The 576716-nt window shown below is 41.5% G+C and overlaps 14 protein-coding genes, 3 long non-coding RNA genes, 1 other non-coding gene and 3 pseudogenes across 43 annotated transcripts in view; 13 read left to right on the top strand and 8 right to left on the bottom strand.

Moving 5' to 3' along the window:
• IYD (iodotyrosine deiodinase) overlaps positions 1-14519 on the bottom strand; it is a 15594-nt gene extending 1075 nt beyond the window's left edge. For 2 of the 3 annotated variants that reach the window (XM_006197725.4, XM_072966333.1), the window contains exons 1-4: positions 14342-14519; positions 7853-8044; positions 5844-6003; positions 1317-1473 (exon numbers count right to left, since the gene is read on the bottom strand). In XM_006197725.4, the coding sequence (XP_006197787.2) occupies positions 1317-1473; positions 5844-6003; positions 7853-8044; positions 14342-14519 (687 nt within the window). Of the gene's footprint in view, positions 1-1316; positions 1474-5843; positions 6004-7852; positions 8045-14341 lie in introns of those variants that run through there. The other variant, XM_031679965.2, reaches the window with a different exon arrangement.
• Positions 14520-91359: 76840 nt separating this feature from the next.
• Positions 91360-170799, bottom strand: PPP1R14C (protein phosphatase 1 regulatory inhibitor subunit 14C). The gene is made up of 4 exons (XM_015246224.2): positions 169799-170799; positions 113243-113326; positions 111822-111854; positions 91360-92961 (listed from the first exon to the last, which is right to left on the bottom strand). The coding sequence occupies exons 1-4, from the start codon at positions 170117-170119 to the stop codon at positions 92887-92889; spliced, it is 513 nt and encodes a 170-aa protein (XP_015101710.2). The 5' UTR covers positions 170120-170799; the 3' UTR covers positions 91360-92886.
• Positions 143115-146472, top strand: LOC102544713 (small ribosomal subunit protein uS12-like; annotated as a pseudogene).
• An 8826-nt stretch (positions 170800-179625) lies between the features above and the next one.
• Positions 179626-179698, bottom strand: TRNAA-UGC (transfer RNA alanine (anticodon UGC)). The gene has a single exon. It is a non-coding gene; the product is annotated as a tRNA-Ala (tRNA).
• Positions 179699-192526: 12828 nt separating this feature from the next.
• On the bottom strand, positions 192527-229149 carry LOC140697758 (uncharacterized). 7 transcript variants are annotated; one of them, XR_012075074.1, is made up of 9 exons: positions 228729-229020; positions 227527-227695; positions 227316-227427; positions 220045-220142; positions 200817-200915; positions 200043-200142; positions 199195-199372; positions 197396-197480; positions 192527-192861 (listed from the first exon to the last, which is right to left on the bottom strand). It is a non-coding gene; the product is annotated as an uncharacterized lncRNA (long non-coding RNA). The 7 variants fall into 7 exon arrangements; XR_012075075.1 differs by lacking the exon at positions 227316-227427 and adding an exon at positions 213289-213373; XR_012075071.1 differs by lacking the exon at positions 227316-227427 and having other exon boundaries at positions 228729-229149.
• LOC102530400 (UL16-binding protein 1-like) lies at positions 228991-244402 on the top strand. Of its 4 annotated transcripts, none has more exons than XM_072966033.1 (5): positions 228991-229129; positions 233614-233877; positions 234118-234393; positions 235022-235145; positions 243050-244402. In XM_072966033.1, the coding sequence occupies exons 1-4, from the start codon at positions 229054-229056 to the stop codon at positions 235126-235128; spliced, it is 723 nt and encodes a 240-aa protein (XP_072822134.1). In that variant the 5' UTR covers positions 228991-229053; the 3' UTR covers positions 235129-235145; positions 243050-244402. The 4 variants fall into 4 exon arrangements, with proteins under 4 accessions (XP_072822134.1, XP_072822133.1, XP_031535826.2 ...); XM_072966032.1 differs by lacking the exon at positions 243050-244402 and adding an exon at positions 236708-238968; XM_031679966.2 differs by lacking the exon at positions 243050-244402 and adding an exon at positions 236476-238968.
• A 21950-nt stretch (positions 244403-266352) lies between these two features.
• On the top strand, positions 266353-278266 carry LOC140697756 (retinoic acid early transcript 1E-like). 2 transcript variants are annotated; one of them, XM_072966029.1, is made up of 9 exons: positions 266353-267013; positions 267414-267464; positions 268159-268261; positions 268872-269135; positions 269389-269667; positions 270326-270527; positions 273841-274505; positions 275212-275354; positions 275876-278266. In XM_072966029.1, the coding sequence occupies exons 3-7, from the start codon at positions 268177-268179 to the stop codon at positions 274100-274102; spliced, it is 1092 nt and encodes a 363-aa protein (XP_072822130.1). In that variant the 5' UTR covers positions 266353-267013; positions 267414-267464; positions 268159-268176; the 3' UTR covers positions 274103-274505; positions 275212-275354; positions 275876-278266. The 2 variants fall into 2 exon arrangements, with proteins under 2 accessions (XP_072822130.1, XP_072822131.1); XM_072966030.1 differs by lacking the exons at positions 266353-267013; positions 267414-267464 and adding an exon at positions 267789-267864.
• LOC102531325 (heterogeneous nuclear ribonucleoprotein A1-like) lies at positions 271488-273476 on the top strand (annotated as a pseudogene).
• Positions 278267-284930: 6664 nt separating the features above from the next.
• Positions 284931-291274, top strand: LOC102530927 (retinoic acid early transcript 1E-like). Of its 2 annotated transcripts, none has more exons than XM_072966028.1 (6): positions 284931-285069; positions 286085-286251; positions 286709-286972; positions 287226-287504; positions 288163-288301; positions 291144-291274. In XM_072966028.1, the coding sequence occupies exons 2-5, from the start codon at positions 286158-286160 to the stop codon at positions 288258-288260; spliced, it is 735 nt and encodes a 244-aa protein (XP_072822129.1). In that variant the 5' UTR covers positions 284931-285069; positions 286085-286157; the 3' UTR covers positions 288261-288301; positions 291144-291274. The 2 variants fall into 2 exon arrangements, with proteins under 2 accessions (XP_072822129.1, XP_072822128.1); XM_072966027.1 differs by lacking the exon at positions 291144-291274 and adding an exon at positions 289442-289579.
• Positions 289357-290703, bottom strand: LOC140697755 (uncharacterized). The gene is made up of 2 exons (XR_012075070.1): positions 290640-290703; positions 289357-289695 (listed from the first exon to the last, which is right to left on the bottom strand). It is a non-coding gene; the product is annotated as an uncharacterized lncRNA (long non-coding RNA).
• Positions 291275-291484: 210 nt separating the features above from the next.
• On the top strand, positions 291485-330897 carry LRP11 (LDL receptor related protein 11). Of its 2 annotated transcripts, XM_006197805.4 has the most exons (7): positions 291490-292522; positions 299459-299616; positions 313020-313161; positions 316802-316927; positions 317639-317845; positions 324959-325048; positions 329153-330897. In XM_006197805.4, the coding sequence occupies exons 1-7, from the start codon at positions 291889-291891 to the stop codon at positions 329305-329307; spliced, it is 1512 nt and encodes a 503-aa protein (XP_006197867.3). In that variant the 5' UTR covers positions 291490-291888; the 3' UTR covers positions 329308-330897. The 2 variants fall into 2 exon arrangements, with proteins under 2 accessions (XP_072822125.1, XP_006197867.3); XM_072966024.1 differs by lacking the exons at positions 316802-316927; positions 317639-317845; positions 324959-325048; positions 329153-330897 and adding an exon at positions 313734-315742 and having other exon boundaries at positions 291485-292522.
• A 3097-nt stretch (positions 330898-333994) lies between these two features.
• On the bottom strand, positions 333995-377165 carry PCMT1 (protein-L-isoaspartate (D-aspartate) O-methyltransferase). Of its 5 annotated transcripts, XR_012075068.1 has the most exons (10): positions 376766-377016; positions 361663-361767; positions 360376-360407; positions 351196-351300; positions 349266-349386; positions 347435-347520; positions 342592-342761; positions 336330-336473; positions 335313-335393; positions 333995-334803 (listed from the first exon to the last, which is right to left on the bottom strand). XR_012075068.1 is itself a non-coding variant. In XM_072966025.1 (9 exons), the coding sequence occupies exons 1-9, from the start codon at positions 376992-376994 to the stop codon at positions 334791-334793; spliced, it is 1005 nt and encodes a 334-aa protein (XP_072822126.1). In that variant the 5' UTR covers positions 376995-377016; the 3' UTR covers positions 333995-334790. The 5 variants fall into 5 exon arrangements, 3 of the variants coding, with proteins under 3 accessions (XP_072822126.1, XP_006197789.1, XP_006197788.1); XR_001459990.3 differs by lacking the exon at positions 336330-336473 and having other exon boundaries at positions 376766-377015; XM_072966025.1 differs by lacking the exon at positions 335313-335393.
• LOC140697754 (uncharacterized) lies at positions 377052-379214 on the top strand. Its single transcript, XR_012075069.1, has 2 exons — positions 377052-377446; positions 379047-379214. It is a non-coding gene; the product is annotated as an uncharacterized lncRNA (long non-coding RNA).
• Positions 379215-379239: 25 nt separating this feature from the next.
• NUP43 (nucleoporin 43) lies at positions 379240-391233 on the top strand. Its single transcript, XM_006197731.4, has 8 exons — positions 379240-379422; positions 379743-379865; positions 380692-380769; positions 381748-381928; positions 383273-383408; positions 384385-384536; positions 386647-386769; positions 389469-391233. Exons 1-8 carry the CDS (start codon positions 379303-379305, stop codon positions 389696-389698), a joined length of 1143 nt encoding a protein of 380 aa, XP_006197793.1. The 5' UTR covers positions 379240-379302; the 3' UTR covers positions 389699-391233.
• Positions 391234-395629: 4396 nt separating this feature from the next.
• Positions 395630-396615, bottom strand: LOC140697753 (uncharacterized). Its single transcript, XM_072966023.1, has one exon. The coding sequence runs from the start codon at positions 396483-396485 to the stop codon at positions 395862-395864; it is 624 nt and encodes a 207-aa protein (XP_072822124.1). The 5' UTR covers positions 396486-396615; the 3' UTR covers positions 395630-395861.
• LATS1 (large tumor suppressor kinase 1) lies at positions 396056-432991 on the top strand. Of its 3 annotated transcripts, XM_072966021.1 has the most exons (9): positions 396056-396309; positions 403705-403862; positions 406917-407384; positions 411824-411971; positions 416218-417731; positions 419733-420315; positions 422728-422910; positions 423101-423207; positions 429134-429734. In XM_072966021.1, the coding sequence occupies exons 3-9, from the start codon at positions 407043-407045 to the stop codon at positions 429641-429643; spliced, it is 3387 nt and encodes a 1128-aa protein (XP_072822122.1). In that variant the 5' UTR covers positions 396056-396309; positions 403705-403862; positions 406917-407042; the 3' UTR covers positions 429644-429734. The 3 variants fall into 3 exon arrangements, with proteins under 3 accessions (XP_072822122.1, XP_072822123.1, XP_072822121.1); XM_072966022.1 differs by lacking the exons at positions 403705-403862; positions 429134-429734 and adding an exon at positions 431576-432991; XM_072966020.1 differs by lacking the exon at positions 403705-403862.
• Positions 432992-439566: 6575 nt separating this feature from the next.
• Positions 439567-468227, top strand: KATNA1 (katanin catalytic subunit A1). 4 transcript variants are annotated; one of them, XM_072966018.1, is made up of 12 exons: positions 439567-439858; positions 445470-445560; positions 445890-446063; positions 446843-447000; positions 452276-452456; positions 459799-459920; positions 460690-460795; positions 461675-461833; positions 465445-465571; positions 466071-466205; positions 466698-466824; positions 467957-468227. In XM_072966018.1, exons 3-12 carry the CDS (start codon positions 445896-445898, stop codon positions 468153-468155), a joined length of 1482 nt encoding a protein of 493 aa, XP_072822119.1. In that variant the 5' UTR covers positions 439567-439858; positions 445470-445560; positions 445890-445895; the 3' UTR covers positions 468156-468227. The 4 variants fall into 4 exon arrangements, with proteins under 4 accessions (XP_072822119.1, XP_006197795.1, XP_072822120.1 ...); XM_006197733.4 differs by lacking the exon at positions 445470-445560; XM_072966019.1 differs by lacking the exons at positions 439567-439858; positions 445470-445560 and adding an exon at positions 439868-440061.
• Positions 467878-487453, bottom strand: GINM1 (glycosylated integral membrane protein 1). Of its 2 annotated transcripts, XR_012075066.1 has the most exons (9): positions 487312-487453; positions 482762-482821; positions 482495-482591; positions 477595-477746; positions 476759-476915; positions 476068-476201; positions 474522-474685; positions 470246-470435; positions 467878-468645 (listed from the first exon to the last, which is right to left on the bottom strand). XR_012075066.1 is itself a non-coding variant. In XM_006197735.4 (8 exons), exons 1-8 carry the CDS (start codon positions 487429-487431, stop codon positions 470324-470326), a joined length of 996 nt encoding a protein of 331 aa, XP_006197797.1. In that variant the 5' UTR covers positions 487432-487453; the 3' UTR covers positions 469732-470323. The 2 variants fall into 2 exon arrangements, 1 of the variants encoding a protein (XP_006197797.1); XM_006197735.4 differs by lacking the exon at positions 467878-468645 and having other exon boundaries at positions 469732-470435.
• Positions 473242-474498, top strand: LOC140697751 (protein S100-A11 pseudogene; annotated as a pseudogene).
• A 10857-nt stretch (positions 487454-498310) lies between the features above and the next one.
• On the top strand, positions 498311-528670 carry PPIL4 (peptidylprolyl isomerase like 4). Of its 2 annotated transcripts, none has more exons than XM_006197737.4 (13): positions 498311-498466; positions 502984-503051; positions 503139-503203; positions 503486-503603; positions 504238-504380; positions 504901-504997; positions 505775-505891; positions 508142-508266; positions 509877-509943; positions 514391-514502; positions 517891-517987; positions 522548-522695; positions 527769-528670. In XM_006197737.4, exons 1-13 carry the CDS (start codon positions 498397-498399, stop codon positions 528018-528020), a joined length of 1479 nt encoding a protein of 492 aa, XP_006197799.1. In that variant the 5' UTR covers positions 498311-498396; the 3' UTR covers positions 528021-528670. The 2 variants fall into 2 exon arrangements, with proteins under 2 accessions (XP_006197799.1, XP_031535828.1); XM_031679968.2 differs by lacking the exon at positions 498311-498466 and adding an exon at positions 498751-499508.
• A 16516-nt stretch (positions 528671-545186) lies between these two features.
• ZC3H12D (zinc finger CCCH-type containing 12D) lies at positions 545187-575471 on the top strand. The gene is made up of 6 exons (XM_072965939.1): positions 545187-545317; positions 553391-553762; positions 564249-564388; positions 568624-568858; positions 572129-572235; positions 572738-575471. Exons 2-6 carry the CDS (start codon positions 553458-553460, stop codon positions 573508-573510), a joined length of 1560 nt encoding a protein of 519 aa, XP_072822040.1. The 5' UTR covers positions 545187-545317; positions 553391-553457; the 3' UTR covers positions 573511-575471.
• Positions 575472-576716: the final 1245 nt, after the last annotated feature.

Genomic DNA, 576716 nt, shown 5'->3' with positions numbered 1-576716 from the left:
ATCTAATAAAAATCATGTGAAGCTTCAAGACGCTTCCCCGGTTGGCCCTCTCTGCCCCTTGCTCTTCCAGTCAGATGGTCAATGTGAAGCCTGGGCCAGAAGGAGGTTCTGGAACTGCCTTTGAGAGGCCTGCACGCCTCCAGTCCCTGTGCGATCTGTCTTCAGGAAGATTCTTTCCTCCCTCACAAAGCCAGAGCCACGCTCAGAATTATGCCTTACAGAAAGCCAGAGGGCAGCAAACTCAACAGCAAAGCGGGGAAAGTTGATTTGAAGGCACAGAAGCCTCTAGTGAAGGGAGCTCGCTCCAGGCCTAAACAGCTTCTCTGGGGACCCCAACTAAGACGAGTGGCTGTGCCCTGTGGTCTGACGTTGCACAGCGACCCCTTTATTTATCTGTTACAATATCAGGAGGGAAATAGGATGCCAGCTCCTCTGGAATCATTTTTCTAAATCTAAAAACACATTCCTCTTTTATGTCGCAAGGACTATCATTTGCAAGGGGTTTCCAGCATACACACTTTCCTTTGAGATACTGAAGAAGCATATAGTTTTTTTTTTTAATCAATTGTCCCTTGGAAATAGGCTCATTCGCTCTTATAATCCTGTTGGCTTTCTTTATTTCATGTGCTTATAGTCTCGCTCCAACCCTTCCCAGGACCCCAGTCCCTGTTAGAACGTACAGTTCTCAAGGCGACGATCCTGGTGACTCCTAGGATCTGCCACACAGAAAGAACTCAGAAAATATTTGTTCGGTGAATGAGCTGAATCTTGCAAAAGGCAGACCTCAATCCTGCTCCATTTCATGCTTGGCATTGCTTTAGCTACTATACAGATGGAATTTTTTTAAGCACATGAACATCTTTCTAATGCAGTACAATGTAAGCTCAACTTCTCAGGAAAGGAGCTCTATGATAGGGTCCCCCTTATAGCTTTGTAATCATCCCACTGGCTCAGACAACGGTAAACAAAACTAAGAAGCTAATCCCCGAAACCTTCAGAATCTGAAGCTCTTGTGTGTTTACCAAAGCCCTTAACGTTTCATGTCATTACAGGTGAAGGTCAACACAACGACCATTCTTTTGACCTTTAAATGATGTTCTAAGAAAATTTCAATGAAGGATTCCAGCTTGTTCGAACCACATACTCACCAATCCAGGTTTCCAGAGTCAGTTTTTACATCTGTTACTTAGAAATTCAGTGTTAGATAAGTTCCCAACGTCCCTGAATCAGAAACTCAGCTGAAATTTGCAAACAAAACTGCATTTGGCTGCTAAGTATCACCTGTCTCTCTTGGGCTGAGCGGAAGGGTAACATACCTGCAGGGCAGCTAAGAGGATGCCGCAGGCGATGGAAACACTGATCTCGTTGTAGTAGTGGATCTTTTTCTTGCCATTTGCAGCAAAACCATGTACTTGTTTGAAAATGAGAATCAAAACAGGAGCTGTGTCCAAGTATTCTTTAATCCAGTTGGTCCTAAATAGGGGAAACATAGGATTCAGACAAATATTTTCTCTTAATGGTTTTTCATTCTCTTTTTACTACCTTAACTTATTGACGTTGAAAATAAAAATATTTACCTGTTTGGGGGGTTAAGTTGAAAAAGAGCGAGTTTTTTTTTTTGTCTGTGTCACGTTCATCTTTTTCTATCCAAAGTCAATAAACAGACATTAATAAGGGCCTACCGTGGCAAGGGACATGAAATGCTAAAAGGTACAAAGATGGATCCTATAACCTACAGGAAGCCAAATTTATCAAAATAAAACCTGGTAAGTGTTATTAAAGAAATATAAGCCAAGTGCATTAGGAGCCCAAAAAGGAAATGTTAGTCATGAATAAGAAGATTGTCAGAATGTTTCCAAAGTTTCTCTTGAGGCTGGGCGCTGAAGACCAAGCAGAGAAGGGGCATTGGGGAGGGCATCCCAGCGAAGAGATGAGTAAAGGGCAGTCAGGAAGGAGAATGCTTGGCCGGCCAGGGAATTTCAGAAGCCCGGTAGGCTGGAGGATGGTGTGCATGGTGGGGCATGGGTGGGCTGGCAGTCTTCACACAGAGTTTGCAGGGTCATGAACTCTGTTCAGTAGGTAATAGAAAGTTATCACAAACTTCCGAGCAGAAGCATCACATGATCCGATCTATTTCAGAAAGAGGCGTAGTGGTGTGGGCAAGGGACCAGCTCATAGGGGAGCAGACAAGAGACAGAGGCAATAGCCCAGGAGAACTTGGGGCACTGTAGACGCTGACGCTGACAGACTGGCACAGGAGTGAGCAGGGAGAAGAAAAAGGTGGCGGTGAGGTTGAACAAAATTCCAGGTGGGTGGATGGTGATGCTCTCAGCCTAGTTATGGAGAAAAGGAAGGAAAATTTTGTGGGAGTGAGATTACTCAAGTGAGGTATAAATGCTGAGTTTCAATTTTCATTTTCCAGCCACGAGCACCTCTTTTTTTTTCCTGTGCTTTCTATCTTTTTCTTTTAACATTTTTTATTGATTTATAATCATTTTACAATGTTGTGTCAAATTCCAGTGTTCAGCATAATTTTTCAGTCATTCATGGACATATACACACTCATTGTCACATTTTTTTCTCTGTGATTTATCATAACATTTTGTGTATATTTCCCTGGAGCACCTCTTTATTTCATTACCCTACCTATGCACTTCAGAGAAAGCTTTATTCTAGCACAGACATTCAAAGGAAAGATATTCATACAATGCTATACACTGGAATTTTTCTTAGGACATATTATGTTATCAATAAGCAAAAGCTAGTCATCATTTATTTCATTTTTAGCTTAATTATGCTGCCTTGTTTAAAACACACTCAGCTCACGTGTGCATTTTTCTGTGGTTCCTCTGACACTCCTAACTTCTATACGTTACATTTTAAAATGACTTTACCGTTCTTCAACCAGCTTGCTCGCATTTAACTAGCATCACTTTTTTCTCTCTTTACAAAAAGGGAGACAGTTAATAGTTTAGGAAAGAAAAACTCTGGCGTCAACTAGCTTTGCCATGTTGGACAAGCTGCTTACCATCTCACAGCTCAGTTTCCTCGTGTGTAAAATGTACGACTGTACACTCACCTCGAACGGTTACTGTGACGGTGAAATCAATCAAAACAGACCAAGTGCTTAGAAGACTGACTAGTACATCGTGCTGTGGATGTGTTAGTTAGTATTATTATTACTACTAAGGATTATTTTACAGTGAATAATTCAAAACAGTTTTTAAATGCAAGATGAAGAACAAGCAGTTTACCCAGGTTCGGAGACAGGGGAGTCACTTTTACCAATTTTTGTACTTATTTATTTTGCCTGGGCATACATTAGTATCTAATCTTTTGGATTTGTTCAATTTTACAAGAGTTTATTATGACATCATATAAAAGACAGTAACGTGCCAAGGCCTGTTAAGAAAAGGACAAGGGGCACTTCTGTCTGGGGTGGAGGGCTCACACCAGCAGCAGGAGGGGAAGGCTTGACAGATAGGTCGGGTCCAGATTGCACATGAAGCCTTTGATGACAGCTTTGAGTTTCAGAGTTTACTCAAACTGGGTATCAGGACATATGTTTGTTTGTAATTCAATTTGACAAACATTTATTCAGTTACCTACTAGGCATCAGTGCTGTGCTAGGAGGTGTAAGACTTTTTTAAACTGGATGTCCCTGGACCCTTGAGTTTTTCATGTGTAACTGTGTGTGTGTGTATGTGTATTGTCTGCAGCGAAAGTCTGTAATGCTAATTGGAATTTCAAGAGTATCTTGGTGTACAACAAAGGTTTCTAAAATAGGGCCTATAAAATGAGAAGAAGAGTAAGCTAATAATGAAAATAACTACGTGGTGATGACTATTTTAAGTGCATGGAAGGTATAATTAGGTGCTTTGAGCATACAGATGAGAGAGCAACTCTTGCTGCCTTAGTTGGGGAGGGGATGGGGACCGGCTGCATTTTGTATGTGCTGCACACACAGAGCACAGCATCTCTCTAAGGGCAGAAATTCAACTTGTCTTTACCCACCCTGTTTTTTCTCATGACTACTGAATGAGATTTATATATTCATTATTCACTTCCTGCACATCTAGAACACGGCAGGAAGTTACAACACCAGTAAACATCCATTTCAATAGGGTTTAAATATCTCTGGAAAAAAATTATCCTCTGCAGCCAAATAAACAAAACAGGAGCAGAACTAAGAGGCCATTCCTTCTCTCCACCTGGCCCTAACCACTGGGGGGCCAGTCCCGCTTTACCCCCAGACTGCAGCCCCATCGCCCTTTCCTACACTGGGAGCACAGTGGGTGCTGGGCGGCTGGTGTCGAAACTGGCCACAAAAGGCCCACCGTGGACAGCCAGAGGCATGCGTCCCCCTTCATCCTACGTGCCAAAGACACGAGCTAGCTTCCCTTCGGGGCCTTCTGAGGTCAGGGCCCACATCTGTGTCCCATCCCCGCCATGCTCACCCTGAGAAGAGATTAGAGCGGAAAGGAAATGCCACTGTGGGGTGGGCAGCCTTTGTAAGGAGCCCTCTGTGACAGATGTTTTTAAGTGACAAGGCTGAGTCTGAAAAATGGACTGTTTTAATTACAGATGACTCAGAAATTATGGAATCGATCCTAGATATCGTGTAGGGTGACTGGTCCTTGATGGGAAAAAAGGGCTAAATACGGCATGGTTAGTTGTAGCTACTAGGAAAAAACAGAAACCTTGTGTGTCCCTGCTCTGAGACACTGAGTCTCTGCAGTAAAACCAGTTACACTGAGTCACAAACCCACTTCTTTCCTGGAGAGAAGGAAGCCCACAAAGTCACTAATGCCTAACAGGTATTATACTTGTACCAAATTTGTGCTGTTACTAAACATGGACTAAAATTAAAGCCTGCTTAAGCAGATCCTGTGGAAGAAGTGATCATTATAATAAAATGTAATTTATTTCACTCAAGAACCTGAGAAGTATTTTATGATCTTACCTTCCAGGTGGGAGAAAAGTTAAGTCCTCAAAGCTTTATTTACTAATAAGTATTTGCGTCAGAACCTACTTATTTACCCACGTCATGGCCCTTACTATGTGACCTTATCACTGTTCTGGGTGCTGACAAGCTCACCTAACTTCCATAATGAAGAGGATGCTAGACTTATCCCCATTTTACAGATGAGGAAACTGAGGCACAGAGAGGTTAATACCTGGTAGACCTCATATATAAACCCAAGCACTCTTGTGAGCCTCATTTAATCTGCAGAAGCCCCGAACAGAACAACAAAAAGTGGAATAAGGGAGAATTTTCTCTCTCTGCCTAACTGTTTTTGAGCTGACATCTCAGTCTTCTCCTGCCTTTGGGCTCAGATGTGGATTGGAATGTACATCGTTGGTTCTCCTGGCTCCCAGCTCTTTGGACTCAGGCTGGAACTATACCATCATCTCTGCTGTGTCTCCAGCCTGCTGACTGGGTTGGGGCTTCTCAGCCTCCATAACTATGTGAGCCAATTCCTTATAATAAATCTCTTTCTGTGTTTCCCTCTGTCTCTCTTTCTGTGTCTCTCTTTCTCTGCATTGATTCTATTTCTCTGGAGAATCCAGACTAATGCACAGATAAAGTTGCCAAGGTCTTGCAGTTGGAAAATCAGAGCTAAGACATGAACCCAGATTTGATTCTAGCCAGCATTCCTATCACCTGCCCAATATGTTTGCTCAACTCAGTTACAGTGGGGAGGCCCGACTTAACGTCCATAATTTCTCCCACAGTCGAATGAAACTTTAAAGCACATAAAACAAAACCTGGAAACTGCAGTCATAGTTATTTCACTTTAAGAAGCCAAACCAAACACCCCTATTTCTATCCACTTTTGTACCTGAACTTCTTCAGGTCTGTAACCCATCGAGGACCCATCCTCTTCAAGTAGTTTATTTCCTCTTCCTCCTCAATGATCTCCCGAATCTGATGCTTCGTGTCCGGGTCCTTCACAACCACAAAGGTCCAGGGCTCTGTGTGGGCCCCACTTGGGGCTGTTCCTGTCACCAATTAAGTTAAAACCAATAGTTAAAACTGTGGAAAATGTGAGGCTGTTAATTAAGGATAAATATAACTCATATTTGCTCAGGATGAAGTTAGATCACCCGGCACACAGAGCGCCTGGCAGAAGCCTCAGGGATGTCACTGCTCACCCGATGTTGTTCAGCATCACTGTGGGGGTCTCCAGACCAGCTCACTGGGATCAAGGCCAGTAGCCCCAGGGCTGTGGGGATTCATCACTGTTCCTCTTATTATATGGGAGAAAACATCCTTAAGTAACTATACTGTGACCAGTTAGGGGACTCAGAGTGGAAGTTCTGACAGCTAAAGTTCCCCAATTTCGTTTGTTTTGTTTCTTGATAAAGTTGTGAGGGTTATTGGAAATGATAAAACTGAAATGGTAAAACGGTTTCGAAAGCACCCTCCGGAAGGCAACTAAACTGTAAACTGCTCTGAGGGCGGCGCTGTGGGTTGGTGGTCTTGCTGGGGACGCATGAGAACTCTCGGCCCCGGGCGCGCATACACACAACAGCCGGTCTCCCAGCTCCCACAGGCCGCGGGAAGCTCCGCCCGCAATCGAGCCAGTCTCAGTGTCCCAGACAAAACTTCAGAGTGTGTCATGGGATCCAAGGAGCTCGAATTTCCTTTAAGATTCCAGCCAGGGCCTGGGCCAGCTTCTGATCTGGGTGTCACCCCTCTGTCCTAGAAATGCCCTATTTTTCCTAGAAGTAGCACACAGGGATCTGCTGGGGCGATATTTCAGAAGCAAGTTTTCCTTTCTTCCTAGTGAGTAACTTAATGGCATAAACTCTACAGGAGGGGCCTCAGGCCTGCCAGCCTTAATGGGGTTCTGGTTCGCAACTACCAGTCCCCACAGTACAGAGGGCATGATTAAAAAGTCAGATCTCAACACAAACCCCATTTCTGAACATAGTGACTCCAGTTCACTTTGTTCATGTTGTCTGTTCACTAAAGATTTGTTTCACTAAACATAAGAAATAAATTGTCTCCTAAAATTTTTAATTATGTCAAATTTATCTGAATGTCATATGCACACACACACACATTTAGGTACAGATATATACACAGAAGAAATCCAGTAACTGCTGTTAGTGAGATGAAGGACTCATCAGTCTAGTGCATTTGTGTTCTTAACTGAAATGAAATGTTTTATTCTTACTTCTCTTTCATTTGGGCAATGAATTTACAATGGTCATGCGATCATTTCTGCAAATGAATTTAAGTGTAAATTATGCAGGAATAAGAATCCAATCAGAGGAGACTCTCAAATAGGGATCTTTCTCTTTTATCTCCTCCTCCTTTTTTTTATAATTCTCATTTATTCTTCTGGAGGGATATTAATTTGCATTGAAAATAGGTTTGCCTTGCTTTGATTTACTTTGCAAGTTCACATGAATAAATTTTGCCAGTTCATTAGCATACAGTATTAGAACATCATGATATGTAATATAAGAAATTTGTTTCCAAAAAAGGGAATGTGTAAATGTGAGTGAGCGTGTGTGTGCGCGTGCGTTTTAAGGAGAGGTGAAAATATGAGGATATTTCTCTTCCAGTGTGTAATAGTGTGTTCAGACGTTTTCATTTTTAATAAAAGTTTATAATATTGAATAACTTCAGAAGTTTTAAACCATTGTCACATCTGCTGTCAAGAAGTTTGTAATAGTTGAATGTTTGTGGAAAGTGGAAATCATTATGTTCCTGGCAGTAGTCAACACCTGGGTTAGACTTTATAGGTAAACATATCTCTCCAGGCTTTATTCACTGTGTTTGAATAGCTATTGTCATTTGCATCTGATGTTCTGAAAGACCCAATGTGCAATTACAGACCTGCTGCTTTGATGACATTATCAATGACTTCCATTGGGACTTGCTCATTACTTATGAATCTAACAGACCGTCTCTTATTGAGAAGTTCGTAAAATTCCTGGGATCTCCGAACCATTTCCCTCTCAGGATAACGGGTATGGGAGAATGGGATGTGTTCAACGTCCTCCTCTGACTCTTGCCATTCATCGGCATCTGCAGGTAAGAACAAGAAAGACTGTGAATTAAATGACCTCTCTTGGATACGAAGGGGAGCATGACATGCCCCGCTAAATATGCCTTTCTAGTGTAAGAATTATTTTGAGTTGGTTATTTTTAGGAAACAGCAGACACAGGAGAAGCCCCAAAAAGCAGAGTAGAAGTCACTCTTTTGCAAGAGACATTAATGTTTACAAAGGAAGCCTCCATTTGGAAGTGTCTCCCTCTCTGTACCCGGAAGAGAAGGATGACTCAAAATTACAAGAAACTCTTTTAAATAGAAAAGATGTAGACTTAAATCTCTGAAACAAACTTACCCTCGTTTACTGTCTTTTCCTGATGACCTCCCATGACTGGCTCTCCCCAGCCCCCAACATGATTCTTTTGTCTTTATTTGAAGATGGTATTTAGGGCCGTTTGGGGGAGTTACTCAGTTTTCCTGGGTCTCTCCCATGTGCACAAGAGGTACACATGCTATTAAACTTCTGTTTGTTTTTCTCTTGTTAATCTGCTTTCATTACAGCGGCAGGGGTCTCAGCCTAGAGACCTAGAAGGGTAGATCTTGGGCAAGGCAGCTAGGCAGTACGGGTAAACCCTGGAAGATGCTGATAGTTGAAGGCTGTTTGCTGATAGCACTCCCAGCAGAAGGGACAGCAAGCCCTTGAAGGGGAATCTAGGTGGTACATTTCCATGCCCATCACACTATAACCCTGCAATTCCACATATGGCTCAGAGAAGCTCATGTACATGGGTACCCAAAACAAGTATTAAAATGTTCATAGAGGCATGGGTTATAATAATCCTAAACTAGAAATAGCCCATATATTCATCAACAGTAGAGTGAATAAATTGTGATATACTCATGAAATGGAATATTATACAGCAGTGAAAGTGAATGAACTCCAGTAACACGTCTAACCTGGATGAATTTTACAAATACAATATTAAGCAAAAGAAGCAAGTGGAAAGAATATAAACAATATAATTCTACTGTTTAGGGATGCATACATAGGTGATACATCTGTAAAGAAAAAAGCAAAGAAGTAATTTTCACAAAATTCAAAATAATAGCTACTTCTGTCAGATATGGAAGAGGTTATGACTGGGAAGGAACATGTAGGGGTCTACGGAGTACTAGAAATGTATATTTCTTGACCTAAGTGATAATTACATGGATTTTTGCTTTAAAATTATTTGTTAAGCCATTCATCTATGTTCTGTGCAGATTTTCTATGTTCTGTGCATTTCATGGTTAAGAGGTTTTGTTTGTTTGTTTGTTTTAATGATAAGGCCATAGAAATGAATTACCAAAAAAAACCAAAGGTATATCAACTAACCACAACTCTTAGATAAGGACATCTGAGAAAAAGAGCAAAGACACGATATTTTCTTAGGTGAGATGAGAGCACAAGAGATGAGCCATTTGGGGAAGGTGGAGCAGAAGTAGGAATAGGAATCAAGGGCACAATTAACTTGTCCTGGCCATGCAGTAATCCTTATGCAGCCAGAACTATAATCTAGGTTACCTAACTGCTAAGTCAGTGTTTTTTCTCCCAATATAGTAGTCCTCCCTTAGCACAAGTTTTGCTTTCTGAAGTTTCAGTTACTTATGGTCAACTGTGTTCTGAATATATTACATGGAAAATTCAAGAAATAAACAATTCACAAATTTTCAGTTGTGTGCCACTCTGAGTAACACGGTGAAATCTCACACCTGTCCTGCTCCATCCCACCCAGGATGTCAGTCATCTCTTTGTCCACTGTATCCCCCCAGTTAGTCCCTCATAGCCTCTGAGTTATCAGATCGACAGTCAGGGTACCACAGTGCTTGTGTGCTTATTTTACTTAGTAATGGCCCCAAAGCACATGAGTAGTGATGCTGACAATTCAGATATTCTCTTCCTGTGTCTAATTTAAGTTAAACTTTATCATAGTTGTGTATGTATAGGAAAAAACAAAGGATGTGTTGGGTTCAATACCATCTGCGGTTTCAGGCATCCACTGGGGGGTCTTGGAACATATGCCCTGAGGATAAGGGGGACTGCATTAAATGTCCAGAAGGCGAGAGGTCACTTTGGGAGCCCTCACATAAAGATGAGGATGACAATAGGAACAGAGAAAACAGACCAAGAAGAGAGAGGGCCTGGCCCTGTGGGTCTGGGACGTTCTGGGTGGAAGAGAACCCATTTCCCACAGGCACATCCACGCACTTCAATCCAAGGTACATGCGGATGGGGAGAAGAAGGCAAGAGGGAACACGGTGAAAAAGAACTTCAAAGAGACTGAGAGCCCAAGCACCGTGCTAACAGCTACCAAGGTTAGCTCAGTGCTAGTGTGAGAAACTTCTTTCCCACTTTGCGAGCTGGTGCAGCTGGGGCCCACACTGTACGCATTTAATGAGGAGGCCCAGTTACTAAGTTAAAAGGAAGCAGGTGTGATGGAGGAGTGGCAACAGACGCCCATCAGCTTTCTAACAATCCACTCTGTATCCAGCCCAGATGTCATTAGTATCAACCCCAAACTTTATCAAATGGGTCAATAAAGACTTTCAATCCCAGTGAAACTTCCCCTCCCTTTATAATGAAGTCTGCCAACCTCTCCAAGTCAGTAAGTAGTAAATGAACCAATGCACAAAAGACCTCCTTGACTTCCGGTCCATTGAGCATTGTATAACCTAAAGGCAGCCAGGGGACATGACTCCGCAGTGTTGCAGCCTCTCAAGTCCAGGGCAGCCTCCCGCTCTAGCAGAAGGAAGGGCCGCTGCCTGAACTTCATCAGCGCAGCCGTTATCTCCGAGCAGGGCAGACAAACGGTCCCAACCACCGCTGGGCTGGAGTGTCCTGAAGAGCCCTCCAAGGCACAGGGGGACTGCCTTCCCTGCGCCTCTCCCGGGGAGGAAAGTCCATGTTCGGTCTGAGGAAAAGGGGCATGCCTGGAAAGAAAGCTCCAAGGATCAAGGGCCGTGAAGCAGTACAAGAGGTACCACTCTGTCCTTCCTCTTGAACTCCTGACTGCGCCCGAGGAACGCCGCCCTCACCAGAGGGGACAGAAGAGCTTCCTTCCACAGCTGTCCTGCCTCCACCCCAGACCAGCCAAGCCACTCTGGGAGGTTCATTCAAGCAGCAAAGCCCACCTATTCCAAAATTAATGTGTGCTATGATGCTCTGCTTTTTAACATAGGTTCTGTGCTGCCACACGCCGGGTTTGCTATCGACACCAAGACCAACTGGTCTTTCATCATTGCTTTAATGCCAAGGAACCTTGAATTGCTCTGTAATTAGGTTTAATGGCCAAGTAATTCTAGGCCACGTCTATCCTTTAATGTTTGACTTGGAGGCATTTTTCTGGCTGCATCTCTCCATAAATTGGTTTTGTGTTTCTGCAGTTCTACTTCAAAATCTTTGCAAGTGGGCCAAATATTTTCTAGCTGGGAAACGACAAGGCCAATTTGTGTCAAGTCTTCCTTGTTCCCTCCTTGCAATTTTGGGGGAAACTTAAGCAGCAATATTAATAAGCCTCAGGGTGACACAGCTCTTGTAGGAGACAGATTCTGAAGGTGGGGATGGGAGCAACACCTGCCCTGAGGACTCCTCCTACCCAAAGGCCTCGGCCATCACTCTGCTTTCTACATGGGCCTCTCAGCCATCCAACTCCCTCACTGCAGTATAGGCTGATGATTTCACTAGCAGCAGTCGGGGTGGGTGGGGGCCAGGGAGCCTGGGAGTGTCCAGATAGAAAGGCCTTGAATACAGCAGGGCTATTCTGGGTGAAGCTGACAAGACTTCTGAGTCCCTTCACATCTTCGTGGTGTCCCCAGTGTCCTGTACTGATCTTCACTCTCCCCCTAGAAGAACTCATTCAGATTCAATCCCAAGGACAGTGTCTTCATTCAATTTCTTTCCCTTCTCTAATCTTCTCTCATCTGAATTCTAACCTCCCTCCCCTTGGTCCTGGATACATAATGTCTTAGAGGAGTCCTGGTAAACCAACCTTTTAAAATTAATCATTCAGAAGTATTCATATGTGAGTGTGTCAAATGATGATGAAATGCAAAGATGAAGCTGAATTTATTACTCCTATAGCAAAGGAAAGCTATGCTGGTCATGTTCTGTGAACACAGGAGAATGCTGACTTTACACAGTGTTTTTGTCAGTGGTGTGCTGGTAAACCAGTTCTCTGAGAGGTGAGGAACGAGAGCCCTGATTTACAGCATTTACCAGTTTCAGTGGAATAAATATTCCCATCATGGCCTGACTTCAAGCTACTGATAATTGAACAAACGGCCCAGGATTTCCTGCGTATTTAAGAACTGGATCTTGCCGGCTCCACAGCCTAGCTCCAGCACACCACTTGGTGGGGAAGCACGGAGTTCAGGGATTGGTGGACCTCCAGGACTTACACAAGAGCACTGATGTCATCTCTAGGGACAGTGTTACTACGCTGAAATTGTTTTTGATTGGTTGGCACTCAGAGGGGCTGGTACTGGAGTGAATCCACCCCTGATTGGTTGACTCCCTAAGCTTTTACTGAGATGAGTTGTCATTGATCCATTGAACAGGTTTGAAACCAATTCTGACAGCTGCTTATGGGTGCCTAAAAATCTGTCTGTTCCCAAGTTTGTGGGAACATTTTTATTCTCAGGTGTTACCCACACTAGATAAAAATTTTAACAATGCTCTTTTTAGCAGTGACTGTGACAATCAAAATTTCAGTTAGAATAATAGCTTGTGGATGGCTAATGACGCTAAGGGAAGAAAAATCCCCACTAACATTAAAACGGACATATCTTAGTAAGTCGTGTTTCCCATATCTTCTTCTCCTATTTCCAGTTCCATGAACTGTCAGGAATCTGGGCCTGACTAGAGAATTTTTGTGCTGGATTTTTGGTTCGTTTTAGGGAAACAATCTGAGGTTTCCACTTTGAGGTTAAATACCAGCCATTTCTCCTCCTTAAACCTTAGATGCTACAGATAAACAGGGAACTGACAGCATTAACAGGACACCATATTTGGTCCCCAGAGGAAGTATGTGTCTGCCATCTACTCAGCATGTCCTCTCTGTGCCCCAACCGCCATTCCCCCACCGGCGCACACACATGCTGATTTCCTGATCTGTGAAGATGGAACAGACATTCTTTGTGAATCAGAGCAGGCAGAGGCACCTGTATGTTCCTTGACTCACACTACAATGACCTACCATGCTTATTTTACTGTTTTGTCTCATTGTTAATTTTCCAATTGGTTTGAGTCTGGTATTTATTTACTGTTACCAAATCCACCTCATGTTCCTTCAGTAGCAGAATCCCTTCTCTTCTCCACACACACACACACACACGTGCACACACACACACATGTGCACACACACACACACCTTCAGGTGGCCTCTGTCGGAGGGAGGGTGGAGGCATTACTAGTCTGGCTGAGAGTCAATGAGCCTCTTCCAAAGCAAATCCATCCTACAAACCCACCTCAGACAGACCAAACACGGATTACTCAAGGCTCTTTAAGAACTTCTCCCTTCCTTCCTGCCTCCTTTATCATCTCTTCTTTCTCAGGTCACGCATCCCCAGCCTGTCCTCAATACCCCATTTCATTTTCGCCCCTTCCCTGTCAGTACAGTCCTCCCATCCTATCAGCATCCTTGCCAGTACCAGTCCCTGGACTCAGGCTCTTTTTGTGCCTGTCGCCTGAGCTGCCTCCTACCCTTTGCTATTCATCTCATTCATCTACCAGTCCCGGTTCATTCTTTCTCTAACTGTTCCACCACACTCCCCCTAGCCTTCTCGAAACACCTTATCATCAGTTCCACCCTGTTCATCTCTGTTTTACTCTTATCAGTTGCCTGTTTATTGCCTTGTCTACTGAATTGGATGCTCAGCTTTGAGGACAGCAGCCTCTAACCCACAGAGAGGTAGCGAGCCCGTAGGCCAGTGTTCCTTTTGACTTCAAAGTTCTTGGTCTAAACCTGACCACTAAACCCACGGCCACCCCAGCCTGTGACAGGCCCCTTCAGAAAGATTTTAGCATCCAGAACAGGACTGGAGCCAGGGAAAATGTCAGCCCCCCTATAGCTTTTTACTGAGAATCCAGGAATAAAAGGGGGTTGGTGCCAGCAGGTGACAAGCTGACCACTCGAGAGAAATGACCAGTCTCCGTCACACACTAATCTGTTTGCACAAGAGAGGTTGACAATGACCTGCCTATGTTTCTTCCTCTCCACAAGCCCTGCCATCGACTTGCCCTCATCATAACAATGCAGAAGGTGGCAGCTGAGCGGTACAGCCAGTGTCCTTACCTTCCTCCACTTGGTGGACGTCTGTGCAGTCTTTCAAGTCTTCATCCACCCAGGGACGAGCCTCGGCCTGGGCTCTAGCCTCCCCCTTCCTTCGCTCTGTGCCTCCATCAGCATTTTTAAAGATCCACACCATCAAAATGCAGACAAGTGCTACCAGGACTGGAGTCAGAAGAAACATGGTGGTGAGGCTGACCCTGAACGGTGCCCATACTTCCCAGGCCGGGATTTAAACAAACAGGGGCAGGAATGGGGAATGCCGGGAGAGGCAGGGAACAAAGTGAACTCTGATTCTATGAGGACTTTGCAAAGGAGCAAAGATCACAGGCATGTGCATCAGGGTGTGTTGTGGGTTTGGTAGTGCATGGATGCATGCACTTTTTCAAACTGTGTGCTCAATCAATATATTCTTAGACAATAATTGCCAAGATTTGAGGAAACACTTTAGTGCATAAGATCTTGTCAGGAATGGTGAAAGGCATTTAATCTTCCTCCTTGTAGATTTTCTGAGAGCAAAGTGTCTTCAAATTGCCTGGGGCTAGGAATCACCTGGAGAACTTTTTTTTTTAAAAGAACAGATTTCCAGACACCAACTCAAATCTGCTGAAAGAAATTTTCCAGGAAAGAGGTCTGATAGTCTGCATTTTAAAATAGCATGTTTGGGAAACACTGCCCTGAGGTTTTATTTACTTATTTTTTTAATGAAGCCTGAGCCAACATATAGAGCAAATAAGTGATCCTGTTTTACATTAGAGAACAAAAGTTTGATCCAGGAAAAGTGATACCAAAAAAAATTAAAGTGACAATTTAATTAATTAATTATAAAGTAACTTAAGTCAGCCTTTAAAAAAAAAGTCTTGTTAGGCTGCTGTAACAGAAATACCGTACACTAGGTGGCTGGAATAACAAGACGTTGTCTCTTACTGTTCTGGAGGCTGGCGAGTCCAAGATCAAGATGCAGGCTGATTTTGTAACTGGTGAGGATCGTCCTCCTGATTTGCAGATGGGAGCCTTCTTACTGTGTCGTCACGTTTACTGTGTTGTCACGTGACAGAGAGAGGGATCCTCCCTCACGTGTCTCTTCTTCCGGGGGCACTCATCTAACTCGTGGGGGCTCCACCCTCATGACCTAAATACCTCCCAAAGGCTCCGCTTTTTACCACCTTCACTGTGGAGATTGGGGCTTTGGCATATTAATTGGGGTGGACTCAAACATCCAGTCCATAGCAGCAAGGCACAGAATTACGTATGATATGCTACCATTTGAGTAAAATGAGTGGAAAATACTATGTATTTATATGTGCTTGTATATTCGTGACATTTCCTGAAATGTCCCTGTTCGTCACATTTGGCAACTTGCAATGGGAAAGGGAAAAGGCTTCTCTGCATTGCTCGGCTCAAGGCAGAGACGAAAAGTAGGGTGATCATTTGTTTCCTCATTTGTTCATTCAATCATTCATTCAACATATATTTTTGAGGATCAATGTGAAAGGTATTTCTTTAGGTGCCAGAAATTTCTTTAGGTGAACAGAGCAGACAGTACCTGCCTTCCTGAAGCTGTGGGCTAAAGGGGAAGCAGGCGATCAAGTCTTGCCAATTAACGTCACATTTCAGTTATCCCGGAGCAGAAGAGAGTGAGATTTGGCCAAGCTGGTGAGATCAGAGATTTCCCAGAGAAAGGAATGGTTGAGCTGAGGTTGGGATTACGAGAGGGACTGATTAAGTAGGGAGAGGAGGAATCTTCCAGGCAGAAGAGAAAATGGGCAAAGCCTGCACTTTGGAGGGAGGGCAGAAGCAGGGGATGCGGGGAGCCTGCTGATGCCAAGAAATAAGTAAGTGCTAGACGACGATAAATTGTTCTCTTTGCCCTAAATGGAATGTGGGGAGGGGAACGTTAAGAGCTGACACTTACCACGTGCTTGCAGTATGGTGCCTGATTCTCCTCTTGGCACTTCATGCACAGTAACTCACACGTGTGTCACAACCCGCCCAGTAGATCCCAGTGTTATCCCCATTTAACAAATGAAGAAGATGAAGTTCGTGGAGGCTAAGTAATGTGCCTAAGGTCAGTGTTATACAAATGGGCCAGAAATAACCTCTGTGTGTTAGCCTAAAATGGCCCCATGACACTCACTGCCTCACAGCAAACTGGGATCAGTAGCCCAGAACCCTCTGGAGCCAAACTGGCTTGACTAGGCAATGGTGGGTGGGATGCTATGGACTAACTGTGGGTGTTCCTCCCCAGATTTGTATGTTGAAACCTGGACTCCAACACGGTGGTCTTTGGAGGTAGGGCCTTTGGGAGGTGACAAGGACACGAGCTCAGAGCCCACACGGGTGGGATTAGAGCCTCTGTGAGAAGCAACCCGAGAGCTCACTCGCCCACTTGCCACCACATGAGGACACAGCATGAAGGCAGCTGCCTCTCACCGGACACCGAATCTACCAGCAAGTCGCTGTTGAACTCCCAGCCTCCAGCACTGTCAGAAATAAATGCTGGTCTTTTTACACTGCTCAGTCTGTGGTATCCTTGTTGTAGCAGCCTGAGCTCACTACGACAGAACTTCCCACGGCCCGTGCTCAGCTTAGGAAGAATACAGAAAAGAGGTTTGAAAACAGGTCCAGTTCAGAGAGAAAGAATTTAGCAGTTGTTATCAGGTGAAGGGCAAGAGGAGGAAAGAGAGGAGCCAGGTAGTTCATGGTGATGCCTGGAGAAAGATGCAGGGTTCCCAAGCTTTGGTATCCAAGCCGCCTTTTTTCCAAAGCACCTGCAGTGCTGGTCTCAGCCAAGGTGACTTCTCAGGTCTCCTGGTCAGTCTTAGATGTCCAGGAGATCATCCCCCTCTCATTCCACATGAACTCCTGCAATACTCATCTGAGCTCGTCCAAGAGGGTCTCTCTTCACAGGTCCTTACCACCCACACAGCCTCCACAGCCGGCTTCCCACTCGTGATGAAGTCAAGATAGTCACATTTTTCATTGTCATCAGCAAGCACTGTAGTAAAGCCTTCTGATAATATCACAGTTTCAAATCAGTTACACTTTGGACACAGAGCTTGTGGTGTGGGGACAGAGAGGCCCTGCACTGCTGACGTTTGGATGGCCCAGACACACCTCTCCACTGTGAGCAGGTCTGATGCATCTCAGGGTAATTGTTGTCCCAACACTTCCTCCTCATCAAGGCAGGAGAAGGGGATGAGCGCAGAGGGTAGATGCCATGGAGGACGCCCTGAGACACTCTGACATCATTTATTATTATAATGTTTTGTTACTCACTTCAGATTCGTTGTCCATCTTAATCATTCCATTTCCAAATATGGCAGAAAACTTAATTTTGATTTAAGAGAATTCTACCCCTTCCATTTGACACTGCAGACAATGAGGATTCTCTCTTGCCCTTTCTCACCCTGGGCACCCTCAGTGTGCCCCAAATGGAGGAGAAGTGTCTGGTCCTTGGTGTGAGCCCCTTCCTGCTGGATTCCACCCAAGGATACAGTGTTAGGTGACAGGCACCATACGGGCTGTCACCACATGAAACCTCCTCAGTCCCCCAACGTCCTCTGTCTCCTCCAAGTCCAGATCACAGGGCCCTCTGGTTGGCCCACTCTCCCCCAGCCTCCATGTCCCTTTCGAGTGGTTACCAGATCTCCTGGGATGGTGCGGTTTGGGAGACTGGGGGAAGACTTGCTTAGCTCAGGCCTCTCCCTCACATTTTGCCATATATGTGTATCTAATTGAATTTTTGCAACCAGTATGTAATTTTTTTCCTACTTTTTTATTGTGATAAAATATAGTAACATTTACCATCTTAACTCTTTCAAAGTGTACAGTTCAGTGGCATCAGGAACATTCACAATGTTGTACACCCATCACCATTCTTTCCAACGTGGGCTTCGTCATCCCAAACAGAAGCTCCCTAACTATTAGCCACAACCACCCACTTCCTCTCCCCAGGGCCCCTGGTAACCTCTGGCCCTCTTCCTGCCTCTCAGACTCTGACTCCTCCAAGTACCTCATGTAAGCGGATCACACATGTCTATTTGTAACTGGATTATTTCACTGAGCAGAAGGTCTTCAAGGCTCATCCATGTTTCAACATGTATCATAACACATTCTTTTTCCTGGCTTTAGCATGTGCTACTTATTTTTATAACTTCAAAATAGATACTAAATAAATATTCTGTGATATTTTAAAAAGACCATTACAATACAGTGCAATGAATGCTGTGATAGATGTGCACACTGTCCCTCATTCAGTCTAAGGCAAGACAAGACCTCACGGAGGACATGAAGATTTTTACCAAGTCTGGACAAATCCAGTATGACCTGGGACAGTGCTTCTCAAGGAGCGTGTGCCAGAATCTAATCAATGCACTGTTTCCTTCCTTCTGAAAATCTTGTTACCGAAAAAAAAGTCAGCTGACCTGACCTAAACGCTGTGTAGTGCGGTGACGTGGTCAATTTGCCTGAATCCACCTTCCAGTGTGTGCTCCATGTCTCATTTTATGCGTCAAGATTGGACGGACTGGCCAGTCTGCAGACCACACTGTGAATAGCATTATCCTGGAAAACACATTTTCCCAAGACACACATATGACTTTTAACTTCCAATGCTGATGCTGAATCTGATTTCCCCTGTCCCCGTTTCTTTCCTGCTTTTGTAGCATCTGACAAGTGTACTTGCAAGGGAATTCAAAGGACCTGAAAGAGAATTTTCCAGGAAAGAGACTTCCTGGGGCACTGAGTGTGGGAACACAGTGTTAATGATGCCCACAAGCAACCTGCCATCAGACATTTCTATCAAGTGCCAATTTAACAAGTGTTATAACAAATATTCAAGCTAAAGGCTTGAAAGAGGATGTGCTTGTGTCTGCACCAAAATCTTATCTCAGTTCAGGTGTAAAGTTGGGGGAGAAAATTCTACATGTTTTTAACCCTAATGGGCTCCACTGTGCACAGTCCGTACTCACTAAAAACATCAACACCATCAAAAGGTATTTATTATATATTTACACCTAACTACTCACACATTTTGTTACTATGTGCAAGTGCTGTGGTGACACTTTATCTACATTATCCCATTTAATTCACAGGGTGAGATGCTTTATAAGAAATTCCACTACTCCAGCAATTCCACTACTGGTCATATACACAAAAGAATTGAAATCAAGGTCTCAAAGAGATATTTGTACACTCATTGTCATAGCACCATTATTCACCATAGCCAAGACATGGGCTGGGCAACCCAAGTATCTACGATCAGATGAATAAATAAATGAAATGTGGTAGATACAGGCGTTGGAATATTATTTAGCCTTTAAAAAGACAGAAATTCTGACACATGGTGCAATATAGATGAATTTTGTAGACATTTGCTAAGTAAAAAAAAAAAAAGACACAAAAAGATAAACATTGTATGTTCGTAGCAGCATCATTTAAAATAGCTAAGACATGGAAACAACCTAAATGTCCATCGACAAATGACTAGATAAAGAAGATGTGGTATGTACACAATGGAATACCACTCAGCCATAAAAAATAATGAAATAATGCCATTTGCAGCAACACAGATAAATCTGGAGATCATACTAAGTGAAGTAAGTCAGACAGAAAAAGACAAAAATCATATAATATCACTTATATGTGGAATCTAAAAAAAATGATATGTATCTTATTCACAGACTAAAAGTAGACTCATGGACATAGAAAGCAAACTATGGTTATCAATGGGGAAAGTGGAGGGAGGAGGGATAAATTAAGAGTTTAGAATTAACAGATACACATTACTATATATAAAATAGATAACAAAGACCTACTGTAAAGCATAGGGAACTATATTCAATTTCTTGTAATAAAATATAATGAAAAAGAATCCAGAAAAAAGATAAACATTGTATGATATACATATATGAGGTATCTAATGTAGTCAAATTCATGAAGACAGAAAGTAAAATGGTGTTGACTACAGCTGGGGAGGGGGGAAAAGGAGAGTTACTGTGTAGTGGGTACAGAGTTTCAGTTTTGCAAGATGAAAAATGTTCCGGAGATGGATGGTGGTGATAGTTGCACAACAGTGGGAATGTACGTAATGCTGCTGAACTGTACACTTAAAAATAGTGAAGATGGTAAATTTTATGTTGGATATATTTTACTAAAATTTTTTAATTAAAAAAAAAAACTCCACTGTTCTGAAGAGAAAAGAAAATGAAGGCTTATATACTATGACAAAGGCACTGTGAATGAGTTAGAAAAAGGTCCTCAAAGTGTGGTCTAGAGTCACTACCATCAGCATCCCCTGGGGGATTTGTTAGAAATGCAAATTCTCCTGCCCTACCCCAGACCCACTGAATCAGAAACTCTGGGGGGAGGGAGGATGAGCCTGGCATTCTGTGTTTCCAGAAGCCTTTCAGGTGATTCTGACTCTTGCTAAGCCTGAGAACCACTGGGCTCAAGAAAAGGCTGTCTCCTCACATTCTCTACTTTACCCCAAATTTAGATTCTCCAAGCCTAAGTCCTCTACCCATCCAGGAGAGCAAAGTATTGTAAATATCCAATGCTAATTGAAACTTTTTCCCACAGTGACTCAATAAAGCACAGTATATTGAACACAATAAATGCCTAATAAATATAAATTCAAAGTTTTAAGAATGAAAATGATGTCTTAAAAACTGTATTATGGAAGATTCATCTGGTTACAAAATCAGATGCCATTAAAGGCTGTGGCGAGGGATCATTGCAGCAGTTCAGATGAGAGCTAACAAAGATCTCATCTGGGGAGAACCATGGGACTGGGAAGAGGTAAAGGTGGCATGAAGTCTGGAGGTCGTGGCAATGACAAGGTCCAGCCATGGGGGGTTACACAGTGGGAATCAAAAAATACACCCCTCCTCCTCCAAGCAAATCACAACTTCCAATCTGTACTTTTTCTCACTCCTCACGCTCTCTGGGAAAAGAGTTTGGGATTTCACAGCCTTCGTGTTATCAACCCAGTGAGCATTTAAGTGGAGAGACTGGAGGGAGAGACTCTTCACAAGAAGGAGCTCTCAGGAAAAAAAGCTCAAAAGAAAATGTGAGTCTCACAAAGCTGGGGATTGTTCCCGAGCCTGATTTATCAAGTGAAACTTTCCCTGCCCCTATCAAAACATGACTTCTGAGACTGGAGGGTTTTCCAAGAGTTTCTTGTGCTCACTCAAACAATATAACAACATAGAAACAGCAGAGACAGGTCATGGACTGGGGCTCACAGAAGAAAAATGATAGGATTTCTCCAACCACTGTATTATTATTTGTATTATTATTTTTTTATTACTATTATTTTTACCTTTTTTTAATTGAAGTATAGTCAGTTTCAATGTGTCCATCTTTGGTGTACAGACTAATGTTTCAGTCATACATATACATACACTTGTTTTAATATTCTTTTTCATTATAGGTTACTACAAGATATTGAATATAGTCCAACCACTGTATAATATTATCTTTTGAAAAAAAATGCCTTTATATGAAAGAGCTTAGCCACAAATAAGATGGCATCCATTCTAAATAAGAAGACAAAAAACACTAGTGGTATTAACCAGAAATATTTTTAACGGAAAAATGGCATGTCCCAGAGCAATATTACTTAGCATTTATCAATACCGTATATATTTCCTTCCTATAAATTCATTATTGTTTTTCTGTAAATTAAAAAAAATCACCTGAACTAATGATTATTTCTCAATCTTATTTCTCCTCTATGAATAAATTATGAGGCAGAATTTTGACAAAATAAGGCGACCTTTAAGAAAGGAATTGATTGCTTGGCATTTAAAGTGATGGCCTGGTTAGTTTCTGAGGGCAGCTGTAACAAAGTACCACTAACTGGATGGCTTAATACCACAGAAATACATTGTCTTATAGTCTGGAGGATATTGGTCTGAACTCAAGCTGTTAGCAGGGCCATGCCCCCTCTGAAGTCGTTACGGGAAAATCTGTTCCAGGCCTTTCTGTTAACTCCTGGTGGTTGCCAGCAATCCTTGGTTCTCCTTGGCTTGTAGAAACATCACTACAGTCTCTGCCTCTGGAGTCACATGGCATGATTTTATTTTCTGGTCATCTTCCCTCTGTGGGTCTCAGTCTGTGTGTTTCTTCTCTTCTTACAAAGACTCTAGTCATTTTAGATTCAGACCCACCTACCGACCTCATCTTAACCTGGTTACACCTGCAAAGACCCTAGTTCCACTTAAGGTCACATTCACAGATTCCAAGTGGACATGAACATGTCTATGAGGACACAGTTCAACCCTAACATCTGGTAAAAGGGAAGTGAGGATACTTATTGCCTACTTCATATGAGAATAAGTTAATAGGCAAACATTATTCAAATCATAGAGAGTCTCCAGGTTTTTAGTCTTTCTGATAGTAAAATGGGCAGAGCAGGAGAAAGTGCATTCATTTTTCTCCTTCCTTGAAGACAAAGGTATTCACTCAACCACCCTGTCTGTAATCAGTTCCCTAGTAGAGGCGAAGGCTCATCAGTGAGTAACCTGTCCAATTAGGACTTTGAAATTGTTTAATACAAATGGTGGAAGACCAGAATTCTTCTTCTTCTTCTTTTTTTCTTTTGGTATATCTAGATTCAACCTTGGACTCTGGAAAGGCCAGAGGTCCAAAGGTTACATAATTTAGTATTCCTTATATTTAAAATTTTTGACTAAATAGTAATGTTAACTACTGTAACAAGCAACAGCTGGTCAAGTCCTTCTCCCATGTCATCACTCTGACCTCCACCTCTACCCACTTTCCGCTGGGAGAATGACCAGGGCAAGGGGTGGGGAAGGAAGGATCTCTCCTTCCGATTACACTGGGCCCATCCAATAATCCAGGATAGTCTCCCTATTTTAATATTTCCTTGGAAATTTTGACATAAAAGAATATTTCTGCAGACAAAGGGGGGCATTTATTACCTTTCTTCCAAATAATGACTCAAAATTTCTTTAATACTGCATGCTAAGTATCCATGTCAGCTGTTTTCCTACTCATTAATAGAATTATGGTACTCTTGTTTTACGAACAATTAATCTAAACTAAGTCTAAAGCCAACTGCATAATATTCTTTTTTTAAAATTGTGGTAAAGTGGACAGAGCATAAAATGTACCATTTTACCATTTTTAAGCTTACAAAAACAGTGCCATTAAGGGCATTCACACTGTTGTGCAACCATCACCACCATCCATCTGCAGAACTTTTTTTCATCATCCCAGACTTGCGGGGAGCCACTCATGACCTGAGGACTGCCGAGCACAGAACGGGACAATAAACCCCAAAGTGCTGGCGTCAGGCTCTGAGATTGATCTAACAAAGACAATCTCTGTCCCGCCACCCCTTTTCAGGAAAGGATGCACCAGGTGATCTAAAAGCCCTAGGAACATCCTGAGCCATTAAGCTACTGATGATCTTTGAACAGAGAGATACAATCAGCATACAAGTTAGTGATCTTAGTTTATAGAAACATTAACCTTAGTTAGTGATCTTGGTATGTGGGAACATATACCCTAGTTTATGAGTATTATAAACAACATTGATCTATAGAACAATGCACAAGTTAATGAGTTTAGTACACACTGTGTTTAAACCATAAAACAATACCTGTGCCTACGTGCAAGAATGCACGAGGTAGTCACTTGAATTTGTATAAATTAACTACCTGAAATAAACTCGAAGTCCACTCTTGGCTTAGCGTCTTGCGGGCTAGAGTGAGACCCTCTCAACCCCACCTTCGAGTCTTGTCTTTTCTTTTCTCAGTCCTGCAGCACAGGTTTCTGGACCTGCTCATTGTTGGCTGGCTCCGACACAGACTGAAACTCTGTACCCATCAAACACTAACTCCCTATTCCCTCCTCCCCCAGCCCCTGGCAGCCACCATTCTATTTTCTGTCTCTATGAATTTGACTACTCTGGGTACCTCATGTAAGTAGAATTATATAATATTTATCCTTTTATGTCTGGTTTATTTCACCTAGCATAATGTCTTCAAGTTTCATCTATACTGTAGCATGTGTATAGCAGAATTTCTTTCCTTTTTAAGGCCAAATAATATTCCATTGTATGTATACACTGCATTTTGTTTATTCATTTACTCATGGATGGATTCTTGGTTTGCTTCTTCTACCTTTTAGCTATTGTGAATAATGCTGCTGTGAACATTCTTGAGCTGTGCTATTCTTTAACACTGCTAACAATATAGTTCAGTTTGAGAAACTGAAAACTGACTCTAAAATTGGTTGCCCCAAATGCATGAAGGCTGATTTTTAAAGAAACATTATACAACAAAAGTAGCTAATTTTTCTGAGACTTAGTTTTTTTCCCTAGTTAACATTACAATTACCCTTAATTTCTTGTATTCTAATTTTTAAAAGTTTCTCTAAAAAACAAATAAATGTATTTATTAAATAAATAATAGCCCTGATTCTTTAGAGAAAAAAGAATACAACATACACTGATAAATGTAAATAAGAAAAACACAACTGAACATAATTAGAACTCAGATCATAACTAAAACAATTACACAGTAACATTTTAAATTACATCAACTTTTATGTAATTCAACATGGATACATTTTTAAACTTGATAAAATGGGCAATTTCTGGGGAAAAACAAGCAAGATTCTAAAACTGACCAAAGATATCAGTGACTATGATAAAAAAAAATCTTTAAATTATCAAAGAATATTATATTTTTTAAAAAAAATGTATCCTAGTTCAGATGACAAACTTTTCAAACACTCAAGGAATATTATCCAAGCTAAATAAAAAAATCTCAGAGTATATGTAAGCATGAAAAGCTGCCCAATTTATTGAGCAAAAATGGTATAATCCTACTAACAAAGATAGCAAAACAAAAAAATCAATTTCACTTATAAATGTTACAGAAAGAATTAGCAATTTAAATTGATCAATGTATTTTAAATGTATCTTCACTAAATACAGTCAAGTAACATTTATCCAAAGAATGCAGAATAATTAAATATAAGGAAGTCTACATATATGTTTACAAAAATTGGTCAAATGTTAAAATTATATAACAATCTTCAAAGATGTCCAGAAGCTATCTGATATTATTTAATACCCAACCTGATTCTTAGGAATTTCTTTAGAAGCCAGTAATTTAAAAATATTTCTTTAAACTGGTTTAAAAATCCATCTTAAATGGAATCAACAATATTCTTAATGATAAACACTAGAGGCAATATCATTAAAATTAGGAATCAACACAAACAAAAAGGAAGGAAAGACAGAGGGAGAGAAGAGGGGGGAGAACTTACTGTCTGGCATTCTTGTTCTGGAAACGCTGGTCAGAATATTAAAAATGAAACATGTTAACAGATCCATTAAACCATCAGAACATGGATGCTGCATTATCCAGTTGAATTTTACCAATAATAAAACTAATGTTTTGGTTCTCATTTATCTAATTCCTGAGTCTACCTCTGAACTCCAAGCAGCAGAGAGATGATTTATTATTACAGTGATTAATTATTACATTCAAACCCCAACAGTAGGCATTTTTTTCTTCCAGTTTTATTGAATATAATTGACATACATACAGCACCATACAAGTTTAAGGTGTACAGCATGCTGACTTGATTTACATACATCATGAAATTGTTATCACAGTAAGTTTAATGAACATCCATCATCTCATATAGATAAAAATTTAAAGAAATAGAAAAAAAAATTGTGTGTGCATGATGAGAAACCATAGGCATTTTTATTATTCTTATTTTATGGAAGAAACAGGTTTGCAGAGATTAAGCAACACATGTGAACATGCTTGGATGTGTTTCCAAGACAGGCCATATGTTCATACCCACTGAGCAACTCGATGTAAATAGAACCTTTCTGAAGTTGCACAGTGCATAACTTCCTGCCCCCCACTCTGGCTGCTGTGATTCTGGTGCCTTCTAGAAAGAGTGCTTCCTTAGAAGAAAGAAATTGCTGGGCCATAGGGTAAACAAACATTCAGCTTTACACAATAATGCCGAACAGACTTCCAAAGTGCTTATCAAACTGCAATCCTATTAGCAAAGCACAATGTCCAAGAAAAAATTATTCTGACACTTGTTAAAGATGACAAGGAAAACTTTGCTCAAAGGCCCACTGCAATGGGAGTTTTGCTCTAAGGGAGAGACTGGGCTCAACTCTGCATAAAACAAGGACAGGAGCAGATTCCTAGCCGAGAGGCAGGGCGGAGTCTTTGGGTGGAAAATTACAAAGAGGAAACATCAAGGCTGGGGGATTGTTGCTAAACCAGACAGTATTTTTGTTGAAGGCAGGCAGACTTGAGATGATATGGAGGGTGGGGGGTGAGGAATTTGATCAGCTAGGAAGGATGGGGGATTTTCACTAAACTGACCCAGCAAGATTCTTGCTAAAGCTGGACTTAGAGGGCCAAGGACAGAGCCCAAGGTCTAGGCCTGGTTGAGAAGAACCTGATTCAAGTCTGATCGAGGAGAGCACCTTTGTCAATAAGAGTTTCCTTTGATCCACATCTTCATCAACATGTGACATTGCCCTCATTGAGGACACCCCTGGAGCAGCCTACACTTGCCTGGATGGGTGAGGGAGTTTCCTATGGGTCAAGTAGAAACCTCAGAAGGTAGCTGGGTGGGCACATCCTGCTCCTGAAGGTGCCATCAGAGGGCAGGGCCTAAAGGCAGCCGGAGCTGGAGCGCCGGAGCTGGTCTTCCACTTCATGACCACGCTGTGGGCGCACCTCTCACCAGGGCACCCGCACCAAGAAGCACTTTTTACATCTAAGAGTAATAAAAGAAAATTAGATAAAATGGATTATATGGAAATTTAAAATATCTATATATCTAAATCGTGTGTAAAAAATTAGAAGAATCAAATCAGAACACAGAATAAACCTGATTAGGAGGCCCTCTTCAGCACTTCCTGCGGGGTGGGTGGAGGTGTCTGCTGTACCAGTTCCCCTTCTCTCCTCCCCTCCTACAGGGCTGACCCCAAGAGCTTCCCCTCCTGGGAGCCGACACCCTAGTGGGAGAGCCAGAAAGCCAACAAGCAGGAAAAACCACTCAGTAACGTCTGAAGACAGTCAGTACTGGGGGGTGGGGGGAGAACTGGGAAGCCCCGACAGGACAGGGGCAAGGTGGTCAGAGGAGGCCCCTGAGGAGACAGCCTTGGAACTGAGACGAAAAGCATCAAAGAAGTCAAAGGTCAGGATCAGCAGGTGTTTGCAAAACAGAGACCAGTGAGCTGGAAGGAGTGATGCTGGTTGGGTGTGGGAGGAGACAGTAAGAAAGGGCCCTTTCCGCAGGGGAGATAAAAGGCTTTGAGGAGTTCAGATTTTATCCTAAGAGGATGAGAATATCTGAAGAGTTTTAAGTGTTCGAGAGAGCTGATTCAATGTAGGTTTTAAAAAGATGATTTTTGATGGTGGGTGGAAACTCGACTGGAGAGAAAGAAGAGCTGAAACAGGAAGACTGCTCAAGAGACTTCTGCCTTAATCTACGTCACTGTTTCTCAGAATGCAAGCTGCAGTCCACTTACAAGGAGTGAACTCAATTCGGTGGTTGTAAGCAACATTTTTAAATGAAATAGCCTAGGCTAGACTTGAATAGAATGCAATAAAATAGAAAACTGAGTGCGTGGCATTCCGTAAGAGTAAATGTTATTTCACGATACTAAAGAGTTAAAAATATTTTTACATGTGTGTATTGGCTCAAGATTCAAAGCAAACTTCTTACTGTAGATCTTGGTTAAAGAAGTTTTAAAGCCACTGATCTTGTTGATTTATATTTACAGATTGGGGTCATGAGCCGGGACTGGAAGATGGAGTAAGAAGGAACTAAGAGAAGCACACAGGACCAAGGAAGTGTGATGTCCAGCGTGGTCACTGGGGATGGGGACACCTGCGAGAAGCAGCAGGGACGGGACAGGCGGAACAGCGCATGGTCTAGAGTTAGGAAGACCAGCGTAAAGACCAGAGCTTGACTGGTCTTGGCTGGTCCGAAGATGAGAGAACAGCTGGGTGAGTGGCTGCCTCAGATGGTTTGGGCTTTGAGGCAAAATGCTCTTGTTTTACTTAGTAAAAAGCCTGCCGGGGGAAGGCGGACCAGCCACAAGGTGGCAGGCGTACACTGGGAGAGGGGCTCAGCTTCCGTTAAGAGCACTCCCCTGGCTGGCGGGCTCCTCAAGGCACAGGCGCACTTCCTCCCCTGGGCAGCACGGTCCATGGTCCTGGGAAATTGAAACGAAAGAAGAGTGGTGTCTGGGCCTGAAAGGCATGGAAGCAGCACTGAGGGTATATTCCAGTACACTGGAGAACTCCACGAGCGAGACGTCTACGGGGCTAAGGGCATCACTTCACAGAAATGTTTCTCAGGTTGTAAATTCTGGAGGAGTCTCTTCAATCAAAAAGTTCTCTGGACAGTTCAGTCAGGGAAACCCTGGATCCTGTATCTCCTCTTCTTATGTGTTAAATTGTGTGCCCCCCGACCCTCAAAAGGTATGCTGAAGTCCCAACCCCGGTGCCTCTGGATGTGACCTTATTTTGAAATAGGGTCATTGCAGATGTAATTAAGTAAATGAAGATGAATTCATATTGGAGTAGGGTTGGCCCCAAATCCAGCATGGCCAGTGTCCTTATAAAAGGAAGAGAGACATACATTCTAAGTGAAGTAAACCAGGAAGAGAAAGAAAAATACCGTATGCTATAACTTACATATGGAATCTTAAAAAAAAAGTCACAAAAGAACTTATTCACAAAACAGAAACAGAGTCACAGACATAGATAACGAACTTATGGTTACCAGAGGGGAAAGGGAGTAGGAAGGGATAAATTGGGAGTTTGAGATTGCAGATACTAACTACTATATATAAAATAGATAAACAACATGTTCATACTGTAGAGCACAGGGAACTATATCCAGTAGCTTGTAATAGCCTATAATGAAAAAGAATGTGAAAACAAATATATATATATATATATATATATATATATATATATATATATATATGTATGACTGAACTATTATGCTGTAAACCAAAAATTGACACTACATTGTAAACTGACTATACTTCAACTAAAGAAATGTAAATAAATTTTTAAAAGATTTTAAAGAGAGACAGATACACCAAGAGACAGCCACGTGATGGAGGTGGCAGAGATTAGAATAATTTGTCTACAAGACAAGGAATGCCTGGTTGCTGGCAGACACTATGAGCCAGGAGAGACAGGAAAGACTCTCCCCTACAAGTGTGAGAGGAAGCACAGCTCTGCCCGTAGCTTGATTTCAGACTTACAGCCTCTGGAATTGTGAGACCAGAGATTTCTGTTGTTTTAAACCACCTAGTGTGTGGTACTTTGTTAAGGAAACCAGTACACCAGGTATCTCCTTAAATGCCAAGCCACCAGGACCTTCCAGAAAGGATCCCAAATTACACAAGGCATCCTGAAAGCCTGAGACATCCACAGTTTGAGACACGCTGACCTAGAATATTACTTAAAAGACTCTGCTTTAAGAAAAAAATGCTCGAATCCCAATCTTTACCTTCTTTTTACTCTAGACACTCTATCTGGGGTACCATTTTATGTCATTCCACATTCTGGTGCCCCACCAGAAAGGAAGAGGTTAGACATTCAGACCATATCTCAGAGAAAACCCTGGAAAGCTCAGAGGTTTGGATTCACAGCATCAGACCAAGCTTCTGTGCCATTTCAAGGTTCACTTGGCAGGAACGATTTCTTCCCTTCTCCCTTGTCTCCTGCCAGCGAGGCTGCCCACCCATCTGCCTGTTGGCAGGAAGGAACTCACAAGAGAAGGTCCCTCGATGGATGCTGTTTGTGTTTTCAGCTCACACCCTTAATCTGGGTGGGAAGAAGGGCGAAAGAGAGGGCTTGTCTCTTTTCTAGAGAGTGCACCCACATGAATGATAAGAGAATGAGAACCAGAGTCTGTCACCCCTGAATCCCAGCGGAATGAAATTAAATCAGAGGGTACAGTGTTTCAACAAGACTGATAGAATCGAACTGTCTTTTAACTAAGATGCTTCCGGCTCATCCCTCCATCTGTTTAATAGAGCATCAACATCAATTACCACTGCTCTGCGGTAAAACAAGGAATAACAAGAGTGATGCTAAAAGCAGGATGGCCCCAGGAGAGGAGGAGAGCATTGCTGAGCAGAAGTGCAGAACCAGGGACTCCCAGGAGGAATGGTGGTGGCTGCCCTGCCTGAACAAATCCATTTCCTCTCGTGGACTAGAGATGGAGCTTGTGTGATGTAAACTTATTTCTTTGTTTATTTCTCCTTTAGGAGGGGTGGCAGGTGGAGGCGTTACCATAGTTACCATAGAAATCAAGACACTATTCAGAAAGCTGAACCTCATTACTGATAGGGGAAAAGGTACATTCTTAGGGTTAAAAACACTATAGGGTAGGTTACTGAAGGAAACATGGAGGTGACTTCAGGGAGTAACGTAAAATCTGAAGTAACCACAGCATTAGAAATTCAGACTCTGTAACGCCCTCCCATTGCTCACACTCTAAAATGACAGTTTTCCTGAGACAGAATTACAGGTAAAGTTAATAATCATGGTTCTGCAAGACATAACAGACCTTCCTACCGTATTGTAATGAGACTGGCAGCTTGCCAGCAGCTCAGGCAAAGCCAGAGCTTAATTTTGGATTTAGGCAGCACAAATTGCTTAAGGAGGTTTGGAGCTACTGAGGGATTTTGCTGATTTCCCAGTGCTTTTTCAGCATATCTGTACTTACAGGAAAGAAGTGAAATCTCACTGGGAAGTATTAGCCTGTATCCCTCATTTCCATATCTGAAGATGACTTACTGTGGGTCACTGAGAGGGAAAAGTGGGTAGTCCCACTTCCCACCAGCCAAAATCACAGAACCTCAGGGATCCCCCAGAGTAACCCCAGCTGTTCACTTTCCAGTTGACAAGTGGCTTCCAAGGGCTGCACCCCTAGTCACCTGCAGGTGTTAACCAGATGTCCTGAATGCCCTCCCCACCCAGCCTGGAGTTCTGCTCCTGCTCAATCACTTGCAGAGTGTCTGACCTTGGACAAGTCACCTAACCTCTCCAATCCTTTTTTTCTTATCTGTAAAATGAGGACAACAAACCCTTTCCTTTCTTCTTGCCTCAGGGGTGGTTGTGACGCTCTAGTGAGATATGCAAAGAAAGTGCCCCTAATTGGCAGACATATTTAGGAAGGGAAGCTATTATTAGAACCTCCCCTCTGTGAGCAGGACTTCCCTCTGCCACATGAATGACAGATGGAAGGCCCCCGGGCTCCTAAGTCCCTGTCAGGAAGATGTTAACAAAAATACACCAAAACCTTGGGCCTTTAAAAAAAATTTTTTAATACCTAATGTGTGTGCAGAGTTTGACATGGGCTAGGAATATCAGACGCCCAGGACTGCAGACACACCAGAATAAGTTACAACAGATTTGTTGTTAACCCCCTGAAAAAAAAGCCTGGGGCCACCACCCCCACCCTGTTCCCACTTCCTCACTTCCTTCAAGCTCCCCAGTCTCTTCCAGTAAGTCCCAACCCCTCACCAGCACCTGCCAAAAGATAAAAGAGAATGTTTGGGGTGCACATAAGGGCATCTCCTGTACATTGTTCCCAGTGCTATCCTTTTAGCCAGACTTGCATCTTAACTTAAAATGGAAGAGCAAGGACAATGACTGTAAGATATTAACTACCTTCCTTCTGATTCAATTTCCTCTCTGTAATTTTAATAGTAGTTTCCATTTTCCCACACATTGTGAAATAAGGAGGCATTATTATTTGTGTCATCTTTCATTCCAATGTCTGAATCTAAGATTATATATACTTGGCGGGGGTGGGGGGCACAGTGGTCATCTAGCACAATGCCAACCATAATAGGCATTCAATAAATGTTTAATGAAGGAATAAATGAATGAAGAGTATTCATGACTTTAAAAATATTTAGTATTACATATACAAAAATAAACTCAAACTGGATTAAAGACCTGTCTGTAAGACTGAATACTCTAAAACTCCTGGAGGAAAACATAGACAGAACACCCTTTGACATAAATTATAGCAATATTTCTTTGGAGTTGTACCTTAAAGCAAAAGAAATAAAAGCAAAAGTAAACAAATGGGACCTAATTAAACTTAAGAGCTTTTGCACAACAAAGGAAACCACTGACGGAATGAAAAGACAACCTACTGGATGGGAGAAAATATTTGCAAATGATATGATCAATAAGGGGTTAATATCATTCATATATATATATAGACACACACATATATATAAACAGCTCATACAACTCGACATCAAAAAAACAAACAACCTGATTAAAAAATGAACAGAAGAATTGAATAGACATTTTCCCAAAAAGGACATGCAGATGGCCAATAGGTACATGAAAAGATGCTCAAAATCACTAATCATTAAGGAAATGCAATCAAACCCATTATGAGATATCAGCTCACACCTGTCAGAATGGCTATCATCAAAAAGAACACAAATAACAAATGTTGGTAAGGATGTGGAGAAAAGGGAACTTTGGACACTGTTGGTGGGAATGTAAATTGGTTCAGCCCCTGTGGAAAACAATATGGAGGTTTCTCAAACAACTGAAAATAGAACTATCGTATCACCCAACAATTCCACTCTGGTATATCTGAAAATAAATAAATAAATAAAACTAACTTGAACAGATACATATACCCCACTGTTCATAGCAGCATTATTTGCAATCGCCAAGATATGGAAGCAACCTAAGTGTCCATCAACAGATGAATGGATTAAAAAGATGTGGTATAGTTATACAATGGAATATTACTCGGCCATAAAAAAGAATGAAATACTACCATTTGCAACAAAATGGACAGATCTAGAGAAGTAACTCAGACAGAGAAAAACAAATACTGTATAATATCACTTATACGTGGAAGCTAAAAAAATACAGCCAACTAGTGAGTATAACAAAAAAAAAGAAGCAAACTCACAGATACAGAGAACAAACTAGTGGTTACCAGTAGGGAGAGGGAAGGAAGGAGGGACAATATAAGGGTAGGGGATTAACAGGTACAAACTATTAGGTATAAAATAAGCTATATGATATACTGTACAACATGGGGAATATAGTCAATATTTTATAATAACTATAAATGGAGTATAACATTTAAAAACTGTGAACCACTACATTGTATACCTATAACATAATTTTGTATACCAACTATACTTCAACTTTTAAAAAATGAGAAAAAATATTTAGCAGTAAAACCATTTATTTTTTTAAAGTTCACTTTAAACCCCAATATTTTGTGCAGCTGATTCAGCCTTTTTCATTTCCCTGCAGGATTCCAAGGCCACACTCAGGAGCCCAAGAGCAGCTACAGAATTTTATAGAATCACTAGCATTTTTATTCTTATATTTTGACCTTTCCTCCATAAGGAGACATCTAATTTTAGGCAAAAAAAAAAAATTGTCAATTGGATTTGTTCAAAGGGTAATATTGTTTTGTTTACACTTTACACGTTTTTATCAAATTAGAATCTCAATTCCCTCATAATAATTACCATGTAATGACACACACATTGTGGGTTCTGTTGAACCTTCCTTGAAGTCATTTCATTTAGCTGAGCTTGTTAGTGGACGTGATTGTCAGAAAAAACAAAAAGCAAAGGACCCCATCAAGTGTCCAGTTTTACAGAGATCACACTACCGTATTGATCGAAACAAGAAGTGACCCTATTTTTCCCATGGATTCCTAATGCAGCCTGGACACTGGAGTACAGTTTCTTAAAATGGATGAAAAGATTTATATATTTTGTGTGTCTGGGTAGGAAGCTGAAATATAGTCTTATGCTATTTACTGCAAGAAAGAGTTAGGTCATTTTTTTTTATTCTTATTTTGTTTGCTGAAAGGGAACTTACAGGGCTCCTTATCCATGTCCCACTCAAAGGCACTACCGTCAACCCTCGACATTTAAAGGAACTTCAAATTCCACATTCCACTCCAGACTATGATTTTCTTCACAGAGTATATTAATTTAATGAAAAGAGCAAAATCACTTCTTTGGACCTTTCCTGAAGACTGTTGCAAACGAGGTAATAAACAGAGAACAGTTCCGTTCAGTGGAAATGGAGATACTGGCAGTTGGCTAGGCTCACTCACTACCTAAGAGACTTGTTCCTACCCACCAGCTTTAAAGCACACGCAGTCCCTAGCCTCAGCCAATCCAAAAGCTGCAACATACCATGGGCTTTCCCTATCACTCGCACATAATTTAAACTCTGGAGGTTACAACTGAGATAAAGGTCCACTGTATTCTTTTTTTTGAACCATCTGAGACTCTGCCATTTAAGACTCTGCCATTCCTACTAATCTCATCACAAGACGTCGTCCATTTGTCAGTCGGTAGCTACTGAGCCATTCCAGCATCGCGTTTGCTAAGTCCAGAGCAAGTAAAACAACCCTCTCACAAAGTGTTTCCAAAGCTCCCGCACCTTCTTTAAGGGGCAACGTCACAAAATTCTGCTCTTGATGCCACAGGTGTTTGCTGGCATTCCATCAGTGTTTGCTTTCTTGTATTTTACTTTTACTGGAAAATTTGGCAACTTTATAATTAAGTGGCAATAAAAATAAAACATAGAGCATATACCATTGATAGAAGGGTTTTGATTTAGAAATGAAAAAGAATGAATATAAGTAATAATCCTCTACCACTTTCTAAGGATTTGAGGCAAACTCTGACATAGGATGAGAAAAATACCACCTTAACTGGAGTAGAAATTGTATGCACTGAGATAGGCCTTTGGGGGACAATGTTCAGCCTCTCCTAGAAAATGCTGGCCTCTTGGGTAGTCCCCTTCCCTGCCTTTCTCCCTTTGCCCTGGGGGCATCTGGCCACGGGGTCTTCAGAGCTGAGGTCTGTCACAGCTGTCCCTGGCCTACAGTCTCACCCCACATCAAAGCACAGTAGACCCTCAAGACCTGATCCCCTGGCAGGACCTACAGGTGACTCCCAGCTACTTGTGGATTGTGCCTAGGCCACTTCAGAACCTCAGGCCACCTTGATAAAACCATTTCTGAGTTGCCATCTGCCTGACTACACCTCGTTATCTTTCTATGGTTTCCCCTACCTGGTGTAGAGACTGTCTCCCCAGGCTCCCAAATTACTCAGAGGCAGGATCACAGGACTTTCAGAGACCCCTCAGCTCATCCAAAATATTTTCACTATGGCCCAAAGCTCAGAAAGAGGAAATCAAGAGACACACTTGGAAATCCCCTGACTTGCTTACATGCCTAATCCTCCCAGTTCATTAGATGCGGGGCAGGTGGACGCCTCTGGAATATGAGGTCACGCTCAGGTGTTTAGGAAGACGCTACCAGCTAATGAGCAAGTGTGATGACCTCTCACTGGTGCTTGTAGCTGAGAAAGTAGCTTCCCATTTTGTGTCTCATTTGATCTGTACAACAATCTTTTAAGTTGGGCAGAACTAGTTGAGTCTCATTTTTTGTAGGAGCTGTGTTGAAAAAGTCTCCACACGCATGGAATTGGTGGATACTAAACCACTTTCCTTTGAGGAGATACTGGCTTGGGTTCCTATGAGCCTCTGCTCACATCATTTTCACCAGTAGAAACATAAATGTGTTTCACCAGAAACATAAATGTGTTTCATTCAAAGAAAATAAACTGTACCAGGTCCTAAGCGGCCCTAGGGGAGGGCAGCAATGCTCAGTGACCCGAGATGGAAAGGAGGAAGCTCCAGCCCCTGAGTGGATTTGTTTCAAAGAATGAGATTTTTATCTTCAACAGAATCACTGACTGGGTGAGGACATAGCAGTAGAGACGACAAGAAGGAACTTAAACTCTTTTACCAGCAGTTTCCTCTCAGGGGAAAGGGAGGAACACAAATAGGTTCTGATTTATTAATTCTTGAAATACAATTAAGAAAATTTTTTTTTATTTTTATTAAAGTCTAGTTGATTTACAATGTTAGTTTCTGGTGTACAGCATAGTGATTCAGTTATACATATATATATATATATATATACATATATATATTCTTTTTCCTATTCTTTTTAATTATAGGCTATTACAGAGTATTGAACATAGTTCCCTGTGCTGTACAGTAGGACCTTGTTGTTCATCTACTTTATATATAGTAGTTAGTATCTACTGATCCCAGACTCCTATGCCATTTGCAGCAACATGGATGGACCTAGAGATGATCATACTAAGTGTAGTAAGTCAGAAAGACATGTATTATATGATATCATTTCAATGTGGAATCTAAAAAATGATACAGATGAACTTATTTACAAGCCAGAAAGACACTTGCAGATATAGAAAATGAGCTAATGGTTACCAAAGGGGAAGGGGGGTGATATATTAGGAAAACATTTTTAAGAACAGTCAAATCAGCAGTGCGAAATGCATCCTGGTAAATCTGGAGATGACCCAGACATCCCAAAGAACAGCCGCCTCATCAGGTGGAACTCAGTGAGACGAAGGAGGCGGTGACCTCTGGGGCTTCCACTCCAGGCCTCTGCCAGACCTCCTCCTTGGACGTGGTGGGCAGTGCAGGGGCTGCACTGGGCTTCCCGCCCTCACTGCCATGTCTCCTGCACGTTGATCAGGGAGATGGCAAGTGCATTAGAAAAACCCAGGAGGTTTGGAAGAGGAATCGCCATCACCTCTGGTCCCCACCCGCTGCTGCAGGGTCAGGAAAGAGAAGACAATTTAAGGAGCTCCTGTTTGTCCCAGAGCTTGTCAGCAAGAGGACTCAATCACCAGCTTTGATTCTTGTTCAAAGGACAACTTGGAGGAGCTGCTCCCTCAGGGCTCACAGCTCTTTTTCCCTTTGTTCTTCTCAGCTGCTGGACTGGGACCAAAACCTGTGAGGCTTGTCCCAAAATACCTACAACCAGCCCCAGTCTTCATGTTTCCTGTGATTGCCTGTCCATTTCTCTGTGCCCCTACTGGCCCTGGAAGTTTCTAGTTGGTCAGAACGTGCACATTTTTTACCTGTGTGTCTCTGGCGTGATGCCTGACCCGCAGTAGTGCCAATTAATGGGTGTTTGCTGAAATAATGTATGAGCACTGAAGTCTAGATTGCCTAAGGGAAGGAGAAGCCAGTTAACAGAGCCGGTCCCTGGCTGCAAGCTTTGATGGAGCCAAGGCCGGAGAAAGTGGAGTGAACATCCTCAGGGGACAGGAGGTGGAGAAATGGAAAGGGAAATTTCTTCTACTTCTCAGTCCTCTCCAGGGCAGTTCCTGCACAGGAGGGTGTCCCCATGGGAGACGTGACCGATAAGCCTTGCAGAAGAGCCTGTGTGTCCAAAGCCCTGTGTCACTTCAGCTGATTCCTTCAGTTCAAAGTGAAAAAAAAAAAATGAAGATCCACTGCCTTCTTTCACTGCTTCATTTTTTTTTAAATTTACCTCTGTATTTAAAATGAAATGAATGCATCTCAAGGGCTTGTGTTGAAAAGGAAAGTTTTTGTAAAGGAGCCAATAAATACGAAGCACTGGATGTCGTGTTGCTGGTCAGGTGACATGCAGCCTTCGGTGTGTTTGCTAATTCAGGAGCCCTCTGCAGCCAGAGGTTAGGGACTGATCCTAAACCTCGTCACCAGTCACTGGCCCTGGCTCAGGACACTGAGGCGAAAAATCCCAGGCAGCGTAAGCGGTAACACAAGCACACGCTTTGTATTCACTGCAACACGGTGCTGTTTGGAATGTTTCCTCCCAGTATATAAAGAGAAATGGGCTTGATACACTTCTTAAGGATATAAAATATAATGCATAAAAAGAAACAGAGTCTTCCCTAGTTCCTAAATTGCCACCTACTTTCTGTTGTTTGAATAGTAAAGTTAATATGGAAAACTAGATTGTGGTGTAAACAAATGTGATAATGTTTAATTTACTTTTGGTTTTGCTCATACTCTTTGGTACATTAAAGAAAGCAGACTTCTATTAAAAAGAAAGAAAGAAACAGACTATCTTAAACATTTACCAAAAAAACCCTACATGATAAAAAATAGGAAGTACAACTTTCCTTGCCATATCTCAAAAAGAATTGGATACAGACTTATAAAAATTTTACCAAAGTTTGTACCTTTGTGTTCTTAAAGTATTATTTGTACTTGATATAAAGCAATTATTCTTTTTAAATTGTGGGATTTTTTTCCTACATACATAACTATACATTCCTTTCCCGTCCAATAAATTCAATCACTGCATCACCCTGGCTCATTCTGGGCATTAAGACGGAGATCTGGCGCGACCTTCATCATTCAACATGTTTCCTGGGCGCCAGGCTTGATGGTCACTTCTCAGCGGATCACTAGTGACAAGGTGCTGCCTTTGTGGCATTTACATCCCTGAGGAATAAAGGATCAAGTGAGCAAGTGTATGGAGCTGGGTCTATGGTGACAAGCAGTGCAGGGCCAAGCCCAGGGCACTGTGACTGAGAGGATGCGGTCAGAGAGCGCGGCCTGGGAACCGAGATGAGAAGGAGGAGAGGTCAAAGGAACGGCCAAGAACAACCAAACCAGATGAAAGCAGCCCGCAGGTGCCAAAGCTCCGAGGGCCTGTGGGCCCAGCCCGGCCGCAGGGCGAGAGTGCTCCGCTGTGCAAGGAAGCTGAGAAGTTGTCGGAGCTTGAGTGTATTCTAGAAGGATGGGAAGCCCTGAAAGATTTCAGCAGAGATAGCATGACTGAAGTACAGTTTTTGAAGATTATTCTCTTGATTGTGATAGTGGTTACATGAATCTACACACACAAGAGAAAGTAAAACTGGTGAAGTTAACTTTGGGTTGCCTCAGTGTCAATTTCCTGCTTTTGATGCTGTTTGCTGGTTGTGCAAGATGTTACCATTGCGGGAAGTTGTGGGAAGGGTACATGGGATTTCCCTGTGTATTGTTTTTTGCAGCTGCCTGTGAATCTAAAATTCTTTTAAAAAAATAAAAAGATCATTTTCTGACTCCAGTGTGGAGAATAGCAATAGGCTTTGCAGCAGATGCGGAAAGAGCTGGTGGGGCTTGGAACAGAGATGGAGGTAGAAAGAAATAGAAGGACTTGAAATGTGTTTTGAAAGTAGGAAAAATACAGGAGCTCTCAACAGATTAGATGTTGCTCTGGCCAGGGGTGGGGGGCAGGGGTTGGACTGAGGATGACTCAGTTTTTGGCTTCAGCAGCTGGGTAGGTGCTAGTGATACTCTATACCTTCACTTCCCCACCCCACCCACAAAAATAAATAAATCCCAACCAGCCGTCACTTCAAAATAACAAACCTAAATAAGAATCTTGGAAAAAATGTGTCCTTAGTGATGTTGAGGACAAAAATGTTTAGAGGGGTTAGATTTTAGACAGTCCAGGAGTTTAACTAAAGTTAGAAACTCTGGTCTCTCATCAAGGTTTTGGTATGAAATGCATGACCCTGGACAAGTCACTTCTTCCCTCAGAATCTCGATTTTCTCACCTGTCCCCTCCTAAAAATAATTACAAATAGAAGCTCCCTGAAATGCCAGCTTTCAAATTCTGTAAAACATGATCTATTAATACTGAAGCCAGATGACTATGTCTTTACTGAACTCAGCCATGGTAAGTAGCACAGCAGTGTGGTTTTCTCTGGACACCAATTCACAGAACATCAGTCGCTTTTAATTCTGTACTTATGCCAACTTTGCATTCCAGGAAGAGCCCCCATGGGGCTCCTAGTCCTAGAAAAGCAGCATCTTTGCAAGATATCGCAATGTGTGGGTGGTAATAAAATACACCAAAACGCTGCTCTGTCTTGCACAAACTGTCTAAGCTCTACGTGGTTTACACCAGGATTAGCAGGAGCACAGAGAAGCCACTGCTGACAGGGCTGAAACCGAAGCTGGGCCTGATGGATGTGTTGAGTGCACGGCCTGGCTCACCGCCGGGACACTCGGCTGCGTGCTGCCTTCTTGGCTGCTCTGTTAGACCTTGTCCTAGACTATAGGCGGGGTCATTTCCCTGGAGGCCCTATGTTGAGTCTGATTTAATTGACACGCCACACTTAGCACACTGTAGCTGCTGCTCATCCACGTAAATCCCTCTCATGAAGCACAGAGAGCAGCCTTCGCGGAGGTGTGGCCGCCAGAAGGAAACTAGTTTGAGCCCGAAGCCTGCACAGGAGCTTCAGAGAAATCAAAACTCCACCCAAGTAGGAAATGGACGCACCTCTTCTCTCCCTTCGATGGACACTTATTGAGGGCCTACTGTGTGACAAGCACGTGCGAGGGGAGCAGGGAGCAGCTGCAGACTTCAGGGGGTCTTGCTGAGGCCACTTGTCCACACAGAAACACCCAGAAAAACTCGGGCCTAGAAGCCTTTTCCCCTGTGGGCAAATCGCTTTTCAGATTACATATAATTAGACTTTCCAGATTCTCGGTGGCCCTCTGTGTAAGAGGCATCACTCTCATGTCTGGTGGATAGAAAATCAGAGTACTGGAAAGAACTAAACCAGGATTCTTATCACCCAAACAGCTCTGCATCAAAGTTCCCACTCGTTTGTCTCCAGTGGTCTTCAGATATTTTCCATATTGAACACTTGCTTTGTGTCACGCAAAAAATCCCTATGTCATTGGTCCTGAGACAATCCTATAAGAGGTAACATTATTATCCCCAGGGGGAAACTGAGGCCGGGAAAGCCGAACATAACCACAGCTGGGAGGTCGCCAAGTGCACATCCAGACAGAGTGCTCCAGCCCGGGGCTGTGTGAGCTGGTGCCTGGGGATCGCCTTGCCTCTGACTCCAGTCCTGGGGTCTCCCCAGCCTGAAGGTGGATGGGATGAAAAGCTGACGGTCTCTGGAGTTTCAATGCTGCCCAGAGAGGTGAAGACCCCAGGCAGCTCAGGCTGCTCTGCTGAGCTCAGCTGCAGAAACAGTACTCCGCCATGGGGGGCACCAAGTACGACTCACAAGACATCAAGGGCTGTGCGCTCGACTTGATTAGGGCTTTGCATCCAGAAAGCTACCAAGGGTACCAGGCTGGCCTCTAACTTTTCATGTCCAGCCTCAAGCCGGTCTACAGCGCCACCACTCGAGTTTGGGGTGAATCCAGAGTGGCCCCCACCACAAGATCTCAAAGGTAGGGGGTGCTTACAGAGTCGTTTGCATCCCCTGCTGTCTGCACTGTCTCCTACCAGACAGAACAGGGAAGACATTTAGGGTCAAGACTGGCAAACTTGATTGTTTTGCAGCACAAAGATGTGAGCAGTTCGGTTCTGGGCACTTCTGGAGTGCTTCCCAAAAGGAGAAATTCATCCAGCTCTAGGTGTCAGCACCAGCCCATGAGGAGGGACAGATGACAGACTGGCCACTTTGCCCAGCTGGCCTAATGTGCTTTTTTAAGGTGGGATTTCTAGGAATTGAGTTCCTGGCTGCAAGAGTGTGAAGGACATGAGGTCTCTGGGAAGGGGCCTGTCTTGATGCTAAAGACCACCTCCTTCACCCGCCTACCCCCACCCCACCCCGGCAGCTCTTCTGCTGTCCCGGCCCTGCCAGGCAGTTACAGGCCGCTCAGCGATGAATTATTACCAATATCCTCTGACATAATCCAACTCTGATCAACACCCTCATCAAAGGAGAGAGCCCACGTGGGGAAAGATTCAGCGGGGTATGTAGTTTTCTTTAAACAAAGGTATGATGTTCAAATATTTAACTTGCCTGAGCTTTGGGGTCATTTATTTCTCAGAGCTCTTATGCTCAAAGCAGCTTGGACGTAGCAATGGTTTGGTTTCCCAGAATTGGTCATGGGCAACCTGAGACTGTTTCACCTGCATGAGCCGGAGCTCAGGGGCTCCAAGGACCCCACGTGCACGTTTGGCAGTCTTCTCTCTGGGTGCAGGAGTCTCCACCAGCTGCCATGTGTCCTCTGAGTAAAGCTCGGGAACCTGAGGGACGGCTGGCCAACAGTAGGTCCCAGCAACAAGGAACAGATTTGGTTAATCAGCTGCGAGGGCAGAGCAGTGAGGCACCTCTGAAGGTTGATCGACCCCCAGATCATTATCTTGAAGATGGTGAGCTCCCCCTTCCTTCTGGATTTCATGCCCTGATTAGGTCCCTGAAAGGCTAGTGATCCCCGAGCCGGTGCCCTGATCTTAAAAGCAAGAAAGGAGAAAAAGAGACAACATCTCAGGAGCAGCATCTGGCGGTTATCTTACAAAATCATCTGAGTTTCTATTTATAACCAGACCATGGCTCAAAACGCCAGCTCTGTAAAATTATAAACATACACGCACATTCTCCCTAGCCTCCATCAATGCTTCCCGTGTCTTATAGACCTTAACATTATCTCACATATCTTATTATTCATATCGTTAGCAATATTACATAGATAATGTCAATTAGGAATACTGCTTGGTGCTCACATCATGCTGCCTAGATGCTCATACCAGAGGTGCTCAGCAATCCTTGCTGAAGGAATGAATGATGAAATAATGGACACCACCAAGTGAGCCGTAAGTCTACTCAGAGTCTACCTGCCTGGGCATCAAGTAGCTCCTTTGTGTGGTCCCTGATATGGGCTGTATGGTGGCCTTTCCAAATTCCTATGGCAAAACCCTAATCCCCACTGTGGCTGTATTTGGACAAGGGCCTCTAAGGATAATTACAGTTAGATGAGGACATAAAAGGTGGGGCCCTGATCCCAAAGCATTAGTGACCTTATGAGAAGAGATACTGAGTGTGTCCCGCCCCACCCCTCCCCCGGCCTCTCTGTCTCTCTGTCTCTCTGTCTCTCTCTCCGCCATGTGAGGATACACAGAGCTGGCAGCAGCCTTCAAACCAGGAAGCCAGGAAAGGCACCCTCACCAAAACCTGGCCTTGCTGGCACCCTGGTCTCAGATTTGCAGCCTCCAGAACTGTGAGAAGTGAATGTCGGTGTGTAAGTCCTGGTCTTTGGTTTTTGTTCTGGTGGCCTGAGCTGGCAAAGACAGTCCCCTCCCCTTTTGCAGCCTCCCTGGCCCCTTCAGTCTTTCTGACTTTTTAGCACTGGGCCCTGCCCCCTGGTCCCTTGGTGTCAACCTGGACAGGTCTGGGAGGCACTGTCTGTCCTAAGCAAGGCTTAGGAGGAGACCTTAGATTTTTAGGTGAAACATCTGCCCAGTCTCGGCATGACTTTAATGCGTTACTGTTCCTACGGCATCCCAGTACTTTCTTTTCCTAAAACCAAAAATTCACAGCGAAGGGGGAAGTTATCAGTGAAAAGACTCTAGGCTATCACATAAGAAATCAAACTCACGCTGGGTTCTGGGAATCAAGATATCATCTTGAGGATACACAAGAGTGGGAGGAAGGAAAACGGGCATCTCGTCCAGGCCTTGTGGGAATCCCAGAAACGCTGAACCACCAACCAGCTGGCCCTGGGGACACACAGGAGCTGCTGGGCAGCCAGCCCCACAGACAGCAACCCCAGTGCAAGAGCTGGAAGTGGCCTGGTTCAAGGCCATCCTGGTGACCCAGAGGCCTGTCCTTAGTGGTGGGAAGTGGCTCCCCCACCGTCAAGGTGAGCCAGGCTCTCTGTCCTCTCGGCTCCTGCTCCTGCACCACCGAGGATGACCTCGCCCTGTGTCTTTCTCCACCCTGCTGCCCTATGCTCTCTCATCACTACCACTCACTCACAACCCCTCCTTTTTTGTGCCCCTGTGTTTGTCTGCAAGTCTTTTCAGCAGAATCCTCTGCTAACTCAGTGACTTCTACCGGTTTCTCCAATGCAGATTCCAGACAGAGAGACTCTGATTAGTCATTTGCCCCTCTTGGATAATCACAAGTTGACAAAAGAGATTGTATGCCCTTCAGACAGGCATCCCCCTTGAACCCAGTTGTCCTAAGGGGTGGGATTGGTGGGGGAAGTGGAGGACCCTTGGGTTCTTGGGTGCCCAGTGCACAACTAAGGAGCACGTGGTGAGGGAGCCATTTCCTAAAAGAAGGCTGAGTACAGTCCGCGTGCGGAGGCCCAGGCCAGGCTGGTGCCAAGGGAGTGTCTGGTGGGTCACTTGGAAAGGCACTGCTAATGGAGGGGGTGGCAGGCCCTGAAGGCAGACCATCTATTTCAGAGCTCCACTTTGGGCTTGTGCTACATGATGTGGAAATTTACCCAAACTGCTCCACCTTCCCTTTATCACTATTCATACATTCCCTCTAGGGATGTGAAGTAGTCAGAAGTATTAAATCAACTGAGTTATTTGTTCTGATTCTGGAGATGCCTATCTTTTTAAAAAGCCAAAGTTTGAAGGTCAGTGTGCAGAAGAGATATGGCCCAGAGATTCCATGGCCATGTCACCATCCCTCTACCAGCAAATGCGACAACAGGCCAAGCCGCAGTGGGTGCCATCAAGGGGACACCTAAACTCTCTCCAAGGGCACAAATACTTTCCAGCTTCTGCCACTCTGCCAGCGTCAGAGGTCATAGGGCTGCTCTGACCTGAAACTACTTCAAGCTCTAAAAATGGCTGCTTCAAAAAATAATATCATGGAAATCATCTCGGCTGGACTCATACATGCGACTCCAAAGAAGGAAACCAAGTCACTCTCCTTTCCTTTCTTTCTCCTCTCCTTCTTCCTTCTGCCGGTGCTCTGAAATGTGCAGCCAATTCCCCGACTAGAACAGAGAGGACTAACAGCATTACCCACTACTTTAGTGGTTCAGGTCAGGGACAGCCAGAGGTTTCAAACTCTCTCTGAGCGTTCTCTTCCTGAACCAGTAATCCCCCATTTATCTGCAGTCTGCCATCAGCACTCATGTCCATTTGAACAGTTTTGAGATATTATATGTAACAAAAGCAATTTGTCCTTCAGCAATAAAAGAAAAAAGAATTGGCTTTTCTCCAGCCATTTCTTTGAAAAATAATTAAACAAATTTTTTTAAAAAATGTTTACTGAAGTATAATTGATTTACAATATTATATGAGTTTTAGGTGTACAATGTAGTGGTTTGATATTTTTATACATCACGAAATAATCACCATCAGGCAGACCTCCCAGAAATGAGCTCTTACAGTCCCTGCTGTTGAACTATTCCAGCTGCTGAAGATGCAGAAGCACCCACTGGAAAGTGGAAGAATCAATTGTCATATCTGCTCCCATTCATTCACCGTGTGCCTGACCTTAGCTGGGGTGGGGAGGGCACCAGACATGGCCACTGATCTCAAGGGATGTCATACTCCCACCAAGGGTGACACCCAGCTCTTACCAGGCACCTACTCTGTGCTAGTGCTTTACATGCATTGCCCCTGATCCTCACAACAACCTTCTAAGGCAGGTGACAGACAATTTAATTGGGGAAAAGGCCAAGCATATAAACGATGAATAAAAATATAAAGAATTATATATCCAGTTTCAAATACATGGTAAAGAAAACTCAGTCATTAAAGTTTTGAGAAAGGAGGTCAGCTAGAGTTGTCTTGGGAGGCTTCCAGAAAGCACAATAGCAGGAGAGAAAGAGGAAGTCTTTTCAGATGGAACGGGCGGCCCGGGCCGTGTTTCAGAGGCCAGTTCAAACCCGTGTTGTTCAAGTGTCAGTCATACTGGAAAGAACTAGCCCGGGACAATTGCTCCACGGCAAGTCTCAGAAAACATCCTTAAAAGGCCAGATCATAGATGCTTCAGGCTTTGTGGCCACTCAGTCTCTGTTGCACCTGCTCAGCTTTTCCATCGTAGCCTGAAAGCAACCCCAGATAATTTATGAACTAGTGGGTGCCACAGTGTCTCAATAAAACTTTATTTACAAAAACAGGCTGCCAGCCTGTGGACCTTTTGCTGACCCATTCTGTAGTGTGTCTTGTTCTGGAAATCTTTGACATTTATTTTATCCATCTGGTTTGTCTAATTTTAAAAAGAAAAATCTATTTTTAACTGTGTAAGCTGAAATTCACAGTGCTAGGAATCTTCCAGAAATAGCCTGGCTCCCTATGTGCCATGTTGTTGACATAAACCACACAGGTGGGAAAGTGGGTCCCCACTGGGCTCCAACTGACCCGCCACCAGCAGTCCCAGCTCAGAGACTTGCTGATGAACAGCCCATGGGGCTGCCTGTTCCCCTGGCCCAGGGAGCCTCCCGGCTCCTGTTGTTTTTCCCGCCTTGACACAAGGCTGTGCTGCTGGAAACTGTGTTTAGCATCTTGCATCCTTGGAATAATACTGGCCAACATCAGTAAAGCCACGTGCTAAATTTAGCACAGCCTTGCCTATCGAATCAGACAGAACTGTCACCCTGTAATTGTTGTCGGCAGCACTTCCTAACTGCTTGTTCCTGCTGATTTTCCCTGTGTCAGAGTGAAATTCAGCCTCTCACTTGCAATAACCTGTGTGGCTGGCTTTGATCTTTGTTTGCAGAGCTGGGGAAGCCAGTGGTTTATACCAGGAGTGGAGCCCAAAGCTTCAACCGTCACAGTTGTACCAGGGAAGAGTGTGATGAATTGTTGGGCTGAAGGGGCAATAAATGGTCATAGACATCCTCCTGTAGAGAGCTGGGCAGAAGACTAAATCAGGACCCCACATTTAAAGATGATCCGACAAGCATCTCATAAAGGATGTCAGGTTGAGGGTGAGAAGTAAGTCGTGACCAGGATCTAGGGTCAAATGCCAACATGTAAAGCCACCACCCCCTGCAGATACACCTGAAGAGCCCATCAGCTGGGGCTGGAGGTACTGACTTCTTTCCCTCCTTGTCCAACTACCCAGGACCCTGACGCATGAACAGCACAGAAAAGCAGGAGCCACTTGTGAATGACTTATCATAGTAAGTGCACGATTCTGTGCAGCCCCTGTTCTCCCGGCTCAGCCCTCTGAAAGCAAGTCACTCATTTGTATGATTCACTGTCAAGACTGATTTGATGTGAACACATCTTAATGTGATTCTGAAAAGCTGACACTAATATGTTGGTGACATCCGTCAACTCAGCCTCATCAGAGAAGAGCCTGGAGTCCCTGCTTCGCCCATGTGAAGACTTCAAAGGTGAGGGAGGTAAAGATATGGATTATCCTAGCAGCAACAGAGTCCGGCTGGGTGCTCTGCGGTGGCCCGCAGGGAACAGAAGAACGTACATGGGCCCTTTGACCCCCAGATGTCACAGTCTGGTTTCCAGGAATCTAGGACAGCTGCACAAAGCTGCTAGATGCCCTGAGCCAGAGGCTTTTTGCACAAATCATTTTTTCTTTCCTAAGTGTTTGCCAGTATTAGCAGGCTTCTACTGTGTCCCGTGTCACAATGTGGGATAAGGTTTGGGACGTCACAGGGCACGTGTGGGGAGGTCCATTAGCAGCCTAAACAATCCCCCTCCATCTCCTTGCCCTCAGGTCGGCGGATAAAAGGATGCTTCTAGCTGTGCAGCCGCTGGAAGTGGTGAGCCCTGCACTTTCACTGCATCTGTTGGGATGAGGCAGCTCATTGTCTTACAAAACCTTGCCTGAATCCACCCAGCAATATAACAGAGAGTGCTGGCCTGCGCGTCAGAAGAGGACGTCCGGTAGCAGATTTGCCACTCATAACTCAGTGGCCCTGAGGATATCAGTTAACCTCCTAGAACCTTGCTTTCTAATAAGATGGTATTGTTGGAGGAGACTTGCCCTAAATTGCATACTAGGAATAACTGGGCTAACATCTTATGTACGGTATGTCTATGTTAACGTCACTCCGAAGCACACAGGTATGTGTCTGCTGCATCAGAGCTGGACTACCCTGGAGTTCGTAGAAAATGAAAACTAACTGTGTAATCCTGCTCTTGTCTCATGAGTAGTTTTCACTAAACTCTCTCTCATGCATGATTCGGCCTCACTCTGTCCCGTCGTTAGCTGGGAGGGGTAGAGATGTAGGTCATTCTCAAGCTCTGATCACCGGTGCTGAAAGCCTTTCATCACACTCGACATCCTCTCCATCAAACTGCCAAGCCTCTTGCCCAGGTGTGTGCTCATGCTTCTAAATGAGACCTCTTTGTGCCCAAGAAGATGGCAGCTCAGTAAGGATGCTTTTTGGGATGGTCTACCCAAAATTCATCTCATCTTCCCTCCTGAGGCTGCCCACACTGTCCCTGCTCACCTCCTGGGCCAACTCACCAGCCTATTTTCTTCTTTGCTTAGCTCCTCTCTGCTGAGCCCTACACTGGCCCTTGGATCAGGAGGCTTTCTTTCAGTATCAAAGCCCCATCGTTGCCCACTCTTGCCAACAGTCATTGGAGGGAGGCATCTAGCAATCAGATCCTCAACCCCAAGCACGCCCAGGCCAACCCTGGACAGCAGCCTCCCAACAGATCCTTAGCCAAAACCACGAGTGAGCTAAATCACCTTTGGACTCCTGACCCCCAGAAACTGTGAGATAATAAACGTTTGTTACCCTGAACCACTTGGTTTTAGGATAATTTGTTATGCAGCCATAGATAACAGATACACTATTTACACTTTTAAAAGTCTTCAAGAGCATATCCTAGATCTTGGCTGGGGATACTATTGATGATACTGATCTGCTTAACAGGGAATGAAGTACTTTCATCACGAGGGCCAGACACTCAGGGTGATGCCGTGGGAGAGATGGGGGTGGAGGTAGAATAGTATAGCTGGGGCTCCCCGCCCATTTTTCACTTTCTTTTTAGTAAAATGAAATTCTATACCACTTGTCAAGTAACCTAGCAGAGCAAATACACTCTCGAGGTGCTGGAGCTCTACCACCTACTGGAAATTTCTGGCCCAACCATTTGCAACTGAAATGAAACCTCAGTCTAAGACAGCAGCCCCAGCCCTTCCCCATCCCTCCAAGGGTCACAGTCATTCCTTCCCAGCCTCCACATCTGCTGTCCAGTAAGTAGATCCAAATGTGCATTTAACAGACAGAAGAAAAACACAGTCACATCAAAACGTGCCATCTTGTAACAGGTCAGAGGGGGACGCTCAGAGATGACTCTCTTCTGGATCTTCAGGAGAAAAAGAAAAGAATTTATTTTTCTTTCACACAACACTAAAGTGTGAATTGTGTTGAATTAGGGCAGAAGGGGCCAAGAAAGACAACAGTAAAAGCCACCCTGAGTGAGACTGAAGACTCTTTTCCAGGCCTGGGGTGTGACATTCTGGCCATGACAGCTGAAGTTCCCGTGCTAGCTCTGCTGTCCTGTCCGCATTGGGCACCCGGCCCAGGGCTCTGCTCCAAGACACAGATCGTGCTGTGTGGCTTCTTTGTTGTCACTGGCATCAAGAGAGGCCAGAAAGACACGCACTACAAAATGTGCTTCCCAGTGCCTCCGAGGGGCTGCAAACCCTGAGAGAGAAGGGGAGCGGCAGGGGAGAGAGAGAGCAGCTAGTCATTGGCAACCGGAAGTTAACTCATTCCAAATCACTTTAGATCTCCTGTAGACCCAAGGAGGGTGGAGGGCTGCCAGTCCAAACGACCTAACTCAGGGGTCTGGAGGGGGCCGGGATGGTCTATGTCATCCAAACACGTGCTTGCTGACCCCAAGAGCCCCAGATTGCTCACAAAGGTGACAGCTGTCAGCAGATCAGCCCTCACACCAAGATGTGAGCACAAGAAAAAGGTGAGAAACAGTGAAATCATAAAAACCTGGAAAGTAAAAGCAATTATTCCAGAAAGCAACAAGCTGCAGATCTTCCCACAGTCTGTGTGTGTGTGCGCGTTCCTGTCTGCACTTGCTGGGCTGCAGGAAGCACAGGGAGTCTGGCTTCCGGGAACATCTAGCCGCCCGTGTACCTCCAGCCACCGAAGATCCCCGTGGCGCCCTCAGCCCTGGCTCAGCCCATCTCTGCCCTGCGCCCAGGTTCCTGGACTGCCCTCATCCTGCTGGTCCACTTCACCAGTGGCCACTCGTCCAGGTCCCAGCTCCTCTGTCTCCCCGGCAGGCCACCTCCACCAGCCCCGCCCTACACACATGCACCCAGAGCCTGCCTCTCCTGGAGCAGTCGCTGTGCTCTGTGTCATTGATGGCTGACATCCTCGTCCTCCCCAGATCCCGAAACCAGTCCTGACGTTCCATGAGGGTGGTTTTTCTGGTCTGGGTCGGCTTGGCGAGTGCTGTGTAGTCTCTGAGAGGCTCTCTTGCGCTTGGGGGCCTTTGGCTGGGATAACTGGGGGAACGTGGACTCTCACCCTCCTTGCTCACAAGGTGGTGGAAGTCTCCAGCAGCAAAACAGGCAGAACCCATAGTACAGGCACTTTTTAACCCTCTTCCTGTTTCACATTTGCTTTGTTGCTTTGGCCGAATGAGTCACATGATGAAATCCAGACTCACTTGAAAAGGAGGTACCCAGGGGTGTGAATCCAGAGGCATGAAGAAGTAAGTGTCACTTACTTGGCTGTCCCAACAGAGATGTGTCTCATTTCCAGACCTCAGATGGTGCTCAAGTATCCCTTTAATAAATGAATAAATCTAGCTAGATTCATAACATGAATAAACATGACTACTTATTATGATAAAATAACAGTTCTTAATTTGTAATTAACGAAATCTTTGAGATCAGATCATGCACTTAGAGGGAGATGAGTAAGCTTGATGGGAAAAGTAGTTGGACCCTGAAGGAGGCAGAGGCAGGTGAACACTGAGCTGTCATGCGGGCTCCACTGAAAGGCAGATGATTTTATTATTATTTTATTTTTTATTTATTTTATTTATTTATTATTTTTATTTATTATTTTTATTTATTTTATTTATTTATTTTTTATTTTATTTATTATTTATTATTTATTCTTTACATAGAGAGCGTGCAGTCTCCGTTTGCCCATCCAGATCCACTAATGGCCTTTCCATCCCCAGATCTGAGATAGGAGGCTGACTCCAGAGAATCCACAGCCTCTGGTGCGGCTCAGCCAGTGGGAGGTGCAGGCAGGAGCTTAGAGGATGGGGAGGATGTATCCCCTCTTCCTCTGTAGAAGCCACACCTTTGAGGGTAGGGGAAGCGGCATCCTACACCACATACTTCCCCATGGCTAGGCCTCCCACCAGCTTCCGATGACACCACTTCCTCTTCTCGTCCTTCGGATCCGTAGGAGATACAAGCAGATCAGCTAAATTATTTACAGGGCCCAGTCAAAATAAACACGCATAGCCCATTGTTCAAAAACGAATCCACCGATAGATGAGTGGATAAACAAAATGTGGCATATACATACAATGGAATATGATTCAGCCTCAAAAAGGAATACAATTCTGACTTATAATGTAACATGGGTGAGCCTTGAAGACATTAGGCTATGTGAAATAAACCAGACACAAAAGGACAAATACTGCATGATTCCATTTATATGACGCCCCTAAAATAGTCAGATTTAGACCCAGAAAGTAGAATGGAGGTCGCCAGGGGGACGAGAGGGCAGAGTGTTAGCACTTAAGAGGTGCGGAGTTTCAGTGTGGGAAGACGGAGATGGATGGTGGGGATGGGGAAACAATATTGTGAATGTCCAAAAAAGTGTAATATTGGGTTTTTGAACAAACATGATTTTTGACTTTACAAGGAAATTTTTTAAAATTTCAAGACTGTGAGAGCAAAGCATTAAACCAGGTGTGGGGACTTTCTGAGCACAGGCCCCTGACTGATGGCACAGGTGATCCACCCATATAGGTGACCCAGGATAAGAGCTTCCTGTGACCGCTTCTCCCTGGGCCGCCTCCTCCCTGTGGGTTCCCAGACCCTGCACAGACCTGTGTTCGTGATCCCTCTTTGAACTTGGCCCACTTAACCTGTGGACGGTGCCATCTTTTCCTGCAGGGATTCTGTATGATATAGACATATATATAACTTCTGTATCATATAGATATTATAACCTATGACCAAGAAGAGAAATTCTTCAAGAGAAAATATTTACAGGGCAAAGAAGAGTGAATGGAAACACTGTGACACTTGGAAGCTAGTAATATTATGCATCCTAATAACAAAAATAATTCACGATAAAATTTTACACATATTTGATTTCCCAGACAATTCTATGAGATAAACAGCGCTTATTAACACACGCGGCAACAGACCTTAAAAAGAGGAGTGATTTTCACAAGCTCACCCGGCTAGAAAGTAACAGAACAATAATTAAACCTGAGCCTTCTGACTTTAAACCCAGAGATCTTTCTGCTTTAGCTGGATCAGAAGAAATTAAGGTCAGAAAAATCACAGGAAGTGTCCATTGCTGTTTCAAGGCAAGTTTATTAGCTTCGCTGCACCGTTAGGGGCACCTGCTCCAAAGGGTTCCAGCTTTTCGTGGTTTGTGGAAATCTTAGTGTCTCAGTAACTTTTTCACAGCATCCCTCAGCTAAAACTTCTATTTATTAAGTTGTTAGATATAAACACCTTAATAAATACCAAAGTCCTAATAATTTAGTAGTGTTTTAGAAAATAACAAAACACTGAAAGAAAAAATCATGTTTATTTCATCATTAAATAGCCCCTCAAGCTTACCACTGGACGTGTGTTCCTGTCGGGCACTGCACCACTTCTCAAACCCTGGAATCAGGGCAGACTCCACCCCTTTGTCTTCTGCCCTATAGTAATTTTTGTGCAGTACTTGCCCTTTGTCTTAACAACTACCGAAAACCAGTTTTGCAAAAACACAATGTCTTCAATAGAAATAAAGCATGATCTAATGTTGAAACTACCTCAAGCTAGTCATTCACCCGATATCTGACAGATGTCACTGGTTCCCCTCAAAAATTTAAATATCCTGTGGTTCCCTGACTTTGCTGGGGCATTCTGAGGGGGCCTCAGTCACAGTTTGGGAAACACAGTCCTAGATCTCAAATTTGTATTTTGGAAACAGGATTTCATGTGTCCCAAGGGGAGCTCAGACTTTGGAAACCTGACTGGTACTAACCAGTCTCATAAAGGTCTGATCTATAAACCAGCCTGTTAACTTCATGACATAAATTCAGTTGGCCAAAGACTACATTTTAAGTTATCAGAGTTTAATGATTAGAAAGTTTTGAGGGAACTTTTATCAAGACCATGGGCAGAGCTGATGGACTCCACTCACCCTGCACTCTGAAGAGCACTTCTCCGCACTCATTACACACTAAGCCTGATACAGAACGTTCTCGCTTCACAAATACAAAGTCCCACCACCACTCTCACACCTAGCCCTCCAACTCTGCCTCTTGGTAGCTCCCATTGTCACCAGAGGCATCTGCCTTCACCTTCCCAGCTCTGTGACTTTGAACTTTCACTGTCTATATTTTGAGGTGCCTCTTCTTGGTGTCGTATAGAGGGACGTTCTAGCTTCATCCAAATTAGAATTTAAGAAGTTGGTAATTATTTGTGGATTAATAGGTTTGATCTTAGAGCCTGCCCCATCTGATATTACTTGAAGATTCATCCTCTTTTGTAGGAAGGTGTCATTTTTTTCTCTACTTGCTACTGTCAGTTCAGCTTAACAAGAAGATTTGAAAGGCAAAGTGTCACAGGTTTTAGGGCATGGGCCTCGGAGTGTGGTCACCTAGAGGACAAGTCCTGAGTCCAACACTTACCAGCTCTGTGGACACAAGAGTTTACTTAGACATTTTGGGCTCCAGCTCTCCTCCTGTACCTGCCAACCATGTGATGAAGGAGAGGATGCTTCATCCCTTTCAGGACTGTTGCAAGGACTAACCAAGGCAGTGTGTGTGTGAGCCTGATTCATCAGGAACCCGCTGTGCTGTAGATTTTCTGCATAACACTTGTAAAGGTGACTATATAGTTAAATTCAGAATACTCTAATATTGTAATGGTGGTGGTAAATCACTCATAATCTAATATAAAGATTGAAAGACAAAAATATTAAAATAACTATAACTACAATAATTTTTAATAGACACACAATAGCAAAGATGTAAATTGTGACATCAAATCATAAAATGTGGAGGGGAGTGTAAAAACTGTAGAACTTTTATATACTTCTGAACGTAACTGGTAACAACTTAAAATAGACTGTTATAACCATAAGATGTTTTATGTAAGCCTCATGGTAACCACAAAGCAAAACCCTACAGCAGATACACAAAAGATATCTGCACAGAGGAAGTAATCAAAAAGAAACTCTACCACTGCAGAATCATCAGAGCACAAAGGAAGTGAGCAAGAGAGGAAGAAAGGAACTACAAAAGAGTCAGAAAGCAATGAACAAGACGGCAATAATACTTCCACACCTATCAATAATTTGTTTAAATGTAAATGGACTAAATTCTCCAATCAAAAGACGTAGAGTGGCCAAATGGATTAAAAAAAAAAAGACCCAGCTATATGCTGTCTAAAAGAGACTCACTTCAGTTTTAAGGACAAATACAGGCTCAAAGTGAAGGGATAGAAAAGATATTGCATGCAAATGGAAACTGAAAGAATGTAGTGGTAGCTATACTTTGATTTTTTTAAACAGACTTTAAGACAAAAACTGTAACCAGAGACAAAAAGGTTATCATATAATAACAAAAGGGTCAATTCACCAAGAGGATGTAACTGTTGTAAATATTTATGTACCAACATTACAGCACCTAAATATATACAGCAAATATTGAAATATTTGAGGGGGAAATAGACAGCAATACAACAATAGGAGGAGACTTTGATACTGCACTTGCAACTATGGATAGTTCATTCAGACAGAAAATCAACATGGAGACATTGAACTTCAACTACATGTTTGACCAGATAAAACTAACAAACATACAAAGAATATTTCATCCAACGGCAGCATAATACACATTCTTCTCAAGAGCACATGGAACATTGTCCAGGATAGATAATATGTTAGGCCACAAAGTAAGTCTTAATGAATTTAAGAAGATGGAAATCATATCAAGAATATTTTCCAACCACTATGGTATGAAACTAGGAATCAAATGCAGGAAGGAAACTGGAAAATTCACAAATACGTGGCAATTGAACAACGTACTCTTAAATAACCAATGGGTCAAAGAAGAAATCAAATGGGAAATCAAAAAATATCTTAAGACAAATGAAATGGAAAAACAAAATATCAAAACTTCTGGCATACTGCAAAAACAGTTCTAAAAGGGAAGTTTATAGTGACAAACAAATGCCTATGTTAAGAACAAAGAAGTATCTCAAATAAACAATCTAACTTTGCATCTCAAGGAACTAGGAAGAAAAGAAGAACAAATGGAGCCCAAAGTTAGTAGAAGGAAGGAAAAAATAAATATCAGAGCAGAAACCGATGAAATAGAGACCAGAAAGACAATAGAAAAGATCAGTGAACAAAGAGTTGAGTTTTTTTTTTAAGATAAACAATATTGACAAATCTTTAGCTAGACTAAGAAAATAAAAGGAAAGACTCAAATAAATAAATCAGAAACAAAAAAGGAGACATTCCAACTGATACCACAAAAACGCTAAGGATTGTAAGAAACTATTATGTACAAAATAAATCACCTAAAAAACATGGATGATTTCCTAGAAATATACAATCTACCAAGACCAAATCATGAAGAAATAGAAAATCTGAGCAGACCAATCAAAGGCAAGGACATTGATTCAATAATCAAAAACCTTCCAACAAAGAAAAGTCCAGCATCACACACTGGTGAATTCTATCAAACATTTAAAGAAGAATTAATACCAATCCTTCTCAAACTGTTCCCCGAAAAAGGAGAAGAAGAAACATTTCCAAACTCATTCTATGAGGCAAGAATTACCCTGATACTAAAGCCAGTCAAGGACATGACAAGAAAAGTACAGGTCAATATCCCTGATGAACACAAATGCAAAAATTGTGCACAACATATTAGCAAACAGAATTCAACGTAGGTTAAAAGGCTTATACACCAAGATCCTTCTGGGATGCAAGAATAGTTCAACTTCCCCAAATCAGTAAGTGTGATACACCATATTAACAAAATGAAAAATAAAAATCATATTTTTCAATAGATGCAGAAAGAGCATTTGACAAAATTCAACATCCTGTCATTATAAAAACTCTCAACAAATTGAGTACAGAGGGAACATAGCTCAACATGAGAAGACCATGTATGACAAGCCTATAGCTAATATCATACTCAGTGGTGAAAAGCTGAAATCTTTTCCTTCAAGATCAGGAATAAGATAAATTTGCCTACTCTTACCACGTTTATCAACGTAGTACCGGATGTCCTAGCCAGAGGAATCAGGCAAGAAGGAGAAATATAAGGCATCAAAATTGGTGCTGTGCACCAGAAATTGACACAACATTGTAAACTGACCATGCTTCAACGAAAAAAAAAAAAGTTAAAAAAAATCAGAAAGGAAGACGTAAAATTGTCTCTCTTTGCAGATGATATGATATTATGTAGAAAACCTTAAAGACTCCAACAAAAAAATACCAAAAGACCAACCTGTTAGAGCTAATAAATGAATTCAGTGAAGTCGTAGGATACAAAATGAATATGCAATAAGCAGTAGCATTTCTATACACTAACAACAAACTATTAGGAAGAGAAATTGAGAAAATAATCCCATTTAAATAGCATCAAAAAATACTTAGGAATAAATTTAAACAAGAAGGTGTTTATTTTGTTACCTAAAAGTGAAATTTCTGGATCAAATGGCAGTTCTAATTTTAATTTCTTGAGGAAATTCTATACTGTTTTTCCATAGTGGCCATACCAGCTTACATTCCTACCAATAGGGTACAACATCTGCCACATCTCCACGTCCTCGCCAGCATTTACTATTTCTTAACCTTTTGGTGATAGACGTGCTAACAGGTGTGAGGTGATATTGTGATTTTTATTTGCATTTCTTGACGATCAGTGATTCTGGGCACATTTTCATGTACCTGCTAGCCATTTGTATGTCTTCATTGGAAAAAATTTATTAAGATCCTTTGCCCATTTTTACATTGGACTACTAGGTTTTTTGCTATTGAGATGTGTGAATTCCTTGTCTGTTTTGGATATTATCCCCTAATGGGATACATGGTTTGCAAATATTTTCTCCCCATTTTATAGGTTGATTTTTCATTTTGTTGATGGGTTTTTTTTTTTTTTTGCTGTGTAGAAGTTTTTCAGTTTGATGTAGTAGTTTATTTTTGTTTTGTTGTCTTTGTTTTTTGTGTCAAATCCAAAAAATCTTAGCGAAGACCAATGACAGGGAACTTACCCTTTATGGTTTACTCTAGAAGTTTTATGGTTTCAGGCCCTAAATTCAAGTCTTTAATCTATTTTGAGTTGCCTTTTGTATTTGGTATTAGATAGGGGTCCAGTTTCATTCTTTCTCATGTGGATATCAGTTGTACCAACATCATTTATTGAAGAGACTACGTCTTCCCATTGTATATTCTTGGCTCCTTTGTTGAAAATTAATTGACCATATGTGCATGGGCTTATTTCTGGACTCTCTACTCTGTTCCATCGATTTTTGTGTCTGTTTTTGTACCAGTATCATACTGTTTTGACTATAGGTTTGTAATATAGTTTGAAATCAGGAAATGTGATGCCTTCAGCTTTGCCTTTCTTTCTCAATATTGCTTTGGCTATTTGGGATCTTTTGAGGTTACATATGAATTTTAGAATTTTTTTCTATTTCTGTAGAAATACAATTTTTATAAGGACTACACTAAATCTATAGACTGCTTTGGGTAATATGGACATTTTTAACAGCATTAAATCTTCTAATTCATGACCATGGCATATCTTTCCATTTATTTGTGTCTTCTTCAATTTTTTTCAACAATGTTTTATAATTTTCAGTGTACAAATCTTTCACGTTCTTGGTTAAATTTATTCCTAGGTATTTTTGATTCTATTGTAAATGGGATTATTTTCTCAATTTCTCTTTCTAATAGTTTGTCGTTAGTGTAACAGAAATGCTACTGCTTATTGCATATTGATTTTGTTTCCTACGGCTTTACTGAACTCATTCATTAGTTCTAACAGGTTAGGTTTTTTGTTTTTGTTTTTGTTTTTGTTTTGTTTTGTTTTTTTTAGTGGAATCTTTAGGGTTTTCTATATAATATGTCTTGCAAACAGACAATTTTACTTCTTTCTTTCCTGTCAAAATGAACAAAGATGAGGCTTTGGGTCAGTTGCCTGAGGCTAAGCTCTGACCCTGCCTGGGCTTCCTGGGATGATGGGTCCTGGGACGAAGCTGAGTCCTCTCTGGGGAAGGCGTGGATGGTGTCTTTGCTTTTACTCCAGGTTTGTTTAAAAAGATTCTTCACAACACTCAGAAAACAAAGGTGTGTGTAAAGGATAAATGCTCGCTCTTTTTTGCCCCCAGTGTTTCAGATCTAGCAAGAGAAAAAAATTATAATGTAAAACAAGGAAAAAAAGAGAGGATTTTAAAAGTTGCTGGGTCACACTACTAGGAATAAAAACTAGAAGGCCTAATGCAAGAAGACCTCATCAACATCTTAGAGTCTCCTGTCCAGTCCTACAGACTCACTCACTCATTTCCAAGTCAGATACCTTCTCCAGGGCCTCCTGCTGTTTATTTGCCTCCATCTTGGCAGGAAAGGCCCACCAGTTAGCAGCCTTGCTTCTCTCCCCAGGAGAATTCTACTCTTCTCCCTAGTCCAAAAACTCGAAGCTTCAAGGAAGTGAAGACCTTCTCTTCCCCATAAAATCATCCTGGGAGGATCCGACCTGACACTCAAAAGTACAATAAACTCCCTTTTCCATAAAATCTGAAGCAACCAGGGGTATTGACTCCCATTTGACCCCTTCAGTATTCCACCGGCAGGAATACCCTGGGGGAGAGAGTATCTGGACCCCTCATCTACTCAAGTGCATGTGTGCTGTGGTCTCAGCTCTTCCATTTCATAGAAGATGTTTTAGAATATAATCCAAGTGCTTGCTATTGAGCTATTACATTCCACGCCTTTCTCCTGGCAGTCACCCTAACCTTTAATATCCAAGCAAAATGGCACAATGTAATTGCTAGATGCCACTAGCCCCACAGAAATACAGGTGCTTCTTACTACTCAACAAAATGAATGCTTTTTGAGCACCTGTTATGTTAAAAACCCAATGCTAGGTGACTGTAAGTACATAGAGATAAAAAGTGCTGGCCCCAGCCTCAAGTGCCTACATAATCCAATGAGTTTTCTTTTGCCCTCACCCCAAATCTCAGAACAGCATTGCACGAGGTGGTGGACAGTCAGAGGTGAATCTTAGCCTGGAAGCTAATGCCTGATTTCCAGGATGGCCTGCAGTAGGAATAATTGTACAAAGTAGATCAATCATTTGCTGTTTCTGCAGTCACTTGGGATCAGTCACTCTCTTCTCCTAGACGTGAGCTTTTGTTATCACATTTTGCCCACAGTAGGAATTGTCAAACCCTTAAGTGCAACCAAATGCTTCAGTGAAATAGGATTTAGCTCCTTAGGGCTCAGTTTCCCCGTAGGAATGATCTCCCCAGCATCCCTATGAGGTCTCTGCTGTTGCCAGGCAACCCCAATCCCACCCTGAGTGGCAGGTCAGGGCTCTGACTGTGGGAATGACTTCCTTTGTCCTGATATGTGCCTTCTGGCCTTTTAAATGTCTTTTGGTGGCTGAGATCACCCCACCTGTATGACCAGACTTGTGCTATGCTAGAAATGTCTATTTCAGAGCTTTGTTCCCCCCAGGAACACAAAGTCCTTCTCTGTATGTCATGGATGTTATACAATCTATATGCAGACAGCATATATGAATGCATTACACATGTAAATTGAGCTAGTTCCTTGGAAGTTCTCTGTTCCTTCCTTGCCAGCTGCCAGAGTTGGCAGGCCAGCTGACACCCAGCCAGGCCATTTTATTCATCACGGCACAAAACCACGGTTTGGTCCGTCTCTTCTTAAGACTCACAGAATACAAAGGCTGGAAAGAGCTGGGGAGGAGGAGTCCCTCAGTTCTCCCTTGACAACTCTGGCCCTTTCCCGGGAGCTAAATTAAGCTTTTCGCCCCAGCTATTGTAAACTTGTCTTCCCTATGATGGAACACTTGTGGCTTTATTCTTTGGTGAGTACTGAAACAGTGTCTAAAGAACAGCTGGATATATATAAGAGGGCATTCTCAGCCTCTGGGGGCAATGTCCATCAGGACCCACAGTTTCTGTGTGGCAGGAATGTGTGTGGCATGATAGAAACTCTTCCATTTCATAAAAAACTTATGACACGATCCCAGTGTCTGCTTGGGATGTCAGTTCCCAAGACTTGCTTCTGAGAGGTCACTTTTTCCTTTAACACCCCCCCCACTGCCACCACAACCACCCAAAAAAATAGCCTGAGTCCATGCCACACGCATTATGAAGCCCAGTGCCGCTGGCCTCCTGGGACTCTCAGAGGGATTATATTCTTCTGGTGTTGTCTCTTTCTCTCTCTCTCTCTCTCTCTCTCCGCCCTCCTCCCCCTTCCCCTCCCACCTCTCTTTCTCTCCCTCTCCCTCTCTCATCTTCCTTTTCCAATGAACACTTCAGTCTCATGCAACATCGCTCCCTATGTTGCCCCTCTTCCTTTGTTCCACAAAGCACCACCGAAACAAGATTAGCATGTAGAACACAGTTTAGTGAAGGTTGGGATCATAGATGGAGAATTACAGCACAGTTCCAATGACATAAAACTGAGCATTAGACGCTACGGTCCTGATCTCCCCAGCCACTCTTGCTATAGAGACGCCCTCATGGGCATTCCTTCCTTTCAGGGTTCCTGCCTGCCAGCATTCCCAGGGATCCTGCGGACTTCTACTGGTCTTCAAGTTCCTACCAATTACCTCTTCTCTCCTAGAATATGAAACCCTAATCCAGAAACTCTGCTACTTGTAACACAGAAAACATTAGTTCTTCTTTTTGAGTTTCTTACACCGAGGCAAGTAATATATTTCCTTCTGGGTTAAAAATATTCTAACCAATTCTTTACCCAATCTAAAAATGAGATACATTTTTATTCCTACCGATATTCATCATTAGAACAGTCTCCTCAATAAAACAACCGTGAAATCACTTGCAAGCTTTGTTGTCCAAAAGATAAATGGCAGCCCTGCCCTAGAATGGAGAGTTGTAGTAACCAATGCTGTTTTATTTGTTGTTACTAACTTTTTATTTCCAACTACATTGTCAAAATGCTAATAGAATAACTAAAACTCCCAAGAAAGTAGGTCACTTCACTTCTCTAATGAAGAAGCAGTTTCCTAATCTGAAAAATGAGACAGTGTGGACCAGAAGATCTCTAAGATTTCTTCTGGCCAGTACTGTGCGGTGTCTTCTCTTGCCCACAGACTTGGAGGCCAGCATTGAAGATGGAGATGGATGGGCAGGGAGCAAGCCCAGTGGGTTCTAACACACCTGTTAGTGGTATGTTGGAATGATGCTAAAAGAATCAACTTTCCTTTAACATCCCCACCATCACCGAGAGTGAGTTTGTTAACTAAAAAAAAAATCCAAGTTTTCAAAGCCCATTTATGAAGATTCTAATTTAGAATATCAGGCATGAGATCCAGTACCTATATTTAAAATAATAAACACCTCCAGAGGTGATTTTGATGAGAAACAAAGTTTAGAAACCACTGGATTTCTGTGACAATCCACAATAACAACCAAAATGCAGATTAGAACAATCAATTTGAATATCAAAAAGAAAAAATAATATTAAGTTATTTCAATAGATTTAGTAGATGTCTAGGGCATAAGACCACACAAACTGGCTTTTTCCAAAGATGACATCAAAAACCAAGAGGCTCTCCAAAGGATGTGTTAATTAAATAATCATTAAAATCTCAGCAAGTTTCAGCAAGTCCAAAGGGCAGAGCCACAATATCCCCAAATACATAACTGAGACTATTAACCAGGTATTAGCAAGGTCTCTTTAATATATATGACCTAGTGCCCTAAACTAAGCCATTTTAGGGTAATTAAGGACACTTTTGCAAGTAAAGTATTCTTTTTGGATTAAAAATAATCCAGCTGATATTTTCCTATTCAAAAAAAGCAATACATATTTTATCCCTCTTTATAGTATTATAAGAAAAATCTCTTCAATGAAACTATGAAGTTTGAAGCATAAAGCATGCAGCATTATATATGAGGTCACTTACAGGTCTTTACTTTTATGTTAGACACAGCAAATATTCGTAGTTTCATAGTTAGATCTCAGTTATCCTGAAAATAATAGAAATTCTCTCTTTTAATGTGGAAAAGGATCATTAGAAAACAAAGGACTGAAAACTGCTTTTGAAAAGACAGGTAAAACCTTTGGTTTCCAAATATATTTTTCTAGTTTTTTAGTAGCTGTCATTGCTGTATTGTCCATTACATTAAAATTTGTTGACTTAAAATAATACATCATCTCACAGTTTCTGTGAATTACAAATCTGGAAATAGCTTAACTGGGTCATTCTGGCTTGGAGTCTCTTGTTGCAGTCAAGCCCAGAGCTGCAGTCATCTGAAGGCTTGACCGGGGCAGAAAGATCTTTCAAGTTGGCTCACTCCCACGCCTGGCAAATTAGTGCTGGCTGTTGACAAAAAGTCATCAACCTCTCCATGGGACTGCTTAAGTGTCCTTACAACATGGCAGCTGGCTTCTTCCAAAGTGAGTGGTCCAAAAGAGAAAAGGCAGAAGCAGCAAGGTCTTTTATGGCCCACCATTGGATGTCACACTCTGTCATTTCTGTTATAGTCTATGCTGGTTGCATAGGTCAGTCTTACTCAGTGTGAGAGGGGGCACACAAAGGCATGGGTATCAGGAGCGAGAACCACGGTGGGCAGGGAGGGCATCGTGCAGACTGGATACCACCCTGCTTGACACAAACATCAGATCTCAATAAATGCACATTTCATTGGATCCAAAATACCATTAACTGTAAGATACATCTTTATTTTATCTAACAATAAGAAAGGGAAAAAATGACCAATATTGGGAGACTCTTCAAACAAAGCTGGGCTACCAAAGCTATGCCTTCAGTTTTGGAGTAAATGAGAATAAATCCACTCCACAAAAGGGAATAGCAGAAAGCTTGCAAGTCTCAGCTCACACTAAGTGGAAGTGGGGGGAAATGTTCTCTGGGGGATTTGAACCCAAGCAGGTAGGACATCCCCACCCCCCACACCCCCAGACTGAGACAACTTTAAATAGAACCTAAGATCCCCTTTTAAGAAACTTGATTTCAATCCAGGTCGAATGCAACTGAAGAGACGCTCAAATTTTAGAGGATGTTAAAATATGAGGAAATATGCATCTTGAAATCACACAGTGAGAAAACACAGTACATCATCTCAATGAAGATTTCAGGCAAAATGTACCAAAATAGTTAAGAGTCAGCATTCTTTAAGGCAAAATTATAAAAATAGTCTTATCTTGGAAAGAAAGAACAGAAACTTGGTCTATCTGCTATGTTCTGTTGGCCAATGTCCTTTCTCACATCAGTTTCTTGAACTCAGCTAATGACAGAAGTAGAAAATGAAGAAAAGCAGGAAGTTTATGATGGGAATCAATATAGAATCAGTAGAAATAAAATGAACTTTGAATTAGACCCACTTATGTGCAGGTCTTTATAGCTGTGTGATCTTGAACAAGTTGCTTTACCTCTCTGAGTCTCCAGTCATACGACCTTCAGGTAAGGCACAGGCAATAATTTACCTTGCAGAGTTGTAACAATGAAATATGACATGTATGAAATACCTAGCATGGTACTTATCATACTTGTTCAACAATGATAGCTATTATCACGATTACCATTTACCAATTTCTAAGAATACACTCGTTTTTTGAGATTTTTTTGTAAGCCTCAACCAAGAAAAAGCCTATAACCCAGGGAAGACTACCTTCCTCCTGCTGTTCATTCAGTAATAACTGTCAACAACTGACCGGTGTTATTCCAGCTGCACCAGCAAGGCAGCTCTGTCTCCTTCCCAAGGTGCTACGAAGAGAATGGAACTGGTCCTCAGCAATGCCTTCCTCAAACCATCACCAAGAGGAGTGCCACTAAGTCTCCATCCTAGGGGAGTCAGACAATCCTCGCTGATAGGAGATTTGGAGTGAATGGTTCTTCATTCTGCAAACATTTACTAAGTACCATCTAAATTCCAGATTCAACCAGATTGCAGGGACATAGAGATTCATAGAACATGGCCAGTGCCCTTGAGAAGCTGGTAGTCCAGCAGAAGAAGGAAAAGGGAGAAGAAATCATCACAGCCAAGTGAACGTCCCACAAGAGTTGTAGGTGGAAGTTGTGTGAATATCTAAATGGACCCACGCCTCTGCCTGGGGAGATCTGGGAAAGCTTCAAAGAGGAAGAGATGCTTGGGTGAACCTTAAACAATGAGCAGTGTTTTGCCAGATTGATAGCATTGAGGTTTTAGGGATTCAATATATAGCATCCATTTTTTTTTCCTTCTCCCTTCTTCATTTAAGAGGTAAGATACAAGAGGCAGGCTAATGGAGGTCAAAATGTTAGCTTTATTGCTGAGAAAGCCAATTGGAGAACATCGCTTTAGACCCGTGATCAAAAGAACCTGCCTGGAAAAGAGTAACTTCACAGTGGGGAAACCTGACAACACTGCCTCAGCCAGACGACCAAGGTCAGCACGAGCAGTTGTACATCATGTTGATACTAAGTGCCCTTGATACGATACGAGGAGAATGATACTTCACCGTTATGGTTTTCCTCCCCAAACCCTAACTCCAGTCTAATCATGAGAAAAACTTCAAATCCCAAATGAAGAACTTTCTACAAAATACCTGACCCGTACTCTTCAACACTGTCAAGGTCATCAAAACAAGGAAAATCTGAGAGACTGCCTAAGGAGACATGACCAAAAAAATGCAATGTGGTGTCCTGGTGGGATCCTGGAACAGAAAAAGGACATTAGGTAAAAGCTAAGGAAATCTAAATAAACTATGGACTTTAGTTAATAAAAATATATCAGTTTGGGGTCACAAGCTGTAATAAATGTATCATACTACTGTAAGATGTTAATAACAGGGGAAACAATACAGACCTCGCTCTACTATCTTCTCAAGTTTTCTGTTCTAAAAAGTAAAGTATTGAAAATAAAAGTAAAGGGGCCACTCCAGCATACTCCAGCATAGATGGAGGGGCAGTTGTTCACGTAACAGCAGGGCAGATCCCCTGACCCAACACTGCTGCCCAGGACCGCAGAGAGAAGGACACTGAATCCCCAGGACTCGGAGGCATTTAACTGATTGGTCCCACCCAATCGTGGGCCACTGGCTGTGACCCCAGATCAGATCACTAAGGCGGCCTCCATGAAGAATCAGGGAAAGGTTGCAAGAGGCCAGATATGTTTCCAGAGAGGCTCCAAAGGGAAGGAGTCAGCACGTGGATGCTGGAGCTTGGTTGTTTGAATGCAAAGCCTGGGCTTGCCACTTTCATCTATATGACCTTGGCAGGTTGCTTAACATCTCTGAGTCTCAGTTTTGTGACCTGTAAGATGGAGATGGGCTGGAGAAGATTAAATTAGACACTACAGCAAAGCGGCTGGAGCTGTCCCCGGTTAAGTGCTCAGTGAGTGTAAGCTGCTATTATTACTCTCATAGAAACATAAAGCCAGGGAAAGAGATGCCCTCTTCGACCTCGCAGTCAGCATGGGAGCGGACACTGAGGTCCAGGAAGCAGCCCCAGCATGGACAGGGAGGTGAAAGGGAGTGAGGAGGTCACATCCACGCTGTGGCTGCAGCCCAGAGTACGCGTGGGAAGTCAGGCAAGTTCAGACCAGGGCAGAGATCAATGACCACGAAGCCAAAGAATGCCAGGCCTCTGATCTCCTCTAGGGAAGGACAGAATTATTAAAGCTGTGGTACGCAGACTTTTTCTGTAAAGGGCCAGGTAGCAAATATTTTAGGTTTTGCGGGCCAAGAGGCAAGATCAAAAATCTGCATCTCTGTTATATAACTGTAAAAAAAGGCACCCCCTCAATTTATTGTGCTTCACTTTGTTGCATTTTTTACAAGCTGAGGGTTTGTGGCAACCTTACAGGTGCCATTTTTCCAACAGCATTTGCTCGCTTTGTGTCTGTGTCACATTTTGGTAATTCTCATAATATTTCAAACTTTGCCATTATTATTATATTTATTATGGTGATTTGCTGTCAGTGGGCTTTGATGTTACTATTGGCATTGTTTTGGCATTTTGGGGCAATAAAGTGTTTTTACAGTAAGGCAGGTATGTTGTTTTTTCAGACATAATGCTATTGCACACTCAATAGATTCCAGTACAGGGTAAACATGCAGAGACAAAAGCTTGTGTGACTCACTTGATAGCAATACTCACTTCACTGTGGTGGTCTGGACCTTAACCCACAAAGTGTCTGAGTTCTGCTGGTAAATAACATACTTGATGAGTCTAGTGCAGTTGGATAGTTTAATTCCACCCCAATTCAAATGTCACCACCACCACCACCTTTTACTTTAGTGTAAGCATAAATTTAAAAATTAAAACAGCCGACGTATATTGTGGGATTCTCTGATTTACCACTGTTAGCAAAACCATCCTTAGCAACACTGGCTTGGAACCCAGTCCTTCAGAGTCAATCACTCCTACTCTCTTGTCTTCTGTAGTTTGATGTCTTTAGAACAGCTGGTAATAAATACAATGAAATGTCCTAGTACAGCAGTAGGGGCAGCACCCCAAATGCCGTTGAGTTATAACCTCACGCCTGAGATTTGCAGCGCGCAGAGCCACAGAGCAAAGTGTTGCGGGCATCCTGCAGGCTCTTGGCCACCTCTCAGCAGCTATGGCAGGAAGCAGCCACGGACAACATGGAGACAAATGGGTGTGGCTGTGTTCCAATACAACTCTATTTACAGACTCTAAAATGTGAATTTCATGTAATTTTTACGCGGTACGAAATGTCAGGCTTCACTTGATTCTTTTTTTCAGTCATTTAAAAGTGGAAAAGCTATTCTTCGCTCTAAGACCCTACAAAGGCAGCAGGCTGGATTCAGCTCATGGGCCATATCCTGCCCACTCTTGTTTTAAAGGATGGTTCTAAATACACACTTAATCCTATCAAGTCACGAGCAAACTACAGACCTAAAGCCTCTTCTCTTGTTTCTGCGGCTGGTGATAACACCCTCTCTGCACGGAGGGCTCTCTGCATCAGAGGCTTAGTGAAGCAGCTCATTTACTCTGTTCATCTATTTCCCCTGTGCAGTTTGCAGCATCTCACCCCTCCCTCCCCTCCATGGCAGTTCCTGTCTCAGATGGCAAGAGGATGAAACTCAGAAAAACCCTCATCAACCTAAACTGAAGTGATTCTGAGCTCTTGCCAACACTGCGAAAATCTTCTTTTAGCCTCAAGACGGTTGCCAGAACATAATGAGCTCAATTCAGTTGCTATAATTCACTACTGTAGCACCTCCCGGCTGTGCAAGGTGTTACACTAGATGGAAACTCCGAGCTCCCAGCCTCACAGAAAGGGGCTTAGGATGCACTTGAGGAAAGTGACATCTAAACAACTGTGGATGTGCTACAGTCCAGCAGGGACACGGCCACAATTAAAATAGTCTTTGGTTTGTGATCAGGTAGCTTGCATACTGAAGCAGGAGTTCTGAGCTGAGTAACAATAACCACAGGTGACCACCAGCCACACGTTGGTGCAGAATGAGGAACAGACACTGGAAGAACAGGGGTGAACAAGGAAAAGGAGCAAGGAAAGCAGAGCGCCCACTCCTTAGTCAGCACAGAGACCGTACAACTGGTATTTTTCATTTTTCAGATCATTTCACAGAGGTGAGGCCACAAAGACCCGTAGTTCATCCAAGGTCGCCCAGCTAGGAAGCAATACAGCAAAGGCTGGACTGCAGCCTCCCAGCCTGGGAAGTACACATCAGACACATTCTATTAGCCAAGTGGCTGAAACCATGTACATCAGTTTTCCCTGATGGTTTCACGTTCCTCCACTTAAGCAAGTGGGCATTAGATTGGGTGCGCAGGACAGTCTTGTGTATATTTTTGTCCTGGGTAAATAACAGTACTTTCTTCGTGCTCAGCAGTGTCTGGCTGAACAACAAATGATGTGGTCACCCTAGTATTTGGCCTGTGAAATGGGGTGGAGAAAGTCAAGGTGCTGGACAGACGGCCAGTGTCTGCCGGGCCTCAGAGAGAAGTCAGAGGCAAGTGTTCCCCGACTCAGCTTTGGGACGGCAGGCCCACTCGGGATGGCCGGAAGCCTGTGTTCATAATGCGCTGGTTTTCCTCACCCAGCTCTGAGCCTAGGCATCAATTCAAGTGCAGAGAGTCTTTCGTCCTTTACGCTCTGCAGTCATTTCCTTCAGGCACACAGCCCAACCAGCTCAAGAGCAGGAGCAGGCAGACACCACCTTTCAGCACAACTGCACCCTCCGCTCAGAACAGCCCTGGCCCCTCCCGATCATCCTGGGAGAGCAGCCCCACCAAAGCTCGAGAACACTCTTTCACCCTGGAAGGTGTGGCTTTGAAGTTGGGTGCCTTTTTTGAAACAGAAAGGCTAGAAATGTTTCCCTGGTGTTGAGAATCAGGGACCTAAGTCTGGACAGAAGGGAGTTAAACATTAAATGGGCGGAAGAAACACAGCGTGACTCCAACCATCCTGAAGTTCAGTTAATAAAGGAAGGAGGGGGAGGGACACTGTTTTGAGCAGGTTTTCCAAAATGTGACCTGAGGACCCCCTGATGGGCAGGCTGGAATGCAAATTCCTGACCTCCAGGAATCGGAGGACGAGGTGGGAGGCTCCATCGACGGAGAAGATTCCAGATGATTCCAACACTCACCGCGTGCTAGGGAGAAACTAGTTTAGAAACATGTTTCAATAAGTGTACTCTGACCATTCTTTCCTCTTCACATCTGTTATCCTGCCTTGTGGTTGCCTTATAAGCCTTTTTTCCTAGAACTGAATGTGAGATCCCCAAAGACAGTTTTGATAGGAGAAAGAATCAGTTAGTCAAACAAAGAGGAGGAAAGGGAGCAAGAAGAGAGGAATTGATCACGTAGACATTGGTCTCCAGAAGAATTTCCAGCTGCTCTGTACTGACCCTCCCCACCCCCTCCTGAAATAAGGCAGCGTGACTAGATTCATTAATTCAGAATATTCCCCTCCTGTTGTGCAGGTGGGTTACGGTCTGACCCTTCAGAGGCTCCAGTATGGCCTCAAATATCAGTTTCTATGCATCTTATGATGTGAAAAGGATTGGGAAACACTGAAATTATTGAGCCACAAAGATGTTTATTAGCGTTCTAATAAGTCTGCACTCAAGCTCAACGTACATGGTGGGGTGTGGCATGGATTCCCCAACAACACCAAATTCTCTCACCCGAGAAGGGTGTTACACAATTCAGTTCAATTCTGACACTGTCTACCTGGAGGTAGCACCAGATCTCACAGGCTAAGAGCCCAGTCCTACATGAATACCCACCCCCACACTTCAGATGCCAATCCCGAGCCCAGGTTGTCACCTGTGCTTCTGACTGACCGGCTATAGACCGGAGGTTCCAGTGACCCCACCCTCCTTGGATCTGATTCATTTGCTAAAGTGGCTCACACAACCAGAGGAACATTTCACTTGCTAGATCATGAGTTCATTATAAAAGGGTAGAACTCACGCACAGTCAGGGGAAGAGATGCAGAGGGCAAAGCATGGGGAAGGGGTGGGGAGCTTCCGTGCCCCTCCAGGTTTGTCACTTTCCCCAAATCTCCATGTGTTCACCCACCTGGAAACTCTCTGAACTGGTCTTTTTGATTTTTTTTTTTTGGAGGCTTCATTATATAGCCATGATCAATTAAATCATTGGCCATTGTCGATTGATTCAACCTCTAAACCCCTCTCTCCCAAAATCAGAGGGTGAGACTGAAAGTTCCAACCATCTAACCACCCAGTTGGTTTCCCTGGCAACCAGCCTGCATCCTTAAGGGACTTAGGGGCTGTCCAAAAGTCACATCATTGACATAACAAAAAACACCTTCTTGCTCATCACTTAAGGAAATTCTTAAGAGTTTTAGGAGCTCTGGTGCCAGGAACTGGGACAAAAACCAAATACTTTTTTTAAATTATAAATCTCAATATCACATCTCTTCACAGATTAGTTTGGAGAGGGGGGGTGTTCTTTCAGTTTGCTTGCAGCTGAGTGGGACGAGGATGCAAGGCTGTCTATCCACTTGTTTCTGTCCAAGTCCGACAATCAATACAGGACTGGTTTATCTCCAGGAACAAATGGAAGATTCTGCATCTGCTCTGCCTCTTCCCTCAGAAAAGGCTGAAGCTGGTGGGGCTCCTCTGATCCAAAAACCTCCCATCCAAGCCCCTCTCCCCTCCCCATACTTGCTTTCTTTCTTTCCCAGTTAACTTCTCCCAGCCCTGGCCAAGTTTTCTGGAAGCTTCTGATGTGTCAGCGATAAAAAGGAAAAGCTGGGGGCAGAGTCCGAGTGGAGGGAAGGAGAAAGAAGGAAAGCTGAGGTGACTGTTTCACCGTCAGCTGGGCCGTTTCACTTCAGGTCATCGAAAGATTGAGAAGGCCATTCATTTCAGACCCTTCACGTCCCGACAAGCTGTACAGCCCTAGGAGAGAGAATGGATGTGGTGTTTCCCCTGATAGCATCATTTTAAGACTGATTTGCTCCATTAAGCCACCCGAGTGCAGCTCTGGAAGGTTTGTGAGGCTGTATTTAACCTCAGACCCAAACCCCAGCCTCAGTGGCTGTAAGGGTTGGCTGCTCCAGCAGGGAGTGGCCAGCCTGGCCTTCCGCTCTCACCCACCACTCACTCAGCCAGGCCTGCCCGGGGCCCTCTGAGGAACACTTGTTGGCAGCCAGGCCTCAGACACTCCTTTTTCCAGAGGGAGGGCTACAGCAGTCTAGACGGACACGCCCTGGCCTGTCGTTTTCCACAGGGGGCAGAGAGGGAAAGCCATCTGTTAACTTTTTATGTTCTTAAGCAGCAGAGTCAAAACATATGTCAAGTGAGTTGTGAAAATGCTGTCCATGTAGGGCAGCCTTTGTCCACACGCTTTTTCTTGAACAAAAAGCCCTTGTTAATTCAATGCACCCCCTCCCATCTCCCGCCCCCCACCCCCTGCCAGACATCTGTCAGCCCTTTGACGATTCTACTGATCAGGGGTTATTCTGGCTGAAGAAGACTGTGAGCCTCCCTTCATATCCTCCAGAGAGTGAGGGCAGATGTTGTCAACCACCGTCGGCCTGAGAAAATGGACTATGACCACACCAATTTCTTAAGTTAACTTTAAAAAAAAGAATTTCCTGGCAGAGTGGTGAATATTGCAATGCACAGTGGTCATGCCTTCCTGGTTCTGTCCGTGTCTATGTGAGGAAGACCTTGCTCAGATATACACAGATGTATATGGACTTACTTCTTCTCTTAGGTTGCTTTTAAAATTCTATGACTGAAAAAAAGGATGAGAAGAACAAAAAGGGCAAAATGTGTGGCAAACAGTGTGTGGTACAGTTACAGACTAATTTCCCCTTTCTTCCTACTGGGTATATTTTCTAGTGCTCTAGGACACGCATTTATTGCCTTTACAATCATCAGGAAGGGGAGACACTGTCCTGGCACTAGGGACAGCTCTAGGCTGTACTATGCAAATGAGCTAATTCAGTGGCAGTTGCCTTGTTGGGGTGGGGGAGGGCAGGCATGGTAGCATCGTGTCCATGAATCATGCGGCTGGAATCCAGTGTTAAGAAGTCTTCCATGCAGGCAGAGCTGCCTCCCTGGGGAACACGTCTACACTCACTTGGCCCCGAGGTTAAATTTGGAAGCAGACACTGGTGAGGTATCTCCCAGTCACACTTACAAAACCAGTTAAATGTAAATTTCCAGAAACCTCCTTACAAATCTGGGAATCTCACTATAATAGACAGCTAGCATCAGTCGTCCAGTCTTGGCTAAGGGGTCCAGGAGCAAGATTTGAAGAGAACGAAAGGGAAACGAATGGACTGCCTCTGGCCCATTGATTCCGTAAAAAGTGGTCATAAAAGGGACCATTGTCAGCCACTCTCCTGGGGCTTGCCCCAGCCTGGGTTAGCAAATCATTTCTCTAAACTGTGGTTGGCTTAAGCACAAGTGGAGGGAAGGGGAGAGGGTAAGTGTTTGGACCTTTCTAAATAAATATATTATATCATATGTTACATGCTTAGAATAGGCAGCAAATGAGAATTTTCCCAGCATTGATCTTTAACAGAATCCACTGAACAAAGGAGTATTCAGATACTCAGTGCGGTGGAGATGGTAGCTTGGTAGCTCTTTATCTGTTCTAACTTTCTTCTAAGGACTTTCATATATTGCAGTCACTTTGAAAGATTCAAAACAGAATTTCCCAGACCCTTTACAACTGGGGTTTCCTATGTGATTGAGATTCGCCATTCAAATGCTCTCATGCAACCATGGATTAGGAACTGAGTTAAGTGGGGAGGGGGCAGTTTGGTTTGCAGTCCGCAGGTCTGAGGGTAGCTTCTGAGGCCAGAATCACAGCTGGGACAGTGCGTCCCTGGAACCAGTATTTGCAACAGCCACCTCCTAATCCTTGGAGTATAGCTAAGGGGTAGGTGCCTGGAGCCTGGCAGTCGGTATCATGGTTTGCCGGTTCCCTGGATTCCTGAAGTTCTGCAGTCATGTTCTCCTGAGGGTCATTCCTGCGCGGCCAGCCTAAAACCCTTTTCAACAGTTTTGTAAGCAGCTAATGCTCTGTATTAAGTCCCTTTCTGCTTAACATAACGACAGTGGAGTCTGTAATCTGCAACTGATCCCTGACTTTCAGCAAAGATGTGCTGAGTGCCCTGATACGCCAGGCCTTCTGATGAGAGTGCAGACATTAAGTCATCTGTATTGAGCCCCTCCTGTGTGCCACAGATCTTGCTGAAATTCTTTTCCTTAGAAATCTTATTGATGATAATTGCATTTGAATAAACATAAAATAATTACAAGTGGTGTGTTGTGATTCAACCCGTTAGTGCTACAACAGGAGATCTAAATAGGGTTATGGAGGAGCAGAGAAGACAGAGACCAAGAGTTAGATAAGCCTTCAAAAGTGAGGTTCCATGCCTCCTAAATATAACACTGCTATTAACTGCTTCTAGGCTTCTCCTAAAGCCCACTTCCTTTTCTGGTTGTCCAAAGCCCGCTTCCTTTTGTGGTTGTCCGCTTGCTGGGGCTCAACACCTTTCACTCCAACCAGGTTGGTCTTATGGTTTCTCATGTCACCACCTTTGCTCATTTTAATCCTCACACACTGAGTGTTCCTCTTTGTCCATCAAAACTTGACTCCTCTATCATCTCTATTTTCTTTGAATTCCTACAGCTCTTGGGGGCCACACTCCCTGTTTTGTGTTCAGTCTTCCTCCTGTCAGATGACGTGCATCATGTTGGATTCTTCTGATGCTCATGTTAGTATGACAACAGAGGCCAAGTTTCCAAAAATGACCCCAGCCTGCCATTCACAGCCCCCAACAGCTGAGGTGGTACAAACCACTGGGATTTTCTAAGCATTTGTTTTATTTCTATCATCCCATTACCAGACACAAAATCCTATCCATCCTTTTCTGTCCCCTGTACTGCTGGGAAAACCAATCTGCCTCTCTTCTTCCAGTGAGCTCAGAAAAATGAAATACTTCTCCTGGGAGCAAGCTAGGACTGGGAAGACTTTGCACTATTTATTTTCACATATTTATCTTCCACATGAGAGCATAAACATTAATTCCTCTGTATTGAGTAACTCCTATGTGCCACACATCACTCTGAGATCCTTTTCCTTTAAGAGCTTATTGATGATAATTACATTTGGGTAAACATAAAAATAATTACCACCAGTCACTGCTATAGTAAGAATTTACCTGGGAGCAAACCAAGGTCCGGAGGCTTTGCCGTATTTATTTAATCTACTCACCCTCACCATCTCCCACATAGAGTAGTACATTTGGCCAAGGAAAAGGTCTTGTCGGCAGCTGACCTGAATATACTATGAGCAGGGATAAATACCAAACCAGCACATGGAGATGACATGGCCCTAAAATGGATCTGAGTTTTTTTAAACTTGGAGCTCAATGGCCCTCGCTTCTAACACAGAGACTCGCTGGTATTGCTGTGATTCTTCCCCGGGAACCCTTCTAGACATCATTTATTCATCTAGATGCTCCCAGCGTAGAAACCACTCCCTTTGTGTCTGGCACTCAGGGCAGGCATTGCCACTCTCTGATGCCACTGGAGACTCATTCATCACGTGCTGTAATCATCGGCCTTCAGAGCAGAAGGATTTGGTGCAGTTGCAACCGTGCGCCAGGGGAGGAGGACCCATCCCCACAGGCATGCTGGGTGCTGCCCACCAGCCCCCTCCGACCTCCAACACGCCTTCCCTTACACAGAGCTGACACTTCCCACAGGATTGTCACAACCCCTCTAGGCAGAAATTTCCCTCATTTGTCTAATGATGAAAAGAAACAAAACAAACAAACAACAACAAAACCCAGGCTCAGATGGAGTTCACACCTTAGCCAAGGTCACACTGCAAGACAGATTCCAAATCCTCAAACTCTTCAATGGCTCCCCATGTGGATAAAGTCCAAACTGCTTAAGATGCATGTGAAGCCCCTTGTGACCCAGCTATCAGCGTCACCCCCTAGCCTCGCACTGTAGCCTCCAGCCCTGCAGAATCACTGATGTCTGAGACTCACGGTGCCCGTTCTCAGCCAGACGCTGGAGTCATGCCATTACCTCTGCTAGAACATCCTTCAGCCGCCAACCCCACCACCTCCGACACCTACTCCCGGCTCATCCCCACTCATTCTTCAGATCCCAGCACCTCATTCACACTGCACAGTCAGTCAGTGCACAGGCATTCTGCCAGAACTTTCCTTAAGTGACAGCACCAGGTGCTGAGGATACAGCCAGGAAGAGAAGTCCAAGGCCAGAGTCCACGGCCCAGTGAAGGGACACAAGCAAAGGGTCAGTAATAAGATGCTGAGGTATGTGGTGTGGCAGGATAAGAACAGGGTGTGCATTCAGGGTTCTCCAGAGAAACAGAGTCAATAGGCAATACTGTCTGTGTGTGTTTAGAAAGAGACAAAGAGATTTATTTAAAATAATTGGTGCATGTGATCACGGAGGACAGTAAGTCTTAAGCTCTGTAGAGTGAGTCAGCAAGCTGAGACCCAGGAGAGACAACGGTTTAGTCCCAGTTCAAGTCTAAAAGCTCAAGAACCAGGACAGCCAGAGATGGAGTTCCAGCCCGAAGGCCAGCAGGCTGGAGATCCAGGAAAAACCAAGTTTCAGTTCAAGTCCAAAAGTAGAAATAGATCTGACATCCCAGTTCAAAGGCAGTCAGGCAGGAGGAATTCGCCCTTACTCAGGGGACGATCAGCACTTTTTGTTCTATTCAGGCCTTCAACTGATGGGATGAGTTTCACCTGCAGCGAGGAGGGCCATCCCGTTTACCCATTTAAATGTTCATCTCATCCAAAACACCTTCACAGAAACACCCAGAATATCTGGCCTTGCGTCTGGGCATCCAGTGGCCCAGCCAAATTGACACATGAACTTAACCATCACAGGGTGCCCTGGGGACACACAGCTAGACCTCCAACCGTGGAGGTGCTCCCATGATCTCCCCCAAAGACTCCATCCCGTGTCCTTTCTCTCTTCCCATAGCCCTCCTTGTTGGCTTGCTGGTCTCTCACCCTAGACCATAAACTCCTTGACGTTTCTGCAGTGCTACTAAGACCTTGCTCTGAAGTCAGACCAGCCTGGCTGACTTCCTGACTCTCCTACTTTGAGTCATAGACCTGGGCAAGTCTTCTAACCATCGTGAGCCTCAGTTTTCTTATCTGTAAAATGAAATAGTATTAGTGCCTACCAGCCTCACAGGAACACTGAGAAGATTAAATACAGTAAAACGTGGGACATGCTCAGTGCCTGCTGGCACACAGTAGGTCCTCAAAAAACAGCAGCTCTTTATTGTTTGCTTTTGAACTCCCGCACCCAGCACGCTTCCAGCACTTTACAGGCTCTTGTTTAGACCTGCACGGCGCCGCCGACTCCCTTTCCTGTCCTGCCAGCCTGAATCTCAGAGCCTTGTTCTTGCAGAATGCTGCCAGCACCGCACAGCTCCCCCCGCACAGCCGCAGCGGGAAGGGAAGAGCCTGGCCTTGTTGGAAGGAAGGTGTTGACAAGACGGGCATTTGCGAAAAGCTGTACGTGCTGGAGCAGCTGCGCTGAGAACTCTTCCCAGCGGGCGACGAGCGCATGTCCCTAGTGACCAGCACTGCTGGGCTTGACCGTCAGTTAACAGCAGGACTGACTTCAATCAGGCAGTTGATTTTTGGCCAATCACTTTCCAGAGTAGAGACCTCAGGACAACACATTATCCAGCACTGGATTTCCACCTCAAGGAGGAGAAGTACCCGACTGTACAGTTCCACCTTTTCCCGTCTTAAGATTCCCCTGGCTTCCCGGGAGCGTTGGAACCAGTCCTTTGTATCGCGTGAACTCGGTGCTGCCCAGACATGAAAGGCTTTTACTGTCCTCCTACCAAGGCCTTCCACCTGTGGCTGCGGAATGAGCCAGAATGGGGCCCCCTCAGGCCCTGCCTCTCACACCCTCGTGTATCACAGTGACCGCACCTGTGAAGTAGGGACCATCACCTTCCCTCCAGACCTCAGGGTACATCATGTGACAGGACAGCTATAGCATCCGGGTGATGTCTGTGAAAAGGCGTGGGAGGGCTGCAGCCTCACACACATACGGGGCAGGAGCGCTGCACAGGGGAATCTGGTATACCCACAGCTAATTTTCACACGGAAATGAATGTAAAGTGGGAGAAATAACTTCTCACAGTGTGTAAATCAGAAAATTGTCTAGTTATGCTTTTTAAAAATTGTCTAGCTTTATCTCTAATGTTTCAGCGAGCTCTCTCCTCTGAAGCGGATAACGTGGTGTCTGTCCTTCGCCACAGCTTATTTCTAAGTCATCCCAACTCTTCCTGCAGCACGAGCATCACCAACTAAATGAGTGCTCGTTGTGAGATACAAGAAAGATGTTAAAATATAACAACAGTAAATGTCAAAATAGTAGCACAGTGGCCCCCAGCACCCCTCTGGCTGGGACTCTCTGCACACACGACAGTGCGGCTGGGAATCGGGGATTTACTCGTCAGCTAAAGGGCACTGCCTCGGGCCAGAGCATAAGCAGTTTACAATTCACTGAGCCCAGTATGAAAGCTGGGTGTTGTACGTTTCATTGTATCCCCCGCCCCGATCCTGCAAAAGATAGTGAAATTCTAGCCCCCGGTAACTTTCAATATGATCTTACTTGGTTCTTCGAAGATTATCAAGTTAAGATGAAGTCATTAGGGTTGACCCTAATCCAACGACGGTGTCCTTATAAGAAGGGGAAATTTGGACACAGAGACAGACATGCATAGAAAGAAGACAATGACCATGTGAAAACACGGGGACAAGTCAGCCACCTACAAGCCAAGGAACACTGGAGGCCAAGCTACCAGAACCTAGGAGGGAGGCACGGAACAGATTCTCCCCTGCAGCCCTCAGGAGAAACCAACCCTGTCAGCACCTTGATCTTGAACTTCTGACCTAATGAACCACAGGAGAATAAACTTCTGTTTAAGCCACCCAGTCTGTGGTACTTTGTCGTAGCAGTGTATTGCTAGTATGTTAGCAAACCAATATTCTAAGCTACTTTTGACTATTTTAATTTGGAGGGATTCTCTTCCATAAGGTAATATCTTCTCAATTATTTAAATAGCATACTGCTTCCAATGTGGACGGTTAGCAGTGGGAGCCTGGGAATCCAGGAAATGTTAGGGAAAGAAGAGCTTGTAGAAATCCGTTCTTCCTGCAAGTGAAGAATGTGGGGCTCAAAGCAGAAGAGCCCAGGACAGATGTGTAAATAGTAGTAGAAATAATAGCTCATATTTGCTGGGTATTTCTAGCTGCCAGCCATTCACCTGCATTAACACACTTAATTTGCACAACAACCTTATGTTGTAGATACAATTATCACTCCCATTTTTCAGATTGAGGAAAATGGCCAGAGAGAGGTTTTGTTACTTGCCTAAGGCGGCAAAGCTCGTAGGTGGGAACGCTGTAATCCAATCCTCACCAGTCAGGCTCCAGAGGACACCTCTTAGGGACAGAAGGACCTGGAAGCTACCAGTTTTTTAAGATATAAGTAATTCCATGATCACCCCTGAGGTAATAAGGAATATATCCCTTCAGCCCATGTTCACCAACAGCCTCTCAAGCTGAACCTCACGCAGACCTGCCTGCGGGGGCCACCTCGTCCACGGAACACAGGCCAGTGCATACATCCGCGGTCTCACTTTCAATCTTCTGTGCTAACTCAGTTCAGCCCACCACAAAGTTGAGACTTACACTAGGAAGATTTCTATAACAGAATTGGGATGGCTAGTTTTATGTGTCAACTCGGCGAGGCTATCGTACCCAGTTATTTAATCAGTCATCCAGGTGTTGCTGAGAAGGTATTTTGTAGATGTGCTTAGTTTCTGTGATCAGTGGACGGTTGGTCAGGAGATTAAGCTTGATAATGTCGGTGGGCCCCATTCAATCAGTTCAAGACTTTATGAACAAAAACTGAAGTTTCCCAGAGAAGAGAAATTCTGCCTCAAAACTACAGCATTAACTCTTTCCTGAGTTCCAGCCTGCCAGTTCCCCCCATAGATTTTATATTTGCCAGGCCCTACAATCACATAAGACAATCCTTAAGATAATAACGATATAATAATATTATTATAATATATATAATTCTGCAATTAAAAAATAGATTGTATGCATGCATATACATGCACACATATACACATATGCATTCGGAGGGGTACATGCACATGTGTATATGTATGTGTGTATTCTGTTGGGTCTGTTTCTCTGGAGAACCCCGAGGAGACAACAGTATAGTTGGAAATCACAAGATTAAGAGTTGAAGATTTGGATCTGAATCCCAGATCCATCCCATCCCAGCTCTGAAAACTTCAGAAATTTCTAAAAGACCAAAAAATTTTCTTCAGAAACTCTCTTCAAACTTTAAATTCCTCATCTATAAACTGACAATTTAAAATATTTTTGATTAATAGTATTTGCCTCACCTACTTCATAGAGTTGATGTGAGTATCAAATAACACAGATGAAAGCATGTTTTAAACAACCAAATGCCACTCCAGGATTGGTTACTAAATTCCAAGGGCATATTTCTTACAGACGATAGATGACTCTTTTTCTTTCTGATTTTGCACAAAGTGGGACATTAACAAGGCGGTGCTGAGCATCAGAAGGGATGAGTGAGGATTGGGGCTGGAGGTCACACGGAGTCAATTCAAGGCGGTGATCAGTACGGCATGCCGGGGCTGTCCTTGCAGGGGCGCCGGGAGGACAGAGGCAGGCAGGCTGGACCGGGAAGCTCACTGTTGGCATGGAGACAGAGGAAAGAAGGTATTTTCCATCAGCCCTGCAATTTTCTTAGGAGACGCGTGACCAGGAAAACCAACAGGCACTGTGGCCGCAACGAGCTGTGCAGGGACTGCTGCCCGCAGATTTGAGAGCTTAGGCCTGGATGTCCCTGAGCTCCAGCTGAGCAGCCCTCTGTGATCTGAGAGGTGGGGAAGACCCCCTCACCATACCACAGGCTTTCAGAGGTGTACAGCCATTGCCTGCATTAAGAGCGATGTCCCCTGGGAGGGGTGCCACCTGGCTGGTGCCTCCTTGTAGGTTAGCAGACTTGAGAAAGGCAACAGAGACGGAGCACAGAATGCCGGGACCCATGGGAGTGTGTGTTTGTGAGCAAGACATCCTGTGCTCTGCCCAAAGGAAGGTGTGAAGCCAGCTGCCAAACTGCCCCGCAGCACCCCCGTCACTGTGTCTGGGACGCCCTGCAGTTAGCTCCCTGTCTACCCAACACAGAGGCCAAGCTACTGCTTTGGTTGAGTTCCTCCGGGAGCCTCCTGGTGACTTGCCTTACAGAGCGCTCAGCAGTCACCATCTCAGGCGTTTGGAAAACAGCCTTCACCCACCCCCTTTTCTTCACTCGTCTTTAAGCCAATGACATCAAAAGCCAAAGGACACCACACCTGGAGGGCCATAGGGCCACTTAGTGTTTCCTCAGTCTTCCCCGTTTTATCCAGGCCAACAAAGTAATTCTGAGAACAAAATGCTTTCTTCTCAAATCCAACAGAGAAACTTAAAAAGTGTCAAGTGTGACGGGGATGAGCTTGTTCAAAGCCCTGCGGCCTGTGGTCTGGAATTTCCCCATTTTCTCAACGCTCCTTACCACACATTTTTCATTACAAATATTGATTTCACATTCACCCCCTCAACACTTGTCATATTTTTCTTTTGTATTTTCAAGACTGTTCTGTGTTAATGTTTTCTTTGTTTTCCAGGATTACCTCCATTCCCCATGTTTTCCCCCTAGATAATCATAAAAATTAAAAGCCTTCATTAGCATGCACCATTAAATGTGCCAAGTAATTCAAGCACATTTATGGCTCTGCGTCCAGTGAACACTGCCTGTCCCCTTGGTCCCCAAGCGACGTCTGTTCTGGAGCCCCATCTCCTAGAGGCAGCATATATTCCCACCCTGTACTGCCTGCCCGGGCCACACGCCGGTTTCTAGAAGTCAGATAAGCCTCATTCTGTAAGGATTTCATAGAGGAAGAGTGACTCTGGCACTCTGCTCTTCAAATGTAATTGATGAACATTTGAATTCAAGCAAGAAGTTCTTGTAGGAGCAATAAAACATGCAAGCAGCATATCGGAAGGAAGAAAGGAAGGAAGGAAGGAAGGAAAGAAGGAAGTCATAGATTATAGGGATTAAGGGGAAATGACAGATTTTTGTGGCTTTCCAAAATCATCTCAGAGCATTTGACAGTATCTAGTAGGTTCAGAGACACAGGTCGCTTCACAAGGGGCATAAAGAAGGCTTCGCTTTTATCTATGTTTCACTGCTTAAGTTTAATGACAAGAGCTACGTAGATGATAAGTAGATACAGAAATGTATACAGATGTAGATACATGGAGATATTTCAATATGGTTCCTCAGATTTTTTGTACTCTAGAAATATTTTATTACAATGATTTCTTTTTAAATCACTGCTCAGTAATTTAAAGCTCTTAATCAATATTCCAGGAAGCTGAAATTTTTAAGGGTCAGCACATGGATCACATGAAAGAAACGCCACATTTTCTGGCCCTTTTTTAGATTAATTTATCAAGTGATGAGGATTTGAAGTGACTTTTTCTAATCATTTTAGGGCGCAGTGTCAGCTGGGTCAGTGCTTGATTAAGGAGGCCCCTCACCCCTTCCCCTAGAAGTCCTTTCACACCTTGGTTTTTCTGGCCAAAGGAGGGAACATTACTTCCATAAGCTTCTTTCTGAAAGTAGCAAGAAATTCTGGTTAACATTTTTATTAAATACATAGACAGGTGGAGAATGATTCGGGGAAGAGCCAGGAATGAAAGTCAGCAGGGAAGCGATAGGCGGGGGTGGGGTGCGGGGTTGAGAGACAAAGCAGACTGTGGCCTTAGCTGGGGCGACAACAAAGACACCCTGGGAAAGGAAAAGAATGCAGCCTAAGGCAGCCGGGAAAGAAATTGTACAGATGATGCTTTCAGAGAGAACGAAACAGATTGGAGCTGCCAGAGCACCCTGAGACCTGCAGATAAAACCTCGAGGCCAGGAGGAAGGATTCTGCTAATTGGAGTGTATAATTTAAGAGGTGAACACAGCACAAAGCCCTAGAGGGGCTGACTGCAGGTTTAATTAAAGATGATTTTCCATAACCTTGTCCTTGATAAAAAAGCATCAGCCCTGAGAAATGCTGGGGGAAAAATATGTGCGCCTTGTTAGATGGATTTCTCCTCCTTTGAACCTTAGGCGTGGAGGGCCATTTTTCCACCTAAACTTCAGCCCGCAGGGATGGCTTTAGATTTAGGATACTTGCTGAACTGCCACCTTCACCCCCAGCCAACTCTAACCCCAAGAGGAAGAAATGATACAAACACATTTCCATACTGAAAAAGAGAAAGGATATTACACAGACAACAAAGATCGAAAGTTTTTTCAGGTCCTCCAAGCTTCTCACTATGGAATCGGAGAGCTTGAGAACTGTGGGGTGCAGACATCTGTCCGCCACGGGCAGGGGCTCTGGTCTTGCTTCTGGAGACACCTGACTGAGGCCTTGCAGACTTAAGGTGTGCAGTCAACTCCACAGGACTTGCCTGGCTTCACACTTGCAGTTGAGCAGGGGTAGATCAACAATGGGAACAGATTAAGAAGGACGAGGGGGGAGAAAAAGCAAGGGCCTTAAGGGTGGTGATTATCATCCTTTAAACTGAAAATGAGCAAGAGTGTTCTAGGTAACTACATGCAGGATCTCCCTAATTCCACAAGAGTAAGAAGGCGCTGCATGGTTATGTAGGCTTATATACATATAAAATCTAATCCTGTTCTCTTCCCACGTTACAGGTAAAGAAAGCAAGGGGCAGACACAGATCAGGAAAAGACAGGAAGCAGCAGAGCTGGGGCTAGTGTGCAGGACTGATTCCAAGCCCAATGCGATTGATTGTTTGATTCACTGATTGGCAGCCATGTCTGCAGCTCCTCAAGCTTCCAGTCTAACGAGCAGGCTGCCCTGCTTCTGGTAGATGTTGATGCTGGGCCTGATCTTTCACATTAATTGTTTATTTGCTCCTTTCTATTCTATGAGATAATTAAGGCAAATATTCTTAATTTTACAGATAAGGAGACTAAAGTCCAGACAGGACCACTTGCCCAAAGACAGCAGGCTGGGCTGTGACAGATCCAAGGGCTCTCTTCACTCCTGCGACTTCCTAGAGGCCACCCAAGGCCCACAGTGCACCTGATCCTGGTGAAGACCATACGCGCCCCATCCATCCCCTTGCAAGCCTCAGCCCCACAGTCCCTCAGGTGTTGTTCTGAGCCAGCTCTTTCTCTACAATATTCGTATTGTATGAAGTGTTCTGTGGAGGAAATATTCAGACCAATGTACCAGAATCCCAGACTCCTTCCCCTGGCACCGAGGGAGGGCCTGCCTCAATGTATATTTAGATGGGAGCCAAAAGACGTGATGGCCCCACACTGTCGCCAGCCCCTCACAGCCTTCACACACCCAGACCCTCCCTGCCCCCATAAGGAATCTGACAAAAGCAAAGATGATTAAAGCTTAAGACCCCTAGCAGGAGTATGTGCTGGTTAACTGGAAGGAGGACGGATGTCTGATTTTGGGGCCCCCAACTAATGTGCCGAGGGGACGGCGGGGGCCCAGGGGCCTCCCTCCGTTGCTGAGAACTCTTCATAGTGGGTGCCTGCTGACCCACCTCTCACGATAACCTAAGCTTGCATCCTATAGGATTCTTTCTTCTAAAGTCAGCTGCACTACAGCTTGGCCTCAGGGCCCCCATTTAAAATGAAAGAGAGAGAGCAGAGGCCACAGGTTTTATTTTTAAAACCTGAAATGCAGTACGTGGAAAAGCACCATCCACCCCCGGGGGAGACCAGCCCCTCCCCCCCCGACCACCCTCCCCCCCCCAGGAGACCAGCCCCTCCGCTCCCCGGGGAGACCAGCCCCCCCGCCTCGAGGAGACCAGCCCCCCACCAGGGAGACCAGCTCCCCGCCTCCAGGGAGACCAGCCCCTCCCCCCCCCCGACCGCCCTCTCCCCCCAGGAGACCAGCCCCTCCGCTCCCCGGGGAGACCAGCCCCCCGCCTCGAGGAGACCAGCCCCCCACCAGGGAGACCAGCCCCTCTGACTGCTGCAGGTGGTTTAAACGCTCTCGTGGAGCCTTGGGTGGAAAACCAGGGCAGCTTCCAAACTCAGCCCATCCCATATGAGCATCTGACCAGCTAGTCATGAAACACTCTTTCCTGATCCATGGCAGACGTTAACGTTTACTTTCCCAACCTCCAATAACTAACCCCCAAGGACTTCTCACTACAACTCTGACGACACGAAACTAATGGTGCCCTTAGTAATGAAGTTAGTATCTGAGGGAGTTGACTGGATTGATGATTGGCTCTGCTACTAAAAACTGGCCCTGGCCATCTGCCTCTACAAAGACTGGATCCCATTGGCACTTGCCATCTACCCCTGCTTGGATTACATCACGGGCCGCCCCAGCCACTGACCTCCAACACTCCCTGAAAGGGGTCAGGGTGGAGAGCGGGAATGAGGCGCTCTGCGCTCTGGGAAAGCTGGCAGAACAGGCCTTCAGAGAGCTAGATATTTTCAGGAGAAGAGTTTATGAGCCCCAGTTCTTGCGTCTCCTCATACCTAGAAAAGCACTAAAATCGTTAATGGTGACATCGGCCCCTCGTGACCAGCAGCAGCCTCTGCCTAAACGTGTGCCGGACTGCACGTCCCCCCTCCACTGAAGTCATATATAACACTGAGTTCTCCCCCTGCGTCTGGGGAACAGTTTCTCAGAGCTTTCTGGGATGCTGTCTCCCCGGCTACAGTCCTCATTTTGCCCCAAATAAAACTTAACCCACAGCTCTCACACTGTGTGATTTTATTTCAGTTGACAATTATGATGTGAAAACGCCTTCATTTCTGCTTGTTCTTCCCTGGACAATCATCAGTGAATGAATGTTAAGTTTGATATGTGTTGTTGGCAATAAAACGGGAATTTCAGCTCTTACAGGGTTTCTGCCTTGAGGCTCTGGAGCTCATAAGAAGTACTGCTTTGTCTGGTGCATCCTATGGGTGGATGAGTCATTCTTGATTTCAGGTGCTGGAAGGGTGAGAGACTATTTAAGCCAGGGCAACTTCTATTCCAAACATTAAAAGTGCAGCCTGCTCGTATAACGGCATTAAGGAGTGTCTTTCCTGTTTCCCCCACATAAAGATCATAAATTACGAAGCAACACTTTGGATTAAATGAGACTCAAGATAAAGCATAAGCAAAAAGAGCAATTAAGGGCTTACTTCTCCCTAGAAGTTACAAAATATTTTATGGAATTTAAATTCCCAGCCCAAATATAACACAACAGCTTGCTTTCTTTGCACACGTATGAAACAACAGGAGAACGTACAAAAAATGCGTTTGTCGAGAGACAAGGTGTCATTCTTATCTTTCCTTCCCTCACTTTTTTCCCAGGCACAGGATGTCAAAGTGTGAACCGTTCTTGCACTCCTTGCTCTGTTGTATTCACAGACAGTATTCACATGCGTGTCTTCGTGTGCTCGCTTGTTGGATAGTCTGAACAAGATGCTGGAAGGGGATGGAGGGGGAAGGTATTTCTCCAGGTGTTCTGTCCACACCTGCTGTGCACAGATGAGGCAAGGGGTGTTGGCAACTGAAGCAGACTTGTGAAACAGAGCCTGTTGGAGGTAAATCTACACCAAAGGCCTGTGGTCACCAGAACCTCTAGGCAGAACTCGTCACAAGAAGCAGAAGAGGAAAGGGACATGGAACCCACCTCCTGAACCAGCCAGTTTGTCTGGAAAGTGTGGGGTGGGGCACGGGACTAGCCCCATTCCGGGCTTCCCTGCCGGGCAGGCTGCTACTTGCTCCAGAAGCAGCATCTCAGGGAGAAGCTATTATTCATGGAAGGAATTCAGCAGAATGGAACATATGAGTATGAGGTGAGAACAGAAGAGATCAGGAAATTGGATCAGGGAGGTCTGAGGCCGAGGAGGGGAGGCTGGGCTTGCCCCCAGCTATTCTGGGGCACCTGGCAACCTGTGGGGCTGCCACCTCCAAAGTTCGGGGCCCTGGTTCTTCAGCTGTTCGAGGTATGGACATTTTGGGAACCTGATGATAACACAGACCCTCTCCTCCCCAAAATATTCTTCTCTCTCTCTTACAAAGTTTTAGAGATTTTGAGGACCTCCTTAAGTCTACATGAGCTGTAGCTTTAAGGTCTCCTAGGTTAAAAATACAGGCGGGAAATTCCCAGCTCTACAAGGAGAACATATTTTGAAACAGAAAATAAGATTCAGGGCGGTGGGGGGACTATGCTTTTTTTTTCTTTTTTAACAGTTTGGGAGGTTTTGTTCAACTCCTCACCCATCACCAGTTTCAGAAACAGGTGATTCGCTAAGACTTTGGAGCATTCTGTTAAAGAGATACAAGCCTACACTGTAGATTGTACATTGTGGCTCCCCATGTTGGGATGACAGCCAAAAAGAGCGAAGCGCTGTGCTGAGTGCTATAAAAATGTGTTTTTTTAAAAAAAAGGTAAATTGTCTTATTCGTCCCATAATCCATAACTATTGGAAAAGGGTTTGAGTCAGTACTGGCCCCTTTTAAGAAACCAATCCACTCCAGGAGTAACTTTCTACTACTAACCATAGGAAAACCAAACAGTACATCACTTACCGTCAAGCAACTAGTGACCCTGAGGGGCGTCGTCGGGTTACACTTTCAATGGACTGCTTTGTGATCTGGGAGCGCCAGATATTCATTCCATGAGTTCATTTTCTTATTTTGGGGTTCAGTTACCACTGGGTGGATTGTGACCCTGCAAATAAATTATGATCGTAAAACTACTTTTGGAGTTTAATTTGGGAACTTGAAAATTTCAGGTGATAATATGCTGTGCATAACATTTAGGCACATATTTTAAAGAGGAAGATGCAAGGCAAGAACTGCCATTTGCTTGTCTTCTCTGCCTCACTCTAAAGTGTCACTTTTTGTAAATTAGGTACATTTCGCTAATTGACCCATTTTCCCTGATCTCCCCCGGGCAGCATCCCCCTTTTGTGAACAAGGAGGAAGACAGGAAGTGACTTTTGGGAAAGTAAATTCTGTCCACAAAATGATCATTTCCGGGCATGAAGTCTCTTCAAAGAAAACTTCTGACCCTGCCTAGTTGAAAGCGATGGGTTAAATTAGGGTTGAAAACAAAACAAAACAAGAAAGCTCTGCTGTTTATAAGAATGGCGCAAGTCATGCTCAAAGAGATCCACAAAACTACCAATGTCAACACTTGGGCAGGGAAGAGACTTGACCCTACTTCCAAGCTGACAAGTTAGCCTGCCACAGCGTCATGGACTCACCAGAGACCTGACAATCCCTGGTCAGAGAGAAAGGACAGCTTATCACCCACAGCAGTAGTGACGGCCAGCGTAGCAGCATTTTTGAGGGGGTGATTTTTCAAGTCCCAGTTCTCACAGGGGATTGCAAAGAAGGCTGGGTGACAATGGCACTTGCAGAGGGCTGCACTACGGGAGAGAGAACCTGAACAGAGGGAATCCACATCTTTTATAATGTGCTGTAAGCTCGCCTGCTTTTTGCTCTAGGCGGAGAAATTATCTCTATCCTCCAAGACTGCTGTACATACAAACATACTTGGAAACAGTTGTCCAAAGCCAAGTCAGTGTCTGCTCAGAAACTTGAGAGACCTATGTAGAACTGCCCCCCTATAACACTGACTGTATATATACATGATCAAGTCTACATAGCACTGACATTAAAAGTGCACTTTTTTTAACCCCTTATGCTTGATAGGACTTCCTGCCTCTAGAATCCACCAGAACAAGATGAACCCAAGCCAGCAAGGTTATTTAATACCCTACTTGGTATACCATTTAATACCCTAGTCCCTGAAACTGAAGAAAATATGAACCAGAGATAAATCTGGTCTTATTTATCTAATGGCCCCAATAAAAGCACCAGAAAACCAGATTTCCAGGACCTAATTCGCGGTTGGTCTAATATCAGTGCTCCACTGAGATGCCCGTCTGGTGTGCTGCGGTGGGAACACCCACACAGCCAAGACAGATGGAGAACAGTCCAGTCTTGTACAAACAACTCACCCCCAGGCAAGAGACACCACGGTGGCTCAGAACACTTCAGTGAAGCATTTCCAGCCCTTGTGCATGAGTGGGGGTGGATGGGAACTCCAGAAAGTCCAGATCATTCTCTCTCACTCAGAGAAGACCGAGAAGCCATCTGAGTTTCCACAGGCAAATTACAAGCACACAGTAAGTTACACCCCAGATCCCAAAGGGAATGGCGTGAGCTCTTAGGCATGAGCTCTCCAGGATCATTTGGGTTGAAATAAATTCAAGGAAGAAGACACAGCAGTGGGGAAAATCACTGGTATCTCTGTCTGTGTCCAATTTGAAAATGGCTTTCCCCAAGTTCCAATTACTAAATAAACTGAGTTCTTTTATGTTTTTAGACAGACCACAGACAAAAGGTCCCCTCCCACAGGATTTCCCCACCATGTCATCTTAGATCATTTGTACCATCAAAGGGTCCTGCGGCTAGTGCCCGAAGCAGGGGTGGAAGGAGGAGGATGACAGGGCCAGCAGAAAGCTCCCCCAAAGTGCCTGCTCTCAGGGAAGGGCCCAGAGAAGCTGAGGGAATCCCCAGCATGCGCAAAGGAAAAATTGAGGTGGGTGTGCGAGGTGTCCATCAGCAGTGGGGCCTGCCTTTCCCCGAGCAATCAGTCACATGCAGCGCTGGCTCTGGGCCCGGCGTCTTGCTGAGCGACACTGGAGGGACGGCAAAAGGAATGAAAAGCTCAGTCCTAGTAGGCTGGGCGTGGAGCAGTGCCCAGCGCAGCACTAAGCCACAGGGCCAACACCTGCCTCCTACTTTGACCCTGGAAAGGGAAGAAGTCCCAGATGCTCCCCAACCTGCATCTCCAGGTGTGGGCTTACTGCCTGGCTGGCTATCTCCTGGCAGGGGCCGCTGCAGTCTGCAACCCTCTGTCAAATGATAAACACGACTCAGAAAGAGCCCATGTTCCCAACCATCTCGTCTTCTTGGGAAGAGTCAGGGAGAATCACATCCTCGTCTGTTGCTGATAAACTGATTCTGCACAGCACACAATCTGTTATGGGGACTCTAGGTTGGAAACAAAAATCAAGTAACTGTGTGTTGCAAGAGTTGAAAACCCACATTACCCTGAGCTGCTCCTTCTCCCAATTTTGCCCTCTCAGAAAACTGATGAAAGGGTACTTCGTGGTCAGCTGCCAAGGCCAAGTCCAGGAGCTTCTCCTCAGAGGAGAGGCAAGAGCCTGAAACAGAGAAGCGGCAGCACAGAGACTGGCTGCCGCGCGGCTCAGGATCGGAGAGCCCCTTGGTCCTCAAGACTGAGGAAGAACTGGCAGGTGGCCGAGGACCACGCCAACCACAGAGCCTCACGCCCCCACCAGCAGCTCAGGGCCCCGACTCACCAGTACAGCTGCCGGCTTTCACGCCTGTGGGTGGGACTGAGAGTAACACCGTGTAAGAGGCAGATAAGCCGAACGGTCAGAGAATTTGGAGTGAAACAGAACTGGGTTTGAATCTCAGCTCTGTAACTGTGTGACCTCAGGGAAGCTGCTTAACCTCTCTGAGTTGATTCCCTCATCTGTAAAATGAGGATTATGCCATCCACCTCACAAGATTAACATCGAGATTTAATGAGACACAGCAAGTTAGCACTTAGCACAGTGATAAACAGGAACTACTATTATGATTGTTGTAAAGGGATGCCATTCCATAAAGTTTAAACTTCAACTTCCCAGTGTTCAAGCCATCAGTGAGCTAGACATTGGGTCCTATGGAGTCATTCCCTTAGTGCTGTGCTTTAATTTGTCTCCAGTAGAAAATAAGGTGAGAAATAGTGAATGGGCTGACGTCATCACTGACACCTACTGCAATAGCACAAACCTGGTGAGCAGCAGTCAGATCAGACTACACAAGAATGACTCAGCAGCCCAGGGGCCCTCGACCCGGGGGCCTTAAAAAATGCCTAAGCTCTGCTTCTACAGATTCTGATTAAGTTGATCTGGACTAGGGTCTAGGCGTCACTTGTTTTTAAAGCTTCCCAAGTGATTCAAACATACACTCAGGTCTAAAAACCACTCTCCAAGCTAGGAAGGAAACAGCTCAGTTTTTTTGAAGAATCTTTTATCACATATATTCAACTGGCAAACACAGGGGGATCTCCTGGAAGCGCCAAGCACAGGAGCAGGTGCTTGATTTATAAGACCCAGTCCCAATCTCAAGGATCCTAGGGTCTAAGAGAAGAGACCATAGGTGAATAGATGGTAATAATACTGCGGGGACGTGCTATATCAGGGAAAACACTAGAAGCTCCGTATACGTTTAGAAGGGACCTAATCCAGCTCTCCAGACAGAGCCTGTTGCTGGAGAGGGTGTTCCAGACTGAGGCAATAGTTTTTTGCAAAGCTCTGGAGGACAAAAATATATGAAACATTCCAGGCCCCATGGAATTCTGTAGGACTGGACATCAGTCCAAGGCCAAAAGGTGAAGCTGGAGAAGCAGGGACGAGTTCTTTGTAAGAAATACAAGGGGTTTGGGTTTTAAGTAGGGGAGGGTGGAGCGATCAGAGCCGTCTTGTGGAGAGATTATTCTGGCTGGTGGGTGGAGAATCGACGAGAGGGAGGTGAGACTGGACATGGGGAAGCCAGCTCCAAGACGGCAGCAGCAACTGAGGCCAGACCCCACAATGAACAGGGCTGACAGGTATTAGCGGAGGAAGAGCTTGGTGACGGAGGGCATGTTGGGACAGGGACGAGGAGTCAAGGAGGAGGTCCCAGCTTGTGGCCTGAGAACTTGGGGAGTCGCCGACGCCAGGCCCTGAGCAAGGGAAGGGCGGAAAGGCAGGGAGCATGTTACGTGGTAGGATCAGAAGCCTTTGGAGGAAAAAGTTCATTCTTGTTTCATCTGAAGACCATCACTTGGGCTGGTCAAGACTTAAGAAGCCCTGCAAATTCTGTATTTTTCTGTACTTATAGGGTGCCTGGCATTCTCACAATAACTGGAATATCTGACTAATCTAAAATCTTCTTGAGGGTTTACATCAGATGGGCAAAAGGGAGTTTTAATGAAATGCAAGGTGCGTGGCCTGGGAGAGTGTGGGAACAGAAGGCCGGCAGAGCTGAGCGTGCAGAATTATTTTCTGTCTCCTTCTCAAGCTGGGAACGTGTCCCAGCTCCTTTGCTTTCACCCTCTGATCTGAAGATACCTCAGGCCAAGGACACGATCGAATACCTGAAAAGACCTGAAAATAAAAAGCCAGCTAGGCGCCCTGTGCCCTTGTCTGCAGAGCATTGAACAAAGTAAAATCATCACGTCAGCGTCTTTTTGCAAGGCAAACATGTAAACAGAATTGTAAGCAGCTCCATTTATTTGAGTAAATAGCATGTAAATAAATCATTGGTAAACATTACAAAATTAAATACATTTTCAAAAGCTTGCCAGTATACATAAAATTCACAAACATAGTTCTTTGAAAAAATAAAATATGTTCAAAGCACCCTTGATATAAAATGCCTGACCCTTGTGCTCCGACAGGGCCACCTGGAGACACCTTGCAGTATGTGGGGTTTCCGCAGGGAGGCAGTGGGGGCCTCCCAGAGGGAAGGATGAGTTTCTACCCTGCCCTTTGACCCCGCCCACATCCATCTGAACTCTGATCCTTCTCCAAGGAGCCGGTAGACAGCTGAGAGGGGCAGGGCAGGTGCCCCAGGCTCAGCTCCAAACAAGGGGATGGGGTGCAAAATTAGGTCCAGAAGCCAGAGTCCTGACCACACGCCACAGAGGGAAGCTGGCAATGAAATCGCCATCATGCTTCCGCTTCCAAACAGCAAATGCTCCTGTATCAGCTTTCTTGGGAGGAGGTGAAGCTTTCTCCCATTTACACCCACCCATCACTCAGCTCATCTGTTCTGATCTGATGCTGCCCAGACACAGAAGTGACCAGATCTACTTCTACGGAGGAAGAATACATCCTCCACTAACTTCCTTCTGACCTGCTTTCATGGAGAGAGAATAATACACAGTATTTGGCTGAAAGCAGAGAATGAATTGCTACACGGTGCTTCCTTGTTCCACCGCAAAACAGCACTCAGATAGCGTGGGCGTTTCTCTAGAAATCCAAATAGTTCTTCAAATAAAAGGTTCATAAAACTTTAAAATACCACAAACAAGGCAATAAGTACATGACCTGGCAAAGCATCCTGATTAATGAAATAATACAAAGTCCATACATTAAGCCCTTGACCAAGTCCACATTTTTGTAGTGTAGCTCATTAAAATAACGGATACACTGAATTCTTTCACTTTGGTGCATTAAGTGAACGTTGAAGGTCAACAGTATTTGCATGAAGAATACCTAGTGGCCTCTTGAAAACACACGTGCTGTGACCTCCAATGAAAGGATGACCACAAGTTTATTCCACTCGTGTGAAATAAAACTCACATCTACATTTTAACTTAGTTGCGTGTAGATATATACAAGTACGAGAAATTCAACATCTGAGTCAAATGTACAACTTAAGAAAAAAGTATTACCAAGCTAGTTGTAAGAAAACCGTCATCCCTGTATAGTTAAGTTCTAAACATCTGATTTCTCCAAAAAGATGCTGCCTGGACCAGCCCATCCTTGCGTGTCTGCCTGGTTTGGTAATTTTCGGTTGGGCTGAAACCAGAGTAATGATATCTTTGCAATTCAAATATTACACTAACAAAATCTTTTAAAACAAACAAACAAAAAATGCTCTTGAATAAATGTCTAATAGATACCACCCCCCTCCCCCAAAATAGTTGCTCACAAGGACAACTATTCTTTAATAAACGTCTTCATGAAGACCAAATCCCCTCCTCGGTCTCCAGGGAAGTTCCACCTGTGCCAGAATTACACAGTCTTCTTCTGCGGGGGGCTCAGTTTCCTCATGCCTCTTATCCGAGAGAGCAGCTCCTTAATAAATTCCTAAAAGAAATCAGAAGAGATTATTATGAGCTCTATTAAAATTTAGGTTCAAAATCTGCTTGAAGTCATTGATGTCAGTTGCAGTTAACCTTAAGTTGATGAGCTTGGCTGGACGTGTTAACCCCCACTGGTACAATACATGACGTTTTTAAACAAGTGAAAATGCTTGAACTTCACATCACCTTGCTTTCTCATTGCTGTACTCTAGAAAGAAAACCAGTGACTCACTGACATTATCTACTTGAGCCCTGAAGGCCTATGTGGTTTAGATCAGTGCTTCTCGACCTTTAATAAACCATTCACATGTGCCTACAAATCACCTGGGGAGCTTGCAGATGCTGAATGCATAGGTCCAGTTGGGGCTGGGACGGCATTTCCAGCTGGCTGCTAAGTCATGCCAATGTTAAAGTCTCTGGACCACACCAGGAAGAACAAGGCTAGACCAGTGGGTTGTTGTTTTTTTTTTGGCTCAGTGGTTTGCTTTTTCCTTTTTAATTGACATATAATCAGTTTACAATGTTGTGTCAATTTCTGGTGTATAGTATGTTTCAGTCATGCATATACGTGCGTATATACCTTTTCATATTCTTTTTCACTAGAGGTTACTATATGATGTTGAATAAAGTTCCTTGTGCTCTACGGTATATACTTGTTGTGTATCTATTTTATATATAGTAGTTAGTATCTGCAAATCTCGAACTACTTATTTATCCCTTCCCACTCCTTATCCTCCTCCCCGACCATAACCACAAGATTATTTTCTATGTCTGTTCTTAAATCTGAGTGTGCATCAGAAGCACAGGGTAAGGTTGGGGCGCAGGGGGCTTATTAAATAAACCACAGAGTGCTGGGCCCACCCCTAGAGTTTCTGATTCAGTAGGTCTGGGGTGTGGCCTAAGAATCTGCGTATCTAACAAGCTCCCAAGTGGCACCTATGCTACTGGTCCCAGGATCTTACTGAGAACCACTAGCCTAGATCCCAATGGGAGTCTCTTGACTTTTTTGACTGCAAATCATAGTTTGCAAAGGAAAACAAAACACATTTCTCATTTACAACCGAGTACACACAAAAGCACACCTGAAATAAAACCTTAAAGAATGAATACTTACTATATGCCATGCTCCCAGTCTCTTCTATCCTGTTCTAATTTCATTTAAAAGGTGACGCTGGGGAGACCCACTAAAATGATTTCATGACTCTCCATGGATGAGAACCCCAAGACTGAAGGACCATCTAGAATGCTTCCCACGTTATTCCATCAGGAATCTTTCATTGTTGTCTCCTGTATTAGAGTTTTTGGCTACCAAATAAGTCACACTTAGATAAAAATTACTTTGTCCTCCTTTGTTATATTTGTTAAAGCAAAGTTGACAGCCAGTTAGACGTTCTGATCAGCAAGTGACAGCCAGTGAATGTCAGCTCTGGGCACATCAGGGACATCCCAGGACAAAAACACTAAGAAGCCTTACCTCTCTGCTACGGTCTCCCGAAAAGCAGATCTCAGACAGTCTGCCCTACCAACTACAACCCCTAGTCACAGCTCCCAGCCCACATGATCCTGGTGCTACCCTCCAGCTCTGAAACACAGTAAGCTTAAATAGTTAATTAATATTTTATTAGCCACCACAATTTCCTTTTTCAATAATCCTTTTGCTACTATAAAAGTAATGTGCTTTTTCCAGAAAATACAAACCAGCAACAATTACTCCTCAGAATGAACCACTGTTCATGTATTTTCTTCTATGGAAATTATCTTTACCTAATTGAGATCATACTGTATAAGTGTACTCTTTTTTTTTTTTCACTTAGCATTATGTCAAAACTTTTCCCCACAACATTAAACAGTCTTTCAAAAAATTAATTTTATGATTATATGATCCTTTATTGTATGGATGTTCTACAAGCTGCTTAATATCCACATCACTGGATATGTGGTTGGTACTTGGCTTTTCAAAATTATAAACAATGCCGCAATTAACATCTCTGTGCATAAATCTTAGTCTGCAATTTGGATTATTCCCTTTGAAGAGCTATCCAGAGGTGGGTCAAAGGACACAAACATTTTAATCACCACCATTTTTGAACTTGGACAGAACGGAATACATGTGAAGTAAGATCATGTCATGTTTTAGTTTTCTGAACGCCGTTTTATCTAATTTAAGAATCTTCTAGGATGAATAATGACAAATTTCCCCACTTATTTTCTCCACTAATATTCAGTTTTCTTTTTATAAAGTTAAATGCATTTCCTGTTACCCACTTTCCTGTGTGGTTTAAACAACATACAGGATGCTGCACACACAATTTCAATTTCATTGTTTTTGGAATCTGTTACTCACTCAAATGACTGCTGTGAAAGGTTTCACCATTTGGGTGTAGATTCCTTTTCTTTTTTTTTTTTTTCTGAAGCAAAGATCAAAAATCAGAAACCCTATCATTTATCTTAACTCTGGTAATTTTTCTGCACTATTTTAGTAACATTTTTCATAAAGACCATTGTAAAAGTAAAGATTAAAATCACACCAGGAATGATGTACCCTAAACTATATACACTTTCCTCTTCAAGATAATAGCAATTTGGTAATTTAAATCAAATTCAAATTCTCTCAGAAAGTTAGTCATGCTGTACATAAAGCTCAGTGATTAAAAATTTAGTTAAATAATTCCTCTTGTATTGATGATACACTGACATTAGTGAAAAACTCTAATTTTAAATTCTATTTTAATGCAATTTATATGCCTGTAACTTAATATACTATATTGTACATATTTTAAACCATTCATAAAATTTGCATAATGAGATGCTCAGTTGAGTAAGTCAAAAAACAGCAAGACTAATATTTATTCTCCAGACAGAAACTTGATAATACCACTTGCACAGAAGGATTTTGTTGATTATAGATGATTCTAAAATAAGATTCAAGGATGTCTAATCAAAAATACTGACTGATGGCTCTTGGCTTATATTTCTCAAAAATGCTTTATGAAAAGAACAACATATCTCATTTACTTCCAAAACAGGTCACTCACACTTGGGCTGGGGACACTTATTTAGTCAGGGAAGGGCTGTCCCTTTGGAGGAAATGACATCTGAGTCAAGACCTGAACTAACAAAGAGAGGCTACGTTGGAGAAGCTCTGGGGGTCTGGGTCACGGCACATGCGCAGAGTCATTGCAGAGAAACAAGCAAGGAAGTGGGTGTTCCTGGCACAGAAAGGCCAAGATGAGCATGATGGGCACCATGCTGGAGGTGCGAGGGCCAGCTCACCAGGGCCCTGTAGGCCACAGTGAGGCCATGAGGGTGCATCTTCGGTGTAATGGAAAACCACTGGAGGCTTTTAAGTAGGGAAGCAGCATCCTCTGATTTGGGTTATTGAACGATCCCTCTGGCTACTGTGTGGAGAATGAGTTTTCTGAAGACAAGAGTGAGAGAGAGATCAGCTTGGAGCTGTTGCAGTGGTCCAGGCAAGGGATGCTGGTGGCTTAGAGAAACCAAGGTGGAAATAAATGGGTAGATTTGGGATCCACTTCAGAGACAGAGCCAACAAGCTTTGCTACTAGACTGAAAGAGGGAGTAGGGTGCAGCGGCGGGGCGGGGACAGGAAAAAAGGAAATTAAGGTCACTGCTTCTTAGCAGAAGAACACTGGAAGAAAGGTACTGCTATCTCCTCAGATGGGGGATAACTTGAAGGAACAAAGCAAGTTTACAGCCTTGAGTTACCTACTGGGTATCTAAGGGTAAATGTCAAGAAGTCAGATAAACATAACTTCAGGTCTCAGCTCATGGCAGAAAACATAAATATGGGCATCAGGGGCTTTCAACTAAAAGCAAAACAAAACATCTTAAAAATCTCCACGTGATCTATACATGGTCATAGCAACCTAGCACACAGAGATGCAAGAAGGAAACAAAAGTTCCATGTAAAAACGTAACTTTTACTATATGTAAAGTATTTTCTATTCTATTTTATTTTGAGGAGATACAGGTCAAGACCACCTAATGGTTACCACCCACACTTTGTAAACACCATGATCTAGACTCTGACTATCCAATATAGTAGCTCCTAACCACACACAGCTACTTAAATTTAAATTAATGGGCACATCTTCTGTCAGATTTATTCCTAAGTATTTAATATTGTTGATGTTATAGTAAATGGTATGCTTTTATTTCAATTTCTGATTGTTTATTGCTAGTAGAAATACAGTAGATTTTTTAAACATTTCTCTTATATCCTGCAAGCTTGCTGAACTAACTTTTTTGTATACTCTATTGGATTTTATACAGAGACAATCATGTTAACCGTGAATAAAGACAGTTTCACTTCTTCCTTTCCAATCTGGATGCCTTTTACGTATTTTCCTTGCTTAATGATACTGGTTAAAAACTCCAATACAATGTTGAATAAAAGTGGTGAGAGTGGACATCCTGACCATGTTCCTGATGTCAGGGAGAGTTTTAGCCTTTCACCACTAAGTATGTTACCTGTATTTTTCAAAGATATGCTTATTGACAACAACTTCACAACATTCCCTTCTATTCCTAATGGGCTGAGAGTTTTTATCAAAAGCAGACACTGGATTTTGTTAAATGATTTTTCTGCATCTATTGACATATTGATACCATATATGATCATAGGGTTTTTCTTTTCCTGAAAAGAAAAGACTCTTAATATGGTGCATTACATTGATTTTCAAATGTTAAATCTACGTTGCATTCCTGGGATAAACCTCGCCTGACCGTGATGTTTTGTTCTCTTTTATATATTGTTGAAATCAATTTGTTAAAAATTCACTTCAGATTTTTTTGCATCTATATTCATGTCAGATACTTGTCTAAACCGTTCTTTTCTTGTAATGTCTTTGGTTTTAGCATCAAAGTGATTCTGGCCTCACAGAATCAGTTGGGAAGTATTCCTTCCTTTTCAAGTTTCTGGAAGAGTTTGTGTAGAGTTGATACGATTTTTTCCCTAAATGTCTGGTAAAATTCTCCCATGAGGTCATCTGAGCCTGGATTTGTTTTGTTTTTGTTTTGTCTTGGAGGGAGGTTTTGGCAGATTGTATCTTTCAAGAAACTAGTCTATTTCATGTAAATTGTTGAATTTATGGGCATGAGGTTGTCATATCTGAAGAATCTGTATGATGTTATCTCTCTTATTCCTGATATGATAATTAGTCTTCCCTCTTTATTAACACTTACTAATATGGCTAGAGATTTATCAATTGCATTGATCTTTTCAAAGAATCAGCTTTTATTTTACTGATTTTCTTTATTGTTTTTCTGTTTTCTATTTCATTGATTTCTACTTTCATCTTTAATATTTCCTTTCTTCACCTTACTTTGAATTTAATTTGTTCTCCTTTTCCTATTCCTGAGGTGGATGCTGAGGTCACTTATTTGAGACCTTATCTAATGCTGACATTTACTGCTAGATTGTCACCTGCAAGCACTGCTTTAGCTTCATCTCACAAATTTTGATATGCTGGATTTTCATTTTCTTTCACTTAAAAATAGTTTCTGATTTCCCCTTTGATTTCTTCTTTGGCCCACGAGTTATTGGCCCATGAGAAATGTATGCTTTACTTTTCAAATATTTGGGGATTTTCCAGTTATCTTTTTGTTACTGATTTCTAATTTAATTCCACTGCATTCAAAGAACATATCTTGTATGACTTGAATCCTTTTAAATTTGAGACTTGCTTTATGGCCTAGAATATGTGTGTCTTGGTAAATGTTCTGTGTGCATTTACAAAGAACCAAGCTGACTTCAAGCTGGGCATTTCACCACTATCTTTATACAGTCTCCTCCCATGTAACCTGTACATGCACTGAACATGTAAAAAGAAAAGAGGAACATGAGTGGTTCCCAGATGCAGGATTTCCAAGTGAAAATGTAAGTTATTTAGGGCAATCCTTTAACCACAAAGGGTATGCTCTTTTGCGATACTCAAATAAAGGCACTCTTGACTCTCTTTTGACGTTTCAACACCCAGCTAAAAGGATGGGTGAGGATCAACAAAAATCCCTAGTGGGTTCTGTATTGGCATCTGGCGCTGGTTATTCCTGATCTATAGAAAGTGAAGGAAATTAACACTATTGAAGACCTGCGGTAGCCTCTCCACATATTACATGTTTAATCCATTGTAGTAGGTTTTATTATCTCCATTTCACAGATCAGAAAAACTGATATTTTAGTTCATTCGTCATTTGCCCAAGTCACAAAGAAAATATTTGAATCTAGGTCTCTTGAAGTCAATTGAGTTCAGTAAATATGTACCAAGACCCCATCACGTGCCAGACTCTACCCCGGGTGCTGACGTGCAGAAGAAGGTAGAGGCCCTGAGTAGCAGGAGCTCCCAGGCCAGCAGGGAAGGAAGACACAGAAACAGGCCCTGTCAGCGTAAAGCACAAGCCACAGTGCTAAGTGAGTACAGGTGCCCCGCGGGCAGGACAGTGCACCCTGCCCAGCCGAGCCAGACACAGCTCCTGCCTCTCCCACTCTGCCTCTCACAGTGGATGGCAAGTTAAAAGAAGTTCCAGGAGACTCTGAAAGATCAGAAGCTTTGCATTAACATAAGGATTCCAGGATCCAGAATTGCTGCATTGGAGTGATGGTCTAGCTTCCTCTCCCTCCCTCTTACCTCTTCCTCCTCTCCCTCTTCTAGCACTTCTTCAAGGTACACATTTTATTAGTTGAACATCTTCCACCAGTTTCTAAGACCTGGCCATTCTGGTCCATCATGTTTGAAATACTATTCCAGTAAAATGCCATAATTTTTGCCTGACCCATCATTTCAAGACATGTAGTTTTTCAGACGGACTCAGCAGCTTTTGTCCTCAAAACACTACCTAAAAGATCCCAGGTCTGCTCCTTCAGATCTGCCTCCCAGCTCGCATTCCTGTGGGCTGCTGTGGGCTGGGCCCGGGTAGGGGACTGAACTGCAGCTGGACGATCACTGCATGCACTGGCTTGTAATGAGGGGGTGAAGCTCTGTGTCTCAAAGTCTGTGAATCATAATGGTGATGCAAGAAGCAGAGAAAAGGAAGATAAATAAAGATCTTGGGTTACAGACATAGAAGAACCCTTTGAAACAAATGCCTAAAAAGATCTCAGATGGGTTTGTTCCTATATGGAAGGAGTAACCCTCTGTGCACACAGTAAGAAGCAGTGTAGCCACATGGTTAAGAGAGGGACTTGGGAGCCAGGCTGGGTTCAAATCCTTGCACATCCCTAAGGACTAATCATTTTCTCTGTGCTTCAGTTTTCCTCACCTGTAAAGTGGGAGCAATGATAATAAAACCTACCCTCCAGGTTGCTACAAGAACTAAATGAGAAAATGAATTAATATATATATTGTGCATGGGAAAGTGCTCAGACCATAAGAAGTGCTGTGTTAAGTGCTTGCTACTATCATCATCATCATCATCTCCACCATCAACATCTTCACTGTCATCATCATCATGACCATGGAGACAATACTGATAAGAATATTTCCAGTCTGTACAAGTTCAAATCAAAATCACTAAGAAAAGTGTAGCCCACCTTCCCCACCCCAGTCCCCTAGAAAAGGTGTGAAAATTAAGGCAGATGAGAAGTATGTTGTGTGACATCCAGCATTCATGGGCATTCAGGTCAGGGAGTTAATGTCAGGCTATGAGCAGCACAAACGAGTTTCTTCCAAAGAAGCTGTCAGTATCACTGGCCAAGCAAATGTTTCTCCCTTCGTGGTTGTCGGGTCCCCCAGCTTCAGGCAACAGACACTACAACTGCTGAGAAAATAAATGCATTCACGCCTCTCTTATCCTGCCCAGTCCAGGACTGCAATTACCCCTGCACCTTCCCACCAGATTCCCTCCCTTTGACCTCACTTCCCCGAGGTCTCGGCCACAGCCCAGGACCGCAGTCAGCCACTCCGGTGCCACCTCACCTGCCTGACTTTCCCTCTTGGAAGGCTACGAATGAGTACATTCAATCCTCATGTCACAAAGTGTTTGAAATGGACATGAAAACGTCCCTTCGGCGACAGTTCCCGTCCACCCCCTCCCCTGGCACACACACACATGCACAGACACACTCTCTCACACACATGCACACACACACAGAGGCAGCAGCAACCACCCACCTCTCACCTCCTTTAGCTCATCCTTTTCCTCCTTCTGACTCTCTGGGTCTATGAACGTGGCTTCCATCACACTGCAGGTGAAATCTTTGCCCTTCCTCCTACTAACCCTCTTCCCTTAAAACAGCGGAAAAATTCACCTCTTCAACAAATACCTTTCTAAATGACCCTGGGGACCTCAGCCCCAACCTCAGTCTGGGCACTATTTTTGTATCTGAGATGCTCTGCATTCACCTTTTACCCATGAACTCCTGTGGGGACTCTTCTTTCCCAGAGGATGAACATGTCTGTTTCATTTAGCATAGGACCGTTCTCTCACAGACTCTAAATGCCTGTCTGCAGTTCAGGTAGAGCTCATACTCATTGGGCACCTTTTATGTGACAAGCACGCTGGGCATCTTCATATAATGTGTCATTTAATCATTACAACTATCTTGTAAAATAGGCTCAGAGAGGTTTAGAGGTTTGCCCGAGGTCACCCAGCTACTGAGTGGTCAGACCAATATTCAAACCCTACTCTGATATAAAGGCATAAGACATATGGAATCACTGTCCTGGGATGGAGGGTACAATTCCTTCTCTCTGCAAGCTCTACCCAGTGTGATACATCAAAAGAAAAGTGGAGAAAGGGTTTGAAATGGAAATTCCCAGAGAAGACAACACGAACAGCCAATAAGCACATGGGGGAAAGTGTTCAACCTTCCTAGCTGGCAGTCAGGAGATGGTATGTTTTCAAAAATGAGATATTACCAGATTGGTGAAAATTTTCAAGTCTGGCTATACCAGGTCTGGGGCTGACACAAGCTGGTGCAAACATTTGAGAGCAACCCCATTTTTGGTATATTCCTTGGAGAAACTCTTGTGCACAAGGCAATAGGTTAAGAAATTATTTTATTATTGTTCACAATAATGGAAAAGTGGACACAGCCTAAGTGAGTATCAACAGAAGAGTGGATAAATGTATTACAATATATTAATACATAAAAATGTTATTGCACAGGAATGCAATAAAAATGAATAAACTAGAGTCTCCTGTAGCAACATGGACAAATCTCAGAAATCTCATGTTGGGCACAATAAGTAAGTTGAAGAAGAAAACTTGCAGCATACCATTTATATAGTTATAAAGCACCCAAGATAATCCACGTGCATACTTCATACTCCTACTTGGTTGCAAGAATCCAACCTGTCTTCACTTTCCTAGCTTGGTGCTTAACATACAGGAGGTGCTCAGCAAAGGTTTGCAAAGTAAAGAAATGTGTGTGAAGCAATTAATTCATACAACTGTGGCATTAAAGTGAAGGAGCAGAGAAAGGGGACGTTAGAATCTTCATATATCAATAAAGGGGACTGGAATCATACAAAGTATCAACTGGCCCCAGCTACTGTGAAGGAAGGTTCTAGAAATGTACCTTTCAGCACTGGAACACTAGCCATCCGGGGGAGTTAGGGAAGACAAGAAGCATTTGGGGGAAGGTGGGGGCCTAGGATGCTTGTGTGTGTGTGCGTGTGCATGTGTGCACACATTCTCAGACACACACAGAAGACAGAGAGATCAAAGAAGCAATAAAAAAAGAGAAGAAACATTTCCAGTGACCCTGGAAATCTGACTTTATATGACATGCAGCCACCTGATTTATGAGATACTTCTAAGAAAGAAAGAAGCCAAAGCATGTTCCTGAGGGGTTCTGGCAGCAGCAGAGTGAAAACAGAAGGTCCCTCCTCGCTCTGGAGTTTCAGTTGTGTGACACCATCACAGGGCACGGCCCCGCGGTGGCCACGCTCTACTCAGAGCTCCGGTCCCCCAATCCCTCCTGGGCCCTGTGGCTTTCAGCTGCCACCCCCTCCCGCCTGCTCCGGCCTGTGCCAGAGGCGGCAGATGGACACACATTTTGTAATTATCACCACAGCCAGGCGTCTGGGCCCCTTCCCTAGTCGCTCAAAGTGATTCATCTGTTACACTCATTGATGACACAGCGCTGCTTTAGCGAAGACGGCTCCGTGGGAAAGTGGGAAAAGGAGAAACCACAGTATCACGGCAAATCGCCGCCTTGAGCATGAGTAAACTGCATTTGTGTCATTCTTTCACATATTTTGAGTCATTGAAAAAGATAAACAAGATACATGGATTTTATGCGGTAGCCGTTTGATGAGAAGCGTTTCCTGATATAAGGACTTTCCAAAGAAATGCTTAAAACTGCTGCTCCGTGAATGGTGTCACCGACCACAGCGATTGTGTGGATCCTGCAAGTTCCTATGAAAGGGCTCCCAGCAGAATTCTTGGTGCTCTACCTGTTTGTCCAAAACACAGCCACTGACCCCTTATACAGAGTACAGGCCGGGGCAAAGAACAGTAGGAATTCTGAAGGGTGGGGTGCATGGGGGTCAGTGACTGCCCCGTGTGCTCCTTCCTCTTTGTCACCTCAATCAATTTCCTAAAATCTCACATCCACAGGAGCCATCTGCTCCCAGTCCTGAGCCTCAGTGCCAAAACACGGCAGATCACGTCAACTCATACACCTTTTCTGTAGCTACCTGACACTTCTTCCAACAAGCCTAACATTCAACAGACAACATGGGAATCAGGCAAGTTGTGATCAGACAAGGAAAGAAGAATTTTTTAAAATTGAGGAATAACTGACATATGCCAATATATTAGTTTCAGGTGTACAACATAATGATTCAATACTCGTATATACCGCAAAAAAACATGATGGTTAAGTCAAGTTAACATCCATCACCACATACAGTTACAATTTTTTTTCTTGTGTTGAAAACTTTTAAGATCTACTCTCTTAGCAACTTTCAAACATACATTACAGTATTGCTAACTATAGTCACCAGGCTCTATGAGAAGAATTTCTAGATCCAACAAGGTTTAGACACATGAGAACAAGGGAAGGGTAGGTAGCACGTATCTGTTTTCAAATGTGATGGCAACACTTGAAAACTGTTCCAAGTGGCAACATGTCCTCATCTGAAGAACCAGCTAAGCATTTAAAAATCACGCTGTGAACTTCCATCAGCTTGAATATCCAGGTCACACGGGAGGCCAAAGGGGCAGGCAGTGAATCCTCCCTGATGAACACAGCTCTGGGGGGGTGTCCTCAGCCCTGGGTGACTCTGGGATTTGCTCCCTGCAGTCATTGGCATTATTCAGCACCACAAGTGCCATCATCACTCATCACTGAAATACTTCACTTCCCTCTCTCTTTTTTGCGGGGTGCGGGGGGCGGGAGGGAGGAGTGTTTATCTTCAGAGAGGTTCGTTGGCTGACAGGGCACACCAGAACTGATCCTATTTTTCATTATCTGCAAAGAGGCTTATGAATCTGTTTTGGATAAGGGTTTGTGCCTGCTGGGCTTATAATCACTTCTGCCAACATAAATTCCTGAAGGTTTTAACTGCATCCTGGTTTCCCTCCTTTAACTTAAAACCACTGACACCATTGTGTCCGTTTATTTTCTTGACTATCTGCCATTAAAGATTAATTTGTTCTGTTGGTGAGAGCGGGCCCATTCATCTATTTTAGAGATCCAGACCACTGCTCTTAGACTAATTTATTTTGTACCCAAATTCTAACCTTTATTTATACGCAGCAGAACAATCCATTTGCTCTTACCAGATTCAACCTCACCAGCATTTAATTCTTCCTTCACTTACTAACGGGTTTCTCACAATTCACACACTTGCAATTCAGACAACATATAATAAAGTCCATATCAGTACTCCAACCACAGTAAATAATCAGTGGAGTAAATTCATCAACATTATAATCTACCACTTTATAATCACTAAGGAAACTAAAGTAATTTCATCAAGGGTTCCATTATCAATGAAGAACAATCTTATTTGCTATAAACGCCGAAATCCTGAGTAAATGAAAGAAACCCATTTCCAAATTCGTTTTTTTCATTGTGATTCCCTTTGCTATATATAGAAATCCAAAAGCCATGTGTCAGATTACCTTTGATTCATATTTTTTCTTCTGTCCAGATAAGTCTAAACACAAGAAGAAAATATGAAGCTGTTTTTAATATAGAGTTGATCGGCTTTTTAAATATGATCATTACTTCTGAGTTTAATGAAAAAAAGAAAAGGCCATAAAATCACAATCAATCATTGGGAAATGCCAACTATTTAAAGGTCCACTGCCCTTTAAAGCCTGTACCTCCCCCACCGACTCTTTTATAAAAACCATTAATTACTGAAGCATCCGAAGGCAAGATGCATGTGGCTCTCCCTATAATGTCATCTCTTTCTTCTTTCCTAATGTTTTGTCTCAATTATTGTCGTCAGCATCATTATCATTATTCTCATGGTCATCCTGCTTCTAAGACTGTAGTGAAGTCTTAAACCTGGCCCAGAAGGAGTTCTGGTCTTTGTCCTCAGATCCTGAGAGGCAAGCACTAAGCCGCTGGAATGACTACTCCCTGATAAAAGTGTCTGCGCTTACCTGGGGGCCTTGGGCCTTGCAAGAGAGTCTAACTGTGACTTAGGGTGGGGGCTTTGGGTCACATGGTATCGGCTCCTTATCCTGAGGGGCCGGAGACTCGAGTTAGCCATGTGCACAGTCCACCGTGGCTATGTGACCAAGTCACAATAAAGACTCAGAGCACCCAGGCCCAGGTGAGCTTTCCTGAGTGGCTACTCTGTACATACTGCCACACACCAACACTGCCCATGACCCCCAGGGAGAGGACAGCTGGAGACTCTGCATGCGGACCTTTCCTGGGCCCTGTCTCACAAAGCTCTCCTCCTGGCTGATTTTCCTCTGTAGCTTTTCATTTTAATAAACTTTAACTGTGAGCGTGAGTAACTTTCAGTGAGTCCTGTGGGTTCTTCTAGCAAATCATCAAACATGAGTCTGGTCTTGGGGCCCCTGAACTTGCAAATGGTGTCAGAAGTGAGAGTGGTCTTGTGGACCATTTGTTGCCTAACTTTGCAAAGAGTACTGAATGAAGACCAGGAAGTAAATGCAGAGTTTTGCTCAGTGATCGCATGTCTATGGCAAGCTTACCTAACATTTCTGGGTTGCGTTTAATGAAGACAACCTTCAGATTTAGAAATAACCCAAAGTAGAACTTGTGCTCACCTAGTAAGAGTTCAGAGACAGACAGTGGGAAGGAGACAGAGCACAGGATGTCTACCCAAACATGAGTCCAAATGCCTGCTCCCGCACATCCGGGCTCTTCCCCTGGGCAGAGGTGGCCTGGAGCAGAAAGAACTTTAATAGCATGTGTGAGCAACAGACACAATGGGAGCAAAATCCTTTGGGCCGCTAGATAAAGCTTCCCATGTTTCCTGTTAATAAATCCCAATCCTTTGTTACTCACCTGCCTAACTGCACTAAAACATCCTAAGGCCCTCATAGCCAGGGGGGTTCCAACCACCAGCATGCCGTTCTCATCTGATTCTGATCTTTTTTTGTAAGTTCCCCAATTCTCTCCCTTTTCAGAAACATCATTCTGAAGGTGCCAGCTTTCAAAGGGTGATTTCAATGCATTAATCTAGCATCAAGCTCTATGCCTCATCTCTGCCCAAAATTGCAGTCTTTTTTGAGGAAACCCCATGGGACGCCAGCTGAAAAGATTCCCCGGCCTGCAGGCGCTCAGACGCATTACACAAGCCAAACGGCCGCCTCCTCGGCTTTCTCTAGTGAGGACACAGTCCCTAAAATCATTTTCCATTAAGTAATTTGGCTCCTAACTTGGAGAACCATCGGATAAGCTGACACCCCTGGCATTTCTGTTCTTTTATTCCCATTTTAATATTCTTTGGGCACTTAAATTCTGACCAGAGTTGGCTGTGGCCATCTAAGAGATTGTTTTTAAAAGGGACACGCATCTTCACTACCCTCCTTAAGTCCCTATATTAGTTACAGGCACATGGATGTTCAGTAAACATTTGTTGAGCAAATAAATAAAGAGAACGTAGCAAAATGCCATGCTGTGCCTCCTCCAGTCACACACGCAGCCTCTCTGTGTTGTCAATGCCCAGTTTATATTTTCTCCCCACAGCAATTGGCTCACTGGTCAGGGGCTGGGAGCACTTCCATGTACACAGAAACCGAACAATATTTTAAACGGATTAAGATGCTAAATTGGTAGAGAGCTGCTGTGAGTAGGATGAGCTGACAATGGTCATCACCAAAGGGTGTCAGAGAAGTAAGATGCAGTCACTCATCGTGATACCAAAGCAATGAAGGAGAATCCGCCCTTCTACCGCCAACCCAGGACGAGCAAAAAAGCAGGCCTGCCTTTCTGAAAACACAGCTCAATTCCCATCTGCAAACAACGATTAGACATCCCTTTTCTGCACCACCACGCGGCATGGTATTTCCATGACCCGGCTGACTACTGGGACACAGAAAAGCCTCTCACCACCCACTCCCAGACTTCGTCATTCGTCATGAACCTCTGGTGCAGATCAGTTTACAAGCTTTGATTGCTAGGATGATAGGTAATACCACAACCTTTACTTTACAAAAATGAAATAAATGCACAGAAAGAAAAATCAAATGTTTATCAGAGAACAATGGCTCAGCCACCTCCAACTCTAAAAAGAGATTTCTTGATAGAAATAAATAGATCAGACTGGCAACTCCCTTACAATGGGGGTGCTCCTCTGTGATCCTCAGATTTGAAAACCATGCAAAAAGGAGTAAAAGAAGCTCCTCCATAGCCTGGCTAGCTGGCCTCAACACCCCTACCCCTGATTTCTATAATGTCCACTAGGCGATCACTATGGATCCTTCAAATCCAAGTCATAACCAAAACAAAATGATTGCCCTTCTTGCATTATAGAGAAATATCCTTTTCTACCTTTAAATCAGCTCTATTATAATATCAACAACATCAGAAATGGCATTCACTCAAGGGGGAAAAATTAAAACATCATTCTTATAAGTCAATCACTAACACGTCAGTGTGGTGACCGCCAATTACTGCTGTGTTTCTGAAGAGTCCAAGTCAGGAAAGATTTAAATGCCAGGAATCCCCAGTTTGGAATATGAATCAAAATGGGGAAACACAAGTCCTTTTCTTATCAGCCAAGGACCCAAATGGGATAAAACTACATAAAACCACGGACCCAAAGTCTATAACCGAAAGTGACACACCAAAACAATATCACTTGTGTGAAATCAGCAGATTCTTTAACGTCTGCTTTTCAAATTGAATAACACAAGAACAGCATTACTGGTGAATTTGGGCATTTTGCGTATTTAATACGTAATGGAGGAGCACTGACCTTTATAGAACCAGACTCAGCTAGCATGCGCCCAGCTTTGTGTTATGTGCTTTCCTAAGTACCCTAACTTCCCCCACTGACTCACTATGTCATCTTAGGCATATTTGGCAGCCTTTATACGTCTCAAATTCTCTAAGTGATCATGGTGTCAAGCTCACAGCCCTGTTGTGAAGATGAAATGAGTTAATACGTGCGATTAGATCAGTGCCTGGCGTGCTTAGTGAGGATTTAGGAACCACTGTTGTTGTCACTATCACCAAGGTTATTGTCATTGCAAAGAACCCTCACCAAAACCCAGGGCGGTGGTTATTATTACCTCTATTTTTAAAAAGGAGCAAATGGAGGCTCAGAGAGGTTGAGAAAATTGCTCAAAGTTACGCGCATTGAGTGCTGGCGCTGGTATATGAGTCTTGATTCAAAGTCTAGTCTTTCCACTCCCTACCAGCCCCTCCCCAGCCACTGCAATGAAGCTATAAATAAATGCGTCTGAATCAGCAAAAAGGGCTTCCTTACATTTACAACTTCAAAGTGGCGTAATAATTGTCTCAAAATTCTTTTGATCAAAAAATAGCACCTCCAGAGAAGACTACTTGAAAAGGAACATTATTAATTGTCAGGCATTTAGCTGAGATAAGACAGAGTCCTTTAATGTCCTAGATGTCTTGCAAGTAGCTTAGGAAGATGGGCAGGATGGGGAAAAAAGCACAAGATAAGGCACTAGAAATTCTGGGCTGAGTCCCTGCCTCTCCGCTCCTCTGCTCACCGCTGTGAGGTCTTAGACAAGTTGCCCAGACTCTCTACACCAAGCGATGGTTGTGAGGACTAAATAAGACAATGCTTGTTACCACAGTGTGAACTTGAGGGCTCTGTGGAAGCATAAGCGCTTATTTTCATCATCACAGTCCAGGTGCCAGTAAAATCTGTTTCTTACGAACATAAGCTCAAAGGCAAAACTACCCAACCTTTTCTGAAATGACCCTTTAATAGATCAATGAGCTTGACTGAAACTCCGCAGTGTTTGACACCATTTCCATTCCTAGAAACCACAAGCTAAACATGGAACACGAGATGCTCTCCTGTAAACTCCAGCGCCTCTTCCTTTGGAACTCTGAGGAGCATTCTAGTGTCGCATCCTTTCAGCTCATAAGCCTCCTTACAGAGAACAGGTGAGGGACACTTTTGTTCCCGGGGGACAAGACCCTCCATTTCATCTAACTGTGTTAATGAATGTAAATACTTTGCTCCCTGGACACTGCAAAAACTGGGACGAGGAAGGAGGCTCATGTATATCCAACCTTTACCACCGAAATCCAACACATGAACTTCTCCACCCAGGAGAGCTGAAGCAAATGGGAATGATAAAGTGAGTTAATGGCATGTCTACACCCACCAGTCCGGATATACTCTCAGTAACGATCCCCACGCCGACACCACATGCTAATTCACCAGCATCATCCATCACTTTTCTTTTGGTTTTTTTTCCAACTTATCCAAACTTTATTCAATTTCCATCTGAGAGCTAGTAGTCACAGTACTAAGTTGTTATATCATTAAAATGTCCATTCTACTATATTTAATGTGCACACATACAGTTTGAGATGTATAGACTGTGATTAAGAGGGATTTCTTATGCTTTGAAGTAGTATAAAATTGTCCAACACTCTTTCTCTGCTGTTGAATAATTGATACGATTACATTCTCAAGGTCAACAAATATGAAAAGAAGGAAAAGGATCTTCAGTAACAAGGTAAATGGAATTTGTGGCATCATTTCCGTTGGTATTTGTAATGTCAATTTACATTTTCACCATCAGAGGTCATGAAAGAACAATGGTGAACAGAAAATTTGAGCTTTGTTCATCCATCACTTTTCTTGACTACAAAAACCCTACTAGTCTTGTCTAACCTTTCACAACAATCTGATGCTGCCCTCCAAATATCTGTTTTAATTCTTAGATCAGTTTCCCAACTAACTATAAATAAAGGAGTTCTAGTTCCCAAAAAACTAAACAGTGAGGTCTCCTGCCTCCTTCTCATCCTCACTTCCAAAGAGCCTGAAGTCAAATTATCAACACTCAAACAGCAGTTTACAGGGTCAAACTCTTAAAAAAAAAAACTCAACAGCCCAAATATCTCCAGAAAAGAAATGTCCAAATAGTGACAGTTTGAGGAGGCCCCCTGCTCCAGACACACACACAACAACAACAACAACAAATCTGATTTGCAAGCTTGTCACTCCACAGTGAGACCCACCAATGGACAAGGTGTGCTCACACACACAGATTCTAATCAACTCACTGGGTCCCAACATCCAAACATGGGTATACTTCCCCAAGCCAGTAAAGACAGACAAAAACAAACAGAAAAAAAAAAAAAGAAAAAATAAGTGGGATTCAGAGAAAATGCAGACAGCAAAATAATCTTGAAAACAAAAACAAAGAAAATAAAACACTTGATCGATAATCCTCAAAGAGAAAAAAGAAATTAGTGCATCCATAATCTAAGAAGAAATACAGAAACAAAACAGTCAACAGTGATTAAGAAAGGGCTGTTGGATATTAAAAATAAAATAGCTGAAACTTTAAAATATCAGTAAAAAGGCTAGAAGATAAAGTCAGGGAAATCTTTCAGAAAGTAGAACAAAAGATCAAGTAGATGAAAAACAAAAGAGAAAAGATAAGAAATTAAAGCCTCCATCCAGAAGGTGTAACATCTAAATAACAGGAGAGCCAAAAGTATAGAATACTGGGGAAAATGTAATAAAAATAGTAAATAATAAAACTTGAAGTTTTGAAGAACTGAAAGGCATGAATCTTCAAAGACAGCTTACAAAGTCCTCCCACCATTGCTTTAATATTGCAAATAAACTCCAGGACATCTGCTGGATCTTCTAATTTCTCTGATTTATCACAGGAGCTGAATGTACCTCTTTTACCAATATTTTCATAACTGATCAAATCCTTAATTTCTACACTATTTGTGCTTTTGGTTATTACAGTATACACTAAGTTCCTTGGTCTAATCAAACTAATAGCCACTGTTTTTACATTAATATTTATACACTTGCAACTATCCAAAGCATAAAATGTACTCTTCCAATAAAGGTAATTGTTCAATTCAGACTAACAAAATTGGTCTTAAGCTTTTTAAAAATACGTAACTCAACACTAATAGAATGTATTCTCCAGTTATAAATCTAAAACTTTTACTAACGTAATTCCAAACCCTCTCACAATTTCCTTTGAAGTTTAGCTTTTATATACAAGCAGACAACACACCCAATTCCATTAGTTTTAAGTCTTCCTTAACCAGACACATTTAGGTTTATAAGTAAGGAAGTTACTACTCAAACATATGCATTTCATAATAATGGCTCTCAAGTGTTTACATATTCAAATCCACTTATTGTGGTTTAGCTTTAAAAACAGGCAAATTGATTTAATAAAAACCAATTCAAACTTGGCATTTAGGAAAAGCAATTTGTTTACCTCTGTTGGTTTGTAGCAGTCTACGAGAGCTTCCTAGAATAAAATACACAGAAATTTTATTTTAAAATTCAGCATCGTTTTAAAAGTGAAATCAAAAATCACTTCATCTTTATAGTATTATTCTGAACATGGTAAATCAAGATTCCATACTGACTGTCTAGAATCACACTTCATTTTAGCATCCATTGGCCTTCTGAAGATACAAAAAGTTGTACCCTGTATTTGCAGGAATGTCTTGCACTCTTCAGAACGCACGCACGGGGGAGCGAGTGCACACGTACACACACACGACACACACTTGTCCTTTGGGCTGCCAACTTGCTTAATAATAAGCTGGATACACTTAAGTTGAGACAGCCTGTGAGAGATGGTGACAATCACACTGGACGTGGAGACCGAGGTCCTGGCTGTGATTCAGCCACAAAGCAGCTTGTCACACCTCTGCACACTTCAGTGTCCTCACCCGGGAACCAAAGGGGATGACCTGACAGCAGCTAAAGCGCCTTTCAAGATCAACCTTTTAAGAAAAATTTTTTATGTGGTTACGTTTTCTATAGAGCTGGTGCCTGCTTTATTTTTTTTGATAACTTTCATAACTAGGATGCTACCACCTCTCAACTAAATTTACCAACAGGAAATAATCATTAAACTGAGCTTGTTCACCACTCAAGGACACTAGTAATTATTAATACATTAAAATGTGCCCTTTAATTGCCTGTAGCGATCATTTGCCATCAGTGATGGCCGTTAACAGTCATTATCATGAACATTAAGAACAGTGGTAGGTCAAAGGTTAATTAGTTTTAGAAACTCCCAAATGCAGATTTTAAATTGATAGATTTGACCTCCTGTGGGAATGTAAATAAATATTTTATTCCTCTGGACAAAGGAAACACAGAACATCACAACATCTATCATACTGGAATGTTGTCACGTGAACATACTCCAATAAAAGATATTTTATTAAAATCTTCAAAAACAAAAATATTATATTTTATTAAAAAGAATTATGTTGTAAACAATCTTAACTAGAAATTAATTTCATGAATGATTCAATCCACAATTGCAAGACCAGAATCCTGGGCTTAGATACGCCGGTTCTGGCTCAGCCCCTCTCTTTCTCATACAACGGACCTTTGGAGGCAGAACCATCTCTCTGTCCCAAGAAGACGATGCTGGAGAAACTCATGTTCGTAAGGCACTTTGAGAACTGACCATAGTCAAGACCTCCTTTATCATTAGACATGCAGTTTGGGAGGTGGAAAACTCAGCAGCCCATTGCCTTCTCTCTGCAAACTGTCGTTGCCTGAGTGCTGGGGCCAATACTGCCCTAGGGCAGAACCAGTGCAAGCCACGCTCTGGGGACACAGGTGGGTTCAAGTATCCGTGACCAAAGGGTTTAGATTCTGAACGCTGCTTACCTGTAACTTTAAAGCTCTCTCTTCTTCGCTGTCTGCATCAAGAAGATCATCAATGTCAATTTCCACATCTGGCATTTCTTCTTCCTGGGGAGCAAATGTGAAGACATTCTGTTTAGTGAGATAGTGCATTGTATTGAACCTATTTGGTTGAGTTAAATAAATGACCAGACCATCAGTTAAGGGGCATCGACAATTAAGGCGGGGAAAGAAGAGATGAGGAGGAAGAGGAGGGAAAGGAGGAGAAGGACCGGGGAGCAGAAGACAGAAAGGGGGAAGCAGGAGAAAAAGGAAGAAGAGGCAGGAAGGGGAAGGAGGAAAGGAGGAGGGAACAGGAAGGGAAGGAGGAGACAGAACAAAGGAGACTTCAGAGGCACAGAGCAGTAGAAAGTCATGCTATTTCCAAAGTGACAATTTCCTACTTTCTGCAGAAAACTGCACTTAAGAGTATATAATGGGGCTTGGCTGATTGTAGGACGAGCAGTGAGAGTGGCAATCTCCTACTCACTCTCCCCACTTCCCTTGGTGACTATCTGATCTTTATTTGGGGGTTTGCATCTCCCTTCCTAGCTCTGGGTCTGGGAAAACCTGATTCCACCACGGGTTTCTGAGGCTGCGCTCTTGAGTCACTGTCACCCCAGTCCTGGTTTCGGACTCAAATGAGACCAGTGGGGGTTCTGGGAAAAGATGCTCTTTCAGCAGAAGCATCCCTGCTGGAGAGCAGGCTGAGAAAGCTTGTAACCTAGAAATTGCTGGCAGCCATCACGCAACCACAGTGGGAGAGTCTGACTCATGGTGGGCAGAGTAGGGAGAAAGAAAAAAAGAGGGCTCTGGATAACGTTGCTGAGTCACCAAGTCGAATCACTTCTGAAGCCCAGCTACACCCAAGTAAAGCCCGATTATTGTGAGTCAGGTTTAATACTCCTGCAGCCAAAGACATCCAGTCCATAACGGAGGGCAAGAGAGTCCAGCTGCAGTGTGGAAACAGACCTCACTAATTTGGAATCTGCACCTCCAACCCACAGGAGGTCTTTGCAACCTCTCATTTCGTCTGTTACCTGATCTTCCCCACACTCGAGAACACTGAGATGAAATCGCATTTAGGACAGTGCTGTCATCTTGCATTCCCCTTCCCATAGGGAGCCACCTGCACACCAACGCATCCCAGCCCCAGGGCTGGCCGAGGGGTGTCTGCAGAAGTTCGGCAGAAGCCTGTGTGGGGGACACCTGTGCGTTCACCTGGGCTTAGCCGCCCTGCGCCAGCGGCATCACCTGGTCTGCAGGGGCGAGGACGACTTCCTGAGTATTTCTTTTCTAGTAAATGCATTTCCTAAGGAATCACACTCCATCATTTTTTTTCCCTACTCCAACACAAAAGTGAGGACCCAAGCGTTCTGAGGAAATTGAGGAATCTGGTATGTTACTGTGAAGTTATAAGAAATATATATACATATTGTTCTCTACCCCCGGTTCCTGACACAGAGCTCTTAAAACTGTTGTAAATAGGGGTTCTGATTCTTGTTTCTTTACCATTGTAAGATATGCAATCCATTGAAAAGCTCAGATAAAGTAAAGGAGAAACTGAACCTAAAGCAAAGGGGCAAGTCTAACATCTTAGTCTTATTAAGATTAAAGTCTCTTTTAGAAATGTTAATAATATTACTAACAAAGAACGAAAAAAAAGCATAACTCCTTAGAAAATTTGAATGACCTCAGAACTGGGAAAGAATGCTTCCTGCTGGAGAACAGTGACAAGAATAAAATTAAAACACAATCACAATCCTGGCTTCCCAGGACATCAGAAAAGCAGTATGCGGTGGAAGTACGTATCTGCCTATGGGAATACCTGACGGTGCCTGCCGGGTCCTGGAGAGTCAGTCTACATGAGGGAATGAACACGCACCACCGCCCTCCGCTTAGAGGTGGCTGGGCTGCTGTGGTTCCCTCCTTCACTTTCAGAGCTGCTGTTTCAAAAGAGATGCCATTTTTAAGTGCTCCCAGGGGCAGAGCAGGGAGGTGGGTAGAGATGTGGCCTCCATCGGGGAGGAGGATGCTGGAGGATTCAGAGGATGCTGGGAGAGACCACAATGGGTGTGCATGCTGCTTGCCTGCGTGGGTACCAGCCTCCCTGGCCATGGCATCCCTTCTTCACTGGCATTCTCTGCCCCCAGCACTGCCTGTGCCTGACTTCCTATTTTTGCTTATATTTGAAATCATGGCTGAAAGGAAGACCACAGGGGCGGTGGGGGAGGCTGGCAGGAGAGGAAGGGAGTCATTTAAGAATCCACAGATAGTGGTACAGCTCTCGAAGGTCTGCCAGACTTTCCATAGTGAAAGGACTGATGGGAACTGAAACACCAATAAGAAACACTAGGTTGCAGAACCACTGGCAGCCTATAAATGCAGACTGCTGCTGGGAAGCCGCAGTGTGGATAAATCACACATGCACGACCGGCTCTCCCCAGGCCAAAAAGTGCTGAAGCCACGGCCATTCGGCCTCTGGAGCAGAGCCAGGCACACGCTGTGTGTGCGTTCTAGCAAATGTGGCTCAAGATTAATTCAGCTTTGTCCACAGCCTGGTGTGGCTGTAATAAACACCGTGTGAAACCAGAATTCTCGGGGCCAGTTTCAGCTGACTTTACTCAAGAAAAGCCAAGCAAAAGCGAGAAACCCACAAGTTACAGTCTGTGTAAAGGTTTATACACCCTCCCCCTAAAATTTCCCCACAACTTCCCCCAGTCATTCGGGTTCAGCATTTACACACTGGTTGGACACAAAGTATGTATTTATGTCACCGTTTAATGAAATCAAGCAGAGGAGGGCAGGCTACAGAAATGGCTCGAGGAATCACAGGCCAGGTGGGCTCCGGGTCTGATTTCTTGAAGGAAGTGAAAGAATAAGTAAATAATGCCCTCGTCAGAACAGCGCAGCAACGGGCCTCCCTGCAAACAGCGCTCAGCTTTGAAGCCCTGCCAGACTCGGTCAAACGGGCTTTTACTTGCACCGCCGTGTACAGGCGCACCCACACGGGAGCGTCTGCAATTAGGTGTCCTGCCATCACGACTGCCCTGGCACGCTGACCGCATCTGACCCCCAGCTGTTGAGATCCGGGCTGCCCCATGCGGCAACCACAAGTGGGATGTAAGTTTAAGCTCGCTAAGATGACATACAATTAAGAATTCAGTTCCTCGGTTGCCCTAGCCACATTCCAGGGCTCAGCGCCACATGTGGCAAGCAGCTGCTGTCCCGGACAGACAGACGCAGGGCCTTTCATTCCCATTGGACAGGATGGCCCGAGAGTCCACTCTCCCTCTGGGCCCAGACATGGGGAAGCAAGTCCCCTCCCCTCTCAGAGGAGCTTGACAGGAGTCAAGAAAACCCCCGGCATCGCAAGGTCACAGCCATGTCCCAAGGGCATGTGGCTGGGGCACCCTGGCCTTGGCTTTCTAAGTGGGACAGCTGATGCAAGCTAAGTATTCACCAGCTGAGTAATTATAGCAATAGTTAGGCATCAGCATTTCCTATCAACCTACGAGCTCCTCGTCACCCTCACCTACTTTTATCAGAGCCCAGGAGGGGTTCAGGCTCAGCGTGGGCGCTCGGAGCGTGAAACACGGGTGAGTTCTGAAGGCTGGTGATGCCGAAACCATAGCCCGGGTGAGGACACAGAGATGGGCCCTGGTGGTGCTCATGGGAGAGTCCTGGGAAGAAAAGGCTGCTCTAGTGCCCGGCATAGAATCCTGCCTGCATTCGGTATTTCACACTTAATGAGCGTGGGAATATTCCATATTTGATGGAGGCTCTCTTTAGTTCTATCTTCTGTATAAAGCGGTATCACTGAATAACCCTGGAGAGAGATCAATCCCCTGACAAGGGAGTGACTCCACGCACACCTCGCTCTGGTTAACAGAATTTAGTTGTGTTTGGGGATTTCCTCACATTAAAAATAGATCTGTCAACAGGGGCTCTGGCGACAAGATGAGAAACAATCTCTTCAGGGCGCCCGGGGTAAACCACAAGCTAACCCACGTTGAGTCAGAGGCCCTTGATCATGTCTGTGTATCTTTCTGGTCGTACATCTGCTGAGGATCCACCATCTGTGAAGCCCCATGTGTCAACGCTGTGAGGCCCTGTCCTGGAGGGGCAGTCAAAGCATGGAAACAAAATAAAACACAATGGCATCAAAAGACAGAGACAAACCCAAAGTGCTTTATAATTAAAGAGAGGGAGAACTTCCACCTGGGTCAGGCAGGGAGGGTCTCACAGAGGAGAAGGATATAAGCCGGCCTTGTTGAACAGCAGGATTTGGACAAGTTTATAGGGGGAGAGAGCACCCAAAAGAGGCAGACTGGTACACAGGAGGCAAAAACAGAAGGTGTGTTCTAAATACAGGGTGTAGAAAGGCCCTTGGTCTGGGAGTCAGAGAGCTCTGGGCTGCAAATATTAACATCTATGAAAGCCAGACAGATAACAGCGATGAGAGCCAAGGCAGGCTGGAGGGCTATAAGGAGGAGGGGGGAGCGTGGCAAACAAGACAAAGGCAGCAAAGAAAACTCCACTCCCGACTATTCAGGAACAGTTTAGGAAGATGTGCCCAGTGCTGTTAGATCTGCCAAGTTTGCAGGAAAGTTGAAAATACAGATTTTTAACATTAAAATATCCTGTTTTTTTAAAGTTGGTTTACAATTCATTAAAATATTGTGAAAGACAAATGAAATCCATCAGCCCTCATACTGCCAACTTCTCCTCTGCCTGCAGAGTCTGTAGCCACCGAGGGCTCCAGAGCAAGGGTGTGAAATGCTGGGAGCGAGGGCTCAGCAGAAGGGCCCTGGGCAAAAGGGAGGAGGCCATGCAGAGGCCGCTGTGCTCGTCCCAGTGGGAGGTAACAGGGCTTGGATGCAAGTTGATGCAAGTTGGCAAGAATGGAAAGATTTTAAACAGTAATAAATAGGAAGGGAAAGAGATGGAATTTGGAGATGAACCGGATGCTGGAGGAGGGAGAAGGGAAAGGTGAGATCCAGGTTTTGTGCCCTGGAGGTTTGGGAGATACACGCAGCAACAGAGAGCACACCTGGGACCTTGAAGACACTTCACAAACCAACAGGCAGTCCAGCTCCAGCACCCCCAGCCCTAAGCAGAAGGGGGACCCACAGGCTGCCCCCACAAGGGGACCCACAGCAGTGCTGAGGGCCAGGGGCCCAGCTCCACGCAGGCAGAACCTCAGACGTGAGCCTGAGACGGCCTCGGCTCACCACAGGCTCAGGAAGCAGTGATGCCACCGTGTATGGTGTTTCTACAACACAGACGGCCTGCGGTAACCCCCCACACACACCACACACATCACACAGACATGCACACACACTCACACACACTCCTAACTAGCCGGAAAATGTACACCACCAACCCTGTCAAGTGTGGTGTTAGCTGTTAAAAAAAACACAAACGCTCGCCTCTCAGGGAAGGGGGCAGGAACGCTGAAGCTAACACAGCTTGAAAGTGGATTATGGTTTTTCAAGCTCCACAACACACAGCTCTAGGGCTCCCTGAATGTGACAGTGGCTCCCAATTCTCTGGAACGTGGGATGTGAAGGACCCTGGGATTAGAGCACTGCGACCACCGTGGCACCCAGGGGAGAAACGTGGGGCCGCAGGAGCCGGGTTGGGCACTGGCCATCCTGATGGCCCACACCCCCTAGGGCTCCCCTCTCTGTCCACCTCCAGGGAACACTGCACTGCAGACCCCTACAAAGAACGCAGGCCACGCTCACTCCCAGGCATTAGGGGACTATTATCATTTTCTCTATGAAAATATTTGCATTTCATGTTTTCATCTTAATGACGATCCAAAAACTTTTCTGTAAGCAAGTATATTTAGTCTCAGAATTGTCCAGGTGGCCATCCTATAACCGAGTCAGCCCTGCGTTTATCATCAAGCAGAATGATGTTCTTTGTCATGGGCTAATGAGAAAAAGGCCAAAGGGCAGACTTAGGACGTAAATGATTTATTACCCCAAGTGAAACCAGGTGCCATCGCTCAGAGGACTCTTGTGTTGCCCCACACTGTACCTAATTCCTCTCATGGAAAGAATGACACCAGCCATCACAGTCATTGTGAGACAGGAAGGGCGCAGGGCACAGCCATTCAAAGAATGATACAGCAATTAACATCAAAGTGGTGGAAGATTCAACCCCCAGTAGGCCTTGGGGCTCAAGATAGTGGGAGATTTCGCTTCTAGCAGAACTTGAGCTTCATTATATGCCTACTGTAATTTATCAGCATAGTGAATAACATGCCCACAGGCACCATGACAGCCCCAAGGCTAGCCACAAAAGGCCAAAGAGTGGGAAACGGCCAACTTCCTGGGAATCCCTGCCCCTTCCCCAGGGTAATTAGACCTGTCCTTCCACTTATTAGCATAGGAAGCCGCTGAGCCCATAAAAACTAGCCACACCAGGCCGCAGCCCTCTCCTCTGTCCCCCTTTGGAGATGGCCTGCACTCTGGCCATGGAGGGTGTACCTACTTTTACTCTAATCTGCGCACCCAACCTGCACACCTCGTGGCCCTTCTCTTGCCTTTCCATGTATCTTTCTAAATATATCTACCTTTACTCAACTGTGGCTCGCTCTTGAATTCTTTCACGTGCGAAGCCAAGGACCCAAATTGGATGGGGCACGTCCCAGGGGCTCAACCGAAGCCTGGGACACGGCACTCCTCATGCTCTGCATCCATTTGTCCTGCATCAATTTCACAATGTGCATCTGAGTTCCATCACTTGGGTACTTTATGTTTAATTGCAATTTTTATTTTCTAATCAGAAGAACCATCAGCATAGGGAGCTTACAAGTGGTTTTAAGTGGTACATATTTAAATATTATATTAAGCCTTTAAATCAGCCCTGGAATCTGCAAGAAAAATTTTCTACTTAACAAGGAGCCCACCCAACCCTACGCACATCACCATGGAATGTCAGAACAATGGGGAGGAAGGGGAGATCCAGGAAGCTTTCAGAAGGATAGAGAATCTGTGCCGACAGGCATCCCAGCAGCAGCGCCGTGAGCTGGGAGCCGAGGGAGCAATGATGCCAGAATCCTGCAGGGAAATGACTTCCATCCTGGACACCTACATTCCCCCAGACCATCAACTAAGGGTTAGGAAAAAAACATAGACATTTTAAGACACATCAGGTCTTATGTCTTAATAGGTTTACCTCCCATTTTGGAAGGAAGTGCTCCAGAGAAACAAAGAAAGAAACTAGGAAAGTCAACTGTAGCTGGGGACTATGAAGGCCAGGGAGGAGGATATAGCTCAGTGGTACAGTCCATGCATAACATGTGTGATGTCCTGGGTTCAATCCCCAGTCCCTCCATTAATAAATAAACAAATAAATAAATAAAATGACCTCCCCCCCCACCAAAAATAACAACAACAACAATAATAATAATGTTTGAAAAGGACTATAAAAGGCCAAAGGACAGATACTAAAATCAAGACTAAGGCAGGAGGGGTAACTGGGAGGCCAGGAAGCGAAGGACAAAGCAGATGGAGGCTTAAGTGGCTGGGAAGCTAAGTGAAAGGGGAGGAGATGAGCCCATTTTTAACAGGCCTGAGGTCCAGTGCCTGACCGGCACACCTGCAGGGCCATTGAGAGGGGCTGGGGAAGGATAGGCCTTACGTGGAGCTGAAATAGGGTAAACAAATGTAGGTCATTCCAGCTTCAACACAGGCACACGGTACAATCCACGTTACCAGCATGTCCCTAACGCACACTTGTTTTAAAAGTTAAATAACCTTCAAAGGCTGATGCTTGCTCAGAGCCAAACAGCAAAATCTCCTAAACTCCTACTTTAAAAAAATGAAGATAGCCTGACCATTCCCGATCCTCTGATAAAGTGAAGGAATATTTTCAATAATATCCAGAGAGGTTACTGTCCTTGCCACCTGGGAGAGCAGGTCTGGACCCCTCTTTACTCCGCATCCCCTACCACTAAGGTTCACGTCTGGAGCGCTCAGCACGGACAAACGATGGCCGCAGCAGAGCCCAGAAAAGCCACAGGGCACACCCTGTCCCCAGCACTCCACCCAGACACCCCTCTTTCCTCTCGCTCAAGAAAACACACTGTCATACAAGTGAGCAAAATTGACAGTATTTTATAAATATCCAGGATATGTTTTAGTATTCTTTTAATTTTTACTGAAATATAGTTGATTTCAATGTTGTGTTAGTTTCAGGTGTACAGCAAAGTGATTCAGTTATGCATTTACATATGCATCATGTTTTAGTTTTTTGGTGGTTCACTAGCTTTCTTTGGTACGTTCACTATCATCATTGAACAAATGACTGTGACACACCCTCGCGTCACAGCTGCCCAGTTGAGAACTGCTGCCCTAACAATCAACAGCACAAAGCAAATGCCAGCTCAGAGATACAAAGATCCACACTACTGGTCTCATGAGAGTCTTCTGGAACTAGGCACATCTTCCCTGGGGTCTAAGCACCCCAGGCAAATCCATGTGACAGCTCTTTACTGAGGACCTGCTATCTTCCAGAGACTTTTGAGATGCCAGGCATAAAGAATGAACAACAACAACAACAAAATAGAATGGATAACTGACAAAAATACTTGCTCTCATTAAGATTAAACCCTGATGGGGAAGACAGACAATAAACACCTAAGTACGATACATTGTGTAGCAAATGGTGATGAATACTTTCAAGAGACAACAGGCAGAGGAGAGGGACAGGGGAAAACAGGATGGCTGGAATTTCAAACAGAGTGGTCAGGGTAGTGAGAGAAGTATCTGAAAACAGCCCTGAGGAAGGTGGGGGAGGAAGCCACGTTGACATCTGAGGGAAGAGCGCCGAGGGGGAGGGCAGCAGGTGTCCAGGCGAGCCTGAGAAGCCAGGTTCCCAGCTCACTACAGTGGGCTTGGGGCCGAGCCCCTGCGAAGGCTCAAGCTTGGACTCTGAGTGAGAGGGAAGCCCCTGGGGGTTCAAGCAGAGGCGTGGTGTGATCTGACTTTCCTTCTACAAAGCCTCACCCTGGCTGCTTTGTGAATGTCTTCACAAAGCCCGTGGGAGGCGAGGCCCTAAGCAGGACCACTTAGGAGGCCGCAGAATAACCCGGTAAGAAATAACAATGGCTTAGACTGGGGCAGCAGCAGCACAAAATATACTCTGTTCTCACTTGGGTCACCACTAATTCAAAGCTCAGACAGCAAACTGGTATCTGTGCAGCTGCACCGGAGCATTTTGCCAGGTGCCGGTACCAAGGGCACCGTATCGCGCAGGAGCCCATGGTGCGATGGCGGCGGTCAGCCGCCAGCGACAGGGACGTGGTGGTGAGAGATGGTACTTGGGTACCCAGGCCAAGAGCTGGGTAGGCAACCGAGATGCTGAGATGCCTGGGAAAGCGGCAGGACAGCACGGAACCAGGTGAAGAGAGGCTTTCCCGAGGCTGAACTCCATCTCTCATCCTCGCCCTCCACGCAGGCTGCTCCCCGTTTCTGGGGCAGCATGGGGCAGGCCTCTCCACTCCCAAATCTCTGCCCGTCCTGTGAACCTGACATTTAGCAATCCATCTTAATAAATGAATATCTCTGGAGAGATCATCATAGCTCTCCAAGCAGTTTTTATAAAAGGACTCAGCGTCAGGGCAGAAATGGTGTTAGATGTCCCATCCTTGGTCTAGATGGCTTATCTTCCTTCTGTGATAAAAAGACCCCAGGACCTGCATCGTCTCACTCAGGCCCCAGGTAGCTCTCCTTCTCAGCACAAATGAGACCCCTCAGTCAGGGGACAGGGAGTGGCAGCCCCGTGCACAGAGTTTGGAGAGAGACAGGCCCTAGGTTTAAACCATCTCTGCCGCTTACCACTTGCACGGACTGGGGCACAGTAACTCACCCTCCTAATCCTTTCTTCCTACGCCTATCAATGAGGACAACTACCTCGTTCTCAGGGCTGGATAAAAACTGGCCTGAAGGTGCCTGGCAGGGTAGGGCCAACTAGCAAGTGGTAACATGACCTCAGAAGGTGCTCAGTGGACTGGGCAGTTTTGATCACTTGACTCCTCTTAAACAAAATAAAGTTCAATGTAAATGTTTCTTCCAAGGATTCTTTCATTCCTGATGCCTGAAAATGGCAAGTAATGACCTAACACATTTCAAATTTGTTCAAAAGCACAAGGATTAAATAGAGAGAGGGAAAAAAAGTGTAAGCAAAACCCCCCAGAGGCACAGCTTTCTGGAAACAGTAACACTCGGTCTGCACTTCCGCACAGGAACATTAGAGACACATGGCTGGTCGTTAACAATCCCAAAGTGACAGGAAAACCGGAAGGTTGTTCCTTATAAGGTGTTTGAAAGTAAGCGATGGCTGAGACAGATCACAAGGATGGCAGGGACAACCTGCATCACAAGGAACACCACATGTTAAGCTCCCAGGTGGGTACTGAGGGAGCTGGTGGACACAAACATTAGGATATAAAACAGAAAAACAGGAGGGACCAGGCAACTCAGCAGTGATCTCAAGTTGGTCCTGGACTGCAGGCAATGAGTAAGGACATTGGGGAAGAATAAAGGAGTGTTCCGAAGGAAAGGACTGGTGTCGCCCAAGAAGAGCAAGAGGCAACAGCCATGCAGCCTGTCTCTAGGAAGTCACACTTGGCTACGCCCCGTTTCCCATCCACTTAGTCATCTGGCCAGGGCTGCCTTCTGATAGAAGACGGTGCACACCCACTTTTGCAGTAAAACTGCGTAGGGACCAAGCAGAATTCTTCAGGCTGGAGACCCTCAGTTTACTCCCAGGGTGTTGCAAAAGCACAACAATGCAAAGCCTGGTACAGCCCAACTCTTCAAGAGAAGGGGGCCCCCTCATGCTACCAACACTTTCACTGAATCATTCTGATGGGTCTATGAAGTCACTGTGGTGTAAGATTTCCTGAACACAGACCACAAGATCCAGACATTATCCACCTCCTATCTTGGGAAGGCTTCTAAATCAGCTATGGCCAAATGTGTTCAGGATTCACAGGGGCACAGAAGAGCAAGACTGAGAAGCTGATGTGGAAATGCCACTTGGAACAGACACCAGGCACCAAAAAGAAACTGTGGCTCCCGTGTGGAGACCTCCAGGTGCAGCCCAGCAGGCACAGTGCAGATGGAATTTGAAAGACTATTGGTGAAATGAGCTATCAAGTTGCAAAAAGACATGGGAGGATTTTACACACATATGGTTAAATGAAAGAAGCCTGTCTGAAAAGACTAATACTGTATGATTCCAACTATGTGACCTTCTGGAAAAGGCAAAACTATGGAGACAGTGAAAAGATCAGTAGATGTCAAAGGCTAGCGGGAAATGAGGGACAACTGGGTGAAGCACAGGGCTTTTTTTTTAATTGAAGTTTAGCTGGTTTACAATGCTATGTTAATTTCTCGTGTATGCATAAAGATTCGGTTATACATATATACTCCACTTTGTATTCTTTTTCATTATAGTCTTTTACAAAGTATTGAATATAGTTCCCTATGCTTTATAGTAGGACCTTGTTGTTCATCTATTTTACATACAGTAGTTAGTATCTCCCCAATTTATCCTTCTCCCCTCCCCAATTCCCTCCTGGTAACTATAAGTTTGTTTTCTATGTCTGTGAGTCTGTTTCTGTTTCACAAATAATTCTATAGCTTAACTGTGCTGTGCACTTGTACGTTTGACCACCTCCCAAGTCTAAGCTAGATCATCTCTTGCCTAAGTTACTTCAGGACTCTCTTAATGGCTCCCACACATTCACTCTTATCCACCCTCCAATCAGTTTCCACTGTAGCCAGAGTAGCAACTTAAAGAAAACAAATCTAGAAGGGGAGGGTATAGCTCAGTGGTAAAGTGCGTGCTTAGCATGCACAAGGTCCCGGGTTCAATCCCCCGTACCTCCGTTAAAAAAGGAAATTAATAAACCTAATTACCTACCCCCCCCCAAAAAAAACAAGACATAAAATAAAACCAATCCCTTAAAAAAAAGAACACGGCCCCACTGGGTGGTTTCCCATCGTTCTCAGAACAAAAATTCTTAACACAGTCTACCAGAGCCTGGCCTCTCCAGCCTCACTCCGTGCATCTCTCCTCTGTGCACTTAGCACACGGGTAAAATTTACATTTGTTGGTGTCTCTCCCTAAACTGTAAGTCCATAGAACAGAGTTCCTTGCACAGGGCCAGGTAAGCCCTTGCTAATCACTTTTTGAGTTAGAGTGAACAGTTCCCCAAGTGGGTATTATTCTCACCTCTATTTTATAGATGGAATGTCTGAGGGCCTTGACCCACGGGGCTGATAGCTTAGCTTCCAACCCGGACAACCTGGCCCTACGTGTGTGCTCTCCGCCTTTCAGAATGAGGCCCTGATGGGGAGAAGTGCTCTCCCAGTGGTGTCAGTGACTTTTGGAGCATGAGGGAGAATGGCAGGGCCCTGTCAGTGAGTGGTGTGGGGATGGCAGCCAGGGAGTCCCCCAGGCACCTGACACATCAGAAGCAGCCAGGGCACCCGCGGCAATCTGGAACCCAGGAGGCAACTCTAAATTTCCATGGACCACACCCTTTGTGAGATGGACATGAATGGACTTGGCGTTTTCAGGCAAGTTGGGGAATGACTAACCATTTCCAGAGAACATGCTAACCCCCCAGCCGGAGGCCTGGGCCCCACCTGTTACAAACACAGTGGAGACAGAAGATTTAGATCCTGCCCTTCTCTGAGCCTGGTTCAGAGACGGCCACATCTGCCCCTGAGGGAACTGTCCAAGGGACGGAGCCGGGGGCTGGGCCCCACCACCCTCCACTCCACGGTGAGGAAGGAGTGCTCCTTAGGCTGGAAGCTGGAACTGGACGGATTGCCTCAGGCTGCAGAGGATAACGTCTGGAGGCCTGGGTGGAGAAGTTCAAGGCTACAGAGAAAAAAAGGCAACTGTGCCACAGAAGCAAGTAATTAGGACCCCGACACCTTGAGGGGTGACTGTGATAGATCACCAGTCTCCTGGGGCGAAAATCAATTTAAGACCTAATGTTTGGAAACTTAACTGGTTTTCAATGGGTGCCCAGTAATTTGTTGCTGTTGTTCGCCTATAAAAGTATTCAATTTTTCAAATGTCAACTGGTTTCAACCATGGCACTGAAAATATGAAGTGTACTTGGAGAGAACTGAAAAGCGAGCCTAGGAGACTCAGTAGGGGGCGGGGGGGGGACCAAAGAAACCAAAGGCTAGGAAACGCCAGGTGAGAAGGAAGAAGGAGGAATGGGCCAGAGATCCCTTCTCCAACTGTCGATTCCCTACTTGGAGAGACTTTCCAGAGCGCTGCTCCGCTGGCAGCTGGAAGTGATGTTCTGCAAGTCAGGACTCATAGACTGCCTGCCCCTGAAGCTCGCTGTGCAGATGCAGGTGCCTGGACACCCGTCAGAGTCACTGGGCCCTAACGTGCAGGGAGGAACTTGGGAGTTCCCACAGGTCACTGGAGCCCAGTGCATCCTGCATCCTGATGCAGTGACTTGCAAGCCAATCACAGCTTGCAAGTCACTGCATCAGGATGTTCTGAGTTTCTTTTAAGATAGTGACAACAAAAAAGGGAAAGGGACTCCTTGCACATGGTCGCTGACTTCCACACCCCTCTTACAACCTTCTTTCTCTATGGGCTGCCTACCGAGGGCCGGGCACTGGGCTGGTGCTGAGGACTCAACAGTCAGCGAGACGGTAGGCCCACACCAGCAGTTAGGGGTAAGACAAAGCATGCAGGGACACTGTAGAGGGAGGCAGGTGGCTGCCACACAAGGCACGCTGCTGCTTGGCCAGGGGGAGCAAAGCTCAGCTGAGTGAGAGAGAGCCAGCCGCTGCCCTGCCCTGTCCCCAGAGCAGGGGCCTGGGAGGTTCTCCCCAGGCCCAAGGCCACCACCGCACGCCTTCGCTTCTCCTGGGACCCTTCGCAAACAGATGGCACTGCGGAGGTCACTTGAGTGTTTCACACCTCCTGTCAGGGCCTTTATTTTGAAAAATGAGTCCAAACAAATGGAAAAAAACCCATCTTCCACAGCTTTTGTAATTGTGCGGGTCTTAAACATGGGATGAGGCAAGACCAGTGAAAGTGCCCAGGAAAACAGAAGTTCCGGCAGGGAGCCGGAGCCCTGCCACGGCCGCTCACCCGGAGCAGCCCTCCTCCCCCCGGGGGCGGAGCTCATCTGACAACAGTGCAGCCAGAACAGGGGCCTAACCCAGACCCTCCTCTGCCTTGACCGGGGCCATCAGGGGACAGACGTCACAGGCAGATTGCCTCCGCGTTGGAAGGCGAGACCCATAGCAGCCTGGAAATCAGCACTTTCCCAACCTACAAAGCAGCCCTTTAACTCTTGGGCCACCTGCCCCCACCCCTTCCCTAATTTCACAAAGCCCAGGGCAGGGATGAACATCAAATTCAACTCAAGCACTGGGTGCCTTTTCCATGGAGCCAGAGGTCTGCTGGAGTGCCTTCTGCAAGTGACCACTGGTGGCAAGAGGCCCACGGTGTAAACTCCTGGGCCAACAACAGGAAGGAGAAACGGTCTTCACCTGAACTGAACCTGCAGCGGGTCCAGTGTGAATTCTCAGGCGGAGCTGAGGTCTGACCCTGGGCTCCTCTCCTGGCTTTCTCCCTCCCACAAAAATACTCTCCCAGCCTCCACTTGTCCGTGGCCAGAGGAAGGCAAGTGGGGCTGATAATCCTTGTAACCCACTGCAGTCCTTCAAGAACTGAAACGTGAGTCATTCTCCAGGTTACACGTCTGGAAACTAAAGGGGTGAAGCAGGCAGCAGCAGTTCAGGCCGTAGTCGGTGGCGAGTGGAGGGTTAGTTGGGTTTAGGTAGAGCCTCGGGGAGGGCAAGGGAGGGCAGGGGCGCCCAGGCCTTCCTGAGACCTGGAAATTCTCATCTGACTTCCATAAATGCTGTCAGCCCTGATGACGGTAGCACTTCACCTCCACAGTAACGGCTTTGTAGCTCAGGCGCCAGGCAAGCAGCATCTAATTCCAGAAACTCCGATTCTGTTATTCTGATTCAGTCCCAAAGAAAACGTCAACTAGGGAGGCAGGAGCTGTTACCCCTCCCACGCATGTCACTTCTGCTCCTGGGGCAGACGTGCATTTGAGATCACGATGGCGGCAGATGGACAGGGAGCAGGGGTGCACATTTTAATTTTAGCAAAGGGATTGATTGAACTCAGATTTATTTTTCAAGGGGGAAAAAAGGTGACAAATAACAAAAGGGCAATTTTTTTTACCCTTATTATGGTTTTATTCCCAGAAAGATATTGAAAGATCAAATCTTTTCCCAAAGCTTAATTTTGTCGTAAGCTGAGAACAACTTGAAGATGACATACTCAAAACCACCCCACAAATTTTTTTTAAAAAGTCCTTAGAACAGAAATCAGACATGAGAATCTGATGCCTTGTTCCTACTCTGCAATATTGACACAAACAAAAGAGGAAGAGAAGGCCCCACACCAAGTGGGCACTCCATAATTATCTGTTGAGTGACTGACTGGATGGTTTATTCTGAGTCCCAGTGGGTCTCTGCACTGGTTGCTATAAAGGCAGGCAGGATTGAAGATTTATGACGGTGCAGCTGCCCCCAATGACCATAAATCTTTGCCAGGCTCCAGGGAAAGGCTGTTTGAAGCAGCCCGGCTCGTGCTCGGCGGGCATGACAACAGCATACAGTGGTGATTCCCTTCTGGAAACCCTGTGGTTACTCCTGCTTAGAAAGGGGGTGGGGGTCCTACTCAGACTACAGCTCTCAGTGTCTATGACACTGGGCAGGGGAGTCCCACTCCTCCACTCACTGACACAGGTTCTCCTGCCCAGACAGTGACCAGGCCGAAGAGTCTCAGGCTTCTGCCCTCTGTATCCCGGGCACACCAGGAGACTGGGTGAGAGCCATTCAGGCCAGCCACTCCCAGGACCCGACGTTGCGCTAGCACCTGGAGTCTCCCATCCTCTGGCCGCCCACGTTCTGGGGTCATCAGCACATTAAATCTCATCATGGTCACTAGCACGTTAAAACTCATCAAGATGTGTATCTGCTGTCTCCACCAGCAAACTAGAAGTTCTGGGAGGGCGGAGGCTGTGCTTCCTTTGTTCTTTTAGCTCCCATACATAGCGTGGCAGCCAACCCACATACATGCACAGGAAAATGTTTTATTGAGTGAATAAATAGAAGCTCTCTCCCAAATAAAATGCTTAGGCCTAAACTTACTATTGAACACATCTTCCAGGATACTCAAGAATAAAAAAACCCCTATAATTGCACGGGGACTTCATTTCCTCTTGCAACTGACCCAGAATTGGCAATACAATAACCCTTATATAAAAGAGGCTATAAATAATAACTGCTCTCGGTATGTAAGTAAAGATAGTCCAAAGGGAAAGTGGGCACAAATTCCTTTCATAACTCTTGCGTTCATTGATCTGTTCAACCCAGACGGAGAGTCTCTTGGATCAATTGTTATATTTATGAACTGGCTCAATCTCACCTTTAAATTCCATGTCAATAATTATATTCAACGAGCATCAGTACTTAAACACGAGGATTTCCCCTTGACTCACTGAAATGTTAAAAAATAGAAAACATCAACCACCAAGCAGTTTAAAGAACAAAACAGGGTCTTAAATTACGGAACAAATTATAAGAGCATCTTTTACACGTTGCAGTCGCCCAAGCCAGGCATTTTATCAGGTTAACAAATGCCAGAACTGTTTGCACTAAAGGTGAGATGAAGCAAGAGGAGCCAGCCTCCTACTAAGTAAAGGGGTGAGTAATTTCAGAGTGAGAAGAGGCCAATGTAGCTTAATAAAAAGTAAACTATTTTAAAGCAACATACAAAAAAGAAATCCTAGAACAATAAACTATTGCTTGGTAGACAACTGGAGAGTTCTTCATTTAACTAAGGGGAAAAGGACGGTTTGCAATTGACATACAAATTGTGGTGGGACACTATTTGGTTTTCGTCACTAAGTTACACACACCACTTAAAAATCCTATTGACTGTGTCCTTTTGTACACATGCGTTAAAAAGAAAACAAATACGGCTGTGCAGTACAAAGATAAACCTTGGCTCACGCTCAGAAGGGTCATGAATGGGCTGAGTAACCATTTCTTGGGATAAGAGAAAGGTAATCAAAATAGAAGAGGGATTCGAGGAAAAAAGAAACAGGAAAACCACGCAGACACCAGGCATTCAATAAATGTCTGCTGGAGAATTGGATGAGAGGTGGGGTAAGGAGGCTTAGGGCAGTGGGGTCAGCAGCCACATTATAGGAGGGACAGTTGAAGGGAACGGGGAACGAGCTATTGTCAAGAACAGCTGTTCAAAATCAGAACAGCCTGCATTGGAAGGCCATTCCAGATGTGAATGACCCAGTAAAGGCTGATGGAGGTACTAACCCTCCTTCAGATTATAGTCTCCTTTTAAAAATATTGATTTTTGGGCCTTTTCTCTGAAGATGCTGATTAAGTAGGACTGGAGTGTCTTTAAACAGCACTCCTGGGGGGAGGGTATATCTCAGTGGAAGAGCACATGCTTAGCATGCATGAGGTCCTAGGTTCAATCCCCAGTACCTCCATTTTTTAAAAAATTAAATAAAATAAAATTACTTAAAAAAAAAAAGCTCACTTAACCGCTCTGATAAACAGCAAGTTTGGGAAACACAAGCCTTGATAACCTCTAAGCTTTCGCATCTACGTGAATCAAAGCCTGGCCCACACCTGTGGTCCAGTGAGAGCCTGTATAAATGATTTTTACTTTGTAGTTAAATAAGAGCTTAAGAAAGGAGACAAGCAGAAAAGGGAACCAAGCACTCAGAATATTCCAGGCTCTTTGTCCTTCCAGCTAAAAGGCTGACCAGGTGTGGAACTGCGCCCAGGGCATCCTGCAGCACCTCAAGTGCAACACAAACCATCCAGGCCAGGGCTGAAAGACAAGTAAACAACTATACAGAATGGCTGGCATCCAAATCAAGTCCACAAAATGGATGAGAGAAGTCAAAAATTGACCAGCCCAAACCTACAGCCAATCAGATCTCAAACACTGAATTTCCATGCTTTTGGAGGACCCAAGGGAAGGCACTCAGTACCCCTCTAAGGAGACACTATTCTTTACAAACTGGAAACTCAGAAACAGACAAAATGCAATTGCATGCCAAGTGACTCACTATGCACACCGAGTTTGAAAGTTCCCACCTCCATGCTCGTGGGCCTCCACCCCTGCAATGCTCTTCCGTCCTCAGCTACATCTCACTTCGCGCTTAAGACCACTTTGGTGCCTGAAACCATTTCCTTCTGGAACAGCTGGCAGGGTAAGGTCTCTCTCTCTTTTAAAGCCTCGCATCACTATGGCACTTAAATAATGATTCTAGAAGTAGGTGTTATGCACATGTCTTTTCTGTAATGCTATACGGGGAGCACTCTGAGAGTATTGTATGTGTCTGATTTATTTTTATGCCTTTCCCAATTCTAAGCACTGTTCTTCGTGCATAGTTACAATAAATAAACCTTTGGCAGATACGTTCATTCCACAGATATTTATTGAGTGCCTACTATATGCAAGGCATTGTTCTCAGTACTGGGAATAGAGTAGGAAATGAAATAGACAAAATCCTTGCCCACCTGGAATTTAGATACACAGAAGAATGTTAAATGGAGATAAGTGCTAGGAGGAAAATTAGAGCAGAAAGGGAGACAAGAATGGGTTGAGGTATTGCAAGCCCCAAAGATTTTGATCGTGGAGGGTTCATCGTGAGTAAAGCTGTGAAGGAGGTGAGGGAGTGAATCATGCAGTTGTCCAGGGGAAGAATGTTCCGAGCAGAAGAACAAAGCCCTGAAGAGGAAAATAACACATGGGAACCGAGGAGGCCAGTGTCGGGGAGCTGAGTCAGGGAAGGGAAAAGAAGGGGACGATCAGAGCAGTCGTGGGGTGGGCAGATCAGATCACGAAGGCCTCATAGGTCAGTCTAAAGACACACACATAATTGGACTTACAGTAACAGGCTCACTCAAGCTTCTGTGTTGAGAATAAAAGGGCAGGAGGCAAAGGAGGAAGAAAGGGGAGCAGGAAGAGCTCAAAGAATCTAGGCAAGAGAAGCAGGTGATACACATCACAGTGGGGAGGTCACACTCTGGGTAAACTCTTGAAGGTAGAGCCAGCGGGACTTGCTGACCCACTGAATATGGGATGCAAGGATAGGATGGCTCCAAGGTTTCCCATTTGAGTGGCTGTGAAGATTGGGCTGCCATGACTGAGATGAGCATGTTGGGCCAGAAGAGCAGTTGAGGGAGGAAAGGGCTGAAGATCAGAGCTTGGTTTTGGACACACTAAGGTCGAGCCACCTTCTAGGCATCCAAGTGGAGCTGTCGGATATTTAAGAATGAAGTCTGGTGGAGGGTCCAGGCTAGAGATATAAATTGGGGATTCACAAGTACATAGATGACATTTTAAGCCTTAAGACTAAATAAGAACTCCAAGAGGTGGAATGTAGAAGAAGAGGTCTGAGGACTAATTCCTCAGGCCTCCGATGTATAGAAATTAGAAAGAACCAGCAAAGGGACTAGGAAGAGTGTGGTTCCTGGGAAGCCAGATGAAGAACATGCTTTAAGAAGGCGAGGCTGAGCAGCTGAGCCAGACCCTGCAAGTGAAATACGGACTGAGAATGGGCCATTGGACTGAGCACCATGGACATCACAGCTCCCCAGTGATACCGACGCTTGGGTCGTGCTGAGGTGGAAACCCGGGATTAAACACAAGTAAAGCAGGCTCCTTTTTAGTGGACCTCACACTGCACACTGTTGACACTACATTAAATATCTGCTCCCAAAGGAATATTTCTCAACCCCAACATTAGCTGCACCTTCAAGCCACACTAGTATTTCAGAACAGACATTAGAGCCAAGTAGACTAGGGTTTGGGTCCCAGCTCTGCCCTTTACAGGCTGTGCAGCCTAGCCTCTCTGCACCTCAGTTTCCTCACCCATAAAGTGGGAATAAGGAATAAAAGAGCCTACCTCACTGGGCTGTTTCAAGGATTAAATAACACGCCCTTTGCCTAACATGTGCCTGCCTCACGGTAAGCCCTTCACCAGTGAGCGCTTCTGAGGAAGTCAGCGGTGGACCCAGGCCAGAGAAAAGATTCAAACTCTTTGTCATATTTGGGTGATGCCTTTGTTTACAGAGCTCACTATTTTATCAGGCAGGTTTTTAGGATGACTGGCGTCTGTCCAGAAGATGGCTTAGCAACCTCTTGATTTACAGCCTCTGAGAATCAGGAAAGCCTCAGAAGAGAGACCATGATCTCCACCGATTAATAATAAACCGACAAAGTCCTAAAACATAAATCAGCCACAAATAGTGAATTAGAGCCAACATTTTTATTTTCTTTGAGGAATCTGTGTGTGACACAAACTATCACAAAGCATAGTCCTAGGTCTGGTCTAGTCAAGTAGTGCAAAATTGAATAAGACAGTCCTCTTTTTTTCAAAATAATAATAACTAGTATTTATCAGCACCTCTGTGCCAGGCCCTGTGCCTGTAACTTTTACAATCAAGAGTTTAATTACTTCTCTGGGGCAGCCACTATGGAGAACAGTATGGAGGGTCCTTAAAAAACTAAAAATAGAGTTACCATATGATCCAGCAATCCCACCCCTGGGCATATATACAGAGAGAACTCTCATTTGAAAAGATATAGGCACCCCAATGTTCATAGCAGCACTATTTACAATAGCCAAGACACAGAAGCAATCTAAATGCCCATTGACAGATGACTGGACAAAGAAGATGTGGTATATATATATGGAATGTATATGTGATGGAATACTACTCAGCCATTAAAAAGAATGAAATAATGCTATTTGCAACAATATGGATGGACCTAGAGATTATTGTACTAAGTGAAGTAAGTCAGACAGAGAAAGACAAATATCATATGATATGCAGAATCTTAAAAAATGATACAAATGAACTTACTTACAAACCAGAAATAGACTCACAGACATAGAAAACAAACTATGGTTACCAAAGGGGAAAGGGGTGGGGGAAGGGATAAATTAGGAGTTTGAGATTAACATATACACAGTACTATATATAAAATAGGTAAACAACAAGGACCTACTGTATAGCATAAGGAATTGTATTCAATGTCTTGTAATAACCTATAATGGAAGAGAATATATATATATACACATATGACTGAATCACTTTGCGGAACACCTGAAACTAACCCAACATTGTAAATAAACTATACTTCAATTTAAAAAAGAGTTGAATTACTTCTCCTCTCAACCCTAATTGTGGTGTTAATATTACAAGTGAGGAAATGAAGGCTTCTAAAGGTTTCATGATTTGTCCTGGGTCAGGCAGCTTGATGCAAAGGGGGTTTGACCAGAAACATCTTTTCCCTTCTTGAACCTGCAAGGGAGATGGGGGCTTAAAGCCAGGCTAAGAGCCTTCCAGGCTTGCTGTGAGCTACTTGGCCTCACCTTCCTGTAGTCCCTGGAGGAGCTCTGTGTTGGGAGCAGTGGGTGGTTACAACCCAGAACAGGTCTGTGGGATGTGATGGATTCAGAAGACAAGGAGGAAGGAGGTGGCAGCTGTTGGATTCAGTAGAGAACCAGCCAGGATTAAGATTCCAAACTGTGGTTGTTGGTGTTAAGATGTCTACGGCTTTCAAACTCTACCCAGAGGTGTGCTTGATAATAAAACATTCCTTATCACTCTGAAGAAAGGCTTTAAAGCTTCCAAACGCGAGCAGCCCCAGAATGTGAAGTCGGACAATGTTTCCCCTGAAAGAAACCTAAAACAATCAACACCCACAGGATGAGCTTAGCCATCACCAGAAACCCCTCCAAGGTAAAAGACGGCTTGATAAGACACTGCTGATGAGACTCGGGTGTTTCCTCAGTCCTCCGCCAGGAGACCAGAACGTCCGTCAGATTCAATCAGGGTCGCGCAGGTGTCTTCCTGATCCAATCAAGAGACCCAGGTCTCCCTCAAACCCAATAACAGTGACCATGAAAAATGGGACGAGGACGTCAATTAAGTCATCAAAGAACACTGCAATCTGTGCTATTGCATTCTGACCTCCGTCTGAGCTGGCACTATGTCAACAGAAAGAAACGTATTAAGAGGCACATGGAGCAGGGGTGGGGAGTGGAGGTGCACATCTTAAATATATCACTCTCCATCTGGTACTCGGGGGGCAAAGGGATTGACCCAATTCTCAAGGATTGATTTCAGCGATATCCAGAAGAAATAACTCAAAGGAGGGGGAACTCAGTGAGTGAACAAAGGGTAATTAAAATGTCTCCTCTGAAGGCCATTCCCTCTGTTCTGTTCACCCTTCTCAGTTCCAGGTGCCCTGCTCTCCAGGACAGCTGCCCTGAGCAAATGACTACTATTGCTGGACGTCACACCCATCCATTGGCAGGTCCCACAAATCTTACCTCCCAGCAGCCCCTGCCACTGCCCTCCTCTCCTCGCCCCACCCCCTCGGTCCAGGTCACAGGCCCCCTCCAGCCTCCCGACTCCCTCCGGCTTCGGTGCTGTCTTCTGGGCCTGTTCTAGACACAGAAACCACAGGGGCTTTGTCCAAATTCTAATCTGCCTTCAAACATTTCGAAACAAAATTTATGGTTTTAGAACGTGTTGGATAAACCCTTGTCTGATCATCTAATCAAGCTTTTACCAAAAAAAGATTAAAGTAAATAGATTATCTCACCATAAAACCAGCAAAACTAGAAGTAGCTTAATCTGTTCTAAATTAGAAACACTTCATGCTTTAAGTGCAAAGTTACATTTTGACAACAAATTGTAGCAATCACCTAATGAAATAAATAAGCCCTGATAATAAACAGATCTCTCTCCACAGTGACTGAATCCACCTTGGAGAATAATATCTTCCTTCAGTTTTTTTCACATTGTTGAATTTTCTGTGTGAGTGAAAAATACTGGAGAAGAACAGACTTCAATATGGTTTTTCAGTGTGAAATATAGCTTTAGGTTTAAGACAGAAATATTGCAGAGAGTCAGTAGTTGGGGAACTATAAATCATATCAAGAGGTAAAGCATGTGAAACATAAAAAATAATGAGTAAATCAAGAATAACTTTTTAGAATGTGCCACAGCCTTGGATGTTTCTTACCAACGCTCTTTGCTTTGTTTTCAGCTTTTCCACAAAAAAAAAAGGTCTGCTTTCTTTGCAACTGTGAGGTATGGAACAGACAAAATCCTTGAATAAAACTAATATTTAGAACTGTCAAAAAAAAAAAGGATAACTTTTTAAAAGTCAAATTTGACCACCTCCCTTCCCTGCTTCAGAGGCTTCCAACTAAACTAGAAATTCTGACTCCTTGACTTGGCCTACAAGGTTCTCATGGTCTGACCCCACCAGCTTCAGTTTGTGCCTGGGGCCAGGCACGCTGGCCTGGAAGCATTTCCTGAAGTGCCCGCTCCTTCACCTCGGGCGAGCTGGCGTTTCAGCTCCCAGTCATCACCTGGGCGAGGCCCCAGCTGCCTGCTACCTCAGGGGACCTAACCCTCCCCTTATCCTCCAGCCCCAGTGCTTGGCTTTGCTTCTTGCCTCAAGCTGCCATTGTTGTGTTTATAGAACCCCAGCCCCCTGCTCAGTGCTGGGCACAGCGGGGTTACTCTCCGAAGGCTGATTCACGAGATTATCGAAGCAGCCTTAGTAGACGTGGAGTTTCTCCACACAGTGGCAAGCCCCGCTGGCAGTCTGGATGAAAGGCCATCTACACCCCCCGGACACACGGAAGCCCTGGCAAATGCCGGGTCACATAGTTGAGTTAACTGAGGGGCTTTTCTTGTAAAACGCTCCTGTTTGGGGCCGGACACTAGATTGCAAAGGACGTGTGCTCTTCAGTCAGACAGCGGAGTTATTTCCTTCCTAGTGGATGGGAAGATTGTTCCGGAAGGTTTGGAAGACCATCACAAAGGAATATCTCATTTGCTAAGCTTCCTGGGATTAATGTCTTTTCTCCTTGACTAAATAAAATAATTAGTTAATGTGAGGGTGGAGCTGTGACAGGGAACAATCCATTTAAGGAGAGAAGGTAACATTCCGTTTATCAGCAAAATCTCTCTCTCTGGTTGCAAATACTCTGGGGCTCCTCCCTGGTGCAGGATGGTCTGTGCTCTGCTGCTCCCTCTGAAGTTAGGTGCTGCATATGACTCACTTTGGCCAATAAACTGGGAAGCAGAAGTGCTGCGTGCGTGCCCTTCCTAGTGGAGCTCTAAGAGCCAAAGGGTGCCTCACGTGATGCTCGCTCCGCCTTGCTAGTTGTGAAACACGGGTCAAGAGGGAGCCTTGATTGGCCAGAGCCCTTGATTGACAGTGAGGAGCAGAACCCCCACATCAGCCAACGTCGGATACACAGCGTGAGTGAGAATCACAATTTTGTGGTTTCAAGCCACTGAAATTCGGAGTCTCTCCTAATCACAACATAAACTACCCTCCTTGACTGATAACGCTGAGCTGATTTGTCACTGATGGCTGGAATTACAAGTCATCACCAGTTTTCTACTACAGTCCAGGAGTCAGCAGAACTCTTATGCAACAGATGCCTTCAGACTGTGGAGCCCTGAGCCCCACTCCCAGCAAGGGGGGCAAGCAGGGAAGCCCAGCATCCTCCAATCAACACTTACTGAAACGCATTACATGCAGACGTTGGGCTAAGTCCTAGAGGTACAGTAGACTGTTGCTGGAAAACTCCTCTGGTGGCTGTGAGGAGGGTTCCTGTAGCAAGTTGAACAAAGTCAGGAAACCAAGTGAGGTAGCTGGCAGGGCCGAGAGTCACGGAGAGATGGCCACGGGCCTCAGAAGGAGCAGCTCTGCCCACAGACATGGAATTGTGAGTGACTGTTAGTGATCAGAGCCGACCATTGCCAGGCACTTTCTAAGTACTTGACACACGTTAACTCTGCTCATCCTCACAGCCAGCTTATCAGATAGGCAGTACCACTGTTGTCATTTTATAGATAAGGAAAGCAGTAAGGAAAGAAGTTCAATAACTCACCCCAAGCAACCCAGCAAAGCTGAGAGGTAGGAAAGTGAAAATGCACAATGTTAATAATAATCTGAAGTTAAAAGAGGGAAAGATCTGTAACAGAATGCGATAGCCAAGATCCAACAACAGATGGTATGGCTCGCCAAGAGAAGGTCCTGGCTGCCCAGCCACAGAATCGAGGGTACGAAGGGGGAATTAGTCTTTCCCTCACCCAGCAGATGAGCCATGGCCACAACCTCCTGATTGCCTGTATCTCAGTCAGACCACATGTGCCAGCCTTGGTTGGCTCAAAGGCATAATTTCATTCATTCGCTGACTCATTCACAAATCCCTGGGGGCACCTGCATGTACAAGGAACTGCTGCACGTTCAGGGATACAATCGTTCATGAAGCTGGGCAGAGGCCGCTCTCTGGGAGCCTTTCATTCCAGTGGAGAAAACAGACAAACTGGGAGTGCAGATCCCCTGGGAAAATTGGAGTCACTTATCCACAACTTTGGCAGAGAGAAGCTCTAAACATGGCTTAAAAATGAGATCCCTCAAACTGCAAATAATGGCAAATCACAGCATACAGCCATAAAGGGAGTGCGGTGGGGAAGGGGACAAAGAGCCGGGCATCCGTATCTGTCAGGAGATGGTTGGATGTGCCCATCCAGGAGAAGTCAGCTCGTCTGTGAGCAAGAGGAGGTATCAGTGAGGGAGGCGGCCCCTCCATACTTCACACAGGAGCCACCTCAGCTCAGAGATGCAACAGGACCCATGCTGAGCCCCTCCTGCGAGACCATCACACACTACCTGGGATACCCGTTCACCAGGTGCAGCTTTTACTGTACGCAGATGCATGACTACAGCTGCAGATTAATGGGGAGCCCAGACATTAACTTGAGTCTGTCTATGTCAAAGAAGAAAATGATATTTAACCTGCCCAATTTAGCTGTTCGTCAAGTTTTGACAACCAATCCTTCTTCAAAAGCCAGATGAATCACTGACCTGACACTCAAAGTGACTCAAAACTTGAGAAATATATGAACTGTCAAAAGGAGAGCATTACACCGTAGCACGTCTCCTGCACTTTTCTCAGATGTTTAAAATAAACAGGCTTATTAATGTTTGTGTCAGTGTGAGGTTTTCCATAAATCACTCAGACTTTTCAGTTTTACTTACTCATCTCAAGAAATAGTGATCCAGGTGGAAACCAACACTCAGATCTTAGACAGTAGGTCTGTAATAACTCTCCACATACTATGACATTTGGAAGGGTTTTTCTGAACACTGAACTTCTCTGAAGTCCTAAGACAAAATATATTTTATCTTTCTATTTCCATTCTGTAGAGATAGAGAGAGAAGATGAATTTATAAATCCATTTTCACCAACCTGTTTTCTGTTTTATAGTTTTATGGCTAACTGCACTATAGAAAGTTCAAGTGAAATTTATGACCAACATTAGCTAAATTTGCTTAGCTAGTTAGCCCAAGATAATTCATTTTAAAAATCACTCCCTCTCAAATGTGAAAAGTCTGTTACCACAGCAGTTATGAAAGATAACCCACAAACTAGCAGAACGTTGTACTTTCTATGGGTATTTATGGATTTTTATGGTTATAGCACGCTTATCTGGTGACAGATGCTATACTGTACACCTTAGGTGTTTCTCATTTAATCCTCACACTGGCCCTATAGAGTCACACCTTTATTATCCTCATTTTACAGCTGAACAGAGAGGTTGAATAACTTGCCCCAAGGTGCACAGCTTGGAGGTCACGGGCCAGACTCAGACCCAACAGGTCTGGATGTTGAATATGTGTCCTTGGCCATGTGCTCTGCGCCCCTAACCAATTTGGTAAAAACGGCTCAATTTAGTCAAGTGACATAATTAAGTTCTCTTTTTCTTTAATATTGCTTACACCCAAACCAGTTAGCTGTATAGTCCAGGTCAGGCTCAGCATTTCCAGAAACCAGATTTTTATTCTACTCTTGCATCCAATTTCCCTGGTATCTAGCAACAGCTACGGAAGAAAAAGAAGAAAGGGATAAACATTCTGCAGACCGTTTACGCACAAAGCCATTTTATTTCAAGTCTCAAATTAGAGAAGTGATGAAAAAAAATTGTCAAGAGCCCCAAATCAAAAATAAAGCATCACATTCAAGAAAGATCTTAACAAAGATACCGACAAAGTGTGCCACGTTTGTCAGAAAGACGGCTCGCACAGACTCTGAGCAACCTGCATCTCCAGCAAAGGACGAAGCATCTTATTATGTTCAGAAACAAGGAAGCTAGGCTCCTACGTGACATTTTTCCTAATTAAGGTATAAGCAAGAAAAGCATTATGCACAAGAAACCATGTTTTAGTTTGAGAAGTGGGACACCCGGGGAAACAGGAAACAGTGAAAGTGAAAAGCTGTGGGGTAACAGAAAAGAACAGGAACAGCGAACAGTTAAATATTCAAGACAAGATTGTTTAAAGGTTCTACCACACTATTAACATTTCTCCTCTAAGGACAACCTGAATCCTAAAGCAGAAAGGAAGGGAAAATGCCCACCAGTGACTCCCTCCCTGAAAGGTACCCTCGCATAATAACTCTGGGAGATGAGTGAGCTCGACCCCCAGCAGGCTGGGCAATCCTTATTAAGACTATCTCCTCAACCGCCAGCCTCACCAGAAGCACTCAACCACTTACAGATACATACACAAACGGAGAGGGAAGAAAAACTGCACTTCTGAAGACAGATCCAGTAGATTTCACTTAAAAATATATGTGTATAACGTCCTCCTAAATTTAAGTCTAACTATTAGATCCTAAGGGAGAAGCTATAGTCTATCTTCCTCTCACCCACATAAACCTAAACCTTGACGTTCTGTCCTGATTTCAGATGCACTGTGAGAAGAATGTGACGCTAATTTTTCTAGTGACAATGCAGATTGGCACTGAGTCATCTCTTACTCTAAGCTGAGCCCCTCTGAGCCCTGCTGAGATGTTCAGCATCAGCATTCAGCAGCACGAAGGCATCTCTCCCAACAAACTGCCCCACACCCAGGCTTCCTTCAAGTTCAAACTGGCAGTTCTCACACTCACCCACCTCTTCCCCTGGCCACGCTGTTTGGTGATAGTCCTGAATCTCTGCAGAATCACCCTGCTGTGTCGCTCTCATCTCCGTGTCACCTGTTCTCAAGCAGCTTACACAGACGGCTCCTCCTGTGTCACCACTGAAGTGACCACAGGGAGGTCCTCCAGATACACGCTTAAAACCACGCTTCCAAAGAGGGCTTGTACGGCTGTGACAACGTTTACATCAGAGAAGACAACCAGAGGCAAACCGAGGAGCTCTTAAGGTTTACGACATGGGTAGAGTCCTTTACGCTGGATGAAATATAAAACGACCATGTCTGACAGTCCAAAGTGCTTATACTCTGTGAAAGCGTTTTCCCCAAACACTACCTACCATGTGTAGGTCTTGTGACAGCCCTACCATGTAGGTGAAACTAGTCACTCCATTTTACAGACAAAGAAGCCCAGGCTCAGAGAAAGAGGTTCAGTTATTTGCCGACAGTCATACAGCCAGAGAGGAAGCCAAGACTCGCATCCGTCTACGCTATGCTGCTTCAAATAGAATGATAGCTAACATTTTTTAGAGCTTCGTATCTACCAGACACCGTGCTAAACGCTTTACCACGCGGATCACCTCGGTTAATTCTCACAATGTCCCTTTCGTTACTCCCAATTTTACGGATGATGAAAACGAAGAACAGAGAGGCTAAGTAATTTCCCCAAGGTCACGCAGTCAGTTTGATGCGCCATTGGGACTCAAACTTTCATCTTCCCCACTCGTTCTATGCACGATATTATTTTTCAGTTTCATCAAAACCACACTAAAAAATAATAATACGAATGTTGCATTTCACAGATATACTCATCATCATGAATGATGGCGACGATTTTCAAAAGTTCTTGAAGCAACACCTGAGGTTTAACATGAGATGCAGATTCAGATTCTAATAAAGGGAAAATCAGCCAGGTTAGTGCTCATGTAAAAAGACAGGCCTGCGTGGCCAGGCCCTCGAGTCCAGACACTTACTGGGACTCTCAGCCCCCGGGAGTCCCTTCCCCTCACTGTGAGGACGAAGTCCTCGGAGGCCATAAGTCTCTCCCTGGGCCTCCCTGCGCCTGCCCACACTGGCTCCACTCTCAGGACAGCAGATACCGAAGGCCTCGTCTCCTCCTGGGAGGAAGTAGGTTGGGAGGGTAATGTAGGAAGTAGAACAGAGCTTTAAAAAGGACTTCAGTACTCGGAGCGACAGAGAGTCTAGAAAGCTAACAAGTACTGATATTCCCTGGAAGGCCGGCTGGGCCTGCGGTGTCCGAGAGGTCCACGGATCTCGTGTTCTCTCCTCTGTGGATGAAGGAACGAGTCAGCTGTGAGATCTGAAAACCCACATATCAGGGAGCGCATCTCCCCACCCGGGTCAGGATATTTGAAACAAACCCAAGTGAGCCAGCTCTTCATCTCAGATGACCACGTCCATCCATGGTAACACAATAACCAACAGCACAAAAATCCTCTCTTCAGCATCCCTGATACAGGATTTTGTATCATCATGACAACTTTGAAAGCCAGGTGGAACTTTATCTTCAAAGATTCCAAAAAACGAAAGTGGAAACCCAGCCATCAAGGTAACGCCTCTATGACCATGCTTTGCTTAGACACACGGTTATCTCCTTGGTTGAGATACTTCCAGCAGGTCTATAAGTCATTCATGCTTTACTAAAACTGAAGAACTGAACTTCCAGGACTGGTCACACATGGAAGGTGAGTAACGGATCTCCACCTGCTGTAACCCACTTCCCCTGCGATTAGAGCCCAAGGTCTCCTGAGATGGTCTTGACCCAGTCTTGCAGCCTACATAGGGCTTCCATTGTTCCTGTGGCTCCCAACACGCTCCTCTGCCCACACTTAGGGTCTCCTCCAGCCTCCCACAAAGGCCGTTATCAGACAGACCGGGCCCTTAGTCCAGATCTCCAGCCACTGCTCCCAGGTGGGCCCGAGACAGTCACCAGGAACCTTTCCGTTACGGTGCCAGCCCCTGATCACAGCATGCAGACAGACTTAATGGGCACAAAAACCTCATGGTACCTGCGGGACACACGCACAAACGATGTCACAGCACTCAGCCATGTGGGGCAGGCGTGTTCATGAACCATGAAACTGATGAACAGCTGGACAATGTTCATTCCACAACCAGGACTAAGTGCACAGCAAAGAGGAAAGACACAGACAGCAAAGAGAAGCCCATCTTCCTCGCCCAAGACAGGGCCTTGGCGATGAGGTCTGTCCCCTCATCGCTGGGAGAGTCACTGGGCAGATCCGGCCCCTGGGGTTCCGATGTAGGTGCCATTGGCCCAATTGAAGTAACTCTCCCCCACCTGCTCGCTGCTTCCATCCCCGGGAGAGAAAGACAGGACAGCAGCATGGAAAGGAGAAGGGGACAGCAGGGATGGCTCTGGGGGAAATGACAGCAACCCCACAGCCCCTCGGACACGCCTCACATGATCCTGTTTCCTTTCATTGCTGTCAACAGGCAGGGTCCAGTCCTCGGTCACACTGGTAAGAATTTTCACTTCTTATCTCCCAAGATAGCCTCCTTCCCAATATAAACTTGGCCTGAAGTGAGACCCATATATGGGCCCAAACTGCCACTCCACTTTCCATCTCTTGTCCCCGGTGCCTTCACAGAAACAACAGGTACAGGAGCGCCGTGTCTTAGTTCCTCTGGAACCGTCCGATGTGCCTCGTGAAGCCGGCGCTCCTGCCCTGTCTGCGGACACACGGTGCAGGGGAAAGGCCTGCGTTCCCTCTGCTGGCAGTTAAGACTGGCCTTAACTGTGTTCAGAGGGCAACACAGGGCCCAAAACATCTACAGCCAAACCACCCAGCAAGACGTCTGTCGGGAACTCGGGTCAAGTGTGCGGCCTGGGAACACGGATGTCAGAATTTCTGGTAAAAGGGAGGCAACGAACAGGACATGGAGTCAGGACCTCAGGAAGCCAGAAGGTAGACAGACAGACAGACAGACAGGCCAGCTGACACTAGGGGTGAGGCCAGGGCACTTGCCTGGGGGTGCTGCCAATGAAAATAATCAATAAGCAATCAATAACAAGAAAAGAGTTTGATTTGAGCCAAACCGAGGACTAGTGCAGAAGCCCGCTTCCTAAGTTATTCTGAGAAACTGCTCCGGAGAAGCAGGGTTTTCAGCACAGTTTTGTATTTTGTCAGAAGAAAGAACATGAAACAAGTAAGGGATACATTTCTTTAAGGTTTAAAAAAAAAAGAAAAGGAAAAACAGACCAGCACATACACGTCCAGTATGTACAGTGTGCCCTTGGCACCTGGGAGGAGAGTCTTAGCATCAAAAGAGGACCAGCAGGAAGAAGGACGTTTAACCTTTGTTTTTAACGTGGACATTCTTTACTTCTGGTCAATGTTCCCTTTGCTTTAACAATTAAAGCAGATGTACAATGTATGTTCGATAGGCCACAAACATGCTATTTTAGTTAGCAAAAAATTCAAGTTAACTCACATATAAGCCAGAATGACTTCCCTATATCTCAATATGTGAAAAAAAATTTATCAGTACCTGCCTTAAATAATTGACTGTTCCTGCCAATCTTTCTTCCCAGCTCCTGAGGGGCCTCGTCAGTCAGGGTCCCCGACACAGCGAACAGGACTCTCCTGATTCGGAGGCTCCTCCCAGTCCTCGGCTGAACCCAGACACCTGCATGGTGACAGGGACCCACCTGACGTGGGCCTCCCTGCCAACAACAGCTTCAAAGAAAAATCTCACTTCTATGATCTGAAAGGGATCTGTCTGAACGTGGACTAGCTGAAGATGATCGTAAGAGCTCTCCTGGCTCCCAAGACGCCCCAAGACGCCAACCCCCTAACCCACCAAAATATTGGTAGAAAGAAGCAGAGCGAGAATTAGACAAAGAGTAATTCCTTCAAACACCTTAAGGAAGTTCTCACATTTATTGAGCCTGAACTTACTCAGTATTTTCAGTGTCAGCACAGACAGAAAGAGAAGAAACAGGATGTTGCTTTTCTGTCCTCCCTTCGGCTCTAAGACTTACGATCAAGGGGAAAGTTCAGTATAAACCAAAAGATGTTGCCTAGAAACAGGAAGCAAGACGAGAGGTAGATGTCCCAAGAGAATCAGAGACAAATTGTACCATAAGCATCCTGCTTCAAGCTTGATTTTAGGAGCAATTCCTGGCTTTGTAATTCAAGGAGCCCATGGGCACCCCTTTGAACTGGAGACAGCCCCCAGGGCTGGCCTGTCCAGACTAACCAGCAGGGCGACTGTAAGCATCACATGGGCTCTACCCCCAACCCACACTCCTTCACCTCGTGGTGCCCCACAGGGCCCCTCCTGTTCACCTCAAACATAAGAACCCCCTTCCCCCTCCACCAAAAAAAAAAAACCAGGTAGTGGGTCAAAGGATAATCCCACAAGAAAGGGAAAAAAACCCACAGGCTGTGTCAGGCCAGTGCTCCAAATACCCCCAGTGGAGTTTTCAATCCTTTATTGGAGTAACCTGTGACCTAAGTGTGGCAGATTTAGAGATCTTGTTACAGAAGACAGAACTTCAGAAAGTTCAGGACCCGCTGAAGCAATAAAGACCAGCGAACCCTTCTTTTGCTCCAGCCCGTGGCACCGGCAGGGAAGGCAAGCGTCGCAGCCTTTGTCCTACCAGGAAGCTCCGCAGCCGCTGGTGAGACCAGAATGGCATGATCAGCAGTACCAGAAAGCCCGTCTGGGCACAGCCCTGAAGGCCAACCCTTTCGGCAGAGCTTCTCATGCAAAGGGAACTGTGCTCGAAAAAGTAGGGGTTGAAGCCAAACAGCCAAATTCTGCTGTCAGGAAGTGTGTCAGGGTTCAGCTAATCAAGAATGGAAAAAAAAAAAAAAAAAATCACAGCCTTTGTACCCAGTGATGGTTGTTTGAATTTTATTGAGGAAAATGATGAAGTTCTGGTTGTTGGATTTGGTCACAAAGGTCATGCTGTTGGTGACATACCTGGAGTCCACTTTAAGGTGGTCAGAGTAGCCAGTGTCTCTCTTCTGGCCTTACACAGAGGCAAGGAGGAAAGACCAAGATCGTAAGTTTTGATGGTGAAAGCACGACAGTCATAAACTTTCACATGTTGAAAAGAAGAAAAAGACAGTAAACCAAATGGTGGTTAAAAATACCACAGGTATTTTCAAAATTGTGGTTCAAACCGCACTACTCAAAGCACACCTGTAGTCAGACATCCAGGTTTTACTTTAACCAATTTAACCAAGAAAAACACCAGCCTGAAACCAAAAACAGTTAAAGGCCATGTGTTATGGTTACCCAATAACACAGGGTCAGATGTTGTAAAATGATTCAGCTTTGGAACTGACAAACCACACAAAGTAAGAATTGTAGTAATTACCTACCTCCATCCGGGGGGGAACCAAACCCCAAAAACCCCCACCCTGGAAACGTCACAGCCACTCCCTTGCAGCGAGAAATGCCCTCGCAGGCTCCAAACCAGGGAGCTCACCTTCATTTGTGCTTTTTATGTGATACTTTGCAAAGGAAATTACTGAGCACTCATAAAGAGCAAGGAGTTAAACATTTATCAAGACTCACAATATTAACAAACTCACTTTCTCGAAAATATGCTCCATATTCCAAAGTTCTGTATCCTTAATAAATGACCACTCTGACTTCACAAAAAGAGGAGGTTCGCTCCGTATCCATCCGTGACCTCTGCTGGCAAAGACCCCACTGTCACAAATCCAGGAGACTCGGCCCACGAGGAACATTCCTTCCTGCTCCACCAGCTTCTCTGTGGCCCTCGGTGAGTTCCTGAACCTCTCCATGCCTGGTTTCCACCCTTTTAAGGTGGGATTAAAGATAACACCCACCTCATAGGTTTGTTATGAGGATAAAGAGTTAATATGGGGAAGGCTTATTGTTTTTTGGTTTTATTATTTGCTCGATGGGGATTAAATGCCATAGCAGCACTGTAAGCAGTGTTCAAGCCATTCACTGTATGTTTCAAGTAGAATGAGACCCAGAAAGAAGCACACTTCACTATTCATGATCAAATGATATTCCAGGAAATCACACTTCTTAAAACACATTTATTGAACAGGGAAAATCTGCTGGACTTTCTGGAGGACACAATATGTTATAAACCAAAGTTCCTACCCTCGAGGCTTACAGACGAATTAGGAAAATAAGACACGTGCTCATAGGAAAGCACAGCACCGGCAGCACACAGCAGGTGCCAGGGCAGTGAGGCCATAGCGTTTATTTTTAATTGATTTATAAATACTAAGAAGTGCTGGGTAAGGAGACTGAGTTCAGCCTACAATGCAAAACACCAGGGAGATGAGGCCTGACTGGGGCTTTGGGTGATGGGTAGGAGCCTAACTGAGAAAGGGGGGGGTCTGGGGGAGGGGAACGTTGGGCCACCTTGAATCTGAGACGAGACTGGTGTGCTGATGAACTTTAAGGTCCTCAGTCCAAATCCGTGTTCAACCATATACCAGTATTGTGACTATGGGCCATTACTTTACCTTCTGTGTGCCTCGGTTTCCTAATCAGTCCCCCTCATAGGTACTGTCCTGAAGATTGAGATAAAGCATGTCAGGAGCTTAACACGGTTTCTGGCACACAAGTAGGACTCAGGTTAGCTATTATGAGATATTCAGCAGTGTGAAGGAGGCTGCCCAGAGAGCCGGCGTCTGCAGAAGAGGTGGAAGTTGACTGGAGAGTGGAAAGATGACGTTGGAAGGTGAGGAAGGAGGCCGTGGGGAGCCTAGCTCTCACGCAGGGAGAGATCTGAGCCACCTGCAAAGAGTCAATGCCCAGGGCATTTCAGAAGAAGGTGGGGGAACTGGGGACAGGGGTCCTATAATAATGTGCCAGGGTCCACATGTGAGTGGTAAGGGGCTGGGGCTGGGTCCAGGCACCTGTTCCAGAAAAAGAAGGACAGGTGTAAGGGCCTGGATTAGGCAGCTCCAAGAGTGAGTGGGACATGGGAGAAGGGGTCAAAAAGCAACTCCACTAAATGCCATGAAATATCCTGGATTATTATGTCCTGGAAGAGAAGAAGAATATTGTGGATTCCTTAGTTTGGAAAAATGTACTCAGTTATAAGATGTTAACATTAGAGGAAGCTGGGTGAAGGGGATGTGGGAAAACTTAGTACTATCTTTGCAACTGTTCTGTAAACTCAAAATTATTTCAAAAACAAAATCAAAACCCTCCAACTCTTTTTGAGTGGTTCCTCTCATGATCAATAAAAAGGGAAGCCATGACAAGTACTGGTTTGGAGTTCAGGCGGTAAGTTGATCGACCAACTTAGACAGCAATGTGGCTGATGCAAGACCAAGAAGGCAGGTGCCCAAGCCCAACATGGAGGGCACGACCTCATGCCCACACCCAGCCCCATGGCAGGCCTGGCCTCCTAGGGACATAGAACTGCCGTGCCATCCTCTCAATTTACTGCGCTCACATTTCCTGTCACGAGCCCATCCCCCAACCCATTACACCCACAGCACCCTCACCCACACTGCTTCCTGTTACAGCAGCTCCGCCCACCAGGAGAGGTGTCAGGTAGCATTTCCAAAGAATTTTATCTTGAGACCCAGAACAAGCCAAGGCTTCTTAAGGAAAAAAAAAAAAAAATCTGTAACCTCAGCTTCAATAATTCAGGTCTTCCTGACTCTGAGGCCATGTTCTTCCCACCCCTTCCATGGGGCCTCACACAGAAGGCCATGCGTGGTCTGCTGCATTTCCAAAAACATACTCACAAAAGAGCTTCACCAGGTCGTAAAAGCACCAGCGCCCCAAGGTTGGAGAGATCTTCTAGAAAGCTGTCTAGTCTCACTGGCCTGAGAGAATCAAGTATTTCCTACCTATGATAACTTGAAGTTCTGAATGTTGAAAGAATAATATAATAAATACATAAATACATATGTGTGTATGTGTGTATATGTATATATGTATATATATGTATATATACATATATACATATACACACATACCTGTGAATGAATATACCATATAATGAACACATACAGGTTAAATAAAACCTATATAATGAATATCCTTTAAAATATGAGTGATGAATCAGTAAAATAAATTCTTCAGCAAAAAACAGGAGAGATCCTGAATGCCTACCACATAATAAATGCTAAAAAATATTGTTGATTTTACTTAATGACATAGTTTGGTGGTCTTTAAAAGAACCCCTACAAACACATGTCTTATGCTAAATTAATGAAATCACAAATCAGGTTGTTTTCCTAAGAATGAAACTAGAAAGCAACAGGAGAAAGAGATTAAATTCCAGTCCCAATTTGGAGGCTGAAGAAAGTGCCTGAACTTTCAAATGTGTCCGTCAATCACGGATGCCGTACTGGGGCAGGAGAAATCTGAGCAGCAGGAGTCCTGGAATATCCTTTTACCAGGCTGCAGATGGAACTAAGGTGTCAGGCAGAGAAGTCAGAACAGATGATCTCTGAGCTTCTGGGATGCTCTCACAGAGTTTAGACTGTTGTTAGGAAGATTACATAGCGTCCCTCAGCTCTGATGGGGTGCTGGAGCTGGCTGATACAGCTCAGGAGAGATAACTGTCAGATTTTCAGGAATTTTACAAGCCAGCTATTAATCAGTCAGCATTAAAAATTAAATTTTAGAAACACACAAGTAAATTAATTATATTTTTTAAAGTTAATAAATACTCAAAACTCATCGCTTTCTGATGATTGCATTACATTTCACTATTGTCTACACTCTTGAGGTTAATTCCCTGCTCCAAGTTCAGTGACTTTACAATGGCAGCCTGAAATCAAACATGGAAGGAGTGTTAACACCAAGGACATGGGCAAGTGCTATACATCAGGGGAGTTTTCCCCTGAGAGCTGGTTGTTCTATCTTTACCAGCAACCCCCTAGACACTAGTGTCCTTCAAAGACAATACAAACGGGAAATGGTCTTGTTCTGGGGAGGAGAAGGTGATGGGGAGAGAGGAGAGAAAGTGGAAGGGAAAGCAGTTAAGGGGAGACAGCGGGGTGGGAGGAGGAAGGCAGGAAGGAGGGTGGGGAGGGGAAGGGGATACAGAAAAGGGGGGAAGAAAGCAAGAAGAGGGCAGCAGAACTGGGGAGAGAGAAGGAGGAGCGATGGGATGACAAGGGGAGAAAGGGAGAACTGTTTTATCTACTTAGTATCTTGAGGAAAACAGTGTCTCTAACCATGTAAGCAAATTATTCCAGATAACCAATGTTTACACTCTTTTTCTGAAAATTGCTGTAAGTGAACCTGCCTTCTGATGCGCAGGCTACCAATATAACTGGGTATTTTCTTAAGGACTCGGGTCAGACGTGCTGCTGCACTGCATCCCTCCAGGCCACGGATGCACAGAGAGCTCTTTGTCTCCTGTGAAGATGGCTCCAATCTTCTGAGCTTTTTATAGATTCTCTGTCAACCCCCTTACTGTCAGGCTGTCAGCTGTCACTTCGAGATGTTCTCCCAGTACTTACTAGCAGCCTGCTTTGCTGCTTCTAAGTCTCAGTGAACTAAGAAGGCAGAAAACCAAGCTTGTTAAAACCATGGCTAAAGTAAGAGTAAACAGCCTCTCTCAAAAGCCTAAGGCTCTCTCCAAGAAAGAACGAACAAACACGCCAGGGCGGCTGCTCAGGTTCTCAGAGTTACCCACTCGGCTTTCTTTCAGGTTTTCCACTGTGTTCCAAATAAGTAACTTCTGGATAGGTGAGGTTTCACTCAATACATCAAAGTATTCAACTGAGACAAACTAAAAGAAAAAAAGAAAAGAAAAGGAAAGGAAAGGAAAGGAAAGGAAAGGAAAGGAAAGAAAAGAAAAGAAAAGAAAAGAAAAGAAAAGAAAAGAAAAGAAAAGAAAAGAAAAGAAAAGAAAAGAAAAGAAAAGAAAAAGAAAGGCTAACATTCACTAAATAAGAAAACAAATCAAAGTGCTGCCCATAAGCAATACTCCACAGCACAGACACCCTGTTCTCTCGCCAGTCTACGCCCCGCTCTTGAGGCGGAGGCCCAGCTCCTGGGCTGCTTCTCCCAGCGTGCACAAAGGGCTCTGAGCAGCTGCAACTGGAAACCACCAGAAACAGGCAGCAGTGGGCAAGGAAGTGCTAGCGGAGACAGCCCCACCGTCCAGCTCCAGCTTCAGGCCTCCGCCCAGTCCATCCCTTCTCATTCACAGCCCTGGACCAGGGCAGGGAGCACAGAGGTCCTGGGACATGAACTGGGTCCCCAGCATAACAGAGCAAGATGGTGGCCATGGACATGCCATCCACTGACAGGTCCCCGGTGGACAGGCACCAGGAGCAGCGCCCAGCGGAAGGTCCACTTGCAGGGCAATCTGATGTAAGACCCTGACTCCCCTCCTAGGCACGATGCCAACCTCCTGACAATGCGTGTCTCTGTTTCCTTGAATGTGGGCTTTGGGCTGATGCTAAACTACAAAAATAAGAAGAGTAGCTCACTGCTCACTAAATTCACTGGATGAAATAATGTGCTTCAAATTTTTTTTTTGTTTAATCCCTTCTCTTTTGTAGGGTTTTGTTTTAAAATAGCTGATAGCAACATAAAGCCTCTAATTCTTAGGCTTGTTGCATGTTTACCCCAGACTGTCACACACCAAAAATTTTACATAACTATAATAGAACAACAAAGCTATCTCAGAAACAGAAGAAAATTCCAAAAATTACCCTCCTTGCACTGAGCGTCTAACTTGTAAAGAAAGATTTTAGAACCAATGTTCTAAAATCAAAAATAGAAACTCTGGAATGAATCCCATTATTTCATAGCTCTACTTTACGCCTGGCCTATGGTAAGCCCGTGACAAGTATTTACTGGGTGGCGGGCTGGGTGGTCACACAGATGCGGCCTTACTCACTGGACTGGTCTTCCCCAGGACTTAGGCCAGCAGGACCTGTCAAAACCCACATCTGGCCCTGCTGAAGAAATATTATTAACTAGTCAAGTAAAGTCTTCTCTAAAATGAGATCTTAGTATCTTTCCTTTGAACCTGAACCTAGGGTTTTCACACACTCTTACTGAAAGGCAGGTTCAGACCTGACCATCAACTACCTGGCACTTACTGACCATTTACAGCACAGGGGCCACGGTGCCAGGAACTGGAGATGGAGTCTGGTGACGAAATTGGGAAGGTCCCACCCAGCATGAAAACACACTCTGCAGAATCTATAATAAACCCACACACACAAGGTCCCGTGTTTTGTGACCACAGCACAGTGGGGAAGAGGGTGATCTTTTCAATGAGTGGTGCTGGGGCAACTGGATGCCCCCATGGGAAAAACTGAATCTGGATCCCTACAGTATACCATCCACGAACATCAATTTCAGATAGATTACAGATATAACTACCAAAGGTAAAACACAAAGGATCCAAAAGATAATAGAGGAGAACATCTTCGTGACCCTGGAGCAGACGAAGATTTCTTAAACAGAATGCAAAATGCACTAACTATGGAAAAACTGGTAAACAGGACTACCAACGTTACAAACTTCTGTTCACCAAAAAACACTTAAACATTAAAAGAGTGAAAAAAGCAATTCACAAGTGGGAGAAAATACATAAAACACATATTTCTTTTTTTCTGGAATAAATATTTTATTTTATTATAAGAGAAAAGAATACCAGAAAAACTTTTAAGTGTAAGTTACTTGCTAGCACCAAAGGCCACCAAACAGGAATAGAAAAGAATGAATGTTTAGAACTGGAAGAAAGGTCCCAGTTCTGTTCAGTTTTGCAGGCTGTGGTCAAGGGAATGTGGGATGGATCCTAGGAGGGACAAGAGTCTGGAAGCCACTCATGCCTGTTCCTGCTTTGTCCCCACAGATTGAGGAGGCCTCAGCCCTGCCCACAGGGCAGGACGGAGCACACCAGCAATTAGCTGCCAAACAGGGATGGAAGCAGAGCCCCTGGGGGCTGTGTTCACCAGGTACATTCTTTTTTAAAAAACACGTATTTCTGATAAAGGACTGATATCTAGGATGTGCAAAGACTAGTATCCAGGATACATTAAAAAACAGTAAGACAGACAACCCAATCCAAAGGTTTATTTTTTAATGGGCAAAAGAGTTGAACAGGCACTTCACAAAAGGGCTACCCAAAGGGCCAATGAGCATGAAAAAGGACTGAACTTCATTAAAACCACACTGCAATAACATTATATACCTAACAGATGGTTAAAATGAAAAAGTGAAAATACCAAGTGTTGGCAAGGATGTGAAACAACTGGAACTTCCAGATACTGTGGGGTGGGAATGTAGGTCTATAATTACTTGGGAAAATTGTCTAGGAGTATCTAGCAAAACTGAACATATGCCTACCCTACGAGCCAGCAATTTCACCACTATGGCTATAACCCAACAAAAATGCAGACATATGTTCACTAAAAGACGTGTGCGATCATGTTCACAGCAGCTCAATTCAGAATAATCCCAAATTGGAAATCTCCCCAGGGCCCATAAAAAGCAGAACACATTAAAACCCAACTGTGATGTATTTGCACATAGAATACTATATGGCAACTCCAGTGAACAAATCTCAATGGCGTACAACGATTTGGGTGCATCTCACACAATGTTGAACAAAAGACACAGACATAAAAATTATTTTAAAAGGCAATCAGAGTACCTTGCAGGCAGTGGGTGGGGATGCTAACGGTGGAAAGAGAGCACAACAGAGACTTCTGTGGTGCTAGCAATGTTCTGTTTCTTGACCTGGATGGTGATTACACTGTGGGTTCAACTCGAGACAACTGGTCAACCTGCACACTTAGGATTTGTGTATTTTGTATGTTATACTACAAGAAAAAGTTTTTCAAAAAATACTTCCACTTATGATCTCATCTCATATTTTCTTCTGTCCCTAGTCTTTTGACCATGTCAGGTTCCATCAGCGTTGACTGAGCCCACTGGGAGAAAGCTCGGCTTCCTGGGTCTTTGCACAGCCGGTGACATCTCTTGTAATTTAGGTCCTGGTTCAAATGCAACAAACTTCCTCAGAGAAGCCGTTCCTGGTCCCATCAACCTGGCTACAGTCATTTATTCTTTATCCCATTAGTCTGTTTTATTTCTTTCACAGCACTTCTCACAAGCTGAAATCATTTTGTCTTGTTTATGGTATTTGGTTTTAGAGCACAGGGACTTTGCCTCTCTGGTTCCCTGCCATATCCCTAACATCTGCGTCCCTAGCATTTAAAAGTATATTTGGCATATTTACCCAAATGACTTGAAAATTTATATCCACACAAGAGCCTGTCTGCAAATGTTTATGACAGGTTGTTTCATAATTGCCAAAAACTGGAGGCAACCAAGATGTCCTTCCATAGCTGCAAGGACAAATTGTCGTGTCTTTGAGTACACAATGGAATATTATTCAGCTATAAAAAGAAATGAGCTATCAAGTCATGAAAAGAGGTAGATGAATCTTAAAGGCAGATTGCTAAATGGAAGAAGACAGTCTGAAAAGGCTACATACTACATGGTTCCAATTATATGACATTCTAGAAAAGGCAAAACTATGGCAATGGCAAAAAGATTCATGGTCGCCAGGAGCTCAGGGAGAAGTGGGGGCAGCTGAATGGTTAAAGCACAGGGGATTTTTTAGGGTGATGAAACTATTCTATATGGCACTGTAAGAGTGGATACATGACACCATGCATTTGTCAAAACACATAGAACTTTACGACACAAAGAACAAATCTTAAGTACGCAAATTTTTTAAAATAATTTAAGAGACTGGGGAATCCCAAAATGGAATGCAGAATGTGACAAAACAATGTAACTATATTAAAAATGTATGAAACAAGCCCACTGAAGGCGCTATGGGGAAAAGGTGCTGACCTAAGTAACTGGAAGCCAGTAGAGTCTAAGTCTAAATGCAAGGTGAACTGCACATAAGCACTGCACTCTAGCTGATTACGCTGTGTTCCGAGGGGTGTGTGTTAATGATTCTGACACTGCTATACTTGTATGCCACAATCAAACAACTAAGTGAATGGGTGGCAGGTGGTGGGAACCCCACGTGTCTCACTGATGGAGTGAGAATTTACAGATGGGCAAGAGAAAGAGGCTAGAATAATCCATGTGGTGGTAGATTAGAGTTGGAGACATCATCTTGAACTCATGTTTGCTTAATCTAGATACTGATGGTCACTTATAGAAATATTTACAGACACATGTACATTCACAGGTTAGTATACATGCATACATTTCCTTACTCTGACAGCTGAGAGACCCTGGAAATAATGACACCCCAGTAGCCACAAGCACACTGAGTATCCATGTCTTGGTTTCTAATACCACTTTCCAATAAAAGGAACTAGATCTCCTTGGAGAAATGGCTGATGCTACACCTGGGACAAGAAATATACAAGATGAACTTGGAACACCTTGTAGTGCCAGAAAGTGAAGAAGTATTAACCACATACACACACACACAATGATGGGAGTTTGTCAAACATAATAAAGGAGCCAACTGAAACAGCTCTTAAAGTGGGAACAATTTAAGCAACAAAATAAATACAGAAGCACTGACTTTTAACCCAAAGTACATAATAAATACCCACAAGTTCATAATGATTTAAATAAACTATTGACTAGATAAACAAATGGAGGAGAGGAGACGAATGTCCCAAGCAGAAGAATTCCATACGAATTATGTAGAAACAGAAGGGGTTAGAGCATAACTCCCCTCTCCTCAAGAACGGAGAGCTCATAGTGATTTCTTTCCAAAGAACACAGTACGGAAAGTGGGAGAGGGAGTAACTTTACAGTGAAGAAGCCTGACAGACACTACGCCAGCCAGGTGGTCAAGGTTAGCACCATCAGTGATAAGTCATGTTGATAGGAAGCCCCTTGACAGGATGTGATGAGAACGGTCCTTTACCTCTATGGCCCTCCTCCCCCAAATCCATAATCCACGTCTAATGATAAGAAAAACATCAGTGAAATCCCATTTGATCAGCGTTCTGCAAAAGACCTAAACAGTACTTCACACAACTGTCAAGGTTATTAAAAAACAAGGAAAATCTGAGAAACTGTCATAGCCTAGAAGAGTCTAAGGAGACATGACAACTAAAATGTAATGTGGTATCTTGGATGGAATCCTGGAACAGAAGAAGTACACTAGGTAAAAACTAAGGAATTTGAATAAAGTGTGGATTTTAGTTAAGATAATGTATGGACGCTGGTTCATTAATTGTAACAAACATATCACACTAAATTAAGATGTTCCTAATAAGTAAAATTGGTTGCAAAGTACATGAAGTACTATCTTTGTAATTTTTCTGCAAATCTAAAACCATCTAAAAAAATCAGGTTTTTTTCAAGTGGGCCAAGTCGAAGGTGGTTGCAAGGAATGATGGATGGATATTGGAGAAAGGAACAGATGGACCACACAATGGCTGATGGGATGATGGACGGAGGGCGGGGGGCGCTGATGGATGGATGACGGATGGCGCGGCTCTACAAGGCAGGGCAGTCAAACGCTGCTGACAGCACAAAAGACGAGAACTGGGATGGAAACCAGGGACTCAGAAACCCGAGGGCATGAGCCCTCTTGGCAGAAAGGGTAGGCAGTGACACAGCAGTGGGTTGGGGGGAGCAGAAAGTGACAAAATGTGGACAAAAAGTATCAACAAGCTCCCAGTTAGATCTGGGCAAAGGGAAGAAGAGACAGGGAAGGAGCGTCTTGTGTGTATGGTGTCCAGTACTTTATAACATTTACATACTTGAAATGCACAGACCTTAAGAGTACAGACAGCTCCATGACTCTGGACATGAAGGAAAGGCTGAAGATGAAGAAAGCCCCTCCTCGAGCAGGAGGATGGGGATGGGCTCCTGAAAGAAGATAAAAGGTGATCCTCTCTTCCATCTAACCTTCCTTCTACCCCGTGGTTGGTGGCACCATGAGATGGGTCTTTCCACCCAAAATACAGACACCCTAATTTCCAAAAGCATGACCACTACTTATTTTGAAAAATATAAAGAATCAAACAAACTTGTCGGTTCATTTTTTTCCCTTAATTATTTGCAATTAAAAAACAAAAACATTTGGCTATCTCAAAAAGAAGAGAAGGCAAAACATCCCAAAAGCTGCTCTGAACATTGTCAAGCTGTGTGACAAAAAGAGCTCACGTCACAGAAGAGCAAGGAGCCCTTTTGCTATGGTGACAACAAACAGCAAGATCCCACACCCACCTCTTTTCAAAAATAACTTAAAGTTTCTCTAATAAAAGGAAAACACGTTCATTGTTCAAAACATAAAATAAAAACTACCTGTAACAACACTAAAAAAGCCCTATTTGTAGTTATTATGTCTTTGCAGTCTTTTTTCTAGGCATATAAAAAAGATATCCTATGAAAAAGATCTGTATCCAGAATGCATGTTATCTATTGTCACTTAACTCAAACATGATAATTCTCTTGAATTAAAAAGGTAATTCTCTTGAAGCAATCCAATAAGAAGATTTTTTTCATGCTGAGACATTAATTAGATTATTCTACAGTCACAAAAGCTGGTGTGTGATTCAAATTTTCAATCAAGGTGTAAAGCCCACCAAAAATTATTCAAAACAAAACAAAACAAACCTTCAAAAGCCTCTTCTCTCTATTTGGCCAAAGGACCTAAATTTCATTTGAATATATGTATTAATAAGGCAGAATTAATCATGGCAAAAAGATCACAGCTGTTGCTAATGGCGCTTTCATAAATATCCTGGGCTTTTCTTAGGATGATTTTTTGACATTAATACTCAAAACATCCCTGAGAGAGCTATATTATTTAAAGGCGGAAATTAAAGGAAGCCAAGGATGACGGCTCATGACCAGTCTGCGAATAAAGGCGGGTGGGGACAGTCTCCCCCGTCCTTCTGGGCAGACCACGCCCAGTCCTTCCCCAGGGAGATGGGAGAGGCTATCTTAAAAGGTGATGTCCTGCAAAAAGGACGGAAAAAGAACCATGATCCAAACCAACGGGGGTCTCTTAGATGAGACAGCCTATTTCCTACCACAAGGAAGAAGCCATATCTAAAACCTTTTCAGTTTGTTTTGATTTTGTGACTTGAAAAAGATCACCTAAGTTCCTTGGGAGGAAGGCGAAGTCCACATCCATGCCCATCCGGGCTGCTCAGAGCTCAGCCTCGCGCCCACGGAGGCAGCCGAGTGGTCAGTGCCTTAGTTATAAGGGCTGGCTTGAGAATTTGAATTTGACCTTGCTGTTTCACATGTTCTCTGTATCTCATTCTTTGCCCTCCCTCACTGTTTTAAATTGCTCTATGCAAGACAATTTATAGTAGGGTGTCAAGGATAAAGAAACGAGTTCTTCTTTTTCTTCTTCTTTAATGGAGTTAACTCAACCTAAGGATCTCTCACTTATTAAATGCAGCCCACAATCCCTCTCCAAAGTTTAACATGGGGATATCCCGGAAGTTTGAGGTGTGGCTGACAACTAAATGCTTTTAAAGTCTCGGGCTTGTTTGGATGATGGTCTGTCTGTTTACCTAGATACAGACACACACACACACTCACACACACTTCCATTATCTCAACATCCATCCATATAAAATGCTTCTGGCATAAGATTACTGAGTGCTGAACCATCTGGGATTTGATGAAGAAATGGAATATTTTAGCTTAACAAAAGGCATTTGTCTACCAGATAGTACATGCTACTTTTTTCAGTTGTAATATTTGTAGTGAGTTTTCATTATAGCAAGCATAATCATGTTTTAGCACCAAATCAGTGACTCATTTTCTTTTGACTTGTCAGAAAGCTGCCACACCCCATCGCAAACAGGAGAAAAACCAGTTGACTAATTAGAATTGTTATGTGGAGTATTAGCTCACGAGAACTCAGCAGAAGAGCCATCTTTACTAATCTGAAAATTGAGCACCTTACCTGCTTGGCTTGAAACAGATTTGATTCAATTAATATTTGCAGAAACCAGTGAAGTAGCTATGTTAGTTGTCCTACTGACATAAAATACAAAAGACATTAACAGATGGTTGACCACAGCAGCTCAGGGCAAAAACATCCTTTCGCAGAAACAAAGTAAGTTAAGGGTTGTTCACATTTTAATTTGATGAAGCATAATTTCTTTACTTTAATCATGTCAATAGTAATATTTGGTATTTTCAAACATGTAGGATAAAATACCCACTCTGTATCCTATGGCTTATTTAAAGTGAGTCTCCAACTTTTTACCTGAAAATTCCATCTAAGTGGATAGATGGAGAGCAGAAAGACTCCAAAACTAACTGCTCATGCAAACCTGGCCATCAGAAGTAAGTAGCACACTCACCAGTGATGTATAGTCGAGAACGGATGGATTTGAATTTTTCTAAAGAACCAGCTGAATCTTATAAATGGTTCATCTAAAAAAAAAAAACCCAGAACACTACAAATTGTTCAACTAAGATACAACATATTTAGAAGTACATCAAATAAATTAAGCAGAAAAGGCTTGCCCAGTGTATTGATCAAACATGCTAGAATACATGGAAATGATCAGAGAGTGATGTTCTTGGTTTCCAAGGTTTCCAAGTCAGTTTTCCTCTTCTTACTGGCAATCTAAACATGGGAGTGTTACTAAGCCCGTCTGAGCCTCAATTTTCTCATTTCAAAAATAGGATAACTGCTTATATCACAGAGCTTTTGTATGGACTGAATGGAATTATCTGATGGTGCTTTATGGATTCTAGCATGAAACAAAATAAACAAATATTATAAAGAGCAATCAGTTCTCCTTTCTACTTCCTACCAGAACTGTCTATGAAAAATCTTAATTTCTTTTTTCTATCCTGTCATGTTAGTTCTAAAACCAACTATAGTGACATTCTAGGAATAAATTCCCCAATGCAAATTAATTTGTTTAGTAAAGATTTAATCAGTCACTTATTTAGGCTAATTTGTAGTCTTTGCCTTTTTAAAAATTTATTTCCTAAAGCTGCTGCACTTTTCTCTCTCAGATGCTCATTTTATATCTCAACACAAATCCTTCTCAAGTTAAAATAAACACCACCATTAGTTAATTATGAGCTGCCAAGATAAAGGACAAATAATAAGAACAGGAAAGGCCCCTAACAGCCAAAATTATAAATTATATGCCTAAAAGCCTTAAGTCAAATATGCCAGCTCTTCTTAAAGGTTAACCCAATTAAATGCAAAAAAAAAAAAAAAGGCAGATAGGGAAGCTATGAGTATCTGTACTGTTAGATTTCAAATTTAACTTTGAAATTTCAAAGTTAATTTCAAAGTCAACAGTGGGTAGGAAAGCTGGAGGGGAAGGAAGATTTAAAAAAAAAAATTCTCCAGCTGACCTTTTCCATCCAAGCGGCGTCACACAAGAGATCACGCAAGGGAAGGATGGATACACTCACTTCAGCTCCTGAAATCAGCTATGTAAATCAGATGATCCTTTGGTGAACTAGTCCGATGGTCTCAGGTTGGCTTTGACATGGAAAGACTCTCTATTACTGCTTCAAATATCACCCTCTCTTTATTAATCTCATTTTTCCCAATGCATGGCCAGCTTTGTTATAGAATCTTTAAAGGTTAGAGCTTGAAAGCTCTAGACCTCCCTCCCCTTCTTTTTTTTTTCTGATGAGGAAAACAAAAGCCTGTTGTGAATATGACTTGCCAAGGTCACCTAGAACCTAGAACAGGGTTCCACAGGCCCGTGCCCTTCCCACAACATCATGCTGGGAACAACGGACATGTTTTGATTCATAGATTTCATAGATGCCAACAAAGTTCCACAACCCGTAAATGATACAGCCTACCCTGGTTTATGAATTCCCAAAATTCAGCTATTAAAGTGATGACTTTTTCTTCCTCAAGACCTTACCTCCTATTAAAATGAAAGATAATTCAAGTGTTTTTAACCATTTGCATTATACTTTCAATGAATTTATGATACCCTTTCCTGAAAACAGGCTTCAAGTAAAGGAAGAAGTGCACAACCACTATACAGTAAATAAATGTATTGAAAACACTAACACAACTGTATGCTGATCTCAAATGGCTTCCCATCATATGGACACCTCCATGCTCTTCCTATAACAGAAAGGATTCCCCCACTTCTTCTTTTTCTCTTACACGGCTTAAAAGGATGAAGTTTTCCTATTTCCCTTCCCCATCTATGTAAATATCTGTTGGAATGAATGAGTGAATGAACGAACGGATATTCCTGCCCTCCATGGTTCTTTCCCCAGTTTGCTTTAAGGATTCTTTCAAAAAGGAAAAGACTTTCTCTGATTATTTTTTCTCAACCATAAAGTGATGTTTTAGAGACTAATCCCCACTCTGGCCTCTTCTTTTTTCTGAATTTTTATGCAGTGGCACAGATTTCCAAACTGCCAGTGCTGACGAAGAAAAACCCTGTGAGAATTTATTGGCCCAAACTTTTAAGCAGAGGCAAGAATCCTGGCTTTCACTCCTCCTTCCATCAAGCTTGCGTGAGCCTGTCGCTCTGAATCTTATCTACTAATGGGAAAGCACTCATCCCTTCCTCGCACAGCAAGCATTTCCATTCCCAAAGAAATGAACAATTACTGTGCAGACAAAATAGTATTCATGTACATAGTGAAAAATTAAAATTACAGAGAAGAATGGCAATAACGTGTGATTACTTCCTTTGAAGACTTCAATCGTCCGGGCATCTGTGCTTTATTCCATCACAACTTCCTTTTAGTTCACAGTTTCAAAAAACCACATGGATATAATCCATAACCATGAAATAGAACCTTCCAAGTTAATGACAGAAGAGCAGGTTTTTAATATGGGCAGAGCCAAATCACATTAATGCAGTTAATCTGGGGTATGTATTTCTGAAATGCAATGGCACTGGAAGATGCTGCCAACTGGTCTACGGGGCCAGGTTCTGTGTCACTCCCTTGACAGCCAGGTCCTGGACAACTAAGTGCAGCCAGGTGTGTGAGAGGCATCAAGGCTGCAGGGACCAGAAGAGTCTCCTCTCAAGAAGCTATCACGAGGCCAGGAGACAGGATTACAGAAAGGTGCCAAGACAGAGGTATGCACTTGTCAGCAAAGGCCTGTCAGCCAGCCTGCCAGTGATGACATGTATCAGAGAGGCTTCCTGGAGGAGAACAGGTAGGAGGTGAGCGGGTAAGGAGGAGGAGGAGGGAGAGAGTGATTCTGGCAGAGTGAGAAGCAAGTGGGGAGGGGTTCCTGCCATAGGATCTCGGTTGATAACTGAGGAGGCCTGGAGGGGTCAGTGGCAAGAGATGAGACCAGAGAGGTGGGCAGCAGCAAGCCCTTGAGCCCTGTTGCAGGCTGTATCCTGAAGGCTGTGGGGAATGACTAGATCTAGCCTGGATTTTAGAAACATTCCAGCCATGGGGAGGGGGCTTGGAAGCTCCTCGGGTGAGGGAGAGCTGGCAGTGAGGGCTCAGAGGAGGAGGCTCCCTCTCAGGAACCAGAGACAGTGGTTCACTCCTGCCTGTGCCATTTGAGAGTGATGTGGCCTCTGACCAGGACCTGTCACTCAGGCTCTCTGGACCTCAGTTTCTCTACATAGCTTGCAGAGTTACCTCAAGGATTAGATGAGAGCTCATGAGGGACAGGGGTGCAGCAACAACTTAACGAACAGAGCTGCTGGGAGCAATAGCAGAACGAAGGCTCGGCGACTTTGGAGTCGGCGTGACCTTGGACAAGGACAAGAAACAACTTCTCTGACCTCAGTTGCTTCCTCTGTAACTCGAAGAAGTGAAGATAATAGTCCCATGAAGTTACTGTCAGGATCAACTGCAGGAGATACAATGTATACATCACCTGGTCCTCGACTGAGCTCTACTGAGCAGCAAAGTTGTAATAATAGCAGCGATGGTCGAGGGGTGGTGGCAGTCTGGTGCCAGCACTAGTCGCAGCAGTAATTTGAAGGACACAAGACCAGAGTGTCTATTACTATAACACAAGCAAGAAATTACAAGGTGCTGGACTAAAGCAGTGGCGGTGAGAAGTCAAGGAGTCAGATTCCCGAGCTCTGAGGAGCAAGCAGCAACAAGACCTCATGACTGCTGGGCGTAACCCGCAGGGAAAGGCCAGAGAAACACACCAGCATCATCTGTGGCCGGGACATCTATGGACAGCGTGCCCACCGTTCACCCAAGGAACTGAGGAAGGAGAGTAGGTTTGCAGAGGAAGATGAGAAGCCCATTTGCAGACCAGTTGAATATGAGGTTCCCATGGGGCAGCTGAATAAGTCTCAGAAAACAGATCTGGGCTAAAAATATAGATTGAAGAGCTGTCAGCATATGGACAGCAATTGAAACCACAGGAATAGTCATATCACCCAGAAGGAGGATGCAAGAGCGAAAAAAAAAAAAAAAAAAGAGAGCACAGAGCAGGGGCCCAAAGACCTGGTGAGACATCACTGAAGAGGCGGGAAGAGGAAGAAAACTCAGAATGGAGTCTGGAAGAGTAGCTAGAGATGAAGTTGAGACCCAGGAGAGGTCTGCCTCAGAGGCCAGAGGCTCCCTAAGGAAATGGTGAAGGACACCTAAGGCCGCAGAAAGTCAAGTGAAATAAAGACCCATAAACCCACTGGATTGAGAAACGGGAAGGTCCTCAGGGAAGCTGGGGCGGGAGCTGACATCAGATTGCGGTGGATAAAGAGTAGGTGTCATGGGGGGAGAAAGATCTTCGAACGATTATGGCAGTGAGCAGAGTAGAAGCAAAAGAAAAGGGAGGATGGGAGTCTTTTGAAAAGCATTCTCTCAATCTAAGCTTAAAAATCAATTAGCTGCAACTACTGTCTTTAAATTTCTGTTGCGAACAAATTAGTCGATGAAGACAGGTGTACTTTTTAATAATGCTGAAATAAAAACAGTAATGATGCAGGAGCCTGGTACGGATTATTAACAAAACCATAGATCGACTTTTTTTCCTTAGCCATGACTATGATGAAGAAACACCATCAACTAATCTGATACTAAAACACTGGTGACTTTTAAAAAGGTTCTCTGAAGGCTGGTCCTTTATCATTTAGTCAAACAAATGCTTGATGGTTGAAGAACTGTGCTCTATTAGAGACGTATACAAAGAAAATTAAGGCTGATCCTGCCGTCAAATTGTTGATGCCTCACTTCTCTCCACATACATGAAAATCCACAGGAACTTCCAGAATGAGGAAGGCTCTAGGAGAAAAGGGAATGACCTAGCCAATATTTACCTATGTTCAAGTTCAAAGACACACTAACACCTCTGACCCTGAAATATCAACACACCTGTCACCAAATTCTACCACCAAATCAGTATGAATACTTTGTTTTCCTAACCCCCTCCTGCCCTCTCCCACATCACAGAGAATGACCTACAATTGGTGGCTGGTTCTGGTTCAAACTACAACACCAGCTACGTTCCAGCCCCGTGTCTTGCCCGTTTGGTCCTCAAAACAACCCTGCAAAGCAGCCAGAATGATTTCCTCCAACACTGGGGGAAAGTGAGGCTCAGAGAAGTTATGGAAATTGCCTAACCTCTAAGCACTACTAAATGCTGGGGCCACAATTCACCTCTCGGTTCACTTTGCTTCCAAGCTTTTACTCTTGTCCCCACTGCCTCCACCCCAGAGTTCCCTAACAGCTGTTCTACAGAGAAATATGTTAGTACAGTTTTCTTTTCATCCTTTGGCAGTTGGGAATTCTTTTATTCATAGACTTTTAACATGTTTAATTTATTCCTTAATACTTCACAGATTCAGTTTACGGAGTTTTTTTTTTTAAGTAGTTTTGTTTAAAAGCCTATTCATTCTCAAATACCTACCCAAATGGGGATTCGCCAAATAATCCACAAATTATGTTCTAAACAGCAGTTTCTGCCTTCCAGCTGAGGTGCTAACAAAGCATCAAAGCAGGCTAATTTGAGGTTGCAGAGGGGGAATCGAGATACAAAGCAAGGACCTGAACTGAAAACAAGAGGCCTGATCCAGGTACAAGAACAAACCCACTGGCACCAGGGCTCCCCTAAATGTGATACTGGTCAGCTCAGAAGCTACAACAGCTGCATCTGGGGAGGAGGCAACCTGAAGAGGGTTCACAGAAGGTGCCAGCTCTGTCCTGCCTCGGGAAGCAGTGATAAACGTACACCTGACTTCCTGGACACGGCCCTGCTCAGTCACGTCCCAGCTGAGGGCCCTGGAGCAACTCCTTAACTTTTCCACATCTCCATCCATAAAATGGGAATATCAGGGATTGTTACTAGGAGTACCTGAACCATAGCTGATACACAGAAAGCACTCAGTAAATGTCAGCTAATTCTCTTACATACGTTCAGGCTTTTCCCTTTCGGCAGCAGGATTTTTTAAATGGCAGATCCCAATCCCCAAAAATGTGTTACAAAGTCAATTTAGAAGGTCATAACCAGCAATTTTGGAAAATCAAAAAACCTTTAAAACCCACTGACTTACAGAATGGGGATGGGAGGGAGTAAGGGAAGACGAAAGGTGTAATGTGCTGGAAACCACTTTTTAAAATGTAGACAAGCTGTAGCAAAAGGAGAGACCTCCTAAACAGACAGTCAGGATAACCCAGTAAGACACCCTCCGTGCACAAGCCTGTTTATGGCTAGGCTTCTGCAGGCGTTTCAGTAATCCGAGGTTAATAACAGGCTTTAGTTCCAAAGCAAATCAAATTGCAAAACTGGAGGTACAGATGTTATCTTGATGCTGGACAAGATAGGAGAAATTGATATGACTTATCCAGTAAGTCATCTTGCAGTACTTGTCAAAGTAGACACTATGCCAGATTTCAAATGCTCTTAAAAACCATCAGGGTTTGGAAGAGATATAAAAATGTCTTAAAACAGAAATATTTAAAATGTAGATATAGATTTAACCTTTCAGTTCCATTATAGTCAAATTCCTAGGTGGAAATGGAACCACTTGTACAAAAAGATGAAGTGGAAAATGACTATAAACACACATAATCATTTCAGAATCTACAAAAAACATTTACTTATGTAACCAAAAGGCTGTATGATGTGGTGTTTAACGATACCACCCTCAGACTGAGTAAGAGGGACCATAACCCTGGGCCCCCTCCGGCCATGCTCCCTTCTTACAGAGTTCCTGAGACCAAATGGGCTTACCCATCCAGAACCAGTGTCCCTCCATCTGGTTTTAGGCTACAGTCCAAGTTCCCAGGTCTCCCTGATCAAATACCAAGACACTTCCAAGGCATGAACAGGCTCCTCCCAGGTCTAGCCTCTCAAGTTGGGGACTGTGCCACTGCTAGGAGCCAGAGGCATAGTTAAGGGGTGGCAGAGGGTGTGGCCAGACTGGTCATGCAAGTAGACCCGACGCTCTTCACCAGGTAAGACTGTATCAGAGGTGAAAAGCCAAGAGAAGCAGGCTCTGGACCAGGGGAAGATCCTCCCAATCAGCTCCGAGCTCTGGGAAGTCTTGAGAATTCAAAGTTCAGACCTAGCCCTCCAGGCCGAAATGAAGATACTGTTGTCAAGGGTGGAGGATAGAATCCATCTTACATAAATGCTCATTAGCTTGATTCATAGTTTTTAAATATGTAGACATATGCTCTGAGGGCTTCCATCTGTTCTCTTGCATAGGACCCTGCAGAGTTACCGGCAGGCCTGGAGGTTAGAATAAGGACTCAGAGCCACAGTGCTGGGTTCTGACCCCCACCCGCAACCCTCTCCCATTCAGCAGCTATGTGAGCTTGGGAAAGCCTCTTAGCCGCTCTATGTCTCAGTTTCCTCGTCTGTAAAACTGAGATAGTAACAGCACCCTCTTCATATAGGTTGTCGTAAAGACTAAATGAATCAGTGCGTACAAAGGGCCTTGAACAGCATCAGGTACATAGTAAGTACTTCACAAATGTTGTCTTTGTATTGTTCTCCATACAAAATCTATCGGCCGCGGCAAACATCTAGATAAAACCACAGCCAGGAAGTTATCCTGTGTCTTTCTTCTTTCCCACTCCGTTCTAATTTTAAAATATCATGCTTTACACCACTCTAAAAGACCACTGTCTTCCATTCTGAAAAGGACAAGTACTCTAACTGCTGACCTGCCTGATGCAAGTTCTTCTGAAATTAAATACGTGTTCATCTTCTCCCTCAACCTGGCAGACAGCGTAGGCCTCTGGCCAGTTTGAATTCTGGCAAGTTGGCTTTTGGTGTCAAGTTCGTGGCATAAACATTTGGAAACATTACCAATTTTAACTGTAAAGAGAACATTTCCTAACCATCATATTCATGAGATTCAGAGCTATAAGCCAGGTGGGTCCTTCCTGATTCACAAACCAGAGGCTGAAATACTTGAAACTCTCAGCAAGGAAAGGCTACCAGACCAGAGAACAGAGGCTAAAAATAGAGTTCTGCCAGTGAAGAAATTGATGGAAGAAAACAAACCTTTATATGGCTACTTATTATTCCACATGCTTTTTATTATTCGATGGTGTACCATCAGCATAGAATTTACAAATTGCCAACAACCTGCTCAATGACTTAATATTTTTTCAATCAACAATGACAGAACAAACAACTTGAAGAGAAATACCTGCCACATTTTAATGACAAGCGGGCAGCACATAGCATCCTGTATCATTTTACCACAAAACCTCTCAAATCTCTAGCTGTTTGCTACAGGCTGAGCTCTGAAATGGAAGAAGTACAAGGAAAAGATCTGTCACATTTACCCTTTAAAATAGGTACCTAACCTACATGTTTAATACCATGAGCTTTCAAGTCTTCATTTTTTCCCAATTATTCTGAAGAATTTTCAAAATGTATAATTTGCCAACCTGCTGAGGGGCTGGAGCTCTTTCCCGAGCTCCATCTAATTAGTCTCCCATAAAAGGAGCATTGCTAAAAGCGTTGTTAATCTCAACAATAGTTTCTCTATTAACCCAAATCTTCTCCAAACCCAAAATGGAGTATAAAGACCAGTATGAAATAAATGAAAATTAATTGGATTCTATAGAGGCAAGACTGAGCACAGCCATCCCCCTCAAGTAATCCCAGCTAAATCAAATATATTGTTTCTTTAAAGAGTTTTGCCAACTTCCTATTTAAAAAATCCCATAAACACTTTCTATTTTGGCCACTTTTTATTTATGCAATTAAAATGGCTTTTTATAAGAGCTGGTCTGGAGAAATAATATATTTTTACAAGCCCATTAGTCAAATAGTCAAGCTTCATTATATCATAATCATTCATCAGGAGCCTGTAATGAGAATGTTGCTTCCTTGCAGGATGAGAATGTTAAGGAAAATATGTATTCACAACAGGCCATAAAATGTGTGAAATCCAAACCAGTGGAAAAGCCGGTGGGTTTATCTGGCTTTCATTTTTGCTGAAGAAGGTAACAGTCCTATGGATGCAACCAATCTTTAACTCAGAAGCCACATCCTTAATTATTAACCCTATTCATTCTTTCACCCTCTCCAAACTTCACTCCCTTAAGAGTAGTAGAATGCTTCATTTACAATTACTGTCATGAAAGACTCATGGGAGATCATTTTGGCTTCAGTCATTTTTTTCTACTATACGTTTGATATAGCTTATTCTAAATATTTCTCCTTACATCGAATGTATACACGGCAGTCAGACTTGCGTATAAGCTTAGCCCCTGAACTCTGGGAAGTAAATGTCTTGGCGGAGGGGGAGCTGGGGGATTCCTGGCATCCCGCACATCACCCGCAGGCTCCCTTCCTTCCACCCAGGCACACTTCCAGGTTGCCCAAGGCTCTCATTCTGCGTCCATCAACGGGAGCAACTGAAATTGGGCAGGAAAAGAGAAAGCTGCTTCAACAAAGCCCAACGTGTGCAGCTTAGGTAATGCAAGGACTAATTATGGGGACAAGCATCGGGGTAAAGGGAAAGAGTTCCGTTCATGATTCCGATGTATTATTTCAGGAACCTATAGGGCCCCCAAGATCCCCAGAACCTCTCCTCTTCGTCAAGCAGCTTGCAGTCTTTTCCCTGCTCCCTCTCCACCATAATCGGGGCTGCCGGGACCCCAGCAGTGAGTGTTGTACTCGTGGGCTTGTGCGCAGCTGGGGTGAGTCCCTCCGAACCCCACTTCGGGTAGCTGCAGCTGGAGCCGAGAAGCGCCCAGAGCTCAGAGAAAGGCAAAGCACTGAGCAAGACCCAGCCCTCCCCACGGCCACCAAGGGGGCCCGGAGCTCTCCGGCCACCCGGCAGCTGAACCCAGGCGTCCCAGTCGCTGCGCCCTGGTACCAGAGGGCACCATGAGGAGAGAACGCGCTGCGCCGCGCTCCCAGCCCTGCGTCCCGCAGAGCCAGGTCAGTGCGCGGCCAGGAGCCGGAGCCCTGGAGAATTCTTGTGTTAACCCGGCGGGGCGAGGGAGGCCCCAGACCCTCCCGGCCCCGCGCCCAGGTACCTCGCAGCCGTACAGCTGTCCCAGCTGCTCCACGATCCACTCCTCCAGCACTAGCCGCTTCCGAAGCTCCTTACGATCGTATTTCACTGTCACTTTTCCCTGCTGGTGGCGCCGCTGCTGCTGCTGCTGCTGCTGCTGCTGAACCTGCCCCGCAGCGGCCGCGGTGGCCACGGGCGCCGAGTCCTCCCGGGAGGAGCCCGAGCCGTTGCTCGAGCCTGGGCTGCCACCGGCGCCGCCCCGGGTACTCTGGAAAAAAACCCGCGCGCCGCCGCCGCCGCCGGCCCCGCCGGTCGCCTCGCTACTGCCCGTCGCCACCGACATGTCCCTGCGCGCGCCGGAGCCCTAGTGCAGCCGGGAGGAGGGACAGGCGGAGCGCGCCCGGCGCCGCTACCACCTCGGGCCGGGCAGAGGCATGCGAGGGGCTCGCCGGCACCTGCTCCGCGCCACCGCCAGGCTCGTGGGGATGTCGGGAGGAGCCGAGGCGACACCGAGGAGCTCAGGCGGGGGAGGGCGGGGAGGAGGGTAGGGCGGGGACCGAAGCCTTAAAGACGCCGCCGAGGACCCTCTCGGTCCAGCCGGGAGGCGGATCCGGCGCCTGGCAGACAGCGGGCCCGGGATGTGGGAGTTGCGCGCGGCGGCAGGAATGTGTGCGCGCAGACACGCGCGGGCGCACGGGTGTAGACGCCCAGAGGAGTAGCGGGTGGGGTCTGATGCCAGGGATGGTCCTCTGCTCCTCCTGTCCTCCTGGACACCGTGTCCTGTCCTCCTGGACGCCGGGATTGCGCTTCTCCCGCCGTCCCGAAGCGCGCGAAACCTGCCACCTCCCGCGCCCTCGGCCGGCCCAGCCGGGGACAGGCGACCGCCTGGGCAGGGCACGCGGGAAGGGATCGCGCCTGCAGGTTCCTTGCAAAGGTTTTCCTCTCCCTACCGCCTCCTCGGATGGCAGGAAAGTGTCTCCTCCCCTCTCGGCCCCACCAGGCCACTCCAAACACCATTCCTATTCACGCCACTTCCCCTCAGGGATTGTGAAAAAAATTGACGAGGCGATGTTTGTGCAATCAGGCAATCACCGCGCCCAAGGAATTCCCTTCAGACCAGTTTTTCTCCCCTTACACAGTGTCTTGTGTCATCCTAGGCAGAGTAGTAAGTTATCTTTATATCTAAAGGGCAGGAGGCTGATCATCTCTTGGGCTAAGGAACTGGGGACATTCTGACAGCAAACATTTCTCTAAGAGTCAGTGCGGTTACTGACCTTACATTTCTAGTATTCCCTGCATAGCCAGCTTTCCTCTCTCCTAATACTATTTCCAAACAACCTCTTTTTAGCTAGGAAAGCAACAACACTAACTACTTTTAAAACATCACGCAGCCAAGTAGAGTTACAAATGAATGAGCTTATTATAAAGCTTAGGGCATGGAGATGAGGAGGGAAGTTGTAAACAGAAAATTGCATGTGTATGTTTGTGTGTAAAATTAGAGGGGGACACTAATGTATTTCTGTTCTATATAACAATACATTTCTGTTCAGGCAACTGAAAGAAACTGCAAAGATGTTCAAACACAAGCAAGTAGCTTTTATGAACTTTTTTTTAAGCTGGTAAAGGTTACTGGCAGCTACTCAAATAAGTTTCTCAGAGATAAAATAAAGAATCAAGTCAGTTTCCTCTAAATACTTTCTACCATGGAGAGAGGATTCTGTGTGGGCTCCTAGACTCCCAGCTACAGACAATGAAAATAAAAGTAGTCAGTAGCTTTGTCCTGACTCCTCTGGCTCTGCAGCTGGTACCCCAATCTGCTCTATCCAGATTTGTGTCTGCTTTGTTCCTTTGGTTGGGGTTTTCCAGCCAGAACCTGAGAAGGGATTTTCCCAGTGTTCCATGCCTGAAGCTCAACATCAGGACAGGTCTGGTCTTGGACAGTGAAAGGAAAGATCTAGCGGGGATTGCGTAAATAAGGTGGGTCTTGGGCCCCTCCCATAATTAGAGGGGTCAAGGCTTAATGTCGCTGCCCCCCTGGAAGAGTCAGCTGTCCTTCAAGTGGTAAGTTTCCCACCGACCTTACACAGAGAAGGGAGATGAAGCTACCCAGATTGGCTCCTAGAGATTGATGGTTGTTCTCCACATCACTTCCACCCTCACTTGCCTCGGAGGGTAGATCATTTTAAACCCTGTTCACAGAGCCAAGAAGGCAAGCACCTCAACAAAATGGAACTCTGTCAGCCAGGAGGAGGAGGAGGAGGCGGGAGGGCAGCAAATCAAATCTCCCCACACAGAATAAGTTTGTCTCCCTCCAGACATCTGGCACTTAGCCAAGTTAGCCAGCACCAGCTTTAACCAACTGGACTAACAGGAGAATTTCAACTGAAACAAAAACAGATAAACTTTTACTTAATGAAGGAGAAACTATATAAACCCTCAGCCTCATTCTGGTGCTGGAGTCTGGCTATACCAATTGTTTTGAAAATTGTGCCTGTGATCCAGGAGTGTGGCAGAGTGGGAAATTCCAACTCCTTACTTTGAGTCTTTGGACAATGAATTCAGTCATTCAAGAATAACTTCAAAGGATTTATAAAAATTCGCTAAGTTCTTTCTGAGAATTTCTTGTGTCAATTTTTTTCTCACTGCATAAGATACTTTTCCTCTGTGCTTAAAATTTAGCTTTCATGGATGACTTCAAAAATGACAAGTACTAAGAGACATTTAAGAAGAAATTTAGGGTTTTAGGTATCCTAACTTGTAGAAAAGTAGCCAGGGAAGAGTTAGTCTCTTTCCACAGGCACAGGTACACCGACCTTGAGATGCCCAAATGAGTCACTTTGACTTGGAATTATGAGTTGACCTAAACAAGAGTTCCTCGTCCTATAAATCCAATAGCTCCACCAAGGACATAATTTGCATTTGAAATGAATTCCATAACCCCCACTCCCACACAAACACACACACACACGACTCCATGTTTGAAAAATCAAAACTCATAATTCAAATCTTGACAGACAGTAGAATTACTGTTTTTGCAGATTTCAAATACTGAAGACAAAATATTTGGGAACAAGGGAATTATTCCCAGACCAGAAACCCTTTACATAGATGACTAAATTCAGCAAAACCAGTGATATTTCTCAACAGTAAGACTAATGTATATATTTGTTCAGAGCACTTTCATTTCTAACTTAAACAAGTTTTTAAAAATGGTAGTTAATCAAAAACATTGGATGACATAAAGATGGCCAACGGCCACATGAAAAGATGCTCAGTATCTAAGAGAAATACAAATCGAAACTACCATGAGGTATCACCTCATACCAGTCAGAATGGCCATCATTAAAAAGTCTACACATAATAAATGCTGGAGAGGGTGTGGAGAAAAAGGAACCCTCCTACACTGTTGGTGGAAATGTAAATTGATACAGCCACTATGGAGGAAAGTATGGAGGTTCTTTAAAAAACTAAAAATAGACTTACCATATGATCCAGCAATCCCCCTCCTGGGCATATATCTGGATAAAGTTATGATTTGAAAAGATACATGCACCCCAATGTTCACAGCAGCACTATTTACAATAGCCAAGATATGGAAACAATCTAAATGTCCATTAACAGAGGACTGGGTAAGAAGATGTGGTATATTTATACAATTCAGCCATAAAAAAGAATGAAATAATGCCATTTGCAGCTACATGGATGGATCTAGAGATTATCATATTAAGTGAAGTAAGTCAGACAAAGATAAATATCATATGATATCACTTACATGTGGAATCTAAAAAAAAAATGATACAAATTCTATTTACAAACCAAAAGCAGACTCAGGGACATAGAAAATCAAGTATGGTTACCAAAGGGGAAAGGGCAGGGAGTGATAAATTAGGGGTTGGGGATTAACAAACACATGTTACTGTACATAAAATAGATAAACAAGGACCTACTGTATAGCACAGGGAACTATATTCAGTTTCTTGTAATAACGTATAAAGGAAAAGAATCTGAAAAGAAAAAAATATGTGTATAACTGAATCACTTGCTGTACACCTGAAACTAACACTGTAAATCAACTACACTTCAATTAAAAAATATACTTTTTTAAAACATTGAAGAATTTTTAGTGAGTTGAAAGGTCTGAGAATTTTCTAGAGCACAAGAGATTACCTTCTGCCTTAAGGCAATTACTCCCTGCTGTGAGAGTAACATCTCTTCTTCATAGCTTTGTGTTTTCTTAACTTGGCCATGTTTTACTTGCTTTCTGAGTTGGGGAAAGTTTCTTTTAGGAATTATATAGGTCCTTTATCCCTGAAAAGGATGTTTATACCCAAGGGTTGTTAGAAATGGTGACAAGCAGGGGTCCCAGGGCTTTCTTAACTCCCCAGGAAAACGAGGACTAACTACAAATGTTTATACTCAGTTGCAAATTTCCTTACCCATGAAAGACTAGTTGTTGAAATAGTTATGCAATACTTGGTAATCTACCTTGAGACTGTGATAATTTCAGCCTCCAAGGCCTACAAACCTCAACAGAGAACTCTTATCTTGAATAAGACAAGTCAGTGATAAGATGTTGGCACCTGATTTCCCTCAAAGATTTGATAAAGTGAAAAGACAAAGAAAAAGTAATTTTAAGTCTGGTTTTCATTATGAAAGCAGAAAAAAAAAGTCATCTGTTCTTTAGGATTCTATCAGTTACTCACAGCATTTTCAGTTTTCAGAATATCTGTATTCTGAAAATTGTTTCACACCATTATTTCATTGTTCTTTACGGAGTGAGAGTGGCAGTATTGTCAACAGCATTATCCGTGCTGTTTTCTTTGGGCTACTGTTTCATCCCCCTTTTTTCCCTTCCTAATTCTGGGCCTTTGATTTTATCATGCACTACAATTTGGAATCATAATTCCAAAATAAACTTAGCCATTGCTTGCATAAATAATTAGAGCCAATAGCAGCCTTTGTTGCAATTCTAGAATTTTGTCTCAAATATTCTTACCTGACTAGAGATGATGAAAAGCAGGAGGAGAAATCTACAGCTTCATCTCATCTCTTTTAACAAAGACTTAGTATCCCTACACCTTCCTCCAGCCTGCGGAATAGTTTGTCTCTGTAAAACCAGTTATCCCTTTGAAGGGGCAAAGCAAGACCTCCCAGGCAGGGCCACTGCCTTCCCACTTCTGCGCTTCTGTGAAACAGCCTGCTTCTAGGAAAAAGAAACTTACCCCTAAAATTCCACTAGTTCCCAAAAACTCACTCTTGATTGGTCCATTTCTAACACCTCATTTGCATATGGCACGAACTTAATCGAAACCTAAAACCCTATAAAAGCCTGTGAAAGCCTACAGACGGGGTCCAGAGCTTGGAGTGTTACCTCCTCTGGGCTGGCCGGTGTAATAAAACCTGAGTTCTCTAACCCTCCAAGTGTCGTTTGGTCTCTCAACGGGATTCACGTTTCTGTAACACCCTGTCTAGCCAATGGCCTCTTGCCCTCCCCCTTTCACTGTCCAGTGTTTTGTAAGAGCTGTCCATTCCCCGTGCCCCTGTCTTCCCTGCTCCCTCTGAACCCTCTGCAGTGCAGCCAACCAAGGTCATCAGCGAACTCCGTGTTGCTCAACTCGATGTGTGCTTTTCAGCTCTTACCTGACTTGACCTCCTGCCACATTTGACAATCTTGAACCTCTCCTTGCCAACACACCCCCGGTTTTGCTCCCACCTCTGTCTATTCCATCACAGTGATTCTGGTGAACTCCTTTTCCTACATTCCCGCCTTAGAGCTGAATGGTTCTCCAGGGTTCTACCCTCAGCTCTTCTTTGCTCATCCATATGCTTGCTCCAGGTGACTCTGTCTCCTGCTGAAGCTTTTTCTTTGACACCCTACCTTCTACCTGCCACAGACTCCCCAAATCACAACCTCAAGCAGATTTCTGGCCCAAGCTTCAGATGCACAGGTACACCACATTCAGTGCCCATGCACTATGCAAATACATTGATAGTTAAAGTACACAACAGACACCTATAGACGTTCATCAGAGAGCAAAACGATACAGTGAATATTGTTTCAGCCGTAGATGGTCAGCGCAGTAAAGGCTGCTCTAGTCCAGTTTTTTCAAACATTTTTTACCACAAGCCACAATAAGAAATACATTTTTGGCATGACCTAAATATATATCCACACACATAACTTACCCATATTACATGTAATACACTCTGACATGTCCTGTTCAGTTCTGTTCTGTTTCATTATTTTTAAAGAATGCCACTCACAATATCTCAAACCACTAAAGGGTTTCAACCCAGAATTTGAGAGGCGCTGCTGTCGGCCTGAACTATGCCTACAAGTGCCAGTCCTGGCTCTCCTCAGTCTTAATGGCATACTCCAGGCTGGTGACTTATTTCCCTGACACTCTCTTCTATCACAATTAAGTGAAGTGTTTGGTCAACAATTTTGACCCAAAATAACTGACACAGAGCATGCATGTGATCCTCCTAGAAGTGCCACAAGACAGCAAAGAAGAAGAATATTCTGAACATTAAGATGGGCCTTTGCTGGACCTCCACGCTCTCTGAATGGTGGAGTGCCTAGAGGGTAAAAATAGAAGGCTATTAGGGCAATATTGGTAGAGCCTCCAGCCTCTAGAGAAGTGTATGGCAGTGGTTACCAGCACAAACCCCAGATCCCAAGTGCCTGGATTCAATCTGGCCTCTGCCACTTAGGTACTGTGTGACCTTGGGAAGTTACTTAACTTCTCTGTGCCTTCATTCCTCCATCTATAAAATGATCAGTAGCACAGGTATGTCTCACAGGTTTTTCTGAGGGAAAAGGAGTTACTGGGGAAAAAGAACCTAAAACAGTGCCTGCGGTTATGTGTGCAAGGATCGTAAACAGCACAGAGAGGACTGACTCACCACAGCTTCAACAACGTCCCAGAGAAATTATGGCCACAGGCACACCCTGACTTCAGGGATGTGAAGAGAACAGTGGGAAAACATCTCCATAGGGAACCTGCTCCAATCACTATAAAACACAATCTAGTTAGCGTTCCCATTGTCAAGTCCCAATAAATGGAGGTAAACACCTATACCCACTGCTTACTCAGTTGGCACCTCCACCCAGATGCCTCGAAGTCACCTCAAATTAACCGATTCAAAGGGAAATCATCATCTTCCCAAGCTGCACCTGCTTCACGTCCTAGCTTCCTTTTGCCAGGGCTGCTTAGCATTATTCACTTCTTTGTTCAGTCTAAACACTTGAGAACCATCTATCTCTTTCTCTTATCCACCGTGTCCAATCAATAAGCAAATCCTAAAGTTCCCATGTTTGTCTGGATCTCAGACCTGCCTCCTCCTCTGGTCCCCATGCTCCCTGCATTTCTCCCGTGCTGTCCTAGTTTATCATCACACCCGCCTTACCTCATTCTCTGTATTGCTCCCACAGAGAGATTTCCAAAAGCAATGTAATCTATATCATATGCTTAAAATTCCCCCCACGCTCCCCATTCCCTCCAGGCTAAAGTCCAGACAACATTGCATTGTACACAAGGCCTTTCTTGCTCTGGCCCTTGCTTTCTGCTCCAGCATCTGTTCCAACACTCCCCATTCCACCCCCATGCGCATACACGCCTCCCTCTGCCCAATACCTTACTGAATGTGTTGTTCCCAAATATATGAACGTTCCCCGTCTACCTTTGCCTTTGCCTCCGACCTCCCTTCCCAGCTCCCATGGTCCCAGGATGACCACCGGCCCAACACCACCACCACCATGCCCCTCCAGGATCAGCTCCTGGTCTCGCCTCCCTGACTAAGCTCTCCGTGATTTCCTCGGTCTCAGCTAGGAGACTATTCTCCTGTTTGCCCGTTGGCCACCATCTGTCACATCCCCCATCAAGCCTTTCTGGAATCAGGTCTCTGCTCCAACATCACCTCCTTGGGTAGGTCTTCTCTCTGCACCCTCTATCCCCTCGATCTCTTTCTTTCTCCTCCTCATTCTTATGACTTGAAAAGTGATTTGTTAACCGCCTTGCTCTCCCACTGGAAAGTAAATTTCATGAGGGCAGGGATTCCATTGTTCACTTTCTCCACTTCCTAAAACCGCATGAGAGCACCAGTAGCACCCAGTGTCTCACTGTTGACAGAAGGAGTCTGTTGAGTCATCTGTCCCTCCCACTAGATTGTAAACTCCAAACTCCTGAAGACAAGGGCGAGGCTAATTGGGGTTTGTTTCTCAGGACCAGGAACAGAGCTTACCACGTGGCAGGTGCCCCAAAGTAGGACATGAGTAAAACTATCTCCACTTCTGGCTTTACATTTTTTTTCTTGACTCTCTAATACAAATATACAGGCTTGCAGGTCTCTCTCGTCTCTCCTCAGGATAGGCTCAGTCTGATGGTGGCTGTTCTTTTAAATCATAGGAAGTCACACTTCTCCCCGCTACAGAGCCACTCCTGGGTTTCCATAGTAAACAAAGGAATAACTGTCACTCCATTCTCCCAAGGTCCTACACACCAGCTGGAGCTCTAACCACCTTTTCTTCTAGTATTTAGTTTCAGCTTTTCAGCACCTTAGTGGTTTGAGGCTGTTAGGAGACAGTGGCTGAGGAATCAGGTGTAAAATCAAATCGTATTTCCAGTTCTACTCTTACCTGCCTCTGCCATCGGCGAGCAGCTGTTTTCCTATCTACAAAAGGAGGAATGATTCCCAAGGCCGCCGCCCCAGGCCATCTGTGGTGAAGGGTCAGGTCAACGTGGACTGACCGAGGCGTGGTCCTACAGGCACCAGTCATCTACCGCTGTGACACCTTCGACTCACCAAACAAGTCTGACAACAGTTAACCCGCTCCAGGTGCTGTTCTGTACCAGTCTGTACCCCTGGTCCAATGTCTCTAAGACTTTCTAAACATCTGCTCTCATGCTCCAAACCTGTCTTGCCTTTGCCCAAAAACAAAACAGTTCACCAACTGGCACCAGTTCAGGAACCACCCTCTGAAAAGCTCTGTGATAAAGGTCCCATTCTGTAATTAGGATTGGCTTATCAACCCTAATCGCTGTGGTAATAGCAATAATAGCTGGGCATTGCTCTCCAGCTTGAGAGATAGAGGAGCTGGCTTTAATTTCCACTTCTGGAAATTGCTGATAAAAACAGAGCCCATCCTAGTGACCCAGAAAGAGGCTCACCTTCTGACGAGGCTGCGTGGCCTCCACACTTTGCACACCATGTGCCAAGGGGGATGGCGTTAGAATCCTTCCTTTAGAAATCGGCATCCCGGAGGTGGGTGTAGCTCAGTGGTAGGGTGCATGCTTAGCATGCACAAGGTCCTAGGTTCAATCCCCGGTGCCTCCATCTAAAAGAAAAGATGAAATCAGCATCCCTGGTCCTGCCTGTCTCTCAGGACTGTTGGGATCACTGCATTGTGTTGTGTTGTGTTGTACTGCATGTTGCACTGTGTTACAATGGGCTCCATCCCAATGGAAAGAGGGCTGGGTGTCCATGAAGGGCCTGGTGTTCCCACTGTCAATTATCTGGACAACCGGAAGGTCTTTCTAGAAGGCAAGCTCTTTAGGTGCTGCACAAGGAGGTGGGAGAAGCGATTTTTCCTTAGCCTTATAATAAGACTGTGAGGAGATGTTCAGACTTAACCGTGCCCACGGGGAGGTGGGCCCACAGCCAGGTCAGCAGATCATGTGTTAGTCTTACGCAGAGCAGATGGCCCAAGTTTATAACAGTTTGGGTCTTAAAATACCAAAAACTCTCCATCACTTGTATCTATTATGTGTTAGACACTTTTCTAAAAAGAAATTTTTTTACGGTTGTTTTTTGGGAGGGGAGGGTAATTTGGCTTATTTACTTTTTTATTGGAGGTCCTGGGGATTGAGCCCAGGACCTTGTGCATGCAAAGCACACGCTCTACCACTAAGCTAAGCCCTCCTCCCTGAATTAGGCACTTTATTGTAAATGCTGTCTCATTAAGTTTCCCCACAACTCTGCATGACAATCTATCTGCAAGGTTGGTGATTATGCTCACTTCAAAGATAAAGAAACCAAGTGCAAGCAGCAAAGTGACTCCTGCTTCCACTCTGAGGTTTCGTGGCGAATGGAGCCGTGATCTTATTTTTTATCTGCTCACTTGGTCAGTAATGCGGTCTTGCTTGAAAGCTCCAGCCTCCTCTCAGTTCTGTGCAGGGGCCTGCAGGCAGGGCTGTGAGCTTAGGGCAGAGCCACGGGGCATAGACACAGAGCATCCCCTTTGCTTTGGCTCCAGCTTGCCATGGTTGAGCCTGGGGTCATTGTGAGGGAGCCTCAGGGGACAGGCAGCCTCAGAGGACCAAGAGGTCACTCCTCACAGAGATTTCTGGCCCAGTTCCAAGTTTGGAGTAGCCAAGTGTGGTTTTTAAGTGAGGAAGCCAGTTTTTCCTTTCCGCTTCTCTGCGCTGAGAACTGAGACATTCTGAAATCGACTGGCAATTATATGTGGCACCTGCGAGATGTGCAGTTCCCTGTTGCCTGACACGTGGGATGCAAATAGTCCCACCTCCATCAATGAAGTCAATATCTCTGGGGGTCAGGCCTGGGCACTGGTGCTGTTTGAAGTTCCGGGGAGAGTCCACTGTACAGTTAGGGTGGAGGACCACCCCACCAAGACCATCTGGGGAGAATCTTACGTATGACAACTAGACTTCCCAGACACTGCCCTGTTTTCTCAGCTTCCTGTTCTTTCCTGCCCTTAACTACTCTCTCTGGCTTTGCTTCACGAAAACCTCAGAACCATCGTCATCAACTCCCCCATAAGCACTTAATCAAATACGTCGATTTCTATAGAAAAGACTATTTAGTCACAGCCAGAAACTGGTGAAGTAATTTGGCAACTGTTTTGAAATATAAAAAGAGTGGATCTTTAGGGACAGATAAAAACATTTCAATTATGGACTCATAAAAGGATCAGAAATAGTTACATAATTGTATAAATAAGTAAATCTATCATATCACCAAGAAATCTAATTACCTAACTAGGAAGAAAATAAAAGAACCTTGGGTAGAGAATTGTGTTGATCCTAGACAACATAATATGTTGGAAAAGTAGAGAATGGCATTTCTTCCCAGCTTTCATATTTAAGATAACAGAAAAATCGACTGCACTATGTTGCATACATTATGTTTGAAAAACAGGCCAAATTGTAACACTGTATGTCAGGGTACAGCAATGATGCTACAGCCCAGAAAAAGAAGCGATCAGTAAGTGCGCATAACGTCCCCAGTGTAAACAGCAAAGCTGTAAGCTGCAGAATAAGTAGTAAGTGGCATTAACCTCCTCTGCCCCAAATGCCCAACCCACAGAGAGGAAATTATTAAAAATTCCACAGATGCCCTTTGGCTAGCTGAACCCTTAGAAAGAAGTTCCATACCGAAAAGCCCAGAAATGCCGTTGAGCATAATGAATGAAGATAAGCCTCAAGGTCCTTTCCAAACTGTCACTGGAGATATTGCAGGACTGTGATTGTGACTGCAGCCATATTTTTAGAAAATAAAACTTCTAGTAAATTCATGATTCTAGTGAACCAAGAAATGTGAAGACTTTCTGGGAAACAGGGTAAGAATCGAATTTACCAACTGTGCTGTATCCCCTATTTTGTCCCGTAAAATCAGTCAGGCTGGACAAGGAACAAGCCAGACCCCACACACGCGGGGTTTGCTGCACCATCTGCACTTGCTAATCCTAGAATGCAGTTGCGGGCTGGTTCCAGGCTGTGAGCCAAGCTGTGAGTGGGTGATAAGTGTCCCTCTTCCTGATTTCCAGGTCCCCCCACCCCCCGACCCCAGTGCATATGCCAAGTGCCCTGTCTGCCATCACTACCTTTTGCCGGCAGACAGAGCCTCTCGCACCCTTCCCCCATCACATGCCCCACCCCTCTCTCCCTACTGCCAGCCTCCAAGACCAAGGCAGTAACTCCTGACGGGGATAAGCTGGCTGCGTGATCATGACAGAAGGCACAGAACCTGTCCTAGCTTGAGTAGCGTCCCCACCCCCCAAATTCACTTCCTTCTTGGAACCTTGAACGTGACTGTACTGGAAATAAGGTCATTACAGATGCAAGTAGCTAGGATAAAAATCATCCTGAAGTAGGGCGGGCCCCTAATCCAACATGACTGGTGCCCTACTGAGGGGAAGAGACACAGGGACGCAGACAACACAGAGGAAGACAGTGTGAAGAGACCAAGAGACGCCCGCCATGTGAGGACACGGGCAAAGACCACAGGATTGCATCTACAAGCCAGAGAACACCAAGGATCGCCAGGAACCACCAGAAGCCAGAGGAACCCAGAACCTTCAGAGAGAGCATGATGGCCTGACTACACTTTGACTGTCGGACTCTGAGCTTCCAGAACTGGGAGAGAATCCATTTCTGGTGTTTTAAGCCACCAGTTGGTAGCACTTTGTCACCCCAGCCCGAGGAACTACTGCAGAGCCTTTCAAGGTAAGCGCATACTGGGCTGCTAACCACAGTCTCCTGCAGACTTGGGGTGGAAAGTAAGTTTCATCTCATGTTGTGGCTCATGTTGCTTCCCGGGGGACACTTAGTGCTCTGCTTGGAGCTGGGCTGTGAGGCGGTGTCCAGGCTCTACAAAGAAGAATGCCTTTGGACACTAGTGTTCTCTGCCGTGAACCCAGAAGAGGGAGTGACAGCCCTAATGCCAGCCCAGGGCTCAGAGCCTCGGCACCCACATTATAGTCAGTGGCTCCCACGATCACCCGCTGTCCTACTCTGTTGAAACATTTTCTGGCTTTCCACTTTATGGGGGGAAAAAAGGAAATAACTACAAATAACACACTTAGAACCTTTTTCAAATAAATCTAATCTCTTAAAAAGGTGGAATTGTGAATTCTTAAAGAAACACACTGAATATCAGTTGATTTCATTAGCGGAAACTTGGTTAGGAAGCCAAAGAATGTTGCAGAAGGGTCTTGCAAGACAGGACCAGCTTATAAAAGTTTGAATATTTAAGATATAAGGTCGATGTGTGAATATATGTATGTGTATGTATGACTGAAACATTACGCTGGATACCAGAAATTGACACAACACTGTAAACTGACTATACTTCAAATAAGTAAGTAAGTAAGTAAGTAAGTAGGTAAGTAAGTACATAAATAAACAAATAAATGCGGTTTCAGAAAATGTGTGAGGCTGGAAAAAATGGTTTTTAACCAACAGGATTTAGATTATAAGATTTCAGAAGAAGAACAAAGGAGGATTTGGCTCACTGTATAAGCTTGGTTTCCCTAGTACCTAGCTCGGGATTTGGCAAGCAGCAAATTCAGTGAATAAGTACACGACTACATATGTTAATTTAAAAAAAAAAACATAAAGGTATTTAAATACCAAATGCTATTTGGACATAAAAAATATCATCTTGATAAGCTGTAACTCCTCTATACTCTTTTCCTCAGCTTATTAAGAGAGAGACGCAGAACCATTTCAACATTCTGAAAGTCAACATTCAAGAATATTAATATTGCCACCGTAATAACAACAGCAACACATGTAACCCTACTAAATGCCAGCTACTGTCACCGTTGCTTCTGTCACATCTACTAACTGTTTAACCCTCACAAAAACCCATCATTTTGCAAATGAGGCAATGCGAACACAGAGAGGTTAAGTAACCTGCCCAAGTCACACAGCTAGTAAGGGGCAGAGCCAGCCAGTGTAGCCCCCTACATCGTGCAGCCTCTCGTGAGGAGTCATTCCTTCAGCAAAGGTTTATGAAGTATCCACTACATGCAAGTACCCAGTTTAGCCATCACACGGAGTCTCTTCGCGATCACCGCCCACTCGCATTCCTCCAAATCCAAGCTTCTGACACTGCACAGCCTCCTCTGTAAAGCTGATGTTCAGACTTGGCAAGCTGTCACTTACTCAGCTCGCTCTCCCTCAAGGCAAGTAGGTATGGAGAATCCTTTCAGATATAACACCCTACATCCAAGGTGTGAATCACGGGGCATTAACTAGGAAGGACCTAGTGCCAGTGGCTTGTCTTCCTAAGGGGGAAAGTCAGTGTTTGCAAACAAATTCCTTTAGCCTATTTTAAAAGCCAAATTGTCTGTTTGCTTAAGTAGCTATCTTCCCAGATGTCACATTTCCCCTGGACATGATTGGAATGGCCACAACCGAAATTACATTTTAAACAGACAAGCAGGAGGCCAGCAGCGATGATTCTGTTTGCAGGATCAAGACTGATGCCTTCCTTTTGCCAAACCTCCTGGTGATTTCAGTAAATTTTCTGAATGCACGTGAGAAATCAGAATGAGAATGAGGGAGTTTTGCTAATGGGGATCATTTGCTTGATGTGGCCAAGATAAATGTGGGTCATGTTTCTTTATGGACTTCCTACACCACCCCCAGGACACCTCCCAGGCTGTAGCTAGTTAGCAGAGCTTTTACTGGCATTAAACGTTATCTTGAAACTATTCAGAAAAACTTTAATCAATACATTATGTTTCTGGGAAATAAATATCACGCATGGATTCATGCAACACTCATTTCCTTCTGGCCCGTGAGCTACACGCTCTGCTTATGCACCTGCTTATGTATCAGTAACACAGCGTGTGTTCATTGGAACAGCTAACTGCTATGGCCAAGCCCCAAAATGTGTACCAGCCCCACCACTACAGATGTTCAATCTGTGCTGACATATTAATCCTGGATGGATGAACAGCCCTCCTCCCTGGCAGCCTCCTCCGTGCAGTCACTTAAAAATAGACCCAGACCCATGAGAGCTCTTCCATGCTCAACTCATGACTTTCAATGTAGCCCTAGGTTTGGAATCAAGCCAGGCCAGGAAACGGTACACATCACATTCCAATAGGTAAGACTCGGTCATGTGGGCCACTCCTAATTGCAAGCTGTGATGTTGTGATTTATAAGAAATAAATCATTCAGGTGACCAGAGTAATATTTCTCATTTGTATTTGGCTTCGTCCACAGTTCCTGGTTTATAGCTCCCAAAACCCTTGGAACTTTGTTTCAAGTGTTGAGAGTGATTAAGGTGTCTTTTGTTAGGTTAATAAGTTGACTTCTGGAAAGCACCTAAGGATGGGGGCTGTTTGCCAGTACAGTCAACCCTTATTAAAAGGTTAGAATTTTCAGTCCCACCCTCAACCTCCAGGAAGGGGAAAGGGGCTGGAGGTTGAATCAATCACTTGCGCCCAATGATTTAACCAATCGTGCTCGTGTAATGAAGCCTCCATAAAAACCCCAAAGAACTAAGTTCCGATAGCTTCCAGGCTGGTGAGGACGGGGCGGTGCTGAGAGGGTGGTGGGCGTGGAGAGGGCATGGGAGCTCTGCCCCTCCGCCATGCTCTGTGCATCTCTTCCTTCTGGCTGGTCCGGAGGTCTATCCTTTTATAATAAACAGTGCTCTAGTAAGTAAAATGTTTCTCTGAGCTCTGTAAGCCGCTCTAGCAAATTAATTAAACCCAAAGAGGGGTTGTGGGAACCTTTGATTTATAGCCAGTCGGTCAGAAGCACAGGTAACACTATGGACTTGTGATTGGCATCAGATTCAGGATTGAGGTGGGGCAATCTTGTAGGACCGAATGCTTAACTTGTGAAATCTGATGCTGCCTCCAGGTAGACACTGTCAGAATCGAGTTGAATTGCTTGCTGTTGTGTGGGAAGCTCCTCAACACATGCTGGAATTGGGTCCAGGAACTCAAAAGATGTGAGGACCTGGGAAAAGGTGTTGAGCTGAGAACTTTCTAGGGAGGAAATGAGAACACAGGTTTTGATGAGCCCTTAGCATCTTTGCTATACAAGAAGTTGTCTGACTCTGGACAAACCCTGATCCTTATTTTCCACTTTCAGTAACAATGTACCATTCTGATGCTGTAGGCTGCATGAAGACTTTCAGTTAATATTTTCAAGTTCTGTTTTTAGGGCTTTTCTGGACAAATAAAAACTGACAAAAATCTGAACCATTGCAGTAATCCATATTAAGCCCTGGAGTCTGAAAGACCTGGATTTGAATCTGAGCTTTGTCCCTTAGGAAGTAGCTGGTTGATCTGGGCGAGACATTCAATTTCCGTAGCCTCAGTAAGACAGGTGCAAGGACAGCCCCTCTCTGGTGGAGATGCTGGGAGCAGGGCTTGAGATCACACCCTCAGTCTCCTTATGACAGTGATGAACCGGGGCCTGGCACAGAGTGAGCCCTTGTCACAGGATTCAATCATGTTTCACGGAGACCCCAAATGACAATAGATACCAACTGCCAAAGAAAGGGGTGCAACCACCGTGTAACAAGTAGGATTGTGGAGGAGGGGTCATGTAACTCTCCAACCCCTCTCTCCCATTTAGAGTATTAATAGCAAGGGGTTGGAGGGGAGCATTGCTGCTAAGAGACCCCCTCACCCACCCCCAAGAGGTCAGGTGAAGGCGCTTGGCCCCTGACTTCAGAGCTGAGAGGGGGTGTTGGGAAAACGGTGGGCTAGTGCCTGAGTCAGGCCTAGGAACTTAACTGAGCCTGGCTGGCCAGCCGCTGGGTCAGCAGAGCAGGAGGAGAGGGCTGCGTGGGGATCAGTCACTCGCCCAGAGTTTGTCCAGAAAGCATGAGTGTTTCTGTGAACCGAAAGTCAGCATGAGTGAGAACCAGGGGCAGCTGAGAGAGAGCTGAGGCAAAGGCGGGCCCCTCCCTGACTGGAGGGACCTTGGGGAGGGTTTGGGAATCTCAGTATAAAGCAGCTGAAGAAGTACTTCCAGGGGTCAGGGGCCATGGAGCAAAACTGACCAGAGGCCACAGAGGTGTTTCGCCCTCTTTAAAGAGCCGCAAGTCAGAGACCCCAGTGATATGAGATTGGGACTGGGCTGGGGGAGGGGGAGCTCCCACCAAGTCACAAAAAAGCATAAAAATAAAACGTTAGCTTTTCAAGCTGATCAAGTTCAGAAAGATGGTGCATTCCTTTTTAATTCATACATTCCTTCAACAAATGTTAACTGAGCACCTATTATCGCCAAGAGCTCTTCTAGGTGCTTGGGCCACATCAGTGAACAAAACAACAATCTTGCCTTTGTGGAGCTTATCTACTAGTGGGAGGAGACAGAAAAAAAATAGACATAGCAAATAAGTAAAATAAAAAGCATGTTAGAAGATGATGAGTTCCAAGGAGATAAGATAGCTATTAACTTGAACAAGAGTGGGGCTGCCATTTTAATCATGAAAAGTCAACAACAGATAAACAAGTTTCTTCTGTAGAGCACAGGGAGCTATGTTCACTATCTTGTAGTAACTTGTAATGAAAGAGAACATGAAAAGGAATATATGTATGTATATGTATGACTGAAACATTATACTGAACATCAGAAATTGACACAACACTGTAAACTGACTATACTTCAATTAAAACAAAAACAAACTGAAGTTTACTCATGATGCCAAAATTTGGGGAGCTTAAAATGAGATACAGATATTAAAAAATATAGACTGCCTCTTTTTTTATTCTAAATCTAGACATCTAGAAAGGACTAGATTTACCCAAAAAGAAAAAATATATACATCTGAGGAAAACCTATACATTCTAGGTTGGATTCCTCAGGCTGCTGTAACAAAATACCACAAACTGGGAGGCTTGAGACAACAGAAGTGTATTCTCTCACAGTTCCAGAGGAAAGTCCAAAATCAAGAGCCGCAGAGCTACAGCCCTCTGAGATTTGCAGGGAAGAAACCTTCCTGCCTCCCCCACTGCTGAGGGCCGAGGGGGCACCAAACCTTGACACTCACCATCCAGTAAGTAGCTGGAGTGCTTTACATCACATGGTGTCGTGAGTCTGTGGTCTCTCCTCTTCTTATAAGGACACCAATCACATTGGATTAAGGGTCCTTCCAACTCCAGTGGGGTCTCACGTTAACTAATTACACCCATCACGCCCCTATTTCTAAACAAGATCACATTCTGAGGCACTGGGGGTTAGGAGTTCAACATACCTTTTGGAGAGGACACAGTTCAACCCATAACAACCTCCCAATTCACTTCGTAATTACTATAAACACTATGTATAAATTCTGATATTTAGCACGAGACTCTTAGATAACACACTTGCAGAAATATTCCATTTGGGGGGTTTAAATATTGAAAACATTTGGTTGAGTTAGCGCTGAGGAAGCCTGACATTTATGCTGCACTCCTTTGGAAGGAAAGTAGCAACCCTGAGTAGAATACTCCCCAGAGGGTTCCAAAGCATTTACTTACACAGGAAGGCTCCGAGGCATTGCTGCTTCCCACCACCGTTGCTCCACATGTGGTCCTAGCTGGCTCTGGTCCATCCTTCCAACAGAGGAAAACCTGTATGTTCTAGTTTGGTTTCTGCAAAATTTCTTAAAGCAGAAAAGATGTTACCTTCACCCTCCTTGAGATAGCAGTAGACTTCTGATCACTTAACAGTGTGTTCAGTTATTCCCACACTCTCCTGGAAGCACTATCTTCAATCGACTGGATGTTCTAATTTCACTGATCAGCACAGTATTACACAAAATTACTCTCTGATCAGAACACCAGAGCTACAGGGCATCCATCAACATTTCAAGTCTCTTTAAAGCAACTTATCTCAAAAATATCTTCTTGGTCGGGTGGGGGTCCTGCTTTGGTTAAACTCTGTCAGGTCTGGCTACATAATTCGGGGAGGGGGCTTACTGCAAATGAAACTGGGATCCTTGTTCAAAACTTATCATTCACTTCAAGACAACAATAGCAGAGTATTAATCCACGTCTGAGGCCTAGTCTAGCACGGACCCTGCATGACTACACATGTCACGAGCCCCCGAGGCCAGCCTTGAGCTCCACCCAGCCCCCACCTCTCCAGAATTGATTTTTGTTGACCTCCAAGGAACTTCCTAGGCAATACAGCCTCTGAGTTGGTTAGAACTGTTGACATCAGTTTCATTGTGAAATCATGTTTATTCAGGTGCAAAGCCATTTGTCACCTCTTAATTCTAGGCATGCAGGTTCTGAACAGAGAATCCTGACTCCAACTTCCTCCCAATGTAACAGAAAAGAACAAATCTGACTCCGTATTAGATCTGTTTCTTTGGCTTTAATCCTGTGCCCTGTTTTCTAGGCTTAGTCTTGCTGGCTCTGCACCTTCTGTAGAGGAATGTTGCCTTTAGCCTGAAATACACAGGAAAGCCTATCCTCAAGGCGCTGAGCTTTAAGGATATTAACACTTTTGTCCTTATATAAAGATAACAAGTTGCAGAATAGAAAATAACATTTGTTTTGTTAGAGATTTTACAGGGGCACCATGACCTGACACACGTGGACAGCTACAAGAACAAAGACTTCCTACACCAAGGAGTTTACAACAACCAACCACACTCCCTCCACTTTTTAGTATACAAAGAGCCTGAATTCTGACTTGAGTAAGATGGTTCTCCAAGACATTAGTCGGCCATCTTCTTGGTCTGCTGGCTTTCCAAATAAAGTCGCTATTCCTTGCCCCAACACCTCGTATCCCGATTTATTGGCCTGTCGTGCGGCGAGCAGAACGAGTTTGGACTCGTAACACAAATTCTCACCAGGCACCAGTTACCTGCCAGCAAAGCCAACCCTGGCAGCACCTCGTCCCTGCCAGCGAGAACTTCCCCTGCCAGCGAGAACTTCCCCTGCCAGCGAGAACTTCCCCAGCCGGCAGCCCTCAGGGCCCCAGGAAGGGAGGACAGCAGACCGTGTGTATATTAAATTCAGCTAGAAACCAAAAATAGATTTTTTCATGTGAAATTTCCTATTTTTAAAATATTGTCCACTAAATAAAAATTTAAGAAAACTGTGCAAGCAAAAGATAAGCCCTATTCAGTCGTGAGCTGCAATTTACGACCTTTGTCTCATCGGAGGGTTACTTCCACAGGACCTACACAGCCCCTCCCCGAAGCCTGCCTGTGACAGTGTAGTGTCCCCTCCTTAAGGCTGCACTTTCTTCTCCAACAGTCACTCCTGGGTCACAGAAAGGTGTGAATGTTACACATGTGCACATAGAGCATCATAGGATGTGTGTCTGCTCCCTCAAATGCAGAAAAGGTTTGGAAGGTGCTGTGGTCTCTGATGGGGGCATGAGTGGGGAAGACCTTACCAGGTTACAAGCCTGGAGCAGAAGGTGAGGAGTTGAAGCCTGGGGTGTCTGAACAAGCCAGGGAGACTGGCCTTGAGTGAAGCCAGCTGGCCCCGGGTGGTTGGGGACCAGTGGTGAGAAGGGTGTGGCCGGTGGCACAGGGCTGGTGAGAGGAGCGGATGGGGAAACTTGGAGAGGATGCGCCAGAGGAGAGAGGCCCAGAGGAGGGAGACAGTGAGATAAGCCCACCCACAGCACAGCTCACCGGGCTGGCCCCTGGTGTCCAGGGCTCATCAGAGCACTGGTCACAATGAGGCTGTGGTCCTAGTTGATGGATAGCTCTCCTGGAGAACAGTGTGCCCTTGCAGACATTTCTAAACATGTCTCGTGATTGTGACTTAGAGTCAGCCAGCTGGGCAGCCCAGTGTCTCTCCAAGAGCAAGAAGCACAAAGTGCTTTCCTTCCCTGGCAGCCCTCAGGGGAGCAAACACTTGTGGAATTTGTTCATACTTCTCATTGCGGGTTTCTGTTTGATGAATTCCAGGTTCCCAGGAAGTTTAAGTAACACAATAGCTCTTGTTGGGTATGGGTGGAGCGGGGTGGGGGACAACTTTGTAAAGCACCTGATTGACACCATGAATAGAAAAAGGCAGTCAGACACCAGCCCATCCCAGAATGTGCTGTGTTACCTGGAGCCGTCTGAGTGGGCCAGCTCTGAGCAAGGGAGGAAGAGGAGGCAGGAGCTGGAGGGGTGGACAGCTGACCCTGCCCCGACAGGCAGACCTGGAGTTGACCGTAATCCTCAGGGAAGACCTGAGCTTCCAAGAACGCCTGAAAGGACCAGAATCATCCTCCGTTAGGCCCTGGGGCTCAGGTAAGTTACCAGAGTTGCCTCAGACCACCAAAGGCCACTGTCAAAGGGCACTTAGCCAAGTCCAACCTGTTCACAGCATGAGCATCAGTGCATTAAAAGCCTCAGTGATCTGAGGTGGGTAGTGACAGGTGCTGTGTGTATCCTTCTCCGGGAATTTTGAGAACATCTTTCCAAAAGTCTATCCACGTGATATGGAGCCAATTGGAAATTTAGCAGCTATGGTGTCTTGCAGGTTTAATCAAAGTAGATGAAGTATATTTTCTTGCCTAAATTACCCAGTATGGTTTCAAACACTGAATACATTAACCATGTAGATTTTAACATTCATTTCTCCCTAAATTGTTTGGATCCAGGGCAAATATTTAAGTTGGAAATGGTTTGTGTTCTTAAACATTTTACAGGAAACGTGTATACACTTAATATATATTCGCTTCGCTTTGATCTTTATCAAGTAATAGAATTAATTCTTAAAGAATTTTCCACAGTTTTCCATACTCATGGCCCATAAAGCAAGACAGAATTTCCACTGAATAACTAAGTGCCTTAAACACACTATTTAGAATGCTAAAGATGGGCTGTATAATCGTGCCACTGTATAAGAGTGCAGAGAAGGAGGAAGGCAGAGGGAGGAAGGACAGGGAGGAGGCGCGAAAGGTTCAGTGTCTCAGGCAGGTGATGTAGACTGCCCTGCATGGCCAGGGGCCCCTCCTGAAACAGAGAGGAACGGCAAGGCCACCTTTTTCAAAGCCAGAGGGAAGCAGCCCACGACTGGACTCCAGCTGTGGTTGTCTTAATGACACAGCTGAACTTATTTACAAAACAGGAACAGACTCACATAGAAAACAAACTTGTGGTTACCAAAGAGGAAACGGGGTAGGAAGGGATAAATTAGGAGCTTGGGATTAGCGGATACACACTACCAAATATATACCAAATAGATAAACAGCAAGGACCTACTGTATAGCACAGGGAACTATATTCAATATCTTGCAATAACCTATAACAGAAAAGAATCTGAAAAAGAAAATATAAACATATGTATAACTGAATCACTTTGCTGTACACCTGAAACATTGTAAATCAACAATCTTTCAATTAAAAGAGAGAGCGAGAGAGACTGTCATGTCGGAATCGGAGGCCCCATCTTGTGCAGGTTCCTGGCTTTACTGGCTCATTCAGGCATGGGGTTGCCTGTGTCTGGGGCTAGTTCGTTCTGATGAAGTAATGAATGACTCACGTTCACTCCCCCAGTGAAACGCAGACTTCACTGCTTTCAGTGCTTTCTTTCAGTTGCCGAAAGAAGATTTGGCCTCTTCTGTGATTTCGCACTTGCATCCGTGTCTCAGCATGCCAGCTCTCCTTCTGGGGTTGATGAAGAAAATATTTCACTAAGTTCAAAGTCACGGCATCCCCATCAGAGCCGTCGGGATGCTGGCAGAGGTAAGGAGCGTGGAGGTCCACGTCGACCTGGGGGGTGGTGGCTGCCTCTGAGTCCTGATGGCAGTGGTAGTCACTGGTGAGAGGGTGAAGGGGGTTGAGAGCAGGCAGCAGAGGAGCGTGGGGTGGAACAGGACAGGGGAGTATGTCTTGGGGCAGTTCCAGGAGTGCAGACACCACTGAAGCAAGAAATGGATGCAATCTCTCTACACAGAGCATTTGACCAAACCATGGTGATTCTCCCTTTATACCATAGACTTTTACTTCTACTCTATATGATGCCGAAAATACTGTTAGAATTGAAAACACAATACTATGGATTCTCAAAGAACCAGTAAAATGAAACTTCCTGTGCCATGTATATTATTTATTGCTGCACAGCAAATGATGCTGACAAACTTAGCGGCTTAAAATAAATATGAACATTTATTGTCTCCCAGATTCCGGAGGTCAGGATTTGCAGAGCAGCTTGGCAGAGGCTGACCCAGATCCAGTCTCTCATGAATTAAAGTTGGGGCTGCAGTCATCTGAAGATTTGACTGGGGACAGAGCATCTGCTTCAAGATAGGTCACTCATGTGGCTGTCAGGTTGGGCTGGTGCTGGCCGTCCAGGTGGTCTGAATTCACTGCCACATGGATCTCTCCACAGCATGGCTCAGGTCCTCACAACCCAGAAACTGGTTTCCCCTAGGGCAAGGAATCCAGTTGATTGGTGGAAGGTAGAAGCCACAATGTCTTTTATAATTTAGCATTGGAAATCACACCCTGTCTCCTGCTATATCCTACTGTTTAAACAGGATTGCTCCCCTATTTACTGTGGGAGGGGACCAGATAAAAGCATGAATGGCATGAGGGGAAGATCCCTGGGGGCCATATCAGGGAAAATGCATGTCTATGTAAGAACATGGCAAACACAAATACATTCTTAGGGAAAATGATAACTGAAATCCTCAGAAAATCCAATTGTGTTCACGTTTCAAATCCATCCTGCATCTGAACCAGGAATGCTTGTGGCAGAAGTGACTGATACCCACTTTCCTTTCAACTTTCTGTCCATCCCTGAGAGATGAGGACTAAAGGCTGCAGAAAAGGCTCAAAGGGAAGACCTGCAGGAAAGAAGAGAGGAAGGAACACTATTCTCTTCTCTTGCAACTGATTGGAACGTATATTACCACCTGCTTGAAAAGTGCCACCAGGATAAAAGACTGCTCTTAATCAATAAATCAAAGGTAAGAAATAATTGAAATCCAGTGAAATTCAGTTCTACTATAAAGACCAAAGGGGCAGTTTACTAGCATGGCACAGATGAGAAGGGATAGCATCAAACTCAGAGAAATGAGTGCAGATAGAAGAATGAAGGAAAAACGATCTGATGTTAACAAAGTCACTTTCACACAATATGACTGGGAATCCTAAGTCATGGTGGCCAGTGTGAGAACGGGTAACATTGGTATCGTTTGTTAAGTAGCAAAGCATTCAGGGAAACTTTCCTTTCACTTAATTGCAATTAAGATTTATAACCCAAGGGTTGTGTGTGTGCACTGTGCTCATTGCTTGCAGAGGAGATCTGGGGACAAAGAAAAACATGCCCCCAGTGCTCAGGGAGCTATACTTTACAGAGAGAAATAGACACATACCAATAAGTGACCCATGAGTTCCTACAGGGAAGTACAGGCAAGGGATTATGGGAGTGCTGAATATAGATGACTTAAGGAGGGCTTCCCGGAAGAGGTGGCAAATGAATGGGGCATTGTAGGATGCACAGGATGTTGATAGGCAGAGCCGAGGAGGAAAGAGAGTGGGCAATAGAGCAACTCTAATGAAAGATCTGGAGCAATGAAACAGAGGTTGGCAAATGCGGGATTTATCTGGAGAACAGAAACAATCTACACTGTAACTAGAGTGAAGGGTTGAAGTGGTCAGGAGTGGACAAGTTGTCCTTGATGGGAGAAGAGATGGAGAGAGTACACTGGGACTAGGACTGGAAGGATCGTTGCCATGAATTTACTTGAAAGCAATGGAAACCATATTACTAAGTTTCAAATCCTAGCTCTGCCACTTAACAGCTATGTGAACTTGAACAAGTTCCTTAAAATCTCTGTTCCTCAATTTCTTCATAGGAAACTGGGCATGATAATAGTATGTAATTCGTAGGTTATAAGAGTAAATGACTTCATATACATAAAGCAGAAGAACGGTGCCTGGAACAGTGTTTTATCTTCATCATCATCGTCATTGTCATCATTTGTTTAGGGAGAGAACTATGGCAGTTCTGTGAATGGAAAGTGGGTGCTGGTCTGTGCAATGTTGTGAAAGTAGACTGGAAACAACAAATGACCAGTCAGATGTGAAATTATGAAGTTATGAGTCCAAATATGTGCTAAGTTTACACTCCCAGGTGAACTAAGAGGCTGGAGAGTGTGTGGTCATGATAAGCAAAGCTAAACTGAAGAAACAAATTAAACCCTCCAAATCCCAGACCCAATAAAGTAATGAAATATTTCTCACATGGGACATACCCTACATTGGCTGGGGGGAGGTTCTGCTCTGCTCAGTCTCCCAGGGACCTGATGGAAACCCCACCATACTGGAGCTCCCCTCTGGAACAGTAGCCTCCTTGGTCACTGGGACAGGGCTAAGGCTGTGGATGCCCACAGACCAGAGCTAGCGCACAGCCCCACCTGACGGCAGGTGGACAGCTCTTCCAGGGGGAATTACATGGATATTAAATGTGCAGGAAATGCCTCTGCTGCAGAATGGATGACTTTGAACAGAAAAATAACAAATTTGGCTTTGGATGTGGTGTTAGGTTGCAAGGGCTGCCATAAGAGATTACCAAAGATTGGATGGCTTAAACAATAGGAATTTATTTTCTCACAGTTACAGAGGCTAGAAGTCCAAGATCAAGGTGTCGGTAGGTTTGGTTTTTCCTGAGGCCTTTCTCCTTGGCTTCTAGACCACTGCCTTCTCACTGGTTCTCACATGGCCTTTCTTCTGTACCCAGCCCTGGTGTCTCTTTGTGCATCCAAACTTCCTCTTACAAGGACACCAGTCAGGTTGGACAAAAGCTGAGGCTAATGGCCTCATTTTAACTTCTTTACCTCTTTAAAGTTTCTATCTCCAGAGAGTCATATTTGGAGGTACTGAGGATTAGGGCTTCAACATATGAATTTTAGGGGACACAATTCAGCTCATAGTAGATATGTTGAGTTTGACCTATCTGAAGGAATCACCTAAAGGTTGTCTTAAGAATAAATTATTTTTGTTAGATTTTGGAAAGTTTTACCCTAAGTCAAATGAGTCCATTCACTCTAAGAAACAGTGAGCATGCTTGTTATTTCTGTTTAGTTTCTGACAGAACCAACAAGTTAAATATCCTAAACATGAAACAAAAGGAAAAATTCCTCTTTCCTAAAGAAAGAAAAAAACCTGACCTCTGGAATATACAAATGTTAGCAAAGAATGGAACCCATTCATAGCGGCGAAATGAATAATGGATTTAGCCTGGCATTCATTTAAAAAATGGAGGCCTCAGTAGTGATCCTAATTAAAATAAAATTAATCTCAACGTCATGCAGTAAACACTGACAGAAGGCAACATGTCCACGATTATCTCCTTACAGCTTTCATTAGTGTGTGATTAGAAGCTATCATTTGCCATGTCTCAGTCTACATGCTGCCAACATCCAAAAGAACAGTTTAAAATTCAATCCTGCAAAGTAAGCTAAAGACAGACAGATGACTGAATTTTTCTCTTTGTACCCATATCTCATCACCACATTAAAAATAGCCAGTGACTAGAATTACAAGAAAAAGTGTTTTATGAACTTTCAGTGAAACTCCAATCAGGTCAAATATGTTCTCCCATACTACTTTATGAAAACCAAACAAGCAAATACACTGGATATATTGTGAGCTACAGTTCTAAAATACAGAGTGGTTCCTTCGTAGATTATTTCCCCATAATTGGCTCCTCCGGGTGTTATAAAATCTTCTCTAACAGCTCCATCTCTGCCCCATACAATTCAGCACTTGCTTCCTTGACCTTGTGCTAATGGTCCATGCATATACGTTGCCTCCTGCATGTTGAGAGGGGTATATGTCACATGTTTTAAGTCACAGTGCCCTTTGAGACTGAACACAGCTGGCCCTTGGGAAATCCTCATTACTACAACATTAGGGGATAGGTTATATGTTATAAAGTACAGGGCTATTCTAGGTCAGTAGTTTTTAAATTTTCAAACAATGAGTTCCAAAAGCCACTCTAAATTTTCCCTCCTCTCTGGAGTTTGACAAAAACCATCTTTTTTTTCCTCCCTATCCAGCAAATGAGACAGGAACTCAAGGCTGGGTTATGAGTTAGGAAGGTCCCTGATGGACAGGGACCATCTTGGCATCCACCTTCCTGTGGTATTTGTGAAGAATGTTCTGTGTTGTAGGTCTAACATCATCCCCAGACCTCAAACCACCAAATACATAAATGTAGTCACAGCGGCAGCATGTCATAAATGCTTGTGGGAGATTAAGAACAATACTGAGTGTCCAAGAGCCCACCCCCCAAGAAGATACAGGTGGATAAACCATGGCAGCAAAGAGGAGCAGGAATCCTATCACACTTACTGTTGGACTTGAAGCACAAGCAAGAGCAATTATCTTAATTGACGGAAAAACCTCAGGTCCCACCTAGACAATTTCATTATTTTGTTGGTTGAGAATCACCAGACCACATGACTTCTCGCCATCCCCTAGTCTCGGGGCAGTCAGTAAATTCTCCCCAGTGGATTGGCAAAAGAGAAGACCAAAGGCAGGGAGATGAGGTAAGAGGCCGTCTGTGGCTACAATCCAAGCAGGAGGACATGAAGCCCTGAATGAATCCACCCCAGTGAACAGAAAAGAGGACAGACTTGAAGATTAGAAGGCGGTAGAGTTGATAGGATTTCACAGCTGGCTGACGTGGGGAGGAAAGTGGGGAGTGAAATGGCTCCCTCCCAGTTTTCTGACTCTGTAGGTTCCGCTTATAAGTCCGAGAAGGGAAGAGGGGAAGATTCTGGTGTTGATTTCTGTCTTGAATAGGTTATACTGGAAATTTGTAGTGGAATCTTCTAAAAGGTAATAAAGTAAATGGACTCTCAGTTCAGAAGAGAGGCCGAGATGGAACTTTAGAGTTGGGAACTGTACAGATACCCAGGTATGGATAGGATCTCTGGGGAAGAATACATACCTTGCAAAGCACCATCACTGGATGGCATTCAAAAGTGAGACCTGCTGGTAGATCTTCACACAACTGGACCTTTGTATCCTTTTTCCTAGTTTGAGCAGATAGATTGAGAAGAACATACTCTACTAGGATCACTACTGAGAAAAATCCAAAACCAAGGCTGAAGCCAGTGTCTAGGTATTGTCATTCTCTATCTTGCTGACCAAAATACTGTCCCCCAAAATAACGCTGTGTGGTGTCACTGCTTCCCCACCTGAATCGGACATCTCTCGTTTACCACTTTGGATTCCCTCAGCCTCACCTACATTTTATTTCAGCCTCCACTGAGGAACCAGCTCTGGGACAGCTCAGTCAGTTTCACCTACACCTCAAGGCTCTCATCACTCAAACCAAAACCTCTTTGTTGACATTACAGAGTGGGACGCCTCAGGAACCGACTTGGTGCCTGCACATTTCCAACCTGCAAGATAAGCAAGTTAACACCTTACAGGACAAACCTATGATCTGCAGAGAAAAGCAGTGGGTGCATAGTCCTTTCTCCTTTCTTCCCCTGATGGACAGTCCTGAGATGCATTACATATGGCTCCTCAGGTGGTCCCAGTGAACCAGTGACCACTGCTGCTGGCAACTCAGTAACGCAACCTTCCTTCCTTCCCTGGGATCACACTCCCCAGTAAGATCCTCATACACAAGCCTTTTGTTTAGCCTCTGCTTTCTGCAGAACCCAAGGTAAAACACAACGGAAATGAGCAAGTGAAGAAATAAAACTCTCCATCTGCTTTTAAATACTCAACTATGTGGAAAAAGGAAAGAAGATGACATACTTTTGGGACTAAGTACTACCAGCCCAGTCTGAAAACTGGTTTTTATAATCTAGGTCAAATTACTTCCAGCAGAGTCAACAGCATGGTTTATTTTAGATTTTATATCCTGACATTCATGATTTCAAAATGTATTTATCAGGAAGTCAGTTCAACACATATTGCCTAATGACCCTGTTTGCAGAATGTTCAGATACTTCCAGGCATTTTCAGGAATTTGCTTATCCGGCATTTCAACCGATGTTCATTGGTACAGTCAGTACACACTCCTTTTCCTTCACCTTCTGTCTTGTGCACAATAACCATCTATTCTTTATTTTTCTTTCTCTGTCAATTTCTTCTCTCCTCTGACTGGTCATACTAAGAGCTAGCAGCTGCCACAAAGTCCCTGAAAATAGGATCCAGGAAATCACAGATTTGGGGGGCCCACCTATGAGGCTCCAGCCACTACCCTTTTGGGAAAGAAGCAGGTAAGGTAGGAACCCAGGAACAGAGAGGTCAGCAACCAACCCACTGTGGGCTGGGCCCTGACCTGCCTGAGGAAGCACAGAGAGGACTTCCGGGCAGAGGGAGACATGTCAAGACCCTTTGGTGACAGAAAGGCCACATTCACTTATTTGACAGGTGGTTACTGTGTACCTACTCCATGCTAGAGGACACATCACTGAACAAGACAGGAAACTTTCTGCCTGCGTAGATCCTACCATCGAGTGAGGCCACAAGATGCTGCTTGCCACGATCAAGACCCCCAAGAGGAAACAAGACCCACGGATAATGACCCCCATGGCTGTTGCAGAATGCAGCTTCTTGCCCTCTGCCCTCAGGCCTCGCCCTCCACCCATTGGCCACACTAGTCAGCTCTGTCTGAGGCCACTCAGCCCACCCATGCAGAGATGCAACTTGGCTCAAAGGTAACATCCTGGCGGAGAGCTGTTGCCTCATCCTTGTGCGTGGCTACAGCTCCCCCATCGAGCCCCTCACCTGGTCTCCTCTCTTGCAGGTGTTGTCCCGGGATGAGAGAAGCCCCTGCAGCCCTGCTTCTGACCCCTGCAGAGATCGGTGTCCGAATCCAGGAAACTGCTGAGTCCCACGAGTCCTGCCCCATCCGCTGGCCATGGTCCTGCCCCTTTAAATCAATGACCTTCAGAATTCTTTGATCCTGATTCACAGAAAGATGTATAACATACTGTTAAAGAAACTTTTCATCAATCTAATTCTGAACACATTTCAAAGTTGTTTTTACAATCCTGCTGCAAAGGAAAGGCCTCCAAGGAGCCCACTCAGAGGTTTGTGTTGGGAACATTTTATAGGAAAAGAAGATGGTTACTGTTAGACTAACTACTAACAGAAAATAAATCTTTGGGGAAAGGTCACTAGACTCTTGACTGATACTGACAGTCAACTGGGTAAGTAGGTAACCAGTTTCCTTGAGCAAATGTTAATCCCATTAAGTTCATCAGAAAACCATAGCAGTGTTCTATCAGGAACGCTAATTTCTTCCCAGAAGGAGGGTGTGAATTCCAGCATATTCAAGGTTTTATCCTGAAGTTTGGGACAATTATCCCTTTATAGTTGCAACCCAGAAAGCACAGGCATGTATCACTGAAACAGAAGTCCTAAGGTGTATTCTTACTCTTCCCAAGTCTGAAGAATTTGAGTTTTCCTTTTATTTTCTATTTCCTAAAAAAACTCCAGCATTTTTGCCTTTACTATATACTGATAGTTCCCAGTCTGCAATATGAAAAACACTGCTGTGGACTATTCTGTTTGTGTGCCAAGGGGAAGAACAATGCCAGAGACTCTGCCGTACAATGTTGTGATTTACTTACAAGAAAGATGCCATTCGAAATTATCATCATTCTTTACATTTGAAATGTTTGATGTTCCGTTATTACTCATAAAGGTCCAAATGCTTTCCAGGAAATACATCTGAAAGTTTATAATAGGAACCAACATTAAAAGGTAAGAAAGTTCATAGCAGCTTTACTTATAAAAGCTAGAAGCCAGAAACAGCCCAAATACATTGAGACTCAAAAAGATCAAGAGGTTTTTCAAAGGTATACAAATAATTCATGACTAAGCCAGACTAGAACTCAGATCACCTGAATCCAAATCAAATAATCCTTCTGCAACCATCAGCCATGTCTCCTTCATGCAAGGATGAAAGGAAAACCCTAGGAAGACTCTCACTGCCATCTCCCTCTGACTCCCCCTGAACTTACACAGAGGAATGACTGGTGAGTGATAGTTATCTGGCAACTATAAATAAAGCTACCACATATTACATGTATATTGCATGCAAACAGTGTATTCCCCATTGTCACAACTGGTTGACTCCTCTCAACAAACTCATGGTAAGTGTATTTGTCCCCACTTTACGGGTAAAGTAACCGAGACTTAGAGAGATTCGGTAACTTGCCCAAGGTCATAAGGCAGGTAAATGGAAGGCCTGACTAATTCAAAACCAAAGTCTGTCTGGCTCCAAAGTCTGTGAATTTAAACAATAACACTCCTGCCTCTGTTAGGACACTCCTGCCTCTTCTACCAGGTTTTAACAGAAAGCATTCTTCCTTAAATGTATGCAACCACATCCCATCTCAGACCTGCTTGTTGCTTCAGCCAGTGGACAGAAGGGTCACCCGGTAGTTCTGTAGTGTTTGGATCCCAAGAAAAGAAATCCTTCACGATACACCACGAAGATGCTGAAGGGCGTGGGAGGAACAGAGAACTTAGAAAGGCAAGGCTCTTGTCATCATTTAAATAAACCCAGACCCATTTATTTGGGCAAAGTTAGAGAAAAAACATATTTCCACGTTCCCATACAAGCAGTACCGACTAAAATGTTAAATGCAAATTTTACCTTCATAAAAGAACATTTATGTGTTGAGAAAATAACCTACATTTCAGGACGAAGTTTCAAGGTAGGTTTTTTCAGTTTGCGGCTCAAATGTCATTTATCTGCCTCCTGCGGTTACACCCAAATCAAGGTTGAGGCCGCCCTACAGCTCTCTGTGACATGTTGGTGAGAAAGAGACAAGCCCTGGACCACCAGGAGCTGGCCTGACACCCACAGCAAGGCCCTTCCTGATGTTTTTCTGTTGAATGTAAATAATTTTGCAGAACATCAATGCTAGGTGTGACCAGGATGGATCAAGAGAAAACAAGGCTCTCTCATAATCATATCTGAACACAAACAAACGTGAGAACATCGCTTAAACAAAAGGGCCAACATCTCCCTGTCCTGGTTAATATGAAGGGAAGCTGTTTCTTTACCAATCACAGCTCTAGGCTCCTGCGTTCTTCCTGCCTTCTAGGTAAGAATTATTAAGATACCCAACCATAGAATTTCCCCCACTTCCTGACAGCATCTAATGCAAAGCAAAACCATCCTTCCTCTAGCCCTCCCCAGTAGCACCGAACACAAGCCCAAATCCTATCAGTTCTTTCTCACACCCCATTGTGGGTGTCCTCCCCCATTGCAATGAGTAAAACTCCCCATCTCTTCAACTATAGGTGAGTTCCTGATGGATTTTGGCCAAAGAGTGATGGCACTGGCTACTTGCCTTCCCATGTCATTGAGAAGTATCATAAATTTAGAAAACAAGAGGAAACACATTTCATAATTCATAAATCAATTAATCCTTCTTGAAAGATCAGGATTTCTGTGTAACTACATTATAAACCAATGTCAAAGGGTGTGAGTGGAAAGGTAAGTGCTTTTATCTGTGAACACAGATTTTAACGTGCACTTAAATAGGTACATTATTTAATGCTTAACATAAGATGAAGGGCAAGGGGGCTGATGAAAAGTGTTCACACCTAGGGGTCAGACCCACAGAGGGGCACGCAGAGGCCCTGCCCCCAGCAAACGGAAAGAAGGAAAATGTTAAGTTCCCCACTGTTCCAGGCATGAACTCAGCAGGAGCGGATGAAACAATGGAGGTTACATTCTCAGCAGGTGAGACAGAAAACCAAGAAACAAACAAATAAACAGAATAATTTCAAACAAGAAAGGTGAATGAGACTAGGGAGTAATGAAAGAGAGGCTCCCTTCTATGGAGTAAGCTTGTAAGAGGTCAATTCTCAGTAGCTGAAGGGTTATCAAAAGATGATGATCTGTATCTTTTCCCTATGATGCACAGATAACTGGCCAGATGCCACCAAATGTCTGGGAATTTCTATGAAGGATCAGCCACATGTTTTAAAGCCGTGGCGTATCACGTGGCTACTTTGAGCTGGTTGTCGACTGGGAACTCTACTGGCGCCATCAGCCAGGGACCCAGAGTGGTTGGCCACAGCTTTAAATACACGTGTGGACGACCCTTCCTCAAAAGGAGCGTGGGTGCTGATGTGCTGAACTGCCATAAGATGCACAAATCCTCAACTGCTAGATAACACTACTTTATTGTAGCTACAGGATTGCTCACCTGGAGTGGGGGCGGGGGAACAACACTTAGGAACATGCATGATTTGGTCATGACGATCTGGGATTGTATTTTTCCATACATTTGCTCCAAATCACTTAGTTCTTCAGAATTCCTCAGCCTGGAAGGTTAGTATGACGGGGAGGCAAAGCCACCATCCCAAGGACAGTGACCATCTGTGTCTGTTTAAAGGATACGTGCCGCCAGGCCATTCTCTGAAGCTTAATGTGCAAACTCTCCACAAGCGAGGTTGTTCAGCTTCCAAATGGTAATAGAGGGAAGCATGAGCTGAGCTAGCAGGATTCAGAGCAAATCACAACTGAGAAGCTATTGATGGGGCTGGAAGTGTTCATCATTCACCATCACACAGAGTTGCCTGGCAATGTCCTTGACTTTTATAACTTCTTTTTCACTCATAGTTCTTTTCCCATCAGCCACAGCCACTTGCAGCCTGAATCAGGTTAATGCTGCCTGGCTCCACTGATAATCACCCCCACAATGCCATCATTTCCAGTAAGCAGGAGAGGGGCTTTGCAGTCACCCTAGACCAGATCGTTACCCACAGTCTGCACGCTACTCCTTCCAGCCACCTTTTGACAAGCCCAGGGCTTCCAATGACTCCCCGGTGACCATAAAGGAATTCAGGCCCCTCCACATCTTGGCTCTGAACTTCCTTCCAACACGGGTTTCTTCCGGCCAACATCAGGCCTCCTTTATCCGGGGCTTTCTCCTCTTCCTGAGCCCTGCACGGCCTCACTCTGTGCCTTGGTCCTTGCTAGTCTCCCCCCACCCCCAAGGATGTCCCTTAACCTGGACAACAAGACCAAATCCCGCCCACCATTCATCAAGTCCTAGTTCTCAGGCTTCCTTCTCCCCAAGGCTTTCCTGTACTGTCCCAGCTGAGACAGATCCCACCACCTCTGAGCCCCACGGCACTGGCTCTGGGTTTCCATTTTCCACTTATCACCATCTACCTATATTACCCAATTCAGCTTGCCTGGCAGACCCTGGGTTCCCCAAGTCTAGTTCACATATGCTTCATCCAGAGCAAACAATGCAGTTCCTCGTCATGGTAGAGTATTTAACAAATATTTATTGCATAAATGAAAGACTTTAAAGTCACTGCATATAAGACACGTGATATTGGAGAAATGTATCTGTGGTCTCTCTATTTCTTCCTTCTTTATTAGTTTGTTTTGCTTATTTATTTGTTGTTGCCTGCATTTTAAATTGAGTACCTCTGTCCCCAAAGCTCCACTTTTAAAGTCCACTTGTTCCAAGAAATCTGTTTCCTCTTCTTCAGTTTTTTTCTCTAAATGTAAAATAACAATCTTTGACCAGAACAGACAAAAATACAAAGAACGAAAGAGCCACAGCTCAGGAAGAGGTGTGATTTTACCAGGGGCATGTCAGGATGCCATGAACTCTACTAACAGTTTACAAATGTGTTTAAGAACCTGCTAAGATTTATATCATCCCTAATGGGGTCTTTCTGCTGCTCAATGTCAGGAGTCTTTCTAAGACCCCAAATCACTCCCCACGTTTTAACCTCTTTATCAGTTGAGGTGGCCAAGACCCAGGCTGCACCCTCTCCCGACAGAGCAGCCCCCTCCCACCCTGCTAGGGCTGTTCTCTCCCCCAATTTCCTAAGTCAACTCAACCATCCCCCTGCTACCTCCCTCCTCATTCTGTTGCGTTTTTGCAAGGAAGCAAGGACATAGAGCCTTTCTTTGAAAGTGCTCTCACGACAGGAAGGCAGCGAAAGCAGATCCCAGCTCAACAAACACAGCACGTTTATAAGGATTCCGGAAGTTCTACAGTCATGGTTCCTGATCTTCAGGACTCAAGCTCCACACCTTTTTTTTAAATATTTATTTTATTTTTCTAAATTTCTTTTGTTTAATTTGGGGGGATGTAATTAGGTTTGTTTACTTATTTTAATGGAGGTACTGGGGATTGAACCGTGCATGCTAAGCACTTGCTCTACCACTGAGCTATTTCCTCCGCAGCTCAAGCTCCACTTCTGAGCTTGCACGTAAGGCTTCCTCCTCCCATTACCCTCCTCCTTTCCGTGAAAACCAGTGAGTCCTTCCTCCACAGCAGCCCCTGCTCCTAAGGTAATAAAGCAGCACAGGTGTGACCCTCTTGATCAAGTGGGCGATCCTTTGTCCACTTCCACTCAAGGAAACATAATTAGAAATGCAGTCAAGATTTCCAGGTGGGGAAATTTGATTAGCTGTTAGAAATAATAACCCAACTGTTACACAGCAGTTACGGAGAACAGTGGAATCTCCTTCTCCAGGCAGCTTTTAAAATGGGTAGAATTCCATCTGTCAGGAGCAATTAGATATCTCTCTCCAAAGCCAGGGAAATAAAAGAACCAGTTGTTCAAAGTCCTCCCACCCTACAGCAGCCACTATCTACGCTGACAGTTTTATTTACTTGAATATTCATTCCTTCTAACCCAAGGAAGTGTCTTCTTCATCACTAATTTGTCAGAACATGTGTCAAAGCCGTTGGGACTATCCCAACAGAAACACCTTTAAGAAACCAACGGTCACAAAGCAAACAATTCACTCTGGCAGAGGGGCCAGTGGGTGGGCTGTCAGTTACTGGGGAAACTGTTTTTTCACCTGGAAGGCTTCCCAGGGAAATCGGGAAACCAGGCAGAACAGCACAAAAGTGGGGCAGCCGCCACGCCTGAGAATAGCAGGATCTACCTCATTACTTAAGCCACTGAGGAGTGGATTAAAGGCTCCACTTCCTGCCAGGTTGAAAAGAGAGAGGGGTTCTGTATGTAAGAGTCTGTCTTCTCCCCTGTGAGCAAAGACTTGGACGATGCTTTAGAGGAATTAGCTATAGGAACAATGCATTTTAAGGGGAGAGAGAGCTTCAATACATAATAGTTAAGAGAAAAAGGGCTTTGGGCTCAGAAAGCCTTGGCTTGGATTCAAGGTCCAGCTCTACTTCACAACCTTGTCCCAGCTGGTTAACATCAGTAAGTTTCATTATCCCAATTTCTAAACAAAAATAAAACAGTTCCCAGCTCACAGCATGGTTATGGACCTTTATGAGAGGAATCCATCTAACATGCTTAGCCCAGCTGCCTGCACATGGTTGCGGTAAATAAATTTGGCTATCATTATTACAGTGATTGGTGTGATTGTGACCTTGTCATGTGTATGATGCACAAGTGGATGAGGACTATTGGTATTAGTATGACTGTTATAATTATTATTGTGTCACATATATGATGCTCCCAGGAAGTTCCACCTTGTGGAGGGTGGCAGGGAAAGGATTTGTCCTTGGACTAATTGGGAAGTGGTAGTGAACTAAGAAAAATCAAGGTGGCCACATGTGCTCATGCACAGGTCACCAGTGTCTTGGTCCAGATATTCCACAGACTTCTCAGGACTCATGCTGGTGCCATGGGGCCAGAGGAAGACCTGGACAATAGCCCCAGACCTTAAAGGGGTTTCTAAGCCTTTTCCTCTCAAGGCACTGATTGCCAAGTTTTAAAACAATAACATAGACCTATTGAGCACAGCATTGAAAGACTTGCATTAAACTAGACTTTGAACTCTCAGTAAATAACCCAGCTTTACCCTGCCCCTCTTTGGTGCTAGCGAGCCTTGGTTGAAGTAGCTGTCTCCCTCTCCCTGGTAAACACCAAATCCAGCTTTGTTTTAATAAAAAAAAATAAATGAAACAAACTCAAAGAAACAACACAACAGTTGGCCATGCATGGACTTTGGGGCATCTTCCTCCCTGTATCCAGACTGAAGAGAGTCAGGGTGTCACGGGTTCCTGAAATGCCCCGCTGGGGCCTTGTGAGAAACATTTCCACATTCCACATCATTTTTGACATTTTAATGATGGAGTTTGTGGGCAGATTGAAATGGAGACCCCAAACTGGTTGGTTTCCAAAGAAAATCACCATAAGTTGGAAACCTGAATATAGCCATTCATCCTCTAGCCTTGGGATATGAATGGATCATTAATGAGAGCCAGGAAAAAAAATGGCGCTGTCTCAGACAGGCTGGCCAAAAGGAAAAGTCTTCCTGACCAGCGTGTGCTCCTTGCAGGCAGGGGCCATGGCCAAGACACGGATCCCTGGCGGCCAGCCCAGCTCCAGGCACATGGTAGATGGTCCACAAATGCAGGATGAATGAGTACGAAGTTGCTGTCAAAAGATGTGGGTTTGAGCTCCTGCTTTGTTTCCAGACAGCACAATCTTAGGAAAATTCTCCCCAGATTTCAGATTTTCATCTAGGTACAGCATAGATTAAAAACAACACAAAAGAAGAAAAAAGAAAAAAAAAGTTTTTTAAAGGGGGGAAGGTATAGCTCAGTGTAGAGCACATTCTCTGTAAGCCTGAGGTCCTGGGTTCAATTCCCAGTACCTCCATTAAAAAAAAAAAATTTTTTAAGACTGTTATAAGAAATAATACTTAAAAAAAGAAACCAGCAACACACTTCTCTTAAATTCTTTGTAAGAATTATATAAGCTAATACAGATGAAATTTTTTTACAAGCCACCAAAAGAGTTTGTCTAAGAAAGGGAGAGGGGACCTTAACTTTCCCTTAGGACCCGTTATTTACTAAGCAGACTGACAAAGACTGGTCACACTTGTGACGTCATGTAAAAGAATGTCATATAGATTACTATTAGGTATTCATTAATGAATATGTCTTGATTGGCTTTTTTTATTGAGTTATAGTCAGTTTACAATGTTGTGTCAATTTCTGGTGTACAGGACAATTCTTCAGTCATACACACATGAATATACATATATTCATTTTTACATTCTTTTTCACTGTGAGCTACAACATGATATTGAATATATTTCCCTGTGCTATACAGTATAAACTTCTTTATCTATTTTATACATACCTGTCAGTATCTGCAAATCTCGAACTCCCAGTTTATCCCTTCCTACCACCCTCCCTTCTGGCAACCAGAAGTCTGTATTCTATGTCTGTGAGTCTGTTTCTGTTTTATATGTAAGTTCATTTGTCTTCTTTTTTTTTAGATTCTACATATGAGTGATATCCTAAGGTACTGCTTATGGCTTACTTCACTTAGAATGACATTCTCCAGGGACATCTACGTTACTGCAAATAGCATTATGTTGTCATTTTTCTGGCTGGGTAGTATTTCACTATATAAATATACCACAACTTTATCCACTGACTGGCTTATTTTCTGATTGGATTTGGTTACTTCCTCCAAAGCCACCATCACTTTGCTGGTGATGGGGGCTATTGGGGACTAGTGTCACTCAGAACTGGCCTGTGGTTCCCACTGCACAAGGTGAGCAACGTCCCCAGGATGAGAGGCTCCGCAGGGATGCTCAGAGCTGTGGGCCTTGCCTGGGTGTTTCATGCACCTGAATGTCAGGAGACCAGGGACGACACAGCTAACCCAATCCAGGGGACCTGTATCAGGGTTTATCATAAAATGTTGAGGGGCCTTGGTTTATAAATCTAAATTTGTCTGAGGTATTATGCAAATTACATGAATAGGTCACACTAACTATTGACTAAGAGTTCAATCATGAACCTGAAAACAGACACCTCAGATGACATCTTAGGCTCAAACCAAACTTTTATAAAGAGCTGTGTGGCTTCCTCCTCATCTCATCTGCTCCTCGCCGACTCCCACGTCCCTTTTCTAGAAGAAGATAAGAGGATCTGCAGACAAGGAAGATTCCTAAACTCATTCAAGAAAGGACAAATACCCACCTACCAGTATTGCTGTGAGAACTAAACGAAGGCAATGTATTTAAATAAAAATAATTACTCCCATTTACTAAGCACTGTGCTAGGTGCCTTATGTGTGCTGTTCTGAATAGGTATTACTGTCCCCATTTTACAGATAAGGAAACTGAAGTCCGAAGAAAATAAATAATTTATCTTAGGTCACAAAGGTATATTAAATAGTAGACCTAGGATTGAAATCAAATCTGTCTGACTCTTAAATCTGTTCTTAACCAATATATGACTTTTGTAGCCTACACATCACCACTTGTGCTTACAACCACCCAGTGAATGTTACGTCCACTCTCCTCCTTTGGAAAGGCCAGCAACATACAGCTGCAACAATTTCTTTCCAATCAATTTAAAGGGGGTGTGTGTGAATATGTGTGTGTGAATATATCTGTGTATGCGATCGCTATTGATCTATTTGCTCACTGATCTACTGGTAAATCTATTTCCCATGAAGCCTTAAACGACAAGATTTGGCAGTCACGCACATTCCAATCACTTTTTTGGGTACAGAAGAATAAATGATGGGCTTACAGTATCTGACAGATTCAGTTTGAATCCTGATTCTACCCCACACTGGCTGCATCGGTTGGGTTTTCAACTGCAAACAACAGAAGCCATGTTTAGCAGAAAGAGTCTGTTGAAGTCTCGGGATAGGCAGGAGGGCTGGAGATTCAGGCTTGCAAAACCACAGGGGCCAGGCCAAGCACAGCCCAGCCAGGATGACCCCAGGAGCATTCTACTTAGAACGCCACACTTGCCCCACTGGGCCTCGCTCCACGCAGCTGCCGTGAGTAATCCCTGACTCTCCTTGCGTGTGTCCACTCTGTTCGAGTCAGAATCCCAGGCAGAAGCATCCAGGCATCAGACTCAGGCCACAAACCTGCTGCCTGGTTGCCGGGGAGCTGAAGAGAGATTCTGCCCTCCTTGGTCCACTCCTTATCCTGTGGAGCTTAAGGGAGAGCTGTGTTTGTGTTCCATAATATTAACTCCCTTCTCACCGCTCCCCGTCCGGCCCACGGCCACTGATGACCGAAGCTCACTCTGTCTACCAGACTCTTGCAGACAGCCCACTCGCTGGCCCGCCTCTCAGAAGCACAAGCTGGTTGACAGATCTTGACACTCCACCCTCTCTTGTTACAGTGGTGACTTGCTTTCCTGGGGCTTTGCTTCCTTGCTTTTCATGCAAAATGTAAGATTTTCACAGTCTCTAAACTGTTTTAACCACCAAGTCACAGAAGATGTTAACTCTCTGCTGGAAGTTTAATCATGGAAAGGCAACAGATCAGTCCAGGCCATATTCTGAGAATTTTCGGCCCTCCTAACTTGACAGTTTGCCCCCTCTTTGCTAGAGAGGCTGTCTGCTTTCCTGTGGCCACAGATTGTAAGATTTTCATGGTGTCTTCTAACTTCCTTCAGAAGTAACAAAGAATTCAGAGAGATCAATGCACTTGACATCGAGTGATTTGGTTTCAAATTCAAGATCCCTTACTTGAGCCTGCCAGTTCACCTTTCCACGTCTGTGCCCTCACCTAGGAAATGGAGGAAACAGTTTTTCTTGACCAACCTGCAACACAAGAACCAGGTAGGGGCCATGGAAAGAGTTGCCTAAACAGGAGTCTGGCTTTGCGAGTGAGAGATACGGTTGTGGAAAGGAAGGACAGAAAGGCAGAAGGCATCAAATTTCCCACCTCACCCTTCTCGGCTCAGTCAAAAGGCAGCCTGGTATAGGGTTCCCAGGCCACGTGCTCAGCCTGCCTGCAAGGACACGCCTCTCCCTCCCTACAAACAGTGGTGCCGGTGCAGAACCCTCCTCCTGAAAACTAGAGTCACTCTCTCCACAGACCTTCCAATGGCTTGTTCTGATGCACAAGCTTTTTAAAAAAAAAGTGTCCTTTTGGTATCTCTTTTCTTTTGCTCTGGATGTATCATACTGGTCTCACCTTGGAATAGTTAACACAGCTAACACATTAGAAGAGAAATTGCTCCTACTCCCAGAAGACCACAGATACATTCTCATCCATTCTCACATAAACAGAGGGGTCACCCTGTAAAAAGAGTGAATTTATGCCACCACCTCCCCAGCCTGAAATGAAGTAACCATGGTCACAGGAAAAAAAAAAAAAGGCACAAAAGTAACTTAAAAAAAAAAAACTCACAACATCAAGGTTTGTTTCTTTCTGAAGATAAAATGTAGTTTAATAAAATAAATAGCAGCTCAAATTTGAAATGTTAGTCCAAAACACACACTGCAGTGGAGCAAAATATTTCTTCCCTTCTTAAGATACTTTGGGTCACCTTTTTTCAGAAGTCTAAAGTTTTAAATTAAAAGATAAGAATTTATATGCCCATCAACATTCCTTAATTCCAAGAAGCAATTTTCATGCTTATACTTTCTCCTGAATTTTCTACTGTAAATCAAATAACTTGCCAGCTGCATATCAGAAAGGAACTACTGAGGTGGGAAGCCCCACGAAAAAGGCTGGCAGGACCCCCAGGCAGGACCACTACTCTCCTGCCAGCACCATCCGGTTCCCCGTCCCCTCCCTGGGGCATGCTCGCTTCTTGCCTCTGAAACTGCTTGCGTCTAGGAAAGCGGAACTTACCCCTAAGATTCTATTGGTTCCCTGAGCTAACTACTGATTGGACCATTTGTAGCACCTCATTTGCATGGAGCTCACTCCTGATTGGACCATTTCTATCACTCCCGATTGGTCCATTTCTATAAAGCTCATTCCTAATTAGTCAACTTTGTTACACCTTATTTGCATATGATGTTGCAAAAATCTAGACTGGCAGCCCATAAAAACCTGTGCAAACCTACAGTTGGGGTCCAGAGCTTGGAGTGTTAACTCCTCTGGGCCCATCCGCATAATAAACCTGAGTGCTCCAACCCTCCAAGTGCTGCTTGGTCTCTCGTCAGGATCCAGGTTGCTGTCACAACTGAGCTGTAATCCTGAGCTGTAACACGCTTTGTTGCAACAATACAAAGAAAAGAAAAAATCCACAATTGTTACTGAATCTCCACTGCCACTCCAATGACTTTTTAAAAACAGTTTTTAACAATGTGAATCTTTTCAAAATCCAGACATTAAAGGTCAACAATGATGATAATATAGAGATGGGGAAAAAGTCACTTGCTGAACAATAATTTTATAAACCATCTTCAGAGAAGCTCAACTATAAAACTTAGCTGTATACATAGGATTAGACTTTCAGAGCTTCAAGAAGCCTTGCTCCACCCCCCTTATTTCATATCCAGATGAGCAAACTTGACTTGTAGAGGTCAAGTGACTTGTCCAAGGTCCCCCAGCAATAGTGACCAAGAGAGAAAAGGAATCCACCCACCTCTTCTGACACTGGTGTTCTTCCACTGCCCCAACTGTATGCAGCAGGAATTAATTTACTACCACCCTACTTGCTACATGGAAGGTAAAATATATAAGAGGCACTATACCAGGACACATGAAGCTTACTTAATAAAAAGAGTGTCTGAAAACATTTGGCAGGAAGAGAGTCATTTCAGGTGATGACAGGATGTTGTCTAATTTATTTTGCAGGGAGAAAGATGCATCAATTTATTCTTTCTCTCAACCCAGTCAGGCCACTGGCCTTTCATCATCAGACATATCCATTTGCTAAATGTTCCTGCCAACCATAATTTTTGTTTGTAAATATTTCATCAAAGTTTAAAAATCTGCTTTGATCATTATCATTATTATAACTTCAACTTACAAATAGGTTGCATTCAAAAGTCCTTTTGCACGTCATTTTAGAGCCTAGAACTTGCTTTCTATCAGAAACAATCCTACACATGAATTAGGTTCCCAGCTAGTCCTTCCCAGGGCTCTAACCCATAACGCCCACGAAGTAGCTTACAGCACATAGCACGTGGGACCCTGGAATAGGAAGTCCTGTCTTTCTGACTCCTCCATCACTCCTCTGAAGAGCAAAACTATTCCATTCCTTTCCCTCTCCCAACCCCTGCTAAAACAACAAATAAACAAACACCAAATCTGAAATTTAAACTCTACCATCAAACTAAGAGTCAACTCTGCAATGATCATGCATATTTTTTTTTTCAGTTTGGATTCCTTGTGCTGCTGGGTGAGAAAATCCCCAACCCTACTGCTCAGACCAACGGGCTGTGGGCCTTTTGCATTAGAAATTTAGGCAATGTTTGTTTTATAAATCTGACACTGAAAGTCCTAAACATGTTACCACTTTCCTTCTAATTTCAAGGTATCTCGTTAAGCAGTTTATGCATGCCTCAGTGTATACAGGCACCTAGAGGCTTTAGAGTCAGACCAAACACGAGTTTACATCCCTGCCCTCCCACTTTCTAGTGTGCCGCCTACGTAAGATATTGAACCTTTGGAAACTTTCAGATCAAGTGTCCGGTGCTTCCCGCGGGACTGCACTGATCCCCTTTCCCGCTTCACCTTCCATCACTTTCCTGCAGTGGCTGTTTCTACCTCTTCCCCAAACCCTCCATGCCTCTGGTCATTTCTTCATTTGGGCTGACACCCCTGCCCCATCACGTCTCATCTTCCAATTCCCACTTCACGTCTCCCTCCCGCATTCAGCATTTCTGCCCCTCAGATGTGATTTCAACACGGTTCTGATTGCACTCTAGTTGCTGGTGTTATTTGTGTTATTTATTTACTAAAAATAAGCTTCTGGAAGACAGCCTGTGGCTTGAACATCTTGTACTTTCTGCTGTGGCTCCCACACTGCATCTTTGATGCCAAGGGTGTTCACTAAATATTTGTTGAACTGAATGAATCGTGATTCCTAACTTAGACTGCAGCTGGTAAATGCCTTGTCTCCCATAAATTCAGCCAGTTAGAAAGTAGAGGAAGGTAAAATAATAAATACTAACCAAAGGAAGAGCAGTCTTTCAAAGATTTCTTCTAAGTCTCAGCTGTTCAGTCTGGTGGGGAGGAGACTTGAAGAGGGCGGTGGCTCTGTTTCATAGAAGGATGGAGGAGGAACGAAGGAAAGAAGGGTTCTTCTGTCTCACCCTTATCCAGGACTCCCTGTTCACCAAGCCTCATTCTCATTATGAGACTGGTACCCCAAGTGTGTTGAAAAGAAGGATCACAAATACTCTGTGCATCCCTGGCTCACTGCAAACCACTGTCTGCCTGGGCTTCATCCCACCATCAAAGGGACTTTAAACATCAGGGATTTTCCCTGTGCTAACGTGGAGGGGTGTACATTTAATCACATGCATTTGTTTTACACAATTATGCATTCACTCCTTTCCTGGTAAACTTATCCCCTGATTTGTCAAGACCCACCTCAAATGTCACCACCTCTGTAAGGCCTTCCATGATTCCTCATTCATTTAACAAACATACAGTAAGCCCCTACCATGTGCTAAACCCTGTGCTGAGGGCTAGAAATACAGTGCTGAGCAGAACAGACATGGTCCCTACTCTGTGGAGTTCATGTCTCATACAAGGTGACATAGAGGCTTGTAACTGAGAGATCCAACTGCGGGCTGGGAATTAAAGCAGGCTTCTCTCAGGAAGCGGTGTTTTACACTGTCTCCTCCCCCCCTGTATTGCCCTTGTCTGTTATATCTGTAATTGCAGAGATTTGGGACTATCTGTATGCGTTAAAAATAGGGATACATGTCAGTAACATCCTGACCACAGAGCCTGGCACGGGGCCGGGGCCAGGGCCAGGAAGTGAAATGAGAGAACCAGCTCTGAGGCCCAGCCCTGCTTCCGGGAGTAGACGATGGTTACTTGGGAAGGACAAACATCAGCACATTCACATCCTAACAGAATCAGAGAGGCCAAGGATCAGCTCTTTGGGAGATATTTAGAAACGGCCTTGTGTGACCTCTCAGCAGACTGAGGTAAGAGTGACCCCAGTTACTTAGCTGTCAGATCATCAGCCTCTTGTCCTGACAGAGGCAGAGCCATGACACTGGTGATAAAATAACACCTTCAAGTAGAATGCTCTGAGTTTGAGATGAGAGGGAGCCCAGAACTCAAAAGCATTAAAGTGACTCTTCCCCAGCACGTCCTCTCCTGGTCACTGCTAGCAGGTGAGGTGTCAGAGGCAGAGCTGTGCCTTCTCTCCCTGGCATGACTGCAGGGGGTGAGGGGTCACACTGCTGCCCTAACAGACCTTGCAGACCAAGCCGTGTGTGTCAGGGTGTTTGTCAGCCTTTCTAGAGGAGGTCGAGTCCGGGTCACAGTTATTTTAGCCCGCAGAAGGAGAGAGCTCTTGGGGACCGTCACAATCTTCTCTGAGACCGGCACGATCTGCAGAGTATTAGCTGTCTTTCCAAAGGGAACAGAGAATTAATTAGTATGAAATTAATTATAGGAAGGCTGAAAACAATTGCCCACCGACGAGCTGCTTTAAACTGGCCTATTCCTACACAGATCGTGCATTTTCTTCACAAGACCCTGCTCCACCAAGGAGCTTTCCCGCATGAGGCTCGGTGACAACTTCCTCTTTCCTCCTAGTGGCCCGGAAGAGCCTTTCTACCTTCCATGGGCCAAAAGGAGGAAGTGCAAGTCTGTAGCCAAGGAAACAAAACAAAACTTAGCAGTGGAGGGAAATCGATGAGTCACCAATCACAGACCGTGCAGATAAAACAAGTACACTCGCCCGAGAGTAGAGCTGCTCATAGTAAGCCCACTCTCATCCCTTATCAAAGTGCCGTCAAGCGCTGGATTCTAGCGTCTGGATTCTATCCTTCTCTCTTTCTCTTCAATTGTGGTAAAACACACAGAATTTATCATCTTACTTTTTAAGTGTACAGTTCAGTGCTATTAAACACATTCACACTGTAGTACAACCATCACCACTATCCATCCCCGTAACTCTTTTATCTTGTAAAATTGAAATTTTATACCTATTAAATAATAACTCCCCATTCTCCCCTCCTTCAGCTCCTGGCAACCACCATTATACTCTGTCTTTATGATTTTGACTGCTCTGCAGTTCCTCATGTAAGTGGAATCATACATTTGTATGTGTGTGTGTGTGTGTGTGACTGGCTTATTTCACTAAGCATAATGTCCTCAAGGTTCATGCATGTTGTAGCATGTTGCAGAATTTACTTCCTTTTTAAGACTGAATAATATTCCATTGTATGATGTAAAATATTTTGCTTATTCATTCATCCATTGACGGATACAGGTTGCTTCCATGGCTTAGCTATTGTGAATAATACTGCTATGAACGTGGTACCAAAATCTCAAGACTCTGCTTTCATTTCTTTTCAGTATATACCCAGAAATGGAGTTGCTAGATCATACAGTAATTTTATTTTTAACTTTTCAAAGAACTGCCATACTGTTTTTGACAGTGGATATACTGTATATATATTTATATATGTAATATATATATTTTATATTCCCACCAATAGTGCATGAGGGTTCCAATTTCTCCACACCCTCACTAACACTTGTTGTGTTCTGTTATTTTGATAGTCATTTTAATGAATGTAAGATGATTAACTCACTATAGTTCTGATTCACATTTCCTTCAATGATTAGTGATGTTGAGCATCTTTTCATGTGCTTTTTGGCTATTTGTATGCCTTCTTTGGAGAAATGTCTGTTAAAGTCCTTTGACCATTTTTGAATCAGGTTGTTTGTCCTGTTGTTGTTGAGTTTTAGGAGTTCTCTATATAATCTGTATTTTAATCTCTTATCATATACATGATTTGCAAATATTTTCTCCTACTTTGTGGGTTGCCTTTTTACACTGTGTATAGTGCCTTTCAATACACAATTTTAAAAATTTTCATGAAGTCTAATTTGTCTATTTTTACTTTTGTTACCTGAGACTTCAGATATCCAAAAAATTATTGCAAATCCAATGTCATGAAGCATTTATTCTTTTTTCTGCTACGAGTTTTATCGTTTCAGGACTACAATTAGGTCCTTGAGCCACTCTGAGTTAATTTTTGTATATGGTGTTAGTTAAAAGTCCACCTTCATTCTTTTGCATGTGGATATCTAGTTTTCTCAACACCGTTTGTTGAAAAGTGGACTCTCTCTCTTTTCATAGCACTTCAAACTTCACCTCGCATCTGTTATCTGGTTTGATCTTTCTAACAGCCATACGAGGCAAGTACAATGGGTATTTGTATTTCTTTATTTTTAAATGCATTTCTTTTTCATTGACGTATACCTGATTTACAATACCGTGTTAGTTTCAGGTGTACAGCAAAGTGATTTGGCTATATATATACATATATATGTATGTAACTATATTCTTTTTTTAGATTCTTTTCCATTATAGGTTATTACAAGATACTGAATATAGTTCCCTGTGCTGTACAGTAGGGCTTTGTTGTTTCTCCGTTTTATATATGGTAGTGTGCATCTGTTAATCCCATACTCTCAGTTTATCCCTCCTCCTTCCCCTTTGGTAACCATAAGTTCGTTTTCTATGTCTGTGAGTCTATTTCTGCTTTGTAAATAAGTTCATTTATCTCACTTTTTAAATTACATATAAGTGATATCATATAGTATTTGTCTTTCTCTGTCTGACTTACTTCACTCAGTATGATAATCTCTAGGTCCATCCACATTGCTGCAAGTGGCATTATTTCATTCTTGTTTATGGCTGAGTAGTATCTCATTGTGTGTGTATATATATACACCACATCTTTATACTACTCATCTGTCAATGGACACTTAGGTTGATCCATGTCTTGGCTATTGTAAATGGTGCTGCTATGAACATTGTAGTGCATGTATCTTTTTGAATTAGAGTCTTCATTTTTTCAGATATATGCTGAGGAATGGGATTGCTGGATCATATGGTAACTCTATTTTTAGTGTTTTAAGGAATGTCCGTACTGCTTTCCATAGTGGCTACACCTAATTACATTCTCACCAACAGTGTAGGAGGGTTCTCTTTTCTCCACACCCTCTCCAGCATTAAGTGAATTTCTTTATTGCTGAAGGACTGAGATATTAAATCCTTTGTTCAAGTTACACAGTTGGTTAGTGGCAGAGCAAGGTCTAAAATTATGGACAGCCCTGCGTTCTTCATTCCCACTAGATTGCACTTGCTCTGAATTTCCTAGTTGGCTATGGCTGGGTTTGGGAGTAGGAAGAAATAGCCAAGGTTAAAGAAGGAAGGTATAGAAGCCCAAATCACAACATAAATTAAGTTTCCTCTTTGTGTTTTGGTTTCCTTTTATGTCAACTGAGATTGTTAAACAGGAATTTCACATGTTTCCCCTTTAAATTCCACTAATGGCAGAAGAACATGAGTAAGCATTATGCTTCACATCTAAGGACACAGAAACCCAGCCCAAAATAGCCCTCTGCAAAAGATAAAGTTCTTCGAAGTTCTTTATTTTCACTAAAAAAAACTCATGTGCAGTTCTGCATTTTACTTCATAATATCCTCAGATTTGTTTTAACATAAACATAAATTAGTTCAGCTTATCCCATACAAATTTTTTACAAAAATGGGTTCTCTAAGGCAAAGCACAAGCTTATCCTGTGGTTTCTTGTACTCCCTGTCACTCAGCACTGGACCAACAGGTGCACACACCCCAGAGTGAGATACAGAGAGTTACCTCTTAAGTTTCCATCCTCTACGTCTTATAGTCCTACATCTGGGCTTCCAATAAAAGGTGTGAAGTCACACTAAGATTTGTTAATGAGTACTGAAAAGTGAACAATTAAAAATAATGATTTTTACATTTATCCAATCCCCAAAATGGGACAGACCCTCGACTTGTACCCACTCCAGGCTAGCCCAGACCCCAAGTATCCACTGAAGGAGGATCAGTGAGGTAGCAGGCAAAGAGTCACCCACCTGATTATAACAGCTGTTCCATGCTGAACAAAAGAGTACACCACAGATCAGCAGGGTAACATGCAAGAGCTAAAAATTCAAATCCAACGCGACACATCACTCCATCATTTACTTGTCACTAAGCAAGACTATTGTCAACTTCTAATGAAAAGCATCCATGCTTCTTTTGATAGCTCCTGGTAACCAAAAGGATTTTTTAAATTGTATTTAAGCCCTTCCTTTCATGAAAGTAGCTAGTGCACTGTATAGGTATCTGCTCAGTTTTTGGAATGTTCATATGTCAGAGCTACAGTTACAGTGAGAGAGACCTCCCAATTTTCTCAATATGCAAGGCTGAGATTAAGATGGAGGGTGGTACTTAATGGAAACCTTTTGTTACATACGAGACATTTCATTTGTCTAGATTTCCATTATTTCTGAACTACAGAGCAGTTTACTGTATTATAAAAGGCCATTTGCAAAAAGATCTTTATTTGTTCCCTTGGACTTATGTTAACTGGCAAAAAAGAGTAAAGGACAGAATATAAACCCTTATCACATAAACAGATATTGAGAGATAATCTACAAGTCCCATGTAGAATTTAACATCCATGAGGCCCTAGTCTGTATGGAGCTGCTTGTGTTTCTAATTTTGTGAAATTATCATCTCTGTGAGAATTTGAAATGGTTCAATTAACAAATACAATTTCAATGAATTATATATATTTCAGTTATTACCCATCCATCCTTATTCATCTCCAATGTTTATTATAGTCTAGTGTGCATTTCTTTAAACCTACATTTTCCTTGGGGACTAAAGTCACTGTATGTATACTGCCACAAGGCTGATGTATTCCTAGGAGTCCTCTCCCTAAGCCATGTGAAAGTCTACTGTCTTGACACACTGGAAGCAAATACCACACACCTGGAAGCGCTTCCTATTGCATAAGAATCCACAACAAAAGATGGTTTTTGCTTCTATTATTTGTTTTTGTTTTATCAACATGACACTTTAAACTTCATACCAACAATCCAGGTGAAATTAACAAAACTGAACACAACCTCTCTTCCCCATCATGCACGTCCTGGTAACTGAAGACTAAATTAAGTGGCCTTTTTCCACGTGGTTTTCATGACGGACAAATATCCTGCTACTTTCACCTCTTCTGCTCCCACTTTTTTCTCACCCCTTAAAAGGACTGTCAAAGCTTAGCCTTACTTTCTCCCACCTCACTCTTTAACTCAAGTGCCCTCTGTTGTTATCCTTGATTTTAGCAACTACAGTCTTGTTTCAATGGTGATAGTTCTATCAGGCTTCTTTTAAGTAGCAGCTAAGGCTAAATTACACTGTAAGACTTTGTTTTTAAAAAAAGAAATTAAAAATTAGAATGTCTATTGTCATTCTAGGTGAAGTAAGCCAGAAAGAGAAAGAAAAATACCATGATATCACTTATATGTGTAATCTAAGAGGGGGAAAAAAAGACAGACGAACTTATTTACAAAACAGAAACAGACTCACAGACATAGAAAACAAACTTCTGGTTACCATAGGGGAAAGGGGGTGGGAAGGGATAAATTGGGAGTTCAAGATTTGCAGAGACTAATTAATATATATAAAATAGATAAACAGCAAGTTTATACTGTATAGCACAGGGAACTATATTCAATATCTTACAGTAACTTATGGTGAAAGAGAATATGAAAACGAATATAGGTATGTTCATGTATGACTGAAGCATCGTGCTGTACATCAGAAATTGACACAACATTGTAGACTGACTATACTTCGATAAAAATATACCAAAAAATTAGAACGTCTAGATGCCAGACACTCCAACCTGCTTACTTAGTACAATTCTTCCAGGGCCTCACTTTCTCTGGTCGTGGACTTAGAGAGTGTTAGCGCAGAAATTCACCTTACAGCGCATGTAAGATGACGCTCATCTGAAAAACAAAGAAATCAAGACTCAGAGAAATTAAGAGACTTGCCAAGGTGAGACAATGAGGGTTTAACACCTAGATCTTTTGCCACCATATAATGAAAAGAGCTAAAATTTCTTCAGTACTTAATACGAGCTGGGCACCATGCTAAATCCATTACGTGCATTATCTTACTTGAACCCCACAATGATGTTTTAAAGTAGGTAATGTTCAATTATACCTATTTTACAGATAGAGAAATAGAAATTTGATACAGACAATGGGGAAACGTGTGCTCCAGATCACACAAATACAGGTTTTAAACCAGGCAGCCTGATCCCAGAAACCATGTGAAGTCACAACCAATCTTACTGCCTTTACAGAAGCTGGAGACGTAGATGCAGATAGACAGGTATATAGGTATAGATGGATATGCATGTACTAATGTATATAGAAGAATAAGCAAAATATAGAATTATTTTGCATATCTTAAAATTTTGAATAGCATCATATTTTAGAATGAAAAATGAAAAACATTTGGAAGACACAGTTTCCCAAAAAATGGGTGATTCTAAACTATAGTGGCTAAGAATTTTGCACTTGGTTGCAAACATAAGGTAGTGGTTACTTTTAGGGGAAGGGAGGAGGTTCCGTTGGGATGGGGTACTTGAGGGAGCTGCTACGGTGGCTGACAAAATTCTGTTTCTTAACCTGGATGGCGGATACATGGGTGTTTGCCTTATAGCAATTTGTTAAACTCATTAAGCAATACCAATTTTTCTCTGTATGTTTCCATCTTCCCTTCTCCTCATCTGAGCAAATAGCTTTCTGGATTCTTTCCCTCTGGGGAGATTCATGGAAAAGCGGAAAATAGAAAAGACTCCTTTCTTTTTTCCAAAATTCTAAGCTCTGAGAGAAAGTCCTAGACAGTGTCTTCAAGAAATACAAAGCGAAGATTTCCCCCACACTAAAGAAAGCCCAAGGATATGAAAATAAAGCAGTCAAAGACCTCTTGGACAGGTGTTCATCGTATGAGTAACAGTGGTGCACCACCGAAAACCTGTTTATGACTCATAGGATTGATTCTGTCTCGTGTTTCTTTCCCTTCTTCCGTTTTTCTTCTCCTTCTCCTCTCCTGTTCCAGGGCAGATCTCGACCGCTCATACAGTGTGACCCATCCATTCTCCTTCCCACCAATGGCTACCGGTCAAATGAGTAACCTGGCTTTGTGAGAAAATGAACGCTACTTGTAGTAAACTTTGACTCAGCCGTGAAGAGCCAGTGACTGGCTTAATGTTTTCCAGGAGGGAAACTGAGAGGCTAAATATTATAATCACAAAGATGAATCTTATGGCTCAGACTGAAAACAAGGAAGAGTCCTTACCAAAAAAAAAGAAAGAGGTCAGGAAGAATTCAAGCTACCTTGGGTAAGAATGTTCTGCAAGCAGAAATCAGACTCCTTTGTCAGGAGTCTTTCAAAGGAGTCTATGGGAAGTCAACACTCCTTTGCCATAAAGTTTACCTTTAAGAGAGATAAGAAATATTTTGATAGTAATTTAAATGGACGGCATTCTCTTGACAGGAGCGATTTTTTTAAACATTCGATATTATGGGAAGAAAGAAGAGAAAATACACACCAAAAAAATTCAAAAAATGGTAAACAGAATTATCATTTGATCAGTTAAATGTAGGTACAATTAAATGTTTAACACATGCCTGCTAATAAGCAAAACATTTTCATGGTAAGTGCTTATTACTACCTTTCCCTTTTATGCCCATACACTTTTTTTCAAGACAAATATTACTTCCTTCTATTGACAGTTTTCATCCACGATTGCGGAAATCAGAGGCTTAACTGTTGTTCACGTTTGTTGCTATTAGCCCTTGTTTGTTAGTTCATCGGGAGGAGGAGGGACTTGAGTCAAAACGTTTCACAAAAGGAGGTATGAAATCACTTGATTTCTATCAGAAAAGCTTTGTAGTTTTTCTCACTCTGCTGTTGCTATGTCACGTGGAGTCTGCCAGCTAGAGCTGACAATTTTTTTAGGCAGAAAGATGCCTGTGTGGGAGAAATTGCATCCCATGCGGTAACTCTGGTAATATGCATTTTCATTGCTCATTTTTGTTCTTAAAAGTACAATTCTCCTGACGTCATATTTTCCTGTAGTGCAACTCTGTTAAATCTGAAATTAATGATTTTTCCTTAAAGGCAAAATGTTACTGTAATTCACGCTGTTCAAATATATTCTAAAAATGTATTTTAAACTATTTTAAATTATTCATTAAGATTCTGTAACAGTGTTAAAACTATCTAGTAATATCTGACTAATTCAGTTGAGTTCAGTGTTTAAAGAGTGCTGTTTTCTACAATGTGGCTGTTTTTTTAATTTTTATTTCATTATTTTTTAGCAAGTTAACCTCTTTATTTTTCCTCCCAGTTTTACTAAGATACAATTGACATACAGCAGTGTATGACTTTAAAAGGTATACAGCATAATGCTTTGACTTACGTACACTGTAAAATAATTACCACAGGAAGTTTAGTGAAGATTCATCATCTCAAACAGATACAAAAGAAAAAAATATATTTTTCCCTTGTGATGAGAACTTCTTGAATTTTTCTCTCTTAACAACTTTAATATAGAACATACAGCAGTGCTAATTATACTTATCATGTTGTTTATTACACCCCTAGTACTTATTTATCTTATAACTGAAAGTTTGTACCTTTTGGCTACCTTCATCCAATCCCCCCTCCCCCTCACCCCCAACTCACCCCCAATTCCTACCCCTCCCACCCCGCCGCTGGTAACCACACATCTGATCTGTGGGTTCTGGCCGGCAGAAGTCCCACTGAGACGGAATGAATTACTCGAGACTCTGTGGAAAAAGTCAAGAGAGCGAGAGGAAGTCGGGAGACAACTCCACGAGCCTCTCAAATGCTCCCACGTTTATTGTGTACAATCAAAGGAGAAATCACTAAAAGTTGTGTGATGGAATGCCGGAATTTAGGGAAAGACAGAGTGGGATGGAGACTGTAGAAGTCACAATGAGTACAAAGTCTTTATCTTTAGGGAAGTTGTGGGGAGAGGGGAACAAGGTACATTCTTATAGATATGTCAAAGCAGACCACCAGACCAGCCAGTTTCTTGTTTTGAGGATAGAAGACTATCCACCAGCAGGCACGCCCAGCCCAGCGTTTATAGCCAAGGGCTTGGGTCGTTGCTTTGCAATTAGCAGAGTGCTACCTAAAACCTCAACTATGCAAGCAAGGCATTGTCTCTGCTTTTATGGCAAGGAGACCGGAATGCAAATGCACAGGCGCCTGCTTGGAAGGCAGTTACTAAGCAAGTTTGTTCTTCTCTAAGGAGACAAGCAGCTGGGGTCTGTTACAATTTGTTAACCCAATCATGGGCTCCCACACTGATCTCTTTTTTCTTTTTTCTTTTTTTCTAATCTCTTTTTCAGAGTTTGTTATTTGTCTGTTTGTTTTTAAAAGCATAACTGACCTACAATACTATGTTAGTTTCTGGTGCACAACATAGTGATTTAACATTTCTGTATGTTTCAGAATGATCACAACCATGTCAGTCAGTTTGTCACCATACAAAGATGTTACATTACTACTGACAACATCCCCCATACTGTACTTTTCACACCCTTGATTCGCTTATTTTGTAACTGGGACTGTGTACCTCTTAATCTCCTTCGCCTATTTCTATCATTCCTCCATCCCCTCTGGCAACCACCTGTTTGTTCTTTGTGTCTGTGGGTGTTTCTGTGATGTTCGTTCGTTTGTTTTGTTTTTTAGATTCCACATGTAAGTGAAATCATACAGTATTTGCTTTTCTCTGTCTGACTTATTTCACTTGGCATAATACCCTCTAGGTCCATCCATGTTGTCACCAATGGCTGTGGCTATTTATTTTTTTAAGTCTAGAATCAGTGTGTTTCCAACAACTAAAGGGATTGGATATTTCATTAAACTATCTATCATACTTGTAGTAAATCTAATATATGGGCTGACCTTATGAAATTTATAAACTATAAAAATGATAGTGAGAGTTGTCTTCTAGGTCTGCCATTCACTTTGTCTGAAATCAAGTGTTCACTAAGGAAAAAATGATTAGTTTTTTTCATTTCTGCAAACTTGAAAATAGTACTGCTTGGTACTGCAAGGTTGGTTAAGATGTTTCATGACTGAAGGAATTTCATTCGCCTTGTTTTTACTTCCATAGTTTAGAAACATGCCTTGTAATGTTGCCAAATGCCTACATGTTTCTAATACACGCTAAAAGATAAAGGACTTTAAGCTACTTCTATTCAAAAAGAAGAGGAGTATTGTCTGTAATTATATCCGGATAAATTTGATTTACATAAACTATGGAAAGAGAATAACAGCTGACTAGCACTAGCTGAACAAAAGAAGAACAATGAACTTGTCCCACGTATGAGCACAGTTGCTGCTCTATTAGTTGCAAAAGTTTTTAAAACCCTCCTCTCACCTCCATGAGGCTAGCTGGCAGCCCAGCATAGTACAAAATGTACTTGAGAGAGATGGCAAAGAGCACAATCTTCCAGCTTCCTCCTTCAAATGAACCCTGAGACACGCAGAAATAAGAAGGAAACAGATACGCTGCAATATTAACAGCAGCCCTGGAGAACCAAGGAGTATTACCGTCGAAGACTGAAGGAAAAGAGCTTTGGGGCTAGAGCTTTATACGTGAAGGAAAAGCCCAGCTAGGCTAACAGCTAAGTCACAAATCTAAGTGCAACAAGTGTCGGATTACTGATCTGAGTTCTGCTGGGCTAACTCATAAATCTGAAGTTTAGTGTCAGTCTATTGGGCTAACGAGCTCAGTCGCAAATCTAAGTGTGATAAGTGTCGGTTTACTGATATAAGTTCTGCCGGGCTAACTTGTAAATCTAAAGTTTAGTGTCAGTTTACTGGGCTAACAAGCTAACTCGTAAATCCAAGCTCAACAAGTGTCAGTAACGTGATCTGTTCCAAATTGATAAGCTCCAGTGTACTGATTCCTTGCTTTTTGTTGTTTGAACCTTATTGGCTAATAGCCCCATACTTGTAATTAACCCTATAAAACCTCATGTGCTCGTCTTGGAGGTGCTCAGAGCTTCGGAGCAGAAGCCCCTCTGAGCCCGCCGGCGTAATAAATCTGAGTACTCCAACCCTCCGAGTGGTGCTTGTTTCTTGGCTGGCCTGTCATTTCCGTAACAACAAGGCTGAAAGCGAAGTGCAGTGTCACCATTTCGCTTTCTGGCCAGCTTGGCTCTCGGCCAGAGGGCCTGAAGGAAATCCACTTCCCAGCTCAATGGAATCCAGTTCCCTGCAGTTTCAGGACTGGGGACGCATTCAGACCCAGGATGGGGATGTGGGTGCACCCCGCCCGCGGGGGTTGGAGATCCTTCCTGCTGGGTGTTTTCCCCAACGCTTCCTCATTCCCCTCCGCGGGCTCTTCCTCCTCGTTAAATTCTCTGGGGCTGGTGGCCGCCCTCCCCGCTAGGTCAAGGCCAGAAAAAAGAACACTGGCAAGAAAGTAATGCCTGGAGGGTAGCAGGTGAAGCGGGAAGAAGAGGGGAGAGGGCGGGGCAGGAAATGCTGCTTCAGCCCCTCAGCCCCCACCAGCACATTGCGAAGTCCGAGCCCCTGGAGCCGGGCTGGGCAATACCCAGACATACCCCGGAAAACACCTCTCTCCACACCCGCTACCACGTCCCCACAACACCGCTCTTTGCCAGCGACTTTCAAGAACCGAAATAGCGGTAAACCGCAGGTACAGGCAAAGGCTCTTCCGTTCTCCACCTCACCTCGCACCGTTTATAACACATCTCTTCCGGGCCCAAGAAGCCCAGGGTCTCCTGTGATCACACCCTCCACCAACCGGCATCCTATCCTCTTGCCTGAGGACACATCCCAGCCAAAGCCTAGGAACCCGGCCCGCAGTTGCTGACGGAGAAGGGATGGGAAGCACAACTTCCCAGAGTCTGACACAGGCAGTGAGGGTGAGGACCCGCGCTCCCTCTTCTACCTTTCGGTCCCAGACCTGCTAGGGACACAAGCATCACAAAGATCACTGATTTAGGCAGGAGTCTGCAAGCTATTCCTGTAAACAGAGTATAATGAATAGCTTCGCCTTTGCAGGCTGTTTGGTGTCTGTCTCTGTATCAAGTAGTGCAGAAGCAGTCAAAGACAACATGCAAACAAATGGCAAGGCTGGGGTGGGGAGGAGGGCGGCAGATGTGCCAGTGTCCTAGTTTGCTGACCCCCCCCCCCCCAGATTTAGGGTATATACGTGCCTCAGATATGGGTGCCACACTCTTAGTGAATCTGCCCAGGAGTTCCTCAGCCTGGCTTTGAAGAGCTCTGTCCTGGCTGTGGCTTCTGGGTGGAGTGAATGTGATAGGCACTCGCGTGTGCCGTAGAGGGGCTCCTGGTCCAAGGTGCCACAGGGACAGCTCATAAAGCCGGAAGTAAGAGCAGGTCCAGGTGCAGCTTGCTTGTTCCCTGTGGCCCTGCTCATGACAACTGGGAGGAATCATTTCTGTCTTATAACCACTGGGCCTGTCTGGCCTAATGAGCAGTGGGCCAAGGAGCCCACTCTGGGCAGCTCTAGGTTGTATGGTCACTTGATACCCTATGGCCAGAGGCCTCATCTCTACCAGGTCCCAGGACTATACCAGGAGATACTTTAAAAGTGTGGCTTTCCCTCCTGCAAGTGGCATGGCCTTGCTTCTGACCCTACAGGTTCTGTGTTGTGATTCTCCAGTGAGGATGCCATAAACTTCACAGAGCATCACTTCCCCCCTCATATACCTCTGTGTCATAGGATCTGTTGAGTTGTAGGGTCCTAGTGGCAGGTCCCCCCACACTCATTCATTCATGTCCTGTCCATGACCCCTTTCCTGATGCAACAGCTGAAATGAGTAGTTGCAGAGAGGCCTAGGTTCTGCATAACCTGAAATATTTAGCCTCTAGACATTACAGAGGTTCTTTGGACCAGGGTGTTATAAAATGGAGCTATGAGAGGGATCACACCCCTGCATCATTCTGATTCCAGATGTTTACTTCTTACTGTTCCTTCTTCCAGAATTTTTTTTTTTTTTTGCATATCACTTGTTCTGTTTACAGAAAGCCTTCAATACCATCTCCAATGTCAAGTCCTGAGAGACACTTCTTACCATTGTCTTCATGAGTCACTTCCTCTTCTGCCATGGCATCAAATCACAAAGAATAAATAAATCTTTTTCCTTTATCTGTCCCTTGGGCACAGCAGGTCCTGAACACCTTGCTCTAGAATGTTGCATCAAGAGTTCTAAACATCAAAATAAAAAATAAGAGGAAATCCCCATCCTATGACTCTAGTCCCTTTGCTCCACGGGGGCTGGTTACCTCTTTCGCTGATACGAAGAGTAAATGACTACAGAATGGGGAGAAGACCGCCGTGTGAGACAACCACGAACACAAGACTGAAGACAGTACAGTCTCCTGTGCAGAGAAGTCGCTCCCACCTGAACTGCACACGGAGCGGGCAAGTTGGCTGTGAGTTCAGCTATACTCTCTGATGATGCAAAAAAAAAAAAAGTATTAAGATTCACAAGCTGGTTGTACTCAAATATATTTTCTCAGTTTCAGATCCTTGTCTATTTTATTGAGTGGAACGTCTTGAACTGAAAGGATTCAAGAATAATGTTGCATTTCCTTGTCTCAGGAAACACTTTTTATGGTAACTTGTCAGATTGTCTATGAACAAACTCACTTTTTTAGACATTATTGATAAAGTCTTTTCTTCACGTGATATTTTATGCAAGAACACTTCAGATGTGTTATTAGATGTGACTGATTTTAACAAATCCTATTAGATTTGTATCAACTAGTTACATGTTATATTCATAGTCTTTTGTGAATCATCGCCTTTTTGTTTAAGAGATGGCCTATTTTGAGCCTTTGTATAGGTACATTCCTATTTTTGTGACAAAAGAACCTTTAAAATTGTCCCGAACAGAAAAATAATGGCTATCAGAAATATGTTTTGTTTTAGTGTGAGTTACTGTTACTGTATGTTTATTGTAAAGGTGGAAATTTAGCATTCAGTGCAGTTTTCAATAAAAAGTAATAAAAAAAATCAAACAAGCAGAAGGCTGGATGAAAAAATATTTAGTCTTTCAAATGTGTGAATGAGGACTTCGGAATGACATACAATAAAAGTGGCCACCCAAATCCAAACCTCTCCACATTATCAGGAAATAGAGAGCAACAAAAGAGACAAAGGAAATGTCTGTCTTCAGCAGGAGGAAGAGACTGAAAACACCTGAATCCATCTGACTCTTTAGCTATGAAGGACAATACCGGTAAAAATTGAATTGTGTCTGAGGTTTAAATGGTAGTACTGTCTGAGTGTGAAAACTGTTTTGGTGATTGCATTGTAATTATGTAGGAAAATACCCTGCTTGCATTTTTGTCTTCACTTGGAACTAGAAATTCTGGTCTCAGTCCACCTAGTTTTTTCTAGCGAGCAGTTACTTGGTTCACAAAAGGTCTTGGGCTCCACTAGCATAGAAGATGCTTGAAAACATATCGTTGGTGACACCTACCAGTAACGGCTGTCTTCAGTCCCTTTCATTAAGCCGGGAGAGTTCTCCGGAAAGAAAATACTGAGTCTTTAAAGAAAATAAGGAATGACTGTGAAATCGGGAGTGGAGACGGGGAACGAAAAGGGGCCAGAAGATCGGGGTGCAGAAAGGCTGAGCGGCACTAGGACCAAATTTTCCGAACAGGAAACTGAAGGCGGCAAGCGGGCGGGGCCGCGCGGTGATGCGCGACGTGACGGGCGGGGGTGGACGCGCCGGGCGATCTTCAGCTTAAATCAGACGGAGATTCACGACTCCCGGCACATTTGCGTCTCTCCAGGGGCTAGCGATGGTGCGGACCAGTGGCTCCAAGACCAGATTTCCCTTCCGGTATCTACTACTCGCACTTTGCATAATCTGCTGCGGTAAGTTTGTGAGGTCGGGCGAGACGGGGGGGGGGGCATCTGCAGAAAGTGAAGGGATTCGGGGGGAGCGGGGAGGAGATGTCTTGTGAGGTCGGGCGTGGTGGGGGGGCATCTGCAGAAGGTGAAGGGATTCGGGGGGGCGGGGAGATGTGAGGTCGGGCGAGGTTGGGGGGCACCTGCAGGTGAAGGGATTCGGGGGGGCCGGGGGGGAGGAGATGTCTCGCTACGGGGGAGGAAGTTTGCCAGGGTGGGTTTCTGCAGGAGTTCCCGGAACTTCTTGCTGGTTGGGTGCCGTCCTATCTTCTTCCCCGAGGAGCAAAGAGGCTCCTCCGTGGCTTCCCGGGACCAGTTGTCGCCCTCCGAGCCAGAAAAGGGGCGGTTTGGGAGAAGACTTAAAGCCGGGAGTGTGAGGTGGAGCGAGGAGAAGAGGAGGAGAGCGCGCGGCAGCAAAGTCTGCGCAGCCGCGCAGCCGCGCAGCCGCGCAGCCGCGCAGCCCTCAGTCCCCAGCCCCCAGCCCGCCCCTCGCGAAACCCCAGCCCGAGAGCTGGGCGGGGCAAACAGGCGGCGTTCCCCCAGGGACGCGACCCAGGACACCGGCAAAAGCAGCCATCCCTGATCCGCTCGCACAGACCCTTCTGGTCCCTGCTGCTCTCTGCCCTTGAGTCATCCCAGGGGTAAATTTCAGATGCATCCCCAAAGAGACGCTATTTTTTTTTTTAACAGAGACGCAGTTCTTAACCACTTGTGAGTCAGACAATTATGACTGAGCCAGGAGGCTCATACTGTAACCATTTGAAGCTACTACATGGTTTAAGTTCTGCTCACGGCTGGAAAGGTCCACGAGTGGTGGCAGAAAAGGAGAAGTTGGTTTATTAAAGAGGCCTGTACCTTGGGAAGATAGTGAACTAATGTCCTAAGACTGTCTCCAAGTTGCCAGATGAGGAGATGATTTTAAAGGCAGTGCCAGGGACGGGGCTAAAGTGTGCGCCCTCAGCTTGTGCACAGTTCTCCGGTTGGTTGGCATCAAGGTGAAGTTTCAAGCATCACGCCATCTTATATTTTCAGCCAGTCCAGGGGTCTATGAGCTTGCATTCAGCAGTTTTATCCGGTGGGGGTTGGCTTCCGGGACATGTAATTTGGGAATGTGGATCAGATCTTTATATCTTTCAGAAACTCGGAATTCAGTGACACTGCTATGTGGCTAGTCGATAATCTAAATTGTTACCACTTTCCCAGCCCAACAAGTATTCTTAGTTTCTCCATCTTTACATATATTAATCTTTAATTGGGGGGGTGTAGTTAGGGGTTTTAAATTATTTATTGATTGAAAATGGAGAGACTGAGAATTGAACACAAGACCTTGTACATGCCAAGCACCTGCTCAACCACTGAGCTATACCCTCCTCCCCATCATTAACTCTTGAACCAGACTTTTGAGACTCATAGGAGGCCTGGTAGAGGCCTTTAAAGCTTTTATACAAACACTGGACAGGCAGGGGATATGGTGGGCTGGGTGTCTGTCCTGAGAAGGCCCCATAGGGTCCTGCTTGGTTATAACACTATTCATTAACCATCTCTCCACCGTCCCAAGGAGCCCAGTGCCTCCAACACCTTCCAATCTGTGAAGGGATTCTAATTACACCTTCTACCAGCTGGCACCTTACCCCTTACCTGAGGACACATCCAAGCAAAAGCCTGGGAACCCGGCCCATGGTTCCTGAAGGAGGAGGGATGGGAAGCACAGGTTCCCAGCGTCTGACCCAGGCAGTGAGGGTGAAGACGGGTGCTCCCTCTTCTACCCTTTGGTCCCAGATTCATATTGTCTAAAGACTGGGGAGTCAGCATCCTGTAATGGTTATTGATTAAGACAGGAGTTGGCAAACTTTTTCTAAAGAAGGCAGAGAATAAACATGTTTGTCTTTACAGGCCATGTGGTATCTGTCTCTGTGCACCAGGGGCCTCCACCTTTGTAGGAAAAAAGCAGCCAAAAACAATATGCAAACCAACGGGGAATCAGATTTGCCCACAGCCCTGGTTTTGCAACCCCAGTATTGGGTGCCCCAGCCCCGAGGGAATCATCCAAGGGGTGCCTTACCTGTGTCTTTTATAACCAGGACCTTGCCCTGTCCCGACTGTGGCTTCTGGGTGCTGTGAATGTGATAGGACCGTGGGTCCTGCAGATATGGGCTAATTCTACCCCTCTTTTGCTATAGAGTGGCTCCTTGGTCCAAGGTACCATAGGAACGCTCGTGAAGCCATAAGTGTGAGGATAGCGTGAGTGGTCCTGTGACATTCCTGGTGTTGGGTCTTGACCACCCAGTGGAGCAGCGTGTTTGATCCCTGTGTCCCTGCTCATGCCAAAGCAGATAATCACTTCTATCTTATGACAACTGGCCTCTGATTAGTGGGTTGATGAGCCCAGTTCATGATGGGCAACTCTGACATTCCATGGCCAGAGGTTTCATCTCCACCAGGCCCAGGGACCATACCAAGGGATACTTTTAAATGGTGTGGGTTTCCCCATGCAAATGGCATGGCCTTGCTTCAGAACACTAGGGATCTGTGTTGTGAGCCTCCAAGTAGAAATGCCATGTACTGCACATAGCACCTTTCCGACCACAGGTACCTCTAATAGCATGCGTTCTACTGGGTCCTCTGCCCAGGAAGCAGGACCAGTCGCACACTATTCACGTAGTGTCTGTGACTGCTTGTGTGCTACAACGGTAGCTGCAACAGAGACCCATGGTCTGCAACGCCTGATATATTTACTATGTTCCATTACAGAAAACCTACGGGCCACACTGGCAATTAAATGGAGATGGGGTAGGGACCACAGCCCTGCATCCTTACAGAGGTTATAGGCTGGTACTCACTTCTGTCATTTCCTCCAGACAATGATATTGTTTTCCATGTGCAACTTGAGGGGTGGCGAGGCAGTGTGAGAAGCCTGAATTTGGAAATCACTAGTATAGTAGTCCTCACCCACGGTAATATACTAACTACAAAGATTTTCCGTTCATGTTACAACTCCAGGGCTTGTGAAATGACCACTGTGTAGATCTGTGGACCCTGTGGCAACACTGTAAGCGGGACTGGAGACAGATGTCTAGTCAGTACCTGGCCCTTCATACATCATCTCAATAACAGGAGGACCATAATGATGCTTCAGGTCCCTGGACAGGGCGTCACTCACACACTGGGTCCAAAATGAATCTGTGGGTAGCTTCTGCTTCCGAGTGTATGCCTACCCAAGTCATTGGCATGTGGCTCCCAAACATGGGGAAGGCCAGAAGGACTTATGCACTCTCTGTGGTGATCAAAGGGCCCTCCTCCTTGGAACCTGGTCTATCTGTCTCTAGTAATGGATTCTGGGTGTGAGAACCAGCTCAGTTCTGGAAACTGGGCTTGGTTGGGATGGCTGCATTCAGCCTCCTGATCACACATCCTTATGTTTTGTCTCTCTTTTACTTGTTTCAATCAAGCAGTTTTCATCCAGACTGGCTGCCCATCTGTTGCCTCTGGGACAAGCCTGCTCTATCAGCCATCACCGTAGCTGTCTGCAGTCAGGCCCCGGCTGGCCTTCCGGCCTTTCTAATCACGGGGAGCACTGCACCTGCTTGGCTCCTGACCTGGAGCACCTCCACCTGGCTTCTGCTATGTCAGCATTTTCCATCTCTGCTACCGCTGGAAGCCCACTGGGAACACCATCTCCTACCGCCATTCCTGACCTTCAGCAAAAGTCACCCTTGAGCTGTTTGAGAGGCTTCTCATCCGTGCTTTCCTCGCAGACTTGATGGAGTCCTTCAGCCTTTCCCATGGAGGGTGGTGGCTTGGACACTTTTCTGCACTTTCCTATGATGTCCGCCCTGGCGGATTCACTTCTCTGGGCCTTTAAATTTCCTCCTCTCATACCTACCTCGGAAGTTCTGGGTGTTCTGTGTCATGCAATGTGGGCCATGCCTTCTTCTAAGCTTCCAAGGCCCATCCTACTCGAGATGAGCAGCATCTCCCCGGACCTTGCCTAGTCCCATGACCTGTAACTGTACACTCTCCCTTCTCCAACTCTGGGTTCTCTGCTCATCCATGCTCAGTCTGATCAGATTCCTCAGAAGCAGCCCCTTCAGGCTCTCCATGTCCCCACAGGACGCTGAGCTGGATTCCGACGATCCTCTGGCTTCTAAGCTTTTCCTCCCACAGCCACCCGGCACGTCTCTGGAAAGGTTATGTGTCGGCTGATGCTGGGTACCGACCTGGTGGACAAGGGGATATATCCAGCATGTGTGATTTCTTGCCAGGCGGGGGCCGCCTCCTCCTCCCCAAAGAAGAGGGGACACTGGCCTGTAACTGGTGGGAGGAGGGCCAGGCAGGGGCAGTCTTTGCTCTGCCAGCCCAGCCCCAGTTTTTTTTGCTGTCACCAAGAAGGGGGAGGGTGCATGGGTGCTTTCCTGCCAACCTCAGCCCTCACTGGCATTTTTCCTTCACAGCTTCTCACTTACTTTCCTATAACTTCACCATCAGTCCTAATCCCAGACCGGGACAGCCATGGTGTGTGGTTCAATGCCAGGTGGACAAAGAGCATTTTCTCTCCTATGACTGTGGCGCTGCTAAGATCCAATCCATGAGTCTCCTGGGAGAGAAAGTAAAAGACACAAAGTATTGGAAAGGACAGATGGAAACACTCAGAGATGCTGGGCACTTGCTCAAAGAGCAATTGCCTGACATTGTGCCGGAGGAACACACTCTCAGGGGTAAGTCAGAAAGTCTGGGTGCACAAGGGAGCAGATTGTGGGGTTAGATTCCTTCATTGTATTCGGGTAAAAAACAAAATAGAATTGGATGTTGGTCCTTCCCCAGTGGGCAGCAGAAAGAACAGGCCTTGAAGGAGAGAACAGCACCAGATTAGATGGGCCCAAGGGAGGCAGGCACCAGGTGGGGGCAAAGAATATGTCAAAACTGGAAGCTGACCTCTTTCCCATGGTGGGGGGCAGATCTTCTGACCCTGCAGGGTATGATGACATGTCACATTGAAGCTAATGGACACACCAGTGCATTCTGGTGCTTTGGCTTCCGTGGCCAGATGTCTCTCACCTTTGATTCGGTGAATGGAAACTTGACAATGAGTCATGTTGAAGGCAGAAGGATGAAAGAGAGATGGGAGCACGACAGGGATGTGACCAAGTTCTTCGAGAATACCTCCATGGGCGATTGCAGGACCTGGCTTATTCATTTCTTGAACCACTGGGAAGAGATGCTGAAAACAACAGGTAAGGGTCGGGGAGGACATGATTGTCCTATCCACATGACATTGACCTGCCCCTCTGTGTGTGTGTGAGTGTCTTTGAGAAAGTGATTCATCTGCCTTGAGTTGTTCATGGGAGAACACGGGGATGGTCCAGCATCCTTCCTTTCTCTTCTCACCTCCTGACTCTCTTCCTCACAGCACAGGCTCTGGACCATTCACCGTGGATTCTTGCTGACCCCACACATGACGGCATGATTCTGATTACAGAGATTTACTTCTTATTTTTCCCTGTCTCCAGAATTTTTTTAAAATCTCACCTGCTCTATTTCTGCAAATCCACCAATATGACCTCAGATGTCAGCTCCTGAGGGGACTTCTCTGATCACACTGTCACGTGTCACCTCCTCTTCTTTCATAGCAGGAGTGGGTGGTAATACTATACCCCTTGTTGGCCCGATTAGCTGTCTGATCCTGGTGGAGACACAGCTCTTCCCTCTCCCTCTTTCTACGTCAGGACCCAGCACCAGGGCTGCCATGTGGTGGGTTAGAACTGTCTGCATAGGAGGGGTACCTGGGCCAGGAGCGCTGAGGAGGCATCTCCTCCGTTTTGGGGTCTGAACAAGGGCTTTCACTCTTCCTCTCCTCTGCAGCATCACCAACCATGGCCACCCACACAACCACGTCCAGGGCCATAGCTGTCACGCCCGCGGCCTGCCTCCTCTTCGTGGTCTTCACCTGCTTGCTCATAATTGGCTGAGTCCTTTTCACTAACAGGTACTGAGGGCAGAATTCAGGGGGAAGGAAGGGGCAGAGGGCCTAGTGTGGGGATAGGAAGAGGTGAATCCCAGCCCAACCCCTGCCCCCTCACTGACCTTTTTCATCCTGGAAATGAAACCAGGTGGAAAAGACCTCATACCTCTCAATAGCCATAACTTGGACAAATTCAGCCCTGAGTGCTGATAACTCCTAAGTATCGGATGACAGTGGAAAGGGGAAGGGCCCTCACCAAGGCTTAGAGTCTGTTGATGCTAAAGTGGTTTAGCAAAGTCAGCCTGAGTCAGCACAGGCACCTGTCTGGCAGGGCCCCGTGGGAGGTGGTGTGGGGTCAGCAGGCACACAGGGCACAGGCAGGACTCACACTTGGGTCAGAGCAGTGTGGCTGTTCCATGTGACGTGTCAGGGGGAAGGGGACACATCCAGGAGGCTAAGAGGAGAGGGGCCTGGGTCTTATCCCAAGAGGAAGGGGCGGGAAGGCTTTGCAGATCCAACGCCAAAGGCCGGAGTTTGGTTCTGGTTCCCATGGAAAGTGGCTTAGGTCACAGCAGACAAGGCAGAAGGCCGTCCATACAGACCGTGCAGTATGGAATTAGGAGGAGGCCAGTTCTCCGTGGAGCAACAGGAATTCTGACTCCGCATATTGCGTGCAGCTGGCACCAGCCTCCTGCAGACTCCAGGCTGAGCCCTGGAGCAGCCCCTGCTGTGGGCAGACGTGACTCAGGAGACGGGTGGGACTGAGCTGCAGTGGATGCTCCCTGCTGGGCTGGACCAGAAATAGATGGGACCAGGGCAGGGACCATCATACTGACAGGGATTCAGGCTGCTAGCTAAGAGGCTGGGAGAGAAGGGAAGAGACTCAGGCTTGCCTGCAGCCCTCCCTGAAGCTCTCAGGGTGGAAGGCCCCTCTCCATCACAACTGCCACCAGGTCCTTTAGGCCCTCCATCAGGGGAGGATCAGGACCCAAGGAAAGAGGGCAGACTGACTCATTACTGGCTTCAGTCCTGAGCCCAAGCCCAGATATCAGGGTGTGAAGCTGATTCTGTGATGCAGTAAAGGAGAGAAGAGGTTAGGACAAGCTGCTGGACCCAGCATGGGGTGGGAGGGTGGAGAAATCACATGCCCCTCAGTGAGGGTGGGGCTGGAGGTGGGGAGAGACTCGGGAAGGGTAGCCCCAGGAAACTGACAGGATTTCCTCAGCCACGTGGACCAATACCTGTTTCCCTTCTGAAGGCTCATGGTGCTACCACGAAACCCCTGACGGGGTGATCTGTCTCAGAGACTCTGCCTTTTGCTTGGCCACCTTTGATCTTCTGCCGTTCATTTTAGACCACCACAGATTCACACCCTGCAAATCCCAGGGCTACCAGCCGATCCCGATGACACAGTAGATGTACCATCTCATGTCCTTTTTCAATTTGGTGACTGCTCTACTCAGAACATTTTTTCTAAAACATTTTGCCACATTCTCTTGGTGCTACTAATGGAATTCCTGCACTGAAACATTCAAATGTTTGAACAAGGAATCACAACAAACAGGACCTTTTCCATCTTCTTCTAGTTTGTGGAAAACCAGACTCTTCTCTGCATCTCGTGACCTTGTTCTTGCAAATGATGATGCTACGAGAAAAATAACATGTGCTGCTTATTACAGAACCTCAGGAATTCTTTCTGTGTCTGGGGAAACAATGTGAAGGTATTTAAGAAGAATAAAATTTTATTTTTGATTATATCTATTAATTTATTACACTAGATGTAATTCCTTCAGATTTCTGTTGTATCTTTTGGTCAACTAATCTTCGCCAAAGGAGGCAAGAATATACAATGGAATAAAGACAGTTTCTTCAGCAAATCGTGTTGGGAAAACTGGGCAGCAGCATTTAAAACAATGAAGCTAGAACACTCCCTTACACCATACACAAAAATAAACTCAAAATGGATCAAAGACTTAAACATAAGACAAGATACAATAAACCTCCTAGAGGAAAACATAGGCAAAACATTATCTGACATACATTTCAAAAATTTTCTCCTAGTAGAAATAAAAGCAAGAATAAACAAATGGGACCTAATGAAACTTATAAGCTTCTGCACAGCAAAGGAAACCAGAAGTAAAACAAGAAGACAACCTACGGAGTGGGAGAAAATTTTTGCAAATGAAACCGACAAAGGCTTGATCTCCAGAATATATAAGCAGCTCATACGACTCAATAAGAAAAAAAATAAACAACCTAATCCAAAAATGGGCAGAAGACCTAAACAAGCAATTCTCCAAGGAAGACATACAAATGATCGAAAGGCACATGAAGAAATGCCCAGTATCACTAATTATCAGGGAAATGCAAATCAAAACTACAATGAGGTATCACCTCTTACCAGTCAGAATGGCCATCATTCAAAAATCCAAAAATGACAAATGCTGGAGAGGCTGTGGAGAAAGGGGAACCCTCCTACACTGCTGGTGGGAATGCAGTTTGGTGCAGCCACTATGGAAAACAGTGTGGAGGTTCCTCAAAAGACTAGGAATAGACTTACCATATGACCCAGGAATCCCACTCCTGGGCTTGTATCCAGAAGGAAATCTACTTCAGGATGACACCTGCACCCCAGTGTTCATAGCAGCACTATTTACAATAGCCAAAACATGGTAACAGCCTAAATGTCCATCAACAGGTGATTGGATAAAGAAGAAGTGGCATATTTATACAATGGAATACTACCCAGCCATAAAAACCGACAACATAACACCATTTGCAGCAACATGGATGCTCCTGGAGAATGTCATTCTAAGCGAAGTAAGCCAGAAAGAGAAAGAAAAATACCATATGAGATCGCTCATATGTGGAATCTAAAAAACAAACAAACAAACAAAAACAAAGCGTAAATACAGGACAGAAATATACTCATTGGCAGAGAATACAGACTTGTGGTTGCCAGAGGGGCGGAGTGTGGGAAGGGATAGACTGGGAATTCAAAATTGTAGAATAGATAAACAAGATTATACTGTATAGCACAGGGAAATTTACACAAAACATTATGGTAACTAACAGGGAAAAAAATGTGACAATGAGTGTGTACATGTCCATGTATGACTGAAAAATTGTGCTGAACACTGGAATTTGACACAACATTGTAAAATGATTATAAATCAATAAAAAATGTTTAAAAAAGAAAAAAAAAGAAATAGTGCAGGCTGGGTTGCAGACCATGACAATAAAATCCCAACAAAGGGAATCACATGAATGTTTTGGTTTCCCTGTGCTTGTAAATTTATGTTGACACTACTCTGTATTCTGTTCAGTGTACAATAGTGTTATCTGTAAATAAACTGTATATCCCTTAATTTAAAATAATTTATTGCTAAAAAATGCTGTCTATCATCTGTGCCTTCAAGTCATAATCTTTTTGCTGGTAGAGGGTCTCGCCTCGAAGTTCATGGCTGCTGACTAATCAGGTGGAAGTTGTGTAGGTTGGTGTGGTTGTAGCAATTGCTTAAAATAAACCAACAATGAATTTTGCTGCATCAGTTGATGCTTCTTTCACAAACGATTTCTTGGTAGCAGGCAATGCTCTTTGGTAGCTTTTTACCCGTAGTAACTTCTTTCAAAGTTGGAGTCAGTCCTCTCAAACCCTGCTGCTGCTTTTTCAACTAAGTTTATGTCATACTCTAAATCATTTGTTGTTATTTCAACAATCTTCCCAGCACCTTCACCAGGTTGGAATTCCATCTCAAGAAACCACTCTCTTTAAATGAATATATGTATATTTATATAAGTGTTGGGACATTGTACTGTATGCCAGAAATTGACACATTGTAACTGATGGTACTTAAGTTAAAAACAATTTTTTTAACTAAAAAAAAAGTTCTATGTAAGATCCATGACCATGACAGTTACAAGATAATAAACTTTCCATAAAAAAAAAAAAAAAGAAAGAAAAAGAAACCACTCTCCTTGCCTGTCCATAAGAAACAACTCCTCATGAGTAAAGTTTGATCACGGGATTGCAACAATTCAGTCACATCTTCAGGCTCCATTCGGTCTGTGGTCTTTTTTGTGGCAGCCCCTGCTGACTAATATGGGTTCCTGGCTTCCTATAGAGACTGGGAGATGGGGGCACATGACGCTTGCATTTCAAAGAGATGGCTCCCAGGACTTTGAGAAAGACAGTCCAGAGTTGTAAGACTGTTGAGAAAAAAATTATTTACAAGGTTTTGAAATAAAGTGTTCCAAGAAAAGGGAGGTCAGGAAAGAGACCATCTCAAGGTTCATCCAGCTAAGGAAAGATGAAGGATGTCTTGGTCACATTTGCCAAAATGCTGACGGTGGGAAACCTCACAGCAGCTTGTGTTTAGAGGAAAAAGCTGTCGACAGCCAGGATAGAAGGAGGTCGAGTGAGTTATTCCTAAGCCAAAGTCTCCAGAATGTCAGCAAGATACAAAGACTCGCAAATGATGGTCACGATCGTGATGATGACCATGAAAGGTGAGTTATTTCTATGGCATCGCACAGATAAAAATGTTGGTTGAAATTCAGTTTCTATGAAAATATCCTGTTCCCCCAAAACATTCAGCCCATAATTTTAGCATCTATTGATGACCCTGGACTGATAACCATTTTATTAATACCAGAAAAGGGACAGCTAGTGAACATGCATTCATTCAATAAATATTTACTGGGAGCTCTGGCCTGGCTGGGAACTGGGCAGGCAAGAAGACCACGACTGCCCTCGCTGACTGTCTTAATGTGGCCCAGGATCTCTGTGTCAGTTGGGGCTCCTCATCTGAACCATGGAGCACAGAAGCTGATTTCAGCGACTGTTTCCTCAGTTCTCCCAAGATTACACACAAGGCGATAAACTCATGCAGTGGTTCTTCCAATTAATTAGATGGATGAAATCAGATGTGAAGGAGATCAGTTGCCTTGGGAGATCGTTTTCTTAAGCGTTGAGTACAGACTGTGAGAAATTGTATGACTGGGAGGAGTCCCAAGCCCAGAATTCCCTCTTCTCTTGCTTCTGCTGCTGCTGGGGTCCCACCCTCCCACCCAAAATAAGCACAGGACCTGAAACATCAGGAGAGGGCAGTGGCTTCAGCCCTGGCCTCCCATCTGCTTCCTCCCCCCGCCCCCCCCATCATGGTGATGCTCCTGCAATTGCTTTGGCTTGCAATCACTGCTGTGGGGGCTTTTTTCTTTCTTTTTCTTCTTCTTGTTTGGGGTAGGGATCATAGTTAGCTTTAATTTTTTTTATTTGGAGGTACTGGGAATTGAACCCAGGACCTCACGCATGCTAAGTGCACACTCTGCCACTGAGCTATAACCCTTCCCTGGGATGCTGTTTTGAAGTTGCAGTTTCCTCTCCTTGAATTTGTCATAGCTTGGCAGTGCTGTGTCCCATCTGTCCTGGAGCTGGGGGTTCTGTCTTGGTGAAGGAAGGACATGTGTCCTTTTCATCCTTTGCTAAATCTTCTGAACCAGGTGCTTAGAGCTTTGCCTGTTTTTTTGTTGTTATTGTTGTTCAGATGTGTATGGATGTCTCTGTCTTTCTTCCATGTGTGTTTAGTGAGGCTTGTGGATTAAGAGGGAGGCGCCCAGGGTAGCTGTCCCCACCCAGTGTTTGGAGAACCAGGTCTACTCTCTAATCTTGCTTCTCATCACCCCCAGGGTGGAGCTCCCTCCTCACAGAATATTCTGGAAAGCAGGGCCTCAGTTTAGAACCCCTCCCTCCAATCTTCCTCCTCTTCACTCTTGTTGCTAAGTCCCACCTTCTTCCCCAGGAGGCCTCTGACTGCCCTGAGCCTGGTACTCCTTTACCACACTTCCCAGGTTGTTTTGCCTGTTCACCTTCTGCTGAACGTCCTGTGTGTCCAGACAGACTGTGAGCCTTGAAGGACACACCTGATCTGGTACTGTTTTAACTTGCCCTGTACCTGGCCACATGCTCTGCTCACAGTAGCTGTTCCCCCAGAAGATTGGCCAAACGAATGCATTTGGCAACAGGGCACACACTCAGTGGTCTGTAGAATTTGCCATTCTTCCTGAACATCAGAGAGTCGGGGGTGGGGGGACATAGGGCAGAGGACTCAGTGACTGAGAATGCTGGGATCCAGAATGGAGGCTGCTCCCTCTCCAGCCCAGCCCTTCAGAGGTTTCCTTGTGGTGTCAGGGAGACTGAGGACCTAAAACATCCTTTTCTCCCCACCCAGCCCTCACCAGTTTCTATCTCAGGTGCTCACTCCCTTTGCTTCCACTTCACTGTCATGACTCGGTCCAAACCTGGACAGCCCTGCTTAATGTATATATTTTGATTTTCAACTTGTAATTAATGTATTCAAGAAATAAGATTGTCCTATAGAACTGTCATATTTTGGACTTGGCTGATTGCATCCTGGTACCTGTCTATATTATTTTGCTGACAATATTTCTCGTAAACCAATTAAATCCAGAGGATTGATTAGATTTAGGCTCATTTTTTAGCAGGGGAGGGGGCAAAACTCTTTCTTGTAAATATCCTATTATATTACATCAAAAGGCACATAATGTCCAGTTGTTGGGCTGGACCTTAAAGTGGGACCTGGTACACATGAGAGCCCGTGGGCCTATGGGGCAAAGGACTATGCAGAGCTCTCCAACCACCTCCAGACAGAAAGCATCCACTTCAGGGACTTCATGGCTCCCGGGAGATGCATGAAGTTCAGGACCATCTTCTGTGTGGAATAAGAAATTCACTCAAGAACACGCCTAGGAAAGTAGCTTTCACTTTGGCTTATTGATACTTTTATCTCCCTAAACCTTTCAGATCAGATGTGGTAATTTATACCTTTCTCTGGATTACTTGCCAACTGAAACAAACCATTAAAAATTACCCTAAAGATTTGAAATTTTTTCAAGACTTGACAGATGAATAACATTTTGGTGCAACTTCTATTTTTAGAGAGCTATGGCTGGACAAATTTTATTCTACAGCATTGCCCCAAACTTTCTCAACAAAAAAATTTAATGTGCTGCATGAAAAAATGCTCAATATCACTAATTATCAGAGAAATGCAAATCAAAACTACAATGAGGTATCACCTCACACCAGTCAGAATGGCCATCATTTAAAAATCCAAAAATGACAAATGCTGGAGAGGCTGTGGAGAAAGGGGAACCCTCCTACACTGCTGGTGGGAATGCAGTTTGGTGCAGCCACTATGGAAAACAGTGTGGAGGTTCCTCAAAAGACTAGGAATAGACTTACCATATGACCCAGGAATCCCACTCCTGGGCTTGTACCCAGAAGGAAATCTACTTCAGGATGACACCTGCACTCCAGTGTTCATAGCAGCACTATTTACAATAGCCAAAACATGGAAACAGCCTAAATGTCCATCAACAGGTGACTGGATAAAGAAGAAGTGGTATATTTATACAATGGAATACTACTCAGCCATAAAAACCGACAACATAACGCCATTTGCAGCAACATGGATGCTCCTAGAGAATGTCATTCTAAGTGAAGTAAGCCAGAAAGAGAAAGAAAAATACCATATGAGGTCGCTCATATGTGGAATCTAAAGACTCATGGACAGAGAATACAGACTTGTGGTTACCAGGGGGGTAGAGGGTGGGAAGGGATAGACTGGGATTTCAAAATTGTAGAATAGATAAACAAGATTACACTGTATAGCACAGGGAAATATACACAAAATGTTATGATAAATCACAGAGAAAAAAATGTGACAATGAGTGTGTATATGTCCATGAATGACTGAAAAATTGTGCTGAACACTGGAATTTGACACAACATTGTAAAATGATTATAAATCAATAAAAATGTTAAAAAAAATTTAATGTGCTGAATTTACAGAGAACTTAAGGTCTCAAATGCCCAAGTAATGAAACTTATTTTTGACGTATTACAGGAACAGCTGAATGTTAGTTGTTATCAGAACATGAAGTACAAAGAAATAGAATTCAGCCGATAAATCCATGTGGCCGTCTACATCATCTGAGAAACAGATGTCAGTGATTTAAAGTGCAAGGATTTCATCAAGGGAAACCCCTGTGAGAAAAGGAGAAGAAGCCTGGGGAGACTGGAGAAGCAATCAGACGGCTACAGTTCTGATGCCAAGTGAAGGAGAGAGGGACGGACAGCTGGATGGTGGCACTCTGCACGGCCCTGTAGTCTAGGGAAAGTTTCACAAGGCCCTGGAGGAGTTCTTGAATAAAAGTCACCCATCAGACGAGTCCATGTCCCCCAGGAAGGGGCCTGCCTTAGTCACCCTGTCTGGCTCAGTCATTGGCTGGGAACAGATGTAGGGAGAGGGGGCTTGGCACAAACACAGCCATGGACTTCAGAGCTCAGCCTGGGACCTGCTGTCAAGTAAGCACCCTGCCATTGAAGACCTCAGGGGCCATTCTCAAGGCCAACAAGCAAAAGCCAGACAAATTCCTCAGCTTGAGAGAGAACAGTTTTTAAAAATATATTAGCATTGTAGGAGACAAAAAATAATTTTCCCTCTACCCTTCTGAGTTCTTGGCTGTAATAAAAGACAAGTTAACGAGAGAAAAAGAATCAGAAGTTTATTAATATGTATACCTTGTGTACACATGGGAAAGAGCCAGGAAAAGTGAGTAACTCCCGAGGTAGCTTAGAATTCAGACTTAAATACAACGTTAATTGTACAGCACAGGGGATACAGCCACTCATTTATGGTAACTATAAGTGGAGTAGAGCACTTTAAAATTGTGAAGCACTGCTATACACCTGAAATATTATATAATATCATACATATAATTTTGTGTATATTGTACAGCGACTATAGCTCAATTTTTTAAAAAGTTTAATAAATGAAAAGCAGTTTACACCATGCACACACACACACACACACAAAAATACTGCCTTAAGAGGGAAAGGGGAACGGGGAGGAATGTAAGCGTAGGGGAGTAAATTTTTAGGAAAGATGAATGGGCCCATAGAAGAACAGATGGGAGGTAAAGGAGTAGGTGACAATGTTTTCCAAGTGTGGTGTCAACTTCTAGTCTCCTCTCCCCTGATGAGTCAGTCTTTCCCATGGTCCCACTTCACAGATGAAGAAATCAAGCTGCAAAGACTTCCCAAGTGAACATCAGCTCAGCAGCTGGATCTGGTTTCCCTAAGCACATGGACCTTGTGCTCTGCTCTTTCTGGAACACATGAGAAAGCTGGCAATTGGACTGCCAGTGAGTCACCAAAACCCACGTTGGGCTCCTGCGGTGCCTTGCCTCTCCGTTTTTAGCTGCAGCCTGACTGGTCTCAACATGGACGGAAAAGGGCCTGTGAGTCATTTGCTTGTTCCTGTTGGATTAGCTGGGCATTTTCCCGGTGGTGGTTGATCTGATCGGGAGCTTGTCTAACTCGGCTTGTCCACAGAAGGCAGTCACAAGGATCTATGACGAAAACCAGAAATTTGACTTCTTGGAGCACCTGAACTGGGAAGTCTGTCCTAATCAACTGCTTTTTTATAAAGCCACTTGGTGCCTGGACTGCGGCCTTGTGAGACCCTGAGGAGACACCCCAGCCACGTAGGCAAGACTTTGTGAGCTAATGACTGGGCCTTGGTAAGCTGATGAGTCGGTGGTGCTTTGTGACACAGCAGTAGAAAACAAATGCGCATACCTTCAGGCTGGGGGCAGTGGTGCAAACAGAATCATTTGATGATTAAAATAATTTCCCATGGACTGGCTTCAGCGCCACACTTTCCAAACCATGCTCCTCTTTCATTACCCACATATTTCCAGGCAGGAGCATAGGATATGCTAGCATGGCAACGCATGCTGCGGCTGTGTACCTCTGTGCGTGACATCCAGAGGGTCACCCCAGCGGTCTGGTCCTGCTTTGAAAGTCTAGTGGTTAGTTAACTCTACGTGCACTTGGAAGATAAAACCACCCCAGTTTTCTCAGTACTCCTACAGAAATTTCAGCCTCCTGAGACACGTACACCAATATAAAACTAGAAAATGCTTGGTTTAATTTCCCCTAAAAGCAATTTACTCATCAGATACTATGAGAATTTAGAAATGTAGCCATTGGTCTAGTTAATTTCTCCATTCCCAGAAGGCCAAAGGATACAGCCTGAATTCTGACCCTCGTTTGGCAAAGCCCCAAAGAATTCAGGACAGCTGGAGGGCCTGCTCTTCAAGTATTTCCACTTCAACAGGTATGAAGCCCAGTTCTTTGACCATCTCTAAATCTGAAAAGGCTGGTTGGGGATTGTGGGGGTGCCTGGCCCCTGGAGAGATTGTGTTTACCCACCAGTGGAGTGAAGTCTCTGGCCCTCTAGGCCTCCAAAGAGACCCTTCTGAGTGCATAGGGGGTCAGCTGTCTCCTTCCTTTTTATAAACATGTTTCCTTGTTCTTCACCTAGGATACAACTTCCACATTTGCATGCATGGGACATTTGACCTGTCTTGTCACTTTGCTCCCCTAGAGGTAAGACTTGGAATATGGGAGGCACATAGTCATTATTTGCTTTTGAATAAAGACAATTTGTCTCTGATCCAGAGCACATTCAAGATAAGCTTAATGAGCATGAATTTTCAAAGCCCACCAGAAAGGGACTGTGAACCAGAGAAATATATTTCATTAAACTAAATTAAATGTATTCCCAACTGATTCATCTTAACTAGATTCCTATGTTCATTCTTCTTTCCTGGATCCAAAAAATGTCAGTAGCCACTCCAATTCCACCTGACATGAGGGCCCAGAGAGGAAGAGAATTGAGGGTCTGATGGGGTTGAGAACAGGCCACCCTGAAATACGACACCTTGACATACTGAATATTTTAAGCAGAAGGATTTTGAGAAAACAGCAAAAACAGGAAGCTTGCTCTCAGATTTCTCCACCTTCTCCCCTGAAACAGATCTGAAAACCCTCCTGGGAGAAGCGCCCTCCCTTAGACCCAGAGGAAGGGAGCACCCTTGTCTCAAAGGGACTCCGAGAAGAATCCAAATAAACAGGCCTTGCTAAATTTCCCAAAATTCACTACACTTACCTATATTCTTTAACCATCATATTTCTAGACAACTGTCCACTCTTCATTAAACATGGCACAAAAATACTCAGGTTTAATTGTTTCTTTGAGCTTTTATTTCCTCATGAAATTTTCCATGTCACATAAAACTTACATTAAATAAATTTGCATACTTTCTTGCATTAAATGTTGAGCAGGTTAATTTCCAGACCCAGGCAGGAACCCCAGGAGGGCTGAGGAACATGTTTCCTCCCCTGCACATCTATGAGCAACTCCAAACATCTATTGTCAGTTGATTTTCAAGAAGGTTCTAAGACAATTCCTGGGCAAAGAATAGTGTTTTAAACTGTTGAGTGAAAATCACACAATGTGAGCGTTGTGGGCTAAATTTTATTTGGGGCAAAATGAGGAGTATAGCTGGGGACACAGCATCCCAGAAAGCTCTGAGAAACTGTTCCCCAGATGCAGGGGGAGAGCTCAGTATTATATATGACTTCAGTGGAGGGGGGCCGTGCAGTCAGGCACACGTTTAGGCAGAGGCTGCTGCTGGTCACGAGGGGCAGATGTCACCGTTAACGATTGTAGTGCTTTTCTAGATACGAGGAGATGCAAGAATTGGGGCTTATAAAACCTTCTCTGGAAGATGTCTAACTATCTGAAGGCCTGTTTAGCCAAGCTTTCCCAGAGCACAGAGAGCCTCATTCCCAATCTCCATCCTGAACTCCTTTCAGGGAGTGTTGGAGGTTAGCAGCTGCGGAGGCCCGTGATGTAATCCAAGCAGGGGTAGGTGGCAAGTGCCAATGGGATCCAGTCTTTGTAGAGGCAGATGGCCAGTTTTCAGTTGGCAGTTGCCCCACTCATGGTTATAAATTCGACCATAGTTTGGGAAGCATTTCATGACCATTTCGTCCTATGGAGCTAGAGGAATGCTTATTCTCAGGTTAGGTGAGGATTTCATTGATAGGCCGCTCAGTGTGCTATTACGGGACTAGGCCTTACTAACAGTAGCAACAAGTCTCTGGACCACTGTCTTACTAGTCTGTTATGGTCCGGGAAAGAAAATTCCCTCTTGTTGCTTCTTCCCATATCTGGAGTTAAGCTATCACCATCATTGGGCTGATACAGAAGTATGTAACTGGGCTCCTATTTCAAGTCACCGTTATTTTTACTGGAGGCTCAGTCACACATTTGGTAATAAAAGAAACAATAATCCTGTAAAACAGACAAAATACAAATAATATAGTTAGCAATATTAGTAAGATCATAAGCAAGAATGTAAGCCAAGAAGTTCCATTAGGTGCGGCCCAGTGTGTCCCCAGGTCATCTGACTTAGTCTGTTCTGTACCGATCCGTATGTGTAAGGAAGATGTTACACAGGATTGTTCATAAGGCACCCAGACAAATTTCCTAGTGTTGTTAGGTGGTTATCCTTAGTATAGTTTAGTTTTTCCCAACATAAGGGAGACTTTAAACTTAAATGACCATAGCCTGGTGTTAACCATGTGAGTCTATCCCCTAATTGTGGGAGGTGATACTCTTTGGCTGAAACTTTTCTTGCTGCTCTGATAGAGCTTTAGTAGCTTTAGAAGAAGATTCATATTGATGGCCTGGGTCAGAGCAGGTGCTGATTGGCCAGGTGAGGGAATCCCACCAAGTAATATCAACAGTGGCCTGAACAGGACTATCATTTCTTTCTCCTAAAATACATTTCCTAAGGGATGTCCAGTCAGGGCCTTGGAGTGGAGAAGCCCACCAAGGTAACCCAGAAGTACTAAATATAGATAATTGATCATAAAAATAACAATTGAATTAGCTTTAACTCTGCGTAAGATTGTGAAATATATTTAGTTCATAAGTGAAGTTGTGAGCAATAATCAAAGTAATTGATTTACAGGCCTGGTCGGGTGTCTTGGGCCAGCTGCCTGCCTCAGATGTTGTCTTCTTCTCCTCCTGGTCTGGTAGCTTCTCCTGACAAAGATCCTTCCATTTAGGTTGGAGATAGTCCTTAAATTGTGTCTTTTCCAGTGTGAACGAAAAATACTGCAAACTATATCAGGAAACAAAGAATGCTGAAATCATCAAGTCATCAGCCAATGCCAGCACCCCACAGTAAGGACAAGCCTGCAGCGGGGCCTCTGCAGCCTGGCCTGTGCAGCCACTCACAATGGTGCACTCTGAGGGCACTCAGAATAATAAAGGACAAGATACTCGCCCTAGGTAGCTAGGTGCTTGTCAAAGGAATGAATTCAATGAGCCCAAATGTTTGCTTCCTCCCATACATAGAAAAGCACTAAATTCTTTAACTTGAGATGCCTGTCTTTCTTCAGATAACAAATAATCTCTTAATGTTCCAACCACTTGGTCTTTGTTGTAAAGCTCCTATATATCTAGCTCCTCCCCTACCTCTTCGGAGCAGTTGCTCAGAGCAACATGAGAGGCTGTCACGCCAGCTCGAGTCCTTCCACCAAATAAAACATAACTCTCAACTTTTAGGCTATGCATTTATTTCAGTTGACAGTTACGGCGACCATGACAAGGGACCCAGAGCAGACTCCTCTCCTTCGCCTAAACTCTACGAGGAACCGGAGCCTTGGTACCAGCAGTGGCCCTTTGTGCCCACCTGCCTCCTCATGGAGTCCAGACGAATTTGGGTGAGTCTCTCCTGCTTCTTGGATCTCCCATATTGGTTGATGATCCGAAGTTTTATTTGGCAGTGTGTCCAGGTACCTGACCCTCCAGCTGAAAGATACTGGGGGAAATACCCACCCAGTGGAGACATGCTGGGTGGAGCCTGGTTCAAAGATACCGGGAAATACCCACCTAGCTGAGATGTAATAGGTGGGGGGGGGGTGCTGACTGAAAGACACCAAGGAAATCCCCACCCTGAGGAGATGCCCTAGGTGGGGCTGGTTGAAAGATACCAGGAACATACCCACTCAGTGGAGACAGCCCGGGTGGGGTGCGGTTGAAAGGTACTGGGGTCTGGATTGAGTGATTAGGTAAGAGGCTGGTCTAATGCTTTCCTCAATTTGGCTACCTCCATTGAATTTGTTGGGATAAAAGTAAAAATCTTAAGAGGAACCTTTCAACTCCAAAAAAGGGACCCTCCTCTTGGCCGGCAACAGCTTTCTCAGGTGACTGAGAAACTTGCAGGAGTGGCAGAGGCAAAGACCTCATGCCGTGCAGTTGTCCCTGCGGGAAAACCTACTAGGGATTTTATTCTGACAACCCGACCTTAGAATGGGGAATAGAACTTTCAAAACAAAAGAAAAAGAAATGACAGATTGCCAGCCTCCAACTAACACCCCGGCCAGGCTGATGTACGTACAAAACTTACACCTTTAATTGGGAATTTAAAAAACTCACCCTGAAAATAACTAGCCAGGACTGATGAAAACACTTTTTTGGAATTCTGACCATATAAAAACAAAAGCCCCTTTAGGGGGAACTTGGATTTCTCTTCCTGTGTCCTTGAAATGTAAATATTTTATCTTTCTCTGGGCGTTGTGTTTGTGTGTGTGTGTATTTCCTTTTTTTAAAAAAAGAAAACTCGGACTCTGCCATCCAAAAGGTACAAGTTACTGTGTACATATGGCGGCCAAGCAGGCAAATTGGGATTCTCAACAATCCTTTGATTGTACCAATTCTCAGGCATTTTGCCATCTTAACCTTTGTTGCATCAGCCTGGACCAAAAAGGCCTTTACCTTTTGGGGAGTAAACTTTTGAATTTTATTTTTATTAGGCGACACCCCCCACTGTCATGTGGAAAAGCCTCTTCATCTTATTGGTTTGAAGTATATATATATATATAGTGTAAATTATGTGTGTGTGTGTATATATAATATATATATATATAATATACACATAAATATAATTGATGGCCATATGATGGACCCTTTAATTTGGAGAAACTTCTGAATTGGTGAAAGTTGAGACAGCTCTCTTTATAAACAGCTGTCTTATTGGTACCTATTAAAATAAATCAAGTTTAAAGGTGGAAAAAATATATCTAATGGTTAACCTGAGAACTTAGTTAAAAAAAAAAAAAGGTTTGGAAAGCTACGTTTGTGTTTTTCCTTTCCCCTCAATGGGTTTTAGAGATGCTAATAAAAGCATTAGGATAATTAATGTTAATTAGGTTGAGTAACTTGGAAAAGGAATGTAAAAGAATGTCAAAAGAATTTTTTCTTAACAAGAAAAAAATAAGGGACTTATCCCGAATGGATAAATATTTTTAGATGGTTATTTTGAATGGGATAAATAAAATGGACATTTTGGATTAAGATATAAGGTTTTGATACTACACTTTGTAAAGTTACAAAAAGGACAAAGGGATCACCTACTTGTCCCCAACATTAAAGTTCAAACAAGTCTGCTTTATTTATCCCAGTTTAAAATGTATATATTTATAGGGCTGGAAAAAATATATAGAGACTGAGATACTTGATCAATGATTGGTGCAACAGACTAATGAATCAAATTAAAAATCGACAAGGGCCTAAGTCCTTTGGCTCAAACTTGGGGATCCCAGAGACTTTTATGTAAAATTAGAGAAAGTGGACAAGAAATAAAAGAAAAAGACTTCTGGCACTCCTTCTAGAAATAAGACTTATTGATTAAACCTAATAAATATTAAAATTAAAGATGTATGAGTTGATAAAATTGAGATAAAAGTTTGTAAAATTGGTGTATTTAAATGGGCTTTATATAAGCCTCTTGTGCTTCATTATGTTGTGGGATAGATATGTTTCGATGGAAAAAATGCTTCCCCTTCTTGGTGTTATAAGGCTGGGCACATATCTGTCCCCCAGAAAATATTAATTAAACAAACTAAAGGAAACCAGTAGAGTTACCTGAGCCGTCCAATATACAGTAAAAACTAAAAGCTAATATTCAGGGCCAATAAAAAAATAATAAGTGATTTATCCTGGGTTTAACTATAACTCAAGGAAACGAGACCTTACTAAATGCCTTCTGCAAGCTTTTGAAGACATGATGAAGTAAATCTTAAAGTTTTAAAACATGGAATTCTTTGTTTAGAGCTCTTCTCACTGTTACAGAAAAGCAAATTGAGGCGATACAACTGGGCCTAGGTGACAGACCAGTTCTTTGGGGAACTGGAAGCAACTGTCTTTGTCTTGCAGGTCAGAAATGTAAATACAGCAAACAATGACCTGAGACTGAGCCTAATCAGCTCAATGAGATAAAACTTAAGGCCAAAGAAATTTTTGGCATTTTGGAACTCAGAACTCTGACGGGTCCTTCAGACTTTGTCAAGGACAAATAGAAATCTTCAATGTCTTTTTCATAAATAGTAAGCCTGTTACGGAAATGACAGGCCAGCCAAGAAACAAGCACCACTTGGAGGGTTGGAGTACTCAGATTTATTACGCCGGCGGGCTCAGAGGGGCTTCTGCTCCGAAGCTCTGAGCACCTCCAAGACGAGCACATGAGGTTTTATAGGGTTAATTACAAGTATGGGGCTATTAGCCAATAAGGTTCAAACAACAAAAAGCAAGGAATCAGTACACTGGAGCTTATCAATTTGGAACAGATCACGTTACTGACACTTGTTGAGCTTGGATTTACGAGTTAGCTTGTTAGCCCAGTAAACTGACACTAAACTTTAGATTTACAAGTTAGCCCGGCAGAACTTATATCAGTAAACCGACACTTATCACACTTAGATTTGCGACTGAGCTCGTTAGCCCAATAGACTGACACTAAATTTCAGATTTATGAGTTAGCCCAGCAGAACTCAGATCAGTAATCCGACACTTGTTGCACTTAGATTTGTGAGTTATCTTGTTAGCCCAGCTGGGCTTTTCCTTCACAAGCCTTAGTGATTTGAGCAAGCAAATTCAGCTTACTCCAACTGTTACTTGTAAGCCGTAAATTTATATTGTAATACCTAACTCATAAGTAAGTTTTAAAGTGAAACTGTGAGATCTCTAGCTTTTATCTGTTTCTAAGTCTGTGTACACATTATAGATAAATTCCTACTGCTAAGAAAATTAAAATCAAAGAGCTCTGCTTAATTGACTTAAAAATAAGAGCTTACAAATTAAATATTTCTAAAATAAGAACTGACCAAATTGACTTTCAGGTTCATGTGAACTGGAAAACATTCAATATTAAGTTAATACTTGGTATTAAGTTTAGTTTAAGTTTGTTCTAATTAATATAGACATCTTTAGAGTCATCAATATTAAGTATAATACCTTTACTGTACCTAGGTTTAATGAAAGTCAAAAAAGATCTTGTTATATCTGTTGCAGATTTGTCAAAAAAAATATTAATAGTAATGTGGTGTGATAAAATTCTAAGTAAATTAAAAGCAAATGAGATGAGAGCTTTTGGGTAAATTCTTTAAAAATATATTTTAGAAATGTATGCTTAAGATAATCTCTGTAAGTATTTGGTATCTTTAAATTTTAGAGTTGTGCTGAATTAAGTTAAATGATGGGAGTTTATTAAATAGCTATGCCATTTTCAGATAAAATAAGATTGAAATATTAATTACTCAACATTTGACTTCCTCTTACAGAGAAACTAAAGGTGTTTAGAAATATTAATAAATGGTTGGTACCACCCTGAAGTATTCTCTACTATTAAGGGAAACATCTCAGTATCCTAAGAAAGGAAGATGAACATGTAAGGGGAGATAGAAGGAATGGAATTATATTTTCTTAATGGAAAATAATGACTTTGTTCTGAAGCTGGTTACTTCTGAATGGAAGAGAAAATAAAGGACAAAATAATCTGAGTATAGAAACTTGTGGAAGGTTTGTGGAAGAGGAACCCTGAGGAAAGAGTTTTGTACATAGTCAGGGTTGGCTAAGTTTAGGATAAATTTGTTCGAAGTAAATGAATCTCAGAAGTAAGCCGGTACAAGACTAGATTTGCTTTCTCTCTGTTAAGAGGACAAAGTTTTTTTCAAATGTTAATCCGCCTTCAGTCACAGATTGTAAAGCTTCTTTACCCCTTAAGTGATCTGTTCTGCATTTACCTTTGAAATATTTTCTTGTTAATGAATAAGTACTGTTTCACAGTGATCTATACTTTTATCTGACCAAGTGTTTTGAAACCTTTTAACAAGCTTTCCAAATGTCAACTTCTGATTAAAGTTCTTTTGACCTCCAGTTAACGTTGGGATGCTACAGAGGGCCCTGAAACATCCCAAAGAGAGATTTTAAACTAGTCAGTTTCATTTGGTATGTTAAATAACATGGGAAGTATTGTCAAGTGAATAATAAATCTTCCTAGGTTATATTGTATGAGAAAATATTATTAATATAGATATTGTAGAAATTATATGGACTCCCTAAAATTCTGATATATCTGAAATGTTACCAGTCATAATTCTGGTTATTGTGACCAGGTTTCTTTATCAGTTACAGTGTAACAGTGTTTAACCATGCTTTTAAATCTTTTTGTCATTTAAAGACAGTTACTGTTTATTCTGATGATTTTGCAAAATGCTTTTTCTTCAAGGAGATTTACTGATTTCTAATAAATTTCAAACTATAGCACTGAACTAAACTGGGCAAGAAATTTTAAAGTTCTGATGAAAACTGATTTCATAAAACTGTTAATAAAAGGATTAGTTACATGAGACTGAGTAAACGGATGAATATGGTTATAATTTTTGATTTTGTCTGAAATATGACTGGCTTTTAATCTGTTTCCCAGACATAAAAAGATCATATTTTAGTGGATATTAAGTTCTAGTTTTGTTGATTGAGGTCTATATTTACTAAGACACTTCCCAGATCATTCCTTGCTGTTATGTTACATTGCTGCAAAGTTTAATTGAGTTATTAAAAGGACGCTCTAGGTTTGTTTCTGAAGCTCAGTAATCTTTCCTGGGATGAAGGTCCAATGCCCCATCACCTGCAACCAGGAGATTATACGTAGTGGAACAGGCATGACTTCAAGAACTCTCTCCAACCTGAATGGAAGGACACTTTTTCAGGTACTCTTAACTAGACCATACACTACAAAAGCTGAAGGAAACTTGACTTTTGGATTAGTTTCCAGTCGGAAAGAGCCTCTGCACTGGACTGGCCTATAGAGCACTGCTCACCCTAAAACAATGCTCAAATGGAGAAGAAGCTACCAGGCCAGGATGAGAAGAAGACAACATCTGAGGTAGACAGCTGACCCAAGACACCAGACCAGGCCTGTTTACCAATTACTTTGATAATTGCTCATACATTTGATTATGAACTCATCCAATTGTTAGGTTTATGGTACATTACCTCTATCTAGTACTTCTGTGTTACCTTAGTGGTTTCCCGACTCCAAGGCTCTAACTAGACAGCCCTCAGAAAATTTATTCTAAAAACAAAGTATAGTTCTGTGTAGGCCACTATTGACATTACAAGGTGGGAGACCTCACCTGGCCAATTGCTCTGAGCCTGACCACGAATATGAATTTTCTTACAAGAGCACTCAAGCTCAATCAGAAACACAAGCAACATTTTAACCAAAAAATATAACTTCTCGACTATTAAGTCCTCACTCATGACTTTATTCACGTTACTAGCTGTATCACTTATATCCTGTCTATTTTATAAGATGTTGTCTCTTACATTTCCCAACGTGTAACTAGGCCTCCAACAAGATTGATGATGACTAAACATCTTGAAGAAAAAGATAAAATGTATAACCCTGCATAGAATAATCGTAATAGTGTGATTCTAGGTGTGGAAATGAGCAACGAGGGGTAAACATTTCCTGGATCATAATAGCCTAGTAAGACAGGTGATCCAGAGAATTTTTAGTATCAGCAGGGCCTGATCCAAAAATGAGCACTTAGAGTGGCATGTCAACAGAATCTTCGCCTGATCTAGGAATGAGACTTCCTAGCACCGTGGGACAAAATTGGTCATGAAATGTCTCCCAAAATATTGGTTGAATTTAGGACCAAGCAAGAGCCCTGTGAACAAAAATACTGCAAACTATATCTGTAAACAAAGAATGCTGAAACCATCAAGTCATCAGCCAATGCTGCCACCCCCAGTGAAGGCAAGCCTGCAGTCCAGCCTCTGCAGCCACTCACAATGGTGCCCTCTGAGGGGACACAGTATAAGAAAGGACAGGATACTGGCCCTAGATAGCTAGGTGCTTGTCAAAGGAATGAATTCAATAAGTCCAAATGTTTGCTTCCTCCCATACATGGAAAAGCAGTAAATTCTTTAAATTGAGATGCCTGGTTTTCTTTAGATAACAGGTAATCTTTTCTTGTTCCAACCACCTGGTCTTCGTTGTAAAGCTCCTATACAGCCTAGCTCCCCGCCTACCTCTTCGGAGCGGTCCCTCAGAGCCATCTGAAAGGCTGTCATCCCGGCTCGAGTCCTCCTGCCAAATGAAACATAACTATCAACTTTTAAGCTGCGCATTTATTTTAGTCGACACCAGTATGCATAATCTCCTGGTTGCAGGTCATGGGGCATCGGATCTTCATCCAAAGACAGATTTCTGAGATAAGCTTCAGAAATAAACTTAGAGTTTCCTTTTAATAATTCAATTAAACTTTACAATAATATAACAAAACAGCAAGGAACTGTCTGGGAAATGAGTCTTAGGCCGTAAATACCAACCTCCATTAACAAAGCTATAATTTAATATTCACTGAAACATAATCTTTTTCTCTCTAAAGTCACCCTCATTTTTCACCAAGTAGAGCAAAATCAAGATGAATTTGTCTGAAATTAAGTCTGAGTACTTGATCATATAGGCTCCTTTAAACTGGCTATACTGGAACTTTCCATAAGGAATCTTTGGCTGAAATTTTAATAAGGTCTCCTAGGGCCAGGAGAGCCATGTCAAGGGCTTGTCACAGATTTTGCTTTAAATATTTAGAGGAATTCTTCTCTTTTTGAGGTCCCCAAGATAACTTAAGGTTCCTATACCTGTTAGGAGGTGGTCTTCCTAATTTATCTGATAAAGCCATGTGGAACCTGAGAGTTTCCAGTCTCTGGAGGAATCAGATAGAGGGAAGAGATAACTGTTCTAAGTCTGCTGACATAGGTATAATCTACCAAATTGCTGTGAGTCGTCATTAGCTTAAGGGGAAGGGTTTCTTTATATCTGGAAAACACAGATTAAAAGCCAGTAATGTTTCCAACAGGAACCATAAAACTATACCCATTATTCACTGGTTCACTCAGTCCCATATAACTGATCCTTTTTGTTAACAGTTTTATGAAGCCATCAGATTTTCCATCGGAATTCTTTAATTTCTTGCCTAGTTCAACATTATGGTTTGAAAGGTGTCAGAAATCTGTACTTATCACAGAAGTCTTTTCTTGAAGAGGAGGCATTTTGCAAAGACATCAGAGTAAACCAGAACTATCTATGAATGGTAAAAACCTTCAGGCACAGTTAAAAACTTGATTACAATGCAGTTGACAAGAAACTTGGGTACTGCTGTGACATACAACATTTTAAGTTAATAACTAGAATGATGACTCAGCATTTTATCAGGATATACCAGATTTTTAAGAATTCCATAAATTTCTAGAATAGCCATATTAATAATATTTTTCCTAATATGACCTAAGATGATTACTTATTTGACAATACTTCCTATTTAATTTAACATACCAAATGAACCTAATGAGTTTAATATCTCTTTTTGGGATGTTTCAGTGGCCCTTTGAAGCATCCCAATATTTGCTATAGGTCAAGGAAATGTTATTAAAATTTGATTTGGGAAATTTGTCAAAAAAATAAATAAAAAAGGTTTTGAAACACTTGGTCAGATGGGATCATAGATCACTGTGAAACAATACTTACTCACTTAGCCAAAGTGATAACAAAACATTTCAAAGGCAAATATGGACATTTATAATAGATTTTTCATTCAAGATAAGAGAAAGTTTATAATCTGTTATCAATAACAGATAAACATTTTATGAAAAATTTGTCCTCTTATCAGGGAGAAAAACTAAATTCAAGTTTTGCACTAGCATACTTTTAACAACTAAATCCATTTACGTACTTAAATTAAATCTAAATTTAACTAATCCTGATTATGCACAAAGCTCTTTTCTTAGGGTCCTTTTCCACAAACTTTCACCACTTTCTGTACCTGTATTAGTTTCCCCCTTATTTTTTTCCCATCCAGAAACAACCAGCTATACGACAAACCTACTTTTATTTTCCCTTAACAAAATGAAATTCCATTCCTCATACCTTCTTTACTGAGTCACACATGCTACTTTCCTGCTGTTTATTGAAATGTTTCCTTTATTTTTCCTAGATTTAATTAAAACTTTAAAACAGAATCCTCAACTCTTAAAAATCTCAATTTCTAATGAAAACTAAGAAGTAAGCAATTATGAATTCTTTTACACTAGTATTCTGTAGATTAGCAAACATAAATACCAATAATAATTTCTAAAAACCTTGTGCATCTGATTTTGGCACGAAACATATTTATTTATAGTCCTAAATACCTTTAGTTTCTCTGCAAAAGAAAGCCAGTATTCAGTAATTAATGTTTCAGTATCTTACTTTATTTGGAAATGACCTAGCTATTCAGTAAACTTCCATCATTTAACTTGATTTAGCACAACTCTAAAATTTTTAATAGTTTATCCATTTATTAACCATTGTTAGTTTATGTATTTATCTTACAATAGTATATTTTTAATTGAAGTATAGTTTTTAACATTTTTTATTGATTTATAATCATTTTACAATGTTGTGTCAAATTCCAGTGTTCACAATTTTTCAGTCATTCATGGACATGTACACACTCATTGTCACATTTTTTTCTCTCTGAGTTATCATAACATTTTGTGTGTATTTCCCTGTGCTATACAGTGTAATCTCATTTATCTATTCTACAATTTTAAAATCCCAGTCTATCCCTTCCCACCCTCCACCCCCCTGGTAACCACAAGTCTGTATTCTCTGTCTGTGAGTCTATTTCTGTCCTTTATTTATGCTTTGTTTTTGTTTGCTTGTTTGTTTCTGTTTTTGTTTTTTAGATTCCACATATGAGCGATCTCATGGTATTTTTCTTTCTCTTTCTGGCTTACTTCACTTAGAATGACATTCCCCAGGAGCATCCATGTTGCTGCAAATGGCATTATGTTGTCGGTTTTTATGGCTGAGTAGTATTCCATCGTATAAATATACCACATCTTCTTTATCCAGTCACCTGTTGATGGACATTTAGGCTGTTTCCATGTTTTGGCTATTGTAAATAGTGCTGCTATGAACATTGGGGTGCAGGTGTCATCCTGAAGTAGATTTCCTTCTGGATACAATCCCAGGAGTGGGATTCCTGGGTTAACTGAAGTATAGTTGATGTACAATATTATATGTAACAGGTATACAGTATAGTGATTCATAATTTTTAAAGGTTATACTCCATTTATAATCACGATAAAATATTCACTATATTGCCCATGTTGTACAATACATCCTTGTAGCTTATTTTATACCTGATAGTTTGTACCTCTTAATCCTCCACCTCCATCTTGCCCCTCCTCTTTCCCTCTCCCCACTTGTAACCACTAGTTATTTCTCTATATCTGTGAATCAGTTTCTTTTCTGTTATATTAACTAGTTTGCTATTTTTTTTTTAGATTTCACATCTAAGTGATATTTTACAGTATTTGTCTTTCTCTGTCTGATTTATTTCACTTAACTTAATGCCCTCCAAGTCCATCCATGTTGTCTACCAGAAACTAACACAACATTTTGAATCAACTGTACTTCAATTAAAAGCAAGCAAACAAACAAACAATCCATGTAAAATACGGGCAGAAGAACCAGACATCTTTCCAAAAGAGGAAATGCAGATGGCCAACAAGGACATGAAAAGCTGCTCAACGTCACTAATATCAGGGAAATACAGATCGAAATCACAATGAGACATCATCTCACACACATCAGAATGGCCATCATCAAAAAGACACAAATTACAAATGCTGGCAAGGATGTGGAGAAAAGGAAATCCTTGTACACTGTTGGTGGGAATGCAAACCGGCCCAGCCACTATGGAAAACAATATGGAGATTTATCAAAAACCCAAAAATAGAACCCCCACATGGCCCAGCAACTCCACTCCTGGGCACATATCTAAGAAAAACAAAAACATTAATTCAAAAAGATATACACAGCCCGCTATTAACAGCAGCACCACTTACAATTACCACGACATGGAAGTATCCCAAGTGCACATCAACAGACAAATGGATAAATACGATACAGCACATATATGCAACAGAATACAACGCACCCATTAAAAAGAAAGATATTTTGCCATTTGCAGCCCTTCATTCACTTTTTTTTTCTCTTCAAAAACAAGAATTTTACAAGTGGCATAAACATTTCCACTGCATCAAAAACAACAAAATATCTAGAAATAAACTTTACCAAGGAGATTAACTATACTCTGAAAACTGTAAAACACCAAAGAAGGAAACTAAAGATGATACAAAGAAATGGAAAGACTTTCTGTCCTCTTGGATTGAAAGAACCAACACTATCCAAATGGCCATACTACCCAAAGTAACCCACAGATCCAATACAACCCATGTCAAAACACCCACAACATTTTTCACAGAAGTGGAGTAAAGAATTCCAAAATGTATATGGAATCACAAAAGACCCCAGATCACCAAAGCAATTTTTTGTTCCTGGTTTGCTGGTACTGAATTCTTTTAGCTTTTGTTTATCTGTGAAGCTTTGATTTCTCCATCAAATCTGAATGAGAGCCTTGCTGGATAGTTTATTCTTGGTTGTAAGTTTTTCCCTTTCATCACTTTAAATATATCATGCCACTCCCCTCTGGCCCATAGAGTTTCTGCTGAAAAAATCAGCAAATAACCTTATGAGAGCTCCCTTGTATGCTATTTGTTGCTTTTCTCTTGATGATTTTAGTATTTTCTCCTTACCCTTAATTTTTGTCAATTTGATGACCACATGCCTTGGTGTATTCCTCTTTGGGTTGATCCTGTGTTAAACTCTCTGTGCTTCCTGGACTTGGGTGACTGTTTCCTTTCCCAAGTTAGGAAGTTTTTGGTTATTATCCCTTCAAAAATTTTCTCAGGTCCCTTCTCTCTCTCTTCTCTTTCTGGGGCCCCTCTAATGCAAATATTACTCTGTTTCATGTTGTCCCAGAGTTCTTTTAAAACAACTCTAAAATTTTAAGTTACCAAATATCTGGAAAAATTATTTTTAAGTAGACACTTCTAAAATATGATTCCTGCTAAAGAATTCATCCAAAAGCTCTTATCTCATTTACATTCAATTTGCTGTTTAAAAATTCACCATACCAAGTTATCTTTCTTGCGGACAAATTTGCAACAGATATAATAAGATTTTATTTGACTTCTATTATACCTAGGTACAACAAAAGTATTATACTTAATGTTGATGACTCTAAAGACATGTGTATATTAATTAAATCAGCAAACTTTAATACCAGATGTTAATTTAATACTGAGTATTTCCCAGTTCACATGAACCTGAAATTCATTCTAGCCAGTTTCCTTTTATATTTCTGAGAATTAATGTGTTTAATTTCCCTTAAGGTAATTAAGTTGAGCTCATTTGCATATTAATTTTGATAATACCATCCAAAGGTAAAGACATATAAAATACACAAATAAGCATATAGGCAGACACAACCAGAGATCTCATAGCTTCATTTACTAAACTTAGTCATGAATCAGGTATTACAATATAAAACTCACTAGTTCTAACAGTTGCAATAAGCTAAATTTAAAAGGCTTCTCCCTCTCTCTCTCCCCCACCACCCCCCCTTTTTTTCTTTCCTGCAGTCTCAGGAATTAGAAATGGTCCCGATGAGATAAGTGTTCCTGAGAGCCCTGGTCTTAAGGCACAGGGAGAGAAGAGCGAGTTCTCCTAGAATTCTGAACAGTATCTGGGAGAAGTAAGTGAGGCTTTCAGGATAGCCCTGTGGCATTACAGTCCAAGTATATTACCTTTCATTCTAAGTAAAGGCAAAAAGATCCTGATCATGTGGATGTATAGGAATACTAAAAATGTGCTACAGAGATTTATTACAGAAAAGAAGTCACTGTTTTTAGGAATATAAGACAGTAAGGTATGGGAGTTTGGCACTACAGAATGACGAGGAATAATAATAGCATTGGTAGATCTCAAATCTTGTACAAATCTCCAACCCTTGCCAGTAGGGTTTTTTCAGTTGGCAAAATGGGAGTGTTACAAGGGCAGGTGCAAACTACAATAAGCCCTTTCTCAGTGTATAAGTGGATATCAAAGACTTTACTCCTTCTGTGGCCTCCTGCCTTAATGGATATTGATGAATATTGGGCAGGGGCTCGTTCTTATCGATAGTGATTTTAATGGTTGATGCAGAATGTATTCTTCCAACATTGGGAGACTCAAGTGCCCATAATTCTTTAGGTACTAAGCCTAGCAATTAGTCTAGTTCAGCATCATCCTCATCATGGGTCACAAACAAGATATGATGAAGGAAGTCTTGATTGGTCCTTCAGATCTAGAAACATTTATCCCTTAAGAATAAAAGAAACATGGGCTTCATAAGTTTCCAATAGATCTCTGGCTATCAGGTGAATAGGAGCGCTTCCTGCTAGAAAAAAAAGGTGTACTTTTTCAAGGTCCCCTAAGTAAAATTCTAAAGGTAATGATTTAAAATCCTTAATAGGTGCATTAGAAACCCCTACAATCTGAACTGTATTACTTTGAGGGAGAGAGCCTATAATTTTGGTGGGGTTCAGATCTGAAAAGGTGGCCCTTATAGCTGTTTGGGCTTTAATTATTTCTCCTTGTATAATCATTTCTACTTCTCCCAGGGTGTTAGAGAGAAGAGGAAGGACTCCCCATGTTCTCTCGGAGCAGCCCTCTCCTTACTCAACTCACAATTCTGGTCTAAAATCCACTTTCCTTTCCAGGCTTCTCTTTCATAACTTAGAATTCATTTTCTGATGCCCTGTTTTTCTGCAGTAAAAGCAAAGTTTGGTTTTCTCAATCGGTTGTGGATTGAACGGGACTGGTTAACCTTTGACTGGCATTGAGTACTTAATTGGTGCAACTGAAGGTTCATGATTTTTGTAGATATCCCCCCCTTTTTTTTCTTTTTAACAAGGGTGTTTGTAATGTGGACCAACTTAGTTTGTGTTTTTTGACTAGAGTAGTCAATTCCTCGCCTAAATTAAAGGATCATTTTGGTGATTAGAGAAATGATTCAGGTGTAAAGCCAGAATATTGCTTGAAAGGTTTTTAGCCCTTTCATAACAGTCAGAATTGTTTCATCAGGTCTTTGCTTGCACTGCTAAATCTTTGTCCAGTCCACAGTTTTTTGGAAAAGGCTCTGGGATAAGTTCGAGTGATTTTCAAGCTAATCCGTTGCATTCAGTGTTACTGTATGGACTATGTAATTGAAAATCTGTTAAAGGGCATTTCCAACCTGCTTTCTCCATCCATTCCCTTGCTTTGCTTTCAGAAACGGATAGCTGTATTGACTGGTATAGGCCTGAAAGCCCAGGCCTGTAGGTCCAGATGGTTAAATCAGACTCCTTAGCAAATCCCAATGGATCGTGACTTGGACTGGGAAATTCCTTAGCCAAGAATCTAGTTCTGCTTCAGTCCAGGGTGCTGTACGTAAACACTCTCCCTGTAATAGGTTTCTCCTTAAAGGGAGCTATCATCACCTCTGACTTTTTTTTAATCCTTCTTTACCAGGGAAGAGGGAACAGCAGAAGGTGGAAGAGATGGAAAAGAAAAAGAGATAGCGTCTGGACCAGGCAATTCAGATAAAAGAGGTTACCTGGGAGGACCAGAGAGAGAGACAGTGTCAGTGCTAGCAACTGTTTTTACTTCTGATATAGTTTCAAGCAATTTCTTGTTGGTTTCCTGCAAAAAAGAATTACTTTTTCATTTCTTCTTTTAGAAGCTTCTAAACACCAATCAAGTAAGCATTCCATTCAGTCTGCTTGATCTTACGGCCAGCTTTTTCTTAATCTGCATACAAAAATACCAATTTTGGAATATCAGAAGACCCCCAATTTGGCCATTTTGATCGAGATCTCCTTTAGATAATTTCCCCAATTAAGTAAGTACTTGTAAGTATGAGCTCTGTACATGAATCTGGCTGGGGTGTTAGTCGGACACTGGTTTTCTGACACCCCTGTTTCTCTGTTTGAAAGACTCTGTTTCTCATTTTAAAGCTGCATTTATCAGGGATAAGATTTCACTTTTATCCCTGAAGATTTCTACTGAGGTAGCCAAATTAAGGAAAAGCATCAGCTCAGCCTCTTACCTAACCACTCAGTCCAGACACTGGTTTCTTTCAGCCAGGCCTCACCCAGCACATCTCCACTGAATGGGTATTTCCTCCCAGTATCTCTCAACTGGAGAACCAGGTACATGGATACACTGCCGAATAAAACTCAGGATCATCAACCAATATGGGAGATCTGAGAACCAGGAGAGACTCACCCAAATTCATCTAGACTCCCCAAGGAGGTGGACGGGTGCAAGGGGCCTCTGCTAGTACCAAGGCTCCGGTTCCGCGTAGTGTTCAGGTGAAGGAGAGAAGTCCGCTCTGGGTCCCTTTGTGGGGTCGCCAAAACTGTCGACTAAAATAACATCACGCAATGTGAGAGTTGTGGGTTAAGTTTTATTTGGGGCAAAGTGAGGACTATAGCCTGAGAGCCAGCATCCCAGAAAGCTCTGAGACAATTCCCAAGAGGCGGGAGAAAACTCAGTAGTGTATATGACTTCAGTGGAGGGGGGACGTGCAGTCAGGCACACGTTTAGGTGGAGGCTGCTGCTGGTCATGGAGAGCAGATGTCACCGTTAATGATTTTAGTGCTTTTCTAGATATGAAGAGACGCAAGAATTGGGGCTTATAAAATCTTCTCCTGAAAATACCTCACTGTCAGAAGGCCTATTCTACCAGTTTCTCCAGAGCACCTCTTTTTTTGGGGTGGGGGGAGTGAGGAGCAGTAATTCGATTTATTTGTTCTTAGAGGAGGTACTGGGGATTGAACCCAGGACCTCATGCATGCTAAGCATGCGCTCTACCACTTAAGCGATACCCTCCCTGCAAGAATGCCTCATTTTTGATCTCCACCTTGAACTCCTTTTAGGGTGTGTTGGAGGCCAGCAGCTGCAGCAGCTCATGATGTAATCCAAGCAGAGGTAAATGGCAAGTGCCAATGTGATCCGATCCTTGTATAGGCAGATGACAAGTGCCGATTTTTAGTTGGTACAACAAATGGTGCTGGGAGGACAACTAGACAGCCACATACCAAAGAATGAGGTGGACCCCTTCCTTACACCATATACAAATTTAACTCAAAATGAATCATAGATGTACATAATAGAGATAAAACTATGAAAGTCTTAGAGGAAAACATAGGAGTAAGTCTTTGTCTTTGGGTTTGGCAAAATCCTCCTAAATACACCAGTAGCATAAATGACAAAAGAAAAACATAGACTACGTTGACTTTTTCAAAATTACAAATTTTGTGCTTCAAAGGACACCATCAAGAAAGTAAAAAGACAGGGGAGAGGGTCTAGCTAAGTGGTAGAGTGTGTGCCACATGCATGAGGTCCTGGGTTCAATCCCCAGTACCTCCATAAATAAATAAATAAACCTATTTACCCCCCCGCTATGGAAAAAAAGCCACCAAAAAAAAAAAGTAAATAAACAAAAAGACAATCTACAGAATGGGAGAAAATATTTGCAAGTCATGTATCTTGTGACCGGTATTGAGAATATATAAAGAACTCACACTCCATAATATAAAGGTAATAAACCAATTTTTAAATGGGACAAGAATTTGAATAGAAAAGAAGTACACTAATGGCCAATAAACACATGAAAAGAGGCTCGATATCCTCAGCTGTCAGGGAAATGCAAATCAAAACCACCGAACTTGCCCTGTACACCCACAAAAAGACAGAAGGTAAAAAGCCTTAGGGAGGATGTGGAGAAATTGGAACCCTCCTGTATGGCTGGGATAGAGCTGATGGAGACGGGGAGTATTTTGTTTCCAGGGTGGCAAATTAAGCTCAGAAAATGAGACTGCCTTTGCCGATAGTTTATTTAACACGGGTTCACCGTGGAAATTTCACTAGCTAATAGCGTGCAAGTTAATATCTCTTCATAAGCCAATAAAGAAATAACATTCTCCAAACACATGGTTGATGAAACATACTATTGTTCCACGCAAGGGGGGATGACAGAAATAAAGTCCAAAGTATGTCGAGGTGTACGTTTTATATGATGGTTCCTTCAGAGTCCAGGAATTGCCGGCTTAACCAACCGGGGGCTGACTCAACGGCCGGTGCAAAATGACAGCCCCTTGTGGCAAGAGCGTCAAGGCTCAAGTGTTTGCGGCAGGTAGGTTGCACAAGTAAATCTGTAAGTTAGTCGGCGACCGAGTGCCTCCCCAGGGCAGGACCTCATGTCCCGTCTTTTCCTGAGGCTGCTGCATCCTGTAACACCACTGCCCACCAAGAGAAGCAAGAGTCTGAAGAACTTCGGAAAGCTAGATCAGCAAAGGGAAGCTTCTGCCCAGTCTGAAACGCTAGGATACTCCTCACAAACCCTCAGTATTTGTAACCTAAATGTTCCTTCGCCATATTTGCTTCACCACACGTTCTTCTGACAATCCCAACAGGCATCTTCAGCAGCTGAGCTGCTAAGTGCTTATGAACCACAAAGAGATGAGATGATGACATTCTGACACATCTTGCATCATTCTTGTATCAAAACAACCCAAAACTAAATATTTGTCTTTGTCATGAACAAGTGGATTAGAACAACTTCATTTAGGTCATAAACAGATAGATTTGAAATCAGATCAAATCAATACACAACAGAGTCAGTGTGGGTGGCAGTGTGAAGTGAGTGGGTGCACGTGTGCTGGGGCAAAGCCTGTGCATCTGTGACCCTGGAGATTCAAGGGTGAATGTGGGGACCACTATAGATGAGGAGCAGGGAGGGAATGTTGCCAGAGAGTGGAGGTGGCAACCTGCTCCCTCTGACTTGTCCTGACCTTGGTCGCAGATAACCTAGAACAGAGTCACGGTGAGATTAATGAAATCAAAAGTGGGGAGGGAGAGTCAGAAAAATAAATTAGATTCATGGTGTCATGTACTTTATTTTATCTATTTATTTAACTGAATTTACAAGGAATCCCATCCAAGAATGACTGTCGTGTGGCAGCAGCCAGGTAGGTAGGGAAAAGTGCGTCAGGAAGTATTTAGGAAACACGGGAGAGGGTGATAGAAAAGTGAGGGACAGGGCCACAGGTCCCGACACAGGTCGCTAGTGCTTCCCTTTGCTGATCTCTCTCCAGTCCAGGTCCCCAAAGCCCCGCCCAGGCTGACAGGAGCAAGGAACCTCGTGACCGTCCGGGCGTCCCCGATGCGCCCGTGCGGCGAACCTCGCACTCGGTTTCTGCTCCAAGCCCTCGAGAGCCTCCCAAGGCTGTGTGTTCCGGCCCCGCGAGCCTCACCGGAGGAGCGCGGTTTCCCAAGCGCCGCGGTCTCCGCCCGGGCCCCTCTTCGCAGCCGCGTTAGGTCGGGATCCCAGCCAAGCCGCTCAAGACGCAGCGGGCCCAACTCTGGCTGAGCCAGGGCCGTGGGACGTCTGGGGGTGATGCGAGAGAAGAGGGATCCAGATTGAAAACCCAGAAAAGGAGTTTCCGGAACTTCTCTCGGGGACGTCTGCAAATGCCGACGATCTCCTAAGCCGTGAGAGCAACTTTGGGTGCACCGGGAGAGGCGAGGACCGCCCTCGTGGCCCGGCTGCTGCCTGCGGGCCCAGGGCCTCCCTTGTCAACGACCGCGCCCTACACACAGGAGGCGTTGGACCCCGGCTGCGGGTGAGAAAGGGAGGAGTGGACGGCGAGTAGGACCTCTGGGCTGGTCCCCCAAGGGTTCCGTCTTCTCCCGCCGTCCCGAAGCCACCAACTCCGAGCCCCGCGGACTTTTACCCCCCTGCTCGACTGACTGCCTGGGCGAGGGTGTTGGGAGTTTGGGGGTGGGGTGGGGGGAAGAGCTGCGGAAGTGGGGATGGGGGGCGCTGCCGGGCAGGAGAGGGTCGGGGCTGCCAGTCAGCGAGGAAGAAGGGGAAGTCCTACACGGTTGCTTTGAGCTTGCGCCTCCCGTGCCTTTCGAGGATTTTGCTACTTGCCGGTGAACAGAGGCTAATAACGCCTTGGCTTTTCTTGGCTCTAACAGGATTCTAGGACTCTATCGTACTTTGTTTTTTCTTTTTCACAGACAAGCACGCGCTAGACCACGAGCCAGAAGACAGCCGGCTCGCCACCGTGGGTACGTGCCGGGCGCGCAGGGAGCCGCGGCCGCCACCGCGGCTACTTACCGGGCGCGAGCGCGCGGGCGGGGGCGCGAGGCAGGCAGGCGGACGCCGGGAGCAGACAGCCCCCGGCCGAGGCCAGCGCGGCCCAGCGCCCGCAAGGAGGCGCCAGGCACGGCGGTCCACCCGCCTCTGATGGACCGGATGCCAGCTACCTGCGGCTAGTTTGATTTAACAGTGGGGTGTACTTGGTGAGAGCGAATCTGAATCATTAAAGAGAAAAAATGTGAAAGATTAGGAGTGGGAGAGTGGAGGTCGGAGAAAATATGAGAAGACGGTGGAAGGGGGACAGAAAAGAGACAAAAGAAGCTGCAAAAAAAAAAAACAGGAAGTTATCTTCGGAGGTTAGAGGAAACGGTGAGTGGAAAGAGAAGAGAGGAGCTCACATTATTTTGCTCCAAGAGGAAGAGGGTTTTGGGAGTTGAGGGGGTTGTAGGGGGGAGGAAGGTTATTCAAAGTGAATTTACTTTTAAATGTTACCTCTTTTTTTTAAATGAGGAATTACATGATGAATACTTGCAAAATACTCCCGTGGTATAATTGTTCTTTGCATTGTTTTTCAGTAGAGCTTCCTCAGTGGTCTTGGACTGAGGACTCGGGGCAGTGCTCAGAGGTGAATGTACATAGATGCACACCAGGCCTCTTTTGTAGGTTACTGTCCTAAAACTGATGGGAAGAATGTTGCCGGCATCTCAGACTAAATGTCTTCTTTTGCTGATACTGGAGCTTATAGGACTCGACAAGACACTGGGCAGTGAGTGTCCTGGGATCCAGACCTGGCTGGGGAGAGGGGAGAATGGGAGGGAGGGAGGGAAGGGAAAGGGCACCACACTGGTGGGTGCGCATCCAGGTGCTCTCTTAGGACAGTGAGGGTGTGGTTCAGCTGGGCTGGCTGCCCAGGATGTTACACCTGCTTTGCCTGGCCCCAGCCAAAGGCATTATCCCTGCTCCAGTGCTCCTGTGACAACTCTCTCCCTGTAGGCAAATCCTACCTTTTACTCCAGGAAGCCTTTAGTGATTACTGTATGTGACATGTGTCCTATGGTGTCTTTTTTCCCTTTGTGGAAAGTCCTGCCTGTTCATACAGATTTTAAGTCCCTGGAGGACAGATACTATCTTGTATTTTGTTAATTCACAAGTTGTTTATAGAGCTACAAATATTTCTCAGATGAATTCTTACGGGAACATTATGTGCCCCTGAGGGGTCCATGGTAGCATAAATGTTTTTTATTAATCCTCAGTTAAAGGTGAAGTAGGACTAAGGATGCAGCCGATGGAGGGTGTCTGGGATGGAGACTCCTCCCTCTGCAGCCAGGCCCTTCAGGGGGCGTCTCTGGGGACACCCCTATGTTTCTCTCTCACAGATGCTCATTCTCTCTGCTTCGACCACACCATCAAATCACAGTCCAGACCCGGACAGCCCTGGTGTGAGGTTCAGGGCTTGGTGGATACAAAGCCTTTCCTCCACTACGACAGTGATGGCAACAAGATCAAACCTTTAGGTCTTCTTGGGGAGGAAGTAAATGCAACCAAAGCATGGACAGAATTGAGCCCACAGCTGGCAGAAATAGGGCGAGAGCTCAGAATGATGCTGCCTGTCTTGAAACCACACAAAAACAAGACCAAGGGTAAGTGTGGGAAGCAGGTGGGGAGATGGAGACAGTCAGCAAGAGAGGGGACAGAGCAGAGCACATGCGGGGAAGGGGTTTTATTTGAAAGAACTGACCATGGGTCCAACCATAGAACACGATGCACTTAATGGGCAAGAACGGGCAAGTCATGGGGAGAAGAACATAGGCCCCTAATGTGCAGAGACACTTGAGCCACTGGGGAAGGATGGGCTCCGGAGGGTCCAGGATGATTCTTTTTGTGGGATGGCAGGTCCTCCCACCCTGCAGGCCAAGCTGTGTTGTCGGCGTGAAGCAGAGCAATGCACTGGCGCGTCCTGGCAGTTCAGCATCGACGGACACACAGCCCTCCTGCTTGACGCCATGAACATGAAGTGGACAGTCATTAGTGCTGGAGCCACAGGGATCGAGGAGTGGGAGAACAACCCGGAACTGGCCGCGTATTTCAGGAAGACCTCCGTGGGAGACTGTAATCACTGGTTTCAGGAATTCCTAGAACACTGGGAGGAAAGGCTGGAGCCGGAGACCACAGGTAAGTGAGCAGAGTGTGGAGGAGGTGGTAGCTCTGCCTTCCCTGTGCGGATGTGAGCACGTATGTGTGTGGAATTGAAAAGATGATGGATTGACTGAGTGATTGATTTCTTAGTGGTCTCCCTGTCTGGAGAGTGAGTGACGGGCACAGGATAGGATTTCCCACCATCCTCCTTTCCCTCCCCACTTCCCTCGGCTCAGGAGCCCCGAGCCCCCTCCCCCCAATAACCAGTGATCCGGTCCCCCTGCACTGCTAGATGGTCCCCAAATCTATAGGCATCACTGTGCTTCCAGGCCTTCCTTCTCTCCTTCCTGTTGTGATCTTTATCAGCTCAAAGGTCACTTCTGACGAAGCCCTCACCACCTTCCCCAGACGGAATTAAGCACCCCCAGATCTGTCCTCAGAAAGGTCTTTCCCCGGCAAGCATGTCTGCCTGAACGGTAATCAGATGGACATTTGCTGCCTCCCTGAGGAGAGATGTGAGCTCCATAAGGACCGGGCACAACGTCTGTTCATCTTCCTCCCCAGGACCTGGCAGGGTGACCTCACATAAAGGGTCAGTCACTATGTGGGGGGACATGTGCTGTCTGGGAACAATAGGTGCTGAGGAAGGTATATTCTTAGAGTTGACAAGGCTTCTCTTTATTGTTTGTTTTAGAACCACCACTGAAGGACCCGGATAACAACCATTCTGCATCCGTCTGGTCAACTAAATCAGAATTGATCCCTGTCTGCTCGGTTGTAATTTGCGGCACCGTCGTCGTCGTCGTCGTCGTCGTCGTCGTCGTCATCGTCATCGTCGTCGTCTTCGTCGTCGTCGTCGTCGTCGTCAAGAAACGTAGGAGCAGGCAGCACAGCAGGTAAGAAGCAGGCTGGCCATGTTAATGCATAAACATGCACCTAGCGCAGAGGAAAAGATAAAGTGTGATATATGCACAGATGGAAACTTACAAAGCAATAGATAAAGAGTAAACTACTGCTATAAAAACATGGATGCCTCATTTAGAAAGGATATTCAGAGGCAAATGCCAGACATGAATATATATTTTATGATTTCATTTATATAAATTTCAACACAAACAAAATTAATCTTTGGTACTAGAAGTCAGAATAGTGGATGTTGATTGCATAGAGATCTGTAACTTAATCTGGTAGGTGATTTTGTGCAGGTGAAGTCCATCTTTAAAAAAACCTCAAGCTGATCATTTAAGATGTGTGCAAAAAAAAAAAAGATGTGTTCACTTTTTCTCCTAGAGTAATGGAAATAAAAGCCAAAATAAATAAAGGGACCTAGTTAAACCTAAAACATTTTACACAGCAAAGGAAACCATAAACAAAATGAAAAGGCAACCTACAGAATGGGGGGAGAAAGTATTTGTAAATGATGCAAACCACAAGGGATTAATTTCCAAAGTATACAAACCAGGTCATACAGCTCAATAACAAAAAACAAACAACCCAATCAAAAACTGGGCAGGAGACCGAAATAAACATTTCTCCAAAGAAGACATACAGATGGCCAACAGGCACGTGGACAGATACTCAACATTGAGAAGTATTAGAGCAATGCAAATGAAAACCCCAATGAGGGATCACCTCACACCAGCCAGAATGGCCATCATCAGAAAGTCTGCAAATATAATAAATGCTGGAGAGGGCGAGGAGAAGAGGGAACCCTTCCACACTGTTGGTGGGAATGGAAATGGGTGCAGCCACTATGGAGAACACTATGGAGGTTCCTTAACAAACTAAACATAGGCCTTTCTGCCTGTGGACGCCGCCAAGTAAGAAGCATTAAGCCTCCCCTCCCTGCTGCCGTCATGTCTAAGTGAGAGTCTCCCAAAGAGCCCGAACAGCTGCAGAAGGTCTTCATCAGAGGTTTGAAACAACGGATGAGAGTCTGAGGATCCACTGTGAGCAATGGGGAACGCTCACAGACTGTGCGGCAGTGAGGGATCCAAACACCACGCTCTCCAGAGGCTTTGTCACGGATGCCGCTGTGGAGGAGGTGGATGCAGCCATGAATGCAAGGCCACACCAGGTGGATGGAAGAGTTGTGGAACCAAATAGGGCCATCTCAAGAGAAGATTCTCAAAGACCTGGTGCCCACTTAACTGTGACAAAGATTGTTGTTGGTGGCGTTAAAGAAGACACTGAGGAACATCACCAGAGGGATTATTTTGAACAGTATGGGAAAATTGAAGTGACTGACATCATGACTGACAGGGGCAGTGGCAAGAAGAGAGGCTCTGCTTTTGTAACCTTTGACGACCATGACTCCATAGACAAGACTGTCATTCAGAAGTGCCGTACTGTGAATGGCCACAACTGTGAAGTAAGGGAAGCCCTGTCTAAGCAAGAGATGGCTAGTGCTTCATCCAGCCAAAGAGGCTGAAGTGGTCCTGGAAACTTCGGTGGTGGTCGCAGAGGTGGTTTTGGTGGGAATGACAATTTTGGTCATGGAGGAAACTAAGTGGTTGAGGTGGATTTGGTTACAGTGGTGTGGTGGTGAATATGGTGGCAGTGGGGATGGCTACAGTGGATTTGGTGATGATGGAAGCAATTTTGGAGGTGGTGGAAGCTACAATGATTCTGACAATTACAACAATCAATCTTCATATTTTGGACCCATGAAAGGAGGAAACTTCAAAGGCAGAAGTTCTGGTCCCTTTGGGTGGTAGCCAATACTTTGCCAAACCACGAAACCAAGGTGGCTTTGGCAATTCCAGCAGCAGCAGTAGGTCTGGCAGTGGCAGAAGGTTTTAATTACTGCCAGGAAACAAAGCTTAGCAGGAGAGGAGAGCCAGAGAAGTGACAGGGAAGGTCCAGGTTACAACAGATTTGTGTACTGAGCCACACACAGTGGTGGTAGGTCGTAGCTGCTACAAAGACGACATGTTTTAGGCAGTACTCATGTGTTTGGGCAAAAAAAGGACTGTATTTGTCACTAATTGTATGACAGGTTATGTTAGTTTCTGTTCTGTGGAAAGTGTAAAGCATTCCAAGTAAGGGCTTTAATGTAGTTTTTTTTTTTTTTTGGCACCCATGCTGTTGATTGAAAATGTAATAGTCAGATCATAACACTGAATAAATGTGTCTTTTTTAGACTAGAAATAGACTTACCGTATGACCCAGGAATCCCACTCCTGGGCATATATCCAGAAGGAGCCCTACTTCATAAAGACACCTGCACCCCAATGTTCATAGCAGTACTATTTATAAGATATGGGCAGAATATATCGGGGACAAGTATGTATGAGGGGGCAGAGTGTATGGGGCTGGAAAGTCCGGGTAGAATGAGGGTGACCCTGGATGGTGTGGGTTGTGAGGGGCCATGTGGGTCTGACTGTGGAGGCCGAAGGGTGGGAAGCGAGGTGTTTCTGGGAAGTGCAGGGACACGATGGATGAGTGTGCAAAAACCCTTACTGAAGACACATTGCTGGTGACCTGCTCCTTCTGACTTGTCCCTTCTCTGGGCCTGGCCCCCACCATCTGGAATTGCATCACGCTGGGATCTGAATGTGATCAAAGATGGAGAGGAGATAGGGAAGAAACTCAATAACTGAGTCATTACCTCTCATTTTGTTTTTTTAGCTGGACCTTCAGGAAATCCCAACCAAGAATGACATCCTTGCCAAGGGTGCCAGCTGGGGCTGCAGGCCTCAGGGATGCTGAGGCCTCACCCATGCCCCGGGGGCTGACCTGGTTTTCCTTCCTCAATTTATAGTCAGCCTGGAGACCCTGAGCAATTATGTTCCCTTCAATCTTGTCCATCCTACAAAGCAGAGAAGGAGGCACTCCTGTTGGCACAGGGTAGGGGTGAAGGAGGACACGGGGCGGGGGGGGGATGGCAGTGGGTTTGTGTGTGAGGAAAGAAAGTGAGTAATTGGGGTGGGGGGGTCGGTAGAAGGGAGGGCGTTGGAGGAGGGGATGGGGTTGGGGGACAGAAAAGGGGAGTTTGGAAATGAGGCAGGAAGAGAGGGAGGGGAGGAGGACCGCGCAGGGAAGGTGCCAAACCCTCTGCCTCCACACCCAGCACTCCTGCCTCTTCCCTCTCCAGGCCGACTCCTCATCACTGTCCCCCACTCTCTCCCGCCCCTCTCCTTGCTACCCCCTCACCTTTCTCCCCACCTTCCCTTCTTCCCTCTTCCGCCTTATCCTCGGTGTTCCCAGGTCTCCCGCCACGTCGGTCCCTGTCCCAGGCGGGGAAACCAGGAGCCTGCACGGGAGATCCCCTGGCTTCTTGGCGACGCTTAGACACTCACGGCCAAGTGCGTCCCGCATGGTGTCCAGCAGCAGCAGGAGCAGCTTCAGCGGAAAGGGGGACTCGGGGGCCGGGGCCACCGTCGGAGAGCCCTACTCCCTTACTGCTCGGGACGACTTACAAGGCATCTGCCCGCCCCGGGCCCCCCACCCCACCCCACAGCCTCAGTAGCATCCGCGTGGGCCCCTTTGTATATCCTACAAAGGTGGTTAAACAGGGACATCAGTGAGAATGGGGACAGGACGCTAAGTCTGGCGACTTCCCCCTCTGCCGAGTCCCGCCTTCCAGAGGAGTTGTACATGGTACCACAGACACTGGGATTCTGAGAGCTCGCTTCCCCGCTCCTTAGTCCGACGGGACTGGCATAACAGATAACCACACACTGAGAACCTTTTTTCCCCATAGTTCTGGAGTTTGACAAATCCAAGATCAAGGCACTGGCAGGTGTCTGGTTCATAGAGGGCTGTCTTCTCACTGTGCCCTCACATCGTGGAAGGGCAATGTGAACTCAGGGACTTTTTTATACCGGGAATTAACCCATCGGTCCCTCGCAAAGGCCTCATCTTCATTCCAGGTCAGATTTCAACATATGAATTGCGGTGGGAGGAGGGGTGTGGAGGAGGAGGGGGCATGAACCTTGAGTCTTAGCACTCCCCACACCAGCCTTCACCTGAGTTTTTCTCTCAGAGACACTGAATTTGGCTGCAGCTTCACTGTCACTTCTCTCCAGCCCTGGGGTGAGGTGGAGGTTTCTTCGGGCGCAGTGGGGAAATAGCCTTTCCTTCGTTATGACAGTGACAGTTTCAAACCCTTGCTTCTCCTGGAGGAGAAGTAAATACCATGAAGGGCTGCTCAGAACAGAGCCAGACTCTTGGGGAGGTGGAGGGCGCAGACTCAGGGTGATTCTGTCTGACGTTAAGCTGGAGACTTGGGCCCAGGGCTGAGTGGTGGGAGTCAGGGCCTGCAGGCAATCAGAGAAAGGAGCATAGGTGTTGTTGGAGGATGAGCAACGTTTACTGCTCTGTGTAAAAACAAAAGTGGCCCAGCGCAGGCCTTAGGAGACAGAACCGACCCTGGAATGCCCACAGAGGCCAGGATATAGGGCGTTCAGGACACACAAAACGTAAGGATATGTTGGTCCATGAGGATTCAGTGGATGTTGGAAGGAAGGTCCTTCTACCTCCCAGTCAAGACGCCTTGTAAACTTGAAGCAGGTAGACGTACCAGTGGATCCTGGAAGTTCTGCTTTTATGGACAGATTTCTCTCATTTTTGACTCAGTTACAATCTACTGGACACTGGTTCAAGCTTTAAAAAGCAGATGGATTAAAAAGCAGTCAGGGAATAACACAGTTGATCATAATACAGGAAGATCACAAAAGGAGGATTCTTGGAGTCTGGGAAGAACATTCTGGAGCTGACAGGTAAGGATACCGTAGCTCTCTTGAAAGGAGATCTGATGCCTTCCCTGGGTGTGTTAACAAGTGTGTGTGTGATCTTTCAGGCTGGGCTCGCAGGGAGAGCTGCCTTCCCCACGCTAGATTGGTGACTGCAGGCGTGGGCAGTCTGTCTCAGGGCTGGGGCCCCTCAGGTGCCTCCAGTATTCACACCTTCATTCCTAGGTTTCTTTCCCTGAGGCCCTGGGCCAAGATTCTCTTCTGGTGCCTCTGCTGAGGCCTCCTTAAGTGAAGAGGATGGGAAAACCTTGAAGATCTTTGTCCCCACTCTGACTCAGACCCAGGTCTTTCCACTCTGAGTCCTTCCCCCGCCCCCACCGCAGGGTCCCTAAAACTGTTGGAGCCCTTTGGTCTCTGAACAGTGAGGAGACCACACAGGCGGATCCACTGGGGAGAAGCGGAGTAGGGGGAGTCAGCCCCTCCTCTGGGTTCAATCTCTTGCCTGTGCTCTCACAGTAATGGTCACAGGCTTAACTCTTTCATTTCAGGCTTGTGGATTCAATCAGCTCTGCACTCTCCCAGCTCAGCTGAGCTCCTGACATGGAGCCGTGGGGTGTGGTCTGAGATCTGAGGACACTGGGGATGGGCAAATCCTGATGTGATCTGCCCCAGGTTGCCCCAGTCTTGAGGACGCCCACAGGAGGCATTACACAACATGGTGTGGGTCTGCTACCTGATGACCATGGTTTCCAGCCACTGTTCTCTCCCCCACATCAAGAGGAGCTGCACACCCCAGGCCAACACTGGAGGGCGCCATCAGTCAAGCAAGGTGGGCGCCATCAGGCAGCCAGTTGGCCTGTCACAGCTGCTCCGCCGGACCTACCCAGAGCTTCCAGGGTATCTAGAGTGAGATTCCTTCCTGAATTATCCCTAGCTTCTCTCTCTGACAATGCTCATCCACAGTGGTGACTTCACTCCCTACCTACGTTACATGTCACTCTGTCTTCTAGAGCTGCAAAGTAAATGCCCATTTCACTGAAATGAACATTGAGCTGCTGTTGGAGGTGCCCATTCCTCCCTTCACAACTCCTTTATACCTTGTGACCTGGGGAAGTTCACAGCCTCACTTAACCTCACTTTCCTCCCCAGTCGCTTAGGGAGAGAAGCAGGACTGATCGATCGCACTAAGTTGTGAGGACAAAGTGAGATCACATTTGCAAAGCACTCAGTACCCAGAAGATGCTCTACAAATGTCAGTTCCCCTCCCTGACTGATCAGAGGAAACTGAGGAAGGCTTCAGTTACATTAAAAGTCTCCAGTGAGCCCCCGGAGACAGGGCCTCTCCTTCTTCTGACTGGAGAACGCAAATCTCTTCCTTTACAGAAATTCTGATTTCCCTTACTGTGTTTTTTGGTTTATTCACTTTGGCATGTCCTTTTCCTGCTGGACTTGAAACACGTTATTATAAACCTCATATTTACAAATGATAAGTATGCATGTGGTAAAACAATGCACTGTTTCTTTGTGCTAATAGTAGCTTATATTTTAAGCAGAGATACTGAACTCCCTGTGAAAGAGACATGGAAGAGTTTTACTCCTGAATTTTTTTCTTACTTGCTAATTTTTAAAAGATGCTTTAATTTTATCTAATCTAGTTTGTGGATGAGAGAAAAGGTGATCAAAAAAAAAATATTTCCAGAGGAGGGATAGATTAGGAGTATGGGCTTAAAAGATAGAAACTACTGGACATCAGCTAGATAAACAACAAGGATTTACTATATAGCACAGGGAATTATATTCAATATCTTGTTATAACCTATAATGGAAAATAATCTAAAAAGCTATATATATAATTGAGTTACAATAGTGTGTTAGTTTCAGGTGTACAGCAAAGTGATAGTTTTACAAAGTATATGAAAAAACTTTAAAATGTGCAAGCCTAAAAAAAAAAATGTCCAAGCCTAACCTACAGACTATACGGTAATAAATTTGCATTATTTTGAGCCACTAAGTTTGTGGTACTTTGTTATAACAGCAATAGAAAAGTAGACAGACATTATCAAAGGTGCTCAGACAACAGAAATGGAGAAAAGCCGATTTACCTTTCAAAAGGTAGCTTTTGCAAAACTTGTAGCTAAAAACACTCCTGGACAAGATTCTAGAAATAGCTTTTCAGGGCCTGTTTGGAGAACTCTGACAGAAGAACAGCGCTCATTGGGACGGTAAGGTAAGTCACTTACTAAGTTTTCCATGTAGTTGTATCCATCTGTTTAACTTGGTGTTGTAAACTGATGAGTATGAGAATATGATGTACCCCAACTACAAGCTCCTTGACAAACTCTCATGATAGGATGTTTGTAGAGAAGATGGAGAAATCTGGCTGGGTAAGAGCACCGGGGTGGAATAATAATCCAATCATCATAGCCAAAAGGTTCACATGCATGAATTGATGACGACCTTGGGGTAGGTCTTTAATGGAGAGCCTCAAGGCTCTCCCCTTGGCCTTCTCATAGTCTATCATTTAAACTAATTTCTTGGACAAAGACATAAAACAGGATCGTCATTTAACAGATAATACAAAGCCAGATGAGATAGAAAGTGTGGTAGGTGTCAGCATCAAGATCTAAAACCTTCATGGTGGATCTAAGAAAAAGAAAAAGGACACTATGAACTCATCTACAAAACAGAAACAGACTCACAGACGTAGTGAACAATCTTATGGTTACCGGGGAAAGGGGGTGGGAAGGGATAAATGTGGGAGATTGAAATTCACAAATGTTAGCCACTATGTATAGAAATAGATTTAAAGAAAAGTTTCTTCTGTTCAATATCTTGTAATGACCTTTAATGAAAAAAAAAGAAAACGAATATATGTATATATATGCATGACTGGGACGTTGTGCTGTACACCAGAAATTGACACATTGTAACTGACTGTACTTGGATAAAAAATAAATTTAAAAAATTAAAAAAAAAACCTGTCATGGTGGGATGAATCAATGGGCCAAGAGAAGGGGGTGGACAATAGCCAACAGTTACAGAGCCCCCACCACAAACTTACGAGTGTGCCCTGTGCTTTCACTTAACCCTCACCACAGCCATAGGATGTATAGTTATGCAATTGTTTCTACATTATAAATGAATAATTTGGGGCTTAAAGAGGGTAGCTGGCCCACCCTGGGTCACAGGGCCAGTAGGTTTTGGCACTGGTGCTGCTGTCCGTCAGTGCTTTTAACACTGTGTTCAGTTTCACAGGCTGAGTTGCATGAGCGATACAGTGGCAGTTTTTAAATATTTGAAGAACCGTCAATTGAGAGAAGGTATAGATTGCTCAGAGAAACTTCGAGAAAATAAACTACAACAAATACATGGAAGCTACAAAACAGATTGTAACTGAATATAAGGAAAAGCTTTCTCATGAAGAGTAAGAGTTGCCCAAAGATGGAATTGCTTTGATGTGGGGAGTCTTACTTGACATGTGAACCATGAAAACACGAAGACCTAAAGGGACATGCTGCGTGAGGTTGCTTTAAGTCAATGATAAATATTTATGCAGAACTCAGAACACTTCCTGGCAGCCCAAGCATGGCCCTTTTTTAGTGTCACTTAAATCTGCAATAGAAATGAGTAGAAGTGTTTAGGTAAAGGCCAGGTGTTGCTTTAGTCAAGAGGAAGACAACTTCTCAGGCCTCTCCCCAGCTCCCAACCCTCCCTGTCTCTCACTCCGCCATTATGGGGGAGGGGAGGGAGGCAGTGTCCCCAGCCCTGCTGTACCTCCTGACATCTGCACCTCACTAACTGCCCCTGGGCGGCCGTGGGACCCAGCTGGACTCTTCAGAATCTCTCCTGGGCTTGAGACTCTGTGGGCTCAGTTGCTGTGCTTTGCTGGAAACTGAAGTGAGGTCATCTCAGGTTTTGCACTTGGAGGGCAGAAAAGGCCAGACTCTGCAAGAAGTGGGAACCCTGTGCCCAGAGGGCTGGAGATACAAGACCCCCTGACCTGAAGGGAGAAGCAGCACCTGGGACCAGCTGCCTGGGGTCCAGGCCCTCCTTCAGGCCCAGCTGCCCTTCCTGCCCTGCCTGTGACACGTCTCACAGGCCCACCCACTGTGGCCCCTTTTCCCCAGGCCAGTCTGAAGTGAGTGTCTGCTGTTCACAATCCACAGAGATTTTACCAGGACAAATCTAGATCACTCAGCTGCAAGGCATACAAGCCCATGCAACGGATCCAGGGAGGAGGACCGGGAGGCGCCCAGGGGAGCCGCGGGGACTAGGAAGTGGTCAGGCAGCTCCTGCCTTCACTCTCTCCCTCTCTCAGGGCTGTGTGTACCCCGAGCTCTTCCTGCCCCTCCCGCCGCTCCCTGTGTCCCCTCTCTTCCGCCCCATCGTCCCTCACAGGATCCCACCTGGTTGCCCAACCTGGTGGCCCCACCTAGTTCCCAGCTTCACTTCCCTCACTGGTTCCACTGTCCCTCGAATCTAAGTTCTGTGTTCCTGGGAGACAGTGTCTGATTGCTGGGCTCGGGCCAGGGGTTCCTCATGGGTCCATCAGCAGTGGACGGGCCTGGGTCACCTGGGAGCTGGGGCTGCCCCTCCAGGGATGTGGGCAGAGCAGACGCCATGAAAAGGGTGAGGATGGTAAGGAATCTTAGTGCAATGACCGCTGGGCTGGCGGGTATGGGAGATTCCGGCTTCAGCTGGTTATGCGTCTTCTAATTGTGCAGAGGCTTCCTCATTTCTGTGGGGCCTGGATTTTTTACCTGTAAAATTAAAAGGAGGAATGTGATATAATAATAATATTTATTGGCATTTATTGAGCATCTTCCATGGGTCAGTGCCCTTCTAAGGACTTCACGTCCACTAGTTCACTTTATTTATCGCTAGTAAAACATTTCAGTCACTAGGATGGCAGTCTCATTCCCACGTTCAGTAAATTGATTTACAACGTGCAAATCTCAGTCTCGTCGACGTTTACCCTTAATGATCTTATAAAAGAGAGAAACATCTCCATCATCTCAGATGAGAGTCCCAATATTTGCATACTCCCCTGAAAATTCTTGTCGGTATAGATAAAATTCTGATATTTTGGCTTTCAAAACAAAGATATTTTATTTCTAACAACCGAAAGGAAAAGAATTACAAGCTGGAGATAAATGATTTCTTGTTTTTACCACAAGTCATAATCAGCTCAAATCTCCCCACCTAAGTTCACCAGGCAATGAAACCTGGGTGTTTTCAGTACAACTTTATTAAGAGTAGAATTGAAGCCAAGACTGTATCTTTGTAAAGTGGACAATCTTGAACTCTGACATATTCTTTGCCAGAGAAACCATCACCTCAATCAAGACCATGAACACATCTGTCACCTGCAAAACTTCCCTTGTGCTTGTTTGCAGCCCCTCCCTCCTGCACCACCCAGGGCCCTGGTTGTTGGGAGCTACTCCCAGGCCTGTGCAAGCTCCCAAGCTGTCCTGCCCGCCTCTGTCGGTGGTTCCTTCTCTGCCCGCAGCTAGCTTCCTCACACGCAGGACCTCACACTTGACCAGAACTCAGGTGAGGACTCAGGGGACCCTCTGCAGACCTCAGGACTCTCTGTGTGTGTGTAGTTCCTCCTCTCTGGTCCTCTGCCCTGTGAAGTCATGCCCCCTCAGCCTCCTGAATTCTCAGTTATGTTTTCACTGCTCAGAGAGACCTCAGCACCCCCTTGGTTCCCCTCCCAGTCCGGCAGCGTGGACACCCTCTCTAGGCAGAAAGCAGGGCTGTCAGGAGGCGCAACCCGTCTGTCTCCCTTGTCCCGGGGCCAGCGTTGCCTGTTACACAATATCCAAAATCACTGCTTCACATAGTTTTTATCTAGGTTTTCATCCCAAGTTGGAGAGTGAATCCAATTCCTGTTAGAGTAGCAGGGCTGCAGCAGAAGGCAGAGTCTGTTTGTAAATAATGGAAAGGGGAGGGAGGGAGGGTATAGCTCAATGATAGAGAGCATGCGACCCACTTAGTATGCACCAGGTCCTGGGGGTCAATCTCCAGTACCTCCATTAAAAAAAAAAAAGACTGTAGTAAAAAATTCAAAAGGTAAATTAGTTCTGGTAAAGTAAGAAAACGAACATACCCTTCACTGCTCCCATGTCACACTCACTCAGCAACAACCACTGTTAATGGTAAATCCAACATTAACTCATTCCCACCTTTCTCAAAACAAAACAAAAAATCCTCTTGTGAAGTTAGCAAGGTGGGGAAGCTTTGGCGATCCTGGTAGGGCTTGGACGTGATGCCCCTGAGCAAAGTAGTCCAGTCCTCCTCTCCCTCATCATCCCGCCATCGCCCCCCACCCCGCCCTGTGGAGCAGGTGAGCTGGATCTTTGTGCTGACACTCCTTCACTGGCCCTAAGACAGGAGTGAGGTCACGTCTCCAACTAACCCTTTTGTGAAGGCCACAATGCAGTCATGTGTATCAGTGTTTGCATACTGGGAAACCATATACAATTGTTAGTTAATATTATATCATATTATCATACACATTTATTTTTAATACCAACAGTTATTATAATAATTAGTCTTAGAAGGTTTGATGATACCTTCAGGGGCCACTTTTGTCACACATGAAAGTTTCTCCTCATAACACGCTTACTCAAGCTCTGACTTTTAAGGCAAAAAGGAAAACTTATGTTGCTTCTTGGGCATCTGAAAGTGGCTGCGGTCGTGTGGGGAAAATGTCTCACAGCGGAAGAACTCGCAACCCAAAGTGCTCGTCTCCAGACACAGCCTTCAGGGCTAAGAGGCCATTTTTTTCAGCCTCAAGGTCATTCAAATACACACCTTTAGAAACCTTAATAGTTTTCCTTTTTGTGGGATGGCAAGAAATATTAGGCTAATTTTTTTTCTTTTCTTTTTCTTTTTTTTTTTTTTTTTAACCTCCTACTCTCTTCTCAACCTGGGAGAAATAGGTTCCTAAAGGTCAACTCTGGAAATTAAAAAATTTATACCAGAGGTTGCTGTTTTCCTATCCAGTGATTTCTTCTTGTCCTCCTAAAACATACAGATATTTAACCATGTAGAATTCACAATGTTCAAGCATCCAATCAAAAATTTCTAAACATGCTAGAAAGCAACAAAATGTGACCCATAATCAAGAAAAAAAAGGAGTCAGTAGCAACTGACTCAGAAAGAAACAAGAGCACATGAAAAAACTAGCCCTCTACAAAAGAATGAACTTCAACCCCTTCCTTTCACCTCTAAGGAAACAAAATAATGTTCTCTCTACTTTCTAGTAATAAAAGAGAGATTATCAAGGGAAAAGTGAACAGAAGTTTATTACACATATTCCTCACGTACACAGGGAGATGTGCAAATAAGAATGAGTAACTCCCTGGGGTGGCTTAGAATTCAGGATTAGGTTTCGTCCTAGTAATGAAGAGGGGTGACCTCCGCTCTTAGGGGAGAGTAAGTGATTTTTAAGAAGGTGAATGGGCCCCAGGAGCACGCGGTGAGAGGTACAGGGGTTTGTGAAAGACTGTCTGGGTGGGGTGTTGACTTCTAGTCTCCTCTCTAGTGAGAAGAGTGAATTCTCAGGGTTGATGAAACTCCCCGAGGGGAGAGTGTTGATAACTGATACCTTTCCATGGAGCCGTCATTAGGCAAAAGCCTCTTCTTGCTTTTCCTGTTTGATAAGTACCTTTCGTCAAAATAATCAGTATTCAAAGCAGAATATATGGGAGTGACATAACTGGCACATTCATACCACAAAGTGGATTATACATATGTGTACAACAGTTAAATTATGGAAGTACCAGAAGAAAACATAGGGGTAATCTTTGTGAGCTTATTTGGCAAAATCTTAAATACACCAACAGCACAAGGAACAACAACGAAAAAAAAATAGATTAATTTGACTTCCTCAAAATTTAAAGCATTTGCACTTCAGAGGACACCATCAAGAAACTGAAAAGACAACCTACAGAACGGGAGAAAATGCTGTCGAATCATGTAACTGGTACGGGACATCATGTATCCAGATACATAAATTTCTCTTACACAAAACAGCATAAAGGTAATAATCCAATTTTAAAATGGGCCAAGGATTTGAACAGGCATTTCTCCACAGAAACATACCAATGGCCAATGAGCACATGGAAATATCATTATCCAGCAATAGCATTATAGCTCAATTTCACTATCCAGCTCAATATCATTAACCAGCACAGAAATACAAATCAAAAGCACAAAACCCTTCACACCCAGCAGGATGACTATCACCAGAAGACGGACAATAATCTGCTTGTGCTGGGGAGGACATGGAGGGACCGGGACCTTCCCATACGTGCGGGGCAGAGTGTGTGGAGATGGAGGGTCAGTGTGGGTGGCAGTGTGAAGTGAGGGGGTGCATGTGTGCTGGGGAGGACCTGTGTGCCTGTGACCCTGGAGGTTCAAGGGGGAATGTGGGGACCCTTTGGATGAGGAGCAGGTGGGGAATGCTGCTAGAGAGGGTGGGCTGTGACCTACTCCCTCTGACTTCTTCCCTTTCTGTTTTGTACTTTCTCTTTCCTACCTTCTCTTTCTTTTCTGTTTTGTATCCAAATCATGTCTATTGGAATGTACTTCAGAGTAGCTACTAAATTGTATATGTAGTAAAAAAAAATCTTACTAAGAAGCAAGTTAGAGCAAAACAGGAGGTAAGATAGTCTACAATTCGTGGGAGTCACTTCAGTGCCACTGTAAGAATTTAGTAAATTATGTAAGAATCTAAAGGAAGGATTCTTAAGAAGCAAATGTTCAAGATTAAAGAAAAAGGAAGTACATTTGTCCTATGTTTTGTGCTGGGCACGCAGTTCCCTTTACCAGCGCTCTTTCTGTCTTCCTGTGGATTCAAGGAGCTGCCTACAGTTTAGGCTTGGGCTTGACACCTCAAGCCCACTCGAGCAGAGACCTATGGAAGACACTGACCCTGTTAAGAAGTTAAGGTGATCGTGTCTCACTCATACACACACACACACACACCCCCTGTGTGCTTCCACAGCACACACCCCTGTGGGTGTCCTCATAGCAGCTTGTGTAAATCACCTTTCTGCATGCTGTACCCAGGCGAAATGTTCACAGGCTTCCCCTGGGAAAAACATGTGGCCTTTCCTCCAGACGAGGAGGTAGAAATGCGTTCTCAAGTCAGGTTATCTAACCTTAGTAGCATGAGATGATGGTTGTACCTTCCTGGATTCCATCAGACACTCTGAAGCAGAGGCCTCTGGGGAAACAAGTCCTTTTTCTCAGAGAGGGAGGCCTGCACATAGTCCGTGGTTACTTTCTTTGAAGTCTGGTTGGTCTAGTCAAGGAAAAGCTAGTGGTGCAGACCCACTACCAGGCATCTGGAGAGCCCCAGAGTCTAACCACAAGATGTCACCAAACAGGTCTGACTTTCTTTCAAATAACCAGTATAGTGCCTGGCAAAGAGCCGGCTTAAGTACTGCATGCGTGGATGCTGTCATGAACTAAGTGTTTTTTACCTCCAGAATTCATACGTTGAAATCCTCAACGAGTAGGTGTTAGGAAGGAGGGCCTTTGGAGACTATGAGTCATGAGGGTGCAGTTCCTGTTGCTGAGAGTGTAAAAGGATGCAGGAGTGCCTGCTGACACTCAGGCTCTCCCCTGAGTGAGGACAGAAGGAGAAGACAGCATCTGAAAACCAGGAAGAGGGTCCTCGCTACACACAGGAGCTGCTGGTGCCTTGGACTTCCCAGCTGCCAGAACTGTAAGAAATAGATGTTTGTCGTGTAAGCTGCCCGTTTACGGTATTCTGCTATAGCACCTCGAGCTGACTGAGACAGACGGAGAGAACAGATGCGCCAGCTGAAAACGTGAGGGGGGAAGTGGGCTCCACACTATTCAGCCCTAAGAGGAAACCTCAAGTGAAAAATGATATGAGATATTTCAAAGTTACCTTGAAACTCGGTTCTTAGACGGCTTTTCACAGTTCAAAACTCAGAGTTCTAGGACTTCTTCTAATGATAGAAAGATGACTTGGGTTTTTCTGAGGTCTTGGCTCCAACAGGGTTGTCGGACTCTATTGCAAACCTATCTTGGCTGATAAACCAGGTGAGGCTGTCTTCAGCTAGGTTGGTTCACATCCTACTTGCCGAGAACAAATCAGTCACTCAAGAGTTTGAATGGCTTGGGAGTGGGAGTGACAAAATGAGGGAGGAGAGAGGTGGGATGGGAAGAAAGGGGGTGGACCAGAGGGAGAGGGCAGGGAAGACAGAGCTGCTGGAAGGTGGGCAGCAGAGAGAGGCTCCGTCACCTCCCACAACCCTGCTCACTCCAAAAGGGGTTTTTAGGAGAACGAGAGAGGTTTTCAAGGTGAATTTTGTTTTTTCAAAACCTCCTTTTTAAATGAGCAATTGTATTTGGGGTTTTTGATTTGGTTTTCTCCGAGTTTCACTGAGATACTGCTGATCTAGAGCACTGTAGAAATTGACGGCACCACGTGAGGATTTGACTTACTCATGAAGTGATTACCACAGTAAGTTAGTCAACAGCCATCCTTTCATACAGATACAAAGTAAAGGAGAAAGATTAAAATCTTTTTTCATTCTCATGAGAACTCTTAGGATTCACTCTCTCAACAAATTCCGTATATCACATACTCTACTGTTGATTATATTTATCATATTGTGCACTAACCATGCTGTAATTATAATTGAGGGATTATATTTTGAATGCTTCCAAATCTCTCCCTCAGTTCAACATATCTCCATTGAATTTCACAGGTGTGTGAGTCAGAGGGAGAGCCGACTTTACTCAGTGCCTGCACACAGCTCCTACTTGCCAGTTCCTCCCATAATGTGCTCAGCAGGGACTTGGCTGGCAGCATCTTGTGCTGCACGTTTCCTTTTGCTGCTTCCAGTGTGGGGAGAAGCCTGGGGGTCCCAGGGCGGTGAGTATCCTGGAAGGGAGAGGCTTGGCTCGGGAGAGGCTTGGCTCATGAGAGGGAGAATGGGGATGGGACCTCACGAAGCTTTCAGACATGTGGGTGCCCGTCACATCATGAATGTGGCATGTGTCCTATGGTGCCTTTTTTCCCTTTTTGGAAAGTCCTGTCTGTTCATACAGATTTTAACTTCCTGGAGGATAGAAACCGTCTTGTACTTTTTTGTACCTCAGAACTTGGAACCTAACGCTAAATATATTTGTCAGAAGAATCCTCCTGGCAACATTTTGTGCCCCTGAGGGGTCCATGGTAGCATGAATGTTTTTTTATTAATCCTCAGTTAAAGGTGAAGTAGGACTAAGGATGCAGCCGATGGAGGGTGTCTGGGATGGAGACTCCTCCCTCTGCAGCCAGGCCCTTCAGGGGGCGTCTCTGGGGACACCCCTATGTTTGTCTCTCACAGATGCTCATTCTCTCTGCCTCGACCTCACCATCAAATCACAGTCCAGACCCGGACAGCCCTGGTGTGAGGTTCAGGGCTCGGTGGATACAAAGCCTTTCCTCCACTATGACGCTGACAGCAATGAGGTCAAACCTTTGGGTCTCCTGGGGAAGGAAGTAAATGCCACCAAAGCATGGACAGAATTGAGCCAGACACTGGCAGAGGTGGGGCAAGAGCTCAGAATGATGCTGCCTGTCTTGAAACCACACAAAAACAAGACCAGGGGTAAGTGTGGGAAGTGGGTGGGGAGATGGAGACAGTCAGCAAGAGAGGGGACAGAGCAGAGCACATGCAGGGAAGGGGCTTTATTTGAAAGAACTGACCACAGGTCCAACCATAGAACACGATACACTTAATGGGCAAGAATGGGCAAGTCATGGGGAGAAGAACATAGGCCCCTAATGTGCAGAGACACTTGAGCCACTGGGGAAGGATGGGCTCCGGAGGGTCCAGGATGATTCTTTTTGTGGGATGGCAGGTCCTCCCACCCTGCAGGCCAAGCTGTGTTGTCGGCGTGAAGCAGAGCGATGCACTGGCGCGTCCTGGCAGTTCAGCATCGACGGACACACAGCCCTCCTGCTTGACGCCATGAACATGAAGTGGACAGTCATTAGTCCTGGAGCCACAGGGATCGAGGAGTGGGAGAACAACCCGGAACTGGCCGCGTATTTCAGGAAGACCTCCGTGGGAGACTGTAATCACTGGTTTCAGGAATTCCTAGAACACTGGGAGGAAAGGCTGGAGCCGGAGACCACAGGTAAGTGAGCAGAGTGTGGAGGAGGTGGTAGCTCTGCCTTCCCTGTGCGGATGTGAGCACGTATGTGTGTGGAATTGAAAAGATGATGGATTGACTGAGTGATTGATTTCTTAGTGGTCTCCCTGTCTGGAGAGTGAGTGACGGGCACAGGATAGGATTTCCCACCATCCTCCTTTCCCTCCCCACTTCCCTCAGCTCAGGAGCCCCGAGCCCCCTCCCCCCAATAACCAGTGATCCGGTCCCCCTGCACTGCTAGATGGTCCCCAAATCTATAGGCATCACTGTGCTTCCAGGCCTTCCTTCTCTCCTTCCTGTTGTGATCTTTATCAGCTCAAAGGTCACTTCTTACGAAGCCCTCACCACCTTCCCCAGACGGAATTAAGCACCCCCAGATCTGTCCTCAGAAAGGTCTTTCCCCGGCAAGCATGTCTGCCTGAACGGTAATCAGATGGACATTTGCTGCCTCCCTGAGGAGAGATGTGAGCTCCATAAGGACCGGGCACAACGTCTGTTCATCTTCCTCCCCAGGACCTGGCAGGGTGACTTCACATAAAGGGTCAGTCACTATGTGGGGGGACATGTGCTCTCTGGGGACAGTAGGTGCTGAGGAAGGTGTATTTTTAGATCTGATAAGGTTTTTGATTTATGTTTGTTTTAGCACCAACATTACAGTCCTCAGATAATGAGCAGTCTACAGACCTCCAGTTAATGTCATGGGTCATCCCATCCATCTTCGTCAGTTTAGTCCTAATTTAGCATCACCATCGGAAACCACAGGAGGTCACGTACCACCCAAGGTGAGAAGCAGGCTGGCCTTTGGCTCTTGGGCAGGTCATGATCTGGCAAGGACCTGGGAGAGGTGAGCCACAGGCCTCCCCTAAGCTCTTGTCCACTGATCCAGCTCTACATAGAAATGCACTTTCTATGTCTTGAGCCCCCACACTCCACAGCAGAGGCTGGTCTGGGCAGCACAATAGTGCAGTGAGGGGAGGGGCAAAGTACCTTCTCCTGTGGGGGCCAGGGTCAGAGTTCTACAAGGCCTATAGTGAGCGTTTTCTTGATCTGGTCTAGCCCAGGGCTCCCCCTGTCTTTTGGTGAAAACATTTTTTGTTCTCTGAGGTCAGCATTATTTAGCTCAACAATTTTCCTAATGTTCTAACAGCTGTTCCATTATCTGATATTCCTTCTCTGGACCGTGAGAAGGTGACAATGTTTCACTACCTCTTACTGGCAAAACCCAACCCTTGATGACAGTCTGGCTGCCGATCCAGGCAGAGAAAAATATGAGAAGGGCTTAACTACCTCAACCAAGCCGGTGGGTTTATGCTGCACTCCCAGGAGCAAAGGGGGTTGGGGAGCCAGGAAGGAGGGAAAAGGCCACTTTTAGAAACTAGGTCTCACAGTGAGGATTTCAAGGAGGCTGGGCCCCTCCAGACGACTGGGAGCTGCTGACCCAGCCTCCTTCTGGCTCCCTGAGCCTGAGGGCTGCAGGCCTGCATATTCCGGCAGCAGCAGGTCAGGGCCGCTCCAGTGAATGTTGGTGCCACAGCTGAGCTGAGCAGAGGTGAGGGGCAGGCCGCCCCAGGGAAGCACGTGCTAGACTGAAGGGGGAAGAAAATCTTCCTCCGCCTTTGGGAGAGGCCTCCCCATAGCCTCTCACAGGCCTTCCCTTCAGTGGGAGCGCCAGCACCTGGGAGATTTTGTGTGCCCGTGACACACTCTGACTTTGTCTTCTTTGGCCTTGTTTGACTGCTTTTGCTGATGTGACAGGTGAGAGAATAACAAACAAGAAGACAAAAGGGTTGGTGGGAAGCCTCTCAGATCAGGAGACAACAGGCAGGAGCCCAAATGATCCAGAATGTAGCACAAACACTTGTTTCTTTTCTGAGGGTAAAAGATGGTTCCAGGACTGAAGAGCATGTCTCGACTTTTCACAGCCCCTCAGACTCAGAGAAGCACAGAAGGGTGCAGAGCCAGGACCCCCTGACCTGAAGGGAGAAGCAGCACCTGGGACCAACTGCCTGGGGTCCAGGCCCTCCTTCAGGCCCAGCCGCCCTTCCTGCCCTGCCTGTGACACACTTAGTGCAATGACCGCTGGGCTGGCGGGTGTAGGAGATTTCAGCTTCAGCTGGTTATGCGTCTTCTAATTGTGCAGAGGCTTCCTCATTTCTGTAGGGCCTGGGTTTTTTACCTGTAAAATTAAAAGGAGGAACTAGAAATAATTATAATAATAATAATAATTCGCATTTATTGAGTATCTTTCATGAGTCAGATGCCCTTCTAAGCACTTCACGTGCACTAGTTTAACTTTTTAAAATGCCTATAAAGCACTTAAGTCAGTCACTAGGATGAAAATCTGATTCCAACATACAATGATCTACAAACAACGTGCAAATCTCAGTTTGCTGGACCTTTTCCCTTAATGATCTCCATTCCATCTATCAGAGATCATTAAAATATAGACACATCTCCATCTATTCAGATCACAGTCCTGACATTTATATCCTCACATAAAAATTCTTCTGTCCATTCATAAGGTTGTGACATTAAGCCTTTCAAATCAAAGATATTTTATTTCTAAAAAACTGAAAGGAGAAAGAATTAGGGACAACGATGGAGCCTCAGTACAGAATGAGACCCAGCTCATTTCTTCCATGGTGGGAGGACAAGAAAGAGGGGGACAGGACTGCATTTCTCAGGGAAACTTTGGCTGTGCTGGAAGGGCTTGGACATCTGATACCCTAGAAATAACCACTCTTAACCGTAAACAAAACATTGTCTTTTTCACTTTTTCAAAAGGGGAACGTTTTGATGGGTCTGAATACCTTCAAGGAGAATTTTGCCACACGTGAAAATTTTTCCTCATAACGAGCTTTCTCAGGCTCTGAGGTGTAAGGCAAAAAGGAAACCTTATGTTGCTTCCTGGGCATCTCAAAGTGGGTGCAGTCGTGTCGCGTAAACGTCTCACAGCGGAAGAACCTGGAGCCCAAAGTGCTGGCCTCCAGACACGACCTTCAGGGCTAAGAGGCCTTTTTTTCTTTTTCCAGACTCAAAGTCACTCAGAAACTTACTGTATTTTTCGTGAATGACAAAAACATTGTGTTAATTTTTTTTCTTTTCTCTTTCTATTTTTACCTTCTAATTCTGCCTCCTGCTCTGTTCTGGACCTGAAAGCTGTGAGTTCCCAAATGTCAGCTCTGAAAATAAAAATTATAGCAAAGACTTCTATTTTCCTATCCAGTTATTTATTCTTGCCCTCCTAAAAAACAGAGACAATTAACAATGTACAATTCACGACGTTCAAGTTTCTAATAAAAAAAACTGTTAAAAGAAGAAAATATGATTCATAATCAGGAGAAAATTGAATCTACAGAAATGGGCTCAGAAATAAACAAGAAGCGGGAGCTGCTCACAGGCAGCTAGACTCTCGGGTAGCATTACCTGAATTGGACATTTTCATGTACCTTATTAAGTCGTGTAGAACACAACTCTCTAGATCTTGCAAGACCCAAGATGATGGCCTCTGCTCGCGCTGTAGAGAGGACTCAGCAGGTCCTCAGAATGGCCTGTGTTCAGACTTCTAGTTATGTCTGGGTAAAAGTGACTGACTGTGACTATTATTTGTGTACTTTTCCACAGCGCCGCCGCCTTATGTTGCCCCCGAACATCTTGGGGACCTAAGATCGGGAGAGTCAGGGACGTTGGAGATGAAGGGTTGAAGATGGTGCCTGGTGATCCCCGGTTCCTAGCTGAGCACGCCCTGCCTCTGGAGCAGGCCAAGGATTTGTGAACCCCCTTCCCCTTCTCCCCAAGCGCGCGTAACCCTTTGGGCTGACACCCGAGGAGGACTGACTAATAACGCGCAGCGCGTTAAACACAAACCCGGCCCAGACTCGGAGGGCAAGGGGCGCAGATCCCTCTCGGGGACGCTCTCCCGCCAGGACTACTTCCCTCAACCGCGAAATGGGTGGGTGTGGGCGGGGTCTACGGGAGCAGAGAGAGGGCGTGGTGGGCGGGGCTTGGCGCGCCCCGCCCCCGGGCCACTGTTCCCTCCCCGGGTGCTGATTCTCGCCGAGGTCGCCTTTTCCGCACCAAGCGCCCCTCGGCTCGGGGCAGACAGGCGCCGCTGCGCCCAGAAGCCCCCGGAAAGGACTAGGGGCGGTGCCAGGCCGGGCCGGCCATGCCTCCAGCTGCTGCCGTTCCCGCCGGCGACTGCGCGCCCGCGGCCTCGGGGACGCAGCCGGGCCCCGGGCGAGCCGCTCTCTGAGGCGCCGGGGCCTAGCACCCGCCGCGGCAGCGCAGGAGGGCCGCAGGGCTCGCGCTCTCCCGCCTTCCTCGCGCTCTGCGGCCCCGCCTCGGCTCGCTTCCTCTGCTGCCGGCCGCCATGGCCTCCGCCGCCCGGGAGAGCGCGGGCTCGGGGCGCGGACGGCCGCCGCGGCACCGGGCGCTGCGCGGGCTGCTGCTGCTGTGCTTATGGCTGCCCAGCGGCCGCGCGGCTGGGTCGCCCTCCGCGCCGCTGTCCGAGCTGCACGCGCAGCTCTCGGGAGTGGAGCAGCTGCTGGAGGAGTTCCGCCGGCAGCTGCAGCAGGAACGGCCGCAGGAGGAGCTGGAGCTGGAGCTGCGCACGGGCAGCGGCCCGCAGGAAGGCTGTCCGGGCCCGGGCGGCGGCGGCTACAGCGCCATGCCGGACGCCATCATCCGCACCAAGGACTCCATCGCGGCCGGCGCCAGCTTCCTGAGGGCGCCGGCCGCCGTGCGGGACTGGCGGCAGTGCGTGGCGGCCTGCTGCCTCGAGCCGCGCTGCTCCGTGGCCGTGGTGGAGCTGCCGCGGCGGCTTCCGGCCCCGGCCGCCGCGCTCGGCTGCTACCTCTTCAACTGCACCGCCCGCGGCCGCAGCGTCTGCAAGTTCGCGCTGCACCGCGGCTACAGCAGCTACAGCCTGAGCCGGGTCCCGGAGGGCGAGCAGGAAGGCCTGGAAGCTGGCGCCCTGGCCACCGGCCGAGCCGAGCTTCGGCTGGGTAAGCGCGCCACTGGAGAAGGCTGGGGCCAGGCCACTTGGGTCCTGCAGTCGCTGTCCTTGGACCTATTGGTAGCAGCATCTGGGAGACCCGCCTAGGCAGGAGACCTGGTACCTCCTCAGCCGAGTCAGAAAAGAAACACCCTCGATCCAAGTTAACTGGCTTACTTGCAGGCATGTAAAGGAGTGGCTTTGATTTCTCACCCTAGGGATGTTTTTGGAGAAACCCCAGTAGACTGGGCAGAAGTAGGCACGGTAGGCTGCTTCTGGAATTTTTCTAAGCTTAGGGAAGGAGGCTGATCTGAGAGGATTCACGGATTTAAAGGAGAAGAAAAGTTCAGGAAACAAAAAGTTTATTTTATTCTCAAAGATTCTTATAAGGCATGGTTTGTGTCAAGTAATTGCAAGAGCAAAATCTAATTAGATGCCAGGCTGCTCATAGCACACCCTGATTTCTTAGCTTGGCTCTCGCCCTATGATTCCACCTATAGTTGCTTTCATCAGACATAAATGGGAAGAGACATGTGTCAGGTTATTTTGAGGTAGATCCAACTGATTCCCATGAAGTACGCTTTTCTTTTGTAAAGAGGGAAAAGAAGGGACTTGATTAGTTGAAAATAAGAAAGCTTAAGGCACCTTTTGAAAAGGAGCTTAAAACGATGCTTTGCATTCTATAGTTTTACTTTCTAAGGATGCTCAGAATGAGAATCAAGACACATACTGGAGACACACAAAAATTGTAACAGCTGGAGATTAAGGTCACTGAGGGAATAAAACCTTGATTGGGCCTGCTTGTGGTCAGCTCAGTGTATTTGATTGCACTCTGTTGCTGTTTACTTTGTAATAACATAAGAGTGAAACCATAACAAGATTAGATGGGCAGAGCCTCAACCACTTTGGACATCTGGACTTTCCATGACCTTTGGGTCTAAAGAGAAGGATCTGGAAATCTATGTCTACAATGGCCCACCTCACTACCTACCTCCAGGGGAATAAACATTAAAAGGTCACCCTAAGACTGCTCAGCCTTGACGCAGACCCTGGGAAGGACCCCAGAATTTTCTCCCTGAAGTGGAGGCAGGAGGCACTTTCACTGGGACCCCCACCAGCATCCCTGAGCACACCCATGGCTGTTACACACACACACACACACACACACACACACACACACACACACACACACACACACACACACACACCCCTTTCCTCTGCCCAAACAGGAACTCAAAAATCCCAGCCACAAAGAAGCAAAATCCCTTTCCCTTTTTCTCACTGCCCATCTGGAAGAAACCGACATTGCCAAAAGGGAGAGCTCCTATAAGCCAGGGGAAACCAAAAGGAAAGTAAATAAGGGAAGAATATGCCTGTGGGGGGCGGGAAGTTCAGTTTACTAGTAGAAGATTCTGAGTCATTTTTTCTTCCACTTTCTTTTTAGCCCTTCCCTTCATTGGGGAGAGTTTGTCTGGAAATTCAGTTTTCTAGATGGTCAAGTGTACGTATAAATGGCCACTGGGCTTGGTCCTTATTCTGGAAAAACACTGCCTTGCTCACACTTAGATCCCCAGTGGTATGGATACGTCGAAGCGTGCAGCTCAGACCCAGAGCACCCTCATTCTGTCTGCAGGCAGAGGTTACCCTAGCCAAGTGTTCTGCGTTTTCCCTGCCCAGACCCTTAACCTCTTGAAGTTCTTTGTGCTTCTGAGACTAAGTTTTTCCTTCTTGAGTGTTTTTGTTTTCTTTCTTTTTTTGAATCTTGTGAGCAGGTGAAGTTTAAGGCTAAAGTAGCAAGAAAACGGTTTAGAAAATCTCTTGCAGAGAATCTGTTAGGGGACTGAGGGGAATGGGAAGATCATGAGGAAATGGTGAGGGGCCAGGTGAGATGGGCTAGCACAAATTTATAGCGGGTCCCGTCAGCCCTGTTTGTTGCCACCTTTATTGAGTTTGGCACCGTTATAAGCTCCTTAGACACATGAACTCTGTCCTCAAAACACCTCAAAATCTGGATTCTTATTATAATCCCCACTGTACTCAAAGGCTTAGTGACAGAAAGTAACTTTCTGGAGGGTCTCGTAGCACTTGAGTTGTGGAGCTGTTTTGTGAGTTGTGAGCTGTGTTGTGAGGTTGTGAGAGTAGTGAGCTGTGTTATGTGTGTTGTGTTATGTGAGTTGTGAGCTGTGTTCTGGAGCAGCTTGAGTGCTTTCTCCAGCAGCACCAGGCCACCTGGAAGCAGACACATCCATGGTTGGGTTTCCACGCTGGGACTGAGTTGGTGGCCGTAGGGGTGGTGGGAGAATGTGGGAATGAGTGGAGGATGCTGGAGAGAGGTGTGTTGAAATGACAGCATCTGCCTGCAGTGTGTGCAAAGATCAGAGTAGAGGGCTTGAAGCCCTGAGACCTGGGTCTGCGAGCCAGCTTTTCCACCAGAGGGTCCCTGCTAATCCTCTTGGGCCTTGAGTGCTTTCCTTGCCTTCCAGCCAGGCTGCTGTGAGGATCAACGGTGGACGTGCTTTGTGAATTATAAAGGTGGCATGCATGTACATGACATTGTTATATGACCCTGGTTGGCTTGCGTGGCTGACTGGAAAGGTTGGCGACTGGGTTCTCCGATGAATGTGAAGAACAGCAGGAGGAGGAGACTGGAGTGGTTAGGACCCCAGAGGAACCTGAGAATAGTTTCCAAGGGCTCATGGACCAGAACCTCTATGCTGTTTCCACTGGACATTCAGCTTGAATACTGGGATCTCTGGGTAGACCCTCTGTAATTTGAGAAGTCAGGACTCTTTCTGTGTTAGGAAAAAAATCAGAGTTTTCAGGCAGTGCTCTGTCCTCCCCTCTGCAAACCCACACACTGCCACCCCCAAGTACAGAGGAAGGAGTTGATTTAGGAAGGTTCAAGACTAATCTCTCCACATGTGCTCGACCTATCTCACATTTCTCACATTTTCAACCTCTCCCTTTTGTGTTATAAATAAACGTCATAGAAGAGTAGCAAACAATTGTGCTTAATAAGATATTGAGATAACTGGTGGGAATGGTGGGGAAAATACATTTAGACCTGCAACTCTGATCACACACAAATGAATTCCAGTTGGGTTAAAGAATGAAATTTTTTTTTTAAGTTACACCATAGGTTACTCCATACATAGGAAGATTTGAAGGAAATAAACTTGCTTTTACACATATGGGGGAAGATAACTTTCTAATCAAGAGATCACAAAGAGAAAGGATGTGTTATATACACATTTTTTAGAACTTCATTATGTCAAGAAACAAAAGGAATTGCAAATGAGTCTGAGAAAATATGAGATTAAAGCATTTATTATATTAATAGAAAGCTTATGTGAATCAGGAGGAAAAACAAACAGAAATGAGCAAAGGATATGAACACAGTTCCCAAAAGAGGACATGTAGTTGATAATTATGAAAAAATGTTCAACCTTTGAAGTAATCAAGATGCAAATAATACCAGCTTATACTGATTAAATTGGCAATAAGTTTACTCTGAAGTTTACGTTTACATTGGCATGCTAATGGAGAACTTAATATAATCTTACATGGTCACTGAAAGTGTAAATTAATACCACTTTTTTGGAAATCAGAGAAGATAGCAGAGACCATTAAAATACTCATTCTCCTGAAGTACTTTTTTTTTTAGGAAAACCATGCTAAAGGAAAAGTATGAGCAAAGAAGTTTATTATGGCATTATTAATAATGGTGAAAAAAAGTGGTAATGAAGTAAAATGTCCAATAGTAGAGGTTAAGAAACTGTTATGACAACTGTGAAGTTTATACAGTGACACTGGCAATACTGGGATATATGAATAAATATCAATAAATAGAATATATTAATAAGTTAGTAGGTTAAATTCAGGATGTATCTTTATATTTACTATTTAAAACCAGAATACACATCTGATGCCCCCCAAGTACAGTGGGAAGGACAGAACTTTTCAGTTAGACAGATCTGGGCTGACATTTGGACTAACAAATTTATCACTTGTGTGATCTTATGCAACTAAGCTAGCCTCTCCGACCCTAGTTTCCTAATGAGTGTGAGGCAGATGACAGTCCCTGCCTCAGAGGCTGTTGAAAGTTGAGCAAAACCGTGGCTCAAAAACACTGCCTGGTACAAAGAAATCACCCAATAAACGGTAGCTGTTAATTACTATCAGCTGCTTAGAAGGAGAAAGACTAGAACAGTACACACCAAAAATGAAGACAACCATATTGGGGTTGTGAGTAATTTTTTCCAAAATTGTTGCTATTAAGAAAAATACAATGAAAAAAAAAAACACAAAAGCAAACAAACAGAAAAACCAACATGGATTTTGACCCATAATACCTAAGCCTCCTGCCTTTAGTCTGGCCCCACTTCTGTATCCTCAGCCTTGTCTGTATCATTTGTGCCTACAAGGTAAAACCCAAATTACAGACCTCTTTCTTGTTGTTAAGCCTCTGTTCAGAGCAGTGTTGTAAATTAGAGTAGTTAACAATATCTTTCTCTGTATAAAATGCCACCTTGATGTGCTCCATCAGAATTGGAATGAGTTTTATTTCACCTCTGTGGAGTTTATCAAGTGTGCTCAGATTTCAAAGGAAGTCGATGTTTCTATAGTACTTAATGTTGGTTTATTATATTTTTACAATGAAAATTCAAAGTTACATTTATCTTGTTTTTCATCACAAATTGTTTAATGATAGCACACCATTTCCTCTTCTTGTTGTCATTTGTTTATTTCTAAGGCCTGTTTCTGGGTAGATAAGCTCTGGCTTATTTTAAAATCCATTATACAGTGTAATTTGCCTGGACTCAAACTGAGGAGGAAATGTAGCTCTGTTATTTCAAATACGACAGGGACCAATTTAGAGAGCATGAGGATTTCACTGTGTTCATAAATCACACCTTAAGGCTTACCTAAAGAAAAGTAAATGACTAAAGTGATGAGTTTTTTCTTCCAGGAGGGCCAGGATTAATTAGTTTTATAATATGTGGGATATTTCAGAGACTACCTACCTGATTTTTCCATCTTAAATATTTTTGGTTAAATCTTTGAGGACCTAAAAATATGTTATTAGTGTCATTGCTATTTATATCATATAGGTATATTTTAGTTTGTCTACTTAAAAATGGTATTTTAAAATAAGTTTTAATGCAGATAGCTGCTAACTATAATGTATCACTGCTGAATTATAAGATTCCAGAATTGTAGTGGTAAACCATTGTGTGGAAAGTGAGAACCTTCCAGAAGCGAAGGAAAGTTCTCTGTAAAACTGTAAAAGGGCCTATTAGTAATGTAATTGCCATCTCTCTCCTTACCTAGGAGAAGTAGAATAAAGACATTAAGCATTGGATCTTTGCTCAGGTGTAAAAAGGCAGATCAAATTTCTTCTAAAGCAGGGGTTGCTTATGTGGGTTATTCAATTCAGAGTTACCGGTCCTCATTGTTTTCAGTAACTGTAAAAATGGGACTTACCTTCTCGATAGGTATGTGTACTCTTTGGCAAGGAAGTGTGCTTATTCCTTGTAAACTTGCTCATTAAAAAAAAAGTCATCTGTCTTTAAGGCTGGCAGCGGCACTCTCATTCAGAAAAGCCACAGCTCTAAGAGCTGCAAGCCCCTCCTGACATAAATCCTGGCACTGGGACTTGAGAGGAGCACTAGATGACGAGATAGGGCTGCACAGGTAGGTCAGGTAGGTCTCTGGACATCCCCTGAAGCAAGGAAATGACCCAATCAGATTATCATTCCAGAAGAGTCATCCAACTGCAGTGACTACCCTTTGTTGCCTAATGAGAAACTAATAGGATTGTTGCTAACCCCAAATCGTTCACTGGGCATCTGATTGACCCTTAGAAGTTTACTTGGGAGGAAACTTTGGCTGCATGAGAAGAAAGCAGTGTCTTGCGCAACATCATTCAGAATAAACTAAGGAAGAACTAGTCTGAGCCAGAATTTGGACCAGAGCTTTGGCGCTGGAGGAGGGAGGAAATAGTGCAAGCCAAAAAGGATGCATTAAAAAACCTGTAGAGTTTTTTTTTTTCCCCAGCTACATTACATTACTACATTTCTTTCAAATATATGTGCATTTGGGTAAGATGCTTAAATCAATTAAAATATTCACAACTTTGCTCTTAGAAATGCTTTCTGTATCTGATAGCTTCTATGAGTCATCACTGAAGTAGATGTGAGTTAAATATTACTATTTAGTGAACACCAAATATTATTTAGTACCATTAATGATCAAAGGTAAATATATCCCTGTTTGCTATTTTAGGGTATCTCAGAAACTCTTTGCCAGCTTCTGTTAAAAAAATTATTAGAAGCTATGAACCTCTTTTATTTTCATCGATGAGAAGTTGGATTCCAGAGAATTTCTATCTGGATTTTATTTTGTGTGTATCCCAGAGCTTGCCTTAACTTTCCAAAATTTAATTTATTTCCTTTTCCTTGAACACTTTATATTATTTATATTTTAAAAACTTGAAGATAAGAAAAAAAGAAAATCTACATCAGAGGTAAATTTTGGGGAGGTTTGTTTCAAAATCTCTTTTAAATAAATTCATTTAATTCATTTGAACTTAACTTATTTATAAATTAAGTGAAAATTTCATTCTAGAGAATAAAACTACTCCTCCAGATTGAAGGGCCTAGTACTGTCTTGTACCCACAACTTTGTCCTTGCTACTGCTAATAGCTAACACCCCACACCTCCTCTTCTGCATGTATTATCACTAAATTCTATATTCATAGTATATTTTATTGTTTATTATGTGAAGAGAATACAATGAAATAATTAAGAAAATAACTTGCACTTGCTGTACATTTTCTTGCTAGTTCTTTTGCTGGGCTGTATCTATGCTAGCAAACAGATACCTCTCTTAATAAGTTAGAAAAAAATAGGAAATAATCTCTCTTGTGATTATTTTCTTTCACAGAAAAGGACGAGCCTCCGCTTAGCAAGGCCGGGCAGGATGTGGTTTTGCACCTGCCCACAGATGGGGTGATTCTGGATGGCCGTGAGAGCACAGATGACCATGCCATCGTCCAGTATGAGTGGACACTGCTGCAGGGGGACCCGTCAGTGGACATGAAGGTAATTCATGTAGTCATTGTAATGAAAACTAATGTTTCAGTGATGAGCTCTTTGGTAAAATCCCTCCACTTATGTTCCCCAAATGTCTATAAGCTAGCAGAAGAGGTATAAAATGGAGAAAGCATAAAAGTGATTGTTGAAAAAATGTTTCTACTGAGGGAACAGTGATCTTAATCATTTGTTTTGAAGCTTACCCTCATTCTCGATGCTTTTTTGTTGACTTCTTCTGAACACAAAACCACTTCAAGAAAAAAGACGCATGCTTTGTTTTGATGACTCAGATTACTTTAACTTTTTTTTAATTTCTTTTTTTTTTTTTGGTTCAGAGTCTAAGTAGAAAATTTGAAAAAGACAAAGGAGCATGAAGAGGAAAATAACAATAGAATGAACTCATTCTTCCCATGACCTAAAAAGCAACCACCTTAGCTAGTAGTCAGGCCTGCTTGAGACAAATGAGTTAATAAGTGAGGGGGAAGGTGGCACCAAACACTCCTATCCAAAGTGTTCCTCACTGATTTCCATCAGTCTTCTCTGAGCTGGGCTGGGATTGCTGCAGATGGGAATGCATCGCTTGTTTTGTTGCTGCCTGCATACGGGGAGTTTTTTCTTTTTTTTTAACTGAGATACAACTGACATGTAACATTATTTTAGTTTTAGGTGCACAAGATAATGACTTGATGTATCGTGTATATATTGTGAAATAATCACCACAATAAGTCTGGTTAATATCCATCACTACATATACTCACAAATTGTTTTCTTATAGTGAGAACTGTTAAGATTTACTCTCTTGGCAGCTTTCAAATATACAATACAGTGTTGTTAAGTATAGTCATCATGCTGTATGTTACACCCCCATGACTTTTTTATTTTATAACTAGAAGTTTGTATCTTTTGACTCCTTTCACCCATTCTGCCCATTCCCCACCCCCTGCCTCTGGCAACCACCAATCTATTCTCTTAATCTATGAGCTCAGGTCTTTGGGGGGATTGTTTCTTCAGATTCCATATGAGCGTGAGATCATACAGTATTTATTTTTCTCTGTCTGGCTTATTTCACTTAGCATAATGCCCTCAAGGACCATATATATGCACACCACATTTTCTTTATCCATTCATCCATTGATGGACGTTTAGGTTGTTTCCATATCTTGGCTGCAGTGAACATGGGGGTGCATATATCTTTCTGAGTTAGTGTTTTTGTTTCCTTTGGATAAATATCCAGAAGTGGAATTATTGGATCATCACGGGGAGTCTTGAGTTTTGAGGAAAGTGGTTTTTTATTAACCCTTTATAGATAAGAGTGTTTCCTGGCTTAGGCGGATAAATCTCATCCAGATCACTTCAGTCAGGGGAAGTGGGGAAAATCGGTACTGGTTTGCCAGGTTTGCCGTAACAAAGTACCACAGACTGGGTGGCTTAAACAACAGCAATTTCACACAGCTCTGGAAGCTAGAAGTCCCAGATCAAGGTGTTAGCAGGCTTGATTTCTTCTAAGACCTCTCCTCTTGGTTTGTAGTTGGCTGTCTTCTCCTCCCTGTGTCTTCACAGGGTCTTCCCTCTGTGAGGAAGCACTGATTTCTATTCTATTGTAACAAAAACAAGAGCAATAATTAGCTAGTCCTTCAAGACTGATTCAAGTACATTGATTTACTCAACAGTTACATAGTCTTAGAACAGGACTGGACCCTCAATCAGCATCTCACCCAGCCTCCTGTCCATGTAAGAGCCCCTGCTGTTCCATCCCTTCCAGTGGTCATCCAGTCTCTGGTATTTCCAGAGAGGAAAGCTCACTATTTCACATCATGTCTGATGACATCTCTAATCAGCTCTAATTGTTGGGCCAATAGTGTGTGCCTCCCTGTAACTTCTATGTATTGGTGCTGGGTCTTCTTTTTGGAAAAGCATTGAACACATCTTTTAGTTCTGCGTATCAGCCAGTAAAGTTTTGTTTTGTTTTGTTTTGTTTTTTAATGAACGTCACCACTTGGAATAGTCTCCTGAGAACTCAGCACTCCCAGTTTTTTCAGATGTTCTTCATATGAATTGATTTTCACACTGCCCACCATTCAGGCTCTTTTGGATTTTCTCAGATTCATCCATGCTCTTCTTAAAATCTGACATCCCTAATTGAAACCCATATGTAAATTGTGGCTCTTCCTGACCCGGACTATTACTTCCTGTGATCCAGATGTTGTCTTCTGTTCTACTAACAAAGATTCATTTACATAAACTATGTTAGTAGCTGCTTCACACAGTAGCTTCATGTTGAGTTTTCCATTAGCAGGATCACCTAAAACCTGCTTCATCTTTCTACACGAGCTGTTCTGATGGCCTGCGGTGATGGATTCCTACGTTTGTGTAATTGATTTATTGAACCTGAGTGCAGGACCTTATATTTATCTTTTTTTACATTTCAGTTTTTTGGCTTTCATCTACAACAGAAATAATTCTGAACTTTGAATGTCATCCATCTTATTGATTATTCTTCTGTGCATTGTGTCAGCTGCAAAATTATTATATCTTTACTGAAATCTGAGAACTAAGATCGATCAGGAAAGATGCATGGACAAGTCATTGCTCAGACCACTCTGAGCACTCTCTTGAGATGGACACTGACTGTTAACGGGCACTCTTGGGATAGATTTGTTCAAGCAGCTGCAAATCTGTCTCTATTATCATTTAGCTTTTCATAGTTGCTACTAAAAGCTTTATTCTGTAAACAATGAATTGGGCATATGAGTGCTGAGTAAAACTAATGCTGATGATTCAGTATTTAATTTACTGAAGATATTTATAAAGAAGAAACAGAATTAGGCATTTCTTAGAGGCTTTTAGGGCTGACTGCAGTGCCATCAAGAGGAAAATCTGTACTGATTCCCCAGCCAAGTGTGTAACAGTGATAGCAGATAGACTAAAATTATAAAGCCACCATCTAAATGACAAAGTCTGCAATAGAGGAGCTGTTGGGTGCCAAACTGCACCTGCCTTATAATGGTGTCCATTCATCAATGCCCCCAAAGTTAACTCATCCCACCATGACTTCGTCATAATAATAGCCATTAGTGATTGAGTCCCCAGTCAGTGCCGGGCAATTTAGACATATCTGAAATCCTGAGAATAACCTCAAATGTAGGCTCATTCTCATTTTGTGGATTAAGATTGTCAGAAAAAAAAATAGTGAAAGACTTTGAAATGGCAAGAGAATACTTAGTACCTTTCAATTGAATGCCAGCATTGCCTAGCAGATCCTTCAGAGTTGGCATTTATAAACTACAGAAGACTGACAGTAATGCAAATGATTGTTGTCCATGGAAATGCAAACCATTTTTTTTTCATATAGAGTTGCAATTACTTTCCACTCTGCAGAAAAGAGGGTTCCAAACATGATCCTTTAGGACCCATAGGTATTAATTTAGTAATAAATCCCAGTACCTAACAAGTACTAACAGCAAACTTGCTTCAGTTTTGCATCTACTAGCAACTCATGTCAGCATTCATGACTGTGTATGTCTGTCCTTCAGATTCTCCTTCGAGTCAGTGGAAGACCTGTTGGTTCTCTTTCATTAATGAGTTAAATGAAATCTTTGGCACACGTTCATATATACTGTGTGAGAGTCAGTTTTAACATTTTGAAAGCTTTCCTCTAACAGTAAATAACCACCTTAAGAGGCTATCCTTCTGATCCCTTTTACTTGGGCAGTCTGATTTTACACCCTAAAATTTCTGACAGGAAAATGGGGACTCTCAAATCAAATCACCTTTGTTTCTAAGAATGGGATCCAGCTGATGAGAATGTTCGTTTATATACTTCTTCAGGCTACAGAATGGGGCTCACCTGGAAGGTTGTTGGAAACAGAGGAAGGACAGCTATAGCCCAACAAAGCAAAGCGATGAACTTAAAACCCAGTGTTGGATATCCTTGTTCTTCAGCCCTGGAGCCTCCCCACCACTCAGGAGCTCTCACTGGTTGGACTTTCCGCTGGTGCCTATCCCAGCCCCTTCGTGAGCCCTCTCCTCTCCACCTCCCTCTTTTCCACCATCTGCAGAGTCCTCACCCCTTTCTCTCATCTTCTGTGGTAGCACAGTCAGCCCTCCCTTTATCTTGTGAAACTTTAAGACCAGGTTTCAGACCTATCCTTTTATGTCCAAACGACCCATTCAGGGGTTCAAAAAACAACAATCAATGAGGTTCTCACCCTAAGAGGAACTGTCCTGCCAGCTTCATTATGATAAAATTAATAGTAACCTTTTTTAGCCTCTAGCATGTGTTCAGGACTGTACTAAGCACTTTCCATTAACGAAGCATATGGGAAAGGTCATGTTCCTGACTTAGTTTCTTCATTTATGAAGAAAATGAATAGGAGAGATGATTGGTCAGAACCAGAAGGCTATCCACTGATTATAAAGTTATATATTCTCCGCCCTTGAACAGGATATTCTACATCCATTTAACTGAATATTAATCTACAATACATTCTTAAATGTAAGAAGACACATTTTTCAGATAGTCCATTAGATGACTGAGTTTTATAATTATTCAACATAATGCATTTAAATCTGAAGTCAGAAAGTAAAATATGACATTTAGGAACATGATGTAGAATATAAAGATTTTCAGGGAGATTTGGAATTCATAAATCTGTAGGTTGATTTCCATTCATCAGTTGTGGAAAATGTGACTAAACAGTTTTAGAAGACCGTGTGTAATGGAAGCTTACTAAAGGGTGGATATTGTGTACACCAGTAGCTTCATTATTAAATTAAAACCAGTTGCATGCTAGCATACCTGCTGTACATAATTAATTTTTAAAAACAGATAGGCGTTAACAAAACAAAATAAAAAATCAGATAGGTAGATTATCATCCAAATTGGAACATGTTTGGGAGTGAAAGGAGGTGGTATTAATAATTACACCTGGACCACAAAGACAAACTGGGAATGTCCTGAGCAAACAGAAACATGGATCCTTCTTGATAAAACCCAAGTTTCATGAGACTGGATGGTCTATATTTGGCCTCCCAATTAGTCTCATTTTAGACCATCTTCAGCAGCTCAAAAGAGTATTTTAAAAGTGAATCTTGAGAGAAGAGGTTTTCTGGGAAAGGAACATAAATAGAAAGAAGAATATTGACTTTTTTTGTCACCGGGAAATGTTACTGAACTCAGGTTTGGCTACTCACTGCTCAAAAGCCAATAATTCGGGAGGCAAGTGTCAGTAGAAAGGGAAGGTGTTTCAATCAGGACAGCCGACAATCTGGGGAGATGGTGGGCTACTGTCCAGAGACCAGCTCCGAAGATTCTGCTCAGCCGTGACAATTTTTAAAGGGAAAAATGAGGGGAAGAATCTCAGTGAACTATCAAGGCAGGAGGTTGGCAGGCGAGATTCTGCCAAGGAACCCCAGCCCCAGGCACTCACTCCATGTGCTCACCAGTGCCCAGAAAGCCTTCAGCAGGGAACAAAGCCTCACTCCTCGGATGCCTAGAGAGGAAATCCTTCAGACTCTGGTCTGAGTCAAAAAAGGGCTTTTTTAAAAGTACAGTTTTTGACACTGAAAAAGCCAGAGGGCCTGGGTGTTTCCTGGGGGTTGAGAGCAAAGGCAGAAGGAGAGAGGGAGAAGCAAAAAATACACCACCACCCCCTCCCCCGGCAGCAAAAGAAATCTGAACCTCTGCAAAATGTCGCCTACGTCACTGCACCTGTTATTTTATTCACCCGAAGCTTCGAATAAAGGACGAAAAAGTTACGGCATCCCACAGGGCATTTTTGAGCTGAAGATTACCAGGCCTGTGAATTTCTTAAGTAACACATGGGGATAAGTTGATGCACATGAATGAATAGTCCACTGTGGCTTTAAGAATTTCTTTGTATCTTGCTTCAAGAATGAAGAGTGATGTCAGTTAGGAAAAAAAAAAAAAAAAAAAAATCCCCAGCAAATCCTAGGACTGACTGCTCCAGGTAAGCAGGGAGACACGTGAGAGCATCATAGACTGAGTAATAGTTCACATCGGTCGTGTTTCAAAGTTAACCGTCAGCCTAGATGTAGACTGCCCTTAAGCGTGAATTCTTTTTACACAATAGCTCAAGGCCTTGAATATTTAATTGCATTTTTTTCTTTAAGAAAATTACTTATAAGGAAATGTTGAAAAATAATCTCCCCAGAAAAAAAAGTACAGACCTCATGCAAAATAAATCTGGGTAAACCGAGTTGTGAGAGAGCTATTTCAGTAGCAGCAGAAGCTTGGAAGTCCTTTTCCTTTTCAGAAACACTCAATGTCCCAGACAATAAATTTGCAGCACAATAGACTTTCTGTATCACAGGGCTCTGCAGTCAGTCTGGGCTTTCGGTTCCGTTGGGTTTAAACCACCAGACTTTCTGTCACTTTCCCTTCAGAGGTCCTGACACTTCTATTGCTGTGGTGGAGGGTAGCGGGCAGGGGGAGGAAGTGCTTTTAGAGGTTTTTAAACAACCTGTATGTGAGTGGGTATATATGTGTGTGCGTGTGTGAGGATTACCTTGCTTTTTCTGACCGTAGAAGCTAGCCAGTTTGTAGTATAAACTGTGCCGGAGTTCTTTCTAAGAAATGATTCTTGGTGTGAGGACCCAGAAGGCCTAACCCTGCTAACTGGGAGGGAGAATTCTACAGTGGCTATGAGCGTGGAATTTGGAATCAGATGGTCTGGGGTCAAACCCGGTTTTGCCAATTCCCTAGCAGGGTGAACTTGGGAAAACTACTTCATTCTTTAAGCCTCAGCTTCCTCTATTCAAGGAAAGAGAATATTACTACCTGAGAAGGTTTCAGTGAGGGGTTAAAATGGGGGGAAATAATGCAAATAACATGCTTAGCACATTGCAGAGCATAAACTGAGCGCTCGCAGAGAGGTAACTATTACAGCTCGTTCTAAACAGCCTGGGGTGTAAACTATCTGTGGGGTCTCTTTGACCAATAGTTTAACTGAACTAAATTCAGAATAAATTTACTCACTTGTATGTAAAGCAGACAAAAATTATGAAAGTCTCCTGGCGAGGAGCAAGGGAGTAAGGCGCTGTGAAGAATTGGTGGAGGATATTGCCCTCAAGTAGCTGACTCCTGGTGAGGAAACTAGATGTGCCCCTAAATAACAATAATACCAGGCAGAAGGTAGCAAGGCCAGAAGAAAATATAGACAAAGTGCTTCCGGAATTCAGAGGGAGGGAGAGATAACTATATATATATACACACACATATATATATATGTATATATATAAAACTGAATCACTTTGCTGCACACCTGAAACTAACACAACATTGTAAATCAACTAGACTTCAATAAACATTAATTTTTAAAAACATCAAGCTGAGGGGAGTCAGAGAAGACTTCGCAGATGACAGTGCTATGGTACACATCCCTGTAATGTTAATATTTTGACAATAGGATTCATAGTTAGATTGACTTGAAAATTTCGGACTGGAAAGATCCACATTCTGTAGTGCAGAAATTTTGGGCACGTGTGAGAGCGTTTAAGTTCAGTGGATATCCTCTGATTACAGTAACCTAGGGCCATAAAGTCCATAGACATTTAAAACGAGAATCATGTTCAGGCTTTCCCCAGAGAACAGTTGCCCATTTACCCCCATGGTCTGTGCAGTAACATACTTTTACAAACTTCCTTGGTTTGGAAAGAAGGGAAGGGAAGTAGGAGAAAAAGTAAGAGGGAAGCGGTGCTGACCTTTCACCTGTAGAAACTCTGCATTCTGGCCAGATGTCAAGAAAACCGGCTCCCATCCTCAGGGAACATTGCCCTGCTCTTGGTGAGAACAATGAGAACTTTAGCCTTACTCTCTTTCTCCGCTCCTGTTCTAGCTGTCTCTCGTCTTTCCTGTTGGCCATTCCATTTGCCCTTTTGTCCATTCATTCATCAAACATTCATTAAGTTTCTAGTCTCAGAACTTAGCACGTTGGAGGTAAGAAGAGAAATAGAGCAAGATTCCTTGTTCCAATCACCCTCGTGAGAGAGGCTAGAATAGCTTTCACCCAGGACCTGGAGAGCGGTGTCCCTATAAGAAATGCCTGAAAGGTTGGCTTTTTCTTATATTTCTTCTATTTCTGTTTCTACACACTGTCAGGAGCCAAGGTTGCCCCGCCCCTTTGATTTTATATGCTGCTGCTTCATGCTCCTAGCCCTCCTTCCTACATAAGCAGTTTTGCTTACTTATATCTCAAAGCATTTTTAAATTTTAGTATAAAAAGTGATTCTTCCCTGATTGGGCTAAGTTAGAGGCATGAAAGGGAAATGAGTGCAGAGTTGGGGAAAACTGGTTGTGAACATATTCTGAAACAATAACACGGAAGTAAACCCTGGTTGGGTTGTAGAATGAAGATTACGCTCTGGTTCCCCATCTGTTTGAAAGGTCTCAGTCCAAAATATTTCTCCCTTTGATGCCTGAAATCTCTTGATAAGCAATTTAGTTCTATTTTAATTACTGCCTTCTTAGGTTCTCTTCTTTTAAAAACGATCCTCCTCTGGTTAGGATGGTCAGGGAAATCCGCAACTCTTGAAGAAATGCTCTTAAAATCACCTTCCTCCAGAATTGAGGACAATGGGCACATCAGAGTGCTGTTCCTTGTGAATATGATCTAACTCCATTCATGTGAGTGAGTACAACTAGAAAAGGACAGGCTATTGGGTTCCTTTTGCTTCTTTTTATGGAGCTCTGGGCCCTATCCATGCTGGAAAGTAAGGAAATAGGAAAAGGAACATGGAACTGAAGATCAGAGCCTAAGCATGTTCTCCTGAACTCTCTAGACAGCTGTGGTACCAGTTTATGTTCCAGCCTCTGCTGATCAGGACAGTTGCCTCTTGTGTCTTTTTCACTGTCTGTATGCACTGGGGGAGGTGGCAGTGGATTACAACAAGGGTTGTAATTGTCTTCAAACCACGAACAGAGCTTGTGTCCAGTTTTGCAAGTTGGATTAGTTGACATGAGACATAAAGCTAGAAAGCGTTAGAGTTCGTTGGCTTACTGAAACATTTTGTACCACAAGTTGTGTCATGAAAGGGATTCAAAATTGAAATCAATGTTTTATCATTTATGGCTTAAAAATGTAAAAGAATTGTCTGCTTCCAGGAAATAAAACAACAGCAGGCAAAAGTAACTTGAAATGATGGAATGCAAAAAGTCAGAGTGTTTACTTCCTTTTTTCACTGAAAATGATACAGCGAAAGCTTTATACAAATTACTAGAAAGGAGGTGGGGTTAGGCTTTTGTAGAGGAAATTTCACAGGAGACTAATAGGATCTTATTAACCTTTTCAGTTATCAAAATAAGCCTCAAACAAAGACCTTGGTATTAAGTTAGTTTCTGTTCATAGAGGCAAGGCCTACAGATGTGCACTGGTGCCAAATGCAAGCCCGCTTTAGAGGCCCTTTGGGCAAGATCCACGCTCTGTCAGCAGTTGTCAGTGTGTCAACCCCTTTCCATTGTTGTCCAAACCCAGCAGCTCTCGGAGCTTTCCTGTCGAGACGGCTGATCATCACTGCGCCTGTGGATAGCTGAGCTGCACAACCTGACACAGCTATCCTTCCCCTGCAAGCAGATTTTTCAAACTATATTTATCTGAAAAAGGTTTTGAGACAAACTTCTACATACCTCCACTCTACTTATTGGAGTGCCCTGGCCCCACAAGAGCCAGGTGGAAATTTGGCTCATTAGAAACCATGTTAATTCTGCCAAGTGAATAAGGAGGACCAGAGCAGTCATTTGATGAGGATCACCAACTCACACACACACACACACACACACACACACACACACTCACTCACTCACTCACTCACTCACTCACTCACTCACACAAGCCAGGGAAGGGATATTTAATCTGAAAAGACCTAAATTTGAGTGCACCCAGGATGTTGAAGGTGATTGCCACGGTCTGCATCTGGATCCAGTGTCTCCTGCACTGGAGAGGAGGTACTGAGGAAGGCTGGAGGGCGGCAGCCAAGGCCCAGGCCAAGGGACTGGCCCTTTAGGTGGGGGATGCTCTGTCCTTCCAGCCCCAGCATTCTAGCCCTGGGGCTTCCCAGAGAAGGCCCCCAGAGTTTTAGTTTGGCACTGGCGTGCTGAGTGTCAGCACCCAGAAGCCCAGTGACTCACCTTTGCAGAGATCTGACTGGGGCCTGGGTGATGACAGTGTCTGTGTGGATGGCCCATCCAGTCCCAGCCTCACGGCTTCCCTGGTCTCTTAAAATCTCCGCTAACTTCATCTCCGCCTTACTCCTATGGCCACACTCAGTGTCCCCCGTCACACCCACCCTACAAACCCCAACTCTGACTCACTCCTACAACCTACCCTCTCTTCCCATACACCCAGGGCAGTGAACCCCGCCGTTGCTGGCCTTCGCAGTCGTGTGCCTGCCTTCCGGCAGACCTTCTAGGACAGAGCCTCTCTCTCACACCACCTTGCTCGAGGCTGCAGGGTCACGGCAACACACTCCAGTGTGGTGTTCCCATGCGTTCCTGCCTAAGTCCCAAGAAGCAGGACATCGTGGTGTAACCTGTTGCTGCCTAGCAAGGCTGCCTGACACTGAGCCAGAGTTGGAAAGAGTAGGAGCCTGCCCTACCTACCACCTCCACGTAGGCAGATCCGTGCTTCACCACCCAGGCACTGTCACTGGCTCCCCTTAGGTTAGCCTCACATCCCTGTGGCCATAGAGAGAGGTCTTCACTGACCCTTCCCTTGCAACCATGTGGACAGGAGTGGGAGAGAAAGTTTCTAGGAGAAAGGGTGTGCCAGGCCTCAGTCCCACTGGAGCTCAAGTCTTCTGACCCCTGCAATGACAGGATGGGCTCAGACTGGAGTGGGCACAGTGGACGTGATGGCTTTTTAAAGCAGAACCAGCAGGATTACCTGATGGATTGTATGTGGAATGAGAAAAAGAAGAGGAGTTAAATATGACCCTGAGGTACCAAACCACTGTTCTTGTCTCATTTTAAATCTCACTCTTCGGAATCTCTGAACTTCTCTGACTGTCCTCAGACTGACTGCCACTCTCATCTCAGTAAGGTCTTGTTTCTCGGGACCAGTTCCCACTCCAGGCTCTTCTGAAGTTATCTCATTATCTTCCTCTCTCTGCTAGGCTTTTAGGTAGTGTTTTAGTTCTCATGTAAATGAGCCAGGTGTGATATTCTCTCGGTGCAGCTGGGCCTGAAGACAATATAACAGGGTGGCAGTGATGCTCCTTAACATCTCTTTGAAATAAACAACAAAGGGCCGGTGGCCTCCTTGCCAACTTCTGCAAGGAAAGTGATGGGACAGCTTGTGGACTCCTTTACGACGGGAGGTCTCGATTCTGTCACTGCCTCCACGAATGAAAGTCACTTTACTGAGGTTTTGTTTCCTTATCTATAAAAATGGTAATGTCATTCATCTTGACATGAGAATCGACCAATGGAGATAGTGGATGTATTTAAGCATTTACTATATTAAGCTTTTTATATAAATTTAAAAAATTTTTATATCTATAATTTCTGTTATATTTAAATCCTGTATTATGCTCTTTTTACATGGTTATCTCATTTAATCCTCATAGGGCAGGTGCTATTATTACTTCTGTTTTACAGGTGAAGAATCTGAGGCCCAGGTAGATTAAGTGACTTGTGCAAGGCCGCTTAGCCAGTATATGGCAAGGCTGGTGTACAGGTCTATCGGATGCCAGGCTCTGGGCTCTTAACCACTTTACCCCTGTTTCTTCCAGTGTGATTGGTACATCACCTGGGTGTGCTTGTTATGTGTCCCAGACCCTGCTCTCCACACCCACTGACTCAAACGCTGAGGCTGGGCCCAGAAATCTGCACTTAATAGGAGCCCCGGGTGATTATAGAGCAACCTAAAAAACACTGTATTTCATTAAATTGCCTCTAAATGATTGTAAAGCATTCTACTCGTGTGTATTTATAATGCTCTTAGACAAATCCTCTAAGCCAAGCTTATGTGCAAGGGTCCGAATTCTAGAATTTCATAAATAAGAACCAGCAGATGATACTTATAATAGCGACACTCTCTGTACCTTCAGGTCCATTCATGCATCAATGTAATAACATGTGTAATGATGAGAATTCGTTTGTAAACAATAACATCCAGATTAGTTCATTTAAGCAGAAAGGGATTTTTTTTTTTACAGTTAATAGTATCATTGGGATGGTGGAAAAAAACAGTCCTTCAACCAAAAGTGACTCCCCAAACTGAGCACTTTCCACAGCCAGGAAGCTGCCTGTATTGTGGCAGGAGGAGAGGATCAGGATGAAGCCCTGGGTTCAGGGATGTGCGGGAGTGAAGCCCATGGGTGATCAGCAAGGAATAGCTGGGGGCACTTGGACACAGAAACAGAAGCCAGGGAGGTAGAGAGCTTCAGAAGACAGGAGTGCCCAGCATTGCTAAATACAGTTAGAGGGCCAGTTAAAAATTTTTAAATATTTTATGGCAAAAATATATATTATATCTTAATATATATTTTTAAAATTAGATTTAAAATATATGTAGAGACTGATAAGTACTGTTGACTGTGATGACTGGATGACCTTTGGTGGGTCAGATAGTGAGGGAGTTTTACCAGCACAGTTTCAGGGAATGGTGGGGAAGGAGGCCGGGCGTGGGGGACAAAGAATAACTGGGAAAAGAGCAAGTGGAAGCAGCCGGCGCAGCATGGACAGCCCTTTCAAGAAGTTAAGTTGAAATGGAAAGGAAGTAAGACTGTGGCCAGCAAAGATCTTGGAGGGTTTTTTTGTTTTACTGTTTGTTGTGTTGTTTGGCCTTTAAGTCAAGAGAAACTTGAGCGTAGTATCAGCAGAGACATTTGAAAGAGAAATTAATTAATTGGTAGGTCAGTGTACTGAAGGTCACAGAGGGCCAGGGGCCAGGGACTAGGTGGAGGGATTGGCCTGGAGGGAACGAGGGACAGCTCATCTTAGGCTGGGGGAAAGGAGGTGACAACAGGTACGGATACAGTTACTTCCCAGGATGGGGTGAGCAGTGGAGCTATAGATACGACCATAATTATGGTCCTAATTTTTTTCTTGAAATTGATGAGGTCACATGCTGAGTGGGAATGGACTAATGCTGGGTGTGGAGCTTGGGTGTGGAGCAGGAAAGAGGTACAGGTTTGTTAGCACTGCTGCCAAGGACAAGAGAAGGACTGTCAGTCTAGGATGTTATCAGCCCAGATAAAATTGGAGACTGTGAAATCAAAACAGGATCAACCTGCCAAAACAGTGTGTGATTTAGTATTTTGCAACCTTGAACCAGGAGTGGACTGGTGGGTCATGGGGCTGCTCCAATGGCAACACTGATTTCCAGCGCGGGATGATGTTGGACACTGTGCCTCAGTTTCCTGATTAAATACGATGTTTCCTATTTGGGTATCAGGTGCCTCAGTCAGGAACCCTGAGGCTGTCCCACCTGCAGGAAGGAACGTACACCTTTCAGCTGACTGTGATGGACACTGCTGGGCAGAGGAGCTCCGATAACGTCTCGGTGACGGTGCTTCCCGTGGCCTTCTCCACAGGAGGTGAGAGGAAGGCCCTTCCCTTGCAGTCACAGTGGCCCACAGAAACAGGCCACTGATGGAAAGATGACATTAGACGGGCATTTTACATCCTATGCACTGCATGGGCTCTTCCATTTTACTTCTGGCTGTTGTTGAATGAGAAAGTATTTACTAAAAACATGGTGACAAAAATCGGCTTCATTATGTTTGGGGCTAAGTGACACTGCCGTATTGGAATTGTGGGGGGAGCACTGCAGGGGACGAGATTTGACCATATGTGCATGGGGACCTCGTAGATGCTCCATCTTTCTGTGACTCGATTTCATAAACTACAATCATCTGGCTTTTTCAGGAGAGGCTCTTGCTTAAAGGAGGGTGGTCTACTTGATACCTATGTTCAAAGAATGCAGCTAAGGAGTACATTTAAAACACATTAAAATATGTGAAGTACATGTGTCGATGTAAAAGGATTATTGAAAATTTTTCATGGATACTTTACACAGATACGCAGATAACATAGCTTGACATATGTCTGAAGGCTCTACATTCTGTTGTACAATGTAAACTCATTTATCTGTTTCTTACTTTCCCAGACACTTATGTTTCTAAGATTAACTCATCAAGTTAGAAACAAATTTAGATGAACTTGGCAGCACTAAAGATACAGGGGTACTGCAGGGGGAAGCCCCACCCCCCAGCAAATCACTGCAGGAAGCGCTGAAGTGCTGGACGTGAGCAGGTCCTATCACTCGATCGGCGGTCTTTTCTCAGCGTCTGCAGTGCGCAGGAACTGTGTGTGAGGCCCTGGGCACAGGGTGGTGCACTCCACAGCTCTGGTAAATGTGCAGCGTGCCTCCTACATCTTTGATTCTTCGGTATTTGGATGATAATTAAGCCAGCAATCAGAAGAATAAGAATAAAAACATTGGAATATGGCTGTGATTTACTTGTACGTACGTCTGCTGATCTTGTCTTCCACCAAAGATGTGGGTCAGTATGCATATTGGAAATGAAGGAAGGAGACTTTAGAATCCAAGGACAGCCTTGATAATTTGCCTTCCACAAGGATACAGTGCATGAGCAGCATTCAAAATCAGGTTGGCTGAGGTTTAAGCTTACTGTGGGGGAGGAGGGGTGAGTGCAGATGGACAGACCAGGTCCCAGACTCTGGCTCATTGCAGCACGTTGAGTCACTGACAGTGACTAAGTGGAAACATCCAGCCCAGCCCACATTTGAGCAGATGCTCTATTTTTTAATTTATTGCAGCTGCAAGGAAGAGCCACACAGGTACTCAAGACATACCTTGGAATGCTGGCCATACACCAGGGCCCTTGGAAACACAGCATCTGCTTCAGCTGGGATCACTACCAGCAGAGGACTGCGGGTCCCAGAGGCCTGCCCTTCTGAAACTAGGGCTCCTCGGGCAGGAACCAAGTCAGGCACTGATTCCGGGAGGAAAGTGCTCATGGGAAGCTGTCATCCCCTACAGAAATTGGAAAAGGGTTGCTTTTGTACAACTGAGGTGCCTCAGAGGGAGAAGGGGCCCCGAGCTGACGGAAGCAGAGGGCTGACCACTCACCAGCCACTTGTTGCGCTGGTTTATTTACTCAGGCTGGTTTTCCAGAGCTCCCAAGGCAAGTTGCCAGTTGTACATTTCTGGCCTTTCTCAAGATGATAGTAAAGTGTATTTGAAGCTGCAGAGACTAATGGAGTCACCTTTGATTACTGAAAGGCCACCTGGATATAGGTCTTATGTAAGTGACTTTATGTAGAAAATAAGAAAGAATGCTGTGTGTAGTATTAACTGCTGTACGGAATCACTCACTGGTTAGATTGGAATAACATACTATGAATTGAAGTTCATCAGACACACACAGAGACATTGAGAACCAGAGGTGGGGCACTGAGAGGCGTTTCTGTCTCCTCTATTATATACAGGAATCTTGCCGTTAATGACCGGCTTTCGTGGTAACCGAGGGTAACACCTTCTGGGGTGAACAGGCAAGCATGTACCCCTGCTTCTGTGGTAATAACTTGGTTCAGTTTTGGATGTAGAGCCTGCATGTTTTCAAGCATTGCAAAAAATAATCTATTCAAATAGCAAGACAACAAACCCCTGTAAACTTGATCCAGATAAGTGGCCTCCAACTAGGAACCCCCAGAGATGGTCAAGACATTTTTAAGATGGAAAAGAAGACACTAGAACTTATATCTTTATTAATTTTTAATCTTTAAGTTTTCCATCTGTTTTATAACATGTATAACATGTTAATAGTGGTACATGAATATGATTTATAGATTGGAGATACGTGTGGTCAAAAAAATCTGGAGACCACTAACACAGAAATAGATGGAAAAATTACTAATACGGATTTATCTCCCAAACTACCAAGGAGTAAGTAAAGGCTTGAGATATTTAGGATTTTCATGTCATGAATTTTAGAAATATGAGCAGAAGCCACATCCTGCTTGGTAGTCACAGTTTGCCTTCACTTTTCCTCCCAACTCTTTCCTGTGACTGAAGCAGATTCTCCTTTCTAGGCCAAGTTCTCAGCCATAACTGTGGGTTCCTTGCTTCCTCTTCTTTCTCGGGAGCTTCTTCTACCACTTCTTTTTTTTACCCTCTTCTTCCTCCAGAATCAAGATATCTTCAAATTGCCTTCTACCCAGATGGACTCCTTTCCCAAACTTTTAATTGAACTGCTTTCCAGTAGGTTATGTATCCAAGATTTCGTGTGGGCATGTATGCAGTGCTCAGCCATTGTCTCAGAGGGGTATCATCATTTGCCACTCTTCTGTGTCCCAAGAGAATTGTCTAGTCCATCTGTACCTGGGAAATTTTGGAACTCCTGTGACCTACGTTTAGCCTGGTGCCTTTAGTCTGTATTACCAGTGTCGGAAAGCCACCCACTTGCTATGTAGCTAAGTCTAGTAAAGTTGGCTTAATCTGGAGTTGGGGATGCAGAGAATGCCTTTCAAGAACAATACATGTAGCTTTTACAAATTGCACTGCAGGCTAAAAACTCCTAACAGCTCAAAAAGGGAGAGAATTTCGTTATTTGTAGGAAATAAATTCATACCAGCTTGTTGCTGAAGATCCTGCTTATTCTTTATAGCACCAAGGATGTATGGTAGTCAGCAAATAGGGTTCAATAGTTGGAAGTTGATCTCAGTAAAAATTAATACTTAGGAGACATGAATGCAAGATGTAGCATCTGAAAAAACACGGTCAGTCAGCCAAGTGCTGTGCAGGGGTTAAAAGGGTGTGATGTTGGGGGGGGGGACCTGCTGAGGAGTTGGTGGGTGGGACGAACAAATGAATGCAGAGTGAGTCATCTTAGGGAGGAAACCCAGGGCTGGATCGGGGAGACCAGAGCTGAGGCTTCTCCGTTCCCATCCCTTAGTCACTGGCAGCTTGGAGAACAGTTCTAAGACAAAAAGTCCATGGTGATTCCTGAATATTAAGTCAGGAAGGTCAAGAAGAAACCCCCTAACCTTTCCAGAACCTTTTACTCCAGCACAAACTGTCAGGTGTCTCCTCTTTGTCTGCATCTCTTTACCCAGATGCGTTTCATCATATACACAGTCTCTGTTAATCTTGACACAGTGGAAATCTTAGCTTTCCTGCCCTCCTGTGACTTGAGACTTGTTTACAAACAGGATGCTCAAACGCTTGCTCGCGCTACCACTTCTTTTGTGACGATGGCTGTTGCATTGACATCACACTGGCTTGCGACGGAGTGGAGCAATGTCCCGATGGGTCTGATGAAGCTTTCTGTCAAAATTGTGAGTTGGCTGCATCACATTTTGTCTGTATTCTCACAGTAAATGCAAACTCAGAGGTGCTGTTTTTCTGCCTGGTTTCAGGTATAACTTCACATGAACAAGCTATGCCTCAAGTTAAATTGAGCATTTACTATAAGTCTTTCATGTGAGTCACAAATGTCAATTTTTTTATATTACTTACATTTTTAAGAGATGTTTTCAATTTTCCAAAAGCTTCTTCCCCATCCTAAAAATGCTGTTTAGCATATGCTTTTTTAAAAAAAAAACTAAAATGAAAAAAAAATTAAATGAGTTCACATTTTGTTTTGATAAATTTTTTAGAAAATTTATGGCATATTAAGATGTGGCTAAGTCAGAGCTGTAAATCAGTCTTGTAATATTGTGTGTATAAACATGCACCGCAAGAAAGAAGGGCTGTGGGAAGGTTACTGACATACTGGTTTGAGGAAGGATAAAGAACCTCAAAACCTGAGGTTTAAGTTGTGTCTTTGCCAATTTCTTTATGTGAACTTGTAGAAAGCTAATCGTTAGAAGAGAGAACTGATTCCCATTTGAAAACAGGAGTGAATAGCTTTTTATAGGGCTCTGATGTATATTGGATGGGTTATCATTCCCCAATATCCATGACTTTAAATCTATTACAAATTTAGTGGTTTTAGCTAAAGTTCAGAAAAGAAACTCAACAACTGACAGTAGCTCTTTCACACTCAGTAAGCCTTGACCGCAAGATGGTGACCCACACGTCAACTGCACAGCCTAGAACCACAGGACCCGGCAAAGATGCAGGTGGGGGCTCCTTGTTGGAAAAGTCCCAGAAAGCCACTGCCCCCAAACAGCCACCTGTGTTATCAGCCACGGAGAAGAGGAATCATTCCACTTTTTGGGGACCAGAGAGTCGCATTGATCCTGGGATGCCAGGTAAGGACTTGAGGCAGGTTTTCACAAAGGGTTTCATTTTCTGTTATGACACTTGGCTCAAAATGAAGGTTCTATTTGAAGAGTGTTAAGGAAATATCTTAAAGGGAAGAACAAAGTGAAAATGAAGAACTTTCCAAAAAGAAAAAAATCTATCTTCTCTGATTATTTATGGTAAAGAACACCTACTAAACATGTTCATACATACATACATACATATGTACTTCAGAGGAATCAATATATTTATTTGTAAATAAGTTAGAGTTTTAAAGTCTTAACACCTATGTTGAGGAAACTAATGCCCTAAGTGTTAAATTTTAGATCATTTTAAAGTGAAGCAGCATAACCCCTATAACATATTTATGTAAATCCTCTTCGTATTAAGGAAGTGAATGTAAAGAAAATATTATATTGAAATGGTTGCATGTGCTAGTAATTCAATATTATGCCTCCGATTTAACCATCTATCATACTTTTGTTTCTTAAAAATATGGCTAGTAATATTTTAAAATACAGTCATACTCCTAAAGCATTACAGGGTTCTATTGTTTAAAAAATTTTTTTCACGTTTATATTTGTGTGATTATATGACATGGGAGACAGAGATACAGATTATCACATTTCTATGTGCTTTTGTGAACGTCTTTTCAGTACTCAACTCTGCATACATTTTAATGAAATAATCTGTCACTATTTCAATAACTTCTTTATGAAAATTTTTTTGTTCATTATAAAAGATACAGAAGATGCAAACAATAAAAAAGGAAATGGCTTTAAAAACACCCCTTTATTGAAAACAACTTTTAATATTTTGGTATATTTCCCTCCAATCTTTTGTTAATCTACTTTGTAGATTTTAAAGTGCCTTGATACAAATATGTCTACAAAATATCCAAGGAAAGGCTTTTCTTTTGGCCGGGTCAGGTTAAGCACACTTCAGATGTCTGCTTTTGTCTATTCCTTGTTGGTACTGCCACCTAATGGGAGAATTTTGTCACTCCATCCAAGCCTTGGGATTTGTTTTAATCCATTTTCTCCGTATGGAAGGGGAAGACAGCCACCCAAGAAAGAGAGCCAGGGGAGACCAAGTATTTTTGGCAGCAGGGATGAAGAGTTGATGGAGATAACTGAGTTCTCAGAGGCCAGGATGGGCCTCTGAGCATGAATGAATTAGCTGAAGGCGGAGTGGAGACCAAAGGCCAGTCTCCTTTCTTAGGTTCTAGTCTTGGCCCTGCCTTTAGGACCCTGAGTAGTTGCTTCATGTCTCTGGACCTCAGTTTCTTCATCAGTTAATAAGGGATTCAAACAGATGGTCTCTAAGACCCCGTGTAGCCTGGTGTGTTTCAGGGAAGTAGCCTGACACTCATGCAAGTCTCCGTCAGCCCTTATCTGTGCCAGATGTTGCTCTGTGATCCCAGCTCTGTCTCCTGGGGAGGGAGGACTCAACCTCAGGGTCCTTTTGAAAATAACGCTCCAGGCTGCCACCACTGGTTAATGGGAGTTGGCACCCAATTTGAAATATATTTGCAATCTCTTATTTCTGTTCTTTTTGATAATAAGCCTTTGACTTGGGCTATGAAAATGTAAGGAGTGGAGATTCACAGATGCAGAGAGATTAATATCCAGTTATTATTCATTATGTATATTATTTTTCCTAATTATTAAAGTAATATGCGTTTACTATAGAAAATTTGGGGAATACAGAAAAATATAAAGAAGAAAATTTAAACCATCTAGCAAAAGCTCATCATTAACATTTTGTTGCATTTTCTTCCAGTTACTTTTACTTATATACATACATACACACATTTATTCACTTTTAACAAAATTAAGATAATATTATTTTTACAAAACTTTTATTTTTCTCAGAAGCATTTTCATGTGTTATTAAATGTCCATCAAAAACATAATGTTTGAAAGTCCAGGGTGAAGAAAAGAATAGAACTTTGAGGATGTTAGAAAGGGCCCCTATGGCACATGGCTTCCATTTGGACAGCAGCCCTCTCCTTCCTCCCCTTCTGTTATCCGTGAGACCATCAGACTAGAATCCCCGGGCTCTGTTCTCATGTGAGTTGAAATTATGTTATCCACAGCATAACATAAATAGACTTAAAATGCATTATTGTTCATGGCCTAGGCCTGAGTTTCACAAGGATCATCAGCTAGTACAGTAAATAGGGACAAGTTAAATTTTCTGCTGCCTCCTTCCCCCATAGACACGCTGCGAGGATAAATAAGACTTAACTCACTGAAGACATGCTAAAGAGATACTAAGATTAATACTAATAATGCAGTACAGAAAGTAATGAGATTATGGCGGAGGTGAAAAAGTACAATAATTAATCTTACAAGAACACAGAGGAACAAGTCTCACATACTTTTAGTGGGATTCAAATTAGTCCAGTCTTCCAGAGGGCTGTTTCTGAAGCCTTGACCCAATTATCCTATTCTTGGGAATTTATCCCAAGCAAGTAACTAAGGATAAAGTTAAGGGTGCGTACAGATATCCAGTTCCATGAGCGAATGAACGAACGCACACTCCAACCTCTCACAGCCGTGGGTGGGGATCCACTGCAGGGGTGCTGCTGCTTGCTCCCCACGCCAGCAGCACAATGGCTGAATTGTTGTTGGAGGTGGTTGCAGCTGGAGGGCCAAGTGATCTATTAACAAGGCCGTCCTCTTGTGTCTGACCCAGCCGGAGGAAAGAAATCTGGTTTCCAGCTGTGCAGAGTGCTAGAAAAATGGTGGTGTATCCACAGTCACACTGAATCTGTTTTTTTGAAACTTGAGAATTCATGTTTAGCCCAACAGGGTAGCCAAATCCCTCAAGGATCCAGACTGAAGCATGGACTTAGGAGAATGCATGATTTCTGTACAGAGGTGAGGGCTTCTGCCTGCACTTTCTCAGCTTCCCTTGCTACTTATGCCAAAGCCTGGCTGTTTAGCTTATCTCTGGAGGTCACTAGAGTGAGCAGCCATGACCTTTGCATTATTGAGGAAAGAATTTTATTGAAAGAGGATATTCTCATAAAGAATGTTTAAAAGGGTGTTTTTCACATGCCCCATATTTCATGTTTTTGTTATGGTGGACTGTCTTTATTCTAATTGTGAAACCATTCTGAAACTACAAAACATTTCTGGGAAGGTGGTTTGAAATTGTCGAAGCCCGTTAAGCAGCACAGGTGAATAGCCTGCTACGCTCCGGTGTGGCAGGGACCACCTGCACCTCCATGAACGGAAGATCCAGTTATGGGAAATTAACTTATCACAAATGAAGATAATCAGACGGTTATTTCCACTAACTTATTTTGAACTAACTAACATGGACCTACTCATTTCTTTGGAAAATGTCATTTAATCAGCTATAGTCAGCAGATGCCTTTAAGCATACCCAGATATTCTGTGGCACTGAGAGAAACAAACATGGGTCTTGGAAAAGGCATCCTCTGCCTTCTACAAGGTGTCAGTCTAAAAGCTTTGGTCACTGTAATGGGGATTACATCATTTTATTATTTGAAATCTATTGATGGCTTATGCAGTAAATTCTATTCTGTAACATCTGACCCACTTGGGTCAGTCCCAAGGAACCATGTGGTTTCTTGGTATTAAACAGAATGACACAGTTCATTTTATCTAGAAGCTAGTTGAATACCTCCAGTATTCTAATAGTATTAAAACATGACCCTCCAGCCAAATACAAATATAAGGTGATAATTTTCTTAGCCTTCCTTCACCCATGAAATTGGAACTCCTTTTAACTAATCTTTGACAAGTTGTAAAGGCTTTTTTCAAAGCTGCCTAGTGTAGAAACAATATAAAAATGAGCAAAGAGAATGTCAACGAGGAGGTTATGGCTATAATGAGGACTGAGTAGCATTTCCAGGACAAGCAGATACGCAAGCCCGGTGTCATGGTTAACTGTAATCTGGTCCTAGTACCATCTCTAGAGCATTTCTTACTGTTTATTTTTATTTAATTTTTTTTGTGTGTGGCATGATAGCTCTTTTTATGTTTGTTTTGTTTTGTTTTTTGGTTAGTGAGAGGTAATTAGGTTTACTTATTATTTATTCTTAGAGGAAGTACTAGGGATTGAACCTGGGACCTCATGCATGCTAAGTATATGCTCTACCATTTGAGCTATACCCTCCTCCCAGTCTTTTTTGTTTAATTGAATTATAGTCAGTTTACATTGTTGTGTTAATTTCTGGTGTGCAGCACAATGTTTCCGTCGTCCATATACATACACATATTTGTTTTCATATTCTTTTTCATATTGAATATAGTTCCTTGTGCTATACAGAAGAAACTTGTTGTTTATCTAGTTTATATGTAGTAGTGTCTGCAAATCTCAAACTCCCAGTTTATCCCTTCCCACCCCATTTCAGAGCATTTCTTGATGAGAGCTCCCTCTTACCTACTTGGCAGACACACAGTATTGTCTACCAGTGAAGAGCAAGAAAGGACAGTTGTGTTGTCCACATTATTTGGCAGGTGGTCACAGGAATCTACAGAGCACTCTGGGAGGCAGGCCCATGTGGTAGCCAGTTTCCCAGCTGGCTTTCCAGTTTCCCTCTAGAACATGCCTGTATGTTCTGTGGCAACTGAAAATGAGATTAAAATAACTGCCATCCAGCTTCCAACTCCCTCTGTGAATGTGTAGCTATGTATGTTCGACATAACCCAATATATCATTCAGAGGAGGGAAAAAAATTTCCTGAAACATTAACTCTTCCAAAAGGATCATTACCAAAGTGAATTATTCGCGAAAGTAAGCGATGTAGTCGTCTTGTTTTGTTCTGACTTGCTGCACTGGTTACAGCCTGTGATAGGACGTGTGGAAGTGAGGCATTTCTCTGTGGCATTCCATATGCTGCTGTCTGGGACAAGTGAATCAGGCAGTCTAGGAAATTACGGTCAATTCCTTCATAAAATGTAGAAAACAGAAATTCCCATTTCAAATACTAAGAGGGCAGGGCGGGTGCCCTAGGAGATTCTAGAGTCCTTGGCAATTGTGTCTTCTGAAATTTCCTCTGGGCACCGCCCTCTCCCTAATTACCCCGTCTGTCCCATCTCTCCCACCTCCTAGATCACTGGCTTCCTCCCCCAGGGCATGAGGGCAGTTAAGAAAATACTCTTCAGATTTGACAACTGAAGATTCAAAATGAACTTGTATGGTCCCAGCGCTACACCAGCCCTGTCATTTAGGTTCAGTAGTCCCTGTCCCCATCCTACTTGGGTGCAGGTCTCCAGCCCAGGTGACAATCCGTTTGCTCTAAGGGCTGAGCAGCCCCTACACCTGGCAGCCCAGCCACAGTAATGACTCTTACCTGGCCGTCTCTCTCCCCTTTGGTTCCAAGGTGGTCACTGTCTTCTCTTCAGTCTCACACTGGCTGCTCTTCTTCCTTTCCGTCCCCTCACTGTGGGCGGCAGTGGGGCCTCCACCACTGCAGTAAAGTGGACACTAATAGAAGTCTATTTGAAAAATCAAGCTGATTCCTAGCCCACAAGAAATTGCTTATGCCTTACTCTTCCCTTCTCTTTAGGCTCAGAGTTTACGGAGGGAGCCCAAATGACTGGCTCTATTTAGGCTGGCATGCATGGGCTTTTAGAGGCACAGTAGAAGGTAGCGAGCCTGCTGGTCTTGGCCAAGAGAAGCAAACATGGGCTGACCTTACGGCACTGATAGTGAATGAGTGGGATGTGTATCCTTTGCAGACACACTCCAGTAGTAACGTCTAAGAGCAGAAAGGCCAGGGAGGAGGCTTTTGCGATTCCCAAGCCAAAGGTGACGGAGACCCAGGGCCACGTGCGGCAGTGAGGACAGAGAAGAGGGTCTGCATGATATGGTGACTGATGGGTTGAAGGGCTGAGTGGAAAGGGGCATTAAAGATGCCTTAATGAAATAAACGTAGTTACAGTCCCTTCTGTTTAACACATGACTGCAATGATCATTTAACATCATTGCTTTTTCTGGCCCTAGTGGAAATCTGGAATACCTTTACAGTTTTCCATTTTGCAGTTGATTCTATGATCCTTAGTAAATTCATGAAATTCATGTATATTTCTTATTACAAATGACCAAAGAATCTTATGCACTACTTTTAAATAGTCTTATTTTAGTTGTAGGTTATTTTGAACATTTCTGTTGATGCCATATGAGTAAAGAAGCTTAAAAATTTTTTTTTGGTTTCTTCATAAAGTTCCTCATGTCAGCTGATCATTTCCAATTCTTTCCCGTTAATCATTATATTATCCAAAGAAGTTGCACTACAGCCTGAGGGTAACTCCACTAACTCATTAATTATGATACTGTCAATGTGGTAGACACAAATGCTATGAATTCCTAGATGACAAATAATAGAATGACGCAGCCATGGCTCATCAGAACCTGGGATAAAAATCCTAAAATCTGGTCTTTCTTTATATTTGTTCTCAGTAGTAAATTATAGGTTAATAGAATAGTTAAAACAGAATTGATAACCTATCATTAAATCAGAAGTGCTGATTTCCACCAACAAGCAGTTAGACACACCTGAGTTTAAATCCCAGCCCTGGGCCCCACCTACTGCTTGAATGAACCCGGCTGAGTGCTGAACCTCTCTGAGCCTAACCAGAAAAAAATGGAGCTATTACTGCCTGCTAAGCAGGGCTGAGATAACAAAGTGAAGTAGCACGTCTGAGTACCTTATGTATGATGTGTGCTTATGAGTGCTTTATATTTGCTCACTGTTCATTTTCTAAAGAAAAACTTTTCTGGATCATGTCTGTTTCTACGGTATGAAGTTCAGAGATGACCCTTGACTTCCGGCTGAGGCCTTTCCTTCCTTCTCTGGGTAGGGGTGGAAGTTCTGGGACAATGTGCTTGCTCCCCCTTCTCTGCCCCCTGATTTTGTACTAGCCTCTCACTCTGCTTTAATGAGTTTTTACTATCAAACATGAGTTTTTACTATCAAACATGAGTTTTACTATCAAACATAGGCCTATGTTTATTGGAGAAATAAAGTCTGTAAGTGCTTCCTTTAAGTCTATCCTTAAAAAATAAATAAGGCTGTATTTTCGTGTCTGTTCCCTGAAGTTTCTGATGTACCTTCTATATGTTTTATTTATTTTCTGCAGGTAGTGGTTCCTCAGGGAAGAATGGAAAAGAGAAAAATTATATTTTTGAGTCAAAGAGCAATCAAAGAGAACACCCAGCCCCAGAAGCAGGTAAATATATACCTTGGAAATTCACTGCAGAGAATAAGCATTTGCAGAACCACACATCCTGTAGCTGAGGTTATCAGATGAAGCTGCAAGAGTTCATGACATGAACAGGGATCTGTGGGTCAGAAGAACCAGTGCATTCTCATCTCCTACACCATGTTCGTCTTTGGGCTCTTGAACCAGTATCTTCACATCTTTGAACCTCAGCTTCCTCTTCTGTTAAGTTAGTTGGACTGGATAATCACTATAGTTCCTTCCAGGTGTCACATTCTATGGAACAAATAATACTCAGGACACAGTGGTTAAGAACATGGACTTTAGAATCAGATGCGAAGATTCACATCCTTGCTCCCCGACTAAACTCTAAGACCTTGGGCAGCTTATCTCTCTGGATCTCAATTTCCTCATTAGTCAGATGGAGATAATAACTGTACCTGCCTTAGAGCTGTTAGAATAGAGGGGACAATTACTATGAAGCATTCAGCACACTGCTTGCTCATGCAGTGAGCCACATGAATGGCGGCTATCGTGGCTGTTGTTTATGGTCAACAAGGGCGAAGGTCTTAGTGTGCCCAGCTCTCTCTCGAGGTGCTCTAGGGACAAAGGACAGAAGACAGCAGGAAGGGGGAAAGGGGGTCGGAAGGAGAGGGAGTACTTAGCAGGCAGGAGAAAAAGATCATAATTCCATCATTTTGGTTATTTTTAACTAGAAAGAAAACAATTTCAACATACATACTCTCACAAACTAATTAGTAAAAGAATATTAAGAACAAAATAGGATTCTCAAGTTGTATATCTAAACATTGAGAAAACTTTCTTTACAAGTACTCTTTGTAACATCTGAACAATATTCAAGTATACCTTTTAAATAGTAAATGACTAAAATAACCCAGGTGTCAAGTTCCTGGATGCTGCCCAGTCTGCTGGCCTGCTGAACTTAGCCTGTCCCAGAATATTTGGATAAAAAGATCCCATCCGCTGTCGACACACAGAGAACCGGGCTTGTCCCTTGCTCCCATGGCCAGCTGTATCCAGAGAGCTTCAATTCTGATTGCCTCGTGCCTGCTCTAACTGTTACAGATTTGAGTGTCACTCCAGTCTTATGAACAGAATACCTAATTCATCCTCTTAGCTCGTTTCTGAGAAAACTATCGTGATGTGTTTTAGAAGGAGCTGGGAAATTTTAAAATCTCAAGTTACCCAAACTAAAAATATTGAAGAAGCTATGTCAACTGAGTGAAAGCTGAGAATCATTTTCAGTCTCCTAGCAAGTACGTTATGGGAGACTTATCTTGTCATCAAAGCGTTAATCAGGAATCAGATCTGACAGTTCAGCAACTTCGTATCTGACTTTAGCAAACAGAAAATCCTCCTAGATTAGGTACTATCATTGTAGCCATAGCTAAATCTGAGCCCCAGACTTGGGGTGGGGTCTTCAACCACAGTTCCCTTCCTCTGGAGCCTGAACGCTGGCGCTCATCTTTAAACACATTACACACATCTAGAAGCGCAACCTGCCCTGAACAAACAGGATCCGGGCTGGGTATTGGGCTCCAGTTTAAAACAAATGGTTTGGGGTTCCCAGGGTTTTTGTGGGGGTTGACCAAAGTCTCTCTATTTTTCTCCAAATCCTTTGTAAAAAACATATCCAACTTATGTCGCTCATACAGGAAGATGCAGAAGGAACTGACACCTCCAGGTTCAGTTAAGCCCTTTCAAAACTTCTTTCCTCAGGGTTGCCACTGGGAGGTGAGAATGTATGAGGCAGCTCTAGAATCCAATTCTAGACCGTTGGTTTATCATTGATTTTTATCTTTCACAGTTCTCTATGGGAATACTGGCCTCACCCAAAACTTTGTTTTGTACCCGAGTCACTAACACAGCTTCCCCATCCCATCCTCCTGAACCCACACACTTCCAGAGTACTCTTGAGAATCTTCGTCAGGAGGTTTACCTAGGATTCTACAAACACACCAGAGGTTGAAATGCCATTAGTATGTACTCAGCCCCAGGTCCTCTTGTCTTTGAGACGAGGCCAGCTATACCTAAGACTAGTTTTAAGCTCAGAAAGTCAAAGCTATCAGGAGGGAACTTCCTCAGTTACTTACCCGCAGATGTAAACGCCTGTCTGTACTCACCCTCTCTTCCTTTCCTTCAGCACTGAGGGAAAAGGTATCTCCTCTTGCCAAGGTCAGTCTTTCCCCCTGACCTGGATGCAGCTCCTTATCTCCGCAAGTCTGCTTCTCCATCGTTTGTTAACTCCCAGTGTTTGTAATCTCTCCTGGCTCATTCCCCCAGACACATTCAGACACATTCTGATCTCTCAAAATATGTAGAAAACAAAACAGCATCCCTCAGCCTTTGACCTCCCTGTACATGAATTCCAGTTGCTGAGCCCGGGCTTCCCCCCACTTGACCTCTGCTTAGCATTTGGTTGTGCTGACCGCTTTCCTCTAGAAATGGCCTCATCCCTCTGCTTCCAGGACCCCCCTCTCTGTTGGATGCTGACCATTTTTCTGAGCTCGTTGTGCGCTTTTTGATTCTCTTCTCGTCTGCCCTTTTAAATGTTGGTATTCCCTAGGGCCTTGCTCCTGGCCCTCCTTTCTTCTCCTTTTCTCTCTGGCAGTCTCACCCACTTTTGTGGCTGCAACAACCACCTTGATGCTAAAGGCCCTCAGATATTTAGGCCCAAATAATCCAAGAGCCTAACAGAAAATTCCACCCGGACTGGCTGTAGGCATCTCAGTCTGAAACTGTCAAAAAATAAATTAATCTGTCTCATTCATCCCAAACAAGCCCCATCGCATCTAAATCACTCAAGCAAAAATCCTACAAACCGGATACGTGGACCACTCCTTTTTATATCTGTCCTTCATATATAATTCTATCATAGTAACTATAATAGTTTATTGCATCTTTTCATTTAAATGTCTATCTACCCAGACATGAAGTCATTAAAAAACAATATTATTTAGCTTTGGAGAAGTAGTGGACCACAGTGGTTCTGGAACTGCTGCCTGGGGCTGTATCCTGACTCTGCCACTTACCCTATAAACTCAGACAAGTCACTTAATTCTCAATGCCTTAGTTCCCTCATTTGTAAAATGCAGGTAATAATAGTGTCAACTCATATGGTGGTTGTGAGAACTGCTTAATCTGTGAAGCACTTAGAACAGTGCTGGCACACTTCATTATCTTTGATTACCAGTATTCGGCCCATGGTTGCTAATTAATGCAAAATGAATGAATAACTGAATGAAAGAAAATGTTATAAAATCAGCTTATGCAATGGAGATTTTTGCTTCTCTAGTTCCACCAGTTGGCAAGACCCCTGTAGCTAAAAATAGTTCCACCATATCATCTCCAAGCCTGGCCTGACTACAGGGTAGATGAGACTAAGAATAGAGCCTGCTGAGCTTGATAAGAAAGACTGATCTGGGGTACACTCTGTCCCTTTCAGACTCCTGAAAGGCTCTAAACGCTGCTTCTAGTCTACGTGTCTAGGACCAGCCGCACAGGAAAAAGCCTCTGAAGGAGAACCAAAGAGGTTTTTTTCCCTCAAGTTGTCAATAGTGGTTCTCCTGGCTGGGAGTAGGTTTCCTGGATTTAGGAAACAAATTCCTTAAAGCCCTAACCAGAAGAAAAAATGAGGAGTTAGTTCATACTTATGTTAAGAGAGAATGATCATATATGAATCCATAAATGTTAGCTGCAACTAAAATGAAAATATTTCCTATGGTCACAATGTCTTTACAGTTCTAGTCATAAAATATCTATTACAATTGGATGTAAGGATGATCTAACTGTGACATTTGTACCCACTGGTGGCATACAAATCTTTTAGGAGCCTGGCTGGTACAGAATTTGGTTTTAAAGAAGTCTGGGTTTGAGACCTAGACCTGCAATTTACAAGCTATGTGCTCGTTGGCCAATCATTTAATCTTTCTGCATCTCAGTTAATCTGCAAAATGGAGGTAATACAAATGCCTACTTGAGTTGTTCAGATTAAACAAAATAGTGCATGCAAAGTACTTACCATATAATAAATTGTAGCTGCGATTGTTACTAATCACTGATGTACTCTGTTTGTCTCTGACCTTTGCACAGGTGCAGTGCTGCCCCTGGCCCTGGGTTTGGCAATCACGGCTTTGCTGCTTCTCATGGTTGCTTGTCGACTACGACTGGTGAAACAGAAACTTAAAAAAGCTCGTCCCATTACATCTGAGGAATCTGACTACCTCATAAATGGGATGTATCTATAATAAGTGTAATTTAAATAGCTGAGGTCAAGGACATGTTTCACTTATAATTTATACATATATTGGGTTCTGATATTTATAAACTCTTCTGTTTTTAACTGGGCTAAGAAAACTACTGAAAACCCTAAAGATTCTGCAAGACCTAAACCTTTGTTTTTATTTATTGATTTCCTTGGAAAGTATGTGAACTATTTTGAAATTTAGAGACAGGAGTCCATATGATTAAAGACCTTTACATAGCTGATTCTAATTTATATAAGGTATCCCTAAAAACAGAAATTTGTAGTTAGCCAAGGCAGAAAATTCAGTCTCTCAAGAGGTGGCCTGAGAAGGGCAGTGTTAACTCTACTTTCTGCCCTGCTTCCCTTGTTCTGTGGCCTCCTGTTCCTCAAGTTCAGCTTCCAGGGCTCTCCTTTCCCTTCTCCCCTTCAAACCTGTTTCTGAGGATGGATCTCAAATGTTTATACCCTCAATGAGATGGTATCTATGGTAGGAATATCTTAATTATAAACCTAAGGAGCAGATCAAAGAGGCCTCGGGGAAGGTGAATATGGGTTCTTCCCAATGCCTCTGACATCATTAACTTTGGGAGAAAAACTCAGACTTTGGATTACGTAGCTCTGACATGGTCATTAAATGAGATAGGAAATCAAGGTGGAAGCAGAGAACCCAGCAGGTCAAAAATTTTAACAGAAACTTAGCTGAGGGCAAAATGAGCAAAGAGGATGATTAGTTCTTTCTTGTATCTACTCAACTTGATGGTCCAGAACACAGTTGTTCATATATATAGTCACTGGTTTTCAACATTAGTTATGTGCTGAAGGAAGGAAAAATGCATTCAAATTGAAAAGCAGAACACTGAATGGATTTCTGGGTACGGCTTTTGTAAAAACATCATGTGTTTAAGTATCAGCAGTTCTTATGTCCAGTGGAGTGAGCCAGTTTTTCCATTATTTATTTAATGCTCTAAAATGTTATAATGTGCAAACAGCTAATGCCAGGCTTATGTATTCCCAGAGCATAAAGGAGTTTTGCACAAATTCATCTTTACAGAAAACCAGCATCTAGCTTATTAGCATCTTTTACCTTTTAATCTTCAGGATTTTAAAGGCATATTTTTTCTATCATTGCTTAATGCTGGGATTATGCACATTCTAGAAATTATTCTACTGAGAGGAACGTATATTGTGATGTTCCTATTTACATAATATGTTTTTTTACTGTTAAGTGGCAAATCTTTTAAAATTCTTGAAACCCTCTAGAACACTTTATTTTTAGACTGAACCTGATATAGGCTTTTCCTTTGGCAAAGGACTTAATTTGGGTCACAGATATAACTGAATACATTAACAAATGGATGAGTAGTTCTAGGAAAACAAATAAATTGGTTATTTTTATTTCCTGAGAAACTCAAGCGTTTTGTTGAATTTTAGAATTGAGCAGATTTAAACTTTTCCTCAAGGAGTTTAGAAATGACTGTGTGAATGAACTGAAGATTTTGTACTCTATACGTGATGCTGTGCAGTTTGTTTTTATATAGAAGGATGTCACTTACAGCCATACCCAATAAAATAAAACCTGATGAGGCATGCATCTTTCAGCACATCTTTTATACACAAAAAAATTAAACACAAGTTAGTATTGGTACGGTGTTGAAATACTTGACAAAAGATGTCCCATATCTATATGTACAATATTCCTTTAATAAATTGTATTATATTTTTAAGCCTTTTTTAAAACAACTTTTTAATATAATCATAGTTGCTAGTACAGATAGTCCCTGACTTCCATTGCTTTGACTTACTTTTTTTTGACTTTATGATGGTGCAAAGAATACACATTCAGTAGAAACTGTACTTGGAATTTTGAATTTGGATCTTGTCCTGGGCTAGTGATATGTGGTACCATCCTCTCATGATGCTGGACAGCAGCAGTGCAAGTCTTTTTCCTCAGAAAATATCCTTTTATCTTGATTTAAAACTGATACAGTAGTGCTAGCATGGAAATGCTTCAGGCTCTTTGATCCAAAATGTAATTTCTAGGCAAAATCCTGACAGATAATCACCAAAGACCCAAACAAAGAGTGCTGACAAAAGAAATGCCTTGATGCGATCTTTTAAAGGGCACAGTAAAATGTTCAGTGCGTGGGAATTCAAATACAAATGTCCTCAGCTGCCCTTAGTCCCTGGACTGCTGCCTCAGTAGTCCATCACCTGCCCTGTGGACAAAAAAAAAATTATTGTGTGATGCCCATCCTATTGGGATACTCCACCCAAGTGAGAATGATTTCTTCACACCCAGCAGCCAGAACTTCATCTTATGTTAGGAAAGGAAATGAAGGGAGAGAGGCAAGAAGAACAGGAAAGAGGGGAAAGAGAGTGAGGGTTTCACTGGCTCCTACAACACTCTACGCGGACTAAAGCAAGGGAGCACGTCACAGTCCTGGCCAAACAGCACAAAGTCAATTAGAAAGATGAAGCCTCAGGTGGGGAACCAACCACTGTGGTCGTAGCAATGATATTAGGATTAAGGATAAGGAGATTATCAGACTTTTTTTCCTTTTTATTATATTATAATACATAAACACAAACTTCTTGGGCCCCATGGACAGCCAGTTAGTTCTCTTCAAGTAGGATTTTTTTAGTGGCCCTCTTTGTGAACCACCCTTTCAGTACAACGGGGACAAAACATTGTCATCTTCCTGGAAAATGGTAGGAGAAATTGAGAGACAGGAAACTGAAATCTGATTAGAACTTACCTGTTTACTGAATGCAGTTCTTTAAGAGCACAGTAATTTATAGGAAATGATGATTTATACTCAGCAAGAAATTTACTACTTACCTAAGTTATTAGCCTTTTGAACCCCACTTAGAACATTTAAAAATTTTCCTATGTTTGTTATTTCATTTGCAATACTAGTTTTCCATTACCATAGTCAGATGAGTTATTTTAGGGCTGTACCAAACCATTAGAACATTTGTTAACATTTGGTCAAAAACCAGAAACACCTACCTCTCTAATGAAACAAAACTAAGGAGTTTTATTTCTTGGCTGACAATCAGATGCCAAGAATAGCTTCAAAGAATTCATGAGTATTAAGTTATTATTAAAAAATATTTTATATTTTAAAATACATTGAATTTTTAAGATGCTCTAGTGTAAGTAACTGATAGTCAATTTAAAAGGATAATCAGCTTTTTTTGAATAATGCAACTTTCAAAAATTAGGGCAATGGAATTTTAAATATTTGCAGAATGTCATTTCTTTGAATACTAGTTGGGAAAGAGCTGAAACCCTCATTCAAAACTAAATTCTTAATTTATTTCATAATTGAGAGCTAGATTTGGCTTTAATAAAAGCAGATCTATAAAAATCATCTTGTATCAACAGGATCTCACTAGGCTGGGACTTTTAAAAATCTTTTTATTGTTGTCCTTCATATTATGTAAAGGAATCACTTATATTAAGGAAAAATGAAATGCTAAAATATTTTGGAAGTTATGAATACTAAAGATCAAAGAGATTTCTTCTCGGATCAAAACATACATAAATTCAATTCTTTTAAAGAGAAAAGTTCACAGATCTAGTTAAAATTTTTTATTTCTATCTCTCCCCATTTATTGATGCTACCCTAAACTCCATTCCTATTTAACAATTTTAATTCACAAAAGTGTGAAGTCCAAGAGCAATGCTTGGCCCAGCATTTGTCTGCACCAATCAGATGCCTCTTAGGTTGTCTTATCAGATTTATAAATTATCCCCTCAATCAGACTGCAAACCCCTTGAGAGTAAGGGCCTTTTTCTATCCCCAAGACCTAACAAAGGGACTTACATAGAGCAAAATGTTGATAATTAGGGCTAGGAAGGATACAGACCAGTACGTAAGATGAAGAATTAGTTTAATTTTAATTTCTAAAGAATACCTGAGTCCAGAAGCAGTACCAACAACAGCAAACTGAAGCCAGCATTGAACTCAAAACTCACACATTTTGCCCACCTACTAAAGCTAGTTTCCTATACCTAAGACCTTGTCCAAGAAGAGACACTAGTGAAAAGATGTATGCATAATTTTTTAAAAGCCATTTTCAAAGAAGTAATGTTTAAGACTTTAAGAGGTGAGGGAGGGGTGCCTCACACCCTAAGGCTCTACTTGCCAGAGTCATACGCACACTTGCACACAACAGAGCGAAGGGCTTTGCTGGGAGTGCTAGTTCTGCTACCTCTAGAGTTTCTATTTCTTCAAGTTCTAGAACCCTTAGAAAAACTAAGATCCTACTATAAAAGGTATAAAACTACATTTAAACAAGATCCCAATGTGCTACTGTCTTCTTAGGAACTCATTTTACAGTTGATATAGTAATAAATCTATTTATAGGTGATGGATGGGTTTTGGTAAATTTATTCTCAGCCCTGTTCTTTCTTGACAGTAAGTCAATTCATTCATTCATTTGGCACTTATTGTACATCTACAAGAGGACAAGCCCTGTGTTAGGCAAAGAAAAATAATAAATGAGGTGTCATTCTTGTCCTCAAGAAACACAGTCACATTTTACAAATGTACAGTTAGATTAATGCTATTAACCCACTTAGATTTCACAAAATGGAGCATCAGAGGAACAAATTTTTTCTCTGTAATCTTAGCACTCTGCACCTGGTGACATGAGGTTCTTCTATATTCAAACACCACCAATGCCTCTTTCACTTGTAACTTTATTTGGCAAAGCAGCACTGCATAAACTGTTCAGTAACTAGGACACAGCTTACACAGCATGTTAAATTCATATACATTACCAGCAGCAAAAGAGAAACAGAAAAAAACAATACTAAGCTACAAGTCTCCTATAATTTTTAAAGAGAGAAAGGAAGAACTATGTCAGTTATGTCCAATGTGAATAGATGGGTGTTTTAAGGGACATCACCTGCCATCTTCTTAAGTTTTAATATTTACAAATGCTTAGTTTTAAGGTAACAAAGCAGCTGATTGTATCTACAACATGCTATTCTATGACACCACATCAAAAGCTTTAAAAAGGAAGCTCATCTGTATTTTCTTAGTAGCATCTAACAGACATCCAAAACCCAAGAATCTTAACTTGTGAATGGTGGTGTTATCGGATGCACAAAAGCAACCTGATAAATTAACAGCAGAACAGAATTGTGTCTAAGAAAAGAAAAAACCACTCCTCAAAATCAATTGACAAACTAAGTTCCTCATTTTGCAGAACCTCTTCTTTTAATATTTAAAGTAAACTGTGGGCATGTTAAAGTAGTAATACACAAAATTATACTTTGCACCCTTCTTCTACCAATTTGGCTTCTGTGCCTCTTTGAAGAATCAGAAACTTCACAAAACCACACATTTTCATGCTGAAAATAGTGTAAGAAAGTCCAAAACAAGCTGTGATGCTGTTGATTTTCGAAAAGCTTTGAGGACTGAGATGAGCAATCCACTGTAATATTATATACTGGTCAAGCTGATGTTGCTTTTACAGTTCGTCCCTGGGGAGAAAAAAAGAGAGAAATACATAAGTAGGAGTTACATACTACCAAACTTGGCTACTAGTTTAGATATAACTAACAAATCAGTAAAAATGCACTGATTTTGTATAAAAATCCCCAAGCAACATATTATTTAAAAAACCAAAACTGAGCAAATGATCCCAAGTCAAAGCAAAAATGGAAATCAGCCATTTCAAACATCCTTCATGCTACTCCGGAATGAAGAGCGAAACCTAGAGGGCTTGAATTCTTTATTTTTTATTCAAAAGTAACCTTCTTGCTTTAAGACCAAAAATTTAGACAAATGATAAATTTTAGATCTAGGATCTTGCTAATACTATTTATTATAAAATTATAACTTGAGTAGTTTAGATCTTTTTTTATAGTTATATTCACAAAATTGAACAAAAATTTAGTCTTTTGCTTAGGGTATCTGTTAGCAATTGTCGAGTGGGTCAATCTCAACCCAAACTCTGGGAGAAAAAGCATCATCTGTAGGTATAATATACCTGTCAGCTGATTTCATAAGGCAGCTTTATCAGCTCCAAAAGAAACCATTCGCTCAGCCAGGTGCAGCATTGTACCAGCAACTGCCAGTGAGAGGAAGGAAGGAATAAAAATGCAGTCTAAAATAAATTGTATGGTATATAAATTATACCTCAATAAAGCTGTTAAAAGTGAAAAAATAAAGCTACCAGAAAAGCCTAAAAGCTTCATATTTGAGGGTAACTGAGTGACAAAAAATTGTTTAACACTCAAGTACTTTAGGGGTAAAGAAGTATGATGTTTGCAACGAAATCTCAAATGACTTAGGAAAAAATATTACATATATGTCTATATGTAGAAAAAGAGGGAGTGAAAAGGAATGTGGGAAAAAGTTAATAATTGGTAATTCTGGATGAAGACATTCAGCTCTTTGTTCTATTTCTGCAACTTGTCTGTAATAAAAAATTTTTAAGGTTTTAAAAAGTTGTTAAAATAAATTTGAAGGGAAGGTAAATAAAGAGCTAAAATTTCCCAGGTAAGTGGTGAATTAAGGGATTATTAGACAATATTTTTAATCGAATTTTATAAATTGTACAAGAAAATATTTCAAAAATCACTTCTTCCATAATATGCCTTTGTCATACAGCACTGGATTATCTGTTAAACAATAAGTTATCAGTTCTGGTTCCTCTTAATATATTCTTCTAATTTAAGTACTATAATTCTCATTAAACAACTTTTACTTAAACTCATGCAAGCATTAAAATATTTAATCTTTAAAGAGTTCACTTGCAAAGTCGTCTATTCATAAATTAAATTCACTTGTGCTATGTCAATACAAAGATACCATTGTTGTTCTTTTAAAATAATTTTACCACATTTTATTTACCTGTTGCAAGGCATTAAGGATACTGTCAATAAATATCTTTATTGCCAAACAACATGGTACAGTATTTCCAAATAGCCTCTCCACTTAAAAATATTTTTGAAAAGGGAAAAAGATAAAAGCTCTCAACAAACTGGGTATAGAGGGAACGTACCTCAACATAATAAAGGCCACATATGACAAGCCCACAGCTAACATCACATTCAACGGTGAAAAGCTGAAAGCTTTTCCTCTAAAATCAGGAACAAGACAAGGATGCCCACTCTCGCCACTTTTATTCAACATAGAACTGGAAATCCTAGCCAGAGCAATTAGGCAAGAAAAAGAAATAAAAGGCATCAAAATCGGAAAGGAAGAGGTAAAACTGTCTCTTTTTGCAGATGACATATTATATATAGAAAACCCTAAATACTGTACCAAAAAATGTTAGAATAAACTAATTCAATAAAGTTGTAGGATATAAAATCAATATACTGAAGTCAATTGTGTTTCTAAATACTAATAATAAACTATCAGAAAGAGAAATTAAGAAAGCAAACTCATATACAATTATATCAAAAACAATACCTAGAAATAAATTTAACCACGGAAGTGAAAGAGCTGTATACTATTGAAGATGATACAAATAAATGGAAATATATTCTGTGCTCATGGACTGGAAGAATTAATATTGCTGAAGTATCCATACTACCCAAAGTAGCCTCATTCAATGCAATCCCTATCAAAATTCTAATGGCACTTTTCACAGGAATAGAACAAAACTAAAATTTGTATAGAACCATAAGATATCTTGAACAGTCAAAGCAAATTTTAGAAAGAACAAGACTGGAGGCATCACTTCCTGATTTCAAACTATATTATAAAGCTATAGTAATCAAAACAGTATGGTATTTGGCATAGAAAGATACAGAGACCAATGGAACAGAATAGAGAGCCCAGGAATAAATGGTCAGTTAATTAAGGAGCCAAGAATGTAAAATGGAGAAAGAACAGTCTCTTAAATGGTGTTGGGAAAACTGGATAGCCACATGAAAAAGAAAGAAATTAGACCCCTATCTTACACTATACACAAAAATATTAACTCAAAATGGATTAGAGACTTGAATGTAAGATCTAAACTTACTGTGGTGATCATTTTGCAATATATACATATATCAAATCACTATGTTGTACACCTAAACTAATACAGCGCTATATGTCAACAAATACAATGCTATATGTCAATTGTATCTCAATAAAACTGGAAAAATCATACTGTTAAAAAATATTTAATGATGTGGGACAATGCTGATGACATTTAATTAAATTAGAAAAGGAGATTACAAAATAATGCTACTGTATGATCTCAGAATTACAAAAGAGATGTATATAGATCTATGGATCTGAAATGTTAATAAGTGGTTATTTCTAGATTTGGGGATCATGGTTGACTTTTATTCTTTGTATTTTTTTCCTGTTTTTACAATGCACATATATTTCTTTGGTAGTCAGGAACAATATTGTTAAAAACAAATAGAAGGAAATCTTTACAGCACCAAAAACAAAAACAAAAACAAAAAAAGGAAACAAAATTAAGTTTACAGGCCTGAATTGTAATATTCAGGGCCCCAGGGAAAACCAAACATTTGCTGCCAGTGCACATTTAACCTCGTCAGATCCTAATACTCCAAAATCCATATAATCTTCAAGTTATTAATTTTTCCTAATGTTCAACATTTTATATAACCATATCTTTCTTTATCTGGCTTAACGAGCATAGAACATTTACAATAAAAAGTAGTATGTCTTAAATTTCTAGAAATTTAAAAAATTACTATATATGTGCTATTCATTAATAACTGTATATATTTCTTTGTTGTATAACATATAATTATACATAATTTAGTTACTTATTAGGTTAGTAACTCTAAGCTACTAACATTTAGTTTTATATACTCTTTATCAAGGACAAATGAAAAGATGTACCAGGAAATAACAATCAAAATCCATTAGTGTTTTCTAATTAACGGGTTTTCTTGGGTAACAAAAGCTTTGTATAATTAACTTTCTACAAAGCATTATAAGAGACATAAAAAGAATTCCAAAAGCAACAGAATATATTCCTGCCTTTGCATATGCAAAATATATCATAATGTCACAACATATGTAAAGAAATTAAAAAGGGACAGTTTTTAAATTAAATTAAAATTAAATTAAATTAAGGAGAATAATATGGAACAAAGGATCAATTGGATACCCCAGGACCTATACTGACAATCCAAGAAATGCCCAGTCAACTCACAACATCTTTTGCATGTGTACATGGCACTTCACGAAGATATCTACAGACAGAGCACTGTGAAATGAGAACCCTGAAACATTCCTCAGTTTCATAAACCAGAGATGGACTTATTCCACTGACTCTTGTGGCATTAAAAACAAAGATAAAACTTGTCAGAAGATTAACAAAATATTGATTTCTAGGTATATAAAATGAATATACTTAAATAAAATACAAATTTAAAAATCATTAAGAGTTTACGAAGCAACTAATACAACTATTACACATCCACATTCATGAACATGATACCACAGGTTCTGGGTCTACAGCCTATGTATCTGGCATTCTCTCCCCTTCTACTAATCCAACAAAATTGCAAGGAATACTTTTTCAAGTTATAAGGGGGCAAAAGTCTACCTTCAAGTTTGGGGTTTTATTTGGCACTAGAATTCAGCACGCCCACTAGTTCTTTTTTTTTCCATCTAGTTTCTATCACACCTCCTCAGCAAAGACTGGATCTCACTCACAGAGCACTGCAACAACTCTGCATGCCTCAGTAAGAGAAGGATGGAAAAGCTGGTGAGAAATCAGAGACTGTTTCATAAGAAAGCACCAGGATGTGTTCTTAAATTAACCCTGAAGAAAATTTAAAAGAACAGAAATTATCTAGCCTGGCAAGAAACTAAGGAGCTGTTTAGACGGTAATTTCCAAATGTGGAAGAGCACTTAGAAAATGGTAAATGATCCTTTTAACCACATTCTATACTCACTACCACTGCCTTAATTCAGGCCACCATCACTGCACCCCTGACTTGTACAAACTGTTTCTGACCCTAGTTTTAACCCTTCCCAATCTACTCTCTACCCCACTGCCAGAGTTATCTTTCTGAAAGGTAGTTCTGATTACTTCACTGCCTGGCTCCTATACTTCCACTGCTCCCCACTACCTCAAGTCAGAGTCATCACGCTATACTCTTAATTGCCTGTTTGTCTTATCTTTGAATTTTTTTTTTTTACATCCCTGTCATGAACTTACAGAAGTTCCACGAGAATGGTCAGTTTCAGATTCACAGCTATGTATTCCTGGCTCTATAATTCCCTGTATAGTGGGCACACCCATACTTTTTGAATTAATGAGTGCATTAAGGTCCTCAAGCTGAAAAATATTTAACAAATTTAACAACAGAACAAACTGCCCAAGTATTAGATGTTGCTTTTCCAAAGGTAATTTTAAAATACACATTTTTTTTTCATGTCAAGAACAGTTTAAGCACAGATTAACCTGAAGGGATGGAAACAGGGCACATAAGAACTAGATGTCCCTCAATCTATTTCAGACCTAATTTTAAAAAGAAGCAGGGATATCTGCTGCAGAGGAAGGAAGGGGTAGGAGGTGGTGGTGAGAGCTGATTTCAGACTACATCTGTCACCTGGCTGCTTCCTCTCAACTTCCGGTTACATCTGCCCCATGTGATGCCCTGGTAGACAGAAGAGGGCAGGAGGAGAGAAAACTGACGTGATTCATAGTTCTGGGAGTAACTGCTCTCCTCTCTCACTACAGCTTCTGCAGGGACCACACCCAATCCTACTTCTGCTGTCCCCTGCTCTCAGTGGTTTCCAGTAAAACTGTTTACTTGCCTTTAGGTTTAGAGTGGCAATAGCTTCCTGCTATCGTCCTGAGTATGCCCAGTCCCTGGGTAAGTCAACAGCCTTTACTGGTTCCCATAACCTTTCCCATATTTCTTTGAATAGTCCCTTCATTAAAATCACTTCAAAATCCTAGCTGAGCACACTTCTGCTTCCTTCCTGGACACTTAAGAGTTTACGAATACAAACAAATAGATTAATGGTCTCTTAAGATCTTAATTTAACTGTTGATGTTTTTACCCTTCCAAACATCCTATTTTCTAGTGATTTCTTTCAGTACAATTTTATTTTAATGTAGCAGTTGTTTTTTTCCAATTTCATTCCCAGACTTTGTTTTACTCTTTATATTCTTTAAAGATTTACATCTAAGTAAGTGATTATCTCTGTAATTGGAACTACATCTTTGGATGTTAAAAAATGTGTTTGAATAGAAAATTTGCAATAGAAAAAAGTAGAAAGTCCTCCTACTACAACTAAAAAAACATTTCCAATGATGCATACAACGAAAAATTACTCAATGCTTTAAAAAGCTGAAAGCCAAAAAGAAAACCAAGTACATATGTGTGTGTGTGTGTATATATATATACACACACATATATATATAAAAAAATGTTTGGTGTATATATTTATGCATGACTGGGACATTATGCTGTACACCAGAAACTGACACGTTGTAACTGACTATACTTCAATTAAAAAATAAAAATAAATATTTGGTAAATGACTGAATAATTGTGCATAGATTTTTAAATTATTTTAAATTTAATACAAAAGTTTAGCCTTATCAAGAGTAAATAAAAGTGTGTGGATGTCTGAAGCTTATATAATTGGGTTAAGGGGAGAACCTCTCTACGAAGGAAAAAAAAAAAGGCAGACCAAAAACAAGACTATGCAAATAAAATTAGGTATAAGACCATGAAGTTTAAGTTTCATTAGCTTCAAGCTTAATCCACCTCTAGTTATAAAAACAAAATTCCTTTTTGTAATTCCTTCATCATTAAATTACAGATGGAATGTTCAATACTAATGTTTAACGTGTAAAAAAAGAGAAATTTTAAACTTACTAATGAAAATCTAAACTCTTACTTGATACCAAATTTCCGTTATTTCAGTGACATGTTTGCCCCTTTTATACAACAGCAAGATCACAATTATGTAATGGTATAACCACATTAGAAGCAAAATGAAGGAAGGTCATAATTAGTTGTTAACAACTGTATCTGATCCTGACTACTAAGACTGATAGCTTTTTAAATTTTTTTTCAAGAAGTGGCTGTGCTCTAGGTTAGAATTCAAAGAAAATAGCCAGAACTACATCAGGTGAGGAATTAAAATGGAACTCCTAGTAAGCTATCCCAGAAATGGCCAATCATAATTTAGTTAAAAGTGAAATCTAGCTTTGAACAAACTGAGTTAGATTCATTACCATTTCTGCAGCTGAACATTCATCCAAAAGGCACCTTTCCTCTTTAGAGAAAACAAAATTGAGAGGTCTATTGAACTTATAATCACCATTTTACTTATTAAGAAATTATCTTAAAATAAGTACCTCTGTCAAATAAAAATAGAATCTAAAACAAGGAAACAGGCTTTTCTTATTTTGGCATTTAATTTCAAGTAGTCTTAGCTAATGTCATTCTTACTTATTGATCTCCCTCCCTCCCACTGGAGGGAGTGGGAAGGGCAAGAAGGAAGAGAGGAAAAAGAGAAATCTTGGCTTCAAACAAAATATTCAGATTATGCTGAGACATAAAAACAAAAGTGGGCGTTAAAATGAGCCATGCTGTGCTGAAGATTATGCTGCATGCTGCTGGCCCTTTGGGTGGGTGTGTGAGACCTGGGCACTCACTCTGAGCCTACAGAATCCCCTCTTCTCTGCAGGAACTTAGAGTAGCTTAAATATTGGCCAGCCTATTCTACAGAATGGTGAGAAGTTTATTCCTTACAGTGGCTCTGAAACAACAGTGGAATGTAAAACAGGCACCGATGGAAAGAGAGAAATCAAGCTGAGAGGGAGAACATCCTCTCTGGGATTCTGACACCTTCAAAAACTGGGACAAGAGAATCTTTTCCCTTCTTTCTCTTCACAACAACTGTATAATAGAGAGTGAATGCGGCAGGAAATGACGGCCCCATCTCCTCGGATGAGAGCCTTTGTTTCCATGATCATACAGCAGCTATAAAAAATGAGCTGTCAATATAGAAATAGAGTGGCTGAAAATAAAATACCCTTAGAAATACTGAACTGTAGCTGAAAGCTTCTTTAAAAAGAAAAACACCTTTGTGCCAACCAAGTCTCACCCCCTTGCCCAAAGATGAGTTAAGCCAAAAGAACAGACCATGCAAAAATTTTCTACATTTTTAATGTAGTGAATTTCTGATGTTAAAATGGAGTAGCATAAAGGTGACAACCAAAAAAGCAGCTCTTGTAGTCTAATCTCTTAAAATCCACACCCTTTCACCTTGCATGTGTGGAAGAAGAAAGAGCAGAAGATAAAATCACTTCCACCTGGACCACTGCTTTTCTTTATCTGTTAAAGGCACGTATATCACTCCCATCAGAGGTTTCATTTTGACACTGCCGTCTTGTAGCTTGTCATACTGCTCCAACATCTGGTTTCCACCTGCAGGACCAACTGGCAATATCAATCTTCCACCAGGCTTTAACTGGTCTATTAGCTAAAAGAAAAAGTAAAGCACATACACACCAAGTTATAGATTTTATATTAATAGTCATTTTATATCACTATAAACAACAGTCAGTGTCCACGGGCAGAAAGCAGAAATGTACTTTACTTAGTACATACATACTTTAATTATTAAACTTATTACTCAATTACCTACCTCCTCATTTACCTATCGACCTCCCCCATTACAGTACAACTTCTCTGACAACAGGGCATCTTTGTGCCCTTAACATCTAACATAGTACCTGGTACAACGGCAATGCTCAAAGTGTGTGAGTTGAACCACATAATATAGAGCTATCCTCTTTGGGAAGGCCAAAGGCAAAGGAGAAAATTTCGATGGCTTTATGCCTGTTCTGAATCTTTGTGGTTTGGAGGGGAGGAGCGGAAGTACAGAAAATCAGCAAGGAATCCCTGCCCTATCATAGAATTTATCACAGCATCACTGAACCAAAGATAAGGGAGCCTTGGTTTTATGACTGAACTTAAGATTACTGGCACCATGACATAGTGAAGGACGATAGGACTGGAGTCCCTGCTGTGTTAGAACAAAGACGCCCCTGTTAATGAAGAACCAAAACTACTTAATGAAAGCCCCTCCAGTAAAAATTTTAAGCCCTATCCTACCATTTGAATGTAGCCTTACAGATCACCACTAACCAAAAGCAGTAAGGAAGAAACTTTACTTTGGACAGTATTATCCCAAGGAAGAGTGTCTTCAATTAAAATTTTGGTTGTCAGCAAGTCTTATTTCTTCCTTTTTAATTTTTCTAAATGTCAAAGTTTTTAATGAAAAATAGCAGACTTCTTCCCCCTACTTCAATCTTGCTCCCTAAATCCAGTCATTTAAAATCCTTTTTGCTGTGTCTTTTTGTAGTGCTTAATTCTGAAGCATGTCTTCTATTTTTTTTATTGAGATACAATTGACATATAAACATTGTATTAGTTTTAGGTGTTATAACATAATGATTTGATATATGTGTATATTGCAAAATGATTACAATAAGTTCAACCAACATCAACTATCACACATAATTTTTTCCTTGTGATAAAACAAACTTTAAGATTTACTCTCAGTAACTTTCAATTATATAATATGGTACTGCTAACTATAGTCATTATGCTGTATAATATTTCCTTTTTTATTTCAAATTACATGTTAGATCAGGACTGAATTATCATAAACTGGGTTCTCATAAACAGTTGTCTCTTGGTATCCAAGGGTGATTGGTTCCAAAACCTTACCTCTGATACCAAAATCCACAGACCCTTAGTTCCTTTTATAAAATGGTGTAATATCTGTACATAACCCATATATCCCATATACTTTGTTTTTTTTAACATTTTTTTATTGATTTATAATCATTTTACAATGTTGTGTCAAATTCCAGTGTTCAGCACAATTTTTCAGTCATTCATGGACATATACACACTCATTGTCACATTTTTTTCTCTGTGAGTTATCATAACATTTTGTGTATATTTCCCTGTGCTATACAGTTGTAATCTGTTTGTTTGTTTATGGGGGGAGGTAATTAGGTTTACATATTTAGTTTTAGAGGAGGTACTGGGGATTGAACCCAGGACCTTATGTGTGCTAAGCATGAGCCCTACCACTTGAGCTATACCCTCCCCGCCCCCTTATCTCATATACTTCAAATCACCTCTAGATTACTTATTATACTACAATGCAAATATTATGTAAATAGTTGCCGAGTGCGACAAATTCAAGTTTTGCTTTTTGGAAATTTCTGAAGTTTTTTTCCTGAATATTTTTGATTCGTGATTGGTTGAATCCTTGAATGTGGAACCCCCAGATACAGAGGGCCAACTGTATTCTGTTTCTTTCCTCCATATCAACCAATATCATAATTTTTTATTGGAACCATTTTCAGTTATGACTGTGTAAAAATAATCCGCAGTTGAGCCAAAAGGCAACCAATGACGGTTTCCTTTCTTATGTAATAGTTGTTATCCTTGCAGTTAAAAACTGAAGCTTTTTTCATTCACATTTTTTTGGTAACTGTTTCTAAATCTTTGTACCCTCCCAACAGCTTCTTCATGAAATTTTCACACAGTCAAACCTATCTAATTAGTATCTTCTTTTTTTCTTTTCTTTTTTTTGGGGTAGGCTCCCTTCTAGTACCTGCTCCAAATCTGGACTGGTTATTCTCCAGGCCCGCTGCATAGCTTTCATACTGGACTTCCCTTTGCAGTAATACGGGAGACTCTTACCATTTCTCTCCTGAACAAGATGTGCTACCTTCCTACATCCCATGGCTTCTTGTTTTAGGTTTTTCCTCTCTCTCTCTCCTCCCTCATTTTTTTGATGATATTATTAAAGCAATTCCTCCAGAAGTATTCAGTACATGGAAAGTGAAACAGTACCTGGAATATTTCTAAAGAGAGGGACTGAGATTTGCAAGTCTAAAATTATCTTTACTGGATGTATTTAGCAATATGCGTGGGTACAGAATTCAAGATTGGAAATCACTCTCAATTCAAAATTGTGACGGTGTGCCTCTGACTTGTTCATTCTAATGCTGCTTTTCTAGTCTAATGCCTTTCTGATTACCAATCCTTAATGGATTATCTATTCTGTTTTTCTGGAGACTTTCAGAATATTCTCTTTATCCCTAATAGTCTGAAATTTCACAGTGATATTGTAGTTCTTTTCCCCCTCCCCCTTTTCAAAAAAAACTCGTTGTACTAGGCAGTTAATAGAGCTTTTCGAACTGTAAAATCATGTCCTTCAGTTCTTAGAAATTTTCTTAGGGCTAAGGGCTTACTGTTCCTCATAAAGAATTTTAAGTAGCACCCCCTCCTTTCAGGCCAAAGCTTCATCTCTGATTTCCAGGGTCCTAATGCCTCTAACATCTAAGCTTTCTCTGAGTTTTGCAGAACGAATTGCTTCTGCATTGATACTCCCCCCTGAAGTCTCTTTGGTTCAACCTCCTCCACCCTTCTGGGTCACTTATTACTCCACCTGCTTTCTGTCTTCACACACTGCAGAGTTCAGGATTTCAAGTATGATCTCCTAGATAACTGAATATGGAGTTCGTGTTTCTGTTTCTTGTTTTTCCACTTGTTTTGGGGGGATATCCAAAGGAGGCATAAACACCTTTTTTATCTTAAAACCGGAAAGCCCCTTCAGCATGTCTATCTTTAACTTTAATCAGATGTAAAGACTCCTATAATACTTGCAAGTGCTACTACAAGTGTTCAAATTCATATTGAGCTAAAGCCAGAAATGCCCTTCAAGATCATCTTAGGGTCTTAATGGGGGGAAGATGAGACCTGCACCCAAGACCTTTCATTTAAACACAGTTCTATTTCAGTTTTTAATTGTTCCTACTAGGCTGCCAATACATATTTTTTTAAGTTTAAAAGCCTACTGGTCATGTGTTCCTATGTGAAAATTCATTGAGTCATTCATTTATGACTTGTACACCTTTCTATATCATGTTAGTATTTCAATTAAAATGCATTAGAACCACTGGTTTGCTTTTTATTTTTTTAAACAGGTAACGGGGCCAGAGAAAATAGGTGATTTTCCTAAAGTCATTCAGCCAATAAACAACAAGTCAATGACCAGAACAAATTTCTCAGCTTTCAGCTTCTCATAACTGTCTACACTTACAAAAAAGAACACTTCCGGTTGGGGAGCAAAAGAGGCTTGGCAGAAGACACAGGGTCACTTTTAGCCCCTTGTTATCTAGTCAAGAACCATGTAAAAATCATATGTAACAGAAACCCAAGCCAAAAGATTATCTGGGCTGACATAGTTTATCAGAGTCTTACTAAAGTGAAAAATTAATTTGATACTTAAATATTTCCTTGACTATGTAACATATATTACATATATCTGCCCTCTCACTGCAACTTTACAAACCCTATTATTCTTCTTTTTTTTCAACTGAAGTACAGTCAATTACAACGCGTCGATTTCTGGTGTACAGCACAATGTCCCAGTTTCCCAGTTACGCATATACATACGTATATTCGTTTTCATATTTCAAATCCTACTATTGTTTAAGATTCAGTTCAAATTCCATTCTTGTATGAAGTCTCAACTATTCTATGCAAAATTCTCTCCCTCTCTTAACTCCTGCAGTACATATTGTCTTTTTCCTTCAGTATCTATCACATGTTAACGATATGCTATCATATCATTAATTTCCCTGATACATGTATGACACATCTCTTCTATAGCATAAAGTTCCGAAGATGTATGATAAATACTTCCTGGTGTTACCCATGTACCTAACATAGTCTTGCAAATTCTGATACTGAATAATACACCAAGTGATTATTAGGTCATGAACTCCAGAGGCATTTTCGCAATTCTACTGGTGTACTATTTCTTAGCTGGATCAAATTCTGCTCCAAATAAGATAGCCACGAGCTAGGGTTTAGTAATCTTCATGTTATTTATATAATTGTTTGCATATAAAGAAACCTGCCTACCATATACAATTAAAATGCACATGTTTCAATAAAAAAAAGTTGAGCATCATTATTCACCTCCTAAAATAAGGAAGAAAAAAAAAAAGCATAATGTAACATAGGTGATATTTTGACCATCACCTAGAAGTCACTTCTCTATAAATCTTTTAGAGCTTTAGCTGGATAAAGCATATAAACACAGAAACAATTTCAACTCACTGCCTGGGGCACAACTGGGGCTGCAGCTCCTACATGAATAGCATCATAAGGTGCTTCTTCGGCATATCCCATTCTTCCATCCCCCACTGAAAGAGTAAGAAAATGCTTTAAAAATCTGTTCAGCTAGAATTACCCAATGTGAAGAATTATAGGAGATTTAAAGCAGGGAAAGGACAGATTTTTAAATAAATGATGCTGGGACAACTGGATATTCAAAGTAAAAATAGACACTTGGACCCCGAGCTCATATATACACAAAAATCAATGTCACAAAGATCAAAGATCTAAATATGAAAAGCTAAAATGATAGCGCTCCTGACAAAGAACATAGGGACATATCTTCATGTCTTCAGAGTAGCCTTAAACAGGATACAAAGCACTAGAAGAAACTGGTAAGTTTGACTACAGTGAAATTAAGAATTGCTATCTATCAAAAAAGTACCAATATAAGGCATGCCAGAGAGTGGGAGAAGAGATTTACAATATGTATAAATAGACAAAGGGCTAGTCTATAGAAGTCCTACAAATCAAAGAAAAATATAAATAACTTAATATCCGAGTAGCCATTTCACAAAAGAGGAAATCCAAATGGCCAAACATATGAAACGGCATTTAATCACTAGTTAATAGGAAAATACAAAATTAAAATCACAGAGTTACTGCCATACACTAAGAGGGCAACAAGAAAAATCTAGTAATACCAAGTACTGGTAGAGATGTGAAGCAACAGGAACCCTGATACACTGCTGATAGAAATATAAGTCAATTCAATCAGTTTAAAAAAGTTTTTGCAGTATCTATGGTCACTCTATGAACCTGCAACAACACTGCCAAAGAAATGAGTGCCTGTATGATAAGTGTACCTATTATGCATCTGGACTTACGTATACTGTGAATATGCAGCATTGTGAATATCTCCAAATCAGAAACAATCCGAAATATTCATCCAGAGTAGGATTAATAAATGCATTCTGCTAACGTTCCTACAATGGAATGCTGTACTGCAATGAAGATGAACCATATGCACAAAGAAGGATGAATCTTACAAACATAATGTTGAATGGAAGAAGTCACTCATCATTCAGCATATACTGTATGGTTCCATTTAGCTAAAGTTCAAGATTAAATATCATTTATGGAAGTGCAGTTAGGTAGGAAATGCATAAAAGTAATGATATGAGTTACTACTAGGGAAAAGGGAGGTAGTTACGAAGAGGAAAAAGCCAGCAGAGGACTTGCAAGGTACTAATAATGTTCCATTTTTTGATCAGTGTGGTGATTAAATAGGTGTTTGCTAAGCTTCACATTTGTGTTTTATGCATATGTTGATGTCTGTTATTTTTCACAATATACAATGTGCTCACATGGAAATATTTCCATGTTTACTACTGAATGGAAAAAAAGCAAACTAAAGGACAATATGTAGGGTATGGTCAATTTAAAAATCATGTGTGTGCAATTTATTCATATGTATATTTACATGTCTAGAAAACTTAAGAGGGAAGAAGAGGGGCTTTCTTTTCCATCTCACACATCTCTGCACTGCTTAAATTTTTTATATTCAACACTTGTTACTTTGATATTACTCCTTAAAAAGCAATGAAGAAAGAACTTAACATGGCATTTTCTGAAATAGTTAACAATCATGTCACCCATGATCAAGGCAGAGTCAGTGTAACATTTAGAGTAACTGTTCTTCTTACTTAGTACTTAAAAGTAAGTGTTTAAAAAAATGCAGCAATTAGCTCTGAGTATTATTTAGCTTGCATGGGATTTTTCTGAAAACAGAAACCCTCCAGAGAGGAAATTTTTGAAGTTTTCTGATACTCACCAACCAGCTGCACTCTCCCTGAAGACAAAAGCATTGGATCGTCCTTTCTGACATTATTTATTGAGTCATCTACTAGCTCTTTAATGTGGTCAATTCCTATGACTTTTCCACTAGACCCAACCTGGAAGTGAGAGAATAATTCAATAGTTCACTGTTCTAAATTTGTTTTTCAAAGTGTTTCTTTATCCAAAGTCATATTCTGCAATGAGAAATCAAGACAAATAAAAAGCTTAAGCCTCCAATTAGACTGTTAAACACTCAGTTTACTATAAATTATTTGTCAAGTACAAACTTCTCAACTATAACCTCAAATGAATAATGATATTTCAGTAATTAAGAAGCTAGAATAAATTACAAAAACTTGTAATACTAAGAAAGGTGTTATCTTTCTTCAATTTCTAATTTTAAAATCCAGGACCCTGAAATGGGACTTAGCTACCAATATTAAACGGCAGTTACTAGTGCAACCATCTTTTATTTAAATCCCATTTAAAAGTGTGACTTTAAATATAAAAATGTTACATAAAAACTTTTATAGGGATTTCTACACCTGATTCTACTCCCGTATTTGGAAAATATAAAAATACTAAAAAGGTCCCAAGTATAAATATTAATTGTAAAATAAACTTAACACTATAAAGGCTCTGAAGTCAGACTACCTGGATTCACAAATAAGTTTCACCACTTACTTACAAATGTATATCCTTGACAAGTTATTCTATCAATCAGATTCCTTAGTTGTAAAATGAGGAGAAAAGAGGTACATACCTCATAAATGATGTGAGTAGTAAATAAGAGAATACATGAAAAGTGTTCAGAACAGTGACTAGCACATGATAAATGTGTGAAAACCATTCATTAATACCATTTTTAAAAAGATAACACAGAAATCTAATGACTTTTTAAATGATTATGCCTCTGAAACCATAAATATGTTAAGTATAGAGAACAAGTCATTAATTAAAGAGCATTCCTAGTATTTAATTATATCCCATTAGTGAGGGTTTAACTTGTACAAAACAAGTCAAACAACGGAAAAGAAATATTTGAATCCTTATTGTGTGCCAGGCACTGTTCTGGATGCTTAGGATACATCAATGAAAACAATTAAGACAAAATTCCCACCTCCCTGGAGCTTACATTCCGGTAGTCTGTCGATTATGTATTCACAGCAAAATAAATGGATTCTAGTCCAAAAAGGATCCATAAACCATAATTTAACTAGACCAGAACCTTCCAAGTTGGCCTCCAGGAAGAAGATTTCTCAGAATCAACCTCATTTGATTATCTGAGCAGAGATGAACCTTTACTACAAGGTGCTTGAGTAGGCCTCCAGACTTACACTCTGGATAGTCATTTACTAGATAAGACTCCAGTGATAAAATTTGGAGTATAAAGAACAAGGCATTCTCCTAAGTGCATTTTTCTTAATGTAAAAAAAGCTCTCCTTCAATCCTGATAAACCTGTAGGAGTGTCTGGAAATCAGGCTTTATTATGTTCTGCTAGATGAGAACTGGGAAGAATGAAGTTTGGGAGATACTGGTTGTCACTCTGCAATCACAGGAGCACATATGATAATGAAGCCAACATGTGGAAGAAAGCAAAGTCAAATCAAGAACTGGAGAGAAACCCATTGTCCATAACATCATCTCATCTTCTTCTGAATCCAGCCATACAAGAAGCCAGATATACCTCTAGACTTTTCCATTATATAAACCAAATAAATTTCTTTTTAGTTCTGCCAGTTTGGACTCAATGGTCTGTCACTTCAACCAAAAAAAAACTAAGTGATACATACTCCAACTGCTATCTTAATAGAACTTACAAAGAAAGAAAGAAAAAAACCCTTAAAACTGCTAGTGAAAAAAATATATAGCCAAATCACATAATATGCTTCTGTCAGGCCAGAATGGAAAACAAAGCTCTTACCATACGTGCAAAACATGCAGTAAGGATTCCACTTCCAGATCCTACATCAAGAGCTTTAGCTCCTTCATGCAATTGATCAAAGAGAAGTTCTAGTGCATATGCATGCTGCCAAAAGAAAACAAAGCAAGTATTCTTTTTTTTTTTCAAGATTCTATAAAGTATACATACCATGGCATATAAATAAAGTTGCTAGCTTTATACCAATTTTCCTACTATTGTCATCTACCAAAACAATGAAAACATATTATATACTTATACACGGGAATTACATAAGAAAATTCTTGTTTGATTAAAATTCTTGCATTTAGATAAAGTGTTTCAGTAATTTTAGATCTCTAGTGTGTGAATTTTTTAAATTTAAATTCAAATTCAAAGTCAAAAGCTACAAAATGATTTACAATAAAAAGTCTCCAGCCTACCCTTGTGAGTCCACAACCAGTCTCACTTCCTGAGGGCAACCAGCAACCAGTGTTACCAGTTTCCTGTGATTTCTTCCAAACGTATTCATTTTATGTATATACTAGCAAATACATATGCATTTATAAATTTGTTAATCTTGAGGGAGCTTCCCTGTCAATACTTAAACAGTGTGTTCACTTTTTTATGGCTGAGGAGTATATTCTTCTATAAATACATTATAATAACAAATATGCCTAATGAGAGATATTTAAGTGGGCTTCAATCTTCTATAACAAGAGATGAAATAATTTTAAAAGGTGTATCTGTAAGAAAAAATAATCTTTTCAATAATCTTGTAAAGTATATCTGTAGGATAAATTCCTAAAAGTGGAATTAAGGGGTCCAAATGAACATATGTTTGTTTACAGTATACATAAATTGTAAATCAAATAAAATCATGTTGGTTATGCTTTGGACCAAACCAAGAAATAAAGCCTTATCTACTCCATCCTCTTTATAAACTTACATTTCAGTGCTTTTCCAAAATATGAGGTTAGAACTAATAAAGGTTACCTCAAAAGCTGTCCTTAAATGCCTGGTATGTCCATTATTAAAAATCATCAGAGCCAGTAGCAATAGCACATTCACTACCAGATCTTGGTTGACAAAAATACACATCCATGAATCCACAGTGGTAATAAGTAAATACATTCTTTTATACATACATAAATGGAAAAAAAGGGGGAAACTGTTTCCAACTGTTTCAAATATAGATGGAATGATGAACTTAGGTTGCTAGTTGGCAATTATTTCAGTAATAACTGATTCAGGTAAAAATCATAAATGGATGCTAAAACTGGTGAATTATCATTTGATGAGTAACAGGATATTTACATCATCTCAAAGTGTTTGCCCAAGACACATTAATTACAAAAGGGAAAAACAGTAACTTTACAATGGAGTTCAGAAGTTTCTTGGTAGAGAAACCTGACTGACTAGAACTACGTTAATCAGATGATTAAAGTTAATATCACCAATAATGGGACACACTGTTATCACATGACATCTGCTAAAATACATCACTTCTGGGATATTTCAGGCAAAAATGTACAACTCATATCTAATCATGAAGAAATATCAGACAAATCTAAATTGACAGGCAGTCTATAAAGTAACTGGCCTGTATTCATAAAAACTTTTGAGACCATGAGAAAAGACTGAAGGACTTTTCCAGATTAAAAAAGACTAAAAAGACATGACAATTGAATGAAATTTCTGACCTGCAATTTTCTTTTCCTATAAAGGACACTACTAGAACAACTGTTATCTAAATAAGGTTTGTAAATTGGCTAACAACGTTGTATTGATGTTAATTTCCTGATTTTGAGGACTGTACTGTGATTATGTAACTGAATGCCCTATTTTTAAAGGTAAAGAGCATTCTGCCTGCAAATAACTACCAAAGAATTCATAAAAAAGGAGACAGATACATACATATTTATGAATTATGTGTGTGTGTGTATATATTTATATATATATATATATTTATGGAGAGAAATAGTGAAAGTAAATGATACAGCAAATGTAGTAAAATGGTAACATTTGGGGAATATGGGTAAAAAGTACATGGGAATTTTTTGTACTATTCTTATAACATTTCTGTGAGTGTGAAATTATGTCAAAAATTTTTTTTAATTTTAATTAGCAGGAACAGGTAATATTCAAAATGGAGAATAGAACAGAAACTCCCTATTCTGGAAAACTAATTTAGGTGATAAAAGCTAGAATACTGGTTACCTAGAAGATGGAGGTTGACCAAGAAAAGAAACCTTTCTGACTGAGGGAGCCTTCTAGGGTGCAGGAAATGTTCTGTATCTTGATGTGCATAGTGGTTACACATATGTACACATGTAAACATTCATCAAGCCATACACTTAAGATTTGTGTACTTTATTGCATACTTATTATAATTTAACAAAAGTGTTTTGAAATACTTTTATTCCAATCACTAAAAGTGGGTGATCAGATATTTGTGCATGATGTGATGCAACAAAAGAACCATTAGGAACTGTTCTTGAAAAGAAAAGAAAAAAAAAAAGAACAAGTTAAATACCACTAGGTAACATTTATCCATGTTTAGAATATGGGGAATTCTATAGGACAAATGGACAAGTTTTGTCAATAAATAAATGGCATTTTTAAAAAGAGGGACTGTTAAAATTAAGAGACTAAAAAGACTAAAAAGGTGCAATGGAAGGATCTTGCTTGGATCCTGATTTAAGCAAATTAACTGTAAAAGAATTTTTTGAAAAACCTGGCAAAATTTGAACACGGACTAGGTATAAGACAGTATTAAGGAACTTTGTTAGGTATAATACGGTATTGTAGTTGTGTTTTTAGTCTCTCAGATTTATACTAAAGTATTTAGGGGTGAAATAATATTACGTTTGGGATTTGCTTTCAAATACTTCGGCAAAAGAGAAACAATCAAATAAAACAAAATTAACAAATTGTAATTACTGAAGTTGGGTGATGGCTACGTAAGGTTTCATTATACAATTCTACTTGCATGTGTGGTGTTGGAAATTTTTTCCATACTAAAAAGTTTTTTTTAAAAAAGAAAGAAGTTAAGGCTATCTTTTTCCACAATAACATAAAAAGAGAAGGCCACTGATAGATGCAGCCTCATATAACACAAGGATTTTCAAACCATGTTCTAGAAAGTCATTAAGGTTCCACAGAAATGTAGACCGGTGTGTTTGGGAAAAGAGTAATAGAGAAATGTCTAAATTTATCAATTTTTCATACAGACTTTTTTGTAAAGAGTTTCTTGCCTAATGAGTAAAAACCACTAGTACTATGAAAAAGAGCCCTGGATTAAATGTCCCGAGTACTAGGTTCTATCAGTTCTGCATTCATTAGCCCCATGACATTTGAAATTATTTTTAGCCTTTATTCCTCAGTTTCCATATCATTAAAATGGAGAGAAAAACGTTGCTCTGATTCTGCCTTCTCCACAGAAGTACCATTGTAAACGGAAGTGATGAAGTATGGAAGTATGTCATAAACTCTAAAGGTCTTACAAATAAAAGGTATAACATTTACATTAATGAAAATTCAACTATTACAGCACAATGACCTGATGCTGCTATTCTTCAAGGTACTTCAAAGTCATTTATACAGGCAAAATCAAATTAATCGAACTTTTACTTCCATTTAGTGTGTTTTTGATAAACTCTCTCTTAGGAAATCTCACATGTAACTGTCAGACAATCAGTGGCTTCACATTTTTGGTTAGAGAACAAAATGACTTGGTTAATAAAATATTCTGGTTACTCCCCTTTCCCCTTTCTCCTGCTATCCTGCCCCATCTGTTCCCTTTCTAAACAAGCCAATCCTAAAGCCACTGAGTTGGGCTGAGCAAGGTAGTTAGTTGCCCATGCCCAGGTGGCAGAGAGGGTAGCTACAGTGTCCAGGTAGAAGTGTCAGAGTCCAAGCAGGGTGAGGAGGGCATCTGTGTTTACATATGGGAGCAGATCCAAACAGGAGTCAGAATCCAAGCTAGATGAGGAAGCTTTCTGCACAACACGGTGGATCAGTGCCAGGTGTGACATAAATGGTGGAGAAGGTAGAGTAGGGGAAGGGTGGGGGGAAATTGGCTATATACCGTGGGATTGATGGAATAAATATTATTAAGGAAAAAGGAACCAGGTTTCTCACTGTTAGAAAAGGTAGTTAAATATAAAAAGAGAGAAAATAAGAAACTATTAGCTCGACAGTGTAGAAGGCTGGCAGACACCACCTTAATCAAGTGAGTATCAGCAGTTAATGGGACAAATCAAAACTGTACTCTGTCTGACACAATGTAATGAGAACCCAGCATCACTTCTGTGATAGTCCCACCAAAGAGGCATAACCTGAATAGAATTATGAGGGAACACTAGACAACCCAAACAGAAGGACATCAGCAAAATAACTGGCCTGACTTCTTCAAAAGAGTCAAGGCCATAAAAGTCAAAGAAAGGCTGAGGAACTGGTTCAGATCGCAGGAGACTAAAAGAGTAGTGATTCTGCACTGGATCCTTCTGCTGTCGAGGACACCACAGGGACAACAGGAAAAATTTGAAAGGAGTTTGAACATTAGATGGTAGTAATGTATCAATGTTCATGTCCTGGTTTTGATGGCTATACTGTGGTTGTGTAGGAGAATGTCCTTCGTAGGAAATACACTACACTCTCAAGTAATCGAGGGTGATGGGGCATCATTTCAGGAATTTGCTTTCAAATGGAGTAAAGAAAGAAAGGTTCTTCATAGTGTACTTGCAAATTTTCTGTAAGTTTGAGATTGTTTCAAAATTTTTAAAACTCTAACCTATCTTTCTTTGATGTTTCAAAATGATACAGCAGGATACTAACTCTGAATTATTATGAACATCAACCAGTGGAACAAGAAAGTGTCAGTTAATGAGGTTTCTATGAAACACACTGGATTAACTTTTACTGAGGAGACTGCTGGAGACATTTTATTTAGTCAAAGCTATTGCTTTTAGACAAGAGGCTTAGCCCAAAGGATGGAGTCTCTAATAATAGAGAGTTTGTGAACTTTTTTCAGGAAGAAGATCTGTAGCTTTTATCAAATTCTTAAAAATGATCTGGAGTCCCTGAAAGTTTAATTTCCATTAATAAGTATCATATTTGTATGAAATAAAGAAATAAAGTAACTGGAAATACAATGAACACCCTTTCTCCTCATATAGTCACCAACTGTTTATATTGTACCATACTATGTTACCAAATCATCTGAAAATATGCTGTAGACGTCATAGTACGACACTTCTAAATACTTCAGCATGTATCTGCCAAAACCAACAAACTAGGACATCCTCCTTTGCAACCACACCACCATTACCACACTCAAGAAAATTATAAATTTAGTATCATCCAACATACACACCACACTCAGATTTCCTCAGTTGTCCCTCAAAATTCTTCTCTGTTTTCCCCTCAATCCATTCAAAGTTCATAAACTGCATTTGCCAGTCCAGAATATTCTCCCCGCACCTCTGTTCCACCCACCACTTTTCTTTGTTCATCAGAGTACTGGCTCCTTTTAAAAGTCCTGTCCAGTTGGTTGTCCTGCATAATAATTCACATTCTAGATGTGTCAATTTCCTCACAGATTCAGATCAAGGACCTTTAGCAAGAACACCACACAGGGCACCTCCCACTGCACCATATCAGGATGCACATAACATTGGGCTGTCTTACTACTAAACTTGCCAAGCTTTACCACTCAGTAAACATGGTAACTACTAGATCACTCCATTTTCAAAGTATATTTTTCTCTTTATAATTAATAAGTAACATGTAGAATAATTATTCGAGACTACATGGATATCTTCCCCCAACAACATTCCTCTTAATGGTTTTAGATTAATTGATGATCTTTGCCTAATTCAATTATTATGTTAATGATTACAAAAAAACTGATTTTTTTTTTGAGCAGAGAAAGGTTTATTACAGGGCCAAACAAGGAGAATGGGTGGCTCATGCTCGAAAAACCCAAACTCCACAAAAAATGATTTTTAAAATTCTATTATTCCTTCTACATTTATTAATTGGTATTCTTCTGTTTTTCATTTTTTTCTTGCCTTGTTTTCTTTTTTTTTTCAATCTCTATTGACTCTTGGATTTTTGTTTCTGAAAACACTATCTTCACTATCTATCATTTTTTGATTCTCAAATTGTCTCCCATTTGGCTTCTGGGAGTCTCTTCAAACCTGCTCCTATGTCCTCCTGACATTATCCTCATTAGCCTTTGAGTACTTCTTCACTTTCTGAAATTTAGTCACTTTTCCATGAAGCTTTAGTCTCTTTCAGTGAGAAATGGTATTTGGGATTCAATATCTGGAGGCTAAGTATGCTCCCTACTACCAGGATGCCATTTCACATTTTTCTATAATTAAGACTTTGGAAAATATTCTAAATCTGTGACTTTGAGGTTCAATAAACACAGTTATAGAAATGGTCAATAAGCACATGAAAAGATGTTCAACATCATTATTATTAGGGAAATGCAAATCAAAGACACAATGAGACTTACTTCGTAGCTACAATGATGGACAAAATAAACAAAACATACAAGTGTTGAGGAGGAAGTGGAGAAACTAGAACCTTCACATATTGTTGGTGGGATTGTAAAATGGTGTAGCCACCTTGGAAGTTCCTCAAAATATTAAACATAGAATTACTGTATGATCCAGCAAATTCTACCCCTAAGTACATACCTAAGAGAACTGAAAATATATGCACACATGAAAACCTATACATTAATGTTCAAAATAGCATTTTTCATAGCAGCTAGAAAGTAGGAACAAGCCAAATGCCCATCAACTGATGAATAAACAAAATGTGGTATATCCATACAATGAACTATTATCTGGCAATAAAAAGAAATGAAGTACACATGCTACAACATAGATAAACCTTGAAAATATTGTGCAAAATATAAAAAGCCAGTCACAAAAGGCTATATATTGTATTATTCCATTTATGTAAAATGCCCAGAATAGACACAGAAACAAAAAGTAGATTACTAGTTGCCAGGATCTGAGCAGAATGAGAGATGGAACTAACTGCTAATGGGTACAGAGTTTCTTTCTGAAGTGATGAAAATGTTCTGAAATTAGATGGTGGTAATGTTTGTGTAACTTTGAATAGATTAAAAACCACAAACTATGTACTTTAAAAGGGTAAATTATATCTTAATAAAGCTATTATTTTTGTTTAAAAATGCACCCTTTGCCATGGAGTTACAGCTATGTTTCATTTGGCAGTAAACTGAACACTCAGCACCAAACTTTAAGGAAAAAAAAGAAAACTGACACTGTATTTATCTGAAAACATACCCCTTTGGGCAATTTCCCAAACATATTGGGTACCAATTCTCTAAAATAGCTATTAGGATTAAATGAACACATAAATCTTTCATTTTAAGGAGTTCAAACTGTGTGCAGGGATCTTAAGACTACATTTTTTTTGGTTAATTATTAATTTCTTCGAATAGGTAATGCATACAAAAGCCATTCCTATCCCAAAGCAAAAAAAAAAAAAAAAAAGAAGAAGAAGAAGAAAAAAAAGAACCTGATAATATACAGAAGGTATACAATGATAAGCAGATCTCACCTCCACTCCTATGCCTCCAATCATCTAATTCCCTACTTTAGAAGAAATCATTTTCAGTTTTCACGCTTATAGGAAGTTATGTATGTGTATTTATTTGATTGTTGTATATTACAGAATACTCTAAATATTCTTCTGCATTCCACTTTTATGATACTTCTTGAAGAATCTTGCCAAATTCGTATTTACAGAGCTTCTTCATTTCACAGTTTCACAGTAATTCACTGTACAGATATACCACAATTTATTAACCATCCACTATTAGTGGACTAGTAATGATTACTGGGTTTTTTTGCTATTATAAATAATGTGCCAGTGAATATCTTTAGTCATTCTGCATTTGTGCAAATATATTATGGGATAAATATCTTGAAATAAAACTGAGAGCCTAAGGTATATTTATTTCACACTTCATAGCTACTGCCAAACTGCCTTCCAAAAACACTATCAATTTACTCTCGACCAAAAAAAAAATATGTTGACTTTCAGTTTCCTTTTTGTAATACAATGTTACAAATTTTTTATTTCTAATGATAGGGAAAAAATGGTACTTCACCGTAATGCTAATTTGCAGCTGACTTAATCTAAGTGAAGATGACATCTTTTCATCTGTTTAAATGCCAATGTCAATGTATTTCTTTTTCTATGGATTATCATTCTTGTACTTTATCCATTTTCTTTTGGGTTTACTGATATTTTACTTCTTAATTTATAGGATACACACATACATATATATACTCCATATACATATATATATGGAAATTTGCCCCATACTGTCATATGCATTTCAAATATTTCCCTCAGTTTTTCTTCTTTGAATTTGCTTGTAATATTTTCTCTCCGCAGAAATCCCAGATTTTTATGTTACAAAATATATTAGGCTTTTTAATGGCTTCTGGGTCTTTGGCTACGTTTTAAAGTCATTTCTATTCAATATTTATAAATAATTTTCCTATTTTTTCTTCTAGCATAATGATCAGTTCACTATGACTTTATGCGCAGAATTTATCTTAGTGTAAAGAAGACTTTAAGTTTAAATAAGAATTTCTCCAATGCCAAATACTTGCAGAGAATCAGGAAAGCTACTGTTCTTTTCACCAAAAACCAACAGAGTACTTATTTAAATAACTGACATTTAAAACCCAAGAAAATTCGCAACAGATAAAAAGCGCAAACTTAAAACAGGTCATTCTCAAAATTATACAGCTAGACATAGCTACTATACTTGACCAACACCTAATGAATATGAAACAATATTACACTTGCAATGTCTTTAATATGTTCATTATATGATTTAAAATATTCTCTCCCTTAAGTAACTCATCACTAAATAAATAACCTTTTATATCCAACTTTACATGATCAGATTAGATACTAATGACAACCACCAAAAACTTTAATGACAGCTTCTACCAAAAAGAATTCCTTCTATACACCTTGTATTAAGAATAAGATGCTTGTTACCAATTTCTATAATTCAGATGATAAAACCGATATGCTTAGAAGTTTAAAATGTTCTTTAAACCTTTTTTACCGAAGAAAACAGTCTTAGAGGAAAAATGTGATTCATTTGTACCCAAATGACCAAAGTTAACTTACCATATGTGGAGCACTGATTGTTGCTTGGAACCCTGCAAAAGAAGAGAACTACTGATACATTCAGCTGCAAAAACTTATGAAGTACTCCGTGTAATTCCTTTTCTAACATCCATAAGTTATTTTTCTTTTTTTTCTTTTCTTTTCATAAGTTATTTTTCATAATAATTATTTTTATGACCTCAAGAAAATAACACTTTGATTTTGTACTTTAGAGTACTGTCATTACGCAGTTACAATTAGAGAATACAATCATGCCAAAGGCTCGTGTACTCATCTAACAGAACAGCCCCACTATTTCCAAAAATGTCTTCTCCTATATAGTTAGCTAAAAAAGGAAGAAGTTCATTAAGTTGAGTTGACAAATTTGTGATGTTTTGTCTTCAATTTATAAAAAGAAAATAAGCTTCCATATATCACTGAGTATGCAAAATCTTCACAAAATTAAATTGTTTCATATTTTTGGCACTTTTAAAAACTAGAACAACTGGCACTCAGAACAGCTTGAGATTAATGAACTACTTCAACTTACTCTTTATACTATCACCTGATGTTAATTTATACAACCTTTTCTTAGTTTCTAGCTTTTAGTTTTTTCTTCCAGTGTTGCTCTCTCAAAGCTTATTTACCTGCTTCTGCATCTGAAGCAATTTTCACTGAGCGGTGGCAGCAGGTGCCTTCGGGGTTCAGAAGCTCCCCAGGATCTTCTCTGCTGACTGTTAAAGTGCTTCAAAAGAAGACAGCATGGCTGCTGGCCGACAGAATCCTGAGGCACCTCTAAGCCTCAAAGGCGCCCACTGCCAAGGCTCAGCAGTTCAGCAAAACCTGCTTCAGGAGAAGGACTTAAATACAGAACTTTCTAAAAACAAGCACAAACCAAAAAATTGAGGGCAAGAGAAGCAGGGAAGTCAGTAATAACTTACTTACACATTCTCTTTAATGTTGATTTTAGAAACTGATGCTAATGCAAAAAAACCTTAGTCAACATTAAGAACCCTAAAAGAAAACTCAGCACGCAGCTTAAACTCTAAGTTCTCATTAAAAGTATATTTTAAGAAAAATTTTATGAAATTCTTATATATATCACATAGTGTTTAAGAAAATAGAAAAGACACTTCATATACGACATTTTATTTAAATGGTTTGGATTATGAAACTTACTAAGACATAAAATTCTAAAATTAGTGAGGTAATAATAGATAAATACCTGTGTCCCACTCTATTTTTATTTACAAAAATTATAGAGTAAATGAGTAAAATTTGTGACATTTTCAGAAACTCAACTCTTACCTATTGATTGTGGAGAATCCATATAGGGGTTACATTTTGCATAGTGGGAGCGGTCTGTGGCCAGCATTACTTCAAATACTTTATCTGTCTTGATGATTCCATTTTCTGAAATGAATGAAGCAGTATTTTAAGGTGGGAGTGGCATGATTCGATGCATTTTAGAGTAATTACTCTGACTACACTACAGAGACTAGGCTGGAAAAGAGCAAGTCTGAAAGCTGCTGCAATGGCCCAGGTAATCACAACTTGGTCTTTAATAATGACAGCAAGGATGAAGAAAAGTAGAAGGATTTGAGTTATATTTAGTAGGTAATGTACACCTGACTGACTAGGTGTGGAGGTGGGAGGGGAGTAATGGTTGGGATGCTGATGTCATAAACAGATTTGAGAAATCCTGGAGAAGGATCAAAGCTAAGAAGGAAAAGGGTAAGTTATTTATTCAGTTAAGGGCTATGGACCATACACATTGAGATATTCAGTGGTCAGCTGGACACATGGATCTGGGGCTCAGGAAAATGATCTAGGATAGAGACATAGATTTCTAGTTGTATAGATGGCAAATGAAGCAATGGAAGTGAACTAAAGTGCCCAGGGAAGAATATGCAGAGAAGAAAAGCAAAAGTGAACATTTAAGAGAACTGCAAAGGAAGTGGAGCCTTCAAAGTTTATGACAAGGAGCAGCCACAGAGATAGATGAAAATCAAGCAGATACACTGTTACAGAGGCCAAGAGAAACAAATTTTTCAAGAAGGAAAGCAAGGTCTATATGCTCTTCCCTCAGTGTCCATGAGAGATTGGTTCCAGGACCCCAGCAGATACCAAAATCTGTGGATGCTCAAGTATCTTATCTAAAATGGTGCAGTATTTGCATATAACCTATGCATATTCTTCTGTATACTTTAAATTATCTCTAGATTACTTATAATACCTAATTCAATTTAAATGCTATGCAAATAATTGCCAGACATGCAACAAATTCAAATTTTGCTTTTCTGAAATTTTCTGGGATTTTTTTCCAAATATTTTCAGTAGACAGTTGATTGAACCCATGGAGACAGAACCTGGAGATATAGAGGGCTGACTGTATATATTTGGTTCCCCAACTATCAATTTTTTGAGATTAAATATGTTAAATTTCAATAACCCTTACAATACCATGCACACAATTATTTGATAAAGCACTTATTAACTCATTATGTTTACTGACTATCTAACACATACTAGACACAGTGCTACATGTTTAGGATAAAAATAAACACAATAGCATAGTTCTTGTCCTTACCTAAAATCTGTAAGATTAAATTACAAACTTGATTTTAACAATCCAGAAATAAATTATGTAAACCAAAACATGCTTTGCTTAATTTGGCTACATTATGAACAACTATTTTTTTTCAGATTTCTTTTTTTTAAATTAGGTATAATTGAAACACATTATATTAATGTCATGTATACAACATGATTCAATATTTGTATATACTGCAAAATGATCACCACAATAAGTTGAGTTAACTTCCATTACCATATAGTTTTAGAATTTTTTTTCTTGCAATGAGAATTTGTAAGATGTACCCTCTTAGCAACTTTCACATATGTAATACAGTATTATTATCTATACTGGCCATACTGTACATCCCCATGAAACTTACTTTATAACTGGCAGTTTGTATCTTTTGATCACCTTCACCCACTTTGCACCCCACCCACCTCTGACAACCATTCATCTGTCTCTGTAACTATGAGCTTGGTTTTTTGTTTATTTTTTTAGACTCCACATGTAAGTCAGATCATACAGCATTTGTCTTTCTCTGTCTGCCTTATTTCACGTAGCGTAGTATCTCCAAGGTCCATTCATACTACAAATGAAAAAAGTTCACTCTTTTTAATGGATAAATAATACTCCATTGTGTGTTTTACACACACACACACACACACACACACACACCCCACAACATCAATCTATTCATTCATGGATGGACATTTAGGTTGTTTCCACTGTAAATAATACTGCAATGAACATATGAGGGTGCATATATCTTTTCAAGTCAGTGTTTTTGTTTTCTTTGGATAAATACCCAGAAATGGAATTGTTGGATCATATGGTGGTAGTATTTTTAATTTTTTGACGAACTTCCAAACCTCCACTGTTTTCCAAAATGGCTACATCAATTTACATTCTCACCAGTAGTGCACAAGGGTTCCTTTCTCTCCACAGCCTTGCAAATACTTATTATTTCTTGTCTTTTTGAGAATAACCATTCTCAGAGGTGTGAGCTGATACTTCATTGTGGTTTATGATTTGCACTTCCCTGATGATTAGTGATGCTGAGCATCTTTTCACATACCTGTTGGCCTTCTGCACGTCTTCTTTAGAAAAAAAAAAAAGTCTATTTAGATCCTCTGCCCATTTTTTTCAATTTGAATTTTGCTACTGAGTTGTATAACTTCATATATTTTGGATATTAACCCCTCATCAGATATATGATTTGCAAATATTTTCTCCCACTCAGTAGACTGCCATAACTATTTTAAAATGAGACTTTTGTAAAAGCATCATGAGAAGTTTAAAATATTTATGCAAACTAATTTAATTTATTCAACAACGGTGGAGCTTCTAGATTCTAGAGGATAATGGCAGCCACCAGAATCTGAATTTTCCCACCTGGCCACTCAAAAAAAAAAAACCTAAACCTAAAATCAAGAAGGAGCATAAACAAAAGCACACATGATCCATGCTTTCACATCACTAAGAGACAGAATATCCAGACTTCAAATTATCTATTAGTAGAAAAATAAACAAATTCCAACAAAGTTCTTGCTTTTGCTGCCAGGTGTATCTACCCCTATATAGGTAGGGGGTGAAGTTAAAAAGACTAAAGAGAAGGAAGTAGGGTATGCAGATGAAGCACAGACAAAATCTTTCCCAGAAAGAGGAAGTACAACACTAAGTACTAAAACAGTGAACACAGGTCTGGGACTTAGAAGTTCACTGCACTGGCTACAGGAAAGAATTTAATATTCAGTGGGTTAATGACAGTTCCAATACCATTCAATGATGAACGAATAGTCTTTTTCAATAAGTGGTGCTGAGACAACGGGATAGCCACATGAAAAGAATAAAGTTCAATCTTTCCCTCATACTAAATATAAAAATTAACTCAAAATGGATCAAAGATCTAAACACTAGAGCTGAAATCATAAAACTCATAGAAGAAAATATTGGGGTAAATCTTCATGACCTTGGATTTGGCAATGGATCCTACATATGACACCAAAAGCATGAACAATAAGAGAAAAAAAACAGATAAATTGGGTCTCATCAAAATTAAACACTTTTGTGCTTCAAAGGACATTATCAAGAAAGAGAAAAGATAACTCACAGAATGAGAGAAAATAATTTGTAAGTCATATATCTGAAGAAGGAATTCTATCTAGAATAAAGAATTCTTACAATTCAATGTGAAAGAACAAATAACCCAATTTTAAAATGTTCAAAGGATTTGAACAGACATATCTCCAAAGAAGATATACAAATAGCCAATAAGCATATGAAAAGATGCTAGATATCATTATTCATCAGGGAAACACAAATTAAAACCCCAGTGAGATACCATTTCATATCTACTAGTATGGCTATAATCAAAAAGTCAGATAATAACAAGTGTTGACAAGAATGTTAAATTAGAACCCTATGCACTGCAAGGAGGAACATAAAATGGTACAGCCACTTTGAAAAACAGTCTGGCAGTTCCTCAAGTGGCTAAACATATCAAAGGCCCCAGCAATTCTATTCATATGTGTATACCCAAGAGAAATGAAAACACATGTCCACACAAAAACTTGTACATGAATGTTCACAGCATTATTAAAAATATCCCCTAAGTGGAAACAACCCAAATGACCACCCACTGATGAACAGATACACAAAATGTGGTATACATCCATACAATGGAATATTATTAGGCCATAAAAAAGAATGAAGTCGAATGAAGAATTGATTCGTGCTATTACAGAGATGAACCTTGAAAACATTATGCTAAGTGAAAGAACTCAGTCACAAAAGATGACACATTGTATGATTCTATTTCATGTGCAGAATAGGAAAATCTACAGAGATAGAAAGTAGATTAGCAGGTGCTGGCGCTGATGGGTTAGGGGAATAGAAAGGCAAAACAGGCTATCTTTTTGAGGTAACAAAAGTATCAAATTGACCATGGTAATGGCTGTACATATCTGTAAATATGCTAAAAACCATTGATTTGTACAATTTAAATGAGCAAATTACATAGTGTGGAATTAGATTTTAGTAAAGCTATTTTTTAAAAAAATGTAGTGGGACCAGATGTGGCAAGCACAAGAAGCACTTGTTTCATACAAGCAGGGAAAGGACAGTGCCTCTTGATACGGCAATGAAGGAAAAGAAGGAAGAAAAGTGAGGATCCTACAGAAACAAAACAGCAATAAGATATGCCAACTCCCCCCCATTTCCCACCACTATTACCAACATCATCATCCATTAAAGAAACTGCAAGTCACTACACTGACAGAAGGTGCTCTTGAACTGTGGCCACAAAATGCCTAAAAATAGGAAAAAGAAAAAGAAAAACCAACTCCAGTCAAAGCTACTGTAAAAAGAGAACAATACGCAAATCAAAGCAATTCAGCTGATTAAACATACAATATTTAAAACTATATTCTAAGAAAACTTAACAGAAAGTAAGTAAAATTACTACCAGAAACAATCAACTTCCAAGATACATACTAATAAAACTATCAGACTTTAAAAGCAAGGAATGAAATTCTCAGCATTTCAAAGCAAAAAAAATCAAATTACCTAATAAGGATTAAAAAAAAGCAGGCAACTATCAGGTTTCTTAAGAGCAACATTCAAAGCAAAGCAAGTATGAAGTAGCATTTTCAAGAAATTCAAAGAAAGAAAGTACAAGTTAACAATAAAAAGGAGCAATGATACACCCAACAACATGAACAAATCTCAAGAATACTAATCTCAGTGAAAGAAGCCAGACTAGGAGATTTTACACTATTTGATTCCATCTATATCAAACTCTAGAAAAGTCAAAATCATAGTGGCAGCCGGCTGATTTGCAGTTGCTAGGGGTTGAGCTAATTCCTGTTCTATATCATTAGGGTTGTGGTTACACAACTGTATCTGTTACTCAAAATTTTCAAATTGTAATCTAAAATTAGGAATTTTTATGTAAATTATACCTCAATAAAGCTGAGTTTTTAAAAGTGTAAGCCAGGGATTTTACACCCAGCCAAAACTGTCCTCCAAATATTAAGGTTATAGAAAAAAAGTCTTGAATGTGCCAGAACTTCGGGAATGCTGCACACACAAGCCCTTCCTGAGGAATCTTCTAGAAGATGTACTTCATCTAACTAAGAGATGATCAGGGATACATTAGAAAAGGACACATATCCAACCTTAGAGCAAAGACTAAAAGGATGGATCGGTCTGCCTTCAGCAAGAATCCTGTCAAGCTAGTTTAGCCAGAATCCCCCATAACCTCTGATGTTTCCTCTTAGTAATTTTCTACCCACTGACCCCCACCCTGCTCCTAGGCTATGAATCCCCACTTGTCCATTCTGTACTGGAAACTGAGTTCAGTTAAAACTGAGGTCTCTCTTCCTCTATTGCAATAGCTTCTGAATATAATCTGTTTTTAACTAATTTTTTAAAAGACCAAAAGGGTAAAGACATGAGTTGAATAAAAAAACTTAAATGTTGTATATGTTCTGACAAAGTAGAAAGAATGCAACTAAAAACAATGGGAAGAGGAAAAAGAGGGAAAAGTAGAATTAGATCATTGACTGTGGACAGGAGGAATCAAAGGATACCATTTAATACTGACCAGACAGTAAACAGTTTAAAAATGGTGGTTTAAAGACACTATAAAAGGTATAAACACAAACTCTTCAAATAACAAAAGAATACTTATAAAACAATGCATGCCAACTAAAGAAATATTGTAAATAGTTACAGACTGGCAGACAAACATATCATCTTTCCATTTAAAAATATTGTAAGTTTTGGATGAATTAACCCAAATAGAAAGTATTATTTCTACACAAATAAGCTTAGGCAAACTACCTGTAAAGGTTATTAAAACAGTACAAGTATTTTTTCAAATGTTTTAAAAGCAGAGTAATAATAATAGATATATCATTTCCTAAATATTTATCATGTGCCAGACAAAATTCTAACCACATTACATGAAATACACTATCTCTTTTGAGATATAAACTTAGGAACTACGAAACAATCTTAAATTGTCTCTAACAATCCTATAAAGTAGGCACTATTATGACTCCATTTTACAAATAATAAAATTGAGTGTAGAAAGACTAAGTAGTTCAAGATCACAGAGCAAATAAGGGGTAGGGCCATTCAAATTGAGATGTTAGATTCCTGCTGACCACTTCACTGTACGGCTACTACTGTATTAAAATAGCTTAGTGACTTCTACTAATTCATTTCCCAAAATAATTCCTGAGTGGTTCATTTGCCCTGTATTCAATTCAAATTCCAGAGGGGTGATTCGTAGACTCTCATGGTCATAAGGGGCCTGAGAAGCCATCAAGTCTCACTTCTTCATAAATAGGTACCATGATCTCTACTTGAAAAGTTGCATTACTGCGGAACAGCCCTTTCCAGATTCAGATCACACTAATTATCAGAACACTTCCCTGTATTAAGAGGAAATCTCCCTCTTTATAATTCACTTACATAAACCCTTAGGCCTAGATACTCTCTTAAATAACAAAAAAAAAAATACTGAATTTTCTATCTAACCAACACTGTTTACACATCTGAACATATCATGACCACTTCAAGTCTTATCTTTTTCATGTTAAACAACCTCACTCAATACTTCAATTACTGTCATATATTCACTTACTCATTCTTCTCTAGATGTATACTTAAAGTGTGACACCTAAAATTAAACATGTGGTTTATAAGCACATTAAAAAAATCAGGTAAATTAAAGAGATTACTTCCCTTAAGCTAGATAATATACATCTTTCAAACTCATGTGAGTTTCTCTGGCTGATTTCTTACTCTGTAGAGGCATACAGAATTTATTAAAAACCCTAAATTGTTTTAAAAGCATGTCACCAGCCATTAATTAAAAAGCTGAATACATCAAGGCTCAGGATAAAGCTTTATTAAACCATTACTGGGCAGTTTCCAAAATTTTCACCCCAAGGTTTTTATTATTTGCTTTTGCCCAGGATTCTATAGTTTGAAAGATGCATAAAGCAAGCTACATTTACTAAGTTATTAAATAATTTTTCCATTTTTGGTAAGCTGACATATACAACTGCCAGTGCCCTGAAATATTTCTAGCAAACTGCAAAGTAATTTAACGTTTCACTCTGAGTGTATAGCCTAATTATGAGTAAATATGCAATTACCATTAGGCTTTCTGAATTAGTGAACAGCTTTAGAACCACCCATACTTAATTTTCATGCACCCTAAGGACCAGGGACCCTAATTAAATAATTATAATAATGGCTAATGTTGATCTAAATATGCAATTGATCCAAATGAGAAGTTAGTAGAATTCAAAAAGGAGAATGCAATTGAAACCAAGCTGTAAACCAAATAATAAAAAGCTTGAAAAATTACAGCCACATTAAGAAGGAATCTGCTTCTCTTCTCAGACTTAAGGAGTGGGGAAGGGTGAAGAGGGAGATAAATTACAGGAAAAAAAAATACTATACAAGAGTCATGATTTACCCTAAGAAAACTAAACTGTGGCATTAACTGACGAAGTGTAAAACAAGGAAAAACATTTGTCTATTCCTCTTCAATAGTAGAGAGGTCTGTGATATTAGAAACAAAGAACAGAGAATAAACTCATGGCACACTGCACAGCTCAGCAAAGTGTTGACTCAGTCATTAATGCTTGTAATGATGATTACTAATCTTCAACACTTAAAAATAAACATAGTGCAGATTTATTTACTGCCCAGAACAAAACAAAATATTACCAACTTTGACAATGTAAAAGAGCCGCTAATAAGTTGCAAAATGAGTATCCTTTCTGACAAAGTGGAAGGGTTAAGGGATACTGTCAGTTTATAAATTATGGAACAAGAAATTGAGGTTAAAGTATATTACTTAAAGTTAAAGAGGTAACCACAAAAGAGGAAGCAAAAATTGCAATATAACCATATGTGGGGAGGGGGGTAAGTTTATAGGGTGTAAATACTCAGCCATCTTGGCAGATGATGATGTCTAAAGTTGATAAAACAAGAAACAGCAGTTTAAGCATATGATTTAGAGACATGAAGACAGTCACCAGAAGGACCAAATACATAGTTAAAAGTGGTTCACTCTAAGCAGTCTGGAAGTGGGGAGGAAGAGGGCTAGCAATTACTATTTTTCATTATAAGCCCTTCGGTACTATTTTATCTTTTAACCATGTATATATATTATTTAGCTAAAAATTAATCTTAATTCTCCTAAAGTTACTATCACAGGTTGATAATATTTATATAGATGTATATACACAATGTGTGTTTGCTCTAATAAGCAAGATGTAACACGTGGCAGGTACTCTTTTTCTTTCACAATGATAGAATTTTAATTGGATGCATTATCTAGTTATGCATAGCCTTACAATTAAGTTCTTGTCAATGAGAACATAGGCAGAAATTATGTATGCAACTTCTGGATCATGCTCTTAAACTGATGTGGGTTTCCCCCTTGCCCCATTTTCCTCCCCACCAGCTAGAATATGGAAGTGTTGAGATAAACTACCTTCAACCTTGCAGATAAGGGAAAGACTTTAGGGAACACAGCAAGAAAGAAGGAGCCCAGGTCTTAAACACCATGGAATCACCATATTAGCTCCGAACTGTTTATATGTGGATTGTTATGAGAGGCAGAAACTTAGATTTTGTTTATGCCATTGTTATTTTGGTGTTTACTATAGCAGCCGAACGGGTACCCTAAAACACAAGGTATATGAAGAGTAAAGTGAGATCAGTCTGAAGAACAGGATTGGAGTTGGAGCACAGGAACAGGTTGCAGAAGACCCTTAAGAGGCCTGAAAGCTAAGCAAGAAGTGTTTATACTTGATACAGTAAGCAACAGAAGTCTGGGCAGAAAAGTGACATAATAGAAAGCAGTACACTAGGACAATCGGTGTAATGTATAGAATGAATCTGAGAGGACAGAAATTGAAAGTATGATGACCAATCAGACACTTGGAGGCACATCACTCCAAGTTAAAACTAAACCTACGCCAGGACAGTATTGATGAAAATACAATGAAAGAAGGGACTACAAAAGGCATTTGTAATAACTATTGAATTAATTTGGACAAAATTAATTAATTCTGAAAGAATCAATGACTATTCCAAGATTTTTGATCTGGGAAATAGAAGAACAGAATCCTGGCAGAAGCGGAAAAAGAAGAGTGTCTGTGTTGGTATGAAGCACTGAAAACACAGGTAAGAAAATAAACTGCAGATGGATTTCAAGCCATACAGAAACTTTCTCTAAGTTTCTGTAAGTAACTTGTTACAAAGTTACATCTCAATAAAAGAAATGTTACATTATTATATTATTGTTTTATGACTTGAACAGTTTTTAATCATCTATTCCCTATTTCTTCTCGACTAACAAAATGTCGAAGTAAACAGTAAGAAATGAACAAAATGATCATCTTTCCTTCCCATCTAGAATGATTAGGTGTGATAAGAGGTAAGTAGAGCTTGAGACACTTTTGGTACAGAAAGTCTGAAAGGGATTCGTTATAATTCACACTGTAATCACAGAATTTTAAGTGATGGCAAGTTATGATAAAGCCTATCATCCAAGTACCAGAGATTATTCAAAATACATCTTTCTCTAGACCATTGTCACTCTTAATAGATACATAAAGTCAAGTGTTTTGACACTATTTCTCAAAGGAGGATGCTCCTGGGACTCCTCAGATCTCTGACAAACTAAAATGTTATGCAAAACTCTAAAATATAGGTAATCAAATGTTAATTTCTGTGGCTCTCTCCTAAAACACAAACACACACACCTCACCGGTGATTTCACACAATCTAGGATGCAATTAAAATTACAGAATCTTGGATTTGAAAGGGTCCTCTGAGATCTATTACATAGTAAAAGCTGAGGACAAACTTCTTCCACAATATCCCTTACGGTGAAATAGTCAACCATTCTTTGCTTCAATACATCCAATGACAGAAAACAATACTTTTCAAAGCTAATTTTTTCACTGTTAGGACAGCTTTGTGAATAATTCCTTATAATAAGCCAAAATTTTTTTCTCCCATTGTCCTGGTTTGACCCTCTACTAAATGACATTTCTTCAAATATTTATATATTATTCCTCTCCTTAGCTTTCTCATTGCTAAATCAAACAACCTCCATCTCATCAAATCATCACATAAAATGCTGTTGCTCTTGTCATCTTGATCACCCTTTTCTGATAATCTTCAGTTTCTTACTACTACTCTTAAAGCACGTTGGCCAGAACTAAATGCAATACTAATAAAAACACGTGGAACAGTACAATGGAACTAAGACCTCATTAAGTAGACTGTAATACAACCTAGCATCTAGATCTAGTGCTGTCCAATAGAATTTATGATGGTGGAAATGTTCTATATCTACCCTGTGCAACAGGTTAGCCACTAGCCTCAGGTGGCTACTGAGCTCTTGAACTGTGGTTAGTACGAATGAGTGGCTGAATTTTTTATTTCAGTTAGTTTAAATTTAAGTAGATACATTTATATTAAATCCCCCCCATCATAGCTATTAAATCTTATTCAATGCACTGTAAATTTACTTACAAGTATGTACCCAGAAGACTGACTAGATGTAAGTTAAAATGAGGATGTATTCTTTTGGATTCTAAATGAGGTCCACTTCTGCTTCTTTGTTTTTATGAGGGGGGAGGTAATTGGGTTTACTTTTTATTTATATTTGGAGGAGGTACTGGGGATTGAACCCAGGACCTCATGCATGCTGAGCATGCACTCTACCACTTGAGCTATATCCCCCCTGCCTAAATGAGGTCCAAATTTCTGAAAACAGTCTCTTAGGATTTTATCACCTGGTTATATTTGGCCCACAAATGCACATGATAAAACTAGTGGAATATTCTCCTTTCCACTAGTCATGCTACAAGTGGCTAAGAAATGACATTCTAAATAGAATGACAAAATAATTTCAATTTATTTGCAGAAATAAGGATATAAAAATTATAAATTATCATTATTCTTACAAATTAAAATGCCTACCAAGGATCTTCACTTCAATGTCTTATAAGCAACTCAAACCAAACATTCCCCCAAATAAACTCCTGCTCTCCCACACATCCTTGCGTTCCCCATCTCCCCCAAAATCCCTGTTGCTCACTCATTCATTATTTCATACTCAGAAAATGGCAAATCATTGACATTGCCCAGGTCTAAAACCTTGGTGTCATATCCTTGACTCCAATCTTTCTCCCACACCCCAAATCTACACCTAGTACATTCTGTTCTGTCTCAAATGCCTGTCCCCCAGTTCTATCTGCATGGCTTGTATTTCTTCCCGGTCACCAAATCTTTATTCAAATGACACCCTAGTGAGGCCTTCTTCTGCAAACCTACCACCCCACACTCCCCATCCTTCCTCTCTACCACTTATCATGTGATTTATATTTTATTTATCTGCTCCCATTAGAAGTAAGCTATAAGAGAGAACAGATGTTTGTTTTTCACGGCTCAGTCTCCAGCGTCTGGCATATAGACGACAGTCAAATATCAGCTGACTAATTCTACAAACTATATATATATTATACATGCAAAATGACACAATCAAGAATGCAAAGGAAATATAAGTAGAAATAACTGATGCATTAGGGTAGCAGATTGAATTTTTTTCCACAAGTAAAAATACGTAAAAGAACAATTGTTAGCATTGTTTTAAGAGGCCAATACAGCATTTGAAGTCTGTTAAGAGTTAACCTTCCACAAACCCTTTGGTTTAGACATCCCTGCTCAAGGATACAGCCTTTCTCAACCTCATCCACTCTTGTCCGCTTCTTGTCCTAACTTTACCATGGCATGAAATTATCCCAATAAAAGTAGAAAATAAATCCTAATATAAACATTGTTTGAATTGTCATATTCCCTGGATTAAGCACTCACAGTTGTCTTAAGTTAATTTGTTTCATGAGCACATTATCAGCCTATAATTATAAAATAACTGTATTTTTCATTTCTATAGACCTATACTGTCCAACATGTGGCTAATGGTTAAAGTTAATTTAAATAACACAAAAATCTAATTCTTCTTGACACAACATTGTAAAATGATTATAACTCAATAAAAAATGTTTAAAAAAAGTCTAATTCCTCAGTTGTACTAACCACATTTCAAGTACTCCATGCCCCACGTAGTAGTGGCTACCATACTGAACAGCATAGACACAGATATTACAGAAAGCTCTGCTGGGCAGGACTGCTATAGACTTTTTTCCTAAAATTTTATTTTAAAGTGATTCAGCTAAAACACTGGTAGGGTTTAACCTTGTAATTTTCAATTCTCTATAGTAGTGATTCTCAAAGTGTGGTCCTTGGACCGGCAGCAGCACATTATTGTCGGAAATACAAATTCTTAAGAGCGCCAGCAAAATATTACTTTGTTTTAACAAGTTCTCCAGGTGATTCAGGAGACTGTGAAGAATGTTCAAGTTTTAGACCACTGTTCTCAGTTACTTAAGAGCAGTTATCATCAAAGCATAAACTATGACTTACTATGAGATGTACCATTACAGTCTAAAACAATCAATAAATGATATATTAACTATGAAATCATAAACAATTATATTTTTGTCTTAAAAAACCGAGTAGATATTTTCAAAAAAATATAACAATATTAAAATGAAACCAATCATGAACTTTTTTCATGAAAAAAATTAAAACTGTAATTTGCTTTTCTTTCAGTTTGCAGATCCCTTTTCACTTCAATATCAGCATAATCATGTTTTAATCTTTTTCTAAAGAATCAGTTAGAAGCCTTTAAGTTAGGAAGAATATATAAAGGCGGAATAATCAGTAAAGAGTGAAAAATTTTCAATTTGTGCTAATTGAAATTTTCAAATGAGCAAACATTATTTTTACAATAAATTAATAAATAAAATGAAATCTATTAGCTAGAATTAATTCAGCAAAGTGTTGAAACAAAAGCTGCAAGAGTGTTACAAAAGAGGCTAAACAATTTATTTACTCTCACTTCCTCTTACTTCCTCTTACCAGTCATAGACCTAGTATAAAACTAAATTGTGCACTATCAACACCCATGTATGTTAAATATTTCTCATTAAATTTTCTGATTAAAAAAATCCTTAGATATTTCATCTAAGAATAGTAATGCAATACATTAAAGTGATTATAAAACCACTGGGAGAAGATCTAGTCTTGGCTTACTACAAATTCGACCCAAAAAGGAGAGACTTTAAGAGCCTGATTGATTACAAATTTCTGCTACAGCCAAGTGTCTACTGTGATAACCTACCAGTGGAAAATTACTTAATCACAATTCAAGCACAGAATGTTTCAGGTGTGTATCCTGCAACAGCGGGCACTAGATCATTTCAAAATTTTTTATACAAATATTTATAATATATTGAGCTTATGTGCAATCCATGGGAACCTAAGTCATGATAATATTGTCTCAGCACATAAACTTCCACTTTCAAATATTCTTCCATAAAATGAATACTGGCAATGCTTGACAGAATTTTAAAATCTAAACATTCTTCATTACTAAACATTAAGGACACAATTTCCAAGTTTTAAATATTGTTTTGAAAAAAAGTCAAATGATGAATATTAAGCATTAACCATGTACCAGACAATGCTATTTACTTCTCTCACTAATCTTGATATTCCTAGCACAGATCCAAACATATAATACACATTTAATAGGCATTTATAAAAAAAAGGAATGATTTTTAAGTTTTGAGAGGATTCAAGAAAAGTCCCAGGCCTCAAGGAGGTTACAAATCGAATTAGGTAACATGACAAACACATGAAAAGCTAAATAATCTATAACAATTAAAAATGTCACATGGCAGGGTATTATTATTTGCAGTGTCAGTGGCAAAGAAGAAAGCTATAAATTCTGACCAGAGTGAAATTATTACGGACTGCGGTCCTTCTGGTCTCCCGACTAGACGACAACACTGTATTTCGATTTAAAAAAAGAAAGTGACACAGCACTCGTCCCACCCTAAAATTATCATCAGAGGAAGGAATACAATAACTAAAGTGAATGGTGTAAAGAAACTTCCATACAAGGCTTTTAAAGCATATGGTAGCCCTGAAAAAAGAACATTCCACACACAAAATCGTTTGCTGGATCCCAAGACCTGTAAAGGCTCCTGAAATACAAGTCTCTCGGGAACAGCATCCCCTGATTATTTCTTCCTCCGGCCCCCGTGAAGCTTTCCACTGGACAGCCGCCCCAGAAATTTCTCTCAGCATCCGCAACAATACTCTCATCTCCCTCTCCCTCCCCTCGCCAGTATCAGACGGTGGCATCTCCCGCCAGAGGAAAAAACGGAGGGCGGGGGAGGCAGAATAGGGGAGAAAGCTTGCAGCTCGGTCGATTAAGACAGAGGAGGAGGTGAAAAGACGCGGGGGTCGAGGGTGGGGTCCCCTCAGCTACAGCCCAGACTCAAGGAGGCCCAGCCAACATCCCACCTCCAGGGCACTCCCCTCGCCCGCTGTACGCGGACGAGCAGGCGGCGGACTCAACTGACAGCCCCACAACCTGTGCCGCGCCCCCTCCCCTAGGCCCGCGGGGAAACGCCTGCCCCTGCCCCACCAGCAGAGGCCCCTGGCTCCTTCTCCCCGGTTCCCTTCCACATCGCCGATGAGTGACAGGTCCCGGGGGAGGCGATCGCAAGCGCACACCGTTCAGAACCGCTGGTGCAACCCTGCGCCGACGCCCTCCGGCAGGCACGGGGGGGTAGACAGAATGTTCCGGGCGGCCCAGGGGGACCCGGTCCAGGCCTGGCCTTCCCCAGTGGCCCCACACCGGGCGGGGGTGGCACTTACTGCGGAGGTTGTGGATTAGCTCCGAGTGGCTGGCGCCGCCGGATTTCCAGGCCATCGCTAAGCACACCCGGAGCAGGTACAGAACCACCTTCAGCGCGGCGACGGTGCCTAACAGCTTCCCCAAGAGTGAGACCACCTCCCACACGGTCACCGCCCCGCTCGCGTCCCCGTTGTAGCCGCCGCTGTGACTGCCGTCGCCGCCGCTACCGCCACTGCGCGCTCCCGGCATTCCCCGCGGCACGCATGCGCTCTATGACGCCGCGCGGCCTCGGGTGCGGTCGGGTGGGGCCGGAGGCGGCGGTGGCCGCGTGCCCGCCGCCTGCGCGGGGGACCTCTGCGGCTCCCTGACACTAGCGGGTTGGCCTCGCTGAGTCAGCGCCACTGCCGCTGCTGCGTGGCCTTTCTGAGTCCTCGGGCTGCGCAACGCCTCCTTGCTGGGTTTGGCCTGCGGTCAGGCGGAGCGGGCCCCCGCGCGGTCGGTCGCGTGCTTCGCTGAGGTTCTGATTACCCAGCGCGGTGCCGGCATGGAAGGGCCGATCTGGTTCCGCCGCTGCCTGTGGCTCCACAGTCGCCGCTGGGTCAGCTGTTGGGAGCGGCAGGTGTGCTCCTATAGCTGTCCTGATTGTTAGACGGTGGGCTTCCTCCGTCCTGCTTCACCCAACCCAGTTGACTAATATTTAGGTGGGTTACAGTCAGAACTCCGCGTGGTGGAGCCTAAGCCGGAGGGCAAGTGCCCTCTAACGAGAGTACTCTAGCCTCTGGCTTGTGACAAGTACATCGGTGGTTAGCAGAGACTTTGCGACCCTGGTTTGTTCTAAAACACAAAATCAGAGTGGCTGAATACAGAGAAACGGAGTTGGGGGTGGAGCGTGGGGAATGCTTTGCTCTTTAGAACAATGCAGTTAGTTTAAAATACCACAATATCCTATGGCGAATGTGTTCCTTTCCCAACACAGGTATGCGTTTTCAGCTAATTCAGCTTCATAAATTCCATTGTTAGACTAGGCACCAGCATTATTGCTATCACCTATGCAAGACATGAGAAGCTGATAAGAAACATTGCCTGTAGCATCCAATTTACTGACTCCTAATCGGAACTGAGGCTGGAAGAATCCAGTCATCATTTAGTCCAATAAACTTCTAAGGAAGGAAACAAAGCTATGTCAAGACATCGATGCTACTGCATCAGCAACAATTTTCAAGTTCTAGTTTTTACCAGACCTTGTCAAATGTGGTACGTAGTCTACTTTCAATCCGAAATATATATTAACGTTTTCCTGGGATTCTGCGACAATAAACGAAACAGTGTTCTTTACTTCAATGTTGGGAATGAAATTGTCGGTTTGGGACGCTAATGATTTTCTATCTCATCTCTCTGCAGTTTCCTAATAGTCCTCCAGTTTAAAACAATACAAAATATCATTCAGTGTTCAATAAGAACCTGATAACTCTCTCTAAAGCTTATCCAGATGGATTGCATTTCCATATGGTGCTTCTATAACTTGTTGCTGTGAAATAGGACTACCAATATCAAATGGAAACAAAATCATGGCCCATTTTATATAGTATAAAGGAGGTTTTTTTTAAAAAAAGATGAATAAGTCTTGTATGCATTAGGATTTACATTCCAAGTGGGGAGATTTGCGTCAAAAGAAAACTAGCAACAGAGGACAAAATTTAAGTACTATGAAAGGTATAGATATTAAGTGATATGTTTATTTAGATCATCATGGGCTGGAGTAATAGGAAAAGATGGAGGAAGGAATTGGTCCTTGAAGGATGAGGAGGATTTTGAGAAGCAGAGAGGAGTCAAAATAAAATAAAATAAAATAAAAAAGATACCATAGGTCAAATCAAAAATACAGAAAAAGGAAGAGCTCTGGCTCCCCAGCTGTTGACGTTGTAGTTCAAAATCATTCTTAATTATATACAAAAATGAACTGAGGAACGTTACACAATGAATCAAAATTGAAACTGGGGTCTTCAGAATTCCAAATTCAGCTTCTGATACTGTGCATTAACTTTGAAGAAAAGGATTTGTTTTGGAGGGCATGAAGGGAGAGGTTTTGAATAATAAATTGGTATGTCAGTCACGTATTTCCATGAGAATTTAAGAATTTTAAATCTTTTCTCTGCGCAGTGAAATGCAAGATTCAATGCTTAGGTGTGTCTACTGAGTGGTTTCTCTTACATTGATTTTGTTTTTGCCCTTAAATTTGTCCTACATTGCGTAATTATTGCACAAATGTATTGCCTCAGTATTCCTGTACTGACTTTGCAGATTAGGAGCAGGTCCTACAGCACCAGGACCAGCACACTCTCTCCTCGGTCAGAGCCGCTGCCTTGGCTGCCTTCAGGAAGGGCGTCCCATCTGCCTCCTGCTGGCTCGTTCGTTCCGCACCGCAGACGGAGGAGAATTGGCTCTCTGCAGCCACCGTCCCCCTTAAGGTTCGGTCCAATCAGGACTCCGCGGGAAGGGGCGGGACTGAGTGGCGAGCGGTGTGCTTCTTGCTGTACGTGCCGCGATTGTTTTCGGCATGGAGGAAATTTATGCTAAGTTTGTGTCACAGAAAATCAGCAAGACTCGCTGGCGACCGCTGCCTCCGGGGAGCCTACAGACCGCAGAGACCTTCGCCACGGGTTCCTGGGACAATGAGGTACCCCTGCTCCCAGGCGGGGGAGCCCTGCCTCCTCCCTCCTTCCTAGAGCCGCGCCCCCGGCCGCCGGCGCGCGAACTCTCTCGGCTTTTAGCTCCTCTCGTCCTTCTCTGTCCCTCGAATGCCCGTCTCAGACTTGGTTGCCCTGTACCTCAGAGCCATCGATAGGTTGCCTGAGCCTTGAATCTTGTTGTGTTTTTAATAATCATGCCATTTTCCTGAGATGCTTTTAAAGCAAGGTTGACTGTAGGCAATGCAAATTTTAATTTCAGAGAGTTTGACGTGTGTATCATTTCAAGATAACACTTTCTGCTTTACAGGAAAATTATGTCTCACTGTGGTCTATTGGAGATTTTGGGAACTTGGACTCTGATGGAGGGTTTGAAGGAGACCATCAGTTATTGTGTGATATCAGACACCATGGTGATGTAATGGATTTACAAGTAAGTTTGTGTAATATACAAAAATTAACTTTTAAAATAGTGAAGGTACTACATTTAGAGACGTAAAGGGCCTTAAAGCTTGTCTAGTCTCACCCTGGGTTTACAAGAAACTGAGTTCTCTGTAGGTTATGATTTGCCAGAATCAGGACTGAGGAAGGGGATGCAGAATTAATCCTAGCTTGTTGGTCTGGTTGACCATCTACTATTTACCACGCAGTGTTCGGGGAGCTTTACATAAGTTAATTTAATTCTCACTAACTGCTTGTGAATCAAGTATTGCTATCTCTGTTTTACTAATGAGAAAACTGAGACTAAGATCTTTTGAGCATATACTATGTGATAAATATTATGCAGGGCACTTTACATATTTTTGCTTTTTGAATTTTCATAACAACCACCTAAGTAGAGATTAGTTCTCTGCTTTGCAGGTTTAGCAAGGCTTAGAGAACATAACTTAGCCAAGGTCTAAAAGCCAGTAGTAAGTGGTGGGAATGGGATTTTCAAATTCTGATCTGTATGACTTCAAAGTCCCTGTATTTTGTTCTGTGGAAAATTGCCTAACCCTGGGAATGATACTTTCCTAAACCTTTGCGGTAATGGTCCAAAATTAAATCAATTACAGGTGAACGAGTTTAGAGAGAAAAAAATTAGTTGTTCATTCTTCATGAAAATACTTTTATTTGTATGGACCTATCACATTTTACTTGCTTAGCATTTACAGGCTCTTTGCATTTTAAAATTGTTGTACTACTAAATGAGTTAAACAAATAGGCTTCCTCCTTATGAATATTTATGAATTTATAACAAGCAGGAGTTTTTTGTTTAGTTTTTTGACCAGGAAAGAATTGTAGCTGCCTCATCAACAGGATGTGTAACAGTTTTCCTTCACCATCCAAATAACCAGGTAAAGAACTTTTGTTTGAAAACTGAAACATTTTAATTATTTGCATTTTAATTATTCTTAGGAAGTCTTAAATAAGATTATACTTAATAATGACACAACTAATAAAGTTTTATAGTCTCAAAACATGAAGGAGGAAAATATCTATCTTTTAGTAGATTAATTCTAGGGCTATGTTTGTTTGAACTATGATTGAAATTGGATATCTCTTAAATTCTATTAGATTAGCTCTAGCAATGAAGTATTCTGGCAAGTAATTTTCCTTTAATTCTCTCTTTTAAGATCCTGTTCTGGTCTTTTGAAGAAAGAAAGAGCACCTTCTAGCTCAGGTATCAGGAGAGAGAACAGGAACAGCTGCTTTGCTTCTTTAGATAGAACCTAGGTTTTCACTAGAAGAGAAGACACACTGTATGAAAGGTTGACAGTTTTCTCAATACCTTTCTTGTGTGCTAAAGCCTAAGAGTGCTGAGTGTAGTGATAAGGGCAGCCCTTTAAAATAGCCCAACTTGAGGTAACAGTTTTAAGTTGCTGGAAGAGAATGCTTATTTAGATTTTGGGGTTAGTAAAGGTCATCTTACTCATAGAAGCGCTTGGTAAATATAAGATCTGGATCTTGTTAAGTATTTTTCTTAATGGAGTCATTTGGAAAGCACTACAGAGATTTATCTCTTAGATGTAGGCCAGTTCACTTAAGAATTTAGAGTTGCTTTTGATCACGTAGTTACCTGATACCCAAAAACCATTTTTTTAGCTTGAAGTAAGTTTGGAATATTATAAACAGCCTTTTTGGGGGAATCTAATCTGGTATATACAGAACTTTAATGGAAGTAGCTTCTAGACTTTAATACTTGGAAATGTGAAGGAAAAAGTATTCTTTTTCTAGAAGGGTGTGAGACAGAATTTTAAACATTTTAGTTGGGGAAAGTGGTATTTTTTTGGAGCTTTGGGTTGATTAATCATATCGTCATTTCTGACACCTAGACTCTGTCAGTCAGCCAGCAGTGGACAGCAGCTCACTACCACACGGGCCCGGGCAGCCCTTCCTGTAGCAGTGCACCATGCACGGGTGTTGTGTGTAGCAACCCAGAAATTGTCACAGTTGGAGAAGATGGTCGAATAAATCTCTTCAGAGCTGATCACAAGGAAGCTGTAAGAACTATAGGTAAGAAAAGTCATATTTCTTTTGTCTATCACATGGTAATCGAGCACCTGCTATGTGCTAAGTAAACACAACGCTAGGTGTTTGAGGGATTTAAAAATATACAAAGCAGGATCCCTTTATTAAGACTGTATGTTGATAAGGCATGTATGAAGGTGGGACTAGAGGAAAGAGAAATTTGGGTGAGAGAGCTGGAGGGGATTATCAGATAAAGAATTGAAGGGCAGGTGGCAATTAATTTAATTTAGGGTCTAGACATAAGTAATGCTAAAAGATGGCACACCAGAAAAAGGGGACAGCACGAAAGCAGGGTAAGACCATTCAGAAGATGATAGAAAGTGTAGTTTGACCTGACTTTAGGTATTTGTATAGAAGTGAGAGGTGAAACAAGAAAGGTAAATTGTGGCCAGGATGTCCATCAACAGACGGATAAATAAAATGTGGCATAAACATACAATGGAAAAAAAAAAGTTGTGGCCAGGAGGTATAGAATCTAATGCACAGCTATAGAAGTTACATTTTGTTAGGTGGGCAACTAAGGAGCCATTGAACGTTTTTGAGCAAAGGGTGATGTACTCCCTATCATGCTTCAGAAGGATTGTTCTAGCGTAGTAGTTCTCAACCATGCTCTGCACAGACTTGCCTGAGCTAATTTTTAACAGCCCATCACCTTAGACCTCCTGAATCTGAACCTCTGTGGATTGAGCCCATGAATCAGTTTTTTGTGTTATGATTTTTAGATCTGAGGATCACCATTTGTTTAATTATTAAGGACCATTGCCTGGTGGCAGTTTGGAAGTGTCAAAAAACAAAAGTCCATAAGTATATGCTAAATTATGTGGTATAAACTTAAACATTCAAGGACAAAGAAAAGAACTATAAAAGCATTCAAGAAGGATTTCATGATTTCATGAAGAATAAGATGAGCAGACTTGCAGTGAGTCAGCACTACAAGGTCAGAGTGAACTCTGGAGGAAGCGCTGGAGTTTGGTCCAATAAAATGGAGGCTCTGGGTTACGTAGTGGGAAAGAAAATTGAATATAGAGGAGCTTGAACACCTCTCTCAAAAATGAAGGGTAACAGTGTTAAGTGGAATTAGAAATACGTGAAAACTCAGCCCTCTATTTAAAAAAATAAACAGTTCAGGTGTCCTGTGAGTGATACAGTTTTTCTATCAAAGGAGAGTCCATTTTACATATATATTACTGTGCATTTCTCTATAGAAATTAAACTGTGACTTACTTAAATTTTGCTTGTAATATTGCAGTCAATAGAAGGAATGCAATTTAAGATTTTCATGGAAAAGGCAGACCCATTAACACACACTGCTGTTTTCTTAATTTGTAGACAATGCAGATAGCAGTACCCTCCATGCTGTAACCTTCCTTCGAACACCTGAGATTCTTACAGTAAATTCCATTGGACAGTTAAAAATATGGGATTTCAGACAACAAGGAAATGAGCCCTCTCAGATATTATCACTGTAAGTTTTGATTTGTAATTTCAGTAGTATAAAGCAAAGTTTATTTGATTACTTATAGCAACTGACTTTAAACCATATTGTATTTTAATTGCAAGGTAGAGAATAATCCCTGATTAAATTTAATAAAGCAAATACGGTTGACCCTTGAACAACATGGGGGTTAGGGTCACTGACCTCCAAACACCTGAAAATCTGTGTATAACTTATAGTCACCCCTCTATAATACCCAGAATCTTCTATATCAGAGGCTGCACATCCCCAGATTCAACCAACCGTGGATCATCTGTACAGTAGTATTTACTAGTGAAAAATACTTTGCATATGAGTAGACCCATGTTGTTCAACAGTCAACTATATAATTTGATAAGCTTGAAATTACCATGCTGCATTTAGTAAATATTTGTTGTATTGATTCACAAGTTTTTATTATCTCTTTGAAGTTTATATTATTTAATGGAAAACTTATTTTTTTCATCAAATTAATAGTGGGTGTAATACACTCTAGATGGGATTGGGAGAAAAATAAAATCCAAGGTATTTTTCCAAAGCAGAAATCCCCTTTCTATGTGTACAACCTTATCTTCTCTAATAAGAAAATAACATGTATCAAGCTGAAAAGAAAATTATATAAACTAAGGATTAAATAAGGGAAGCAAAAATATGCTGTTTAGCTGATATGTAATGTTTTTAAAAAGCCAAGAAATGGAAATCTTCTGTATATCATCAAATTATTTTGCTCCTTATGTCTGCAAATTGAAGAAAGAAAGAATAACTTTGGCCTTTAATCCTCTCCCCTCTCCCCAAATTCTAATGTTTAGAAATATATTGAATGTAGTCAGTTTTTTGACATAAGTTCAGCTAGTAGCTCCAACCACAAAGTTACCATTTAGTTACTGGAATGAAACATGTTTCATGGATTATTCAAAGATAAATTATGCTTTACAATTGTTTGAAGTCCTTGTATCTCCCATTAAAGGACTGGTGACAGAGTGCCCCTCCACTGTGTTGATAGACATCCCAACCAGCAGCATGTTGTAGCTACCGGTGGCCAGGATGGAATGTTGAGTATTTGGGATGTTAGACAAGGTACAATGCCTGTGTCCCTCTTGAAGGCTCATGAAGCTGAAAGTAAGTGTTGTGGAGTTATATAAGGTTTTGGTGGGTGAACTGTATGGTATTTTGTAAGTACCTTTCCATAACGATATATATGGATCATTCTACATCAGAGCTTTTGACTGAATTGAATAAATTTATAATAATTAACTAATCTCTTTATATTTGACATTTATATTCTTTAACATGTTTCATTATTACACAGAAAACCATAGTGATTATCCTTATATATTCATCTTTATGTGCTTTTTTCTTAGGATAATTTTTAGAAGTAGAATTGATAAGCCAAAAGTTTGTCATTTTAAAGCTGTGATTCATGTTGTCAGATTGTTCTACATAAAAATAATATCAGTTTATATTGTTATATCCAATATGTGAGAATGCCCTTTTCCTATGCAAATGCAGGCTGTTGATTTCAGTATTTGTTAATCTGTGTGTTCTTCAGTTTGTATTGTACCTTTTTTTTTTCCTTTTAACAAGAACAAAAGATATAAGCTCTTGGTTTTTTTTTTTTTTTTCATGTTTGTCTTTTGATTTTGGTGGAGAAATTTTGGCTGAACAGAAATTTTTCATTTTACCACCACATGCCAGCGTGGATTATAGTTTTGAATTCTGATGTAAGAGAAGTTGGTATTAATGCTTGAATAAAAGTATAAAAGAGTAAACATTATACCAGTATTGCAACTTCTCAGTTTAAGTTTCACATTATTACTTTGGGAAGATAAATGATTTTTAAGATATGTAAGAAACAGATAAAAGGATAGAAATTTTTTGCCTCTTCCTGAGATAGCTATGTCCAGGAAAAAAGAATAAAAAGAATAGGGCATGCCCTCAGTCTGATGTTACTACCCAGTGGTAGCAGAATTCCAGACTTTCAGATCTCTTCTTACCTGCTCGTTTTTAACTGCTGGCCTATATTGTTAAGCAAAACACACAGCTGTCATGGCTTGTAGTGTATTTTGAATTCATCCTGACTCTTGGCTAGAAATGAAATAAGATATTTCATAGAGTTTGTTTTCTAATTTGAAAGTACATTAATACACTTTCAATAATATTGAAATATATTCATAACTACATAAGAATGTACATTTGGGCAGTCTGCTAATGGCTCTGCAGGCTGTTTTGTTTCAGTTTTTTTTTTTTGTTTTGTTGTTGTTGTTGCTGTTGTTTCACTTTGTTTTAATGAAACAGTAAGAATGTGCTTTACGCAGGGTCTCACCCAGAACGCATTCTTTTCCTCAGGAGGGTGACCTTTTTGGTTGGTGGCATGACGTTTAATTGTGGTAACTGTCAGAATGAGAATTGCCAGCTTACAAACACGTGCCTTGCACTTTTTAGGCTGCGCTCTGGGCACTTTCTCTGCTGCCTCTTTCAGGTCACCTAACCCAGAATTACAGAACCCTTGTTCACAGACTATACTGTTTTACCTTCATGGTGTAGATAACTTCCTTAGGAGCCTTGGCCAGTCCTGGGCTCCCAGATGTTTATTGGTACACAAAGTTCCCTTAAAGTTTAGGGCTTGAGTCCCTAGTCCCAAGCTGGCTTCTTAAAAGCCCTTCACCTGAAACTGGATCCAGACTTTCGGAGCATTTCCAGGTTTGGGTTTGCTAGAAGCTAGTTGCTATTTCTGTGATACAGGCCAGAAGTATCTAGATCCTGGCATGAGCCAAAATTGGACTCTGCCTCTTAGAAAGTCACTTGTATACTAATTTTATAGTCTTCTCTCTCTGTTTCCAATAATATAATCTTTATAGGTTAATGACACAGGAATTGAAAATAAGAGAACTTAACAATTTTTTAAAAATCTTTTCAGAATTATCCCATTGTCATACTTTCCCATAAAAAAATGTAATAGGTCAGATGATTAGCATTTATTCTCATTCACTTGCTAGCCCAATACACAATTAGATTTACTTGGCTTTTTTATCCTATATACATGTTACAGCCATTTGGAGAGCTATATTATGTCTTCTCTTTGATTTTGAAGCCTTTGATTTTTATCATAGGCGTGAAATTTGAAGGTGTGTGATGGAGGTTAATTGAAGATGATGTCTAGAGACAGGTTTTTTGTGTTTATTCAACTTATATCTACACAGGAATAAGCTTCCTGGTTCTTATCTTTTAGTGTGGGAAGTTCACTTTCACCCATCCAATCCAGATCATCTATTTACTTGTTCTGAAGATGGATCTCTCTGGCATTGGGATGCCTCCACAGATGGACCTGAGAGATCATCACTCTTTCACCAAGGTAAAAAGTTTTAATGAAGATTCTTGTATGTAACTTTATTATGTTTTTAAAACATCAGAGTACAAATTCTCATATTGTTAACATTAAGGAATGACAAAAATGTTTCCACCATCTGGCCTCAGGGTGAATTCTAGTATCACAGAGCTTGCAATCTGACTGTCAGCCACTTACTGCCATACTGCTCATGACTAGAAATGCTATCAGGTGGCTAACTGCACATAGCCAAGGGTCTTATTTGTGAGTACCTGTTCTGGGCCCTCATGCCATAAGATGGGCACTGATAACTCTTATGTTACATTGTCAGGGGTGTATGGCAGGACAAAAGTCGGTCTGTTATGTATTAAGGTACTGCTTTCTCCTCAGACTAAAAGACCCTGTCTCCTGATTAAAGACAGAGGCAAGTAAAGGTCAGCCAGAAACTATATACTTAAAATCAAGGAGTATTTCTGTTTCTGTTTTGGCATGTCCTAAGCTTCCTTTTTTTGAGTTTGTCTGTGGTTCCAAAGTTTATTCGTTCATTCATTCAGCAAACATTTATCAGATGCCTGCCACATACTGGCACTCTTCTAGCTGTTAGAGCCCACGACAGTGAGCAGAAAAGCCTCAAGGCACATAGAGCAAATATTCCAGTAGACAATAAATAAATAGATAGTGTTTCAGCGAAAGTCCAATCAGAAAAGCAGAACCTATCCTAGATTTAGAGGAATTGGTTTCACGTGGGTTAGAAGAGCTAGAAGAACAAAAGGAGGGATGCTGGAACGGCAAACAGCAAAAACGAGTAATGCCCAGATATCAACAGTTGTTAGCACCTCTGCTGCTGTGCTGTTGGAAGTGCTGTCAAAGTTGGCCTGGGTCAGCAGAAAAGGTGCCACCTCAGCTGGGGCTGGTATTACTGCCCATGTGGTCGTTGCCAAAAACCTGGAGCTGCTCCCCTGGTCTGCCTTCCCATCACCCACAGCAGTATCTCCCATGGGCAGGGTCTGCCTGGAAGGCAGATGGCAAGGGAACCTGGAAAATGGAGTTTGTCCGTATGATACATAGCAGAGCATAGAAAAGTAGGAAAGGAGACTGAGAGTAAAAAGGAAAAGAACTGGACCAAGTACCCTGATGACTATGAGGAAGTGAAGCAGAGTAGGGGGGTAAAGAATTAATTGGGGGAGAGGCCGCTTGGCAGAGAGAACATCAGAGCAGAGACCTGAAGAAGTGAAGTTGTGAGTCATAGGAAAGCACTCCAGGCAGAGGAAACAGCACATTCCAAGGGCCTGAGACAAAATGGCAAGGAGGCCACTTGGCTGCAGCTCAACATGCGGGCGACAGGTGGGGGTTGGCTGAGGAGCAGGACTTTGGAGACTGTGATAAGGACTTTAGATTTTATTCCAAGGGTGATAGAAGCTACTGGAAATTTTTGAGCAGGGGAGTTGCATGATCTGTCTTATGTTTCCAGAGAAACTAATAATTTTATCTAAGGATTAGCTAAGCACTTGGTGTTTATTTTTCTACTCTTATGCCCACTGTCTTGCATTTGAAATTTTACTGTTTGAAGAACTTGGTTAGACTGGAAGTAGCCTTTGTCTAGTATTGCAAGGGACAATACTAGACTGTGAAAAGGTAAAATAATCTATGCAATGTGCTCTTGCAAAATAAGTGAATGAAATCATGATCTAAGACATGTTATAAGGTAGTAAATTTTTTTTTTTTAACGGAGGCACTGGGGATTGAACCCAGGCCTTCTCATGCTAAGCATATGCTCTACCACTGAGCTATACCCTACCCCACATAGGTAGTAAATGATTAGTGATGCATACAAGTGTTGAGGGTTCCAGGAAAGAAAAGAGAAGCATGAACTAGTCATTTTCAAATTCTTCTTAGAAAAGGAAGTTGAGCTGGACTTTGAAGAATCAGCAAGATTTAAACCCATAATCTTTAAGTTTCAAGATATCAGGGACTTTACCTTTTTCATTCCCAGCACTTAGCCCAAAGCCTGGCATATAGTAGATACTCAGCCATTTATTAAATAAATGAAATCTGTCCTTATTTGGTCTGGCAGAAAGTTGAGAGGAAAGAAAATTGCAGATGATGGCTAAGATTGAAATATACTGCTTCTGTACCACTTAATCCTCTATTAAATACAGAGCACTGTCAGAGATAAAAGTTTATAATCTGGTAGTGTTCTAAAATTCTACTTTTAAGAACATTTACCTAACATAAAGGCTAACAATAAAAGATCTAAAGCAAGTTGATTATATTTTTAGAAGTATGGAAATAAATATATTTTTAGAAATACATCCAGAAGTTTTCTCATGATCACTTCATTTTTTGATTACCTAAGAGCTTAGATTTCTATATATTATCTTCATTTTAAATCTCTTTTTCCCTTACTGTCTTTTGGCCATTTTGCTACATTTCTGAGGCTTTTCATTAAAGAATAAACAAGAAAACAGGGTCAAAATGAATCTTCTGCTTTACTGAAGATTTCAGGTTTGACAGCCATAGTATCCCATGGAAACTTGAGTATTTAATACCCCTAAATAAACCTTTGGTCAAAAATTGTGCTGTATAATATGGAATTATCAGCCTGTTAGTCTTGAGAATTAAAACATGTTTAAATCATTGCCTTTTAAAAATACTGGAATTTCAGGTGTTTACTAGTATAAAATTAGTCTTGAAAGATGTTTTTCCCTCTTCTTTTTTTCCCTCAGGAGGAAGAAATAGTACTTTTTTGTCTCACAGCATTAGTAACCAGGCTAATGTTCACCAATCTCTGATAAGCTCCTGGCTCAGCACTGATCCTGCCAAAGACCGTATTGAAATCACAAGCTTGCTTCCCAACAGGACTTTGTCTGTGAACAGTTTGGATGTTTTAGGTCCTTGTCTTGTTTGTGGAACCGATGCAGAAGCAATTTATGTTACTAGACAGCTTTTTTCATGAAAATACTATAAGATTTCATGTAAAACATACAGTTGGAACCTTTTAAATTCCAGCTTCTATGCAAATTTTTATTATTGGAAAATGTGAAATTTGCAGGGGAAGCATCCGTAAACTGTTGTTAATGTCGATGCCCAGTTTTGGCTTTTGTTAACTGAATCCTGCTCTAACAGTCGCTAGAGTCTGATTGATGACTGATGGCAAAATAATTGGAATGTATGGAAGAACATCAGAGAAATCCTTGTGGTCATAAATGTACTGCCTTCAAACAGACAATTCTGGACAGCTTATGGAATCAGCTCTTCATTTTTTGATGTTGTAGGGCTTAATAATGTCATACAATTTAATAATAATGCTACCAAGGAGTTCCTAGCCTTTTTATAAACAGTATATGGGGCATATCGCTCCCTGGTGGCATTAGCCAATGTTAGTATTTATTCTTTTTACTGCAAGTATTTTCTTCAATTCTTCCACATTTTATTTCATTAATAATTTCAATACACTTTTTCCAGAAAGAATTGTGTAAAGCAAAATTGACAAATTTTTGTAGTGTTCAAATTTTTTTAAAGGTGAAAATGTTTTGACAGATTCTCTTAGAATGGATTTGAACAGAACTCTGTCAACTTTATTTTTATTAAAAATAAAGACCCAACTTTATTTTTATTAAAAAGAAAAAAGACAAATACATTTTTTTCTAAGGATTTTTGCTCTTATTTGATTTTACAACATAGTTGAAAATTGCTGAACTGGATATTGTACAATAAAATAGAACTTGACATTGATAAGTGAGCCAACTTTCGAACTTAAATTTAGCAGGTAACTGGTATGATGATGCAGTAAGAGTAAAGAGTTTTGCCATCTTTATCCTTATCCAAAATGTTAATGATGACCTAACATGTAGTGTTTTAAGATAATTTTATGATACTGCCTCTCTAAAGTTTGTTAGATTAAATGCATTATTGAATTGATAAGACCTTAATGACAAATCACTCGTATTACACAATTGAAGTGTATGTCTATTTACTTTACAATTCCAATAATAGTAATTTTCAAGTTTTGTTTTTCTGCCCCAATAAGTATTTTCAATTTTTTTATGCCACCTTACCTCAGGGTTTTTTGAGTTTTGTTTTTTTGTTAACATTTTAAAATGGAGTACATATACACATCTGCTGTATACATTTGGCTCAAAAATATTTGATTAAAGATAATTAGTATCTTTGAGTTTCAAAGAATTCGAGAAGGAAAGAAAATATTGATAATAGGAATATGTAATTTATTTATAGTTTTATTGCTGGGACTAATTTTTAAACTTCCTGTTATTACAAAAAGTCATTCATTACAGAAAAAAACAATCAAAAGAAAAATTTAAGTACTTATAATCTCAAACAGAGATAATTTGTTTCATACCCTTTTCTGTCCATCAATGTATATAATTTTTTAATGCAGTATACCATACATGTTATATTTGTGGATGCACATTCTTTAGCAGTAAACACATGGATTCAATAATAAAAATATAGCTAAGAATTTTCCTTTGACTTTATATTTCCCTTTGTATGAATGTCTTGCTGCAGTGTCCCTCTCTTCACCCAGTACAGGACCCCTCCCATTCTATGCAAGAGGCTAACATCCTTGCTTTGAGTGGGCCCAAAGCTGATCTCACTCCTGGAAGACCCTAGTTCCCAGGTGGCACATTTTCCATGTTCAGTGAATGGCAAACTTGTGCCTCCGCTGTGATCCGTTATTATTTGTTGCTGAAAAGTTTAAAGGTTTCACCTTCTCAGCACCCTCTTCAGTTTCCAGCAGCGATGTATACAATTTCCCTTGATCCTTTTAGTAAATAATTGGTAGACAGAGGAAACCAGCCATATAGGCTTAGAATACTAACTTGGACTGGAAACAAGTTTTAAGTTTAAAGCTTTGCTTTGCTTTAAGCGTATTTGTAACAGTAAATAAGAGACAGTACATTTGAATAGTGTTACATTTTCAATCAGTTGATGAGTTTTGCTAGATTTAATAAGAAACATAAGCTTTATATAGTATAAATAAAACCCTAATATATGAATTTGTTCATTGTCACTTACTGCCTTTATTCATGAAACTATCAACTAGAGTTTTTTGAGGGCTGTAGGAACTCAGAGGTGGAAGATAGCTCAGAGGGCATCCCAACCTAAATTTAATCATCACTTCCACAGCATTCCCAGCCAATTATCCAACTCTACTTGAAAATGTACCATGATCAAGTTTCCCATTTCCCAACGCAGCCTCCACATTTGGACAGCTCTGATAAAGCATTATGGCAGGGTTTTCATGTGTGAGTGGTATCCCAAACAATTCTATAAAAAAGGGTAGAATCATGTTATTGTGGGTTAATGAAATGATCATGGGAACCTACTATAAGACAGAACCAATCACCAGTCAATTTAAATTTGCATTATGTTGGGGTCTTTTACTATAAGATTTCACTAAATAAATGAATGTTCACGTAAACTGAAATTTGCTTTCGCTTGTCTTCTTTCATCAGGAGGCACAAAAAATTTTTCAATTTCTTTCATCATATATTCAAATATTGAAAATACAGATTGTAGCTTCTTTGGGGTAAGCTTTTAAAATCCCTTCAATTGTTTCTTGTGGGCAAGGTTCCCTTCCCCGCCTTTCTTGCCTTTCTTGGCTAAATCCTGCATACCCTTCTGGACTCCTTTGAGGTGTCATTTTCTCAAGAAAGCCTTCCCTTGGCTAAATTGCAGTCTGCATCAAGAGCCCATTGTGCAGATCTTTTATTGTGCTTACAGCCATTTGTGAAGGCAGGCTGTCTCCCTCTGCTGGACCACAAGCTCAAGAACAGAGCCCATATCTGAGTGTAGCAAGCACTGAATCAGTGTAAACTAAACAACTCACCCTTTAAAAAATACCTCATTTGCCAAAGGCCATCATTAAAGTGTGACTTCCAAAATGAACACTTTTCCAGTGGTGTCTGCCTTGCTGAGAGTATGACAGAAATCTATTCTGGTTCTGGGTACAATATTCCTCTGCAATGCTGTTTCAGCTATTCTGACATTTGTTCAATTAGACTGATGACTAGTTGAACTTAAACCCTTAATTTTTCATACCTGATACTCCCTTAGCCATAGTTCCGTATTCTTGAGTTCATGCAGGTGGTTTTGATCCTTTGCTGTTGGTCAATGCTCCTGTTTAAAAAGACAGATTTTATTTCACTGTAGGAAAGAACTAACAGTCATGATTGAATCTTTTCTGCAGAAGCTGATCATTTTCAGAATTTCCCAACGTGTTCTCCCCACGAGGAGATAGGTTAAATGGACTGAGTGCATAGGCCCACTCCTAGAGTCTTCCCAATTATCAGTGGCACATGAAACGCTGGTATTTGGCTACTGCTGTGAAATATTTATAAACCAACCTAATTTATTGACATTCTGCCCCATTCATTTATCTTTTTCACAAGGCTACTGTGAGAAAACACCTGTGCTATAGCTATCATCCTACCAAAATTTTGGCATAATTGAAAAATTCCTTGTCCTTTGTGAATAACACCTCTACTTCATAGTATTGTGGAAACATCCTTCTAATAATCCATTCTGGAACTTGTCCAAGAAGCATACTAAGTTCACTTGTGTATAGTTTATATCAAGCCTTCATTTAAGCTTATGGTATCAATATGGTATCTAGCTTAGACTAATTAGATGGTCTGAAGAGTAGCAGTACTCTTCTTTTACAGATAATGAAACCTGGGGAGATCCAAACTATGATAGGCAACTGTTTAAACTTTCACTGGTATTATTCTGAATGGCAATTAATGTTAAGTGGCAATATAGAATAAAATAACTAACAGCCTAGACTGCAATCATCTTATCATCAGAACAGTTTCAACATTTCACTACATTAGAAGAGAGAGAAAACCACGAAGGGGGTGGGACTGAGAAGAGAGAAGTAGAATGACTGGACTCTAGCTGATCAGGTAAAAAAAAATTAATTAAAAATAAACTAATGTTCAATTCCAAATTGTCATGACTGGACTTTGAGGGGACAGTAGCTGAGAGACCAGCCTAGCACTGCCATCAGAAATGCATCAACTGTCAAAACAATTTTTGTACAGGCTACGGATATAAGAAGCTAAATTGTAATACTAGACTGTAAAATACTAGCTGCAACAAATCAAAACACAGATCTTACCCCTGCGTAGTATGAAATCAATTTTAATTTTAAAATTTCTTAGCCAGAGGTATCTCACAAACAAGGATTACCCCAGTAGCCATGAACATGCCTAGAACCCAGATTTGGTTTGTAATACTGTTCTCCAATAAAAGGAACCAGGGCTCCTTGAAGGGGCAGGAAATAAAATAGGTGGCTTGTAGCATCTTGTAGCACCAGAAAGTAATAAAGTTAAAAAAAAAAAAGCCCACAATGATGGCAGTGTTATAGAGACACAGAAGCTAACTGGAAGAGCTCCAATAGCCAAAGCTGGAACAATTTGATCAACAAAATATAGAAAATATCCAAACTATTAAATAAATATCCATGAGTCCACACTGATAAGAATAAATGTTTGAATGAAATGGACAAGAGACAAGTCTGCTCAGAGTTCCAAATAATTTATGTAGATTCTCCACTCTCAAGGAGGTGTAATACCATTCTCCACTCCTAAGTGTGGTCTGCTCAATCTAGAGACTTCCCCTAAGATAGTATGAATTCGTGGGAGGGCCTGTGTTCTCAGGACCACATTGCTCACCAGGCTTCTTCCATGTGTGCTGCCTCTGTTCCTATAGTCACCCAAGCATGAAATTTGGCCCCCTACACCCATTGATAAAAATAAAAGGAAATAAAAAATCCCTATTCAATGAAGCATTGAAGAGTTGAGTAGGCTGAAGCTGGACCAAAGATTTTCCATCACAGCAATACAAAGACCTTTAAACACAATGGCAGATACTGCCATTCTTAGACAGCCAGCACCTCTAGTAAGCATTTCCCTGGTCTTTCACCTCCACCCCTTCGCAGAGTCTCAGTTACTTTTCATCTTGGTTGGTTCTTCTCTCCTGACCATGCCCTCTCTCCTTTCCCTGCTCTTTTCTTCCCCTACTTCACAGGAGTAAACCTCTTGGTCCTACCAGAGCAATTTAATGAGCTCCTTGAATTATCTTGGAATTCTCCCAAAGACAGTAGTTTTTGGAGATACCTGCCTTTAGGTTTAGAGAGAATTGAATAGCTTAAATGAAGAAGTTCTGAGGGTTGGTGACAGAGGTGACAAAGTGTGGGAGGCAGTATGCTGTTCCAGATATAGAATCCTTCTGGAAAGGGCAAGCAGGACTCTGAACATACTAGATTCATATAACTCATGCAATTTTGAGGCTGAAAGATACTTCGCAGGTTACCCAGTTATCCAGTTGAAGAAAGTAAGACCTAAGGCTATTAAGTGATTCACTTTGTCCTATCTTCTACAAACTCTGTGCTTGTGAAATACAGGTTTTCAACCAAGTGGAATGTAATCTTTTAACAGAGGTTTTCACATTTGAACTCTGGATACAGTAGCCGGCAACAAATTCAACATGGGGGGGGGAGTCTTTAATTGAAAAAAAAAAAGTTATAGTTAGTCTCTAGTAGAAAAATGATGAAAGGAGATATTTGAAAAGACTAACTGCATATATTTTCTAGAGGCAGAATTGGCAAAGGCGCTCTTTAGAAAGAGTGGACAGGCCCTTCAAACATCATACACCCAATGACCCCACCCCCAACTTCCAATTCAATTAAACAAGAAATAAAGCCTCTTCTCTCAGTCACCGTTATTCCAATTATAGCAATAATGACTTCCTCTTCTTCAGATTCAGTTGACAGATTAAAAATCTCTTAACTCTTTGGTCGGTTCTGGTTCGAGAATGTATTCATCTGGCTGATTCATAAAATACTTAAACTCACAGATTTACGTGGGAAAAGCAAAAATCAATTTATTTCAAAGCCACCAGAAATCTCGAATCCCGATGTCCACAGCGAGGTGTCAGAGAGCAACACACTGCTGTTTCCTTTTGAGAAATAAACTCCAGATGCTCGTCTTTTATTCTGTATTCGTCCATAGAAAGAGCTCAATTGAAAAAAGAGAGACATTGAAATAAATGAGTGGGCTTGGGAGAGGGAGAGCCTGACACCACCAGCCGGGGCGTCACCTGGGCAGCGCAAGGCGGGGACGACGCGGGGCGACGCGGGGCGACGCTCGCGGACACGCAGAGGAGCGGGCGACTACGGGGAGCCGGAGGCCACAGGCGGCGCGCTCGCTCCCCGTCGCCGGGCGGGCAGAAGCCCCCAGTCCTCGGCCCCCGCGCAAGCGACGCCGGGAAATGCCCACATCCGGGAAACCTGCAGCGGAGTGCGGCGGCGGCGACACCGAGTGGAAGGCAAAATGGCGGCGGCGGCGGTGGCCTGGTGCTAAGGGGAGAACCAGGTCCCCGCGACCCCCGCGACGGGCCGCGCTGGCCCGCGGCAACCCCCCAGCGTTTCTGCCCGCCCTGCCCCACCGGGGATACTTGGGGTCCCTGGGACGGGCTGCAGCCGCCTCGGCGCCTGCCCTCCGGCCCGTGGCCGCTGTCCAGGAGCCCCGCTCTCCCCTGCAGGTAGGTCCGAGGCTGGCGTAGCGGGTGGGGCGCACTCTCTCCTCCCGAGCCCGAGTTGGCCGGGCGGTGGCCGCCGGGGCCCACGCCCATCCCCGCTGGCGGGGGTCCAGGGGCTGCTGCATACGGGCGGGCCGGTCCGGTCCGGTCCGGTGCGGGCCCAACTTGGCTGGTTGCATCGACCTGAGCGGAGCCCTGCCCTGGGGAAGCGAGGGTTGGCCGCGCCCGGGGCTGGAGGAAGAGCCCCAGGCTTTGCGGCCTTGGAAGTTCAGGTTAGGTTGGGAAGAGCCTGGAGGCCTTGAGCGGACTGTGTCCCTCACACCTTCACCCTTATCCCCAACACGCACGGGTCATCGGTGTCTAGGAGGGAGGGAAAGCGAAAGGTGGTTTTGAAGGAAACTTGCAGTGAAAGAGCCACAGTTCTTTGCATCCCAGAGGAACCCGATCTTAGATAAACCTTAAAGAAATACTGGGAATTTCTGTTTACAGTCCACTGTAAGTAGGTTACTGTTCATAGTTGGAAGGGGTAGGAGAAATGGAGGGGCCTTTTTGGAGTAGAAGTGTGTGTGAAAATATAGAGAAGGAAGGAAATTAAAGGAACATTGTTTATTGTAAGAAGCGTTTGTATCGCAAAGAATAACTTTCAGGTGACTTGATTTAACCCCATTCTTTCCAGTTGAAAGTTATTTTCTTCTCCAATTGAAAGTTATTTTCTAAGGGAAAAAAATTTTATGTCTGTCGACCCATATGTTAGTGTAACTCAAAATATTATATCTTCGTATAGAAGTTACTCATAAATCTAGTGAGAAATAAGTATAATCTCACACACAAATGATGTATGGAAATGGATTTGAATCATGAAGCTTGTCAGGCCTTTATGGATTATATGTTGAGGCTTAAGAATTTTTTTTATCAAATATCCTCCATCTGGAGGAAAAAGATAGGACATTATAATTGGAATGAATGTTCTCTCCAAAGTTATCTACACTTGTGATTTAATTAAGGTGATTTCTTTACTTTAGTAAGTTGGCAGACAGGTAAAATGGGCTAGCTGATTCCCTAAGGCAGTGGAGGAATTTGATTTTAACAGTAAAAGTAGCAGCATTGTGCTCTGATCAGCTGCTACTGCAAGAAACTAGATCATGATACACGCTTGGGGAGGCCCAATTTTTTCTTTGCCTGAATGTGTACTGAATATATCACTTGCCACTCTCCAAAAGCAAATAATAAAATACTTCTGCTACATATCTTTGGTATGCTATGTGGATTTCCTTCTATAGGTTGAATTTTTGTTTTTAATCCTCCTCCTCATTACTCTACACAAATGTAGTCTTGGAATAGTTCCAACTCTGGTGATTTAGTTTTCATTCTAGATGTTGTATTTAGATTAGTGGGGGATTTTTGTAGACCACAAACGTTAGTCATTGAAGAACATTTTTATCAAGTAGGAATGGCCATCATTTTTCAGCATGAACATAAAATATAGTGATTGCTTTTACTTTTGGTAAGTTAATTCTTAGAAAGTGAATTGGAGAAAATGTAATCAGTATGCAGAGATTCTTGAATGTTGCTGTATGAACAACTAAGAATATGCTGCTGAGACAGCTATTCTCATGACTGATTTAGTCAGAGCATTGAGACAGGCTATCTTTCTTATAAACCTGATTCAACCTACGGTAACAGTTTGAAATCTTCTTATATAATGGGATCTGTTCTCCTAAGTTGGACAAGATATCAGCAATATTTGTTTGGACTTACTAACATTCTTGCATTTGATGAAGGTATGAGCTTTCTAAGAAATGAAGATTTTGTCTGTTCAGTCTAACCAATTTAAGTATCCCTTCAAAGAATGTGAGTGAGTCACCATCCCTTAGTTAGGAAAACTAAATATGTAGGTATGGTAAAAAGAGCCCTAGGCTGGCTCAGGATGTGTAGAGTCCATTCCTAGCATGATCTCCAGCTAGCTATATGGTCTTAGGGGGGGCCACTTTACCTCTCTGGATCCATTCCCTCATCTGACTATATATATATCTCCAAGACACCTTATGCTCTGTCAGTCTGTGATCTAGTAGGAAAAATGAGACAAGTGCAAGAATAGGGCAGAAACAAGTTTTATTTGACCGTGCAAAGTGCATTTGGAATTCAGAGGAGGATAACACTGGCAGTTCAGTGAAAGCTTCACGATGAAGCATTTGAATGGCACCTTAAAGGTTGGATATAATTTCTACAAGGAGAAATATGGCAGGGGTTCTCCCAAGAAGAGTAACAGGAAAAGTAAGAACATGAAAGTAGAGAAGCACAAGGTATGTTGGCTGAGAGCAAGTATATACAGTGTATGTTACATGGGGGAGAATCTAGGTAAGATAGTGGAAAGAGTGAGAGGATAATAACATATTTATTGAGCCAGGCACTTATTCTAAACATTTGACATGTATTAAACCTATTTAATGCTTAAAATAACCATATTAAATAGGACCATTATTGCCCACATCTGAAGATGAAGAAACTGAAGTACAGCTTGCTGAGATCACAAAGCTAGTTACTGGTAGAACTGGGATTTGTTCCCTGCTGTTTGACTCCAGATCTCTGCCTTTAATTGCTAAGTTAAAGTAGGGTAGGTAGGGAGGTAACATGATCAAAACTATGTATTAGTTGTCTGGCACGATGTAACATGGATTAAAAAGGTAAGCTTTTTAGCATTGAAGACTTCTTTCTAAAATTCTCTTTATTTATTGAGTTTTCACATATATCAACAAAGATTACTAAAATTTGTTAATGCCAGTGTCAACCAGATCTTGTTGGAGAGATTGTAAATTAGTCCACCTTTCTGGAAGGCAACCTTACAGTAAGTATCAAATTTTAAATATGTGTTCTCTCTGACCCAGCAGTTCCACTGCTGGGAATTTATCTTAAGGGAAATGCTCAACATTGTGTGCACAAGAATTTTTATCATCACATTTTTTATTAACTAATTTTGATATGTACAAGGAATATGTATATACATGTAAGCTGTGAAGTGTAACAAAATGAACTCACCACTGATCCTCAGAACTAGAATGTTAAACCAATACAATTGAAGTTATCAGTGTTTGAATGTTATTTATAAGAGAAAAAAATTGGAACCTAAAGGCCCAACCGTAGGGGATAGATAAGTTATGACACATCCACATGATGTAATTCAATATACAGTTACTTTAAAAGATGAGGTTGAACTGTCTTATTTCCTCAGTTCCAAGATACTGTTAAGTCTATAACAAGCAATCTATTTAGTAACGATTTTTCAGGGAAAGAAAATAAATTTATAGGGGGAAAGGTATATCTCAGTGGTAGAGTGCATGCTTAGCACGCACAAGGTCCTGGGTTCAATCCCCAGTACCTTAAAAGGTATATAAGTAAACTTAACTACCTCCCCCTGCCAAAAAAACCAGACACACAAACGCGCAGAGAAGGAGAAGAATGGGAAAGAGCAATTGCTAATAAAATAATTTAAAAATCTCCATAGGCAGATCTTGTGAAAGCAACCAGCCTTGGAGGAAGGGGAGATTCCTTGATTGGGCTTTGATTCAGTTATCTGGGGTGGGGAACTCCTCCCTCCATTGTTCTCTGTAACTGTTGGCCATTGTTCTCCAAGAACCTTCTGGGAATTCTTCTTCCATTATCATCCTTGGCCACATGAAATGTGAACTTTTGGGGAATATTCCCTCTTTGGAAGGTGCAAATCTTTCTTGACTAAATTACAGCTCATAGAAATTGAGAGCCCAAGAGCTTTAGATTTTGAATAGTTAAAGGCTTTTTTTAGTTTGAACTTGAGTAGTTTTTTTAAAAAAGTTTTTAGCAAAACAGTTTCCTCAAAGTTAGTTAAGTCTCTGGTATGTTTAGGTCCAGTCAGTTGTGTTTCAGTAACTATAACCAAAGTTCACATGTGTTAGTAACCTCATCCAAAGACTTGAGAACTCTCACTTCTCTTCTCACTTGGTTATTTGAGGGAAGGCCATACCGTTAATGTTGTTGTTTTTTTTAAAACACTGAGGTACTTGAGTCTGCTAAGAGATTTCGGTGGACATCTGTGCTCAGAGTCTTTGAATCCTACCCCTTTGTATTGGGGTCTAAAAGCAAGCTGCTTTTCCAATTCCTCAAGACTAAGTTTCTGAACTCTTTCTATTCCTCTCTATTTCTGCTGGCAAATAATCTGCTTTCTTGACCTTATCATTTATTTATAATGCTTTGCCAAATAGCCAACAGCAGCCAACATACACTTCTAAGATTCTCTTTTCCAAACTCTCTCATAGAATGACAAGTTCAGTAGGTTCCTTGTTACCTTATAAGTTACAACAGGCAAACCACTTTATCAAATATTTTACCACTATGAAACATATTTCCAGCCTCCGTTCTCAGTTTCCTTGAAGCCCTCAGACTGACCACTTAGCCAATACCATATTAGGTTTATGTTATAGCAGCACCTCACTTCTAGGTACCAATTTTTGTATTAGAATAATGAGAGACTACATATACAAGTAGACAATGGCCAGATCATATATGAAAATACAGCTCTGATTCACAGCCTTAGTAGCAATAGCAGTAATTGCAAGCTTCCCTTAGGACCAACCAGAGAAAACCAAATATGCTACCCAAAACAATCACATAGGATGCCCCATTTCTAGTTAGCTGGCCTCCAGCTTCCTTGTGGCAGCAATCTACAGAGCACACCTGAAGTCTTCCCTTTATTTAGTATAAAACTTGCACTCTGCTACCTGCCTTTGAGTCTCTTCCATACGTGAGTGATAGTGGCTAATTCCCTTGCTATATCAAGCTCTGAATAAATAGATTCTACTTTTATTGGACAGTCTTTGTTTATTGCCACAATGATATTAGGCTGTTTTGTGGTAACAAATTAGAAAATATTAATGGCTTAACACAATAGAGATTCCTGTCTTGCTCATACAAAGTCCATTGGGGGTCAGTAGTAAGCCATTCATTGGCTTAGAGACCCACATTCCCTCTATAATGTGAAGCTACCATCTCAGAATGTGACCTGGATGTCATTGAAGAAGGAATAAGACAGAACTGACACACATTATAGGTATCTACTCGTAGGGCTCTGGGAAATATGGGAGATAGAGGATAGTATGTGAATATGGTCCCTGCCACAAGGTTAATCAACAGTGACTGGATAAAGACATGCCACATTTCTTCCATGTCATCATTTCTGAAATCAGATGATGCCAATCATCTTACAACTGAAATGAGTATTTAAATATAATGTTTATTTCCCTTGAAAAGCTAATGTTGAAATGATATTGTTACATGGAATCAATAGTTTCTTTATAGAAATCCTTTGTGTTTTACTGTACTTCGTATTTGAAAAAGAATAATTTGTAGCAGAACCATTCCAAGATCCACCATAGTCATTTCCTTTTCTTTATTTTCTAACTTTCTGTTTTGGAAAATTCAGCATACATAAAAGTAAAGGGAATAGTATGGTGAACTCGCAGGTACCCATCACCTAGCTACAACAATCATCAGTTTATCACTACTTTTGTCTCATCTATATTTCCATCCACTTCACCACAAAACCAGATTATTTTGAAATAAATTCCAGGCATCATATTTTATTTGCAAGTATTTCAACATGTACATGAAGGAGATAAGCATAAATAAATTATTCATTTATTTGAACCTGAAACACACTATCACACATATCCAAGAAGTAATTTCTGTGACCATTGTGCACTCGCTTGAATGTTAGGAATGTTAGTAATTGCATTATCAAAGTACAGAGTTATGGAATATAGGACTAGAATGAATCTCTCTGGTCCAGCATTTTCTAAAGTATATTATGTAGAGAATGAATCTCATAAGATGCTCTAGAGAAAAAAAAAAATTCTTTGGTCAGATGAGTTTGGGCAACATTACATTCTCTTCTTGTAAATTCACATAATTATGTAAGAGAATGGCATATTTTGTGTGTTTTGACCCCGTCTTGATTAAGTCATATATGCTAGAATATGCAGTATTAATAATGATTGCATTTGTTTCCTGTGACTTATGTAACAAATTACTACAACCTTGAAGGCTTAAAACAGTATAAATAAAATTTATTCTCTTACAGTTCTGAAAGAAAGCTAGAATTCCAAACAGTATCACTGGCCCAAAATCAAGTTGTCAGCAAGGCCACTCTACCATAGGAGGTTCTAGGAGAAAAGCAGTTCTTTGCTATTTCTAGCTTCTCTTAGCTGCCAGCATTCCTTGGCTTCTGACCACACCCTCCAGTCTCTGCCTCCATGGTCACATTGCTTCCTCCTCTGTATATCAGATCTCCCCCACCTCTTACGCATGTACGGCTCACTGAGATAATCCATGATAATCTCCGCATCTCAAGATCCTTAATTTAATGATATCTGCAAAGTCCCCTTTTCTAAATAAGATAATATTTTACAGATTCCAGGGATGAAGAATTAGTTATCTTTTGGGATGTTATTATCCAGCTACTACAGTGATTCTCTGTTGAGGAAGGGAATTATGAGGGACTTCTGCTTTACATAATTATATAATATTTGAATTGTTCAGTAAGGTGCATCTTTTTATAATTAGGGGAAAAACCAAGATTATATTTTCCTAAGAGTAAAAAGAAAGTCGGGGTGGAGGTTATAGCTCAGTGGTAGAGGGCCTGCTTAGCATGCACAAGGTCCTGGGTTCATTCACCAGTACCTCCATTAATAAATAAACAAATAAACCTAATTTCTCCCCCCTTTCCCCACCTCCCCTCCAAAAAAGTAAAAAAAGGAATAAGTCACCTGTATTTATTAGTTTAACAGATATTTTTGCACTGTCTACTGTTTACCAATTTGTGTGTTGGGAGGATGGAAACATGCTGTATCTTGACAGAGAGAAGCAACACTATGCTTATTTTGTTTTTTTCCTCTCTGTCAAGGAGAATGATCTTGGAAATAGTAAAGTAATGATAAAGTGATGGCTAACTTGGAGTTGAAATCTAAAATAAGTGATATATTAAAGGAATACCTAGATGCTATAAATGAAAGGCAGCCCAGGTGCTAAGTGAACTGACATGTGAAATTGCACAACCACTGTTGTTAGTCCTTGATCATGGGGAAATGATAAGTTCTAGAACTGGAAATGGAAAATATCTTCCATTTTGGAAAGGGCAAGGAGGTAGATTCTTCAGTTTTAGACTGGTGAGCAAAATGTTAATTGTAGAAAAACTCATTAGTAAGCTATTAAGTTAATATTCTGGGAAGGCTTATCATTTGAGACCAGCTTTCTTCATAAAAGCGCAAGATGTATCAGTCCTAATTTCATATATGAAGTAATTATCATTAGACTGGGTTATGTTGTAGACAGACATAACAATGACAAAATTCATTATTTTTGTTTTTACAGAATGGAGAAACGTGGGCTGCTTATCAAGTAGAATTTGATCGATTCATAACTAATTTAGCAATTATACCACAAAGTAGAGGTGATGTCATCAGGAAACTGTGCCTCTTGTGGTCTGCTTCAGGATTTCATCCTGTCTCAAGCTTTCTGCAAATTTTCATGTATGCGTATATATGTAATTAATATCCATAAATATAATTTTTTTTAAATAAAAAGGGTTTCTTTTTAATAGCTGTAAGATACAGTTTATACACCATAAGATTTACTCATTTAAAGTACACAATTCAGTGTTTCTGTAGTATGTTTACAGAGCTGTACAGCCATCACCATAATCTAATTTTAGAATAGAAAATGGCTTTATTTTATACATAGTGTTTTGAAATTTGCCCTTTTTGCTTAAGAATATTAAAGAATATTTTGAGTATCTGTTCATGAACTGCATCAGAAGATCTGCTTCATCACATAGAGGTACTAGAAATTCCTCAAACAATTACTGATGACCATCTAGGTTGATGTCATCTTTTGCTGTTATAGGTGGTATTGCAAGGGGCAGTCTACATTTTTAAACAATTGTGGTATATTCCTTTAGTTGTATTGGGTTGTTCCTCTTAATCCTTGTTCAAGCCATAAGGTAAACCTTCTTACTCTTTTTTTGCCTCAGGAGGCAATTTTTGAGAGAATTAAATACCCAAGTCCACATTGCTAATAATTAACAGAACAAGGACTTGAATATTTTTGTTTGCTTTTTCATTACAAATGCTGTGCTTTTCTGGCAAAGTAGGATTTTGACAAACCAGAGTGTATCCAGAAGAGGATAATGAATTAAAGAACAGTGAAAGGAACTGGGATATTTAGGAGACATGTTTATTTCATTTGGTCAACATATATTTATTGAGCACTCACTATGCGCCAGGCTGTGATATAGGTGGTAGACAGACAGTGGTTATGAGGCAAATAATGTCCTCCACTCTTACAGAGTTTTTATTTCAGTGAGGGGAGGTTGACAACAAGTAAACAAATAAGGTAACTTTAGATAATGATAAGTATTGAGAAAATAAAATGGGATAATTAGGTAACCAGGGAAAGGGTCTTTGAGGAGGTAACATAGGTTTACTATCTCTGCTTTGTAGATGAGGAAAGTGAGGTTCAGAGAGTTTGGGTGAAATAGTTTGTAACTGGAACCATGGGGATATGAAACATTGCTAATTATCACCTACTGAGAGCCTATTTCTATTCTCATTAAATGTAATCACCACTCCTGTTACATGATGGTTGGATAAGAATGCAGATAAAGTTGTTTAGCACCAGCTGTAACAGACTGTAAATATGCACGGAGATTTCATGGTGCTCCGCATAAAACACATCTAGAAATTGTTGCAAATGGAGTGGCTTTCTTGAGTTAGTGATTTCCCTCTCAGTGGGGACATTTAAGTGGACTTTAGGTGATTGTTCCACCAGTGCATTGTAGAAGCCATTCATGCATGAAATGAGGAATAAGACAAGTCCTTTCCTCATCCTACTGTCTTACTGTCTCTAGAGTCCCAGTCCACAGTTTGAGAAATAAACCTAAGCATCTGGTTTTGAAGCATAAAGGTGTCTTCCAGACTAGCGGTTTAAAAACCGTTTTAAAGCAGCAGTGCCCTTCCTTTTAAAGCAGTCTTATACTTGAAGTCTAATTTGTAAAACCTAAAATTGGAGCCACCAGGTGAAGTTGATAATAAGAGGTTGCCCATTGTATTGTTCACTAGAAATCCCTTGCATTTGTATATACCATTGACCCTTGAACAACACGAGTTTGAACTGCACAGCTCCACTCCTACATGGATTTTTTCAGTAGTAAACACTACTGTACTACACAATCCACGGATGCAGAACTGTAGGTACACAGGACGGATTATAAGTTACACCCAAATTTTCCACCGTGTGGAAGGCTGGCACCCCAAGCCCCTGTGTTGTTCAAGGGTCAGCTGCACTTTATATGCTTACTAAAACACTCTTAAAATTATTTTTTATCATCATAACCAGTACTTGAGGTAATTTTGTAGATTAGGAAATAGGGACATCTAACATGTAATCCTTCAAGGAGCCATAACTATAACCTAGGTCTCTTAACTCCTAAATCAGTGGGATTTCTCCCCCTGATACAGTAGTCTTCCCTTATCTGTGGTTTCACTTTCTAAGACTTCACTTACCCACAGTCACCTGTGGTCTGAAAGTATTAAATGGAAAATTCCAGAAACAATTCATAAGCTTTAAATTGTGCACTGTTCTGAGTAGCATGAACGTAATCTCACGCCATCTGGCTTCATCCTACCCAGGAAGTAAGTCATCCCTTTGTCCAGTGTATCCCACTCGTAAGTCACTCAGTAGCCACCTGGGTTATCAGAGTGATTGTCATCATATGCAGTGCTTGTGTTCAAGCAACTCATGTTTTACTTAATAATGGCTCCAAAGCACAAGAATAGTGATGCTGGCAATTTAGATATATGCCAAAGAGAAGCTGTGAAGTGCTTCCTTAAAGTGAAGGGGTGAAAGTTCTCAATAAGGAAAAAAAATGATGTGCTGACAAATCTGTAAGTGAAATTGTGTAGAAAGAAAGAGAAATTCGTGCTAGTTTTACTGTCAAACCTCAAACTATAAAAGTTATGGCCACAGTATATACGCGCTTAGTTAAGATGGAAACGGCATTACGTTTATACAGTAAGGTATTTAGAGAGACAGAAACTACATTTGCATAACTTCTATTACAGTATATTTGTTCTATTTTATTATTAGTTGTTAATCTTTTACTGTGCCTAATTAATAAATTAAACTTTATCATAGGTATGTACGTATAGGAAAAAACAGTACAGCTGACCCTTGAGCAACACAGGAGTTGGGGTGCCAACCCTCCAAGCTGTTGAAAATTTGCGTGTAACTTTACATTCAGCTCTTCGTATCCACAGTTCTGCATCCTCATATTCAGCCAGCCTCAGATCATGTAGTACTGTAGTATGTATTTGTTGGAAAAAATCCATGTGTATGTGGACCCATGCAGTTCAAACCTGTGTTGTTCAGAGGTCTACTGTATGTAGTAGGGTCGGATACCATCCAAGGTTTCAGGCATCCACCGGTGGTCTTAGAAGGTATACCCCATGAATAAGGGGGTGACTGCTCTACATGGTACTACTTTATCAATCACTTTATAGCTTTTGTTTATTTTTTCTTTTCTTTAGATTGTGAAGAACATTCCTGGGGACTTCTACAAAGGATCTTTTTCAGTTTTGTTCAAGGGAAAGCTTTGACTCTATCAAGTATCTCTTAAAGAAGTCCTTTTTGGTGGTTATATATATAGATGTTTCATGAAGAGGAGTGAAAAGCCAGAAGGATATAGACAAATGAGGCCTAAGACCTTTCCTGCCAGTAACTACACTGGCAGCAGCCGTCAAATGCTGCAAGAAATTCGGGAATCCCTTAGGAATTTATCCAAACCATCTGATGCCGCTAAGGCTGAGCACAACATGGGGAAAATGTCAACTGAAGATCCAAGACAAGGCAGAAATCCACCCAAGTTTGGGACGCATCATAAAGCCTTGCTGGAAATTCGAAACTCTCTACAACCGTTTGCAAATGAAACAAGCCGGAGTACTTCAGAAGTTAATCCACAGATGCTTCAAGACTTGCAAGCTGCTGGATTTGATGAGGTAAGAATTTTTAAAAACAAAAGGAAAGGATTTTTCTTAACCTTATACTACTTAACACTTTTTAGGTGATCTCCTGCCTTAATGTTTCCTTTGAGAGAATTTAACTGTGTATGCAAATTTGAATATTCTATCAGCAAAGAATGTTGTTTACACTTCCACTAATTATTAAAACAAAATAATGATTATTTGTTTAGTTTTCTCTGTGGTTCTGGGATTTGAAAGGTCGTGGCATGAAGTCAGAGTGGAAGTGCAGGTGAGGAAAGCCACAGGTGAGGGCAGGGTAAGGACATCTGTGTGTGTGACAGGAGCTCTGGTGAGCTGAGTGGCTGTTGTAGAAATGACAGCTCTAAGGACATGAAATTTAAGTTTATCCTACAGAGAAAGAAATACAATTAGATATCATTAAGCAGTTATGTTCACATCACTCTCATACCCAAATCTTAAATTCACAAAAACTAAAAATTTATTTGTTGATCTAAGCTTTATTTTGATGAAATTTCCATTTGTGTTAATTATGCTGTCTTTAATATTTACCTTCAGAACTCATTTTGAAAGTTTTCATAGTCTGTATATTTAATCATATCTTGTTTAGGTTGTTAATAGAATTTATTTTCCATGATAACATAATTTATATGAATATTTTAGATGGCAGAAATCATTTTAGATAAAAATTGGCCATGGAAAATATAACTAAATGTGAATAATCAAGCACTGATTACATTTTCTTTCAAAATTCTGGTAACTTTTTTCCCGATTATAAAAGTGATATCTATTCCCTGTTAAAAATTTAAAAGTATGAAGGGGAAACTAAAAATTACCTTTAGCTCCACTACACAAAAATAACTACCCTTAAAATTACTTCACCTTGTTAATAATATTTTAGTGACCACATTTTCAGATATCTCTCAATTTAAGTTAAAAAATGAGAACCTAAATATGCATTATAGTAATGGATTTGAAAAGGAGATTTACAACTAAACTAGGAAGAAAAAAAGATTATTCTTTCTGGCTGATTCTTTTCATCCACTTGATTAATATTATTTCCTATTATTTTTATACTGAAGTATTCTAAAAATACTGAATTTGCACCAGGAAGTACAGAGAAAAAGAGGAGAAGAGGACCTGGTATGTTTTTCTGGTTAGTAGTTGGAGGATTAAGGAAATGGCTTGAACGGAGATTCTCTAGAGCACTTTCTTCCTAATCCCTTAGCCTAAAGGCAAGAATAAAGAGAAGGCTGAATCATTGCTCTTCATCTTTCCTCTTATATGTTACTAGAGAAAGGAAGTTTAGAAAATCACATGGCTATGAAGGCCCTTAAGTAGTAATGTGTATGTTAGATAAGCCACATCAGTAAATATGTATTTATAAAGCTCTTACTGTGTGTGAACCTGTCAGTCAGGATAGTGAATTATACCAAAGATGGTCCATACCTCTAAGGAACATAAAAATTCTTTCTAACATAGACAGCTTTAAGAAGTATAAGATGTTGGTCAATGCCCTATTCTTTATTTGTTGGCCATAGTAACAATAATTGTTTTGCATCACAAAGATATGTTAGCTTTATTGAAATCACACATTTCAAAATTGTTTACTTTATGACATTAATAACCCCTTAAGCAAGGTTGCTTTATTAAAAGCATTTAGATGTTTATCAATCCTCATTTATCCAAATAATGAAGGAATGATATTATCTATACTCACAGTGATATAAAGAATATGACAATTTACTTCTACTACCTCTTGAATCATTGATTCTGATAGCTTCCCATTATATTGCAGAATTTATTCAAGATCCTTAACCAGTTTTTACTTCATTGTTTTTATCATTTCATAAACCCTAATCTTTTCCTTTACACAGAGTCAAGGCAGTTGCAGTATTTTGAGAACATGTTCCTGGTGCTCTGTAAAATTAAAACCTCAAATATTTCATGATTAATTTCTTCGTAGGAATAAATGTTAAATAGGATTGATGCATTCTTGGGGCACATAAATCTACAATCACTGGAGTGAATATTTGCTTCTAAGCGTGAAAAACAAAAGTATGGTCATATGGACATAATCACATAAGACTTCTATTTCAAAGTTACTGATTTGAAGGTACTCTTTTTCACACTGGCACTAACACCCCACTTAAGGAACAATTGGTTGATATTGTTACAGATGTAAAAAGTATTTTAACATATAGCAATAAAATTCAAGAATAAGTCCCAGCATAATAATCACTAAAATGACAGGTTGAAATTCTAGTGCATTTAAGACTATGGTTTCCACAATGTTGAAAAAGGATGGTGGATGCCATTTTTCTTATCAACTGAGATGGCACTGCCATGTGATAATAGCATAAATAAAGTTACATTTGACTTAGTTTAACCAATTTTAAAGTTAAGAAAGTAAATAAATAAATAAAGTTGTGAATTTTAATTTAAATTGAATGATTTGTATTATTTTAAATTTGCACGTAAAGTGAGACTTTGTATCTCACTACAAATTTGCAAAGTCTGATTAGCATAAAATGTGACCACAATATATACCCTTTTACCAGTTAAGGATTGAGTTTGGTTGCTTTTAATAAAAATCGAAATAAGAATGCTTTAAACTAGGGGGAGGGGGTTGGAAGGGATAAACTGGGAGTTCGAGATTTGCAGATACTGACTGGTATATATAAAATAGATAAACAAGTTTATGCTGTGTAGCACAGGGAAAGATATTCAATATCTTTTAGTAGCTTATCATGAAAAAGAGTGTGAAAATGAATGTATGTATATTCATGTATGACTGAATAATTGTGCTGTACACCAGAAATTGACACATTGTAAAGTGTACCTCAAAAAAAATTTTTTTTTAAAGAATGCTTTAAACAAAATAGTGATTCAGTTTATATGGCTAGTATTGGTTCAGTCTCTTAAAAATATTCAGAACCTAGGACTCTTAGGAATCTCTTGAATTTTCCTTTTGGTGGCAACTTGCTGTAGCACAGGTGTCATATCTATTGTCTAGGAAACAAGGTGTAGGAAGGACCAATACCTAAATCAGAGATAGCAACATTCTTCCAGAAATCCTTGTTTTTTTGTCTCATTGTTCAGAATTGTCATGTGGCCAGTGTCGCTATAAGGAAAACTTCCAACAAAATCAGTAACTTTTTCCAAGAAGGGAGAATGGATCTTGAGTAGGCAATAAGTCTCTGCTGCAGTCTGTTTTTGGTTGGTCTTGTAATCATCTCTAGGCATTTCACATAAGAGGATCATCTATCAGTAGTCTGTTCACCCATTAGTCTTACTAAGCCATTTCTCATTTTAAAAGATTGTTTGAAATACCTAATCCTCTAGGACAAGTAAGTAGCTGCCTCCCTCTTGAAAAATGCATGTCAGTATACTTTCTGCATGGTAGTGTATAATTTGTGTTTACATGTAACATAAAGGACAAGGAACAGAGCCAGGAGGACAACCCCTATCTGAGCTCCAGACACTGTGCTTATGTGCTTTTACATGTTTTCTTATTTAATCCTCACATCAGATCTGTAAGTGAATTACAGATGAAGAAATTGAGCTCTGAAATGTTAATAAGTAAGTTACCAAAGTTCACATGGTTCTAAATTGCGGCACATAAATCTACAATCACTGGAATGTATTTTTGCTTCTAAGCATGAAAGACAAAGTATAGTGATGAGAAGCTGCTAGAACTCAAACTCAGTTCCATTTGATTCCGGACTCCCTGCTTTTTCCATCATACCATCTAACCTTCTGAAGTCTTCATCACATTATCATATATATATATATATATAGTCTGAATGTTTTTCTTCTACCATTTGTCCTGTATTTGTGTCCCTGTAAATAAAATTCTCTGAAAATGTAAGCTCTAAGATAGGAACCAGGACTACATAGCTCTTTTACTAGTAAACACAGTGCCAAAGATGCTTTAAAAAGTGCTTTAACGATACAAGAGTGCTTCCCAGTATGTTGATTGGTACCCTTTTAACAATCTGATAGTCTCTGTTTGTTTACATAAGAATGAAATTAAGAATGAGAAATTTAGAATCATGTTGCTGTGACTGTAACTGGAAGAAAAACCCTAGAAGAAAATAGTAATTTGTTACATAAAGATGAAAATATTAAAGAACCGTTTGAAGGACTTGAGGGTTTGTTTTGTTTTCTTTAGTAATTTGAGATCATATGGGTTTTTATAGTCGTTCTGTGCTGTGCACGATACCCTTGTAGCTTATTTATTTTATGCACAATATAAAGTAGTCTGTTCTTCTTAATCCTCTACCTCTCCCTTGCCCCTCCACCCTGTAGTAGTTTCATAACCAAAACATTAATATTATGGCTTGGGGCCTTGTTCTTCAGTATTATGAATTTCTCTAGTGGAAGTTGTAGTGTTCTTTCCTTCTTATTAATTATAAGATTTAAATTTTGTTTCTTCTTTTTTAACTTCTTACCAGGATATGGTTATACAAGCTCTTCAGAAAACTAATAACAGAAGTATAGAAGCTGCAATTGAATTTATTAGTAAAATGAGTTACCAGGATCCTCGGCGGGAACAAATGGCTGCAGCAGCTGCCAGGCCTATCAATGCCAACATGAAGCCAGGTGATTAATCAAGTGTTTTTCCTCGTCTCTTATCTTACAATATTTAAAAATGTTTAAGTATATAAAATGTTTTGTCTTAGACATTGTTAAAAGCATCACAATGAGTGAAAGTCTTAAGCTAGAATAATAACATTATACAGTATCACACAAAAATGAATTTGCAGATGGGGCAGTAAAGTTCCATGGATAATTCTGAAAAGCAGCAGTCTAGGTTGAGGACTCCTTGATTGGTTATAATGCAACTAACATATTTCTTTTTAAGCATAAATACCATCATTCAAACTCTTCCTTTTTTATATATATATAATCTTCTTTTTGTAGTAAAACATGTTCATCATAAATATTTAGAAAGTAAATAAGCAAAAAGAAAACACCACTATTAATACTCACAAGGTTTTGTTATGTTTTGTTTCTCAGTCTTTTCCTGTGGAAAACCTGAGTGCGTTTATAAGTGTGTATTTCAGTTCTTGTTTAAGCTATGCACAATATAAAGTAGTCTGTTCTTCTTAATCCCCACCTCTCCCTTGCCCCTCCACCCTGTAGTAGTTTCATAACCAAAACATTAATATGGCTTCATATTAAAACCTACTTTATTCACTTAGTATACCATCTATAACTTTCCTTATTATTAAATGGCCTAAGTAATTAGCTACATTTAGATTTATCACATACATTATTTAACCATTCTCTTACTTTTTTGACATTTGCCTTGTTTTTTTTTTTGGTTTTTTTTTTTTTTTTGCCATTATAGACAGCACTGCTGTAAGTCTTTGTACATTCCTGATGATTTGGTAAAAGTAAGTTTTCAAAAACTTACAAAAATTTATAAAGTTTTTCTTACAGGCTTACCTCATATTTTGTGCTTCTTCACTTTATTGCACTTTGCATATATTTCATTTTTTTAAAATTGAAGGTTTACAGCAACCCTGCATTGAGCAAGTCTGTCAGTTTTGTTTTTCAAACAGCAATTGCTCACTTCATGTCTTTTTGTCATATTTCAGTAATGCTCGAATATCAAAACCCTTTACCAGTAAAGATGACTTGCTGAAGGCTCAGATAATGGTTAGCATTTTTTTTGCATAAAGTATTTTTTAATTAAGGTATGTACATTGTTTTTTAATTATAGTGCTATTTATTGCCCACTTAATAGACTACAGTAGAGTGTAAACATAACTTTTATATGCACTGAGAAACCAAAAAATTTGTGTGACTTGCTTTACTGCAACATTCACTTTTCTGTGCTGGTCTGGAACCAAACCCACAACATCTCCAAGTTATGCCTGTATTGCTGTACAGAAAGATATTACCAACTTAAATTCTCCCAATCAGTTTAATATGAGAATGCCTATATTTGTAAATCCTAGATATTATCCTTTTTGGATATATAATGGCTGTGAAAATACTATCATTTTACCTTCACACTTCTTTGGTCACTGGTAAGGCTGAACATTTATTTATTTATTATTTTTAAATTGACGTTTTAATTCTTTCTTAATCTTGTGTTTGTCTTTTTAAATTGATTTATAAGAAGCCTAATTTATTCATTGTTTCATTCAACAAATTTTTATTGATCAACCACTGTTTCAGGCCCTTTGCTTAGCATTGGATGTAAAGTTCTTACCCTTTTGTGGAGCTGAGATTCTAGTAAGGGAGCTCAAATACTCACACAAATACATGTAGAATTATGACTATGTAAGTATGAATGAAGAGGGGAAATGTACGTGGTACTATAGACTCATATAATAGAGGGATTTTGGACCTAATAAAGAGTGCAAAGAAAACCTTCCTGTGAACTGATAATGGAGCTGATATCTGAAGAAAGACAAGATTTAATGGGGATGGGCTTAGTGAGGAAGCATGTTCCTCTGCATGGCTTGTCTGGCAGGTTTTGATGCCACATTCGAAGAAATGAAAGTGGCTAGAGCACTGAAAACAAGAGTATGAGATATGAATGGAGAAGTACATAGGGGCCTGACTATACAGGACTGTATTGATTTTACCTTAAGAGCAGCAGGACGTTATGGAAACATTTCAAGTAGAGTAATGATATGATTAGATTTGTGTTTCAAAATGATAGCTCCAGTGGATGAGAACGGATCGGAGAAAACAAGGGAGGGTATCTGTATAGACTTGATAAGAAATAGTTTACAGAAAATGAAGGTTATCTGGACTAGGGTGATGGCGGTGGAGAAAACTGAATGCATTAGGAAGGAGATAGGAGGAGTAAAGTTGACAAAGACATGGCTGTAGATTGCATATAGAGGTGCTAATGGAGTGGGATGATTCTTAGGCTTTTGGCTTAGAAAAATGGATGGTGATACCTCACGTTATGAAAGGGAATGCTAAGGGAGGTCAAGATTTGGTGGAGAAGGATCGTAAGTCTGGTTTTGGACTTAAGGTTGAGTTAGGTTCATCGAGTGAGTTATCCAAGTGAAATGTCAGGTAGGGAGCTAGATATATATATATTAATTAGTCTTGCATATGAAATAGGTCACCTAAGGGAGATAACATAGACAAAAATGACAAGATGGCCTAGAACCAAGCCTATTACTTAGTAGCTTGTAGGAGAGGATAAGCCTGCAAAGACAGAAGAATTTTAGCTAACAAGGAAGGAAAAAAAACTATTAAGATTTCTAGTGTCTTGAAAGCCAAGGGAAGAGAATGTTTCAAGGGGAGGGAATATCAAAAATGCCAAATACTACAAAGAAAGAGAGGTCAACCAAGGTGAGGACCAGAAAATATCTTGTTGGCTTTAGTGACTTGGTACATTAGTTTGCTAGGGCTGCCATAACAAAATACACAGACTGGAGGCTGGAAGTCTGAGATCAGAGACAGCAGGTTTGGTTTCTCCTGAGGCCTCTCTCCGTGGCTTGCAGATGGCCACCTCCTCACTAGGTCCTCACATGGTCGTCCCTCTGCATGCACATGTGTCTGATGTCTCTCCGTGTCCAAATTTCCTCTTCTTATAAGGATAACAGTCATATTCAGTTAGGGCTCACCCTGATGACCTCAGTTACCTCTTTAAAGGCCTTATCTCCAACTATAGTTACATTCTGAGGTACTGGGAGTTAGGACTTTCTGAATTTTCGCCAGGGACACAGTTCAGCAGGTAACACATGGGATAGCTTGTTTCTGTTCAGTCACAATATCACAGTTGGTTGAATGGTGCTAAGTGTTTTATATATTTAAATCTGTCAGTCTTTTACTGTATGTTCTTAACCTTTGTCATACTTGGGAAGACCTTCCCAGGAGGTACAGAGAAGTACCCCAATATTACCGAATGTTCACTGGCTTTTTCCTAGTATTTGTATGGTTCCATCTTTAACATTTAAATGTTTAATCCTTCTGGAATGTATTATTTATATGTATTGTATTTTATACAAATGTATTTTTAATATATGTTAAGTGTATTATATTGTTCTAAGTAGCCAGACTATTTTAAATGCTTCATTTTTTTCGGTGTCATGTGTTTTCTTGCCTGTTTAATTTATTTGGAAATTTCATTAAAGAGAGATTTTGTAAAATCTCTACCTTATTTAGTGTTCAGCTAATTATCTCCCTGCTTTCTATTTCCTGTTGTAAAAGCCATACTGGAATGTATTTAAAATTAGTGTTGTATCTATCTAAATTACAAATGGACACATCGTTTGCTCAATAATGCCACTTCTCTAATAATGAATCTACTTAATATGTATAAATGAAATGATGTCTGTATGAAATTTTTCATTGCTTTTTTGGGGGAGGCAGCAAAGGGTAATAATGCAAAACACTAGAAACAATTTTAATGGCCATCAGTAGAGAGACATTAAATAAATTTGGGTACATCCATACAGTAAAAAACTATAACAACATTTTTTTAAAGTGAGGAAACACTTTATGTACTGATACAGAATCTTAACATTTTTAATGAGAACCAGGCATAAGAGTATGTATGGGAGATATACTATCTACTTGTGTATCCCTAAAATTTCTTACTGATGACATTGATTACCTTCAGGGAAGGAAACTGGCTGGCTAAGGGACAGAGTTGGGTATCCTTTTGCACCTCTTGAATTTTGAACTATGAGAATGTATTACCTAGTCAAAAATAATTAAAAATTTAAAAGGTAAAATAAAACCACATACTTGAAATTTGATTTTTATGATTCTTGAAAGAGAGTTATCATTTAGTAGTAGTAGAATTCCAAGCTAAATTCTTTAAAAGTAAGAGGTTAAAAACATTTTTTTTTCTGTTTTATTACCATAGGGAGTGTGCAACAATCAGTTAACCGCAAACAAAGCTGGAAAGGTTCTAAAGAATCCTTAGTTCCTCAGAGACATGGCCCACCGCTAGGAGAAAGTGTGGCCTATCGTTCTGAAAGTCCCAACTCACAGACAGATGTAGGAAGACCTTTGTCAGGATCTGGTATAACAGCATTTGCTCAAGCTCACCCTAGCAACGGACAGAGAGTGAACCCCCCACCACCTCCTCAAGTAAGGAGTGTCACTCCTCCACCACCTCCAAGAGGCCAGACTCCCCCTCCAAGAGGTACAACTCCACCTCCCCCATCATGGGAACCAAACTCTCAAACAAAGCGCTATTCTGGGAACATGGAATACGTAATCTCCCGAATCTCTCCTGTTCCACCTGGAGCCTGGCAGGAGGGCTATCCTCCACCACCTCTTAACACGTCCCCAATGAACCCTCCTAATCAGGGACAGAGAGGCATTAATTCTGTTCCTGTTGGCAGACAACCAATCATCATGCAGAGTTCTAACAAATTTAACTTTCCACCAGGGAGACCTGGAATTCAGAATGGTAGTGGTCAGACTGATTTTATGATACACCAAAATGTTGTCCCTGCTGGCACTGTGAATCGGCAGCCACCCCCTCCATATCCTCTGACCCCATCTAATGGACAAAGCCCTTCTGCTTTACAGACAGGGGGGTCTGCTGCTCCTTCATCATATACAAATGGAAGCATTCCTCAATCTATGATGGTGCCAAACAGGAACAGTCATAACACGGAGGTTTATAACATTAATGTACCTGGACTGCAAACAACTTGGCCTCAGTCATCTTCTGCTCCAGCCCAATCATCCCCAAGCAGTGGGCATGAAATCCCTACATGGCAGCCTAACATACCAGTGAGGTCAAATTCTTTTAATAACCCATTAGGAAATAGAACAAGTCATTCTGCTAATTCTCAGCCCTCGGCTACAACAGTCACTGCTATTACACCAGCGCCCATTCAACAACCTGTGAAAAGTATACGTGTATTAAAACCAGAGCTACAGACTGCTTTAGCACCTACACACCCTTCTTGGATACCACAGCCAATTCAAACTGTTCAACCTACTCCTTTTTCTGAGGGTACCACTTCAAATATGACTGTTATGCCACCTGTTGCTGAAGCTCCAAACTATCAAGGTCCACCACCACCTTATCCAAAACATCTGCTACACCAAAACCCATCTGTTCCTCCATATGAATCAATCAATAAATCTAGCAAAGAGGATCAGCCGAGCTTACCCAAGGAAGATGAGGGTGAAAAAAGTTATGAAAATGTTGATAATGGAGATAAAGAAAAGAAACAGATTACCACTTCACCCATCACCGTTAGGAAAAACAAGAAAGATGAAGAGCGAAGGGAATCTCGTATTCAAAGTTATTCTCCTCAGGCATTTAAATTCTTTATGGAACAACATGTAGAAAATGTACTCAAATCTCATCAGCAGCGTCTACATCGTAAAAAACAATTAGAGAACGAAATGATGCGGGTAAAACCTTTTAAAATGTCCATTTTTTAAATACTTGATCATGTGTTTGCTTGGTGCTTATTTTAAACTATTGTGGTCTACTATTTTTCTTTCTTTTTATGCTAAATATATTACCAATTATTTAAAAGTCAGTAAACATTAAAGTACTTTTGACTATAGCATTTCATTTTAGTATTTCAAGATTTACTCAGAATTTCCTATAACAAAATTGTAATAAATTAAGAAAGATACAGTTTACAGTGTGCAGTTAAGGTACACTGGAAGCTGGAGCAAAGGTTATTTTCTAGAGTTTACACATTATCTTATAACATTTTAAGATAAACTAGAAATATCTGGGTCCCATTTCTTGATAAACTTATGAAACATTTATTTTTACTTACAGTAATTTTGGCCTTAGGGGTTTATTCATCAGGTTGGTCTTATTAGAAAGTGTCAGAGATATCTCCTTTCAGGTATTTCCCCTTCTAATTTTATTTTTATAATGTCTGGGAAAATGTGCTGAAAGTATTAAATCAGACTCTACTGAAAGGAGATCAGAATAAGTAAACACTTCAGACTAGTATCTACTGTGATTCCATATAGATCTCCTCACTAGATACTATGGTGGTACTATCATTATTGTTCTTATCATATGCTTGTAGTTCAAAGGTTTGACTCTGAATCTTGTATCTATTGCTTAAAATCCAAGAGGCTTAAATTTGATAAAACCTCCTCATGTAACTTGAGAGAGCCATTCTTTTAAAATCATTTTTCTAAATCTAATTTCACAGTATGGTTACTCCTGTTATAAACTGAATTTTGTTAGATTAGAAATACCATGATAACCTGTATGACTTATCCATATTTTTAGCTCTTAGGATTTCTTACTAAAGTCTGTCTGTATGTATTTTCTTAGTTTATTTTTCCTTTTTCCTCTTCACTTCCACTAATAGCTGATTTAAACTTTTATGGTGTTGGAAGCTTTGCTGACTTCTGTAGCCTCCATTACTGTGTAGGCAAGTAAGATTTTAAGAGAAACAGTTATTTACTAAGTCTGGCATGCCACCTCTCAAAAGATTTTGCATGTAAATGCGCATCCTAACATAAGCATGAAGTTGCTATATTTTAATTAGTCTTGCATTTCTAGAATTATACTCTCCTTTTCAAATCAGATTCTTTTTTTAAATTTAAACCCTTAATTAACTCTTTATTAACTAGTCAAAAATAAACTGCTCCTTCCTTCTAAATCCAGGTATTCCATGTCTACTTAGAAGTTGGTTTTTGTTTTTATCTGGTTTTTGGTATCTTCGTAAGTCACACTGACTATTCTTTGAAACGTTCCAAAATATCTAAAAGATTCCTTGCAATAAAACAAGTTGTCCCCTTTAAATAAGGTAGGACATACATACCCTTTGCATTTTGCATTAGTGGTGGCTGTGAGTCTTACCCTTACTCTAATGCCTTGGGAAAAATAAAAGACTATTAATGGTTAGGTTAGAGAAGACGCTCTTTTATTCTTAATACACCAGTTTTTTTTTATAATAAATGAACCTGGAGTGGAAGAATTTCTTTTCATGAAGGATAAAGTGAAAGGAAGAATATTTGAGGCGTAGGCATTCCACAAAGAGAAGCATATAATGAAGGCAATCTAATTGTGTAGTTTGCGATGAATATGCATGGAGAGATAGATGAGGGTGCATGTTAACATGTTTGGTTATTGCACATTGGGAGCATTTTTGGAGTGCGTTAGAAAGGAGTAGAAAGCTGACCATTGGTATCATCTTCTTGCTCTCCACAGCAGACTCTGCATATATACTTACCTTGTGTATCCTGTTAACTATCCCTTAAGCTGCACTTTTGATAATTAATTTTCTCTGAAATATATTCTAGATTTCTAACATGCTTTATTAAAAATTATTATGCATTTAACCTATAAATATATGCCTGAATTTTTTCTAAGTGATTTCTTAATATTCAGTATAGAAGATCATTCCTCATTTAATATTTAGTTTATTTGCCTAGGTTGGATTATCTCAAGATGCCCAAGATCAAATGAGAAAGATGCTTTGCCAAAAAGAGTCTAATTACATCCGTCTTAAGAGGGCTAAAATGGACAAGTCTATGTTTGTGAAGATAAAGACATTAGGAATAGGAGCATTTGGTGAAGTCTGTCTAGCAAGAAAAGTAGATACTAAGGCTTTGTATGCAACAAAAACTCTTCGAAAGAAAGATGTTCTGCTTCGAAATCAAGTTGCTCATGTTAAAGCTGAGAGAGACATTCTGGCCGAAGCTGACAATGAATGGGTAGTTCGTCTTTATTATTCATTCCAGGATAAGGACAATTTATACTTTGTAATGGACTATATTCCTGGGGGTGATATGATGAGCCTATTAATTAGAATGGGCATCTTCCCAGAAAATCTGGCACGATTCTACACAGCAGAACTTACCTGTGCAGTTGAAAGTGTTCATAAAATGGGTTTTATCCATAGAGATATTAAACCTGATAACATTTTGATTGATCGTGATGGTCATATTAAATTGACTGACTTCGGCCTCTGCACTGGCTTCAGATGGACACATGATTCTAAGTACTATCAGAGTGGTGAGTAAAATCATAAAGTTTGTATATGTTTATATGATTTATTAATGCAGTGAAATGTAAGATGGTATCATTGGATGGGAGTCAGAAGTCCTGGGACAGGTCTTGACTCCACTGGATGAATGTGGATGAATCCTTTAGACACTTAGCCTTATGAAATGAAAGAGTGTGTTAAAATCAATTATTTCTAAATATCATTAACATTTTTGAGTTAACCTCTTTACATTTTGTTAATTTGAAATATGTCAGACAAGTAACATTTTGAAAATAATTTGGAAATGAAGCCCCATGCTCACCATTCATCTTAAGATTAGATTATCAGTCCTTTTGAAGTCCCAAAACAATCACTTCCTTTTCTTTACTCCATAGGGGTAATCTTTATTTTAGAACTCTATAATCAAGTTCTTTACTTTTCTCTATACTTTTACCACATATGTTTATATCCCTAAACAATGTATTATTTCCTTTTGCCTACTCTTGAACCTTTATTTAAATGTAATCATTTTATATGTATTCTTATTTGAAGTTCATCTGTGATACTGCATGTAACATTTATTTTCACAGCTATTTAGGACTGCATTGTATGAGAATTCACAACTTGTTTAAACACTTTACGTACATGATTCTGTTTAATCCTCACAGCGTCATTGTGAAGTAGAGTGAAGAAACTGAGGCTTAGAATAAGAAACTTGCCCAAGATTTGACAGAAAATAAGTGTAAGGGCTAGGCTTTGAATCCAGGTTTATCTGCTTGCAGGGCCCGTGTTATTTCTATACCACATTGCCTCATCAAGGTCCCTCCAAGCACTAATGGAAGTATAGTTCAATGTAACATTTGTTAAATACTTATTACTGACTAGGTGCTTTACGTATATTCTAATTTAATGCTCACAGCAGTCCCCTGAAGCCTGCTGTGCTTCTGTGAACACAAGTAGGTTGACATTAAGTGGATAGAATTGAGACATCTGAACCTACTTTAATGTTCAGTTTAGTGTAATTTCACATCTCCCTAGATTCACTTGAATTACTTAGTGTTCTGAAAAGTAAACTTCTTAGGCTGTACTCCAGTCTTCTGATTGAAAATCCCCACTCGAGGGTAGAAATTGTATTTCAATCAAACATCCCAGATGATGCTTACTTTTAGGTTAATTTCAGATATTTTTTTCCTAAGTGATTTCATCCAGTCATGGCTTTAATTACTGTTTCTACATCAATGACTTCCAAATCTCTCTCTTCAGAAATGGCCTCTTCCTTTCACACGGATTCCTAATAGGCTTTTCAGACTTAACATTTTTGCCAATAAACAGCTTTTAGTTTCTCCCCCTCCATATTGTTTCCCCTCCAAATTACTCCATTTTAGTAAACTACCACCACCATCCACCTAGTTAACCTTGATTCTCTTTTCCCCATACCCTCCACATCTAATTCCGAATAAGTCCTGCTTACTCCACCTCTGAATATATCCTGAATCTGTTTACTTTTTTCCATCTGCACTATTACCGTCATAGTCCAAAGCTTAACTGTGAGCCTCTTACCTGGTCTCTTTTCACCCTTGTCCTCTCTGTAATCTATTCTTTACACAGCAGTTTTCTATTTTAAACATAAATCAGACCTTGTCATTCACTTGCTTCAAACTCCCCAGTATCTTCCCACTGTACTTGGAGTAAAAGGCAAACCATTTCTTTTACTTGCAAAACCCGTGTGCACTGACTTCTGCTCCATATCCTACCATTCTCCTCTTTACTAACAACACTGGTCTTCCCTCTTGTACTGTTGTGAGTATACGGAATGCCTTGCTCTAGCTTTCAAATGGTTGAGTTCCTCTTGTTTTTTAATTTTATTTCTTTAACAAATGTCATCTCAGTTGGTCTTCCCAAGCCACCTGAGCACATTTGCCTTATTACCCCATGTTGATTCTCTGTATGTGATACATCACGATGTTTCTTATTATATGCATTTGTTTGTTGTACTTCTCCCCTGCAGAGAAGCTGAGAGAATACTTTTTTAATATATTTTGTATTGAAGTATAGTCAGTTTACAAAAGAATACTGTTTATTATTGTCATTTGCTGAATGAATGAAATACAAATCTAATTTGTTTGAAACTTTGTCCAGAGTAGTACTGGGGAAAAGTCTGAATAACATTTTCAATCCTGTTTACTCATGACTTTTATTATCATTTAATATTGAGTAAATTACTGCACCTTAGGCTAATTTTTCCTAGTGTAAAACTTGTCCTATTGATACCTGAAGAGTGCAGGTCTAGTCATTAATAAATACCATCAGTGATTTGGCATACATTGTCTTAGCTTGTCAACAAGGGGAGAATGTTGTTAACTGTAAACCATGGTGTCAAAAGATTAAACAGACTTTAGGTATACTCTTGTTCTTGTTTTGTTTTGTTTTTAACTATATAGGTGACCACCCACGGCAGGATAGCATGGATTTCAGTAATGAATGGGGTGACCCCTCTAACTGTCGATGTGGAGATAGACTGAAGCCACTGGAGCGGAGAGCTGCACGCCAGCACCAGCGATGTCTAGCACATTCTTTGGTTGGGACTCCCAATTATATTGCACCTGAAGTGTTGTTACGAACAGGTAAAACGTTTATATCATAATCTCAATATTCCTTTGCACCAGCTCAAACTTACGTATGGCTTATTTTGGGGTTTTACAATAAAGTATTAGTTTTACAGTATAAATTGGTGATTTAATATTAATTTTGATTGTATTAACTGAGCACTTTTAAGTGTTTATGAATAACCGTCACTTTGGTATCTCATTTTAGGCCATTCACAGTTATGTGATTGGTGGAGTGTTGGTGTCATTCTTTTTGAAATGTTGGTGGGACAACCTCCTTTCTTGGCACAAACACCATTTGAAACACAAATGAAGGTAAGGTATAGAATCTATACCAACAGAATTGTTAGAAGTCCCTATACCATAGACCTTTATCAGTCCTTTACTTGGAGCATCATAATCTAGAATTAAAGAATGAACTTGTAAGGATATAGGAACCCATTAAAATTCTATGCATGAACACTTATCTCCACTGTATCACTGTTATCATACTCTTATATCTGTCCTCATTCATACACTACACTCATATTTCATTCTCAAAGAAGTTTTTAGTAGTTTTTGAAGATTTATTCCAGTTTACTCTTTGTTTTTCTGCTAGCTACTGGCTTTGTTTCCTTCCATGCACATTCTAGCCCTAGACTACAAACAAAGGTCTATATCTCCACTTTAAATTATCTCTGCCACTTAAATGAGAAGCTGCTCACAATTTTGACCATAAACTGTCCCATTAAAAAACCCTTTAATGGTTCCCTTTTCTTTGCGTTAAAGTTCAAATTTGTCCTCTGTCCCTTTGTTCAGACCATCCCCTCTGTCTAGGATGTCCTTCTTTCTCTGCCACCTTCCACAGCCATCCCCACCTTCTGGTTCACTCCTGATCATTTTTAATCACTCTCTGAGAAGCTCTTGAGATGTCATCTCTTCTGTGATGTTCTCCCCGAGTTATAACTTCTGTCTTTGCATTTGATATATTTAAAACTTCCTTTAGAATTTCTTTTAGTACGAGTCTACTTGTAATGCATTCCCTCAGGTTTCTGTCAGATTTGTTTGTTTGAAAGTGTCCTTATTTTGCCTTCATTTTAATATACATGTATATATATAAATTTATGCATATTTATAAATACATATATATTTGTATGGATGCTGTGTGTGTGTGTGAAAAATTGAATGCTTTTTCCCTAAGTTCAAGAACAAGGCAAGGATATTTGTCCTAACCAGTTCTTATTTGACATAGTTCTGGAAGTCTTAGCAAAGAAATAAAAGGCATACAGATTAGAAAACATTAAAACTTCCTTTATTCACAGATGACCTTAAATTTTCTATATAGAAAGTCCCAGGGAAAAACCCCACAGAATGAATAAATGGGGTTAGGAAAGTTGTAGGATATAAAGGTAATACATAAAAATCTATTGTATTTCTATAGTCAAGCAATAAACATTGGAAACTGAAATTTTAAAACACTATCATTTACAGTAGTTTCCCTAAAATGAAATACTTAGGTATAATTCTATTGGGTATATTATTAGGTTATGTTATACCTATAGTTCTATTAGGTATAAATATGATAGAACATGAACAAGATCTGAATGCTGAAAGCTACAAACTCTGATGAAAAAAATCATGGAAGATCTTAATAAGTGGAGGAACACACCATGTTGATGGATTGGAAGACTCAACATAGTCAAGCTATCAGTTCCTCCCAAAACTAACCTAAACTTAACTTAAATCCAATAAAACTTCCCAACAGGAATTTTTGTAGATACAGATGACCCAATTCCAAAATTTATATGGGTGGACAAAGGAACTGTAATAATGAAAACAGTTTTTTTTAAAAGAAGGACAAAGAAGAAGCAACTACTTGATTTTAAGACTGACTTTGAAGTTATAGATATCCAGACAGTATGATACTGGCAAGAGGATAAACACACAGATAATGGAACAAGATAGTAAATGGAAAATTAGGACCACAAAAATAAGGCCATTTGATCTTTGACATAGGTGCAAATAGAGAAACAACAGTATTACAACAAATGGTGATGGAAAAATTGGCCAGCCATAAACAAAAAATCAGACTTTACACAAAGATTAACTCAAAATGGGCCATAGATCTAGAGATAAAATATAAATCTCTATGGCCTGGTGTTAGGTGAAGAGTTCTTAGAAATGACATCAGAATCATGATCCATTAAAGAAAAAGTTAAGAAATTGTACTTCATTATAATTAAGGACTTTCAGTCTGCCAAAGACACAGTCAAGACAATGAAAAGACAAGCTACACTTTAGGAGAAAATACTTGCAGATCACATACCCAACAAAAGGCTTATATCTAGACTATGTAAAAAGAACTCTCAAAACTCAAAGAAAAACAGCCTAAGCCAGTAACCTGATGGAGAGCTCCTTCAATGTCTGGCTCAAAAAAGAAGTATGCCTGTCGCTTTAAATATTCCTAAGAGGGTCAAAAGAAAGGCATGCCTCTGAGCTGGTCCCTTATGGAATCACCAAGACCAACCAAAATGCACAACCTCAGATTTTTAGGAGACAAGGTCCTTACTGCCCACCTTGGCACCATACAGCCATTTCAGGAAAATGGGCTGCCCTTTTCATAACCTCACTGGGGCTGAGGAATGGCAAACAGGAGTTGGTTCATGCACACTCTGTCTTATCAAATTTTAGCAGACTTTCCCTTCATGAAGCACTCCCCTCTTTGCTGTGTCTCGTCAGGTTCCAGAGTTCCAAAATGGTTGATTATGATAATAGTTGAGTTCTTCCCCAGTTTTTCTTTTTTGTGGAGGGACTGACCACTGAAGCTTCCTGTTGTCCATTTTCCATGAGATCTCCCTTTACTGTATTTTTTGATTACTATCTCTTTATATAGTTTTGTTAGAGGTTGCTCTAGTGATTTACAAAATACATACTAAGTTTTCACTGTCTATGTAGAATCAATAGCTTAGCACTGACAGTTCAGTATAGAACCTTACTACCATATACGTCCCTTTAGTTCCTGCCCTTTATGTTTTAGTTATCTGTACATTGCATCTGCATATATTTAAAACCTCATCCAACAGTGTTACAATTTTTATTTTTAACCATTGACTTATTTTAAAGAACTAAAGATGAGAAGAATAGTCATTTATGTTTACTGACATAGTTAGCATCTTCCTTGTATTTCTTGCATTCTGATGTTTCAAGATTCCTTCTATATCATATCCCTTCTGTCTGAAGAACTTCCTGTAGCAAATATTTTAGAGCAGGTTTGCTGACAACAGATTCTTTTAGCTTTCCTTCATCTTGAGAATGTCTTTATTTAATCTTCCTTAGGATGTTATCAGCTGGTAATAGAAGTCTGGGTTTCAGTTCTTGTTATCGCTTCCTTGTAGCCCCCATAGTTTCTGATGAGAAATCAACAATCATTCAAATCGTTGTTCCCTCAAGTAATACATCATTTTTCACTAGCTAATTTCAAGAAATTTTCTTTGTCTTTAGCTTTCAGTGTTGTAATTATGATTGGTTTGGGCATGGATTTCTTAGCTCTTACCCTGTTTGGTGTCTCTGAGCATCTTGAATTTACAAGTTTGTCTTTCATCAAATTTGGGGAGTTTTCAGCGATCACTTTTTCAAATATGTTTTCTGCACCACGTAGTTTTTCCTTTTGGAACTCTAATGATAACCAGCATCAAACTTTTTGATATAATCCCACAGGTTACTAAGGTTCTCATATTTTCAAACCTTTTTTTCTCTCTGTTGTTCAGGTTGCATAGTTTCTATCAGCTTTTTTTTTTTTAAGTTTGCTAATTCTTTCCTCTGACATCTCCATTCTGCTCTTGAGCCCATCCATTGAGTTTTTATTTTGGTTACAGTATTTTTCGGTTAAAAATTTCCATTTGGTACCTCTTCATATTTTTAATTTCTTTGCTGAGACTTTCTTTCATTTCAAGAGTATTCATCCTTAGTTGGAACATTTTTATAATAGCTACTTTAAAATCTTTGTCAGATAATCCTGACATCTGTGTTATCTCAACACTGACATCTGTTGATTTTCTTTTCCTATGTGGGTTGAAATTTTCATGATTCTTTGTATGCCAAGTAGTTTTGGCTTGTATCCTAGACATTTAGCATATTATGTTATGAGACTCTGGGTCTTGTTTAAATCTTATGGGCAATGTTGATATTGTTTTGGCAGGCATTAAACCTCATTGAATTCAGGCCGCAAGTTCCAACCAGTCTTTAGTGGCTTGTGATTTCAATATAAGTTTCATTGTCAAAGGCTTTGCATTGCTAGACAGATCTCTCCCTGGTCTGTGGTCTCTTCTTAGTTCAGTTCTCAAAGTCTTTGATATGCTCTTTAGAATTAGATCCACACAGGTACAGTTTGGAGGTGAGCCCAGTAGTTTGTAAACAAGTTTTTGGTGTCAGTTTGCCAACCTCCTCCTTCTTTGCCACATCCCAGGTACTTTCTGGTCCCTCAGACTCCCCTTTTCAGTTCTTTGACCAGAAAGTGAGGCTTTATTCACCCTACTCTGCCATACATGTCTCATGACTGGGCCTGTGTCCAGGACAGGGTGAGAGAGAACAGAAAGAGCAAAAAAGTGACAGAGATTCAGTCAGTCTTCTTAGGATCATATGCTATATGATTTGATTTCCAGTTGGAGAGGAAAGGTCCCCTTTCAAAGTTTTAGGTGGCCTTTACTGCACCTCTGTTGTGGCCAGGAAATTCCTTTCCTACTCCCTGAGCCTGAGCAAAGGGGCTTTTCCTGAAGCTCACTCTGTGCGAAACCTCTTCAGGGTTTGAGTTTCCTTGAGTCTAGGCCAGAGGCTATTAGAAGAAAAAAATGGTAAACTCACCACTGGTTGAATGGTATTTCAAATTCTTGTCTTTGTCCCCAGTCTCCCTGTTACTGTTTACTCTTCAGGATCCTCAGGTAGCTGCTCCCTGCATTCTTGTCCAGGTTATATAGCTGCATTCAGTAGGAGTATATCAATTACTCAGTACTGGAACTTCTGTCTCTGGCTGCTTTTAGGGTTATTTTTCTCTTTAACTTTACTGTTCTGCAGTTTCACCATGATGTGCCTATGTGTAGTTTTCTTTGTGTTTATCTTGATTGAGGTTCACAGTTTCTTGAATTGTGGGTTGATGACATCCGTCAGTTTTGGAAAGTTCCCTGTAATTTCCTCTTGAAAGATTTTTTCTGCTTCCTTCTGTCTTCTGGGACTCGAATTAGTATTCACATGTCTATGTGGTAAACATTGGATATTGTCCTACATGTCTCTTATGCTTTATTCTTTTTTAATTCTATTTATTTTCTCTCTCTACTTCAGTTTACATTGATTTCTATTGGATCTATCTTTGAATTAACTGAAGCTTTTTTTTGCTATGCCTAGTCTTTTATTTTTACCTTAAACTAAAAAATCCTGAGTGTAACTTTGTTCAGCTGATTGTATATTTTCATGTCCCCTATCTGAAATAGATGTTGGAACCAGACATAAATAACTACTGTTGTGTCATGATTTTTTTCCAAAAAGAATTCATAGAAATATTTTATTATTAGTTGAGGCATCTCCTTTTTCTCAAAGACTTTAAGATGAAGAGATACTAGAGGAGAGGCTTTTATTTTCTCCCTAGTACACTAGCTGATAAGCACCTATATTAATAAGGAAGAATGAGGTTCATTTATTCATTTGTTTAACAAATATTTATGGACTACCTACCACCTTCCTTGTTTCCCTCTTGTCCTTCTTCCATCCCTCATTCTAGCTTATTCAGAACAAGAATAAATATTTATTGAATATCTATTAATTATGTGCCAGGCAATTTGCCAAGCACTGGGAAATACAAAGACAAAACATGGTCTATAGCGTTATGGAATTTTATACTCTAGTAGAAGGACACAGACATAAATAGATACCACAGAGTATTAGAGATAATTATGATACAAGTAAATACATAGAACTGGGGAGGCACAGTAGAAAGTCATTTCTACCACAGGCAGAAGGGCTTCACAAGGGAGCTAAAACTTAGTGAGTCATGTCATATGACTATAAGTTGCCTGGAGAGGGGGAGATGGGAGGAAAGGCTATTTCCTACCAGTGATACATTATTAAAGGTAAGGAGGGCAAAATACCAGGAAACTTATTTTTTTAAAAAACACAAATAGTCCAGTAAGACTTTTTCATATAAAACTTGGAGGAAATTTTTGTTTTTCTTACTTACCTCTTTCCCCCTAATTTTTAAAAATCTCCTTTCAAGGTTATCAACTGGCAAACATCTCTTCACATCCCACCACAAGCTAAATTGAGTCCTGAAGCCTCTGATCTTATTATTAAACTCTGCCGAGGACCAGAAGATCGCTTAGGCAAGAATGGTGCTGATGAAATAAAAGCTCATCCGTTTTTTAAAACAATTGACTTCTCCAGTGACCTGAGACAGCAGTCTGCTTCCTACATTCCTAAAATCACACACCCGACAGATACTTCGAATTTTGATCCTGTTGATCCTGATAAGTTATGGAGTGCTGATAATGAGGAAGAAAATGTAAATGACACTCTCAACGGATGGTATAAAAATGGAAAGCACCCTGAACATGCTTTCTATGAATTTACCTTTCGGAGGTTTTTTGATGACAATGGCTACCCATATAATTATCCAAAGCCTCTTGAATATGAATATATTAATTCACAAGGCTCAGAGCAACAGTCAGATGAAGATGATCAGCACACAGGCTCAGAGACCAAAAATCGTGATCTAGTGTATGTCTAACACACTAGGAAATACTTGTAATGAGGATTTGCAAAAAGGCCTGAAACGCAGGGTTTTTTTAAGCTCTGAGAATAAAATTATGCAACTATGACAGAGCTATGTATGTGTGCTCTGTGTACAATATTTTATATTCCTAAATTATGGGAAATCTTTTTAAAATGTTAATTTATTCCAGCCTTTTTAATCAGTAATTTAGAAAAAAAACTGTTATAAAGAAAGTAAATTATGAACTGAATATTATAGTCAGTTCCTGGTACTTAAAGTACTTAAAATAAAAAATAGTGCTTTGTTTAAAAGGAAAAGCCTGGTATCTATTTGTACATATGCTAAATAATTTTAAAAGACAAAAATTTTTGAAAGACAGTTTTAGTTTTATCTTGCTTTAACCAAATATGAAATATACCCCACATTTACAGAGCTCCTTTTTTTTCTCCCCCATATCTTTGTTTTTGGTAAAAAAAAAAAAAAAAAAAAAAAAACTATAGAAATTAAGCCATCATGGTGGTGAGTGTTCCTAGGCTGATGATATTCTGTGTAATTCACATTTTGGAACTAAGAAATACAAGATCGAAACAGCATGCTTGTAAGAAGGAAAAATAATGCAGTTTATCTATCTTTTTTTCCCCTCTGTAGAATATTTAATTTTTTGTAACATTTTTATATCAAGAATTACTGGCTTTAAAAGAAGCAAAGCACTACTATTTTTCTTTCCATAATGGTATTTTTAATGCTGCTTTCAGTTTTAAAAGGGAACCAAGCTGTCATAAATTAAAATTTTCAATACTAAAAGCTAAGGTCTTTCATATTTTTACTTTGAAAAATTTTTTTTAAATTCCACATCCTAAACAGAGAGATTATTTTTAGTTTCATACAAAACTTTGATCAGAAATTATTTGTGGGTACTTACTAGAAAAGTACTATTTCCATATAGTGACAGTTTGGATTATGTCATCAGTAATGTTACAGGTTTTCTCTTTCAAGACAGTGCTGCATACATGGATTGCTACTGGCAAAGGAAAATCTGGCTATTTGGCAATACATTACCTATGGGCATATTAATTGGTGAAAAAATAATATTTAACTATAAATTAATGTGGCCATTAGTAATTATGAAAAATTACATAGTGGTATTAGTAGGAAATTCAAATCCTCCTAACTTATTTAAGGTTAAATAATGTTTTTCAGCATTCCTATTATATATAATACTTAGTTTTAAGAGTGACTTGTGGTTTCATACCAAAATACATTCAGATTATCTTTTGGGAAGGGGAAGAGGGCTCTATTCTGACATTAGTAAAATCTGTATTTTATTCTTTAAGTTCCATTGATAGGGAATTGTTTTGGGTAGGAAGCATAATTTTAGTGATTTTCAAACTTTTAGCTTTCCTCATATAAAAGCTAATGAAATCATATATGTAAGTAAAATTAAAGGCAAACCTTTTCCAGTTGGGGAGGGCAAAGAAAATTTTTTAGCTCACACTTTCTACTTTTCTGTAGGTTGCCTTCTCAGAGCTCAGCTTGTAAACCACCGCATAACTCACTCTGTAATGGTGGGTCTTTGGGAGTCATTGGTCCTTTTAGAGAATCTAATGAAAGCTGTGGGCTCTCTTCCAGAAGAATGCACATCAGCACATACACAAAATGTTGCATGTAGTTTAGGGATTTTGGACATGTTGAAACCTGTCACAAACTCTTGGTTAAGGACCTCTGTCCCGTAAGAACACTGATACATTAAATTAGGAGTTTTGCTTTGAATTTACTGATTAGTACTCAAATTAGCACATCTCATATAAACACTGATAACTTGTGATGGGAAAGGTCTGTACCGTGTGATAAGATATCCTTATGAATCCCTCTCTTACTGGTACAACACGAACACATTTTAAACACACTCTTTTGAGGGCACTGAAATATATGTTTGTCTTATTACAGGCTTGATATAGAAATATTTCTGAAGGACTTCTACTCAGAGAATTGTAAGAAAATGCACCATATAAGATGGCAGTCTTCACTTCGTGGAACATTTGAGTAGTCCTGTAAAATTCTTTGCAAAGCAAATTAGTTCAAGAACTTATAGCTCAGTACTCAAATTTTTAAGTTATCCCTCTCCTTCAGGCTTTTGCAGTCAGATTTATTTAAATTTCCATTTAGTTGTTTTACTCTGGAGTATGGTGCAATACAGTACAAAACCAACTTTGTTACATTTACGTTGTAGGAAAACTAAGGTACTGTCTTTCCCCCCTCCCTCCCCAAAGTCTGTGCTGCCCTGATTCCTCAAAAGTAACACACTACAAATTTTGTGTTCTTTTAAATTTCCTCTGATGGTATAAGCTTTTGGCATTTATCTGAAGCAGTGCACAAGCCTTTAGTATCTGCATTTTTAATAGTTTGGATATACTTCATTAGCTATCTTATTCCCAGACTATATCCAATTCTTCCAGCATAGAATCTGGTGCTTCCTAACCAAAAAGATGAGAACAGCATCAAAAATCTATATGCTCTCAACTGAAATGGAGTGAAAACATTGGTTACTCATATTTTCTTTTTAAAATAATTTTCCCATTCATTAAAAAACTTGCTGTCTTTCTTATACTTACCCCTTTTTATGCATATCAATAGTATTTATGAAATGTGTTCTATAATTATGTAATAATGGTAGATACAGTTATGTATTGTCCAGTGACGTCCTAAGGCAGGCCCTATTGCTGTATCTTTTCTACCTTATTTGTAATAGAAACTATAGAATGTATGACTAAGAAGTCACTTTGAGATTGACTTTTTAAAAAAGTTATTACCTTCTGCTGTTGCAAAGTGCAAAACTGTGAGTGGAAATGTTTTATTCTGACTTAATAATATGTTGAAATCAGAGAATACAGTGGGAGGATTTTTTAGATGTTGCTGCTGCTGTTACCTAAGGTACTTTAGAAATTTTTCTTTAATAAACAAAAATCCCTTTGGTATTTAAAATGAAACATTTAACTTGTTTGTTTTAAACTAAAACAAAAAGTAATTTGGGTCAACATATCAGTATATTTGTAAAGCGCCTTAATATATCCCTTCGTGAAGGCACTATACCACAGTTTACTTTTATATTGTATTGTGTATATAAGTATTTTGTATTAAAATTGAATCCATACAACACTACAGTTTTATAAAATAATGCTTTGTTAGGAAAAGAAATTACAGCTTTGCAATATAATTAAATTGTTTTGCATACTTCTGAATGTAGTAGATACGAATAATCAGCCTGTGTTTTTAATGAATCTATTTGTATTTCCCCAATCATTTTCTCTAGTGTAACATTTGCTGGGATTATAATAAAAAAAAGGCAAAATTGAAATCTTGAAATTATGTGTGGAAAGCTGACTTTAAAGCTGCTTAGTTATGTTGATTTTTTAATAATTCAAAAACTTATTTTAATCTTTTTATTCTCAGAAAATTTACGATTAAAAATTTGATGCTTAGAATTAAAATATATATAGCTAATGATAACAACACCTACTTACAGTAAACTGAATAGAGTTAGTGTAACCCAGTAAAATGTTTCCTTTTGTCCAGCATAAGTACAATAAATATTTCATGTTAAAGGCTCCCTTTAGATCAGCACAGATTTAAACCTTTTTAATTATTAAACTTTGATTTGTATTATTTGAATCCAGTTTATAATTTTTAAAATGTGTAGTGGCTAATCTGTTTTCCTTTATTTATAATCTTTTACTTTATCACATGAACTGCCTACCAAATAAAATACATATGTTGATGTTATATCTTAAATCAGCTTTACACAGATTAACAAATATTTAGGGTTTTTTCCCCCTTTTTCAAGTGTCACCATAACCCTTAGGTCTCCTCTTACCCTTTTGTTTGCACTCACTTGTAAAATCATATTTGGTCTACGTGATGCTGTTGTACAGCTGATGCAAAGTGCATTATGCTTATGATTCATTTTACTACACTTCATAAAAAACTCCAATTAATATATTTATTTATTCTTTTATTTAGCTGGCATATTTTTGGTAGGTGGAAGGTGACAAGGACTTCATGCAATCCAATTTCCTTTTTAATTTTATAGTTCTGATTATATGTTTCCAGAGAAAATATCTCATGCAGTGTCTTTGCCTTCATATGTCATAATCCTCTTGGCCAAGTTGGCTGTGGTTTCAGCAGGGCTGCACTGTAATTTCACTTCTTTCTTTGCCCAAGCTACTTTCCCCTGACTTCCACAGCATCTTCTTGTAGAAGACTGAGCAGTGAACATACACTGCTGGTCTTGGAGAGCCTCCCGGAGAGGTGGGGTGGGGGGCACTGTGGCTCACCCTGGAGACACAGACGCTGGCAGCAGCCGATCCTGGGAGCTGCCTCATGGATGTTGGTGCTGGTAGGCACCTCCCTTTAGCTCATTAGCTCCTCATTTTACTACATTTTGGATCCATGTTTGGCATGCTTAAAATTGTGACTACACCTTGTTATGCCGAAGGAAAATACACAGAAAATATATCTGCTTATGTGTTTGAAGGGTACAGGGAAGATGTCAAGTTTATGTTTGAAATACAGGCAGTTACTGTCCTCCCTAGTACCTAATCTTTCCTTCTTCCTTCCGTAGAGTCACCCACAGATCCTGACCTTTTTGCTGGATTCAGAATCTGGGTGGGAGCTGATTCTCCTAGAGAAGGGTTAAATTTGTTCTGTGATGGAAAAGATTCTTATGAGTACCCAGCTCCCGGAGGGGTTGACTGATGACACAGGCTGCTCTTGTTTTCCAGCTTCCCTTCCCTCAGTTTTCCTTTTGTTAATAGAACCCCTATCCCTGTTCATGTTTCAACTGCCCCACAAGAGCCCATGTTTCTTACATTGCCTTGTAATTAGTTGTGGCCACATGACTGGGTTTTGGCCACTGGGATACGAGTAGACATGATATATGCAGATTCTGCTTCATACACTTAAAGTTGATATTGTGACACTGCTTGCCGTCCACGTGCTCTTCCCCTCTTCCCACAGGATGGAACATGGACAGAGTCATGCCTTTACGTTGACCATGAAAACTAGAAAAACACCCTAGTGATGATGGATTAACAAGTAATAAAGCCTAGTTATGAAAGATTGTGAAGCAGGGCTGTCTGTCCAGCCTGCTCTGATCAAGTGCAAAATATTAGAGAAGAGGGAAAAAAGGTATATACATATATTATATATACATTATATATATATATACACATTATATATATATATATATATATATATAATTTGTTACTGTTGCTGAACTTGCATCCTAATACAGTGTATAATTTGTGTTCATGTATAATCTGATTTGCAAAACAATTTAAGAAGGTCATTTTTTTACCTTAACCATCTCCCATGCAATCAATATGAAATTCAGTTATTTACCTAGTACATTTTTCTCTAATTCATCATCTTCATCCCCATTGTTTGGTTAAACTAATTTGGTTAAGGCCTTCATCAAATCTTGCCTGAATCATTGTAATAATTTTCTAACAAGTCTTTGATGTCATTCTAGTCCTTCAAGTTTATTATCCAACCTGTCAACCAAATGACCTTCTTGAAAGATAATTCTAGATTCTGCTTCTAGTATGACCAAGTTAGCTCCTGACGGATTGACTTTATCACATATAACTACAAACTCTGGAAAATAATAAAACAACTACCTAAAGATACTCAAAAAAATAAAAAATTAAAAAAAAAGATACTCAAGTGGAACCAAGAGCAGGCAGATTCTGGGTGGAAATCAATGCTTGGAAGAGAGGAATGGCACTAGATAAATGTCTCATTTTCATGATACCTTGTCTGAGCACGGCCCAAATCTACTTGACTCATGAACCACATATGTGTGGGGAGGAATCCAAGCATCCAGTCGAAGAATCAAAGAGCTAAACTGACATTTGAGATGCTGCTCAGAAGAAAGCAAATCAAACCAAGTTAATTGCCTGCTTAACAAAACAAAACACCTCCAGAGGCGTATCACAGAATCCCGAGCGTAACATAACATACCCAGTATCCAGGATACACTCCAAATTTACCTGACATAACAAAGATAGGACCTAGTCTCAAGAGAAGATGCAATCAGTGGCTGTCAACCCCGAGATCCTATTTCCAACATCTGGAATTGGCAGACAAAGATATTACAATGGCTCTTATAACTATGAGCGATGATGTAAGAAAATATTCTCATAAATGTAAAGACAGGGAATCCCAACAAGAAAAAAGAAGTTATAAGAAATTACCAAAAGCAAATTTTCCTTGATTGAAGACAGTTTAAACTGGCAGATTATGAGAAAGCTCATGAGAGACCCAATAAATTACATTATATAACTGCTTATGTAATAAAAGTTTCTCTGGAAGGTAGTTAATGAATTTGATGTTATTGTCTCTGGGGATGGGACTGGATTTTTAAGGTAGCAAGAATAGTAGAAAGGCTTCCTCACTATATAAACTTTTATATCATTTGAATTTTGAACCATGGAAATGCATTGCTTATCCAAATACATAAAATGGAAATTTAAAAAAAATCTTTTAAGTTCAAGTGGAGGAACTGGGCTTAGACAAAGAAGGACACACTTTCATTGAGATAGGAGGCAAAACCCAAAGTGCACGTGTGAATTAGAGACGTTTGTAAATTGGAGGTCAGAGTATTGGGTTTAGGTTACGCTGTGTATGAAAAACCCAGGAACAACCATTACTTAGACATACAGTATGTAGAGCTGGCAGTCCACACCTGGGATAGCAGCTCCACAGTGTCAGCCCACACTTCATCTGTTCAATAATGCTATCCTCATCATATAGCTTATATCCTAAAGGTCATTTATGGTCAGCAGTTGGCTGCTTATACTCTGTCCATCTTTTCTCTGTTCTAACCTGGTGAGAAGGGGGTGGTGTGGGTGGAAGGGGGATTTTCAGGGCCTCTCCCTTTAAGGTACCTTCCTAAAAGTTCTATACAACACTTCTACTGGCCAGAAGATAGATCCACGGCCACGCCTAGTTGCGTGAGAGTCTGAAAAATGTAGTCCTTATTCCAGGTAGCTCAATTTCATCAAGCTAGGTTCTGTTACTGAGGAAAAGGAGTATTCAGCAGGCAGATGGCAGTTCTGCCTCAGGGATCAAGTTGAGGGAACTGTAATCTGATAGCTTGTTTTTCTCTGAAGATGAAGACATGGTGATTTACTGAAAGGGCAGAAAGGGCTATGTGCCTGACCTGAAGACAGTGATGAAAGTTTGAAATAACTAACGGGAAAAGTAAGAAGAGAGATAACTGAGGTGGGACATGCAGAAACATATATTTCAGGTGGATTATAAGTCATGTAATTGCACATCGGTCTTCAAGGTGGTATGTTTTTTCTTTTTTTCCTATGGCATTCAGCAATCTGGGAGTAGCAGGTCTGTGATGGAAGCTATTATTCAGGAATAACTTGTATAAGGCTAGTGAACAGCACTGGGGAAACTGTCCCATTTTGCTACTGCAAATACTGTGACATAATCTAAAAAGTCAGCAGATTCTTAATCATGGTTACAATTTCCTAGTCTTACACATATGCTGTACCCCAAGAGACAGCTCAAATTTTTGAAATAGGTAGAGGAGGACTAGCAGATGCAATAAATGGACCAGGTGAGAGAAACTGGTCCTGAAAGTCCTTTTAGATTTCATCAATGAAAAGTGTCATAAGTGTCTCCAAATTCTTTTTTAATGACTTTATTTATTCTACGAATATCTAATGCCTACAATATGACAGACATTTCTCTACTCAAATGGAGGAAGTTCCTACGTGTAAGATTATCTACTGGGGCAAGAAAGAAAACAAATGCATAATGTCAGCAAGCGGTCTTCATGGTATTCCCTTCTGTGTAATTCCAGAGGCCCAACACCTCTTGCAACAGTCTCCCCCTGTTCTCTGCCTCTTCCAAACCTTCCTACTCACAGCTGCCAAATTAATCTTCCCATTTCCTGTATAAATTTTTGCCTTCATGTGTACATGGTTTAATGGCTCTTTTGTGCCTACTAAACAAAAACTGGTACCTATCTTTTTACCTACTTTTCCATAACTTTCCTTCATGCGTCCTATGATCCTGCCAAATGAATCCCACTATTCACCAGGAAGAAATAACCTCCAATTTTCTGAGTCTCAATTTCGACACAATCATGTTAGAAGGATGGTTGTAGAAGCCACACTGTAAAGGAAGAAATGTCTAGTGTAGAGGTTATGAGGGCAGTACACAAATATTCTGTTTCTCCTTCAGGGCACGCTGTAGAGTTCAACATCCCATCCCTCTGAATTCAGTCTTGGCTACATGACTTGCTCTGGCCAATGAAATGTGGAATGAAATGTGAAATGAAATGTGGCCAGAAGTGGACTGTATCAAATCCAGGCCGAAGTTATTCAAGTTATCTCATTTTTTTCCCTCCTACTGTCAAGGGTCCCAGTGCCTACATCCACTCTACCATGAACACACAGAGTAAATGAGAAGAAAAGAATTCCTGTTGTTTGAAACCTCTTTAATTTAGAAGTCACTACAACATAGCCTTCCTGGACTAGTACAACTAATGAAGACACAGAAGTAGTAAATGTAAGCCACTCTTAGGTGGTTGCTTTTTACTTTAAAAATTAACTTCATTGAGGTATAAATTATGTACAATAAAATGCATCCATGTTATGTGTATTGTTCAATGAGTTTTAATAAACATATACACCTATATAATGACTACTCTAATTGAAATACAGAACATTTCCATCACCTCGAAACATTTCCTCCTGCCTTTTTGTAGTCTAATCCTTTCCATTTCTCCCACTCCCCAATTCAGTCTCAAGCAAACACTGACCAGTTTTCTGTTACTATAGATTAGTTTTGTCTGTTTTAGAATTTCATATAAATGGAATCCTACAATATGTATTTATTTTGTGCCATTTAAACTATAAATTGCCTTTATAGTTCAACATAACTCTTCATTCATATTACAAAAAAAGGTTGTTCAGCCTAACTAGGGTAATTAATCTGTACTTCCCTGAATTGACTTTTTACCTTAAGAAGATACACTAATTATAGTTTCCTGTGGTCCATTACAATAGAGTTCATATCCACCATAGCAAAACTAATATTTTATACTTAGCTGAGAATTTTACAAGGCTTTAAACTCCAGGAAACATTCTACTTTGTTGACTACTGAATACTCAGTGCCTACAACGTTGTTTGGCACGTAGCAGTTGCTCAATAAATATTTGTGGTCTGAAAGGTCTGAAATTTCTCTTGAATTGCCTTTACATAAATCAGTGTTAAATTAATGGGATGCTTTAAATTTAGAATTTTAATTGCCGCTCACTCCAAGAGGAAAACGTGTCTTAAGTGCCTCTATTCCACTTTAATTGGAGACAGGGGATGGATGTTGAGACTGGACGACGCATGGCCAATAGTGTCGTTGAGTATGTACGTACCTGTACATCGTGGAACATCGTAATTTTATGTGTTGTCTGGTTGTTTTAAAATGTTGATCAAAAAAGTCAAGAAAATAAAATTCCACCAGTAGCGTGTCCGAAGTCTTTGTTTACTCACTCCCTGTTTTATTCATGTTATGCCTTGACAAGCGCCTCAGCCAAATTCTAAGTATCTGGTTCTAAAACAGGATTTGTTATAAACGGATTGTTTGACTCTTGACACTTACCTGTAAAACAGACACTCTGACCCCCTCACCTCTGAGGAATATGATGAAAATCAAACGGGAGGAAAAGTGAGCAAGCACTTCGAAAAAGATTTTGAGGAACGCGAGGTGCCTGTACTAGCTTGCGTCCCTACCCCTCCCACTCCGCCCCGCCCTCCGGCAGGCGGTGGCACGGGACTGCACAGGCGCGCCCCCGCCAGCCCCGCCCCCGCCGGCCCCGCCCCATTTCCGCCGGCCCCGCCCAGCGGGTGCTCGGCGCGCGCACGCCGCGCGGCGTCCTCGTTCCCGGGGCGTCGCCCCGCGTGCGCTCGAGTCACCGCGGCCGGTCCCGGCACCGGAAGTGACCCTGGCCGGTTTGCCTTCAAATTCTTGGCGAGCTGAAGCATCGTCGTGGGCTGGTGACGGTTGGACCTGGCAGTGCTGGATCCGTGAGCACAGAGCGGGGTGGTTGGGGCCGGACAGGGCCGGACCCTACTCCCTCGCTGCCCGGATCCCCGCTCGGCCCTTCGTCTCCGCCTGGCGCTGGGCAGTTTCCCGAGGAGCCTCAGCCGCCACAGGTGAGTGCTCGCTCTCCCGGTGTTCTGGGGACCCCCGACCCCCATGGCCGGGTCGGCTAGGGACTCGGGAGCCTGGGATGCGAGCCCGCTGCGCAGCCGGCTGTGAACCTGCCGGTGCCTGCGCTGAGGTCTTAGGTCTTGCTGTTGTCGCTGACACCTGTGGCTCGTGACGGTCCCCCTCCCTGAGGAATCCTGTCTAGACGGTAACTTTTGGGGACCCCTGCAGATCCCACTCTAGGCCAGTGTCATTAGAGAAGTCTCCGGCCGAGAGAACTTGGTTTTTTTGCTAAACTTTTTTGATCGGCCGTCTCCCCGAATTCGTCCACGCCCCCGCCCGAAACTCTCTTCCCTTGAAAAACCCCAGAAGCCTCTATTTGGGGAATGCAGCTTCCTTTCTTACATTTTGTTAGGTGGGTGTGATATTGGTGAGGATGTTATTTCTTAGTTTATTCTGGAGCTGGGGGTCCCCTGGGAGACTTATAGCCCTTTTTGTTTAGAGTTGGTACCTTTTAGAAAACTTTGTTTCATAAGTGTATTATACGGTGATGAAGTTAGAGATGGACGTGGATCCTTAATGCCTTGCAGTGGGTAGTCTCAAGCCTTTATTTAATCAAAAATAAATTTCTCTTAACTGCGAAGTGCTATTTTTGTATCAGTTACTAACTTGAAATAGCACATTGTTGCACCCTTGTCTCTCTCTCTCTTTTTTTTTGCACTCTTCTTTCCTGAGAGCACTCATTTGTCTTCCTCTTTGAAATCAGACCTTTAGTTACTGTTGAGAACATTCCTAATGTTTTAGAGGGTGTGCGATAGATCTTTGCTGCATAGTCACAATGATAGAACACCAAGGGGTCAAGAAAGATTCTTGTAATTGTTCATACAGGCCTAACTATCTCAGTATGCAGCCCTATTTTATTTTTCAAAGGAGATGTTCTCTGTAATCAGTGAGTTCTCAAACAAAGAAATAGTGGCAAAAGTCTTTGTCTTGTATTAATATTAACTTGTGGGCGGTCTCATGCCTTTGAAAAAGGGGGCAGTGCCAATCAACTTTCCAACATTCCTGGACTATGAAAAGCTATATAAAGCTCCTTTATGGCATTGGTTATTCATGAAGCTTTTACATTTTATATATTCGGTACTAGGCTACAACAGATTCTGCATTTTATTTTGAAACTGTTATCAATGCTTGACAAATACTAAGGATTAGATAATCTTGTAGAATTTACTGTATTTACAACAATGTTGAATTTCTATTTACAGCAATGGTTTGGGGTTTTTTGTTTTTTTTTTTTTTTGCTACTTGACCGGTTAAAAAGATAGAGTGTCAAATCAGTGTGATCAGTAGTGATAACATGCTAAATAGATTTTGCTTGTAGTGTTAATTGATATGGCTTGAATATGGCTTTTAAAGTTACATTTTAATTGTTACATTCACTGATTTATTTTTGTTTTATTCAGGGTAAAAGAAAGTTGACCAAATACATGTATTTGTTTTTGTTTTCTTGAGCAGATTTCTTTTTGGTGCTCTTTTTGTAGTGATAACTTTCTTGTGCTTCTTGAGTATTTATCATATGATGGTTATGAAGGTAAGAAGAATGTATGCCATGCTATAATTGGTCATGGGTCACTTATGTATTGTATTTATTAGTAATCATCAGTGACTGACTGTAAATTAGCATGGTGGTTGCTTTCATATCCTAGAGATGAACATTCTGAAAACTGCTTAACAGTATATTGTCACTTGTAAAGTTATACACACTTGGCTTACTGAAATTCCTTCAGGAAAATGCATGGTCGAAGTTCATCTGTTCTTGTTTAGGGCATTAGTTTTGCAGATAAGTATTTTTAACATTGATGCTGATTTTTTAGCCTATGCTTAACACTGTGTGCTTGTTTCCTCCTACTAAGCAAAGAAAAAAAGACCTAGAATAAATAAAATGATACCCTTCCACCAAACTTCAAGATCTTATGTTTGTCTTCAGTACAATTCCTTGCACCTCAGTATGTATACAATATTTTTTAATGAACGATAATACTGTACACGTTACAGTAAAAACTGCGATAAAAGTGGAACCCAGTCTAAAGTTCCTTAAAAATTAAGTGAGTATGGCATCCTTTTTGATGTGGAATAGGAAAGCCCCTGTATTTGTCTGGGAAGAGAATAGGCATCTGAGAACTCAAATATTTGAATCTGTAGCCTGTTCTTTTTCATTCTCTTTGATCACTTCTTTTCCCTCATCCTGGAGGAGAAAAAGACAATTTAAGTGTCTTTGTGAGATACCACACAGCATCACATATTAAGTTTACTACAAATTTTGCTGTAATAGAGCTTTTAGTGTTTTAAAAATGTGACTCTGTTACTTGAATTAAAATTTCATGTTGCATCTTAGTTTAAATAAATGAATTTAGTCATTAGCTGAAGTAAATACTCAAGCCATGTAAGCAAAACGATAGTTTTCTGAGAGGAAGGATCATGTAAAGGAAAGCTTGCTATGAGATAAAGCGTGCATCATCTATGGTTATTTTTCTCTGTAATAATCTCTCTTTAAAAACCGACTGTCAGAGTTTTGGGCCAATCTCATTTTTATAAGTGTTCTATTAATTGAACCAATAGTGTTTGTAGTTCATGGTGGTTAAATTTTGGTCTATGTAGGCTTTTCTTCCCATATATTTATTTCTTCAAGTATTGCCAGATACTGTTTCAAGTAGACCCAGTTTCTGTCTTCCTGCAGTATAATTTTAGCAATGATAGGATATATTCTTGAAAATTGAAGAATCTCATAAATTTATAGTGTTGACATTTGAGAAGAATGTCTTAGAGATGCTACAAGAATAGGAAAATTTACTTTTGTCTAACATTTCTTCAAGTCATGGTATTTTGATACATTTTCAGTAAACTCATTGTTTCTTTGATAACCAGGAACTTTTCAAGTCATTTTTAATGTGGCCTTGGATTGACTTTACATTTGTTTGTTAGAAAATGTCAGCTCATTGGCTCCTAAGGAATTTTATCTGACTGGAAAGAAGTATCCATAACACAGAACCTTCAAAGAAGGCCTGGAATGACTTCTGTGAGTTTTGGAACATTGAGTCATGGCCCACCAAAAAAAAAAAAAAAGTCCACCTACAAATAAGTAACAATTTAATTTAGATTTTTCTTTTAGTGTAGGGAAGGGAAGAAAGATCTGGAGGGAAAGATGGAGAGAAGGAAAAAACATGGGAGTCTTGATATCTGCATTCATCCCGATCAACTGTGTACTGCCAGTAGCTGGCCCCAGCTGTACTCCCTGACACTGCTGCTCAGATGAGGTGTCACTACAGGGCATGTGTAGCTTCAGGGCAGAAGCAGCCACATGGTTCTGGTAGAGATGCTTTGAGGATCAAGGAATGTGAGAGTGCTGAGGGTCAGAGGTAAGAAATTTTAGTAGTTAAGACAAAACCTGGCAGTATTCATTCATTCAAAGATTTACTGAGTGTCTACTGTGTGGAAGGAAACTTGGTTCTAGGTACTGGGGTTATTTTATCAGTAAAATAGCAGAGAACTGTGATCCTTGGACTCAGTTGCTCAGTCTTAAATTACTTATAGACCTCAATTTGTAGCTGTGTTGCTTCATAGCAAATTACCCCAAAACTTGATGGCTTAAAACAACAAACATTTATTATCTCACAGTTTCTTTGGTCAGGCGCTGGACATGGCTTAGCTGGGTGCTTCTGGTTCAGGGTCTTTCACAGGCCATAGTCAAGGTACCAGTCAGGGCTGCAGTTATCTCGAGGGTCAGCTGAGGGAGGATCCCCTTCCTGGCTCCCTTACATGGTTGTTGGCAGGACTCAGTTCCTCTGGACTGTTGGACTGAGGGTCTCAGTTGCTCACTGGCTATTGGCCTGGGGCCTCCATCAGCTCTTTGCCATGTGAGCCTCCACACTGGGCAGCTCACAGCATGGTAGCTGATTTCCCTTAGAGCAGGCCAGCAGGAGAGCAAGAGACAGTGAGCAAGATGGAAGTCACAATCTAATCTCAGAAGTGTCCTTCCATTATTTTTGCATATTCTGTTTGTTACAAGCTCACATTCAAGGGGACATGATTACATGAGGGTGTGGATACCAGGAGGCAGAGGTCATTGAGAGCCATCTTACAGGCTGTCTCTAATTATTGATGGTTATAAGTCACTTCTTTTGTTGTATTTATTTATTTTTTTGTTTCTCTTCTACCCTTCACCCTCTTTCTCCACCCATATTTCCCTATCATACCTTCCATGGACAATGTAATGTATTTAATATATATTCTTGGATGTGTGTGTAGCTTTTTAAAAAAGGGTGTTTTATATACCATATGTAAATACAGCATATTTTTAAGTTTATAAAATGGTATTGGGACTTAGATCTTATTCTAAGTTCTTTTTCACCCAATCCTATATTTTGATGATCTATCCATGTTGCTATTTGTAAATTTTGTTCACTGCTTCCATCTGCTATGTAGTATTCTATAGTATGCATCCACCATATTTTCTTACCTGTCTCCTTAGCAGAGAATAGACTGTTTCCAGCTCCTTGATTTCTCAAACAGTTCTGTCATTAACATCCAAAATCAAGTTCCCCCGTGGGTCTGTGTGAAACTTCCTCTGGAATATTTATAGAAAGGTAGGGTTGCAGGGTCATAGGATAGATGCATGCAAATTTTGTCAAAGTACTGCCAGATTGCTCCCAAAAATGGTTATACCAGTTTATGCCCACAAATTGTACATGAGGGTGTTCTTTTCTCCCAGTCCTTGCCAGTACTTAGTATTATTGGACTTACTATTTTTTTTAATCCGGTAAATGTAAAAGGGGCCCCTCATTTCTTTATTTACATTCATCTATTGCTAGTATCTGTACTCGTTAACCTTTTGGGTTTTTCCTTCCATGAATTGCCGCCTATGGTCTTTACCCATTTTTGTGTGAAATCCTTTTGTCCGTTAGTGTAGGAATTATAAGGATGGATTTTCTAATCTTAAATTATCCTTGCATTCCTGGGATAGACCTTCCTGATCATGGCGAGTGTGTGTGTGTGTGTGTGTGTGTTTTGATATATTGTTAAGTTAGCTAATCTTTTATTTAAGATTGTCATATCTGTGTCCATAAGTGAAGTGGGCTTTGTATTATTCTTAATTAGTTTTGAAACTGAGGTGGTCCTCACCTCATAAAAAGAGTTGGTCAGTTTTTCCCTTGTTTCTGATTGGAAATTGTCTTCTGCTGAGAAGGTAGGTAAAAACCTACCTTTAAAAACCCCTTATACATATATCCATATCCTACTAAGTAGAAAGACTGTGCTTGGTTCTTGTATATGGAAAGTTTCAGGGAAAATGCATTTAGCACTTACTGAAGACCCACTCTTTGCCAGGTAGTATGCCAGGTACTTTAAACAGTCATTTATTCCTTATAGCACAACTCTTAGAATTAGTTACTATCCTCATTTTACTGATTTAAAAACTAAGCCTCAGTGAAGTTAAGGGGCTTGACCAAGGTGGCAGAATTAGAATTCTAACCAAGATTTTTCTAACCGCAAAACATGTGCTTTCTGCTATTTCACACTGCCTTCCAAAAAATGATCTAACATTCTGCGTTTGTTCTGCAGATGTTCAGTAAGACTTGTGTGTCATGCGCTGAGGTTACAGTCTCAGACTTCCTGCTGCAAATCGTGTTCTCAAAGAACTTAGAGATTCAAGGTAGACAAGTGCTTTGAGGTGAAGGCCCCAGTAAACTGCTGGGGGACTTTTGAGTGCGGGGAGCTCATTTTGGACTGAGAATTTCAGAAGGTAGACATACTGGGAGAGTTGCCATCTGAGTGGGGCTTTGCCACATAGATAGGATTTGGCTGTGGGAATTAAGACATTTCTTTGAAGGAGTAGAAATTAGCATGATCAAATGTATACAGATGGAAAGTGCAGTGAGTGGTTGTGAGCAGGGATCCTTGGAAAGTATGCTTTAAAAAACTCTTTGTAGTGCTTATTTTTAAGAGACAAATAATATGAAATTTTTCTTTCTTTGTTTTTAGCTTATAATGAGCATGAGTCTCCTTATGATTAGTGAGAATGTAAAATTGGCGCGTGAATATGCATTGCTGGGAAATTATGACTCTGCAATGGTCTATTATCAGGGAGTTCTTGACCAAATGAACAAGTATCTATACTCAGTCAAAGATACATACCTCCAGCAGAAATGGCAACAGGTAAGAATCACGACTGCTGTTTGTTTTAATGGTTTAAAATACTCAGAAGAAAAGATTTAAATAGTTAGTGCTTTTGCAGTTATACATTAAGAGTGTGTAATTTATTGCATGGATTTGTATATAATGTTACTTGAAGCTTGATTTATTATGTTAGTAATAGTCCATATTCACCATCATCAGTATTATGAGTTCTGCTCAATTATTCTAATTTTCAGAATCTAATAGTAATTGTTTTGAAAGTTTTTTTCCAGATCACATTGTTACTTGGTAAAATATACACACATATATTCATTTTCATATTCTTTTTCATTATAGGTTACTAGAAGATACTGAATTTTTAAAAATATTTTTTTGAAGAGTTTTTTTTTTAAAGTTTTTTTTTGGCGGGGGGGTGGTAATCATGTTTATTTATGTATTTATTTTTAGAGAGGGTACTGGGAATTGAACCCTGGGCCTTGTGCATGATAAGCATGTGCTCTACCACTTGAGCTGTATTCTCCCCTAACTTCCTAATTTTTAGGTACTTGGAATAAGAACCGTAAGTGAGTAACATGGCTTAATTAGCCAGCATATTTAATTCATTTTATCAGAATTAATTTTGCAATTGAAAATAAGAATTCATGAACCATTAAAATTTCAACAGAATATTTTGGTATGATTTCCTGAATATCTGATGTCAAAATGGAGGCTTCTAACATCTTTAATAAATGGCCTTAATCTAATCTTGGCAATGTATTAGTTATAGGAATTTAAAGAACCATATTCTCTTTTGAAACCAGGTTTGGCAGGAAATAAATGTAGAAGCTAAACATGTTAAGGATATCATGAAAACACTAGAGAGCTTTAAACTAGACAGCACTCCATTAAAAGCTGCACAGCATGAGCTTCCAGCGTCTGAGGGAGAAGTCTGGTCCTTGCCCGTACCTGTTGAACGAAGGTAAGTAGAGACCCTTTAAGAAACGTAGTAGCGCAGAAAACTGACAGCATTGGGTTATCTAGGAGGAGAACTAGGGGACTGAGAGACAGGAATGGGAGGAGGTTTTTTACTGAATACCTTTCCTAACTCTTAAATTGTATATCATGTAACTGTATGACTCATTTCAGTAAATTAATTTCAGATGGAAATAAACCAAAACTATGCTTTTGTGAATGAGCTTAAAGTAGTGGAGTCATTGTTATGGAAGGAACATGGGGCTGGAGATGGAAATTTCTGGACTCTAGTTCTATCTTTGCCACTGTCTGTAGCTTTGGAAAGGCATGTAACCTTTCTTGGCCTCAGATTTTTATTGTGTAAAGTGAGAGAATTAGACCAAAACAGTGGTTCTCAAACAAGCTATTGCAGAATACTGCTATTTATCAAGCTCTGTACTGCTGCTAAAGTTGAAAAATGGGTTTTTCAGATCACAGAAGAAAAGGAAAGATAAAATGTCCCCTCTCAGTTATAGGTTTTTCTCCGACATTCCCCGCCCCACCTTCCTGGTGCCAGCAAATGAACAATTAGTGAAATTTAATATTTACTGAAATGTCCTAAACAGCTTATAATGCTTAGTTTCACTGCATATTTTTTAACTGACAAATGTGTAAATGGATGTCATTTATCTTTTTTACTTACATACTAGATTTCCTAGTTTGTATTGGGGGTTTAAATATATGTGTGTGTGTGTGTGTGTGTGTGTGTGTGTGTGTGTGTGTGTAGTATAAATAGATGTATTTATATTCTGCAAAGAACACTGACTTTCAGGTTCTTTGACCCTTAACCACTTTGAGAACCTTGCATTAAGAGATCGCTCGGGTGTTTTTCAGGTGTTTGAGTCTATCATCGTAACTTAATTCTTGATTGTATTTTATCATAGGTGCTAGATATTGAGTGTTCACAGGGTTCTGAGTACTAAAATAGACTACACATTTTATTTATGTCTCACAATAAGCTGTCCAAAGAAGTCAGATTTTCCCTGTATTTCAGATAAGATAGCTGAGATACAATAAGGTTAGGTAACTTTTTCCGATTATCACAAAGCTAATAACTAGTGGAGCTAGGATTTGAACCCAGGTATATTTGATTACAGAGCTGGCACACTCTGCCATGCTGGTGATTCTCACACTCTGGCGTACATAAAGATCTCTTGGGGCACTCATTAAGAATGTGGGTTCTGGGGTTTCACTCCCAGAGAAGTATGATAGCAGATGGAGCCTAGGAATCTGCAGGTGATCCTGATACAGGTGGTCCATGGATCACACTTTGAGAAGTACCATACTAAATTTTTCCCCCTCCAGTTTAACATCAGCTAGTGAGTATTGATTGTTTCATAACCACTGTAATTTTCTTCAGCTCCAGGTAAAAATACTAATGTTGTTATTGACTCTGATAGCTTATGAATATTTACTAAATTTTACCCTTACTTTTAAGTACTTTTTTGTATATTTCCTGTTTTATTTTAGAATTCACTAAATCACTAAAGAAAAAAAAGCATAGCAATAGGCTAATTAAAGGAAAAACAGGAAAATGCATAAAAGTAGTAAGGGACATCACATAGTCCTCCTAGTACAACTTCTGATGTTTTATGCATTGTTTCTTTTCATGCTTGTAGCTGTGCTCTATACATATATAGAACTTTGTACCCATTTTTTTCAAAATAATTCTAATAGCAGGCAACAATAATCATACACTTACTGTGTGCTGAGTACTGTGTTAATTGCTTTACATATACTGTTTAATCCTCAAAACAGTGTTAGAAGGTAGGTGCTAAATTTGTAGCCCCAGTTTCTGTTGAGGAAACTTAAGCTTAGATAGGATAAGTAATTTGCTCTTCATATTGTAAACACTGATAATTTATAAGCCATCTCAGACTTTACTCTCTGCTGCTTTTAAAGGCTTATTTGCTACTCTTTTGATGGGCTATAACCTACATAACCATGCTCTTATTGGTCATTTTCCCCTTTGTTATTATAAATAAAGTGGGTATTTTCCCACATTTATGATTACTTTTTTATTAATTTCAGAAGTAGAACTAATAATAGATGAGTCTAATTGTGTGTTTCTTTTCTATGAATATGTTTTACTCCTAATTATTTCCTTTTTTTTTTTCCTTCTTCTGGAGTCATTATTTGCCCATTTATTAGTCTCCTTTGGCTGCCATAACAAAATACCACAGACTGGGTGGCTTAAATAACAGAAAATTATTTCTCACAGTTCTGAAGGCTAGAAAGTCCAAGATCAAGGTGCCAGTCAGTTTGATTCCTGGTGAGGACTCTTCCTAAGCAGATGACCTTCTCTCTGTGTCCTCACATAGCAGAGGGAACAGCAAGCTCTCTGGTATCCCTTATGAGGATACTAATCCTTAGATCAGGGCCCCACCCTTATGACTTTAACTTTAATTACTTCCTTTTTCCAAATGATCACATTGTGGTTTAGGAGTTCAACACAATGAATTTTGGAGGGACATAAATATTCCATCTATAACAGCCCTGTAATTCCTTTCTCAGTTATTTGTTAGAACTTCCCAATGAAGGATGTTCCCAGTGAAAATTCAGCTGATTTGAAATTTAATGAACTATTTGGTTGCCACAGTCTTAACAAGCAGAGGCAGAAATACTCTCTCTTAGGGGTAGTGGGAAGTTGAATTAAATGAGCCTCTTCATCCTGAAAAGTCTTTGATGATGAGCCCTAGTGTCCCTTAGTATTGCTTCTGGCTTTCTTCAGTATTTTTTTTCTCTGATTTTCGATGCCCTGAACTACTACTACAAAGTTCTCCTCTTTGACTTTATTTGCTGCATCTTTCTGTTTCTTCCTGTAATTTATTTTACTTGCTCCCTCAACTGAATATCCCTCAAAATTCTTTATTTTTCTGTTGGTCTTCATTTGTGCTCATGCTTAAGAGAGCTTATTCTTTCCACTCTGTTGGTGATTCTAACCTTGACATCACTGAAATTTTAGTCCTACCTAAAGAACAGATTCCACTGATCCAGCATTCTCTTCTAGGGCTGTGCACAAAAATGTTTGTTCAAGGAGGTTCATTGAAGCCTTATAGCAGAAAATTTAGAAATAGCTTAAAAGCTTTAGGTATGATTTTTTAAAAATGTCTTTTAAAAGTCAGCTGATGTTCCTTAAATATCTTCTCATCCTCACTTAATAAAACCCAAAGTTTTCCACATGTCCCTCAGTGCCACCTTATGAGATCTGGTTCCCCACTGCCTCTGTGACCTAAGTTCTTACTGTTCTCTCCCTCAGCCATCTTGAACAAGTCAGACACAAGTGTTTCCATTCTCTGCACATGTCTTTCCTTCAGCTCAGACGTTTGATGGCTTGTTTCTCATTTCTTTCAGGTCTCTACTTAAATATCACCTCAGAAGGGCCATCTCTGATCACCCTACCTGTATCATCCCATAGCCCCTCACCTTCTTTGTTTCCTTAGCACTTAGCATCATCTGATGTACTGTTAATTTCTTCATTGAAATGCCCACTCCCTCCCATACACACTTGTATGCACCCTATGAGAGTAGAGGCTTTTATTAAAGTTTTTTAAAAAAATTTTTATCTCAAATGCAGAGTAGTGCTTGTCAATAGTAATAGTTTAGTAAATTATTTTTTAGATGAATGAATAGCAGTAAGAAGTGGATAAAGTGTGGCACATTTTATGTGATTGCCATCTAGCCATTAAAAGTCATTTACAAGGTGATGATAGAGGAAAGGATACAGGAAATATTTCATGATATAATGAGCAGAGAAAAATATGAGTGTATGTGTCTATAATGATTCTAATTTTGTTTAAATGGAAATCAGTTCTAAGAATATAATATGGTAAGTGGGTAACTCTAGGTAGTGGGGTTACAGGTGACTTTTTAAAATTAAACTTTGTTATATTTCAGTATTATTTTATGTTATTTTTCTAGTAAGGGGAAAAATAAATATATATTTTAAAGCAGTATCTCTACTTGGCTCTCCAAGTTTCTAAATCCAAAATTGAACCCTCATCATTCCTTTCACATATTTATTGGTTTGGCTTTACCATTCTCCCAAATTCTCATTTGCAACCTTTCACATCTAGGAGTGTCTTTTTTAATAGCATGTCTCTTAGACTTTTATCTTTACTCCTTAAGCTAGGCCCTCATCTCGTGCCTTGATAACATCTCTCTGCTTTTTGTGTTTCCTTCATCAGTATATTTAATTAAGTATTAGACTGATTTTTCTAAAACCTTTTCAATGACAGTCAGCTAAAGACCAGGCCTGTTGTTGAACTGGTAGTGTTTAGATCTGCTTACTGAACCACTTACCTGTTCAGTATCATCTCTTAATGTTCACCATTGTCTTTATAGTTAGTATCTTTATAACTTCTACATAGATTAAGCTCATCTTGCTTTCTTTGCTTTTCTTCACTGGTTTTCTTGTCTGCAATTGTACTGTCTTGTTTAGGTTAACAAGGTTAACATGATTCCAGGCCCAACTTATTTTCTGTCTTCAAGGAGTCATTCCCATTGCCATTGCATTCTTTCACACTTTCTAGTATACTTGCCTAGTTTTATGTACCTTCTTTCTTAACTGTACTTGAGGTATTTGAGGGTAGGACTCCCCTACATTTTTTATTACTCATTTTACTTGCCCTAACCAAGTCTGGGAGCATAGTAGGGGCCTAGTAAATATTTGAGAGGTCTAAATCCTGCCACAGAAATGAAGATGAAATGAGGTGATCTGTGTAAAGGTAAAGCACCATGCATGAGTTCTTAGAGGTGGCCAGAGCCAGTGCTTACATCAATTTTTTTTTATAGGAAGATGGTTACATTTTATTAATTAAAACGTGAAAACTATGATATGCTCAATAAATTGGTACCAAAGTGTGCATGTGTCAGTAGATAAATGTGAGTTCTACACCTGTGCTTTGGTTCTGGCTCTTTTGATAAAATTCTTCTCTGATTATCGCTCTCTTTTCAGTTTTTAAGAATCAGACTAATTTATCCTTGATATGCAACAGATATTTCCTTTCAAAAGAGATGATGATCATTTATCTTTCATTGTTTCTACCATGTCACTATATTGTGTCCAACTTAAATGTAAAATCCTAGATTTCAGTGCCCTCAAGTTTATTCACTGTCTTGTATTTAGTTATTGCCTTTGCTTCTTTAATTCATTGACTCTAACTTACATCCTGTATGTGTTCATCTATATTTGGACCACTCCAAGAGTTGATCATGATTTTCATGATCTTGTGTTTGATTAGACCCTCACCAGGACCTAGAAAACGCCAGTCTCCTCAGTACAGTGACCCTAAACCACAAAGTAACCGTCCAAGTACAACTGTCAGAGTTCACCGTCCATCCGCACACGGTCTTCACAATGACAAAGGGAAAGCTGTCCGTTGTCGGGAAAAGAAAGAACAGAATAAAGGAAGAGAGGATAAGGTAAATGTTACTGATTTTTGTAAATGAAAAAGTTATTTATTAACCTTAAAAATGAAGACTGTACAAATTTTAATAATTTTTAATCATTAAATCTGCTATTATAATAAAACCGTAGTCATACTCGACCTGGGCTAGAATTTTTCCCACTCACTGTTCAACAAATTTTTTTTTATAACTTTCTATCTTGATATAATGTCAGACTTGCAAACAAGTTGTAAGAATGGTATAAAGAACTCTCATATATTCTTTACCCAGTTTTACCAATTATTAGTATTTTATCCTTATGCTTTATCATTTGCTCTCTGTATGTACTTTTTCCTAAAGCATAGAGAGTAGGTTGTAGATGTCATGCCCCTTGACCCTTAAATTTTAGAATTGATTTCCTAAGTACCAGGACGTTCTTTCACATAAGCACAATGCGGTGATCAAAAGTCATAAATTTTACATTGACACAGTACTGTTATCTAATCCACAGACTTCATAAAGGTTTACCAGATATCCCAATAATGTCATTTATAGTTTCCCCCCACCCTAATCATGCCGGGATCCAATACAGAAGCATACATTGCATTTGGTTGTGATGTTTCTTTCAGTGTAAACATTTCCTTGGCCTTTATCTTTTCTGGCTTGGTGTTTGAGTTATTTTGTAGAATGTTCCTCGATTTGGGTTTGCCTGGGTTCTTCCTCATGATTAGATTAAGGTTGTGACTTTTGAGCAGGAATACCGCTAAAGTGAAGTTTTGTTCTTCTCAGTGTATCATATAAGGAAGCACAGGAGGTTTATTTTTCTATTACTTGTGATTTATTTGTTCTATTACTTGTGATAAATTGGATCTCTTGATAAGGTGGTGTCTGCTGAGTCTCTCCACTATAAAGTTACTCTTATCCTTTTATATTAATTTGTGGGGAGATACTTTAAGATTATATAAATATCCTATTTCTCATCCAAATTTCGCATGCTTGTTTTAGCATCCAGTGATTGTTGCCTGAACCAGTTATTCCTTTGACAATCAAAAAACCATTTTCTGATGCCATTATTGCTTCAACATGAATTGACATTGAACTGTAAGAAAAGCTCTATGTCTTCCCCTTTATTGAACTTTATCAGTATGGACTCATGGATTCTTATTTTAGTCCATGAATTATAATGTTACTATCTTTCTGATGCTTAAATTGTTCAAGACCTGAGGAGTGGGAGACCTTTGAAGCTGAGTCTTAAGTCTTTTTGACATGTACTCACCATTCCCTGAGCATTTCCTCATTTTCTGGCACAATAGGATGTTCCAGGCTTTTCTTGTATTTCTCCCATTTCTCCAGGGAACCCTGCCTCCTATTAGTGAGGAATGGGATTTGTAACCGAGATTTCAGTGCCAATTAGTATTATTTGAGGGCTTACATACTCTCTTGTTATAGGAAGCATATAGGAATTTAAGAACTTAGTTTCTGTCCCCTCCACTTCTGCCTTTCCCAGTCCCTTGCCCCCGGCACATAGCTAGTCTATGAAATGGTAAAGTACAGGCTAACTTTTGTTTTGTTGTACCAAAAGGACCCCTCCGTACCACTTGGGCAAAGTAGAAACTGGGTTATAACAAATGTAAAGCTCCAGTGCTGCCCATCCATTCCTTTTCAAAACATCACATCAGCCCCTACTTCAAGTTCTTTTCCCTAAATTTGCAGTCTAGCTTTGTAATTCTGCTTAAGAACCTCATCCAGTAACCAGCCAGGCCACACCTTTAAACACAACCTTCCTTGTTGATGAAGATACAGATGTGCATTTAGCTCTTGATTTTGTGTCATCACCTTAATTTCTCCTCTTCCTTGTACATCCGGACAGTCAGTTCCTTTGGGCCCCTCTCCCCATAGTTCTGTAGTCCTATATTTCTGTACTTTCAGCAACAGCAGTTCTGTTTTAGTTCCTGAAACAAGGAAGAATATGGTAAAGGTGGCTGATGCATCTGACTTCATGCAGTATTATCAGTAACAAGGTTGCTCTGGCCTGTCATCTAGGGTTTGGATTGTAGGCCTTATAACCATCTGTGGTTTGTAAAGCTCAATATCCTATACCTTTTAAATTTTGTATCTATAGTTTTATACCCTGAGAAATGATGTGTAGACTCTGAGGTACTATAATCAGCAAATCAGTTGTCCAAGATAAACTGAATTAATATGATTTGCTTGTTAAAGCAGGCAAATATAAAGCTTTTCACAAATATAGCATGATGGTTAAGAGTATGGGCTTTGGAATTAGGTAGACCTATATTTAACCAGCAGCCCTGCTGTTTCTGGCTGTATTACCATAAACTATTTGGTCTTTCTAAATTTTGTTTCCTCGTGTATAGTTATTTTTAACACCTGTCTCATAGGGGTTTTGTCAGATAAATGAGATAACATTTTTTGGTACCTAGTACATAATCAGTAACTATTAGTTATTCTTTCCCAGACATTCCAGGTAACTGAGATTTTTACTGTATTTGCTGTTAGCTTAAACAGTTTTACCATTGCATTAAAAAAATTTTTTAATGAAATATTTTAGAAGTTGATGACTACACTCAAAATACCCTTTAATTTATCTAAATCCAAAAGTAGAAACATTAAAAGTAGGATAAAAACAAATTGCCCAAAAGGAGGCTCACTTAAAAAAAAATAAGTTCTTATTTATCAGTGAAAATATTTTAGCCTTCAGTTTAAAACATACAGTGTTTCCACCAACCTTTGGTTCTGCATTGTTTCAAGAACAGGGTAAGGGGAGAGAGTATAGTAAATAAACATAAAATTAGCTACAATAAGAGGAGGTCTTATCTGTGTCTTTGCTAAGTACAGACATTGCTTACTTGCTAAAATCCTCAAGAGTTGACTACCAAAGAACAGATATATAGAATAGGTTCATTTCTAACTAAATCAGCCACTGTGTCTTTGTTGAAAATATATGCCCAGTGTTGAGAAACTTATATTTGGGGAGACCAGACTAATATATTTCAAACAATTATAGAATAATTAGATGCTAAACAGTGATGGCAGCTAGTGACTAAACATAGCAGAATTCTTGGAAGGGGAATGTGGTACTCAGAAAGCTTTATGGAAGAGATAAAACCATTAAGTCATAAAGGATGAGTAGATTTTTTTTCCAACTTAAAGTCTTTTATTACATTCTCACTTCAGAAAATTAGAAAATAAACAAATAAAAGAAAATTCAGACTCACATTCTTATCCACTCAGTGTTCTGTTAATGTCATGAATATGCTTCTAATTCTTTTCTATATGCATGATTTTTTTTAGCCATGACTAGAATTATAAAGTAGCCTGTTCTGTTCAATAAGCAGTGCATTCTGACAGTCTTTCTATATTGAGCTACTGTTCTTCTAAATAGTAGCTGTACAATGACTAGAGAAAAGGAAACGAGCACAGAACAATCCCATTTACTGTTGCGTCAAAAAGAGTAAAATCCTTAGGGATAAATCTATCTTAGGAGGTAAAAGTTCTGTACTCAGAAAATGAGCTAAGGTAAGATATGGTAAGATAAAACACACTTACGAAAGAAATTCAAGACAACACAGATGGAAAGATATATGTGCTCATGGGTTAGAAGAATTAATATTGTTAAAATGACCATACTATCCAAGACAATCTACAAACTCAGTGCAATTCCTATTAAAATACCAATGACATTTTTCACAAAACTAGAGTAAACAATTTTAAAATTTATATGGAAACATAAAAGACCCCGAATAGCCAAAAAACCTTGAGAAAAAGGAACAAAGCTAGAGGTATCATGCATCCTAATTTCAAACTATACTACAAAGCTACAGTCATCAAAACAGTGTGGTACTGGCACAAAAACAGACACATAGATCAATGGAATGGAATAGAGAGCCTAGAAATCAACGCTTACTTATATGGTCAATTAATTGATGACAAAGGAGGCAAGAACATACAATGGAGAAAAGACAGCCTCTTCAATAAATGGTGCTGGAAAAACTGGACAGTGCCATGCAAAAGAATCAAACTAGACTACTTGCTAACACCAAATATGGAAATAAAGTCAAAATGGATTAAAGACTTAAAAAGTAAGACCTGAAACTCCTAGAAGAAAACATAGGTAGTACTTTCTTTGGCACTGGTCTTAGCAGTATTTTTTGGTTGTGTTTCTTTAGGCAGGGGAGACAAAAATAAATAGGACTACATCAAACTGAAAAGCTTTTGCACAGCAAAGAAAACTATCAACAAAATGAAAAGGCCACCTACTAAATGAGGGATATATTTGCAGATGATATGTCTGTATTAGCTTTTTCAGTGGTTACTCTAGATTTTATATATATGGAATTTGTAGTGGTACTGGTATTGTCATATTGCCAGTTTGAGTGAAGTACAGGAATCTCTCTATATCTCTTTATCCTTCCCCATTTGTAATTGTTTCAAGTATTTTCTCTACATTCATTTAGAGCACCATCTGTGTTACAATTTTTGCTTCAACTGTCAAACATAACTTAGAAAACTCAAGAGGAAAAAGCCTTTTGTATTTACCCATATTTTGCTTACTGTGTTCATTCCTCCTCCCTGATGTTTCAAGATTCCTTCTTAACTATTGTGTCTTTTCTGTTAAGAGAACTTCTTTTAATCTTTCTTTTGGGTTGTTCTTTTCCTGGTGACAAAATTCACTTTTCCTTCATCTACATATGTTTTTATTTCTCTTTCATTCCCAAAGCATATTTTTGCTGGGTAGAGGATTCTGGGTTGGCAATTCTTTTCTTACAGCTCTTTAAAAATTTTCTACCCCTTCCTTCTGGGCTTCTTGGTTTTCAGGAGAAATCTGTTTTATATAAATCGTTTTCCCCTTTAGGCAGATATTGTTTCTCTAGATACATCCTTTTTTTTTTTGTCTTTAGTTTTCAGAAATTTAATTATAATGTGTATTGAAATGGGTTAATTTGTTGTTTTCTAATCCTTTCTGAGATTTTCTATTTTTTAGTTTGTTTCAAACATGTTGATAAGTGCTTGTTGAAACATTCTAATCACAGTGGCTTTTAAATCTGTCAGAAAATCCTAGTACCTGTCATCTGAGTTTTCTCATCTGTTGATTGCTTTTTTAAGTTTCAATTTGAGATTGTGGTTCTTGGTATGACAAGTGACTTTTTTGTTGAAACCTGGACATTTTCGTATTGTGTTATGGTACTCTAGATCTAAATTTAAACCTACTCTTTTAGCTGACACTGCTCGGGCAGGGAAGGTTAGGGGGAAGAGGAGCCATCCTTGCGAGGTAAAGGTAGAAACCCAGGCTTCCTCTTCCCCAGCCTCTGTTGACACCCGAATAGTGGGAGATGTCTTCTTACTGCCACTGAGCTGTGGTAAAGGCTCTCCGTGTAAACTCTAGTGAGACTGTGGCAAGTGGTCGGGGCCTTATACTGTCTCTCTACTAGTCTTCCTCTGACATAATAGCCTCTGTGCCTCGTGACTGCTAGGTGGGGCGGAAGGTTCCCTCTGTGGTCTCCACTGACTGAGTGGGGATCTTGTTACTGGTTGGCAGGGATGAAAATTCCAGCTCCCTACTTGGCCACTGATACCACCCTGATGGGGGTTTTGGATGCCTCATAACAGCCTCCCAAGTGTGGAAATCTAGACTCCCCACTTGGCCTTTGCTGGCCTGATTAGGGCTGGGCCACAGCCTTTTCTGTGGTGCTTTACTGGAGTAGAATGTTGTTGTCTAGAAGTGTTTTTTTTTTTTTGCCAGCCTGTCCCTTTCTTCGTCTTATGGCTAGAGAAAGCAAGCTTTCGTCGGAGCTTTCTTTGTTTGCCCATGTTGTGGTTTCTGGGTTGTTGGCTTCTTCAGCCTCAAGCCTAGATATATGAAAGAAAAAGAAAACCCAGAGAAGTCACCACCAACTTCCGTCCAACTTCCCTTGCTGCTGCTAGCACAGAATAGGTTCTTGATAAATATCTCCGAATGATTAACTTCATAAATAAGAGATAACCCCCTCTTTTAAATGTTACGCAATACCTTCCTTGAATTTTTGTGTCACTATTGGATATTGAATATGTAAATTGTGAGACGAGTGCTTATTTGGTCATCCGGTGTGAGACTAAATATCATAAATATTGGCTACGTCTAGACTGACTTAACTACAACTTTAGACCACACCAGTGACAAAGAAATCGTCATGTTATGGGCAAAAAAAATGTTAATGAAGATTGTTTACCAGTCCTAGTACCTAAGACTAAATAAATGATCATTTACACTGACGCAAAGTTTCTTATATTTTCTTGACTCATTAAATTCATGAGTGTCTCAGTAATTTTTTTACAGCAGCTCTAGGACAAAAAGAACACCTATCCATTTATGAAGTTAGGTTCAAATAACTGTTTATGTCCTAACAACACGTGTTGGACACTGCACACTTTCTCAGACTTTGGAGGCAGGCATTCCACTCTCATTCCTCTTCCATACTGATTTTCCCCACTGTATCTTCTCTCACAGCAATTGCCAAAAACCCAGCTTCACAAAAATACGGCATCATTGAAAGAAATTGTGACAATTTAAAAGATTGTGACAATCTTAACGTGGGGGCAGGGGGTAGGAAGGGACAGACTGGGATTTCAAAATGCAGAATCGATAAACAAGATTATACTGTATAGCACAGGGAAATATATACAAGATCCTGTGGTAGCTCACAGCGAAAAAAAATGTGACAGTGAATATATGTATGTTCATGTATAACTGAAAAATTGTGCTCTACACTGGAATTTGACACAACATTGTAAAATGACTATAACTCAATTTAAAAAAGTTAAAAAAAAAAGAAAAGATTGCAACAATCTTAACGTAAATACTGAACTACCTCGAGCTGAAAGTTCACCCAATGTTCAAACAGATGTTACTGTGTTTCCCTCAAAAACTAAAAATATCCTGCAGTGCCCTGTGAGTTTGCCGTCATGCTGTGGGTTACTTTAGTGCACAGCTTAAGAACTGCAGCCCAAATGGCTGTCATCACAGAAACTGGGAGGGAATCCATCTAAGGACTGAGGTGTCTCTTCTGATTTTTGCTAGTAACCACAGTGTATCTCAGAATCAATTTTTTTATTCTTATCAGTTCATATGCATAATATTTTTATTTTCTTTAACACTATTGCCATACTTTTTATGTAAAAATAAAAACTGAGTATGAAACTCTAAGGTTGATGTAGAAGGATAACTTAGAGTCTTTGATTCTTTCCTTATTACTTGTACATTACATTAGCTTTTGAAAAAATGTCACTTGAATTCAATCTTTGTTTTTGATTCACATAAACAAAATGTAACTTTTAAGTCAATCAAAAGCTCTTGTTTTTTCCTTTTTCTCTATTTGTGTAGAACAAGTCACCTGCTGCAGTTACAGAACCAGAGACAAATAAATTTGATAGTACTGGATATGACAAAGACTTAGTAGAGGCTTTGGAAAGAGATATAATTTCTCAGAATCCCAATGTTCGATGGTAAGTTGTATCACAAGAAAGTAATTGGGTGCTGATGATGCTTTTTGGAATAGGAAATGGAGCAAGTGTGGGCATGCACTGAAGACCCATCCTTGAGGATGGTACCCCAGAGTACATGAGATGTGAGCATGACACATAATGAAAAACTTCACTGTGGTTCAGGCTGTACCAGTTTTTGTCTGAGATTTTTAAATTTAGTGAAATAAGTAGTAATAAAATAAATTTTTTATTAAATTTAAAAAATCCTATATACAGAACGGGAACAGGATCACAAAATTTTATCATCTTTTTGGGACATCCTCTAATGGTAAAACGGCAGTGACTCTTATGCATGTTATCTATAAGTTTATCCAATATATGTTGCTTTTATTTCACACACACATATACCCCCAGTTAGATAGATAGAAAGAAAGAAAGAAAGAAAGAAAGAAAGAAAGAAAGAAAGAAAGAAAGAAAGAAAGAAAGAAAGAAAGAAAATAAAATAAAATAAAGATGGCATGATAGTACTTTAGAGTAGGCGTATAACCTGTGTTCTCATTCACCAGGTGAAAAATCAGAACTGCCAGGAATTAAAGATTCAAATTGTGTTCTTTCTACATACTGGTTGGCATAGCAGGCCTCAGCACATTGTGTTAGCTCACCAGTGCTAGGGAGAAACTTAGCATTCTGTCAGCAATGTAAAATCGTGTACTTCCAGTGAATCTCAAGAATGACTACACAGAATTAAATATATAATCTAAGGTTGTTGGTAAAATATCTTCTCTTTCAGGGATGATATTGCTGATTTAGTAGAAGCTAAAAAGTTGCTTAAGGAAGCTGTGGTCTTACCAATGTGGATGCCAGAATTCTTTAAGGGCATTAGGAGACCATGGAAAGTAAGTGTACTGCTGTTACAGCATTGTCAAAGCGAATGGCAGATGCATTGCTGTAGAAAGTCAATGTTTGTCTGTATTGTGGGAAATGAGAAGAGAAAATAGAGTATTAAGTAAAACAAATTTTAAATTAAAAACTATGTTGTGTTACACAGAACTTTGCTTAAACCAAAAACTGTTGTGAGGTTCCCAGAATAAGAAATAGGTACAATGTGATCTTTGGAAAATTGGACACATAGCAGATTTATAGTGAGCTTACATTTGCAAGTATAAACAAGTCACCTAATGCAAAAATATTTCATTTTACATGTCATGGTACGGAACTTGTATCTGTATTTCTTGAAACTGTTCTTAAGAAATTAATAAGACATATCTGCATCTAATGAGTTACTTTTTTAAAGTCATGTGCTGATTTGAAAAGAGACTGTCCAGAAACTCTTGGATTTGGAAAACATGCTAATAGCTAATTCTGTACTTATTTTTAAAGATTCTTGAAATGTTAAGTGATAAACAAGATAAAAACTTGTAGTCATGCTTTGAGTACAACTATGTAAAAAAAAAAAAAACAACTAATTTGAGCAGAAAGACCAGCAGGATATATATCCAGATACTAATGGTACCTGTGTTAGGTATGATATACAGTATCAATATTATATTGATTATGTTTTTCTTATTTCTTAGTTCCAAATTTTTAATTATGTTGTTACTTTACTTTGGTAATGGAAAAAGTAAATGTGTGAAAAAGTATTCTGTTTATCTTTGTCTCTTGTTTGTCTTAATATTTTTAAAAGTTGGTTGAAAATTGATCCTTACTAATGGAATTGTTGTGAATTAGAACAATGGCAGGTGAATCCTTTGTTGATGCTGTTCTGTTCCCAACAGGGAGTGTTGATGGTTGGCCCACCTGGCACAGGGAAGACCCTCCTTGCTAAAGCAGTAGCTACAGAATGCAAGACAACGTTCTTCAATGTCTCTTCATCAACTCTGACTTCCAAGTACAGAGGAGAGTCTGAGAAGCTTGTTCGTCTTCTGTTTGAAATGGTGAATGTTTGAGACAACTCTAATGATTCTTTACCTCTGAAAGGGGAGAAAGTGAGTTGTAACTATCTGCAGCACACATGTAGAATCACTGGCAGGGCGACTTGTGCCCCGAGTGTGACTCCTGTGCCCTTGCAGCCGGAAGTTTTTTACTAACATGAATGACTCGCGTTTCTCTTTGTCTCCGCTCCTCTGGAGGACGGGCTTTTCTCTGTTAGCTCATGGATGTGCTCACATTACAGGATCTGCATTACTGATCGGCTCTAGCAATGTGAAATTAAATGCTTTTTCAATCAGCAGACTTAGTTATAATATAGTAAATGCTGTGTTATAACAATCATGAGAAAAAGATGACAATCTTAAGTAGATACGGAGCTTAGATTACCTCCAATATATTAACTATACCAAATACCCCGACTTTAATGACCCAATTTTTGGATTAAGTACGTTGAGTTGTTTTTCCTTCTTGCCCCACCACACATCTGAGTATCAGTAGAAGAAATGTAATTCAGCAAGTTCTGGTTGAGTGTTTGGATGGAATTCAACAGCTTTTCGCTTCACAGATTATTTCCATCTTACGTAGGATTGTATATTTGGGAAAAATGGCCATTTTCTTCTTTGAGGGAAAGGCTCTTACAGAGTGCTAATTTAAGTATCTTTTTATAGTGTGGTTTATAAAGGCTTATCAAACAGCTTATGTTTTACTGGCTTCCCTAGTATTGCCTGGGAAAACCTTAACCATCTTTTTAAAAAAATCCTTGCTTACTCAAGAGTATGCTCTTTGAGTTGCTCACTTCAGCAGTGGCTCAGTCACAACCCAGTGCCTGCAGTTTGGAGCTTCTGCCTTTCTGAAATTTGGTTATGGCCCATTTGAAACCATCTTGATTTTTTCTGTATGTTATGTGGCCTCTCTCAAGGAGTAAAATTGTACTGCCTCTCTTATCTTGGTTTTGACTTCTCTGTAGATGACTGCCTCTCTCTTGAATGCCCCCCACCAAGAATCCCTCCAAGTGAGCATGCTTCAAGGCCTATATTTTGAATGAAGCCAATTAAATATTACTAAAATCTGTCCAGAGTTTTTCATATGACTTGGTAACAAAGCATACAAAAACTTAATTGTATAATTTTTGCTGTATTGTCAAGAACTTTTATTTTCAAGTGTCAGAAATCTAATCAAATGTATTCAAACAGAAAGAATAATATATTGGGTCACATAACTGGGAATGATCAGAAGGTGCATTTTAGAGTTTCAGGCGTAGCAGGACCCAGCAATTCAAGTATCCTCAGGAATTGTTTCTCCCTGAGCTTTGGACTCTTTTTACCTGTGGGTTGGCCTTGACATTGGCAGGTCCATATGGTGACCAAGATAGCCATCAGAAGCCTAGGCCTAATTTTTGTTTTCCTTATGGTAATCCCTGAGAAATTAGTCTTCAATTCTCGGTTGTTCCAAGAGATTTAACATTTGGCCTCTTTTGAATCACATGCTGGACCTTTCATTTTGGCTAGAGATTTGGAGTGATCTGATTGGCCAGGCCTGAATCATACCCTTGGGACTCCAACAAAGTTGGCTCTCTTGAAGTAGTGGAATAAGAATGAGAAAGAGATGATTTACAAATGAAAAAGAGAGTTTCTCTTACCAGAAGAAGGGGTGCCCTGCAGGCAAAAACAATTAGTGTCCCCTTCCCGGGTCATCCAGAGCCAACTTACATGTGCCACACAGCTTCAGCTTTAAGTCAGACCATTCCACACACCCTCAGTACTGGGAAAGAATCAGTCTAGTCGTTTCTGCTTGGTGTGGCAACAGATTGAAAGTTAATTTTTGTCAATGTAGGTTCTCTTGGTAGCTGGTTGCTAGCTAGAATTTCACTTACAAATTTTCTTTCATGTTTGCTTTTTTCTTTCTTTCCCTCCATCCAGTTTTTTTTCTTCCCCTCTGTTTCTTGAAAAGAAAGTACAAAAATGTTTGTACATCATACCTAAAATCCAAATAAAGATGTCTTACTCAAAATGGTATTATCTTTTTGGAGGGGATAGATGACTTAGAATTCAAATTTTTAACTAGAAAAGAAAATGAGATTTAAATGTTAGGATTTTCTAAGTGAGCAGACTAAAACTAAATCCATATTTTGGAGGCACAGTGCTTTCAACACAGTTAATTGCCTCTTAGAGGATACTAAATTGTAACCTCATGGCTCAAAGAATTGAGAGGCCCAGTACACTTGGCATGTTCAAGTCTAATGTTCCCTTGCTGTTGTGGACTTCTATTTTTAGGAAAACCTTTAAAATGCTGTTTGTTCACTTAAGCTGTTTTGAGAAATCTTTGTCATCATTTAGGTTCAAGATTTCTTGCGCCATGATTCTATAAGTTTGGATGTTTTGTTTAAAAATTATTAACAGTAAGCTTTAGTTACTGTAATAAAATGCTTCTTTTAGAAAAGGGTGATACTGTTGAGTCTTGACACAACTATTTACTAGATTAATACTTGACTAGATCTATTACATAATAGATAATTTTCCCCATCCTTTGGTTTAAGAAAGAAAAGCATTTAATATACAAAAATAAACTTAGGGGATATTATTCAGCCATAAAAAAAATGAAGTATTCCATCTGCTACAATATTGACCATTGAACGTTGCATGCTGAGTGAAAGAAGGTAGACACAGAAGGCCCCATATTGTACGACTCCATTTATTTAAAATGTCCGGGTTAGGCAAATCCAAGAGACAGAAAATAGATTATTGATTGCCAAGGGCTAGCAGGAAAGAGGTGCAGGTTATCTTTAGGGGACAATGTAAATGTTCTGGAATTTGATAGTGATGATGGTTGCACAACATTGTGAACATACTAAATACTGAACTATACACTTTAAAATAGTTTAAATGATGAATTCTATGTTATATGAATTTTATCTAAAAAAACCCCCAAACCTTAGGCCATATAAATTGACTGTTAAGGATATCCTTAAGGATTGTCCTCTGAAGGATAAAACTCAGTTGACCCTTCAACAACATGGAGGTTAATCCACATATAACGTATAGTCAGCCCTCTGTATCCACGGTTCCTCTGCATCTGCAGACTCTGCCAGCCGCGGACCGTGTAGAACTGTAGTGTTTACTGTTGAAAAACATCCACATATAAGTGAACCTATGCAGTTCAAACCTGCATTGTTCAGGGGTCAGCTGCGCTTGTGTCAGCCAAATGAAAAATAGCTATTTAATTAGAATTTCTTAGAGGGAATCTATATGATTTTATTTAAGGTAATGGTTCTATTTAACAAATTTTTTTCTAGAACTTTAGAACACTCACCAATATCTGTACATGTTTTCCCACCATTGTTACCCATATCATTGTTGTGTACAGGATAATCCTGTATTTGTACGACTCATAAGTAAATACAGCCAGTTATAGTATTGAATGGTACAGAGTTGCCATGTAATATTTAAGTATATAATTCTATGTTAGAAACTGTATTTCAGCTGTTCCAATTCTGTCCTCTCTCCTCAGAATTAGGACAAGAGGGAGAGATGTGCAGTGTGGCTATGTTCTAATTGCTAAACTATAGATTATTTTTAGATGAAATAAAAACCTGGTGTTGCATGGTTTCTTCCTTCAGGCTCGATTTTATTCTCCAGCCACCATATTTATTGATGAGATAGATTCCATCTGTAGTCGCAGAGGGACGTCTGAAGAGCATGAAGCAAGCAGAAGGGTGAAAGCTGAGCTGCTGGTTCAGATGGATGGTACGCACGTGCCTAGGCGTGGACTAAGCCCCACTCCTAGTGCTAACCACACAGCTCCAGACAACGAGGTGGGGGGGCGAGGAGGTCATGGAGGTGGACAGCAGTAAATCGGGCACAGTGACAGTGGTGACAGCAGAAATAATGGCTGTTCATTCACAGGGCACCCTTTGGCATATACACTCATCTTTTTTTTAGCCATAAAATTGAAATAAATGCAGATAAATTGGCTTTAGAGAGGGATATGTATGGTTTTGAAGAATTTTTTTAATTGCTATGTAGTTAAGCTGAACTGATTCAATTTATTTTAAGTCATATTTTTTGCACACTGTAAAAACTCACTTTTCTTGGACCACAAATTCATGTATGTACCAGTTAGCTTTATAAGTCTTAAGGAGGGTTGATGATTACCTTGCCTTTTAATGTTGTGAAATATTTGATAATCTTTCAGTAGTTGAGATCTATTTTGTGTCTTTTTACTGTATTCTTACCCTTCCTTAAGGTGTTGGAGGTGCTTCTGAAAATGATGACCCTTCCAAAATGGTTATGGTCCTGGCAGCTACTAATTTTCCTTGGGATATTGATGAGGCTTTAAGACGACGTCTTGAAAAAAGAATCTATATTCCATTACCATCAGGTATCTTCATTTGAGTCAGAAAGTTCATGTTAACTCTTAGGTAGTTTTGCATAGAAATTTTAAAATTTGGTATTAATTACTTAACTTCCCTTTTAAAGACAAACGTAGGATGTCTTTTCTTATTATTAACTGGTTTGGCTATATCTAGAGCCTAAAGCCTTGATACTAGGAAATTTAAAATTCAATGAAATACTTTAATACAAAAATTAAAATTAATCAAAATCAAAATTTTAAAAATAAAATAAATGAGGAATAACTCTTACATTTTTTAACCAGATGAGCTCTAAGAATTGGAAAAACAACTTTTTGAAGTAGACTTGAGAAAAGTAAAACATTGTTTATGTTACATTTTTTAAAAAATCTTTTTTTCCTTTTTTTAAATGGAAGTACTGGGGCTTGAACCCAGGACCTCCTATGTGCTAAGCATGTGCTACCACTGAGTTACACCCATCTCCCAAAGGCTTACATTTTAAAATTTGTTTCTACCATTAGCAAAAGGCAGGGAGGAGCTGTTACGGATAAGTCTACGTGAGCTGGAATTGGCTGATGATGTTGACCTTGCGAGTATAGCAGAAAACATGGAAGGTTATTCAGGTGCGGACATTACCAACGTGTGCAGGTATGAATTATTTTGGGAGCATAGGTTTTTGTGGGTATAAACTTCTATTACGAAGTTTTGTGTTGGATTAAGATGGATGAAGAATGAAGACCCACATTATAATCTAGTCACAGACGCGAGTTTTGGTACTTAGTGTTATCTGGTGCTGGTAAGTTATTTGGGTATCTTGCGTGTCAGTGAAGTGTCATCAGTTCATTTAAAAGCTGCAGGTTCAAAAAGCTAATGGTAGAACAATTTGTATAAAATAGAAAATCATTAATTGTCTTGGATTAGAAAAATTAATGTTGGTGCATTCGTTCAACATATTGTTAACAGAGGAAGTATAACTTGAAATTGATTTGGCCTGACAATGGGGAGTACAATCTCATTTTCAGTGAAAATGTCCTAAATGTGATAGGAAGAGCAGTAAAAAGAAGAGATGGTCTCTAATCCAGCTGACTCAAGTAAATTTTGTCCTAATCTAAGTGTTAGTTCAGACACTTACTAGCGAGGTACTTGACTGCACTAGTTTTCTCACCTCTCAGGTAAGCATACCAGGCAGGGCTGATGTGAGGTTTAGTGATAACGTGTGTATGAAACAGCTGTGTTTGTCCCTTTGCACATATATAGTGGCTGCTATTAAGGATGAAACTGGGTGAAAGGAAAGAGGTAGTTGAATCTGAAGTTTCCCCTTTAAAAAACAAAAATAGCATTAATACAGGAGGCGGGGGAGGAAGGAGAGACCATCTGACTTAGTCATTTAGCTTTTCTTACACATGTAGTAGAAAAATATGTAGTCTTCTAGCTAACAGTTTCTCTCCTGTCTCTATGATGCTTATGTATTTATGGTATACTTTTAGTAAAATTCAGTTGCTATCTTTTTATATCCTTTTACTTCTTCTTGGGCTTCATGCTTAGTGTCAATTATTTAAGTTGATTAGTACTCATATTTCATCATGGAAGATTTAACTGCTAGAAAACAACTCAAAACAGACCTGTGGTCCAATACTAGATTCTGTGCAGTACTGCATATATATATGTAATAATAACAGAATAACACACGCATGGAAAAAATGTTGTTTACGAGTTTTTACTCAACCAAAACATCACTTTCTGGTTTTTTTTGTTTTTGTTTTTTAAATGTAAAACCTAGGGATGCATCCTTGATGGCAATGAGAAGGCGGATTGAAGGTCTGACCCCGGAAGAAATCAGAAATCTTTCCAGAGAAGAAATGCACATGCCTACCACCATGGAGGATTTTGAAATGGCTTTAAAAAAGGTCTCCAAGTCGGTGTCTGCTGCAGACATTGAAAGATACGAGAAATGGATATTTGAGTTTGGATCATGCTAAATTCTCACATGTAAACTGTGAGAAACCTGCATTCAGTGTTTGAATAATAATTAAACGTAGTAGTTCATTGCACCAAGCGCTATATTTTTTTAAACTTTCATAATGGTAAGATTTTTTTAAAAAGTATGATTCTGAATAAAGGCAATTTTTAAAGCTACAAGCAAATTTGTTTTACTTTAACATTATTCAGTTTCTCTTTCACTGACGACAAATGTTGCAGCACAAATACTATTACTTAGCTTGAAAAGGTGTCTTTATAGCACTTCTGAGTGTATCGTCTTCTCTCCCACTGCCTGCGACCGCTCTTCCTGCTGGTGAGGAAGACTGGCTCTGGCTCCGTAGGTGCCAGTGGGTAACTGCAAACTCCAGGACGTTTTATACAAGTCGTCAACTGATGCATGAAACCACACCCGGTGTGCTTTCCTTCCTGCCTGGTGTTATGCTGGCGTCCCTCCTCTTCCTGGGAGAGCTGTAAATGCCCTTCATTTTACTGTGTTTAAAAGGGAAAAAAAAGTTACATCTATGTACAGCCTTCCCTGCCTGCCTTCTGCCTACGTAAGAGGCTGCCCTGTAGGCAACTAGATACCTTTAAGGCCGTGCTGCTCACTCTACTCGAATGAAACTCATGAACCCATCACTCATGGATACAAAGTGCAATTAAAGTAATAGTTGATGGTGCAAGTAAAAGTTAATAAAGAAAATAAAGGTTAATGGTACAAAATTTTAGGTAAGATTTCCATTTATTGTTACTTGTAAAAAAAAAAACTAACTGTATCATCCCAACCACTGAAAACAGCTTCAAGGAGACTGAGTGTCTCGCCACGGTTCCTAAGCCTCACAGGTAACGAGAAGGCAGGATGGGAATTGCTTGCTGACTGCAAAGCCTACAGCACTGTTCTCCTGCACTGTTCTCACTAGAATCTACAAACCATGCTTAATGGGTGAAATAAGACGCTGTCATCATACAGAGTTAGAACTGGTGATTTCTAGCAATGTAGAGAGCGAGGAAGTACATAAAAAAATATGGTGTTACTAGCTGGGTGACTCTAGGATCAGATTATAAATTGCATACTATTCATCTATAGTATGGAGATGATAGTACATTACACAGGGCTGTTATTCCTCATTAAAAACAGCAAGGCAGAATGAAACATCACTCTTCACTCTACTGCCTGTCATCCTTCCTCCACATTAGTCTGTTTAGCCTACATCTGAGGTGTTTTTAAAACCAGTCATTTCTTTCTTGAACAATGTGTTTGTTTTAAATGATGAGTTGCAATCAAAAAAATTTTAATAAAACAGTAGAAAGTATCACATGGAGTAAAGATAAGTACTATATGTAATGGATCACAATGTAAAACATACTTCAATATGGGTAATAGTTAAAAAAAGACCAAGCACTGTTGTAGGGTAAATAGGATTATACTGAGAACCACAAGCACAAAGGCACATTGTAATTCCATGATACTGACAGACTCACTCACTGATTTGCCCCTTGGTTTCAGTGAGTGTTATGTGAAAGGAGCTGTTATAAGTAATTCTCACGTAGGCAAAGTTTTTACTCCAAAAAGACTACTTTTTTTCTTCAAAAAAAAGTTTATTTTAGAGTGAGAACATGTCACTATTTTACAGTCTTGGTTCATTCAAGGTTAAGTAGTCTTGGTACAGGATACAATCAAATCATGATACACTTCAGTGATTTTATACTGAGTCACATAATATAAAGGCACATTTTACTGAATAAAAAAATAAGTGTTCAGTTCTTGAGCTTTTAAATTAGAATTTCATAAAGTGCTTTTCATAAAGTCTTATATATTATAGTAATTAAGTGGATATAATTTCCCTAACAAAGGCACCTTGAAAAGTATTGGCACATGGCATTTTGTCTTGCCTTTTTTTCTTTTTTGGTAGTTTCAACTTTTTTTCACATGTCTTCTCTTCCACTTCACTTAAATTTTCCTTAATAATTGATCATCTAAACAGCCAGTCCTATTACAGAATAAGGTGAAGTTTAACTGTCACTTTAAAGGTCAAGTCTTAAGCAGTTTTAGGAATTTAGCAATTTTTCTAGGATACAAACTGATTCTTACTGATTTCAAGGAAATTATATTCGAGTGGCAAATTTGAACCAATAGACTAATTCAGAGTCCGTGATTTAAGATGGCATTTTAAACACGTGTTTTATCTTCAAGATTTTCTGCTGTTTTCTCAAGACCATCTGAATATAAGTTGACAGCTGTCACAGGTATAATATTCACTTTATCCAACTGAAGAATTCCTCTGAAATATAAAAATTAAAATTAAGCATTTCCTCTGTCTATACTTTGGAAGTAAAACAGGGCTGCTTCGAAGTTATAATTAAATATACACCTGTGGTTAGGTGCTTTTGCTTCATCTTACTTAGTTCATGATGGTTGTATGAACTTAAGTCCAAAGTTCACTTTAACCAAACTAACTGAGAGAACAGAAAGGAGTAAGAGAAGTTCCTTACCTGGTACTGCAGGAGAGGACAGGGTAAGTACAGATCCCCAAGGCAGACAGTCCTAGATATGCACAAGTTGGGAAGAAAGACTGGCCCAAGCAGCTTCCTAACCAGTACTCCACTGGAATGCTACCTTACATCTTTAGACAGCACTTCTCCTCTGTTACTGAAACACCTGACCAGGGAGAGCTTTGGATTGGATCCAAGAAACTGTACTGCAAGTTCAGTGTTACCTCAATCAAAACATCAACAAAAGTTAGTGTGTAGAACCGAACAGGCCGATTCTAAAGTTCACAAGGGAGAAACTGCAAGAACAGCTGTAACATTTTTTCCAAACAAACAACATGGAGAAGAGGCAGCTGCCCTCACTAGCTACCAGAGGTTTTATTAAACCATATTAATTAAAACCATGCTACTGGCTCAGCAACAGACAAGTGGATCGGTGGAAGAAGAGAATCCAGAAACAAGACTAGTGTATAAGGGAATTTAGTTCATAGTAAGTTAAAATTCTGTCAATGGGCAAATTACTAACAGATCAATGGCCTCTCTGGTAAACAAAATCAGAACTCTAGCTCAAACTATACACAAAAGTGACGGTAAAAAAATGTTTTAAGAAAACAACGTCATTTCAAGATGGGAAAGGTCTATTTAAGAAAAATTAAAATCCTAGAAGCCATAAAGGGAAATCATTAATTGCTGTGACCCCAAATTCAAAACTTCCATATGATATGGAATACCATAAATAAAAGCAAAAGACAAAGCATAATCTGGGATTTAAAAATAAACATATAGTGTATATTTATGCATATTATGTATGTGTAACAGGAGCTCCTATATACTGATGATTACAGAAGGCAATACAATTGAAAAACGAACAAGGGCTATAATAGGCATGTCACAGGAGAAATATATACAGCTAAGTACACAAAGATGCTAAGACTTAGACTAGTAAAGATGCTAGTAAGAAGAAAATGCAAATTAAAATGAGTTTCATCCACAGTATAAAAGCAAAAAAGATTGCCATCAGGTGTTGAGAAGATGTTAAAAAAATATATATATACACACATATACATACACACATACTCTTTGACCCAGTAATTTCACTTTTTAGGACTCTATTCTACATAAATACACCTGTGCAAAGAGATATATGTACATTTAAGAATATACACTAGAGCATTATTGAAAGTAACACGAAATTGGAAATCACCCAAAAGTCTACTGGAGGAATGGTTATATTACGGCATAGCCATACTGTGAAACACTTTGCAGCCAAAAAGAGAATAAGTAAGCCCATATACGTATTAATAGGAAAAGATCTTAAGTCCATGGTTCTCAAACTGCACTGAGACCCCTAGGGTAGCTCAGAGAAGAACTACAGAATATTAAAAATTTTTAAGACTCTATGTGTAATACTAGCTTGAGGGTAGTTCACAATTTCAACATTAGATCGTACTATACAGTCTTTTTTCAATGAAGTCATTTGCAAAGCCGGACTTTTGGCAGTTATTGTGATAAAAAGCAAATACTGTACAAACAACTAGTGTTGAACAGGAAATGAAGGTGGCAGTGTCCAATCTGATTCCAAGCTAAGAGTACTGTGTAGCACGCATATCCCACCTGTAAGTTAAGAATTATATAAACATACGTTTCTTTCAGTTTTTCTTCTGGCCTAGGTAGGGGCACCAGGAAAACATTCCTGGCACACTAAGAGAGCTATAAACCAAGAAAGTTTGAGGGCCTCTGTTATAAATGAGTAACATAATCTGTGGGACAGATAAGAGTCTAGGTTGAGAAACAATTCTAATTATCTAGTATACAATTTCATCAATATATAGGATTTGGATAAAAGACGCATACCCAGTTAACAATTATTACCTCTACATACAAGAGTTAGAGAACACGGAAGTGAAAAGTTTTAACTTAACTGCTCTCAACATTTCTGTATTATCAATTTTTACTACCAGAAAGTATCCTTAGTACAATTGCCATTGATAAAGTATACTGAAAATTTGGTTCTTAATTTTACATTGCATCTTTTCACAGAGGAGGCCCAGGGCAAATGAAACATTTTGTAAAAGAACAATAAAAAAATTTACAACACTGTTTTCTATGCAGATTTGCATAATAAAGGCCGAAAAAAGTTCTGACCTTCCTGGCAGCCAAAAGGAAAAGAAAAAGGAAGAAACTATCAAGCTATAGAATTTTCATTAGCAGAAAGAAACGTGAAATGTGAATTCTTCAGAGAAAACACAAACTAAAAGGCAGGGGCACTAATACTTCTTTACTCTCAGGTGTTTTGCTTGCATTATGACTTTGACCTTTAACAATCCTTTAAGGGGAGGCATTAGTTCAATGTGACACATGAAGAAATGGGAATTTTGAAGACCGCTTGACAAGCAAGTGGAAAAAGAGCAAATGTTTAATTTGGGTCTTTTTTTTTTTAAAATATAAATCCTATGGTCTTTCCAACACAGTACAATGTAATTGAGCTAAAACAAGAATTATAGTCATGTGTATTGAGATTTAATTCTATTAAGACAATTAAAATGGGCTTGCGGCGCCACTTCCCGCTCACAGCCCCGTGCCTCGCTCCTCTCCAACATGGCAAAACTATCCAGCCCTCGAGACTGAGCGGTGCATCGAGTCTCTGATTGCTGTTTTCCAAAGGTATGCCGGACGGGATGGTAGCTGCAAACTCTCCAAGACCGAGTTCCTAATCTTCATGAATACCAAACTGGCTGCCTTCACAAAGAACCAGAAGGACACTGGTGTCCTGGACCGCATGATGAACAAACTGGACCTCAACAGTGATGGGCAGCTAGATTTCCAGGAATTTCTCAATCTTTTTGGTGGCCTGGCCATAGCTTGCCATGACTCCTTCATTAAGGCTTCCCATTTCCAGAAGTAAATTTGAGGAACCTTTGGGCCTGGTCTCTAGACTCAGCCTCTTTCCTTCCAGCCTCCCAATTACCTACTCCTCACAGCCCGACATACCCTGAGCCCAGTGCACCCACACCCCATGCAGGCCACTCCTGCTTGTTATAATAAAACAGTATTGTTTTTAAAGCCCTCCCCAAAAACCAAAAAAACCCCAACTAAAATGATTTGGAAAAATAGTAAAAATAAATTCATTTTAAAATTCATAAAATAATTTCTTAAAGTTAAAAAAAAAAGCTACACAGAAAGGGAAAAAGGGAAAGTCTCTCCACCCCTGCTCTCATTCCCACTCATTAGAATAACATCTCCTTTTGTCTTTCCCGAAATTTTCTATGCATTCATATACATTTACACACACTACTTCTGTTTTACCCAAATTGGATGATACCATCAGACTTTCTTCCCCCCTTCTAATACATCTTGGGCTTCTTTTGTTTACAAGGTGCACAGAATCTCACTGCATGGTGAACCGTTAATCAGCCCCCGTGTTCACATGTCTTCTTTTGCTTTTGTTTTCTGTTACAAGCAATGCAGCAGTGCATATCCTGCTAGTCTTCAAAAATGTACATCATTTTAAATTGATACTTTGGGGTTGAAAATACATAGTGAAGCCCTTTTGTTTCATTTCTTTCTTATTATTACACACATCACATTTTCCATTATAGGTATTTGTTTCCTTTCTCTAATAAAGTTCTTACAGAGTAGAGTTTGTCTTATCCACATCTGAATTCCCAAGACAAGTGTCTTGACCATACTATGCACCCAATAAATGTCTTTTAATTTTGCTAAAGTTGGAAGATGGGATAGAAAAAAAGATATTGTTTTCCCTCCCACTTGTCTTACCCTTCCTAAATAAAAAAGGTTTTATATTTTCTACTCTAAAATATAGTCAATACAACTTTTCGTCATTAAGAATACTAGTGTTGTTCAAAAATAATACTTACTTGTATTCACAAACTGGGACGAGCACCTTTAAGATGGTTATTACCACAACTGCTCCTGTAATTCCAACCACCATGACGTTCAAAAACATAAAGAATATGGGGAAAACACTGTTCCAGAACCTGCAGAGATCTTTTCTGAACTTTTCCATCCACTGACACATCACCTTAAAAACAAAGTTTTGATTAGATATGCCAGTTTCATTTGAGCTCTAAGAAACTTTAAAAATCATGTTCTAATTTTGGGGTGATGATAAAATTGTATTATATCTTGACTGAGGTGATGGTTACATGGGTGTCTACACTTGTCAAAATTTATCTGACTCTACACTAAATGAGTGCATTTTCTTTTTAAATGTACCTCACAGTTATTTACAATTTAAAAAGCGATGTTCTAACAACTGAGGCACAGAAATGTCACTATGCTTTACAATTATTTATACTGTTGTCTAACTAGAAACCAAGTGAAAATAATTGCCAATTGACAAGAAGGCAGCTAGTTCACTTATATAAAATGGACCAGTCAACTGTGGGTTTCTAATAGCTGGAGGACAAGAGAAGAAAGACAAATATATCAGTAGCTTTTGGAACAGATGGCATTCACTATGCACAAAACACATTTCTATATTTAAGAGTCACAAAAGAAGCGGAGGCATGCACTGAGGGCATAGGCTTTCAAAAGTCTGTTGGTGGGCTTCCCTCACTGAGGGAGGTGGGGTGGCCAGTGAGCGCGCTAGAGTTCAGGCAGCAAAGAGAGTTCTCCAGCAACCCCGAGGAAACAATTCTAACTTTCAGTGAGACCCTTGTCAAAGAACCATCTCAGGAATCCTTTGAGACTAACCACAAACCCTGCTCATTTAAACTCAAATTATTTTGAGTAAGGAGTCTAGCTAACATATATGGAGATTTGAGGATTCTCTCTCTGAATCCTGAATATCTTTAGTCAGCAGTGTAATGTCATTGGTAACACATGAGTACTTAACAGGTGCCAATGCACATTTACATTTGTACCTGTCTTATTTAAATCCTTACAACCTCATGAGAAAGGCATTATTGTACAAACTAAGTCGGGCCCCACTGGACAGATAAAGAAACTGAGGTTAGAGAGGCTAGGAACTTGTCCAAAATCACACAACTAGTAAGTGGCAGAGCCAAAGTATACTTTTAACCAAGTGTGCTTAGTCACTGTACAGGATCCTGAGGGGACCGTGTGTGTGTGTGTGTGTGTGTGTATGTGTGTGTTAGAGATCACAGAATGAACGGACAAATGGGGATATGAGAAAGACTTTGGAACTGAAAATCCCAAACAAAATTAAATCCAGTGCCCTGATAATCACTATCTGACTATATTATTAAGTGGAACTTGAAAAGGAAAATTGGAATACCTAAAAATATCACATTAAAACACTGATGAGTTCATTATTAACAATGTCCCACAGATTCAACCCTCATGGTTTCCACTTCATTTTAAATGATGGTATTTATTTTCTTTACCATAACCATAAATGCTTGTAATATATATAAAGATAATCCCAAATACCTGCTTTACCTTATATGAAGATGGAGGCTCTGCTCTAAGAGGAGTTTCAGGTAATTTGCCAGGTAAAGCGTCTTCATCTATGGTGGTTTCCACATTCCTGATAAGATACTGGCTGGTGGTCTGCAGCGAACTAACACTTTCTCCTGAGGAGGAAGAGCCAAGTTAACAAAACGCTGGGCACATGCTGGTGTCTCCTACTAGTCTTAAGATTACTATATCAGTAACATTTTGAATAACAAGAACGTAAAATTGAATAACAAGAACGAAAAAAAAATTGGTTGTTTAGATTTAAATGCCAGAAAGGAACCCCAAATTAAGAGTTATAAGGGAGCTACAGTAGTTATGACTCTGTCACACAGAAAGTCAAATTTTTTAAATTTCTGTGCCAGTGGGAAAAAATGGATGCTTCCTCTTCTAAATGAACAATATTCTTACTATGTATTTTGTGATGATTACCCAGAGTAAGATTAGATGGATGATTATAGCAAAATGTTGATGTAATCAACATTGATCATATTCCATAAAGACCTCAAGTGGATATATAAAGCAAGACATGTCATAAAGCATTTTTGAAAGCTTACTTCTAAACATATTAACTATGATTAAAAAGACAACAAATAAAAAACAAACAAAATTTTTAAAAGTTATCAAGTAAAGAAATAATTTCCTTAATACTTTAAATAATGGTCTTTTAAAGTACCTTTTTTGGAGAGGTTGGGAAGGGTAAATAAAATGTCATTGTCTCGGGAAATTGAGTACAGCATGCTTTCTTCCAAAGGCAGGGTGTAGTTTGAATGTCTGAGTACTCCCTGATTCTTAACTAAAATATCAATTTCAGTAACGTCCTTTTGCTGAGCCTACAAAAAAAAAGCAATTATTCTTTAAATAATGGTACAATCCAGTAAGAATCTAAAACTGAACTTCTCTTTCTGATTTCTGAAAGTAAAAAACTTGTCCTACTCAAAATTCTTCTTTATTTTCCCCTCTCCTTTGAGGCATTTAATTTGCAACTTAGGAGGGGGAGGGTTTAGCTCAGTGGTAGAGTGAGTGTTTAGCATGCATGAGGTCCTGGGTTCAATCCCCAGTACCTCCATTAAAATAAATAAACAAACAAACCTAATCACCTCCCCCCAAACAAACAAAAATTTGCAACTTTAATCACACTCCTGTGTGCTTTAGCACTCACTACTATAAGCTTGCTCCCAGTTTCATTTCATTGACTTAGAGACACAGCCAGAGGAAATGGCAGCAGAATTACCAGCCACCATCTCCTCACTTATTTGTTCTGCTTAATGACTTTCATAATATTTTAAAGTGATATAAACATGTATGAACATTATCTTTTTAAAAATTAAGACTTCAAATGATAAACAAGTATATGCTAAACCAAAAGATTCTAAATGATTGGATACAGACAACATTAGGGTACTTTTTTCCATATTAGAAGTCAGAATAAATAAAATAACTGAACGCATGTGTAACAGTGAGCACAAATCTTTACAATTTAATTCCCAATTAATAAGCATACTATCTTACTTGTTTTCCATCAATCTCTACTACCTCCTCTTGAATGACAATTAGTTGCAAACTGGAACCAGATGTCATAGGCCACTCATGAACTAAAATCCTTACACTGATAATTCCAAAATATTCTTTTTCCTCCAAATTTTCCAGATTTTCATCCTTCACTATAAAAAAAAGTAGTGACAGCTTTGAACAAAAAAATGCCACCAAATCAGTTACTGAATTTGATTATTCTGATGACATTTACATGGAACAAGACAGTTGCAGACCAACATCTTTGCCTTTCTTCGTTTCTGACCTCACTGATGTTTCAGATTTATGACAACAAAGACAACTTGACAAATTCTCACAGTGCTTACAGTCATTTGAAAAGGGAAAAATCCTTGATGGTCTTTAGATTTTGTATGAACCCCACACTAGCAGCATCATTCCTATTCTACATATTTTGTCAATGAGGAACCAAAAGGGCATAACTCTTTACGCAGACAATCCCACATTTGGGATTGTCAAAGCAAAGTGAGCACGTTCATCCATCCACCCATCCATTCATTCACAAAACCCAGCGATGGATGGGGACCAAGCAGTAAGGACACTAGAGGTTTTTTTCTCAATCCCTTCCCCAGTAAATGAATTGTTCTGTTGTAGAGGGCAGGAACAGGGAAGTCGGTGGGAAAGCCCTGTAATTATTCCCTACTAATGGATGACAGGGTGGGGTCAGCTACTGGCCATGATCCTCTCTAGCTGAGAACCCTCACAATGACCCAGTGGAGATGGGGTGTGGAAACTGCAGCTGTTTCAGAGAGCCAACAGCTACTCTATTAAGGCAGAAAATACTATAGAAAAATATAAACCAATGAAATGAAACTGCTGCAAAAGCAGCATTTTGTTTCTGTCCCTCAAATGTTATTGTCTGAGGATTACTTGCCAAGAAGGAACCCAGATGCATGTTCTGCATAGAGACCCAGCTGTTTAAACTGATTCGGTGCCTTTATAGAGCTATTCCCTTTACCTGCTTATTCTCCTCCCATCCATTTTTTAATAAACTTCTACTTAGGTAGTTCCAGGTACCATATCTCTACAATGCTCAAGTTCATGCCTTTTTTTTTTTAAAGCACTAACTTTCCTGCAGTGTAGCTCTTAGTTTATAAACCTGTCTCAACTAGGCTGAGTTCCTTGAGAATATGCATCAAGTTTATTCTATAGCTTTTGCGAAGCAGCGATTTCATCCAGAATTATAAATACATAATTTAAAATAAATATCCTATCATAAGTTATCAATAATGTTCAAATACCTGGTCTAGTGGTTCTAAATCCTAACTACACATAAGAATCAATTGGGGAACAGTACAGATGCCAGAGCCTCACTCTAATCCTAATACATCAAAATCTCTGGTGGGTATTGACTAACATTTACAATTTTTTAAACAGGTACAGACATTTTTATTGAGAATAAGTGGCCTAACCCTTGTCTTCATAAAACTGTTTCTCCTCCATTTTTCCGTAATAAACCCACCCTGTCACCAAGCTACCAAGGACAAAAACTAAATTACCTTTGCCTTCTTTACCCTCATCCTCTATGCCCAGTCAGTTGCTTCCTCTAGGCCATTCCAGCTCCCATGTGTCTCTTTTGTCCTTTCCATCTCTACCTACCCCCCCACTCAACATCTAGTTCATTCGCTACTTACTATTACAATGCTTACCCAACTATCCTCCCTCCTGTATCGCTCCCACTTCAAACCGTGCACAACAGGGCCAGAGTAATCTGACCACAACAGAGTGGCATCCACACAACCCTTTCGGCGGCTCTCCGCCTGGCGTCCTCCTTCAGACTCGTTATGGTGTGCTTGTTGCTCCTCTCTCTCATCTGCCTAACCTCCCTCACGCCCTCTGAGGCTCCTAACTGGCAAACTTCCCCTCTCTCGTGGTCTATTTCAGTGTTTTCACAGTCTACCCATTGGTCTCCCTCAAGAAACAGCAGGCTCTTCGTCAGCCTGCTTGTATGCCCAAAGGCCGGTGCACTAGGACGCAAGAGACTCAACAGATGAGAAAATGCGGTCATATAAATACATCAAACTGCAGACTCTTCAGACTCCAAATCTGGTACCGATGCTATAGAATACAACTAAAAACAGCAGACGTCCTTCATTTTTTGGACTTTCTCTTCTGAGGTAGACAGTTTTCCAAAGTGGCTCTCAACGACCCCTGCCCCCTGACACTCACGTCCTTGTGCAATTCTCTCCCACTGAGTGCGAGCTGGACCTAGTAACTTGCTTCTAACAAACAGCAAAAGGGCTGAAACGGCACTCGTGTGATTAGATAATAAAAGACTGACTTCTGTCGTGCTGGCCCTCTTTCTTGCTGGCACTCTCTCTTGTACTCCCACTGACAAAGCCAGCTGCCACGTTGTGAGATGCTCTAAAGAGGTCCGTGTGGCCAGGAAATGAGGGAGGCCTCCAGCTACCATCTTGAGAGGAGTGGAGGCCCCGGTTCAACAGTACACATGGAAATGAATGCTGCCAACAGCCACATGAATGAGCCAGGAAGCGGATCTTTCCCAGCTGAGTTAGAAGCAGAGGACCCAGCAAAGCCAAGTTCAGATTCTCAACCTATAGGAACTATGACATAATACTGCCAGAGGCTACTTAGTTTTGGGTTAAATTGTTACATAGCAATAAATAACTAATCCACCTACCAAAGAAGAAATTTTTTAAAAGAATTAAGCATAAAAGACTTTTTTGTTGTAGCTTCATTTAGTGTTTTGACGATTCCTGTGACTGATAAGATAGGCTTTTACTTCAGCTCTCAGGGAAATAAGCTCAATGCAACAACACGGATGACTTGAAGGATGAACACGATACACAGAGCGGCCAGACTGCACTCCACGTCAAACTCCTCATGAACACAACGTCAGTGGAACAGCATTCAAACCAGTAATGCCACTTCTCTTCCCAGTTGTGATGGATTACCTCGTAGTACACCCACTCTCTCACTGAGAACCACTAGAAAAGATGTAAAAATACAAACACACACACATACACTCAAATCTACACTAAAAAAATACTAAGGGGAATTCTTCAGGCAGAGGGAAAAGTACCCCAGAGGGGAACACAGATATTCGGGAAGGAATGAAGTGCCTTGGTGAAGGTAACCATGCAGGTAAACATAAATGAATAATGGACGACAGAAAAATATTAGGAACAACTATGTTGCTTAGGGTTTAAGAACCCAAAGAATTAAAGTACAGGACAATAGCGACACAAAAGCAGAAAGGGAATAAATGGAGTATAAGTGTTCTAAGTTTCCTGCATTATTTGGAAAATAATAAAAGTATTAGTTTACTGATCTCAAGGGTAACCATTACAAGAATAGTAAAATAACATAAAAACCAACAAATAGAGGGGAACAATGAAACAAAAAGTAAATAACCCAGAAGAGGGCAAAAAAGGAGAAGAAAAAGAAACAGGATAGGTGAGATACAAATAGGAAACAAGATGGAAGTTCTAAATCCAAATATATCAGTTATTAACATTAATGCAAACAAATTAAAATTCCAATTAAGACAGACTGACAGCCTGAATTAGAAAAAGAAAAAAGAAAAAGAAACCTCAAGTAGGTGCTGCTTGTAAGACATTCACCTTAATTATAAGGACCCAGAAAGACTGAAAGAAAGTGGACAGATGAAAAGATACCACAAAGCAATCCACCTCCCACCCCCATGCCCAGCCAAAAAGCAGTTATTGCTAAAATAATACAGAGAAAGCTGATTTTAAAGCAAGAACATCACTAGAGATAAAGAAGGTCATATGATGATGAAAGAGTGGATTCACCAGAAAGACACAACAGTTCTAAATCTGTATGAATTTAGTAATATTGTGTCAAAATATATAAGGCAAAATTGACAAAACTGAAAGAATAGACAAATATATATTGTAGAGATTTTAACATACCATAATACCAGGAATTGACAGCGCAAACAAACAAGAATCTGTAATTTCCATAAAAGACTGAACATGATTAACAAATTTGACCTGACATATACAGAACAACATATCCAACTAATTATATAATTTACTTTCTTTTCAAGTACACATGGAAAGCAACATTTACTAAAACTGACCACATGTTAAGCCATACAGCAAATCTCTAACTTCAAAGAGTTAAAATTATACAGAGTATATCTTGATGACAGAGGTGGAATCAGTTAAAAAAAAAGTCCCAAAATATTTGAAAATTAAGCAACATACTTCTAAATGATCCACAGGGCAAGGAAATATCACAAGAAACAATTAGAAAACACCATGAATGGAATGATAATAAAAATATATAGTGAATCTAGTACAGGATACAAGTGCTTAGAAAAACATTTACTGCTTTAAAAGCATATATTAAAACAGGTAATAAGAATACAATACAAATTTCTCATATTCTTTATTTCATTCAAACAATAGTACATTCCAATGTAATACATTTGCTTGTCTTTAAACTCAAGATTTTACAAGGTTAAAAAGGAGAACGTTACAGACATAAAGGCAGAAGAAACTGAAATGTAGAAAATCAGAAAGACAATTCACTTTTCTCTGTTTTTTACAGTTGTGATAGGCACTCCTCCCAAGATTTTGACTCTTGCTTGTAAATCTCCATTCACCACCTCTAGGCACATTCTTACATAGTTATCAACCTGCCAGACATGCAGTTCCAAGCAATACCAATCTCATGACAGAAAATGTGACCATGCCAGAAATAATCAATGTGAAGTAGGAAGAGTTTTAAATACATTAGTGTTATTACATACTCCAGTAGTGACATTTATTATTAATTTAAAATAGAAATACAGAATATCCAAGAATTGTGTTTCACTAATTTAGTGTTATTAAAAATAGAACAATTATGGAAATAATTTAGCAGTACTCACCTATCAAAGTCTGACAGCTTATTCGGGTTACACCACTATTTACAGGCAAGTCATTTACATATACCTGTCCACTCTCATAGGTTATGTTAAGAACAACCTTAAAATAAAGCAGTATACACATTAATTCCAATGGTTTACAAATGATGACAAACTCTTCATGTCAAAAATACATTATCTAACTAAATTGGATGTGTAGATAAAAAATAAAATAGGCTGCATAATACTTAGCTCAGTGATAGAATAAAAACATAACCAGAGGAGACAAACCTGTTCTTTAGATGTCTCCCCGTCATCTTTCAGGGTAGTTACATTAACTCTGATGCTGTCCTGCAAAACAAGTATCACACAAGTTGGACAGGTATGCATTTCCCAAGCCGAGAATAACTCAGCGTTTTTTCTTCTCCCCTCAATTGTATTTAGTGTAGAATCACTTATGACATTAAAAGACCACTTAAAAAAACTCATCAACTTCATTTTTACAGAGTTTTTAACATTCTTACTCATAACTCCAATTTTTCATAATGTACATATTTTTCCATTTAATTATAAATTATATCACATATCTGAACATATAACATGCAAACATAGTTTAAAAGAGAAGATTAACACTCATGTGCCTACTACCTAGGTTAGAAACGAGAGCGTCATCCATACCTTGAAGTCTCCCACACGAGCCTCTCTGTCACGTTTCCCTCCTGCTCTTCAGAAGGAATCCATACATTGTCTTCTATGTTAACATCTCTTGCTTTTCTTTACAGGTGAATTACTTGTACATCTCTCTCTAAACAACATAGTGCTTAGTTTTATTTGTTCCTGAGCTTTATGTAAGTAGAGTAATATTGTATGTATTCTTCTAGAACTTCTTTTATTTAAAAATAATTGATGCATGCAGCTGTAGACATTTATTTACAGTGCTGTGTAATATTCCATCAAATGATCACCAATTTACTTCTCTGTTTGACTATCAGTGGACATTTGAAATGTTTCCAGCTTTATTGTTTTCATAAACAAAGTGTTCCCCAGTGCCCCTGAACAAGGACTTGCAGTACAATCAGTTTTAGTGCCTCTCAAGGTATGATCAAAAGCCGTCTACTCAAATAGTTAAGTTTGCTCAGGATATGCTTACTATAGAGAAGAAAGCACTATTTTAAGTATTCAGGGTCACAGGAACTACAATTTGTCATTTGTAAATCAAATTCTTTCCTAACTTTATTCACAGACAGACATTGTTACCTGAGAATAAAAATAAAATTCCTCTTAAATATTTTTGTCTTGGGGTATTCTTAACTTTGAAAAGAGAAAATTATTCATAAATATCAAACTAATACACAAGCGTATTTCTTGGCACCATGAGCATCCCCAACACTTTATATATTTCTAACAAATGAGAGACTAGAGTGATCTTATGAGGCTGACTTGACTCCTGGGACAACTTGAGGAATAGAAGTCTAACATGTAAGCCACACCATTCATTTAGGATGACTTTGGTACACTTCCTAACTCTTATAAGAGCCCAGGAAGCTTTAGGATAGTGACTCTCAGACCTAGCCTGGCTTTCTCCTGGTCCATTCTAAACTAGAACTAAGTGTGGGCTAGAACAAATACATTCATCTCTAGAATAAACCAACATTTAATAAACCATCAAGTCAATGGTTGTATTGTTTTAAGCCCAAATTCCAGCCAAGAATTCATTCTTTATCCAAACTACAGGATCTGTTAACTGTAGACTGTTGTTCTTCTAACAGCCCAGAGATAACCCTCCAATGATGACGCTCTAAGAAATCTTTTTATAGCTTCTGCCTTTCAGGAGAGAACATACACTATATTGCCAGTGGTTTACTGCATTTACATACATCACTTGCCCAGTAGAATATGGAGTTTGTAAAAGAAAATTAACAGACACTAGCACACTACATTTTCCAGAGAACCAAGTTCAATTAAAGTCTTTTTAGTCTTCCTGAATGACTTCATATCAGGAGAAACTCTCATCCTTTACTGCCTCCTGACCCAAAGTTCTGAGCCAGGTCATATTCCCTGCTCTTCCTGAGAGCCTCTGCCTGAACTGGAAGTTCAAGCTTGTGAGCCAGGGCAGTGTGTACTTGGAAAGCAGGTGGCAGAACTAAAGTTTCTTCCTACCCATTTTCAATTCCCCTCTAATTCCCTTACTCACAAGATGCCCATCTGAGACACAATGGCTTCCTAAGGGTAAAGGTAATAGACATCTGTCTTGAAGTAAATGAGTAAGTCTGAGGGAAATATATGTAACAAATATTTACACATATAAAAAAATAAGTGTCCTCTGGATGCCTCTCTTTGGTGACCAAGTTCTTTTAATATTAGAAGAATATGCTGTAAAATTTTTTATTATTTCACAATCAGTGTAACCTCAACTTCTGACAACTACATATGTAAACAGTGGGTGAAAAATGTCACCTGCTGTACAGTAAACAAAGGACACTGCAGCCATCAAGCCACCAGCCACTTCCGTCACCCTCAACTGTGCACCCTAAAGGGACTCAGATGGAGAAAAGCAGGATGCTGACCCTAGACAGTTAAGGTGCGTATCAAAGTAATGATTTAATGAGCCCAGACTCTTGCTTCTTCCCAAAGGTAGAAAAGTGAGCTAAATTCATTAACTTGAGATGTCTGGTTTTCTTTAATTAACAGTAATCTTTCGATGTTCCGACTACCTGCTTTTGTTGCAAAAACTCCTATATATCCTGGATCCTCCCTTATTTTTTCAGAGCCAACTCTCAAAGCTATCCTCCAACCTCAGGTCCTCAGTTTTGTCTGTCAAATAAAACAAAATTCTCAACTTTTAGGTTGTGCCTGTTTATTCAGTCGACAAGACAAAACAGAAAAATGCTTACAATCCAATAAATATGAGTCACTAAAGAGATAACAGGGAGAATTTTCCCCACTCCAACCAGTTTTGTTACATTTAGATCAGCCTGGATACAAAGATGAACAAGTGAACAGATGTGTGATAAAACAAGTAAATATAAATGGTAGTTTAAGTTTGCATTATTCAATATGGTGCCCACTAACCACATGTGGCTATTTACATTTAAGTTAATTAAAACTAAATAAAAATTTAAAAACTCAGTTCCTCAGTCGCACTGGCCGCATTTCAAATACTGTATAACCACAGTAGTCTGGTGACTACTGTCATGGAGAGAGAAGACATGCACCATCACTGCACAACGGTCAACCAGACAGTTCTTATCTAAAATATGTGTGACCGCTGTACAAATTATTTTAAGTGTTCTGTACATTTGAGAATTTTCACAAAACATTAAAAGATTTTTAGATCCAGAGGCCTCGCTTCCCACATACACATTTCCAATGAGATTCTCCTTCTGGCTGCACGGCGTTCATTTAATCTATGAAATTCTGAGTGTAGATCTGGACTTTCCAAAAGTGGAATGAAGTCGTAAGGAGAACTGAAATGAACTCACTAAGAGGCCACAATGTGGTGTATTTTCAGCTTGCAGTCAAAAAACATTTTCTTTCAGATTATAGGGACAGACCCAAATGTCTTTCTGGTTCATAAGTAACTATGATTAATCTTCAAAATCTGGAAAATTTGGAAAATTCCAGAACTTTAGGAATTATTTCACTTTTATTTGGCCTCTTGGTCTCATATTCATAACTTTGAACAGCTGCAACTGTGGTCCACATATTTTAGATATAAGTGGTTCTAAGCACATGGGATGGTGTGGCTTCTTGGAATGTCCCAACAGAACTGAAACCGAGATATGCTATTACAATACCCAGGGAGAGTAATGTAATTCGAAAACATTGAAAGTAAAAAAGTGACGTTTGTGGGGGAAGGTAAAAACCTAATTACCCTCCCCAATTTTTTAAGTGACATTTATGGTGTCAGTCACCCCTGAATTTTGACTAGTAATAAAAGTTTCTTTTCATTCTAGGAAAATTTGCATTTTAAAGTCTTCAAACTTTTCCCAACCACAAATTCAATTGATGAAAGGCAAACACTGGTTAAAGTCAGCACGATTCCACACTGCCAAAAGTAGTAAGAACAAGCCACCCTTCACGACAAGCATGCAGTAGTTCTCGAACTTTAGCTGGCCTCGGAATCACCTGGAGGGCTTGCTTAAACAGACTGCAGGGCCCCCACCCCAGAGCGTTGGATTGGTGCGTTTCTACCAGGTTCCCAGGGGATGCTGATGCGGCTGGTCCCACCAGCCTCGAAGATCCACCCCTCTAACAACACCCGCCAAAGGGACGACGTCAGGGTCAGGGTTGGGTCCTCCGCCTCTCTCCTTCTCCCGCCCCATCGACCCGGCTTGCGTGCACCCCGGAGCCCTGCGCGCCCGCGGAAGGCATCCTCCCCTCCGCCGGCCCGAGCAGACAGGTGGCCTGGAAACGCTCTCGCTCTCTCCCATTAAGCAACTTCCACACTTCCCCAGCACATAAACACTGCCTTGACCCAGAGCCCGGCTCTACCCCAAGAAGGCGCCATAACAAAAGGTTGAGATCACTTATGATCGGCTACTTTGACGGCAACCCCCCGCCAGGAGGGCAACAGTTTCGACTGCCTAACAGTCTCGGGGCACCGGCTGAACCACACATTAAAGAGCCCCCTTCGCTCTCTCGCCTCCTCCCTCCCCTGCCGCCCCAGCGTCCTCGGGTGCTTCTCCCCACTTCTCCTCTGGGGGCCCGGCCCCCAGCCCCTGGCCTGCCTGTCCTAGGTGGGAGGCGTCCAGGGGGACGCCGCAGTCCCACGTCCCGGCCCGGGCTTCCCCCAAGGATCCCGGTGGAGGTGCTGCCAAGCCGCGTCCGCCTCGCCCTACCTTCGGGGCTCTCTGTGGCAGCGGTGGCTCAAGGGTGCCTGTCGTCAGCCAGCCAGCGGCCGGCAGCACCGCGAGCAGGAGCAGCCGGAGGGAGCGCGGCGCCCACAGAGCGCCCTCCATCTTGGTCTGGCAGGCGGCGGGCGGGGGCGCGAGGCGGGGAGGTGAGGGCGGGGCGTTTGGAGGGGCGGGGCGTTTGGAGGGGCGGGGCGATGCGCGGCCCGGAAGCCTCCGACAGCTTCGGAGGTCTGGGGCTTCGGGGGTCCCGCGCAGCGTTCAGAGGCCGAGGGAAGTCACAGAAAGCCTGATCTCGTCATTAGACCGGCACTCTGATTTGGAGAGAATTTCCTCACCTAAACAAATGTAAATCCTTTCGTTGCCATTATTTTTGAATTAGCATGTACTGTATACGTACATAGGTATTTCTCTGTATATATTTACATATGTCTATAAAGTGAAAATAATGGTAATGTAGCAGAAAGCTATTGTACATTGAAATTCCACCTTTACAGGGGAAATTTCATTAAATTGGTACTTCCCTCTCACGTTTTGGGAATTGCCTAAGCACTTTTAAAAATTGCTGATTCTGGTGTCTTTGGGGACTCCTGAGTTTCTGATTTAATTAGTTTGGGCTGAGGCTCAGGCATTGGTAGTTTTTAACGTTCTTCAAGTGATTTATCGTGCCAAGAGCTGAGGATCAACACTGTATTGAGTTGAACATTCAGCAAATCACTGGAGACCTGGGGGAACTACACTCAACTGGGAGCCAAACCCTTTGGACACTTAGGGTCTTTCTAGTCAGTTTCTTGATCTATGAAAATAAGATGATAGATTTTTCTTACCCCTTTCAGAATTAAAAAAAAATTATGAAACCTTCCAAAGCAAGATGTGGAAATAAATAAAAGAAACCTCATTTAAAATGAGGTCTGGGAGGCGGGAGAGGGGAAACTGGATGAAAGCAGTTAAAAGATACAGTTATAAGATAAATAAGTACTAGGGATGTAATGTACAACATGATAAATACAATTGGCTCTGCTCTATATTATAAGTGAAAGTTATTTGAGTAAATACTAAGAATTCATATCAAAAATTTTTTTCTATCTCTTTAATTTTGTATATATATGAGAAAATGGATGTTCATTAAACTTACTGTGATAATCACTTCATGATATAAGTCAAATCATGATGTACACCTTAAGCTTATACAGGGCTATATGTCAATTATGTCTCAATGAAACTGGAAGAAAAATAAATAAAATCAAATAAAAAAAATAAAATAAAATAAATAAAATGAAGCCTTTAAGCCCTGGAGGGGGCGCTCTCATGCACCATCACTCCTTGTGTCTGCACACCCCAAACAGAGAGAGAGAGATACCATGCATCTCCACAAGGAAGACGCTTACCCTCTTACCGCACTACCCCAGCAAAAGGAAGATTTTCTCCTTACCCAGCAATAGCCCTGGCAATGAGAAACTGCGACACACAGCCAATGAGAAGTTTGAACTCCTGCTCTCTTCCAGGGGACTTTTACTCAAAACAGCCCCTCCCACTTTCCTCCTTTTTTCTATAAAAGCAAGCCCCTCTCCTTTGTTCTCCAACTTGCCTATAGTTCCCCATAGTTTGCATGTGCCTTAGTGCAGTTCATCTGCTATTCCTGAATAAACCCATTTTGCTGGTAAAAAAAAAAAAAACTGGGTGTTTTATTTTTAAGGTTAACACAGAAAATGCCAAGAAATGCAGGCATTTCAGGTTAACAGGATTGCATATTGATTGAGAAGAACTTGGAGATGCCATTCATGGAAAGTAAGAAACAGTCTTTCTTTAAATTCAAACTTTTGACATGAAAAACACAAATCTGTTTCTCTCTTAACTCCTTTTCCTCTTTTATCAACCCTCCACCCATGCCTGCATAGCAAGAGTAAACTACAAAATCTTTGGCCAAAATCTCTGTACAATAAACAATAAACAATACAATCATTCAACTGATTTCTTGCCTATTATGACATACAGCACAACATTATTAACGGACAAGTGGATTCTGCAGTGACGTCTCATCCACTCATGGGTTCCAACTGTAACCACTGGCCTTTTCACTTTCAGATGGCTAGGATTAAAATGAATCAAATTCATGGGTCAGAACACATATTTGTTCTAATTCATAATTTGAATTAGTAATATACGTATAAGGTTCCAAAATACATTTGAAAGAAAAAGTAGTTGCAGATGGTAAGATAGTCTGTATCTCCCAGCAGAGCCCTCCCCATTGTCTGAGCATCCATTATTCTTTCACTTGTTTGCCTCCAAAAGAGTTAAGTTTGCCTACAGAAACTCAGTGTATTTCTGTGCACATTAGATGCTTTATGTTCCTTGAAGATAATTTTTCATATAACAGAAGATATTCTAAAAAAAATTTTAATACATAGAAAATAAGGCATATAAGATGTATAAAACATACATCTTTATTCTCACACCAAATAGTACTTTGACTCTAAACTTCAATATATCTCCTTTTTCAGCAACTGAGCCCATTATTTTTATCATTCTCAATCAAAACTTGAATTCTTCTTTTTTCTGTAATCCAAAAGTGGGCTTGGCACCAAAGGGAAATCTGGGACACAATCTGTATCTGTTTTCAATTTCTGGGAGAGTCACTGCATTTCCATTGCAACACAATCTACTCCATTACTTTCCAGAATTACTCAACTGCATATTTTTCAACTTTTTGAAGGTTCAAAGGAAATGATGAAAATAAGATCAAGAAAGAGAGAAAGATCAAGGAAGTGGGTATAGGTCAGTGGTGAAGTATGTGCTTAGCATGCAGGAGGCCTGCGTTCAATCCCCAGCACTGCCATTAAAATAATAAATACACCTAATTACCTCCCCCTAAATAAATTAAATTAAAAAATAAAAATAAAATAGTTGGACAAAAAAAAGTGGCTGACATACAATAGACATTCAAAAAACAGGAAAGATATTCCTTTTACGTCTCCAAAGTCATTCTCACTATAAATGTGATGGTAACAGGGAATACGATGAACCTTAGTTTTCCAAACTGGATTCCTCAAGGTCTGAGGAGGAAAAGCAGAAAAAGGAGCAGATTAGGTACACAATGTCAATATAAGAGAAATTAGTCAAGATGGTTGGTGATGTTGATGTTTGGAAAGTAATAAAAATTTACTAATCTTGTTCTCCAGAGAAAAATCTACTTTAGTGTTTACATTTGGTAGAATTTAGAAGGATATATCTCATTTCTTTTCACCTTTGTTACTGCACAAATCACTTAAATATTTATATCATTAGAAACTCAAAGTGTAATATGAGACAAGCATAAACTATATAATCATCATGAAATGATATTTTTCCTATTAAGGTAGAATATTTGATATTTAGTGATATATCAGGACGGACAGATAGATAAACAGATAGAAAACAAAGATATGGTAAGTTACACCATGAATAATGAATAAGTTATTCTGTCTTGGGCTTAAGATATCCATACCTGGGTCTGAATTCTTCAAAACAATCTGGCAGTATCATATGTGGTCATTAGTGAATCACTTCACATATGAAGTCATTCCTCATATTTATTATGTCAATTTCTAATTCTCTTTGAATAGCCCAAATTTGCCTTTAAAAATTGTTTGATTTTTCCAAATCCTCTTTTTTCTTTGGATTCATAGTATTTCTTTTAAGCATATCCAGGATTTTACCAAATATTACCCTGTAATGCTATCTCTAGTCCTAAGATTATATTGGGAAAAGATCAAATGAGTTATATACACAGTATCAAACAATTAGTTTGAACTGATGTTTCAGTTTTCAAAGATTTTTGAAAAAAAAACTTTCTTTAGATTCTGCAAGGTTATTATTGGAGGATAATTCTCTATGGGACTCTAGAGTTTCTGTACATCTTGCGAGCAAGGTACTGACTGCCCTTTCTTCTAGGCCATCTTTCAAAGAGATTTTATACACACATACATCAAACCTTGATAAATAGGTGTCTCCTTTCAGAGCTAAGGGCTGGTATGTTTATGCCCATTAGAGAAGGTCAGGCTCCCTAACCTCAGGAATTCTCTTCTGTAATGCAACCCAGTGAATGTGCAGGTTGTCTGGGCCCTCAACGTTGCACTGTGGGACTCTGAGGCAATGAAACTGATGCAAACATGCTGGTACTCACTTAACTTGCTGTGCTGAGTAATAAATTATCTTTGTCTCTGACCTGGGACTCTCTTATCTTCTATTAGGACCCATGAAATTATGGCAGGCTAACTTGTTAATTTGAAAGCAGTAAAAACTCAGACTTTTCACAGTTCTTGACAATTACTTCCTAAATTCCTATAATTATTTGTTTACATGATATTTTGTATTAAGATTTTATTTTTATTGTTCATTGAATGGAATTTCTGTGTTTTCTCATTTCAGGCATGGTGCCTATCACAATTACCTGCTTCTGTTTTGACATAAAGCTTTAACAGTCCTAACATTTTTTGGAAATGATGTCCTTGTTAAAGCTTAGACTTAACTGAAAAAATGCCAAAAAAACCCCAAACTAACTAACTAACTATATATATATATATATATATATATAGAGAGAGAGAGAGAGAGAGAGAGAGAGAGAGAGAGAGAGAGAGATTATAGCAGCTGGCTCTTGTGGTTATGAAAGCTGAAAAGACTCATAATCTGCTGTCTGCAAGCTGGAGAACCAAGAAAGCCTGTGGTATAATTCAGTCCAAGCCTGAGGACCTGAGAATTGGAGGGCTGATGATAGAAGTCTCGGTCTGAGTCTGAAAGCCAGAGAACAAAGTGTGCTGATGTCCAAGGTTAGGAGAAGATGAAAATCCTAACTCAAGCAGAGAGATCAAATTTTCCCTTTTTCTGCCTTTTTATACTACTCTAGCCCTCAAGGGACTGGATGATGCCCATCTGCAATGGTAAGGGTAATCATCTTTACTCAGTCTACTGATGAAAATGTTAATTTCTTCGAGAAACATCCTCACAGACACACCCAAAACAATGTTTTACCAGCTCTCTGGGCATCCCTTAGCCCAGTCAAGTTGACATAAAATTAACCATCATGGATATTTTTGGTAAAACATGATTCAGTATTATGTAGCAATGCAATAGGATTTGGAAAGAATAAAATTAATGAAATCTCTTTTATTTAGAGTCTACTATAGTAAGGTTAAGATTTTTATATGAGTGGGGTTGGATAGGAGTGAAAGGTTACTGTCTCAGGGGACTCAATATTTAGCGATAATCATGGAAATTGTAGCCATAAAACCATGGAATATGTTAAGTGCTACATACATAAAATTTAATATTTAAGATTGTTTATCTTCTGAGTCACTTAAGTAAAAGATGAAAAATGGCAAATCTTTTTTCTGTATACACACTTTTTTAAAGCAATTTAAGGTTTAAAGGAAAATTGAGCAGAAAGTACAGAAGAGTTCCTATATACCCTCTCCATCATCTCCCAGGTTCTTCTATTAACATACTGCATTAGTCTGGTACATTTGTTACAATTAATGAACCAATATTGATACACAATTATTAACTAAAGCCCATAGTTCATATTAGGGTTCACTCTTTGTGTCATACAGTTATTTGGGGTTTGGCAGATACATAATGTCATGTATCCACCATTATAACATCATACAAAATAGTTTCACTGACCTAAAAATTCTTGTATTTCAGCTATTCATCTCTCCTTCATTCTGCCAGAAACTTGGCAACCACTGATCTTTTTACTGTCTACATACTTTTGCCTTTTTCAGAATGTCAAATAGTTGGAATTACACAGCATGTAGCCTTTTCAGACTGCCTTCTTTCACTCACCTATATGTATTTAAAGTCTGCCGTGTCTTTTCATGGCTTGATAGCTCATTTCTCTTGATCTTTAAATAATATCCCAGTGTATGGATGTTTATTCCAATTTGTTAAACCAGTGAGTTTATTCATTTACCTATTTAAAAAGTCTTGATTGCTCCCAAGTTCTGACAAGTATGAATTAAGCTGCTATAAACATTTGCATGCTGGTTTTTGTGTGCACATAAGCTTTCAACTTATTTCAGTAAATACCTATTGCTTGATATCATGGTAAAATTATGTTTAGCTCTGCAAGAAAATACCAAACTGTTCCAAAGTGATTGTACTATTTTACATTCCCATCACAATTTCACTGTTATTTTAATTTGCATTTCTTTACTTAATTGCCAATATTCATTTATTCAACAAATAATTATTCATCTATTACATGGCAGGCTGTCGTAGGCACTAAGAATACAGTAGTACACAAAACAGACAAAACTGGCTCTCCCTCTGGAGCTGACATTCTAGTAACAGTATACAAATATAAACAAATTCCTAAACAGCATGTTAGATGGTAGACAGTACTATGGAAAAAAAAAAGAGTAGGTATGTGGGGTTAACTTTAATTATGGTGGTCAGGGTAGGCCTCACTGAGAGGTGACATATGAGCAAGGGACCTGAAGGAGGTGAAAGAGAGGAAGAGGGTTCTGATCAGATGGGATGGCAAGTGCAAAGGCCCTGAGGCAGAGCCCCCCCAACACTGCCCAGTAGTGTTCAAAGATTAGTAAAAGTCTAGTGTGACTCGAGGGGACTAAGAAAGAAGACAGGAAGATGGGTGGCAGAATATCATGTAAGGCCTTATAGACTATAACAACTTTGGTTTTCAGTCAGATATGAAGTTATTGGACATTATAAGTATGTATAAAATGACATTAAAAAGAATAATCAGCTTGGCCAGGAGAGTTTGAGGAGTAAACTTCTCATGGAAACCCTCAATGGAGGCCAAAAGTAGTTGTATAAGTTTTCTAAGTTACAGTGTGGATTAAAAAATTAATTAATAGTCAATCTAAGAAAGAAATGGAGAATTTTATTTGAGCCAACTTGAGGATTATAAGATGGGAGATTATAAGAGAGCTCAGAACTGTTCTGAAGAGGTAAAGGGGGAGGCCCATATATATGTGATTTTGGCAAAGAGGTATATGAAATCAAGCACTCATCTTGGTAGGTTACTGCTATTTGAGAGGAATAGACATCTTAGTTAATAGTCTTAGTGTTTTTCTAAGTATATGAAGATGTAAGAAACTGGGTTCATGAAATTTTCTCCTGAAAATATCTAACTGTCTGAAGGCCAGTTGTATCAATTTTCCAAGAGCACAAAGTGCCTCATCCTGATCTTTGTCCTGAATTCCTTTCAAAGGATATTATAGGTCAGTGACTGTGGTGGCTAATGACTTGATTAATGATTTGAGTCTTCTAGAACTGGTGGGCAATATTCTTTTCTTTCTTTATTTCTGTCTTTCTTTCTTCATTCTTTATTTTACAATTCCTTCCATTTAGGTCTTAATTTCGACCAAAGTTTGGGAGGCATTTCATGACTAACTTTTTGCATGGTGCTAGGAATGCTCATTCCCAGGTCAGGCAAGGATTTCATTGATAGGTTACTCATTGTGCTCTTACTGGACTAGGCCTCATTAGCAATAGCCCAAATCCTCTGCACCACTTGTCTTACTAGTCTGTTATGGTCCAGGACATACTTCCCTCTTGTTGCTTCTTCTCGCATTTGGAGTTACACTATTACAATCATTGATCTTATCACAACAAAAGAAAATCACAGGCCAATATCACTTATAAAACTGGATGCAAAAATCCTTAACAAAATACTAGCAAAACAACTCTAGCAATAATTGAAAAAAGATCATCACCATCATCAAGTGGAATTTATCCCAGGGATGCAAGGATTTTTCAATATCCACAAATCAATCAATCTGATACCACATTAACAAATTGAAGAATAAAAACCATATGACCATGCAGAAAAAGCTTTTGATAAAATTTAGCATCCATTTATGATAAAAAAACTCATCAGAAAGTGGGCGTAGGTGGAAAATATCTCAACATAATAAAGGCCATAAATGACAAATCCACAGCTAACACCATACTCAACAATGAAAAGCTGAAAGCGTTTCCCCTAAGATCAGGCACAAGACAAGGTTGCCCACTCTGACCACTTTTATTCAACATAGTTTTGGCAGTCCTAGCCACAGCAATCAGAGAAGAAAAAGAAATAAAAGGAATCCAAGTTGGAAAAAAAAAAAGTAAAACTGCATTGTTTGCAGATGACATGATACTATACATAGAAAATCCTAAAGACACTACCAGAAAATTATTAGAGCTCATCAATGAATTCAGCAAAGTTACAGGATACAAAATTAATATACAGAAGTCTGTAACATTTCTATACACTAACAATGAAATATCAGAAAAAGAAACTAAGAAAACAATCCCATTTACTATTGCATCAAAAAGAATAAAATACCTAGGAATAAACCTACCTAAGGAGGCAAAAGACCTGTAGTCCGAAAACTATAAGACACTGATGAAAGAAATTGAAGATGACACAAACAAATGGAAACATATACTTTGTTCTTGGATTAGAAGAATCAATATTGTTCAAATGCCTAGACTACCTAAGGCATTATACAAATTCAGTGCAATCCCTGTCAAATTACCAATGGCATTTTCCACAGAACTGGAACAAAAAATTGTTAAATTTGTATGGAAACACAGAAGACCCCTAACAGCCAAAACAATCTTGAGAAAAAAGAATGAAACTGGAGGAATCATGGCCCCTGACTTCAGACTATCCTACAAAGCCACAGTAATCAAAACAGTATGGTGCTGGCACAAAAACAGACCCATAGATCAATGGAATGATAGAAAGCCCAGACATAAACCCATGTGCTAATAGTCAATTAATCTATGATAAAGGAGGTAAGAATATATAATGGAGAAAAGACAGTCTCTTCAATACGTGGTGCTGAGAAAACTGGACACTTACATGTGAAAATGAAATTGGAATGTTCTCTAACACCATATACAAAAATAAACTCAAAATGGATTAAAGACCTAAGTGTAAGATCAGATACTATAATACTCCTAGAGGAAAACACAGGTAGAACACTCTTTGTCATAAATCACAGCAATATTTTTTTTTGATCCTTCTCCTAGAGTAATGGAAATAAACAAATGGGAGATAATTAAACTTAAAACTTCTGCACAGCAAAAGAAACCATAAAGAAAATGAAAAGGCAACCTAAGGAATGGGAGGAAATATTTGCAAATGACATGACTGACAAGGGATTAATTTCCAAAATATACAAACAGCTCATACAGCTTAATTTGATAAAAACAACTCAATCAAAAAAATGGGCAGATGACCTAAATACACATTTCTCCAAAGAAGACATCTGGGTGGCCAATAGGCATATGGAAAGATGTTCAGCAATGCTGATTATTAGAGAAATGCAAATCAAAACTACAATGAGGTATCACCTCACACCAATCAGAATGGCCATCATTAAAAAGTCTACAAATAATAAATGCTGGAGTGGGTGTGAAGAAAAAGGAACCCTCCTACATTGTTACTAGCAATGTAAATTGGTGAAACCACTATGGTAAACAGTATGGAGTTTCTCTGAAAAGCTAAAAATAGTTACCAATTCGAAAGACAAATATCATGTATCACTTATATTAGGAATCTAAAAAAAAAAAAAAAAACAAATGAACTTATTTACAAACCAGAAATAGAAACACAGACATAGAAAACAAGCGATGGTTACCAAGGGCTGGGAGGGATAAATTAGGAGTTTGGGATTGACATATACACACTAGTATATATAAAATAGATAAACAATAAAGACCTACTGTATAGAACAGGGGACTATATTCAATATCTTATAAAGTATAATGGAAAAGAATCTGAAAAAGAATATTTGTATATATATGTATAACTGAATCACTTTGCTGTACACTAAAAACAACAGAACATTGTAAATCAACTACAATTTTTAAAAAAGGATAAACAAACCCCCAAATATTGAGCTTATAAAACTATGTATTTGGTCAATTCTTTCAAGTTGCCTAGTCACCATTGTTTTTATCGGAGGCTTAGTTACACATTTGGTAATGCAAGAAATCATAATCTTGTAAAACAGGCAGAGTACAAGTAATACAGCTTTTAACATTAAGATCCTAAGTATATAAGCTTAGAACTTACATTAGACGTGGCCCAGTATCTCCACAGGTTATCTGACTAGTCTGTGCTGTACCAATCACCGTCTTTAGAGGAAGTGATATACTGGCATTGTACAAAAATTTCATCAAAGATGTTTGCACACGTAAGGCGAGTGGTTGGTCGTGACCTCTTACAGGATTAAGAAAGGAACAGTTATCTTCTAAGGAGTTACATGGCTGGCCCCAGAAGAAGAAAAATTGATCTTTAAGGTTGAATAGGTATTTCTGCCATTGGAAAGCTTTGGTTAACACATAACGCAGATGCACCATGCACACTGGAGGGGATGGAGGAGGCCAAAGGCAGAGAAGAAGTTTTACCTTTACATTTTTGTCTTGCCTTAAAGTGTGAATTTTATTTCATCAAGAGTATTGATAAAACCAGAAGAGATTTGGAGCTGAAGTCTATGGTTTTTAGCTTATCGCCCCAAGGATCCACCATCTGCTGTGATAACAGGTATAGTCTCTGCCCTAGGCATGGTTAGCCAGGAAAGAGCTCTGTTTATCACCTTTCTGAGTAGCAAATTGTACCGTTAAGGCCTAAAGTTTCTGATTCAGGGCGATAAGAGATCCATTAGGAAACCCCAGTAGTCGTCTCAGTCGGGGGAAGATGGCGCTGCAGCCGCCCTCGGGCTACGACGGAGATGGCCTGAGGAGCATTAAAGGGCCGCTCAGAGGTCCGCCCTGTTCATCAGATGGACACAAAAACGGGCACAAAACCCTTCACAGAAGCCTCTTTGAGTGACAGTCTTCCGCGCCAGTCGCCAAGGGCTGTCAAGGATTTTCAAAAGGGCCGCGCAAGGGGCAGGGACCCACAGCAGGGCGGGGAGTGACACCCACCGGAGCAGCAATAAGGAGACTCCCGGAAGAGGGTGGTGTCGCCGGAAGGATGACGTAAAAAGGCGTCGCGCCGAGGGTGACGCGTGGCGTAGATGACGTCCGGCTGCGCCTGTCACCCCCCGGGCTTGTTGCAGAGGAGGAGCAGGCGCCATGGCGGTTCTGCTGGAGACCACTTTGGGCGACGTCGTCATCGACTTGTACACGGAGGAGCGGCCGCGCGGTGAGGCCCGAGCCCCGCTCACCTCTTGCTGGGCATCGGTCTCCTTTCCCCACTTTGCGTTTTCTGCCTAGTCTCCGGTTTAGAAAGGTTCCAGCTTCTGGGCTGCTGGTGCCCTCGACCGGGCTGTTTCATTAGAGGGTCTTGGTTAGAAAAGTTTTTTGTTTTTCGAGGAGCAGCCCTTCTCCCGCATCCGGTGATGGCCAGTCGGGTGGCGGGTACTTGTGGTTATTAAATACCTCTGTGTATGTGTGTGATACAGGCTGCGTATACAATGCCCATAGCTCCCGTGGCTTTACTGCGTTTTACTAGCCAGAGGAACACAACTCGTATTTCTTGGTGTGTAATCAGTAAGTCTTTACGAAAGCAGGGAAATTGGGCTTGGAGCAGTGAGTATGGACATCCCTCCTGGATGGAGAAAGGGCTGTCCGGAGATGTGCACCCAACCTTAAGAAACACTCCTTGACCGCCCACTATGCGAGACTTCGTGCCAAGCCCAGGGATGGGCGTCTTGCCCTTCAGGGTCTTGTTTTTCCATTGGTGGGAAGGAGGCGCGGCAGCCCATTTGATTTCTTAAGTGTTGTAGTGGAAGAACGTTGCCATGGAAACCAGAGAACTGGAGTAATTCTTCCTGGTTGGGGGCGGGGGAAGCGAAGCTAGCAAAGAATACAGAACACTTGAACTAGTTCTTTCAAAGGTGAGTGGGAACGAGGGTTTTCGTAACAGTTTGCTTGGAATTTTCTGGAAATAGCAAGTAGGCTGGCGTGGCTTGACGGTGGAATGGCAGGCTGCGCGTCTGCTCGTATACGTTTTTAGGTTAGGTCAGGTCGTGAATAGCCTTGTGTGCTCTACTGATGACCAGAGTCTTTGAAAGGTTTAAAAAGCAGGGAGGTAGCAAACTTCTTGTTTTGGGAAGATAATAGGCAGCAGTGTGGAAAATGTATCAGAGTGGGGAGAAACTGGAGCCCAGAAGAAATTAGTTACTATCGGAGTCCTGCCCCCCGGAATGCGGATTATCAAAGAGGATGAAACAAGCTACAATACAGTAAGAGTGCCTCCTGACATACTACATTTTATCCCACACTCAGCTATCCCCGCACCCCCACCCCAGCACTACAGACTCAACCATACATCAATGCCTTTTTTATACTATTACCTCTATCCTACATTTCTCTCCACTGTTGTCCTTTTGGCAAACTTCCTGCTTACTCTTCATATCACAGGTCAAGCATGATCTCTTCTGTGAGGCTCTCCCGTGTCCCTAAGCAGAGTTAGATCGGTTTCTTCTGTTCTGCCTCAGGTCTTTTATAAATCACACAACAGGTATTTTGTTGTAACATTTACCTCTTGTCCTGGAATTATTTGCAAGTCTTGGTCTCCTCTCAAGAATGTAAACTCTAAGAGAGCCGGGACTGTGCCTTAGTTATCTCTATATCCTGAGCACCTAGTGCACTGTCTGACACTTTCAGGGCACACACCAAACATTCATTATATTGAGTAATGCAAATTGCATTGTTGCATTACTCTTTTGCATTAGGACTTGCATTAGGACTCTCTCTCTGTGCAAGTGGCAGAAAGTCAGCCCAAACTGGCTCAAAGAAAATAATCGATCGCCTCATGTTACTGAGATAAGCTTTAAGGATAGCAGGGTCCAGGGATTCACTTATCAATCTATGGTAAATATATTCAGAATTATTTTCCTCCCTCTCTCTTCTTTTTCTTTCCCCCTTTTTTACTTTTTATTATAGAAAACTTGAAACATATCCAGAAATAGAAAGAATCATGTAAATGAACCCTCATGTCCTGATGATCAGTTTCATTTAACAGTTGTGAATACATGTTTCATTTATATCCCCACCTCCAGTGGATTTTTTTATAATAAATTTTTTACATGGCATTTATTTAATCTGTAATTATTTCAATTTGTATCTTAAATGATACTTAAAAAAAGATAATATAACCACAAATTATCACATCTTAAAAAATAAGCAATAATTCCTTAGTATCATTCATATTTTTCTATTATCTCTTAGGCATTTAAAAGAATATTTGGTAATTTGAATTAGGATCCAAACAAGGGCCATATGTTAGATTAGTTGATAAAAATATCTTTTAATCTGCAGGTTCTCCCCCACCTTTTTAAAAATTAAGACTTTATTAGAGCAGTTTAAGGTTCATAGCAAAACTGAGGTGAAAGTACAGAGATTTCCCCTCTGTCCCCTACCCCACACATGCACAACCACCACCATTGTCAGTATCCCCCACCAGAGTGGTACTTCTGTAATACATTTGTAATGTTTGTACCATGTAACATGGTATATACTGTACATTTGTTACTACAGTGGTACCTTAGATGAACCTACGTTGACATTTCATTATCACCCAACTTCCATTGTTTACATTAGGGTACATTCTTAGTGGTATACATTGTGGGTTTGGACAAATGTATAGTGACATGAATCCACCATTATAGTATCTTACAGAATAGTTTCACTGCCCTAAAAATCCTCTGTGATCTGCCTGTTTATCCCTCCCCTGCCAGCTCCTGGCAACCACTTAGCTTTTAATGTCTCCATAGTTTTGCTTCTTCCAGAATATTATATAGATGGACTCATATAATATGTAGCCTTTTCAGATTGACTTCTTTCACTGAGTGAAATGCATTTTAGAGTCCTCCATGGTTTTTCATGGCTTGATATCTCTTTTCTTTTTGTGTTTAATAATATTGCATTGTGATTGTACCACAGATTATCCATTCACTTACTGAAGGACATCATGATTGCTTCCAAATTTTGGCAGTTATGAATACAGCTGCTATAACCATCCATGTGTAGGTTTTTGCTTAGACCTAAGTTTCCGACTCCTTTGGGTAAATACCAAAGAACATGATTATGTGGTAAGAGTGTCTTCAGTTCTGTAAGAAGGTCCATATATTATATTGGTTTATATGTCTCTTAAATATCTTTTAATCTGTAGGTTCCCCTTGGCACTCTCCCCCATTTTTTTCCCTGAAAAAATTTTGAGAAAGAATTTGGGTCATTTGTTCTGTAGCATTTTCCTCATTTTGGATTTCACTGATTTCATCCTTGTTGTATATAATTTTTTTAACATTCTTCTATCCCTTCTGTTTCTCATAAATTGCTTACTTGGATCTGGAACCTTGATCAGATTCAGGTTTAATGTTTTTGGCAAGAATATTTCATATAAGCTAGCCTCTACTTTCAACTATGTCACATTCAGGAGGCACTTGATGTCTGGTTGGATCTTTTTGTGATGTTAAAATTGATTAGTGGGTTTAGGCTTGTCTAACTTGATACACCTGTTACGGTGTTCCTGTTAAGATTTTGGTAGCCATTGATGATCACTGCTTAGGTCCATTATTTTTGTTTTCTAGTTAAAGGACTATTCCTATATGTTGAATAGTGAGCCCAGAAATATATTTTTCTAGAAAAAATGATCAAAAGCCTGATATTCAAGATCCTCCAGTAACTTGGCCCTACCTTACCCCTCTAGCCTTTTTATCTTCTATTACTCTGTAATACTGGAGTATTATAGAAGTTAGACCAGTCTTCTGGACCCTCCCCCAAACATTTAAATTCCCACTTCTAGACCATATCATAATGTCTTCCAGGCCTGAAATGTCCGCTCTTAACTCTCTGCCAATCCAGTTCTTTTAATGCTCACCTTAAGCCTCTGTGAGGGCTTCTCATTTCCCCAGCCAGGAACAATCTATCTTTTCAACTCTTGTGGCATTTTTAAAACCACTTTTTACTGTCGTACTATTTAAATACACAAGTGGTATTATCAAGTATGCCCAGTATGTAACTATTTGTATTCAGGTGTAAGGACCTTAGTTTAGAAGCTCCTTGAGGGCAGGTATTGCCTAATATATCTTTCTGTCTGTTTTCTAGCTTAGTGCCTTGAGAACTTGTTAGCCTATTTCTCTACAACTAGACTGTGAACTTGTTAAGGGCAGAGACCAAGGTTTAGTGGCATTTGACTTAACAGCAGTGCCAAGTACCTAGAAGATACTCAGTCAATATTTATTGGATAAATGAGTGATTTTATTTCAGAAAGCTGAAAGTGTATGGATTTTTGTGAAGAGCTACTCAATCATTGTAAAAAAAAAATTGGTCCCAGATATTTGATTCTCTAATTTACACAATCTGTATTGATTTTCAAGATACTCTGTTCAATTATTTCCTATCATAATATCTTTAGTTTTCTTTTTTTTCTCTTGCAAAGTTAATCCATCAATAAACGATTGCTTATCCAAGATAAGTTTCAGTTTTCTGCATAGCTCAGATGCCCAAGAAATCCAAGGAAAAAGAGAATAAAAAGAATTTGAAATATATTGCCTTTTTCTAAACTTATACCTTTTTTTAATGGCTTGGGACATTTGACCATTTGGGGGGGTTTGTATGATAATTTAGAAATTAAATTACACTAACTGTACTTTTACTTGATTAAAAATATATTTGTGAACTACTGTAATAAACTTAGTATTTACTTTCTTTCAGCTTGTTTGAATTTCCTGAAGTTGTGTAAAATAAAATATTACAATTATTGCCTTATTCACAATGTACAGGTGAGTTAGTGGATATTAGTTATATTCTTTGTTACTGGAACCATCTAGCAAACTCTGTGAATTAACAAAGCATCCTAAATGTTACAGAGGGATTTTATCATACAGACTGGTGATCCAACAGGGACTGGCCGTGGAGGAGAATCTGTTTTTGGGTAAGTTCTTTTATTTTTAAATGAGTGAAAATAGATTTGCCTCTTAACAATGTTAACTAGCATGTTTCAATCTGCATCTTAAAATATGGTTCAAGTATAGATTTTCCCCCCAAGTTCCATAAATGTCTATAAGCAAAAAAAAGACTATTTTGAATCATAGTGACATTTCTATAAAGAAATGGTAACTCTATATGCTAACTCTAGTGCCCTATATATAACTCTAGTCCTGTATTTCATGTTGAAGGTACTTATATTTTATAACCTTTTTATGTGTATTTTTAGTCAACTGTATGGTGATCAGGCAAGCTTTTTTGAGGCTGAAAAAGTGCCAAGAATTAAGCACAAGAAGAAAGGCACTGTGTCCATGGTGAACAATGGCAGCGATCAGCATGGATCTCAGGTTAGGAAATGGGTGAGGAGATGAGTTTTGCTGGAGGGATCCCAGAAAATTATCTTTTTGAACTATCATCAGGGGAGAATTTTGATCAAAGGTATTTGTTAGAAGAAAAAGATTGCACTATTTTTTTCCATATAAAAAAAGCTTTATTATGTTGTTCTTTTAAATGTAAGGCATGTCCATTGTGAGGAATTTAGAAAATACAGAGAAGTACAAAGGAGAAAATAACATTACCCACAAGCCCAGTCCCACTTTCATGGATCATCACTGTTCACACTGTGGCCTGTTTCCCTTCAGTGTTTGTTACTTACTTCAAAACAGGTTATGTTGAGCACCTTTAATTCATTGTCACAACAGCCCCATTGGGGTAGAAGCTTTTTTTTTTCTTACAGTTTACGTGTGAAGAAACTGAGATTTGGTTTGTTCAAGTATTTTAAACAGTTAGGAGAGCATCTGTGTATGTGTTGATATTTTATGTTCAAGCTTTGTGCTTTTTATTTAGTACTAGTGACAAGTGGGTAAGAATTCTTGCAGTTAATATAGAGTCTTACTTTTGTGTATTTTTTGTCAGTGTGTAACTGATTTCAGTTTGAATTACATGTATATTTTTGTGTTTATTCTATGTCTTTCTATATAGTTTCTTATTACTACGGGAGATAATCTAGATTACCTTGATGGTGTTCACACAGTGTTTGGTGAGGTGACGGAAGGCATGGACATAATTAAGAAGATTAACGAGACCTTTGTTGATAAGGACTTTGTACCATATCAAGATATCAGGTATGTACGGTTTACTATCTCAATGTACTAGAATGTTTTGATGCTGTGTTGTTTGGTATGTAGAGGTGATGGCGTACAGAGTATTGATTTTTGGATAATTCTGAACTGTGAATTAATACAAGACTCTAAGAATCTTTGTAATAGAGAAGACCTCTTTTAAAAAAAAACAAGGCACTTGTACTAATTATTTATAACTGCTTGTGTCAGAAGGAATTATTAATCCTCTAATTTAGTTTTTTAAAAATACAGATTATTGAGAAATATGGCAAAATCACAAAGATTTACACATTCATATTATACCTTAGTGTAATGTAGAGTAATAAATATAGTATCAAACAATGAAAAATAGTACAATAATTGTGAAAGTATACTCTAGTAATATCCTTGTGCAATAACATTTAAGAACTTACAGTCTTCCTGGCATTAGAGTTACTTAAAACATTTCTTATTGTTATAAAAAGTAAAACATGGGTTTTGAAATAACATACACGTAACATTTGACTTGGATTTATTTTGTAAGGATAAATCATACAGTGATTTTAGATGATCCATTTGATGACCCTCCTGATTTATTAATTCCTGATCGATCACCAGAACCCACAAGGGAGCAACTAGATGTAAGTAGAGTCATCTTGTGATTGAACATACATACATATTAGTGCTTTGCATAGATTTAACTTTATAGACTATTGAACTTACTTCTTCAGGATGATTATCTTGCTTGATCAAGAATACTAGGACAAATTTAGAGTTTTTTTTCTCTTCCATGGTGATACTCATTTTCTAGGTATCTAGTTCCCTAATATGCTTTCTTTAGTTTCTGTTCCACCAGAACATCTTTAGCTCTGGAAGTTTATATGAACACCTTGGGAAAATGTTTATCTTATCTCTTAACTCTAAATAAGAGTGTATGTAGCTTTAAGGCTAAATTAAATTATCATCTTGTGAAGGAACTTGTCAACTGGGGATACTCTGGAGCCAGGGTAGAACCCAGAAATCTCTGTGGAATAAAGGAGACATTTCCTTCAGGTCTTTAAATGTATAAATTTCTGTTTATTAGGTTTCCTCAAAGCTGAATTTTCCTTATAATTGGAATTTGATGCTTAATTTCTAAGATCATTTATCTTCTGTATTCACCTCTTAGTTGGATATCAGGTAGTTTTTATATAAATGTTTATTTTGATTTAAAAATAAATTAGAAGCCTAATCTGGCTAGTAATTTTTGAATTAATTTAAACCAGTTTTCATAAGTTTGTAAGTTTTTTCACATTTGTGAAACAAATGTGTTTTATTCTAACATATTTGCTGAAACTAAGAATAAAGCATAATGTCTCCCATGTTTTTTAGATGTTTCTATTCTTTAAATGTATATCTGAGTAACTTCTGCCTTACAGAGTGGTCGAATAGGAGCAGATGAAGAAATAGATGATTTCAAAGGAAGATCAGCTGAAGAAGTAGAAGAAATAAAGGCAGAAAAAGAAGCCAAAACTCAGGCTATTCTGTTAGAAATGGTAAGATAATTACTTTGTTCAAACACTTGTTCAGCAATATATTTAATACATATTCTCTGTGAGTTTATTTCTGGCTTTTTGATAGTCTTAAAATATTAAAAATTTAGCTAAGAATTTTTTTCTGGATTGAATTTTATATGACATAATAATACATACGAAAGTAAACAAATTTGATTCCATTTTCAATATAGAGACAAGGGCCTTTTTAAAAAATGGTAAGTGGGTATCCAACTTAACAAATATTAATTGGATCTCAATTGTTTATACCCGCCTCATTTTTAAAGAATTTTTTTGGACTGAATTTTCAGTGTATTCAAGAATAATTCTTTATACATCTCAAGTATTGAGATTTAGTAGCAGAATTTAATAGGGTAAAATAAACCTAGGCAGAAATTGAACACTCTAAAATATACTCCATTTCTGTATTACTAAAAATATCTGGGGAAGAGTTATTTAGTAGTTGATTAACTGACCTACTAGGCATTTTTTCCATTTCTTATTTTTGTGGAAAAGGTATACCTTTCATTCACATAAATTATCAATAAATATTGGAATAGTAGATAATAATTTAAGTTTTTATTACTGTTATTTTATATAGTAGAGCTTTTAGATTCATTATTCTAAAATTCATACTAGCATCACTAGTCTGAAGGAACAAATATTAAAGATTGTAATTCAAGAAAACTTTACTGAATTAAAAAAAATTAAAAACAAACAGTTTAATAAGCACATTAGAAGTCTAATTCATTGCTGGTGAGAATGTAAAGTGGTAATTCACTTTCGAAGAGAATTTGGCAGTTTCTTACAAAGCTGAGTGATACAATCCAGCAATTGTGCTCCTAGGTATTTACTCAAATGAGTTAAAAATTATGTCCACACAAAAATCTGCACACAAATGTTTATAGTAGCTTTATTCATACTTGCCAAAACTTGGAAGCAACCAAGATGTTTTTAATAGGTGAATAGATAAACAAACTGTGGTATACCCATATTGAATACTATGTAATTATTAATAGAAATGAGCTATTAAGCCATGAAAAGACATAGAGGAACTTTAAATACATATTGCTAAATAAAAGAAGCCAATCTGAAAAGGCTACACACTGTACAACTCCAACTGTATGACTTTCTGGGAAGGGCAAAACTGTGCAAACAGTAAGAAAAGATCACTGGTTGCCAGTAGTTATGGGGAAGGAAGGATGAATAGGCGGAGCACAGAAGATTTTTAGGGGCATGAAACTATTCTGTATGATACATGGCATTTGTCAAAATCTATAGAATGTACAACACAAAGAGTGACTCCTAATGTAAATTATGGACTTCAGTTAATAATCTATCAATATTGGCTCACCAATTGTAACAAATGTACCACAGTAATGCAAAATGCTAATTAAAAAGGTAAACTGTTGAGAAGGGTGGAGTCCATGAGAACTCTACTTCATGTTCAGGTTTTCTTTAAACCTAAAAATGCTCAATAAAATAAAAGTCTGTTTATTAAAAACAAAAAAAGGAATCCATGAGTCCAAACTAATAATGAATATATGATAAGTAGATAATAAAGGAGTGCTCTTCCTTATAGTAGAAGGCAGGCTGGCGGACCATATAGAGATGTGGTAAAACTATAGATATGTAAGGGACTAGCCAAAAAGGAAAACTAAAAATTGCTCATTTGTGGTGAGAGAAGCAGAGGGATGATGGCATCAGGGGACATTTTAGTTCTTAAGCTAGTTGGTGGCATCATGGGTATCCTTTATTTTCATATTTCATAACTTAGATAAAGTTTACATAAATTCTTTTTAAAATATATCAAATACTTGGTGAAGAAAAAGTGGAGATAAAATCGGGCTTTGAAGCCAGGTAGACCTGGGTTCAAGTCCCAACTCTGTTGCTTACAACTGTATAGCCTTGGGCAAGTTAGTTATTTAACCTTTTAACCATTTCACTTTACTCATCTTTAAAATGGAAATTGCATGGTTATTTTAAGAATTGGCAAAAATGTATATGAAATGCTAAGTAAAGTATTCACACGAAGTCAGAGTCAGGTAAATGTTTTGGCTATTAATATTGTTACTGCCAGGAAGAGTGGAGTTTTGAATTTCGAAGTCTATTTAGATTTCTTTTCCTGAGCCTGCAGTTTATAATGTAAGTTTAGATGTTTTAGGGAAATCAACATTGTGGGCTTGGATAGGATATTTATAGTGGAAATTAAACAAAGGAGTTGATTTATATTCTTGTTTATCTGTAATTTAGGTGGGAGACCTACCTGATGCAGATATTAAACCTCCAGAAAATGTGCTGTTTGTATGTAAATTGAATCCAGTAACCACAGATGAAGATCTGGAGATAATATTCTCAAGATTTGGGCCAATAAGAAGGTAATCTCTAGAATTAGTGAAAGATTTAGAAAAATTAGGTATTAGTTGGTCATTTTCTAATGACATTTTTGTTGAGTCTGTGAACTCTAGGCGAATTTTATACTGGTGAGTTTTACAGATGAGTCTTTTGGATGGTAGGGAATGAAAATATGTATGAAAAAAAATATGAATTGAATGAATCTCTCACTACCAACACAGGCATTTTCAACTCTAAAACAGGAAGTGAATGAAACAGTTTAAGTCTAGTTCTTTACTATTTTCAGTAACCTTCTTTAGTATTTTAAATATCTGTCCATTTAAATTCTCCCTAGAATTTCTAGCAACCAAAAGTAATTTGAATATAAATTTTCTAAAATTTTTCTTTCAATTTATTTTCCTGGCATTATCAATGCAATGCTAGTATTTCTATGAGAAAGGGGAATATTTTGTAATTGATTTAAAAGTATTATTTTATGTTTAGAATGTCCTTTCATGTTTTTTTCTTCTATGAAGCCATTTTTTATTCTTCCTATTGAAAGAAAAATCTTACCGTAAAAGACTACCTGATTTTATTTCTCCACCCACTTACAATATATCGTGTTTATAAAAAATACTCCATTATTGCTATTTTTATTTTTTTTTAACTGTAGACATTATAGACTGACTTCTTGCTAAGGAAGATGAGGATTCCCTTCTGTTTCTGTCCTCCCCCCTTCATTCTTGCCTCCTGCTTTGTTTATGTCATAATTTTGGTTAGATCCTTGCTCAGTGTTTCCATTTTAATGTGTATTTAATTATCGTTAACAGCTGAACCATGTGCTGTGAAGTGATAACTTTTCCTTCCTGTCACAGTGTTTTATTTCTTTGTTTTATTTCATGTTTCTAAAATGAGAGTTAAGATGCATGAGGAAAAAGCATCAAGCCAGGGCCAACCTTATTGGCTCTTTCACTTAGTTATTAAGATGGATTAGTTCTGTGTAATAACTATACCTAATTTGACTAAATTTGAATTTGGTTTATATAAAAATTTAAAACCTTTAGGTAGTGATAGAAATGTTAGGTACCTTGTTTGTAGTGATAGTTTCATAGGTGTATACATCTGTCAAAATTAATCAAATTGTACATCTGAAATATGTGTAACTTACTGTACAGAAATTATACCACAATTAAGTTGTTTAAAAAATTTAAAAAGTAAAATTCAAAACCCCCAAATTATAAGTTTGCTAAACATGTCTATATGTATGAATGTACATACATTATTCTACAGTAACATTAGCTAGTCTATGATTCACCTATATTTGGACTAGAAATAAATTATGATTTAAAAGAACTTTTAGCAGTAATTTCCTTTTGTCAAAGGACAGTTAAATATTTTTATCTTATTCTTTCTTAAATGTTTTAGAAATTTAGGATTGTAGGCCTAGGTAGGACGTTTATAGTAGAATCTGAATAATTTAGTTACTAGACTGGCAAACTATTATTTAAAAAATAATTATTATTGAAATTTGGAGAAATACAGTTCTGTGAATTTAACTTTGCCTTTAATAACTGGCTTATTTTGTTTTTTACTTTTGAAAAGTGAGAGTAAATGCTTTTTCTTTAAAGTCACTTTTTTCCAAACTTTCTTTCAGTTGTGAAGTTATCCGGGATTGGAAGACTGGAGAATCCCTCTGTTATGCTTTTATTGAATTTGAAAAAGTAGGTCATAATATAAATATATTAAGTTTGTATTTATTTTGTTCTTATATGGTATTAAAGTGTGAAAAATTGTAGAACTTTTTTAGTCTCTAAGATTAGAAAATCAGTTTGCCCTTTCTTTAGGCACCTGGAAAAATAACTTTATTATATTCAAATTAGGGGATAAATTTGACATCTGTTAATGTTAGTGTATGTTTTACTTTAGGTTTATGTTCAGCCTATGTGAATGTGAACATAAAAATTTTTAAGTTTCAGGTAAAGTCTTTCTCATTCTATAAATAATTTTTCAGTGTTATTTAGGTAAATATGTAATTGAGTAATAGAAAAGTGGACTGGGTGTTAAGATCTAGATATTAATCTGAGCTCTGTCACTGACTAGCTATTCTATGATATCTGACATTTTATTTAGAATTCTTCTGGGCATTACCTTCCTTATGAATAAAACTTGAGTATTGGATTAGTACTTTCTAGATCTAGAATAGTAATGATAGTTTATGTATTCAGGTAACTTTCTTTAAGCAGACATTTTGCTACATGACCTACATTTAATCCTCACAACTCTGTGAGATTTGTACTGTCCTTCTTTTCCAAATGAGTAAACTGAGGCACAATGTGGTGATGACTTGTTTAAAATCATGCACCCAATGAATGTCATAGCCTTCTGTCCTACTGTTTTATTTTCAAAGAAATAGTTAATAACTCAGTTAACATTTTATGTAACAGATATTAACTACTACCTATATTTATAAAATTGTTCAGATATAAAACATTGTTAATACTCATAAATTTTGGGTATTTTTAAAAAACCATCAAATTTAGAGGGGGGTATAGCTCAAGTGGTAGAGCACGTGCTTAGCATGTACAGGGTCCTCAGTTCAATCCCCACTACCTCCTCTAAAAAAATAAATAAATGAGTAAGCCTAATTAACACCCCTGCCCGCAAAAAACCCCATCAAATTTAAATGTGAGTTATACAGTGACTAGGAATATTTGTATTAATTCTATTTCTTTTCTGTACTTTTCTTCATCTGGTAAATAAAAGAGCTTGTATTTGCTCCTAGAATTTGAACTTAGGTATGTCTGATTCTGTTCCTAATGATTTTAGCCATTATGTGAGACTATGCTGTTTCTTCATGCAGCTTTGGACTGACATGTGTTGAGTAGTAGCTCATTCTAAGTTACAGCTATTCCAAAGCATTTGTCAAACACCTATATTTCAGGCACTGTGATAGGTCCTAGGGGTATAAGATGAATAATAGATGGTTGAGGAAGACAGCATGTAACAAATTATACCTAGACCTGGTGCCAGGTGTACCAGAAGTAATAATTACAGGGTACATTGGTGTCAGCAGGAAAGAGATCTCTACCTTCAGGTTGCTATAAATATTTATGTCGACTTGATAGTGTGATTCCATCATTAACACTAAGGATTATGTTGTTGATTTGCTCACGAGTATAATTTCGTTTCGTTTTTGTCAGATAAACTAATGACTGCCTGTGTTTCTCAGTCTTCTGCAGGTGTACCATTCACCGCGAATAGGTCAACTGTAGAGCGTAGGGTGATTCTAGAATCTGTGAATTCTTTATCATGATTCAGCATTTCAATTTTTGATGGCTCTTTTGCAGCCTTTCTTGTCCTTGAAAATCACATTAAACTACATTATTCTGCTTTATAATTCTCATGAGTGGTAGCCTCTTTTTAAGTGTTCATTACTGAGTCTTTTTTTTTCATGTTAGACAAGTTCTCTATGCTTTGGATAATCTGGTCAAATTTTTTAAAAAAACTGAAGAATAAAATACATACAGGAAACGTGTAGCCTCATGAGTGAACATCTTGATAAATTATCTGAGTTAATACACCCATGTAAATCACCACCCAAGTCAAGAAATAAAAATGTTAGCAGAAGAAAGTTACCAGAATCCCCGAGGCCCCCATTCTGTCCCCTTCCGATAACTTCCCATCACTGCTACTTCTGGTATCATAGATTTATTTTGTCTAATTTTAAACTTGGTATCAGTGTAAACATAGTGTGTGTTTTTTGTGTCTAGCTTCTTTTGCTCATTGTTACATTTGTAAGATTTATACATTATTGCATATAGTTTTTAACTTTTTTTGGTTAATTTCATTGATATGGTATTTTATTGTGTGTATGTAAATTTTCATTGACATACAATATTTCATTGTGTGTATATAAACTAGAGTTCTTTTCTGCTTTTGATGGACATTTTGGTCCTTTCCAGTTGACTGTTATGAATGTAGTACTGTAAACCGTTTCTATCATGTCTTTCAGTGTACAGATATGCATTTTTGTTAGGTATATATCCAAGAGTGAATTGCTGAGTAGGTATAGCTTTAGGAGATAATTCCAATCAGTTTTCCAAAGGGATCGTCATAATTTTCACTTCTACTAGCAATGTGTGAGAGTCCCTATTACTCTGTATCTTTACCAATTCTTGATATGGTCTGTCTTTTAGATTTTACATTCTGGTGGATGTGTAGTGGTATCTTACTGTGGTTTTACTTTGCATTTCCCTGATTGAGCCCCTTTTCATATGTTTATTGTCCTTTGAATGTTCTTTTTTAAATGAAGTACCTGTTCAAGACTTGGCCACTTTTTGATTGGGTATTTGCTACCTTTTTATTGATTTGTAAGAATTTTTTATATTTTCAGGATACAAACTTTTTTTGGTTGTATGTGTTGCAAGCATCTTTTGCTCTGTGGATTGCCTTTCCCCTTTCTTAATGGTGTCTTTTGATAAGGAGAAATTTCTAATTTTTAGTTCAGTTTGTCAGTATTTTTCTTCCTTGTTATGGCCTGTTTTAAAAATACTTGCCTACTCCGAAGTCATGAAAATATTCTCTTTACTGTCTTTTGAAGCTTTGTTCTGAAATTATCTTTCCCGTTTAGATCTGAAATTTGATTTTGTACTATGTGAATCATGTTAAATTTCATTTTTCTTTTATTAGATAGCCAGGATACCCAGCACAATTCATTAAAAAGGTTACCTGTTCACACAGCTCTTCAGTACCACCTTTGTCATAAATCAGGTGTCCACATACATGTGAAGTCCATTTCTGGATGCTGTACTGTTATACCAGTCTGTTTGTCTGTCCTCACACCCCTGTCAAATTGTGTGAATTACTATAACCTTACAATGTCTTAATATCTGGTAGTGTGAGTCCTCCAACTTTGTTCTTGAAATTGTCTTGAAAATTTGGATAGTTTTGTCCTTTTAATTTCCATATATATTTTTAATCTCAATTTTGAAGAGATTCCTTAACTATTGTTTGAGTATACATTCATCGAGTACAAATATTCTCCTCCTGAAAAAAAGTATCAGAGAACTTTTTCTTTAGGGAAATGGCACAGTGATGGAATTATGTCTGGAATTATAAGTATAATCAATTAGATTAATCAAATATACATTAATTGCCTACCATGTGCCAGATGATGTTCTAAATGATATAGATTCAAAGATGAATGAAACTTTGTGTATATAGTCATGGAGTTTATAATTGGTTTAATTCTTGACATACATAATGAATAAATATGATTATAACTGGTTCTTTTATCTGCTTCTCTTTGAATTGTTTCTAGTTGAGTTGTGACCAGACCAAAAAATGAGTTTCCAGGAATCTAGGAGAAAATTGATCAGTGCTGGGTTGAAATGTGTCATTTCCAGTCTTCAGATGTCAGAAATGGAGATGTAGGGTTCGTGACGTTACTGACAGAAGAATTTCTGTGTAACACATACCTTGGTATCATAGGCCCACAATCTATTATCCAAAACCCTTGGGAATAGCTATTTTTTCCATTTCAAACTTTTTCAGAATTTAGAAAGGCAATTCTTACGTGTGTATATGTGTGTGTGTGTGTGTACATGTACACATATCTGTGAATTTGATAATCCTCTGGGTCAGCATTCCACAGTCACAAAAATACTTCTGTGATGAAACAAATTAATGTTCATACTTAGTGGAATAATCTAAAATCTAGGTCAGGTTTTGCTGTCACATGGATTTTAACACCAAATTTATAAAAACAGCTTTCAATATTCAGGATATTTTGGGATTTTGAGTAAAAGGGATTGTGGATTTATATAACACTACTGGCAAGTACATGTATTTGCACTGTAATCAGACTGCCTTGGTGCAAATTCTGGTTCTCATACTTGCCAATTGTGTGACCTTTGGCAACTTCTGTACCTCTAAGTATCTGTATTCTCTTTGAGAAAACGGAAGTAATAATAGACAATACCTCATAGGGTTGTTATCAGAGTTAATTGAAATAATAGACCCCAAACATTTAACAGCATTTGGTGCATAAATAAGTATTCAAATTTTTAGTTTTAGTAACAAGAAACTTTTTGTACTTTCAGTATTTGTTCTAGCTGCAGGAATCTTTTCCATAATGATTTATACTTGAGTTTTTATAATTACTGTCAGGAAGAAGATTGTGAGAAAGCGTTCTTCAAAATGGACAATGTACTTATAGATGACAGAAGAATACATGTGGACTTCAGCCAGTCTGTTGCGAAGGTTAAATGGAAAGGAAAAGGTATGTTGGTTCATCTTTCTTTGTTTCTGTTCTGCTTTGCATGCTTGTGCGTGTGTGTGTATGTGTCTCCTTTGACAGTGCTGTTAGAGATGTTCAGGGGTGTAACTGCTGCCGTTTGATTTCATGTAACTGTTGTCTGGCACGTAAGATAGAAGAGGGTGTGTGTGAATGTGCATTATGTGTATTTTAAACTGATGATGAATGTTTTCTATGTTTGACTATAACTAATTGCTTACAGTTACCCGTTGTAGACATGACATGTTTCCAAAGCAGTTATTATGACCTGGTGGTGGTTTGGTTCTTCTAGAGGCAAAACTCTTAAAAATTTTTTTTTCCCTAAAGCGTGTTTGTTTTAGTTGCCATATGGTACAAAATTGAAAAGATCTATGAAAAGGTGGTGGAACACAGTCTCCCTTCCACTCCTGCTGCTCATCTACCCAGTTTCCCTTCCCAGAGGCAGCCTCTGCTACCTGTTTCTTTTGTAACCTTCTACATATATTCTTTAAATACATATAATTTCACATATTTAAATATGTATGTTTATACACATATATAGTATATATTTATTTGATGTTTAGAATTTCACTTCATGTTTTTCCTGTATATATATTATATATATATATAGTTTTCTCCTCTAAAAAAGAAATATACACAGAGTTTTCTCCTTTAGAAAAGGAAAGCACAAGTGGATGCAAGCTATACATACTATTTCTGTACCTTGCAGTTTTTGTTTTATAACACATCAAAGAGATAGTTTATATCAGTGTATAAAATGACAATATTCTTTTCAGTGTGGCACAGTGTTCTGTTGAACGTATGTGTCACAACTTATTGAACCAGTCCTACTAATGGACGGTCAAGTTGCTAATCGTTTATTTTCTGTGTATTATGTCCTATCCCTAAGCATGTGGCATTTCCCACGTATGCATATACACGTCATATAAACTCCTGGTAGTGGCATACCACCCTGAAGGTTGACTCTGTGGTATGCTGAAATCATGTGGGTTTTTGATTGTCGATGCAACGTTTTTAAAAGGTTTCACTCTGGCAGTAATTCACCGTGCAATGCTAAATTGTACTAGGAACTTTAGGACTACTTTCTTTTTCTGTAACACTTTATTTCTCATGATTTTTATGAATTCTTTTTTTCCGCATGTGATAATTATAGCTATATGATCCAAAGAATCAAATAAGTACATTCAGGAACTATCAGTGAGCTGCTGGCCTAAGCAGTATAGTTCTGGTCCAGTAGTACCGCCCAGTAGCTCTTCTGTGGGGCTTTTTCCCAGAAAGCTAATTAAATTTTGTCATTTGGGATATATATATGCAGTAAGTATTTATTTATTTGCTATTTTTTAAAACATTTTTATTGAGTTATAGTCATTTTACAATGTTGTGTCAAATTCCAGTGTAGAGCACAATTTTTCAGTTATACATGAACATATATATATTCATTGTCACATTATTCTTTTCGCTGTGAGCTACCACAAGATCTTGTATATATATTTCCCTGTGTTATACAGTATAATCTTGTTTATCTATTCTACATTTTGAAATCCCAGTCTGTCCCTTCCCACCCCCCGCCCCCTTGGCAACCAGTTTGTATTCTATGTCTATGAATCTGTGCAATAAGTATTTTATAATTCCTCATTACAGAGAAGGAACTTGATGCATAATCTTGTGAAGTTTTTCACCCAGTGTCACATAAACATGATTTAAACAGGTCCTAACTAGTTTGTCGCTTTTTCTCAATTGTCTCTTCCTAACCCATTCTCCCACTGAAGAAATGATAACTGCCTTCCTAAGTAGTTTCAGTGTAGTTTATTTACAAGATGACTTCTCAGTGAATTTCATATTTTTCTAAAATAAAACATCACATAGGAGACATACTTGAGTTTCATGTGTGCCATCATAAATGTGTATTTTGTTGTTAGTCTCTGTTAATTTTGAGATACTTTTGTAATTATGGATTCACATTTAGAAAGTTGAGTGTATCCTGTGCTCCATTCCCAGTGCTCAGTACTTTCCCTTATAGCCTTATTTAATGATTCACAGCTCTGTGAAACGTTGATGTTATTTTCAGTTCATAAATGAAGAGAATGAGTTTCAGAGAACTGAAGTGTCTTACCTTGGACCTCCCACTAGGGTTAGGATTTGAATCTAGAAGTTCTCAGTTTAATCTATTGCTCCTTCTGTTATAACATAACTGCCTCATCCATTGTGAGACTGGTAATGGCAAGCACATGGCAGATATTTGTTTCAGTGATGAAACAAAGTTTGTTTGTTACAGTTACCAGTATTTTACCTCTTACAGCTGTCTGTTTCATGTTTATATAAACCATTGTCTACAGGCCATTTTTGTTTCTAGAGCCTCTGGAATTGCCAGGTAGATTCATCTTGTCCTTGATGTCCTCCCCCCACCTTTTTACTTGTATTTTCTCCTTTGTTTAAAGACGCTGGTGACAATCAAGGTACATGTAGGATTCTCAATCAAAACACCTGTTTGCCTTCCTTGTGCCTTCAACTTGGCCCCTCTGTATGTAGGAAGCATTCCTGATGGAAACAGTTCCTCTTGCTGGTTGAGGGGATAGGAAAGGCAGGTGAGTCACAGGTCTAGGACGTAGGTAAGAACTGGGTCCTCATCTGGTAGGAGACTAGGTTTGAAAGAAAGAGTGTTCTCTCCTTTCCTGGCCCTGCTGCTGTAGGCTGGTTAGGATGTAACAGTAGGTCCTGTTTTTCTGAAGGAATTGGTGATTTCATTCTTGGCACTTGTGAGGAATGAAGGTGCTCTTAAGGAGAAATTTCAAAACTGAGACAGTTTATCTTTGGTGCTCTTGCCAACCCCCCCCCATCTCTTAAGGGACATTCTGCATACATCCTGCTGTCCCCTCTCTGCTTGGTGCTCTGTTGAAATTTTAGGGCAGAATGTCTCTTTTGACATATCAGAGGTCTTTAAACCCTCACTTCTTCCAAACTTGTAAGCCTCTCAGATCACAGACTCGGGTCCCAAGCTCTCAGTTTCCTTTGGGCCTAATATTCTCATGGACTTCATGGCTGTGCTTAAACCCTGTATTATTTTCTGGTGATTGTATTCTCTTGTGTAATTTAGGATTTGAAAGTTTGGTGGTGTAATATTCATGTATATCATTAGGGGGCAGCATGTGGCTACCTAGCAAAATGGATGTCTTGAGATACCTGATTTCAGTTAAAATAGTGAGGAGAATGAATTGCTATCATTCTTTTTTCTTCTCAGCCTTTTTTATCCCCTGAGATATATGCCACTTTTAAAACAGCTCTTATATATTATACCTTTATCAAATAATTACTGTTCTTGATTCATCAGGTGATTTTTCTTACTAATTTTTTCCCCTCTTTTTAAAATAAACAGGTGGGAAATACACCAAGAGTGACTTCAAGGAGTATGAAAAGGAACAGGATAAACCATCTAATTTGGTTCTGAAAGATAAAGTAAAGCCCAAACAGGAGTATCCTTCACAAGAGCCAGTTAATCAGTATGTGTTGACCGTCCACTCCGGAGAGTACTGTGTGATAGGAAGAGTCACAAAGGCCGTAGAAGACAAGGTTCCTGAATCCCGGTGGCTTGTGGAGAAATCACTTAGTTTATCTTTATCTCTTTTCACCGTTTTGCATATGGATACTTTATACTTTACTTTTTCAGTATATTCCCTGTATGGAGAAGGTTAGTGTTGAAAGAAATCTTTAGCCTAATTCTTTTACCTCCCTATATTTAGGTTAAGGTTAACACTTATTCTCAGATGATGTGCAGGTAAGATTTGTATTTTCTGTGTATAATCTTAATGTTTTAAATTTCTCATAATCAGAAATTTCTTTTTTACAGCTAAGCTAAACCCTTTGTGTTAACCCTTCTATCTGTTTAACGTCTTTGGAGATGGTGACTATGTAGATAACAAAATCCTGTCATTGTCTCACGTGAGTAGATTCTTTCGGCATAATACATGGTCAGTCTGAACAGGTGTTTAATTGGGCTCCTATTGTGTGCAAGAGTTGACTTTTATAGGATTAAAAAGAAATCCTTTGACTTGACCCTTTAATTTACAGATTCTTCTAAGTTTTAGTTTGAGACAAGTAAGAAGCAATGAAACATACCATTCATATTATGTCATTTTAATTTGTTCATTGATGCTCTCATTATAAATCTGTCACTCGACACATGGCAAAGGTTATTTCTTTTGTGATTCTTTCTGGTAAATGGTTTCTTTGTTTCCTGGTTTCTGTTGGTGTTTTAGGGATTCTCTTTTCCCATACTATATAGACATTTTTTTCCCAAGTATTTATCAAGGAAAGATGAATATCAGGTTGACCTGTTAGATACATATTTTTAATGTATTGGCTGCCTGCAATGCATAAAGCATTGTAAGGTGTTAGAGCTGGAGTAAGTGTGGAGTATACTGACATAATCAGCATGAGGAGAGGTTTCACATGCAGACAGAACAAGCAGAAAACAAAAGATTGGACTGAAAAGATGAACATTAGTGAGGGGTAGGATTGAAATCTTAGAATCATAAAAGGTATGGGTGGAATACACTTGAAGTTTATTCACCAAATCTTTGAAATTAAGTTGAGGCCAACCACGAGTAACTGCAGCTGGAAGAAGGGGAATGTGCAGGGCAAATGGAAGGAAGTCCGGTCGTGGAGTATAAAGGAGGAGGCACCTTCCCCCGTATAGGGTGTTCAGGCTGAAAAGAAAGAATATCTAGGATGAAAGCGTTTTAAATTCAAGATTTAAATTCAAGATTTAAATTCAAGATGATAACTAAGAGTTAAGAAAGGAACTAGTCATGTTTGAGAATAAATCTCTAGCCCAGGGCTGTCTAACAGAACTTCTGCAGTGATGGAAATGTACTGTATCGCCACTAACCACATGTGGTTATTGAACTTGTGAAATGGACTGAGGAACTGAATTTTGAAATTTGCTTAGTTTTACTTAATTTAAATTTAAACCAGTACATATGGCTAGTTTGAACAGTGCTGCTTTTAACTTTTTGAAGTTGATGGAGAAGACAGACATGTCCTGGTGCAAACCACTGTTAACCCCTCTCAAACAGAACACTGAGAGAGAGGAATCCCTGAGTCTTACCCTGATCATCATCCTACTGATGCTCTTTATGTTCTCAGTAATTGATAGGTTTCGTTTATAATCTCAGGTACAATATTAGAGGGACAGAACATATATTTTAATATGTAACATATTTTTTTTTACATGTTACTTTGTTACTCTGGTGAGGAAAGGGGATTCTGAGGATAGTCTGAGTACAGATAAATTACTTAGAAAGGCATGGGATGTACTTTATAGGTCTTGACAGAAAGAGAAATTGCTGTAGAACTGTTATTAAGAGAATTCAAAAACAGAAGAGGGAAGTTTAACTTGGCTGGACTAGACCTCAGGGAAGTAATGGGGGAAAAGAGGTCAGGGAAATCGCAAAGTTGTATTTAATTCATAGGATTTTGGAGCAATTTGACATCTTCTAAAAGTCTTGATTATAATGGTCAGTAGAAGATAGTGGATAAGTGAGGAAGGAAGAGATATAACAAGTGTGTTGGTGGTGTTACAAGCATTCAGCCGACACTTATTTGGCATCTGTTACATGCCCAGTGAAATTTAGCAGTGAAACATAACCCCTGCTCAGAGGGACCTTGTGTTTTATTTTGGAGTTGGAGGAAGAATAGACATTAAATAATCACTATTAATTATATATGTCTGTAGTGTTGCAAGGAAGTACATTTGTTGGATATGGAACGTATAGTAGGGGTAAGTCAGAGGATCCTTAAGTCATACTATAAGTAGTGACATTAAAGCTGCAGCTTGAATATGGTGGAGAGGAGGGCTGAGGTGAGATACTGTTTCCTTTCACTGTGATCCATTATTTAAGAAATAAAGTTTAAATCTTGACCCAGTATAGTCCAAGTGAATCATTCACACACACACATAATTGCAACCAAAATGTCATAAAAAATATTTTTATTAGGTGCCATGTACTGTATTTTCTATCCTTTTTTTTTTTTTTTTTTGATGGAGGTACTGGGCATTGAACCCAGGACCCCATGCATGCTAAGCATGAGCTGTATCCCTCCCCCCTCTATTGTCTATTCTATGTTATTTTAAAATGGTGGCTTTTAGTGACCCATTAAATAGATTTTGCACCCCACTGGTGGATTACTATCAGCTGTTTGAAAAACACCACTTGGAAGCACTTTAGACAGGGAGCAGCATGTGTAGGCATATACTGAGGTGAAGTCATAAGCAAGGGCTTTTGAATTCACACCTGAAAAAGGAAAACTTCCAGCAGGTACTGTGGAAATGCTGGGACGCAGTATAAAGGAGAAACATTGGAGATAATGGAGTGATAATAGGATGGTGCACAAAGGTTAAATAACAACAACAATAATAATAATAGGATGATGCAGGCTAAGTAGCCATTGTGAGCCATCTTGTGAAAAGCCAGGAGGTGCAGTGTTTTCCTGTTGAATCTTGTACAGAACTGAGGCATCCCTGGAAGCACAGACCTGGCAGCGTGAAAACAGCCGTGAAGCTCTTGTCCCGGGGGAAGTATGTCTGCTTTTACTCTAGTCCCTCCCACACGCCACTGAAATAGCTCTGTGTTTTGGGCTTCCTCCTGAGCTTTCTTTTGAAAACCACTATTCTAGTCCTTGTCAGCCTTCCTCAGAATCTGTTTCAGAGTTTGAGATTATTTTTAGCAGAGGTTGTAATAGTTTTACATTTTCTCTTATTCTAAGACATTATAGTGTATTAGAAAAAACACTTATTTCTAAATTAAAACATGTATTATAATTTTTATAACATATTCGTGTGAAATTTATTGACTTACAGTTCTACTTCCTACACAAATGAAACTTTTTATTTCTCCTTGTTTCTTTCAAGCTGTGCTCTTTTATAAAGTTGAAAAGTTATAATCACTATATGGTATATATAGTTTTTGCTTCAAGCTTTTTTTACTTTTAACTTTTCATAAGCACCTTTCCAGGTTACTTCATAGGACTCATTTGTCATTGTTAATACTTCCTTTATCATAATAATATCATGTGGAAATACTCTGCAGTATTTAAGTATATCTTTATTACTAGGCTGTTTATTGTTCCGAGTTTCTGTTATTAAAAATAATCCTATTATGTATGCAGTCGGCCCTCTGCATCTGCAGGTTCCACATCCATGGATTCAACCAACTGCAGGTTGAAAATATTTGGGAAAAAAATTCGAGAAAGTTCCAAAAAGCAAAACTTGAATTTCCCTGTGCAGGCAGCTGTTTATGTAGCATTTACATTTATTAGGTTTTATAAGTAACCTAGAGATGATTTAATGTATAAGGGAGGACAAGTGTAGGTTATAAGCAGACACTGTGCCATTTTATATGAGGGACTTGAGTATCTGTGGCTTTTGGTGTCCTCAGGGAGCCCTGGAAACAGCCCCCTGTGGATAATGAGGGACAGCTGTACCTGTGTTCATTTAACTTAGTGTTATTTTAATTTTTTGGTAAATTTGTATTTGAATTTAAATATAACTATTGATATGTATTTCTAAATTTTCTCCTATAAGATTGAACAAATTTACACTCAGAAGAAGAGTCACATGAATATATTTTTCATCTTTTATACCTTTTCTGGCATTGGGATTTGTAATGTCTTAATTTTTTCTGGTTAAAAATGTTCCTCATTTTCTAAGTTTAAGTTTTTTCATTATTGACAAATATGTTTCCTTATTTTTTATGCTACTTATATTTTCATTTGTGAACACAGTTTTTTTTCCTCTCCATATTTTTTGCCCACTTAGCAATTGATAACTCTTTATTTAAGATTAGGGTTCTTTCCATTTTTCCTGACTATGTAATGAAGTAAAATATGAGTTAGTTTTGTTTTAAAAACATACTCTATGCTTCTGAGATACTTACTGCTTTAAAAGTTTACCTTTAGCTTCCTGGCCTCCTTTGTTTACCAGATTCTTTGTTTTGAGTGTCAGTTCTCACATTTTCCTTAACTAGCTGCTACAGTGCAAAATATGATCTTGTACTAGAGGACCAGGCAGAAGACTCAAAATCAAGTCACTCACACACAAGTAAAAAACACAAGAAGAAAACCCATCACTGCTCTGAAGAAAAAGAAGATGAGGACTACATGCCAATCAAAAATACTAATCAGGTGCTTACTGATGTCCTGACTTAGCGGTAGAGAAATAAGTACCTTATCCCTTTGTAAATTACATCCTGATGATGTAATGTAGGAGGTAAGAGTATACAGTTCTGAATAGGGATGGGTGTGTTCCTAACTAAGATGTCAAGTGGTTTCACCAGGGTAATGAACTTTAATTTTCAAGAATATAATATAACAAATTATAAAATACTGTTTTCAGAGTGACTTAACGTATCATATAGTTCCACATTGTGAAGCAAGAGTGATTTCCATGTCTGTGGACACTTACTCCCCATCAAAAACAAGTATGGTTATGCTAAAAAAAGTTCTTCTAATTCATCGTATTAATTTATCATTAAGTGTTATGTACAGCACTTACAGCTCTTGAAGTTTTAGGACCTGAATACCATCTATGTCCTTCTATACTCTATATATGAAATAAAAGCAGCACTCAGAACTGACCTGATCATCCTCAAACCGTTCCTGAACAATACATTTTCTGAGACGATAATTAAAAATTCCCCAAAGGAAATTAATTACAAAGAGAAGAGTCATTTCCAGCCTGCATTTTGGCTCTCAGTTAAGTGAACAGCAGATTATATTACAGCTCCTTGCTTTGGTTTTGCCACCTGAGGACGTTTGAACTGGCCCTGGTAGATGAAGAGGCAGAGGGAACGCAGGACGATGAGAATGTCAAGTAAAGACGCAGAGGTGGAGAGATGGAGTATGGTTGGCAAAGTAAAGGATTTGCTGTCAGAAAAGCCAAGTTTAGGTTTCTACATTGCTACCTCATCAAGTTTTCTAACTTTCTTGGGTTACAGTTTCCTCTTCTGTGAAATCAAGATAATATTTATCTCCCAGGCACATCGTTAAGATTAAGTGGAAAAAAAAAATGTGTGTGCAAACATTTCCTACACTGGCTGTTACTATTACTTTTACTATTATAGTCAAATTATTATGTTTTAAATCATTTGAAATAGTTTCTGTCTGTAGTAAGGCCATTAACTGGATTCATATGTCAGTTTGTTTATTTTCTATGTTTAAGGATTGCTTTAAAATTTTTGTTTTGGAGTTTTAAAGACTGTACTGTTCCAAAGTAAAATCTACAAAATAGTACTTACAGAGAACCAACTTATATTCCTGTCCTTTCCCCTTTTTCATCTTTCCCCAAAGCTGACCGTTTTATATGTTCTATGGTTTATTTTTTATTTAAAAAATCTCAGCAAGTGCATATTTTATATATATTCTTATTCCCCAGTTTTCTAGACAGTGTATCTTCCTGCTCCTTGCTGTCGTCCAGCAGAGATCCAGTCTCTCTTCTTTCCATAGCCCTTTTGCTGTTCAAAGATTCCCATCCATCATGCCCTGCTTTCAGTTTTTAAGTTACACCCTTGTCAGTCTTTCAAGTAATCCTCACATGAATCAGTAATAGCTAACAACTTCTGTGTCCTTACAATACGAGGTGGGTACTGTTGTCTCCATTCACAGCAAAGAAATTAAAAAAGTAAAGTGGTTAAGCTACTTGCACATGGTTTTACACAGCTAACATGTAATGGAACCACAAGTTAAATTCAGACTTGCACCCCTATCTGTTCTGCTGCTGCTCTTACCTGGGATGTGTTCCTGTCAGCAGATTTCTTTCCTACAGCAGATTTCTTTCCTAAATCCAGCTAATTCTAATATAATTTGTCCCATAGTATAAAATTCCAGTGTGATCTAAAAGGAACATCTCTCTCTCAATTTTTATACTCTATTAGCCAAAGATCACCTCAGTCTTTTTTAATGGTGGCTATATCACATTTCTATCAATACTTAGCATGTTTTCCAGTAAAAATCCTCATTCCCACAGACCGTTCACCTCCCCCTGCCGCATATGTTCCTTTTAGCTACAGCTCCTCATCCTGCACTTGTACATGGACTCGTCAGTGATACACATTTGTGTGTTTGAGATAATCCGAAGACTGGCTGCATTTTAAGCCTGTGGTTCCCATCCTCTCACCCCTGCCTTTTTGTGAATCTTTTTTATCTTACTGTTTGATTGCTTAAAACTTTACAGTAGCAAATGGCCTTCTCTTTTGGCAATAATCTCCTAACTTTATTTGTCCCCTCAAAGTATCTTAAAGCAAATGTTTTTTGACTTTATACTTCAATTTAATAATGCAGCTGTACTCATTTTCTTTCTAATAAAACAGCATCCATATTTAAGATTTCAGTGGGTGTAGACTTTTTCTATTATTCTGATTTTTAGCCCTTTGATTTTAGTCTCAAGAATATATAATCATTAAAGGGAGTTTTCAGTGCTATGTAATTTTCAGATATGGCTCAAATTTTCCTATTTGTTGGCCTTTTTTCTTGGTGAGCTTAGTTTCCTAAGAATGTTTTAACTTAGATTTCTTCACGTTCTTTGTTTTTTATTGAATGACAGCCTTACTGTTCAATTCAAAATCTCTGTTTAATTTTTCCACCTCATGTCTTAATTCCAAGGTGGTTGGTTACTGTGTTGTTGAGGTTTGGGTTCTAGTGAGGTTACAGGAAGTGAGTACTCAGCTGTGGGTTGCCTGGCTGAGAAGTACTCAGACTGGCTGGCTGTCCTCTGTGGTTTTCATAGGTGTCAGTATTCTTATAATTTGGGACTCTATTTTTGTTGTCATTTTAATCACTTAATGTTAGTGTTTTAGGCGTAACTAAATCTCTGACTTATTCCCAGGGACCTCAGCAAGGACCGCTTTTGGTTGATTTTTAAATTTTTAAAAATTTTTTGTGACTACTGTGTATGAAATCATTGGCTAGGTTAAGTTGATTGCTTTAAATTGGCCATTTTATGGTTCTTTCTTTTTTTTTTTTTCAGTTGCGTGCTGGTTTAATCATCTTGTCTTATGTCTGAAATGTATAAAATGATAAAAATTTTTAGAAGTCCATGCTGGAAAGGACTTAGAGTTCATCTGATTCATTTCCCTCAACTTAGATACGAAGGTTCTGGCCCCTAGGCCCATGGGCCTTGTAGTTCAGTGGGACTGCTGGAACTTTAATGTTTACTTTGATTTAGTCAGGTGTGGGGGTTTTTCACTACTCTGTACCATGCCCTTTTCAATTTTATATGAAAAGTTACTAATCAGTTAAATAATTACCTACAACTTATGTGGATCTCCTCAGTCTCAGTTTCCTTATCTCCACGGTCAGGATAATATTGTACTCCAGAAGCACTTAGCACTGTGCAAGCACATATGTAGAGGGTCTTTCTAATATTGCTTAACTTTTCTCCTTCATGGGTACAGTGCTAAACCTTGCTTTCTGGTTTTCACTTCGACTCCTTGCGTTAGCCTTCTCGCAGCCAGTCCAAACCCTAACCCATTTATCTTTGAGGCTCATTTCAGGCATTTTATAACTTCTCTATGAAACCTTCCCTGATAAAGCTAACCTCAAGATTTTTTCTTGTTTGACACATCTCCTGAATGGCAAAGACCATTTGAACCTAGAGCTGCCCGACTTCAAAGCTAGTGTAGCTTTGAAAACTATACCAAGTAGGAGAGGTTGTAAGGTTTCAGTCCATTTCAGATTTTCACCTTCCTCAAATTTTTTTGAAGAATTAAGTACTGTGTAATCTTTTCTCTCTCTCTCTTATTTTAAACCCTCAAAGCACTCAAGTGCTTATTTGTATACTAATGTGCTGAAGACTTTATAGATTATACGTCTCTCCATTTAAAAAGTTTTTCCCCCCTCAACCAGTACAGAAATAAGTAGTAGGTATACAGTCAGAATAGTACATGGATATTTACATTTCATACATATTACAGGAAGCACAAAATAATTCTTTTACCTAGGGATGTCACATTTTGCTCAAAAATAGTTGGTAAAAGGTCAAACTAAAATACCTACTCATTTTATTACCTCTAGGACTCTTACAGAATGACAAGAACTATTGGAATTGTGTGGGAAATCATGAATCAGTTTCTAATGAGGTGTTCCATAAACACTGATTATAATAATCATGTTAGATCTGTTTTCACACACTGCAGTCTCTCTGCCAGCCATAATGTGTGGTATCTAGACAGCATATGGAACAATTATGAATCTGTTGCTTAAAACCTAGTCCTTGACCTTGGATATCGCCACTCTGGATTTTAAACCTTGACATTCACATCTGCTATAATAATGTCTTAGGTGACAGAGTTGGGACCCTTGGGAGTTCAGTCCTTAGAATTTTGCCTTTCCTTTGAGAAATCTTTTAAGAAAATTGAACTTTTTGAATTGTTCTTGAAAGAGCATTGGCTCTGATCTCTTTCAGTTTCAGCCACTTGCTAAGATATTGATTTTAATTAGAGATAAGACAGAGATAGAATGGTTGTAACTAGCCCTTTTCTATATGGAAAAGTTACTACTGCTACTTAATTATTAAGAATAGAACCAAATGTACCCACTGGATAGTCTTTGGGGCAATAGATTATTTCAGTGTTTCTTAACTCATTTAAAAAAGTATATAAATACTGATTTTTTAATAAAAACATCTATTAGCTTAGTTTAAATAAAAAAATTTATCTGAAGATTTAGAGAGGAGCTGTTATTAAATCAACACTTTAAAAATAATTGCTCAGACCAAAGTATTCAGAATCTGTTTTCTTTTTAGACTGATTTGTCTAAAACCTCTTGTGTCTTCTTTGTGGGATTCTTCTGGGAATATTAGTAGTTTCATTGCAGACCAGTGATGGAGCCACGTTTTTGGGAATTGGAGAAGGGAGAGATAGAGAGGTGACCATACACAGCCAGAATTCTTCGTATTGCAATTTTGCCCCAAAGACTTCTTATTTCAATTGGGCTATTTCAGTTCCTTGTTTTTAGATCTGATCCTTCAGGTCAGCTGAAATAATAGGTACACAGTAATGAGATGGATGAGAAAATGGTGAAGTCTTTTTCTGAGTTATTTTTGCTTTTTAATTTACAAGATTCTTGGCATTAGTGGTAGTGTTCAAATTTGAGCTGTTAAAACTGCTTGCTAATGGGGACTTATTTAAGTTTTATTAATTGACAGTGCCTACAAAATGATTATTTTACTGATTCACTTACAACTCTTTATTCCTTTGACAGGATATCTACAGGGAAATGGGCTTTGGTCACTATGAAGAAGAAGAAAGTTGTTGGGAGAAACAAAAGAGTGAAAAGAGAGACCGACCTCAAAACCGAAGTCGGAGCCGATCTCGAGAAAGGGATGGCCACTATAGTAATAGTCACAAATCCAAATACCAAACAGATCCCTATGAACGAGAAAGGAGCAAAAAGAGAGACCGAAGCAGGAGTCCCAAAAAATCCAAAGATAAAGAAAAATCGAAGTACAGATGAAAGAGGAATCAGACATAAGTGGCTAACACATTTACGCTTTCTCGTATAACTTAGAGTACCAGATGTTCAGCTTTTGTGTCAAAGCAGTTAAAGACTCTGCTTGTTATTATTTTTTTTTTTTCATGGTAGGATTAGGGCCCTTTTAGATTAACACTGATAGTATAGGGCACTGAAAGACAAAAAAGAATTAAACATTTTCTTTGTATACTTTTTTACACTAATCTTATTGTTATACATAAATAGTAGTCTTCATTTTTATAGTCATTCATATTTTTCAGTCCTTTTTAAAAAATGATTTCATACCTACAAAAATACACAAACATGTATATACAAGGTATAAAGAATAATAATCTGTACCCATCGGCCGGCTTAGGAAATGATTATTACTGGCACTTTAAAAGTGCCCTTGCCTCTTCAAGTAATTACTCTGAATTTTGTGTTTGTCATTCTCTTGCTTGTTATTACAGTTTTACCACATATGTATGTATTCCTAAGTGAAATGTTAAGTTTTGTATGTTTTTGAATATTTTATACATGGTGTAATGTATGTTTACTTCTGTGAATTGCTTTTTTCAACCTAATGCGTTTTGAAAGTCATTCATTTGTACTGCCGTATTGTGTTATATGAATAGAGCGTAATTTATCCATTCCTCTGTTGCTGCATGTTTGGGGTTTGTTTTCATTTTTGCTGTTGCAAACAGTGCTGCTATGAACATTGTATATTTAGGAGTGATTCTCTTGGTCATGTGATACTGATCTTCATCTGTGTAAGATAAGGCCAAATAACATTCTCCAGTGGCTATCCCAGCTTATACCCCTACAGGCACTGTATGAATTACCTTTGTCTTACATCATTTCTAACACTTTTTAATTTCAGACTTTTAAATTTTGTCAATCCAATGGCTGTTAAGTGTTATCTTAATTGTCGTTTCCAGCAAGAAGACTGCTATTATTCTTGTGTTTGTTTTGTAGGAAACTCTTCTTGTTCTTTTTCTCTGTTTGCTTTTAAGGTTTCTCTTGATTGCTGCTGCCAAGTACTTTATGGTGTGCTTGGTGTAGGATTTCTCCTCCACCTCCCTCCATGTTTCTTCTGCTGGGGGTGGGTTTATGGTTTTCATCAAATTTGGTATTTTAGGGCTATTATTTTCTTTTTTTTTTTTCTTTCCTTTTTTTTTTTTTTCCTGTCTCTGTCCTCCTTTCACTTCTTTCCCTCTGGGACTGCAGTTGTATGTTAGGCTACTTGAAATTGTCTCACAGCACTTTGATGCTCTTTTTTTTTTTCTAAGTCTTTTTTTTTTTTCTTTTCCTCTGTGTTTCAGGTTGTGTAGTGTCCATTGCTATGTCAAGTTCCTTAATCTAGTCTCCTGAAGTATTTACTCTCTTGTTAATCCCATCCAGTGTATTTTTCACCTCATAAATTACATTTTTAAACTTCAGAGGTTCCACTGGGGTTTTTCTTTGTATCTTCCATTGTCTCTCTGTCACAGGCTCATGCTTTCCTCTTTTTTTCTTTTTTTTTTTTGAATTTCTGAAGTATATTTATAATTGCTGTTTTAATGTACTTGACCATTCTGTATCTGTGTCATTTCTTGTCAGTTTATATTGATTGATTTTTCCCTCATTATTGGGTTATAATTTCCTTTGCATGCCTGGTAATTTTTGGATTTTTTCATTGTTAGGTGCTGGGGTTTTTTGTATTCCTTTAAATATGTTGAGCTTTGTTCTGGGGCATGATTAAGTTATTTAGAAACAGTTTGATCCTTCCCGTGGTTTGCTTTTAAGTTTACTGGGATAGGACCAGAACAGCTTTTAGTCTAGTGCTATTTTGGCCCACGACTGAGATAATACCCTTCTGAATAATCTTCCCTGTGCCTGGTTTATTATGAGATTTCTCCACGCTGGCTTTAGGAACAAGAGCTGTTCTGAGCCCTGTATGAACTTGAATTGTACCACCTCTTCTTTTCTGGTGGTTCTTTCCCACCTTTGGGTGGTTTTCTCAAGTGCATACACTGATTAGTCAAAGACTCAGGGGAACCCTCTGTAGATCTGGAACTTTCCCTCTGTAGTTCCCTCCTGTCTCCAGTACTCTGCCCTACAGACTGTACCTTGGCCCCCCTGAATTCTCTGCCAGGAAACTCCCCGGCTCTCCCCGCAGTGAGCCCGGCAGCTGTCAGACTGCCCTGCTTTGTTCTCTCAAGAGTCACTGTCCCTTCACAGGTGTCCAATATCTGAAAAACTTTGTTGTATATATTTTGTACAGGTGTTTAGTTGTTTAATATGAGGAAGATAAGTCCTGCTGGAATGGAAGTCTCATTGTTTGAATTTGTGTTTCATAAATGCTAACAAGGTTGAGCTGTTTTTCATATATATTCATTCCTGATTGCTCTGTGAAAAGCTTATTCCATGTCTTTTGCCCATTTGATATTATGTTTTTTTCTTAAAGATGTCTTTAAGGAGTGATTTTTTAAAAATGGATTGTGAATACTAGTCCATTTTTACTATTAGATGTTGCAAACATCTCTCAGTTTGTGGTTTCTTTTTTTTACCTATTGATGCCCTTGAAAGAGCACAAGTTTTAAATTCTCCAGCTTTTTAATATGAAAAATTCATGCATATATAGAAACACGCAAAACAATGAACATCCATATATGTTCCAACCAGATTTAACAGTTAATAACATTTGGTCATTGAGCAAATTGAAAATAAATTGAAAACATCATGATATTTCATCTTTCAGCATTTCATCATACATTTTCCAAAAAGCAAGTGTCCTGTATTACCATGATACTATTATCACACTGAAAAAAAACTGAACAATAATCCCATGATATTTAATATATATGCAAATTTCTCCCATTGTTCCAATGATATCATTTTTAGGTGTTGGCTGGTCTTTAAACCCACACTCAACCAAAGCTCATGTTTTGCATGTTATTTTTGCCATTTTATTCTCTTAATCTAAAAGAGTTTCCTACCCATCCACCCACCCTAACCACCCTTTTTTTTAATTCACTTCTTGATGAGTTCAGGCCAATTGTTTTGTAGAATAATGCACATTCTAGAATTATTTGATGGTATCTTCATCGTGTCCTCTATCCTATTTCCTATAAACTGTAAGTTAAGTCTAGATGTTTGATTAAAATTAGCTTATGCATTTTAGGTAGAAATTTTTAAGTTAAATGTCAAATTTATTAGCCTTTTCCTGTGTGTTTTGTGCTTTTTGTATTTTGTTTAAGAAATCCTTAATAAAGGTATTTGCCTATATTCTAAAAGTTAAAAACTTTTTTTTTTACATTTAATTTTAATCCATACTGTGTGTATGTGTATGGTGTGATAATAGGGATTCAAATTCACTTTTTTTTTCACCAGTTGTCTAGAACTTATTATGAATGGTTCATCGTTCTCCTATTGATCTGTCATACAGGTTTATATATATGGGTTTTGTTTCCTGGGCTCTCTGTTCTGTTGGTTTATTGTTTTTTCCAGTATCAATATCAAACATCTACATTTCTTTGGCTAGAGAAAGTCTTGATAGTTAAGCAAGTTCCCTCAATTTGTTTCATTAAGAATGCCTTGGCCCTTTTTTCTGTGCAATTTTGGAACCAACTTGTTAAGCTTCCTAAAGAATTCTGTTGGGACTTCAACTCCATTGCATTCAAACAGTAGATTACTTTGTGGAACCAATATCTTCGTAATTTTGAATCATTCTGTTCACAAAGATAGCGTATCCCTCCATTCTTTGAATTTTCCTTTTAAAGCTTTTGAGCATCTTTTGTTAGATTTACTTGTTTATCTTTTATGCTACTGTAAATGATATCTTTAAAAATATTTTTTCTATTTGCTCACCTAAGGAGTTACATTTTTGATTACTGCTCTTATATGGAGCCATTTTGCTAAAGTCTTAGATTTAAAATTCATAGGGTTTTCTTGGGTCTTTCATGTGGACAATGATAACTTCAAATAATGATGACTTTTATTTCCTATCCCCATTCTTTTTTTTTTAAATAATTTTTAAGAAAAAGTATATACTTATTTCGATGGTGGTGTTCCTACAGTGCTTCCTGGCTAAAATTTCTCATACAGTGATAAAATTGGCCTATAATTTTCCTTTTTTAATCTTACCTTTGTCTGGATTTAATGTCCATGTTATAGAGTAAGTTAGTGATTTCTTTTTTTTTCCTATAGAAATAGAAGAGAAATATTTAAAAGTGTCTACTTCTTGAATATTGGATACAGTGTGCCTGTAAAATTGACCTTTGTATTTCTTTGTAAGAAAATTTAACTAATGATTAGATTTCTGTTTCTGTTTCTCTCAAGAGTTTAGTCATTTTTGTTACATTTTTTCCTTTATTGACATGAGGATGCTCATAGTATATCTAGTAGATTTTTTACTGCCTTTTAAATTTTATCTTACTTGGTCCTTATGTTACAATGTGTCTCAGAAATAGCATGTAACAAAATGGATTATTTTTAATCTGATCTTAACCTTAACCAATGAGTTTTGTCCTGATTGCTTACTGGTATATTTAGATTTATTCCTACCACTGTATTTTGTGCTGTATGTTTGTTTGTTTTCCCTTCATTTTCTTTTGGATTAATTTAAAACATTAAAAAAATTTACCCCCTTCCCCCATCTTCATTGTTTTGGTGAATTGCCTTTGAAATTTACCATTCATACTGAAAATATAATGATAATATCTTCACCTTCCTCTGTCATTGAAGGTCTTGGAAATCTTTAAGTTTAAATCACCCCTTTTCCAAATTTTGTGCTATAATCCTTCAGTATTTTAGTCTTAGCTTGTGATTTTTAACCTTACAAATTAGACCTTATTGTTACTGTTTTTATACAGATAATTGTTAGATTTACCCATTCTTTTTGCATGTCAGATATTCCACATAGGATAATTTTCCTTTTTCCCAAAACAGAACCTTTGATATTTCTTTAGTGACAGTCTGTTGACGGTGAACCCTTAGTTTTTATTTATCAAAAATGCCTTTAATTCACCTATGTTCTTTAAAGTTGATTTTCTGCATACACAATTCTAAGTGAATACTTTTTTTTCCTCAGCACTCTACTATCTTGATTTTTTTATTGCTGTGGAGAAGCCCATTATTATTGCAAATACCATTTCTTTGGAGGTAATGTGTCTTTTCTTTCTGGTTGCTTTTTTGTTGTTTCTTCTTCTTTTTAATAAATAGATTTTGTTGAAGTCAGTGCCTCTATACTGAGACAGAAGATTGTGTCTACGTAAGCGTACATTGTAACATTTCAAAGCTTCTAAAAGGAATGTCTTATAATGGGCACTTCAAATGGGTGATAATTACATTTCAGAAGCATTTTCAACCATTTCTAAAAAAATGCTTTAACATTGTCATATTTGTTGTTATTAATTAAACTTTTCATTTTGGAAATAATTGTAGATTCACATGCAGTTGTAAGAAATAAAACAGAGATCTGTGTACCCTTCATTCAGCTCCTCCCAGTGGTAACATCTTGTAAAACTGTTGTTCAGCATCACAATCGGAATATCGACACCAACACGTGAAGACAGCATTCCCTTTACTAAAGGGTCCCTCCAGTTGCCCTTTTATAGCCACACCCACTGCCCTGCCTCTCCTATTCCCTCCTTAACCTCTGGCAACCAGTTAATCCGTTTTTAGTTTCTGTAATTTTACTATGTTGCGAATTTTATATAAATGTAATCACACAGCCTTTTGTGATTGGCTTCTTTGTCACTCAGCTTAATTCTCTGGAGACTTTTACAAGGTTATTGCATGTATCAGCAGTTAGTTTGTTTCTACTGCTAGTAGTAGTTCGCCCTATGGATGTACAACAGTTAACCATCCACCTGTTGAAGCACATGTGGGTTGTTCTTAGTTTGGGGCTATAATGGATAAAGCTGCTATTGTTTTTGTGTGAACATGAATCTCCATTTCTCTTGGGTAAATACCCAGGAGTACAGTTGCTGAATCATGTGGCAATTGCAAGTTTAGATTTTTCAGAAACTGCTGAACTGATTTCCAGAGTGGTCATTCTATTGTACATTCCCACCAGCAATGAATGGGTGATTCAGCTTCTCTGCATCCTTGCCAGTGTGTGTTTTCACTGTTTTATTTTAGCCATCTGGTTTACGTATAGCGATAGCTCATCGTGGTTTTAATTTTCATTACCCTAATTACTAATGCTGTTGAACATCTTTTCATGTACACATTTTGCCATCTTCATATATCCTGTTTGGTGAAATGTCTTTTCATGTTTTTTGCCTGTTTTTAGTTGGATTTTTTTTTACTTTTGAGTTTTGAGAGTTCTTTATATGTTCTAGATACTAGTTCTTTGTTGGATATGTGTTTGCAAATATTTTCTCCCAGTGTGTAGCTTGTCTTTTCATTCTCTTAATCAAGTCTCTGCAGAACAAAATATTTTAATTTTATTAAAGTTCAGTTTATCAATTTTTTCCTTTTATGGACCATGCTTTGGGTGTTGAGAATAAGAATTGTCTAGCCCTAGACCCTGAAGTTTTTCTCCTACTTTTTCTAAAAGCTTTATAGATTTAAAATTTAAATCTGTAACCCAATTTGAGTTAATTTTTGAGAAGATGTAATATGTAGGTTGAGGATATCCACTTGTTCCAGCACAACTTGTAGCAAAGGCTCTGGCTCCTTTTAAAGGTTTTTCTTTGTCTTTGGTATCCTAGAGTTTCACTTTGCTGTACCTAGATATGGATTTTTAAAAAATTCTTTTTTATTGAAGTTTAGTCAGTTCACAATGTTAGTTTCAGGTATACAGCAAAGTGATTCAGTTATACATATACATACATACATATTATATATATGTATGTATTTTCAGATTCTTTTCCATTACAGCTCATTACAAGAAATTGAATATAGTTCCCTAAGCTATACAGCAGATCCTTGTTGTTTAACTATTTTACATATAGCGATATGTATCTGTCAATCCCAAACTCACAATCTATCTTAATAGATACAGATTTATTTTATTTATTATTCTAGGCATATAATTTCCTGTGTTTAATGGCTTCACATTTTTTCACTATTCTGGATACTTCTCTGCCATTTTGTCTTCAAATATTGCCTCTCCTCTATTCATTTTTGTCTTTTTCGTTTGCAATTCCAGTTTTTTGTAGGCCTTGAATTCTGTTCCTTGAATCTTAACTCTCATGTTTTCCATATGGTTCATTATGAATAATTTCTTCAGGTCTGCATTCCAGGTCACTCATTCTTTCTTCATATAAATTCAATCTGCTACTTAATCCATCCACTGAATTTTTAATTTCAGTGATTCATTTTTAGAAGTTCTGTTTGATTCTTTTTCAAATTTGTATGGTTTTTATTTTCTTTTGTTCTTTGCTCATTGGCTTAAAGTTTCCATGTGCATGCATAGTGCACTTTTGAACCACAGGACATAGCGAGAGTTAACAAAATATCAGAGAAAACATGTCTACAATTAGGAGCTATCCCCATCACCTTCATTGCAGAGCTGGGAAGATGCCTGCAGATTTTTTCTTTTTTCCTTAAAGCTGCAGATGTTTTTTTTGTTTGTTTGTTTTGTTTTTTTTTTCTAGCCTAGTCTTTCTCTGATGGTGAGCCCTTCTAGTCTCCTGGCTTTGTGTGAAAATCTTAGATTCAGTTTTCTGACTTTCTTTCAAGTTTAAAGCCTAGTCTTCATCAACATTTTTCATCACTGTGGTCTGAGGCCCTCAGTCCCCAAAGCTCTAGTCAGGGCTGATGATTTGCTCACCATTTTTTTCTTTCATATATTTTTGGTCTTGAGGACTTTCCCCAACTGTCTTACAATGTCATTAATGCATTTAAAGTATGACTGCTATAACTTATCTGGATTTATCTGCCATGTGGATGTTTTACAAGAAGTGGGGAGAAGGTTATAGGGGAGGTCACCATTCAGAATATCCTATCTACCATACTGCTTAGAGCAGATGTCTCTCCACTATTGTACATAATTCTTACCCATCAATAGAAAAAATAATGTAATGACATCACATAAGAGACTATCACCCTGAATCTAGAAAAATAAGTACTGTCCATGCAGAAGATTCTAAACTGTGGTCTGAAAGAATGAATGAGCAAGAGAGAAATGATGGTTGAATGAAATAGGAGTAGTGAGAAGAAATCACTTACTGATAACTGAAACTTGAATTCAATAGGATCAGTGGGAAAAATAAATAGTAAAAATTTCTGAACCTCACATTTCAAGGGAAAACGATCCTTAATTGAAAAAGCTGATATTTTAGGTATGAAAATCTATAGTTTTAACAAAGACATATACATGGAAACACTGAGTCCTGTTACTCAGAAAGTGATCTTAATAGTGATGACCTGTAATCATAGTGTCCATCGAGTCTCCCTGACTAGGTACAGGGCAGTCATGGTGCTATTTTACTATTACTAACATCGAGGGTAAAGTAACTGTGTTTCCTCTTTCTTCTGTTTTGCTTCTCTAGGTTTTAAGTAAACTCTTAAATCATGGTTCCAGTAATGTATCTTATTAACTTTTGCTAAAACCAAAAAAAAAAAAAAAATGAGCTATAGATTTTTTATTTTTCAAAAGAAAAAAATAGGTATCTTGAGATGAAAATTGCTCATTCCTTATAACTTTGCTGTAAAGTTTCAGGTTAATCTCCCTTACCAGTTGAATTTTCAAAGATTTTGATCAAAACTATTAAAGGCTAAAAGAAGAGAAACTTTGAATGGATTCATACTTTCACAAATGTCTTTTAATAAGCTGGTTGCTTTTTAGTTACTGAAAGATATTTTGTATCTGTTTTCCATTTGTCATAAAAAATTTTAATCTCAAATTTGACATTTCTTACCCATCCAGGGTGAGTCACAAAGAATGCATTATAGACAGTAAAATCGAAATCTACAGAAGCCTTACCTTTCAGTGACTGTTGCTATGAAACCATGTTTTGATGGGAAATTTTAGAGAAGCCTGTGCTTCCTGTTGTTAAATGATAGAATATGGAGATCCCCTTAACCTTCAAAATTACCTTTTTAAAGCAAGTAATCTCCATTATTCTTTCCAATGGGACAATCTTTATTCTTACCCTGTTTTACCCATCCAGGACTGCTAATTAGGTTTAATTTTACGTCTGCCTCCTCTCCTATTCCTTGTGCGCCGAATAGGAGATGGGCAGAATTTTTGAGAGAGTTTTGTGTACAATTAAAAAGTTATATTGCTATGAATTTACTTTACCCAGGACACTAGGACGCTTGAGACACATAAAGGATTGAAAATATGGTAACGTACAAGCAAGAGAGCTTTTATAAAAAGAGAAGTTGGAAGAGTGATGCTTTGTTGTTGTGAATTTACAAGACCACAATGGCTTCTGGTTTCTGAAAAAGAGAAAAGCCTTCTTTAGTTTTGTTTCCTCCAGGCAGCTTGGTCTGGTGGAGAGAGCTTGGGATTCTGAATCAGAAAATGAGTCAAGAGCAAAGACAGTGATATTCTCCAGGTCCGTCCATGTTGCTGAAAACCTGGAGAATGTCATTCTAGGTGAAATAAGCCAGAAAGAGAAAGAAAAAACACCATATGATATTACTTATGGGTGGCATCTAAAACAAACAAACAAACTTATTTACAAAACAGAAACAGATGCACAAACATAGAAAACAAACATGGTTACTGGTGTGGGGGAAGGGGTTGGAAGGGATAAATTGGGAGTCTGAGATTTGCAGATACTAATTACTATATGTAAAAATAGATAAACAACAAGTTCATACTGTATAGCACAGGGAACTATATTCAATATCTTGTAGTAATTTATGGTTAAAAAGAATATGAAAATGAATATATGTATGTTCCTATATGACTGAAGTTTTGTGCTGCACACCAGAAATTGACACAACATTGTAAACTGACTAGAGAAAAGGCAAGAGGTAGAGAGCGAGCAATATGGTAGTCTGACCAGAGCAGAGGACTGTGAAGGGCGGTGAGAAAGGGAAGGGAGATTAGGAAGGGGAGGCACTGAATGCAGAACTGAGAAGCTTGGATTTGATTTGCCCACAGTGGAAAATTAGAACATATTGCTAAGAAAGGAGGTGACATTAGGACAATCGAGAAAAGTTATCTGGGAGTTGTGTATAGTCACTCAAGGGTTGTCACCAAACTCCTCAGATGGCACCATGCACGATTCATTTGATATCTACTGACACATGGATCCCAATCCAGATTTACATCAAAGTAGGCTTCCTGGAGGAGACATATAAGCTGACACCTCCTGCATTTGATATCCAAGCTGGTGCAGTGCTGGAACTGGGAATAGGCAATAAATAAAAATTTAAAAAGTCACACTATCTTAGTGACCTAATCACTCATTAGGCATTATGGAAAATCAATCAAATCTCTTTGGGATGGTGGCCGAGGGGCATGCTTCTAGTAAAACTTTGATATGGTGTAGGGTTGAATGGAGACCCCCTGGTTGATGGGGGCTCACTTTGTGCTGCGTTGGTGGGATGTGCAGCAGAGGGCTGTCCTGAGGACATGCACATTGTCAGGTTCATGTTTGCACATCTGCACGCAGGACAGTGCCTCACCTCGAGTAGGAAACCAGCCCCACAAATTCTGTGGTCTCAGCAGACAGCAGTAACATATTTTTAGCTTTATCATAAGTGATGTTTCACTATTATGTTGATAATTATCTACTACTCATTCTCTGAAAATAAACCAAAGACACACATTCGTGGCCTTTCCCCCTGGTATAGGCTTATGGGAAAGATTGTGATGGGCCTCCCCATAAAACCTGCTTGATCTCCAAGTTTGTCTCAGCTGTCTTCTCGCCGCACACCCCCCTGCAGGTGTGGGCACAGGCAGTGCCGTGTTGAGTGCAGGCAGCTGCTCCCTGGCCGGCCACCCAGCCCTTGGGCCCAAGGACTCACTCTCCAGCTCCTTCCTGTCTTCTCACTGTGTGTGGTAGGAGTGCACTTAGCTGAGTGAATGGTTACCATGTCTGAGAGCTCTGAGGATGGTGTTTTAGGGGTTGGAGGAGGGGAGATTACTTTCGTAGGGCTGCCATTACAAATGACCACAAACTGGCCTAAAACAACAGAAATTGATTCTCACCGTTCTGGAGGTGAGAAGTCCAAAATCAATGTGTCGGCAGGGCCTTGCTCCCTCTGAAGGCTCTAGGGAAGAATCTTACCTTGCCTCTTCCTAGCATAGAGTCGTGGTCCTTGGCTTATAGCTGCATCACTTCAGTCTCTGCTTCTCTTCACCTGGCCTTCTGCCCTGTGGCTCTTCTGCTTCTCTGTATCCAAACCTCCCTCTCTTTTCTCTTATAAAGATGCTAATCATCGGATGTAGGGCCCACCCTAATCTAGTATGGCAATGTCTTATCTTGATTACATCTGCAGACACCCTACTTCCAAATAAAGTTACATTCACACATAGTGGAGGTTAGGACTTTGACATTTCCTTTTAGGGGGCACAGTTCAACCCACTGCAAGAGGTGGGGTGTTTGTAAAGTTCAAGAAAAGCCTCCACAGCACTTTGGCCAGAGGCCAGCAAGGAAGCTGTGGAGAGAATGCCCAGCGGAGCCTGAGAGCCCCAGTTTCTAGATGTAGAGTGTGTTGCAAGTGTTCAAATGTGACCACCTACAATCCGCTGTCATTAGCCCAGGAGTAAGGCTTTACCTTAACTCATTCTTTGCCCTTAACCTGGGTTCCTCTACCTGTTTCCCTTAGACCTCCCACCTTTTGACATGTAGTCTCTCTTCCTAGCAATGGCTGGAGCGTTAGACCATCTCATACCTCCCTAGGGGCTTTTTGTGAGGGAACGACAGTCTCCAGAAAAGGTGGGTTCCCCAGAGTCAGCTTTAATACAAAGGAGCTGAGTGGTTGCAGCAGCTTAAGGGAGATTTTCTAAAACGCCAACTTTATTTTGATTACATAGATACCATCTCACAATTTAAGTGGAGAATGTCTCCAGTACCAAACACAAAGGCATTGAAGTCCTCAGTCAGCTACTCAGACACTAAACAACAGGGCCAGGAATTTGGTGACAAAGCTTGGAAAGAGAATAGAGTCAGGTGGGGAGCACCCTGGAAAATCATCACTTTTCTTACCGTTGGTTGATAAGAATGTCTGAGATGCTTCCACGGTTAGATGACCTTTGGAATGCCAGGCCCTTGCCTTGATTAGAACCAGTTTCTGAACCTCAATCACCCTGAGACACCCGGTTTTCCCAGCCTGCTGGCTGCTTCATGATGGCCCAGAAATAAAAATCACAACAAAGCTACCTGTGTGTGGAAGACGTATTAATGATTCAATTAATTGTATTTTTAAAATGAAAAAGCTTCCTAAAAAAAAAAGGCTTGTTAAGTTTTTCCTGAGCTGAATTGTTCCCCCTTGAGCCTGAGTCTCAGCCACAGGGAGCAGGTCAGGCTTCTTGTGTCTCTGAGCCTCTGCCTAGATTTCCCTCCATCAGGAATGTCCCAGGGATCCCAGACTTCTCCTGGAACACTCCTGTCCCTTCAAAGTCACCAAACCACCTTTTCCTCTGCAAGGCCTCCTCTGCCCCCTCACAGTAGTTCTTGTCCAGTAGTTCTGAATCAGTGGCGATTTTGCCCTCAGGGGACACTTGATGATGTCTGGGAACATGTTTAGTTGTCCTATCGTGGAAGGTTGTGTTACTGGTGTCTAGTGGGTAGAGGCCCACTGAATACCCTCTGCTGCACGGGACAGCCCCCCCCCCCAGCCGAGGTGGCTTTAGTCCAAGTCTGCTTCACTCGAACACGTACAGTGTGACTGCAGCTCTGTGTTTACAATCATGTCACTCAGGGACGGACACTCTTTAGTTGGTACTTATGTTCTCAGCCCAGTGTACAGTGTGAAATGAAACTGAAATGAGCTTAAAAGAGTCTTTATCGCCTTGATCCCTGCAGTTATTTATGGTAACATCTCAGGTGGCATGCAAAGAAACTGAGACATAGATTTTATTTCATAAACTAAAATGGTTTTAAATGCACAATTGTTTTAAATTAGATCATTGGGCCAAGCCAGTAACAACTGCAGTTAGACGACTGGCTAAGCAACAGAGCAAAGCCAGCTGCTTCCCATGTACTGCCATGGGTACCGTGGCGAACACGTTCCTGCTGGTGACCGAGACGGTTGTTCTACAAGTCTCTGTCACCTTCTGACAGTTTCGCAGTGTTCCCTGGGCGCTAGACTTTGCCATAATGAGTTAGTTCCATCAATCCTATCTGCTTTAAAGTTTGTGCTTATAATAAAAACAGCAAACTGTGGAGCATTTACTATGTATGCTGGGAGTGGAGTAGGGGAAGGTATAGCTAAGCATGCACGAGGTGCTGGTTCAATCCCCAGTACCTCCTCCAAATATAAATAAATAAGTCCAATTACCGGCCCCCCCAGGAAGAAAAAAGAGAAAAAAACATTAAAAATATATATGCCAAGCATTGTTATAAGCACTCCACATGCATTAATTAAATTCCCAGGATATCCTTATGAGATAGATGTGATTATTATTCCCATTTTACATATAATGAAATGGAGACAAGGGGAGGTTAAATAATTTGCTCAAGGTCACACAGCTAATCACATTAGGGCAGCCTGACTCCGAGATCATGACACAAAGCCGCCTATCCTAACAAGCATACCATTCATTAAAAAAAAAAAAACCAAAAAACAAAACAGATCATGATAAAAGGTCTGATTACAAAAAATAGAAACTTACAACTTTAGAGACAGTATAGGAAATATCTTTACAGTCTCAGGATAGGGAAGGATTTCTTAAACAAGATTCCAAAAGCACAAATGATGAAGGAAAAAACAGTAGTTTTGATGACATAGAAGTAAAAACAGCTGCAGCCCCAAAACACTGTAAACGAAGCTGAAAGGCAAGCATTTGACCGGGAGCTGGAAGTCCCGGCACATACGGAAGATAAAGCATGAAGAACAGATGAAGGTTAATACCAATTAATAAAAAGTCTACGTGGTAGGAAAATGAACAATAGGGGGGAAAAAAGAAAATTGTACGCCCCAGAAACATATGAAAAGATCCTCAAGTTCAACAGTAATCAGGGAAATTAAAGTTAAAAAAAAATCGCCATGAGAAACGATACACCATTTCTCACACATCAGGCTGGAAAAAGGCAAAAAGTCTCACACTCGCAAATGTCGGTGGAGAGACAGAGAAACAAGAACTCCCACGCGCTGCGGGCGGAGGAGTCACGGGCAGGGGCTGGGCGTCCCCAGCAGGGCCGAGCCTTTGCGTGTCCTGGCCCTGCCAGTGCCTACACTCTGCTGGCGCTCAGAGAACACGGATTATACAGTAGGAGACTGTTCCCGGTGCTCCCTGATGCTGTGGACAGAGCCGAGGGAGCCAAACCAGCAGTCCTGCCTCGGTCTGTCCTCGGGCTTCCAGGGTCCTGGAACCACTGAAACAACCCACATCATCTGCCCACACGTTCGTGTGTTCCTCCCCGGGGAGGGTCCGTACCCCGCGTTTAGGACCCACTGTCTCAACACCTCCAGCTGCTTCCTGAAAGCACAGACCTCTGTCTCCCACCGCAAGGGCCAGAGTGGAGAAAAATAGCCTGAGGGCAGACTGAATACTAGGCTTAGAGCAGAAGAGGGAAGTGTGCCAGGCCTGCTGTCTCGCCCTTCTCCAAGCCTAACAGCTTTTAGCGGCAAGTAGATGTGGGCCCAGTTGCCACCGCTGGTGGGAGGCTGCTGCCCTCGGCCTCTCGAACGGAGACTCCGGTTTGGGGTCAGTGATCAAGTAACTAAAACTGTAACCTCCGGCAGATCTTATTTCTTGTTCCCTTGGGGGAGAAATAGCCTAAACAGTGGTTCAAAACTTTTAGCTTCTCAGAGTCATGTAAGCGAAGTCATTTTAGCTGTAGAGAAATCAAGATGAGGTTTCTCTAAATCAGATACTGGAAAGGCACCATATGGTGGTTCTTTTCTTATGGAGACAGCTGAGGAACAATTTTTCTGGTCTACATAATGTCTCCAAGATTTCAGACACAGAATTCTGAGGTCTCTGCCAAATTCTTACTTGTCTGACAGTTGAGCAGATTCAAACAACTTTTCTGCAAAACAACTTGCTGCTTCCACTGTGGGGCCTGTCCTGTGCAGAGTGCTGTTCACCTGGCGCTGAACACAGATCAGTGTTCTTAAGTCCCCTTGCCCAAGTTCATCTTTTATTAAGTGCACAGCATGGTGGCACTTGGCAGTCTCTGCAGAGAAGTCCCTCCTTGATTGTTTGCTATCCTATACATAAAAATCCCGTGACTCAGTGTCTGGTATTTGGAGGAGGTCGTCCAAGGAGCCCCTTGGCAGTATGTGGCTGTCGCTGTATTCCGCTAGACAGTTAGACAGTCAGAGAACAAGGCTCCTGGACAGTGTTAGCTCATTTCCACATAGAAGCCCTTCCCTGAGTTGAAACGACTCAGCTTTTTATGAAGGATGGGCATTTGAACCCTTTACACCTTCTGTAGGACTTGAGCAGAAGGTATTGTCCGATATGTTATTCCATATAAGGACTTAGACTTCTCCTAAAATTTAATCCCAGGAAAATATTGATTTCTCTTGAAAACCATGCATGTTTTACTAGGGATTTAGGAGCTGAGAGGCCATGGGTGACCGTGCATGATGGAGCCTGGTGGCTCTGGGTTTCAATCCCGACTCAATTACTTACTGAGTGAACTTGGGCAGTTTAATTACCCTTTCTCAGCCCCAATTACCTCATCTCAAAAATGGGGATAATATTTCCTGTGCCAGAGAGCTGTTGTGGGCACCAGGACACTCTGATGGGAGGTCACCAAATACCGGGAGGGGCTGAACGAATGGCAGTTGGTATTAGAAAATCCCTGGTGCCAGAAAATTTGAAGCTGGGATTACTGCTCCAAGGAGGCAACTGTTTTAATCCAGGTTCTAGCAAAACGTTCTTTTTTTCTCTGATGGTTTCTGATTACACTTTTAATTTGTATTTCCACGACCCCCTGCTCTCTGTGCTTTAATATTCCAGACTGCCTCCGATCGTCTGTGGGATACGATGCGAAATTAAGAAAGAAGAGCAGGAAACACCAACAACTGGTGACTGTCCTGTTTCCTCAGCACCAACTCCCAGGCTCGAAACCCAGCGTGTCCAACTATGACTGTGTGTCCTTGGACAAGTCACTTTAGAGACATAGTCATTTGCTGGAGGGGGGGCTGCTAAGTGGTTTGTGTTCTTTCCTTATTCTGACCCCTGATGGGCATCCCCCAGTGCAGGAAATGACCACAGAATGCAGTGTCTGTGGCCCTCTGTGGTCTCTGGAGAACTGTGATCACTGGGTCTGTGTCAGGCTCCACCTGCCCCAGTGAGAGGGAAGCGGCGGCCCACCCCAGGCAGGGGTGCAGAGAGGAGCCCAGGGTCACATGACCCCTGACAGAGGCCAGTGCTCTGGTCCTCCAGCCCGAAGAACTGTGTGACCTGCTTGGGACCCTTGTAATGGCAGGGACACGCTCATGCTCCTGGGGAGTGTGTCTCCACAGCCGGGTCTGTCGTCCCCCTGTCCTGCCCACCTTGGCTCCTGCACACTGTAGGGTGTTTTTTTTTTTAATTTTATTTTTTATTCAAGTGTAGTTGATTTGCAGTGTTAGTTTCAGGTGTACAGTGAAGTGATTCAGTTATACATATATCTATCTATTCTTTCTCACATTCTTTTCATAGCTCATTACAAGAAATTGAATATAGTTTCCTGTGCTTTACAGTAGGTCCTTGTTGTTCATCTATTGTGTATGCAATAGCATGTGTCTGCTACTCCAAACTCCTAATGCAGTTTTGTTTATATGGCTGTCAGCACCCACCCTCCTAAGGAGCATCTAGGATCAGATGCTCTTCTCAGCTGGTGGCAGAAGCGAGAGCTTGTAACGGACGTGCCCACGCCTGGAGAGCTCATGCCCTTCTTCACTCTGTGGTCTCCTGGCTCCCGTGCGCGGCCAGCCTGTGTCCTCACCAAGTGCATTTTGCATGTGGTTGTTGAACTTTGATTCGGTGACTCATACTGAGGCGCAGGCTTTAGGCTCCCTCCCTCATTTGATTGCTTTCTTCCTTTCCATTTTTTTTTTTTAAACACAAAGCAAAACTACCTTTGCAGCTGAATGTGACTCTGGCGAAAGGAAGTGGAGCTTTGGCCCGAAGTGGCTCCCCGGGACACCTGGCTGGCTGGGAGGACAGCGTGTGACAGCTGCCGGTGGCTTGGCCAGCTGCAGGGAGCAGGGTGTCTGCAGCAAGGGCTCCACGACACACCCGGCTGGTGAGTGCTGTCCCCTGGCACAAAATGCTGTCAGACTTGGTTCCAGGGGTGGGAGGAGAGAGGCAAAGCAGATGAGGAGGGGATGGATGGAGGGCAGTTCTTAGATGAGTAAGTATCCTGAGCAATCCCACCTCCCACACCTTACATTACTTTGAGGGCTCAGAGAGAAAACGGGCTTTTGAGCAAGAGGGCTTTTGCAGGAGAAAGAGTAATCAGAGGAAACTCTTCAGTTTAAGTAAAAACTCCTGCTGTGGTCTTAGAAGCTGTTTTAATTTTATGAAAATCAGAAGGAATAAAACTCTCAGGCCCACTTGAAACATGTCTCCATGCTCTTGAAAGCATCTTCTAGACTAGCAATTGTTTTGTGGGTGTCTCGTTTCCTGGCAGATCAGGAACATTTGGCAGCAGCCCCAGACACCATCTCTTCTAGGGGATGGGTCTGTGGGCTTCGAGGAGGCCTATGAGGACGTTGAAATAAGTCTTCATCTGATGGCAATGAATATAATGTTGGCTAATTCCTTTGGCTAATTCCTTGGAGGTTGCCCTGACCCCCAAGATTATGACCTCCTCTCCAGGGCCAGATGTTGTCAAGCCACGAGTGCCAACACCCGACAGTGAATAGGTTGAGAGTGGCATAGAGTAGAGGGTTTTGTTTTAAACTTTGCTTCAAAGTTGCCCTGTGGTATTGACCAGGGTGTAAATACTTGAGTGTACACCCGAAGTAACCTTCGGCAGTTCAGCAGAGCAGGGGACCAGTTCCCAGGAGAAAACAAAAGGCTGGGCCAGTGCACGGATGCTCATAGCAACATTATTCACAACAGCCAAAAGGTGGCAGCAACGCAAGGGTCCATGGAGGGATGAATGGATAAACACAATGGGGCATATACACACAACGGAGTATTATTCAGCCTTAAAAAGGAAGGAAATTCTGTCACATGCTTCAACATGGATGAACCTTGAAGACATATGTGAAGTGAGATAAGCAAGTCACAGAAGAACAAATACTGTGAGTCCACTTACATGAGGTACCTAGAGCAGGCAAATTCACGAACACACGAAGTAGAACTGTGGCTACCAGGGGCTGAGGGAGGTGGGGTGGGGAGTCTGATGGCGACAGAGTTTCGTTTTGGGAAGATGAAAATGCTCTGGAGATGGATGGTGGTAATGGTTGTTTAATGCTCCTGAACAGCACCCTTAAGAACAGTTAAAAATGGTAAATTTTATGTTATGAGTATTTTGCCACAATTTAAAAAAATTATAATTCCCTTAGAAGAAAAAAAAAAAAGTCCAGGCCAAAACCACAAATCTCATGGGCTGAAGTCTTTGCTTCGCTGTGACTTCCTCAAACTCTGACAACTCCCCTGAGAGCCTCTAGGTCTGAGCTGAACCAGAAAACTTGTGCATGACCCTTCCAACTTTCTCCTCACCATGGTGGGCAACTTCTGGTGGCTGGATGGGGTTGATTTCTCCAGAGCTGACAGAGACTTGGGGGTCAGAGCCGTGTGCTAAGTGCACTCGTTCCAGGGCTGGTGTGGGCTGGCCCTGCTCTGTGACCCCTGAGTGGCCCTGGACAGCACCCTCTGGGGAGAATTACCACCCTTGGGGGTCTAGTCTCTCCCATCCATTAGCTGTGGGCTCCTGGGTGGCTAAACCTCTCTTTCCCTCAGTTTCCTCACCTGTTGCATGAGTAGGGAGGTAGCCCTTTCCACGTCCCAGGGACTTGGGATTTCTGAAGACGATGTACTAGAAGGCACCTTCTAACTATGAAATCCAGTGCCCGTGGGAGCTGCTGGTTCTTCATGGCTCCGACCTCTCTCATTGTCTCATTCTTCTGTTTCTCTTTTATTTTCTTCCTCAAGGGCTCTTCCAGCCAGAGGTTACAGACTTTTGGCCCAGAGCCCTTCCCGCCAGATTGGCTGACTCTAGATCTGATGTGACCCCATCCTTCCACCTGTGAGGTACCCCCCCCAACTCCTCCCTTCCTCTCCTGCTGCTCTGTCGGGCCCCGAGCCCGCCTCCGCAGCCTGGACGGCGGAGCACAGGCCAGCGTGGCATGCTGACCACTCTAAGAGCTCAGGAGACTTGGAAAGACTTTGAAAGTGTTACTAAATCATCTGTACTGTTTGTGACTTCCAGTCAAGATTGAGGAAGAAAACCAAAATGAAATTGTTCATACTTTCAGGTCTTAAAAATAGAAAGGAAAAAGTAGCTGCCGGCAGTGTTGCAGCTCAAAGACTGTCACGGCTGAAGGGGGGGGTTGTGAACTAAGACTCCCACCCCAGTGTTCTCCCTTATTTAGAAATTTTAAACGGAAACCAAGTTATTTCAAAGTCTCAAGGGGGGATAAAAGCCTCTAAAGTAGGTGAATTCTTTCAGTTAATTCTGTCCCACGCATCAACTTTCAAGTCTCCTCGGAAAAGGCACTCTGTTGGAACTTCAGGGTTCTCGGGAGAGCTGCCAAGCGTGGGGCCTCACTCCCACTCCCCCACCCCAGGTAAAAGCCCCAAGTGCTTTCATTTTGAAAAGGTTCATGTTTCTGTCATACCAGAATACATAGCTGCAAACCAAATGAACTCTCCTTGTAGCTCTAACTTGGTGACCAAAGAGAAGTCACCTGACCCAGTCATATTTTCCTTTTTCCATTTCTGCAAAGACAAGGTGTCGCCTCTGTCTTGAACACAACTCAAAGCAACACATTATTTGCTGCATCTCCTTACGGTCAATCTCTGACATTTACTAGCTCTGTAACCTTTGCTCTGTGCCACTCTGAGCTTCAGTTTCTTCATCTGTGAGAAGGGAATACTTTCATCTCCCCCATCTACCCAGCTGGGGTAATGGGAAGTTCAAGTCTCTGCATGCATGTGACACGGAAACGATGAAAAACAACGTGAAGACAAACATTTATGTTCATGTTGCCTGTACTGTCTCTCTTCTCTTTCCTTCTGTCTCATTTTTGCCCCCTGCCCTTTCCTTTCTCCCACCCCTCCTTCAAGCTTCCCTTCTTTCTCTTTCTTCTAAACCAAAATAAGAGCTACGGTGCGTGCATAAGCGGGGAAGGTGGTGGTGGAAGTAGCAGGGACCATCAGGATTGGGAGGGCTTCTCGGAGGATGTGACAGTGGGGTTAGGCCTGAGGGAGGAGGAGCAGGTGCTCCGCAGAGGGAACCCTGAAGGAGGGCCTGCGGGCCCAGGAGACCAGGGTCTTTCAGGGACAGGGAGCAACCTCTGGAGTGAGGCTGGCCTGCCAGATGGATGAGTGTCCCCTTCCTCTACGGAGCCTGGGTCAAAGCTAGATGCCCACCCAAGGGAACAACCGTTCTGAGAGAAAAGGACTGGTCACCAGTTAGGGAGGAAAAAGTGAGGCTGGACTAGAGATGTGTGGCCAGCTGGAGTGGAGGGGGCTCAGGCGGGCTATGAGGAGCCCTGCCTCTCATGCTGAGGGTCTTGACATCTACTCTGTATAGGATGGAGGGACATTGATGTTTGGGAAGACACGGAAGTCTTGGGTCAGTGGCCCAACTTGACCAAGGTTGTCGTGAGTGGGAGTTTGGGGGGCAGCCCACCTGGGAGCGGGCGCCCCGTGGAGGGGACGTGGCCCTTCTCTGATGGGGAAGTCCAGCTCGTCCTTGGTTGTCCAGCTCTGTGAGGCCTCCCTGACCTTTCTTTTCTCCTCCGAGGAAGAGAAGTCATCCTCACCTGATCTGTGAAGGCACATTTTTCTAATTTGCTCATCATCGTGATGTCTGGCTCATTGTTCACACTTTCTGTCTGTTTTCCTGAATAGCCTGTGAACAAACTGAAACTGGACTGAGTTATTATTTTGTCTTTATAGAACTGGGCCCCAGCACAGTGCCTGCTGCCTAGAAGGTGATCAGTGTCTGTCACATGAATGAATGAATGACGAATGAAGGAAGGGACAGACTCGGGTATGGGTGGTGTGAGTGTAAAAGAGACCATGGTTACGGAAAATGTCCAGGAAGTAGTATTAATGACTAACTGCATGTAGATGCGAGGGAAAGGGACAAGTCAAAGTGACTGAGATTTCTTCTTTGGGCTCTGGGGGATGCCATTCGATGAGATGGGAACCCAAGAAAAAATATTTGAGGGGGAAGATAATTTCAGCTTTAGACATTTATTAAAGGAAAAGCTATTAACCCCCTCGGATACACTAGGCACTAAGCCAGGTGCTGATGATTCTGGTGCAAAGAGGTCAGAGAGCCAGTCACAGTTTGAAAACTAGATAAATGACAATTTGATGTGTCATAACAGAGGTTTGAGCAAAGTGCCTAAGACATGAGATGCCCAAGCCACTCATCCACTCTGCGGAGTCAGGGAGACCACTGTGAGTGCATTGGAGCTGAAGCCTGACATTTGCCAAACCAAAAAGAGCATTCCATGTAGAGAGGAAATCACATGCAGAAGCACAGTGATGAGAACGTTCTGGAATGCTTGGGGAGCTGGGAGAGACTCAGCATGGTTCTAGAGAAAGGGTTAGGTGGACCTGTGGTGGGTGGGAGGTGGACAGGGGTCAGCGCTGCCTCCTGACAGCTCAGCTGTTTGCTTAGGAAGTTGGTGTCTTTCTTGTAGTTAGGACGGGGTCAGAGGCTTTCTAAGCAGGAGATGACATGGTCGGCTTGTTCTAGAAATACAGTGCTGGCTACACATGGGGGCTGGGCCAGACGGGACTGAGGAGGGGACCCCCTAGGAGGCCATTGCTGTGCACTGGGTGTGGGATGAAGAAGGTGGACCCTGAGGCTTCGGTGGGGCCAGTGGGCAGTAGGAGACAGGCATGAGAGGCGCTGGGCTGAGGGAGGGAAAGACACTGGGCCTCTGTCCTGGGGCCCTGGGTGACACGTTGATAGGCCACCTACATGGAATCATCTATCTGGAAATATTTGTTGAGAAGCTCTAAATTTAAGAAAATATGTTTTGGTTTCAGAACCTCTTTCACTCTCAAAAACTATTAAGGACCCCAAAGAAATTTTATTTGTGTGGGTTGTATCTATCTATTGCTCTGTATCTTATTAGAATCTGAAATTACGAAATTTTAAAATATTCATTTATTTTAAAATCACAAACCTATTATATTAATATAAATAATGTCTTTTTATGAAAAAAAAAACCCTCTATTTTCCAGAGCCAAAAAAATCTGTAAGAAGACTGGCACTGATTTACATTTTTGAAAATTTCTTAATATCTGGCTTAATGGAAGACAGATGTCCTCTTATATCTGCTTTCGTATTCAAACTGTTGCAGTATCACAATGAAGTGTAGTCTCTGGAATACTTCATGGTACACTTGTAAGAATCAGAGTGAAAAAAAGCAAATTACATCTTAGCATTAGTATGGAAATGGTTTTTACCCTATAGACTCCCTGAAAGGGTTTTGGGCTCCCCTCTACCCCGCCAGGTTTCCGGGGACCCCACCTTGAGAACCACTGAAGTGGACTCAGCAAATGTCTGGTGAGTGACAGCATTCTGAGTTCTTACGACACTTTATTGAACAGCGCATGTGGCACTCAGCTTGCAGATTTACAGCTGTGTGCGCCTGGTGCTTTGCAAGAGGTCTGAGCAGGAAGTGAGCTGTGGGCTCGCGGATCTAGGGGCTGGCGGAGCGCGTGAAGTGGAGGGAAGGTGGCCTGGCCAGGACCCTGTCATTGAACAAGTTAGCAGAAGCTAAGGAAAGACTGAAAAGGCTTAGGAGGAGATCCAGGCCAAGCTGCACAACCTGAGGGAGAAGAGAGTTTCAAGAAGGAGGTGGCCCCCAATTTTTTGATTTAAAGTCACAAGTAAGGGAGTGGTCCACAGAGTTGTCAGCAGCAGAGAGGTTGCATAAGGCAAGGAATGTGAAGATTCAGTTGGGTGTGGCAGTTAGGAGGTTGCTGGTGACCTGGGGGGCAGCTGTAGCGTTTTAGCCATCAGGGGACTGGGCGGGTGAGGGCTGACAGGTGGTGGCTGCTGCAGAGGCATCTCTGTCCAGGAGGTTGGCTGACAAATGCCCCTGACCTGCCAGCCCCAGGTATTGTGAGTTCTCTTCAAGTTCCAGCACTACGAGGAGAGGCCATGGAAAAAAAAAAAAAAAAAAGGAGAAAGCCACTCTGGGAACCCAGAAGGGAGATGAGAACATTGCAGAGGATTCCAATAGGAGACTAGGACTGAAGATGAAGAACCTGTAACACTGAGAAGCGGATAGGGTGAATTGACAGATGTGCGTCAGTGTGTGTTGAACATGATTTGGAACAGGGAAAAATCAAAGACCATCTAAATTTCCATCATTTGGCATATGACCACTCTTCATTCATTCATTTGACAAATATGCGTTGAGAGTCAGCTGTGCCAGGCACCATTCTAAATGCTGGGGGTGCAGTAGGCAGCAGAACAGATAAACTGTCAGGGAAAGATTTCCAAAATGCATTTTGAATAAGGAAAGCAAATTGCTGGACAATATGTGCAATATGATACACATTTACGTAAAAACAACCTCCCTAAAACAATACGCGTGTGTACCTTCCGGACCTGCAGGTAAACGCGTAGGACAAGAGCTAGAAGGAGGCGGGAGGGAGGCAGGCGGGACTGGGGCATGTACAAGGAGACAGCATGGCTTTTTATTCTTTATCTGTCTACATGGTTTCTTTTTTTCACAGTAAATGTATTTTCACGATAATTTCTATATTTTAAAATGCTTTCTGAAAGATGTAGGTCTTCGTCAGTAGAAAAGAGAGAGGGACCCAGTCTGTTCAGAGTGTTCCTTTTGGCTTAATCGTCTTTTCTTGGTAAACGTCTGTCACGGTGCAGCCCCCTGCCCCCCACCCTCGCCCCAAAGGTGTAGGTCAGGCAGTGATGTCTGAATGGAAAGGGTCACATTTGGGTTAGGACCTTCCATTTTAGAGGCTCAGTATGATCTGAATTAATCACTAGGGAAAGCCAGGCCAGTGCACAGAGCTGAACTGGGTCAGAGCATCGTGTTCTGGGAATAGAATTCACCAGGGGCGTTTCCCCTTGTTTCAGCTGAAGCGCTGTATCCGTTTGCTGAAGCTGCCGCGATAAAATGCCACAGACTTGGCATTTATATATATACAAATAATGTGTATACATTTATATATATTAACGTGTATGTGTATGTATATATATAAACCGTGTATACAATTGGTCCTCCATATCCTCAAATTCAATCAGTTGTGGATTGAAAATATTTGAAAAAAATTCCAGAAATTTTCAAAAAGCATAACTTGAATTTGCCACACTGGCGGCTATTTACATGGTCTGACGTTGCGTTTACAACTATCTGCAGAGCCCTTACGTTGCATTAATCTAGAGAGGCTTTAAAGTATACCTGTGGATGTGTGTAGGTTATGTGCAAATACTATGCCATTTTATATGAGACTTGAACATCCACAGAGTTTGGTATCTGCAGGGGTCCTGGAATCAATCTCCCTGCCTCCCCAGGATGCTGAGGGATGACATATATATAAATGTGTGTGTGTAGATATAATTTATTATATTGTATTTATTATTATTATTATTGCTTCACAGTTCTGGTGACTAGATGCCTGAGATTACGGTGTTGGCAGGACTGGTTTCTTCTGAGACCTCTCTCCTTAGCTTGTAGATGGCCTTTCCCCTCGTGCTTTCATATAGTCTTCCCTCCTGTAACCATCTGTGTCCAAATCTCTTCTTATAAGGACACCAGGGCCCACACTACTGACATTCACTTTAGCTCAGTCACCTCTTTAATGCCCCGTCTCTGAATACAGTCGCATTCTGAGAGACTGGAGTTAGGGTGTCAACCTACGACTCTGGGGGCTGTGTGGCCCTCTCTGCTGCCCTGGGTGCCTGTGGCCAGTGGTCCTCAAGGGGCCGTGGGTGGGGAGAAGGCTTGGGAGAAGCACTAGTAAAAGCAAGGTGGTTGCCTCTGTGTCTCCTCAACCTCACTGAGCAACTGAAAATCCCCAGGGGGCCAGGCGTCGACATGATTTCCTGACAGATAAGGCGGGGAGGGAGCACACATAATTTGCCCGCAGTAAGCCCACAGCCTGGCTGCCCAGAAAGCACCTGATGGATGCCTTTTCTCTCTAGCTCATGCCGTTAGGGCTCCACCAGGAAGAAGCCGGCGGCAGGACCCTCGCCGGGTGGCTGGCCAAACATGGAGCGCCAGAGCAAGATGGAGTTCTTCCAGAAGCTGGGCTACGGCCGGGAGGACGTGGTCAGGGTGCTGGGCAAGCTGGGCGAGGACGCCCTGGTCAACGACATGCTGCAGGAGCTGATCCAGACGGGCAGCCGCCCCAGCGCCCATGAGGCCGGCGCTGCACCCCTGCTCGTCCCCCGGGGCTCCTGTGGGATCCCCGCCTCTGCCCAGCACGGGCTGGGAGCGGACCCAGAAGAGAGGAGCAGAGGCCCAGCCAGTTCCTTGCGACCCATCGTGATCGACGGCAGCAACGTGGCCATGAGGTAGCTTTCTTCATCCGGTAGCCACAGGGTGGGAGAACTGGTCCTCTTCTCGGCGGTTTAGTACAAAGAGCTTGGGGCCAATAGATGGGGCTTGGAATCCCTGTTCCATCCTTCAGTAGCTGTGTGGCCTTATGTAAGTCAGTTAACCTCTCTGAGCCTCCCTTTCTCCATCTGTAATGTTGGTCTACAGCGTCCCTAGAAAGCAGCTGTAAGAACTGGAGCTGCAGACCATGCCTAGGGCGGTGCATGACAGAGTAAGTGCTCAACAAATGGCACCGTTAACTCAGAGCCAAGCCCTCTTCTGAGGACGCCAGGAGATAGTCAGAGAGGAGCCAGGGCTGGCCCTTGGTGAAGGTGGCATCTTCCCTGGAGTCCCTCCCCAACCAGCTGCGTGACTCTGGGAAAGCTGAGGTATCTCAAGTTTCCGCTTTCGTGATACAGGCCAAGAGATAGTTCCTCTACTTCCCTCGAGGTTATGAGAATCAGATGGGAAAATGCCTTGAATTGCGTTGGAAGCCCTCTGCCGGGGGTTGTGAGTGGCGCTGGTGGTGTGGTCCCCTAGCTCGGTTCGGGAGGTGTGCCTGTGGCTCTGAGCTGCAGCCGCATCTGTTACACTGGTGTACTGTCATCTTTGTGTGTCTCGGTGATGAGAGTACCACACTCCACCTCCTTACTGTTCCCGGCCAGGCCAAGTTCAGCTGAGAGAGAATCTGTGGCCTCACCCACACTCCCTGTGGGGCACGAAGGAGGCTTGGACCAAACATATGCATTATTCTACTATTTGGCTGAGTGACAGCTCAGCAAAGGGCAGAGCCATAGGAAGTCGATCACTGACAGCTGCAGATCGAGGCACTTCCCTTTCCGAAAGCTGAGCCCTGGTGGGAATGGAGAAAAACAGTGTTATTGGCACAGAATGTGTCAACAGGGCATCCTTTGGCTGACAGGTTGAATGGTTTTCCCTGGGGATTTGGGCTCCCTTTGGATTGAATGCCATAGGACACAAATTTGGAAGAGTTAACTCAAGATGGCCCAGCCTCTGGGGCTGTTCCTATATGCCCTACTTGGTGTGTAGGACAAGTTATTTCAAGTGTTTGTTCAAGATTTAGCCAACCATGTCTCCCTGGGCTTCATTATATCAACAGGTAGTGGAGTCCTGCTTTCTCCCTGGGGCTGAGGAGCTGGTCCTCAGGTCTCTGAAGCATCCTCACGCATGCTCCCATGTAGACACTAGATAGGCAAGCCTCTGAAATCCTGCTTAATTTGAAATCTCTGGGGAAGTTAAAGGGATATTTTGGAATCCAGTAAGTTCTGAGGGTCATAGAAAGAAAGTCAGTGGGGCTGTGAGGGACCTGGCTTCTGTCTGGTTTGGACAAGGCAGCTCTCCTTCTGGGCAGCAACAGAAAGGTATCAGCTGACATTTAAAGTAAGATAGTATTGCTTAAATCGAAGACCTTTCCAGCCCTTAGATGATATAGGCTCTGCGATCCCAGATCAAAAGAGCAGAATGGCTATAGCGGAAAGAGGCCACTGCAGGTGCCACAGGAAAGCGCAGGCATTCTGGCTTTGGGGACCAGACATTTTTTAGGAACAGTTACAACAGGGTGGTGGTGGAGGGTTTTCTTTTGATGAAAGTCTCTCTTGCTGCTTGGAATTCAAGTTTAAACCACATCCTCTATTTGCACGTGATCATGATGTGTTCTGTGTAAATCCAGTTAGTCCCCTCCTACATTTGTAAACAGTTTAGTCCCTTCATGCTCCATCGGTGTGGGTTACAAAGGGAAACCATCCCTCAGGCTTATTCTGAGGAATGAAATATGCGTGCACATTACATGTATGCACATACACATAGACATCCCCTTTCCTGCCCCATGCATCCCATCAGCCAGGGAAAACAAGAGAAACTGCACAACCACCACCTGATGGGTGGGACTTGATTTGTTCAAAGGCACGTCTGGGAGAGAGTTTGGGTCTGACGTGCAGCTCCAAACCTGATCCTTCTCTTGCAATAACGCCCCCTGTGTCCCCCCACCAGAGCCTCAACAGGACCCCTGATCCCCAGGCTCTGCCAGGTCCTCGGTTGTGAAGGATAGAGCCCGGTGTGGGGCGCATCCTTAGAGGGAACGGATGGTTGAAACTCAGCTTGTTGTCTAGTTGTTATCTGTTGACCTCAAAAGTCAGCTAACCTCAGAAACATGATTTCTGAAAATTCTCCTTCACTGAGGTTTTGTAGTGTCGCAGACATTGCCATTCTCTGATTTTGAAGATGATGTTGTTTCATGTGCTGTCTGGTCCTGCAAGGAGTGGGGAGGAGCTTAAAAGACAGGTTGGGACGCGTGTCCTTTCTGCCCTGAGCAGGCAAGAGGTGTGTCTTCTGTTGGCAGTAGCATCGTCTAGGGTGCCTGTGGCTGACTTACCGACTGTGCTCTGTCCCCTGGAGCCTGGGGCGGCGTCTGCCGTTGCTCACGGAGAACAACAGCTTGACTCTTAGGCCAGAATCGTCTTTGGGAAGTTGTGTTTCAGTGGATCCTTAAAGACCAAAATCTGTGTTAGCTTCTATTGCTGCTGTAACAAATAACCACACAAATATAGTGACTTAAACCAACACAAGTTTATTGTCTTGTAGTTCTGGAGGTCAGAAGTTTGGCATAGGTCTCTCTGGGCTAAAATCAAGGTGTTGGCAGAACTGTGTTCCCATCTGGAAGCTCTAGAGGATGCTATGTTTTCTTGCTTTCTCCAGCTTCTTGGGGCTGCCTGCATTCCTTGGGTTTTGGCCCCTTCCAGCTTCAAAGCCAGCAATGGCCTGAAATGATATACAAAATGGAGCACATGGTACATATATGTAGTTTCCTGGGGAGAAGATCTACAGCTTTCAGTAGATACTTGGAGGGTCTGTAATCCCCAAAATGTAAAGAGCCACTGATGTAGAATGAGCAGTTATAGATAATGTCATGCTTTATGGGAGGCTCTAAGCCACGTGTCCTCTGTTAACACAGAGAATGTTAGAGGTGCCATTAGTCCTTGCCTCTGACCGTCTCAGTGGCGAAAGGAGAGAGGAAGAAGCACAGGGAGGGCCTAGGTGGGCTTGGCCAGTGTCGACACCGACTCCATCAGACTCTGGTCTTGTGCTCTGACCATGCCACCGCTGTAGAAGTTTCCTTGGGCTCCTCTCCCCAAGGCCTCAAAATGTGTAGCCCAAGGCTGTTTATAGTGGCCACACTACACATCTGAGGCTTGGGGTGACCACGTTCTGGAGGTCAGCAGCAAGGGTCACTGGCCATGTGCTTTTTAAAAGAAATGGGAATATATTTGTTCGGAGCACACAAGAGTTGGCCCGCATTATGAAACACCTTCTGTTTAAGATGTTTAAATAGAACCATACCACCAAATTCAAAAAACCTTCCATCTCCTCATTGTAACCACACAAGGAGTCCATTTGGCTCTCATAAGCAGACCAGTGGCATCACTGATCATTTCCTAAGTAGTGGCTCAACTTCAATGAGATTTCTAAGTTGCATAAAATGGGGACCTGAGAAGCCAGATCAAATGCTTTCCCCGTAGGTTTGCTGAATCCCTTGTATTTCATGAAGGAAACCAGGGAGGTCAGAAGCAGAGGACAGAACATGGGGCTTAGAGTCTGAAGATCTGCGTTCTGACCTCTAGCCTCAGGCTGCCCAATAGAACTCCCTGTGATGATAAGTTCTTTACCTGCACCGGCCACTTACTACATGGGGCTACCGAGCACTGAAATGTGGCTGGTGTGGCAAAGGAGCTGAATTTCAAATTTTCTCTTTTGAATTAACTTGAACTTAAGTGTCAATAGCCACATGTGGTGTCTATGTAAGGGACTTACAGCTCAAGTTCCTCAGTTTACCTGCTGCGCGACCTCCATGTGAGTCACCTGACCTTTTTGAGCCCTGTTGATACAATAAAGAGATTGGACTAAATAATTATAATCTAAAATGGCTTTTTATTGTTAACATTCTAGAATTCAAGGTGATTATTTTATGCATGCAGGAAAGAAATAAATGCATTTTTCTTATAAAGGAATTTCTCTTCTGCTGCAGAGATTCCAAGAGAGTAAGTAACTTGTCCAAGGTCACAGAGCAATAAGGGCCAGGTCCTGGATTCAGTGCTCTTTCCAAAGCCCTGTGTTTCCTCCAGCACCATATATCTTTGGGCTGCAATTTCTATGTATTTTTGGTCTCAAGGTGGGAGCCCTGACCCCACAGGTCATTATTCCGGGGTCAGAGCCTACCTGTGCTGACCAGAGCCCTCCCCCAGCACCATAAGCCCCAGATGTGCTCGCTGCAGACAGGACACGCTTGGCCCCACTCCTTCATCAGGGTCCCAGGACGCCTCTCTAGCCGCTGCCAGCCCGTGAGGAACCCTCAGAAAGTCACATGCGCACTGAATGGTGGCTCTAATTAACCAGCGGCACACAGACTGGTTTCCAGGCACAATTCCAACTCCTTCAAGGGGTGCATACATGCATGTGTGCATGTGTGTACGTACATGAGAGGGAGAGGTGAGCTGAACGCTGGAGTCGCTGTACGCTTAGCTTGAAGAAAAATGTCCAGCAGGTTTTGAAAAGAAGGTAACTTTCATTGAAGCATGTTACCAGCTGCGCCATGGTGTTTGGGAAGAACATTAATTCTCACCGCCAACTCCCACCAGCATTTTCTTGCCTGGCAAACTCACAAATACCCACGAGTACTCACAAGTGTTGTACGCTCTGCAGGCAAATTTAGGAAGGGAGTGACTTGAAGGCCTTTCAGCTTAGGGGAAAACCACCTGATGATTTCACATCCTCTTACCGGCCCTGGCAAGGGTTTCATTTGAATATGTCTTCATTTGGGGTGTACAGGGTTTTTGTTTGGACTGTTGTTGACCTTTTTAAACTCTTAGCAGAAGCTAGTCTATTCTGGAGAAATGAATTGTCAGTGATGAGAGAGCTCAGGTTCACAGCGGGAGGTCTGCATCAGGCCCTTCTCCACGGGCTACCGTTGCAGGGGCACTTCTGGGCTGTAGGGTCATACCTGCTTCTGAGCCTCTGCGTGGACTCTGACTCTGAAAGGACTCTTAGGGTCTGCACCCATTTCTCCTTGTATGAGGTTAGGGAGCACCCTCTCTCAGAGGTCAGCCCCTTGCTTCACCTTGACCTGAGCTGGGAGAGGGAGCTCAGTGAAAGGCCAATGAACTCCAGTTCCAGAGTGTTTGCATTTTAGCCCCAAATAAGAAACAGGGTCGATTTTACATCTCACACCCCAAAGGAATCACACCTTATTTTTTCCTTCCCACCCACCCCAAAACCACTGTCTCACGCTACATGGGACTGTTTTGTGAGCTGCTAATATCTGCAGAGACTTCCTGGGCAACATTTAACGATGCACTGGTGTCCAGTTAGACTGCCAGTTACTATAATGGCTACATGCTAATTGTGATTGCCACACTTGTTATGTAGGCAAAGTTTGCCTCAGGTGCCACCCCACTTCCCTTCCCACCTCCCTTTATTGAAAACCTCCCACTCCTGTTTCCTTTACCCAGGGCCAGGCGCTCAGCTTGCTGCCTGTTAATAAGCACTAAGTTCCCTCCCCAAGCTCGAGCATTTTAACAGCTGGTAATCTATGCTCTGAAGGAGCTGCTGTCTGGATCCCAGGGGCAGAGACTGGAGAAGGGCAGGACTAAATGGGAAAAATGGAGATGGGGAGGAAGAGTTGCAGCCCAACAGACTGGGCTCTGAGATCCGCTGTTGGATCAGCGAGCTGGGCACATTGCTTTGCTTTAGTTTTGGATAAAATGGGACTAAGGTCACTTCCTAAGGGCTCCTTGCGATGATTAAATTAGGCACATGTGCAAAGTCGCCAGATATGCAGGACTTTTTACAAATACTAAAAATGAGATCTAAGAGGCCAGGGAGAGGTCTGCCTTGTTCACTGCTCCCCAGGCCCCTAGCACAGAGCCTTGCTGATGGAGACGTTCATCACTGGATGCTGAGTGAACAGGGGAGAAGCACAGGGCAAGGGGTCCTTGGGCTTACGTACTTCCCTCTGTGTGCAGGGTGTACGGGGTGTGCGATCCCAGGGTGAGCGCTGAGCTTTAGTGCCGGACTGGGAGCTCTGCTGGCTCCTAGAGACAGACTGCCCTGTGGTGAGGAGGTGGCCCCTGCTTGTGGCATCGATCCTACCATTGCCCAGAGCTTTCTGGCCAGAAATAGGGCAGCCATGATGGGGTTTTGAGGTTGGTGAAAAAACATGGCAAGGATTGAACGGTAGACAATCTTTGCATTTCAAGAGACCAGAAAGGCAGAGGGCAGGAATAAATTAGGAGTTTGGGATTAACATATATACACTAGTATATGTAAAATAAATGACCAATAAGGACCTACTGTAGAGCACAGGGAACTATACTGAATATCTTGTAGAAACTTATTATGGAAAAGAGTCTGAAAAACTACATATATGTATATTTATATATATAAATATAACTTTGTTGAATTACTTTGTTGTACACTTGAAACTAACACAACATTGTAAATCAATTATACTTCAATTTAAAAAAGAGGGGGTAGGGTATAGCTCAATGGTAGAGTGCCTGCCTAGCATGCACAAGGTCCTGGGTTCAATTCCCAGCACCTCTATTAAAAATAAATAAATAAATAAACAAACCTAATTACCTACCCCTCACCCCCACCCCCCACAAAAGAGAGAGAGAGACCAGAAGGCTCATGAGGAGATGCTGAGGTAGGGTGTGTGCAAAACAGTAGACCAAAATCCTCCCTTCCAGAGAAACCAGCTTAGGGGTTCTGGAGATGAGTCCCTAACCTCCCTGTGCCTGGAATTAAAGCTGGAAGAAAGGGCATTTCTTAAGGAGAGAGGGAAGATATTGGCTTCACTGATGTGCTATGTGCAGATATATACTTCCTCCATCTTCCCCTGGTCTTCGTGGTACTTATCTGTCTTTTGGAGACTCATGGCTGAGGGTCCATCATCTTGGTGTCTTGTATCAGAGAGGCCATGGAGACAATTTTTGCTGCATGAAGCTGATGGTGGCACCATTCCTCAGCTCTTCTCTTCCTGAGCTTCTGAACCTCCAACCTCCTCCCCTCCACATGCCCCCAGCCAGGGCACTGCAGGCTGTGGTCCTGTCCAGTCACTGGAAGTTTGTCCCCTTACAGGGATTGAGATCATGTCATTCCCCCCACTCCTACCCCAAATCACATACCCATCAAAGGCTTCAGGGACAGAAAGTTGGCTTTTGAACAGTTAAAAACAGATATGCAGTCACAGAGAAGAGCAATCAAGAAACACACTTCAAAAGAATTGCGGCAATGATATGTTTACTTGAGAATTGACTGAGAATAGACTTTGCTGCAGCCAAGAGGTAACTTATTTGGAGACAGGATGGGAGTGTGAGTGTCATCAGACATTCACGTTACTGCTTCAGTGCACACAGAAAAGGTAGACCTTATTTTCTGTGATAGATATAATCTCTTCACCACCTTTAAGGGCGTGGGGAGGAGCAAACTTGAAATTTGCTGGTTTGTGATATTTCAGTATCTTCTGTCTTTGGGACGACTCAGGCTTTGCATTTCCTCTCCCTTCCCCTGCTCCTCTCCCAGCTGGCAACTGGGGGCTTTGAGACCTGGCCCTGGCTGGGAGAGGGCGTCTGGGACCCTCACTGGGCTCTGCTGTGGAGTGGCTGGGCTGGCCTGGCTTCAGGAATGGTCAACATAGAGGGTCATTGGTCCCATTTGGCCTTTTGGGGACCCATGCTGGCTTAAAGTCCTGTCCCCTTCATGGGAGGCCAATTGTCCATTCTCAAGCTGCACACAGTCCTCCAGGCCGAGGGTTGCCAGGAATCCAGGGGCACTGCGCTCAGCTCACCTGTCCGCCCCTTTCCTCCCAGGCAGCGCTGCAGCCCCATGGGGTGCTGCGCCCGCTGAAACCAGGATGTCTCTGAGAGGCGTGGAGCCACTCAGGCTGTTCTGAGATACAAGGCTTCAGCCCCCTCGTTACACCCATTGTGGTGTTTCCACCCTCCTTCCTCCCATGGCTCAGCGGGTGCAGGCCTGGGGGTGCAGGGTAAGGACTCAGTGACTGGCCTCCTCATTCTTCCTCCGTCTCTTTTCTTTTCCAACTTCCCCTGGGGCGGAAGGGTCTAGCTTTCCACTTCCTCTTCCTTTTTACCACAGACTGTCCCACTGATATTTTCTCCTTATTATTTGCATAAACCTCATAGCAGAGCCTCAAAGGCCAAAGAGCTATTTCCTCTAATCTGGAAGACTCTACAGATCTGGGTGGCAAGGCCTGGTTCTTGAAGTGTTACTGGCGCCAGAGAAATGCAGAGTTCTCTTGTATCGTCACAAAGCCTGACTTCTGATACTATTTTGATCAGCGTTTCCCAGACTCCCTTTTTCTCTTTGCAAACCTTGACCTATCCTAACCCCCTCTGAGAAGACAGCAGAAGCAGCTATGCTCAAGAGAAAGCCCAAAAGTGAAAATTTGATGTGTTAGACTTGCCTGGATGTGGAGAGGATGTGAGAGTCGTGGGGATCCTTGGCTCTCTAAGCATCAAGCCCTGCCCCTCCCGCCGCCACTCCCACAACTCTCCCCTTCGCTCACTCCACACTGGCCTCTTTTGGTACCTAGACATGTGAGCCTTTTTGTCATCAGGGTCCTTCCAGCCAATCCTTCCCTGCAGACGAGCTGTTCCTTCTCCAGCTGCTCACAAGACTGGTTTCTTCTCAGTCATTAATTCTTTCAACATGTTTTTATTGAGCCCAGTGATCAGGCACCACTATACTAGGTGCTGGGGATTCAATGAGCAGCAAAAGGAACCTATGATCTAGAAAGAGGGAGACCCAGTTCATCCCATGGGTGACTCTACGTGTTAGGAGAGAGAAGGACAGTGCTGTGAGGACTCGTAACAGGGTAATCTGACTGGGTTAGAGGCCAGGGGATGCTTTCCTGAGGAAGTGGCGATGAAGCTGAGTGTGAAGGAGAAGGAGTAATGGACTTGGCCGGGAGGAGAGGAAACAGTTGGTGCAAAGGCCCTGTGGTGGGAGTGGAGGGAGGTTCATGGCCAGGACCAAGGGCTCAAGGAAGTTCTGGTGGCTGAGGTGGAAGTAGTGAGCAGAGGGTGATCTTGCCCCAAGTCCGGGCTGTATCCCATCCCTGGCCAAGTCCCACCGTTTCTGCAGTCTCAATATCTCAAATCTACGCTCTTGTCTCCCTCTCCGGCAAAACGCCGCTGACCTCCATCAACTAAGGCTGAGGGATGTTTTCAGGCTTCACTGGCCCCTCAGAGCAGCATTCAGCTGCCTCCTTCCTATGGCTTCCACGGTGCAGCCTCTTCTGCTTTGCTGCCTTCTTTTCTGATGGATGCTGTCTGTCTCTTTTGTATGGTTTGTCCTCTTCTACCTGCAACCAGCGCTGAGTTCCAGAGTTTCTCCAGGTCCAGCCCCTGGCGTCTCACTCTCCTCCAGGCAATCAGGCAATTTTCTCCACGTGTGGTTCCAACAGTTGATTAAACAGATGACTCACGCATTTTATCACCAGGCCTCTCCTCTGAACCTTAGCTGTTTATTTAAGATTTCCACTTTGAGGTCACAAAGGCTCCTCCAACTCAACACGTGTCCATGACCAAACTCACGATCTTTATCTCTAAACCCTGCCCTCCTCCAGAATTCCCTGCCTCACGGGCCCTCCATCCCCTTATGCAAGCCAGAAATCTAGAATTCTCCTCAGTGCCTTTTTCTCTGTCACCCCTGTATCCAATCAACTGCCACGTCCTGGAGATTTTACCATCTAACTGTCTCTCAAGTTTGCATCCTCTTCTCCTGGATGCCCCACCACCAACTCGGCCAGGTCATTGTCAGTTTTTGCTTTGATGACTATGACAGCTTCTTCACCGGTGTCCCACATCCACTCTTGCCCTCTTCCAACTTATTGTCCTGTGTGCTGCCAGATTCAGCTCTTTAAAATAGGCATCAGATCAGATCAGATCACATCTAACACCTTAAATTCCTTCTACGGCTTCTCATTCCTCTTAGGAGCAAGACTAACCTTCAATAAGGCACGCAAGTCCCTGCCTGGTCTAGAGCATCCTCTTGCACCAGTCTTTCCTTCCTCCCTCCACCGATCATTGTCTTCAATGGAATTTATGGGCACACTGGCCTCCTCACTTGGACTTGGGAAGCCCAATAACACATTGACAACCCTCTTGACCCTTATTAACTTCAGTTCATAAGAATATCTTGTCCAGTAATCCTTGGAATGAATCCTAAGGCCCTCCATATATTATCACAAGCTACGTGGTTCCAATTAAGGGATATATTTTGCAAAGAATGACCTATTTTCAAAATGCAGATTTGCTTGATTCCCTTTGATTAAGAGACTATGATCCAGTTTATTCCCAGGGGAAAAAAAATCACTCTTGAGAAACCCTTTCTGTGTCTCTATAGATTTCTTTGTTTTTCTCATTGTAGCCATGGAAATAAAGAAGCCTTCTCTTGCCGGGGAATCCAGCTGGCTGTGGACTGGTTCAGGGACAGAGGACACACCTACATCAAAGTTTTTGTTCCATCCTGGAGGAAAGAACCACCAAGATCTGACGCCCCGATCAGAGGTACGCTGGAGCACATGCTCAAGAGGTGCTCTACACCTTTCCTTGGTAGCACTCCTGACAGTTACAGTCAGTTATCTACTTAGCTATTTGTTTGATGAAGTCTGTCTTCCTCACTGGACTGTAAGCTCCATGAAAGCACTGACCGTGAATGTTCCCTGTTACAGCCTTAGCACCTAGCATTGTAGCTGGCATATAGTAGGTGCTCAGTAAATAGTTGTTGATAGATAAATGAATAAAGTAGTTAATCTTTGAGTGTGAATGATTAAGTTCCAAAAATAATGTCTTACAACTTTTAACACTCTGCAGAAAGATTGGGTCTGCATCCCACCCCTCATAGAATATAGGAACTGAAGGAGACATTCATTTGGTTCAGTGATATTTATTTACTGAATATCTGGTTCAATCTCTTCATAAAAAAAAAAAAGGAAACTGAGACCCAGAGAATTCTTTATTTTTAATTCTTGCACTAGCTAGGAATATTTTAAGCTACAAATAATAGAGCAGGTGGTTTAAATAAACAGGGGTTTTTGTTTGTTTGTTCACCTTTCTTATAAGAAGACGACACATGCTAATTCATTGCTGGCATGTTTCAGCTGAGTCAATGTCAGCACTGATGGTGGGGCTGACCTCTTGGTGATTCTGGGAGGTTTCACTGAATTTCCCTCCAGCCTTTTAACCACAAGTTTTTGGTTTTGTTTTCAATTCTAACAACGGTCACCATTTGCTTCTCTTTCTGATTCTCTCCCATTATTTTTTAAGTAAAATGCTATTCTTGTTTTATGGATGCAGTATCTTTTTGACTATTTCTATACTAATACAGACTTTTGATAAGTTCTCTTAAGTTCCATGAATCACATTTGTTTTTTCTGGGGTCAGTTCTCTTTGTTCATGTTTCTCTTTCTCTCTTTGTGCTGTTAAATCTTCTTCTCAAAAGTCTGGTGATCCTTTGCTTGTCAGTGTTTACTCGTTAATAAAGAACCAGGTTGGTTAAATACATACCTGTGCAATTTCCATGGGTTTTCTCTCCCGGCATTAGGATCTTTCTCTAAAAGGCAGAGCTGACCATTGGTGTTGACCAGTGGATTTTGCTTGAACGCATCCTGCATGGAGCAGCCAGGCAGCTGGGCACCTCTGTCCACTACATATTCCAGTGCTGTAAGGATGATGGTTTTACTTTAGAAGGTCAGAGGCCACCTGGGAACCTCCACCTTCCTAGTTATAGCCTCACCACCCTTATTGTGACCTGGCCAGGAAAGGGTAGATGCAGCTGCCCTATGAGTAGCCTTTCAGTTAATCATCCGATTGCTGCCGACTTTCCTCTCCCGCTGCAGTGCTCTGGGACTTTCAGGGAAAATGGCTTCACCTTCACTGTGCACATTCCGGGCTGTGGCTCTCTCTGCACTGTGCAATCAATACCATCCTACCTGCTCCCTGTCTTCCTAAAAGTTGTCAAAATCCTGGGTTTGCTGCTGTCCCCAAGCCCATTTTTAATGGGATTATGGATCCCCACTCCTTTTTGTATTTCTTTCCTGCCCTTTCAATGGATTTATGAGGAAGGGAGATAAATATTCTGTTCATCATGAACCGGTTATCCCAGATTATTCTCTATGGTCTGAACATGGACAATGGTGGCTTTTAACAGTTGTGTAATATTTAAATACAGTATAGGTAAAGAGTAGGGAAATCATTCTAGTAGGGAAGAATTTTTAAACAAGCCATGGCAAGTGCAAAGAACAGGGAAAAAGTCATAAATTTGACTTCATTAAAATAAAAGCTCCTATTCATTAGCAGATACCACAAAAACAAAAAGATAAAAAGACAAGTCTTTGACTGGGAGAGGCAATACATCACATATCCCTGATGAAGGATTATTGTCCAGAATCCATGGAGAACTTCTCCAAATTAATAAGACCAAGACAAAGGACCAATAGAAAAATATGCTAAAGCATGAGTAGGCCTTTGACAGAAGAGAAAACACAAATGGCCAATTGAGAAAAGATTCTCAATTGCATTAGTAACCAGAGAAGTGCAAAATTAAATCACAACAAGAGGTGACGTTACACCCACTAGATTGGGAAAAATTCAAAAACCTGCAAGTGCCAAGTGCTGGCAAGGTCGGCTTAGATGCTGTGTTGGGAGTAACTTGACATAACCACTTTGGAAAACAATTCAGCATTATCTTATGAAGTGCCTTCCCGTACAAGTCAGCAATATCACTCCTAGAGGCAGACCCTAGAGAAATCCTTGTTCTTCTGTCCCAGGACACTTCTGTGCAAAACTGATAGCAGTTGTTACTGAGTCCAAACTTGTCCGGCTCACTGCATGACAGGCCAATAAATCTGGAGACGGGGCGTTGGGGCAAGGAATAACAACTTCATTTGGAAAGCCAGCAGACTGAAAAGATGGCAGACTAATGTCCTGGAGAACCATCTTACTCAAGTCAGAATTCAGGTTTCTTTTATACTAGAAAGGGAAGGGGGTGTGGTTGGTTGTTTCCAACTTCTTGATGTCAGAATCTTTTGTTCTTGCAGCTGCCCCTGTAGATTAGGTCACAATGTTCCTGTACACCTCCAACAAGACAAATGTTATCCTCTGTTCCGCAACTTTTAATCTGTAAATGAATGAAAAAAATGTTATACTCTTAAAGATCATAACCTTGAGAATGGGCCCTCCTGTATATTTCAGACAATAGGCAACATTCTTTACAAAAGGTGCAGAGCCAGCATGACTAAGCACAGGATACAGAACACAGGGTTAGAGCTAAAGGAATGGATGTAATATGGAGTCATATTTGTTCTTCCCTGTTACACAATGACACGGCCACACTTCACCTACCCAATGTTTAATGAAGAAACAAGTTGCAGGAATATGTGCAAGATGATTCCATTTGTGTAAAGTCTGGAGGTTCATAATCACATTGGAAATAGTCCTTTTGAAGGTACATATATATGCATTTTAAAAAATGAAAGCAAGGGAATCATAAACACAAATTTCTAAAAACTGAGTTATCCTAAGAGGAGTGAAGAGAGATGCAAACTAGGAGGGGCAATGGAGACTTCAAAGCATGGGCTGTGTTCTGTTTCTCAAAGGGAGTGCTGCACACAGGGCATTTAATTAGTTAATTAATTATAATTTTTAATTAAAGTACAATTGACTTACAATATTATATTAGTTTCATAGTATTTGATATTTTTATACATTACAAAGCATGCACGCATGGCATTTTAAAAAAATGAGTCTGTATACCACACATGCATTATGTACTTTTTTAAAGTCTGGGAACCACATCATATAGGAAAGGACTTAGACTTGAGGGAAGAAACGATTTGTGAAGAACATGCTAATGCTCTTCCATGTTGGGAGTAACCGTTATGTGTAGAAAGGACTTCTTTTGCGTGTCTCTGAAGGCAAAACTATTATCAAAGAGTGGACCATCCAGGGATGCAGATTTTAGCTCCTGACTAGAGACCCTGTAACATCTGCACCACTGGATACAGGCTCCCTCCTCCCCAGCTTCACGGGGCCCTCCCCACAGATGCTGTGAGGCAGGTGCAGGAGCCATTTCCCTCATTTTATAAACGCAAAACCTGATGCTCAGAGAGGGGTGAGACCCCGAGAGCTAAGACCAGACTCCTAATCCTGGCCTCTCCCTGTGACATTCTTGTGTCCCTCAGAGCTGTCAGTTGTGGGCTGCTCTGTCCTGAAGGTGTCCAAGCAGACTCCTGTGTTGCAGGGAGGGTGGACACTGGCCCTTTGCTAAGGGCTCACGTGGGAGCCTTCCAGGTGGATGCAGGACTCCTAGTCATCCCTAAGGCAGTGCTAGGAGTCTAGTTAAAATAGGAATGTCCTTCTCCAGAAGAAGGCCTCTGGCCTCTGTGTCTCCTGTGGTGGCAGATAACCATCACAAGCACAAGAGCTGGGGCTTCACTTTTCCTTCCAAAGTGTGACTCCTTGGCTGGGTCCTGTCCTCTGGATTGTGGTCATGACACAGGCAGGACAGAAGCAAAAAGCCCTCTTGACCTCAGGCTGCTGGCAAATTCCCTCCATATCTCCCCGCTCTTCACCTGCTGGGCTGGGCCCTGGGAAGGGCGGAGTACCGGGTCGGAGGTTGCGAGTGTGGGGGGCACCAGCGGGGAGGGGGAACCCTGAGAGGGGCAGTGATCCCAGGATGGTTCTAGGGGTGGGGCGTCCTTCTGAGAAAGCGCTCTGTGCCTTCTCCGCCCCGCGGCCCCCAGAGCAGCACGTGCTGGAGGAGCTGGAGAGGCAGGCGGTGCTGGTGTACACGCCGTCCCGCAAGGTCAGCGGCAAGCGGGTGGTCTGCTACGACGACCGCTACATCGTGAAGGTGGCCTACGAGCAGGACGGGGTCATCGTCTCCAACGACAACTACCGCGACCTGCAGAGCGAGAACCCCGAGTGGAAGTGGTTCATCGAGCAGAGGCTGCTCATGTTCTCCTTCGTCAATGACCGGTACGTGGGGCCGCGGGGTCCTGGCGCCTGGCGCGTGGGGGCGGGGCGGTGACCGGCAGAAGCCACTCCCACCGGCCCGGGGCCTGGAGACCCAGCCCAGAGGCCACCCCATCTCTCTGTCCCTCTGTGTCCCCTCTCTGTCGTGACCAGCCTTCCCACCCGTCCCCTACCCCCAGGGCTGTTTTTCTTTCCCAGCGGTCTATGACCTTTCTTTTCCCAGGCCCACGTCTAACTGGCCCAGCACCCAGTTGTCTTGACAGGCCAGCCAAGCATGGCTTTGGGCAGGGGGCAGGGGGTGCCATTAACTTTTTGTTTTTATTTATTTACTTATATATTTTTTAACAGTGGTAAAACTAAGTTTTATTTTAGCTGACACTCTTCCATTTGGGGAAGGACATGTCATATATATAAAGGCATTTCAGATTATCCATTAATTGAATTGTCATTTCAGTTAATGCACTGTAGGCGGTTTTGCCTTTTTTTCCCCCTTTTTCAGTTTTATTAAGTAGAATTATTACAGTTTGCACATATACATTATATGCATGTATACAATATACTGCACATAGCTTTTTAGTTTACATACATGTACTGATCATTGTTTCTAAGAACAGATTAGAGCTTTAGCTTTTTAAATTTACATAGTTATCAAAGGAATGAAGCCAACTACAGAAGAAGAATCAACAGAATGTGGTAATCCAAAGATAAAGGACAGTCAAATATGCTTGCACATATTCAAGAAATTAATCATCTAAGTTATAAATAATAAGTAGAAGAATTTGAAGAATTTAATACTCAAGAGCACTGGAACAATCATTGTGGGGAAAATCTGAACTTTATTGCACTTCCTGTCCCTTATTTTATGCTTTGTCTTTTTTTTTTTTTTGAAAGTTTTGAATTACATATGGGAGTTGGAAAGATCACCTTTTCTTTGGGGCTGTAAAGATCTTGGAATCACTCTGTCTTAATATGTTTCGGTTGACATTTTCAGAAGAATGTGGTTGGTTCATCTGTTCTCTGGGTTGGTTCCCCTGGGTCAGATCCACCTGGACCAACCAGCTACAGCTGGGGGAGGGTGATGTCAGGGTCACGAGGCACAGACCAGTTAGGAGGTGCTGGGTGAGGGCCCCAAGGCAGAGCTGAGGTGGGGAGGAAGCCAGGGCTGGTCCGTTGCACATGTCCTAGGGCTGAGGGCAGTGGCCAGGAGCCATGTAAGGTGGGAGTGGTCACAGGGTAGTCACAGGGTGGGACAAGGAGGGAAGGGCACAGCAGGCTGGGACATCACTCCCATTCCAGTCTCCTCTGTTATCAGGCCACTCGCACAGGGCAGACCAGCTCCTGACCCTGGACCCTGGGGGGCAGTGTGTGTAGTGGAAAAAGCTGGGGCTTTGGAAGCAGCGGATGAGGTTTCAAACTGAGGCCCTGCCATGTGCTGGCCGTGTGGTCCGGGGAAGCACTCACCCTTACCGGGCTGAACGTTCTTCACCCTGAATTAACTGTACTTGGATTAGTCACACTTACCTCTGAGATGATCCTGAGGACCAGAGAGGACTGGAGCCGGTAGTGCTGGCGGTCATTCTCAGCCCAGGCCAGGCCATGGGCCTCCAGTGGGCACTGCTGCCCCCACCACCCCTGGCCCACAGCCACTGAGTGGAGGGGGCCTCCTAGGGCCCAGGGCAGCTGGTTGCAGCAGCTACCCTGCAGTAGCCCATGCCCCCCACCCCCGCCGTCCCACCCCAGCCGTTTCCATATTCACCAGGCTGATGGCTTCCTCTCTCTGGCTCAGGCCTGGAGGAATCTGGCGAGTCTGGTTACCGTGGGATCCAGAAAATCCTCACTGAGGTCTGATGGATCATGGCTGCCTCTGGCCTGGTGACAGCCTGGGGCCCAGGCCAAGTCCTTTTGACGCACTGGCCTCAGCTCAGGGTTTGCCTGAAGGTCCCCAGCTGCCAGAGGGCAGAGCCTGCCGCCTGCCTGTGGGTGAGGACGCCTGCCCCATGCTCGGGGCACGTCCGTAGGGCCCTCTTGGCCGAGCTCCTGGCTGTGAGGCCCGGGAAAGAGCAGGAGGTGAAGCCTTTGGGAACTTTTAATAGCTGCACTGGGTGGCTCCCCAGATTCTTGGTCAGGGCCCAGCTCTGAGAAGCCGGCTGTGTAGCTGGGATCTGAGCCATGGAGGCTACCCCGGACCAGGGATCGCCCAGCTTGGGGCCGGCCTGGTGGATGTGGTCTGCAGAGTGGGACCCCAGCATGACCCTTGACTCTTAGGAGGAAACTAGCCCATATAAACAGGGCCCCCCAATTAGAATCCACAACCCCTCTAGTGGAACCTTTGTTTGACCTGGAAGTGCCTCCTGGGAACAAAAGTATTCACATAAAAAAGTAGATTGTGCTAAATGAGGGAGTTTTCCTTCTGAGGAATGTTGTTTTTCCCTTTGAGCCTTGGGCACTAAGGATGAATTCCCTTCCTCCTCAGATTTAATGCCGAAGAAGGGAAGGGACAGGCGGGGGCAGGGTGGTGTCAGAGAGTGACATGGCCGGGGTCCAGCAGCCCAGGAGGTTAAGGCCAAACCCAGAGCCCTGGGGTTTGAGGAGGAGGGTGGAGCTGCACCGAGGCTGCGTGTGCAGGCTGCACCTGGAATCCACTTCCCTGACTCACCGACAGCCGTTTCAAACTCTGTTAATTTTTATCCCCCACCTGACAGGCCCAGAGCTGTGGGGCCACATGGGAGAAATGGAGCTCATGGGACTAGAAGCTGTTTGTGGTCCCACAGAGGTCTCTAACCTTCTGCTGACGACACTGGAAGGCAGCTTAGAGTCACTTTCAGACCAGGACCCAGGGGAATCCTAGTGTAATTATGCTTCAACTTTAGTGGATAAAAATCACCTGGGAAGTTGTTACCATGCAGAGTCCTGAACAATGCGAGATTCTGATTAAGCAGGTCTGGTGTGAAGCCTGGAGCCTGCATTTTTAAAGGAGTTGCTAAGTGATTCTGGCACTGCTGGCTGGAACCTCAGCAGGAGAAACACTTGGAAGGGACCCAGGGGCTGCTGTCCTGGGATCTGTCCGTGCTGTGCTCTGCATGGTTCAGAGTGAAGGAAGGGCTGTGCTGCTGTAACTCGCAGGACAACCTCCGGGTAGGAGAAAGAGCCCTGGACAGAGAGGCCGGGCCAAGGCCACGCCTGGTGCTGGGTGGCTTGGCCCATTCCCCACATAGGTGCCCGTGGTGAGTGCCTGTGGGCCTTGCAGTTACCCCCCTTGTGCTTGTTTTCCAGGTTCATGCCTCCTGATGATCCCCTGGGCCGTTGGGGACCCACCCTGAGCAACTTCCTGAGCAGGACGCCAAAGCCCCCAGAGCCGTCCTGGCAGCACTGCCCCTATGGTGGGTAGCGCCCCACGTCTTGTGGGCCCTGTTTAGGTCAGAAGCGCTGGCCGGATAGTCTGCAGCCCGGTGTCTAGCCAGGTTCTGCTCTTAACTAGCTGTGTGATCCTGGGGAGGTAACTTTACCTCTCTGGATGGCAGTTTTCTGACAGGGTTATTGTAATGATGAACCAACATCCTGGACCCCTGTTGCATGGGAGGGTTTGTGAGCGCTGGATGCAGGGTCACACAGAGGGCACCCCCAGGCTCGCCTTTCGGAGGCCCTTCCCCTGGCACCTTGTGCCCACATCCGGCCCCACCGTCCTCCCTACCTCCTATCCTTATGGACTTCGGTCGGTGCTCTCCGTTAAGAGTTAAGGATTCCATCCCAGAGCCCTTCAGGGATGCCAGCCTGCTAGCCAGCTGCATGGGGCAGGCACTGTCCGGTCCATACCGCCTCCCCCCTCCCTCCCACCCCCAGGTCCAGGTCTCATCCCGCACCCTCTCCCCCCAACCCTTCCAGGCAAGAAATGCACCTACGGCATCAAGTGCAAGTTCTACCACCCAGAGAGGCCGCACCACACGCAGCTGGCGGTGGCCGACGAGCTCCGCGCGCAAACGCGGGCCTGGCGGGGCGCGGGCAGCGAGGAGGAGCGGCCGGGGAGCGCGCCGCCGGAGGGCCAGGCAGAGCAGGGCGGCTCCCCGGGCGTCCCCGCCGCCCGGCCCGGCCCCTGGGAGCCCGGCGGGCGCGGCTTGGCCCTCGCGCGGCGGCCGGCGGACGTGGCGGCTCTCGAAGGCCGCTTCTCGCGACTCGCCCTCGGCGACGACCCGGCGCTCCTCCGGGCGCCCCCTCCGGGCCCCTGCTGCGGCCTCGCGTCCGGGCCGCGCTGTCCCGACTGGGTGGCGCCCCGGCCCCCGCCGTCCCCGCCAGCCCCTCCCGGCCCGTGGAGTGGGTCCCGCCCCAGCGCCCGGCAGAGCGACCGGCGCCCCCCGCGCCAGCAGCCCGCCGACCTGAAGGCCCTCCCTCCAAGGGCCGGCCGGCTGCCGGGTCGCTCGGCCCCGGCGGAGTCGGGCTGGGGGGACGGCGCCTTCCGGGGGCCTTCGGGGTCTGCGCTCCAGGCCGCGGCCGGAGAGGTGGAGGCGCGCGCCCGGGCGCGCGCCGTGCTCTGCAGCATCTTCCCGCCCCAGCAGGTGGACAGCGTCATGGCCCTGTTCCCCGAGCTCTCCGATGTCGCCAGGCTCATCCTCCTCATCCAGAAATTCCAAAGGTCGAGTGTGCCCGTGGGGAAGCCCTGAGGAGCTCGCCTGGGCCACCGCACGGGCTGCCCCAGTCTTGCCTTGCAACCTGACCGGGCTGGCGGTGGTACTCCGCCTGCACCTGGGTCGGCACCCCATGTGGAACCCCCTTTCTTTGAAGATGTCAGGAAAGACAGCTTCCTGGGGCCCTCTGCAGGGCCCCTCGTGGCTCTTGGTGACCTTCACTGACGACGCAGGGGCTGCTGCTACAGGTCCATGTCCTGCAGAATCAGGTTGGCCACTTCCGTTGAGGGAGTGATTTCTCAGGCCTGAAGACTACAAGTCCCACTAGGGCTCCAAGTGTTTGCCCAGAGTACTCCATGGCTGTTTCTGTCCAGCTACAATTGGCATCCACAAGTGGGTCACAAGATCAACTTAAGGGGTCACACCAGAGACAGGGTGGAATAGGAAATTGCGGAGCACACCCCCACGTAATCAGGCTTGGGAGGAAACTGTTCTTTGTTAGCTACAGATGTGCCTGTATTCTCTCAGTAGCCATGTGAACTTAATGTGGGTTATGGGCAAAAGGTGGAAAAACTCTGGTAAACGGCCTTGGAGTTCATTGCATCAAATCACGTTTGAAATGTGTAGTCAGTTGGCTGGTGGAGATTTTGGCATCTGGAGGTTTTCATATGAGCTGTTTCTAACCTCTTGAGGGGAACCCAGAGTTCTCGCCTCCGTGTGTGGGCTCCACTTTTCACTCTGAGGTTGTGTGGCTGTGCTGGTCTGTGGAAGTGTGGCGGGGGGCACCTTGTCTGGAGCCCTCACCCCACTTCACATATGCACACCACACATGCAGATATTACACACACAATCACACAACACACACACACACACACACACACATACATCACTTGACTCAGGGATAAATGTCCTTTTTCAGCCATCCATCATGTTTCCAGCCCAGGCCCTTTACTGGCCAAGCCTTCTGAGCCACACCTCACAGCTGAGCCCAGGCGCACTGAGTCAGGGATTCTGCTCAGAAACCTCCGGGTGCGTCAGCGGAGAGCTGGGGTGAGCCTCAGTCATGGAGCTTTCTTGCCACCTTCCATCATTGCTGTTTATTCTCACTAACTAGTCCTTTGAGTTTTGGGGGGAAGGGGCCCACCCATTTGCAATGGACAAGAGAGGAGCGAGATAGTGCTTTCAGAACGTGGACCCTGTATCCTCAAGGGCCCTGGCATCTCTGGGTGGCATCCACTCATTCACTCGGTTATAGGTCCAGCTCGCAGATCTTGGCTGGTTGGTTCATGAGATTTGGTGTCTCAGCCATCGAAGAGGGTGTGAGGCACCTGCCAGTGGAAAACCAGCTCCCAGCCCCAACCAGCTTCCTGCAGACTGGCAAGCATGGGCTGTGTGCACAGTTGGCCCAGCCCAGGGTGCACGCCGGAGAATCCAGTCCTGGCCCCCTTCATTGTGCTAAACGCTGCCATTGGAGATAGAGACATTGTGTCCCCTGTGAGCTCTTTCATCTTTTTAAACCAGATTCTTAGCTTCAACCAGATCTGTTCCTCACCTCTTTTTTCCAAAGAGGACATCCACAATTGTACCTTATTATTTGGAGACCTCCGTCCTGAGGAGGATGCACTGTTTTCTAGATAAATTGGATTTCCCTCATGCTGTTTTTTGGTTGGTTTGTTCTTTTCCCTTTTGACAAGATAAGCTTTATGTTAGAGTTGCTTTTGTCTCTTGGATCTGTTTCCTGACATGGAATCATTGCATTGCTGATTTACTGTTAGAAATGTTTAAACTACTTCCTTTGAGGACAAGTTTGAGTTTTAGTAAGCTGTAAAGCTATTTTATTTGGTTCACTGTGATTAAGACAAGCACAAAAACAAGTGAAGAAACAGCACATTTCAATGTAATCCCCTTTGGAATTTTTTCCAAAGTCTTGGTATGTCTTTGTGACACAAAACTTGAATGGGATGGGTGAATGAAATGCTCCTAGTTGCATAGCTGTTACTGAGCTCCCAAAATAAATCACTTTTGCCCACACCTGGACTCTCCATTGTCAAACTGTGTATGCGTTTCTCTTGTGTCAGCTCCCCCCTCAGGCTGGTTTCTCCTGTTAACTATTGTGGGTGTGAAGGCTGAGGTTACGGCTGCTTTACTCGGTGTTATTGCCCCCTTGGGGTGAGGGGAGACCTAGAATTCACCTTTTCCAGGAAAAGCAGCAAAACCCAAGGCAAGGACACGCCTTTGCTTGCCAGGCTGTTCCCAAGAACACAGGCAGGGTCCTTGGTCGCTCAAATCGGAGGATCCGGGTACTGTACCATGTTTACTCTGTGACGTAGCTTTCCTAGAGGCCTCTAGAAAGTAGTTTGAGGCACAATTGCAGAATGTTGGTGGTTGAGGGCTAGAAGCGAGAGAAGCCACTCACACCAGCATAGTTCCAGATCAAATGGACCCCTGCTCTAAGGATTTTACACAGAGCTCAGGTGGGGAGCAATGAGCTGCCTGCCAGCTGGCATGGGTGTGGCTCTCTGCCTCTGGGAGGAACGTCCCCTGTAGGGGAGGAGCGCATGGGGAAGGGGGTGAGCAGAAGGGTCATTCAGCAATAGGTGATGGGGGAGGGGGCCCTGGGAACTGGAGCAATGAATGGGCGTCACAGATCCCACTATAAGGAAATGCCTGGAGCCAGGACTCGGTGCAAAATTAACTGTGGGACCCTATGCAAAATTAAAAATTAAAAGGGCCTCTTGTTCAAAAGTGGTCAAGAATTTCAAGACGGTGACAACCGAGCACTGAAGCAGGCACGGAGTCCTTCGGAGTGCCCACCTCTGATGCAAGGGGCTGAAGAGGAGAAGGCAGTGGGGGGCCTTGGGCAAGACCACACACTTCCAAGTGAGTGTGAGATGTCGCTGGGGTGGCCCTAACCCGGCAGCAAGCACTCTCATTTGTATCAGGCGAGGTTCTTTTTCACAAGCATGGCTCACAAACCAAATGGCAGGAAGCCAGGGGTGGAGGCAGCTGCAGGATGGACTGGAATTAGGGGCTTGAACCCTGTCAGGACTCTCTCATCTGTTTTCTTCTTCATGTGGGGTTCTCTCCCTCTGAGGTTTTCCCAACATGATGAAAGCCATTCTGTGGGCAGACAGGCAAATACCCTCCCAACTAAATGACTCAAGAGGCAGAGTCTCTTGGGAAGAGTTCTGATTGGCTTAGATTGTGTGCCCGTGTGCCTGCTCCCAGACCAGTCACTGTGA

Source organism: Vicugna pacos, chromosome 8, assembly GCF_048564905.1.
Source record: "Vicugna pacos chromosome 8, VicPac4, whole genome shotgun sequence".
In the NCBI taxonomy this organism is placed as follows: Eukaryota; Metazoa; Chordata; class Mammalia; order Artiodactyla; family Camelidae; genus Vicugna; species Vicugna pacos.
Note: the sequence above shows the minus strand (reverse complement) of the source record. Positions and strands in the feature narration are given on the sequence as shown.

Bases quoted from the DNA above. Each gene is read 5' to 3' on its own strand.
- LOC102530927 (XM_072966028.1), top strand. From the start codon at position 286,158: ATGTGCTCAGCAGGGACTTGGCTGGCAGCATCTTGTGCTGCACGTTTC. The intron at 286,252-286,708 runs GTGAGTATCCTG...TGTCTCTCACAG, and splicing joins AGCCTGGGGGTCCCAGGGCG to ATGCTCATTCTCTCTGCCTC. The intron at 286,973-287,225 runs GTAAGTGTGGGA...GTGGGATGGCAG, and splicing joins ACACAAAAACAAGACCAGGG to GTCCTCCCACCCTGCAGGCC.
- LRP11 (XM_006197805.4), top strand. From the start codon at position 291,889: ATGGCCTCCGCCGCCCGGGAGAGCGCGGGCTCGGGGCGCGGACGGCCG. The intron at 313,162-316,801 runs GTGAGAGGAAGG...GTTTACAAACAG, and splicing joins CGTGGCCTTCTCCACAGGAG to GATGCTCAAACGCTTGCTCG. The intron at 317,846-324,958 runs GTAAGGACTTGA...TATTTTCTGCAG, and splicing joins CATTGATCCTGGGATGCCAG to GTAGTGGTTCCTCAGGGAAG.
- LOC140697753 (XM_072966023.1), bottom strand. From the start codon at position 396,485: ATGCAACCAGCCAAGTTGGGCCCGCACCGGACCGGACCGGACCGGCCC.
- NUP43 (XM_006197731.4), top strand. From the start codon at position 379,303: ATGGAGGAAATTTATGCTAAGTTTGTGTCACAGAAAATCAGCAAGACT. The intron at 380,770-381,747 runs GTAAAGAACTTT...TCTGACACCTAG, and splicing joins TTCACCATCCAAATAACCAG to ACTCTGTCAGTCAGCCAGCA. The intron at 383,409-384,384 runs GTAAGTTTTGAT...CTCCCATTAAAG, and splicing joins CCCTCTCAGATATTATCACT to GACTGGTGACAGAGTGCCCC.
- LOC140697756 (XM_072966029.1), top strand. From the start codon at position 268,177: ATGGGAAGAATGTTGCCGGCATCTCAGACTAAATGTCTTCTTTTGCTG. The intron at 269,668-270,325 runs GTAAGTGAGCAG...TGTTTGTTTTAG, and splicing joins GCTGGAGCCGGAGACCACAG to AACCACCACTGAAGGACCCG. The intron at 270,528-273,840 runs GTAAGAAGCAGG...CGGTGTTCCCAG, and splicing joins AGGAGCAGGCAGCACAGCAG to GTCTCCCGCCACGTCGGTCC.
- GINM1 (XM_006197735.4), bottom strand. From the start codon at position 487,431: ATGGAGGGCGCTCTGTGGGCGCCGCGCTCCCTCCGGCTGCTCCTGCTC. The intron at 476,916-477,594 runs GTAAGATAGTAT...TTTTTTTTGTAG, and splicing joins TAGAGATTGATGGAAAACAA to GCTCAGCAAAAGGACGTTAC. The intron at 474,686-476,067 runs GTAAAGCAGGTA...TTTGTTTTTAAG, and splicing joins AGCCTCCATCTTCATATAAG to GTGATGTGTCAGTGGATGGA.
- PPIL4 (XM_006197737.4), top strand. From the start codon at position 498,397: ATGGCGGTTCTGCTGGAGACCACTTTGGGCGACGTCGTCATCGACTTG. The intron at 503,604-504,237 runs GTTAGGAAATGG...CTTTCTATATAG, and splicing joins GCGATCAGCATGGATCTCAG to TTTCTTATTACTACGGGAGA. The intron at 522,696-527,768 runs GTGCTTACTGAT...TTCCTTTGACAG, and splicing joins CAATCAAAAATACTAATCAG to GATATCTACAGGGAAATGGG.
- LOC102530400 (XM_072966033.1), top strand. From the start codon at position 229,054: ATGGTGCGGACCAGTGGCTCCAAGACCAGATTTCCCTTCCGGTATCTA. The intron at 229,130-233,613 runs GTAAGTTTGTGA...TTTCCTTCACAG, and splicing joins ACTTTGCATAATCTGCTGCG to CTTCTCACTTACTTTCCTAT. The intron at 233,878-234,117 runs GTAAGTCAGAAA...GGTGGGGGGCAG, and splicing joins GGAGGAACACACTCTCAGGG to ATCTTCTGACCCTGCAGGGT.
- PCMT1 (XM_072966025.1), bottom strand. From the start codon at position 376,994: ATGCCGGGAGCGCGCAGTGGCGGTAGCGGCGGCGACGGCAGTCACAGC. The intron at 342,762-347,434 runs GTGAGTTGAAAT...TTTTTCTTTTAG, and splicing joins CCCCAGTTGTGCCCCAGGCA to CTAATAGACCAGTTAAAGCC. The intron at 336,474-342,591 runs GTGGAAGTGATT...TGCTCTGGCTAG, and splicing joins AAAGAAAAGCAGTGGTCCAG to GATTTCCAGTTCTATGTTGA.
- LATS1 (XM_072966020.1), top strand. From the start codon at position 407,043: ATGAAGAGGAGTGAAAAGCCAGAAGGATATAGACAAATGAGGCCTAAG. The intron at 417,732-419,732 runs GTAAAACCTTTT...TTATTTGCCTAG, and splicing joins TAGAGAACGAAATGATGCGG to GTTGGATTATCTCAAGATGC. The intron at 422,911-423,100 runs GTAAAACGTTTA...ATCTCATTTTAG, and splicing joins TGAAGTGTTGTTACGAACAG to GCCATTCACAGTTATGTGAT.
- ZC3H12D (XM_072965939.1), top strand. From the start codon at position 553,458: ATGGAGCGCCAGAGCAAGATGGAGTTCTTCCAGAAGCTGGGCTACGGC. The intron at 568,859-572,128 runs GTACGTGGGGCC...CTTGTTTTCCAG, and splicing joins TTCTCCTTCGTCAATGACCG to GTTCATGCCTCCTGATGATC. The intron at 572,236-572,737 runs GTGGGTAGCGCC...CAACCCTTCCAG, and splicing joins CTGGCAGCACTGCCCCTATG to GCAAGAAATGCACCTACGGC.
- KATNA1 (XM_006197733.4), top strand. From the start codon at position 445,896: ATGAGCATGAGTCTCCTTATGATTAGTGAGAATGTAAAATTGGCGCGT. The intron at 452,457-459,798 runs GTAAATGTTACT...CTATTTGTGTAG, and splicing joins ATAAAGGAAGAGAGGATAAG to AACAAGTCACCTGCTGCAGT. The intron at 465,572-466,070 runs GTACGCACGTGC...CCCTTCCTTAAG, and splicing joins GCTGCTGGTTCAGATGGATG to GTGTTGGAGGTGCTTCTGAA.
- PPP1R14C (XM_015246224.2), bottom strand. From the start codon at position 170,119: ATGTCGGTGGCGACGGGCAGTAGCGAGGCGACCGGCGGGGCCGGCGGC. The intron at 113,327-169,798 runs GTACCTGGGCGC...TTTGCTCCCCAG, and splicing joins GACAGCTGTACGGCTGCGAG to GAAGAAGAAATGCCAGATGT. The intron at 92,962-111,821 runs GTAAACAAATTG...GATTTCTTTTAG, and splicing joins ACTGCTACAAACCAACAGAG to GAATTTATTAAGGAGCTGCT.